Source organism: Macaca fascicularis, chromosome 5 (genome assembly GCF_037993035.2).
Source record: "Macaca fascicularis isolate 582-1 chromosome 5, T2T-MFA8v1.1".
In the NCBI taxonomy this organism is placed as follows: domain Eukaryota; kingdom Metazoa; phylum Chordata; class Mammalia; order Primates; family Cercopithecidae; genus Macaca; species Macaca fascicularis.
In genome coordinates, this window is record NC_088379.1 from 106,652,686 (window position 1) to 107,229,401 (window position 576,716).

General features: G+C 36.8%; 1 protein-coding gene and 1 long non-coding RNA gene across 13 annotated transcripts; both read right to left on the reverse strand.

Annotated features, from left to right (window-relative positions):
* Positions 1 to 27,724: 27,724 nt before the first annotated feature.
* PPP3CA (protein phosphatase 3 catalytic subunit alpha) lies at positions 27,725 to 359,039 on the reverse strand. 12 transcript variants are annotated; one of them, XM_045393370.3, is made up of 18 exons: positions 357,024 to 357,895; positions 350,238 to 350,354; positions 337,137 to 337,261; positions 335,811 to 335,898; positions 334,065 to 334,173; positions 199,539 to 199,739; positions 114,000 to 114,124; positions 104,788 to 104,899; positions 103,547 to 103,692; positions 98,968 to 99,107; positions 87,996 to 88,073; positions 85,331 to 85,425; positions 68,221 to 68,346; positions 66,064 to 66,138; positions 45,045 to 45,129; positions 36,486 to 36,583; positions 33,453 to 33,482; positions 27,725 to 30,337 (listed from the first exon to the last, which is right to left on the reverse strand). In XM_045393370.3, exons 6-18 carry the CDS (start codon positions 199,645 to 199,647, stop codon positions 30,141 to 30,143), a joined length of 1,416 nt encoding a protein of 471 aa, XP_045249305.1. In that variant the 5' UTR covers positions 199,648 to 199,739; positions 334,065 to 334,173; positions 335,811 to 335,898; positions 337,137 to 337,261; positions 350,238 to 350,354; positions 357,024 to 357,895; the 3' UTR covers positions 27,725 to 30,140. The 12 variants fall into 12 exon arrangements, with proteins under 12 accessions (XP_045249305.1, XP_015306176.1, XP_073896309.1 ...); XM_015450690.4 differs by lacking the exons at positions 337,137 to 337,261; positions 350,238 to 350,354; XM_074040208.1 differs by lacking the exons at positions 33,453 to 33,482; positions 350,238 to 350,354 and having other exon boundaries at positions 357,024 to 357,833.
* On the reverse strand, positions 273,594 to 277,067 carry LOC141410326 (uncharacterized). Its single transcript, XR_012434975.1, has 2 exons — positions 276,983 to 277,067; positions 273,594 to 273,652 (listed from the first exon to the last, which is right to left on the reverse strand). It is a non-coding gene; the product is annotated as an uncharacterized lncRNA (long non-coding RNA).
* Positions 359,040 to 576,716: the final 217,677 nt, after the last annotated feature.

Sequence of the window (576,716 nt, forward strand, 5' to 3'; positions counted from 1 at the left end):
AAGCCTTTGCTCTGGCTTCTGCACCCACTCACCTGCATGCTCCCTCCTGTGAGGGGTGGAATGCAGTGGGTTTGAGTGAATGAAGTTCGCTCCTGCCAGAGCCAAAGTGGCCATCAGGTCCCAGCATTCCTGCACTCCAGTTCCTACCTCATTTTCCAGCACACTCCTTGCCACAAGGAGTTGAAAGCTGCAGGCTGAGTAAATGAGGAACCCCTGTCGTGAGTTCTATGAAGCAATCAGGGAGATATCCTGCTTCAAAACATTTTTATAAATGTATGCCAGCTAATAAGTGGTCAAGAAATGATAAAATATCACTACTTACAATCCTCGATTATTTAATGAATTAAGCTTCTAACGTGACAAAGTAGAAAAGAATCAGATGTTTGCTTATCTACAAAACACTATTCATGAAATAGTCATGGCTACCACTTCCCCAAATCTTTGATCCTCCTCAGAAGTAACCTCTACACTTGTGTGTCAATTTTTTCTCACATTAGCCAACTCTCTAGACAACAAATGGCTGTGCTCCAATTCAATTATGATTCTAGCTACCTGGAATTAGCAAAAACACCACAGGACTGTCCCCCCTTTAGACACCCATTGCAGGTCCCTTGGTTACTCACATTTCTGTCTGACTTGGCTACAAATCAGGGGTTCTGATGACCTCCTTCTCGTGTTTGATAATCTGCTATGATGGCTCACAGAACTCAGAGAAGCACTTATATCTACCTGTTTATTATAAAGGATGTGATAAAGAATACAGATGAATAGCCAGGTGAAGAGGCACTTAGGGCAACATTGAAAGGGTCTTGAGACAGGAGCTTCTGTCCCCATGGAATTAGGGCACATTACCCTCCCAACACAAGAATGTATTCACCAAACTTCTTAGAAGCTCTCGGAACTCCATTTTTTTAGGGATTTTTTTGGATGGTTCATCACATAGGCATGATTGATTATTAACTCCATCTCTAGCCCTTCTTTCCTCTGGGGAGGAAGAGGGTAGGTGTTGGGGACTGAAATTTCCAAGCTTCTAATCACGTCTTGGTTCTTTCTGATGACCAGCCCCCGTCTGAGACTAGCCAAAAGCCAACGAAGAGTCACCTCATTAAACCAAAGGATGATTTTATCACCCAGGAAATCCCAAGGGATTCTAAGGAGCTATGTTTCAGAAACTGGGGTCAGAGATGAAATAGAAAAAAAAGATGCTCCTAGTATTCATATCTCTCAGGAAATTTCAAGGGTTTTTGGAGCTGTGTGCTAGGAACCAGGGGCAGAGACCAAGTATACATGTCTTATGTCAAGATAGGTAACTATGATTTTACAGGAAGTATAGGGTGCCAAGGATCATGTTAATGAAAACTACGCAATCAGGAAAATTTATACTATTCAAACTCTACAGGACAAATTATGGATTTTTTTCAAAAATATAAACTGCAAAGAAATATAAAGAGATAGGAAAAGAGTAAGAAAAAGTGTGTGTATTAGAGAATCTACAGACTGAAAGAAAGATAAACTAAAGACAACAGTGAATTGCAACATGAACCAATTGCAACAACCAGTCAGAAACATCAATCAGTTATAATGTATGGATCTTATTTCAATCCTCTCAAACTATTTGAGAGGTGGAGGGAATTAAACAATTATGAGACAATTGGGGAAATTTGAACAATGGCTGGACATGTAATGTTATTGAAGAATTATTATTTTTAAAGTAGAATAATGGCACTGTGGCTATGTTTTTACAATGAACAAATGTTTTGGGAATATATGCTGAAATAATTATGAATTAAATAACATAATATCCAGAGTTTGCTTCAAAATAATGAGTAGGCAAGTGTAGAAATAAGAAGGACTATTAGAATTCTGCTACTCAAAGAGTGAACTAACAGCTAGGATCCACATCACCTAGGAGCTTGTTAGAAATGAAGAACCTCAGACCCAAGCCTAAACTATAAAAAACTGTATTTTAACATTCGAGTTCATCAATAGGTTTATTGAAGTTTGAGAAACTCTAGTGTGGCAAAACATCTTTGGCCATTGTTTAAGTTTGGTAATAGATATAATAGGATACTATACTTTCTACATTTGTGCATGTCTGATTTTTTACAAGAAAGCCAAGTTAGAGAGAAGGGTACCTAGAGTGTGAATAACCCAAAAGTAGACCTTTTCCTTTGTTCTTTACCTCACTTTCCCTAACTTAGTCCCTGCTCTGATACTTAACCATTAACATGTTCCTTAACTTACCCTGACATAGCACACTTCAAGCCTCTTGAACTCTAGGGCCGTTCCTACTGTGTTACCAATTCTAAACCCCAAGATCTCCAAGTAGATGTCATAAAGTGAACAATTTCTCTGCTCTCAGAGTCCTAACAACGCCTCTGAAAACCACATTAGAGACTCTGCAAGAGAGTTAAGAAGATAGTGATGCCTCCTGCCAGGAATGATTTACAAAGCTCATGAGGAGACAATGTTTTCCAGCTGTCTCCATGCTTGGGCCCAGCTGCACTTTTTACAGAGGTCATTGTTCTTTCTTTAGTAATTAAAAATATTTTAGCACTGTTTTGCAAACTACAAAGGGGAGGTAAAGGGAGATCTCTCTGCATGTAGATGCAACATTGTATTTTCTGCTGTACAAATATAAAACAATTTATGAATAAGATCCAGAGGATCAATTAGACAAGAGGAGAATAAATAAAACCAATTTATGATTAAGGTCCAGAGGATCAATCAGACTAGAGGAGAATACATAAAACATTCCTTCCTTGTATATTAGGCAAGGTTCTTTTAATATACAAATGCATTTTCACAATGATTTAAAAATAAAATCTACTCAACTTCCTGCATTTATACATTGTCCCATCTCATCAATTTTCTCTTTTTTCCAACTTATACAAATATCTGCCAAGTCATTCAGAATCCAAGGTCCTCTGGGAATTACCCTGCCCAGAAATTTAATAAGGAAACCCAGTGTTAGTCAAATTCCATGCTGCATTTAAAAAGAGCAATAACCTTTCTTTACACATTTGAATGAAGTTTTACTAGTAGTCAAATAAATGCAAAGGAAGATAGTAAAGTGTCACTATAACCTCTCAGATTGGCAATCAGGGATGAGGAAAAGCCAGCATTTTCCCATAATGCTAATGGGAGAGTGATGGGGGAAGTCTTACTAAACAAAACTCTGTTATTATGTATCAATAGTCTTTTTATGAAAAAGAAGTTTTATTGAAATATAACTGAATTATTATAAACCACCCATATTTAAAGTATATAATTTGAAAAGTTTTAATATATGTTTATAACAATGAAACCATAACCATTATCAACATAATGAGCATATTCATCACTCCCCCAAATTTCATGTCCCTTATAAGCCCACTCTTGTGACCATCCCTGACATTTCCTTATGTCCACATTCATGACTTGTGATTTTACTGAAATGAAATTACACAGTACACGTTATTTCATCTGACCTCTTGCACTCAGCATAATTACTTTGAGACTTATCTATGCCATAGCATGTGCCAGTGATTTATTCCATTTTAATGCTGACTAGTATTCTTTCATATGGCAATATTATTCATTCATCTGTCATATAGAAATTTGGATGGTTTCCAGTGTTTAGTTGTTATAAATACATCTCTATGAATTTGTGTGTGCAACTCTTTGTGTGGGCATAAACTTTCTTTCATCTTGGGTAAGTACATAGAAGTAGAATAGCTGGATTATATGGGAGTAATATTTTTAACTTTTAAATAAATTGGCAAACTGTTTTCAAAAGTTACTGTGCCATTTATATTCCCATCAGCCACGAATGAGAGTTCTAGTTCCTTAACATCTTGGCAATAACCCGATTTTACTGGTCTTTATTTTTGGACAACCTAGTGTGTGTATACTGTGATTTTAGATTGCATTTCTTTAACAATTAACAATGTGGAACATCTTTCCATCCACGTGGATGTTTGCCATCTTTATATTTCCATTAGTAAAGTGACAACTCAAATATTTTGTTGTCTTTACTTAAATTTTGGTTTTTATTTTCCAGTTTGCATGTCTTGTATTTCTTTCCCTTGCTTAATTTATCTGGCTAGAACTTTTAGTACTGTTTTAAACAGAAATGTTAAGAGTGAGCATGTTTGACTAGCTCCTGATCTTAAAGGAAAAGCTTACAATTTTTCATTGTTGAATATTATGTTATCTGTAGTTTGTTATACATGACTTTATTGTGTTGAAGTACATCTCTTCTGTACCTAAGAATTTGTATCATAAAAGGACATTGAATTTTGTCAAATGCTTCTTCTTCATCAGTTGAGATTGTCATATGGTTTTTGTCCTTCATTCTATTAATGTAGTGTACCACATTTGTGGGTTTGGCTATGTTGAACCAATCTTGCATCTTAGGAATCCCTTGATCATGTTTCTGTTTGCAGATGACATGATTTACAAATAAAAATTTCTAGAGACTATAGCAAAAAATGTTAGAACTAATAAACAAGTTTAATAAAGGTGTAGAATACAAAATGAGCAGACAAAAATCAGTAGAATTTCTATACCCTGAGAACAAACTAGCCAAAAAAATCAAGAAAGCAATAAAATTTACAATAACTACAAAAATAATAAAATACCAAAGAATAATTTAACCAAGAAAGTGAAAGATATCTACAATGAAAACTATAAAACACTGATGAAAGAAATAGAAAAGTGCACACACAGAAAAATGAAAAGGCATCCAGTGTTCATGGATAGGAAGAATTAATATTGTAAATATGACCATACTACCAAAAGAAATCAACAGATTTAATGCAATTTCTATCAAAATACCAATGACATTCTTCACAGACATAGACAAAAAAATCCTCAAATTGATATGAAACCACAAAAGACCATGAAAAGCCAAAGCAATCTTGACCAAAAAGAACAAAGCTGAAGTCATCACACTACCTGACTTCAAAATATACTACTAAGCTGTAGTAACCAAAATGGCACTGTAGTTGCATAAAGGCAGGCGTATAGAACAAAAGGAACAGAATAAAGAATCCAGAAATAAACTCACACATCTATGATCAATTGATTTTTTTTGACAAAGGTGCCAAGAACACACAATGAGGAAAGAACAGGCTCTTCAATAAATGATGTTGGGAAAACTGGATATTCATGTACAGAAGAATTAAGTTAGACCCTTATCTCATACTACATACAATAAACAACTCAAAATGGATAAAAGACTTAAACATAAAATCTGAAACTATGAAACAACTAAAAGAAAACAGAAGGGAAAAACTCCATGACTCTTATCTGGGCAATGATTTATTGACTATTACCCCAAAATACAGGCAACAAAAGCAAAAATAGACAAATGTGAATACATCAAACAAAAAAGCTTCTGCACAGAAAAAGAAACAATCAACAGATTGAAAAGGCAACTTTCATGTGTGTACGTGTGAAAAGACCACCGAACAGGCTTTGTGTGAGCAACAAGTCTGTTTATTTCACCTGGGTACAGGCAGGCTGAGTCCAGAAATAGAGTCAGTGAAGGCAGATTAGGGTGGGGCCATTTTATAGGATTTGGGAAGGTAGTGGAAAATTACAGGCAAAGGGAGTTGTTCTCTGGTGGGCAGGGGCAGGGGACACAAGGTGCTCAGTGGCAGAGTTTTTGAGCCAGGATGAACCAGGAGAAGGAATTTCACAAGGTAATGTCATCAGTTAAGGCAGAAATAGGCCATTTTTACTTCTTTTGTGATTCTTCAGTTACTTCAGGCCATCTGGATGTATATGTGCAGGTCACATGGGATGTGATGGCTTAGCTTGGGCTCAGAGGCCTGACAGCAACTTATGGGATGGGAAAGAATATTTGCAAACCATACATCTGATGAGGGGTTAATATTCAAAACAAACAAGAAGCTCAAACAACTCAATAGCAAGAAGATAAATTACCTGATTTTAAAATGGGCAAAGAATCCAGGTAGACATTTCTCAAAAGAAGACATACAAATGCCCAGAAGGTATATAAAAAAATTCTTAATATCACTAATCATCATGGAAAAGCTAATTAAAACCGTAAGGCAATCCCATCCCATACCTCTTAGAATGGCTTTTTTCAGAGACAAAAGACAGTAAGCGTTGTCAAAGAAATGAAGAAAAAAGAACCCTGTACACTGTTGACAGTAAGGTAAGTTAATACAGCTATTATAAAAAATGGTATGAAGGTTTTTCAAAAAAATTAAAAATAGAACTAATATATGACCCAGCAATCCCACTTCCGGGTATATATCCAAAGGAAATAAAATCAGTATGTCAAACAGATAGCTGCACTTCCATATTTATTGCAACACTATTCACAACAGTCAATCTATGGAATCAACCTAAGTGTCCATTGATAAAAATATATAAAGATAATGATATATAATACATATTTTATAAATATATATTTTTATATGTATTCATATGTAATATATATTTATATGTTATATATTCTTTTATATATGCATTAAGTATAAAATAATATATTTTATTTATATTATATATACTATATAAATGCATTGTTTATATATTATATAAATAATATATATTATATAAAACAACATATTTTATATAAAATATAAAATGTATTATTTACATAAATATATATAAAATGTAAATAATATAAAATATATTATTTATATGAATAATATATAATATATAATAATATAATATAATATATACAATGAATTATATATTATATATTACATACAACATTATATTTATATATTATATGATATATAATATATCATATATTATAGTTATATATTATATAACTATAATATATAAGATATAATATTATATGTTATATATTATATTAGTTATATATTTATAATATATAATATGTATAATATATATTATATACAATATTATGTTGTATACTATATTCAGGATCTTTTAATTGTGACACAAGGATCAATGTATATAATCCATCTAGGCCAGCCTGCTTCACCCCATGGGACATAGGAGGCAAAAAGACTCAGCATGAACATGAAGCTCATACTGTCTGCTGTGTTATGACTTATAAAATTATTTGTCTCTGATCTAGGAACTTTGAATCTTCTGCCAGCACTCATGAAACTGTGGAAGGTTAACTTCTTAACTTGTGGACAGGGTAAAATCTCAGATCATTTACAATTTCTTATAATTACTGTTTCTGGGGCTCTTTCTTCCATTATGTTGATCCAGAATTTCCTCTGACATCATTTTCCTTCTGCCTGAAGGACTTTCTTTAGAATTTCTTGTAGTGTGGGACTACATGTAATAAATTCTTTCAGCTTTTGTATGTTAGAAAAAGTATTTATTTTGCCTTTATTTCTTATATAAATATTTCCTGAATGTAGTATTTTAGGTGGTTTTCTTTCTTTAAATTTCAGTCCTTTAAAATATTCTTCCACTATTTTCTTACCTATATTGTTTCCTACAGGAAATGTTCTGTTATCATCTTTGTTCTATGCATGATATGTCTTTTTTCTTTGTTCTCTTTCTAGATTTTCTCTTTATTATTAATTTGGAGAAATTTAGTTTGGTGTTTTGGTGTAGTTTTCTTTATGCTTGGGGCTAAGCTTCTTTCATATATATTTATAATTTTCATCAAATTTGGAAGTGTTTAAGCCATTGTTTCCTCAAAGATTTTTACTGTCCTCCACTCTTCATTTTTCTTTGTAGACTCTGTATATAGAGAGTCTCTTGAATTCTCCTGTCACTCATAGATTTGTTTTTATTTTTTTCTTTAAACTATTTCCTTTTGGGTAATTTCTATTATTATGATTTCAGGATAGCTAATCTTTTCTTCTGTAATATGCAATTTCTTATTAATCTCATTTAATGTATTTTTTCATCTCACCATTGTAATTTCCATTTCTAAAGATTTGAATTGAGGTTCTCATATTTTTATATTTTTATTTACATGTTTCATACCACTATTTAACTTTCAATATTCTGGAATCAGACCAGGACTAAAATGAAAGATGAGACATATCATCTAGGGTCCAAAATTTAAGAAGGCACTCACTCTCAGGGATGCCCAAGTGCTAATTTTGCTCTGTTTGGAATACAGTTTGAATAACACTTTTAATGTCTGTATCTGCCAGTTTTTACATCTGTGTGAATTATGGGTCCATTTCAGTTAATTGAATGATTTTTCTCTTTGTAGGTCATATTTTCCTCCAGTTTCCTAATGCTTGGTAATTTCCTATTGAATGCCAGACTTTGTAAATTTTACCTATTTATGTAGTGGATACTTTTATACTTCCATAAATAGTCTTAAGCTTTGTTTTAGAATGCAGTTAGTTTCCTTGGAAGCAGTGTTATCCTTTCAGGTCTTACTTTTGAGATAGGATACATGGGACTGGAGCAGGGCTAAGAAGTGAGCAAATTATTTGCCACTCCTGAGGCAAGGCCATTTGATATGGTTTGGGTCTGTGTCCCCACCCAAATATTATGTTGGATTGTAATATCCAGTGTTGGGGGAGGGACATGTTGAAAGGTGATTAGATCATGGGGACGATTTCCCCCTTGCTGTTCTCATGATAGTGAGTGAGTTCTCATGAAATCTGATGGTTTAAAAGTGTGTAGCAATTCCTCTTTGCTCTCTTTCTTTCCTGCTCTGCCATAGCATAAAGTGTTTGCTTCCCGTTTGCCTTCTGCCATAATTGTAAGTTTCCTGAGGCCTCCCAGTCACGCTTCCTGTTAAGCCTGCAGAACTGCAAGTCAATTAAACCTGTTTTCTTCATAAATTACCCAGTCTCGGGTAGCTCTTTATAGCAGTGTGAAAATGGATTAATACAGAAAATTGATATTGGGAATGGGGCACTTCTATAAAGATATCTGAAAATGTAAAAGCAACTTTGGAACGGGTAATAGGCAGAGGTTGGAACAGTTTGGAGGGCTTAGAAGGCAGCACGATGTGGGAAAGATTGGAACTTCCTAGAAACTTGTTGAATGGTTTTGACCAAATTGCTAATAGTGATATGGACAATGAAGTCTGGGCTGCAGTGGTCTCTGATGGAGATGATAAATGTCTTGGGAAATGGAGTAAAGGTCACTCTTGCCATGCTTTAGCAAAGAGACTGGTAGCATTTTGGCCCTGCCACAGAGATCTGTGGAACTTTGACCTTGAGAGAGATGATTTAGGGTATCTCGCAGAAGAAATTTCTAAGCAGCAAAGCATTTAAGATGTGACCTGGCTGTTTCTGAAAGTGTGTGCTCATATGCATGAACAAAAAGATTTCTAAAACTGGAACTTATATTTAAAAGGTAAGCAGAGCATAAAGTTTGGAAAGTTTGCAGCTTGACCATGTAGTAGAAAATAAAAACTCATTTTCTGGGGAGAAATTCAAGTTGGTTAAAGAAATTTGCATAAGTAATGAGGAGCCAAATGTTAATAGCCAAGACAAAAAAAATTTCTCCAGGGCACTTCAGTAACCTTCACATCAGCCCCTCTCATCACAGGCCTGAAGACCTAAGAAGGAAAAATAGGCCAGGCCCAGGGCCCAGCTGCTCTGTGCAGCATTGGAACATGGCACCCTGTATCCCAGCTCCAGCTATGGCTAAAAGGGGTCGTGGTAGAGCTTGGGCTATTGCTTCAGAGAGTGAAAGCCCTAATCCTTGGCATCTTCCATATGGTGTTGGGCCTGCTGGTGTGCAGAAGGCAAGAGCTGAGGCTTGGGAACCCCCACCTAGATTGCAGAGGATGTATGAAAATGACTGAATGTCTAGTCAGAAGTCTGCTGCAGGGTCAGAGTCCTCATGGAGAACCTCTAATAGGGAGGTATAGAAGGGAAATGTGCAGTTGGAGCCCCCACAAAGAGCCCCCACTGGGGCACTAGCTAGTGGAGCTGTGAGAAAAGGGCCACCATCCCCCAGACTCCAGAATAGTAGACCCACTGACAGCTCTCACTGTGTGCCTCAAAAAGCCACAGATACTCAACACCAGCCTGTGAAAGCAGACACAGGGGCTGTTTTCCCTGAAAAGCCACAGGAGCAGAGCTGCTCAAGGCCTTGGGAGCCCATCCCTTGCATCACTGAGCCCTGGATATGAGAAATGGAGTTAAAGGAGATTATTTTGGAGGCTTAAGATTTAATGATAGTACTGCTGGGTTTTGGACTTGCATGGGGCCTGTAACCCCTTTGTTTTTACCAATTTCTCCCATTTCCTGTATCCTCATTGTATCTTGGAAGTAACTAACTTGTTTTGATTTTATAGTCTCACAGGTGGAAGGGACTTTCCTTGTCTCAGATGAGACTTTGGCCTTGAACTTTTGAGTTAATGCTGGAATGAGTTAAGACTTTAGAAGACTGTTGGGAAGCCATGATTGTGTTTTAAAATGTGAGAAGGACATGAGATTTGGGAGGGGCAGGGGCAGAATGATTTGGTTTGGGTCTGGGTCCCCACCCAAAGCTCATGTTGAACTGTAATTCAACAATTGCAATTGTTGAATTGTAACTGTTAATTACAATTCAATTGTAATTGTTGGGGGAGGGACCTGGTGGGAGGTGATTGCATCATGGGGGCAGTTTCCCTTTTGCTGTTCTCTTGATAGTGAGTTCTCACGAGATCTGATGGTTTAAAAGTGTGTGTCACTTCCCCTCTCTCTTTCCTGCTTCACTATGGTAAGACATACTTGCTTCCTCTTCACCTTCTGCCATGATTGTAAGTTTCCTGAGCTCTTCCAGTCATTCTTCCTGTTAAGCCTTGGAACTGTGAGTAAATTAAACCTTTTTTTCCTCATAAATTACCCAGTTTCAGGTAGTTAGTTATAGCAGTGTGAGAAGGGACTAATACACCATTTGTGTACTGTACTCAGTGCTCATGAATATTGAGTTTTGCCTCCCTGTGTCAGGGTCTGGATACTCTCCCAAGGTAATAAATGGGGGCAAATGTAGGACAAATGTAGGATATTTTCTGTCCTCTCTCAGGGATCATGGTCCTTTTTTGCCCCCTGTTCAGTATATTATAAATGATTGTTTTGGCCAGGTGCAGTGGCTTACGCCTGTAATCCCAGCACTTTGGGAGGCTGAGGAGGGTAGACCATGAGGTCAGGAGTTCAAGACCAGCCTGACCAGTATGGTGAAACCCTGCCTCTACTAAAAATACAAAAATTAGCCAGGCATGGTGGTGTGCGCCAGTAATCCCAGCTACTCAGAAGGCTGAGGCAGGAGGATCGCTTGAACTTGGCAGGCAGAGGTTGCAGTGAGCCAAGATTATACCACTACACTCCAGCCTGGGCGACAGAGTGAGACTCCTTCTCAAAAATAAATAAGTAAGTAAATAAATAAATAAATAAATGGTTGTTTTATATATTTTATTTTTTGTTTTGTGTTGTTTTAGGTAGGAGGATACAATCAATACTTGTAACTCCATATTGGCTGAAAGCAAAATATCAAAAACCTGAATTTTGAAGGTGCGTAACTTTTGACATAGCTACTCAGAGGAAATTATGTCATCAAAATATGCCTACAGGAGGGCCCGGTTGTATGTACAAAGATGTTTCCTACAGTAATAATTATAACATAATTAAAATTACATTATATATTATATTGGAGGAATAAAATTATATTTAAAATAGAGAAAAATTAGAAACCAAATTATAACATTTGGTCATTTGTTAGATCAAATGTATAAACAACAGCAAAGTATTACAACATTTACAAATATATTCCAAAAGATTTAATACTAGGCATTTATTAGGAAGGAATATATTAACATATTTGTTAACAGAGAGAAGTGATCATGAATATTTTTGAGAGAAAAAGCACCTTATAGAAAGACTGGCACATACAATATATGTCTGTTTTATAATGTTATTTATATTTACATGTGTATAATTTGTTTCCAAGAGGAAAATGTATAGAAGGTTATGGCAAAACTGCCTTATCTCTTTTGGGTAACAGTATATCTTGATTTTAAAAGTCTCATTTATTTATACTTTTGACCATTTTTCATCAATCATATATGTCTTATATAGTCATGTATCATGCAATGTTTGCTAAAATTTTGTTTTGGAAAAAAAAAAACTCTTTAACTTACAAAAAAGTTGGAAGAATAATACGAGAGACTCTTAAATAGCTTTTACTTTAATTTACCAATTTTTACACTTTTCCACAAAAAGCCAATGGCAAATACTATTGTGAAATATTTTAGTCACACAGGCACTTCTTTGTTTCTTCCTTTTTTTTTTTTTTTTTGGAGACAGAGTCTTGTTCTGTCACGCAGGCTAGAGTGCAGTGGTGTGATCTTAGCTCACTGCAACCTCCACCTCCCAGGTTCAAGCAATTCCCCTGCTTCAGCCTCCTGAGTAGCTGGGACTACAGGCGTGCACCACCATGCCTGGCTAATTTTCTGTATTTTAGTAGAGACGGGGTTTTACCATGTTTGCCAGGATGGTCTCGTTTTCCGACCTTACGATCCACCCACCTTGGCCTCCCAGAGTGCTGGGATTGCAGGTGTGAGTCACTGCACCTGGGCAATTTTTTTTTTTTTTTTTTTTAAGAGACACTTGCTCTGTCACCCGGCTGGAGTGCAATAGTGTGATCATTCGAAGTCTCCTGGGCTCAAGAGATCCTCCCACCTCAGTCTCCCAAGTAGCCAGGATTGCAGGCCTGTGTCATATGCCTGGCTAATTATTTTTAATTTTTTTGTGGAGATGGGATCTGGCTATGGAGCCCAGGCTGGTCTCAAACTCCTGACCTCAAGCGATCCTCCTGCCTCAGCCTCCAAAAGTAGGAATTACAGGCAGGAGCCATCATGCCCAGCCCTCACATAGGCACTTTTAAACTTGGTCCCAGAGGCACAGACTACCACCCTTATTTACATCATTTAATTACAAATGCTTGCTACTGACCAGAATATATCCAGGGTAAGGTGTAGAATGATAAAAGTAAACCCGTCTCTGTTATTCAGAAAAAAACAGCATTATACTGTGCTGTTGATGGGTTGGAACACACTATTCAAATACAAATAACAGCATAACTCTTACAGATAAAAATAGTTCCTGCATGTTCCTTTGGCAAAGCCTATTGGGATCAATGTTTGCTTCTGTCTATAGCTTCCTGCCTGTTTCCTTCATCATAGTATCAATTCCTCTTCAAACAACATGAGGCCATGGGACCATGGGGCTTATGCAGAAATAAAAGAAAGCCATGAGGACCAAAATATTTGATTTGGATGTCCCCAGGGTATTTCCTAAGCTGGAAAAAACAATTCAAGATAAATTATTTGGGGACTGGATCTCATCCTCAGACCAATTTTATAAGAAACTTGAACAGAAATAAATCTCTGTCTGCTTAATTTTTTTCTCTCTTGGAGATTTGAATCCTGATGCTTTTGCTCATGATCAGGAAAAACAGTCTCAAAATGCCATTTGTAGTCCATGCCTTTGGTCTCTGAAACATTCTTTCAATCTCTGCACTTCTGTTTCAGTGCAGCTGTGGTAGACAGTTTCCTTTGCTCACACTCGTCTTAGTGTCAGGCTCCAAGCCCCAGCAGAGTATCTTTCTTCATTCTGTCCTGGGTCCGTAGACACAGCAGGAGCTCTTGTGGCCCACATGTCAGCACAGTGCGGGAATCTGGAAGAGTTTATGCCCCAGTGAGCAGCCCTCAACCAATGGGAGTGGATGGATAAATTCTACCATTTCTTCTTTCAAGGGGGCAGTTCTAGAGGGGATTCTGTACTTTTCAACTATGTGAATGAGGATTTCCATCTCACCTTCTCTGTTCCCTCACTGCTGTTTCTTAGGATAAACTACATGCATCCAAAGCTTTGTCTTAGCCTCTGCTTCTGTAAAACTGAAACTAAAATACCTTTCACTCTGTTGATATATTTAATAACTTATTTACTGAAGGTAACTAAATTTAACTCTGCTTGCTTTATCAAATGCCCACAAGAGCAAGGACTCTGCATAATTTATCCACCATTTGTTCCCAGAGCCCAGGATAATAACTAGAGCAAGAAAGTCTGTGCCTTAAAAAAAAATAAAAATAAATAAAATGAGATAGCAGAAAATTCCTTTCTTATGCATACTTTTTAAAAATAACATATACTTCTTTCAGAATTGTATAAATACCACTCAAAAATCCTTAATTCACCTTGTTTCATTTCGTAACAACTACAGTTAAGGCTAAAAAAAAAAAAAAAAAAATGAATAGGCAGGAGGAATTTGTCAAATTATCAGTATGGAATCCATTAAAATCTAATCTTTCCTGTCATACCCAGACTCTTTCAAGAAATTCAGTAAGATTATGTTTCCATATGCCTAGAGAGAAACAGCATTAACTAGGTAAAATTCTCTTATTCTGGAATTCCTTAATAGTTTGTCCTATCAGAATACCTACCGTGACATGCATTTTGTTATTGCCTCTTGGCTATCTGTCTTCCTACAAACTGTACACACTCTAAGGGTAACAACCATGTTTGTCTTATTTGCTCCACAATCAAAACTGCATAGCTTCAATCCTGGAACTTGATAAATCTCTATAGTTATTCACTGAATGAATGAATAAAAGCATCTTTTTCATTCCTTGCAAGGTGTGTTTGTTCTGCTCCTAATTAAGGTCAGTATAAAATGAGACAGGGGAGGATGACAGAAGAGACAAGAGAGAGGAAAGGAGGGGAGAAAATGAAAGGGGAGGGGAGCAAAAAAGATTGGGAGATAGGAGTAGAGAGGAAGGGAAAGGAAGTGAGAAAAGAGAAGACAAGGGGAGAGTAGTTCCTCATTAAACAGCTTCTCCCATTTACTGTTGAATGTGAAAGTAGATTTACTGAGCTAAGGAAATTGTTGTTCAAACTGAACAATTTAGAATGGCATTTCAAAGGATACTATATTTAAAAAGATGCCTTAATACACACTTAGCTGCCTTCTCATCTTTACTACTGTCTGACTATTTAGCAAGTATAGTTAGTATGTTTACACAGGCATCTCACTTATATTTATAAATATATCTAAAGAGATGTAGCTTGTGCTATCTCTTTTTCACACCTTAAGAATATAAGATAGTGTGTTTCCATTCTGGTACTGTGGGTCTAAATTTTGCTAAAACCACTAGTTGACTGGATCATTAGCAATTCTTAAACTTAACATGCACATAGCTATAAGCTAGTTAACACCTAGACCATATCATTTTTCCTGTTTAGCCTGGTTTCTTCCTGAAGTCTGATGAAGGCATTACTTCCTCTAAAGTTTCTCATTCCCTTTATTTAAAATGTCTCTAGTGCTCCTATGCTCAGGTTTGGCCTGAGAATCATGAAAATTCTATAGATTATTTTCTCAAGTATCAGCAAGCTAGAGATTCAGGTCTGCTTTTTTAAACTATGAGGTTAAAATTTCTTGGTAACTTACCCTGTGAAATAATGGGGACCCTCCTAATTGGGTCAAATATCAAGAAGTAATTTAAGTTCACCCTCTTCAATGCAAGTATTCTTTCTCAGTTCATCATTTTCCAACCCTATCAAGTGACTTGGGGCATGATTACTACTGTCTTTGCCCGATAAAATATAAATACTCTATTTAGCATTCCTCTGTAGATATAAAAAGATAGGATGACTCTTGCTGTGTGTATGTGTATGTGTGTTTGGGTGGGGATATGTGAAGTGAGAGGGGGCACTAACAGAAGTTAAGGACATCTTTCAGAGTCCAACAGCCCATCTAGTATCTCCTACCCTGCTGTTGATGCTTTTTGTTGACTTCTACAAGCTGATAGTTGTTTTCTTAGTTGTACATTCACTTCACAGTAGAAGTTCCTGGTGTTCCGGGCTTTTCAGGTGCTCATAAGCTACCAGTTGCCATACTGATCTTTACGTAAACTCTCTATATTTTGAACTTGTTATCCATTTTTATGCTTTCTTTTTGACTGGATTCTTTTTGACTTCATTCCTTAATTCCCAGCCTACTGTTAATTTTGTCCAACATTTCTCTGTCTCATTTCATTCTTTCTTCTAATGTTTGATAAGCAGGCCACTGGACACCCACCATTGCCTTCTTTCACAGAGGATTCCCATCTGCTAGAAAATTCAATTTATTACACTGCAGGCCCCATCACTCACTTCAGGCTATATCCAAACTGAAGTTCCTAAGGAACGAATTATAAATTATGTTTAGTATGTCATATATTTCCCATATGATAGTAGAGGCTAGCTGTGATTCATTCATTCATTCATTCATTCATTCATTCAACAGATATGTATTAAGCACCTAGTTGGAGGAAGAGCCTGGGTGTTCTTTAAATAACTTGCATGTTAATGTGCATACTCAACTCTGGCAACCATCTTGATTTTATATGACATTAGATCAACTAAAATAAAATTTGATTGGAGTGTAACTTGAAAACTCTTAGATAGTAGTTGAATAAAAAAAGTAATGTTTATCTCTATTGGAATAGAAGCAGCAATGGTTCACTGGGAAAGATGGGAGTCATAAAATCCCTTTTAAAATACACTGGGCCAGCTGGAGAAAGGTATACTTTCAGGGAATAACATTGAAAAACTATAAGAAGGCAGAAAGAAAGTCTGTGATTTAGGATGCCGGTAAGGGGGAGAGAAGATGGTGGAGCAGACTGACAGTAACCGCCAAAAGGCTGTACTTGAATAGAATGCAGCTGCCAAGTCTCTGATAAATGTTAAAGAGGCAGACCAGGAGATTGCTTCAAACTCTGTTTGGTAACAGCAGTAATATGTTCTTCCAGGGTTCAGATTAAACAATATTTATCTAAGAGAAGAAGCTGTGGCTTCTGACTGGAGATTTTTGCAAGGAATTTGCACTTTTTCAATTTTGATTTTTAAAGAGGTATTCTACTTCACTGCCAAAATGGTTTGCTCCAGTCTTTTCCTCATAAGCGGTGAGCTAGAAAGCAATGTCTTAGATCTGGCATCCCATTTTCATTATTTCTGTGAGTGTCTTCAGATAACTGAGAAACCAAACTTTTTCGTCATTAAAATGGAGCCTAGTCACAGTTGGTCATAGGAGCAATTCTACTTCTTAAATATTTTGTTTGTAATTATACTCACAATGGCTTTGGCCAAAATTGTTTGGCTGTGTTGAATAATAAAAATGCAGGAATTAATATACAGATATTATAAATAATCAAAATTGGAATGAAAAAAGAAAATAAAATTATGCCAGACAGCATAAGGTTGCAAACAGATGACAGAAAGTGTGCCTCAGCTGGATGTGGTGGCTCACGTTTGTAATCCTGGCACTTTGGGAGGCCGAGGCAGGCAGATCACAAGGTCAAGAGATTGAAACCATCCTGGGTAACACCGTGAAACCCCGTCTCTACTAAAAGAATTCAATAAATGAGCTGGGCGTGGTGGTGGGTGCCTGTAATCCCAGCTACTTGGTAGGCTGGGGCAGGAGAATGGCTTGAACCCAGGAGGCGAAGCTTGCAGTGAGCCGAGATTGCGCCACTGCACTCCAGCCTGGGCGACAGAGCAAGACTCCATCTCAAAAAAAAAAAAAAAAAAAAAAAATGAGAGATCTCTTTCCTGTCAGGGCTGCATGTGGCACAGTTGTGAGTAGGATGGATTGGAATGACTCAAGGAAACTGGCCTCCAGTGTCAGAAGATTTGAGGAGAAACATCTGGAAGCAAGAACAATTAACTCTGTTTTCAGGTGACTTTCTATGTGCAGTAGGATAATTAATTTTTTTCTACTACCTTTTTTTAAGAGCTGAAAAACCTGAGGAAATTGCTTTAATTGTTACAGTTGTAAAACAAGTCATAGATGAGAAGCTGGACTTATGTGCTAAATTAAACACAGCAACATTCTATCATTTTTTTTAGCAACATTCTATCATTTATATTTATGACCTAAGTGGCTCATTTTAGACATAATATCTACTCCATGCAAAAAGCTTTTGTAATAGGAGGTCAAAAACATTTGTTGTGAAATTAATTAACCACCTTCTATGCTGGTTCCCCAAAGTATCAGCTATGCCTTAGGACATAGTCTGAGAGAGTTTAAAGTTAAAATGTTCCTTACTATAAAAGAATATTGGAAAATATATTAAAATTGAAGGGGGAAAAAAGGGTTTCAGTGCAGATGACCTGGTTTGTGGTGGAAAAAGAGGTCAGGTATAATATAGCATTCCATTTCATGTTTAAAATGAAAAATGCCTACATATTGGCAGGAAAAGTCTGGTCTTCTGATTCAGCCAAGGAAGTCAGGTTAAAACTTTATTTTTTAAAAGAAATAGGTTGTATAATTGGTTGCTTGAAATTAATTGGAATTTGGTACAATTGGAGAACCATTTTCCCTGAAGACTCATTCCTCTAAAATTGAGCAAATGTCAGAATCAGACATTAAAATACTAATGTTTGTCTTCTAATTCTCAAAGACTGTATTGTGTTTCCTGTAGACATGTATACATGAACTTTCCTAGGCTTGTGTAAATGATTCATACCAGGCTGTCTGTGACCATTGATCCCTTAAATGAAAGCAGCATTTTATAAACTATTAGTGAACTAGAAAAAGAAAGAATGATTAGAACCATAATTGTAACCCTTTCAGATTCAATGTCTTCTTTTTAAAACAAATATTCTTTATCTATTAGTATTTGTTTTTTTATTAATTTCTTAAGATTTAAATTTATATACAGTAAAACTAGCTTTAGTTTTGATGTACATTTCTGAGTTTTAACACATGTATAGATTGCTAGAACCATCACCACACCAAGTAAAAGAATAGTTCTACCACACTCCAAAATTCCTTCATCCTTTCTCTTTGACTTTTAACCCCACCACAATTCCTGAGAATCATTTGCCCATGTAACCTGTCACAATAACTTTGCCTTTTCCAGAACATCATAAAAATGGAATCTTATACTAAGTAATCTTTCAAGAGTGACTTCTGTTTGGGTCAACTCTTCATCGTGTTTCCACACATCTTGTGGTAGTTTTTGTTCTGGGCTGTCCTTTTGAGGCCGTTTTCTATGACAGTTTCAAGGATGTTTGTTAAGATAGAGGTACTGTGCCCCTCTAAAGCTTAAGAAAGGTTTATTTCTTGAGCAGGATCCTGAAGATTTTTGTCTTCTTTTGAGGCAAACATTGGGCATAATTGCTTGGAGCTCCCTTTATAAGGCTGGGGTGGGGCAGGGGGGTTCTTTTTCTTTTTCTTTTATTTTTTTGAGATAGAAACTTGCTCTGTCACCCAGGCTGGAGTGCAGTGGTGCCAACTCAACTCACTGCAACCATCACCTCCCAGCTTCAAGTGATTTTCCTGCCTCAGCCTCCTGAGTAGCTGGGATTTCAGGCACCTGCCACCACACCTGGCTAATTGGTTTTGTATTTTTAGTATCACCATGTTAGCCAGGCCAGTCTCAAACTCCTGAACTCAGGTGCTTCACCTGTTTCAGTCTCTCAAAGTGCTGGGATTATAAACATGAGCCACCGTGCCCGGCTGGCCAAAGCTGTGGGTTTTCTAAGGTAGAGTTCCTCAGCTGTGACAAAAAACTCAGTGTACGAGGTGTTTATCTGAGTCTGCCATTGCATTGTGCCCATGGGTTGGGGGCTAGAAGAACTGACCCAATCATGAAGCACATGCTGGCTGCTGTGCTGTGAGTAATAAAATTCTTTGTCTCTGACCCAGGAGTCTCTTGTTTTCTGTCAGCATCTATGACACTGTGGTAGGCAAAATTGTTAACTTTGAAGCAAGGTAAAGCCTCAGACACTTCATAATTCTTAATACTTCCTCCACTTAACATAATGCATTTTGATGCATTAGGTTATTTTATGTAGCGTTAGTGTATCAGTTTCCTAGGGCTGCTGTAACAAACTAGGAAAGGTTGGATGACTTAAAACAACACAAATTCATTTTCTCAGGGGTCTGGTGATCGCAACTCTGAAATTAAGGTGCCAGCTGGGCTGTGCTCTCTCTAAAACCTACAATGACATCTTTTCCTGACTTTTCCTGGCTTCTGGTGGTTTGCCAGAAACCATTTGTGTTCCTTGACTGGCAGTTGCATAACTAAAATCTGTTTTCTTTGCCACGTGGCATTCTTCCTATGTGTCTATTTTCATATGGCTCCTTTTATATGGACACCAGTCATATTGAATTAGGAATCCACCCTATTCCAGTATGACCTCTTCTTAACTAATTACATTTTCAATGGCTCTGCTTCTGAATGAGGTCACATTGTGAGTTACTGGGGTTGGGGACTTCAACATATCTTTTTATGGGGTGGGGGCACAATTCAACCCATAAAAAGTATTGTTATTGCTAGCTACTATTGCATTGGATAGATGTACTACAGTGTGTTTATCCATTTGTCTGTTGAAGAACGTTTGTGTTATTTCCAGATTGGTAATTATGAGTGATGTAGCTAAATATTTGTATGCAAGTTTTTGTGTGAACTAAAGTATTTATTTCTGTAAGGTAAATATCTAGGAGTGGGATTGCTGGGTTATATAGTAACTTCTTCTGAAACTGTTTAACTTTATAAGAAACTGTTTTCCAGAGTAGCTATATCATTTTTGGATTTCCACTAGGAATATATGAGTTCCAGTTGCTTTGCATTCTCTTAAATACTTGATGTTATCAGTTTTTTTGTGTGTAGGTTTCTTTTTTCCTATTCGGATAGATGTGTATCAGTATTTCATCGTGGCTTTTATTGGGGGAACCAGCCCCCAGTATTTCAGCGTAGGTTCTTTTCTATTTTCCTTAAGCGTCGGCCGGTTTGAGAAATAAAGAGAAAGAGTACAAAGAGAGAAATTTTACAGCTGGGCCTCCGGGGATGACATCACATGTTGACAGGTTCTGTGATGCCCCTTGGGCTGCAAAATCAGCAAATTTTTATTAGGGATTTCAGAAGGGAAGTGGGGTACGAACAGGGAGTAAGTCACAAAAGTCGCATGCTTCAAAGGGCAATAAAAGATCACTAAGGCAGAGAGGCAGAGCAAGATCACAAGGCCAGGGCAAAATTAGAATTACTGATGAGGTTCCATGTCCCATTGGGCATGCATTGTCATTGATAAACATCTTAACAGGAAACAGGGTTCGAGAGCAGACAACCGGGACTAGAATTCACCAGGCTGGAATTTCCTAATCCTAGCAAGCCTGAGGGCACTGCAGGAGACCAGGGCGTATTTCATCCCTTATCTTCAACTGCATAAGACAGATACTCCCAGAACGGCCATTTTAGTGACCTCCCCTTGGGAATGCATTCCTTTCCCAGGGTAATTCCTTGCTGGGAAAAGAATTCAGTGATATTTATCCTATTCACTTTCTGCAAGAAGAGAAGTATGACACTGTTCTGCCCAGTCCCACAGGCAGTCAGATCTTATGGTTATCTCCCTTGTTCCCTGAAAATAGCTGTTATTCCTGTTCATTTTTTAGGATGCCCAGATTTCTTATTGTTCACACACACGTTTTACAAACAATTTGTACAGTTAACACAATCATCACAGAGTCCTGAGGCAACATATATCCTCAGCTTACGAAGATGATGGGTTTAAGAGATTAAAGACGCATGGAAAATTATAAGAGTATTGATTGGGGAAGAGATAAATGTCCATGAAATCTTCACAGTATGTTCAGAGATTGCAGTAAAGACAGGTTTAAGAAACTATAAAAGTATTAATTTGGGGAACTAATAAATGTCTACGAAATCTTCACAATTTATGTCCTTCTGCTGTGGCTTCAGGCAGTCCCTCCATTCAGGGTGCCTGACTTCCTGCACCAGGCTTTAATGGGCATTTCCCTAGTAACTAATGATACTGAGTCTCTTTTCACATGCTTGTCATCTATATACGTTGTCTGGTATGTTTGTTCAATCTTTTGCACAATTTAAAATTTGTTATTAAACTTGGAGAGATTTGTATATATTCTGTATACAAATTGTCTGATAGAGATGTGATTTGAACACATTTTCTTTCAGAAAATTGTTTGTTCTTTCATTTTCTTAACACTGCCTTTTACAAAGGAAAAAATTATAATTTTGATGTGGTCTAATTTATCATTTTTTTTCCTTTATGGTTTATGCTTTTGGTGTCATCTGTGTAAACTGTTTGCCTAACCCTAGGTCACAAAGATAGTGTTCTATGCTTTTATCTAAAGATTTTATACTTAGTATTTTAGATTTTATAAATCCACGGTCCATTTTGAGTTAATTTTTGTATAAAGTATGAGGTAGAGGTCAAATTCCTTTTTTTCTGCCAATGGATCTCCAATTGTCTACCACTAATTTGCTGAAAAGTTATCTATTCACCATTGAAATATCTTTGTACATTTCTCAATTGACCATTTGTGAATTTGTTTCTGGACCTTCTGCTCTGTTCCACAAATTTATGTCTCCATCCTTTCATCAATACCACACTTTTTATTACTATAGATTTGGAGTAAATTTTAAAACTGGCTAGTGTGAATCTTCCAACTTTGTTGGACTTTGAAAAACATTTTGGTTATTCTACTTCTTTATTCTTTCTAATAGATTTTAGAATCAGTTTGTCTATATCTACAAGGAAAACTTGCCAGGGTTTTGATTGGGATTGCATTAAATCTAGACAGCCAATTCATTTGAGAATTGACATCTTAGCTACATTAAGTCTTCCAATCAACTGAGCTCTAATGAACTCAGTGTCTTTCCATTTTGTAGGTTTTCTTTTACTTTTTAATCAGCATCTTGTAACTTTGTAATTTTTGTGTTCAATTTTATACATATCTTAAAAAACTTGAGGAAAAAAGCCTACTATTTTTACCTACTTACTTTTATCTCTTCAAAATTCACTTAGTAATTCTCCCCTTGTTGTTTCTACCACTTTAAAATTACAGTCATAAGCTTTCTCCAATCCTTATTAGACTTTTACATGGAAAGATTCACCTTAACCAAAAGAAATACATCATAAGTATTATTCTTTTGTGTCCTCCCCATCTAGATTTACTACGCCTCTGTCAAGGGAGTGGTTACATTGCTGTGGTAAGCAATGAATTCAGTTTTGTCTTATTTATAGGCTACTTTGGTAGTATTTTCCAGTAGTCAAACAGTGTTGCATGAGGAAGTGATGCCAGGAGCTGTGACCATCCTTTGCAACCACAAGGACAGAAGTCAATAGAGGAATAGTGTGAGAAGGATGGAAACAGCCTCAGTCCTTGGGGATGCTGTTGAGCCATCAAACTAACCTTGGGGCCTCGAAGTCCCGTATGTCCTTGTCCAGGAATTGTAAATGTCTCTGTGGTTTGAACCCAGTTAGGTATTTGGTTACTTGCAGCCAAAATACCTGCTGATACAAACCCTGATTTGGCTCCATCCTAGCTTCTCATTCTCATCACTTTTCGTGCCCCACCCCTCCTTTGCTTTAACCAACTGGACAACATATCACTATTTTTCCGGATCTTTTCCTCTGCTCTCACTTTTTCCTCTCACACCGGAGCCCCCTCCAGGCCTGTTCCCTCCCCAGCCTCCCAGACTTTCCTCTAGGTAGGAAGATTCCAACCAAGTCAGCTTTGCCCAGGTTTTTTCTGACTACACCTACCCTCTCAGCCCCGCACCACACTCACAGGTGCTCACACATGCATAAACAATCTTCACCTACGGAATATCTGAAGCACTCATGTGATTCTGCATGCTGCTGAATACAACAATAACTAGTTTACTGAGTGCCTATTTTCTGCCGGGCACCATGCCTACTACTTTATTTGCCTCATTCCTTTTGAAACCCATGAAAAGCTTATGAACTAATTACTGTCATTGCCTTCATTTCACCAGGGAGAAAACGAGATGTAAAGAAGCCTAGTTTCTCAAGGTCACACAGAGATCTAATAAGTATCAGAGTTATAAAAACTCCAACCCAGGCCCAACTGTAGGCCAGGACTGGTGTCAAGTACACTATGCAGAAGTGAGTACCTGTAGCACACACATTAATTTATTGTCACTGCCACCGCATATTGTGAGAGACTAAATTTTGTCTTGAATTTCACAGTACTCCTTTCTCTGCCACAGGCCTAGTAGAAATAGCTACACGTTAATGCACCCAGTTGATCAGGTGGTAGTCCTCTCCCCGAGCACTCTCACGTGCTTCAGCTGTGGCCTTACCCTCTCCATAAACACAGCTATCTTTATTAGCCTGTGACTAGCCCTGTCAGAACCATATGAGTTAACTTTTATTAAGATGTTAATAGCTGACAAAGGTTGGTTGTTTCCTTCTCTGATCTGTATCAAAAAAAAAAAAAAAGATTTTTAGAGAAGGTGCTTTTGAACTCAAAGGAATGACTCATGGTAAAACTTCTGGAAGGTAAATGGTGTTGAATATATATTCAAAAGGCATTTTGTGAGCAAATTCTGGCAAGCTGATGGTGATAATGGGTGTGGTTGTTATGGTAAGGTGGGGTGGTGTGAAAGAAGCAAACTTTTCAATATGAAAGCATTCCATTCTCTTCAAGGCCAGGCAGCTTTTTTCACTGATTCTTCACCAGGAATCTCCAGATACTCCACCACCACTAATCTCCTTTTTCTGGGTGAAGTCTAATACACTACAACAACCACAACTACAAAAACCACTGCTTTCTTCCCATAACCTTTTTAGTTGTGAATGTTGTATTACATACTTAAATAATTCCCACATTTTTGTGTAAATTCATATTCATTAAACAACTATAAATGAAAATTGAATTCATCATGCATAATCTTGTGTAACAGCCATGTTAAGCAGTAAAATATTTGCCTGTGCTAGAAAATCTGTAGAAATAAAAATACAGAACTGAGTTTTAAGTTTGCTGTAGAAATAAATTGGACTGGGTTTCTCAAACTTGTCTGATCCATAAGAATTTTGGTGGATGCTTATTACAACGTAGGCTCCACTCCTGACCTTTGGGGACCAGGAAATTCTTTTTTTTTTTTTTTTTTTTTTTTTTTTTTGAGACGGAGTCTTGCTCTGTCACCCAGGCTGGAGTGCAGTGGCCGGATCTCAGCTCACTGCAAGCTCCGCCTCCCGGGTTTACGCCGTTCTCCTGCCTCAGCCTCCCGAGTAGCTGGGACTACAGGTGCCCGCCACCTCGCCCGGCTAGTTTTTTTGTATTTTTTAGTAGAGACGGGGTTTCACCGTGTTACCGGGATGGTCTCTCGATCTCCTGACCTCGTGATCCGCCCGTCTCGGCCTCCCAAAGTGCTGGGATTACAGGCTTGAGCCACCGCGCCCGGCCAAGGGACCAGGAAATTCTTATGAGAAAGAGCAGGAAACATTGAATTGGGTAAGTGTTTCAGCTGTTCTTCAATAAGGGTTTGCCATTTGGAATCTGGGAGTGCCCACACCATAAAGCCATGCCAAAAAAAATTTTATTTCTCCTTCCCTACCTCCCCTTCTTCCAAGAGACACTATGCCAGGCAGTGTTTCATTCTAAGAATGCAAAGATAGCAACAATGCTCACTGCAGTGCCGGATAGACAATAAACAATTACATGCAGTGGATTAAAAGTGTCAAAACGGAGGTAGCACAGGATACTGTGTGCTTAGAGAGGAGGAAATGACTCATTCCAGTATTTAAGACAAATCTGACATCTGCACATAGAAGATGCATGAATACAGACCCAGAGGGTTGAGGAAGCCTGGTGTCTTCCGGACACTGTAAAAAGTCCACTATGGCTGAAGCTCAGGGTCAAGTTTGGGGTAGATGAGACTGGCAGGAATCAGATCGTGAATACACTTACATGCCACCTCGTAAGACTCTCTGCAGGACAGTCCTGCAGACAACCTGGAGTTGCTGAGAAGCCTAAATATTTCCAGCAACTGGTATAAAAAGATTTGAAAATATAACATGACAAACATGTCTTAGGAGTGAAGTTTAAGTCAACTTTGTTCTAAGCTAATATTCTATAGTAGTCAATTAAAACTTTGATAATCTAGTGGAGACTCTTTTCAGCTGATATACAGCAAAATACATAAAAGAGCTGCTTTGGTTGATGCAGAAAGCTCAGCCCCATGTCAGTATTCCTGGAAATACAAGCTTCTAGCCAACAGTTTGCAAATCAAAGTTCTGTGCTTTCAGAAGACTGAATAATTGCATGGATATTTAGAATCTTACTATTGAAGGGTAATTAGTTCAATGTCTATCTTTGAAGAGTTTCTTCGACTACATGCAGTGTAACTCCTTCCAGGCAGCATCACTCAGGAGGTGTCTAGGCACTGAGTAAAGTCTGCCCGGGTTTTAACACTTGCAGTAAAGGGGAGGCACTTGCACTCTCCTGCAGCTTACTCTGTAGTTAAGCAGAGGCATTCCTTAAGCTTCTACTCTATGGTAATTAGGCATCTTTCTGATTTAAAGAATGTCTTTTGGGATAACCAACTCGGTATTATATCTATCATGACTTCTGATGCTCACCTTTTAAGTTTCTTCAGTCCTTCCTTAAAACAGACTCTCTCTCCTGCTGGGTGTCCATTCTCCCACATGCATTCTGATTTGACAAAGTTGCCCTTTCAAAATTCCATCACCAGACATAGGTACAACAATTCTTTCACTACCTTCTGCCTCCCATTTCTATGTATGCATTTTTTAAGAAAGAAATTTGTTCCGAAAAGTCCTGGTCAGGGGCTTTTCTGGCTAATATTACCTTAAAATATATAAAGAAGTAATATCCATGAAACGAAAGAGCAGCTGTGTTGAGCCTGACAGTGACTCACTGTACAATGGAATGCTGACATTTAACATTATAATAAAAACTGGTATGTTGTTAAGATTGGCAGGCATTTTGTGTGTGTATGTGGAAAAAATAAGAACCTAGAACGGTGAAAGGAACATGGCAGAGGCCTGGTGTTTGAGCAATGAATAAAGTAAAAAGCCACATAACAAGGGAAAAGGACATCTCTTCAGTTGCGGAGATCTCAAATTTGTTCAACCCAAGGGACTTTCAGTTTTGAAGAAACTGGTGGGGCAAACTGAAAGATCTTCTTTTCTAAATGGAGTGTGACAAGAGGGATCCAGTGAGTGAGAGACATGAAGTAGTAGAGTGGAAGTGTGAGACATTTCAGACAGACCATTCCCATGGTGCCTCCTATGGGGCTGACTTCATGTTGGGGACCCTGGTTTCTGGGTAGAAAAATGGATGTGTACTAAAATTTATTTCACATGGATGTCGTGAGGGTGAGAGGGAAGACGTGTTTCAGGACAAGGCCATTCTGAGGGTTTCAGCATCACCACGACACCATGTTCTGGGCTGATGCCAAGAGATACTTCCAGCTTTGGCGTCATCCTAAGTCACACACTGTAGATGGGCAGAGATGTTTCTCCTCCTCTCCAGTTTGTTCACCTCATTGCACAAGTTTAGTCTCTGAAGATTTTTCTTTCCTTTCCTCAAATACCATTTAAGGAGAACAGAAGTAGAGGATATTTGAGACAGGAAAAACAGCTGATGCAGGGACAAATCTAGCTCTTCATTCTTGAAAACACAGTTGAAAATTCAGCACTGAGTTTGAATCCCATGAGAGTGAAGTCACCATGGGGACTGGGTGCAGGAGGACGGGGGACAGGAGGTTGTTTCTGTGTGTATGTCTGTGTCTGTGTGTAACCAGAGGTACACTGGCATGAGCAACTAAAGAATTCTATAGTTTCTCCAAAAGTGAAGGAGGGAAACCTAATAATTGATGGTCTGGAAAGGTTATCCCTTTTGAAAAAATAACTAGTTCTATATCAACCTTTATTGAGAGACCAAACTATTATGGAAAAATACACAGTATTACTTTCCTAACCATTGATCAGAAAGAGCAAGCAATACTCACATCAACTGCTTATTTTAATGTCAAATGTTTATTTCTATGCCATAGTTGCCTCAGCACAATTTGTAAAAGAAAGGAATCCAAAAAATGAATTTTTGTTTAGTCAGGATATTTTCTCTGCAGTTATAAGAAAGAAAATAAACACCATGATACCAGAATCACCATTTCTTTCACATCATTCTAGTAAGTTGCATCTAAATATTTTCCTTGGTTGCCACTTTTTTTAGGATGGAGAAATATCCACAGGAAAAAATGTCTGAATTCATTAAAATAAACTTGGGATAGTCTTTGCCAGACTCTATCTAAAACATCTTTGTTTTGGTATGCTATATCACTAATTGCCATATTTTTATTATTTAATATAACAGGCATACTTTATTATATAAAACAAAGTACACTAAAGATGAACAATGTTAGAAACAAACTGAAATTTGGTGTTTCTTAAATCTTCGGGTGATTAGATAGTAGCTGAAGCGTGGGTATACAAATTTCTTATTAATACAAATGCAACTCTCTTCTGTGATGAAAATGCACTTAGTAGCCTAGTACTTTTTGCTTTAGCAGATAGGGCATCCAATACAACTGAAACAACCTGATAACAAATTAATTTTATTTTTCAATAAAAAGGAATGCTCTGGTTTCTTAACTGGCTCCTTGAGGAAGCCAGAAGATGGCATCTGCTCTTTAAATAGACTTCTCTTATCCGATTTGAGACACAAATCCACCAAGATTCTTACAGTGGAAATAGGCACCACCCCTCAGATCACAAGGCCCCTAGGAAGAAGCCCTGTGGAAATCAGCCTGTGATGTGTGGTGGTGGGCCAGCACCTAGAAGACACGTGGTGGTTGTGCACATAAATCCCTTCAGCGGACTCAGTGGAAGGATGAGAATTCTGTAAGTTCATGCACATTTTATTGAGTAGTAATATAAAATGCTTTTTCTTTTTCATTGTTACAAGTGCATGCTTTGATTGCCAACATGTCAGAAGTCAAATTACAAAGGCAAGGCTTTAGGCTGTAGTGAATTACTTGGGCACTTATACAATTGTTAAAAAATATGAATGGACTTTTGTTGTAGTTGTTTTCAGAATGAACCAGTTGTAACCCGTAACTGATATACAAAGGGAAAAAAGTGAAAAAAGTACATATTTTGTGGCACATGACAGAACAGAACAAAATAACTAAACTGTTATGACATTAACAGTTACCATGCATTTAGAGTTTCACATGTAACTACAAACTGATTATAATTTCACAAGGTTTGCTAAACATGCTAACCATCTACATGTGCACTGACAGGCTTATGTTAAAAACTTTAAAGAATACTCTCCCCTTTAGATTTTTTCAAAGCTTTTTTTTGATTACAAAATTTCAAAGGCATTAAGCATTTTAGAGAATATAAAGTACGCCAGTATACATACATTTCCAGTATATGTCAGACCACTAAGCGCATTACAGTCCCATACAGGCCGATACAGCCATTTTTTTTTCTTAAAAAACATGCATAGGCAGATTTTTTTTTTTTTTTTTACAGAATATAGATGCTTTATCACTGTACTTAATATGGTGTCTTGTTCACTATACTTAAAAATGCACCACTCATAAATATTTAATTCAGCAAGCCACAACCAAGACTTGATTTTATCAACAAAAATCCCTAAATATAAACAGCAAAAAAGATAGATGTAATTATTCCAGTTTTTTTAAAACTTAAAGAAAAGATATTCATTGCCGAATTAATAAGATAAGTGTTATATGGAAAGAAGGGCATTCAAGCACACTAAAGAAACCTGAGGTAAGCATAATCTGTACAAAATTAAACTGTCCTTTTTGGCATTTTAACAAATTTGCAACGTTCTTTTTTTTTCTTTTTCTTTTTTTTTTTTTTTTAAGACTGCCTAATTCAGTTTATAGCCATTGTCTGACAAGAGTAGCAAAACATTATCAATAAATAGTCCTTAGTTTGTACATCATTTTGTTAAAAATGTTTGATGTCATCCATTTTTAGTGCTGCGACTGTAAACGTACAATAGAATAAGAAATTAGACAAAGTTTTTCATGTCCAGTAACAGAATAAAAGGCCTTTCATTAACCTATCTAGAAGTCCCCAACGCAGTAGGAAAACATGTTCATTCCCCTAACATTGCAGTATATACTAGCATTAGCTTTCTTTTTAAAATTTTTTTTCTCTATAAGCATTTTTAAAAGGCATACCCCAAAGAGGTGTTTAATCACCACCCCCACCAAAATATAGTTTATTATCTCTCTCCCTCTTTTTTAATGATAGTGTAAACTGAATCCAATTCCTGGCCCCCAGAGCAAATAAGCTACTGTCAGAGGCAAGAACATCCAACTGCTGATATGCAGCAATCCCCATCATGCCCTGCAGCTCAAAAAAAAAAAAAAAAAAAAAAAAGTGAACAGGAAGTGGTCACTGAATATTGCTGCTATTACTGCCATTGCTGTCCGTGCCGTTAGTCTCTGAGGTGAGAGCCTTGTTGATGGAGTTAAGGTTGGCGTCAGAGGGCATGGCATCTCTGCGAGGCGGCATCCTCTCATTAATTCGGTCTAAGCCCTTGGCTTCCTCGAAGCTAGTGATCTTATGTTGTGGTGAAAATCCTTTGATAGCTAAACAGAAAATCATTAAAAAGAGAAAAACAGGATTATCCAAAGGAAAACAAAAGGCACAGCTGTTGCAGCAGGTGATGTTAGAGATTTCTCAGTGAGAGGGAATCCTTCAGTGAAGAACAAAGTGACGGGACCTGCACACCACACAACAGACTCCTTACCATACTCGGAGGTAACCAAAGGTTTGAAAACAGCCAATGTCTCTTGCCAACCAAAATGTCCTCTTGAAGTTATTAAGATGTAAACATTTCTCCTGTCTTCATGAAAGTTTAGATCAAAGAAATTCAAAGTGGACACGTAAAGAGGAAAGCTGCTTTCAGGGACAAGCCTCTAGAACCAGCATCAACTGGCCACATCATTAGCATGATTACTGCATCAAACACCTTAACCTAGACAGGCTGCAGCATGTCCCTCTTTGTATTCTTCCATTGTGCTAGGTAATGGCAAATTCAGTGGAATCAGTATGTCTGCTATACCTAAAAACCTAGTAAAGGGCTTAAAGCAGGAGCTAAAAGGAGCTAGAAAAGGAATTAACTAGGGCATTTCCATGCCATCTCAGAATCCCAGAAAGAACTTCTTGACAAACAACTCAATGATGGCATGAAAAAAAAATTATAAACTCCTGTTTCTCCACTCAACTTTGGAAGCATGTGGAGTGAGTGACAAGGTAAGAGAAACTCAAAAAAAATCAAGGTAAGATCACTAGGTAGAAACGTATTATCTGCCCTTCAGCAGCGAACAGGTCAAACTGATGTTCATCTGGTATCCATTACTGCCTAAATGAAAGAAAAACTCAGTAGATCAACGTAGATGTAAGTGATGGTTAAATTATAACAAGGAAAAAATGCCTTTCACAATATTTAGCAAAAATGAATTGAACTGGTTTTGGTCCTATTCAATTAAAACACGGAATCTCAAAGTGGGAATGATACTTGATTTTTTAAAAAAGTAATCTTTAGTGTGCTACAGAGATGGGTAAGGCATTTGTACAAAAATCTTAATGATTTCTTCAGTGAGTACACCAACTGGTGAGCTGCAAATAAAACACATAAATGGGGAACCAATGACATCAGTTTGCTTTACTCCCTGTGAAGTGCAAGCCAGATATTTCAGGGCCAATCACCAATGCTCAATTGGGCTGCATCACCATGGCTGATTAAGGATAATTTCATGGTACCTTTATCCTCCCAATCTTATTTGGGGGAGAAAAAAAAAAAAAGAAAGCAGTTTCAAGCTGAAATTTACCAGTCACTCCTACGCAAATGTGCAGTGCCTTTTATTAGTATGGATGAGATTCCTAAAAGATATACACAGTCGTTTCAATACTCATTAAACGATAAGAAACAAGTTTCCCCCCCCTCTGCATTTTAAAGGTTAGCATAATGGTGATTAGTCAACTGTGAGAGGAATAAGATGGGGAAATGGGGAAAGACCAAGGCCCAAAGCAAAGCTTGTTAATTCTTCTCTAATTTAGTAATAAATTGCAAAATAATAGAGCTGTCTAACGAGCACCCACCCTGAAAACTAACTCAATTATTTTGATGTACAAAAGAATGGCACGAAGTGGTACTCTACTGGTTTTTTTTTTTTTTTCAGACTACTGTGAATATAATTTCATCATAATTAACAGGTATAAAAGTTTGTCATCATTATCATTTATGAAATGATTTAATTAATTTAAATGATAAAAGTGAAATTTCTAGGTTTTAAAAGCCAATAGGGTGGGAGTGTCAAAATTAAAAATCTAGCAAGAACAATGGATACTTCTGGAATGGGGCTCCATTTCTAATCATTTTCGTCCATCCTGGTATGGAAGAATGTGCTCTGCTGTAGTTGCTGGTCAGACAATGGGTATTAGCAATTTACATTGGTAGTATACTTAACACAACACAGAGTCACAGAAACCACAGAAAACAGCCAAACTATCAACAAGAATGCACACTGCAGATTAGAATTTGCCAAGAGGAATAGAGAATTCCCACATAAATAGCAGTTTATTCACTGCTATTTAGGAAGCAGTTGTATTTTCTCTTACAGTGCTATTGTTTCCCCTACCATACCCAAATCATGTACAAATTGGAAGAGTCTAAAGTGGCACTTTTTATATCATACCAAAGGACCATATATGCACATAATTTTGAGAAAAACAAAAAAATTACCTTGCAAGAACAAAATACAACTGAAGAATTTTGTTTTAAAGGGGAACTTCAAATTATTATTTTTGAAATTTCCAAAGGATATGGTATGTATATTATTAACAACTATTTTGATTATGCACTTCTCTTATAACTATATATTTAAAAAGCAGTCAAGTAAAAAGCAATTACTAAAGGGTCAACTCTACTGTCCTTGAGTAGTGCTAGGACACAGCTGGAGATGGACACTTCTTTATTTCCCCTGCAGCTCCTAGTACTGTGCCTGGCACAAAGCAGACACTCAGTATACATTCATCAATTGAGTGTTACTTGATACTTGCTATTCTTGTTATTGGCCACTTACATAGCCACTAGATGCTTTTGAACTTTTTATAATATTTAGATGGTGTTAATTCTCATACAAATACCAGTAGGTTAAAATTTGATTTAAGACTACCAGAACTGTTCATCTCATGCACAGCTGTCTCATGTTGGAATATTTTTTAGAGACATAAATTAATGTTGAACTACAACAAAGCACTATTTAAATGAACATTTTTTTCCTTTGGCTACAAACTTCTGAAGACTAGAATTAAGATGGCTATTTTTATTATCTTCAGTGCTGCCTGAAAGTGATTTGAGGGAGGGACATGGTTCAGCTCAAAGATTATTTTTTTGTAAGCTACTGGTCAAAACAGCTGCCATAACCCCCACCCCACATCATTCAAAATATATAATCCTTTTGTTTTCTGTGATTCTATTATTCATCATATACAAAAGTCAAACATAGCTTTAAGGGAAAGAAACAAACCATAGAAGGACATTTTCCCCTTTAAAGCAAGAACACTTTGGTTAATACTGAGCCACAACTGTTAGCTCAACACCCACACACTCTGTACAAGCTACAGCAAAAAAATGAATACACCCAGCAGAGCCCTTATCTGTTGCAGGTACAACAGAAAGGGGACTGGCCAATTTACCTTCATCAGCCTCAATAGCCTCAACAGTAGCTGAAGAGAAGAAAGGGGGTGCAAAATGAATGAGAAAAATGAGCAGAGGATTTTTTAACTCTAAGAACAAATCAGTGACCATCAAAGGAGCTAAGAGAACTAATGTTCCTGTAAGTGCTAGATTCTGGCACAGACAACAAAACAGAAATGCTAAAAAGAAAGAAAAAAATATGCCACAGAAATTATAAATTTAATTTATGAGCTGGATACACCTATCTGAATTAAATGCTTTGGTTTTTGCCCACTAAACAAATAACAAACAATCAACCCTTTAGGAAAACACTTAGGAAAATTTCTTTTACATGGACTGAATTATAAGAGATTATGTAAATCTCAACTGTGCTTCTGACTCACACAGAATGCTATAAAACCTCTGCTATGCTTGGTGATTTAGTTTCAAAATGCCAGACAAAATGACGGAAGTTGAAGCAGTGCCACAGTATCAGTGGGCTCATTCAAACTATTTAATATTAAATAGCACTATTTCCTAATGTGATGGAAAAGCAGGGGGATTCAAATTTAAAGAAAAAAAAAATCAGGGTGTCTAAGGAGATAATGCATGTGACTCTTTAAAGATAAACACATCGGGCATGATTAGATTTGGGGGTCGGTGGGTAGGAAGAGTGTGAAGGAAAAATAAAAAAGGAAACGTATGATATAATCTGGACATCTTTTTCCAGCAAGCCCAATTATATTTTCTTTTCCTTAGTGGAATATCCTTTTTGGAAGTAAAATTCTTAAAATGTTACAAATCAAGTGGTAATGTGCCAGTAGTGGCAAAAATTCTATCAGCATTTTAAAAAACAGGTAGCCTAAATACTGAATATACAGAAACAGCATATTTCAGAGGCAGAACTTGAAAAGCCCATTGCTTTATCAGCAATTTTTGTAATAAGGTTAGGGTCTAAACTTTCACTATGTAAATGTATGAGTCTTTCTATGTTATTAAGGTTAGTTTACACTTCCCTAATTAAATCTTAAAACTCCTCTGTAACTCCAAAATGTTTAATATTAAAATTCTACCCCTTGACTTTAATTTGCATTTTTCTTATAATTCAAGATTTTAAAACTACAGCAACTGCAAAATGTGCACTATAACTTACAGTGGATTCTAGATTCCTTATGATAAAAATAGGGAATAGTTATCACCATGGAGAGAGAGTACATAGCAAAGTTGTAAGTAGTTTACCCTTTTAGACAAATTGAAGGGCATCAGGCAATACATTTTGGAGTTGTATCAATGTATGTGGTTTAAAATATACAGTAAGTTTCCAAACCCATATAGAAAGGTTTCAACCCATATGTCTTTTATGTGTATGTGTGTTTGTGTGTAGGTTCAACATAGAAAAACACAAACCAATGGATTTAAAATAAAATAAAACTGAATAACCTAAGGAAAAACACAGGTGAAAATCTGGAAATGAAACAAAGAACTGGAAAAACTTAAGTAATGTAGGTTTAAAAGTAAAGCAAAACATTCAGAATCACACCAGCACTGACATATTAGAACTATGGTACTGCCCACTATTAAATGTTCGAAAGCAAATGTAGCCCACAGTTTCTGATAATACACTTGGCTGTGCCTTAAAATGTGCTTATCAGAAACTAGATTTCAGTCAGTTAGGTAGATGGTACATTTTGGACATGTAAATGATCCATTTATGCTAATGTTTTAGTAAGATATTTAATTTGGTAGAAACATTTTTATGTGTGTTTTTTTAAAACTTGTTAAAATAATTCCTAGTGTAAATTTAAAGGGGGCGTTTACTTCTCAATACTATGTATCTTCCTACCTTCACTTAAAAATTTTTGTCTTTTTGTAAAAACTCAAAAGACACTGATTTGGAATACATTCATCTGAAAATAAAGACAATTATTGGGATGCAGCCATGATGTGATCATTCAACAATACTATATTCATGAAGTTGATCACTACTCTTCATGTAGAAGGTTATTAAATAACATAAATGAGAATAGTGAGTCTTCTAGATTGAAGGGCAGGGACAGAAAAGAAAATACAAAAAAGATTTAAGGAAAGATATAGGAAAATAAGCAAGAGGCTGAGAATGTTTTGAAAAATCTTACAGCATATTTTCATTTTCATTTTTTTTCTGTTAAAGCCTCATCTAATAGCAATTTCCTAGTGTTAAAATTGTGGTCTATGTAATGATAATAGTTAAAATTGATAAAAAAAAGTAACAAAGGTGAAATAATTTATAGGACTGTGCTGCTAACATGGTAGCCACTAGCCCCCTGGCTTATTTAAATTAAATTTAATACAAATTAGATAAAAGAAAACACTTAATTTCTTGGTTATATTCCCTATATGCTCAACAGTCATATGTGCCTTCTGTATAGATACTGAAATTTCCACCATCACAAAAAGTTCTGTTGGATGGCACTAGTCTAGAAAGCTACACATTTTAACATAAAATCTGTATTGTAAAGGAAATGTTACTCTTTTTTTCAAAAATGTAGTTCTACTCAGTCTCTTGTTTTCAACTGATAAATCAGCGAAAAGACACATATGGCTTCCGATTTCCATTCAAGAGGATAATGAAATCATCTCCCTAAAATCTAGACTTCCAGGTATATTTTAGTTTTTGTGTGTATGTGTTAATCTCATAAATGAAATGGATAACCAGCATACTTATCAAAAATGTAATTAAAAAGTTGTTTTTGACAACGGAGTGGCTCAAAGTAGTCAAACCTATTGTGCATGTAGGCAACCTAAATGAGCAGTCCTGTAGCTAGGCTGAATACATGTAGATTCACATGGGAATGAGGGAATGGGGGAAAGGTGGAGTAGAGACCATATTCCAGAGAATGAGGGAACTATTATGTTGGACATGACTGATCAAACTGATTGGGGTTTCAGCCCTTCTGCCAGCTGAGAAGAACTGAAGACCAAGACAGAGCTTAAATGAATGAATAAATCAGGGCTCTAATGACACAGCTGACTGTGATGCCCTGGCACACAGTCATACCCATCGGTCTGCTTACCGCTTTGTAGGGTTTGCTTCCCTCCAGAAAGTACTCCGCTGGGGAGCATGCCAGTCGGGGTCAAGCCTTTCAGCGTCAGCACACTCTCACTCTCTTCTCTGGAAGGCACAATGAGGGGTGGCATTAACCTTTAATTTCTTTTGTGCAAAAGAAATGACTCAAAGGAAAAAAAAATGCATATAAGAACCCACATTTCCTTCTATCTTGGCTCTCTGGATCTTTTTTTTTTTTTTTTTAACATACTTTATTTTAATTTATTTATATACTAGTAATGTTCCATAAACGATTGCTACAATAAAGTTTACATTATCCAATTAGGGAGGTTCAGTTTCTTTTGAGTATCGAAGATAGAGAAAACCATTTTGATTTTGTAATCAGGCATCTCAATGAAAAGTGTTTGTTGTGCATTCTGTATGTTAAAAGTGAGCCATAGTGAATGCTGATGTTAAGTTTTTCAGCCAAGACTCAGCAAAAATAAGAGGAAGTGACTTGATTTGACAGAATAAAAAAATAGAGCATATGGAGATTGAAAAAAAAACTGATTTGTGGATTAGGGAATCAGGAATTACATTCAGTGGACTTTTAGAAATTAAGGAATTTAGTAATTTAGATGTTACATGAAAAACACATAAAATAATGGCAAGTAGCCAGTAAACCTACCGGCAAAATTTCCCAGCCTTTTTTTCTTTTTTCTTCAGTCACTTTCCCCACTGATTTGCTAATATAAAATTATTTTCTTACTCAGCATGACAATTGTTTTACAATCAGTTTTAAGTACACCATTATTTCAATTATATTTATTAATTACTTGACACTATTAATCATTTTGAATTGTTAAATCCTCATAATAACCATGACTAAATAACCACTCACTCTTCCACATAGTGATACTGCAATCCTACATAACCAGAAAAAAGTCTTTAAAATACAAATTGTATATATACACACATACACACACACACATATATTTGTGTTTACTTACACACACACACACACACACACACACACACACAGGAAGAGAGTTTAGTATGTAGAATTATCTACTCCAAATTTTTATGAAGGTGTCTCACATGACTCAAACAGATTTCCTGAACTTTTCCCCAAACCTGCTACTACCACAATCTGTTTTCAACTCAGAAATTAGCAATTCCATCTTTTAGTTACTTAAAAGGATCACTCTTTAACTCTTTTTATCCTAATTCCATATCCATTATATCAGCAAATATTGAGGGCTCTGCCCTCAAAATATTTCTAGTTTAACCAGTTCTCACAAAGCTACTACCTCATCTCTTTTGACAACAGCTTTGTTGAGATATAAACTTGGCATAGAATTAACCTAAAGTGTTAGGATTCAATCAATGGTCTTGAATATATTCACAGAGAGGTACAGCCATCACCATAATCAATTTTAGAACATTCTCATTACCCCCAAAAGAAATTTCATACCTATTGAGCAGTCACTCCCTATTTCCTTCAGCCCTGTATCACTTCCAGTCACTTTCTGTAGATTTGTTTCTCTTGGACATTTCATATAAATAAAATCATACAAAATACAGCCTTCTGTGACTTCCCTCTTTTGCTCACCACCAGTATCACCTACCTGGATTGCAGGAGCCTTCCAAATAGTCTCTCTGCTCCATCCCAGTCACACTCTTGCCCCCTCCTCCCACAGCTGTTCTCAGTATGGCAGCCAGGGTGAGGCCTTCCATACCTATGCCAAATCCTGTCACTTGTGTATTCAGAACTCTCTAATGGCTTCTCCTCTTCTGATGGGTGAAAGGGAGGTTTCACAAAGGCCTTAAAATAAACTAGCTACCCCACACTCTCCTGTTCGCACCCATCTCTTGGTCTACATTTCCTACCAACGTCCACTTTCCTTAGACATACCCAGCACACTCCACCGAGGGGCGCTGCACTTTTTTGTCATCCTCCTCCCGTGGCATCTGTGCGGCTCACTCCACTCTGCCTTCTAATCTTTGCTCCAATATCGCCTTCTAAGCAAGGACTTCCTTAGGAATGCCATTTAAAATAATAATCCCTTTTTCTACTCCTTCTCCCTTTGCCTATTTTATCTAAGGCACTTATCACCCCTGAAAAACGATACGGTGTGTTTACTTCCCTACTTCTGGTCTCCTGCCCACTCCATTCCCCTCCCGCCGTTCCCCGCCCCTCTGCACCCCCCAGCTAGACAAGACTCATGAGAGCAGGGGTTCTTGTCTGCTTTAATCACTGCTGCATCCACAGCACCCAGACTAGAACAGTACCTGGTACATAGCTCACATTTCAAAAGTATTTGCTAAAAATAAAACAGTAAAAGTTGAATGGAGAATGGAAATGTTAATCCATATTTTAGATTTCTGTATCCTCTACTGCAAAGTTTACTTAAAAATAATAGGTTTGGCCGGGCGCGGTGGCTCACGCCTGTAATCCCGGCACTTTGGGAGGCCGAGGTGGGCGGATCACGAGGTCAGGAGATCGAGACCATCTTGGCTAACACAGTGAAACCCCATCTGTACGAAAAATGCAAAAAATTAGCCGGGCGTGGCGGTGGGCTCCTGTAGTCCCAGCTACTTGGGAGGCTGAGGCAGCAGAATTGCGTGAACCCAGGAGGCGGAGCTTGCAGTGAGCCGAGATCCCACCACTGCACTCCAGCTTGGGCGACTGAGCGAGACTCGTCTCAAAACAAACAAACAAACAAACAAAAAGTAGGTTTGATGGCTGGGCGCCGTGGCTCATGCCTGTCATCCCAGCACTTGAGGAGGCCCAGGCGGGTGGATTACGAGGTCAGGAGATTGTGACCACCCTGGCTAACACAGTGAAACCCCGTCTCTACTAAAGACTACAAAAAATTAGCCGGGCGTGGTGGTCGGTGCCTATGGTACCAGCTACTGGGGAGGCTGAGGCACGAGAATGGCGTGAACCCAGGAGGCGGAGGTTGCAGTGAGGCGAGATTGTGTCACTGCACTCCAGCCTGGGATACAGAACAAGACTCCGTCTCAAAAAATAAAATAAAATAAAATAAAATAAATAAATAATATAATAATAATAATAATAGGTTTGAGATAATTATTGTTTATTTTCATGCAGGTGTTTCAAACTTTTTAAGCTTCTGTGGTCTGTCAAACCACTAGAGGTCTCCTGAAGAAATATATTGAATGATAATATGATTTGGGAAAATTGTGAGTATCTCTAAAGAACGAACACAATTTTCCTTTACATTCACATTCAAACTATGGGTTTTGCCTCATGAGTGATTATAATTCCTACATACACCAAGAATCTTTGTGTCAAATCCCGCATCAAACACGGGACTCAGGCTGGGCACCGTGGCTCACACCTGTAATTCCAGCACTTTGGGAGGCAGACCTGGGCGGATCACTTGAGACCAGGAATTTGAGACCAGCCTGGCCAACATGGCGAAACCTCATCTCTAGTAAAAAATGCATAAAAATTAGCCGGGTGTGATGGCATGCTCCTGTAATCCCAGCTACTTGGGAGGCTGAGACTTGAGAATTGCTTGAACCCAGGAGGTGGAGGTTGCAGTGAGCCAAGATCGTGCCACTGCACTCCAGCCAGAGCGAAAGAGTGAGACTGTCTCAAAAACAAAACAAAAAACAAAAAACCCCCCAAAACACGGGACTCATCAAACAAACAATTATAACCCACAATGCTCTGAGAAAGCCAAGTAAATTATTAGCTTTTTACCTACAAAAATTTTCCGGTAATCTGAAGTATTCTTTTTAATCTTCAAAATTTCTTCAAAATTTTAATTTTGTACCAACAGTAGAAAAACCTTTCTGGGAAATCACATCTTTGTGGGGGTCACACTCAGGCTAACATCCCAGTCATAAGACTGATGTTGGGACATCATTTAATTTTCTTGGGCTTCAGTTTTCTTCTCTATAAAATTACATCTGTAATTATGGGATTTCTATGAAGATTAAATGATACACTGTTACAAAAGCCCCAGCAAAGAAGATGGTCATTTTCCTTCCTTCCTTGCTCTTTTTTTCTTTCTTGTTCAACCATATTCCTTACTTCCCTTAATTGTGACTGCCATTCCTGCCTCACGCGGAAGCCATGCCCTCAATGGTTTCTAGCAGCTTCTTCATTTTTCAATTCCAACTCTCTCTGTTGCGTTCTCATTCAAACTGGTAATCTCTGCAGTAATTTCCTCTGATGACCATGCCCTCCTTCCTGAAAGACTCTTTGCCCTAGGTGTTGTAATGCTTTTTTTCCTGCTTCTCCTTCTCCTTCTCTGACATCTTCTCAGTTCCTAGGCTGATCTTTTTCTTCTATCTCCAGACCTATGTTTTCTAATATGTAGGCCCCAGCTACATGTGGCTGTTAACCACTTCAGACATGACTAGTTGAATTAAGACGTGCTGTAAGTGTAAAATACACATGGGATTTCAAAGACTTAGTACAAAAATATGAATAGAAAATGTCCCTTTAATAAGTGTTATATTGATCAAATGTCAAAATGGTAAAATTTTGGATATTTGTGTTAAACAGATTATATTATAATAATCAATAATTTGTTTCTGTTTCTACCCCTTTTACTGTGGTTTCTAGAAAATTTAAAATGATAGATGTGGCTCACATTTTATTTCTATTGGACAGCAATGTTCTGAAGAATTCTTTATTCTCCTCCTCTCACCTTTCATGCCCTCCTTTAGCAAGACCATCAGCTTACGTTACTGCACTCATCTCTGTGTTGTTTACTCTTGTTTGCATTTCTCTTTCCCTTCCCTCCTTCCCTTCTTTCTTCTCTCTCTTTTCTTTCTTTCTCTCTCTCTTTCTCTCTTTCATAGAGTCTTGCTCTGTTGCCCAGGCTGAAGTGCAATAGTGCAATCTAGGTTCACCGCAACCTCTGCCTCCCAGGTTCAGGCAATTCTTCTGCCTCTTCCTCCCAAGTAGCTGGGATTACAGGCACGCACCACCTTGCCTGGCTAATTTTTGTATTTTTAGTAGAGACGGGGTTTCACAATGTTGGTCAAGCTGGTCTCAAACTCCTGACCTTGTGATCCGCCCAGCTCGGCCTCCCAAAGTGCTGTGATTACAGGGATGAGCCACCACACCTGGCCTCTTATGTCTGCATTTCTAACCCTCACCTCTCTCTGAACCTCCAGGGCAGAATTTCTGAGTGCCTCTACATAAATGCTCTGCCAAATTCAACACATCCTACTCTTCCCAATAAATACCTGTTGGATATTTAAATTGAAAAATACTTCCTCTTCCTTAGACAATGGCATCCTATCCATGGCACAGACTGGAACCTCTGTAGAATATTCTGGAATATTTCCTCTCTCCTGTAGCCTCTCACATAGGTAAGGGTTCTCATGGCCAACACCGGAAATCTATTCTGGCTAATTTTAACAGGAAAGAGATATATTAAAAGTATTAGAGAGTTCACAGATCCAGAGAACTGGGCTTTGATGCTCTGTAGCTGGGAAGAGTAATAGTACCAGTCCACACTGTGGGGTGGGCTCCATGAAAGGCTTGCCACTGATGTTCATAGCCAATGCCAGAGCTCATACTAATGCTGTGTAGTTAGCTCCCAAAATGCTGAGGCGGAAGCTCTTCCATTGCTGGCCCATGAGATTCCACACCTGACTGGACAATTGCCGTCCTGCCTTGATGCCTCCTCATGATGCTCAATTTGAAACAAAGCCTTACTTACATGCATTTATCTGACTGGCGAATCCTAGGCAACAGGTTTGTATTTTATCTGCAAGGACTGCTAAAGACAGTTTTCTGGTTCCCTGATAACGTTGCACATTTCCAAAATGTAGGAAACATGTTGGGCAAGTATATCTGACAAATTTGTACCACATTCCACATTCATTAGTGACGTTCTGTTTTCCCAAATTCCTTGTGTTTGTTCTTTCCTTTGCACTTCTCCTCCCATAGCCTGGTCCAGCCTTTTGCTAGGATTACTTCAAAAGCTTCCTAAATGTTTTTCTTTTTTTTAAAATTTACATTTTATTTTATATTTATTTACATTTTTGGTTATCCATATGTCACCTTGCTAGCCAATCTTCATGCTGCGATTAACATGTATAGTGAAACATGGGTTAGAGCATGCCTCTAATCTCATTAAAGTAATTCTACAACTCCTGATTGCCTACACACACAAAAATTAAATGCTTTAACATGCTATTCAAAGCACTCAAGGATATGGACTTCAATATATTTTCAGTCTCTTTTTTAACTAGATTCCTCACTCACCTTCATGTCTTTTGCTAGTCAGTCCTTGAATATACTTAGAATTCATTACTAGATTACTAGTATTGCTAGAATTTATACTAGACTACATAGCAGTTTTGAGTAAGACTCTCCTTAGTGTTGCTCCCCAACTGAGTGAGTTGGGACACTGCTTAGCCTCTCTCAGATTCAATTTCCTCACAGGAAAGTGAAGTCACCACAACCTTGCAAGCTTCCTGTGTTGATTATTGTCAAATGTGCAAAACATGGGGCATGAACCTGGCACTTAGTAAGTGTCCCATAAAAGGAGGCCATTGATATTGCTGTTAGGATTGTGCGACTGTGCTCCTGATAATTTTTCCACTTCCAGGAATGCCTTCACCACATTCCTCCCTGTCCTGGAATCAAGCCTATCCTTCACAGCACTCCTCCAACTTTAACCTCTTCATGAACATTCCAGTCAGGAAACACGAGGTTCCTTCCTGTCTAATGCCACAGCAGGACATCTATTCATGTAGTTAGCACACACTTTATTTTCTTATGTTAGTTTATTATCTATCTAGCTGGCATTCCAATTTGGTATCTAGATTGCCTAATTCAGTGCATGGTATACAGTTAATGCTCAATCATTACTTACTAAGCTTAACTTACTTTTTTTCTAGATAAGATCTCTCTATATTCTGCATATGTGCTATGGATGCTTTTATTATAGAAAAACAATAAGATATAGCTTGCTTCAGTTTTTCTATGAACATGTGCAATTTTAAGTCAAGTCACTGATCACTGGGTTCAAATAGTCCATTTATCATGGGATAGTCATGGAAATTCTAGAGCTGTTTTTACTTTCCCTCAGAGACTTCAGACAGAACAAGAAATAAAAGCATTATTGGTAAATCTGAGGCACAATAAATAAGCAAGTGTTTACTCAGAGTTCCAATTAAGCTTATGACCTTCATATATGCCTTTGTTCCCACAGAACATTTTTCCAGCCATACAGGTCTCCTTCTGGTCCTCAAAACTGCCAGTTTTGTCTTTACTTAAGTATCTTTGCACTTGCTATTTTCTTTGTCTTGAACTCCCTTACCCCATTTCTTCATGAAGGTCACCCATGCTTGCCCAAATACCATTACTCGGAAAGTTTTTTGTTGACCACACACTAAAAGAAGTTCTTTATCTCCCACTTGCTCCATCTCTACATTGCTTTATTTCTTTTCTCCATGGTACATAATGAATGCTTTAAGTTTTACTATATTTACTTATGGCATGAATGAATAAACCCTGAAAATGTAGTTGGAAACGTAGAGCAATAGAGCAAAGGTAGCCTCATTCAGTAACAGAAGGGAGCAATGATGCTCTATTTTCAGCCTGCACACAGCTTGTCGTGATTGTGCTGGCTACCACAGAGTTCTCATTGTCTTTGATGTGGTGTCTCTGAGAGCATGATAATGCTTTTCATCCTTCTCATGGCTCCCTCTTTTGGCATTAAGTCATTCAGTTACTCTTTAGTGACTGTACCAGGAAGAGGATAGAAATAGCAAGAGGAGAAATCAAAAGAGCCAGTGTCAATACTCTATGAGAAAGAGTTGGGGCAAAAATTTGGCAAAAAATTAGATTATTAAATTATCCAATTGTAGATGTAATATTTCCCAAGGTGTTCCTATTTACTCGTTAATATGTATCATTTTGAATTGACTGTATACTCCTAACATATAAAATATCACATTTTAAAGTAATCTTCTGAAGAGAAATGTTATGTTGTATTATTTAGAAATAACTAGAGTGAGTTTCCTTCAAGAAAACATTTGTTTTCTAAATTAATGCTTAATAATGATTCATAATCTATTTACAAAATATACTACTATATGGAAATTGAAACATAGTAATTTCTTCTCTCAATAATTAGAATAATATAGATTCACATGAATAGCTCTATGGTTGAAGTTCATTTCCTAGAAATCTAGTGAAATGTGTCTGATAAATGCATCTTTCACCACAGAACCAGAATGAAAAACAAAACAAAAAAAATCACAATAGCTTTTCCTGTTTCATAAGATGTTCAACCTATTGTGAAATCAATGTTTTAAAGTCCTATAGCAAATAGAGGAATAAAATGTGATGCAATTCATTTTGAGACTTTCTTAACAGAAATAATTTAGTAGATTGCAATTTTAACTAAAAGAGTGAGAAACAGACAATTTCTCATTTAATTTTTCTCAATTTTTAATTTAAAAGGAAAAAAAAAGACAAATATTCTCTAGTAAAATATTTAAATTACCAGATGAAAGTATTAAAGTATTTATTAGGTGACACATTATAAAATTTGAAACAAAAACAGAGGACGAATGCACCCACCTGAGCACTGAGAACACTCTGGCCATTTTGCCTATTGCTCGGATCTTGTTCCTTATCACCTCCTTCCGGGCTGCAGCTGTTGCACCTGTATTTTCAAACAGAGTTCAGGGGTCAGTGATTTTATCTAATTGCAATTGATTTTACAAATTTATACATACATCAGACTCCAGTAAGCAAAATCAGGTTTGGTTTTTTTTTTTTTTTCCTTAAGAGGATTTATCCGTAAATCAAAGTTGAAAATTTAAGCTTTTGGCCACCAATACTAGGATGTGATTTTTGAGAGGTCTCCATACTTTTGAGATATCAGGGGGGAGGTGAGTAAGAAGCTAACTGGAAAATCACTGAGCAGAGGGGTAGGTTCCTATCCTCCTTTTCTAATTGACTTTCCCTTTCTTTTCTATTTATACAGAGACCATGCATTGGGAGGAAGAGTTAAGTGCCTTATCACCATCTTCTATTCATTTGCAGTCTCCATGCTGGGAAAACTACTTTAGGAAACTGCTTTTCCAAAAGTTCTCCTTTGATATGATTAAACTAGGAAGTCTCTTAATTCCCTATCTGCGTTGCAACATCATTCATAATTATTTGATGATGACTGTTTGAGCACTTGATACTCTTTCATATTCTGGTTGGTTCATGAGTTCTAGAGAAAAGAGTAGAGAACTGCTAAATTGGATTTAGTAAGAGACAATGACACCATGGTTTGCATTTTAGTACTATTTTTGAAATTTATGCACGGTTTTTCCAGGTAAGTTTTACCACTTGTTACATTTTCCAAATTAAAAAAAGTAATTACATAGATTATTGTTACAAATAAATATATTTTAAAATAATGTTGTAAAATAATACTTTAATGAACCCATTTTATTCTTTATTTAATTCCCAAGGTATATTGGAAGAAGTATAAAACAGAAAAAATACCTCTCAATTTGTTGTTGTCGTTTTTTTTTTGTTGTTGTTGTTGTTTTTTTTTTTTTTAAAAGATGGAGTCTCGCTCTGTCGCCCAGGCTGGAGTGCAGTGGCGCGATCTCGGCTCACTGCAGCCTCCGCCTCCCCAGGTTCAAGTGATTTATCCTGCCTCAATCTCCCAAGTAGCTGGGACTACAGGCATGTGACACCACGCCCAGCTAACTGTTTTTGCATTTTTAGTGGAGACAGGCTTCACCATGTTGGTCAGATTGGTCTCAAACTCCCGACCTTGAATGACCCGCCTGCCTCAGCCTCCCAAAGTGCTGGGATTACAAGTGTGAGCCACCACACCTGGCCAAGATTTTTATAATCCAAGGTAAAATGGATAAGTTATCCTTTTTATACATTATGTGGGATTTTATAGAAAGCATTAACACAAGCAGATCATCTAATTCCACTGCTTCTAATAGATACACAATAGAATATTCTTTTCAAATAATAACAGAAATGTTCCTAATCCAACTGAACAGTCGAAGTCACGTAATTTGCTCAGGGACTATAGATGATAACTGGTATGTGTTTTGGTTTTTTATTATAATTTGTGATAACAGCAAGCTTTCACAGAATGGTTTTGAAAAAAAGATTTCTACTGTTTCCCTTAGAGGGCTTTTATGAACGCCATTTGGAATCTTGTTGATTGTATTGATCAAACAATTAATATGCCAACATTTCCACGAGAAAGAAAACTTGTACCAACACACACAATTTTGAAATGGCTAGAAAAAAAGGCCTTTGCTTTTTTTTTCTCTCTCCTTCCACTCCAAGAAAGTGAAAACATAATGGATCACTTTCTTTGCCTGGGTGGGTAATCTTTCAGAGGTGATGCTAACACAAACCCATCTCATAGGTGCATGGGTGTTCCCCAGAGGGTGTATGAAAACCAGCAAGCTGGCTTCCTTCCACCTTCCCTCTGACCTGAAAGCAGCCTACATGTATGTCCATTTCATCCTCTCTTGTGGCAACCATGCCATGGCAGGCACCTTTCAACACATCCAATGGGAAGGACTTATTATTGCCAGCTATTCTACCTGCAAATGGGTAGAATAGGTTTCCATCTATGTGGGAGAGAGCTGTTCTCCAACCCAGCTATTCTGATAATAAGCAAAACCACGGGTCTCATTCACTATCAGATCCTTGAATTATTAATTAGTCTCTTGGCCAGAACAATGGAGAGGAAAATAGGGTGTGTGCAGGATCCCTGCCTCTAATCGTATTCTGATTTTGTAACAATATTAATTGTCTATGATTTGTAATTAAGATTATACATCAAATTCTGCTCTGGAGACCATCTAAAACTGAATTCTCTGTGCTTGGATTTTAGATGATTAATGAACAAGAGATCATCAAAAGATTTTTTTTTTTTTAAGTGGGATGGTTAATAGTCCCCTTAGGGTGGTCTTCCTATACATATATATATTTCAGTTACTCCATTTGATGATGCTTTCAGTATAACATTGTCCTATTACTACTCTATGTTTAAAATTCCCTACCTCAGCTGACCTGTGAACTCAAGGGTCATGATGTGCTGAGTAAGGGAAAAGATTCTGGCCCTCTCCAATAGACAATATGGCCAGATCATGAAATCAATCCAATGAACACGAAGAATGGAAATTGTGGGAGAGCTCCAAAACTGGTCACTATATTTAGAAGCACAAGAAAAGCAGCAAGGAGTGGCTAAGATGTCTAGAAATAAAATTTCATGTATTTAACAGAGGTGAGAGGGGTAACACATAAAATCAATTAAGTAAAAATATATATGAAGAATAATCTCACAGAACATTTCTGATAAAAAACTTGTAAAAACCTTAACTAGAGAAACGAAAAGTAAAAAGTTGGAAAAGGAGGGAAATAAATTATGTAGAGCTGTGCTTCTTAGCTTGGTGTAAGCTGATGATCAGAAAAATGCTCAAATACATACTCAATTTTAAATGTAAAATGAACATTCTCACAGTCAGTATACTATTCCTTATATTTTCAGATCAAATGAATGATTAGAGAGCATATAAAAGATATTCTACTTTATATATATGCAGTTGTGCTCCCCATAAACTGTGAATCGCAACACACTCTAGCACTTTTCTTAATTAAAAAAAAAAACAAACCTCTCTTTTAAAAATTTCTCAATAACCCAGATAAGGAGTTTTATTATCCCTCTTATAAAATTGGAATATATTTACACAAAAAGTAAAATAACCTAACCATGGACAGTAAGAAGAGTCATTAAACTATTCTCTGAATCTTTTATCCTGAAAAGTACCTTTAATCTTTTCAATATAATCAAATCAAAATGAGCTCTAACCACACATACATAACCTCACATACAAAGATTTAAAATATTGAAATAAAATATCTGGATTGATGTGTAATTCAATCTAAAGGAGCTGAACAATAGCAGGAGAGAATTAAGTTCAGATGTAAATGGTCTAGTATACTAAGTATTGCTATTCCAGGTTTTCGGTATTTTCCAGAGATCATTAAAATTCTTTTTCAAAAACTTATTCCATTTCAAATCCTCACAGTCCATAATTAAACAGAAATATCAAGAATAAGTACATGTTTTTCAGAATTTTGCTACCTGCAACATGCAAAGATAATGTCATATTAAACATTCTTGGTACTGTTCTATTTACGTTGTGAAAATGTACCACAGTAGCTCAAATTAAAATTCAGTATATAAAATAATGAAGACACATAAAATACCTTTTACATGAAAACTGTGATAATTTCTTCCCATTGAAAAAAACATATAATCACTTATTTCAACTTGGAAGCCCAAAACTGAAAGGTAGTATTTCATATGTTAGAAAAAAATAGCAATTTTAAGTAAAATTTCATTTTGTATTTCTATTCAAATAATATTCACCTCTTTTTTTGGCCTCTCCTTTCAACTTTTTAAGTTCTGATCTTCTTTTATGCCTAGGGTATCATGCTACTATTTCCAGATTCTAAGCAACCCTGAAAACTCAAATTTTGCTCAACATGGGGGAGGCTAGTATGCAGACCAAGGGGATCTTTAAAGATTTGCTTTTAATACATGTCCTTCTTGCCTTTAACTTAGCACCTTACTGACTTTTTCTCATGAAGTTTTAAGATATCTATGGCAAATGGCCTTCTAAGTGAGTGTTGCAACCCCACAGGGTAGATTTCAGCCTTAAAAAGGAACTGGAAAAAGGCATTTGCACCACAGAGAGTGGGGGCAAGTGCTTGGCTGAAGAGAGATTCTTACCACCTGGGGTATCTGCCACACATTATAGATGTTGGCTCTGACTTCCAGCTCAGTTACCACTGTGGAGCTACTACTGTGAATTCCTCAGTTACACCTGAATTAGTGGTGTGCAGAACGTGTTATGTAGAGTTCAAATTAACATCCAAATCAGTCATTCATCAAATATTCTTGTGACTCCTTTACTATACAGCCTGCCATGTGCTAGCAACAGAAGTATGAATGAGGCATTGTCTCTGCTTTTGGAGATCACGTGAACAACAATAGATCATGACAAATATTATATTGAAAGTAGCAGTGGTACACTGGAGCTGGCTTCTGTCAGCTGGTAAGAGGATACTGAGTGTGTCCCTTCTTAACTCCATGGTCAGTAATTTCTTTCTCTCTCTCTCTCTCTCTCTCTTTCTCTCTTTTCTTTCTTTCTTTCTTTCTTTCTTTCTTTCTTTCTTTCTTTCTTTCTTTCTTTCTTTCTTTCTTTCTTTCTTTCTTTCTTTCTTTCTTTCTTTCTCTCTCTCTCTCTCTCTCTCTCTCTCTTTCTGTCTGTCTTTCTTTCTCTTTCTTTCTCAGTCTCTCTCTCTCTCTCTCTCTCTCAAAGGAGTCTCACTCTTTTGCCCAGGCTGGAGTGCAATGGCGATCTCGGCTCACTGCAACCTCCACCTCTCAGGTTCAAGCAATTCTCCTGCCTCAGCTTCCTGTGATTCTCCTGCCTCAGCCTCCCAAGTAGTTGGGAGTACAAGTGCCTGCCACCATGCCTGACTAATTTTTGTATTTTTAGTAAAGAAAGGGTTTCACCACACTGGCCAGGCTGGTCTCAAACTCCTGACCTCAGGTGATCCACCTGCCTGGGTCTCTCAAAGTGCTAGGATTGCAGGCATGAGCCACCATGCCCGGCCCAAGGTCAGTAATTTCATGTTGGTAGCTTCAAATCAGCTGTGGGGGAAACATTTATACCACGAAAATCTGCAAATGCTACAAACCAGGGCCATTTTCCCTGGGAGGACAGGTGCAAACTGCGTGCAGGTAGAAGAAAACTTTTCAGTGAAATGGTGACAGTCAAGGATCTTGAAGTATACATAAACACCAAAAAGAAAGAAGAATGGCATTCTCCATAGAGGTTTTTTAAATGTGTAAAGGCAGCAAAATTCCACATTATGTTCAGATGATGGGTAAGGAGTTTGATGTGAATGAAGTTTGAGTAAACTCGGATGATGGTAGGCTGGGAAAGAAGCAGGAAATGCCTGGGCTAACCTGTAAAGGCTTTAGCATAGTAGTACATGCAAACAAGAAGTTTAGATATTAGCATATATGCAATTGACTTAAATAAAACTTACTTTGCCAGATACCAAAAAAGAAAGAAACTCTTAGATTGCTGGATGAGTAGAGACAGATATGTGATAAAGCAAATATAGTCAATTGTTAGCTATAGAAAGTTAAGTAATGGGTATCTAAATACTAACTATACATTTCTTCAAACTTTCCTGTATGTTTAAAACATTTTGTAATAAAATGTCAAAAAATGAAACTATACTTGGAAGAAATTTGGTTTTGTGGGGAAAGAAAAATAGCAGCTTTGGGGAGAGAAGTCTCTAGGTCCTGCCCTGCCCTTCCTTTATGTAATCGGGGAGGATGCAGGAGCTTGCTGAAAAAGGTAATGAATACTTCTCACTGGAGTTACATTCTCCCCATCTTTCTTCTTCACCAAATCCAGGAGAGAGCTGAACTGGCAAGATTTTGTTTTAAAAGTCTAATCGAAGAGATTCTTATTAGTTTCAACACATTTTTACAACTGTAAGAAATAAAAATGACCAGTTATAAAAATTATACTTAAATATCTTCTGAAAAGAAATATTTTTACATTAGAATGTGAAAAAACTGCTTTTAAAAATTGTTATTGTTATTGAGTTGTATTTTATTGGATAGAAACACTAGCAGACCTTTCCCAATTCATCATTATATTGGCCACAAGCTTTTTGTTATCATTTTGGTTTCTTTCTTTATAGGACATTTTAACTAATACAAGTGCATCCACATCATATGTATTTCAATGAACTATACATAAAAAAGTATATGTATACTAAAAGTTTTTGTATGTTTTAAAAGGAAAGATATGTCTTTAAAATTATATTTTGGGGGTAGACTTCAAATGTTTTCAAATGTTTAATCCAAAATCTGAGAAATTTTTTTTTTTACCACTCACCACTTCCAAATTTGTTAAAACTTAACAAAGTTCATCCCTATTCTACTTGAAAATAAAATTTTTATCATGGGTAAGTATTATTAAACAGAGTTTCAATGTTCCTTCAGATTTTATTCTTTGCCAAACAGAGCAATTACTGAATTTGAATAAAATCTCTTTATGAAAGCATAAAGTGTTGAGATCATTAATATCTTTTGTTGTGCTATATTAAAGATAAAAATGGGTGTTGTGTCCATCCAGACTCAGCACCTTTGAAATAGAAGATATAATGCATAAGATAGAACCGACTTCAGATACCTCTAAGAAACCTGCATAATTGGTCTTTATAGCTTTTTACAGATTATGAAAATTGTGAATATAAAGACTGTCTTCTTTGGGAAAATACATGTCCAACAGTTGAAGTAATCCCTAAATCTTATCTTGTCTTTTTCTTTCCTGACCTAACTTAACAATAACAAACCTTGAGCTCTTATATCCCAGCAAAGGGATGTTATGCAGAAGTTACTTTAGATATCCACCCAGTTTTGCCGTTGGCTATGAATTGTGACAAGTGCTTCAGTACATTTTCCTACACCACCAGGCACTTGAGCCCTAGATTTAAAAAAAGCACCATAAGCAATGGGTAACTGTTTACTCTGATGGAATGACTTCGAAATTGTAGCCTTTATAATTTTTACTCATGTAGCTACAAAATAATATCCCCAAAGAATACTATTCCCATTCCATGTTTAAATAGTTGTAAATAATGTTGTAAATATTATGAGATTAAAATGAAATGGTTATATTACTCTGTTACCAATGGTATATAAATATCACAGCAATCTGAGTCCCACTATCATTCATTTAGAGAAAAGTCCATGAATGAAATCCTCATTGATATTTAGAAATCATATATTATTATTATTTTCTTTGAAATTGTAGTTCCACTTTAAAATTCCCCAATTTTGTTCCAGTGCATTAAAATTTTTTAAAAATATATACATATTTTAAATTAGACAGGCTCTCTACATGTGGCCCAGGCTGAACTAGGACTCCTGGGCTCAAGTGATCCTCCCGCCTCAGCCTCCCAAGTCGGGTTACAGGTATGCTGAACTTTAAAATATTTTTGTCACTACATTATATGTTATGTTTAAAAATTTAACTAAATTTTAGAAATTTCCTGAGATGATGGATACTAAGTGTTCAAAAATTCCTTTGGAATAAATAACACAATATCATAATTATTATAGAGAGTTCACAATTATGAACTCTTTAGTTCATAATTGAGATAGAGAGCACTAACATGATAAATATTCAGAAATATTAAAATGCACAGAAATAAAATTTTATTGGAATTCATCTCTTAATGATAAAGATGGGAAGAAAATTACATTGCTCCCTTGATTAAAGAGACTTCCTAGATACGAAGCTTTTCCAATGTCTCTTTGTGTGTGTGCCCCAGAGATTTTTATAGCTCAAGGAAATGTTCATACTGACTATGTCTAGGGAGACCTGTGCCTTTTTGTTAAAATGGAAAAAGGGCATTTGAGAAAGAGGAGGCAGGAAAGGAGAAGCTGCAATAAGGCCTCCAGCCAAGGTGCCTTCTCAGGCTGATCACTTTTAAGAAAATAAGACTTATGGTGGCTGAGGATGTGAAACTGGATTCCCTTTAACTCCTCTTGAAATGTCTTAGGGTAATCGCGACAGTACAGATATTCCAGCCTGAAGAGTGCTGTTCTATCAAGAATTAGATTACTCTATTTCTAGAGTTGACAGCTATTGGAAGAACTCCTTAACTTGCCATAAACTTGGAAATCCTGCACTGTTCATCTATTTAGGGTCAGTGCAGTCAAAGTGAATCCAGAGATTGTTAGGTGCTTTCTCTCACCAAACAAAGCCATATGTATGCTTATATATTACTATTTTGGGCAAAAGAAAAATACATTCAGGACAACAAGTGAAAAAAATCCTGGTAAAAATTCATCTTTTTGAAGATTACAAACTAAAATATTTAGAGTATCTTTCTAATATGGATCCTAACTCTATTAACTATCCTTCCCATAGGTGATAAAATTGGGACATAATTGCCACTCACTCCAAATGACTCTAAAGCACACATTCTGAATTTCTTCCATATGTTTTTTTAACTTGACTACAATCTCAGTATATATTAAGAGCCTGCAATGAATGGTGTGATATTTGGCATAAGGCTATTCTGTCTTACATCCCACTTTGAAAGCAATAGAAGAGCCTTTAAAATATATATATATATTTTAAAAAAGTTTCTCCCGTGTAATGGATTTTAAGGGTGTAATGGATTTTAAGTGTTCAATGGATTTTAAGGAAGGCCAGAAGAGCCTAGACTAGTTTTTTCTCCACCTCTCTTGTCATAAAACATAACCAAATTCTTTGGATAGGTAGTCTTAAAAATGGACAGATTACTCCCAAATGCCCAATTACTGTCATTATTTGGTTATTTTCTGTTTAATTATCAGTTACTTTCATTTCCAAACTCTAATTTGATTCCATGCACTTTTGTTCTCTACGATGTTGTGTTCCGTCTGTTTAATGACTCCTTGGTTGAGTTGCAGAAGCTGACTATAAGCAGAATTCTAACTGGGTGAAAGTAAAAGACTTTACAGTAGATTAGGAACCTTCCACTGATTTTTCAAGAAACTCTAACATGTTCAGCTAACGCCTTACAAAGCATATTGCCCCCCCTTTTAATATTTACCAAGGAAGCTATTAAAAGCCATAAAATCTGACTTGGCTTAACCCCTTTATTGAGACAAAAACACATCAATTTTATAAAGTAGCAACAGAAAATAAAAATAAAAAGGAATAAATCTAAATTTAATAATATTGATTTATTATCTCAAAGGGAAGCAGTCATAATGCCTAGATGTCTAATCAAAGATTGCTCTTGATATGGATGAAGATATAACTGTTTAATAGGTGTTTATTGAGGACATAATTGTGCATACGTGGTAAGTGCTGGAAGAATGCATTCAGACTAGAACTTAATTCTGGGCCCATATGGATTTATACATTTATCAAATACTAGAATGACATTTACATGTTATCTCTGCCATGATATAAAGTGAAGGGAGAAAATGAACAGAGTAAAATATTATGTTTGATTGTCCCATATGTTTTATCCTAGATAAAAAGTTAATTTGAGTACCACTTGACAGCATAATAAAAAACAGACAGAAACAAGTAATACAACTCCTTCATCTGACAGTGGAGAATGGCTGAGGCACTGGCAGGTAATGAAGTTTATCTGAAAATAAGTCATTCAAAGGTCTGTTACTATTCACAGTCCACACACGGTGTTTTGTTACTTCGTGGGAGACGTAGTAAAGTTTTGCCCAAGGAGGAGAAGTAGAGGTTCTGGTCAGTGACCCAGGCAACATCAAAAAGTAGATGGTTCCCAAGTCATGAGACTTTAACATCATTTAAACATATTATTATCTTACCAGGAGAATGGATGTGCTAGTCGAAAATGTGTTGGTTTGCAACAGATGCATAGTAAAGAAGAGTAGCTGAGGCAAACATTTGAAATGTTCTGGGAAGTACTGTCCATGGGCCAAATGGCTGTGAAGTGCTTTGGTCTTACAGCAAAGCTTTGGATCACAAATACTTCGCTTGTGCACTTCTCTTAAGACATATAACTAAACCGGCATTTGAAAGCCAGAACAGAACAGAGGTAAAGAACTTGTGTCTAGAATAAAAGACCTTGGTCTAAGTCCCGCCACTATCATTTACTAGCTATCCTGGGCAAGTATTAAGTAAGTGTCTTTAAGGCTCACTTTCCTTATCTAAAAAGTGAGGAATGTTCTAAATGCATTATTTGCATTATTTCATATAATCCTCACAACAACCACATGGAGATGGTACTACTAGTCTCCATTTGACAGAGAACAATTCTAAGGAACAAAATGTTATTTGCCTAAGGTCTTTAGCTAGAGATGATTCAGAACCAGGATTCATTACAGTACCAGCTAACTGACCTACTTCACTCGCGGTGGCAGAATAAGTAATGTTCTCATTCATTCTCAACATTTAACAAACACATGTGCCAGTTAGGGTGCTACCTGCTAATGCATGTAGAACAGAGCTTTGGTATATGGGAAGTATTGTAAAATGCTTGTTATTATTAAGAAGAAAACACTTGTGCAGATATGAACATTCCAGTTACATTTCTCTCTGTAAATTAAATGATGTATTATGTGTTCTTGGTGAATATCAAGCTGCCCTGAGATGTGGCCTCATTTATGTTTTGTGCCAGCCAGGCTAAAGGCTGGACCCCAGATTATGGCAAACACACTTGGAGAGAATGAGAGGAGCCAGGATGCTGCTGGCTTTGCAGTCAGAACAAAATAGACCACCCCAAATAGATGGGTTGACAAAATAGAATCAACATTTCTATTTCTACAGAGTTCTGAGACAAAATGGGAGAACAGCTTTTATATCTTCTCATGAGCTAAGAATAAAGAGGGGAAAAAACAGATTTTAGAAGAGTGAAAATAGGAAAATCTCAGAGAGAAATACTTTTAACATTTAAATTTTGTGGGCATTTATTGAACTTTTAAGTACAGCCTTTACACCCGCCATAAGAGATCAAACAGTTACTCTAAAAAGAATGTTTTAGAAACTGTGGACTCAACAACTCTCTTGCTGCCTCCCCTAAACGCCTATATCCTATGACTAGCATGTTTAAACACCTATATCCTCCACATGACTAGCATGTTTAAATTGTTCAGTCAGTTATCAATTACTCTAATAAACGTACAATCTTCAAGTTAAGAACCTGAATCCATTAATGCTTTAGTACAAAGAGAATTGGGAAAGCTCTGCCAGAAAAGTTTGAAAAATATAGTTTATTTTCTTTTGGTATTAGTTTTCAGCAAGCTAACGTTACTTACTACAGGCCTTTCTACAAAGAATGCCTCTTTCACATGCCAATTATCTCAACCCTATTTGCAAGAAGTAAAGTGTTCTAAAACACAGAGAGTCTTTGCTTTCACTGAGAGAGAGAGCTCTCTATTTCAGTGCCTTTCAAATAAAGAATGCATTAAGGCCTATAGGGCCACATGTTTACTTCCCTTTTGCAACATGGTTTGCTTTCTCGAATAAATTTTATAAACACATTTATGCTTAGATGTGCAATAGCTAATGTTTAGTATAAGTAGGCTGATGTCACCATTAGTTGAATAAAAACTAATGCTATAAAAATAATTTCTCTTAAAAGCTGTATAAAATATATACTATATATGCATATAATACTGCATGTTGAAACACAGTTATAAAATCTGGAGTATTTTCTGTAATATTACCTTACTGTGAGCATAATACGCTGGTCAATGGTGGGCATTATCCAGCCAATTAGCTGCAACAGGGATATGGCTGTTTTTTTAACATTTAGTTCATTCTGCAAATTATGAGCTTCCATGCAATGTGAAAATTATGCCAGATAATTAAGAAACACATTTGTGCAGTCATGGTAGTACAGTATGAAGAAAAGGCAGTACTTCTGATGCCTATATTACTGCATCATTTTAATTGCTAAGTTAAAAGGATTTTAATTATTGTGACCAAAGATGAAAGGCCAGATTTGATGAAACTAATTAAAATATGATAGCTAAACCAGGCAGCTTGTTTGATAGTCAAGGTCTCAAAATGTCAACAAACCTAAATACGATGAGAATCATACCAAACTACACCTAGTAAATGCCCATGTATTTTTCAGACATTTTTTAGTTTTAATGATATAGTAGCTATAACAAGGTGTCTTCTTTTTAAGATGAAAGCATAATGAAACAAGTGGTTTTCTGTACTTTATAAAGGGTCTAAGAAATAAATAATAAATTTATAGAGACAAACGATTTAGCTTCTAAGTTAGACACTAAAATATTAGGCAACAGAAAACAAACAAAAAGAAAACCCAACAATAAACTGGGAAAACAATAAAAAAAAAGCCTGAGAAGAATTTAGTCTTTTAAAAATATTAACCTACCTTTTTACACATCTTCCTTTCCCTGTACCCTAATTACATCATGCAAATGCAGTTATTATAAAAATATAAGAGATGTTAAAATGTTAACACTGGTAAACTGATGTCCACTTTTGCATATAATTTCCTTGAAAAAATAATATGGACTTATCACATGGCCACATTTTCTAAAACATCAAAATTCATAAATTTTTTTTTTTGGCTTTTCAGAAGTAGAAAAAGAAAGATGTCCCCCACGTTCTTCCTTTAGTTATTAAATATTTTATCCCAATTCCTGCTGCCTCCCCTAACGCCTATATGCTGTGACTAGCATGTTTAAACACCTATATCCTCTGCATGACTACCATGTTTAAAACTGGTTTCTTATTCCACTTGACTCCAAGTTCAGTGAAGGCAGAGACCACATGTGTTGTGTTCATCATTGAATATATGGTAAAATATATTATGTCCATATTTGCTTTTAATGAATACACAGATATAAAAATATGTAAAGTAAAAACACAATGTGATATTAGAATTGGGTACACTGAATTTTATTTTAGTATTTTGCTTTTGTCAATGATTTAAATTCTACATGCTACTGTAAAAATAAAATCAATTTTGCTGTTCACCTCTTTCAGCAATCTGATATCTGATAACCAAAGTCATGGTCCTAATTCTGGCCAGACTTATATCTCATATTAATTTTTCCGCACTGGGTGCAAATATTTTTAAGTAGCTGTTGCTTGAACTGCTACACAAACCTGGTTTTTGTGCTCTCTCATCACTCTTATTTTCTCCTTCTTTCATCTCCAGCTTTTACAGTGCAGGCTAATTTTAAAAATCAGTCCTCAATTTTGTGAGATTTTATTCCAAATCAGCAACTTTGGAGGCCTATTTCACTCTTAATAAATTCAGTTATTATTTAATCCTAGGCCTCTGTCACTGCCCCAATTTCTTTCTCAATTTCTAGATCTCCTTTCCCAAATCCTGCTTGGACATTTCTAGAATTACACATGTCAGTTTTATTCAAACTCCTGCCTGTAACATAACTCATCTGTCTCCTGGAGGTGGTGACTTTTTCCATAAATGTTATCATACCTCCTATGGCCCTAGGTTTGAACCATCAAACTCAACTTTTGTTTCCTTTGCCCCTCTATCTAAGACCTGTTGATTCTACTTTGTAAGTCCTCGGAAATATCTTTTGAACAGTTCCTTTTTAATGTTTTTTCTTAACAATATTTTTGTTCAGATCTTGTCAGTGCAACTTCAAGATACTTTATTAAGTTCCTAAACTGTATCCCTACTCACCCTTTGTTCATTTTCCAAGCATTTATCTAAGCTTGAAAAAGTTTTTGCTTTTTCTCAAATACTGCTTTTATTATGTTACTCCTTGACTTACTAACTTCAGGTTAGGCTTCAATGTTGACAGAACAAGAATCTCATCACCACTGTGTTCCTTAGAGCATATTTTCTTTTGTATGTCTAAATGGGTTTGTTTCTATTTTTTATATTAAAATGTAATATATTCCCCCTAAACTGTCAAATATTACAGGCTATAACATCATTTTTTTAGATTGGGAAATTGAAATATAGGATGCTAAAATGAGTTGCTCAGAAATAATAATCACAGCACACAAAAAAGCTCCAAGCTAATGGCTCTTAGCCTATGTGCTGCTAAATGCACAAAGTGATGGGACTTTCTACAGTTAAATCCTTAAACTTAATTTATTCACTCCATTTAGATTTTTAAATTAATCAAACCCATTTAGATTCTGTGACTATCTGAAAGTAATGATTTGGGGGTAATCCCTTTATGCTTGGGGTGCCAAGGCATTTCTACAAAAGAATTATTAGTGTCAAATGCTTTTTGCTAGGTCAAACATTCATCATGGCAAATAAATACAGTTTTGGTAGAAAATAATATATTCATACCCTTAGAAAAGTATTCCTCAAGGATCAGTAAGATACTACATTAGTCACACTAATTCCCAACTTTGCACTTTAAGTTCTCTACAACTGTTAACAGCTAGACAGAAATAGGTATGGAGATACTCTAGAATCTGTGATAATAGACATGAAGAATTATCTAATTCAAGGCAGACTATGGAAGATAATTTTCTGGTATACGATATAGATGATTTCACAGAGGCATGCAAAAGCTACTCTGATTACATATTCACCTGCTTATGGTTAACACTAGGAATAAGGCAAAAACGTTGATAAAGGATAAGAGTTCTACCATGTGGTTTGCTCTTTAGATAAAAGCAGACACATACATTCTAATTTAATATTAAGTCTTTCCAGTGCAGCCTGAAACTGTATTTATCTTGAAATGTATTCACTTTATTATTTTTTCTTTCCTTTCTCATTCTACAGGACTTCAGTTTCACTTCCATAGTTTTTTCTGGTGAGTGAGACTTATCACATATCACAGTCTCAAACATAATCTGTATTTTTTAAAAAAGTGATCTCAGTGCCTACGATTTTAGGACCTAAAAGACAGTCCCAGATAAATAACTATTCCTAACTTACAAAACTATCACTAGGTTTCCAATGCTTACTGTTTCTCCAGACTTCCTTATTATAATAATGAACAATAAAGAAACCCTTGTAATGAAGGTTGATTTCTGTTAGTTCTACTTTGGAATCACTTACTAAAGCTTGGTCTGAAATGAGTCTTCTTCATTAATGTGCATTATCTACCAAATGTGATATCTCTACTTGGATTTCTTTTTTCTCTAAAGTGTTCCAGTGAATAACAACCCTAAATTGAAACCAGACTATCATTTTATCATCCAAAATAAGAAGTGGAAACAGGAAACAAAGACCCTAATACATATAAATTAGATCATCAAAAGACATTCATTGGCACTAAACTGCTTCCAAACTTTACAAGATAACAGAAGTTTTTAATTTTATTTTCAACAAAGACGACCACAGGCCAATTTAAAGCAGCAATCTTTTTCCAGACAGCCTATCAAATTCCTTTACTTATAAGACAGAAGCTAAGGAGGAGGGAATCATGACATGGTTTCTATCCAGAAGCCTGACTGAGCCAGAAGACTTTCTGTCTGCTCAGATACACCTAAATTTTTCACAAGATGAAACACATTTCTTCTTAGCCTATGTTAAAATAATAGAATGATATTGTTTCATATGCATTGACTTTCATGGCCAAATAATACTGCAAAATATATTTCTTCATTTCATAAAATATTTTTATTTTACAGTATACTTATATATTGTTATATTTATATTTTATTTTACAGTATATTTAATAGAACAAATTAAAGCATATTATATTTGCTTATTAGTTTTTTCTTTTTTTAAAGCATCACACTGAATGAAAAAAATTTCAAACATTGTAATCACATGTGGTGGGAAGTTTAAGAGCCTGACAACCAGGCAGACATTAAATCCAGGCTCTGGTGCACTTCGCTAGCTGGATGAACTTAGGTTTTCAACTTACTGAGCCTGGATCACTTTATGTGTAAAATAAGGATAATAATAGTACATATATCAATAGGCTGTTTTGAGGATGAAAGATAATATAAATTGCCTAGTAAACTTAACATAAATGACAGTTAATAATAACAAATCTTTTGTTGGCCAGAAGGTAAAATTAGTAAATTAAAGAACTAAGCTTGATCCCTAACATGTACGTGTTAGTTGCTGTCACTAACATCATCATTAAATAGTAAAGACGAGTTGACAGATTCTGAAGGAAATGAGGAGCATCTCTAAATTGCTATAGGCGCTATAGACACTAAAAAGTCAAGCTGATAAGATAAAAGACAGTCATGGACTGTACAGGCACTATTATTACCTTTGACTTTCCCATTCACATTGGAGATGGAATGAAGTATTGAGAAGGGCTTGATAAATGACTCATGAAGGGATAGCCCACTTAAAATAAGCAGCAATGTAAGGAAGAATTTTATTTAAGTCTTTGGATGTCTTCTGATTTCTGCTTTGCCTTTTCAGCCAACAAATAAGGAGCCTGGCAAGCAGTAGAAGAGAGCCAGCCCCATGAGCGAGACAGGCTACAGGCTGCAGGCAGGAAGGATGGGGTGCAGAAATTTGGAAATTTTATCCTGAGGTTGGAAATAATGCGACCAAACAAACAAACAAACAAAAACTCACTTCAATATATATTATCAATAAACAGTATTCCCAAAGAAAATCAAGGATTTCTAAGAAACTTTACAAATTATTCTTTGAGCATCTTTGAGCACCCTAACCCTAACCCTTTGAGGAAATCCAGTTTTGCTGTCTTGTTACATCAAGTGCTAGGACTCCTGATTGCTCATACTGAAATATATAATATCTTAAGTAGAATACACTTTTTTTTTTTGGTCAGTCTCACTTTTATCCAGGTTGGAGTGCAGTGGTGTAATCATGGCTCACTGCAACCTCTGTCTCCCGGATTCAAGCAATTCTTGTGCCTCAGCTTCCCAAGTAGCTGTGAATACAGATGTGCACCACCATGCACACCTATTTTTTTGTATTTTTAGCAGAGACAAGGTTTTGCCACGTTGGCCAGGCTGGTCTCCAATTCCTGATCTCAAGTGATATGCCGGCCTTGGCCTCCCAAAGTGCTGGGATTATAGGCATGCGCCACTGCACCCAGCAAAATATACTTTTAATTAAAACTTAAAACTTTCATTTCTGTGTTTTTTCTAAATGACAAATTTATGAGATTTGAACTAAAAGGTCACATTTAGAAGTCACAGTTACAAACCGAGGACAGCATCTATTAACATTAACTTTGACACACCTCAGACTCAGATCCCTAAAGTCCTCAATGTTCACACTGAACATGCTCTTAAACTTGCATCTAGAAAAATGTGGGCAGACAAGATCACACTAATGCTGGCCCATCAGTTTCCACATTCAATGGAGAGGCATTCAGCATTCTTCTATTATCACCCTGTTTAGAAAGGAGAAAACTATTCACAAAGGGTAAATGTAGAACCTAATATGTTTTTCCCAAAGCACCAGCTTCTTCTCAATCATAACCTATCGTTAATGCATAATGTATATGATGCCTCTCCTTGCTGAATTTAATTTCCCTTCTTCAGTTCCTCTAGGCTCTTTTTCTATGAAATTTGAATCTGATGCTGCTCATGGAACCATGGCCTGCACTGCTATCATATGCTGGCAAAGCCCAATCAGGCAGAAGGATTTTTTCTTTCACCTCTCCTCATCTCTTTCTTCCTTCTCCTCCCATACGTACATATACAAAAGAAATAAAGCATAAGATTAGATGATTGTTTCTCTTTAGTTTGACTAAGGGAAATACACCAACAAATTTTAAATAAGATGGGGAAAAAAGGCAGAAAAAACACCCACATACTACTGGTTAAGTGAGGTCCAATATACAGGAAACCAAGGAAATTCAGTTGTCTATCCCTAAAAATTATATAGCAATAATTTTATCTCTTTCTGCTCGCTCCCAAACTGACAAGTCATATATAGACACATAGGACTTTTAATATGCATTACATGTTTTAATTAGCCTGTGTGTAAATTTCGCTTAAAATTTTGAAAACACTAATCTTACTGTTAATACAGCTGAGCAGAAATAAGCTAAAGTAGAATAAACTGTTCAGAACGATAAATAACTTAATGATGTTTAACCTGATAGGAATGGATCACTGAAGGAAGCGGATAAAAGTGAGAGATAAAGCTCATCTTTTCTAGTTGGTAAGAGCAGGTTAGGTATTCCTGACCATCTTCCTCCCTGCACCTGGGAGGACAAAATTTCTCCGCAGGACTGACTTAAAACTTAAAGAGTGGTAAAGTGGGTATTCAGGGGTCTGCTTAGAAAGAAAAAAATTCTTCCAAGGGCCCTAAGAAAAACATACACTCCTATAATTGGAATTAAAACAGAGTTTAAAAAGTAATTGGTGATGAGCACAGCACACTGATTAGAACTAATTATTTTTTTAAAAAGTATCTGACAAATCCTTTCACGTAAGCGATTGAGATGATGAGTAAAGGGAGCTTACTAGAAGTGAAGTAAGCACAGGGTTAGTCTTGGTGATGTTTAAGTGTGCAGGAATAACATGTAACAGTGAAATGTACAGTCATTTTGGCTATGGTACCTAGTACTTAGTAGATACTGAATATATATTTGCTGAGTGAATGGATTAACATAAAAATTACGAACATATGTAGGTCTACACATTCTTATTCTCTACAGTATGTTACATTTTTGTTCTCTATATCATAAATACTGGCTAGTGGACTTGGCAAAACAAACATTTGTTAATAGGGGATTGTGACTGTATTAATGCTAATCTTTCTTTTAAAGAATAAAAGGACTATAGTGAAAGGTACATACTGAAAAATGTTTGTTGATGTTTAAGATTTAGGTTCCATGTGGTTAGTATTTTTTTAGGAAATAGTTTCTGCCATTCTGAAAATAGTATTATCATTTAAAAGATAACAGTAGCAAACTGTGGCTATAACATATGAAACATCTAGAATTTAGATAAAGCACAAAATGTCCATTGATCTCCTGCATATTTCAAAATATGTCAATATATTTAAGTTCTTATATATTCTAAATTTAGCCCAGTAAAGTTGTTTTTTTAATATATCAATTTTTCCCTTTCCTTCCCTATGTTGCACATCTCCTTGCAATGTGGTATATGACTCAAAACTAGTATATGAAGAAAAGTAATAAAGACAAGAGAAGTTGCAGAAAGGAGAAAAACTATGAGATGTTAGAAATAAATCTTATACATTTAATTTACCTAAGTATATAGACTCTATTTACATGAGTGTATGAACAGGTTTATTTTACTTTTGCCTGTAGCATTAGGTATTTTCCATTTATAGCCATGACCTGTATTAAGCTCAGGTAAACATTAAATCATGCCATTTGGAAACCAACTTTCAGAAAGGACCACATTCTCTTTTCATTTTACTCCAGTGCAGTTTTTAAAGGTATGAATTTTATCCATTTAAACTCACCATAATATCTAGTTTTCCTTGCCCTCTTCACCCTTTATTTATAATTTGTCTCATTTTATTGATATTATTGGTTTATGCATCAGTCTCTCCAACCAGTTTGCAACTTCTTCAAGGAATAGGTTTTTAATGCATCTTATAACCCTCAGTGTCCTGAATCTAGGACCTCTGAGTATACTTTAAGTAATCTCCAGACTACTTACAATACTGAATACAATGTCAGTGCTATGTAGATAGTTGTTAAACTGCATTATTTAAGGAACAATGACAAGACAAAAAATGTCTGTATGTGTTCAGTACAGATGCAACTTTTTCCTGAATTATTTTCAATCTGAGGTTGTTTGAATCCATGGATGCAGAGCCCTCCGATATGGAGGGCTGACTGTACTTCTGCTTTTTTTTGAGACGGGATCTTGCTCTGTCACCCAGGCTGGAGTATTGTGGTATGACCATGGCTCACTGCAGCCTCAACCTCCTGGGCTCAAGATTTCCTCCCACTTTAGCCTTCTGAGTAGCTAAGACCAGAATCATGCACCACCACACATGGCTAATTTTTTGTAGAAATGAGTTCTCCCTATGCTTCCCAGGCTGGTCTCAAAATCCTGGACTCAGGTGATCTCCTGCCTCAGCCTATCAAAGTGCTAGGAACCACTGCACCCAGCCCCAACTGTACTTCTTAAATGCAGTAAAGTTTGCTTTTATGCTTTTCTTCTCTAAGTACATTTTGTCAGTTTCTATTCATTTTGAGGTGCTTTTGTAAGACTCAGGGTAATTTTCTCCTCCATATTTAACTTCATGGATCTGTGCCCCTTGCAGAAAAAGCATACTCTGTGAGGGTAAACACCAAGTAATATCTTAAAAAACATAAAAAACTCCTTATAGTTTATTCATTACCTATTACTACAGAAAGAAGAAATATTGGGATTGACATAAATACCAATATATCAATATGTAAATGTCTTCTTTTACCATAAATATCAAAACTTGAATAATTGACGTGAGCAATTCCATTAGAGGACATTTTTAAATTGCCTGGTAAAAGAAATTGTCCAGTAAATGGTAACATTGGTTAGAAAATAAAGGATTACATTTGTATCAAAAAGCCAAAAAAGGTCACTTAGCAATATGAGCTACTGAAAGCTTATTAAAACAGTTTACTACTTTAACAATGTTTTTAAAGTAATGAGAAAATTCTCAAATTTGTTTCTTATACTTTTAAAAAGTAAACAGAAAATAAAATCATATCCTTCATTCTCAATTTATATATATATATGTATTTTTTTTTTTTTTTTTTTTGAGATGGAGTCTGGCTCTGTCACCCAGGCTGGAGTACAGTGGTGTGATCTTGGCTCACTGCAAGCTCCGCTTCCCAGGTTCACAACATTCTCCTGCCTCAGCCTCCCGGGTAGCTGGGACTACAGGCGCCCACCACCATGCCTGGCTAATTTTTTGTACTTTTTGGAGAGATGGGGTTTCACCGTGTTAGCCAGGATGGTCTCGATCTCCTGACCTCATGATCCGCCCGCCTCGGCCTCCCAAAGTGCTGGGATTACAGGCGTAATATGTTATGTTTTAAACATAATCCAAATCTTAGAAATTTATTCTTAGGTTTAGCAATGAGACTCCAAGTAATTATCTGGCAAATAGCATTAGCACAAAGGCTCAAGCCTCTTACCATCAAATCCATCTTCTTCTGACCCTAGTTCATCATCAGAGCAGATGTTGAGGACATTTACCAGCATCTCAGTCACTAAAGAGAGAAAGCAAAGAAAGAAAAGTCAGGGGGTTTTCTGTTACAACCTTAACTATTACTCTGTCAATGAGCAAATGTAGCAATAACATTTCTTAATTAGATTGTATATAGAAGCAGTTTCCATAAACATCCAGATCATAAAAAACAGCCTTTGTAATTCTATGCAGACTTTATAAAACTATTAGCTCATGCTTATGATATCTAATGGTAACATTTACTAGCTCTAGGTCAATAGACAATGACAAATCAAATATGTGGATGTGAATATACTATAAATCAACAAAAGAGAAAATAGGTTTTTTTGAATTTTTATTGTCACACAATGATAAGGCTTAATCTAGATCAGATTACAACGTTCTGTTCAGTAGGGACTAAGAATGATGAATTTTTAAAATATTTTTAATCACCTAGAGAACTTCACGCCATTATAGGCATGTGGTTTTGTGTTTATTACAAACTGCTGATTGAGAAACTAATATATCTGAAGTATTTTTCAGAATACTAATTTTAAAAATGTATTGACAGAAATATCATTAAATTTGATTTTCAAAAATGCTTAAAAAATTAAATAGTTGCAGTTTAATCAGAAATTTACTTAATAGATTACAGTAGGATTATATAAAAGTGTTGTACAGAGGAAATTAGTACTGCATTATTTTTATACTACAAAGCATGCTATTTACATTTAACAATTTTTGAAATTAGATTGGATTCTACTATGCACGTGAAAAGAAGCCTGTCTACTGCTTCTTTGAGAGCTAGTTTTTAAAGTAATATGCTATTTCAAAAAATGTCCTTCTAGAATTGAAGATGTATGATACAGAGTGAAACTTCAATGGAGCCAACATTGATCCAGAGTTTCAGTTTAATTAGCAAAACTGGATTTTGTGTACCAACAGATTAATATGCTAATTTCTAATAAATGTCCCAAATTTTAATAATTAATAGGAACAATTCAAATAAAGAGTGCTCAAAAGGTGCCCCATAGTTGTCAGGATCCACACTGCTTCTGTTTCCAGTGAAGTCAACAGATGATGCTACTCCAATTTGATCAGTGCAAGAAAGTTGCAATATGGAGTAGTACTGGGATTATTTATCAGAGACTATTAAAAATTTATTTTTGATTATTTTGATATCCAAAGGGAAGACTTCTTTGCTGACAACTCAAAACTTCACTGGTTTAATCATTTTAGGGCATTTAAAGGGAAAACAACAATTAGGGTTTCAGAAAAATATTTAGCTTTTCTCTGATACTCCTTATAGGACATCATTACTGTGATACGTAGGGAACACTCATCTTTCTCGTAATGCCCATTCACCTTCTCATGGAAAATATGAGACGATACGTGATAATCAATCTGTGTATCACTGTTAGGCCTCCTGAATGAAAAACAAGTGGTGCAGGCATTTCCTCAAAATTTTTGTTGGAGTTTAAGTCAACATATGAAAGCAAAACAGAGGGGGAAAGAAGGCAGGCAAGAAGAAAGTTAATAAACAACTTTTAAAATGTAAATTTGTCTCCTGTTCTGTACCTTATAATGTGCTAATGCCTACATTATCGATGAACTACTTTGTTGTTGTTGTACATATTGTTCTTCAAAATATTGTAGCCATTAAGCACTATTAAATAATAATTTATTAACATCAGAAATGTAAGGAGAGCATGGCTATCCTAATCTTTTAATTTGGCAGATAATCTTTTAATTTGGCAGATAAAATTAAATAGTCTTTTGGGATTATAGTACAAAGGGGTAAGGAAAAAGTGTAGACATTACTTGAAACCAGGTAAAGCTGTATTTCCATTATATTTTAAAGAGTTATATTATTCTAATAAAATTGTAAAAATTTCCTAAATATTCGTTTTTGTTTTTGTTTTTTTCTGCTTCCCCCTAATTCACCAATTGTGTTCTGTTAATAGGATGCAGAGTGACACACTTCTACCTCCAAATCACATCTTTCATTGTACAACTTGTACATTTTATTGGCTGGGCCAAAGTTCTTCTCTTTCTGAGTGTTTAATCTCCTTTCCTTCCTTCCTAAACTATTTTAAGAAGAACATCTCAGGATTCCACAACATACCTTTTTCCCCAACAAAAGGCAGGGACCAAGTAAAAACATCCATGAAATTTGGAAGCCAGTATGGATGAGGAGAACAGTTGAATTGCCTGATATTCATAACATTGTTCTCATACTTCAATACTGCAGCTAAAAATAACCAAAAAAGGATGTCAGAAACACAGGACATATTTCGGCTTCTATGTATGGCTTTACCTCATCAAGAAAATTCAACCATTTGACTGAAGTTCCAAAACATCCAGGCTCATACCTTAGGCATCCCAGAATGCTTATATAACTTATGTACTTGAACCTTATTCTACACAATATATAAATACTTAATATGGAATTGTATAATAAATTAGAAAATATTTATACAAAATAGTTAATCCACTGTCTGTCAGGAATTGTATCAAGCTCCCCTTTCAGCCAAGAATACTTTAGTCTTAAAATTTGATATCTGATGACACTAATAAAAGTGGCACAGCTAAGTTTGACATAATAATCTCCTGAAATATTTGAATGAATTTATTTTTTAAAAATAAAACTTCATCTAGTAGAACTCCCAACAGTTGTACAAAATAGTTTAAGTTAGATTGCTTTATTTTTTAATGCTTATTTTATTTTTTTAAATTAACATAATAATAGTACATATTCATGGGGTATATAGTGATGTTTTGATACATATAATGCACAGTAATCAGATCAGGGTAATTAGCTATACATTAAATACCATATCAAACATTTATCATTTATTTGTGTTTAGAACATTCAATATTCTCCTTCCAGCTATTTGAAATTATAATCTATTATTGTTAACTATAGTTACCCTATGGTAGATTGCTTTCTTGACTTAATAAAATAAAATGTTTGGATTGAATCTCACACAAAATAATGTGCTTCTATCTAACTCTATCCTTGATTTCTGAAAAAGATGTCCATCTATGACTCAGGAAAACAAATCTGCATGCTTCACGTCTCTGTAAGTACTTTCAATAAAGGAAAAGTCACCTGTTTTAGTGGGGATCACCTATTCTACGGATAGACAATTTTAAGTTGCAGGAAATTCTCAGGTTGAGTTTAAACCTGCCTTTACCAGTCACTGATCATAGTTTTGCTATGTGTTTCATATTTAATATTTAAAAGGCTGTCATTCAGAAGCAGAATGACAGCCTTTTAAATATTAAATATGATACTCAAGCATATCTTCTTAGGCTTTGGCAAGATTTCATTTTTATTATCTATTCAGGGCATAATTAGTATTACATTAGAAGACAGTAACCAACGGAGTCTACATGATATCATAGGATCTTTTCTTGTTTATGTTACGGGGTTGAAAATACAGAAAAATTAATCATTACTTTTTTGTTTATACTCAGAATGGAGGATCAGGAGCTGGAGACACATCTTGGTATCTGCTTTATAATCTTTTTCAAGCAAATTATTTTTATCCCCTTTCACCCTCTTTAATATGACATGGCTTCTTGATGCTTTAGCTCATCATGCTCAACCTATTCTGAATGCATGCCAGATCGGCAATGTCTCTGTTAAAATGTGGCCCAGAAGTAATTTAATCTTCTAGGTCGGTTTGAACAGTGCAGAGTATGGGGAGAATATATCGTTTTCTGTGGTGTGGATACTATATATATCATATGCCTAACAATATGTTGATGTTTTTAGCAGCCTGCATTTAACTAAACTCGTACTTGTGAATGGTAAGGCCTTTGTTTTGCATTGTTATTTCTGGCTGACCAACATGGTTCCAGGGAACATATAATCACAGACACTTTGGGGACAAGAAATGTAGATAGTGTAGGCAATACTGATATGAAGGTAGTCATCCTCTTCTTCCTGTGGAATTCTAATTCCTGCATATGTTTCTGTAAACCCATTCCCTTTTACGTTGCTTTATCGTTTATGCCATAAGGATACATTTACATGATATTAAAAACATGCAAAATAAAAAAAAAAATCAAGGCAAACTACCATACCAATACTTTTGATTTTCAGTTTAAGAAAGGTGACGTTTTTCCTATCTTTGCTAAGTGCTACCAGAGCTCTAGCTCCATGTAAAAGGTTTTTACTATTTCGGAACACTGAATATTCACAGCAGAAATGCATCCTCGTATCTTCAGATGAATCTTTAAGGCTTTAAATTGTCTTTTTGAAGAGTAATTTCTCCTCTAAGTTCCCCCACTTTTTATTAACCTTAGGTTGGTGGTATAGCAGGCAGAAGAAAAGTAAATATTATAATTAACAGTGCCCTGGAGGCAAGAGATAGGCTTTATGTAATAATCTGCACAACAAATCTGAGAAGCAGGTGTGACTGCCCTTATGTTACAAAGGACTTGTGGTTGAGAAATGGAGAAACTTGCTCAAGATCACACAACCAGTAACTGACAGATCTCACTCATTATTTAAACTCAGCTTTTTCTGACACCAAATTCATTCCCTTTCTTTCATTCCCTGCTGTCTCTCATAAATTATAAATGTATGAATTCTAGTCCTAGCTGTTATAATAATTTAACTTTGAATATGGATTTCATAATTAGAGAGGTTTTAGTTTTTGCCAAAATACATGTTTGAGTGAAACAGGATGCAATTCACAAGCAAGGGTAAGGCTCATCCAATAGACAAAACAGAAGTTCTGTTTTGTAGCTGGTGAGATAAAAGTTCATTTGATCTTGGCTCAATACAATTTACTTCAGTACCTACTGATAAAAGCAAATATTGTTTTTAGATTTTATTTTCATTTATTTACTGAGTATTTGATATATGCCAGGCATTATGTGTGGCCCTTTATAAACATAATTACAAATCTTCACAATATTCCTCAAAAGTGGTTCTTATCATTTATATTTTGAAAACAAGCAAACAGAGATGTTATCTGCCTACAGTCACACTTAGAAAGAGGTAAATCTCACTTTTGGCCTGAGTCTAAAGTCCCTCATCCTTCTAGTACATCATAATATATTCATTCTAATAGTATAAATAATTCAGTGTCTATCAAGTTGTGGACACAAATTCTTTCTCCTTCCATGTTTAATCTCTTTAAAGAAGAGCACTGGACTGGAAAGCCAGGAGTCCAGACTACAAGATGGAATCTGTCACTAATTATTCACCAGACTAAGGTACTTAGTATCTTTAAGTTAAGTCTCAGTTACCTAACTATGTGGGTTTATAAATAATTTATAAAATCTCTTCCGGATCTGAATGATGTTAACAAACTTCATTGTAAACAATGAAAGGCCTCATCACTAATGCAATAAATAATATTCTCAGTAGTTCTATAAGCTATAAATAGAATTTTTTCTAATTTTTCTCTAGCTCGAAAAATCCTAAATTGAAAAATGAAATTACACCAATATGTATTCTTTTTTCTTCAGCAACACATTTATGCAAAAATACTTTTTGAACAACCTTACATTAGTAAGTTACTCAAAATTCTGATATTTTTGTAAAATAAATATATAACACAGAAATACATGAGGAAAAAAAAAAAAAAACTAAAACAGTCCAAAATATCTGCAGTCACGAAATTCACAGTTAACGTTTCATCTTCCACCTCCCACATCCTCCGCCCCTGCCACCTGCCTCTGACTGTCATTGGGATTACAAAACCCAACTGGAGCCCTAACAGTGTGCTCTTCTCTGAAGTACTTGAAAGACATTTATCTCCAGTACAATATAAATAATACAAATAGTTGTACTTCAATAATCACTCAAGACCACCTCCTGAGCCCTTGTCTGAGAAACAGAAGAAAAAAAGAACAACAGTCTACCACCAAGGAGCTCCTTTATTCTACTGGCAATTCCACATGACCTCTTGTCACTTAACAATTGTAACAGAGAGACTCTGACATACATGCAGGCCTGACATGATTAACCATCCTTCAGAGCACACCAGACACCACAGAAATAAATGCTCTTCTGCTGTACTGGCAGGTATGAAGAACAGCTGGAAGGAAATTTGGTATAATGAAAAGAATACTAATCCCACAAATCTGGAAGCCTGACTGCCAGTTCTTTTTCTGATGTCAAAATTACTGTCTTAAAAATGCAATCCACTCATTTTATAGTACCTGTAGAACCCTGGGTTCAAAGACATGCTGTAAAAGATGTAAAATTAGTAATCAAGGGCCTGCTCCTACTTGGTGAATGCAGAAGGGGGACTGTACCTCGATTATATCTAATAACACAACTGGTCCCCTGTACATAGTGAAGTCCAAGGAATAGAATCTATCTTATTCCACTGCTCTGTCAACCAAGCCATGTACTAAGTTGCCTGACCATATCCAAATCTGTAAAACAGGGGGTCTTTCTTACTTTAATTTGAAATTTTGATGGGACCAAAAAAAAAAAAAAAGCTAGTATTTAATGAAAACTTGAAAACATTTCTCAACATACTGTCTACAATTTCCATCACCCAGGGAAACTGGAGACAAAGCAATGAATGACAAGAGTAAAAAGATCAAAAGAAAGTTTCTAATTAAAGACCAGCTATCAAAATCATTGCTAACAAGTGGTATTAACCAGTTTACCGAACCACACATGGGCTCAGCACTTCTGAAGTGGGTGTCCAGAGGAATACAATGTTCTTCTTCTGAAAAACCTGTAACTGTAATGCTTCCACCATACCTCCGGCACTCTTCACACCACTAGTCCCGATTTTAAGACAGGGGAGAAGAGGTCAAAAGAATGGAAAATGACTTGAATTTTATTCCTGTCCTCACCCTTTTGCTAATGTCTTTCATCTCCTTATCCCTAACTGACCATCCTCTTTCACCTTCAGAAGATGGGAAAGAGGGAGAGAAAAGAAACAAAGATGAGAAGAAACCAAATGGGGGCATTCCAGAATCATAATCCATCCAGAAATAGCAAAAGCACAAAGAAATTGCATAATAGACCCAGGATGTTTTTTCCTTCCAATTCTTCCACCCGCAGATGCCCTAGCAGAAAAACTAGCATCAGTGTGTTCTTTTGGCAAAATCCTACCATCACGAAAGGAGGCATAATGCCTTGGTGGATACAATTCCTGAAGCAGGACCCATGCAACTCATAATGTTCTATGGCAGCATTTGAAGATTATGCCGGTATGCTGCATGCAAGGGGTTTTTTAAATTCTGGGAGCCATGCTACTTAGTTTTCAAAAATCTGTATTTTCTCATAAAAATTACTTTTTGGGGGTACAATTTTCATTTAAGATTGTGTGAAGATGTATATATGTATATTCACATATATGCATACTTTTCCGTAGTATATATTATAGCATTCATGAACACAGTCTCTACAATTCCTTCCATTTTAAAATCTGATTTCTAACTTCCACTTCCATTTTTTTTTCCCTTTCAATGTCCTAGTTCTTGCTGGATGAATTCTGTCTTTAAAAGATTCTTTTAAATATTATTAATAATTTAGTTAAAGGGAAATGTACTAATTCATGATGGTTACAGTATTTGGTGAGCAAGGACTGTAGTCATAAATTTTACTCTCTAGATCATAAGCTTAAGTGAAAAGTATGTGTTCAAGTCACTTATGAAGATAGACTTCAAACCTTAAATTTTTAGGTAATTTGACCATGATATTCTTCAGTATGAGAAAGGTAACGTTTATATTGTTTCATCCAGTACCTAATATAGGGTCTTTCACAGGCAAATTTTCAGTAAATTCATATAATGACTAAATTTTTCTTTTTTCATTTTTCAAGAGATGGGATCTTGCTCTGTTGCTCAGGCTGGAAGACAATGGCACAATCATAGCTAACCGCAGTTTCGAACTCCTGGGCTCAAGTGATCCTCCCGCTTCAGCCTCCCAAGTAGCTGGGACTACAGGCACACACCACGATGCCTGGCTCATAATGACTAAATTTCGGCCAATCTGAAATATTTTGTTATTAGTGGATACAAACAGTAGGTACATATGACTTACTTGAAGCTGTGAGATAATTATTTTGTATGTATCAAGGACACACATGTATGCTACTATATATAATCACTTTATGTCCATTCTAGCCCTTGCCCCACTCCTCTTACTCATTAGGTGGAAATGGAAATACATTCTCAATCTTTATATACCTTATATACCTTGTACATGCATCCTTCATAGTACCTACAACACCTTTTTGAACTTTGTTACAAGTCTCCTAAATAAAATATTCATATTATCTTACTTACAGGAACGGCAGAGATGGCATTTAGATATTTCTGGGAAACAGTATGAGGTAATCTTCTGATTATGTGCATGTGTGCATGTGTGTGTACTGTTGAGCACTGAACAATGCAGTTTTGAACTGCATAGGTCCACTTATATGCAGATTTTCTTCTGCTTCTGCCAACCCTGAGATAGCAAGACCAACCCCTCTTCTTTCTTCTCCTCAGCCTGCTCCAAATGAAGATGATGAGGATGAAAACTTTTATGATAATCCACATCTACTTAATGAATAGTATATATATTTTCTCTTGCTTATGATTTCCTTAAGGACATTTTTTTTCTAGGTTTTGTGTATCATATACTGTAAGAATACAGAATATAACACACGTAACATACAAAATATGTGTTAATTGACTGTTTATGTTATCAGGAAGGCTCTGGGCAACAGTAGGTTATTAGTAGTTAAGTTTTTGGTGAATCAAAAGTTATATGTGGATTTTTGATTGCAGCAGGGGTTGGCACCCCTAACTGCTGTATTGTTCCAGGGTCAATTCTGTATCTTTCCATTCTTAATATAGGGTTAGCAAATTATTAACCAGGTTATTATTCATATATAGAATTTTGGGTAAAGTAAGTGGAAGGAAGACAATAGAAGGAATGAGGGAGGAACAGATCCTTTTTATTCTTTTATAGTGTTATGTACTGAATCTGGCATATGGTTGATGCTTAATTGTGTTGGTTGAAGAAAAGACCTAAGGAATGAAAACAGAAAATGGGAGAAGAGGGAAAAAGAGAGGAAGGAAACACAAAGCATATAACGAATCAGGATACTAAAAACATAACTAACAAAATACAAACAGAAATCTGAAGGAAACATAAAGGAATTTAGGTAAAAGGCAATGTGTCATCTCAAAGGCTAAACTGTTTGTTTTAAAATTTTAAGAGCATGTAAATTAGAGAACAGTGGAAACGACACTAGTTCTGTCACACGGTAACTGCATGAACTTGGGCAAATATTTCTCCTTCTTTAGTCTTTACCTTCAAACTTGTAAAACAGGAATAATATCTGCCCTCTCATTTTTAAAGTATAAAGATCAAATAATCCAACTGCTGAGAATGGGGCAGGATAAAAAAAAAAAACAAAACACATGTGATTAATATGCATGATAATCTTAATCAGATGAAATATTTTGTTCCTGAGAAATGTAAAGTATTATAAGTCTGTTTCAAATTCTTCAAGGAGGGCATGGCTATCTATTTTAAATAGTTTGCCATTTTATAATTCCCACCTAATATATTATACTTACATACTAGGATCCAGAGAATTTGGGGCCAATAATTGATCTTTGTAAGCAGCTCAAGACCAGTTAAACATTGTGAATCATTTCTAACATTACAATTTTGCATAGAGTATTTGAATTTCTTCTAGCAAATTTTTTTTGTTGTTAATAAGAAAGAATCACTGGCAATTATCAGTTTCTTAACAGTTTTAGCTAGTGAATTCATTTATGTTCTAATCTATATTATGATGATGCTAAAGTGAGGCTTATGCAAACCTAGACTAAAAACAGAGAGAGGGAGAGTCTTAGCTGAAGCTTTAAGCTATTGGAGGAGAAGGCATAGGGATAGTAAACACTGTGCCTTTGCCTTGCTCTCATTTGGTACAGCTCCAAAAGCCTAATAAGGGTAACTGTACTCTGGTGGGAGGTATTTTGAAACTGGTGTTATCTCTACACATTCGTAGAAGACCCTTTTCAACTTCAAGCTTGGACTTTGTATCAGGCCTTGAGCTATAGCTTGCAATTATTCTAGGTTATCTCCAAGATATCCTTGGCACTGAGTTAGTATTAAGTTCCTACACTTCGTATCAACATTGTTTTCCATGGAAATAATGTCATGGCAGACTTTTTGACACTGTAAGAGTAAAGTCTAAGAGTCTCTTGCAGGTCTAGAATTCCTAGATAATGAATAGCAAGTGACAATCCATTAATTCAAGTTTTTAACATTCCTCGGATTGTTACTGTTTTTCTCTTGCTGAATGCTTTATAGAGAATGAGATTTGTAGAGAAGTACGTTTTAGTTCAACTGAAGATTCAACTAACCATCAGGGCTATCAGACAATGGAATTCAATGCTTTAAGATGGATTCTTTGATTGACCCTTTTCAGCTGGTGGCAGAAGAGCACTTGGCAATGAATCTGTATGGAGGATTCAGCATGGAATCCTTCTTTGTTCCCTGGTAAGGTCTCCCATAACTCTGACATCTGAAATCTTGTAATTCTATAGGCAAAGCTTTGTGAAAAGCAAGAATTACCTCACACACTGTGTCTTACTTTGTTGAGGTTTCACAACTACTTAACTAAATTTACAATTAGAGAGTAGTGATTTTTAAGAAATCAAGACGGTCATTTGTTGGTGCAAAGATACAGAGATTATGTGTAGATTCATTCAATTAAAATATATAGTACAAGGTATCTTTCAATATTAAATTTTAATGGGATAGTTTATATTTTACCATCCCTTCCATTAATTAAATGTTTAAATGTGAGCAAGTGACTACTGGATTAAAACTAACTTATTTACAAAGTGGCCTCCAGCAATGACACTTTCACAGTGGAGCTGAATAAACAAAAGCAAAAGTGCGTTAGGGAATACATTTTAAAGGGATTAATGAATTATTTATTTCAGAAAAATGTAAAAGGTATTCTAACTTCGTTCTTTTAATAATGCATATATTTGGATGCATAACACTCAGGTAATTTTAAAGTGATAACAAATAACTCTTCATTTCAAAAGCTTTCTTTTCTTATTGAAGAATGGTTAGAGTCACCTAAACATAATGGAACCATGAGGTGAAGAGTGGATTAGCGGATCGTTCACAGACATTTCACACAACAAAGCTAAGGCAGGAGAGTACAGACAGAGGTTAATATGTGGGCTCTGCAGTCAGTATGCTGAGTTTCAATTTCAGTGCTTTCTGGTATCAGCTTGTGTCAACCTTGGGAAAAATATGCAGTTCCTTTGTGCCCTAGATTTTCATCAATAAAATCAAGATTATAGAGTAATTCATAGGGTTGTTGAAAGATTAAATGCATTTATACACATAAACTCTTTGAGCAGTATCTGGCACATAGTAAGTGCTCAAAAAAGTTATTATTATATGCTGTTTATAGGAACAAAGTGAATAGCATAGGTATAGTATGCTATCACAACTGAAGGGAAATATTTACATTGGCTAAATATATTACCAACTGAAGACTTTAAAAAATATGGCTAACAGGATGAAACCCCGTCTCTACTAAAAATATAAAAACTTAGCCGGGCGTGGTGGCGGGCACATGTAGTCCCAACCACTTGGGGCCAAGGCAGAAGAATGGTGTGAACCCCGGAGGCGGAGCTTGCAGTGAGCTGAGATTGAGCCACTGCACTCCAGCTTGGGGGACAGAGTGAAACTCCGTCTAAAAAAATCTCTCTCTCTCTCTCTCTCTCTCTCTCTCTCTCTATATATATATATATATATATATATCAAGCTATATCACTCAAAGTGACAAAGATAATGACAATGGTAAATGAAATTAATATCACGGTTGGATTAATTACACATGTTGAATCTTGGATATAAAATGCAATGAGAGGAGACATTCTGCTGAAACCACTCTGCAGTGAATTTTATATATATATATATATATACATATATATTTTTTTGTTTGTTTGTTTGTTTGTTTTTAGATGGAGTCTCACTCTGTTGCCCAGGCTGGAATGCAATGGTGTGATCTTGGCTCACTGCAGCCTCCACCTCCCAGGTTCAAGCAATTCTTACTCCTCAGCTTCCTGAGCAGCTGGGACTACAGGTGCGGGCCACCACGCCCGCCTAATTTTTGTATGTTTAGTACTGATGGGGTTTCACCATATTGGCCAGGCTGGTCTTGAACTTCTGACCTCATGATCTGCCCGCCGCAGCCTCTCAAAGTGCTGGGACGCGCCTGGCCCATCTACCACCTCATATTGATAATAAAAGAATACTAAAGGGTTTTGTTTGTAGTTTCTACTTTATTCCTTCATATAAATTATTGTATTTCATACCATTTCTCAGTGAACTCTCTTAGGCTTAATAATGATTATGAGAAATTATCTTTCTAGTGTGTCTAATTCTATCATACCCACATGGCTTTAAGAATCTTTATCAAATAAATGAAGGAATAAATTAGGGGTTGGGGGGACGTCTTATTGTTTTGCTTTAGTAAAAAAACAAAAATAAAAAAGTAAAACAACCTTGGCCTACAATTACTGGAAAGTACCAAATATACTACCCTGACTGTATGTTTACATTTTTTATAATGCAATAAGTGATCTGGGGCAAACAAGTACTCAGGACCCATTAAGAGCATCTTCAGGTTTGAGATGATGGCAGGAAAAAAGTACATGCTGAGAAAACTGTTGTTATGGGGCAAAGTCTCTGGATTAATTTTATGCAACTTGTAAAGCAACTAGTAATCACATTTAACCTGTGGTTGTAAGGATACCAAAAAAAAAAAATGCTTTAAAAAGTCAATGCTAAAAGTTATGTCCATGCTTAAGACAAGCCTCAGGCTCGTAGAAATGAATCTTTGCTATAAAACATGGTTCAACTTTGTAGGGGAGGAGCTCTTTGATGTGCTATGGTGGAGACAGATATGTTACTTGGGGACGCCTGGGTATAGATTCAACTTTCCTTTCTAAGACTCCTCATCTCCCTCTCAAAAAGATCTGAGCTAACTGGTTCTGAATTTGGCTTGTGAACCACAGGGGTAGCAGAGATCTATAAGTGTGTGAAAAATATTCCTGAATGATAAAACAACCTCCTAGTGGAAAAAAATTGTGGTATAGTATGGAATGAGCTTCTGAGGTCTGGCCATACCACACTGTGTAGACAGTGTCACTGAGGGTTCCCGCCAGAAGTCTGGAGACCAAGTCGAGCTGGCATCTGATATGTTACATCTGTTCCTGTATGCTCATATCATGACTGCCAGCAAAATTCTTATGTTTGTTCATTATAGCAGCAATTCCATTCTCTCTTACAATGGTATCTTCCTGCCAAGCCAGAAATTCTCTTTTTACTTATAAACGGTATCTTCTTGAAGCCTATGACTCCTTTTTGACTGGAAAATATATGAGGATGCTGAAAACATCAAGCTTTGGTAAGACTGAAAGGCTTTTTATCAGCAATTACATCAAGTTGCTAACTTATAAGTCCAAAATATCATATCTTTTCCCTATCAAAAAGGATAGACTTTTGCATCTCCTAATTTTAGCAAATGATGCAGTCTGTTCTCATGCCGCTAATAAAGACATACCTGAAACTGGGTAATTTATAAAGGAAAGAGGTTTAATGGACTCACAGCTCCACATGGCTAGGGAGGTCTCACAATCATGGTGAAAGGCAAAGGAAAAGCAAAGGCATGTCTTACATGGTGACAGGCAAGAGAGCTTGGTGCAGGGGAACTCCCATTTATAAAACCATCAGATCTTGTGAGACTTACTACCACGTGAACAGTGTGGGAGAAGGAGAAACCACTTCCATGATTCACTTATCTCTACCTGGCCCTGCACTTGATACGTGGGGATTATTACAATTCAAGGTGAGATTTGGGTGGGGACACAGGAAAACCACAGCTGATGCTTTCCATGTGCATCTTATAAAAGCAATCTTCCACCTCTCTCTTCCTTAACTACTTTAATATTGAATTGATTTCTTTCTTGGTTATCATTTAAATGTTTGGTCTTGATTACTAAATTAGTTTGGTAGCCATTAGACTTTCCTCTCAAATCCAAAATAATTTTCATTTAACAAATTTCCTTAATTTTACTGTCAGTAGTTTGTACTGGAACTAAGTTACATACCCCTGGTATATATGTTTATATTTCTCTACATACACATCATATATCTAACCACTCATCTAGTCACCCATCCATCCAACAACCCATCTGAACTACAGAGAACTTGTACTACATGGAAGCCTACTGTCGTTTACTTTAGATTCTTTTGCAGCACAGGTGTACCTCTACAGAGGAAATGAAGTTAAGTGTTAACATCAAGGTATAAAATACATTTTCCCAGAGGTTCATTACAATTTTTGGCCAAACTGAGTTGTTTAAGCCAATGTTCACATCTGCCACTCTATTTCTCAATCCAGAGAGATTTTACTCTCACCGATTGCTTAAATGTCACTTCCCCAATTAGTCCCCACAGAATAATTTTCACTCTCATATCACACCACTATTTTCTTTGTTGCTTTTTCCAAATACACATAAATAATTATTGGTGGAATTATTTATTTAATGTCTATCATATTACCAGATTATTAAGTACACTAGGGCAAAGACCATGTCTGTCTTGTTTCGTTTATATCCCCAACACCTAGTATGGTATGGTGCTTGGTATGTAGTAAGTTCTCAATAAAGGTTTATTGTATCGGTGAGTGGGTTGAGCTAAAATCACTTTTACAGGGGGAAAATATTTTTTTAAAAAACTGAAGCTATGTGTCATAACTGTAATTTTCATCTGATTGGTATATTGGAGTAATTAGGAAATAGTTTTTCCTTTAGGTTTACAGATTCACAGGAGAAAATTCAACAACTGAAATGTGCAAAGTGCTCTGCAATGTTTAACTCCAATTTAGAAAGGGTATCAGCACTGGTTATAGGAGCGATTTAAAGTGAGATAAAGGTCTGGGGGTCAATATTGATAGGGTATTTTTGGTCACAGTCTTGCTCTTAATTCTCCAAAAAAAAAAAAAAATGCTTAAATCAATGCATGTATTGACTGCCTATCATGTACAAGACATGCAACTTGGCTTTATCATGTGCACCAAAAAGCCTCATGTTTCAAACTAATTATAATCTTACTGGGAAAAACAGGAATGCATGGAAAAGCTATCAAGAAAAACAGTAAACAATAAATACAAGAGAAAATGATTAGCACTGCAGACATTCAGAGAAGGACCACCAACAGAAGTCTTTATGGAAATGCAGACTGGAGTGGGTCTAGACCACTTAGACAGGCAGAAGAATGAGATAAATATTTTGGATAGAAATAAGTATGTAGGCAAAAAAGTGGAGAAACAGAAAGCCAAAGTTGCTCAGGGTAATGAGGTTTACCGCAAGATAAGGAGAGAGATAGGTGAGAACGGTAGATTGAGGCATACAGTGAAATTATAAATAAGAAACTGAGGAATAAGGGAATTTTCCTGCAAGCTTCTGTGAAGCCTTGCACTAACATGCGACAAAGTAATAACATAAAATATTCACTAATGATAATGTCTTAATATTGCACAGCATTTTGTTTCAAAGCGATTTCATGTAATATTCACAAATGAACATTTTTTTTTCTCATCTCATAGCAACGCCACTGCATGTCCAATAAATTTAAATGAGTTAGTTGCTTAATGGCAGAGCTGTGATTCAAACCTACATCTTTTGCTATGGCATCTTGCAGAGCTCTCAGAGTGAAGACACAGAGGCAGGGAGACCGGCGGGAAGACAGCACAGGCTGGAAAGGATGAGACTGAATGAATTTATGTGGGCTATACCAAGAGATGGAACATTTAGTTCTCATAACTTTCTGAATGCTATTTACTAATTGCAGGTAAGTATGAACTACCAATCAGAACTATTGGACATTTAAATATGAATCTTATCACAACTATTATGGGTTTTAAGATGGCAAGAATAAACCTATTTTTCTCACTGTTTCATTTTGCCAGATAGTATTACTGCTGTCTTAAGCTGCAGGAGCTTTAAGAGTCAAATCATACTGTAACTAATAGGTTATAATTCCAGAGTACTTTATGATCATCTCTTTCTAACTATCAAATGGTTAACTCACAGATTCTTCACAGCTATTTTCCAATGATTGGGTTTTGAAGGTGCTTGCAATCCAATTTTATTATATTGCTTTTAAAAATTCTAGTTAACATCAATTTTATTCAAATACAGTAATTCTCACTTTAGCAGTGAATAATTGACTCCCACTCCCACATACTGTATACACTGTTAGCATAATAGCTTTAAAGTGCTTCGGAAATTTTACATAAAACTCTTTTGAAATTTTGTTTAAACTAAAGAACACATCTTTCTCTTCCCTATCAGTTTATCTTTTTCTCTCTGGAGAATATTTTCTTTTATGAAAAGGTTCCCGAAACGAAACAGTTCTACTGCATTTTCTGAGCGATTCTGATCTACCCTAAAGGCAAGAACACAGTGAAAGAACTAAAAAATCTCAAGTCAGTGATGCACTGGTATCTTTTTTTTTTTTTTTTAAAGTTCCAAACTTGTTAAATCAGAACTATACAAAAAGAAGAAATAGACACCTTATTTGAGAAATAGCTACTGGTCTCAGGCAAAACTGCATTACCTGGCATTATGAAGAATTGAAACAGTCTAAGTTTGTTTTTGTGGAGTAAAATCCCAATTTTTATTCCTGTTTTACTGTTTTGGTTTTCTTTTTTAGAAATTGTTGGGAAACTTCCAAGTAGAGTACACATTATTTAGTAATCAGTCTTTGGAAAGAAAATGACTTTTAGGGACATTTCCTTCCCTCAGTTTAATAGTAAAAAATCTTAATGCCATAGAACAATACAAATCTGTGTTTATAAAAAATATATAAAAGAGTATTTTATGTACTTTTGGTAAACATAGGATCATGGTGAAACTGGGATATACAGTATGACTTACTAAATTCCCGCATTCCCTGCAGGAATCTCAGGGTCCTTGTCTCATGCAAGATTAAGAATCCTCATCCAGTCAAAGAGATTAGTTTTTATGAGTTTTATACATAAATGTTTACTGCTTTAAAAATATTAATTGGCCGTGATACTATTTATTTCTCTTTCTAATCAAACATTCACTATTCTTTAACATCCAGATCATATTTTATCTTAAGGCCTTCTCTGACCATTCTAGAAAATTATCCCTTATCAAATGTATTTTGTGTTTGATTCTCTTTGTTTACACTTAATCACCTTGGGTCTTATATTTTTGGTTAAATCACACAAATGTCTTACTTTGTCAACTCTACAGGAGTTCTAAAAATCAAATCATACTGTAACTATTAGCTTATAATTCTAGAGTCCTTTATGATCATGTTTCTAACAATCAAATTATTAACTCATAGATTCTTCACAGCTATTTTTCCATTGATTGTGTTTTAAAGGTGCTTGCAACCCAATTTTATTGCAGTGCTTTTCAAAATTCTAGGTAACATCAATCTTATTCAAATACAATAATCTTCACCTTAGCAGTGAATCACTGACTCCCACTCCCACATACGTAAAAGCACATGGCAAGCAGAGAACATGTTTTATTTTATTTTGCATTTTTCTTGACATAGACTACTAAAGGCAGCACTTCTTTTCTAGGAACTGCCTCCTTTCTCCCCCATGGTTACAACAAAAACTGCACTATGCTTTACTGATAAACATGCTACTTCGCTATAGAGGAGGACCCACCATGGACAAAATGTCAATGTAAAAGACTGTATGGCCACAGCAAACACCATCCAGCAGATGTCATTCTCTGGGCAATAGGAAAGTGGAATACATGAAGGGAAACAAAGGACTAAGGACCTTCAACAGGTGCTTGGGAATAAAGGCGGCCAAGGCCCATATTAGGCATCCTAGACACCAGGCCTGAGCCAAGAAGAGACCCATCACACCTCATTTCTGCAGGGGCATGGCTCCTAATTCCAGGAGTTTTCAGACTGGCTCAGAAACTAGGCTGCCTTTTACCACCTCTTTTGTGCTATATTTGACCTTATATATGTTATTTGACTGCTTTTTTCCTTGTCTCCATTTCTCTCTCTCTCTCTTTTTTTTTTTTTTTTTTTAAACAGAGTCTCGCTCAGTCACCCAGGCTGGAGTGCGGTGGCACGATCTCGGCTCACTGCAACCTCCGCCTCCCGGGTTCATGTCATTCTCCTCCCTCAGCCTCCTGAGTAGCTGGGACTACAGGCGTCCACCACCAAGCCCAGCTAATTTTTTGTGGTTTTTTAGTAGAGACGGGGTTTCATCATGTTAGCCAGGATGGTCTCGATCTCCTGACCTCGTGATCCATTTCTCTTAATCTCAGAAAGCCACACTCAGACCCGTTGCCTATATAATATCCAGACCAATGCTACCTAAAGGATTTTTCACATTTTCTCACCCATTCTTACATGTGGAACACTTTATAATATTTCCAAATAAAGAGATTACATTTATGAAAGAAGGTAATAATGCACCCCTTGCTCTTCTTCTTTTCCTTGTAGTAAGTAATAATGCCCTCGTGTTTCATGTTTCTTTCAGGTATGGAGTTTCAGAAAAAAGGCACAGGACACTGAACCAGAAGTATGGATTTGAACCTAGCTCATTATTTCCTAATTAAGGGACCTTGGACAAGGCAATTAACCACAGGGACACACTCTGCATATTAAAAAAGGAGGAGATAGAATAGCTAATAATACCTTGAAGTTTCCTTTTTCTTTTTGCTTTTTAAAGAAATAAACATGTACTTGCCTGGCATAGGAGCCGACTCATGGTAGATGCTCAATAAATGCAATTCAAATTTGAATTTCAAGCTACTGGGTTTATTTTTTATTTTTCTTGATCCTTTCCATGCACAATCACCCTTATTCTATTTAAATCCAAATTCTTTTTAAGAAGCATGATTTTGGATTACTTCCAATTATTATTTCTTTTAAAGTCTGTATCTACCAGAGCAGCAGTTGTCAACCCTGTTAAAATTTAAAATGTCCTAGAAAACATTTAAAAAATTAACAGTGCATAAGCCCAATCTCTGACCAAATTTGAATCTGTATCTTTGAGGATAATCACAAAGTATGCTCAAACAATAACTGAAGAAATTACAAAAAAAGAGACTAGTTAAAATATTTAAGACCAAACCAAAATAAAATGCTTAAGAATTACTGCACATATTACATAAGACTGCAAGAGGGATTTAAAAACACTTACCTTTGTTATTGTATACATCTAAGTAATTTGGTGCTGAAAAAATTGTAATTAGAGAAGGGAACCCTGTTGTTTGGCTTTTCCTGTACATGCGGTACCTAAAAAGAACAAATACAGTCAAAACAAAGCCCGTATGGAAAAAAGAGAATATCAAATCACAGATTCAGAAACAGAAAATTGGATGAGTCAAGTGCCATTATTCAAAGAGCCTCCAATTATATAACACTAAATAAAAATTTCTTTCTGAAGTGTGAAATATACAGGTATTAATACATTTCAGGGGGGTGAGCATGAAAACATACATTCATATGTAAAATTTCCAAACAGGTATTTTCTAAGTTAGCAAACCTCAAGAGACTGTGGAATTCATTGGAAAATCATGTCATTTCCATGTGTTCAACAGACAGGGCGAAGGCTGATTAGTGTACACAGATACTTTGTACCCACTCAAAATTTTCAAAAAGTTGTCAACATTTTTGACATAAAAAGACCAAATAAGCAGAGCAAGATATAAAGACTTACCACTAAAAACCAGGCCAATTATCTGATAAATCCACAATATTCTGTAAAGCATTTTGCCTAGACTAAGTGATTTTCTTTTAGAAGAATGCCCCCTTAAATCTTTGAATTTTTAGATTAATAATTAAATTTAATTTAATTCATAGATTTAATACAGTTCATAGATTCAATGATGTACAAGCATTTTGCCTAGACTAAGTGATTTTCTTTTAGAAGAATGTCCCCTTAAATCTATGAATTTGTACAAATTGAGACTGTTTCTATTTTAGAATTTTATTTATTACCAATCTCTGCTGGTATCTACAGGTCAAAGATTATTGTCTCAGCAGGGTAATATTTAATCAATCAGTAATGAAACAGAACATTCACAAGAACTTTGAAAATAAACCAACAATCCAGTTACTAAGACACAAATAATTTGTTAATGTTAATACTTCAGTTCTCAATTAAAAATACAGGTGACTCTGGCTCTTTTACATAAGGATAAAAATGTATCATGACTTCCGTGTAATCAATTTTAGGAGTATCAGTTTAGAAATACCCCTTCAAAACAACATTTTATAATTTCTTTGTTGATCTGTGTCATTTATTTCTGGTAGACTAAACCATGCCTAATATAGTTGGGTTCTAAAAGTAGCTCAAAAAGTACCTTCAGATAGATAAATAACCACCTTAACATTTATAACTTTAAAAATACTGTGAGTCTTCTCTTTTTGGAACTTGGTCACACTATACCTCAAAAGAAAATGCCCCCTTAAAAACATTCTGAAATGTTCTAGAAGTATGTATTCTGATTGTGGAACTAAGCTTCGTTATGGAAACAAAATCTATGTGAAAGGCAGTTTCACTCTTAATCCTAATACCTTGACTTTATAGACAGAGGGTGACTATGCCTACTCAACAACAAACAAAAACAAAGAAACTGGATGACATAATCTCAGTTTTTCCAATGAATTAATCATCTTCTCATTTTAAACAAAAATACTTGATATTAACTGATGCACTTAACACACCTTCAAGTAAGCCAATGGTTATGGATATGCAGTGCAATGAGGATAAATCTGCCTAAAATAGGCAGTCAGCTGACTGGAACACTCAGCCTATAGCCTTCACAAGTGAGAAAAATTATTTGAAGACCTGACTTGTTGGGTATATAAACAGGTTACTTCAAACATCAGCTGTAACACAGTGAGTATATAATACTGGATCCGTTTACACTTGTTGACCGATTGCTTGAAAACAGCTAATTGTGAAAGGAACTTGGTATCTGCCTTGATTCAGGGATATCATAGATACACATTGGCCTCCTTCAAAATCTATATTTCCAATTTCAGCACACAGGTTATAAAAAGAAGTGCTTCTACTTTTCAGAAAAACTGGACTATGAAGGGATGAGTTTAGTTATTCAAAGGCAAACAATGCCTTTCAGTGGAGTTTACTGGGAACAGTATCGACCTCAAATCTTAAAATTATTATAATTTCTCCCTAATGTAGATTTAGTACACTGTTAAAGTGAATATCTGAAATTTCATAATTTTCTAAACCTTCAAAATTGTTCTACATCTTAAAAACCTATAGATGAGACAAAATCAACTTTACGTAATCATTTGCTAGTTAGAATATAGACTCTTCCCTTTTTTTTTTTTTTTTTTTAAAGACGTCCCTATTCTTTTCCCTTTAAAATCAGGGATTTTACAGGGATCAGGAATGGTCTTCAGGATTAGGAATGGTATTCTTTAAAACAATAGTAAAATGTGCAATATCTGTTAAATATTTATGTATAATTCTCATTCATGCTGTCAACAAGGCTGAAAACTAGCTGGTAATTTACTCACTTATATGACAGTGTAAATGCAACAATTGAGAGGAATAAGAGGAGGTGCCCTTACAGTGCTTAAGAAACCAAGCTGAAAACGGACTCGTTCAGGCTAAAGATGGAAGAACTTTATGGGAGACTTTACAATACATCTGCAGTCATTCATTTCCTAGGACTCTGCCATGCCTGTATCATCCATCAGAAGATAATTTTAAGCTCTAATTCCTTTTGGGAGTAAGCCTAGTAAAAGGGAACCTGCAGAGTCTAAGCAAAGTGAGGAAGTTCTGGCAAATGGAAAATGCATGGTTTTTATAAATGCTCAAAACTGCTCACCCTGCATCTTGGGCTTCATGGGCTCGAAGTATAGATAACAAGTTATTGTGCTGTAAGAATTCACATACAGCCGGGTAACTGCCAGAGACAAAAAGAAAAGAGAAGCATCTGTTATGAAATCATCAGGAGTAGCACAATTATCTCTAACATCCAGATCTGTGTGACCGGATCAAAGATAATCAAACATACATCATTCATGAAACAAGCCTCTCGACTCTAAGGCCAAGTTCACAAGGCCTTGTGGCAGAAAAAGAATCTACAGCTGTACTTTTTACGTAATCAGAAAGGGGTTGAAGTGTGTGAACTGGGGGAAAAAAACGTAAGTCATCATATAACAACATTAGGAAAGTGTCCACTCTCAGAAAAATCAATTTTTACAAGTCTACATTTAAAGACAAAATGAACAGAGCAGAACTATAACAAGATAATGAATTTCAAATATAATTCTCAATTTTCTCAAATATTGCACCATTTGTGCGTATGTGTGCATGTATGTGTACACAACAAAGATGACTGAGTTTGGAGGCAGAAGAGAATACATATGCTCTCTTCTGCCTCCTAACTATTTTTGTTTCTGTATCATATTGAACTATATTTTAGACCTTGAATTAAATCTCCCAGATTTAAGACTCCTCCCATATGGTGGGAAATCATGTTATTGCTTTATCTAACATTATGGGTACGATAAGATGATTATATCATTCAAAACCTAAACAAAATTATGGATGTTCACAAGGCCTGAAAATGTGTCCTTTAAATGTGATCAGCAGAACTTTATCTTGACTTATCTATCTTGACTAAATAAAACATCCAATATACAATTAAGTTTGTCTTTTAAGAGTCTCAAACTCAAATAACTTCATTATAAATGAAACTCAAATCATAAATTAAACTTGAAAAAAATTTTACAGTCATTATGTCTCTGCTCTAAGGACTTTTAATGAAACAAATGCATATTATAAAAAGAATTTTTTTCTTCTTTGAGATGGAGTCTCACTCTGTCGCCCAGGCTGGAGTACAGTGGTGCCAACTCGGCTCACTGCAAGCTCCACCTCCCGGGTTCATGCCAGTCTCCTGTCTCAGCCTCCCGAGTAACTGGGACTAGAGGCGCCCGCAACAATGCCCGGATAATTTTTGTATTTTTAGTAGAGACGGGGTTTCACCATGTTAGCCAGGATGGTCTCGATCTCCTGACCTCGTGATCCACCCGCCTCGGCCTCCCAGAGTGCTGGGATTACAGGCGTGAGCCACTGCGCCCGGCCAAAAATAAATTTTGACAATGCAAATCAAGGTACAGAAAACCAATACTCAAACTGCAAATATTCACTAGAACTTAAACTATATACCATTGAAAACATTTATCAATTATAAAAATAGCACTGCCGCCGGGCGCGGTGGCTCAAGCCTGTAATCCCAGCACTTTGGGAGGCCAAGATGGACGGATCACGAGGTCAGGAGATCGAGACCATCCTGGCTAACCCGGTGAAACCCCGTCTCTACTAAAAAATACAAAAAACTAGCCAGGTGAGGTGGCGGGCGCCTGCAGTCCCAGCTACTCGGGAGGCTGAGGCAGGAGAATGGCGTAAACCCGGGAGGCGGAGCTTGCAGTGAGCTGAGATCTGGCCACTGCACTCTAGCCCAGGCGACAGAGTGAGACTCCGTCTCAAAAAAAAAAAAAAAAAAAAAAAAGCACTGCAGGGAAACATTCTAGTAGTATATGTTATTCAAATAATTTATTATTTATTATAAAATAAAATATAGTTTCTATGTTACACATTTTATACAAATTCCCTGACCAACAAGAAAAAATTATTAAGATAACAGACAGTTGGCTGGGCACAGTGGCTCAAGCCTGTAATCCCAGCACTTTGGGAGGCTGAGGCGGATGGATCACCTGAGGTCAGGAGTTCGAGACTAGCCTGGCCAGTGTGATGAAACTCTGTCTCTACTAAAAATACAAAAAACTAGCCAGGCCTAGGGGTGGGTGCCTGTAATCCCGACTACTCGGGAAGCTGAGGCAGGACATCACTTGAACCCAGGAGGTAGAGGCTGCAGTGAGTTGAGATCACGCCATTGCACTCCAGCCTGGGTGACAAGAGCAAAAAAAAAAAAAAGAAAAAAGAAAAAAGATAACATACAGTTATAGAGATACTGACAATAAAAAAGATTCACTTCTTTGGCAAAAAGGGATCTGAAACTGAAAACAGTCTCTGTTCATGTGCCCATGTGTAGTGTGTTTTGCAAGAGAAAGGGAGCAAAAGAGGAGATAACCATGGGGCCTCCACTTCCTAGTTGTCCCCAGTCAATTCAACAAATAAAACACCTAACTGATGAACATGAGTGTATTTTAGAAACTGGAGAGGATGGCCCAGTCTCTTCATGGAAACATGCCCATCTGGTACCCAGAATCAGGTGTTGACCAACATGTGTCTTCAAAGGCTTCTGTTCTGCTGAAAGAAAAAGTGAATATACGACCTTTCCAGATAAGTGTGTGACAGAGAAAAAAAAAAACAAAGAAAAAAACCACTTTACTTTCAGAGATACTGGTTGGTCTTTCAAAAACAGCAGATTTGTTTGGTATATATTAGCTATAAAAGGCCCAGCCAAAGGGGCACAGAATGGGTTCTCAATACATGTTCCTTCCCTATCTTTTTTCTTTTTTGAGGCCTTCACTTAAATTTCTTGTGCCTTCGCAAAGCTTCTGTATAGAAGTATGTTGTCTTGTTACCACTCTCAGACAGAGGTTGCCTGACTAGGTCTGTCACTTTTTTGCCCTTGGCAAATGACTTGGTTGCTCTTTCTTATTGCCCTTTTGGAACAACTTACACTATTCTTTTTTTTTTTTTTTCTCCCGGGTTTACGCCATTCTCCTGCCTCAGCCTCCCGAGTAGCTGGGACTACAGGCGCCTGCCACCTCGCCCGGCTAGTTTTTCTGTATTGTTTAGTAGAGACGGGGTTTCACCGTGTTAGCCTGGATGGTCTCGATCTCCTGACCTCGTGATCCGCCCGTCTCGGCCTCCCAAAGTGCTGGGATTACAGGCTTGAGCCACTGCGCCCAGCCAACGTACACTCTTCTTAAGAAAGAATAATTTTAAAATATTTTCTTCACACTAAGTTTGATACCCTTATGTGTTTAAGCTAAGTTTTTCCCCAGGAAAATATATATCTGATTTTTAATGGAAAGCTGAAAAAAAATAAAACGAATCAAGTGCCAATTTGCTAGGTCAACAGCATTAAGTGAGGAGTATTTGCATTATTTACTTGGAGGGAATTCATTTTGAAGAAAAACTTTAGACATTTTCAAAACATATGCCATCATATACTCGGCTTTTCAAAGAAATACCGACATTTTCCTCATAAACCTCGAAAATACTTGACTATCATCTATATTCCCACTGTTGCTTAACTACCTACCTAGGATATACAGAAGTTTCCAATAGTATTAGAAAAGAGAAACAGAAACTCTGTTACACTTTTATGATTTTTAATGGAAATGATCACAAACCACAAAATGTTCAAGCTGAAAAGCACTGCACACACACACACACACACACACACACACACACACAGAGAGAGAGAGAGAGAGAGAGAGAGAGCGCAAGAGAGAAAGAATGGCAGGAAAGGCATACTGCTAACAGTTAAACACCCCAGAGAGATGAAAAATACTTATTCCCCAGTAATTTATCAGAGGCCCAGAGATGATTGTTCCATTTATTAGAAGACAGTATTAGCTACAGGGAGGGCTGGTATAAGTTCAAGGCATGGTTTCTGTCCTAGGGGTATTTGTTTTCTATACAGGAACATAAAGCATTATAAAAATATTTTTAAAAAACTACTGTATTATAAAACACATCGAAGATAAAATGGTAGAAGTTTTACAGAGACATTATAAAGCAAGCAAGAAAGCATCGGAAATTAATCAGATAAATCTTTTTGAAAAATATCTATCTTTTGTTATATATTAAAAAGAATGATGTATGCAGATCGGTAGATAGAAAAGGGGTTAGAATTCTGCCCGGAAAAGGGGAGGGACCATCGGAAGCTGAGTGAACATGAGCAAAGGTAAGGAAGGTAGAAAAGAAAAAATGTAATAAATGCTAGAAAAATTGGCTTGGCAATAGGGCAAATAGTTACTATTAGATTAATTCCGTTTATTCTCTTGTATTTGTTTCTATATCATATTGAACTATATTTTCAACCTTGAATTTAATCTCTCAGATGTAACACTCTATAGCCATGACATAGCTAGTGGGCATTATTAAAATTTTTTTTTCCTAATGTTTTTATGCCTTTATAGATACTTTCCCCGTGCAGTTTTTCCTCCTGGAAAGGCCTGTTCTTCTGCCAAGTCTTAGTTATCACCTGTGAAGCATTCTCTTCAAGGTTATCTCACCTAAGGTGTACACAATTGCTGTATCCACTGTGTTCCTATATGTATCTAATATATCACTTATCATGTTGTAGTGTAAATTATGTTTATACTTCTGTGCTCCAGCAATAGTGAATGCCTTAGGAGAGGAACGCTGCTTTTTCATTTGCATTTTCATATCTTAAACGCTTAGCTGCAGTCTGTCAGCTTACTGGAGCTTACGCTCAATTGCTGAAGTAGCCTCAATAGGGTCAGTCAAGCAGGTGAGGGATGCAAAGGGTTTCTTTCCTTCCTCCCTCAGTGCTTTCGCGAAGCAGAGGCAGGCAGCCTGCAATGCCCTGCCAATACACAGGGAGGAAGCCACAATTTCTTTGGTGTCCTTGTCCTCTTCCAGATCCAGTAGTAGGGAAGACCCTGCCCAACTGTTCAACTACCCCTCTGTCTCTTGGGGCCTGGGAATGGGTACTTAGTCCCAGGGTGTCCTGGGGCTACCTGGATGCTGTCAGACCTACCTTTTCCTAGGACTTGCTGTGTTTCTTTTTTGCCCCAGGGTTCTTGATCTAATTTCATTTTTTCCCAGTGGGGATCAAGTCCTAAGGGGCCAACTCTTCCTGCCAGAACTTTTCCACATTTAAGTTCAGAAGTGGCGAGCAATTTTTATTTAAGGCAAACTTTTTAGTGAAGTAAAACATCTATACAGAAAAAGGCAAAAATCAACTTGATGACCTTTCACAAAGTCAACACCCCTGAAGCTGCACTCTGATCAAGACATAGAACATTACTGAACCCTAGAAACTCCTCATGTCTCTCTTACTGTCACCTCCTCTCTACGGGGGACCGCTATCCTGGCCTATAGCATAACAGATTCGTTTTCTTTGATGTTGAACTCATATTTTAATGGAATCTTACAGTATATATGGGTCACTATCTGACTTCTTTCACTCGTCATTATACTTGGGATCTTCAAGCATGTTGTTATGTGCAGTTTTGGTTAGCTCATTCTCATTTGTTGTATTTAGTTGTATAAATATATTAGAATTTATTATTCATTCTACTAAATGGATATCTGAGTTTTCATTTCTTGGCTGTTATGATTAATCTTGCACATGTCTTTTGATGCATTTATAGACACATTTCTAAAGGATATAAAATAGGAGTAGAATAGCTTGGTAATATGAATGTTCAGTTTTAACAGACAATGAAGCAGCTAATGTAATTTGGGAGTAGAGGTGAAGTAAGATCAGGTGACCTTCTCTGCAGAATTCCCAGTGTTGCTTCCCATCATACTCTCATGATGCTGCTTTCCCCGCCTGCAAAAATATTCCCCAGTGACTCTGGTTGGATATGGTCCACTAATCCTTTAAAACTCAGGCTGGCTAATGCCTTCATCATGAATAGTCCCTTGAACTAATCCATTCCCTTCTGGGGTTAGGACTTCTAAGACACTCACTCAGATTGTCTCTGTCTCTCTCTCCCACTACCCCCCAACCTGTGTGTGTGTGTGTGTGTGTGTGTGTGTATGTGTGTGTATGTGAGAGAGAGAGAGAGATAGCCTGCACATTTATAATGGTGGCACTATTCACTTTGCATTTTACTTGTCTGTTTCTGCTTCGTGGTCTCTGCTGCTAGACTGTCATTTTCTTGAAGGCAGGGACTCAGCATGTATAAAACTCAGTAGAGAGAATATACTACAGTAAATGCTCAGCTAATGTGTGCCAAATAATTGAATGAGTGGAAAAATTCTCAGAAAAGATACCCATGAATGGACCAGTATGAATTGGGCAGAGGAGAGAGGGAGGATACTAATGAAACTGGAAGCAGAGAGCTCAGGTGTGATTTCAATAGACTAAAAATAAAGGTCTTGAACCCACAGTGGGAAAGAGGAAAGGCAGCATGGTTAGGATGCTTGTGCTATTATAAAGATGTGATGACTGGTGGTGATTTTCAAAAAAAAAAAAAAAAAAAAAAAAGCAAAGACACCTGCTAGTCTGTATGGCTGGGAGAATGAACAGTAAACAAAAAACAAACAAAAAACAGGAGGAATTTTCAGTGGGGATTAAGCAAGTGGGAAAGTAAATAAGCCCTTTCAGGCAAGGTGAGTTTAGGTTAAGGTGAAAATGGAATCCCTAGATAAGAAGTTCCAGCAGACAACTAGTCATACAGGAATTGAGCTCAGGAAAGAAAAAGAGATGAAGGGGGCTAGACATAGATTCAGGAACTGGCCATAGAGTTTACAGTTTACAGTGAATCTAGGGAATCGGGTGTAGGTGTGGTTCCTAGAGGAAAGTGGGAAGAAAAAAATGTCAAAAGCAGAAGGAAGACAAAAAAAAAGCAGCAGGAAGAAGCAGGGATCACCCTGGTAAGTCAGAGGAGAATCAGGATATGTAAACAAGGAGGAACCAGAGGATTTCAAGACGGAAGGGGCTGATAAGAGTGTGAACCACTGCAGAGAAGCTGGGCGGTGTGAGAAGAGAAGGCTGCTGATTTGTGATTAAGGAACCAGTAGTGATTTGAGTGAGTTGCCACCTGCAGCTTCCAAAACACTTCAAAATCACTGTCAAGACACCCCTAAAATTTCAGAGTTTAGAAGAGCTTTAGGACGTCTAATTTAACTCACTCATTTTGAAGCAAGGTAAACCCAGGATACAAAGCTTATATGATTAATCCAAGGCAGAAATACAGATTGATAACCTAAACACCAAATCCAGCTGCCAGTTTTCATTGGTCTACATGAAATGAAAATTTGTCATGATCCTCACTAATCTCCAGAATCTAACACTTGGCCTGCTCCAAGTATCTCAATTATCTGCCTGAACATTATAGGTGTTATTTGAGTGTGCAAACTCTGGTCTAAGATTCTAAAAATAATGGTAGCATCGGGGCAAAATCATAGTTCTTATGGATTCTTTCCTCTCTGTCACATTGCCTACCTAATATAACTCAAGAACAGTGTTAAATTCTGACTGATGCATTTTTCTGCATAACTTTATTTTATTTAAATAATGGCCCAGAACACATGTTAGATAGTGGATACGGTGACACAGCAAAGTAAACATGCAAACTACACATACAAATCTTAAATAAAACTGAGAGTAGTAAATCAAAATACCTGCCAATAACTCAAACTGGTAATTGCCACTAAGGTTCTCTACCTATTTCATGGCTTGCTTGTGCCCACCTAGATCCACTTTATAAACCATAATCCCAGAGGATGCCTTCTACTTTCAAGATGGCACTAAAGACAAAAGGACCAAAAAGCTGTAGGAGAATGAGAGACATTTTTCTCCTCCTTAGATAAAACATAATCCAGACTGCTTTGACATTAGTTAGTCTATATATAGGCCACAGATTTAGATATTCAGCTATTTACATAATCTGTACTTGCTATGGCTAAAAATCATTTATTAGGAATGTTTAATGAGACAAGTGAAATAATCATAATGTTGAAAACAAAAGTGAAAATGTTTAATTCTCTAATTATCCTCTATTATTAAAGATGGTAGACTTTATTCTAAATATATAACATTATGTAAGTTCAGTATGGGACTCTGCTTAGAATATGATTTGAACAGCTGACACAAAAACTAATAGAATGCTATACTATTATTAATGTAACAGGACTTAATATCAAAATCAAGAGTTTGAATTTTGTTTGATACTATGTTAATGAAGTATAACTCAGTGATATCAAACAGGTAATTTAAACATCTAGGTTATAATTAGAAAGTTAACACTAGCTTTGGAAAACTGAACACATAACTTTGATGTACTTTAACAATGCCAACTTTTCACTATAAGTTTAAACATCTTTAATAAAAGATTACTCCCAAATTAATTACTGAAAATAAATTTTAGTCTTTTCAGAAATATTATACCATGTGTCTTCAATTCAGCCAAAATGGATTCATTAAACCAAATTTCCAAAATATAGAAGTGAACCATAAATTTTTTAAATAAATATACTTAGAACAAACCTCTCTGTTAATATTCATATAAAGAAAACTATACTTTGAAAGACGCTTTATAGTGCACAAGATTTTCTATTCATGAACTTTAATTTCTCAATCATATCAACAGATAAAAACCTTTTTTTCCCCCCATGAGAAAAACTTAGTATATGGAACAAAATGTCCTACTACTAAATAGGCATCTGATCAACGTTCTATAGAAGGATATTTGCTTACTTGAGAGACAGACGATACACGGCTGGATGTATTTTACAGAATTCTTCCAGGCTTGCCATTAGCTTAGCTGCCAGGGCTGGAACTGAGCATTAACTTCAGGGAACACCAGGTTAGGTTTTTTTTTTGGTTGTTTTTTTTGTTTTTGTTTTTGTTTTTGTTGTTGTTTTTGTTTTTTTCTGAGACGGAGTCTCGCTCTGTCGCCCAGGCTGGAGTGCAGTGGCACAATCTTGGCTCACTGCAAGCTCCGCCTCCCGGGTTTACGCCATTCTCCTGCCTCAGCCTCCCAAGAAGCTAGGACTACAGGCGCCCGCCACCACGCCCTGCTCTGTTTTTTAAATTTTTAGTAGAGACGGGGTTTCACTACTGAGATCATCCTGTTAGACAGGATGGTCTCGATCTCCTGAACTCGTGATCCGCCCCACTTGGCCTCCCAAAGTGCTGGGATTACAGGCGTGAGCCATCGCGCCCGGCCCAGGTGAGGGTTTTAAGTATCTAATAAGAAGAAGAAGAAAAAGAAGAGGAACAAGAACAAGAAGAAGAAAAAGAAGAGGAGGAAGAGGGAGGAGAAGAAGAGGAAGAAGTATTCTAAAATTTAAAATTCTAAACTTCTTCATAACCTCTTTTCTCTTTCACTCTTGCAACGTTCACATAAGCTGTATGTATAATGATAAGAGACTTCAGTGAAACAGGATGATCAGATCCAGAAGGATAAAACTGAGGTGACACGTCAGAAAGACAGTAGGGTCATGCAGCAACCTAATTGTGTTGCAGATTCCTTTCTGAAGTGATATAAAATGTCATGTAATGGGTAAATCCCTAGCGATTTGTAAATGTAAAAATTATTATAAAAATATTTTCTACTTGGTTTGTCAAAGTCCTAAAGATAAATATACTACGGCTCCTATATACTGTAAAGCTGCTCATTTTAATTTATCCAGGAAGCCTGATAAACAAATGTAACAATGAATTAAATATGATTCAATTAACCAATGTAAAGTTGTTTTTCTGATTCAAGTTATAGAAACTGGTAAAACTTTTAAATGTGATTACATAATTGAATTTTAAAAAATCAAGGCTGGTGTTAGATTTTTTTGGAACAGTGTTTTGTTATGTTTTGTTTTGTTTTTTAACACTTTTAAGTTCTGGAGTACATTTGCAGAATGTGCAAGTTTGTTACATAGGTATACATGTCCCCTGGTTGTTTGCTGCACCCATCAAGCAATCATCTACATTAGATATTTTTTCCTAACGCTATCCCTTCCCCAGTTCCCTGCCCCATGACACGCCCTGGTGTACGATGTTCCCTCCCTGTGCCCATATGTTCTCATTGTTCAACTCCCACTTATGAGAATATGTGGTGTTTGGTTTTCTGTTCTTGTGTTAGTTTGCTGCACTGGGGCAAAATCATAGTTCTTATGGATCCAGCTTCACCCATATCCCTGCAAAGGACATGAACACATCCTTTTTAATGAATGCATAGTATTCCATGGTGTATATGTGCCACATTTTCTTTATCCAGTCTATCGCTGATGGGAATTTGGGTTGGTTCCAAGTCTTCGCTGTTGTAAATAGTGCTGCAATAAACATACATGTACATGTGTCTTTATAGTAGAATGATATATAATCCTTTGGGTATATACCCAGTTATGGGATTGCTGGATCAAATGGTATTTCTGATTCTAGATCCTTGAGGAATTGCCACACTGTCTTGCACAATGGTTGAAATAATTTACACTCCCACAAACAGTGTAAAAGCGTTCCTATTTCTCCACATCCTCTCCAGCATCTGTTGTTTCCTGACTTTTTAATGATCACCATTCTAACTGACATGAGACGGTATCTCATTGTGGTTTTGATTTGCATTTCTTTAATGACCAGGGATGATGAGCATTTTTTCATTGTTTGTTGACCACATAAATGTCTTCTTTTTAGAAAGAAACTACCACACTAATTAGTGAGTGACCATCAACATCGAGGCAAGATCCTCCACTAGCAAAAAGATTATGACTAGCTGAAGGCTCTGATGATCATCAGCATTGTTTAGCAATGAAGTATTTTCTGATTAAGGTATGTAGATTTTTTTTATACAATGCTATTGTACACTTAATAGACTACAGTATAGTGTAAACACAACTTCTATATGCACTGAGAAACCAAAAAAATAATGACTTGCTTTATTGTAATATTTGCTTTATTGCGGTGGTCTAGAATCAAATCCTTAACATCCCCAACGTACACCTGTATATGTATACATACATATATTTCCCATTTACTTATTCACTTATTTATGTTTTCATTTTATAAATGCTAGTGAGCCTTCCATTTCTATTAAAGAAGTTATACAAACATTATAAATAAATTGAGAAATCCTAGCATTATGATGCAAACGTGTTCCAGATAGCAAGCTCTCTATTCTCACCTGTAGAAGTACGAACACCCCCTGACTGTGTTGTGAGTGAAATGTTCCTGAGTCTTCTCATTTCCAAAATCTTCCAGGGGGTCTGACCACAGGATATCACACATAGGTCCATATGCAGGTGGTTCTTTGAATCGGTCTAACTAAGAAAAATAGAAGACAGAGAGCAAAATACTAATCTTTGGAAACTTAGAATTCCGACAATATAAGAAACAAGCACTATGCAGAACCCATCCTCTTCTCACCAGCTACAGTTCAGAGTGAAATGTCCTCTACCTCTCTCTTCCTGTCCTTCTTCCTACTCGTTTTCCTATCCTTCATCTCTCTCTCCAATTTTCTTTCCAGCTTCCTTCTGATGAGATCATTTAGTATCCATCTTCGTCTAACCCTTTACCTCCCTCTTGACTCTATTATCTCTAGATTTAGCAGTTTCTCGTTTCTCCTATTCTACATTTTATCCTTCTCTCCTTACTTACTTTATCCAAGTGTTTTTGTCACTACCAGTTATTGTAACTCCACCTCTGTTTCATTTATTGAGAAAAGGCTTTTACTTTTTTGGGGGAAATTCCTATTACTGCCTCGATTAAACTATGATTTAGAAGTTTGGATGGGAAACAACTAGTTTTCATGCTTATGTTATATATACTTTTTATATTTAAGAACATGATTTTGAGAAAAGATGGCTTTTACTTTAAAAGTAGCCACTTGCTATATGATATTTTGGATATTACTTCATTATGGGCTATCTAGGTTTCTAATGATAAACTACAAGCCTACTGTAGTGGATCTTAGTGTGTACAAATATGAGTAATAATAAGCAGTAAAATAAACTCAACTTTAGCTGGTCAGTCTTCAGTTCACAGTTCTAAGCTTTATAATTTTACCTGAAGCCTTCATATGAAATCCATTTTCCAGCTATACATGTTTAGTGAAGTCACATTTCAATTTTAAAAGGTGCATTTAGAAGGCATATTAGAAATATCATCACTCGAAATAACATATCATGATCAATTTTAAACACTTCATCCTGATTAAACTGCAATTAAAGGATCTTTGGTGAATCAGCAGATATTATAAAGCTTCTTGAATAAAAGCATACAATAGCTATGAAAATCTATTAAGAATTGATATTCTTCATATTAATATTTTAAAACAATCCAATAAAGACAAGTGAACATATTTTGCTGACAACTAATCAAATTGTCTAATTTTTTTTTTCTGGGACATACAAGATGTAAGTAATGGTTTTGCTGCACACTACTTTTTATTAGTATCTACAGAGAATGAGGCAATATTTTACATTTTCAACACCCAATGAAAAACTTCAGTAAAACAAGACTCTATATTTCAACCTATGTTAGCCAAAAATATTCATTGCAAACTTAAATTTAAGAGATTTAAACAATTTATGCTTTTGGAACAATACATTTAAGAAAAATAAAACTTGTGTCTAAAAATATAGAACTTCTTTCTAAAAAACAAGAACTTATTAAGGGTAGGACAGTAGAGGAGGTGGAAAGTTTCTGATTAATATGAATCCCCAACTAAAGGTTTGGAAAGCTACCAGAATATAACATTTATTCTGGAAAAAGTATACAGTGCATTAAAAAAGTTAATATCATTGACAGGAAAAATAAACAAATAAAAAAAACTTGGATTGATATATAGCAAGACAAAAACCTAAAAATCATTTTCTGGCCATGTGCAGAGCTTAATGATATGTATGAAAATTGAATATAATATTTAAAATATCCAAGGAAGTAATTCCTAGGGATATTAGGTGATATTTTTTTAAAAATCTACTTAATTTAGGATGTGAAGTTTATTTTTTTTTTAAAAGTCCATCAGATTACAGAAGAATGAGCTGATTACATTCATACATAAAGAAAGAAATTTTTTTTTTTTTTTGAGATGGGAGTCTCCCTCTGTCACCCAGGCTTGAGTCCAGTGGCACGATCTCTGCTCACTGCAACCTCCACCTTCCAGGTTCAAGAAAGTCTCCTGCCTCAGTTTCCTGAGTAGCTGGGATTACAGGCATGAGCCACCAAGCCAAGCTAATTTTTGTATTTTTAGTAGAGATGGGGTTTCAACATGTTGGTCAAGCTGATCTTGAACTCCTGACCTCATGATCCACCCGCCTCGGCCTCCCAAAGTGCTGGGATTACAGGCGTGAGGCACTGCGCCTGGCCCAGAAAGAAACAATTTTATACTGAACCAGCATCATATCTCTACTGTACTTCAAAGAGAGAGCAAAGACCAATGCTCTATGCTCTAGAGAAGTGTGAAAGTGTCTTACAAAAATGGACACAAAGACACAGAGCAGGAAATAAGGTTTATTTAAAATTAAAAGCATGCATTTTCTTTCCAACAGGAAAATATATACATTATTTTTATACTTGAACACTTGAACCTCAATGACAGGAAGAACTTGAATGTTTTATTTTACCTAAAAATAGTTTGTCTCTAAAAACTAATGAACTCTAAAAGAATATTGAGTTCATGGTAATAGAGACTCATGGTATGTAAATAAATTCATAATTTACTAAAGTATTTCCTCAAAACTATGAGTTTCATGAACAAAAGTATTAAAGAAACACTACAAATGAGAGCTATATGAAAATGGTTATTCATTTTATAGTAGAGGTTTACAACCTTTTTGCTGGTGATTGTGTCTTAAACAAAATAGTCCAATAGCACTATCCTTTCTATTTACTCTCTACAGTACAAAACTCTATTCAGTTCTGTTCAAATAATGAAAACACTATTTTGAGCAAAGTTTTCACTAATTCCCCTTTTAAAGAGGACACTTAGGAAGTTTCTCATCTTCCATCCGAGGCCATGAAATCTGATCAAGGCAAGAGAATAAAACGTAAATGCATGTCTTTCATGCCCATCATTTGCTAACAGAAACTACTACACTTATTTGTAATTTGACCTTTTTCATTTTCCAAACCTATTTCAGTAAGTGGTTATCAGGTTAATATGATACATGGATACATGAATAGATAAAATATTTGCTTTACTTCTCCACTGAACACAATGGGAAAATACTGTTTACTAATTTAATAGCTTATGGCAGCTGATAGAATTAACTTGTAAATGTTGTTCAGCATATAGACTTCTCAGACTTAGCAATCAAGTTTCCAAACTCAGAAGAAATGGAAAAAAACAATTAAATGGGAATCAATCAAACAAGTGACAGCAAGGGAGTCTTTGTATGAATGGCCCTAATGATAACCAAGATCTAGAATTTGAACTGTGCCCATGGTTATTCTTAGTGAACCTAAACTTAAGAAATAAATTCTGTACACATTGAGATTAGTGCATCACTTATTTGAAGCCAAAGACTACCTATAATACATTAGGCTTAAATATATACTGAGTAGCACGTATCTTTAGAACAAATCTCAGCAAAATTCTAAACTTTACAGTTCAAATACAGTAATTTAGAACAATGTGACCAATTTATTCTTGCTAAAATTACTGGTGAGAATAATAATAAAAAGGTAGAATTATTTCCACCCCTCTATTCTATGGGATAAGTACAAGCATATTTTCTTAGGTCTCTAAAAGTAGAGGAAAGAAGATAAATATAGTTTTCAACTGTTTATAATTCCTCCAGAAAAAATTTGATTTAGACTTCCTAGGCAGAAAGCTTAATGGTGGGCACAAATTTTCAATAACATGTTATAAATATTAATGTGAAGAAATGATCATACTTTAAAATAATTCCAAGTAATATTATTTTAAAATGAGCTAAGAAAACATTTACATCGCTTTCTCTCTTTGGCCCAATTTTGGCACCAAGAAAAATACACTGAGATTTTTTATTACTCTCTATTTTTTCCCTTACATCATTGCAATCATCAGAGTTAGAAACATAACCAAAGAAATAAAAGATTGTCTATTGTACCACATAAAACTATCCCATGTTATTAGATTTATTTAAGAAAGAGACATAATCCACTTCCACATTCAATGTAACTCATCTTTTTGCTGATTTAAAAAACTGTTAATAGCCAATGCGAAACTGGAGTACTTCTTAAAAACTTCCTACAAATACTTCTTAAAAAGTACAGTTTTTCACCTATCCACTCAATAAAATTAATAGAATATTATCATTGTCCTTGTTAGATTGCTACTTAAAAGTTTCAAGTTGTAACAAATACTAGATTTTTAAAAAACCATAAAATGAACATAGTTTAACGGTTATGTTACAATATTTTCCCAAGGGCAAAGCAACATTTCTAGCATAATACATCATGACTATACAATGATTTGTTTGAAAAAAGCCAAATGGAAATGATAAGGCATATTTTTTTAGAGGTCAAATATTTTATATTTCCAGAGACACATGTCAGATGGTAAGACCAACTCTGAGGCTGAAGAGATAAAAACTTTTCCAAGTATAAATATATCTTCCTTTCTAGATAAAAATTTAACACAAAGGAGAGATTCATGACCACTTTAAATCATTTTAACTCAAAAGGAAAAAGTTAGTGATAAAGACAGGATAATTAATGTCTTCTATTTTTTACTGTAGCGCACAAAATGATTAGACTGGGAAAATAACAAAACTTACTTTTCTGATATCATCTAAGGTGTTAATCTCTGGAGACAAGCCACCATGTACACACAGGAACTGTTGGTTCATCAGGGCAGCCAAGGGAAGGCAGTCAAAGGCATCCATACAGGCGTCATATACGCGTTCTGAATACTTTATTTTACCTTTTAGAAGTGATTAAAAAAAATACTTATGATTTATAAGCAGGATAATTTCACTTAAATAGTTTCGGTTTTTTAAGAAGTTTTCTTGCCAGGACCATATTATTAACATAAAGGCACATACTGCAAAATTCCAAAATATAATTAAGATGTTTTGAAAGTAACATATTAATCTTTTATATCTAGCATTTCCTGTTTTTGTCATTCATTCATATTTTATAATTTTCATAACTTTTTGTATAGCAAGAGAATTTTTATATACATTCTGGCTATTTATATGCAGATGTCTCACCAAAAAAATGTAACTGAACAACTGGAAGACCAATAGAAAAACAGCCATAAAGCTGCTTGATATTCCTTAATGATTTTGTAGAAAAGCAGATGGCAAGACATTTTCTAAAGCTGCTTCTATCTCACTGCACATTGCTTTTCCCATGACTTACATCTAATGTTTGAAGAGGATAAGTCTTTATGCTCCACTGAATATAGGACTAAATGAAAGAGAAAAATATTGATATGTATAGAGAGATTCCCTGCTCTTCCATTTAATTGTATTTATATATAAAACAAAAATGTAAGATTTTATACCTTTGTAAGATTCAGCGAATAGTAAGAAAAATTGTAAGGGGGAAAAAGAAATTGAAAAAAGCACTCCACACTCCTACTGTCTATGTCTAAAGAATGACATCATCTTCAGTTTTATAAGATTCACTAGAAGCTAGTATTTATTTATTGGGTCCAAAACAGAGGCATAGGTTGAATTTGCCCTCCATTTGCGTTTCTTGAGTAATGCGAGATTAATGGGTAGAATTAGTGTTCCAAACAGTAGTATCCCTAAATCATTTGTTTCTTAGGATAAATTATATCAAATTTTAATTCAAATTTTTCAATCACTTTATAAAGAAGTTCTAATTTAAAAAGAAATTCTGAATTCTCATAAATGTCCATGGTTTGAAAGAAATATAGGATAAGATCAAAAAGTGTCACTTTAAGTTTTTGACTTTTAGGCAATGGATTATATTGTATGTATCTTAGTACTGATTAAAATTACTGTTTAGCGTATATAGTGTTAAAGAAAGGAGACTGAAGTATACTTACATTCTTGTTTAAATGTGAAATACTCTGTTAGATGTCTACATTCATGATTTCCACGAAGTAAAAACAGTGTTTTGGGGTAAAGAATTTTCAAGGCCCACAAATACAGCACACACTGGGAAAAGTAAAAATCATATGAAAATAAATATTTTTCCTTAATACCTATGTATTTCATTGCTCACATATCATAAAGACATGAATAAAATGTATTACCATGACCAAAAGTCCCCCAAAAGGCTGGACCTTGGTAGAGAAGATACTGACAATCAAACAGGAAACATTACTTTGGTAAAAAGCCAGGTCCATCTACACCTAAAACATACATACACACACTGAAGATCATATACCACAAGAAAACAATGGATTACATATAGTCAACAGAAGGAGAATTATGTGGCCTGAGGAGATCGGGAGTAAAAAAAAAAAAAAAAAAAAAAAAAAGGAAGAGGAAGAAACTTAACTAAAATATACTAGAAATAAAAATATGCTGGTGTAAAAGGATGAGAAGAAATACTGGTATATGTAGTGAGATTCCCTGACCACCTTCAGTTTAATCAAATATATACATAAATCAAAAACTTAAGATTTATATACCAAAGACACTGACAGAAAAGACAAGATGTTGGGAGAGAAGGAGGCAGGGAGCTAGAGATGAGGAAAAGTAATAGAAAATAGAGATGCAGTTCAAGTTAGGCTGAGCTTGTCAGTGCTTTGCCTCCTCATTTGGTCGTACTTTATCTTTTCAATCCTTCCATTTCTGTTACCTGATTTTTAAAAATAATTAGCTTTATAAAGAGAAGTCACTTTATTTTACTTATTAATCATTAATCATATTGTGCCAAAAGCTATGGGATACACTTCATATACCTTAAGACTCTCAACTTAGTTACTTGGGCATTGCAGTCTGTAAAAATGATGGTCAATTATGCATTCACCAAGTTGGGAATACATCTACATTTGACACAGTCTTCCTGGAATGAGCATTAAGTCAACTGAAATACTCAAGTATTAACATCAGTAATTTGTTATCATCAACTGACATTTGTTAAGAATCCATAGGCAACAGAAAACCATGCTTTGAAAAGCAAGTATGCTCTTTTATCCTCATAAAACCTGCATTCCCAAAGTGAAGCTAAGAAGATACAAAAACTACAAAAATATTGAGACAAGTCTAATTCTGGTTACTAAAATCTGAAACTAAAATCAGTGAGATTTATACATTAATAATTGGCTTTCCAATACAGTAGATATCCTGGATAATATCTATAGGGAAAAGCTGCTGACAATTTATTTGTAGTACTACTTGTAAAGAGTAATCATCTCTCTTAGTTTATATGATAATTTATGAAATGAGTGAAAACTAATTATGTTTGACTACACAGCCCAAGTTTTGGAGAAAATACTAATTATCAGAACAAATGTTTGTATTTTGTTGTTCAAGCAAGATATTATCTCTATGTAATTATGATTGAAGTAAACAAAATAATAGGTTGACATTAAATTATATATGTTACTTTAAGTTTCTAATTACCACTTTCTGATTATAGTTATTAGCTACAGTTCACATGACTAATGATATTAATATGTCTGAAAAGTTGACCAAATGGCCTGTACAAGCGATCCTTAAAGCATCATGATCTGTTGATGTATGTAAAGTTTCCTGTTACCTCAGTGAGCAGTCCGGTACCTTAATGAGTCTCTGCTACGGATTGGGTTTTATAGCTGTACTACGTGTTTCAATAAAAAGAGTTTGTATTACTCGAGCTTGTCTCACATTTCAGAGAAGATATTCATAAACTATTATTAATATCAATGGGAGGAATGTCTCCAATTTAAAATGCCTAAGGCTGTACCTTAATCTGAAAGTTATATATGTAGTTTTCCAAAGTAGTCATTAATTTAGGATGTCTAGTTTGGAATATGAATGGATATGAAAACTCCTTTAAAAATATATTTGCATGTTGAAATTGCTATTTTGAATATATTTTATTTATATGCTGGGGGAGATAATACATGTTTTGAAGGCACGTAGGCTACTTTTTTTAAAGTTTTTTTTTTCTTTAAGGAAAGTATAATATATCCAGTGAAATGTCCATAACTCAAATCACAGGTTAATTAATTTTTACACAAATCCCCTGAAACCACTACCCAGATCCAGTTACATTTCAGCATTTAGAAGGCTCCTTTCAGCCTCCTCCTAGTCAATATTCTTTTGGAAATGTCATTATAATTCTGACTTCTTTAGATTAGTTTTGCCCGTAACAATTTGTTTTAAGGCAAAGCTCTACCTCTCCAATTAAAATCTGAACTGCAAGTTTTTAACCCCACTCAAATATCACTAGAGGAATCACATTCTAGGACCCACATTTTCTTTTTTTGCTATCTGTTGAGACCTTTTTCTGACATTAGCATGTGGCTTTATCCCTTCCAGTCTTAATTGCCATAGTTCTCTCATAACTGAAACCTCAAAGCGGGATATATAAATGCACGATGCTAAATATTTCTATCCTACATATTTATACCTTTTAAATGATGCAACATACATTTAATATCCCTGATTATTTAATGCATATAAAGCACCTAGTATATGATAGGAGTTGAGGAAATATTAGTTCCTTTTCTGTAAATGAAGAAGGAAAGAAAGGAGGGAGGGAGGCAGAGGAAGGAAGGAAGGGAGGAAGGAAGGAAGGGAGAAAGGAAGGAAGGGAGCGGGGGTGGGAGGGGAGAGAAACAAGGAGAGAGAGAGAAATAGAAGGCCGAGAGAGCGAGAGAGAATATAACTCAATTTCTAAATTCTTGGCTCAAAATACCCTAAAAATAAGTCTTTTCACATTTTATTTCCTTCTCCCCTGTGACAAGAATAAAATATCTTCCCAAACATTGACTAAAACCACAAATGCAGCCAATATGGAAGATGTGGCATGGTAAATGAAAGGGCAAGGGTGGACTGGAGGTGGAGCCCTGCCAGCCTTCTCCCTCAACATCTGGTGGGAGAGAGCTGCCAAGTACAACACTGTCTTCCCTACAACTATTTTACCATCTAAAGCTCTAACATTCTGGAGAACTGAAGATCTTCAGCAAATCGTAACCTGATAGTTTTTTAAAAAAGGGAAGTCTCGTAAAAAAATCACAATCAATGAAAGCAGCAAAATACAATCAGTTAATTGTTTATTTTTGTCTATGTGGTATCAGATGGCTAATTTGAATCAAATTTTCAGTGAATTAATTGGTTAAGGTAGAAACAAAGGGCTGTGTCACACCGGCCTTTTCTGCATGGTGAGATGTAAATGAGGTACGCTAATCACTTCAACTGGACCCCTATTGTCTTTCTATTCTGACTCTTAATTAAACAAATATTTACACTTTAAGGTTAGTTTAGGTTACTCAATATGAAAGACTGAGCATCCTCTAGTTTTGAAATTAATTTTTTGCCACAGACATAGCTTTCTCCTGTTTAATTTTCTCCTATCTTCCCCAATGAAGCAGCACTAAGAATACAATTTTCTTCGTTAGTTTAATTGGTTCACTGATAATAACAGTGCAATGATTTACTTTGTAATTTATGCTTTTAATGATAAGTAGTCTTGAAAATTGCATAGAGAAGTACAGAAGGATGTAAAAGAGGAAGCAAGGAAGTAAAAAATAAAATGGACAGCTTTAGGTATATATTAATCAGCTCTTTACTCGTGCTGTGAAACATTCCAATCAAAAGTGCTGCCTCTCAATCATTGGACAATTAAGTGAAGAATTTGCATCAGTTGGGAAAAGAACCAAACTCTTGAAATGTCAAATGTAGCTCTTCTAAGACATCACTTGCCTGGTCTGACAGGTACGTAGATAGGCAGCAGTGGAAGAGCAATGCACCATAAAGGCTACAGGGGGACAGCCAGGCAATTTCTTCCTCAAGTCTGTGGCATTACTCTATCGCCTAACATCTCTTGTGGTGCCACTTGCTTGTTATTCTCAGGCAGAAGCATGGAACATTGTATGGTTTGCTGTGGTTCATTCTGGTCTATGAATTCACAGCTAATAACCACAACTCTTCACACTTAAACCTGCTTGAGGCCTGGAGTTGAGATCTGGATCTAAGTTGAGAAGCCAGCTCACTTCTAAGCTCAAGGCAGTGTAGTGCAAAATGGCTAGAAAGGGAGTTTGAGGAAGTGAATAGAAGGAAACAGCTGTGCGTGCCTGTTTGCAATTCTAAGTTTTTCCTTGTGTTCTCAGAAAAACTACTCAGCATAGACTTATATATACACATATGCTTGATCAAAGAGATTAGGTAGTATAACGCAATCATCGGAAAGAGCAGTATTTGGTGTAAGACAAATTATTACTCAAAACAAAATCACCTCTTTCATCACTACTCAAAAGCTTGCTTGTCTTATTTGGGCTAACTTTGTGGGAAACGATTTCTAATTTTGGCAAAAGGAGAAGACTGGGGTGGGGGTAATGCATAAAATGAGCTCTATGTACTGCCCAGAGCACATTACCTAGTGCTTATAAATATACCCAGCAGAGACTGTTTGAAATCTGAAATTACCCTTCAAAGCTGACTCGGTAAAAATTAAACTGAAGTGCTCCCCTTTGCCCAGGGGATAGCCAAAGGAGAATACCTGCAGTGGAGCCCTGAATTATTGAGATGAATTGAGATCCTTTTGAAGCCTGTTAGGATAATACACACTGGAAAACTGAGCTCTTATTTTAGGATTTTTCTTAAACCAACAGTATCATACTCACAGAAAACATTTTATATTTAATGCTTTGATCTTCAGATTAGATAGACAGGGAGAAGGCTGTGTGTACATGTTTGTACAAGCATGGGTGAATATAATAGTGTGTACCAGTTTCTGCATTACTGATTTTTGTGTGTGTGTGTGTGGTGCTTTGTGGTACATGTAATGAATATACTATGGCAAAAGCCTGGCGTTAATGGAAGAACACAGGCTTTGAGTCTCAGCACTGCCATTTACCACGTGTGACCCCTGAGCCTCAGTTTCTACACTCATAAAAGAAACATATTTACATGTTCCTTCCAAAGCTGTCAGGAATAAATGAGGTCATTTAAACCATGAAACAATAGCATTTACAACATGCTAACAATGTCAGTTTCTTTAATCCACAATAAAAAATCCTTAAAGTATTTTCAGTAGGTACATTTTATAAAAATGTCCATGCTGTTTTACATACGGTATCAATGAGCCATTCCAAAGCCCCTGAAAAGTCACAGTCTAATTAAAATGGAACATTTCACATACAAGCCATTTTGTCATTTTTGTATGTATGTGGAAAGTCCCTGGGTTGTACTCTCAGACTCTTGAAGTTTAATTAAAGAGCTGTTTTTGAACATGAGGACTCCAATACATGCAACTTAGAACTTTTAAATACCCCATAATTCCTACACTTGATATGTCACCAACATCCAGTTTGATCCTTTGCTTGAATTTCAAAAGGAACACACTAAACAAAACACAGCAAATTTCATAGTTCAAATATCTAGATTAATTGTAGACTTTTAAAAAATGCTGAGGAACAAATTAGTGATTATTGCTACTTGATATCTTCTTTTTCTTTTTTAGATGGAGTCTTGCTCTGTCGCCAGGCTGGAGTGCAATGGCGCGATCTTGGCTCACTGCAACCTCTGCCTCTTGGGTTCAAGCAGTTCTCCTGCCACAGCCTTCTGAGTAGGTGGGGCTACAGGTGCATGCCACCACGCCCAGCTTACTTTTGTATTTTTAGTAGAGATGGGGTTTCACCATGTTGTCTAGGATGGTCTGGATCTCTTGACCTCGTGATCCGCCTGCCTCAGCCTCCCAAAGTGCTGGGATTACAGGTGTGAGCCACCAGGCCCGGCAACATCTTTACTTAAAAAAAAAAAAAAAAAAAATTCTAAAATGCTCTAATTAAAAAAAGTTTAGAAAATTTCAGGTGGTTTGAGGACAGAGATTCAGAAGCTTGCACTCTTCAAGTAAAAAAAAAAAAAAAAAAACGAAAACAAACAAACAAAAAAAGGTAAATAAAGAACAATAAGATTAAAGAATATTTTCCAAAGATGGAGTTGGTGGGACAAAGAAGGAAAGTCCAACTATGCCAACTGTTACTCAAGCCACACATGATGTAGTACCATATTAAAAAATTAATAAGCAAGTGTTGTTGCCTTTGATTACCTTTGGAAAGACAGGAAGTTGTGAAAAATCACAAATGTTACAATAAAAAATAAATTCCAACGTAGCACAACATCATTTGACTGACAAAAATAATCACTCCAACATGATAGTCTCGGGATTTCCTCACTCAGAATGCAAGCTTCAAAGAAAGTAGAATGCCTATTTCATTCATCCTCAAAAACTTTATTATGAGTGCTACAAACGTTAAATGAATAAGATGAATTTAAGAGTTACTAAAACAATTTTTAAAATGTTCACTTGGATTCTACGTAACCCAGGCCAGATTAGAGGCTTACACACTTTGCAATTTGAGCACTTTGGGAGGTCGGGGTGGGAGAACTACTGGAGCTCAGGAGATGGAGGCCAGCCTGAGCAACTTAGTAAGACCCTGTCTCTACAAAAAATAAAAATTAACTGGACATGGTGGTGTATGCCTGTGGTCCCAGCTACTTGGGAGGCTGAGGCGGGAGGATCACTTGAGACAGGGAGATTGCAGCTGCAGTCAGCTGTGACTGTACCACTGCAGAGACTGAAGCTACAGTGAGCTATGACTGTGCCACTGCATTGTAGCCTGGGTGACAGAGGGAGACTCTGTCTCATTAAAAAAAAAAAAAAAGAAAGAAAGAAAGAAAGAAAAAAAATTCTACATAACCCTAATTTTCAAGGAGAAGAACAGAAATCCTTGTCCTTCCATTGCTGTTTATTGCCTACCACAGTCTTCCTTAAACCTGGCCACATATGGAATCTTATGGCCATATCAGTAAATTGTGGCTCATGGGATACAAGTTGAAGGAATTGGGCCACTTCTGGGAAACATCCTTAAACAGGGTATGTGTATACCCTTCTCATTCTCCCTTTCCTCTTTGTTGAGTATTATGTGGAGAAATGATGGTTGAAGCTGATGTAGCCAACTTGGGTCACTAGGCTGTCTTTGGAACAAGGCCATGAAAATCAGAGCAAGAAAGCAGATGGAGCCTAGGCCCTGTCACCATGCTGTGCCACACCAGTGTTGGCTTGCTGTCTATGGGCTTTTCACACAGAAAAACTTCTATCTTGTCCAAACCACCATTATGTAGGGGTTTTGTTTTGTTGTTAATCCTGGCAGATACCAGTCCTAATGTGATATAAAGGTCTTACAAAATTAGTACTCAATTGCTTTTCCACTAGTTAAGCTGATCAGGCTGGCCCCAAGAACAAAAAACAATGTTAGCAGAGTTCACTATTTCTTCCTCTGTACTTTCGCTCACTTTAATTTCCTTCCTAGCTAAATCTTACTTGTTCTTTGATTCAGTCTTCCCCAAACATGTGTGCTCTCAATATTCTCTCTCTTTTCTCTAATCCAATCACACTTATTATTTTGTATCTCCTTTATCACAAGGTTTTAATCATCCATTTAAATAACTGAACCCTGGATAATCACCTATTCCAGGCTTCTGATTCTATACAGATTTTTATGGTTCTGTTTTGCAACGTAGATTTAGGTTTCTAGAGAGCAAGAATGTATGTTACATTTCTTTAAATTCCTCGCAGTCCTATTCATAGTGCATATACATTTTATATACTTGTTTATCAAATGGAGGAAATACCAAGAATTTATCTTGTCTTTTGAGATTTATATACCATCACCACTCCTTCTTCCCTCATCATCACCAGGAATAATTAAGAAATCTGTCATCTTTAAATGCAGACGGGATTATTATGCTGGTGGAAATACATATATGTCTATATAAACTTTCTGTGTCCGCGTGTAGTCAGTGACTAAAGGTGAATTAAATAACCGAAAAATAAAACTGATACAATTTTATAAACAAAAGCTGTTTAAGGATGACACGTTTTTCAACATTATACATCCCTTTAGTAAATAAAACACTGTAATAAAAATTTGGAAACACAGGATATTTTTCTACGATTATTATGAATATATGATGTTGGTGTGAGATTATAATGTTGATTTCTCTCTAATTAAGAGTAATCATTTTCCTTTTTAATGATCTTTTTTGATAGCACATGTCAGATACTATACATGAGGTCTGATTCTTTAAAACTTACTCAATTTCAAACCATTTCTTTCAATAAATTATTTATTAATACACCATGTTAGGCACCAGGAAGAACAAAAATATGAATAAAACAAGGTCTCTGCCTTTATTTTGAATGTAGTTTTACTTACCTAAAGCAGATGCAGATGGGAGGCTGTGGAAGAACCTCTACTTAAAGGTTATCTGTTTTGTTTTAATTAATGAGTTTGACAAATTACCCTAGTTAGATGACAGGTGCCAAAAAAGACAAAACATAGCAGCTGTAAGTGTACTCACACATACACAATCACAGACAGAGACACAGGCAGTTTGCTACCAATTTACAAACGTAAGTTACTGTCTCACAATTATAAGGCATAAACATGAAAATACATTCCTGCTTATTTGATCAACATTGATTAGTTCTTTCAATGGAAAATGGAATTATTTACTATAAAACAAGACGTAATTTTTGCAAATTTGCAAATATGTAAAATGTACAAAAGGCAAAATCTTACTATTTACCATTTTTTTTTTTGCATCTCTATTAAAAAATATGGGAATCAAGCTGGGCATGGTGGCTCACACCTGTAATCCCAGCACTTTGGGAGGCCGAGTTGGGCGGATCATCTGAGGTCAGGAGTGTGAGATTACCCTGGCCAACATGGTGAAACTCTATCTCTACTAAAAATACAAAAATTAACTGGGTGTGGTGGTGGGCGCCTGTGATCCCAGCTACTCAGGAGGTTGAGGCAGGAAAATGGCTTGAACCCAGCAGGCGGAGGTAGTAGTGAGCAGAGATCATGCCACTGCACTCCAGCCTGGGTGACAGAGTGAGACTCCATTTCAAAAACAAACAAACAAAAAACACATGGGAATCAACTGAAAATAGAATATGTAATACCCTATGAATTACGTGAATTAAATTTCATTGTTAGAGGTTTCCATAAGGCAATAACATTTATTGCTTTTATTTTTTTGAGATACTGTTGATCCATAACTGAACAGCAAAGAAGACATGATGTAGACTTACTTCGATACTGAAGTACCCTCTGTCAACATAGTCCCCTAAGAAGAGGTAGCGAGTGTTGGCAGGAGATCCCCCGACTTCAAAGAGCTTCATCAAGTCAAAGAATTGTCCATGAATGTCCCCACAAACTGAAAGAAACAAAATTCATTTTATGGTCATATTATATTAGGACTTTGAATTAAATAATAAAATCACAAAATTTTAGAGCCAGAATTAATTTCAAGTTTATCTAGGCCAAAACATTCTTTTGCGGAACAAGAAATAAGACAGAAAAGCTAAGTATTTTGCTCAAGTTTCCAAAGTTAATTAGTGGCAAACCTGGCTCTAATGTCTGAGTCTACTAGTATATAGATTAACTTAAAAAAAAAAAAAAAAGGAGAGAATAACAATAATAGCTATCATTGTGCACTTAAAAATTCCGTATGAGACACTGCCAGGATGTTTATACACATTTTTAAATTTAACCCTAATAATGCCAAGAAATATGTTTTCATTTTGCAGGTAAGAGATGACACCAAAGAATGGTTCAGGAATTTGGCATAATCTATGTACAACTGAGGTCTGAATACATGGCCACTAAACATTACTGCCTCCTGAAGAGAAAGAAATGTGGATATGTATCATAAAACCTGCATTTCAATGAATCTAAAATGTTATCCATTGTAAGACACATCATTAGTTTACGTACCACTAAGAAAGGAAAAAAAAAAAAACCCAAACTTAAATTATAAAGGAGCATTTTAAAAAAATGTTAAAGTGAAAAAAAACTACAAGTATTAAAAGCTGTGAAACATTTTTTGTGTACAAAAAATTACTGGGAATTGGTATTTCTTAACATTCTCACTTTCTCTTTTAAACCAAGTTTCTTGGAAGAGCTATTTTGTCTCTTTTGAAAACCCACTTATTTAGTACTTATTTCATTTCTACTTTCAGAACTTTAAAAATAATATTTTTATCTCTATTACACAGATAAGGAAATAATATAGCTTAGAGAAGTTATGTGGCTTGGTAGGGTCACTGCTAAAAATAAATGACCCAGGGCTTAAATTCAGATTCACCTGATCCAAAGCTTTTTCTGTCAGCCACCACATTATGGTATCTTTGATATTTTTATATATTTATATTAATATATATGTGTGTATGTGTATATATATTGTGTAATATTTTTAAAATTTTGTGCTTGAATGGTGAACATGATGTGGCTGCTTTTGCAACACTAAGAGGTACATAGAATGAATGCATTCGTGAATAAGAAATCAGGAGGCCAAAAGTAGATCTTAACACATTATATCCTGCAATTACAAGCAAGTTATTAAAATGTTTTAAATTTTATTTCCTTACTTGACAAAACAGATCATAGGAAAAAAGAGTCAAGTGGGTTCAATGATGAAATAATTATAAAACAATGAAATAAAAATGTTACATGCTATAAATTCCTGTCTTTACTATCAAGAATTAGCTACTAAGAACCACAGCACTATAAGCATGAAGCAGGTACAGGTGGATTCCATTTTAGAATGTCTGCACTTGGTAATCTTAAATACCAACAAAATTGATGTAAATAACAAGGAGCTTTAACTACTAATGCATCCCTTTGGTAGACTCCAATCATATAGCTTCTTCCCTCTCTTAAGCATGAGATACACAGTAGAAACATCAGAAACATATTCTCCCATTTTTGAAAAAATATGTTTTAAAAGACAGTTTATAAATAATTTTTTTATTCTTAGAGCTGAGCAAATAAATCCATATTCTGAGGCATTAAGAAGTTGGTTTGTGAGAGACATATCATGTGCTTTCTTATAATCATATGTGATATCTAACCCAAGGGGAAATAAAGAACACTGGATGAGATGGTCCAAGCACTGCCAGACATGGAAGCCAGTACCTGCTCTGGGGACTTTCACAGCTATATTTGGAGCTGTGAAAACTAACATAAATAGTAAAACACTTCTTAAAACTTTTATGTATTTTTATATATGTACGTATATATAATATGATATGAGCATAATAATTTTAAAAATATCCATCTTAAAATCTTAATTAGCACATTTTTGTTACCGAATTTTTACATGGCAAAGATAAAGCTTATTAGCTAACAAGTAATAATATAATTACTCTTCTACCTATGTATCTATTAAAATTATAGTTGGTATGGATTACTTATCACAAGCACCACTTTCTCTCAAATTGTAGGAACCTTTTTATCTGTCATACATATGACATGTTTCAAACCAAAAATTACAAAACAGAAAACATATGGCTGGAAACCATGCCTTCACGTGCTCTCCATTAGGTTTGGAAGTTGAAGGAAGGAACTTCAAGGGAACAAAATATGAAGCAAGACATTTCCTTGCAACTAATTTTATGCAGCCCTTCACATGTCAATAGGTGTGACGCTGACACTTTGTAAAGCCCATGTCTTGCTACTGGCTCTCTCCCTCTCCTTGTTGCCCAACAGAGAGGTGAGGGTTAAACACTTGTAAGTAAAGCTCAGGGAAAACAGGAAGCCAAGTGAGGAGCAAAGACACAGTCTTCAGATATTAGTAGGAATTTCTACGGCAAGTTTAACAGTCATATTTTAGGCTGGTATTAAAACATCCCCAAGACAAAATGGTTAATCAAAGGTATTAGAGGCAGTGTGGGGTATCATTTAAAGGCTTGGTCTCTGGATCCACACTACCCAGGCTCCAACCCTTGCTGTATTACTTACTATCTGAGTGAACTTGGACAATTCACTCAATTTCTCTGAGCTTTAAATGTATTTATCTATAAAATGGGGGTGATACTGGTACCTGACCTTATTGGGCTATTGTAAGAATTAAACGTGTTAATATCATAACAGGCTTAGAAGAGTTTCTGGAGTCTAATAAGACTTTAACAAATGCTGTATCAAAGTGGCATTTCAAAATGGCTGTATTTAAAATGTCAAGGTCCCAGACAGAATAGAATTCTGGTGCTTGGAGATGGGGGGAATAAGGAGTGGAAGGCATTTTGGAGACATTCTAAAGCATCTTCTTCCTTTCTCTCCCCCTTCTAGCTTCTTATATCCTTTTTATCCTTCCATTTTAATTCCTGGCCATGTCAGAAGATTCAAGGATAATTGCTTTTTACCTCTGTATTATGTAAATGACATAAATACCAAGACATTAATTTAGGTTGTAAACTGCGGGGTAGGCATTAAGCAGTTATAGCAACTAACATACAATTGAAGCATAATCTGGCAGCTAGAATGAAAAAAAAATGTCTCTAGACAATGCAAGCATTATGAGGGTATTTTTTTTCTTTTGCTGAAGTATAGAAGCACATTATCATGAATTCAGTTTTCTAAAAACAAAATTAATCTCTTCTTCCTGGTCTATAATAACTTTGTGATAAGAGATAATCTCAATGATTTACAAGATCACTGCAATAATTGGATTTTGGCTTGATGATATAAAATACAAAAGAGTAATTGCTGTAAACTCTGCATGGAAAACAAAATACCCTGAAATCTAGTTACACATCTGATCATCACACTGTCACTGACTTTACCTTAGAATTGTCATAGGTCTTTTATAGAAAGACCACCTATCATAATGTTCAGTAAAGGAAAATGACGTGCATACATAATCACAGAAAAATTCAAAGCCCAATAAAACAGTAACTCAAAATAAAACATAATGAAAAAATGGAGGTATTTTCTTCCTCGAATTTTCATAGGCTGCCTTCCTTTCATCCATAAGGTCTCAGATACACATCACATGCTCAGTAAGGTCTTTCTTGACCATCCTATATAAAGGTGCAAACTCTCTCCACTATCATCCTTTACTTTCTTCACAGTAATTATGCCACAATCAGCATTATCTAGTTGATTTATCTGCATGCTTGTTTCTTCTCTGATTTTTCCCACTGAAATACAACCACTGCTAAGCTCGATAACTTGTCAGTCTTGTCCGCCATATCCCCAGTGCCTAGACACTTGTGTGCCCAGGAGGCACACAAGAAACACCTGCCGTGCTAGCATTCTTCTGCTGGGCCTACGCCATGCTTAATTTGAAAATCCTTAACTAAGAGGGCAAAGATTTTGAGATGCCCTTGGGATTGACAGAAATTGACAAGTTTGTGGAGTTTGCTTTGATGGAAACCAAAGGCCTTCAACTTATCTGAGATTGTGCTGATTTTAAGCCTGTAAGTCACAGGTTTCAACACAGTGTGCAGCAAGTCTGGGGTAGAATGTGGAACCTCCACACATCTTACGGTTATTTTCCCACCTAATTCTACATCAGAACCACTGGGAGAGGTTTCGAAATTACAGATTTCTGGGCCCTGAATCAGAATCTCCAGAGATGCAGATTCACTAACAAGCTCCTGGATCTATCCTTATCTATTCAGTATGACTAAATACACCTATGCTTTTGAGCCTCTCATAGCACACACAGCCTTCATTCTGCACACTAGTATGGTCCTCCTCACAGGGGCTATGTGTGGAGGAGATGAACATTGGAAAGGCAACCTCTTTCATTGCTCATTCTAGGTCGCTGTGAGATTAGGACTTCACTATTATATGAAAGAATCATAAGTGACTGATGGCATCTAGGAAAGAGGGATGAACCTAAGAAGGGTGATAATACCACATGTCTTTGGGCATTTCATTGTATTTATTGTTCAGGCCTTGGATATTTCAGCTGTAAGATAAGGGATTTATCCTTAATTCCTATTATCTCATTCACCGTTTTGATATCAAATTTCAGGAAGAAAGTGGTCACCATACTGAAGTATCCAGGAGGTGCCCAAAAGGATGGGCCCATGACATCACACAGAGTAAAGGCTTGCCTGGCTATAATATTCACTCACTATTGGTCCCCTCCTCCATCTTCTTGGTTACCCAAGATACTGGTGTCCAAAGAGCAGCACAATATGCCAATGCCACTTGATGATACAAGCTGTCTGCTTGGTTGCTCAGGGTCCCCAAATCTTCAGCAGGCTAGGTCCTTTTTTTATCTACTTTACTTGGCCTTGACAGCACTTCTTAAACAATCAGGCTCTGACAAATGTTTTGCCCTTAAGGCAAGCTCACACTTAAATGCTTCCCACATCCTCCTGGCTTCCCATTATTTGCTTCCCATTCCTAATTAGAACACTGGTAGGTAGGGTACCCAAATGCTTATGATGTTTAAAAAGCATCAAAAACATACATGCACAATACAAGTATTTAAAACACTCCTAGCGCTCTAAGAAAATATCCATCCATCTGGCTGCATCTTCCAAAAATTTTATTATGTCTTCAGCCAATTATTAACAGAACTGTATATACTTATGTCAGAAATGTAGAGAGTTATAGCATTTAACAAAATGAACACATTAAAGATATTGAAATAAAACATAAGTTTATTTTTCGGGAGCATTACTATTCATATCTGTTAGCAACCTGATATGACACAAATATTGATGGTTATTTTCTCTGTGAGAAACAACCTGCCATTTGTTTTGTACTGGAAAAGTAAGAACTATCAGATACACTGAGCAGTTTAATCTGTTTGGTGCAATTAATCTAATATAATCTATCTTGGTAATTTCCCTAAGCGGGGTGACTCAGTAGTTCTGAATATGGCTCCTCTAAACAAACTCATCTTGCAAACTCAAAATATACAAGAGTGGCCAATATCCTGTGATGTTTATACACTATTACTTATCTCTTTCTATCAGAAAACACATGTCTTCTGCCTAAATAATCAACTACTAGTTAAGGTCTTAACTAATATTAATATTAAAAGGCCTTTTAATATTGCTTCCTTCCCTCCATGACTTTACCCCATTTTAAATAAAACTTTATCGGAAATAATTTTCACAAAGGAGTGGTGACAAAGACTTTTGATCTAAGTTGAAGCATTTTGAGGTTTGAAATAGGAACAGAAAAATAACATGCAGAAAGTATTTGTCTTTATTTCTTAGGGAAAGGAAGAGCTTCCCCCAACCCCAGTATCACTGTAGGAAAGCTATAAAGCTTTGAAATCACAGGCATGGGGGTTCAAGTACATACAAACATAAACATAAATATTAAAGTCTATGTGCATGTGTGTATAAAACCACCCACCACAAAGGAGGAATTCAGAAACTAATGGGCGATGTGGTAGTCCAGGAGTCATTAAACAGAAGTTCAGGACTTTACTCACTATAGATTACAGCAAAGTAGCGCTGAGGAGAAAAAAACAATAAGAAGCAAGGGCAGTGACAAGGGACTCTTTGTAGTTAGCCGAGTAAGCTCTTGCAATACACAAACTGGACAATGAATCAGTCACGGGGCAAGTCTAAGAGTCCCTAAAACCAATGTGCTTCTAAGTAGAGAAGATAATAGCCAGCATATGGAGGACAAAGAGGCCTTTGAGAATAGAATCTTGGCAAAGGAGAGGGGACAAGTCAGAAAGATAAACATGACCAGAACCAAGAATTTGCCTTGCATCTTCTTGTCCAGAGAGACGCAGGTAACTCTTTAATGAGAAGGGACAGGTGTTCAAAACAAGAACCAATCTTGTTTTATATAAGTGTTAGGTATGCAAGTCTAAATAAATTTAGCAAATCTACAAATAAATATATCTATATTATAATTTGATTATTTTTTCAAAGAATTCTATTGTTTCTAAGTTCATATTGGCAATTAAATTAGTGCATTAGAAAATGTAAACCAAAGTAGATAATACTGAACACTTCAGGATAAGGTTCCACTATAAGGACTATACAAATAATAGCTTGAAAAGAACTCAGATACAACTGTCACCCTGAATAGAAGAAACAAATCTAATGTAATATAAAATATACATTTTCATATAAAATTACTTAACAATATCTTTCACTTAGTGCAAAGACTTATACATGTGGTCCTATTTACTTGCCTATATGAAAGGGAAATCTGTTAAAGAACATCATTGGGTCAACTTCTTAATACTGAGAAAAAATTTTGTAATATCATATAATTTTAGGTTAAAGAAAGTTTATACAAATTAGGTTGTCTGGGGACACAGGAGTATGTTGTTACAAGTTGTGAAACAATACATTTACAAATTGCAAATGAAAACTACATTTTTAATGTATCAGCATTTCAAAACTGTTTGGCAAGACTGTGTCAATACTATGATTTAGAAGTCAAGTGCTCTTAATTCTTGACTCATTATTTATTTTTTTAAAAAGACCTTTCAATTTCTCCAAAATACTGGCTTTTATCATCTTGGAAGACTTGCATGAAGTAGAAAATCTTCTTATACAAGTTTTTCCAGTTCATACTAAACTAACAGATCACAATTTTTCCTTTAGAAAAGACGTTACTGAATCGTTTAGCAATTTTCACCATTGGAGTTCCTCACTACTTTCAGCTTCATTTACTTCAACTCAGTGTTTTTTCCGTAACAGCCACAGTTTCCCAAGACAATAAAATCCCTAATGTTAAAGAACTAAATTTATGTCTAATTCTCAGCATGAGGAGATTAATTTATTGAATGTATTGATTTGGTTTTTGAATACTTTATTGACCAAAACTTTCTTCTTTTCCAAAATCTACAATTTTGCAGAGAAAGATTTTGTTTAGAGGTTTTGTTAGAGGTTAACCACAGTGGGTACTACAAGTATATATCTGTTTCCTCCTGTTGATAATCCAGGCATATGGAACCATAAGTGGATGATAAGTTCAAGTACAAACCAGCTAGTCAGGTATGTGTAGTTCATTAACAGAATGCACAGACTTCTAAAATCAGACAATTCCTCAGATAAAGGTGACACTGCAGTTTATTACAGCATTTGCTTATATCTAGAAATCTGTATCTATCATAAACTAAAAAAGAAAAAATAACAGCATTCTAATTTACTAAAGAGGTATATTTCAAAATAATATTTTCTCATAGGGAATATTACTTTTTCAAAGGATAAATATGTTTTAGGTATTTTATAAAAAACAAACTGTGAATTATTAACCAGGTCACTCTGGTTTGATGATATAGAAGAATAATGAAAAAGCCTCTAAATCAAATCAAAATTTGCTAAATACAGAAATTTCTACCAGCACGTTTTTGGTAATAAAAAAATTTATATATATATATATAAATTTATATATATATATATATGAAATTGCAAGGATTTTAAAAGAAACAATAAAGCTATAAAATCAAATATGAAATAATAATAGCACCAGTGCAGATTAATAGTGGTATTTTAAACATTTCTTTATATTTATGATGCTGTTTTATGAAGATAAACTGTTAGCCAATGTTAACGAGAAACAGTGCAGGGAAATTAAAAAAAAGAATAAAATATATTGTGGATTATAATAGTCATTAACAATTACAATAGTCCAGTACTAAACACTTCATTTATCCCCTAAATCTCAGTTCATAACTGTAATCAGATGGAAACAAAACAGAAGAGTCTACATGTTAAAAACTATTTTATCAAAGGCCCAAGTATATACAATACCATCATATGACCACAGTGTACTATTCCAATCAATCAAAAGTAAATTAATGAAACCTATGTTTATCTTTTTATCCTAAAGATGAGTGTTCTCACCACTGAGATTTTTTGTTTGCAGTTTTTCTTCCACTGATTGAATACTTTAAAAGATTTAATTTATTGAATAAGGAATGCATTTTTCCATCTGATATCACTATTTTTCCATTTTAGTACCAACCAATATTATAATAAAGATGCCTAATTATTAAGGGTTCATAATAGCATCATAGCATTACATAAATTATAGTCATGGTTGTGGTGCCAATATATAATTACAATAAGTAAGTAGATATAACATTTATGACAGTATTTAATTAAACTTGTTCATCTCTCTGTTCTTGTGTCCAAGTTTGGTCAGTCCTGGAAATTAGTAGCTATTTGATATGTGAATTTATTTACATTATGTAGTTTACAAGGTCCTTGATTATCATCACCAGCCCATCAAGAGTATTGGATGAACATTATAAGTTGATATAATTTCAGTCGAATGTATACAAATTTGATTAGTACATATAAACTACATATAAATATTAATAAGTTATTATTAATAAATTACTAATTTTCACTTTAGAAATACTCATCTCAAGTTTCACTTTTAAAAATACTCATCTCAGGTTTCAGATTAACTCCCTCTAGGACCCTGAAAGATGGACTGTCATTACTGTCCAGATCTGGGGTGTTTGGCTATGCCTTAGTGTTTCCATTTTGGGCCTTCCAAGCCTATGTTTCTAGGGCTTTTAAAAAATCTTAGTGTTTCTTAACACCGTGTCTCAGTGTTCTTTCATTTCTGGCATTTTGCTTTTTCCTGGATATGTTATTTCACCCTTTGGAGAGGCAGTATAGTGCAGTTGTTAGGAACTAAGACTATAATGCCACACTGCTTGGTTCCAAAGCCAATTTCCACTACCCAATCAGCTGAGTGACCCTGGAGAATTAGCTAATCTCTCTTTATCTGTTTCTTCATGTGTAAAGATGAACATCAAAATAGCACCTCCCTTAAAGGACTATCACGAAACCAGAATTATAAATTAAGTTATAACTGAACATCATTTACTTTAGTATCAGTACATACTACACACCTGACACTTACTATCATAAGGGTTTGGTATTACTCTTCTTCTTCACTCAGATTTTTTTTGGAACATTATCATCATAATTGCTCTCTGTTAGTTTCTGGTTTTTATGTTTATTTCTCCTGTTTGTCCTTAGTCAATAAGCGGTGGCTTCCTTTTTAATTACTTTCTTATTCATTCTGCTTGAACCAGTTTTCACTGTCTACAGAATGCATAGACTCTCTAATTTGCTTTTCCCAATCTCCTCCTTTGCATATGCACACTCTGTTCTGTTTACTACATTTTTAAAGGATTTTACCATCGTGCTCAGTAAATTATGACTTATATAAGTGGAACAAGAGAGGTATTTGTAAAAGGCCTCAACTGCCTCATCTATAAGGAGACTCAGAACTTACAGATTTTTTTTTTTTTTTTTTTTAAATACTAAAGCAATGTAAGGAAGAAAAGAGCTTGGCACATGGTATGTACTAACAAAATGTGAAACAGCAGACAGGGCAGTTATTTCAGACATAGTCTACCTAAGAAACATTTTGAATGTTCTGCAAGATTTAGATAGATGAATTAAGCATCTGTAATCAATGTGGCCATGAGTAAAATACACAGAAAGTTGTTCTATATTTTTCCACTTTTTATCCAAATGTATGTTATCATATATTGAAAGCTATTAAGGCTGAAATCAAATAGACTAGGTCTCATACTCCACAATTTCCATTTTGTAAGAGTGGAAATATCTCTAAATGGCTGTGGTGATACCACCAATCTTTCAGAGTGGCAGCACCATGACGAGTTTCCAGTGAGTCTCATTTTCTTTTGTAGCAAAGCTCATTTACAAGACCATTGTGTTCCACAGCTATGTAATGGTAGTAATGTTTCAAAAGCTGGAAGTGACATAGTAAACAGAAGTAATATAAGACATTTCACCAAATGGATTTTTTGAAAAACAAAACAAAACAAAACTTTCTTAAATTTATGGAAAACTCTGTTAAGAAAAATTTTCTACGTAGGGAGAAGAAAATCACCCCTCTTCCTGGTCATGATAGTCCTCACGTTTTGACAATTTAAAGGATTATTTTGTTTTTAATATTTTAAAATCTTAAGGCAAGCAAGGAATGACATTTAATTCCAAAGTCCACATATTCATTATTAATTTGGCAATTATAGGCAGTGGGAATATCAGCAGAAGGGTTTTGACTAAAACTGACTTTTAAGTATTCAGCTCTATCCAATTTCCAGTAAGTGAACAAAGCTAATAAGTGCTATTCTTAAATGGCAATATTTAAACGCCTTAAGCAAAGGAAGCATTGGACTGATTATTCACTATCACTTCCCTCAGGAAAAATATGTAAGCTTACTTGTTATGTGTAGCATATTTGGAAATTAAATATGTAATTGTGAATTGACAAATTATTAAAATATTATTCAGACATACTTGAACAGGTTCATTTAAAATTTAAGAAAATGTGTTAAGAAAAAGTGTTATCTGAAAAATAATTCTGACAAAGGCAAGGAGCCCATTTATTAATTCTGACTAGATTTTAAAAATCTATCTTTCATATCCTTACATATGTTTCACTAGGTAGATATTCCAGAAATATTTATTCAGTTAAATATCCAAACAATGAATAAAACACTGAAACATGAAATATTTACTAAATATTCTGTATTAAAAGATGAATAAACACTGAAGACTAGTTGATGTTTCACTTGTGCTGGATTATACTGGGATAATAACAAAAATAAAAATATGGCCTCAAGAAGGGCACACTTGAGAAGATGTAGATATAAACAATGGTACTGAAAAGCATCAGCTTCCTGACATCAGTGATTTCCCTTTCTGTACTGGAAATTTCTATGGGTTTAGGCCTTGGGTCTCACATTGATGTCTGATACGGGCAAATCATTTTATTGCCTGTTTCCATCCATCACATTACTCAACAGAGGTAGAAGCATATATAATTTTTCTAAAACTAATTGTTAAATTATAAATACTTTACATTTACTTTTAATAATGATGTTTTCATTTTGAAATTCCAAATTACATTAAGAAAAGGAATGAGATTGTTTTCTTTGTCCAAAGGAAGCATAAATCTAAAAATTTGAGAACTTAGATTAGATTATCTTAAATTTGCATGTCAGGACTAATGTTGAATTGAAGACACTATGTAAAAGTTTTTTATATGCCACAGTGAGATGAATCATCAGTTTTGTTTATCTCTATGAAACAATTAGGTGTCACAGTATCTTAAACTGACTTAAATCATAATATCCATAAAGTCTTTGAATATTTTGAAAATTTACATATTTGCTTGTCTCTATTTTAAACATGAATCATGTCTTAAGTTTCTTGTTTCTTCAGTATACCACAAATATCTAAGGAAACTATGCAAAAATCATGTTTGCCTAACATGGTATATATGGCATATAAACTGAGTGATCACAGAAAATTAATACAGGTGTTTGGAAAACATAAAACAGCTGCTAGCTCATAATGTGATTCATTAGCAATCCTAATTTCAAATTTAAATTTTTTTCAATTAAAAATGATGAGTGTTGTTTATATATTAGAATTGCTAAAAAGATCAATCAGGATTATCAATCAACTCTTCTACCTTCCTTTGACAAAATACAGAAAATTGAAAAACATGTTCATAATATGTATTTGATAAGTTATTAAACTTCTTACTGAGAAAAGTTTGCCTTATAAAACCACGTAATTTCTAGCTGCATTGCCTTTTTATTTAAAGACACAAAGGTGTCTTTAAAAAATATTAAATCTCTTAGTTATTAGTGATGTCACAAATTTGAAATATATTTTACAAATAACACTTGATTTCCCTACAAAGTTATGATATTTTATATAAAGTTAACATGTCAGAACAGAAAAATGTTCTAAAACTCTAAATAATAGCTAAGTACACAAACTATGATATTTTATTTCATTTTAATTAACAGGTGGTTATTAAGTACCTGCTATGCCACAGGTGTAACAGAGAATTAAAAAAAAAAAATAGTCATTAGTTTTTCAAACTTGTTGGAGACATAAGCCTATCTGAAATAATTTAAAAATAACGAGTAACTTTACAGTTACAGCATACAAATATAACTGATTTTCTCAAGGAACATAGAGTATGCTTGGGATATACAGACTTACACATATGAACAGAAAACAGATGGGGCCTCCAGCGGGTTAACTGCTCCTGATCTGGTCTTTTATCAATAAGGAGACACTGACATTTGATCATGGACTCTTCTCTGTGGTCCATACATACGTGAAATGTGAACTGCTAAAACAGTTTCAGAAGAATCTAGTTTAGAGGCTCTCTAGCATTTCAAGTGTCTCAGAACTTGATAAAGGGATGAAATCTGACGTTACTCCCTGTCCCCTGCACATGTTCCTGGGAAGTCATAGGAAATAAAAACACAAGGCTTGAAATGGTTGCTGCAGCAGGTATGGCAAATATGACTCTTTCCTTCTGTTTCATGAGAAAGTAATTTTTCTCTCAGCAATGCTAAGTCATCCTGACCTCTTCTGACTTTTTCTTTGGAATAGTGAGAGGAAGCAAAGACCAGTGCGACTGAGGTCACAACACTGGCTTCAAGGATGTTCTGTGGAGCGGAAGGGTTCTTGAGGAGTGTCAGGGTCATTAGTACAGGAAGCTATATTTTTATCTATTTTTATACCTTGGATTTCCATGTAAGAGTTCTTTTTATGTGTATATGTGCACATGTACTTATGTTATAGATGTGATACAGGGTAGACTCTGCTGCTTACAAAAGGCTTTGGAATACTACAGGTAGAGATAGTAATTCTTACAGGAAATCAGAAATTAAGGAAATAAAGGTTGGCTGATATTATCAAAGAAGACTTAATCAAAAAGAAGTGACTTGCAGCATTGATGAAATTTGTCATAAACTGAAAGACCTCTAGGCAGAAAGGTGCAAATGAATCAAAGTAAGTGGATTGCAAAAAACAAAACACTGGACTGAACAGAGAGCATATGTGAAACATCTAGAGATAAATCAGCGAAGGATGGTGACATTATATTATAAGGGTCCCAAATTCTAACATAAGGTATTTCAAGGAGAGCAATTCCAGTAATGTTTTGGGAGATAAATCTGGCAATTCTCTGCAGAACTCAATGGTGAAGAAAAACTGAAAAAAAAAAAAAAAGTTGGTTTTAATTTGAGGTTTGCTGCATTACTATAGTCACAACACAATGAGGTCTGGTATTATGATGGTGGCAGTGTGAAAAGATAAAAGGGCCAAAGAGAACTTTCTTTGACTTCTTCAAGACAATTATAAATTAAATAATAAGTGAAGCCATTCATCTCTCCCTTGATTCAATAAATATTAAATGCTTACTATATTCTTATAATATCCCATTGTGTTAGACCCCAAGAACATTAACGGAAGTAAACATCTAATGAGTGATACTGAAATAAATAATTAATAATACTAGAATACAAGCTATAAGGGCAGAAATTTTTCTTCTTCTTTGTCTATTGTTGTATTCCTAGTGCCTAGGATAGTGCCTGGCACATAGGGGATCCTCAATCAGTATTTGCTGAATGAAGGAACAATGCAATAGGCATTGTTCATGGTGGACTCATTCATCATGCTCATCAATGGTGGACTTGATGAAGTCTCCTAGAGGATGAGGTACTTAAGTGGAAACTTGAAGAATGAAGGGGAGTTAGTCACAGAACAGCGGGACATGAAAGGGAATGTTGCTCACAGTAGAAACAACATATGTCATATTATAGGAAGTGAAAGATCTATAAACTTGAAGTCTAGGTGTGGAATGAAAAGAAATGACGCTGTAAAGATTAACAAGGGACAGGCCAGGCGTGGTGGCTCACGCCTATAATCCTAGCACTTTGGGAAATGGAGGTGGGCAGATCGCTTGAGCCTATGAATTTGAGACCAGGGCAACATGGTGAAATCGGATCTCTACAAAATATATAAACAAAACAAAAGATTAACAAGGGATAGATAATCAGGGTCTTGTCATCCAGGCTAGGAAGCCTGAGTTTCATCCAAACAGGAGCCATGGAAGAAATTTGGGCAACATGAAGACTCTACCTTGCTTCTGGCAAGTAATTATACCTATCTAAGCCTCATTAGGAGATATACCTAATGTAAATGACGAGTTAATGGGCACAGCACACCAAAATGGCACATGTATACATATGTAACAAACCTGCACATTGTGCACATGTACCCTAGAACTTAAAGTATAATAATAATAATAAAAAAGAATAAGGACAATACCATATCCCATACAAAGTGGTTGTAAAGATAAAAAATTTGATAAAGTTGTAGTAACTGGTACAGGATAGTACTTTGACAGAAGACAGCTAGAATAATTGGTACAGGTTAATACTTCCACAGAAGGTAAGTTTCCTATTCCTACTATACCACAGCTCTCCTTAGCACCACTTGATTACAACTGTCCCCTTAATAAATGGTTACAATAATATTTCAGTGTTAAAATATCACTAGCATCAGGCTAGTCTTTTAAAGAGTTTTGTATATCTTATTTTCTATCTTGCCCTCTTTAACTGAATGCTAGGTAATGGGTAGCTGATGGTCCCAAGTTTACATCTGTAGATGTAAAGTGCCAGCAAGATGACACTGCTTTTTTATTTACCACTTTTCACACAATATGACCAAATTAGAAAAAAAAAAAAAAAACCTGCAGAAATATTTAAAATAGAAATTACATATTAATAAATTACACAGAAATAACTATGTTGGGCTGGGTGTGGTGGTTCATGCCTATAATCCTAGTACTTTGGGAGGCCAAGGCGGGGAGATCAGTTGAGGTCAGGAGTTGGAGCCCAGCCTGGCCAATATAGTGAAACTCTGTCTCTACTAAAACAATACAAAAATTAGCCAGGCATCGTGGTGCATGCCTGCAATCCCAGCTACTTGGAAGGCTGAGGAAGGAGAATAGATTGAGCCCAGGAGGAGGAGGTTGCAGTGAGCCAAGATCCTGCTACTGCACTCCAGCTGGGGCTACAGAGTAAGACTCTGTCTCAAAAAAAAAAAAAAACAAAAAAGAAAGAAAAAAAAGTAACTGTATTGGGGTTAAGGAGCACATTTTATTACCATGCTTTTAAATTCCCATCATTTACAGAGCCCTTTCACATTGATATTCATTATTAAAGTGGCTAAACATTCACAGGTTACTGAATTATTAATTGATGCACATTACATCTCGCTTATACTTTACATCTACAGATGTAAAATACTCTTCACTGTCTGTAAATACAGTGTACTTCAAATGAAGCACAGGGTTTCGAAGTATCTTAAAACACAGAGATTCAATTCATCAAAGCCTCAAAACTAATGAAAAAGTCTAAATGCTCATTAGCACATAGGCAGGAGGGTATAAGATACTATAGAAACTTAAGTCACTCGCAGGATCTTCTCTTAAGCTCTTTGCAAATCCTGCCATTCAAGAACATTACTAACCGTATCTTTCCCTCATAAAATGCAGTAAAATATAAACACTGCCTTCAGGCACAAATGGATCTGAGCTTAAACGAAGCCTGCCTCTAATTTTCACTCGTTATCAACTTCTTTCTGCACTTTGATCTTATTTTCACCGACTGCACTTGCACCTACTCCAGTCAGGGGCTTATAGCTACATCCAGCCAGCTCCATAACCTAAAAGGTAGATCCACCAATTCCAGCAAAACTAAGCCATGAAATAAATGTGACTGACCCTCTGAAGGTCCCCTGCACACTCATGAGTCAATCTCTGCATCCAGGGAATGGTGCATACTGACTGGCCAGTTCTGGGTTATGTGTTCACTCCCTCTTGCTGGTAGGAGGAAGGCTAAGCCTAGTATCCAAAGAAAAGGGATTGGGAAAAATATTCCAGGCAACGATCGCAAACAGGGGTTTGTGCATTTTTTGAGAAGTAAAAATTCTTATATATTTCTCTTTATCATAAAGATTATTGCAGTAGTCATTCGAATACCTTGGCTAGAGGTCAGGTTCTCACTTCGGCAATCTTGGCAAGACCTGGAAAACTCATTGAAACCATTTAATATTCACTCCACCTAGTTTCTGCATAGAATTTATAATAGATTCATTTATATTACAGATCCAAATCCCTGAAGAATATGACATTTTATTCTTTAGTTTATCTGAAGCCATTCTTTCTGGCTATTAAGTCATCACCTCATCATTTTCTTCTCACTTTCAATGGAACTTGCTTTCTTTTCATGGATATTTTTTTTCATAGGAAATAAACATGCATACTACATGGTGGGGGGTAGGAAGAGAGATGTACAGGTAAATTTATACACAATATTTTTAAAGTAAAAGCCAAAATGAAATTCATATGCTGAGGAATCTGCTAGAATAATGCATGAGCTAAATTAACACATGTAATGAACTACTGTGAAAGGTCAAATCTTACAATGTAAAAATTGTGAATGCCAAGAGATTACTCTTTTCCTACTGTAGTATCCTGTGATGTCTAAAATATGGTGAAAACATTTTAAGTACCATGACTCATGTCTCTGAATATGGCAGTAGTTTTCATACAAAGATCAAGTGTTAAAAAGGCATGGAAAACTGGAAATGAAACAACTATATAAAAACCCACTTAGGGGATGATCTAATCTTTGTTGATTCAAATTCCTGTAAGGATTAGAAAATTCTAAGTTAAGTACAATTTTCATATTTCTCTTTCCACAGTTGTCATTAATATGGTATTCACAAAAGACTTTTTTACTAAGATACAAAAGAGATTAATTTCCTTAACATTTCAGCCATTATGGCTTCTTACTTATAGTCATAATTCTGTATTTAGGAAATCAAGACTGATTATTTTAGAAATACTGATCATACAGACACACAGATTATAATAATAGACATCTACTTATGATGCACCTTTTATTCATGGCATCTTCAAACACTTTAAAAACCTGACGAACTTGTATTTATCCACCAGTAAAGCTCTCAAGATAATACCTATTGGCTACACAAAGTAAACTTAGTTAAGTATCTCAAACAGAAAATAAACACATTCTTACTCCCAGAAGATCTCAAAAACATCTTACATAAAGTAAAATCTATCTGTGTTGGAAAATGGCCAGGCAACCAGAATCTACAATGCTGTTTTTATGAAGGCTGTTAATAGTACATTAACACTTTGAAATTGTCAAGATGCCATTTATCTCATGTTTGAGGACAGACATTTCCAAAACTGAACACAGTAAGTGCTAAGTGTAAGTCTACTGCTTATATCTTGGGAACCTGTTCAGTACTGCGATTCCTCTAGGATTTAAGTCCAAATTCTGCCCCTTACACTCACCCCAGGGGACAGAAATCTTGTTTTCCCTTATCTGCGGTTTGGTTTGGGTGTCTCATTTATTCAGAGAAACCTCTAGGCCTTTTGACTAGTGAAATGTCAAAATATCAGCTTTTGTTAGATCTTCCACCTTACCCCCAACTCCATTAGTGCCCTCTGCTTGCTGCTGGTACATCCAGTTCCTCTACTTTGAATGTCTCTGTTCTAGATATTATGGGTTAAATTGTGCTCCACCCACCACCAAAGATATGTTGACGACCTAACCCCTGGTAGCCACAAATGTGACTATACTTAGAAATAGCATCTTTGCAGATGCAATCAGGTCATACTCGATTGGGGTGGGCGTTAATCCAATATAACTAGTGTCTTTATAAGTAAAGAAACACTTCGACATAGGCAGAACCAGAGAGGACATGTAAAGATGGAGGCAGAAAATGGAATCTTGCTGTCACAAGCCAAAAAAAGGCCTGGAGCTACCAGAAGCCGGAAGAGGCAAGGATCTACTTCTAGAGGTTTCAAAGGCAAGAAGGCCCCACCAACATCCTGATTTCAGCCTTCTAGCCTCCAGAACTGTGAGACAATAAATTTCTGTTGTTTTAAGCGACTTCGTTGGTAGCACTTTGTTTGGGCCAGCCCTAAGAAACAAATACACCAAATGTATTCCTCAATTATTTGAGTTCTATCGCTATACATATGCACAACAATAACAACAACAACAACATTTTGAGTCTTAAAATATGTCAAGCAATGTTTCTAAGCATTTTGGATGCAACAGTTCAATTAACCTTTCAGTAACCTTTCAGTAGTAGGTGAGTACTACCATTTATCATCATTTCCCAGATGGAGAATTGAGAAAGATTAAGAAATTGCCCAAGCTGGTAAGTAGCAGAGCTGAATTCAAACCAAGCGGTCTCACTCTGGGACTGTGCTCCATACAGGATCCTTACTGATGTCAGCTACTACATCTCTGATGTACATATGGGACTTTCTGCCATCATAAGCCCCTGAGTCTTTATGGAAAGACATCCCTCACATAGAGATGTCTAGGTCACAAACTTGTCCAGTCTTCCCTGTCCTAGTAAGAGGCTATATGCTCTGAGAGCTAACATAAAAATCCTTCTCAAAATCACAGCTAGATGGGAGGAATGAGTTATAGTGTTCTATACCACTACAGGATGACTAGAATTAGTACTTTATGTAGTTTCAAATAGCTAAAAGGAGGATACTGAATGTTCCCAAAACAAAGAAATAACTGTTTGTGATGATGGTTATGCTAATTACCTTGGTCTGATCATCCATCATACACTGTATGTATTGAAACGTCACTATGTTGTACATCATGAATATGTACACAATTATTTGTCAATTAAAATTTTTAATTAAAATTAATTTTTGATTCCTGGGCAAGATGGCTGAATAGGAACAGCTCCTGTCTGCAGCTCCCAGCGAGACCAATCCAAAAGGCTGGTGATTTCTGCATTTCCAGCTGAGGTACCCGGTTCATTTCACTGGGACTGGTTACACAGCGGGTATAGCCCCTGGAAGGTGAGCAGAAGCAGGATGGGGCACTGCCTCACCTGGGAAGTGCAAGGGGTCGGGAAACTCCCTCCTCTAGCCAAGGGAAACGTTGAGGAACTGTGCTGTGAAGGACAGCGCTCTCCGGCCCAGATACTACACTTTTCCCACGGTCTTCACAACTCATAAACCAGGAGATTCCCTCAGGTGCCTACAGGACAAGGGCCCCAGGTTTCAAGCACAAAACTGGGCGGCCATTTGGGCAGACACCGAGGTAGCTGCAGGAGTTTTGCTTTCATACCCCAGTGGTGGGTGGAAGACCAGCGAGACGGAACTGTTCACTCCCCTGGAAAGGGGGCTGAAGCCAGGGAGCCAAGTGGTCTAGCTCAGTAGATCCCACCCCCACGGAACTCAGCAAGATAAGATCCACTGACTGGAAATTCTTGTTGCCAGCACAGCAGTCTGAAGTTGACCTGGGATACCTGAGCTTGGTGCAGGGAGGGGTGTCTGCCACTACTGAGGCTTGAGTAGGCAGTTTTCCCCTCACAGTGTAAACAAAGCCCAGGGAAGTTCAGACTGGGCGGAGCAAACCACAGCTTGGCAAAGCCACTGTAGTCAGACTGCCTCTCTAGATTCCTCCTCTCTGGGCAGGGCATGTCTGAAAGAAAGGCAGCAGCCCCAGTCAGGGGCTTATAGATGAAACTCCCATCTCCCTGGAACAGAGCACCTGGGGGAAGGGGTGGCTGTGGGCGCAGCTTCAGCAGACTTAAATGTTCCCGCCCGCTGGTTCTGAAGAAAGGAGTAGATCTCCCAGCACAGCACTCGAGCTCTGCTAAGGGACAGAGTGCCTCCTCAAGTGGGTCCCTGACCCTTGTGCCTCCTCATTGGGAGATACCTCCCAGCAGGGGTCGACAGACACCTCATACAGGACAGCTCTGGCTGGCATCTGGTGGGTGCCCCTCTGGGATGAAGCTTCCAGAGGAAGGAACAGGCAGCAATCTGCTGTTCTGCAGCCTCTGCTAGTGATACCCAGGCCAACAGGGTCTGGAGTGGACCTCCAGCAAACTCCAGCAGACCTGCAGCAGAGGGGCCTGACTGTTAGAAGGAAAACTAACAAACAGAAAGGAATAGCATCAACATGAAGAAAAAGGACGTCCACTCAGTAACCCCATCCGAAGGTCACCAGCATCAAAGACCAAAGGTAGATAAATTCACGAAGATGAGGACAAACCAGTGCAAAAAGGCTGCAAGTTCCAAAATCCAGAATGGCTCTTCTCCTCCAAAGGATCACAACTCCTCACCAGCAAGGGAACAAAACTGGATAGAGAATGAGTTTGACCAATTGACAGAAGTAGGCTTCAGAGGGATGGGTAATAACAAACTCCTCCTGAGCTAAAGAAGCATGTTTTAACCCAATGCAAGGAAGCTAAGAACCTTGATAAAAGGTTAGTGGAATTGCTAACTGGAATAACCAGTTTAGAGAAGAACATAATGACCTGATGGAGCTGAAAAACAGGGCGCAAGAACTTCATGAAGCCTACAGAATTATTAACAACCAAATCGATCAATTGGAAGAAAAGATAGCAGAGAATGAAGATCACTTTAATGAAATAAAGCATGAAGACAAGATTAGAGAAACAAGAATAAAAAGGAACAAACAAAGCCTTCAAGAAATATGGGACAATGTGAAAAGACCAAACCTACATTTGGTTGGTGTACCTGAAAGTGACGGGGAGAATGGAACCAAGTTGGAAAATACACTTCAAGATATTATCCAGGAGAACTTCCTCAATCTAGTAAGACAGGCCAACATTTAAATTCAGGAAATACAGAGAACACCACAAAGATATTCCTTGAGAAGGGCAACCCTAAGACACAAAATCATCAGATTCACCAACGCTGAAATGAAGGAAAAAATGTAATGAGCAGCCAGAGAGCCTTTGTTGGGTTACCCACAAAGGGAAGCCCATCAGACTAACAGTGGATCTCTCTGCAGAAACCCTAGAAGCCAGAATAGAGCGAGGGCCAATATTCAGCATTCTTAAAGAAAGAATTTCCAACACAGAATTTCATATCCAGCCAAAAGAAGCTTCATAAATGAAGGAGAAATAAAATCCTTTATAGACAAGCAAATGCTGAGGGATTCTGTCACTATCAGGCCTGTCTTACAGGAGTTCCTAAAGGAAGCACTAAATATGGAAAGGAAAAACTGGTACCAACCATTGCAAAAACAAACCAAAATGCAAAGTCCATCGATATCATGAAGAAACTGCAACAACTAATGGGCAAAATATCCAGCTAGCATCATAATGACAGGATCAAATTCATACATAAAAATATTAACCTTAAATAAAAATGGGCTAAATGCCCCAATTAAAAGACACAGTCCAGGATGGGTGTGGTGACTCACACCTGTAATCCTAGCACTTTGGGTGGCCGAGGTGGGCAGATCACCTGAGGTCAGGAGTTTGAGACCAGCCTAGCCAGTCTGGCCAACTTGGTGAAACCCCGTCTCTATTAAGAATGAAAATATTAGCAGGGTGTGGTCATGGGGACCTGTATTCCCAACTCTTGGAAGGCTGAGGTAGGAGAACTGCTTGAACTCGGGAGTTGGAGGTTGTAGTGAACCAAGATCACGCCATTGCACTCTAGCCTCGGTGACAAAAGTGAGACTCCATCTCAAAAAAAAAAAAAAAAAAAAAAAAAGGCACAAACTTGCAAATGGGATAAAGACTCAAGACCCATGGGTGTGCTGTATTCAGGAGACCCATCTCATGTGCAAAGACACACATAGGTTCAAAGTAAAGGAATGGAGAAAGATTTACCAAGCAAATGGAAAGCAAACAAAAAAAGCAGGGGTTGCAATCCTAATCTCTGATAAAGCAGAATTTAAACCAACAAAGATCAAAAAAGACAAAGAAGCACATTACATAATGGTAAAGGGATCAATGCAACAAGAAGAGCTAACTATCCTAAATATATATGCACCCAATATGGGAGCACCCAGATTCATAAACCAAGCTCTAAGAGACCTACAAAGAGACTTAGACTCCCACACAATAATAGTGGGAGACTTTAACACTCCACTGTCAATATAAGACAGATCAATGAGACAGAAAATTAACAAGGATATTCAGGACTTGAACTCAGCTCTGTACCAAGCAGACCTAATAGACATCTACAGAACTCTCCATCCCAAATCAACAGAATATACATTCTTCTCAGCACCACATCGCACTTAATCTAAAATTGACCACATAATTGGAAGTAAAACACTCCTCATTAAATGTAAAAGAATGGAAATCATAACAGTCTCTCAGACCACAGTGCAATCAAATTAGAACTCAGGATTAAGAAAGTCATTCAAAACCGCACAACTACATGGAAACTGAACAACCTGCTCCTGAATGACTACTGGGTAAACAACGAAATGCAGGCAGAAATAAAGATGTTCTTTGAAACCAATGAGAACAAAGACACAATGTACCAGATTCTCTGGGACACAGCTAAAGCAGTGTGTAGAGGGAAATTCATAGTACTAAATGCCCAAAGAAGAAAGCAGGAAAGGTCTAAAATCAAAACCCCAACATCACAATTAAAAGAAGTAGAGAAGCAAGAGCAAACAAATTCAAAAGCCAGCAGAAGACAAGAAATAACTAAGATCAGAGCAGAACCAAAGGAGATAGAGACAAGAAAAACCCTTCAAAAAATCAGTGATTCCAGGAACTGGTTTTTTGAAAAGATTAACAAAATAGATAGACCACCAGACTAATAAAGGAGAAAAGAGAGATGAATCAAATAGAAACACTAAAAAATGATAAAGGGGTGATCACCACTGATCCCACAGAAATAAAAACTACCATCAGAGAATACTATTAACACCTCTACATGAATAAACTAGAAAATCTAGAAGAAATGGATAAATTCCTGGACACATACATCCTCCCAAGACTAAACCAGGAAGACGTTGAGTCCCTGAATAGACCAATAACAAGTTCTGAAATTGAGGCAGTAATTAATAGCCTACCAACCAAAAAGAGCCCAGGACCAGACTGATTCACAGCCGAATTCTACCAAAGGTACAAAGATGAGCTGATACCATTCGTTGTGAAACTATTCCAAACAACAGAAAAAGAGGGACTCCTCCCTAACTCATCTTATGAGGTCAGCATCATCCTGATACTAAAACCTGGAAGAGACACAACCAAAAAAGAAAAATTCAGACCAATATCCCTGATGGACATCTATTTGAAAATCCTCAAAAAAATTACTGGCAAACTGAATCCAGCAGCACATCAAAAAGCTTATCCACCATGATCAAGTCAGCTTCATCCCTGGGATGCAAGGCTGGTTCAACATACGCAAACCAATAAACGTAATCCATCACATAAACAGAACCAAGGACAAAAAACACATGATTATTTCAATAGATGCAGAAAAGGCCTTCAATAAAATTCAACATCCATGCTAACAACACTCAATAAACTAGGTATTGATAGAACATATCTCAGAGTAATACGAGCTATTTATGACAAACCCACAGCCAATATCATACTGAATGGGGAAAAGCTGGAAGCATTCCCTTTGAAAACTGGCACAAGACAAGGATAGCATATCTCACCACTCCTATTCAACATAGTACTGGAAATTCTGGCCATGGCAATCAGGCAAGAGAAAGAAATAAAGCGTATTCAAATAGGAAGAGAAGAGGTCAAATTATCTCTGTTTGCTGATGACAAGATTGTATATTTAGAAAAAGCCATCGTCTCAGCCCAAAAACTCCTTAAGCTGATAAGCAACTTCAGCAAAGTCTCAGGATGCAAAATCAATGTGCAAAAATCACAAGCTTTCCTACACACCAATAATAGACAAAGAGCCAAATCACGAGCAAACTCCTGTTCACAATGACTACAAAGATAATTAGTTATCTAGGAATACAACTTATATGGGATGTGAAGGACCTCTTCAAGGAGAACTACAAACCACTGCTCAAAGAAATAAGAGAGGACACAAACAAATGTAAAAACATTCCATGTTCATGGATAGGAAGGATCAGTATCATGAAAATGGCCATACTGCTCAAAGTAAGTTACAAATTCAATGCTATTCCCATTAAGCTACCACTGACTTTCTTCACCAAATTAGAAAAAAACTACTTTAAATTTCACATGGAACCAAAAAAGGGTCCATATAACCAAGACAATCCTAAGCAAAAAGAACAAAGCTGGCGGCATCAAGCTATCTGACTTCAAACTATACTACAAGGCTAAGTAACCAAAACAGCATGGTACTGTTACCAAAACAGAGAAACAGACCAATGGGACAGAACAGAAGCCTCAGACATAACACCACACATCTGCAACTATCTGATTTTTGACAAAGCTGACAAAAACAATCAATGAGGGAAGGATTCCCTATTTAAATAATGGTGTTGGGAAAACTGGCTAGCCATAGGCAGAAAACTGAAACTGGACCCCTTCCTTAAACCTTATACAAAAATTAACTAAAGATGGATTAAAGATTTAAATGTAAGACCTAAAATCATAAAAACCCTAGAAAAAAACCTAGGCAATACCATTCAGGACACAGGCACGGGAAAAGACTTCATGAGTAAAACACCAAAAGCAATGGCAACAAAAGCCAAAATTGACAAATAGGATCTAATTAAACTAAAGAACTTCTGCACAGCAAAAGAAACTATCATCAGAACGAACAGGCAACCTACAGAATGGGGAAAAATGTTTGCAATCTATCCATCTGACAAAGGGCTAATATCAAGAATGTACAAGGAACTTAAATTTACAAGAAAAAACCAAACAAGCTCATCCAAAAGAGGGTGAAGAATATGAACAGACACTTTTCAAAAGAAGACATTTATATGGCCAACAAACATAAAATAAAAGCTCATTATCACGGGTCATTAGACAAATGCAAATCAAAACCACAATGAGATATCATCTCACATCAGTTACAATGACCATCATTAAAAAGTGAGGAAACAACAGATGCTGGAGAGGATGTGAAGAAATAGGAACACTTTTACACTGTTGGTGGGAATGTAAATTGGTTCATCCATTGTGGAAGACAGTGTGGTGATTCCTCAAGGATCTAGAACTGGAAACACCATTTGACCCAGCAATCTTATTACTGGGTATATACCCAAAGAATAATAAATCATTCTACTATAAAGACACATGGACATGTATGTTTATTTCAGCACTATTCACAATAGCAAAGACCTAGAGCCAACCCAAATATCCATCAATGTTAGACTGGATAAAGAAAATGTAGCACATATGTACCATGGAATACTGTGCAGCCATTAAAAAGGATGAGTTTATGTCCTTTGCTGGGACATGGATGAAGCTGGAAACCATCATTCTCAGCAAACTAACACAGAAACAGAAAACCAAACACCACATGTTCTCACTCATAAGTGGGAGTTGAACAATGAGAATATATGGGCACAGGGAGGGGAACATCACACACTGGGGCCTGTTGGGGGTGGGGGCCTAGGGGAGGGATAGAATTAGGAGAAATACCTAATGCACATGATTGGTTGATGGGTGCGGCAAACCACCATGGCACATATATACCTATGTAACAAACCTGCACCTTCTGCACATGTATCACAGAACTTAGAGAATATTAATTAAAAAAAAATTAATTCTTCTCAAAAAAAAAATTCAATATGTGGGGAACCTGGGTCCATAACAATCACCTGAAAAATGTCCTGGAAATTTCAGTTGATGTTATATGCAATGTGTGCCATGTCGGCCATGTCTGTGTTGAAACCCTTAGTGCAACAGTTTATTCTGAACTCCAGATTTTTAACAGACACTAGCAAAACAGAATACACTCAGGAACTACAATTACCATTATTCTGTGTCTTGAAACGCTATTTTGTAAGAAAAACAGAGGCTACCTGGTCTAAAAAACAGAATCGATGGCAGCATGATACCTGTGCTCAAGTATTAGAGAGGCTTTCACAGATGAGGCACCAGGCTTATTTTAACTTATTTTCTCTGGTTCCCTCCCCTCCCGCAGAGGGCAGAATAAAAGCAAATGAGTGAAAGTTAAAAGGAAGCCCACTTAGTTCAATTGAAGAAAAAGAAAATTCATTTATAACAAGGAAACCATTCAGAATGGAATAGCTGGCACTGTGATGTAATGAGCTCACCCACACTAGAAACATTTAAGCAAAGTGTGAAACACCAAGTCGTTATTTCTATTTTATCCTATTTCTGTTTTTACTTTCATTTTCTTCTTTCTGATTCACTTATGGCAAGTTACTTCGGGTAAACAGCTTGAACCCTGGTTCAAATAGCTGCACTAGGACTAATCAGCTGTAATATATTAGACTATTCATTTAAATGTTCTCACATGTAAAACTAAAATAATAACATTTCACCTTGCAGGGCTGTCTGAGGATTAAAAAGTATATTGCATTGTGACTGTCACTAACATATTTCAATATGCCACTGATTATAAGACACATGATTAGTTATCTATTTTTAAACAACAAAACGTTTTCCTATCGCTGAGAATCTTTATTATACTTTAGAAGTGAAACACTGATTAATATATTCCCAAAACTTCTTTCCATTGAGTTTGGCTTATCATTTTTCACATCAGTATCATTCATGTTTTTACACCAAATATCATCGGTGCTATCAAAAGTGTTCATCAGCCAGGTGCCATGGCTCACGTCTGTAATCCCAGCAATTTGGGAGGCCGAGGTGGGTGGATCACTGGAGGTCAGGAGTTAGAGACCAGCCTGGCCAACATAATGAAACCCCGTCTCTAAAATACAAAAATTAGCCGGGCGTGGTGGCGTGTGCCTGTAGTCCCAGCTACTCGGGAGGCTGAGGCAGAAGAATGGCTTGAACCCGGGAGGCAGAGGTCACAGCGAGCCGAGATTGCGCCAGTGCACTGGAGCCTGGGCAACAGAACGAGACTCCGCCTCAAAAAAAAAAAAAAAAAAAAAAAAAAAAAAAGTGTTCATGAGGCAATGTTTTTAAAGGAGCACTCCAGTATTATAACCAGGATTCTGCTGCTGGACTTCCTTGTTTGATGTATGATATGTCCTCTTCTGCTTGTATGTTGGCAAGAAAATATAACAGGCTTCATCAGCTTATGGTAATCTTTATTTCTCAAGTCCTTCCTATAAAGCATTTGGGTTTTGTTTTGTGTAAAAATTGGGAAATGCAAACAGTCATCCAATAATGAATATTTTCTTTTCTATTAATTTGCACCTCACTGCCTTTTGTCTGTGTCTTTTCGAACAATAATATTTAGTTACTTGAAGACATTAAATAGCAATTAAACTCAACATCTGTGGTTTCAACAATGCTTATAACTCAGAGAGACAATATAAACAGCTATAACCAAGTTCTTGCATGAGCGGGCAATGACAACTAGAAATATATCATGACTAGTGTTTGACCAACAGCCACTTGAGACCCAGGCAAATTTCATAGTAGCTAAAATATGAAAAAAGTACATCTTAGAATTGTAAAATATATTGTTGTTTGATTCGCATAATTTTCCTTGACTGTAAGAGAGGTGTCTATTTAAATATGTACCTCTGTAGTTACATAAAAGAGGGGCTCAACAGGTATTTGCTTAATGAAGTACAGGTTGGCAGGCATATTACAGTGGAGATTTTCTGATATTATCTCCAGTAGAAGACTGCTAAATTACTTTCCAAACCTAGGATTACTTCATCCCAAAGCAATTAAAAAGGCAAGATGGGGGGAGTAGTAGGGAATCTGACTGTGTCATGCCTTGAGATACAACGAAAAAGACCACTTTAAATAAGGAATTACAGGGACAACAAAACTGGCTGTCTCCATGGCTGAGGAATGGTCTGCAGTTCCCAGGTGTCATGCCAGTTGGTGTGAGAAGGCACATAAACCTGTCCAGGCTCTCCCAGGTGTGCTATTGGGAATCATGTCATTTCCACAGCTTCTCGACGGAGCACCTCAATCCCAGTATCCCTTCCCCACCCAACCAAACCAAAGGCTAGGTCTTCCCAGAGCAAGGGTAGGCTGATGTCCTCCGGAAGAGCTGAGCATCCACTCTCTCTGGTCTAGGTGTCTGCCTGTGGGATATTTTTATTTTTCACTGTGGCTGATTTTGTTCTTTTCACAAGATCATCATCTTACATCAGTTTTAATTGGCCAATGCAGTGCTTCCCTCCTCTCAACGTTTTCTCCTAATCCAAATGTGTCATAAGAAAGAGAGCAGTTTACTACTTTCCATGGGCTGAGAATAAGTACACATACATTTGGGAAGCTCATTGTAACTCACAGATGTCAGTCCACAAAATAAATAAATAAATAAATAAATAAATAAATAAATACACAAACTTCCACACACATGTACTAAATAAATAAATAATTCAAACTAGCAAGGACTTTGTCTTTATTATTCTGCATTATATAAAATAGGTCACTAATAAACGAGCAGTTGTATTTCCATATCTGTAAAATCAAGATCTCACTAATCTTTAAGTATTGCTTTTACCATATTACTTATCTGGACAGAAATAAGCAAAGGTTACCTTTTGCCTAAATGACAGAAATCTAAATTCCTGATCATGGCACTACCATAACATATTCTGTCCTCTCAATACAAACTGGTTCTCTCTCATGTCTGCAGCCTTGTCTCATCAATCCCTTTGGAGAAACGGTTGGAATGGTTATGGGCTTGAGCTTTGATATTTACATAGCTGATTTGAATCTTGGCTTTACTTTCCTTAAGTGCATAATTTTTGGATAAGTAACTAAGCTCCAGTGAATGTCAGAGTTCTCATCTCTAAAAGAGAAATAAGACATCTATTCATTGGTTTATTGTGTGATATATTTAATCACCAAGTACATTAGCTGAAACACAGTAAGTTTATATAAATGGTAGCTATTATTATAGGTCAATTATCTCTTATCTGAATTGCTTGGGAACAGAAGTGTTTTGTATTTTAGATTTTTCTGAGTTTCAGAATATTTGATTTATCTACTTAAAAGTCGCCCGTCCCTAATCCAAAAATCTAAAATCTGAAATACTCCAATGAGCATTTCCTTGGAGTGTCATGTTGGTACTCAAAAAGATTCAAGTTTGCAGCCTTTAGGAATTCTCAAATTTTCAGATTAGGGATGCTCCTCTGTATAACAAAAGCATTCCACTCTGTACTCTTATTTTTCTGATATCTAGTTAGGCTTGCTCCACTATTCATTGTATATTGATATAATACATGTGGATTTTACATATGGTTACCTACACGCTTACAAATGTAAACTTATGACTATGATTCTTACGTATCTATAGGGTTACATCTGTAATCTTTCATTGTTAATAATTTTATATTATATGACAAATATATGAAATTGAAGTGATATAATGTCAAAATATTATGAAAACCTAACATGTGAAAAACACTTTTTAAGAAAACATTCATATATACTATTTTCTTCAATTCTCAAATAAAATAGCAAACAATCCAAGTATTTTAATTTATGTAAACAGTCTAAGCATTTTATAAAAGTGGAAACTAGGCCGGGCGTGGTGGCTCACGCCTGTAATCCCAGCACTCTGGGAAGCCAAGGTGGGTGGATCATGAAGTCAGGAGATCGAGACCATTCTGGCTAACACGGTGAAATCCTGTCTCTACTAAAATGCAAGAACAAAATTATCCAGTTATGTGGCAGACGCCTGTAGTCCCAGCTACTCGGGAGGCTGAGGCAGGAGAATGGCGTGAACCCGGGAGGCGGAGCTTGCAGTGAGCCGAGATGGTGCCACTGCACTCCAGCCTTGGCAACAGAGTGAGACTCCGTCTCAAAAAAAAAAAAAAAAAGACAACCTGTTAAAGGTATTTTGGCTGACCAGTGATACCAGGATTCTTTTAATTCCTACTAATGTTCATACAAATTTATGCAGATATTGAGAAGACAAAGACAGCCTTTCTGTGTCCTCCAAGTACCTAGATTGTGTGTGCCTTGCATCTGTACATTGTAGGAACTCACAAATACTTTATTTGACCCCTAAAAGGATATGACAGATGTATAAGCAGTGCTTTGGGTATATGCCAGGAAAGAGTGAACACGAACAGAGTCCTGATAAATTTACAAAGTGGAATGGATCTTCTACTCAAAGTGACTTTTTTTTTTTTTTTTTTTGGTCATTGTTGCTGTTTGTTGGGTTTGCTTGTATGCTTTTGTCCAGTAACCACTCAACAAATAACATAAAAGATAAAAGGCTTTGAGAACCTTAACTCTTTTTTCTATTGGCTTGGAGTGTAAATCTGTTGCAACAACTATTACTGCTTGAAAAGATATGCTACTGTAAATAGAACAATACAGTTAATTCACCTGAAGTCTTTAAAATCTTTTTTTTAAGTCATGTGGCAAAAAAGCATTAACATACAATTTTAGGTTTTGGTAACAAATTATCTCTTTTGCATTGCTTTCCCAATTAATTCTGCAAAGCACTTTCATATTTTACTAAAATGGTATTATGACTAGAAGTGAATGATTAGCATAAAAATTCTCTAAACTATTAATTAATGAATAATTTACATAGCAATTTTTAAAAGGTAATTCATAATTGTCCAAATATCACTCCTTCTCCATTTCCTAAAGGAGATTACTTGTGAAAACATTCACTTGTCAGTTTTAAAGTGGAACTCGTCCTATATTTCTCTTTGCAATTTACTCTTCAAATTAAACTAGCTTTTGTATATCCATTGTTGAGTTCTGAGTCCAGAATTCAGCACTAATGACTTAATAATATTATCATTTTCAAGATACTGGCCTTTCAAGACACAGATCTCAGCAGCCCAGTGCATGCCCTATGCAAATACTGGACCGTGTAATGACAGATTTCATCAGCTCTCCTCAACAGCACTTAGAAGATTAATCGTACATTATTAGGCCTTGAGGACACTCTCTTTTCCCCTCTTCCTTCCTTTATCAGTATTATCTTCTCTGGGTAAGATGCATTACCTATGTGATTCAGAGTAAGATGAAAAATTGGACCCTAATGCTCATATTTCTATTTAAGAAGAAAAAACTCAGAGTCCTTTTTTTTGAAGTCACTTTTGGTAAAAGTCAAACATATCTGTGACAAGTTATAAACAGTGTATTATGGACAAAGAGAAATGATATTAGAATTATCATGCAGAATGACTGCAGTGTCAAAAGCATTCCCAATATGTGTACATAGTAACAGAATTATGATTCTCTCTATCCACAGACACCATTTCTTTGAGACACATTATTAAATTTAACAGAAACAATATTATCTGTTTTTAGTATGCTACCCACATAAAGTAAATAAGTGGAGATTTGAGCTTAAATTATCTATGAGATACTTTTCACTAGTAGTACATTTCATAGAACACTGAATCATTTTGATTACTTGCTCATGAGTCAAACAAGAGGCTAAAACATAATGAAGACAGAAATAATACTTAAAATCTAAAGATATCATAAAACCAGTATTTTATTTCTCTGTTCAAAACCCTGCAGTGGGCCGGGCATGGTGGCTCCCAGTACTTTGGGAGGCCGAGGTGGGTGAATCACTTGAGGTCAGGAGTTCGAGACCAGCCTCACCAACATGGCCAAACCCCACCTCTATTAAAAATACAAAAATTAGTCAGGCATGGTGGCACATGCCTGTAATCACAGTTACTTGGCACGCTGAGGCAGGAGAATTGCTTGAACCCAGGAGGTGGAGGTTGCAGTGAGCCCAGATCATGCCACTGTATGCCAGTTTGGGCAACAGAGAGAGACACTGTCTCAAAACAAACAAACAAAAATCCCCTGCAGTGTTATGGCCCCCACTCCTTCTCTAACCACAGCTTCCCTCTCTCCAAGTCATTAGTTTTGCTTCAGCCACAGTGATCATGCTCTCCTAAGAATACCAGGCCCATTCTTACCTCAGGTCCTTTGCACTTCCTCTGCCTACAGAATTATTCCCCTAAACATGTCCTCTGCTCTCCCCTTTATTTACTGAGTACCCTACTGAAGAGTTATTTTCTCAGAAAGGTCTTCTCTGATCCCCATCTCTTGTATTTCATACCTGACACTTTCTATCTCTTCTTTAGTATTGTTTCACAGCACTTGTTACAACCTCACTTATTGTGTATTCTTTAAATTTACCAGTTTCTTTATCTCTCCCTACTAGAACACAGCTTCCCAAGAATGGACTGTTCACTCCTGCATCCTGATTTATTATTCAGCGACTGCCTCAAAAAGTTTCTTAATCGAGTGAACAAATGAATATATAGGATGGGTGATACAAAGGCTGAACTTACACTTATAACACAAAGTAGTAAATATAATCTCAGATTCCACTTAGTTGTGGTACAGTAATACTTAACATTAGCATGTTAATGGAGGATGATAGGAAAAGGCACTCCAATTGTCAAGCATTTCACATCATTTAGAGGAGGAAACAAGGTTTAACAGAAGAAGAAGAAGAAGAAGAAGAAGAAGAAGAAGAAGAAGAAGAAGAAGAAGAAGAAGAAGAAGAAGAAGAAGAAGAAGAAGAAGAAGAAGGGGAAGGGGAAGGGGAAGGGGAAGGGGAAGGGGAAGGGGAAGGGGAAGGGGAAGGGGAAGGGGAAGGGGAAGGGGAAGGGGAAGGGGAAGGGGAAGGGGAAGGGGAAGGGGAAGGGGAAGGGGAAGAGGAAGAGGAAGAAGAAGAAGAAGAAGAAGAAGAAGAAGAAGAAGAAGAAGAAGAAGAAGAAGTTGTTATTGTGGTCGACCACAAATTATCTGTTTGGATAAAAATAATACATAATACAATTAAAGACACTGATCAAAAATTAGCATGGAAGCAAAATATACTAGAAATGGTAGACTTTGCTTTCCTGAACAGCATTTTAATTATCTGTACAGAAGTAAAGCATTTTATAAATACTAAATTGGACTTCCTGTAAATCTCACCCCCAGGAGCCTGAGGAAACAGGATAACTACTTGTCTATATCTGACTTTGACATACAAGGAAGAGCTACTTAGTGCATCAGAAAAGGTAAGAAAGTGGTGCTATCAGCTGAGTAGTGGAGACAGTGAGGAAGAAGAAAGCTAAATACAGCCCAAAGCTACATTACAGACTTTCAGAATGAATAACAACAATAATAATGATAATACGTATCAATCACTGAGTGTCAATTATGGGACCAACACTATACAATGCACCCTACACGCATAACCTCCTTTAATCCTCACAACCTACTCCACCCACACGCCCCAGCTTTTTTGTAGACACAGAGTTTCACTGTGTTGTCCAGGCTGGATTCAAACTCTCAGGCTCAAGTGATCCTCCCGCCTCAGCCTCCTGAGTAGCTGGGACCTAGATATGTGAGCCACTGAGACTGGCTTCCCTTCTTTTCTTAAAACAAAGTAAACCTTTAAAAAGAACTTTCATAATTAATTCAGGTAAGAAAATAGACACTGGAAACAAACTTAGTAATCATCTTGTAGAATCCATTTTTCCACAGCAAGGTAGAAAAATAATTCTACAATATTTTGCTAATATTTAATGATCAGGGAGGCCACGATACTCAAGTGAGGAGTGACACTTTCTGGAACTGGGCTGTGCAAGGCCTCTTTGGCTATATACCTTGATCCCTATGCTGATCTCACTATACTTTTTGCCATGTCTCTGGTCAGTTCTCTTTCCCAGCCACTCTTTCAGGAGGTTTCTATACTATCTCCAGGTTTCTCCTTAGCCTTCACTTTCAGCACATAGTTTAATTTCTACTACACAAGTAAGAGAGAAAGTGGGCTGGGATCCACATTCTCTGTTTTCTGGTTCTCTACTTCCTACGTCACCTTTTCTATCTTCATACTTTTTCTTTCCCTATGGTTTCAGAAGGTCTTTATTCCTATCTCAAGTTAATCAATCTGCTAGTATTCTCATGACTATTCTCTCAAGGATCACACTCTATCATCAATTATTTACTCCCTCTCCTCTATTTCTAACTTCTTTTCAAATGGTTTCTTTCCCTTTGTCTATTAACACTTGAGTGTCTTCTGTGGTCATAAAGGATCCCCTTGTACCTCTCATTCTCTGTTGCTACTGTCATATAGCTCTTCTCAGTCAAACTACCTGAAAGACTAGTCCACCCTGAGTATTTTCCTTTTCCTTGCTCTCCCTAATCACCCTTGATTCACTATAATCATAATGGCCTTGTCTCTGGCCATTCTATTGCATTTCTATGGACATATTGCACCAGTTACTTCCTAACTGTCAAACCAAGCAGGTATTCTTGAGTCCATCTCTCCTCAGGTTCCACTAGACTATCGTTCTTTCTCAATCTCTGCGGCCCCACTTCCTTTGATTGTTCATTAATTGCAGGCATTATCCCTGGCTTTGTAATCTCATCCACTTGCATGATTTTACCACTATCTATACAATGATAGCTCCAGAGTGGTGTCTCTAAACCAGATCTCCCAACTGAACTCCAGAGAAATGATAGACAGCTGTTACAGCTGGGTGGTTTCAATTAGGTGTCACGTAAAATGCTCATATTCAGCTGACCTAAAATGAATCCACTGCCTTCTCACCCAAACTTATCCCTACATACACATCCTGTCTTGGATGTGGCATCACCATCTATCAAGTCACATAAACCAGTCACATAAAGCAGGAAAATGAAAATCATCCTAGATTTCTCTTTCCACTCATCACCCTCCTTCTTTAGGCCCCCGATCTTAAATATTTATTAAAATCCTATCATCTTTACCACCACTGCTGTTGCCACTATGTCTGTCTTGGTTCAAGTGCTGTCTGGATTATTATATGAAGTTTAGATGGAATTTCTGCCTTCGTCCTTGCTCCCTCCAGCACTAACTTCAGATTTATGTCCAAGTGAATAAAACATAATAGTAACATATACCACACAGGATCAAGTCTTTTCCTTACTAAATACCCTTTGGAGTATATGTATATACTAAAGCTTAAAGTACTTATCCTTAGTATAGGAGACTTTCCTTGCCAAACTCTCCAATCCCTCAGCTGGAAAATAGTTTTGCCAATGTATCAAGCTAAAACATCCCTCTGCTCCTTAGGACACATTAGAATGCCTAGAATGCTCTTTCCCCGGCCCCTTTCGGTCTTGGTCAGCTCCTATTTGTCCTTCAAAACCTTTATCAGAAGTTACTGCCTTTTGACCTGTATCTACAAAGTTATTCACTTTGAAGTCTGTTATTCCCTGCAAATTGTTCTTGCTTTACACATGCATCATATTTTTCATAATAGACTGATTTCAGTCTGTCTCCCCTAGGAGACTATGATATCACTAAGGGCAGACACTGCATTTATTAACCCTGTGACTCCAGATCCTAGAAATCTAAATGATCAACAAACATTTCTCAGCTAAATAGAAGAATGATATTCTATTAGTCCACTTCAATCTACTGCTACATATTCCCTGAGGCTGACCATTCATGGTTAGGAAAACCTGTTTCATAGTATTTTATTTCCTATGCCATAATCTCTGAACAGTGCAAATGTTATGCAAGGTTTTGTGCTTTAGGTAGTGGTTTTGTAAATCATTTGATCACTAATCAAGATGAGAAATATATTTTACATCATAAGCCATTATAAACATATATGAATACAAATACAAAAATTAGAAGTACTGCCCTTTGATTGGTATAATAAACTCATATTTTCTTTCCTAGTCTAGTTTTTTGCTTTAAATAAAAAAATACTAGATTGATACAATAACCTGCTTTCATTTCTCGTGGACTGTGATGTACACATTTTGGAAAACACTGCTCTCTATATAATGTTTTCAGGAAAAAAAAAAATCTTAAAAGGAACCTTTGTTTGCTGTTGGTGGGAATGTAAATTAGTACAACCACTATGGAGAACACTTTGGAAGTTCCCCAAAAAACTAAAAATAGAGTTACCATATGATCTAACAATCCCATTGTTGGGTATGTCCGCAAAAGAAAGGAAATCAGTATATCCAAGAGATATCTGTACTCTCATGTTTATTGCAGCACTGTTTACACTAGCCAAGATTTGGAAACAAACAAAGAGTCCATCAACAGATGAATGGATAAAGAAAACATGGTACATATACACAAGGGAGTGCTATTTAGCCATAAAAACGAATGAGATCCTGTTATTTGCAACAACATAGATGGAAATGGAGGGCATTATGTTAAGTGAAATAAGCCAGGCACAGAAAAACAAATATTATATATTCTCACTTATTTGTGGAAGCTAAAAATTAAAACATTTAAACTCATGAAGACAGAGAGTAGAATGATGGTTACCTGAAGCTAACAAGGGTAGTTTGGTGTAAGGAAAAAGTGGGAATGGCTAATGGGTACAAAAAAAAAAAATTAGAAAGAATAATTATTTCTTACCCAACAATAATTACATATTACTGGAAAGCACTCAGAATTTGACTAAAATATAAGAAAATCCAAGTAAATAGTGGGAAAATATAGAATATTTAAAAAGAAATAACATGCTTTCTCACTGAAGTTGACACATGGCTGAAAACTATTTTTAAAAATAAAGGTTCTGGCTTTAATAAATACAAAAGCATTTTGTTTATAACCTATGAGCTTAAAATCATAAAAATATTACGTTAAAAGCTAATCTTGTCCCTTTGAACTATGTTTCACATTTTATTTAGTTCAAAAAACCACTGATTAACACATATTTTCAAAGCAAACCTCAGCCTGGTCCAGATCTAAGTATGAGAAATCTAAATTTAGAATAGTTTAAGTTAATGATTTTTTTCTCTATTCATGATGAAAGTTGGAATATTCTCACCGATGCTTATGTGTTTTCCGTAATTGAGTCTCTGCTACTCTAAAAAGTCCTTGAAGGCTTGAAATCCATATTCTATGCCTTATCCAAAAACACCTCAAAGAACAACACAGATTAGGTAGGAGCTTTGCAGTAAAGCCACCATTTACCAAGTATTTCTGTGTGTCAGGCAACAGGGTAATGGATGTGCTAGGGAATTCATATGTCATTCATAATTCTTGCAACAAACCTGAAAGTCAGTGTTATCCTATGTTTATAAAGGATGAGCTAATTCAGTAACTTGACTTTGGACAGTTAGGAGTAGTAGAACCACTATTAAAGAACCTCTTTTTTTTTTTTTTTTTGAGATGGAGTATCGCTCTGTCGCCCAGACTGGAGCGCACTGGAACAATCTCAGCTCAGTGCAACTTCCACCTCCTGGGTTCAAGCAATTCTTCTGCCTCAGCCTCCCAAGTAGCTAGGACTACAGGTGTGTGCCACCAAGATGGGCTAATTTTTGTATTTTTAGTAGCAACAGGGTTTTACCATGTTAGTCAGGCTGACCTCGAACTCCTGACCTTGTGATCTGCCCACTTCGGCCTCCCAAAGTGCTGGGATTACAGGCATGAGTCACCACACCCGGCCAAGAATCACATTTTATTGTATATTTACTATCTACCAGGCACTGTTCTTGAAATACAGTACAGATTGAATATCCCTTATCCAAAATGATTGGGACCAGAAGTTTTTCAGATTTCAGATTTGAAATATCTGCATTATACTTATTGGTTCAGCAGCCCTAAGCATTTCCTTTGAGCATCATGTCAGTGCTCAAAAAGTGTCAAATTCTGTAGCATTTCAGGCTTTAGATTAGGGATGCTTAACCTGTATCTCATTCAATTTGTATAACATTCCTCTGAGATAGTTACTGTTTATATCCTCATTTTTCAAATTAGAATAGAAAAGCAGACAAAGGTTAAAATTTGCTACAGATCGCATAGCTAATAAGTAGCAGAGCTAGGCCTTGAATGCAGATTTGTCCGGAAGTCTAGGCTATTCCCATTAGACTCTGCTGTTAAAGGCAACACAGTGAATTGTCAAAAATTGATAAAGTGATCGATTTAGCATTCAAGGTTTTTCTTTTATGGCCAATAATTTCCTACTTGTTCTTTAGAGCATGCCATTAAATTCTGGCTTAATTTCCTTTATACTTTGTAGAAAGTTGCCATGTTATTCAATAATTTAAAATAAATTAGAAGACTCAGTATTTTTGAAAAAATGTCATGTATGAGAGTTTGTTGGCTTGCTATCACGTATGATCAAAGAATTCAAAAGGATGCCTTTTATCTGAGAATATCAAAGGGTACTAACTAAAAAAAGACACAGAGTTCCTATTACAGCGAAGAGAAAAAAGCTGAGCCTATTGAAATATTATACAAGAATGTTGGCATACAGGTAATTCACAGATATTATTACCTTTGCTACTTGAAATTGAACCAATCTGGATTCTCTCCAAGAGCTATTCTTTTAAAACTGTGATGTATTCGATTCATTTGCTACAATTGCTAATTTTTCCCTTGTCCACCCATAGTTCATCCTCACTCTATATAAACACACACACACACACACACACACACACACACACACCCCCCCATACCCACACACAGATTTGTAGATTCACACCACATATCCATATACTATATTTTCCTCTGTGGCTAACAACAGCCTATACTGTAAAATAGCTAATATTTATCACTTTAGAAACTATAAAATTAAAGTTAACTGAATTATTTTTTTCTAGCTGTCACAAGTCTCTAGTTATTATGAAGGAAATTGAATAATTCCAAAATCTGGTCACTTAGGCAACTGTGGCTAAGATCCACGTCTCTGTCTAAAATAGACACAATCAGGTAATCTCACTGGTCTGGGACATATTGTAGACAATAACAATTCCCTCTAAAAATGTTTATTTCAACTCTTACAACCAAAATATAAGGTAACAATTTTTCCCTTAGGATACACTGAAATTATCATTGTTGTTGAAATACACTAAAAGCTAAATCTTGTCATGATATTTTGAAAAATCTGGTCTTACTGAATTAAAATGTACTTGGAAAAAAATGTTTCCTTTGAGCTAGATATAAAATAAAGCTAAGAAAGGTGAATATGGCTTCTAAAGAATTACCTGAATATTAAATTACATGTATGATTTTAAGTAATTATATCAATTTAAGTATTCGCATTAAAATTTGTGACATTTTCTAGTTTCTCAATATCACTTTTTAATGCAAAATTATTTAAAACACTTAACTCAGTTGCCGTAGTTAGGCTGTTTACTTATTTATTTATTTATTTATTTATTTAATGTCTTGATCGTGAAAGCTAATTTATCTTTCTAAACAGAAATTTTAGATACCATGAAAAGAAACATTATCATAATTTATTTTTTATACTTACAAATAGTGAATTTCTTAGAGATATTAATCTTTTGATATACTGGTCTTAAGGCAGAATAATTAATTTACTTTTGTGAGCTGAATTCCTGATCAAATTAGCATATATATTTTAAAGTAACAAGTAAGAAGCTGGAGTGCCACCTCTTTGGATTCCGACAGTGCTTTATAATCTCAGGAAATCTGGTGCCTGAGCATGTCTTTTATCTCAGATGGTAAATGTACCATCAGACCCAGGAAAGGACAAAGAGTGTAAGGCTTTAGTGAAAGGTAAGAGTTGAAGGTTCTCTCAAACGTGTTACCATGACACCTTTTCTATGTTTGTTAAAAAGAGTAAAGCTGGCAAATCTCTCAGAATATCCTATTATCAGATTCCAAATAGGAAAAAAAAATATTGTTAAAGCATAATGTATTCTGATTTTTAAAGCAATCTATCATAGAAATTGTTATTATGTTCTTTACTAGCATACCATATTAATGAATAAAGATAATTTTTTAAAATTTGTGTCATGTTGAAGTTTCCTATTATATTTTAAAAAGTAACAAAAAGTTTATTTTCAGGAATCAGTATTTTTGGAAATGCTACTAAAAATGCTGCAACTATGTATTTGAAACTATAATCACATGTAAAATAAATTGTTAAACTCTAAAGAAGTTGTTTATGATAAAAAATAGATAAAATTGAATTTGGAATGTATAAAGCACCATCTTTCTTTACATGCATTGCATCATTTAACCCTTACAGCAACATTAGTAACTAAAAGAAGCTACAAGTTAAACAAATTGGCTTAGGCTTCACATGCTTTCTCACATAATTCTCCTAAGTGTTAGAAAACATCACTTTTAGACACTTTATCCAGGTTAACAAAGCAATGTATGTATTAATCAGAAAATAACAAAAGAAATTGGTTTCACTCTCTAGCTTATATAACTAAAAGATTAACATTTCAAATCCTGTAGTTCAACCCCAGGAAAAGGAGAAAATCAAACATTAATCTAAGTTAAAAAATTTTGCTAGAAATTTTAAGTTTGATATCAGAACCAAAACAATGGCAATGTTTGTTTTGTCTTTACTTGTGTTTTACACACTGCTGAAGTGCTAGGTACTAAAAAATCCAAACAATCATGTGTCTCTCAACTTACATGATTTTCTCTAACCAATATTGAGAACTGAGCAGAGCAAACTCAAGCTCAATTTTTTAATTACTCAAAGATTTATCAAACACTCACAAATTATTAAGTACAGTTGTTAAATTATAATTTACACCTTAAGTGGCAGACAAAGGTAGATCAGTAGCACTCTCAAGATTTCAGCTATCTCATTAGATCATTATCCTAACAATGGCTAGGTTATTGACAGTCTGCAATGAGCAAAACCACATAGTAAGGTCTTTATGTACATCACCTTATTTAAACTTCACAATAACCCTACTGCCCACATACAGCTGTTATTCTATTTTAAAGATGAGTAAACTAAGGCTAGGAGAGAGAGTGCAGTGGTCCCGAAGTCACAGGGCTATTCAAAGTGGAGCCAGGATTTGAAATCAAGACATCTAACTCCATAGTCTGTGTTCCTGACTTCTAGTTTACAGTACCCATACTAATATTTTGAGTAGAATGATAATATACTTACTTTCACCCACCCCATTATATAAAGACTGAAATAGAAGGAATAAAATAATCAGAACATTAGAGGAAACTGAAAGATTCAGAATAGGCCCATCATTATTGAAAATCCAAATGTCAAAACACTATATTTAGTTTATTCTTCCTTAGGTCTTTAGGTCTGATTGTCTGATGATTCTTCCAAATTCTGTACTTGTACCACTAACAGTTCTTAAGCTTTCTCTATGCTTTGAAATTTTGAGAATTCTAGGCAGTATTGTGCAGTGTGAAGAGAGCTCTGTGTGGCAACAGAAGGCACAGGTAAAACAGATTTTGCTCTTTTACTAACAATGCTTCTAAGTTTCATGTTTCTCATTCATTAAATGAAGCTAACATCCTATTTGCCTCACTTTGCTAGTGAGAGAACATGTATTAAACCACTTTGAGAATAAGCCACTTTATGTAATGATTGTTATCACTATTAGAATATAATGATATAGACTGGTATGACAGTTGTCATCTTTTTGTATTTTCATTAACCTGCTAGGACTGAAGTATTTTTTTAACTGAAATGAAAACATTGCTAAATAAGGCATTATTTATGACACACAGTATAGAATAGTTAATAAAGCTGCACAGAAGCAAAATAAAGTCTAAATGCTCTATAGAGCATTCTCCGATTCTACAAATTCATATTAATCGCTTCCTCCTTGACATTCACATAATACTTTATTTTTCATCTAACTTTTGGACTCTATCACAGCACACGACATATTATTTGGGGAAACATCAGTTCAGTCTCCTAAAGTGCCAGTCCTTAGGGGACGTAACCATGCTTTTTCATGTATGTCTCTTCCAGGCCCACTCTATCATGCTATAAATCATATGTAATCCACAAAGGTCTATTTAAAAGAAAAAGGACTGTATAATCAAAATTTAAAATTAATTATAATACCTCAAAATTAAGTTCATAAGAAGACTTTAGAATCATATAACTTTATTTTTAACATTAGCTATTAAACATTACTTTTAACATTAACAGCTTTTTATAAAGTGCTACTTCATCAATGGCACATAGACCGTGACCATGGACCTTCAGTCAGGATTGGAATATAATGGTTGAATAATCATTTTTGGGGCCAAATATTCATTTGTTTATCTTGATGAGGTTCAACAGATTCACTTCCAGATAGAAATGTTTACTCTCAGACCATGGCTCACATCTATAATCCCAGCACTTTGGGAGGCTGAGGCGGGTGGATCACGAGGTCAGGAGTTCAAGACCAGCCTGGCCAAGATGGTGAAACCTGGTCTCTACTAAAAATACAAAAATTAGTCGGGTGTGGTGGCGGATGCCTGTAATCCCAGCTGCTAGAGAGGCTGAGGCAGAGAATTGCTTGAACCCCGGAGGCGGAGGTTGCAGTGAGCCGAGATTACACTACTGCACTCTAGCCTGGGCGACAGAGCAAGACTCCGTATCAAAAAAAAAGGAAGAAATGTTTACTCTCATTTTTCAAAAAAGGAAAAGAGAAAGAATATTCCCAAAATTTAGCTAGGCTAAGCCAAGGTTTCCTTTTTTTTTTTTGAGACAGAGTCTTGCTCTGTCGCCCAGGCTGGAATGCAGTGGCGCAATCTCGGCTCACTGCAACCTCTGCCTTCCGGGTTCAAGCAATTCTACTGCCTCAGCCTCCTCAGTAGCTGGGACTACAGGAGCGTGCCACCACACTCTGCTAATTTTTTGCATTTTTAGTAGAGACGGGGTTTCACCGTGTTAGCCAGGATGGTCTTCATCTCCTGACCTCAGGATTTGCCTGCCTCGGCCTCTGAAAGTGCTGGGATTGCAGGCGTGAGCCACCGCGCCCAGCCAAGTTTCCTATTTTTCTATACATATGCAAATATTTTATTACTCTGGAAATACAAAATAGAAAAACCTCATTATTTCATTATTTCAACATAACTAGAAGTATGGTGCAGATTTGAGTTGCTGCAAATCTGAAACTTAAGAATTTTTTCGGAATATTTCAAGAAAGCAGAGGTAGTATTCTAAACTTCTTTCTAAATACCCATAATTTAGTATTAAAGATGTTTCTAATTAATTTATTCTTCCAGTTAAAAAGCACTGACTGGATAGATTAATGATTAGATAGACATAAAAATACACTTTTAATATTTGGAAAATCATATAGTACTTTGATCTACGTTGAGATGTATTAACATAAATCTTTATGAACCTTGCTAAGAAATAGGTAAGAGTAATTGAGAATAATTAACAGAAGTGTTTGTAAGTAAATTAATACATCTATAATGCTTTTGGATATTTGAAAAAGATTTTTCTTTTTATGAGTTATCTTTAAAAGCTGTTAGTATACCCTGTCCAAATGATCACATTCTAATGTAGTAGGTGCTGAATAAAGACATTTTACTTTCTAAGATTATGGGCTACTCATAAAGTAAGAAAATTGGCAGTTGTAAGACCAGATTATGTACAGAAAATGATATAAAATGCAGTAACATAACTTGAGTAAATTTTACTAGAAACAGATTTCTCCATCATGCCATTAAGTCCTTGCACAACTCTTTCTCCTTATCAACCAATCAACCAGTCAATCATCAAATATTTAAGATAACCTACCATGGGGCAAACATAGTATGACACAATGGGGAAAGAGGCAGAGAAACAGTCCTTGCCAGAAATAGACATATATTCTAGAAAGAACACAGATAACATAGGCCACTGAATGTGTGATTAAAAGGAAATCCAAGTGTACTAGTCTCACTAAAAAACAGAAAAGGAAAAAAAGTGCGAAAGCAGTAGATTACATACTTCTGTGGATAAAGATTTCCCATAGGAGTGACATTTAATTGGGGACCCAAAGGGTGAGTAAGGTTTACCTGGGTTAAAGGGGAGCTTAACAAATTCCATTAAATGTTAGGTATCTAGTAAATCTAGAGTCTGGAGATTAAGGGGAAAGGACCCAGAGAAGCCTGGAGAAGAAGGCAGCCCTCTGAGCATCCAGGGTGAAGTGGTAGTATGGTGAAGTGTTTGGATTCTAAACAAAGGGCGAAGAGATGCTATTAAAAGGTTTTGTGCAGGGGCAGTGGACTGACTTTATGCGCAGAAACTCTGTGCGTGGGTCTGAATGAGGCAGGCATTATGTTAAAGAAAAGAATTCAGGCATTTCTCAACATGGAACCTAAAGAAAGCATGACATTATACCAAATAAAGGAACATCTCTTGTTAAGTTCAACTACTAGCAAAAAAATAAATTACTCTGTTTATTTCATCTCTCTTAATAACATTCATTTCAACAGTACACACACAGTTCAAGATTTGTGAAGATACTATATACTAGTGGCAAAACAGAATTGTATAAACACTTTGTACATGGAATATAAAATTATTTTCATCACCTCACATTTGCTTGTTTAGCTGCTAAAAGATCTTTGAACAAAGAATCACGTCAACAAAGAGGGTGTCAAAATATCAACAAAAAGAGATCTTGTCAGAGCTTAATTAGGGCTTCCAATTAGAAAACCAAACTAAGAATCCTATTAACACTCAAGTAGGTATTCTCCTTGCCTAGGAGAAAACAAACAGCTCCCACAGTTTATCTAGCTAGCAAAAAGGAATTTTGTGAAGACCTCTTTCTTGTGGGATTAAGTCAACAAAGACAAGCGCATGAAAATCTCAGAACCACACCAGAAGAACCACTGTGTGCTCAGGCATACTTCCTGCAATATTACCCAATTACTGTCACAGTTCATTCTTAATACAACACATTTGGTTGTAAGGGATGTGGATTTTACGGAAAAAAAGAAAAAAGAAAGCACAACACATTTGGACATATGCATGGCCTTCTCTGCTGCTCTCTGGTAAAAGTTATTAAATAAAGCCCATAGCCACCTTTAAAAGAAAAAAAATTCCAAGTCAAAAGGAGTAAATATGCTACTTAACAATAGAACCAACTCAGTTTTTATGAAGTACCACATTTGCTTGTATATGTCATCCTTATGAACACTGCTTGCCTGCTTTCCTGTTTTCAAGAAGAAAATAGTTCTATCCTCCACTCTAAATTATTTCTTGGCCAGAATGCTTCAAAAACTGTGAATGGTCCTGTTAGCTAATTAAAACAAGTTTACCACCATGAAATAATTGCTGTTCTTCCAAAAGTCAGGTATTCTACCAGCGAATAAAAAAGAGAAACATTTTCAAACCCAAAGTAACATATCAAGTAACAGAAGTCTGACTAGCAAATTTATAAACACTATCAAAATTTAAAATTAGTTCTAACAATTAAACAGCATGTGGTTTACTCTGTGTAAGAATTTGGAAATGGTTCTTTTCCCAGACTCGTGGAAAGGGTGGGATGAAGAAAAAAATCTAAAGCTATGCTATGGGGCAACAAAAGTGTTCCAACACATCTAAAAATTACCTGGCCTTCCAGAAGTAATATTTAAATTCCAACATTCTGTCACAGAGATAATACAAAGTGACTGGATTTTAGAAATTGCTGGTTAGACTCTACCCAGATTAATCATTATGACTCCAATCATGATTGGGTTTCTTCAGTTCAATAACAGGTTCTCCAACTACTCAGGTACTTCTATTTTCTGAATTTCAGATATGCACTGCATTACATTTGTTCTGCCTGGCATGGAATTTAGCAAATGTAAATCTGCTTCAGAACACATTCACTCCCAGAATTTTTTTTTTTTTTTTTTTTTTTTTTGAGATGGAGTCTTGCTCTGTTGCCCAGGCTGGAGTGCAGTGGTATAATCTCAGCTCACCGCAACCTCCGCCTCCTGGATTCAAGCGATTCTCCTGCCTCAGCCTTCAAAGTCCCTGGGACTACAGGTATGCACCACCACGCCCAGCTAATTTTTGTAGTTTTAGTAGAGATAAGGTTTCACCATGTTGGCCAAGATGCTCTCAATCTCTTGACCTCGTGATCTGCCCACCTCGGTCTCCCAAAGTGCTGGGATTACAGGCATGAGCCACCGCGCCCAGCCATAGAAAAAATAAGATTTAATTGGACTTGGTATACTGAAACGTACAAACAAACAAATTACCTTAATCTCAAGGCAGAGGACGAAATCTTATTCTTTCCTTTTGACGTGTCCAGTACCTAGCACAGTGCTTGTCATCAGGTATATACTCAATAAATGGTTGAGGAATTGAATGCATAATAAAAGAACAGATGAATGCATGCATGAATGAAAACAGATTCACATTATGTAGAGCACCCCTTTTCCCCTGAAGAGGTAAGGGAGGCATTCTTTCTGCATCTGAGGCCTTGGATTGGCTTCAAGAAAGAGGAAAGTTCCTTCCTGCAAGTGCTGTCCATCCACTTTTCTTTCTCATGGGACAGAGGCAAGCACTCCAAGATCAGGAAAGCAGCATGACTCAGAGGGTAGCTAGCCTTTAAACTTAATGTTTGTTAAGCCAGGAGAGATCGTTCCTTTCTCCTGGGAACAGATCCATTTGGCCCCAGGCTTCCGAGAAAACGGATAATTATATGACTAACATAAGGAATTGTTAAGCTTAAAAGATTCCTTTGTTTTAACTTCCCAATTTGGGAGGCACATAACTACTTCAGTGCAGTAACTTCATGCCTCATTACTACTTAAGGGTATATTAGATTAATTTCTAACTTGAAATAGATTTTATTCTCAAAGCAGGAAATATCTTTTAACTCAAAATTAAATGTGTCGAAGTAAATGGTGAAAGAATATCAAATTCATCAGAAAATATCTGCAATAATATGAATACTAATAACAACGGCAGCAGCTAATATTCATTGAGCTCTTATGTGCTGTGTATTGTTCTTATCCTCACAACCACCCTATAAGGTAGACAGGGACCATTATATGTATTTAGAGATATGGAAACTATGCCTACGGTCAAGAGCTAGTAAAAGTCAGAGTGGGGTTTCACACCTAGACAGTCTGATTCCTAATACCTGCTCTATGATTCAATGATGCTTTTCATATGAAAACAAGAAATCTGCTTCACTAAATCAAAAAGTACCAAAGGTAAGCAATTCAGAAATGACTTGAATAGTTCTTTTCAGTGTGTGGTCAATCCCTCACTCTGTAACAGAGGGTGCTTCCACATCTCAACTCAGGGGGCCTTTACAACCACCCCAGACCCCATGTCAAGTCCAGAAGGCATAAACAGAGACACAGGAGAGATTAAAGAAAGAGAATAAGAATTGAAAGCTATTCTAAAACAAAAATCAGAATCAAACACAGCAATAGAAAAAGGCATACTCCAGGCTGGGTGTAGCGGCTCACCCTGTAATCCCAGCACTTTGGGAGGCTGAGGCGGGCAGATCACCTGAGGTCGGGAATTCGATGCCAGCCTGACCAACATGGAGAAACCCCATCCCTACTAAAAATACAAAATTAGCTGGGTGTAGTGGCACATGCCTGTAATCCCAGCTACTTGGGAGACTGAGGCAGGAGAATCGCTTGAACCCCGGAGGTTGGAGGTGGAGGTTGTGATCATGTCATTGCACTCCAGCCTGGGCAACAAGAGCAAAACTGCATCTCAAAAAAAAAAAAAAAAAAAAAAAAAGAAAAAGGCATACTCCAGGGACAAAGAACAAACCAATTTGGCTAGATTTGAAAGGTTTATGAAGGAGAACAGGAGATAGGTATGGGCCAAACTGTGGGTGGCCTGAAACCAGTTTCATGAAGTGCTTTGAATCGATTTCTAAAACTGATGGTGAGTCACTGCATGTTTTTCAACAGGGAATGAGGAGTGCAAAATGTTATTTTAGCAAAATTAATCTAGCAGAGTTTTAAAAATGAATTAGAAGAGAAAGAGAAAAACTACAGAAAAAATAGGCAGGAAATACCACGGCCCCTTAGCAATCACAGATTAACATTCACAATTTCAACTTTTCCCAAGCGATCTCCAAATGTTCCCATTTCTAATTTTTCTAGGGCACAGAGTTATGAGGTCGGTTTGCGAAAGCGATTCATTAGCCAGCACTATGCTTCTGCTTCTCAGGGAACTATGGTTTGTCCGTTGTTGTTTTTCCCTCAGGCCAGGGTCCTATTCTCACTTAGTAAGTGATGAAAAATGTTTCTGTATGCAAAGTGCCCCCAGGTAAACTGCAATTGCAGGTGTAGAAATAAACGATGAATTATTGCAAAGTAACGAGTGGTGATTTAATTGTGAAAGTTCCACACATTAATTCCTTAGTAACATCAGGATATTTTACACGTTCACATTCCAGGCATGTGTGTCAAGAAGAAGACAACAGAAAGAGGAAAAGAGAAAGCTGACACAAAAGACACTGAAATGAAAAGTAGGACTTAGTGGCTGACTAGAGAAAGGGAATGAGGAAAAGAAGAAATGAAGACAGTCTTTAAAATTTCAAGCCTGGGAGACAGGGAGCATGGCAGTGCCTTGAGTAGGCTTAAGAAATCCTAGAGGTAACCTAGTACAAGGAACCTGGTGTCTGTGTGCACTGAATTGAAGTTCTTAAAGGCTGATGATGTAAATGAACTCCTGTCTGGCAGAAGAGAATTGACTTAGATCATTTTGATGTTCTCTGAAACCTATCAAGAGAATGTAAAGTTTGTTCGACGCTCTTTTCTTCTGCTCTTTTAAAGCTGCAAGTCCGGGGTACTCTGATTCCCTGATTTTTTCAAATCAAAATCGTATGGTTCTGCCTTTCATTTCAGAAAATGCTTTATGAATCATCCTAAATGGTTCCCTAGGAGGCAAAAAAAAAAAAAAAAAAAAAAAAAACACCTCTCAGTCTTCATGACCAGTTTCGAAATAGTTCTATTTTCAATTAGTGTCTAAAACCTACAAGTGTTTAAACTTGTGTACATTTAAATAATGAAAATAATGATGTCATATTGATATACATCCTAATTAAGGGAGAGAAAGGGTACTGGTGACATAACTTTATTATGTTAATGTTTTTTCTTTGTTTTACGGGAGAAGCTTTCAGAAAGACAAATATTCCGTGAAATAATTAAAACTAGATTTACACCAAGAAGATGAAAAGAAAGAAGAAAAACCCACCAGAAACCTGAGAATTCAGAGAGAATTATTCACAATGACAAAGAGTCATCAACTCAGAGTCCCCTAGCCTGCTCCTGGTGCATCACCAGCCTCATCTGTATTCCCCACGGGCAGCAGCAGCAGCTCCAGGAAAGATCAGCAGTGAAGAAAGAATGTGTTATGCAAAAATAGTTATTTCAGACAGATCACAAATGGAAGCCTGGTGGGCAGAGAAAAGCTGAAGCAGTGTGCAACAAGAACATTTTAAAAGGCAGTACTTAAGAAGGGAGCAACTGTTTTTCCTTTATAATTTTTTTGTTGTTGAGGTTCAAATGAATAAAGGATGAGTTAAGGGGACTCTCCTTTCAGTTTCCATGTTTAGGACTTTGGGCCTCTGTATCATATCATACTTAAATGTCAGATGACAAACCATGAGAGTAGTTAAAACTAGGTGCCACACAACGGGTCTAGGTTTTTGGGGTCTCAGTGACCTCAACTGTGGCCTCTACTGTGATTGCCTATCACTGGTGCCCATAAATAATATCTGAATGAGTCAGTCAATTGTTGTTTGGTATCTGGTTATTCAATAACCAAATTAGTGAATCCTATGAATAAGTTGCAGTTTACTAAACATAGTAAAAGCTTTGTTATTCAAATATTTGATGTAATGGCAAATAATAGTTAAAGAATTTTAATCGGCTAAAAGTTAATTCATATCTCAGTAACATTTATTAAGTACTTTTAACTAATATCCATTTTATTTAATTTTCACAGTAGTGATGATACTCCATTTTATGAATGAAAATAACTAAGGCTCAAAAATGATTAAGAAACTTAAACCATGATAATAGTAGTTGACTTAGCTTCCTCTGGGGGTTTGGCTAATTTAATCCTCACAGTTCCCTAAAAGGTACTATCATTACCTCCATTATGCAGATGAGGAAACTGAGGCTCAGCGAGTTTTAGGTAAGTGGCCCAAATTCTTAAGGTAGCAACTTATACAGTCAGCCAACATGTGAACCAATCCTGGCAGTCTGGCCCCAGGGCCCAAGAAGATCTCATTAGGCGGTAGAAAGTTGGAACTGGAAAAGAAGTAGATTCTAAAAAAACAGTGATTCAGAGGCCAATGTTATTCCTGCAGGCCATGCTGATCTAAGTAGGGACTCACCATTTTTTCCCTCTATCTCTATCTCCTCACCCTGTACCTGCCCACTGACCCACCTCCCCAGCCCCTCATTCCCTACCCCAGGATAAGAACAGTGCCAGCCTCTGATTTAATCTGGGTTTACATTATCTAACTGGAAGATACCAGGGATTTTACAGTAATCAACACTTCCACCCAAAAGAAACAGGTTTAGATTGTGACAGATTTTTTACCAGAGGTTTTGTCAGTTGAGTGAACTAGACTGGCCTTCCTTCCGGTGTCAACAGAAAGACAGTTTTGTTTATTAATGGTTAATAATGATCTAAATGAACAGCTGTATTTTTATTAAGTAAAACTGATTCAGAAACCCTCATAATGCCCCTAGTCTTAAAATTATTCCCATCCTATGTGCTGTATTGTCACTACTTTAAAAATTCACAGAATATAGTCTTATAACAGGATTACAAAATACCAGAAATAAATCTTCCAAAAATATACATTTATGGATGTAGGGCTGATTCTAAAATAAGTATCAACCGGCGCTGCCTTTTTTCTGCTTGCTTCAGATACCTGAAATACATACATCAAAACCATCTGTACACAGAAATGGGGCCATTGCTGGGGGCAGTATTCAGTGTTATTCTTACAGTTACAAAAACATGAACTATCTATAAAATATTCTGTCTGAATCTTATTGAAAATAGCCCAACAGAAAAAATACTCACGTATGCATTATTGTAATAATCAAGCTAGGATAAGGTGACAACTACCTTGGGAAAGTAGAGAAAAAAAGTATGAAATAGAAAGTAAAATATAAAAGTATGGTTGGTGCATGCCTGCTACATTCCATACTTCTACCTTGAACTGCAAGTGCCATACAATTTAATAGTGTGCTAAATACAAACCTTTATAGTGACTGCAATGATGAAGTCGCTAACAAAATTCTCAGGTACGTACATTTACTTCCCCACGGAAAATCTAATGACAAAACCACTGATATAAGTCATTCTAGTCCTTACCAACAAAGTTTGACTCACTTTAGGGAAATAACTTATCCTTTTTGCCCCAATTTTTTCATCCGAAGAAGCAGGAAAATGACCAACATGATTTCTTTAGTCTCCTCAAACTTTAACATTCATCAACTTGGTCAAAAATAATAGTCTCAAATTTATGCATTAATAAAATGTGTGGGAGTGCGATCACGGTAAATGCACAGAATGTGCTCTATAGGATAACTACGGGAACACTTGAGAAGCAAAATATGTCTTGCAAAATTATTAATAATCCTTTCTTTCATTTCTATGACGTCAAGGTGTTACTGGAGTTGCTTAGAATAAGCGTATCTACCCTCTCAAGTAGCAAACACACTTACACTACTCTAAAAGATAGTGATTTTCGTGAATCTTCTTTTTATATATCTAGAGTGTATCTATTCTTCAAAAAAATTTTTTTTAATCAGACAAATGAAGATGTTCTTTAGAATATGTATGTGAGTGAAGGTATCCAAACTAGTAATAAGGGGCCAGGTTTTAGGAATGTAGAACAAATGGACTTGGGATATTAGATCTGCTAATATCAAGAGAAAATTTGAATTCTTGTTGAAGTTCAAAATAATGACACAGATTTCAAGGGTTTCTTTTTCTTCCTTCTACAAAGAAATACAGTCACGTACGGCATAACAATGTTTTGATCAAGGACATGCTGCCTATATTATAGTAGGCCCATAAGATTATAACATCATATTTTTACTGTGTCTTTTCTATGTTTAGATATGTTTATATACACAAATACTTACCTTTGTGTTACAATTACCTACAGTACAGTAACATGTGGTACAGGTTTGTAGCCTAGAAGCAATAGGCTACACCACATTGTCTAGGTTTATATAAATAGACCCTGTATCAGCTATATCATCTAGGTTTGTGTAAATATACCCTATGATGTTCCCACAACAACGAAATCAGCAAACGACGCATTTCTCAGGATGTTTCCCTGTTGTTAAGCAAAGTATGACTATAATACTTTTATTGATTATTTGAACAAGCCTCTCCCTATCACAATGAATTCAATCACTCATGAATTATTTCATAAGGTGCTGTAATATGGTGTAATACATTATACATTTTTCTCAGGCTATAATTTTGGTATTTAATGAAACTAAACAGATTGCCTTAGTGTTGCTATGGGAACATTTATCAGATGGGAGGAAGCTGGCAGTAAGCTGTCTGCTGCCAAATGGGAAAGGATTCATTAGCTCTAGAAGACTGGCAGTCCTAAGAATCATTTAAATACAGACATGAAAAAACTGCTCGGTTAACAATTAGGATTTTACACAATTCTAAAATCTCTTTTTAACACATACAGGTGAGAGCTTTACAATACGTGGTAAGGAATTCTGAACAAATTCAAGTACAGTTGCAAATTTTAGAACACAGGAAAAAGAACAGATGGAGTTGATGTGTAAGAGAAAAGTCATTTGTTTCCAAAAGAACAGGGAAGGCCAGTGTCTACACCAGCATGCCATAATAGGAGTTGCCTAAAAGCAGGCAAGGTGATCATTTTGTTACAGGCAGACATTTGACTTGGCTCTATATACATATTATAGAAAAATTTTACCTTGATAGTCCACATCAAGGGTAAAAAAAGTGAAATAGGCCGGGTGCAGTGGCTCACATCTGTCATCCCAGAACTCTGGGAGGCTGAGGCCGGCAGATCACCTGAGGTCAGGAGTTTGAAACCAGCCTGGCCAACGTGGTGAAACCCCATCTCTACTATAAATATAAAAATTAGCCAGGCATGGTGGCATGCGCCTGTAATCCCAGACACTCGGGAGGTTGAGGCAGGAGAATCGCTTGAACCTGGGAGGGGGAGGTTGTGGTGAGCCGAGACGGCACCATTGCACTCCAGCCTGGAAGACAGAATAAGACTCTGTCTCAGAAAACAAAAACAAAAAAAAACCTGTCAGGAATGGTGGCTCACACCTGTAATCCCAACACTTTGGGAGGCTGAGGAGGCAGGTGGATCACAAGGTCAGGAGTTCAAGACCAACCTGGCCAAGATGGTGAAACCCCGTCTCTACTAAAAAGACAAAAATTAGCTGGGCATGGTGGCGGGTGCCTGTAAGTCCAGCTACTCGGGAGGCTGAGGCAGAGAACTGCTTGAACCTGGGAGGCGGATGTTGCAGTGACCCATGATCACGCCACTGCACTCCAGCCTGGGTGACAGAGCGAGACTCCGTCTCAAAAAAAAAAAAAAAAAAAAAAAAAGGAAATATCAAAGTATAGAACTGATTTCTGCATCTTTGACACTTTGTGGAATATAAACATGACCCCGTGCAACATTTGACAATGAATTTCTTAGTTGATCCACTAAGTCCCCAAACACATGCACGCACACTAATTACCTACAGTTTACAGTATCTTGTTTCTGGTTTACAAGTTTTCACTAGCAAATTTGACTAATCCTTTCCCTGTAAGAATTTTCATTTAATTTCACTTCTTCATTTAGAAAATGGGCATGCCTTTGAGAAACCTTAATTGTCAGTCAGCATTTATTACCACACTCTTTACACTCTCTAGCTATAGGAGTTGGAAGCTGAAGCACTACACTTCCCAGATTCCCTTGCCATTAGGGTTTCGGATAAGGCTTAGGTTCAGCCAAGGAGATGTACTCACATTATGTGATTAGTTGAAAGCAAAGGAAGGTAAAAGTCATCCATCCCAGCACTTGACATGGCTACTGACTATGGGTTTCGGTAAAAACTTTTTAATAACTGGCAATTCCATATTCCAATACCAGTCACCAGTTTAAGGGCCATGGAGTAGTTACAGCTTTGGCAGGCATTTCCTGTGTTTGTGCATGGCAGTTTCCTGGTTTAATTTGCAGTAGAGTGAACAACAGCAACAAGAAACCTAGACTGACAGTCCTCTGCTTTTTGTAACAATTTTGAAGATACTTAATTCATTGTATTAAAACTCTTTTCAGTGTGAAATATCTGGGGCTTTTGTTGTTGTTGCTGTTTTTGTTGTTTGCCCCGAGTCCTTTCTCTCAAGAAAAACTAATGATCTGAATCAATCAATTCAGGATATGCATTGGCTCACAAGTCAAAGTTGTGGTATTTTTAAAGAGATCCACAAAAGCATGTAGCATAGACAGTGTGGTCTCTGTAACTGTTTGGTGTACGCTTTAATGAGGACAATATTCTCTCATCCTTTCTTATTCCCATCTTTTCTTTGAGGCTTAAATAACCATCTGGACAAGGTGTGTTCATCCTTATTTTTATTCTGCTTCCCTCTCTTCTCTTTCTCTTCTTCACACTTGCGCAAGCCCTGGGCTGTGTTATGGAAGCACAGCACTAGGTGTTAGGATATAGAGTTTGTTCTGGCATATATGATAGGTACACCATGGTTTAAAGTTTCTGGTTGATTTAAGGGTAGAAATAAGTAAAGCCAATTTTATATTATTTTTAAGTCACTTAAGAGAACCAGAACAGAGTTCTACATTTGGTTCGGTCTAGCTCCTCAGGCGCTATACCGAGGTTTAGGGCCAAAGGCTTAGCTAGTAGCTATTTATCATGAATAAACATATTTCTATAATGACCTCAGATGGAAGTTGGTATACGACACAATTTTTTTAACTTTTATTTTTTATTTCCTTATTGTTTGTTTTTAGAGGCAAGATCTTGCTCTGTCACCCAGGCTGGAGTGCAGTGGTGTAATCATAACTTACAAATCCCTGTGCCATCAACTGATTCTCATGCCTCAGCTTCCTGAGTAGCTGGGATTACAGTTGTTCACCACCGAGCCTGGCAAATTTTTTTGTAGAGACAGGGTCTCACTTTGTGGCCCAGGCTGTTCTCAAACTCCTAGCTTCAAGCGATCTGCTAGCCCCAGTCTCTCAAAGTGCTGGGATTACAAGTGTGAGCTACTGTGCCTGGCCACATGACAGGGTTTTAGTATCTGTAATTTCGCATCCAGGCCTTCATTCTCTCCACCTATAAATGGCCACTGGAACCCATTTTGACACAGTCGGAAGAAAATATTGGTAAAAATGTTGTTCCTTTCATGGGCAGCATAAGCAGTATGTTATATAATTTAATCTAAATCAGGGTTAATAAATACTCAAGTTTCAATTTCACCAAAACAAACACATTAATTACAAATGAAGTAACCCAAGGTTTATAGGATGACAGACTGTTAGCAATAGTATGAAAGAAACCACAGTAAGGTATACTGCCTTCAGCCTGCTCACTCTGAGTCATACTTGTCTCCTTGGTGTTGCAATATTTCTTCCTGGGAGCCAAGCTCTAGCTGTTCATGCTATGAAGAACCCTTCCTCTGGGTGTCTCCTTAGCTACCTCTTCACCTATTTCAAGTCTGCTCAAATCTCCTCTCCTTCTCAATGAGGCCTACTCTGATCACTCTACTTAACAACTCCACCCGCCCTCACCCTGCCACTCCCTTATCCCACTCTTAATTTTCTATTTCTATGGAACTTATCACCTTCTAACATCTTTTATAATTTACTTATTTATACTTTATTGCATTTATTATGTTTTGTCTTCTACTGTTAAGACAGTAAGGAACTTTGTAAAAACTTTACTGTCATATCCCAAGTGCCTAAAACAGTACTTGTTGAGATATAATAATACTACAAATTCAAATACTTATTGAATATGTATCAATAAGAAGCTCCTAAATGAATCAATGGTTTTGATTTCTTCTCTCCCTCCTGTCCCCTATAAGGTCCTATCAGCTCTTTATAACTTGCTATTTCTAAAAATAATGGAATTTAAGTTTATATTTATAGGGTCCTGGCTCTATACAATTAAAAGCCGTTGCAAAATCTGTTAACTGGGTAGATTTACATAGAATGATTGTGAAAGAACCATTGAGATCACTTACTTCAGTGGTTCCCAGACTTGGCTTTCATGGGCCAGTAAAATATCCCCCACGGCAGAGAGAAGGCAGTGAGGATCGGATCAAAATAGAATGTTAGTATGTTCTTTTGCTCTGGAAAGGTATTAAACCAATAGCATCTATCATAATTAAAATAGGATTAGGTTCATATACACAATCCACCACAAAACTTAGAAGAAAAAACAGTTCTACCAGAGATAAAGGGCTGCTAAAGTTACACATGTATATAGGCATATATACATATACAATTTTAAATTTTCTTTCATCATTTTACTATAATCTAGTGATTAGCATTGCCTCTGGGTAGGGGAGGAGAGATTTTGATGATTTTGTTCAGTAGTCTGTCCAGTACAGGAATCCCTAAAAAAAATGATTCCTGAAAGAAGGTCATGCTCTATGGAATACGCGATTAAACAAAACGGCAGCAGCAATAACAACAGCAGCAACAAACTCAGCAAAAACAGTTTATTTCATGTTGGATGACTCTTATAACAGAAAACATTTCTTTGTATCTCTTTTTGCTATGTAAGGGATGCTGCACATCGTTTAAAAATAAGAATAATCAAAGGAAGACAGACATTTCACATTTCTCCTTCCATAAAGGCAGTCTTTTTCCCAAACATTGCAAAATGAAATAACGCCATTTTTAATATAGACTAATTATTCTTTGTACAAACAGTAAAATATTTGCTATGTCAATTTTTTTATCTGTACAATCTTTAAGACGGACATATTCAGATAGACATAAACTGAACATTAACCCTTTAATGTGCTTCATACAGTCCCCTATCCTTTTATTCAATCAGACATCATTCTCAACTTATACAATTTTGGTATTAAGCTCTTTTCCCTTGTTGCTTTACCCAAGAATAAAAGAAAAACCCTTGAACATCTGAAACTGCTTTGATGTCTAAGTTGTTCAAATATTATAATACTTATATGTGTACATCAATAAAACGTACTAACCATTCAAGAGAATTGGCCATATACAAGCACAAAGCAGCCTTTTATGAAACAACAGGTATTTTACATGAAAATAAAAAGAATTTATCAGATAATATTACTGAGATATACTCAAACGGGCATTAGCTTTGTTGGTAGTGACATGCAGGCCATAGATACTACACAAAATTTTCTGTATAAAAACAAAAGTGATTTGCATGTTAAATAAGATTAGTCTTACCTGGTTAGTTAAAAGAAAAGTGGATGGATGATACAGCAATGGAATGATCAAAGGCAGAAGATAGTAGACTTGCTAAATCAGTTAAATAAAATTTTAAGTCATAAGGGATTGATTAGAATACATACAACCAGATAAAATATAGAACATATATTCATTTAGCAGATTTCAAGAAGATAAACTTGAATTTCATGCACATTCCAACTTGAAAGTATTTTAGGATGAAACATATACAACAACCATTCAGATAATGAAGTACTCCTAGACAAAGAAATTCTTCCCACTACAGTCAATCAAACACCAACATATTCTCTTCTAGACTCAGTGAATTGCATCACTTAGATTTTCCTTTCACCTCAAACCAATTGTTACTTTGGCTTTTCTGAGGTACACAATTCTTCGGCATCTGATAACCCTTTTTTGTGCCAAAATATTATAAAATTGTTCCATGAGAGCAGTGCAATGCACCACCCCTCCAACCCAAAAAGCAGATTTTTATCATGCAAAATTCAGTCTCAACACAAAGATTTAATGTTTACTCATTTAAACAAATTTGTTCTGATTCCTTAGAATATTTTTTCCTGAATATTATACCTCCCTCAATGGAAAGTTGTCCCAAAAAGGCAGAGAGAAAAGAGAAAAAGAAAAGAAAACTAAATTTCTTGAATTCAATTTCTCATTGCTTAGGTCATGTTTGCAAGTGGCCCACACTGCCACTGTGAGTCCACATTGCATAGTTTATTTCTGGAGAGACAATCTTACGTTGTTTTTTTTTTTTAATTTTCATATGGTTATTACACTCTATGAAGCCAATATTTGAAAAGTATTTAGTTCTTCATTTAAAAGATGGATAAAATACTTTTTACCTCTAAGGATTCCAAAGCAACAATAATATGAACACACATTTATTGGTTACCACTTACACTGTGTATTTCCTTGGGGTATATTAATACATTTGAAATCTACATTGGGTACAAGCCGAAACATTTTGATTTATTTACTTTGACTGTTGATATTAATAAGAGCTAAATTATTAGAAAGCAATGAGACAATATTCAAAACTGAAACAACAGCACATAGCCAGTTTCTTAGTCTTTCTTGCCCCTCCTTTAATTATACCTGCAATTTAACATTTTGACCTGAATTCAGGAGAAAGATAGGTAAGAAATGATTTTCCTCAAGTCAAACTCCAAATTCCATTCTTTTAACTAAACATGTTGGTGTCATTAATTGAAGGACGTGTGAGACAAATACAAAATTACATTTCTGTAAGAGAAATAACTCTCTAGGCTCTGTAAATGTCCATTATTAGGGCAGATAATCTTTAAAGAGCAATAGAGATGATGATTCCTGACATCACTATAGAGGCTCTTGGTTAAGGCACCTTAAGAACAAATTGCTTCTGGATGCATACTGAGATGCATGGTGATTTTTGTTTTTGTTTTTTGAGTAAATCCCAGTCGCATGGTTACCAGACAATTTTCTTCACTTAGATAGCTTTAGTAAAAAAGCATCAAAGAGGAGTTTAGTCAACATTTAAATCGTTATTGAATATGTGTACAAGTATTTACCAAATGCTTAATATATGCCATGTATTTTTTGAGACACTGCGAATAGAGAAAAAAAAAATTAAATGTCTCTCCCCTCCTTGAGCTTATATTCTAAAGAGGGAGAAAGATAATAAACAAACAAACAAATAAATAAATAAATAAACTGAACTACAAAGTGTATCAATTAATAAGTGCAATGGAGATTATAAACTAGGGGTGCCTGATAACAAGCACCTGAGAAGTGGTGAGGGTTAGGGGACAGAGCTATGACATCATATAGAGTGATCAGAGAAGGCTTCCCTTAGAGGCCTTCTAAACACAGACATGAAGGAGGTCAGGGACCGTATAATCATGTGGGTGAAAAGCTGGCTGGCTGGAAAGGACACCAAGTACAGAACATGTGTGAGGAAGAGAGGGGAAGCCAGAGGGGCTGAGGTGAATAAACAAGGGTGGCAGGAGTAGGAGTTGAAATCACAAAGACATAAAGGCAGAAGAGGCAAAGGATCAGAATTTGAAAGGCCTTGGAGGTGAGGTCAAGCACTTATCCTCTTGACCTCTCTAGTGGGAAGGGAAGCTCCTAGAGGGATGTGAGCAGAAGAGCTGTATGATGCTACTTCTGTTTTAACAGGATCACACTGACCACTGGGTTGAGAATGGGGGCAGAGGGAAGCCAGAGAACACTTTAGATAGAGGCCACTGCAATAATCCAGACAAGGTAGTAGAAGGGTTAGTGCAGACAGGGAAGGGAGAAGGGATCAAATTTCAGGCATAAAGACAGAGCTAAAAGAATTTTCAGACAGACTGTGTACAAGATGTAGAAAAAAATCGAAAGGAGATGTCAAGAATATAGTTGTGCATAATAAGATGGAAGACAAAGTAGGAAGAACAGATTTATAAAGGAAGGTAGGAAGTGTGGCTTTGGAAATGTTTATATTTGAGGTGTGTCTTACATAGGCAAATGGAGAAAAGTAGATAACTAGAAACATGAGACTGGACTTAGAGGAAAGGAGTGGGCTAAAGATGAGAATATTTAGGAATCATCTCACAAAAGACAATTTTGAAAACAAGACAATAGGGAAGATATCCAAAGGTAGTAAATGTAGATAAAGGAGGGAAGTCTAAGGGCTAAAATTTGGGACACTCTAAAGAGGGGGAAGACTCTCCAAGGAGACTAAGTAAATAGGACCATGAACTAAGGAAAAAGCAGGTGAGCATGGTATCCGAAAACCAAGGAAAGAAAGTATTGAAAGGAAGAAGGAGTGTCAACTTCTCAGGAGATTCAATGAGAGGAAGACTAAAAATTGGCTGATGGTAAAAAGGTTCAGGTACTGAACCGAATAGTATCTAATTAAGACCATATATACTTCTTCTCAGAAATTAGTTTTTAGGAGCTATGCTACACTAACTACATGTCTAGCAAATAAGACTTCTTATTATATCAGAAATTTACACCAGTCTTTTGTATCAGATATATCTGCTTACACATATGATGATACATGTGCTAAATCCACCATCTTAGCCTTGTAAAGCAATGGTGTAAGAATTACAATTCTTTATAATTCTATCTTCCCCTTTATACCTATTTGCTGGATGATCAATCATATGTACTGAATGAAACAATAGTAATAAAGCTACTTCATAGACTTCAGTCAGAAATGCAAACAGGAAATTGAGAGGCTTACTTTTGCACAAGAGCAATTAATTGCAAACAGGAACTACAGATAAGCAGTTAAGCAATTATATCTACATACAAAGGTCAACAACCAGCCTTGCCTGTTCACTGAAGATCAAACTGAGTGCCTAGTATGGTAATCATGTATAGGTAATTTAGGAAAGTGAATATATTACCTAAATTCTAATAAAGCTCGTAAGTGAAATTCATCACTTTTACTTTCTTCATCGATCTAGCACAGTGCGTAGAGAAGAAGCTCAGTCAGCAGTAAAGACAAGAATGAATAGTGTGCATGCCCAAGGCTACCACAAATGACCACTCTGGCTATGTCCTACGCTACTCCAGAGGGCGCTATTTACTAGGCTACCATGTCATGAGACGTGTAGTGCAGACATGCCCAACCACCTGGGCAGCCCTGGGGAGCATCGGTCAGCCTCTGACTTTTATCCTAAAGCTGAAAAGCAATCACAGTAATGGCAAATATATGCTAAATATTCTTTGAGATCAACATAAACTGAAACAGGCCTAAAGAAACAGTTATTAAATGCCTACCTACAGGTTTGATTTTTAACTAGTGCTATATGTGAATATGTTTTCAGCATCTGATTATAAGCTGCTAAAAGGCAGGGGTTGAGCATGCAAATGTTATATACCAGAAGCAGTAAATGCCTTTTTTGTTTTGTTTTGTTTTGTTTGTTTTTTGTTTTTACTGCTGACTCTTATGTGATGACTTTGCAAACTTAGAGAAATCTGTAACAAGAGGTTTCAAAAATGCTGACTCAGTATTAATGCTCTCTCAAAGTACTGATGGAGAGCAGTGGGAGAAAGGAAGAAACAAAATGCCGCTTGAGTACCGCTTGATTCTCTCAATAAGTCCATGACAGGCAGTGGAGGTATTATTACCCTATTGTAAGGGAAAAAACCCTCAACATGAGTATGTCTAGAAATTCATGCTATAGTCCCACAACCTGAGCACAGAACCAGAGATTGGTTCAAATCCCATTTCTGATACTTCTATCTGTGGCCTTAGACAAGCTCTTAACATTACTGAGCTTTAGCTATTTCATCTACAAGGAGAAGTATGTACCCATCTTGCTTCTAATTCACTGATATATTCCAAAAACTTACAATACCTAGAATATAGCTGGTGCTAAATTAATTACCAAATTGTGAGGTTCTTTGGGGCCTTAATTATGAAAACATGTACAAAAGCACTCAGCACTGTGACTAACACAGTTAGTCACAGTTACCTTGTTACTAAATGTCCCCAAAATGTTATCCTCACTTTCCTGTCTTTTAAAATTTTAAAGCGAGTCTTTGTCCCCCTTCCTCATTTCAGATTCCTTTCAAGCACATGTGGCCCCTTCTCTAATGAGTCTTAGGAGGTTTAGCCCTATTTCCATGAAATCACCTAGTTTTCTAATGCAAAGGGAAGCTGAACCTAATTTTTAAATCAGGACAAATTCTAACTTACAATGGGAATTCATTTGCTTTCTTATTCCCATAAGACATATTAAACACAAGTCTCTAAGTCTTCCTTCTTTCTAAAACCCATGTCCTCACTTTAATATATTTTTTAATGATCCTGTAAAAAAATGCTTCGAAACTTGCAACCCTACCTTATTTTCACCAGACTAATAAAATCAATTCACTACAAGGCACACATTAGATTTGTTTGCACTGAAGAACAATTAACTGGACATTTAAATTCAGCATTCCCAGACTTATGGTAACCCACATGTACATGGAGCTCCACCAGCTGACTTCCCTCCTCAGACTCCTCTCTACAATTTCTTCCTCTTAGTGTAAAAGTAGAGCCATTGGGCCAGTGTAATAACACAGCCCAGGTTCTAAAGACAGATTCTGGGCACTAACAGTGGCTTTTAGAGATTAATGGAACAGGGCTTTTGCCTTTATTGGGGGATGAGGGGATGAGGGGTGTAAGTGAAATGTCCAATAAGCTCAGTTACATTTCAATGAGGAATAAATGAATGTGTGGTGGGCAGGGTGTTTATTTAGCCTGTGGTAAGAGAGAGGCTGTGCTTGGATGTACAAGAGTTTGCAAATCTAGTGGTTCACAATTTGAGTGCTAAGGAAAAACAAGATCCAAATTTTAAAGGGCTTTTTTTTTTCAAACAGCAAAGTGAAACACTAGGTCGTTCTGCAATTACATCTAGCCTTAGCAATTGACATTTTTATTAATTGCTAAAAAATAGCAGTATCATATTTATACTACACACTTATTCTTATTCACTAGAAACATAGTGATGTCAGGATTTATATAGCTAGAGATATGAAAATGGACACAGAGTTGAGGTCCCTCTGTAAGCACACAGAAGTTTTAAATAACAGTTAGCAAAGATGTTTTCCATCCAAATAATTTTAATTTTTCAATCAAAAAAATTCCTGATTCATTAAAAAAATGCCTAATTTAGCTAAATTAATATAATAATAATAATCATGTCAATGCTAAAATTAGATAAATATTTATTGAAGTGATAGCATAACAAAAATCCACTGAGGTATATATTCTTAGTATCATTCCATTCTTATAGATAAGAACATCTTATCTTAGGTATTCTAAGAACAGGTAACTAAGAACAGGTAGATCCAGAATTCGAACTTAGATCAGCCTAACCACAAAGTTCCAGGTCTTTCTTAAACACGTGAAATTCCAAATAATTATACATAACTGTAATAAAATAGTCTCATAGGGCAAACATGAAATTAAGTAAGGAAATCATGCTTACACAGGGGTTAAGACTGCTGATTTCTACTCCTCGTTCAACTATTAACTAGCTAAATGATCTTGTAATGAAACTAAACTTTCTGGTCCTCAGTTTCTTCAGAAGTAGAATGAGAAATTTAGGTAAGTACACATTTCCCAAATATATTTCCCAATGTGTCTTTGGGTCGCAGGAGAGACAGGTGTCATCCTTCTGTTAACCAGGGCCTCTCTGTTTCATATTTTGAACCTTGCATTTAAATATTTCATTTAAAAAAAAAAAGAGAGAGTATGGTGGATCATGCTTGTAATCTTCACATTTTGGGAGGTCAAGGTAGGAGGATCACTTGAGGCCAGGACTTTGAAACCAGCCTAGGCAACAGAGTAAGACCCTGTCTTAACAAAAAAATTAAAAATTAGCTGGGCATGGTGGGGGGTGCCTGTAGTCCCAGCTACCTGGGAGGCTGAGGCATTAGGATCACTTGAGCCCCGGACTTCGAGGCTGCTGTTAGCTATGACTACACCACTGAACTCCAGCCCAGGCAACAGAATGAGACCCTATCTCAAAACCAATAAATAAACAAACAAACAAACACAAAAACTCCCCCCAGAAAAACTAACAACAACAACAACAACAAAAAAAACACTGTTGTTAACAAATAGTTTGGAAGTTACTGAAATCAACCACCTTTATATTTTCAAACTCTTTTAATATTCTATGGCTCTATTAAATATTTATGTTTTTCTCAATAAGATTGTCTCCTTCAGTATTGCTTAAAATTGGCTCTTTTGAAACATGAACCTAAATGATGTATTTTTAAGGAAGTGAAACAACCAAACTATTTTTTACATTTTTTTCATTAAGATATCACAAAATTAATTGAGGTTAGGGAATGCTTCATTAAAGTGTAACGACTTTAGGTACACTTATTTTTAAAAGAAACAATACATAGTTTTGTATCTATGTATCCTTGTAATCTGGCTTAAATATTTTCTAAAACATCTTCTTGAATTAAGTACAACATTTCTTCCTAACAAAATGTATGAAACTTTAAGTATTATGAGAATAACTTTCAGGATGACAAGTAAAGAATATGTGTGCAAGCCTAAACATAAAATTATACATATTGTAAAGTATTTAAGGGGAGCCTGTGGGTGCCAATGGAGTTATCCTTCTTAATCAAAAAGAACATAAAGTCTAGGGACAAGAAGTGTAAGTCTGGGGAAGATGAGATGCTCAGTTGGCCAAGCATAGTGAGGTAGGGAAAGGGAACAAAGTCTGTGGTAAGATTATAAAGCCTGGTACTCACACAAATACAACTTACTATATGCCAGCCAGTGATAAGAGCTTGACAGATACTAACTCACTTAATCCCCACAACAACTCTAGGTAGACACTGACACAGAGTATACGTAACTTGAACAGTCACAGAGCTGGGAGGTGACAGAACTGGGTTTGAATCCAGACACTATGGATATAAAGGGGTGTGCTTTGTGAAATCCATGTTCAAGGGGAAGTCAGAGGACTAAGGTAAGACTTGAAGTCCCGAAAAATATTTGGAGACATAACAAAGATGTAAGATAATCTATAATGCTAGAAAGAAAATATGTAAATGCCTTGAAAACAAATCCTAAAACAAAGACTAAAGAAAAACAAAGAATTTTTGGAAGAAGCAGCTGGAATGACATCATCTTTGTTTTTGAAGCTATAGAAACTGGAAGGGGCCTGTAAAAGAAAAAACGTTTTACTTCTGAGAAATTAAAGGGAAAACTAAAGTCGATTGCTTGAATTAGAACTTAGGGGCTGACCTGTGGTAGACTTCTGGGAAACAGTAACAGCCAATTATAATTGAATGAAATCAGAGAAAAGGGATCACCAGGTAATTCTTGCACCTTGTTAACTGATACATTTTATCAATGAGAAAATGAGGCATAGGGAGTTGAAGTGATTTGCTCCAAGACTATTCCAGCTGGTTAGTGGCAGGTCCACCATTCCTTTCAACATACTACCTGATTTGTTTTTAGCCTTAATGTTTCTTCCAGTTGCAATGCTGTATTATGACTCTATTAGGATGCTGGTGAAAAAAGGACATCTAAGGAGTCCAAAGGGAGTTAAAGCTATCTATGATACACACACATTAATTTTTTGTAATTCTGCAGCTGTATACCATATTAAAAGACGTGTATGCCTGAGTCTGTCCTAAATTGTTGATGAGAAAGAAGCAGCTAGAAAGTAGTGGTCTTTGGTGTATGAAACATCTTCTATTTTCAAATGGAGAGGAACTGCCAGTAAGAAGCCTCAGTACAGGAGTGGAGTAGTTTGCTTTTTAGGCATAAATACAATGATTTTGATTCTGCCACACAGAGGAGTAAGTTTAAGAAACTGAAAACATTCTATTTTATTCCATTTTCCACAGGAAATACAGAATGGATATCTCTAGTACACTCCCATCAGCATTATGTGGTCTCCACAAAACCTTACTCCCTCAAGTCTGAAGACATTTAAAAATAATTATGGGAGAAGATGAGGGAAACTTTCCCAACACTTAAACAGGGGTAGTCATGGAAGGGACAAACATCACGCCTCTCAGGTTATTACCTCTGTCCCGCTGCCAGATATGATGTAAGAAAGCAGAAGTGAGCTCCGGGTCAAGGACAAAATGAGAAGTACATTAAAGGATTGCCTTACTTAAAGGTTAGTAGGAAAAGGTCAGTTATTATGTGATCTACCGGGTTGTTGAGAGTAGAAAAACTCATATCTACTGCTGAAGAATAACTGTTAAATGTATTAGTGTATACAAACTTATTAGTTGTGTAAGTTGCAAAAGCAACACTAACATGCTTCAGAAGTCATCAACTTCTTCATTGTTATTCAGTAGGAAATAGACGACAAACAAAGAAGGGCAGGGGGACACGGTGCAGAGAATCCACAATGGCATCCAGGAGACCAGAGTTCTGGACCTAGTTCAGCACTTTCCAGCTGTGAGTGGCAATGACAGACTGCTCCAAGCTTCTTAATCTGTAAGGCCAGCAGCTGGAGTGGTCTCTAAGGCTTTTCCAAAAGTAAAATTATATGACTATTTAGAGTAGAAAATAATCACAGAAAAAAAATCAAACATTCTTCAAAGTCAAGAATTTAGCAATATTTATATGACCAATTATCAGACATATGAAGCAAATGATTAACCCTTAAGAACAATCAAGATAGAGAAAATCACAGAGAACTGTTCGTTAAATTAACTACTATGACTAAAATACACCTACTATAAAGCCTCCCCCCAAAAAAACAGTGAAATGTGACCAACAAACATCAATAAAATGTGACCAATAAAATATCAATAGATATGTGCTATAATAGGGTATTTTACTTAAAATTCCTAAATCCATTCCCTTTTCACCATGCTTTTTTCTATAGCCACAACATTATTCAAATTAAAAAGTAGTCAATTCACATATTATTTATATGAGAAGAATGTAAAAGCGTACATATTTAAAGAAGAAAAATGTTTTGTGAAACAGACCTGCTATATTTTAAAGAAAAAAGAAACACATGTAGGGGTGGAAGCTTCATTATGTTAATGAAAGAAATCATTCTGGATATTGAAGTACTCACAAAAATAAAACTAGTGGTTTTAAAATGTTCAGGAATTCATCATATGGTGGGAAGTTAAATCACACAATAACAAAAGTTGAGGTTATCTCTTACTTTGACACAGAGGTGTTTATAAAGGGTAGCAGGAGGAAACCCTGATTAGACTAATCAAGATATTCCCTTTGAAGTCATGTAACATATAGTTTGAGTAAGAAATGCATTGACAGAATGAAAACCAACAAGGGCTTTGAGATCACCTAGAATAACCTCTTCATGAATTACAGGAAGACACTGTTAGAACTGGCACAATCTCTCAGGATTCCTGATTCATAGTAGTTCTGTACTCTCACCGCTTTTAGATAATAGTTTTCACTAATGCTATTATTTTCATCCTTCTTTTCGTGTTAAGCTTGGGGAAAAAAAGGGAAAATTTTAGTTCAGTAATGTCAAGACGATCCTAAACAAAACAACTATACTTTTACTTGGAACCAAAACAAATGTCAAACAACTCACATGAGTCAAATGAAAAGTGGAATTCAGTTGCTAAGAAAGTACATCAAACAAAGTAAGAAAGAGTTTATATAAATTCTATAAATTGAATTTTTGATTTTTCTATTTTAAATTATTTTAATTGTTTCTGATTTACACGTGAAGGGCAAATATGAAGTAAGTGCTGAATATATCAGCAAATCTTTGATATTTCTTACCAGGAGTGACTGTAAAATTAAGCAGAAAAAAATAACACAATTCCTATAACAATGACTATCATTATCCAGAGTACACTACTATATACCAAGAATTATTTTTTCTGTTTACTAAATATAAACATATATATCCATCCATTTGCAGAAGGTTCAGTGAATATATGTACATAGATCAGTTTTAGTGGTAATAAATGGTATTTTTTGGTCACTGAGTTCCTACTACATCTCAGGTACTATGTGAGGAGCTTTTCAACATTATCTCAAGTCTCACAGTGCTGTAAAGTAGAAATTATTTCAATTACTTGCACAGAAGTTTAAATGAGCAGGAGCATGTTAGGTAACTTGTGAGAAGGATTACAGGGTATGTCTGTTTCATTCTAAAGCCAGTGATCTTCTCACTAGGTGACAAAGCATTACCCTTAAACACGCTCATTACACATAAAATGCAGTTGTTATGTGAAAGAATCTAGAACACAAGCATGAATCCATGCTTCAGTTTTACTTTATATGCAAATGTTCAGATTTTATTTGTCAGTAGCATGATGAATACTTAACAGTTTTAGCATTAGGCCTTGATTAATTAAGCACCAACTCAAAATCTGCTCCAAAAGAGACTTACCTTTACATTAAATTTTTATTCAAAATCATGGTCATACTGCTCCTGAAAATAATGTATTCTATCTAACAAATATAGTACAAACATTGTCTCCCATTGACCTCTACTGGACAGACTTTTGGTACTGTGCTCCCAGAGTCCTTTGACCAATCAGAATGCATATTTTGTTAAAACCCTTCCTCTCTTTGCCTTTACCATTCTAAACTGCATAATTATCCATAGTAAGTCGACTCCTAAACCTCCAAAGGTCTATCCTCAAAAACGACACGTCTATTTCTATCATAATTTTACCACTGGTCCCTTTCTGGAAATAAGCATTTGTCGTGACACCTAGACATCATTAAATCTAACATAAAGCCCTCAAGTTGGTAAGCGTTCTCCACACAGTCCCCATATGAATGGAAGTGTTACTATTACGCCTACTGTCCTAATTCCTCAGATTCAATCCAACCACACATAAACCACCTCTGACAAATCCTTTCCTCGTCTTCAAAACCAGCATTCCCTGGTCACCCTTAGTCAGCAGATAATTATTTCTATGACCCCTGGCTAACTCTCAATGATTCTTATTTTTTCTGTGGAACCTAAGTCTATTAGCCAAATCAACTGTTTCTTGTTATCACCAATCTTACAAATCCCTTCATACTTGACTCCCCACAATTTTCTTCTCTTTCTTGAACTATCTCTCGAACGATCACCCACTCCCCCTCCATTTCATCTCACTCTAATCACAGAAAACAAAAGAGGTGTCCAGGTCATCACAAGTCCTCATGCAAGTGTAATCTTGGTTCCTACAGTGCTGTTTAAAGAAAATAACTACAGAACTGAGACTAAATTTCATCTCCACTACTTTTAGGGAAAGGTTTGCCACCTTTTGGATACCATCCCAAGGAAATTATTATCTAGCTGAAAAAGTTCAACTCAAAAATAGTGGGTTATCTACCCACTGCTGAAGCAATTCACTTTGTCCCTGGACAATACCACCACTGGTCTCAATATGGTGATTCATCAAATTAACAGAAACTCAGCATGCTGCTTTCCATAACTGCATCATCCTGGACATGATCCTTGCTACAGAAGGGGGACTTGTGTAATGGTTGGAAGCCATGCTGTCTCTCTGTCCCCAGCAATCTATCTGATGTTTAAAGAGGTGAAAGGAGTAATTTGTCTCATCACTGCCATCAACCTGACACCAGTGACTTGATGCTAAGAGCAACTGGACAATACTGAATGAATATGCTTTGTGCAGTACTTATTTCAGGGTAAATGCTAATAAAAATTTGAAAAATATTTTAAAATATTTGAATCAACATAATGTGTCAATCTTAATGCCTATTCTTCCATGTATAGAAGAAATGTTTTATTACAATTTTTGACATCTAACTGACCCACTCCACCATCAGTGTCCTAAATTTCTAATGTTTTACTGTATTAATTTCTGAAGAACCACTCAGGTCTACATTCAAATGCAAACATACTCAAAACCTACAAGCAAAATATTGTTTATATGAAGTCACCTATATCCAGTTAGTGCAGATAGTTATAATCTGCATTTATGGTATATCATTCTGTAGTCACCCAAAAATGATAGGACAATGATTAATGCACCCAAAGTTATATGTGCAAGTTGGTCAACATTAAGAACATGTGGTCACATCTAGCAGAGATGAGCAGAGGTGGAAACTGGGGACCTTCAAGGTACAGTACTAGGACAACCTAATATCCCAGTTTGTCTGGAACGGTCCTGGATTAAATGTACTGTGGTAGTATAATTAGTAACAGCATCCCTGTTTACTTTCAAAAGGGTACCAGTTTGAAGGATAAATTGTAGTATCACCCAATTTGGTACCCATAATTAATAAGTGGGTTCTACTCATGATGCAAGAATTGGCTAGGTTGGTAAAGAGCTAAAACGTAGCTATGGGTCACTAGGGAGCTAGCAAAATTCATAACTGAGACAAAAAAGGACAGATTGTGAAAATAAAACCACTGTCCTTGTAGGCCATTTTTAAAAGGCCTACATATGAATCGGCATTTAACCTACTGCCTGTGGACATCTGACAGTTAAGTTGTATTTCAATTATATGCCTTAATTAATTCTGGAAGTTGACCTTCCCTGATAATTACTGAAAATTTTTATTTTGAATCAATAATTAGCATTATATCTTACTATAGTAACCCTGGTAATAGTGGACTCACCCACAGTATTCTCATACTGGGAATTTGAGAGCTATCCATAACCTAAACTAATGGAAAATTAAGTTTCCAGGTCATGATGATGTTAAGGTAAATACTGCTTTGGCCAGGCGCAGAGGCTCACACCTGTAATTCCAGCATTTTTGGGGGGGTCAAGGAGGGAGGAACACTTGAGGCCAGGAGTTCAAGACCATCCTAGGCAACCTAGTGAGCCTCTACACAAAATAAAATTTAGCAGGGCATGGTAGTGTGCACCTCATTAGCACACTATATTAAAACATAATAGTCCCAGCTACTCAGGTGTGAGGGTCGCTTGAGCCCAGGAGTTCAAGGTTACAGTGAGCTATGATTGTATCACTACGTTCCAGGTGGGTGACAAGGCAAGACCCTGTCTCTAAAAATAATAAAATAAAATAAATAAATAAAATAAAATAGAATAAGTGTTGCTTTGATAATTTTAAAAAAAGTTAAGAATGTTAAAATAATATTGGTAAATACGTTTTTCCCCTTTAGTGGCTTTTCATGAGAATTTTTTTTCAAATTGGTAGACCATCACAAGTTTATGATCACCATATTAAAATTTAAAAAATAACATACCAAGTATCTTGACTTTCACAGACTTTACTGGGTATATTATGGGCATTTATAAATATGTTGATGGCTACTAAATAGAAGGAATTTAACATCAGAAAAGATATCAAACAGTCAATACTCTAAAAACCTGAGGATCCTTTTTAAAACAAGGTCCACAAAAGTAACATAACAAAGCTCAAATAAAATGATATATTTCAAAGAAATGAATTTTATACAACTTAGACTATAAAGGGAAAACAAAAGTGTTTTAAAAATTATTTTAGTAAAAATAAAGTGGAGGCTCCTCTGTTACGCAAATAGTTTTGTCAATTTTTAACTTTCCTCAAATAAGTATAATCTGGAATCTAAAATCAGGATTTGATAAAAATACACAGAAAAGCCCATTATACTTTGCAGCCAGACCACTCAAAAATTACATTTGACATAAAAAAGAAACACATTACAATGAAAGGATTATACAAAATAAAGTATCTTACAATTCTATGATTATATTAATGTTTACCAATACAAATTTGCCATAAGAGGCACACAAATGAGTTGTCAAATCTTTAGGTAAGAAATTATGAGGAGACTTACATATAGGGTGAGACAGGCTAAACAGCACAATTACGGATGTTATAAATTATAACCATGATCACTAGGAAGCCTATCGAAATCAAAGTAAGAGTTGACAATAATTTGATTGTAAGGTGATTTGTATGGAATAAAAAGGTAAGATTTTGAACAATTTCATATGTGATTATTTACTCTTAAATTGTCATACTGGCCTATACTGTGCTTTTCTCTATTTATTTCTAGGACAATAAAACTAGGAAAAATTGGAAAGCAACCTTAATTTTTCCTTACAAAAATAATTGTGTAAAAGTATCTCTAAGACCTACCAACTTTTAAGGTCATAGACTGAGATTCAATTAACATTTTATTGGTATTAAACAAAATCAAATTGAATGAAATAATCATTAAGTACCTAATACAGACAGGCACTGGGACAGATGTTAAGATTGCTTTCAAGAAGTTTTAGATACAGGTATTTCCCTCAAGGAATTTTCAGGATAGCTGGGAGAGAGAAGATACTACCTAATAAACATTAAATAAAACAGGCTTAAGTATTAAAATGCACTGGGAACTAGGGGAAGAGAAAGACCTTGCTATTTGAGGAGTCAAGAAAATCTTTCCAGAGGACACAGGACCTGAGCCTGCTCTTGAGTGCTGTATAGAATTCACAGTGGTGGGGAAAAACAAAACAAAACCAAACCAGAAGGTAAAAACAAAACAGAAGGCATACCACAGGTAGACTGAATTACTCTGACGTATCTCAAGTTAGAGAAACAAAGACAATCAAGATTCATTAAAAGAACAATATATTGACTTCTCTCTGGAAAAGAACAGGGTTTGTGGCAGGGATTGATGGTAGTTATGGTAGGACACAAAGGTAACAATCTGTAGGAAAGTCATTAACAAATCTAGATTTTGTGTTTGACATGGTTTGACAGTATGCCCACCCAAATCTCATTGTGAATTCCCACGTGTTGTGGGAGGGACCCTGTTGTGGGAGGGACCCTGTTGTGGGAGGGGCCCAGTGGGAGATAACTGAATCATGAGGGCAGGTCTTTCTCGTGCTGTTCTCATGATAATGAGTAAGTCTCACAAGATCTGATGGTTTTAAAAATGAGAGATTTCCTGCACGAGCTCTCTCTTTGCCTGCTACCATCCACGTAAAATGTGACTTGTTCCTCCTTGCCTTCCGCCATGATTGTGAGGCCTTCTCAGCCATGTGGAACCGTAAGTCCATTAAACCTATTTCTTTTGTAAATTGCCCAGTCTCGGGTATGTCTTTATTAGCAGCATGAAAACAAACAAATACAGTGTTAGAATGCAGGCCAAAAAAATTTATTAAAAAGACTCAGCTATAACAATAGCTTAAATATGATAAAAGCTTATTTCTTTGGATATAAGCAATTTGAGGTAACATGGCTTGTACACAACATTGGGACTCAACGGCCCTTCTGTCTTGTTGCTCTGCCATACCTGACATATCATCTCTGTCCCATGGTTAGAATGGCATCTTTAGCTCCTGCCATCCTAAGTGTATTGGCAGGAAGGGAAAAGGGAAGCAAGGAAGACATTAAAGTTTTTAGTTGCATGATCTGTAAGTAACACATGCTACTTTTGCTTATACCCCATTGACAAAAACTTAGTCACCCAGCCATATATAGTGACAGACGAAACTTAAGAAATTTAGTCTTCAGCTCAGTGGCCATGTGTATCACTTAGAAAAAATAGAAACTAGAGGAATGAACGTTGAGATAAAATAGTGTATGATCAACTCAATCCTACAGAATAGTGTGTTACAATGTCCTCTAATGAAAACTATCAAAATCCTTTGCCCTGTTTAACTCTATTTGATATCTCAAAATAAAAAAAAAAAATTGTGATTAAAAACATATGAAAGCAATTTTAGAAAAAAAATTTGATTCTCAAAGTTACATGCTATAAAATGGGCACTGTGTTACCATTATGAACAATGCATCCCATTCCTTTTCTTGATTCAAGTTTTTTTATTTGACATTGTGTGAAAGACAGACTGGAAGGTGTTGACTTTCTCTATCAAGGCTATTGCACTGCTTTGCTTTTCCACATTCTTGCTTCAATATCTCATTGCTCAACCCTACCTGATTCATCATGAATTATGGCACACCCTATGAACCTTGTGCCACCCTGCTTTGAGAATCACTACTATGAGGAATGGCTAGTCACAGAGGCTTTCTAACTGGAAGTAACAAATAGTGCACACATTCTACAGGCCCAAGCTCACAATTATGGGAAGACAAAAGTAGCTAGGTTAGAAAAAAGAAGGTAAGTGACTCCCATAGACTTCCAGTGGTCTGTAATTTTATGTCCTTTGCCCCAACAGGGAAATGGATCACAGACACAGAGCTAACACCACAGGATCAACTGAAAGAAAAAGAAATAGGTAGAGAATGGAATCTGACTATGCTCGTTAGTCATGATACAGGCAGTTAAAGCCACAGAAGAATCTAACAAGGCGATGCTTGTAAGTTGAAGGAAGAAACATCCAGGTCCTGAGATGGTATACTGTGCTGATTGAGAGCTTGAGGCCCAGAATCAGTTCCCTGCACTTAATTCCAGCAGCTGCATTTACTAAGGCTCTTATCATAAGTTACTTGCCAAGCTTCAGCTTCTTTATGTATAACTGTGCTAATGTGGTAGCTCCTAGCCACAAGGGGCAATTGAGGACGTGAAATACAGTCAGACCGAAATGTGTCTTAAGTACAAAATAAACATCAGAATTAAAAGACTTCGTAAAAAGAGAATGCAAAATATGTTACTAATAATTTTTATATTGATTACATGTTGAAAATATTTTGGAAAGTTGAAGCTATGAAATACATTATTAAAAATAATTTCACCTTTTTTAAAATTTGTAAGTGTCTCTTAGAAAATTTAAAATTATACATGTAGCTCATACTATGTATCTACTGGACAGATCTCCATCTCTAACTTTGGGAATAACAACAGTACCTACACCTCACAAGATTGCTCAACAGAGCATATAAACCTTTAGTATATTCTTAGGCACGTAGTAAAGGTCCAAAGAATGCTAATTACCATTCTTTAGCACTTGGAGTTAGAAGGGAAGGGCTAACCTAGGTGCTTTATTCCAGGGTGAGGCAAGGGCTTATGGCTGCACACTGCAGCATCAGGCAGGAATCAGAGTTGCTGGGGGAGCTGCGGCAGTCCCACAGAAATGCAAGGAAGGAGCAGGAGGCAAAAAATTACAAGCTATATGCCTTAGTTAAGCCAAAAGGGAGGTCCAAAATGTCTTTTTAAATGGTAGTCAAATGCCATCATGAAATTTTATTTGGTTCTATGCTAAAATCAGTTGTTTAAATTGTCTTCTTAGATAGCCCAAATATATAAAATAATTTAGTATGCCAAAATTCTTCTAGCTAGAAAACAAGTAAAATTTTCAGGCAAGATTTGTGAGGTAATAATATTTTGTTATTTTTATGTGTTCTACAATAAATACTGTTTGACGAGAATTCTGAAGAAAGAGGTGGAAGGAAGAAGAAGAAAATAATTCTGGGGTTCATCCTTCACTAGAGGACCAACAGGAACTGAGGTCTTATGTAAATTATCTGAATTTCCTTGAGGGGTATTAGAAGGATTTCAAGATTGTTTTAAAATGATTCCAGTATCTCTAACACAGTACTTGAAAGCAATTTCTAAAGCTAAACTTTTGAAACAAGGTCATGTGGGGAAAGACAAAATAAAAACTATGCATTCACTTTAAAAATATTAACTAGCTCTTCAAACATTCTAATTTTTAACTTCACCCCACTAACTTCACTAGCTGTAGCATGCCTTCTCTATAGGTTGCATGATGTTGAGGGAATAATTTGATGCTTATAAACATGGTGTCAATTAGAAACTTGTTTGAAAGCATTCATGGAGACTATTAGGAGAAATTCCTATTCAAGAATATTTTAATCAATGGTTTATGGCCACCTTCCCTGCCTCATAAGACACTGGGCTCTGGAACCAGACTGCCTGGCCTTGAGTAATATTTTAACTGAAGGACCATGGCCTTAGAACCAAGAACTCCAGGCTGTGGACACCCTATGTCTACGGCCCTGGGCAAGCTCTGTAAACCTTTCCATGTCTCAATTTTCTCATCTATTACATGGATATCCAAAGAACACCTACCTCCCAGAGTTACTGTTTAGTTCATTCATTGCTTAAAACAGAACCTGAAATATTAGCTCCTATCTAAAAACAGCTTAAATTTCTTCATAGTGTACAAAAGAATAAAGGCATATTTGAGGCCAATCAATATTATATTGTTTTGACACATGATCCTTTAACTTACAATGTCTTCATTTCTCCAACTAAAATGATATTTGCCTAGTGTTTTCTCATTAACATGTTGAAACATACTAAGAAATTGTCATAAAGACAGCCTGAGCTTTCTAGAAACCCTAGAAAGCTTTGACAAAGAGGTATAGAACAAAATAACCCCAAATAGTTAAGGGTTGCCAATGAGAGGGAGAAAAACTCACTGAAAATTCCTGCAACATTTTTCTGATTTAAATGTCAGAAAGCAATCTAAAGTTGCATATTATTTGGGAAATGTAAAATCCAAATTATGCATACTTTGTTGGTAGTTCCATGAACTGTTAAAAAGTCAATCACCCAAACATGAAATGAAAATGTATTTACATCTAAATGATTCTCAACCATCAAAGAAATTATTACTTTGACATGGGACTCTTGAGCAAAGCCCACCCTTGCATATATTTGGCTATTTACTTCTAGTTTTCTAACATATAATATCTCATATTTCCCATTTTTAATTTTTCTTTTTCTTCTTTCTAATTGATATACTGATAGTGCAAAATACGTTCATGAAAACAAAATTTATTTTCTTTCCAATTAAAACTCACTTGGAATTTAGAAAAGGTAAGCAGGGGACAGCTGTGGTTAGGAGGAACTATCTGCACACTCTGTCACAGCACAGCCCTCTCAGTCTTTACTTACATCCACAAAAGGGGAACTGCAAGCTATATTATCCAAATTAATACAGTTTTTACAAGGTGTCTATACTTCTAATCACCAAAACCATCTAGAATCAAAAATTGACATAACAGATACGTAACAACAATACCGGTCCCAATAGTAACAATTACAGCAATAACAACAAAAATTTACTACTCAGTGGGCATATTTGTGCTGTGGTTGCAGCATTTCACTGTATCTGAGTGACAGGTATGACACTAACACCACTGAATAAGAAAGCTGAGATTTAAACAGGTGGATATCCTGCTGAGTGGTACGTCGGTAGAAAGTGGCAGACACAAAATGCTAATTTAGAGATTGACGATTTTAATGTGGACACCATGCTGGATAGGGTGAAAATAAAGTTACTGCTGCACTGTCATTAGGTGATACACCTCAGGTGACCTGCACAGCAGAGATTAAATCACACTTCCTATTCACACCTCTTCTTATTCCTGTCATTTTTTTTTAAAGGGTAAACTGGCTGAACCCAGAAGTTTGAAAATAAACTGAGAATTCTAAACAGGCTACAGAGGAGGAAAAAAGTCTATAAGTTGGCTCATTGGTCTATAAGTTGGCTCACTGCCACCATGTCCTTAATAAAGTAAGCTAACCAGCCACAAATTATTTCGTAAGGGGCTAAAATCATCTCATGTATTTTTAACATTTCCTCAATTCAGAGTCTCAAGTGCAATGGATATTTTATATCAATAATGCAGGCAATTTAATGTCTAGCTTTCACCTACATTTGATATATATTTAATAAATATTACCAGCTTATCTCCTGAAGAAGGCAAAGCAGTAGTTGAGATTAAGCTAAGGTCCACCTTTGAAGGAGTTGGCCTTTAATGTTGAAAACATAAGAAAGAGAATTCGAATGAATAATTTCTGTTTCATGCTTGATTATCTGAGAATCTGTTATTCACCACATGGTATCCAAGTATCCAATCAAATTTTACCTTTTGAAATTAAACGAAAAAATATGTAACTAGGATTTTAGAGAGGATGCTGAATATCTACAAACGTCTGTGAGCAAAGCTGAGTTCTGAAAATTGCAGCCTGATTATAATGCTTTGTAGGACAGAATCAGATTATGCTTATTAACAAAGACCAAAGGAAACATGCATATTACTTCGAGAAAACAGAAAGGGAAACACAAACGATCCTTTGTTTGAAATGAAAACAAATGTCTGCATGTCATTTCAAAAATATTCTTCATAAGCAATATAGGATGTGTGATTCTGAGAGCAATTAAAAGAACTAGGTGTATCAAATGCATACCACCAGATGGCATCTTAAATCAGACAGCACATTCAGAGATTGTGAGAGTTAATAACTGCATTTCTGGGAATCAGGTTCATGAATTCCAAGTATATCTTTTCATATTAAAATGTCTGACATGAATCACAAAATCCAGAGAAAACTAACAATACTATCTTGAATATAACAAAAATATACGAATCTGAAAAGAAAGGCAGTGAAATAAAATGGTGATCTTGACATCTACTTATATAAAGATAAATAAGTCATTACAAATGGAGCCATAAGAGCAAAAGAAAACTTGGTTAATCATTTGAGGTTTCCCTTATTTCTATCGAAAATTTTTCTTCCTACTACTCTTTATATTAAAATACAATGTGGTTTTATAAAAATTTCTGAAAAACACTTGATTATCTCATGGATAAGTTTTTTTTCTATCATCATATAATCAGTATAATCCTACTTTTTCAAAATACATTTTGCTATAAACGTTATTTTCATATGATGAAAGCAGTCTAAAAGTGAAACTTCTTAAGAGTGTGTTACCTCTTTTAGACATGGTTTTACATATATGTATATAGCTTGCTACATAGACCTTTTAGGCTTTAATAGAACCTCCTCAACAGATTGACTTAGGTATCAAACTATTCCATGGACTTTCATGTTACTTCATAAGGCAATGCACAATGATGCTGCTGGCAAGGCAGACAAAATACAGAAGAACAAGCTATCTGACCTCCAAGTCAAACACAAGCCAGAACTGAACTGCCTGAAGGCCTTCTCTCGGTAATATATTTTCCATTAGCGAGGTGTGGAACTAAAAGCTTTTAGTTTATATTTTTAAATAATATTAGACTTTATATACCAAGACAATAACTTTACAAAATAGTAAAGTAGCTGCATCAAAATTTATATTCTTTTTCTTTTATAAATCCACTAATTAAACCACAGATTCTTCTGTAAGAAACAACTTCCAAACAGACTTGTGTATTCGTCAAGTATCTCATGTTTCTGTGTCCAAAACACTCCACTAAGAAGACAGAAATCAATAAAATCAACAAATTCAGGAAAACAGAACAGACTAAAAAGATAACTGCTATGGAAGTGGATACACTTACACAAAGAAACACACACATATATAAACACATACTCTAGAGATTTTCGTATATTTCCATTATGTTATTATCATAATTTACTATATATAAATCAGCAGTGCATTTATACTAAAATTGTTTTTAAATAGAACAATATCCACAAAGCCATGATGCAAGTTTATGTCCTCAGATGTTTAACCTTTAGTAGGATAACAGTATGAAACAAAAACATTATTCAGGACAATACAGTTAATGTCATGTTATATATGGTTACTTCCAGATTTAATGATTTCTTAAACCTGTAAAATTAACCTCCACCCCCAAATAAAACAGAAATAGACATAGTTGAACTGCTTGGGATTTAATACTAATTCTGGCACTATCTAGCTGTGTAACCATAGTAAGATACACAATTTCACGGAGCTTTAGTTTCGTCATTTGTAGAATGGAGCTGATAACATGCTTTTTTCACAGGGTTGTGTGAACACTTAAGAGTTAAAAAGTACAGTGTTTATGATAGTAAACAGGAAAAAAAAAAAAAAAACCTCCACAAGAACCTAATAAATGTTAGTTTTAAAACAAAAACAACTCAGTTTATCCCCCCTAAAACTATAAAAAATTATGATCTACTGTCACCATAGTGTTATGCACAAAAAGAAAGCATTTTCGCTAAAATGAACATGAAATTTTCACTCTCGATCAGTGAAAACTTTGTCATGGGTCAGAACCAGTCAGTGACTGGTATTTCAGACTGCCCATTACAGTCCATACATGTTACTGACTCAGAAAGAGAATGAAATCAATGAAGTCTGAAATTATTATGAACACTTCAATGAGAAGTTGGAATATGGATAAGATCGGAAACATTAGTATAAAAATGAGTATAACATAGATGAGATTGAAAACGTGAGAATTACCTGGGTAGACAAAGGAAAACATCTACAATTTTTTCTTTAATGAACTTAAGAAAATACTCCTTCCTTATCTGGTGGCATTTCAGTATTACCTGAAACACCACTTCTCTTAAAGCCACGATAGTATTGATGTTAATATATTTCAGCCTTCTCCAAAAGAATTAGAGCATTATTACCACCAAAGATTGTTTTCAAATTTTAAGAATAACAATCTTGCGGATGTTTACCTTCCTGTGAAAACAACAGGCATTGCTTTACCAAAGGTGCTTAAATATGTCATTATTTGTGAAAAGTACCAATTCATGAGAAGATAAAAGGGATATGTTAAAAGGGATATGTATACTGTGTCTTAAAGTAAAATAGTTGTTCATGTAACTATGATGTAATTGTAATGACTGTCAAATGTTTCCCACAGATAGTGCTACATGTTTATTGATGTTAATAGAGTATTACTGATTCGTATACACAAATACTGAATTACTATGGTTCAGCTATTCTTAATAGAATACTGAATTCATTACCACTCAGCTCACTGAAACCTGATTTTGAGCCCCTGGCTTACATTTTTTGTTTGATACACTGTCCCAGTAGTAACTTTCTATAGTAAACTCCCTAAGAACTTCTAAAGAAAATAACTATGAATGTTTTCTTCTGGGAAAAACTACATACATAAACTCAATGTCCCAAATATGCCAAGCATTTTGTTTCATTCTGCCTGCTTGTGTTATAGAAACACACTTTTATTTAAAATATAGTAAATTATAATCAACAGTCAAAATAATTTATTCCTTCTTTCTTGAGGATCTTTCGCATCACTATTCTTTGTATGTTGTCTTCAGTAATGAGCAGGAAAACATTCTAGTCACGGGAACTGAAAGCCCAAGACTTTAACCCTACAATGCAGAAGTAGAATAGTGTATACAATATAGTATAATAGCTAAGCATAGGCTATGTAGATAAATGTCTGTTTAAAGCAAATTCTTCAGCTTACCCGCTACGAGATTTCAGTCAAAGTTCTTAAACCAATGCATCCCACAGTGTGGTCCCAGATCAAGAGCATCATCATTATCTGGGAACTCAGATATTCAAATTCTCAGGCCCTACTTCAGACCTACTAAATCAGAAACTCTGGAGGTAGAACTCAGCAATCTGTATTTTGTGAAGCCCTACAGGTGATTCTGATCTATGGCTAAGTTTGGAAACACTGACTCTACCTCTGAGTGTCCCTTTTCACATTTGTAAAATGGGTTTCCAAGAACAACCTTGCAAGACCAGAGGTGAACAGATCAAAAGACTTTGGCTCTCATGCAGTCACCTTTTATAATATAATCACTTTTTTAACCAAGGGCTGAAATTAAGGAGTATAAGGACATCAAAATGATGTGTGGCTGCCACAGGCTGGGACTGAAATGTGCTGACTTGCCAACAGTGGGCCGGGTACCAAAATAGTCTCTGGCCGCAGGACAGGCCCTAAAGATTTGGCCACTAAAATCACAAGTGGGCAAAATGCCCCAGACGAAATATTTTATCTCCATATAAAGTAAGGCCACACTGCTTCATAGTGACAAATGACAGCATGAGGAGAATAAACACTGATCTTTTAGGTCCCAGAAGACACCGATTCCTTTTCCTGCTTAACTCTCCTCGGAGTGCAGGCACGGGGAATTCTCCTAATTGACGTCAGCTGCTGTAAGGGAAGGACTGCCATGACCTTAAACTTGGCCACCAGTCCACTCTCACATCCAGGAACAAAGCCAGAGGGTTCTCCTGGCAACTGCCTGACATGCTAAATGGCAGGCCCAGGCACTAAGGGAATCCTTTGCTGCCCCAGGGACAAATCCCCCACCGCAGGAAACAGACAAACCAGAGAGATTAGCAGTTTGCCCAGCTGATGCTGGCCTATCCCCTCTGCCCAGAGAGCAGAAAATGAGTTCTAAATCATTGTATTAAAAAATCTAAGCTCCGGTCTGTTTTTGCATTACAAATGAGTGGAATGTTCTCTGCTAAGTGAAAGGGAAAACAGGAAAATATGAGAACTTCAGGGAGAAATGTAAATTGGATCCCTGCACAAATCATCTTACTGTCTTGAAGAAGACTGGAAGAGATATTAACGTTTTAAATACAAACTATTCAGATGTTTTAAAATCAACTTGAACACTCATTTTATAAAAGGTCTTGTAATAAAAGTGGGATTCAATCCCCCTACCCTGCCATGGCTCCCTTGAACAAGTATGAAAGTTTCCTAATCATCCCCCCTCTTAAGAATCCCTCCCCACCTCATCCTACTCATCTCATCCAGGACATTATTCCAGCCACAAACATGATTATGTAACTCTCCTGCTCAAAGATCCCCTCGACCCCCATTCTTTATAGAATGGTACCAGAATAAGTGCTGGCTATAGAGTTAATATTTAACCCTGGCCTTCCAGCCTCAGTCTCACCCTCCCATTTCCACCTCACCTCTCATACCCTTCTGAAACCCCGTCTTCTCACAGCAAACCTCAAAGAACATGACTAGCCACTTTACAACAAATACCAGTGGCTTCCATATCCACAACAGATAGGACAGTTATTTAACAGTTTCTTTAACTCAAAGATGAAATGTAATAATCAATGAGCACTGTCAAGGAAATAGTCATTTAGAAGATAGGAACACATTTTGGTTTTAAATTAGCTATATCCACTTGGATACTTCCTAATTTTCTTGAACAAACCTAGGTTATAGCCTTTAATTTAGTCAACAATTTAATGTACTTATGCTTGGTTAGATACCTTTTTCCTGTTATATTCTGAGCCCTTGGAGGGCAATGACCAGGTCTTATTCACATGTGTATGATACATACCACCTGTACCAGGTAAAATGTACAATAAACATTTCATTAAATTGAATTTCCAAAATGTGTTGCCTCACTGATTTGGGGCCACACTTTTTTCAACGTTCCATTTGTGTGTTTGCAAGAACACAAAGATAAATTCAACTACATTTTTGGGGAAAAAATTTCAAAGAGGAAAAATACTTTTCTTTACAAAATGTCTGCAACACAGAAATAGTCTTCAAATTAAAGATCTGAAACAGCTACCAGTCTAGTCAGCCATGTTAGATGAGAAAAAAATAATGGAACTTGCCTCATGGCTCCCTTGTTTGGACAAATTTCATCTCTACTCCTATGAAGATGGTATGCTCACCTATCTAAATCCACACGCTAAATCCACTTTGTGAGGGCAAGTCCACACTCCTTTACTCCCTCTCCGGATGGACAGATGGCAGGGAGTCAGGGGACTAGGCAGCTTCCTGGTCCTTCTGACTTCTCCAAAATAAAACATAATGAATTTTCAGGGGAAAAAAATCCTAAATGAACACAAACCTTTCACTGCCTTATGAACACTTGAAGAGAAAGTCTTTGTTCATTTTAACTTTAAAGAAATGCCAAAGGAATGAAGGACTATCTAGATTTCCAAAAACTAGGGCATTAATTCCTCAGTTTTTCTTAAATGAGGGCAAACCATGGCAAATGTTAGTACAACTCTTCTCTAAACATCTGAGAGTGAAACATTTTTATTAATAAAAAGTAGGAGGGAAGGACTAGAGGAAAATCTGGTAGTGGCTTTTTAATTATAAAATATTGATCACTTCTTTTGAGAGTTTACATATCTACTACACTTAATTCTGAATTCCACAGAAGTTATCGGTCAGTAACTTAGGGTAAGTCTCTGGCCTGACTTACTCACCACTGGTCCAATATTGAGTTAATACTCCTCGAGCCAATTCCTCCTCTACCTGGCCCTAAACATAGTTATTATAGTTATTATTTCTGAATTACAACTAAGAAAAAATAGCATTGCAAGACAAAATTAAAATGTAAATAATGTCAATCTCTCTAGAATGGGAATCATTCAAGATATTTTGATAAAGAAAGGTGTAGTCTGATACTCAAAAGAGCTTATCTCTTTCTTAACAGCCCAATTCAAATATTCATTTGAAGATCAATAATTTTAAAAGAAATTAGCCATCACTAGTATATATGAAATACGTTTAGATGCCCCCTTTATATCAAAAAGAACAATATTCTATGTCTAAATCAGAATAATATTTAAGAGGAAAATATTTTTAGCTTCTTCAAAAATGAAAACTTGCAAATTAAGCAAACTCCATAAAGAGTAGATCCAACGTCTCTAGTATTAGAAGCTGTATACTATACAATTGTTGTTTTCTTTTTTCGAAATGGAGTCTCACTCTGTCGCCCAGGCTGGAGTGCAGGGGCACAATCTCAGCTCACTGCAACCTCTGCCTCCCAAGTTCAAGAGATTCTCCTGCCTCAGCCACCCAAGTAGTTGGGATTATAGGTGCCCACCACCACACCCAGCTAATTTTTGTAATTTTAGTAGAGATGTAATTTTACTATGTTGGCCAGGCTGGTCTCAAACTCCTGACCTCAAGGGATCCATCCTTCTCGGCCTCCCAAAGTGCTGGGATTATAGGCGTGAGCCATCATGTCCAGCCCATACACAATTTTTTGACGATATTTCATTTTTATGGCCTAAGAGAAGCACACTTACACAAAATATGTATCTGATCATAAGAAGTAACAAAACCAAAACAAACACACACACCAAAAAAAGGCCGGGAGTGGTGGCTTACACCTGTAATCCCAGCACTTTGGGAGGCTGAGCCGGGCAGATCACCTGAGGTCAGGAGTTCAAGACCAGCCTGGCCAAAGTAATACATCATCTCTACAAAAATACAAAAACTAGGCAGGCATGATGGCAGGTGTCTGTAATCCCAGCTACTCAGGAGGCTGAAGCAGGAGAATTGCTTGAACCCAGGAGGCGGAGATTGCAGTGAGCTGAGATCGTGCCATTGCACTCCAGTCTGGCGACAAGAGCAAAACTCTGTCTCAAAAAAAAAAAACAAAAAACCATGTTATTTTGTAGGGACAAAATGCTATGGGCAAAAGAGAAAAAAAAGTGTCCTCCTTCTGAAAGTTCAGTGGTTCTCAAACTTTAATGTGCATCAGAATCACACATAGGGCTGGATAAGACACAGATTGTTGGGTCTCACCCCAGGTAATCTGATTCAGTAGGCCGGAGTGGGGCCTGGGAATGCATATTTTAACAAGTTTCAAATGGTGATGATGACACTATCAGTCTGGGGATCACACTTTGAAAACTACTGTTTTAACTTAGACTCTTACTCAACCATTGTGGAAGTCTTGAGATATTTTGTCTAATCTTTCCCAATGAATATCCTGTGTTCTTTGTGCCACTTAGTATTTCTACTTACAAACAATATGACTTCTTAAAGTATCACTTCAGAAATCATCATCATCTCTAAGTCTCATGCCACTTCTTAGAGCATTGCAATCTTACAGATATTTAACACATGCAAATATGTGTATATATGTATAATATACTTACTCCTCTAATGTATAGATTTGACAGTAAAAGATTATGATGAGTAAGGTATTTGAAGACTCAGTGGTAACTAGGACTTTTGATTTGATGCTATAAACAACAAAATGTGTATGCGAATGGGCAATCTCCCTCCTCAGGACTTACCTGTGACTGGCGCATCAATATCCAGCAAGTTTTTTTCCTGTCGAAGAATTGATGCACCCTCTGTTATTATTCTCAATGCAACACTCTCTTCCAGTCTTCCCTCCTTCATAAGATGTGCCTTTAAGATATCCACACGAGGTTTTCCATCATTATCAAACACTTCTTTTGCTGTAAGCCGGTGACTTGGAGGAAATGGAACAGCTGAAAGAAAAAAAGGTCCAATTATGACATTAGCCAAAACTCAACAACAAACAATTCAATAATAACCACCAAATGTCCATCCTCATCACAAACCACCTAATATAGTATTTTTACGGTGGCTGAATTAAAATATGATCAAGGGCTATCTATCAAAAATTAAGAACTGCATCCTTTCTTTGATTCTAGATATAATGTGCTTGCTTAAACAAAATTGATAGTTCTTGTTCATCCAGTACTATCTCTTGCATCTATAATATCCTGATTGAGTTAAAAAGAAAAGGAATGAAAATAAGTTTTCAGTTCAACAATAATCAATTTTGTGAAAGAAAATTATTCCTATATATCCAACCATAACCAACTTGTGCAAAGATGGGTCTCCACTAGAAAACGGGCTCCTCTACTGGGATTAGAGGCATGGGAAAAGATCTATCCAACCAGATTTGCTGCTCTAACTAGAGTCGCATCTGAGATAACTGATCTACTCACTGTTTAAGAAAACAGCAGGAATCTGAAAGGAAAAAGGCAAAAGTGCACTGAATACTGATAAGGAAATCAGGATTTGCAGGTGAGTGTGTATGCTCATACTGAAGGGACCTCCTTAAAAGTGAAGGGTCAGGTTGTCAGGGAGGAGACACAGGTATTTTAAAAAATGACACAATGACAAAGTCCAATGATTGCTTAGGCTTGGAAGCAATCATTCACTCTTCCACTCACTCACATCTTCTTAACAGCAAGAAGCTCTCTTGTAGCTACTGCCTTCCTCTACGTTTGTGAGTACATTCATTCACTCATTCAGCCAGAGGACATTCACTAAACTCCTCTAGCTTGCCCTGCTTCCAAAGGTCTATGGTCAGAGATGGTATCACAAAGGTTAAATTTGCAACAAATGGCCAATAAGCCATTTAAAGACTCATTATTTATCTGTTTCACATGATGGTTCATTCACTGGACAACTCATCCCTGCCAGATATTAGAAGTATCTAGCAAGGAGCATAAACATCATCCCATGTATCTTTCATGTGCCATGCCCGTTATGAAACAGACATACAGCATCTCCATTAGATGGCTCCTCTCTCAGGAAAAGCACTTGATGTTACGGAATAAACTTGGCCCTCTCCTTTCCTAAAAGTGTCTCTCAAGGAAGCAAGACTTACAGGAGACCTATGCCAAAACATTTTGTGTAATCTAATGGCATAGGTTTATAATCCTGAGTGAAATTACAACTATTTAAAAGAAAAGAAAAACTGGGAAATGAACTTGTACAGATGGATGCAAGGATGATTTTCTGGACAATCCAGCCACATCTATTTCACTATGTTGTCAGATTGAGGCAGTCGTGGCAGATTCGTTGGGTGAGCAGGAGGCTTTTGTGGTCAGACAAACCTGGGTGTGAACCCTGCACTCTGCACACTCCCCAGCTTATGACCTTGAGCAAGTTAATTAACCTTCTTTGGCTCCAGTTACCTCACCTGTGAAGTGAGGATTACATCTATCTGAGGATTGTTATACTAACTACAGTAAATAGTCACAGTAGTAGCTAATATTTGTAGAGTATTTATTTTATGCCAGGCATCGTTTAGGTAATAAAATCAAAAACAACAATAAAAGTGTAAGATGAGTAGGGCGTACATACATGTGTTTATATATAAACTTATTTAGCTGCCATAACATTACTGTGCAGGAGAAACCTGAGGCTCAAAAATATTAAGCACCTTGCCCAAGATAATTATCTAGTGATTTATGTGTATAACTCAGTGAGTTTAAACCCCAGCAGTCTGATGCCAGAATACCTGCAATAAATAAACTACACTATTTCCCAGAAAGTACTCGATAATGCTTAGTAAGTAAAAATGATGAATAAATCACTTCTTATGAAATTCTAATTCTGAGAGGTATTTATTTCTCACAAATACTTTTATTTTCCAAAAGTTACTTTGAGTAGCTTATAGTACAATAGATACATAATACAAGAACAAAAGACGAATTGTATAATCCCAAAGAATAGTAAATAATAAAAGAAATCTGAAGATTAAACAAGGAGGAGAGAAAAAGAGGAAATTAGGTCATTAAATTTGAGGCATTTGGAGGTTATTCTATTTTTTTTTCTCTGCCCTCCCTGCTTTTCCTTGCTTGACTGATAGAGTATGCTTGTTAAGAAAACACGGAGATGTTTTTCAACAGCCACATTTCTTTACACAGGTCTTTATATACATTTTGAGATTAGAAAATATCTTACCTGGCAACTCCTCAAAATTCCTCAGGCTATAGACCATGAGTCAAGATATGGGCTGGGGGCTAGAAAGGGGTAAACTTCAAAAGGATGCTTGTGGTGAGGGCAACAGCTGAATTTTTAAAAAATGATTTCCCAAGGTGTTTTAGGCAACAGTGAAGGTTTAAGTGGCTCTGCATAACCGTCAGGCAAGAATCGCAGGTGCACAGAAGGAAAGGAGGCTAATATATTGTCAGGCAGATAAAAGCAGTGGGTCTCTGCCACACATGCACTTGCTGGCCTGATTAAACTTAAGATAGATCAAAGAATTGAACCTGAAAGTGCCAAAGCATTTACGAAGGTGAGAGGCAACAGGAGAGCACCCCAGGAAGCGCCTCACCTTCATGAATTAGTCTTTCTCCAAGTCCCTAGACTCCCTCCAAGGCCAAGACCACTGCAATAACAGATGCTCCACCCTCCACTGCAGATCTTTTACCTTCCAGTAATTGCTAATCCTAAGGCAACTGGCTAAGGTAAAGCCACCTGCTCTGAGATACTGGAGCTGGTTCCAAATAAACAGGGGTGAGAAAGGAGAGGAAAAACGCCAATCAGATGGCTCTATTTCCAATTGGATGGAAGAGATCCTGATGAGATGGGGCCCTCTACCAGTTAAACAGATGGCAGAGCCTGCAGGGAACCAAGGTGGGCAGTAATGATGCCAAAGACGGAACACAGAGATGTCGCCAGTGAAAAGTTTTCTAGGACAAAAATAAGACTGGGCTAATATTTGTGTATTTGTGCACCTTTTGGCTTCATAAAAAACATACCAGCCTTACAAAGGTCACATTTATTTGCTTTTTCTGTTCACCTAGAATCCTACATGAAGACCTGTGCCAAATAATGAGCAAAAACCATTTAGACCAAAGAATCCAATCAGCTTGGAAACATTTATTTAATTAATGCATTGTGAAAGTTGCTACACTTAATATAACAAAACTGGATTTCCCCTTCCTTCCTTTGCTTTGAGTCCACAACAAGTTGCTTTCATTGATACATGAGCAGGCCAGGACTAGAGAAATGATGTTTGTGCACATTAGTAAAAATTCAGCAACAGCTGTTGATATTTGGGCTAGTTCTTTGCAAAACAATTTTTTTGTAACTGCCTGTAAGCACAGAATATAGTGCTAAGACGTCTTAGAAGCATCCTACTCAGGATGAGCTTCTAATCAATCAAGAAGCATATCTTCTGAGAAGCTAGAAACCTTCTCAGCTTTCACTACTTCACAATTCCCACCCAATGCCACTTTTTCCCCTCAAATTAATAAAACAGCAAAGTAGATAAAATCTGGGAAATGTAAGTGCTTGACTGACTCCTAACAGAAAACATCACAGAAGGCTTTAAAGGCAAACAACATATTGGGCTAGGATTATGTTCTCATGTCATTGACAGTGGAAATCTGGCAGAGACTGATTTTCAAGGGTCAATGACATGAAATTGTTTCTTTTTCTATCTGCTGTTTCCAGCAGAGAGTTTATCTATCTGATATGGAGAAAGGTTACTAGTCTACCTATGAACCAAACGCATATGCATCCAATATTGGCATCTATATAACTATTATTAAAGTTGTTGTCAACTATACATTTACCAGAGAGAAACACATTTCAAGTCAAAAAAACCCTGCAGCCAGAGTAATCCTAGCCCTCAGTCTGGCTGACTATGGGAACTACATCTCAGAAAGATCCAGGGATCACTTTCCGAGTTTGAGGATAGGTTAATTTTAGACCACAAATATGTGTTCAGTAGCATACGTGATCTGTTATCACTCTGGGATAGTTCCAGGTATCTGGGATTTCTACTTCTCAAATCTGAGTCACTTAAGCCACTACTGAAGGGATTCCACTGTTTAATAGGAAACATCTGAGGGTCATTGCCATGGTCACACCTTGACTGGAAGATTCTCAGTGACAATACTAGTGGGATATGTAACTTTGTAAAATACTGTATCAAGCCTTCTAAATCCAGTGAATTTGCAAAGACATTGCATCTGTCATGATTGATTCACTGGTGTGGAGCCTGTTTCAGGGAAAGAATTAAAATGTTTGGCATTTTGTATGCCTTTACTTATGGTATCAATGGTATCATTGATGGTATGGTATCAATCAGTAGATCTCAATCTGGACTTCACATCCATGTAACCTGGGATGTATAAAAATATGCCAATGAATATTTTTAAGTATCAGGAACAGGCTACCTACTGCTTCACCTCTACCTGGAGTAGTCCTATAAATGCTGACAGAAAAGATTCAAGAGAATATTTAGCCTAGTGATCTTTTGAGCCTTTATTTTGCTTCTTTTCTCCCCCCTCAAACAAAATTATGCCAGGAAACGTAAGTATATCCAAAAGAGAAAGAGACTAAAGCAGCGTGCCTCCTTTCTCCTCGAAGATGGCTACTAAGGAGTGCTGACACAATCCTGCTGCTCTCTGGAGCAAAACTAGAAAACTCTCAGTCAAGACTGACCCCCTCATACCAAATAAAAGGAAAGTGAAGTCCAGAAAGAGGATGAATGAATCATCCAACATCAAAGGATTAGTCACTAGCTGGCCAAACTAACACTAACATTAAGGTCTCCTGATTTCAATTCCAGCACTTTACCCTCTATATTTACAAAATATTGTACTAACTAGTCACATATGGCTGTTGTATACTCAAAAAATAGCTACTCCAAACTGAAATATGTTGCAAATCCACAGTAAGCATCGTATTTAGAAGACTTGATACAGTATTTTAAAAAGTTAAACATTCATATTTTAATATTGATTTTATGTTGAAATAATAATATTTAGAACATAGTGGGCTAAATAAAATTTGTTACTAAAATTAATTCCAACTATTTCTTTTTATTTTTAAAAAATATGTTTACTAGAGCATTTGAAATTGCATACCTAGCTTCCTTTTACTGGACAGTGGTATTCTAGACCCTGCATCCTTCTAAGTAAATGAGAACAAGGTGAGTGGAAATTAAATTTCTTAGCGTTTCTTCTTTCTCAACTTGGTTCAATTTCTACAAAACCTCAACCTATGTCAAAAGTGGTTGCACACTGAGAATTGCTTTTTTAAAAGATGATGCCCATGCCCTATGTCTAGAGATTCTGATTTAACTGGTTTAGGGTAGGGCCAGGGCATTGGCCTATTTTTACCTAATCCCAGGTTACACAAATATGAAGTCCAGATTGAGATCCACTGATCTATACCATAAGTAAAGACATACAAAATGCTGGGCACTTTAATTTTCCCTCTAAACAAGTCAATTTTCCCTCCACACCAGTCAATCAACCACAACAGATACAATGTCTTTGCAAGTCCAGACACATTTATTTCATCCCTCTCTGTAATCCGGACATGTACAGGAACAGCTCTTATCCCATATTTCATGTGGCAACTGTCTGAACAAGGACTGTCAAAGATACTTATGTCAGCACATGTTAGGAGAACAGCTTAAGCATATCACATGTCAGACACAGCTTAAAACACTTTCTGGCCTGACCTCCTTAGACTGGAACACCATCTATTCCCTTATGGATATTTGTGTATGTCACAGTCCTCTGTGCTAATCAAACTATATCAATTAATCAATCAGCAGCACCTATTACGCACCAACTATGCATTGTATCCCATGCTAGGCAGTGAGAGGAGCAGGAAGAAATGGACCACAGATAACAAACATAAGCCAACCCAAGCTCTGAAGAGCTTACCAGGTGGTATAATTATCAGGTTTTGCTTGAGATAGTTGGCAAAGTGTTAAACTGCAAAACTAAAGAACAAGTTTAAAGACAATGAGAAAAAAAATGTAAGTACTAAGAAAAAATTGTGTCTCTCTACCCTAAGGTTATGGCTGAATTCTTAGAAACTCTTTGATCCAGTTGCACGTTTCTCTTGTTTAAAGTACATAATAAATATTTAATTTTTTAGATGACTCCAAGAGAAGAAGTTCTGTTTTTAGGTTATGAAAAAATAGAATATGTCTATTGTAAAATATATGCCAGTTGAAATATAAAAAGCAGTTCCATCACCAAAATATGTGAAATCTGATTCTACTTCTGAACAAAGAGTAAAGAGATATGTAAGTACTAAGGACTTTTCACTGAATTTTATTTGGGTTCTAACATTGAGCAATTAGGTTTAACTTATATTCTCCTGGATGAAAAAATATATATCAGTATGGGGGATATGTGTTTATTTATGCACAGAATGGATATTCTGGATGCAAAGATATACAAAACATGTTGTCTGGAAGAGAGAGCTAAAAATTAACCACAGCTAGCCCCTAAGAAGAATCGTAAGAACATATTTATTAGGGTTCTACTTATGCTACTCCTGCAGACACTCATCACTTGCATGTTTGAAAGTCTTTGGCTTTTATTATAGATATTAATTCCCTTCAAATAAAAATACACATGGCCATCTCAAGTGTGGTTAAATATCAGGCTTGCGAACAGAAAAATCCAGTCTCAATTAAAATTTTTAAAAATGATTTTTTCATAGATCTATAAATAAAGATATAATTTATTAATTTACTGTTGTTTTTTCCTGCTGCTATGATGACTTCTTCTGTCCTTGTCAGAAACCTCCTTACTCACCTCTTCTAAATACTATCATACCAGTCCTGAGCCTTCAAATGTATTCAACTGCTAAATACAGTATGTGTCTTGATCATTTTACTAGCAGATTGAATACCTCATTTGAATGCTCACTGAATGTTCACATATAAATATAGCAAAATAGTATCTTATGTAACATATCAACGTGTTAATCAAAGGGCATTATGGTGCTCAAAGCACTTACTGAAATAAACATTCTTTTTTTTCCTCAGGCTTACAGAATATATATTATACCCAGTAATTTTTGAGATTAAATCTGAAATGTGCTACAAGCAATTATTTAATAAAGATCAGACTAATTAGATGAATTATTCCTCAGCCAGGCATGGTGGCTCACGCCGGTAATACCAACACTTTGGGAGGCCAAGGTGGGCTGATCACGAGGTCAAGAAATCATGACCATCCTGGCCAACATGGTAAAACCCTGTCTCTACTAAAAATACAAAAATTAGCTGAGTGTGATAGCACGTGCCTGTAGTCCCAGCTACTCAGGATGCTGAGGCAGGAGAATCACCTAAACCCAGGAGGCAGAGGTTCCAGTGAGCCGAGATTGCACCACAGCAGTCCAGCCTGGGCGACAGAGCAAGACTCCATCTCAGGATTAAAAAAATATATATATACATATATATATATATATATATATATATGTGTGTGTGTGTGTGTGTGTGTATATATATATATATATTCCTCAACTACAAGGCATTAAAAATTAGAGAAAATAAGTACCTGAGCAGTACAGAGCTTCTATTATTATCCAAATTTCAAAAGTTTTTAAATGTTTACATATATATATTTAAATATACTTATTTATGTGTATCTATTCTTTCTCCTTCCCATGTACAGATTTTCGTGTGCTCCTTTTCACCACATATTCTTGAGTCTAAGGATTCAAGGACACAGAAATGAGTGACAGTCCACAACTTCCTCAGCATGCAGTCTTGAGAAGTTCTATCACAAAACTAATTTTTGATATTTTGAGAAGTTCTATCACAAAACTACTTTAATTTTTGATATTTTGCTTGCTTCATTACAATTGCAAATGGCTTATATAATGAATTATGTAATAATGATTCAACATTGAATAGTATTTGACAAAAGTTATTTTAATGGTTTCAAAATATTTCAGCATAATTGATAAGTTTAAATAAAAGTTGATTTTTTTTTTAGACAGGGTCTCCCTCTGTTGCCCATGCTGGAGGGCAGTGGTTGGTGCAAACACAGCTCACTACAGCCTCAGCCTCCTGGGCTCAAGCAATCGTCCCACCTCAGTCAACCTCCTGAGCTCAACCAATCCTCCCATCTCAGTCTCCTGAGTAGCTGGGACCACAGGTACCATGCCACCACAGCTGACTAATTTTTTAACTTTTTGTAGAGATAAGGTATCATTATGTTACCTAGGCTTGTCTTAAACTCTGAGGCTCAAGCAATTCTCTTGTCTTAGCCTCCCAAAGTGCTGGGATTATTGGTATGAGCCACAACAACTGGCCCTGATTTTTTTTAATGTTGTTCAAAATTTTAAAGTTATACACACAAGTCCAGTGACTGACACATGGACAATGCCAATCACAAATTATCATACATGGGCATGATAAAATAAAAATTATATTTACTGATTTTGAAATATATGCTATCTAATGTTTACATTAAACTTAGAATTGTAGTTAAATATTAAATGTCTTAATTTACATGTTTAAGTCAAATACTTAAAAAATTTAAATATATAATTGAAGAATTGTTGTTTTATATGAGTCTACTCTATAATGGTTTTTAAAATTTCATACATATATATATATATACACACACACATATACACACACACATTCAGTTACACCAAGAGGTACCCCCCACAATCTTGGATCTCTGTACTAGATGAAATTATTACAACAATATTTTCAGCAAATGATGTTTATACTAATCCTCAGAATAGCAAACTAAAGTAATGCATGAAATTCTCCTCGCTGGGATGAATTTAAAGAGAGAGGCTTTTATTTATACATTTATTTTTTGGACTTGAACATTTGCTGTCTTCTCCAGAGAAAAATGCCACGGGAGAATAAGAAAATCAAGAAACAAACAAGGATAGATACTTTAAGACTAGATGAATTTATTTCAAGTGAGCCAGTCCCTTTGAACATGATAATTATTCCTTAGAAATGAGGAGTACCCAGGGATTCTGAAACTTTATTTAAGGTACATTTTAAAAAATTTATTTATTTATTTATAATTAAGTTCTGGGGTACATGAATCCAGGTACATTTTACCACTTAGAAATCCTCAACTCAACAGCCTAAGTAAGACATGAAATATAAGGAAGGACTTGACCTATTGAGTTGAACTATTTGACAGAAGTTTTTTAATCACTATAAACTTTAGAAACCTTTGTATTAATAAACCTTACAAAATACAGTACTTGCCTTCTTAGTCCTCAATCCTAAACTGGTAAGTTGATAGGGAAAAAACAAAACATCTATGCCCACATATAACTTGTTCCTTTTACCCTCTTCATTCAACTCTATGGGCCTACACATTTTCCATGTCCATATGCCCACCTACCATCCCCATCCTCTGTGGTTAAAACACCTATAGGCATCAAAATCATTTTATTTAATGAATAGGCCTTCTCTTCTTTCAAAGGGTCTTAATAAAATGGCAAACATATGTCCCAAATGATACCAAATAATGTAAGTCTTAAGTGACAATTTAAGAATGTTAACAATGAGATCACTCGGACTCAGGAAGGGGAACATCACACACCGGGGCCTATCATGGGGAGGGGGGAGGGGGGAGGGATTGCATTGGGAGTCATACCTGATGTAAATGACGAGTTGATGGGTGCAGCACAGCAACATGGCACAAGTATACATATGTAACAAACCTGCACGTTATGCACATGTACCCTACAACTTAAAGTATAATAATAATAAATAAATTAAAAAAAAAAAAAAAGTTTTTAAAAAAAAAAAAAAGAAAAAAAAAAAAGAATGTTAACCACTTTTGCATATAAAAGGTGATCCATTAAAAAATAATAAATCGAGTATATAGCATCTTATATCTGTGACCACAGTGAAGCAAAGATCAAAATATTTTGCCTGACAGTCATCTTCCAGAGAGCCAAGAGCAGGAGCTAAATTCCCAGGTTTGCATGTAATTCCCACCTGCTCTGGCTCAATACGCCCTAGTCCAAGTAGGCTCTAGAGCACGTTGCAGCAAAACATCAGGCCCCCTATGTCTTTCTATGTTTCAGTAATGCCTACACTGTTTGCTTCATTCTGACGACCAGACCTGTTCTCATCCACTATCTGTGGTCCACCATTTCTAAGAACCACTTACTCGTCTGAATAACACAGAAGCATGCAGGAAGTTCCAACTGTCTGCACCTCTAATGTTCACTCCCCAAATCATAATCTTCATACATCTATTTAAAAATTGGAATGTCTTAATGACTACCACCTACAATACTATTCTCTCAAACTTCATTTGCAATTGTTTCATTTATCTTCAAAATGAACTTGTCAATTTTGGTTTAATTATCAAACATGCATTGTTTAATCCAGCAAAAGGAAAATGAACAATTTTATAATAAAGCTATGACAGACTGCATTCCTTTCCTCCAAAAAGAACCACTCTTGGGAGGTAATTTCCACCCATATGTAAGGTAAATTTTGTGCATAAAAGAAACTTTCAAGTAATTAAGGAAACAGATTGCTGGAATTACAATGCCAGTTGCAAATGTACAGGTAACATCAAATCTCCTTCCAACCAACGAGTCAATCAATGATCACTACTCAAAAACAGAATAATTAAGTAGAAGGATTAACAATCAAGTCCCATTGAGTGTCTAGTCCAGTGCTCTGGCATTTGATATGTGCTTCTGAGTCAATGTAAGAAAGGATTGTCTTTTCTCCATCTCACTCACAATTTATTTAATACTTCTGTGGTACTAGAAGCAGTCTAAGAAGAGGGAATAGAAAATAAAATGGCCTTGTTCAGATCTAAAAGTATGTAATTACAAAATGATAGTCAATAGCCAAAACAACAGAACACTGAAACCTTCAGTTAGTAAATGTAAATGTCTTTTAAATAGCCATTAGAGTAAAGAGACCATGGATGCCACATTGTGTGGTGGAAGCTGGGGGCCCATATCAAAGAGTAAACAGACAGATGTGATCAAAAGTGAGCAACAGAATAGAAAACTGAAAACGGACAAGAAAAAAAAAATTGCAAACATTTTGAAAAACTAAATTATTTTAATTGTACATGTGAATGCAGGGTCACAGATAAATCTGTTGTTATTTATGATGTAAAATTAACCCAGTAACAATAAAAATAATGTTACATCAGTACAACAGTGCCCCACTGCTAAGATCCTAAAACACCATCACATAGAATTTCAGAAAGCAGTTCAAATATTTCCTTTAAAGGAACATTTTCCTAGTTTATAAGAATGTTATTAATACACATTTATTGAAGTATGACTCAATTAAAGGCATTTTTAATTGCTGAACTTGCAATATCCAAGACTTAACAGACTAACATTTTCTCGGCAACTCGAGTCAGAAGTAGTTCAGGGGGACAAAGGCCTCCTTTTCCCCTCTTTATAGTGTCTGCATGACAGGCTACCAAAGTGAATCCAAATCTTACTAGTAGACACAAATGAAAAATTTATTGAGAAATTCAGCTGTTAAGAATAGCTAAAAACTAGGCCGGACGCAGTGGTTCACACCTGTAATCCCAGCACTTTGGGAGGCTGAGGCAGGCAGATCACTTGAGGTCAGAAGTTCAAGACCAGCCTGGCCAACATGGTGAAACCCCGTCTCTACTAAAAATACAAAAATCAGCTGGATATGGTGGCAGGCGCCTGTAATCCCAGATACTTGGGAGGCCGAGGCAGGAGAATCGCTTGAACCCAGGAGGCAGAGGTTGCAGTGAGCCGAGATCATGCCACTGTACTCCAGGCTGGGTGACAGAGCAAGACTCCATCCAAACAAAAAAGAAGAAGAAGAAAAAAAAGTCGTTAATAACTAGAGTATCTAACACAGCCTAAGCACATCTACAATGGCAAATAGAATCATGTTAATTCCCATGATATATTATTTTGGTTCCTCAAAGCATCCAAAAAGCTTCAGTTCCATAAGTTTTTCACTATCCAGATTAAACACACTCATTTAGGCATGATGGGCAGTTATTTAGGCAGCGCTGTGCCTTCATTCAAGTTTCATGTTCGGAAGTCACAATGAGCAGACTAGAAATACACTACTTTTTATTATCACATAATTTAAAATCACTCATTGGCTTAAAATTCTCACTCAAGAAATAATCATGATTAAATGTAGAACTACTAACAGGTTAATATAAATGTAAGATATAGGACATGTTCGGTGAAAAGTGATCACACACACACACGCACAAATAGATGATGTAACAGTGTGTGCTACTTCAACAATGGAGTGGTATTTTGTTTTGAAGTCCCTTGATCCATAATAATTCTCCATTTATTCAGAGCTTTTTGGTTCCCATTGTCTTTAACAACCACAGTGCAGTTCCACACCTAGAGCAATGGTGAAAAACCTCACCAAAAATTCATGTCCTTTATTCCACAGGCGAGGAATGGAACCATTCTCAGCACACTAAATACAAAGGGATGCTAGCATGGCATAATTGAGTGTGCATGTATACAGTTCTATATTTCATGACAGTCCTAAGGAACATCAGGGAATATCCGTGATGGTATACATTCCACATTTCACAAATATTCCACATTTCACAAATATCTTCTATTACAGATACCTAGACAACGCTCTCTATTACAGAGGAAGAGAAAGGTATAATACAATTTCAATATACTATCTTTAAACAGAATTGTAAATAATTTTAAAAGATATATGTCTTACGTGATTTCAGTGAAATATATCATTCCTTGTCTACAGCATATAATTGAAGGTTTATATACACTGTCAATTCTTTTTGGAATATAATTCAAATCAGGAGAAGGTTCTCATTCCCAAAAGAGTGAATTCAATAATTCATGATGAAACAAAATATTCTTTGATTTGCTAATACTCTTTACATCGGTTTTTTTTTTTTATGATATGTATGATACATGCATTCATTACGTACTGGAAAAAGAAAAATCTCCCATTCTACTTATTACATAAATGGAAACTACGTAAAAGCAACTTTCCTTTATAAAGACAAAGGCAGAAAATACAGAAACTTCTACAATTGCTTTTCTGATAGTTATTCTTCAAAAGCAATTTCAATAGCTCATGATTTTTGAGAATATTTATATTTGTAATTATTATTAGAAATAATTTATACTTCCATAATAGAGATTTTAACAGTCCAAAATGCAATAAAAGTTCAAGAATAATCAAAGAAATAAGGAGAAAATAAACAATTTTTTATGACTTGAGGAATATAAATTTGAGTTCAACTAACCAAACTGCCAAGTTACATTGCATTTTTTTAAAAAGCAAAATCCTAAACAGCATATGAGTTTTACTAGAGCAATTTCCCAAAGGTACTGGCAATACTTACTCCCTATATAGCCGAGGGGGACCCAATTATTACTCTCACACCAAATGATAAACAAAACAAACAATAACCAGTCACCCCACCTCTTCTGAACTCCCTTACCACTAGACTGTAATTACCCTGGGGATCTCCATGCTCAAGAGACAAAACAGTACGTCCTAGAAGCAAAGACAAAATTTTGGATCAGATTCACGACAAGAAGCCATTCAAAGTATATTTTGAATGTAAGACTGATGTATTTTATTTATGCACATAATTTTCCTATTCCAGATGCTTCTATACAAATAAGAAATGTATATGAATAGACAAAGAATGATGTGGATCACTGGAAAGACAGCCTATATATTGGCCACAAGGTCTACCATCACTTTTGTACTCAAGCAACAAAGAAAGAAAAATACAGAAAATGTTACTGCAATAATTAGGGATATGTTGAGTAAGTCATCAATAACCCACCAAAATTAGATTTTGTTAGTGACTGAAGAACAGGTATCCAAGGAAAGTGAAATATTTTAAAATATTATTAAAAGAAAACACATAGAACACAAAACAAATACAAAGTAAAGAAAAATTACAGAACTTTAGAAAACTAATTATTACAAAAAAGGAAAAGTAAAGTTGAATAAATCACCAAATAGAGGGCTTAGGAGATTGTTGAAATTTCATCGCAACTTTATGTGTTGCACAAATTTCTGAGAAGAAAGGCCACAATGTAATAGATTCTCAAAAGAGTCCGTGACCCAAAGAGGCTAAGGCCCACTCCAAAAAGTCTTCCTCACCATTACCATAGTAACCATATAGTCTAGTTCCTCAATTACCCTGTCTGGATTATTGTGATAATGACCAGACTATTTTTCCAAGTTCCCAGTTATCTCACCTTAATCCACCTGATCCTCAAACTCTATGGTCTGACTATAACCAATTACTCAGTACCCCAAGTATTTCAGGCAATTTCAAACATTTCTTCAAGCTTTTCAGAGACAGTAAGGTAAAGGAGTTAAAAGTATGAATTCAGAAGCCAGACTGCCTAGGTAAACCATATCATCTTGAGCACATAATTTAATTGCTCTATGCTATAGCTGAAGATTAAACGAACTAATATTTGTAAGGTGCTGGGACCACTGAAGATTAAACAAACTAATATTTGTAAGGTGTTTGGCCCATTACCAGCACAATATATACTTCATAAGTTTTCCTTATGATTAACAACTACCTTGCTTTACCTTCTTGGCCACACATCCTAATCATCCCTATTCAAATAGCACAACTTCTTAAAACACACAAAGCCTGCTCTCCATCCAAATCCACCACATCGTTGAGTACTAAATACTTAATAAAACTATATTTTGATTACCAAAATACAGTGTTCTTTACTTTGTTTTGTGTTTATTTCTTTGTCTTTAAAACATAAAACATTTGCTGCCAGTATTAACTTTACTCTTACAAAGCAACCTACAAATCATTAGACAAGTTCTCTGCTAAGTTCAAAAAAAGTTTACACATCTGTAGTTATGTTCTTAAATATCATCCAATTTCATATTCTAATTTTCTAGTTCAAGAAACTGAGGCTCAAAGAGAGTAAGAGTAGTGATTATAACAATGAAATAATAAAATGTTATATAAATAATTTATATACATACATATTGTTTAGAACAGTATCTGAGATGTAGTCAATTCTCTCACAGATTTACTTCATTGAATCTTCACAACAGTCTTGTGATTTGGGTACTGTTATTCTACTTTTTATATTCCAAAACCCAGGTACAAAGAAATGAAATGACTTTGCTAAGATTGCACAGCAAATAAGTAGGGGAAGTCAGGGCTCACATCAGACCCCTGCTATGGAGCTGTGCTTTTAACTCTTGCTGTCCCCTCTCTGTAGATAACTGACTCATCCAATGATCCAAAGGTAATTAAGGGCAGAACCCGAAGTACACATCCAGTTCTCCAGATTTCCCTGAATCATGCTCTTTACTTTTGAGTTCACTATTCCCAACCCAGAGCGATGGACACAGAAAACATTCAAAAAACATTTGTCCAGTGATTTACTGGTGTATGATTCACATCTCACCACACAATTTTCTAAATGCAATAATGTTTATTCTCCATGCACAGTTTGCTCCTTGAGTATCTTATCTGGCTCTTCTGTCTTCTTAATTTAATTGCTCCCAGCCTTAAAAGAGACCAAAATGTTACAAGGAACAACTGGTTCAGTAATCAGCTTGTAAAAGGTACATGTTTCTTTGTTTTAATTTAATTTTTGATGAGTTGATCCAGAGATAAATGAGTCCTTCAAAGTATTTCCATATATGAACACTGAGCTTAGGTTCTACACAAAATAAATTCTTCCCACCAATGCTAGCTGTCCCCTCTCAGACTGGCCTATGATTTTGTTTAAAATGTGCCTCCTCTGCCTTTACTCTTTAAAAAGCATGTTAGTTAACCTGCTGTTGAGAATTTCCAGCAACACAGAGCAGAAACTGAGCTCTACATGCAACAAAGTGTCATGGTTATTAGTTTTGAATTATCTAATTGCCTATCTTCACATAATAGCTTTAATAGTTGTGTGTCCTTGAGAAAATTTTTAAGAAACCAGTTTCATCACCTGTAGAATGGAGATGTAACAACTACTCAAGAAGCTACTGAAAGGATTAAATGAGAACACACTTGCAAAAGTGCTTTGTGCAATACTTGGTGTGAAGTATGAACTCAAATTTGCTTAACTTATAAATTTTTAATTATTTGTCATTATTCTATTTAAGTGAATTCCTACAGGATTTCTTTTATTCCATATGCCTGCATTTTGGGGTATACTTGAAAACTCTCATTTGATATATATATACACATCACAAAACCTCTAAGTATTATATATATCACAAAAGCCCTAAGTATTAAGTAAATGCTTATACCATCTAATTGGTCTAACAGAATGGTACTTATCTGGCAACTGACAAAGACAGCCTCAAGAACGAGACCATGTCCTTTGCAGGAACATGGTTGGAGTTGGAAGCAATTATCCTCAGCAAACTAACACAGGAACAGAAAACCAAAGAGCATATGTTCTCACTTATAAAGTAGGAGCTGAATGATGAGAACACATGGATAAATGTGGGGGGAACAACACACAGTGGGGTTTGTCAAGGAGGGTGTTGGGGGAGGGAGAGCATCAGGAAGAATAGCTAACGGACCCTGGGCTTAATACCCAGGTGATGGGATGATCTGTGCAACAAACCACCATGGCACACGTTTACCTATGTAACAAACCTGCACATCCTGCACATGTACCCCTAAATTTAAAAGCTGAAGGGAGAAAAATAATAAAAAAGATGGCCTAAAGGTCATTGTCTAAACAAGAATTTTATTCATTATCATGGGCAAATAGGAGAATTATTATTATGAGTATAATGTGTCTTTAGTGGAAGGCTCAAAGCAGCAATTAAAAAAACTACCGGGGGGGCGCACCCAAGATGGCCAAATAGGAACAGCTCCAGCGTCCAGCTCCCAGTGTGAGCGACACAAAAGACAGGTGATTTCCGCATTTTCAACTGAGGTACTGAGTTCATCTCACTGGGGCGTGTCGGACAGTTGGTGCTAGTCTGCGGGTGCAGCCTGACCAGCAAGAGCTGAAGCAGGGTGAGGCATCGCCTCACCTGGGAAGCGCAAGGGGGAAGGGAATTCCTTTGCCTAGCCAAAGGAAATTGAGACACACAACACCTGGAAAATCGGGTAACTCCCACCCTAATACTGCGCTTTACCAAGGGTCTTAGCAAACGATGCACCAGGAGATTATAAACCACAACTGGCCCAGAGGGTCCCACGCCCACAGAGCCTCCCGCATTGCTAGCACAGCAGTCTGAGATCTAACTGCAAGGTGGCAGCAAGGCTGGGGGAGGGGCACCTGCCATTGCTGAGGCTTAAGTAGGTAAACAAAGCCACCGGGAAGCACAAATTGGGTGGAGCATACCACAGCACACCACAGCTCAAGGAGGCCGGCTGGCCTCTGTAGACTCCCACTCTGGGGACAGGGCATAGCTAAACAAAAAGCAGCAGAAACCTCGGCAGAGGTGAATGCCCCTGTCTGACAGCTTTGAAGAGAGCAGTGGATCTCCCAGCATGGAGGTTGAGATCTGAGAACAGAGAGACTGCCTGCTCAAGTGGGTCCCTGACCCCTGAGTAGCCTAACTGGGAGACATCCCCCACTAGGTGTAGACCGACACCTCACACCTCACATGGCGGGGTACACCCCTAAGACGAAGCTTTCAGAGCAAGAATCAGACAGCAACACTCGCCATTCAGCAATATTCTATCTTCTGCAGCCTCCGCTGCTGATACCCAGGCAAACAGGGTCTGGAGACCTCAAGCAAACTCCAACAGACCTACAGCTGAGGATCCTGATGGTGAGAAGGAAAACTAACAAACAGAAAGGACACCCACACCAAAACCCCATCAGCACGTCACCATCATCAAAGACCAAAGGCAGATAAAACCACAAAGATGGGGAAAAAGCAGTGCAGAAAAGCTGGAAATTCAAAAAATCAGAGCGCATCTCCCCCTCCAAAGGAACGCAGCTCATAGCCAGCAACGGAACAAAGCTGGATGGAGAATGACTTTGACGAGTTGAGAGAAGAAGGCTTCAGTCGATCAAACTTCTCAGAGCTCAAGAAGGAACTACATAACCAGCGCAAAGAAACTAAAAACCTTGAAAAAGGAATGGATGAATGGATAACTAGAATAATCAATGCAGAGAAGACTTTACAAGAACTGATAGAGATGAAAACCATAACACGAGAACTACGTGACAAATGCACAAGTTTCAGTAACCGACTCGATCAACTGGAAGAAAGAGTATCAGCGATTGAAGATCAAATGAATGAAATGAAGCGAGAAGAGAAGTGTAGAGAAAAAAGAGTAAAAAGAAATGAACAAAGCCATCAAAAAATATGGGATTATGTGAAAAGACCAAATCTACGTCTGATTGGTGTGCCTGAAAGTGACGGGGAAAATGGAACCAAGTTGGAAAACATTCTGCAGGATATCATCCAGGAGAACTTCCCCAACCTAGTAAGGCAGGCCAATATTCAAATTCAGGAAACACAGAGAACGCCACTAAGATACTCCTTGAGAAGAGCAACTCCAAGACACATAATTGTCAGATTCACCAAAGTTGAAATGAAGGAAAAAATGTTAAGGGCAGCCAGAGAGAAAGGTCGGGTTACCCACAAAGGGAAGCCCATCAGACTAACAGCAGATCTCTCGGCAGAAACTCTCCAAGTCAGAAGAGAGTGGGGGCCAGTATTCAACATTCTTAGAGAAAAGAATTTTCAACCCAGAATTTCATATCCAGCCAAACTAAGTTTCATAAGTGAAGGAGAAATAAAATCCTTTACAGACAAGCAAATGCTTTGAGATTTTGTCACCACCAGGCCTGCCCTGGTGGTGACATGCTGCTATAAAGACACATGCACACGTATGTTTATGTTTATTGTGGCACTATTGTGGCACTATTCACAATAAACATAAAAATAAACATAAACATATATGTTTGTTTATTGTGGCACTATTCACAATAGCAAAGACTTGGAATCAACCCAAATGTCCATCATGACAGACTGGATTAAGAAAATGTGGCACATATACACCATGGAATACTATGCAGCCATAAAAAAGGATAAGTTTGTGTCCTTTGTAGGGACCTGGATGTAGCTGGAAACCATCATTCTCAGCAAACTATCACAAGAACAGAAAACCAAGTACCGCATGTTCTCACTCATAGGTGGGAACTGAACAATGAGATCACTTGGACACAGGAAGGGGAACATCACACACTGGGTCCTATTGTGGGGAGGGGGGAGGGGTGGGATAGCATTAGGAGATATACCTAATGTAAATGACGAGTTAATGGGTGCAGCACGCCAACATGGCACATGTATACATATGTACACGTTGTGCACGTGTACCCTAGAACTTAAAGTATTAAAAAAAAAAAAAAAAAAAACTACTGGGCTTTTCCAAGAATATTTATATATACAGCAGCATTTCCCAATTGTAATTTTGGGTTAATAGATGTTTTATTAAAAAAAAAAAAATCTGGGTGAGGAGGAGCTCCAAAACATCTATGTTATAAATGGTTAAATTTATTTATTTACAGCAAGTTTTCTTAGCGATCTCAATAATCTGTATGTCTGGCTGGTGTCTTAGAGGATGATCAATCATGCCTCATTTCCCAACATTTTTCCTATAAAACTGAGTCCTCCTGACACATCTTAAAGTATGTCTTCAGAAAGTACACTATAAACAAAAAGCTAATCATTTTGACACAGTGAGTTAGTTCATGCAAACATTAATATTCTATAACAGATACCAGCAGTAAAACTGGCCAGAAATTTTAATCACAGTCATAAATATGAGAGTTTTTTAAGGAAAGGACATACTACACTTGTTCATCAGTTTCAAAAAAGTTAAAAATTTGCTTATTCCTGATTTGTATTAAGTCGTATGTACACCATACTATGAAACAGTGTATGACCATGCAATAAAAGTTAACATCTTTTAACCTATAATGCACACAGTGTTTTCTTAATAGTATGTGACTGCAGTCATATAATACCAGTTTAAGTCAAATCTGATTTGAAGATTACTAAATAGTATTAGGTATCTTCAAACCAATGTTGGATAAGTAAATTCCCAATATTTAATTTCAGTATAAAACTGATCTAGCAGACTTAACTTGACTGCTTTACAGGGCATAAGAAATGCTATCATTTGGAACAAAGAGCTCTTTTATGAATATGACGTTTTCAACTTAAAAAAAAACTCAACAACCATAAGACACTACCCACATATGCTTTACATTTTTAACACATTTTCATATGTATGATTTCATTCAGTCTTCAGAATAACCCTATGTAATAGATATCACAGTGTTGGTTTTATAGATTAAGAGAGTGAAGAAAAGAAGTTCACATTAAATGGTAAAAATAACACAGCTTGTGGGGAGAGCCACGACATAATCCTAGAGTCTTGACTCCAGATCCCATGCCCTCTCCACTAAAGCTCACTATATTAATCTGAAAATGCCTGTAAACTGTAGGTTATCAAAGGCGTTTGTTATTTTTCTAACACATCTACTTAGGGAAGAAGGAAATTGAAGAATTCCAAGCAAAGAAAATAAAATCTTTCATTTTTGACAGTGACAGGGTTGCCACAGCTGCAGGCACTCCCATCTTCCCTCCACTTCCACACCTACTGTTAGACAGTCTCAATCTGTACTCATAGGCCCGCCACAGATAACCAAGATGATCAGTCATTTAAATGTTTACTCAAATTAATTACAATGGATTTTTACTCTCAAGTAAGAGTTTTATTCCTTATTTTGGGGGGCCAACATTGAAGAAATCTGGGTTACAAAGTTGTGCTTGCCCCAAGGCTCTAAGACACCCATTATGTGTATTCAAATCCTTTTCCTAATACCTACTAGGACTGGGCAGTTGGGTAATTTATTTAATCCTAGTATGCCTGAGTGCCCTCATCTGTAAAATGGGCATAATGATAGCACAAAGTGGTTGTGAGGATTAATAATAATAACATATCATATAAAAACTTAAAACAATGCCTGACATGTACTAAGCGGTCAATAAACATTTACCATTATCATTATGAGACTTCAGAAAGTGAGAGCAAAATCAGAAACATATAGCAGCTCCCTGAGTTGTGATTTACCAGAAAAAAGATCAAGAGCAATAACAATGACCTCCATACAATAAGACATGCTGGCTTTCTGCACTGACGTTGTCTCCAGGGAGGAAGTTCAATTTCTACCTATTAGACAAAACTCAAAACTCAATAATGAAACTAACTCCTCCCATAATCTGTAAAAGCTCCCTTTTTCAAGCCAATGTGTTCTGAGGAGTCATTTATATAGATTTAATGATATAACTAGCCACCAAAATCAACTGGGAGATCTCACTGAAATAATCAGTGATCAAATGCAAAGGGCTAAATTTTGTTATGAAAATCTTATTTTGATAAACTCTGACTACAGAGACATCCAAAATCATTGACACTGATTAGACACATGCCTATAATTAGCCAGGTCAAATTTCCTCCAAGTCATTTACCTCATTTTCATTTAAATTAATATAATTATTTAGCTGAAATGTAAGAGAAGAATGTTAGGGAAACACTATTTACTCTAATAGCAATAATCAAACATTTTCATCCTTAAGGTGTAATAGTATAGCTATGTACCTCTTTGTTAAGAAAACCCTCATGTCCTTTCCTGAGATTTTGTCTGGTATATATTCTCTGAATTGAGTGGACATTGAGGGAAATTCATTTCTACCAAATGCAATATTTACAATAATAATATTTATAATTAACATCAGTAATTCACAGTGTTATATATTAGATTTACCAAATGTAGTATGTGCATTCAAGCTAAAAAGAGAATTTGTTTTGAAAGTCTTAAAAATAAATGCAAATTGCCATGAAATTAAAACAGAAACTATTCAGTTAGCCAAAAGGCATTAAGTAAAATATAAGAGAATATAAATAGATTTCTCTAATATTTGCATGTAACTAAATGAGGTTTTTACCAAAACCACAGAATGTTTTAATTACATGCATTATATTGATTTCTTCCCAATTCCTCACTTCTAGTATTAGAAAAGGAATCAAGTGAAAGTTTTCCATTTTTTTTCTTTTCAACTTAATTACCTATTAACAATCCAGTTACCAAGTAAGCAAAATGTAACTTATTCTTAATTTGTTACAGTGAAAGCATTTTCCTTCCTCTGGTACAGAAAAAAAACTAAATGAAGGGAAAGAAAGTTCAATTATGTGTACCAGAGACAAGGACCTGGTGACCATTCTAATCCTAATGTCCCTTCTAACTAAATAAAAGTAACCTTCAGTTGTTTTCATCATGTAAGCATTTTAAAAATTTCTAATTTAATGAAGCTAATGCAAATGGCTCCAGAACAAATATATTGCTGATATAATTGTAAATTTATTTTAAAACACTACTAATCTATTTTCAATGTGATATATTTTACCATATAGTATAAAGATGAATGCCATCTAGCAAAGGTCTAGAAACAATGTGATCAGTTTAAAATTAAAGTTGTATCACCAAAGCTCAACAAAGGCACTAAGGAGTGACGAGAAGTAAGACATATTCAGCAGACGACAGAAGGCATCATTACCAAATTTGAAACATCTTGTATTAAACAACTATCTGGCTTAATTAAAAGAGAAAGTCCCTAAATCTCAAATGTTTACACCAAGATTTAATATCTAGTAGAAGAATCTAAAAATTATGGTGCTTTTTGAGACTAATTTTTTTTGGCTGACCTACATATGAATGCAAAGGAAAGATATATCATAATCAATAAAATTACACAGCATTATATATGATTTATCATTGAAAAATATTATTTCAACATTGTACCCTGTAAGGAAAAATAGTAACATGGTCCTCAAATAACCTCAAATTACATAATTTCCTTCCAATTTGCATAATAAATGACATTGTCTCAGATTAAGGAACTAGTGGTGATAACAAATGAGCACAATTATACTTTTTTGAATCCTGTATTTTCTTTACTGTTCCCAATCATGATATTATGAATTATATTTCACCAGCTGATCACCAGATTTTGGTGCTAGATTCCAAAAACATGTGAGTCCTTCAAAACTACTTTGTAGAACTGCTCAATTGCTACAAAAATGGCCTGTAGATTATAAAACTTTCCTTTATTTATTTTTTTCTTTTCTTAAGATGTAGTGTCACTCTGTCGCCCAGGCTGAATTCAATGGCACAATCTCATCTCACTGCAGCCTTGACCTCCCCAATGCAGGTGATCCTCCCACCTCAGCCTCCTGAGTAGCTGAGACTACATGTGCACACCACCAGATCCATTTATTTTTTATTTATTCATTTATTTATTTTAGTAGAGACGAGGCTTCACAATGTTGCCCAGGCTGATCTTAAATTCCTGGGCTCTCGCAATCAGTTCACCTGGGCCTCCCAAAATACTTCAATTACAGACATGAGCCACCATACCTGGCCGGCCCCATAACCTACTTCTCACAGTTAAATAAAATCACCATATATATATATGGAAAATCATATCAGAAACCATTTTGACAAAGAAGCTTCTAAAAAAAATTTCCTTCCTAATGTCACGTTCAAATATGAATAACACAACTCAATGATCAGTGAAAATAAAAATGTTCAAAAAATTATATATGTAAAAGACGCTCTTTAGGAGCATCAATCAACTCAATGGTGCTAGCTCTTAGAAACTCATCTAAAATTTGTTGAAGAAATAAGCCACAGTAGCAGGAAAACTGAGGCTGGACATTATGGATTTCATTTATCCCTGAAGCACTTTACTCTGGTACCAATAGTTTTGAATATGTGGATTTTGGGCCTGACTCCACAACAACCATGTAAAATAAGTGTTTATTGTTCCTGTTTGACAGATGAAGAAAAAGAGGTTAAATACCCTGTTCAGTTTCACTCTACTATTAAGTAGCAGAGTTTGGATGCACACTCAGGTATATTTGGTTTCAATTGTTCACAGTATACTCTTCTAAACTATTTACTCTATTAAATAAAACTAGTATTCTAAAATAACTTTCAGAAACATATTCAATATTTAGACTATGAAATCTAATTCTGTTTACATGTTGAGTGAGCTGAAACCCTACAGTGTAGTGTTTACTGGTCCTCAAGTTAGCAGAGAGAATCAGTCAAGGATCTGCCACTCACCGACTACATAGGTGTGGGCACTTCACTTCACTTCTTAATAGCTCAGTTTCCTTATTGCTAAAATAAGCCAACAGTGCCAGTATCTCCAGATCTCCTTCCATTTGCAAAAGCTATTCAGGGGCTTCACATATTTATCTCTCAATATAGCCATTTCTTCTGTTGTACAAATCCCAGATGCATCCCCAAATCTACAGGTTTAGGGGAACACACTTAAATCATAAATCAGCCTAGGACAAGGTCCAGTGCAGTCAGTTGTACAGTGTGACTATTGCACAAGTGTCTGGATGAGGCAGACACTGAGGCACTGAAATCCTGATTCCCATAAATGAGTCAAACTGTGGACCTTTTCTACGTTCCTGCTTGGGGTAGACACAGGTCAGACAGAGGGCCTGAGTGATGCTCAAGGGACATATATCATAATAAAAGACTTGTTTGTCAAGGTTGGAAAAGGAAAGAAATGCAATAGCTTTATTAATCATCTTCATTTTTTGGAACTTGAGGATGAACTACCTGTCTTGGATGAGCCCAGCAAGGAACAGGGTCTTAATAAACTTGATGGAAGAATAAGCAGAGAAAAGAGAAGGAGAAACTGTCAAAGAATGAGTGTGAAGGGAAAGCTGAAAGACAAAGAAAAGAGAGGAAAAGAGAGTTATTAAATGGAGCTATGAAGAATACACTAGTTTTCCTCCTCATTAATAATGGAAGAGGGAATAATGCCCCTTTACCAAATAATAAGATTTTAACCTTAGCAAATCCTGAGTTAAATCAAAAGGTAATTGGTCTTTACTATCAAATACCATTTAGCTAACATTCATAACTCCCATTAAAAACCCGTTAAAAACTGAATTTTAGTATTAAATAACTGGTTTTTGGAGTTAAACTGTTAAAGGATTGAAACATACTCTCCTATCCTTACTGTTGAATTTTTTTCCCTTTGCTTAAATTTTTTTGTTGTTGTTGTTACACCGAAGTTTTCCCATAGCTCTTACCATATGAGGTCAACTTCTGTTTTCACAAACACTAGGAAAGCTGAATAATAATTACTCACAGTTTAAATTCCTTTCCAGAAACAATTCATTTAGAAAAAAACAAAGGAAAAAAATTACGTGTAATAACGGAAAATACAGTTCATCCAACATCCCAATAAGATAGGAACTCAAAAAATAATTCAGTGGTAGGATAAACTGTAAAGCAAACTACTCCCTGAGAAAAAAAGAATAGAGACCTAAAATGAAGTAAATGGATATCCAAGAAAAAGTGGCAAGTTTTTATGCTGAAATGTAAAGAAATACACATTTTTAAAAGTCTTAAATCAGACATAAGTGAACAATAGATGAATATTCTCTACCACTATTTGTACTCCACAGTTTTTACTGGTTATCCATATGCTTCTTCCCAGCACAAATAAACGCATTGTCCCTTTAAAAACACCTGCTAAAGATCTGAGTTTGTTCATTCATTAAAAAGCTTTTGTTAAAGTGCCTATTATGTGTCAAGACACTGAGCTAGGTGTTATGAAATCAAAGTTAAAATCTTACTTTGCAGCAGGGCATAAAATGGGGGAAAATGGAAGGGTGTGACGGCAGCTTTATTGTCAAAGTCTGATATGCTACAATTTCATGGTCTTGTGCTTCAAAGTTTCCTATTTCATCACTGCGTCTGGAAAGTATACTATCTATAATCCAGATTATTCTTCTACTTAATGGTTAACAGACTGCATGCATAACATTTTCATAAAATCTATTCTCCCTTCACGAAGTATTCTAGAGTATAATGAACATTGCAGATACACAAAAGTACAATTAAAAGTAAAGCTCTAGTATATTATTTTCATGAGACAGCTTCTGAATCACATCTCGAGAATAATATTAAAAATAGCATGGAGGTAAAGACAGAAGAGAATTAATTTCTTTAAAAATAAGTAGATTTTGGTAATAAAATCTCACCATCTCAGTACATATTCTGTTTCATCTAGCTTTCAGTAGAAAAGCCGATAAGAAAATGTCACTTATAATTTATTTCAAATAAGGTATTAAATTATATTATTCTCAACCATCCATGGTGAACAATAAAACTTTTATTCCTAGAAGTTTTATTTTTTTTAATTAAGGCAATCGTAAAAGTAGTCAACACCTAGAATAAAATGAATATTTTGAAACACATTACAGTCTTCAGTACTGTCATCTTGGGAGAGGCTGGTTGGCAAATTATTTTCCATGTAACAATGCAGACTGATTTTCTAAATGTATTGTTTAAATTGCAAAATGAAATGAGGGAATTCAAACTCAAAAGATTTCTAAATTTCCTTCAATAACGAGATACACAAATGCATAACTTTGTAGTATTAAGAATGGAACTAACTTTACATGTAATTTGGCCAAATAAATGTTACTGAGCGTCCATAATGATCATTTTCCATGAAGTTAAGTACTTAATCATAAGGTTTGATTAACATGCTCTGGTTTCTTGCATGCCATGTCATCATTATAATCAGAAAACCAGAAGAAATTTGCTTCAATTAAGTGTAAAACAGATGATCACACTTAGGAAGAAAACATATTTAACTGCCACTTATATAGTTGTTACAATACATATGAATATTTTAATATAAAGGAAATCAGATTTAGTGGCCTCATTTTTACAAAAGATGTTTACATCTTTCAAATCCTTTGAGACAAGGTCAGGGAACACTTTCTTAAAATAATACTATGGATACCCAAAGGTTTCTTTTTCAGAATTACCTGACAGTATATTTGGGGTTTTTTTTTTATTTGTTTATTTTACTTAATAGCTAAAATAATGGTCAAATGAGAAGGGAGAAAATTAACCTGTTCCTTTTTTACCAAAACCATCTTTAGTTCTATTTTAATCTATCTCTTTATAATCAAACCAAAAATTCTCTCAAATAACAGTATTAACACTAAATTTTATTTAACAGAATCACTGATACATCTCAGCTAGAGATAAATGGATTTTAATAAAAAGATCTAGCATTTCTGATGCTGAAAGAAAAATAAACCTATCTAGGGGCAACTGACACTAGGGAAACAGGTGTTTTTTGTTTGTTTGTTTGTTTGTTTGTTTTTCTTAATTATTCTTCCTACCTGTTACATGCAAATGAAACACATTGGTTATTTTACTTCCCCAATTTCCCAATTCACCTGAGGACAGTGTCTGTTATCAAATAGCTCTCTTATACATTCTCTATCAATAACTCTCATACACATACAGCCACACACAAAGGTTTATTCATTCACATTAAATGACGGCAAGTGTGCCAGTCACAGTTTTGCCTCCAAGTTTGCATTATAAAAATTTAAGCTAAACCCAAATGAGCACCTTTGCCTTAAATTCCTCTTGTAGTTTTATTGAAACAGATTGTCCTATTTGAATTAAGTTATGAGAAAATCCAAGTATTCTGTTTCTAGCCACTTTACATGAGTATTTTAACAGAAATTCCAGTGAATAGAATTTTTATCATCAAAAATTATGTCAAAGTAGAGTTGAACAACTCTAAGCAAAAATCATTCATGTTATAATTTGATAAGAGAAAGACTTCCAAATTCCTCCTATGAAATGACTTGCTTCCATAGATTCTAAGTGTCACGTATACTTTTCATTAGTTACCAAGTGGTAGAAAGAACTAATTCCAAGTGTACCTTGTGTAAAGTGTTAAGTGTTGTGATAGAAAGAGTAACAGATGGCCATAAAAAAGCAGCCACACTATAGTGCCTCTTCCAAGGGACTCGCATGGAATTATATGAAATATATCGTTGCCTGTGTAGTTGCTATGTATAACAGAACTAAGTAAGTCTATCCCTATTAATTGCTTAGTAAAATGATATTTTACATCAATTTTAAATGTTCCTAACTCTGTCAGATCTGACATATTCCAGGTCATTTCATTTAAAAGTTTGTTTCAAATAAAAGTCATATTTTGAGAAGTAAACAGCATTCTAGTTAGCTTCCCTTCACAGATGCAAGAATTTAAAAACAACCACAATTCCCAAATGGAATTCTGAGTATTCCATTCACTTTGCTAAAAAAAAAAAAAAAAGAAAGAAAGAAAGAAAAAAAATAAAAAAGTATAAGAAATTATTCTAAACAGACTACTTTATTGAAAAACCACTTAAAAAATTCAAGTCCAACACCGGCAATGGGCACATAGAAATGTAAGGCATATATATGGTTCATGAATGTCAATCTTAATGATGACTGCATACCACCAGAGTGCACACACTATAGTATATAATCATATTTAAAACTGCAAAACATCCTTATTGCACAAAAATAATATATAACAGCATCAGTTAGTAACTTTTCTGTTTCAAGAAACAAAACACTCTTCCCTCTAAAAGAAATGCATGGCTTAGTTGCTATCTGGTAGCCGATGTAACTGAAAGTTCATACGTGTTCTTTCTTATAGATTGCATTCTTAATAATACCAAAACACACTTAAAAATAGGAGATATCAAATCAGTAAAAGATATCTAACAAATATTTAACCTGTTTTCGTTTTCTTTAGAGATCTATTGAATTTTTCTTATTACTTCTCATAAATACAAAATAACTTGTATTTAAATTTGAAACCCAGATTATAAATGCATTCTAAAAATAATTTAAATAATTGCAATCATTTATCAAATTTTTTAAGACCACTGGAAAAATCACTTCTTTGTTCATGTATATTATTTCAGGAATTTTATGAAATTAACAGTTTTATCCTTATTACAAACACATTGTTCTTTTCCTTTAGTATAGGAGAGAAAGGCATTTAATTTCAAATATATATATATGAGAACCACATGATAAGTGGACGTAATTCATTTCCACACAGAATCAGTTATCTCAGTTTATAAAACTTTCCACCCTCACCTCCACCTCAAATACACATTAAAAATACATTCAATAACAATGGTATGCCATGATTGTTCTTTTTAGCCATCGTTTTTTTCCAGTCCATAAATATAGTAATACACAAAAGATTAACTTCATTTTTCTTTCAATTCTGTGTGTTTAAGTGTACTAGAGGAAGGCACACCTTATATTATTTAAATTGCCCAACATTACATATGGAAATCTGATTATTTTTCCCAACTGTTATTTTATTCCAAGGTCATAACTATCTATTGGCAGGTATCCAGGAATGGATGATTCATTGCACTGATGAAAATGTGTTTCATAAAAATATCATTTACATCAAAGATAGGCCAATTGTACAAGGATAGTATGAGGATCTACTCTTAATCAATAAATAAAAATATGAACTTTCATTAAAAAGGAATATGCTTTACCCCATGTAAACATATTCATTTTTGCTCCAGAATCTCCAATGAAAGATATGTGCTACACCTAAACACAGTTATCAAGCTAGATTAGCTGCAAAGACATAGTTAAAATTTATCCATGCCAATCGTGCAGGTCAATGGTACACATAATCCAAAAATCATTTCTATGTGAAAGATAGATATTTGGGCATCTCTGTCAATCTATTAATGCACATTATTTTCAATAAATTATGGAAGTCATTGTGAAAGGTCTACTTAGGTCTATTTGCCCAGGCTCTCAAATCTGTCAAACTATGCACATTAACGCCTGCATTTCCCCCATGAAGAAATGAACTAAGTAGTCTGCTAGACTAACAGACAGATTGGCTTAAATTTGACCTTGGCTCTCTCTTTATAATTAGTTGATTCATTCCCTAGAGGAGAGAGGTAATTAACTTACTGATTCAGAACTTCTTAGGAAAGAAATACAACTATCTCACTTAAAAGGGCTTTCCTTGTTCCCATATACCAAATGCAATCTTAGATTTAGACAGAAATCATAACTTATAAAATTGTTTCAAACATATTTAACTCCTTGGCTCTGCCCAACAGCCCAGTGACTTAGTTTAGGTCAGAGAGCCCTAAGGCACAGACAGGGTAAGTAGTATAGGCAAAAATCATCATTCCACTTACTGAGAAAAAAAACAAGAATTAAGGTTTCCTGACTCTTAATTTAGTTCTCTTCCCCTGATTCCACAATTACATGTCCATAAGACTGTTACAGCAATATTTATAGTACAGTGATATTTCAATGTGGGATACTGTATTTGCAAAGCAAATCTGGACACACATATGAAAGCATTCATTCCAACCTTCCCTTTAAAAGGAAACATTTTTCTCACCAATCTCCTTCCATAAACCAAAACTAATGCTTTTATAAAATACATAAATGAAAACTTAATTTCAATGTATAATTTCATAATATTATAACAGCAACACTCTGGAAACCACATATAATTTTTAATCTAAAATAATCTCTCATTCAACAGGCAAAAATAGAGAAAATAAACTTCAATATAAACAACTCTTAAAATAAGAAATGTACATTCTTCTGAAGCACCAGAAAGTCAACAATCTCTAATCTTTTTAAAATACAAACCCATAAAACCATTCCAAGAGGGGAAAAAGTTAAAGGGAAAAATTAAAGGGAAAAAATTAAAGGGCTAATCAGCACTAATAATACTCTAAATTAAACTAAAATTATGAGAACACCAAAAATTGAAATGATTTCTAATAACACAAAAGGTGTGAAGCACAGTTAGACTCAGTTAGGTGACCACAAATTTATCATCAAAACCAGGACATTTTGAGGAATGAAAGGGGTGCTATTAATAATTACACTGGGAGAGCAGGCATAAATCTGTATTGTCCTGGGAATAAAACAGGACATATGAGCACTCTAATTATATGTCTTTACCAGCTGGATTTTTTAAAGGATTCCCAAGCATCTTGGTTTTGAGATGCTTTTGGCTTTTTAGGTCAGAATTCTTTTTTCTTTCATTCTGTTGTACCCCTACTTCTCCTTTCCAATCCAGGAAAATATCAGTCAAGGCCCTTTACTCCTTCTTCTCTGCATTTCCTATTATGTCTATTAATTGAGGCGAGAAATGTTTATTAGTCTGAAAATCTCCTTTAAAAGCTATGACTTCTACAAGAGCTTTATGACAACTGTATTTCCATTTCAAAATGCCATTGCTAGAGCTGAGAGGAGAAAGCAGCAGCAGGCTAGTTTCTGCCTAAACCTACCCTACTACACTATTGTATATTTGAAGTCACCTGAAGCCGGACTTTGAAACACCTGCCATAGCTAATTTGAGGTATGTGTGTTACAAATATAAAGTCTTCTGAAATTCAATATTCTGAATAAATAAGGAAATTGGGGCAGGCGGAACGGCACAGAAGAACTGGCCAATAACTGTAAATAAGTTTCATTACACAAAGCATGGTTAGATTTCCAAAGATATTTTCAGTAACTTTTTTTTTTTTTTTTTTTTTTTGAGACGGAGTCTCGCTCTGTCGCCCAGGCTGGAGTGCAGTGGCCGGATCTCAGCTCACTGCAAGCTCCGCCTCCTGGGTTCACGCCATTTTTTCAGTAACTCTTAACGCTCAGAGCTGTCCAGTGGTTTCTCATCTCCTTCAGAGAAAAGCCAAAGCCCTCACAAAGTATTCTATTACTTTCCTCACTCCCCACATACAATGCCTCTTTTGCCCTCTTCTGCTTTCCCACCTACTTCACTCTGCACCAATCAACCCAACTCTCCTCTCCGAGATTCCCAGCAGACACGGTGCTGCCTCGTGGATTTGGGATTTGCTGTGGTTAGAACACGTAACCCCATGGAAGTACTCAGCTGTTCTCTCGCCTCCTCTAGGTCTTCCTACAAATGTTACCGTTCTGAGACCTTCCCTAACTACCCTCTTTTAAATGGAACATCTCCCAGCACGACTCCTTTTCCCTTCTGGCTTTACTTTTCTCCATACAATCACTATTTGATTTATAATTTATCTTTTTTTTTTTTCTGTCACTAGAATGGAAGCTTCATGAGCATGAAGATATTTTTGTTAAATATTCTCACTTTTGTATCACCAGTGCCTTGAAAAATGACTGACACTTAAAAAAGGGCTCAACAAATATTCGTTGAATAAATGAATAAGCTAGTAATCTAAGAAATGTAACCATTAAATGAATAAAGCCTATAAAAATGTCTCATGATTTGGAACCGAAATAAATAGTTCTTTACAAACCTTGTTTACCAAGAGGTGATTTAAAATTCACAGTTAAAATGACCATTTTGCAAATGTCCCTTTAGGTATCTTTGAAACACAGTTTTTTGGATTTTAAATAACTTACTGGTTCCAGAATGTTTTTTATCAGTTACAGGCAGAGCAAATTAGAATTTTATGATGTTTAAGGATAGTTCTAAAGCAATGGTAAACAGAGATTTTCTGACAGTTAAGAGAAATTTAAAATAGAAAAAGTAAAGGTGTCTTTGTGTATTGCATATATAAAATATTCTTAAGAAATTATATGATGACTAACATGAAAACAATGACTTTCCTTTTTCTTCTCTAAAACATCTCAGATAGAGGTATATTTAATACTGGCTACTTTGTGTCAATGTACTTTAAAAAGCAAATATCAATATGTGAAACAGAGGCAATCAAGCTCTCAGTTTCTCAATCAAGATGAACATTTGTGTTTCAGTGTGGGGAATAAGAAACATGGTGAACAAGACAAACTCTGTATTTCCTTTAAATAGAAAATGGTTATGGAAAATAAACTGTTATACAATATAGTCATGATAGTAATGTTGACATCCCTGAAAATTTGAATCTAACACTAAAGTAATATTATTCTTCTTTCTACATGACAAAAACCTTATAGATATGGGCCCTAAAGTAGGAAGGTCTTTAACCCAAGTAGTGAACAGATCTGTGCTGATACACCTCTGCCAAGACCTAAATCTGTGATATCTGTGAACTATGTGGGACTCCAGGCTTCTTGCAATCTTCCCTAGTTTCCAGTTACAGACATGCACACATACAGGCACATGCGCACACCTGTCTGCTTCCTTTCTCCACCCTAGTTGTTATCATATCCAGCACCTGGCAAAATTTCCTAAAAGTGACAAAATGAAAAATGCAGAACCTCCTGACATCCTGATACTGTAGTTGGGAAATGGTTACATATTTCAATAACCCAGGCTTCCGTGCATTACTTAGTGCATATTTGTAACACAAATGGTCTAAGTCAGAGACTGTAGACTATTGATACATAAAAAAGTTTTGCCAGGTGAAGGAGTCTCTACAAATACCCTTTCAACTGTCAAAAAACAAAACAAGTTCTAACTCAGTAAATTCATTAATTCAGTTCATGGTATCACTGAACTGAAGTTCCAAATGCACAACTGTGTTTCTTGTATTAATACTATGGCCACTGGAAAGTCCTTGAAACCTGGCACATCCTTTGCAAGCATCATTTTTACTCAAAGATCTTATAGGAAAAGATAATTTTTTTTGTAGTGAAATACATATATTTGGAGGACAGTGCAACTGCTTACATTTCTTTTTTTTTCATATGAAGCCTAAGACTTCAAAATTTACAGACATCCTATTTGCAATGGCCTCTCAGAGTTAAATCTCTCATGTAAGAACGTGATCATTCACCTCTGTATTCATGGTGTCTTGTAATAGAAATGTTCGAAAAATACTGGTATCATGAAACATTATCACTTCAAGCAGAGAAAAGAGAACAGATTTACAACCGCAAACATGTCCATGGTTCAGGATAATTACTTTTTTTTATGATGGACACCACGTAGTAGTGCAGGTACAGACGTTTATAGTTCTTTTACAATAAACATGATCTACTTTAAATAAGCATTCCAAAAATAAAACAAATGTGGCTCTACTGACAGGTTCAATGTTGAAAACACAGATGTCTATAGCATAATGGCAGGTAGGTATGTACATTCATACATACATACATATAAATGACATCATTTAATAAAGACACAAATGTATGGAGAAACAGAAAACACAACATAATTAAGTTTCGATTAGCAAAATGAATCCTCATCAATTTCCTAAGGAATTCACTGGATTATAATTTAAAGTTCAACTAAATCCTTCTTTTCGGTTTAACCACTGCTTTTTCTTCATCATTTGCTACTTTTCCCCTCTTGTTTTATATACTAGATTACACAGTATTATCATATATAGGAGTACAACTGTTGATCAACTCTCTTTGTCTTATTCTACACTCTAGTAGTTGAAAAGGAAACACACCTGGCACATAGAAGGCCATTCAATTTAATTTTAACTTCTCTTCCTCATATTTCAATCACACTAGTTGTACTTAGAGGATAGTGAACAGAACTTCTCTCATCATCCAACAGGCCTTTCTTTTTTTAAAGCTTCTATTTTTGTTTTAGGGGTACATGTGTAGGTTTGTTATATAGATAAATTGCACATTGCAGGGGTTTGGTGTACAGATTATTTCATCATCCAGGTAATAAGCACAGTACCCAATAGGTAGTTTTTCAATCCTCACCCTCCTCTCCTCCACCTTCAAGTAGACCCTGGTGTCCATTGCTCCCTACTGTGTGTCTGTGTGTACTCAATGTTTAGCTCCCACTTATGAGAACATGCAGTATTTGGTTTTCTGTTCCTGCATTAATTCACTTAGGATAATGTTCTCCAGCTCCATCCATGTACCCATGTTGCTACAAAGGTCATGTCTCATTCTTTTTTTTCTGGCTGCATAATATTCCATGGTGTGTATTTATCACATTTTCTTTATTCAGTCTACCAGTGATGGGCATCTAGGTTGATTTCATGTCTTTGCTATCAACAGGCCTTTTAAAGGGGATTCTCTCTTCAATGATTCAAGCTACCCATGTAAAGTTAAGTTCTATGGCACATAAAATCTAATATGATAAATAATTTAAATAGATGCAAAATCATTTTTTTAAGTAGACAAAAAATATTGAGAACACTTACGTTTCAATGAATGTTTCATGATATGAATTCTCTATTGTGATCTAAACAGAATTCTCTTTGAAATCACCATGAGATTCCTCTTTCAGGGTGTACCTTCAGAGACTCTGCTATTGAACTATAAAAATTCTGCATTTCTGAGCAAAAATTATTGAGGTGCTAATATGTGAAGTTTTATGAGAATTAAATCACAATTCAAAATTATGAACACATAGCATCCATAACATAGACATTTTTATATAATTTAAATATAAACCATTTCGATCTTAGATATAGAAACTTAATAACCAAACAAATGACATCAAAGAGTCTTGATTAAAGATACTACGCAAAATGGAATTTTACATTTTGTTTTTTCAAATTATTTTAATTTGGGACTCTCATTCAGTTCTTAAGAAATCACAACAAAATATCTCCATGCATATCTGGGGAAAAAAAATCCTTCATAGCAAAGGGCCTTTTCTTTCCTGCCAAACAAATGTTTTTGTGAATTAGAAGCATGTACTGAAATTCACAAACAGCCAACTATCAAAGATTTTAACTTTGGAATGGGGTAGGGACAGGGAACCTAACAGAAGTGAACTCTATCCCCCTCTTCTTAATTAATTTCCAGGGAACAACAGTCAATGGCAAATAAACGACTGTGAAAAGAGCCATTTCATTAGAAAAGATCTGGAAATAAATACAAACTCTACAAAGATAACCTCCACCAGAAAGTTTAGTTGGTGCTGTCCCATTAGATATTGGTTTTGATTTTCCAATTAATAAAATGTGAGGGACTTTTTGAGAATTCATTTTTGATTGGACAACCAGCATGCAAACTCCTGGTCACTCTACTTCGCACTAAAACAATAAGCTGTTTCTACAGTATTATTATACGGGTTTGCAAATAACTGCAGCATAAAATAAAATGATCAGCTGTTTAATAAGTAAATTATATCTCTTCAATAGGTGTTGCAGAGTGGTACAAAAACACAAAACATTTTTTAGGGACCAATCGAAAAAGAATTCAATACAACTTAAGTGACAACTTGAACACTACAAGGGTAATACAAATTTTATTCATTATTTTACACATACACACATACACGCACACACACTACAAACTACATTAAAAGAAAAATGCCTTGTGGCTTTGAATGGAATTTCAACTGTCCAGCCCCAAAGCTAACACAGCTTGAGTCACTAGGTTGGGTCTAAGAAGTCAGCTATCTATACAAGGTTCTGGATGCTGCTGATTCCCCTGTACAAAGAAAGTGAATATTCTTCAGAATCTAATTACCAAGTATATGAGAATCAGAAAAACATTCTAGCAAAAACGTATAATTTTATGATAGCCTCTTCTCTCTAAAAGTTATTGTACTTTTCAAGAACTGTATTTGCTTCCTATTTTGATCTATTTATTCTTTGCAAAAGTAAACTCTGACTTGAATAAACAACTAGGGAGTCTGGTAGTATGGTATGAGATGAAAAAAATGAATCAAAAGGCAGCATGAATATAGATTGAGCTCTTAGGAGTCAGTCTCCACTATAACCCTTGGGCCAAATGTTGAGTTAACTGTTCCCTTCTGTACTGTATATATTCCCAGTCTCATCCACAATGGAGAGGGTAAAAAGGGCAGTAGGAAAGGGGAGAGGTCGAAAAGGAGGAAATCAAAAGGTAGACAGTGCTTTGTGAGTAGTGGTTGTTTTTAAGGCAAATAGGGCAAAAAGAAATATGAGATAGTAACAAAAAAAATTGGGAAAGGATAGAAGAAAAAGCCCAAGAGATTGGAAAAAGAAAGAGAGATATAAAGAAGAAAAAACTGTATTTGGAACCATTTATCACCAGTATTGAGATATATAAAGATAGGTGGCTAGTAAAATACAGTTCCTTCTCTATTAAAAATTTTTTTTGAGTAAGGTCTCAGAACTCAAACCAGTATGATTCCATGAGATCTGGATTATTTTTTAATCTATTTTGTGGCTGAATCATAAATGCCTCAACAAGTCATAAACCTTAAGTTCTAACGATCTTTAGAAGCATTTAATCATATGTCTAGAAATTTTTAATATGTCAACTGGATTTTTCTTCTTTAGAAATATCTCTAAAATTCTATCCATCCCCACCCTGCAATTCCTAATTTTGGGATCAACGTCACCTCTACTTGAATTACATTCTTCACTGACTTTAAAATATATCATTAATTTTTGTATCTTTAAAAGAAAAAAATATCACCAATAAGTTTATAACCTGTCAATCAATGGATGAATCTGAAGCTGCAGCGAGTCATGATAACACCACGGCACTTCAGCCTGGGTGACAGAGAGAGACCCTGTTTCAAATAAATAAATACATAAATAAACAAACTAAATAAATAACATAAAAAATGAAAAAAGCCTCCCAACTGTGTGTCTGCTTCCCGTCTCATCTCCCAACTTACCCACTCCATCCTTTACTCTGCCATATAAATTACCTGCCTGTAATAGCACCTCTGAGCTAAAAGGTCACTGTGTCTTCCTTCTACCTGCATAGGTAAAGTCTAAATTAGATATTACTAGAATAGTATGCAAAGATTTTCACAAACAGAACCCAATCTGCTTTCTAATCTCACCTTCTGCCACTCCTACATCATAACTCTATCCTGAAGACACAATGAGGATTTCTACTTTTCGTGAATACATCACAATCGTTTCAAGATTTTCTGTGTATTCTGTGAACTATTTGAATGGTCTCCTTTTCCTTCCTCATCTAGGAATACTTTACTCATACCTCATGACCTGTCTTTCATGAATCATTTTCAAAACGCAAAGTCATTCCAGGGTAGACGTGGGTATTTGGATAATTTCATAAGAATCAATTTCCAGTCAAATCTCCTCTTTCCTAAAACTATCTCCTTCAAAACGCTCTTGTTGAGCACTCTTCTTTCCCACCTCCATTTTCTCTTTCACAAATGATCTTCTCCAATTTACAAATCTTATAATGATGCACTGGCCAGGGCTTAAAAACTCCTGAGCACCAAGCAACTGGAGACAACTGAGAGTTTTCCTCTAGGGGAAGAACCCTGTAAGAGCAAAGCAAGAAATGGGGAAGGCAGCAGTTCTAGTTTATCAGGCCACTAACTCGTGGACAGGTTCCATGATTTTATCTATAAGTCAGACTATTTATCAATGAGTCCATTTATCTTAGAATTAGGAATCAGAATTGAGATGCAAGGGAAGGAGGTATGGTTAGTTTCTTTAAACTGAAAAAGGAAGTCATACTTTTTCTTACCCAAGTTAAGTCTCATTTGGCTTATTGATTTGACAAATGAAGACTAGCTTTTGTAATGAGAGAATGTGGTGGGCATTTTCCAATTTGAACAAAAGTGACAATAGAAGGCTTTTACCAAAAAAATACATATACATACTTAAGGGAAATATATACCATAAGAAAGAAATTGTATCCTTGACAAACGTATTATAACACTTATATCTTGCTGCAAATGCTTCATATTCGTCTGTCTCCCTCCATGGGATCATGACTAACTTATGAAACAAAATACATGTTACTGATTTCTTATTCATTTAAATATCGCACTTATTCTAATTGTTCAGTAAATTTCTGCTGGACTATTGGATCAGTCAGAGCTACAATTAAATCTCCTTGTTAAAAATTCCTACTAAAACACAGTAGTATTCAAATTGCTGAATAAATAAAAGAAAACCTCCCAATCATAAGTATTTATACTCATTCCTCCCTGTGAACTCCCACTGAATATTACCAGTAATTTAGCATTCTGTGCTGAAAATATTACTTAAGTACATTTCATATTTTCTATAAGATATAAGCTCCCAAGATCAAGACCATCATCAAATTGACCTCTGTCATCACCTCAGCACCTAAAGTAAACGCTACTTGGCCTTTTAAAATGAATTAATAATTTAAAATAACATCAACCTTTGCTCTTTAAAACACTGATACCTAATTTAATCTTACTGCTCTGTGTTTTGGCTCAGGATAGAGAGGGTAATTCCTGAAAAGAAAAAAATTGCTGTCAGTATATGAATATGATGCCACTGACTCACCACCAAGCAGGGCAGGCATGCTGAGTTATTTTTTCCAGTAGTAATGATGAATTCAGCTGACTGAGCCATTTGGTTCCTCCTGGGACCAGAGGCACACATTTTTTTATGTAGTCTGTCAGGAGTTAAAATATAATTTTTGGCCACTGAGCAAACTTGGAATTATTTTCTTAAAAAAAAAATGGAGCTATTTCACACAAAGTGACAATGCTAAGAGCCAAAATAAAATAAGCAAGAGTATATGCAATAGAAATAAATGTTTTATCTGTAGTTGGAAGGCCTTATACCTGACCATCTTTAGTTCCTTCATACATGAGTCAGGTTTTGGTCTCAATATCTTAGGACTGACCACATGGAAACCAAACACTTATGAGTTGAATTTTACATGCTTTCTTTTCAATTGGCTTATGGTCATACCACAGATTGGCTTTGTAGAAAAAGGAATATCTCTTTGCATTTCAATTTCTACATAAAACCTCCTTCCTAACATTCTTAAGTTTTAAATTAGTTTCATGACCTTAAATGAAAACATACTATTATTTTTTGTTCTTTTATTCTGAAAATGTCAATTTTTAAAACTGATGTTTTTCCATTTTTAATGGTCTATATTCTGGTATTCTACCAACAGATAAAGATATTATCAGTAATAAATGGAGAACACCATACAGATTTACTAGTATTTATTAAAATACCTTCTTTTTCTACATATTAGGCTGCTATCTACCAAAATTAATTATCAAAATGTGAACTATACAAATGAGATTTTGGTTTACTTTGTTTTTAAATCTGTAACCATTTTCAAAGGAAAAGCCACCTAACTCATAGGAAAACTATAAGACATTACACTTAAAGTATAAAATAAATTAATTTCATATTAGAAAGAGTTTGAAAATGTACAGATACAAAGAATAGCTGTCTAGACACATGATTGGAAGAGTGTACTAGTAAGAATTGTCAACTTGACATTAGAGTGGTCAACCATCCTACTTTACCTGGAACTAAGGAGAAAGTTTCCCTGGATGCAGGGCTTTTAGTACTAAATCCACAGAAGTCCAGGGCAAACGGAACCAACTGGTCACCCTCTTTGACATAGCAAGCTGAAACTTAGATCTTCAATTACTCTTTATACAACTGTAAAACTAAGTCATTAACATTTTAAAGACAGAATAAATGATGCATTTAACAATTTGGTTTCTTATAACAGCTCAGAATAATGTTTATTTTGTTCGCATTTTTAAAGGAAAATGTAAATAAACCTTAAAATGGTTTTGATATTCACTTCTATAAGGAATTCAGCCTGTAATGTTTACCTTTCACTTTCTATTATCAAGGTAACTTGCCTCTATGTGTGATATTAACATTCACAAAAAAGATAAAATGAAATAAAAATAAAATAAAATTATTAAATATTTAATTCAAATGAAAACTTTTAGTCCTGATGTAGGAATTTCCAGGTCATTGTTTTAACTTTTATTTTAGGGGCAGGGGTACATGTGCAAGTTTGTTATACAGATAAACTCATGTCATGAAGGTTTAACACACTATACAAACTAGGGTTTGTTATACTATTTCATCACTCGGGTAGGAGGCGTCATACCCAATAGATATTTTTTTCTGATCCTCTCCCTCCTCTCACCATCTGTCTGTTGCTACCCTCTTTGTGTCCATGTGTTTTCATCATTTAGCTCCCCGTTACACGTAAGAAAATGCAGTATTTGGTTTTCTGTTCCCTCGTTAGTTTGCTAAAGATAATGGGCTGAAGCACAATCCATGTTCCTGCAAACATTATGATCTCATTCCCTTTTATGGCTGCACAGTATTTCATGGCATATATGTACCTTTTCTTTATCCAATATGCCATTGATAAGCATTTAGGTTGATTCCATGTCTTTCCTATTGTCAGTAGTGATACAATGAACATATATGTGTGCATATATCTTTATAGTAGAATAATATCTATTCCTTTGGGTATATACCCAGTAATAGGATTGCTGGGTCAAATGGTATTCCTCTTTGAGGAACTGCCACACTGCTTTCCACAAAGGTCGAAATAATTTACATTCCCACCAACAATGTATAAGAGTTCCTTTTTCTCCACAACCTCACCAGCATCTGTCATCTTTTGACTTTTTAGTAATAGCCATTCTGAATGGTGTGAGATGGTATCACATTGTGGTTTTAATTTGCATTTCTCTAACGATCATTGATATTAAGGTTTTTTTCATATGCTTGTTGGCCATATGTATGACTTGTTTAGAAAAGTGTCTGTTCATGTCCTTTCCCCACTTTTTAATGTTTTTTTTTTTTCCTTGTAAATCGGGTCACTTTTTTTCCCTCCCTCCCTCTCTCTCTCTCTCTCTCTCTCCCTTTCTTTCTTTCTTTTTTTGAGATGGAGTCTTGCTCTGTCACCCAGGCTAGAGTGTAGTGGCACAATCTCCACTCACTGCAATCTCTGCCTCCTGGGTTCACGCCATTCTCCTGCCTCAGTCTCCCGAGTAACTGGGACTACAGGTGCCCGCCACCACACCCGGCTAATTTTTTGAATTTTTAGTAGAGACAGAGTTTCACTGTGTTAGCCAGGATGGTCTCAATCTCCTCATGTCATGACCCTCCCACCTCGGCCTCCCGAAGTGCTGGGATTACAGGTGTGAGCCACCATGCCCGGCCAGTCAGGTCACTTTTATTAAATGTTTTAGGTTAATTACAGTACCCATCAATCAATTTTTATTCTTTTATCACAAAGTGGAGCAAATTTCTTGCCAAACTAATACAAGTAAAGGGAAAAGTCCATCCATTTTAACATGAGATAAGGCAGTTAGCAGTTAAGGCAGTGAGAAACTTACAGGTTCAAAGTAAAAGGTGTACAAAAATAAATATTAGCATCATATAATTACCTTTTACTTAATCACAGCTTTTTTGCCCAAAAAACATTCTCTGCTGGTTCATTTTCTAACTACAAACTAATCAGAGTCTGAATGTTATTCTATAATTATTAAAGAAGGACAGGGCTAATATGCTTAGAAGAAATATGAAGAGACTTCAACAGAGTAATACATAAATAAATACTGCAAACAGGCACTCTTTACAAGTTTTTCAACCATATATATTATATATATAGTTATATATATAGTTATATATATTATATATATATTACTAGTGAGTGAATCAGATAGGTGACTTTTTAAAGATGTAAATTATTAACACATGGAAGATATTATTTGAGAGACTACTTCAAAATAAGACTTTTTAAGACAAGATATATCTGAATTTAAACTGCCCAAATTATACATAATTTACACAATTTAAGAAACTGAACACTTTTTACAACAAGCTATATCCATCGAATACATTTGAGGTATGGGTCTGAATTGCCTTAGGAGTAAATTTAAATGAAAACAGCTTTTTAAGGCATCTCATTTGGGATTCAAAGAATAATACTGAGGTTGCCCACTCTTCCTGTCAACTAGTATTCAATCTATGTCACTTCAGACTTCTGAAAGGGCTACCAGACCTATATGTGCATACACAATATCAGAACCTAAACACACACACACACACACACACACACACACACACACACACACACAATGGATATATAATATGTGCATTTGTATCAGTGTTAGCATGGACATGAATGTAAAGCAATTTGCAATGAAAAGTGATTTCTAATTAATGATTCTCCCCTCATTAGACTACAAATTCCATGAAGAAAGATTGTTTATGTTTCTCTGTAACCAAAGAACCTAAAAGGTAGCTAGGCATAAAGTAGATGCTCAGTAAATGTGTTTCATTAACATAGCATATTATGGCCATTGACATCTGTCTTGTGGAATAATCATTAATCATTTGACAGCCAATCTGTCTAAAATTGAGTTACTTCATGTGTAGCTTCCCTCACTGATGTTATAGAGGATAGTACATAAATTTTCAACCAAAATGAATATTAACTCATAACAGTTAATATACCCTTTGCACTGTATAGTTATGGCCCACATGACTTTCCAATAAAATGAACATTTTTTTTCTGTATTTAAATTTAAATCTTTGTTCTGCATTTAAAGGGCCTAAAAAGAAAAAGCAAGTAAAAATGTCAAATTCACCATGGCTTGACTAGAAGGACCATTATATTACCACAGCTGATACAGAACACTGACTCTGCCAAGCTCTGAAAAAAAAAAGAAAAGGAATAAGACAGACACCAGCCCTGTACTCATAGAATTTGTAGCTTTGTAAAGAACCTACGTAACAAATAATCAAATGAACAAATAAAATAATCACAAATTATAGCAAGTGCAATGAAGGACACAGGGTGCAAAGACAGAAAGTAAAAAAGGAAACAAACTTTAAATAGTACAATAAGGACTGGCTCTGCTGAGGAAGTAACATTTTGGTCAAGATCTGAAGGATGAGAAAAACACAGTCACGTGAAAAGCAGAAGCAAGCACATTCTAGGCACAGAAAACAGCAAGTGCAAAGGCCTCAGGTGGGAAAAAGCTTAGCATTTACAAGAACTGAAAGAAACCCTGTAAACTTGAACAAAGTTGAAGGGAGTTAAGGTGGGGACACCATCTATGGTTGGAGCTGTAGGCACCAAACTAGAGAATATATATTGAAGTACAATGGGAAGCCATGAAAGGATGTAGGTAGTGAACTAGTAAAATTCAACAAAATTATCTCTATGCCAGGTGGACAATGAGAGCAAGGGGCAAGAATGGGAGTAATAGCGAGCCCTTTGCCTTGATATATTAATTAAATTTCATCACCCATAGAAGGCAGGGAAGCATTTTCTAAAGTTGTTTATTTGCCTCTAAATTGTTGAACATTTATGTTTTAAGTAATCCTTGATTTTTCCACTACCTACTCATTGTTTTAAATACACATAATATTTTGCTAAGAAAATTTCTGGAGTAGGAATGTCCAGAAGTCTTAAATGACACAGATTGAAGACTACTCAGCAGGGAGAATGGGCAACTTCAACAGTCTCCTTTGAATCCCAAATGAGATGCCTTAAATCTTGGCTTTTCTGCCTACTAGATATATGAAGACTCTAGATTTAGTGTCCTCACCTGTAAAATGGCGATAATAGAATTTATCTCATAGAGATATTATGAAGATTAAATTATATAATCTGTGTAAAGTTTTTATAATCATAGGCTAGTAAGAATTAAATAATCCATATAAAGCACTTGGCAACTAGATCATTAAAATCAGATATAGTATTGATATTTTAACAATGATTGAAATTCAGCCTGAGAAGCCTTCCTTTATTAGCTGTCCTTTTTCTATTAATTTGAAAATACAATTTTGTCCTGCAACGTCAAAGTTCAGCAGAAAATATCATAGCTGCAATTGTGATTCCTCAAATAATCAGGTCTACTGTGTATATAGTAACACTCTTCCAAGTGAGTGGGTAAATATAACATTATAGTTGTGTTTGCTGAATCATCTAAATTAGATTTATCCAGCATTCCGGGGAGTGGTGAGTTGAGTATTAACAGGGAGATTCAGTTATTGAGTAGTTAAAACAATGTCCACACAAAGTAGCATGAAAAATATTATACACGATCAACCTGTATTAGGGAAGGCAAACCAGTAATGAACCTGCATAAAGATTTGGTTGACTACCAGCAATATATATATTTTTAAGTATTTTATCTATAGCTTCATAATTGATCTTTAGCTTCTTACTCTACTGGCTTTCATAATACCATGCAGTAGCATCTATTGCAACCACAAGCTTGCTTTAATTAGTGTAATTTTGAACAGTATATCTTCATTACTAGATGGAAACTTCTTGAACGAACAGAGCACATCTGCTTTTGTTTAGCATGGTGTCCCCAGCAAAGTCTGATACTTGGTGGGCAACTGCAGCAGCTGCTGTGGTGCACTGGCCAGATCCCCCAGTCAGGATTCCCCTTCAGAATCAAGGATATCCTTCCCTGGACTTCTAGGAATATTAGCTGCTGACTACTCACAGCTGTGCCACTCAGGGTTGCACTATTTCCCTGGTAAATGAAAGACTGCAAAGACCAAATTCAAAAGCCATCCCAGCTCCAGAACTCACCATAGGGCTGACTCACATCTCTATTCCAACCTCATCAAAGTTCAAGTCCCTCTTTCCAACTCTCTTCAGTCCCACAGGTGTTGGTCCTGGGAGTGCTCTCCAATAAACCTACTGCACACAAATCTCACATTCTGTTTCTCGGCAACCTGCCCGAAGACATTACCCAACAAACACTTGTGGAATAAATGAACGCAATGTGGCTGCTAGATCCAGACAAACCTTCTTTTAAAAGAAAAATATATTTTCAAAGCATAAAACAGTAAAATTGATAAAGATGCACAAATATGCTTAAAAACAGTCATATCACTATATGTCACTATATTATATAATGTTATCCAACAAAATATAATTATCTTAATTGATTTAATACCTTGTCTTTCACTCTGAGACCACAAATCAATTAAAAGCTGATAATAGTTCTACAGAAATCTCAAGATTATTTTTAAGAAATAACAGTTTTTTTACAATTAATACAAGAGTTTAAATATAAAAAGCAGTTTATGAATTCTTTAGTATAACATTAACTTCATCATACAAAGCTGAATAAAAAATGGAATAGATGAAAAAAGTTTTAGCTTAAAGATCAAAAAGCATATACTAAAATAGGAGGTGTGGAAAAGATATTCAAGTTTATTTTCCTCCATATAAAGTACGAAAATCCCCTAGGGCTATTTGGAGTCTTAAAGTGCACAGCTTAAAGAAATGGGATTCAAAAATCATCGTTTTTCTACTTCAAGAATCAATATTTATCTCAGGCCACAAGCTAGATCTTAATCGTTTTGGTGGGAAGCGCTTCAGTTCTAATGGATGTAAAAAGAGAGACCAGAATTATGTTTTCAAATATATCCTATCCTTCAACTAGCCTTCTCAGAGACTTAATTCTTTCTCTGACCTAAGACGTTCTGAACGTCTTACACAATTATTTCTTTACTGGCACTTCGATGACTCATAATTATTTTTAGGATCAAAAATCTAACATACCCATCCTCCCATTTGCCAGTACTACCAAGTATAACAAACACACACATCTATTGCTGACAATTAAATTAATTTCCTCCATCTACAAACACTGTCATTCAGAGAAAGTTGACTGAAGGGCAGGAAACAGATTGTGAGGGGCTGCTGAGCCCCACAGGCAGAACTTTTAAACAAAAATTATGTTTGCCAATAATAGTAAAGAGGCTAATATGTAACTTACAGTGTTCTGTCCTCCCTTTTACTTTACCAAATGCGAATTCAAACATCTCACCCTTCTCAAAAGCAAATAACTAATTTTCTTAAAAAGGCACAGTCTCACTAAATTCTACTTTTCAACAAAATTTAAACATTTGGTTTAATTTTATTCCAAAAGCACTAAAATAGTTTGATGTCACTGTTGATTACTCTCTTTTTCTTTCTCAGTAAAGTTATCTCAAAATCAAATTGTCTTAATTGAAAGCAAACAAACATGCCAACAAACAAGAAACTAAATTTTGAAATTCTGTCAACAAACAGAAGAAAGAGAATTCCAGAAGAAAACAATTCCACTTAGGTATAGGAGAGGACCTAAGGACGATTAGGAAATTTAGTTATCACAATTTGGAAGCAGGAAGAATCCACACACACACACACACAAAAGCAAGTAGATAGTAAACATGAAAATAGTTAAACACAAACTCAAAAATAGACAGTAAAAATGCTAAAAATGATCATCATTTTAATGGCTCACCTCTGCTTTCCCAACTGTTCTCCAGTCATACCCAAGATAAAATATGAAGGCATATTAAGACTGCCATGGGCCTTGTATACAAAATTTGTATCCAGTAATAAAAGTTGAGAGCTCAGCACTGGCTAAAACTGACTCATCAAAGTCATTACTCCTTTAGGTTCTCAACTACATCAGGGATTCCATAGGCATGAAAAGGCATCACACTCTTTAGATGCAACAACAGTTAAAATGTAGTGCACCAAGGGTACAGTAGAACACAGTTTACTGTACACTGACATCAAGCAGATCTTAGGCAAATATAATCTAGAATCGTTTGATTAAGGAGGTTTAAAATAAAAAGAGCCTCCAGTGACTAGTTTTTGTTTTTTGTATTTTGTGTGTTTTTTTTTTTGTTTGTTTTTTTGGGTTTTTTTTGGGGGGGTGAGGTAGATAGCTACTGGAACACAGGATCAACTGGTTTGTACATAATTTTATTGCTACAGTTCTGCACATACTTAGGTTCAGAAATACAGCAGATGAATGCATTTCTAAAAGTGAGCGTACACACTGGGACAAAGCAACAGTTAAGATTGTGAGTTCTCTGAAAATCTTTTCGCCCTTTAAAGTTTATATACACAATAGAGTTCTCTCCAGAGGACATCATCACACAAAACCACTCCAGTAGGAACTACTGGGAATTACCAAATTACATAAAATTAATGGGATGTGGCTCTTTGCAATGAATAAATTTATAACTAAATGACGTGTGCCTTTCACTTTTTATTTCACTGAGTGAGTTGTTAGAATAATCAATTCAATCAGGTATATTAGAGAAACCCATTACATGTCTGATGGGCAGTTTTGTTCCCACTCGCCCCCTTATTAAGATTTCTGTTTGTGTGTAAAGAAAAATAACCAGGTTGGTCCTGGAATCTATAATGTGGGAGGCTGGGAAATCACATATGCAAACAGGAAAAAATAAAAAGAGAAAGTAGGATTTGGGTAACAGAAACAAAAGAATAAAAAGACACATCAGAATTTAAATGTTTTCTAAATAAATCAAATACCTTCAATTTTAAAATAGACAAAATTTGCTAATATTCAGAAAACCTTTCGAACATTTTAAAAAATAATAAGGATGGAATTGCTGTGATGCAACCTTACAAGACTCCAAGTCAGCACAGATTTGCCCTATGTCCAAAAGATCCACATTGTAACATGCAGAGGCAACAATATGTTCCACAGGAATGTAAGCAAGATGATTTTCTTCTTCTTTTTTCTATTTTTATTTTTTTTATTTTTGAGACAGAGTCTTGCTTTGTCATCCAGGCTGCAACCATGACCTCCCAGGCTTAAGCGATCCTCCCACCTCAGCCTCCCAAGTAGCTAGGAACAGGTGCACACTACCACAGCTGGCTAATTTTTAATTTTTTTTGTAGAGACAGGGTCTCCCTACGTAGCACAGGAAGGTCCCAAACTCCTGGACTCAAGCGATTCTCCTGCTTCAGCCTCCTGAAATTCTGGGAATACAAGCATAAGCCACCATGCCTGGCCAAGATACGTAAGAGGAGATGGTATGGTACAGTGAAAAGAGAAATGACCTAGGCTTTCATTCTTGCAATGAGGTAAACCTTTGCACTCCTATGAAAAGGTGCTTCATCTATAAACCAGCAATATCATTTTTCCTAGCTGCTTCATAGTTTTGACAGGAAAGCCACCTAAGATAATATGTGGAAGACCTTTGCAAATGTTAGAGCAGTATACAGATCAAAGGTAACACAAATTACAGGTGATATTAATGTTGCTAACTCTAACGAAAAAAGCAAGTGCTCAGCAAGTATTTGTTGAATAAAAGAAAGAATATTTTAAAATAATTTCTAAACCTGAAATCAAATGATCCAATCATTTTATTTTATATTTATATTAATGTCATATTGTGGAATACTTTAGTTGTCTATAACAATAACCAATATTAATCCAATGCTTACTATTTGCCAGGTCCTGTTTTAAAGCCTAGAAATATTAACCTGGCAGTAACTTCCTGAGATAGAATGTATTATTAGAATCTATTTCATCTGTAAATCTTTATTTGCTTTATTTATTTACTTCATTTAAATTACTTAAACTAAAATACAGGGCTAGATAATATACCAAAAATCACACAGTCTCAACTCAAACCTAGAAAATCTGATTCCAGTGACCATGCTTTTAAACTAAAAATGAATTCATTAATACATGTACACTTAGGCAAATTGCTAAGTGTATCTGTACAAATGTTACAGTACATCACCAAAACAGTATTTTCAGGTAAAATCAATTCAGGATTGTTGTTAACTGTACTGTGTTACACAGTCATAATCTTTTAATATTCTGGAACTATCAGATATCAGTTTTATGGCATCATATCAATTATATAACCTGTTTCACTCTTCTGCCTTCAAAATACTTCCTTCTTTGTTCCGAAATATACTCGTAATTGAGCATCTGGTTTTGTGCAGATATAGAAATGCTTAAAAATGAAATTCTTAAGACTCATAGTAGAAACACCAAGATTACATGAATGTCTACAGACAGCAGTTAGCTTATTAATGATTTATTTACTAATGACTGCAATAAGCATCATATTAGACACTGAATGGGGATAGATAAGCAATTAAAGACATGACCTTAATCAGTTACTTTTTTTAATTAGTTATTTTTAAAATCTAATTAAGACACAAAAACATACTTATGTGAGATGACCTGAAAACTACATTTTAAAAAACCACTTATTTCCAGTTGAAAACTGGTAAGCTATTACTCAAATACACAAGTCCTAAGGAGGAACAGGAAGGGTCAAACTCAGGGGAGACAAGTGCCAGAGAATAAAAATTAAGTTAAATTACTCTATGTGCTTGAGATTGTTCAGTAAGGAAAATATTGGTTTAATAAAATTAAAAAAAAAAAAAAAAAACAGTAAAACTGAGTTCTCCCCCCATATCATGCATCATGGATTTGCAGGACTTCCAGGATGTCTTATATGTGTCATTATCGAAACATGTTACATTAAGAAATCTGGGCCATGTGTGGTTGCTCACACCTGTAATCCCAACATTGAGAGGCTAAGGCAGGAGAATAGTTTGAGGTCAGGAGTTCAAGATCAACCTGGGCAACATAGCAAGACCCCTGTCTCTACAAAAAAAAAATAAAATATTAGCTGGGTATGGTGGCATATGCCTAAGTCCCAGCTACTCAGGAGGCTGAGGCAGGAGGATCACTGTAGCCCAGGAGTTGGAGGCTGAAGTAAGCTATGATCGCACACTGTACTCCAGCCTCGGTAACACAGAGAGACCTCATTCCTTGAACAAGAGCTCACTGTGCCACTGAATCTGGGTTCTATAACCCACTAATGTGGCAGCAGCTTGTGCAGTGGAATATTACTGGGTTAAAGGGAACAGAAAGATTGACAATGACCATGGCAGTGGCTCCAAAACAAGAATGATTCAAAACCAGAGGAAATCATGTAGGACAAAACCATTTTCCTTTACATCTCACCTTTATCAACCTACAAACTGGAAGAATCCACTCCTGCTTTTTCCTTCTGCTCAGCTTCCTCAAACTGCCCAACTCCCACTGTCAATCTGTTTTAGGCAGCTCCCTGACTCCCATATACACTGTATGTGTGCACACACACGCACACATGAACACATATCCTCACATAGTGCATATTCTTATTTGTACACCTAATGATATAGAACATATTGCCCATTCTGAACCATGTATAAAAGCATTAGGCTAAGAAACAGCACAGGGAGTTACAGACTGGGGCTGTGGAAATAAGTACAGTTGACCCTGCATATCTCTGGGTTCCACATCTATGGATCCAACCGAAGGCAAATTAAATATACATAGGGGAAAAAACCAGCAACTACACCGAACACGTACAGCCTTTTTTCCTATCATTATCCCTAAACAATATGATATAACCATTATTTACATAGAATTTACATTGTATTAGGGATTATAAGTATTCTAGAGATGATTTCAAATATCCATAGGTTACATGCAAATACTACACCATTTTATATAACAGATTTGAGCATCTGTGAATTTTGGCATCCTTGGGAGGTCCTGGAACGAATCCCACATGGATGCCGACGGAGGACTGTATTTGGTTAAGAATTCTTGGCCAGGAATTAAATATCTCAGTTCAAATCCCAGTTCTTCTCTACATGCCTGTGTGGTCTTGGGAGGTTATTCCATCTTTCCGACCCTCAATTTTCTCATTCATTGACCCCTGGACAAAGAAATTGCTAATGTACTTTCCAGTTCAAAACTATTAATTCTTGAAAGAATAAAAGTGAATTCAAATGAAGACAGAAAAGTTTTGATTTATAAGATAAGGTATGGTATCTTTTTTATAGAACCACAAATGTTCTGCCTCATGGCAACTGGGATCATAGTCTAAGTGAAAAGTATATTGGCTTCCCTATGCCAAAGGAAAGATCATATCTTCCAAATATTTGAACCATGAAAGGAATAGAGCAGGTCCTTTGTCCTTAAATCATCTCATATTTAGTTCCAATGTTACTTTTAAAACATCATTTCTGTATATAAGTTAGTTTCCTAAAATGCCTTCTATAGAAAAGTGACACCAGGACCAACCTCCAATAATATGCATGTCTTTATTCTCTACCAATGTCTACTCTTTACCACACAAATGTAACTGAGAGTCCACACAGTTCTAAGGGATCTCCTTTTTTTTCATTTCTCTTATGTTAGTGAGAGAAGAGTAAGGGAGGCTATATAATTAACCTCTTCAATCTGCAAGTTGAACAACCTGGAAACAGCACACAAAGAAGTCAGTACACAGAGTATTCCAAGAGCATGTAACATGCTGCTTTTAATCAACACCACAAAATAAAAGCAAGTGAGAAACAATTTCCTCATCATAGTGCTAATGAGGACTGACTAACAACACAATTAAGAGTATGCGGTACGCCCTCCCCCGTGGTAGATAAGAGAGATGCCTATGCTCAGACACAAACACACTAAATCAACACATGAAAACACAACAACATACAGAATAGATCTGTTATTTGATGTGGCATACACTTTATATGCTTCAGAAGAATTCAAAATACTTCAGTACCTATTCCTTGAAGTTGTGCTATACATGATTCAGTTAAGTTTGGAATTAGTTACTATGCAATTTACACCTGATTCAAACTGGCACAGTCAGAGCTCTCCGTTCTGCATCGAAATACCTGCCTGCAAAATGTTTAGAGATGCCAAATACATGGCTCTGTGAGACGCTGCTTTAAAGGAGACTATTTAAAGTCGTTTCCAAGCTATTTCATAATTTCATGTGCGTCACTGACAAAAAAGAAAAGAAAAATCGACTCTGCCTATGAAATTGGGCTATCATAAACACCAGCCCACATATACTTCAAAGAAATCTAGTGAAATTTAATGAGATTGGTGAATAGTTTTTCCATACTTGTCTGAATAGTTTTTTTTAATGGCTTCCCATCAGGCTTTTTAAAAGATAAAAAGAAAGCAATCTGATTACACAAAGGACAAGGCTCACAGACTGCGCAGGACAATTTCCAACATGGAACTGTTGGATAGTCCTACCAACCAACTGCACGTGTTTATCACATATTTAATTCGCCATCTTCTCCCATAGAGCACCAGCTCCTTTGTATCCTAGTTCAGTCTTATTAGCAGCACCAACATATTTGTAATCTCCTCAAACAGAACATTGAGGGCTTATTTCTGATTTTTCACCTTTTTATCCCAAAGAGTACAAATAAGAATTGAATTCAGTCACTATATACCGTACACTTTTACCATTACTTTGCAATTTGCTACAACATCCTATAGGTTTTTCGTTTGTTTGTTTGAAAAGGGTCTTGAATTTACCTCTTATCCTCCAAAGTCACTGTTATCACTCTAGACCAGACTGTCATCAGCTCTCCCCTGAAGGATTTCAAGAGCTACTATCTTTTACTCCTCTATGTATCCAGTTTATCTCTAGAAGATTTATCTTCCTAAAACACTACGTAAATAGATCATCTAAATCCTATAATGGTTCCATCAATGTTCTATAACAGTATTTATCAACATATATTTTGTCCTCCACTCCACCCCCAAAAATACACATGGCCAATCAGGTATGAGATATTCTGCTTGTTACTGTCCCTTCTTGGATTCTCACTGTGTATATTAACATATGAAAGTTTCTGAAGTCTTGAGGTGCAGTAATCTGTTTATCTTTCTTTAATCTAGCATATTCCACACTTACTTGAACAAGGGACCCTTCCTCCCCTCAGAACACGTATTAAAGAAGTAATTTTGGAAATTATATTATCATTCATCGATTCCATACACCACCCTGGCTTTCAATTCCCTTCTCCTTCCTATGAACCCATTGTCACTTATTTCTTTCCCAACCCAGTTGCTCACGTTGTCTCTCCACCTATCTCTGCCTCCTCATTTCTATACAGTTAAATTCTACTAGTCTCCACAAGTTATATGTCATCCGTGACATCTTCCATGATAATCTTCCCAATCACCTGCTCCTACACAGGTTTCTGTCTTTCCCAATTAGAGCATAAACTCCTTAAATAAAGTATCTGTATATCTTATGAAGTATTTTCTTCACTTTTAGCAAAAAGTGCATGTAGTAAGGACTAAATGAGTGTGTGTTGATGGCCATACTATTACCTGATACAAAGACATGCCCATATAGAGTGAGATATCAACTACAATCCACATGCTAGAATACATCACTGGTATGTTTTAAGAGACAAAGAGACCAATGAGACGCTACTTATTTATTCTGATCATCTTTAACCGGCGAAGTCATATGAAGAACTATGGTAATCCAAAGTGATTTGAAAACAAAACTTTAGGCCATTTTAGAAAAGGAGATCAAATGTACATCCAAAACCACTGACATCTATTTTCTAGTCAAATGATAATCAAATCTTAGTAACAAGTTACAAGCTATATATAATCAAATCTTAATTAGAAACAAGTTACAAGCTATACAGGTTAAAGTATTTATTTTAGTCTTTATACAAACAAGAAAATAACCTCCATATATTACTCTGAGTATAAACCAACTGTGAATTAAATCGGTATAGACATAGTTCTGCACATACACACACAGTGTGTTTATATATGTATCTGTGTATGTGTATATATGCATATATATCATATATATTCACGAGTCTCCTTCCACATATATAAAGTTAAAGGGCTTTGTTATTTGTGATTTATAATAGATTTAATTAAAGAGTAGTGCTAATGAGGCAAAGGTGAAAAAAACTCATTCTGAGCCACTTGACTTAACCTTGAATTTGCAGGCTTCTCCTACAACCCTTCGTCTTCTAGCTACCCCACAAAATAACAGAATAAGAAAAAGTCATCAACCTTATGGGAAAAACAAAGTATATACAGTAAGTACCACATATGTACTTTCTTCAGAGCAAATATAATTAGTTTGCATTCAAATGCAAATCACATACCAACTCACTGAGCACAAGAGTATACTCCCTCAACATAAAGTCAATTTATCGAATATTAGATATTAAACTTTTTAATGCCTAACAGAGATGTGGTCATGTCTTCCTTGTCATCTTTTCTCTTTCATTTTTTTTTTTTTTTTTTTTTTTTTTGAGATGGAGTTTCACTGTTGCCCAGGCAGGCTGGAGTGCAGTGGTGCAATCGCGGCTCACTGGAAGCTTCACCTCCCGGGCTCAAGAGATTCTTCTGCCTCAGCCTTCTGAGTAGCTGGGATTACAGGTGTTTACCTCCACACCAGGATAATTTTTGTATTTTTGGTAGAGACAGCATTTCACTGTGTTGGCCAGGCTAGTCTCAAACTCCTGGCCTCAGGTGATCCTCCTGCCTCAGCCTCCCAAAATGCTGGTATTACAGGCCTCCTTGTCATCTTAATATGTATCTACCTCTTTGCCATCACAGAAGGTTTCTCCCCACCAACCCTTCCAATGTCCCATTATGCTATTCTGTATTTTGTACTAAGCACAGTATGAGCATCATTTCTTTATTTACCATGAGCAAAGAATTTACAAAATTTAAGTGATGTAGCTTATTATGTTTTCCCTATACATATTTTTTTCATTCCGCTTGTGATTTATTTTGTATGTGTTAAGGTATAATCAGGAAACTAGATATCAAAGCAGGCATTTCAACAAAAGAATTTTAATATAGAAAGTTGCTTACAGTTGTCAGAGGGCTAAAGGAGCAAAATAGCAATACTGAAGAACATAATAACAAAACAGTAGCAGTAAACTAATCGATAGTTATTGAGTGCTACTATATATATGCCCCTTCACTATGCACTGCCTGAAGGGGGACAAAAAGCCTTCCTTGCCCAATAAAAGATGACAATAAAATAATAAAATTAGTGTGTATACATATGTATGCATGTATGTGTGTGTGTGTGTATATACACACACTTTTTAAAACTTTATATATGTGTGTATACACACACACACATATATATACACACATATATATATGAGAGAGAGAGGGTCGAATAATATAAAAAGTGTCCCAAGAGAGGAGGTGTTTAATTAATTGCTCCTGAATGATAATGGAAAGGAGCTTGGAAACAGCAAATACTAGTAATTAGAAGATAAAAATTCTAGTTTGGCCACTATTTGTTGGTTGTTGGCAAGTTCATAAACCTCTTTTGGCCCTTCCAAAAAGTTTTACTACATGACCAATATTTCGTTCCTTCTGTCTCTAACATCCTATGACTATTTGCAATTCAGAATGTAGAATTCACTTGACAGCAGTATGATGTAAAAACAACTTGAGTTTTCGAGCCAGAGAGACCTAAATGTGCATTAAATTTCTAGATCAGAATTCCTTCCTTGTAGTTTTCTTGTTAGAATTAAAGATAATTCTTTTAATGCATGCAATATATAACTGCTTTCGAATAAATAGCAATTTTTGAATTAAAATGAAACCACTATTCTTCAGAGAAAGTCAGCTATGTCACAAAATAAAAGATACATTCTCATTTCTAAAATATTTGAACATGCATATCTATCTATGTCATCACTTTTACTAATAGTAAACATCATATCAAATTCCACTATACATTCAACTGCTCTGAGGAAGTGGTTTCATCTTTAGCAATTACACTAACTCATGGAAATATAAAATCAACTCAATCAATGCTGTTGATAAAACAAAAATATGTGCTGGATTACCTTTTTGCATTTCAGATTACTAATACGTCCTTTTTCCCCAAAGGTACTAAGAATCTGGATGTCTACACACTGATTAAAGTATCAGACTTGTAATTAATGAAATTCAATGTATTTCTTCTGTCTGTCATTAGTAGCTACTCTGAAATTCAAATCTGAAATGAATTATCTTAAAATCATCTGTCAGAGAATCTTAAGTGTTAAACGACACTTTAAAAAACAAATTTCTGCTTTTAGGGATTTTAAAATGCTTTTCTAACTGTAAGCACTACTACACAGTGCGATGATTTCAGGTCCCCCTTTCACAGACATTTTATCCACCTTCATAAAACATTAGCAAAAATAAAAGAAACTTACCTATAAATTTTTCTTTTATGTCATAAAATATAAAATATTTTTTAAATAATGCCTTTAGTATTATTTATCCTTATATTAAAGCATCCATTAAAAAATACAATAAATTACCTTTGAACAAGATTGCTAGAAATTTTCACCCACTGCAAAGGGAAAGGGGTGTGTGTGTGTGTGTGTTTCAATACATTCATTCTTCCTTGAAACACCAAAGTTAAACATCAAAAAAAAAAAAAAAAAAAAAGTATTGAACATAAGGAGTTACTATTTTGTGAAGGTAAAATACTAATATTTCAATCTCCTGACCTTTCAGTTATTACTGGGTTTCCAGTACATGGCAGAGAACTCGCAGCCAACATTAACTTTCAGTTTTATCTTCTACAAAAAGACTTCTAAAATACTTACATTGCTTTGCTTTATTCTTAATGTAGGAGAGAAACCAACAACATTATATTATCAATCTCTGTTTAGCACTATAATGTATTATATTATGTTTTAATATGACAAAGCTAAACTACTTAAAATAAATTAAGGTTAGTAGTAGTTTATATTATTTTATGTTTTGAAGACAGTTTCCTCAGTACATTTACAACATAATACATAATACAAAATAGCAAAATAATTTTCTGGTGAATTTTTCCTAAATTATATACAAATTACTGTTTCTTTACTTTTCTCAGTGCTAGCCATTTAACATTAGATTTTGGATGACTACAAATTGTACTTTACTTTTGAAATGCTGTATAAGGTATGATGGTAATAGTTTATTCAATGTTATTTAATAAACATTAAATGAGTGCTTTGTGGTTCATTTTTAAACACAAGAATAACTGAGTTTTTGGAATTTGAGAGCCAATGAGATTTCTGATATAAATTAATCTAAGCCTTTTCTTATAGATTAAGAACTGTCACCTAAATAAGTTAAGCCCCTGGGTCAAGGTCTGGGTCAAGGCCACGCAGTGTGGTGTTATGAGAATACCTAGGATTTAGAGTCAGACAGACCTGAATACTAATCCAAGCTCTACTGCTTACTGTGTTATACTGTACCTGTGGCTGTATCTTTCATACCCTTATGCCGTTAGTTTCAACATCTGTAAAAAGGACATAATGAGTATTTCATATGTTTCCATAAGAATATATTTAAGGCCGGGCGCGGTGGCTCAAGCCTGTAATCCCAGCACTTTGGGAGGCCGAGACGGGCAGATCACTAGGTCAGGAGATCCAGACCATCCTGGCTAACACGGTGAAACCCCGTCGCTACTAAAAAATGCAAAAAACTAGCCGGGCGAGGTGGCGGGCGCCTGTAGTTCCAGCTACTCTCGGGAGGCTGAGGCAGGAGAATGGCGTGAACCCGGGAGGCGGAGCTTGCAGCGAGCTGAGATCCGGCCACTGCACTCCAGCCTGGGCGACAGAGCCAGACTCTGTCTCAAAAAAAAAAAAATATATATATATATATTTAAAAGAGTATTATTATGTTGCATAAAAGGATGGCAAACTTACGTGAAGCTCTGTTCTTATCAAAGAAACAGCTACATAAAAATCCAGGTTTCCTGCCTTCTTGTCTATAATTCACATGACATTCTGCTTAACTTACTGGCAGCTTGTGATTCAAAATTCACATTTTTCCCCACATACTTTTGAAACTCATTCCATAATCCCAGCACTTTGGGAGGCTGAGACGGGCGGATCACGAGGTCAGGAGATCGAGACCCTCCTGGCTAACACAGTGAAACCCCGTCTCTACTAAAAAAATACAAAAAACTAGCCGGGCGATGTGGCGGGCGCCTGTAGTCCCAGCTACTCGGGAGGCTGAGGCAGGAGAATGGCGTGAACCCGGGAGGCGGAGCTTGCAGTGAGCTGAGATCCGGCCACTGCACTCCAGCCTGGGCCACAGAGCGAAACTCCGTCTCAAAAAAAAAAAAAAAAAAAAGAAGAAGAAACTCATTCCAATTAGGTGAATCTCATAGATTAAAACTGTAACTTTCACCCCCTAAATGTTAAATTGACATAATTAGCTATTTAGAAGTGACTTTAAGACAATTTTTCAATTCTATTCATTAGCCTCAACTTTTTTCTTCCCTGAGGTTAAATTTTTTTCCAACTATTCAATTTTTAGTAGGGTTAATAAGTAAGTATATTCTTCTTGATAAATATAATGGATTGCTAACCTGTATATTAAAAGGAAATAAAAAAATTTAAAGACAAATAAACTATCTCAACTGTGATTACCAACGGGCTCTTTTCCCGAACAATCAGTTTGGTATGATGACTAACAAAGGAAAGGAAAAAAGAAAGGTTGTTCTTTATTTCAAATAACGTATCTTTAAGTCCTGGAAGAGAATGATGTTTTCAATTTTATTAGAGAAAATATACTTCCACTTGACACAAAGAAAATTTTCATGTTACAAATCTTTAATTGTTTTAGTATTCATTAATATTAACATTAAGAAGAAATAGCAAGGATATTCTTAGCTCTCAAAGGCTCATAAAATTATATCATATGAAGACAAATGTGGAACAGTGAACGAAAATTGGGGAAAACTGAACAAAGTCCTTTAAAGTTTCATTTATTGGAAAAAAATGAAATATATTTATGTATATGTATTTCTATGTTTTCCCAAAGAAGCAAATATCTTTCATTGTATTGTACTTATAAATGAAGGGCCTTAGAAATCTTATGTTTTGCTAATCACAAAACTCAACACAAGATTTTTCTACTATGTGAAAATATGACTGACACGCAGTATTCTTAGTTGCTAACAATAAATGGAAACACCTGTGTAAATTACACAGGACAAAAATTAAGTTGGATCCAACAATGACTAGTTCTTCAGAATAGAGTACAATGATGTTTCTCTCCTTAGAATCAAAGACTATTTGTTAAATGTCCTATAATTGTTAACAACAGGGATGCTCTAGTGCTTTTCCTGAATAACAGAAAACAAAAAACTTGTAGAGATTAAAAGCAACATGCAAGTGTCAGGTGAACTAAAGGTGTATACTAACAAATTACAACTATAATAATAATAAATATAATAAATATATAACAAAGGTACATTCTAACACTCTCTTTCCTTTCCCAAGAGGTTCAGAGATGACGTGTACACTGATTTTAGCTAACTGGAAGAAACGTTCATAATTTCTGAAGGCAAAAAGTAAAACAGGATCTCATCTCCACCTAGAAGCAAGAACACATGTAGATACCAAAGTTATGATTGTTGAGGTAATGAGAACCACAGTACAGAAATAAGCCAATACCTTGCCTCCTTCTTCATCAAAGTTTTAAACTGAGGACCAGATCCTCCTGCAAGACAGGATTTGTTTCAGAAAGGTCACACCTTGCTGAAAACAGACATACTCACAATTCCCATGTGCCATTACTAAAACTATGATTTTAAGACAAAATCAGTTCTAAGAAGTAAATACTATTATCTCCAATTTCCAGAAAAAGAAAGCAAGGTTTGAAGAGCCTGCCTACATGTACAGTGACAATCAGTAATGTGTAACAGAATCCAAACTCTATTCTATTCTGATTCTAAAGTCCATGTCCTTAGCCAAAATGTCATACTGTCCCCATCTTGCCAGTACAATGACACTTTCCCACCTTAGTCTTGAAAGAACTAATATAAACATACATTATTTGTTGCTTTGTCTGTCATATGACTAAATGCAGACGTTGGTAGGGTTATAAATATGGTAGAGAATTATTAAACGAATATAAGCATTCACTCAATTAAAATAACATCATCATCGTGTGTTATCTTTTTTTCTGATTTATATGTTATTTTTCCCCCAGTTGGAAAAAAAAAAAAAAAAAAAAAAAAAAAACACCTTACCTAAAACTAAGGCATACCACTGTGAAACAGGTGAAAGACGGAGCCTGGGAGAAAACCCTTCTGCACACATTTACAACTCCACGGTAATGGTTTTTAACTATGTGCATCTATACACAAAAATATTGCATGGAATTTTAGAGTTTCCAGATCCTCTGAAGACCATATACTCACCACACATAGGTCCAGGTATAACCCTGCTTTGCTTATACTTAAAAGTATAAGCAAATTATTGCTGGTATTAACTTCTTTATACATTTGCAGCCTGGCTCAGAGGCCCAACTACTTTTGTCTCTTGTCTTCTTCCCTCCTTTGAAGTACTTCTTAACTGTCTCTCTTATCTGATAGACAGTTGCTCTCATATCAGTTTCAGTCTACCAAGAGGCCCACACTTAATATTTGGGATAAAGTGAAACAGTGGAGAAGCAAGGCTGTTAGCCAGCTGCTGACTCTAAGAGCTTGCTGCTTGCTAAGGCATGTGCTTCCCATGCAGAGAAAAGGACTCATTGAGAAGCCTAATAAAGAGGGACACCTCCAAGAAACTGTGAAACCAACTCTGATGAAGCTAAAAGAGTCTAAGAGCAAATTCTAATTTTTCACCAAAAACAACAACAACATTTCATAGAACCAAGTAAAAGACAAAACAACATACTGAGATTGCTCGTTAAAAGTGTTTTTGCTATGTTTATTTAATGAAGTTATTCACGTTTAAATATAATTATATTAAATGGCACAGCTTCCCTGATCAACAACCACAAAATAGAATATCCCTGCTATTATATATTATTTTTTAGCACACATTCTTACAAATTATACATGTGAGAAGCAGATGGTGAATGTTAACTTGGCACCATTCCACCAGCTGCTCTTAGCTAGTTAAGTTCAGAACATTAATCAAAGATTAAAGAAGGACAATGATATTACTGAAACTAAGAGTCACTTTCTTTCTTGAACTCTTCCAACATTTGTTGGTACATATACCAAGCACCTTCAAGGGTTACAATCTATTTGTGATACATAAAATGTATTTTAATCTCATCGTATTAAATAAAAGCTAAATAAAAACATTCATCTCCATCACGTGGGCCAATTATTAAAGAATCCCAACATCCTCATTTGTTCAATAAATATTTACTAAACATACCTGATTTTCCCTGTAGACTTTAAATTTTGTGTTTACAGATTATCTGATTAAATTAACATTTTGATAGATTATGATAATGTCATGACTTAAATAAGAGCTTACTCCATGCTCTACCCCACATTCACATTATTCTAGGCTTAATGAATGACGAGTTAAGTCTCAGAAACGTGTGAATATATGATGAAAAGAGGGGAAGAGGCAGCACCTCTCTTTTATGATGCTCGTTAGAAAAGTAGAAATCGATTCCAGTTTTCTCTGTGGGGATGTGGCAAAAAGTATAACCAATAAAATTATACAATACAGGAAGCCACTTGAACTCTGTACACTGTCTTTGCCCCTTCCACCTTCAATTTATAATCATTAGACTTAAATTCTACAGTAATAAGGCATTTTACAGCTATTATTATACTCATGTCAGGTAAAATCAAAAGCAAAATCATCTTATCCTTCAAGACGTATATCCAAAGAGGCCAAGTCAGTATGACTTAATCCTCACAAAGTCCCAGTAGAGTTTGTTCTTCCAGTTACAATTTAGAAAACTTTACAAAATGTATTGGTTTACATACCTGTCTGAAGTACTAACACTGGGAGGATATAGCTGGGTCCAATAATGATCTCTGTATTCAGCAAGAGAAGCTAATACATATTAAGCACTTGATGAATAATGAAAGAATTATCAGATATAATTCATAAGTTCGTTTTAATGGAAATATTCTGCTAGTTATAGAATGTGTATAGTTTATTTGCTGGTCAGATGTGGACCAGTTTATGTACTGTATAAATGGTTTATATTGCATTTTTTTTAAAAGCAAGGGTCATTGATTTGTGATTGCTCTATCACTGTTTTCAGACTCTAAAATGGTAATCGTTATAATACCTAATGCTAATAGTTGTTGACAATATCTCTAAGAATAAAAATTAAATAATTTTGTGAATAATAAACCCACACATCATTTCAATACTGTAACAGTGTTCACTGATATCATTCATATAGACATGCTCAAAGAGAGAACATTATCTAAATGGACTCTGATCAACTTCAGTCAGTAAATTTAATACCATAAAGCAGTATTAATTGACTCTTCCCTCATTACTCTAAATGTTAAATCTTGTGTCTTGTCCTTTGAAAAATTTTGCTCCTATAGTCACTATGATTATCTATAAATTGCTTAATTCAGCCACTCAACCAACATTTAATGACCTTAGCTTGATTCTCCCCCTAAACTACTACATTCTTGAAAGTAAACGCTGTGTCCAATTAATCTTTTTATTTTCCACCATGCATAAGGCAGGACCTCATTTGTATACGTAATTAACAGGAAATGAGCAGTATGTGAATAAAGGATGCCTTATGGTGACAATACAATAAACATAAGAAGCACTAGTCCCAGGAAAAAGATGTAGTTACACAGGACAAAGTTTATTTTAGTTTTTTCTTTGAGGAAACAAAAAACTTCAAATGTTACAGATTTAAAAATCACTGAAATGAGAAAGCCTATCCCTTGTGACTTCCAATTTTGTTTCTCCTCTCCGGGAATTACCCTGCCCTAATTCACTGCAAATCCATATTCAGAAACCTCTCCACTAAAACATCTCTTACAAAAAACCTCCTAATTTCTTATTTCACCAGTAAGAAGACGTACTCTACTGTTGTCGTTAGCTTTGTAAAAAGGAAACGACGTAATGTCTTCATGTTATTTATATGTGCTACTTGCAAGTGAAAATTACAGTTTCCCGTTTTCAGTTTTTACATTTTTCAGGTTAACATAAATAGTTCACTAGCACTTATGAGATACAAAGATGTGCACTAGAAGGGCGACAACAGAGATAGAAATTAAAGTAAGATACAGACCCTCCTAATATTTTATTACATTTATCATATTCTTAATAATTTTATTTAAAACAAAACAATTCTAACATTGTCAACCAAAAGTAAGTAAATTCTGCAACTATAAAAGTAGCCTATTATTTTAATGTTAATCCTCTGAAGGTAAAAGTGAAATTTTTAAAAATTAAGTAATTGCAGATGCATTTATTGCCTCTTGTTTTTATATCTTACACTTCTCTATAGTGCCACATTTAAATACTTTGTTCAAAAGTGTACTAAAATCTTATAAGCATGTTTAGCTTGTTAGTTTGTTTTGTTACCATAATCACTGTTGGTTCTGTGTTGTTACTTTTTCACAAGGAAGGCATTAAATAAGCATCAAATTTACTTTACTGTTCTCACCTTTCTCTTCCTCCTCCATTTTTTAAATACGATAAGGAATAATTTTAAATCATTTTCTCTCTCTTTTGCCTATACTAAGGTCACTGGATAGTTAAAGTAATTGGCGGATTACCAGTATGCCTAACAACTTATATTCTTTTCTGCCCCTGAACAGGGGTGCTGATGTTCTTTTCACCACTCCTGTTACATCAAGATTTGTATTGAAAACGTATTATAAAATGTAACAAAGGTACACATATATGAATTCTTAACAGAGATTTGCTATTAGCACAATACAAATGCTATATTATTTTGCTCTCTGAATAGAGTCAGAGTCTATAGAGTTAACTTTTTAAAAATCATCTAATGTCTGAAGAGACTCCTACCAACCAGGAAAAAGGATGTTTTCTTTTGGGTTACAATAGAAAAGTCAGCAATGCATAATCTCAGCTATTGTTCATTCTGGCAAATCACCACTGGCTGGATGATTTACAACAGGTTGCTAATTGCATGATGGCACATAAACATTGCTAGAAATTGTAAATGCCCACCTGCTAGAAATGTAACTACATGTACTTTAAAAGTAGAGCAATCAAAATCACTGGCCAACTCCAAAGGCAAATATTTGGCTAGCAAGGCTGCCTGCTCACTAGTATGAGTACTCACTGATACCAAATAAGCCATATCTACAATAGAAATTTCCATTTAAATGACTATTAAGAAGTCTGATCAAGTAAACTGAGATATGACGGTTGCAGAGTTTTAACGATGGAAGGAGTCAACAGACCTAATATGAAACAGCTTTGTGTTTTGGGAATGTTTGCAAGTAGGATTTTCTAGTTCCCTGAGAAGCACTGTAATGTTAGGGTTGTATTCCTAGGGTAGCAGATTCAGTCACTAATAGACTAATAGAGATGGTGAGGACAAAAGAAAATAAGCATTTATTATTTGCCATCTATGAAGCAAAGCACTGAACTGTATAGTTTCAAGTATATTATTTTGTTTAACACTCTCATTAATGTTGTAAAGTAAGTTTTATCATTGCTATGTGTTTTACGCTTGAAGAAACTGAGGCTGTGAAAGATTAACTTCGCCAGGGTTGCCCAAGTAGGGAAGGGGTAGGATTAGAATCTTAATATTTCTTATCATGGAACTCATTCTAGCTCTGCTACGTGACCTTAGATGGGTCACTTAATGTTTCTGAGACTGAGTTTACAAATCATACACGAAGCTCCACGTTAATTTTCCATGTTAAATATTTCCATGTTATTGTTTACTCCTGATTCTTTTAGTTTTGATGTCTTCTTCTAGTGAAGGGGTGTTTAATAAGGATAAGGTATATTAATGTCCCAAAAGGAAAAATATTAAACAAATGGGTTGGTTAGTTACCTCCACCCTGGATTAGGGAGACAGAGGTCTCCATCTACATGTATAAGACATTTTTTTTTGTTTTCAGAATTCCACATTCAGTGACAAATCCAATGGACATATTATAAGCCATTTTATTTGACATTTGGAACCTGCTTTCAGTTTGTTCTGAAGTTCACAAATATTTGTTTATAGGCTGTGTTAACCTCTCCTATAAGTGTTTAAATCAGAGATTACTGGTTTAATATATTAATACATTAAAAGTATCATATAGTGTTGTTCTTATTATTAAAATAACCAATGTGTAAAATATTTAGAATAATGCCTGACATGCAGTATGCTCTATGAAGTGCCACTTAATTTTATTATGTTGGATGAGGCACCTCTTGATCCATGAAACATACAGAACATTACACAGAGATGACGAAAATGTTAACAGCTGTGTGAAAGGAATCATGCTTACCATAAACATACTACTTGTTTATTTTTAGCCCAACAACATTAGTTACTGAATATGCATTATTTGTATTTAGGATATACCCAGGAACATTTTACATTTGTTTCTCTATCATCAATGTGGACAATTCTAAAGGTATCATTATTTCCAACACGTGACCAAAAATAATTTCTCTTAAAACCACATTAGCAAATGAAACTGTGTTCAAAACAAATGTATTAACATTATGCCCTACTTGTCCAGAGGCAGGGCAACATAAAAAAATCTCTGAAATAAGTAGGTGTCCAAAAACTATTTGCTGTACAAACAAATATATACATAAATGACTCTTCAAAAAAATCACAATTCCAGTAGTAGTGAAGCATCCAAAACAATACAAAATCAGTTACCAAAAAAGTCTTGACTTTAATCAAGAACACTAAATCTGAAGTATAAATACTAAATTATCATAAACTTATTGATGGACAAAAAACTACAGAACACAGTAGCTAAGGAAAACATCACAAAGAAAGTGGACATTGTAGAGGATTCTTAAGGAACTATCCAAATGGATTACCACTGAGGTAAGAAACTACAGTCTAGATCCCTCAAGGTCAACTTGCCCAAATTTTCTGATGAGCCAATGAACCGCTAGCAAGCAAAAGGAAAGAGAAGGGCCGGACAAGAGACAGCTGCACTGTCCACACCCGAGTCTTCCTCTTGGACAAGAGGATAACCTATATGTTCCCTCAAATCTCTCAATATTTGAGACACTAACTTCCCAAGTGGAAACAGGAAATACTATCTAAATTAGAGTTATTCAATGATCTCCGCTTTGATAAGAAATATGTGACTTTAACACAAAACCGTCATCTTCCTGAGGAATTTTTCATTCCTTTGAATTTTTTTCTCTTTCTTGTTTACCTACTACTGAGCTAAACTACTCCTTTACCACCACCCATTTCCTGGTGTCCTCATCTCTTTACCTGAAGAGCCACAGTGAGACTTCCTTTGCTAAAACTCAGACAGAAAGGAGAAATGGTAAGCCTGGCTCTTCTCTCGAGCTTGATAATGAAGTCCAGTTTCCTTTCCCGAAAGAAATTAAATATCTGGCAAATTAAATGTCTTTCAGAAGAAACCAGACAAGCGAACTACTGAAGTCCAAAAAACCACACTCCAAATCAGGATTTTAACCCAGGTCTTCCTGCTACTAAAGGGAGCCTCTAATATTTGCCCAGAGTCAGAAGACCTGTTTTCTGCTTCTGAGTCGTCAGCTGACTCCATCTGGAGAGCAGATGACACCTCTTAAGCTCTGCTCTGGGTTTCCCCATCTACCAAAAACGAGAACCAGAGGTGTTCTTCAGTTTATATTTAAATACTTTTATTGCTGCAAGACTTCCTTCTCTTGACTCTGAGGAAAGTCACACTAGAAGTACTTTCCTCCTCTATCATCATCTCTCTCCAGCCACCCCCCACATACCAACAGTTTCCTCTCATGTGTCCTTGAGATAAATTCAATTTTGGTAACTAGTCAGAACATGGGTCATGAACCCAGCTGATAGGAATCTTACTGCTAAACATTTTTGTTTTCAATTTCATGGTTTTTTCTCTTCCTTTCCCAGTTGACAGGAGGGCAATCATTCTTTCATTCATTCAGCAAGCATCCACAATGAGCCTGGATGCCACACGGACCAGGATCACCAAGGAGATCCAATAAATCCCAGTAACTTCAGTTGCCCTCCACTCCACAGACCAGTCCCCACAGTGGGCACCATTTCCTTACAGGTCAAAACTTTGTTCTTTTTTGAACCAGATAATTTATTTTCTGGAACTAAAAGTAATATTTCTAAGTGTTAGCTTAAAAAATGTGTTTCTGGCATTATGTAAAAGTAACCTATCAGGATTATAAAGCACATCATTATAATGCCAGATTTATTTATAGTGTTACATTGAAATCATTATGTTCAGGAAAATTTATAAATTCTGAAAGTTGTTTTAGATTCCTTGGATTAAAACACACACACACACACACACACACACACACACACACACACACACACACACTCCATCCTAAAAGATGTTGACTTTCCATCAGAACAGAAGATCTGGACTGGCAAATTAAAATAAGTTGTGAATCTTCTGCCACACGCTCTCTTCCCTTACACTGGTATATGGTGAATATGCTCCCGCTTTATCAGCTTCATACCCCTAAAACCTGTGCAATCCACATAACCTGTTTCCAAAGCATATGTTAATAAAGTGCTAAGAGTTGTCAAGGCACGAACATAAGAAAGCTCCTGACCAATGTTAATAGTAATTACTCCTTCCTTTTAAGGCAGAAACTGCTGTCTTCAGCCTCAGCCAATTTTAGCTAGGTGACAAGTTTAGAAAGCATTATTGTAAAATGCAGTTTTACTGATTCCAGCTTCTCTTAATGACTCATCTTCAGCTGCACAGGCTTCTGAAGATGGGGCAAATCATATCAACAAGAAAGGTGCAAACTGCTATTCTAATAAGACCTTGGCATCACAGGATTTCATACTGTCTGTAATTTAAATCTTACCTTAGATTTTCAGAGGTGGCAAAGAAATTGTGTGTTTGTATGTGTGTGTCTCTGTACGGGCAGTATCAGAAACATAATAACTTTAAAACTTTCTTAACATGCTGGCTTCCTTTCTGGTCTTACAGAACACTTCATAATCAAAACAAAACAAAAATATTGGAAGTCTAGCACAAAATTTAAATGACCTGATAAAAATCATTCCTTAAAATGACATATCTGATTTCCCAGAAAATCTTTTACTTCCTAGCACCATTCTAGTACATATGGAAATACCCAAGATCCCTACAGAATGACAATAGGTCATCTAAATAAGTCTTTATATTAAATGATCCTTTATCAAAAAAGGCAAGCTCTGTTTCAGCCCTGATATTAACTAAACGATGAATGCCAGCAACATTGTAACTTTCCCTCTCTCTCTAAAATATAAGTCCAAACTATCTTCTTCCCCTGAAAAAGCAACCTTCGTTCATCAAAAGTAATTCATTCTATAAACTGCCCTCTGACAATCTCACAATGATTTCTCAATTATTATCAGGTAAATTATCCTCATAAAAGATGTTAATTTATCTTTCTAATTAACATTGTCACCTACTTTCTGGTTACTCCTATCTGGAGTAAGCCAAAAGGAAGTTCCACTAAAGTAAATCTCTTAATTACTTTCACTGTCCCTGGGAATAAATGAGATCTTAAAAGAAAGGATACAAAAGAAAAGGGGTTAGAGGTATCATTTTCACAGAGAAAAGCACAAGCCAATGGCAAAGCAACAAATGGTTTTTTGACAAGATCTTCCACAAGCAAGGTAACATTATCACTAACTTCTATTGAGCATTTACTATATAGCAGTCTCCAGCTAAACACTTTATATGTATTGCTTTACTTAATTTCCATAAAGCTGTATCAGGTAGGTACCATTAATACCTCCTAGAAATAAAGAGCTGAGGTCTGGCTAACTAAATCATTTGACCAAGATTGAAACAAATGGTGGAGATGAGACTCTTACAGCATATCAGAGATAAACTCCTTCACCAATTATAATAGAAGTATAGTCAGTTTTCAATCACAGTATTGGAGGTATGGTATTGTAGAAAATACCATAGAAGAAGGCAATATATCTAGCATTGAGCACTCAAATCCTTAAATCTGGAGCCAGAATATAAATTTCTTTACTCTTTAGTAATTATAACAAGATATTCTGTCTACCATAATGTAACATTATTGCTGCATAATGTTTACAACTTCCAGATTTTTAAGACATTTTCCAAACATCTGCATTTCTTCCAAAGCATTTGCAAACACCACATAGTAACTCTTTGCAGCACATCAGTCTGAAAAAATAATAAGCATTGTCCTTTATAAATGACTGATGTAGTATAATTATTTTCACTTTAAAAAAACAAAACTTTACTTTCTTCAAAAGTATCAATGATCTCACTGCAAAGCATTACCAGAAATTTACATATAAGTTTGGAAATATCTAATTAACTGTGAGCTCCGCAAATTCCCAAATTAACTATATATATAAATCATCATGAGTTTTCTCACACATTCTTCTGAAGAACTCATTTTAAAAAAAAAAAAATTACATTCAATGTGTGTTTTAACTTCCCCCCTCCCCCCACCCCCCCCAAAAAGCTATCAAAAGAAATAATCAAGCATTATTGATTATTCTTCTCAGAATTATTTAAGGTAATCTATTCTAACTACTCATATTTTTCTATAGGATTAAATGAAATATTCAGAGAGGTTATTAATCTTCCTATACAAAAACAAAAAAATACGTTCAAAGATTTTTCTAAGAATTATTCAATGAATTAAAAATTGACCAGGAACTAAGGTAAATACAAAGACCGATTTTTACCTCAGCAGTTTTTGTATTACATTTCTTTTTTCTTTAGTAGAAAAAGAGGAATCCACCAAGTTCCCCCTCATTTTACTAATAATCACCCTGCAAACAGGCGATCAAAGGCAGTGTTATCTATACTTGATAGAAGCACTTTAAGTGAAATTGATAACAAGAGTATATACAAACCCCCCCAGTCTTCTCCCTCATCCAAGGTTGAAATATTTCTGGACTAGTAATGTCTTAATTCATATCATTAAGACACATTTCAATTAAAATAACCCAAATTTAAGTATATAAAATTATTTACATTATTGAAATCTTTAATTTGTATTTAGTTTTTGGCTGGGTTACCTTTTTATGTTGGGAAAAGAGTATTTAGCAACAAGTGGATGCTTATATTCTCTTAAGCTAATAATAAAAATAAAATGGCACTTCATATAGTAAAGGCTAGAGGGAACCTTAGGAAGTGGCTAGTTTGAGCTTCTCATATTGCAGAGAAGAAAATGAGACAGAAGCAGGTAGGTAAGGTGCTCAAACACATGAAGTTAGGTGGACTCTAAACCTCTGAGACTATGATGCAGGTCTCCTGACTCTCATGGTTTTGTTCTCCTGGAATATGGCATACTCCATAAGTTTTAACTCTATGTGTGCCTTCTAGGAATAATCAGAAAAATGCAAATCAAGCTTATGTGAGCTATAACTATCCACCTGACCAGCTTACTCCCATAGTTAGTGGGCTGGCTACTTTGCTAAGAAGAAAATTTGCGTTAAGCTTTACACACATGTTTAATCCTGTGGCCCTTGTAGGCTATCTGTCACGGGAGGGGGCAGAAAAGCAAAGGAATGAGGAAGGTGCAGGAGAGCATTCAACTGGAGAGAAACAACACTGAAAATATACCAATAGAATCCATAGCAGCTATAAAGAGAATGACTTTATGACGCACAATGCAGTGTGTACTGTGTGTACATGGTTGGGAAGATAAAATTAAGCTGAACACTTGAATCCCATATCCTTGAGAGACATTTTTCATTTTCTTTAGCTTTCAATCTTATCAAGAAAAAATTCAGGACAAATACAGGTCACTAGGCAGTAGCAGCTATTGCAGAGTATGTGAGAATATGTCATCTTTGCTCCACCTCAGAAAATCTTGGACTCACTAGTCCAATGACCCTTTAACTCTGGTTGGACAGTACAATTGTCTGAAGAGCTTGTAAAAAAAAAAAAAACTACTGCTTAGACCCCATTCCAGATAAATTAAATCAGAATTTCTAAGAGTGGGGTCTAGGCATCAGTGCCATTTTTGTCCCTGTTACTGTACAATATGTGATATATCTCATTCAATCTTATAATCAACAAACAAATGTTTTTGTTAATACTTCCTTCATAGAGGGCAATAAGGCTCACAAGAAAAGACAGACAAGGTGTATGTTTCCTACTTTCAGTGAAGGGAACTTACTAAAATTCTGAATCGTTTTCCACTGTCAACTTTATATTTCCATTTTGGTATCATCTAGTTTTTTATTTTTTTTTTTATGTTTACCATGATTAATGGGAAAATGCAACACCCTGCCCCACCCCCACCCATATGCACACACAAAGACGAAAGTGCCATGCTGACCACTAGAAGCATCTCTCCAGACTGACAGGGGTCTACTGATTAAATTGTCGGTTCTTTTGTTCACACAGGAAAAAAAAAATCCACTTAACCACGTTATCATCTAACCCACATTAGCTTTATTTTATATTGTTTCTATTAAGGTATCATTCAAGGGTTTTATATAAATGAAATAGAAATTTACATATACTATGCAAATTATCTTCTCCGGATCACTCTTCTCACTTTGCCCGATTAGAAATTCAGGTCAGTTAGGTTGACAGAGAAGATGGTAAAAAGGGTGCCTTAACTCCCTAATAATTACTGGGAAGAGTCTCCATCTCAAACTATCTTTCCACAAGATTAGCTTAGTACACTGATTCTCACAGTACTTAAATTAGCAATTTGACCCCAATATCAAAGTCTATGTCTAGATTTCAAAACAGACATAACAAGTAATATGTCTTCATATAAAGTTCTTCATTTACATCAAATAAATGAAATATGGCATGAATCAGTTTCATATCTTTTTCCCCCATGTCTTTTTCCACCAAGGCAGGAACTGTTTCTGTTGTCTGTCCTTCCTTTTTATTTATTTTTTATGACCCAGCACTTTGTTAGTAAATAAGAAGTCACTGTAGCTCACAGTTGCATTTGATTTTTTTGACTTTTTAATTTCAATAGGAATTGAGTCCTTTTTTAATCTTTAGTTTAATACGAAAACTGAAATGACTTCTAAGACATGTGAAGGAAGAAAAAATCAGCACCATAAGACAGGGCAAGAAAAAGAAAGTTAACAAAAAGAAAAAATCAAAATAAAGGAAGGAAAAACATTTCCTTTGGAAACATTCTTCATGAATCAGTTTTTTGAGACCAGCAGGCAATTACTATTTAACATACAGAAAAACACAAAATGTACAAATGCATATAAAATTCAGTTTGTTGTGCAGATCTTTGTCCCTCGGTCTCAGTGTAAATCGAGATTCTAAAAGCCCAGTTGCACAGTGACCTTAAATTTCTCAGAATGGTTTATTAAGTTCAAATAATCACTAAGCAAATATCTCATTTAATCATTCAAGAAAAGACAACAAACTCAAATGCCTATAGGAGCCAGGGGAGGCAAAGTAAACAAAGCATGTATGAGGGAAGACAGGATAGAGGAGGCAAGGTAGAGTTCTGGTGATATATGCCCTTATTAAAGGAGGTAGCAGGGAAAAGTCAGATTTTATCTTCTGAATCCCCTATGACGGAAACTAATACAAACTCTTTAAATCTCTTTTAGGCCAAACAATTCTCTCTGAGGGGGAGGCAGCCTTCAGTTCTCGTCTAGATGATTAAAAGAAAGACAATTCAGGAGAGAAACCAAAAATTTATATTACCACTATATCCATAAGCATTCTGCTGAATTTTGTTGTATTGTAGGTTATAATTTGTTAACCATATGAAATAATGCAGTAGAGCCTCTTTTCCAGAGTCTCCCTCTGTCACCCAGGCTGCAGTAGTGGTGCAAACAGGGTTCACTGAAGCCTTGACCTCCTGGGCTTAAGCAATCCTCCTGCCTCAGCCTCCTGAGTGGCTGGGACCCAGCTACCTTTTTTTTATTTTTATTGATTTATTTATTTGTAGAGACAGGGTCTCACTCTGTTTCTCATGCCGGTCTGAAACTCCTGGGCTCAAGCGATCTTTCCACCTCAGCCTCCCAAATTGCTGGGATTACCAGTGGGAGCCATAGCACCCAGCCCATGTCTGCTTTCTTCAAGATGTTTAATCTTGAGTTTTTCTTATTAAACTGACCTGAATCCCAAAGAATAGAAAGATTATCAGAGAAGATAGGCATAAAGAAGACTGAACCACTTTTAATGAATGGTGATTCAAGGAAAGGATAACTAAACATGAATCACTTGGAAACATGAATAAATACAAACAATGAGTTTCTGTTCATTCACTTCTCTGCTTGTGGCAGCATTTTGAAGAAGATGAATGAAAGGTAAGGAGTGACTAAATTTCAAAGTCAAATGATAACCCAAATAAAAACCACACAAGATAAACAACAGATATACAAACACCTCTTCAAAACAAACATAACTAATTTACCCTGATCCCAAAATAACAAAATTAAACCATCTAAGAAACTCCACTGGTCATTTGTTTACAAAGTAGAGAAAGACTGGTCATGTAAGAGAAGGGAATAAACACGGAAAGCAACATAAATGTCTTTAAGGTAATGCAGCTCATATGCTCTACCTGGAAAAAGAAAAATGTGTTTCTTTAATGTATTTGTGACAGCATACAGAGGGATTATAGAATTTACATGTTACTGCCTGTGGATGAATCACCTTTATATATAGAATTACCTTTACATATACAAAGAGGAAGTAAAATAATTTATACCTCAACAGGTTTACTTTCTTACCAAGTGACTTAGATATAATAATAATCAATAATTCCAGCCTGTTTTTACAATATCTTACCTCACCTATTTCCTCTACTTTTCACCAAAACGCTGTATTTTCTTACATCAGTTCCCATATTCTTATTCTTTTTTTAACTGTCAAAATATGTAAAGCCAGTAAATTACCAATAGAAGAAAATAAAGGAATAAAAGTTGCATATAGCTCTATACATTTACTATTTATATTTTACATCATAAGAACTTACATCATAAGTACAAAAAATAAATAGGATTATTAAGTGAATGCATTTTTCAATCAAGTTATTAAATTCAGATATGGTCCTAGCTATGTTTACTACTAAATTATAAGAATGGTTACAAGTAATTATAAAAATCAGTTACAGTATTATGTAGATTGATTAATCTTTCTCATTTAAAATCACAGTGTTATTCAGTCTGTATCAACTATCCATTAAGAACAAAATTAAAAACATATAATTAAAGATGACCTAATGAAATCTCAAAGAAATGTCAAGGTTGGGATAAACATGAAGAAATTCCTTTATATTGACAGACTCAGAGATGACTAGATGAGAAATAAGAGTGCAGTCCATACTAGACCAGTCCATACTTGTCTAGCAATTGAACCTGAGTTCAACTAGTGAAAGTGAAATTTAAAAATAGGGGCTATGAAGAACAGAAAACCAAACACCGCATGTTCCCACTCATAGGTGGGAACTGAACAATGAGATCACTTGGACTCGGGAAGGGGAACATCACACACCAGGGCCTATTACGGGGAGGGGGGAGGGGGGAGGGGGGAGGGATGGCATTGGGAGTTATACCTGATGTAAATGACGAGTTGATGGGTGCTGACGAGTTGATGGGTGCAGCACACCAACATGGCACAAGCATACATATGTAACAAACCTGCACGTTATGCACATGTACCCTAGAACTTAAAGTGTAATAATAATAATAAAAAAATAAGGGCTATGTGTAGCAAACACAAACACACTCACTAAAGAAAATGAAGAGAATAGTATCTTTTCAGTAGTATCTCTGGGTATAAAAGGAGAAAGTAAGCAGCAATTGCTCAGTAATTATTGATTACTGATACTGTCCTCTCTCATATAGAGAATGTGACCAACTGTTTTCTTCATTTAAGCCAAATTCTGTAGGAGCATTAGACAGACAAACATCCTTAGCTGTCCTTTTCAGATTACCACTCCTAGCTGTCTTTTTCAGATCACTGATAGGGCTATGGTGTGAAGTCAGACCTTATTACCAATCGGCCTCTGCCCTGGGGTGTCCTCAGTTACCTAGGAAAGAAATAATATGTATGCACAGATTTCCACACCCTCAAACTGAGTGGGAGGACTCTAGATAATGGAACTCAATTGCTTCAGTGTTAGAAAAAAGTATGTGCCGGGCGCGGTGGCTCACGCCTGTAATCCCAGCACTTTGGGAGGCCGAGGCGGGCGGATCACAAGGTCAGGAGATCGAGACCACGGTGAAACCCCGTCTCTACTAAAAATACAAAAAATTAGCCGGGCGCGGTTGTGGGCGCCTGTAGTCCCAGCTACTCGGGAGGCTGAGGCAGGAGAATGGCGTGAACCCGGGAGGCGGAGCTTGCAGTGAGCCGAGATCGCGCCACTGCACTCCAGCCTGGGCGACAGAGCGAGACTCCGTCTCAAAAAAAAAAAAAAAAAAAGAAAAGAAAAAAGTATGTTAGTGGATAACCCATGTACTGTGCAGAATATGCATTAAATATAGGATAAATTAATGGCTCATCTAAAAATTGAATAAAATTCCATTTCCACGGAATCAAAGGTTTTCATAAGTCAATGTAACACATAATAGGTATGAATTATCCATAAATGTGAATAAAGATTTCTTTCCAACCAATATTCCTTCAGGGCCTATGATATGCTAGGAATTGTGTTATATACTTGGGATTGCAACGTCCTTATAATTCAGGAACTCATTATTTAGTGTGAAAGACAATCCAGTAATCAAATAATTAGAGTACAGAAACTGTGCTATGACTCCTGCTTTTGAGGGCTATAAGCATCAAGTTTAATAATGGAAGTGCATGAAGCCCATACTACACTGAGATGGGAGGCAGGAGAGGATAAGGGGATCTGAGGAATGGCCTCTAAAGGAAATGACACCTAATCTGACAAAGAAGTGGAGGGAAATGTGTCCAGGCAAATGAAAAATCATGTGCAAAGTCTCCAAAACAATGGTAGGCCTGATGGAGAAGCAAATGGGGACTTAACAGAGAGGAAGCTTGGATTTCCCTATTTAAGCAAAGAAAAACACCAAGAGATTTTAATCAAAGGAATAATAAGCAGCGCTACTTCTACACAGCATGCCTCAGCTACTGAACTACCTCTAAATTGGTCTTCACATTAAATACCTGCCTAACACCCTTGAATTCATATAACATCTACAACCATATTCCAATTAATATTTCAAAATCCCATCTCTTATGAAGTAATTAATTGACTACACAAATATTTTCCGAAGGTCAAAATGTGTTTTGAAGAAAAAAATAACTTTGAGAACTGGGGTGAGAGTGGGCGGTCAAGATGAACAAAGGTATAGAAACAGGGCTACAGGGAAGCAGAGGGCATGTTATGGGAAAGCAAATAATTGAAGCACTATCTAAATGTAGTAAAATTTCAGTCTTGAAAAGCAGGACAAAGAATGATGAGACAGAAAGGGAGGTTAAATGTCTTTAATTTAATTTAGAAGCTAATGGGGAACTAAAGTATTGTAAATGGAAGAGTGAAAAGTTGCATGAGAAAATCTACTGCATCTGCAGAGAGTGTGCAGATGAAACTAGAACGAGGATAGCCTTAAATGTGGGGGCATCAGAAGCAGGTATTACAAATAGTCTCAAAGAACATGGAGCAAACTCCACTAATTTTATCTAATGACAAGATTAAAAAATCTGATATAACAGAAAATTTAAATGACAATTCTCCATTATAAAACATGCTTCATAAAAAAAAATCTTCATTACTTAACAGAATTTTGGGGAGGTTTTTAGTAATAATAATTACCCAGAATATAACTGTAGATGTGTAACAGATAATTCTAAAAGAAAATTTAACATATGTAAAAACATAATTAATTCTTTTCACTATTCAAATTCTCTGTCCCAGATCTTCATTTTAAAATTAACATATGCTATCTCTGGAAAATGCAATTTATACTACTAACTAAAGTGAACTCCAGACTGACAAAATTACTAAAAATGTTCAATAAATTGAGTCCAAGATGAGATGTGTATTGTGCAAGAATTTATAATCAGTTTATATACCAATATTTACTCCACTATTAATATTTACACTATTGATATTATTGTTAACTTGTATAAGAAGATGGTTTTTAAACTTTTAAAAACTTTTTAGTTGAAATAAATAATTTCCTCCTTTTCAGGGGTATATTTGATAGCCTGAGGTAAAATCAACATACCTAACCAACATACTGAGACCTCGTCTCTACAGAAATATTAAAAAATTAGCCAAGCATGGTGGTGTGTGCCTGTCGTTCCAGCTACTTGGGAGGTTGAAGCAACAGGATTACTTGAGTCCAGAAGTTCAGGGTTGCAGTGAGCTATGATTGTACCGCTGCATTCCAGCCTGGGGAACACAGAGAGATCCACTCTCTAAAAAACATAATAATAACAACAATAATAAAAATCAACATGGAGAAGAAGAAAAACTGATAAATTCTCATTAATTTTCAGCTAAAGCAAATGGAAAAGAGGTATTACTTCTTTTCTGCAAAAATACCTGTACTTAGTTAATTATCAGTGAAAGAAGTCTGAGAAAAGAAGGCAAAATTCTGTCACATCTCAGTGATTACATTCTTAAGCTGGTACATAGTGATTTGCAGGCCTTCAACAATTGCAAAGAGAATTCCGACCTCACAGTTTTTATGGTGCCATAGGACCACAATGCTGAAATCAACTTAAATACGTAAAACCGTCTTCCTCTAGAATAGTACCCTAAATATGTCAATATCACTATAAAAACCTACAACTTGGACAGTCAACAATACATAGAGTAACACTGTATTAACTGCTAATGAACTAAAGATAATAAAATTGCAACTTTATCTCACCTCTATACCTAGATAAACCTAAGGAAGATTCGCAGCCTATAACAATCCCTATAGCATATTATTTATACTTGCTGAAACACATTAGGCTGAATGTATTAGTCACATATACAAGTAACATATCTGAACCAAATGTCCAAGACTTCTGTGCACTCAAGATATCTTCCTTAAGATAATATGGGAAAAAAAGACAAAGGACAGTATCACAATTTGATGTCTATGCTGTGTTCCTGAAACTGGTCTTGGTATTTGATTATTTTATTCTTTTTACTAAGTTGGCTCATGGGACATCCTGCTAAATATCAGCTGCCCAAAGTTTATAAACTATTTGTTCAGCCCAGGAGAAAACTGCTATGAAAATTACAGAAGAGCAGATATAAAATTCATTTATCATGTCTAACTGTAACAACTTAGTCAGCACTTTTCATTTTTATTGTTATCTTTTAGCAATGTCATTCCCTGTCTTCAAAAATTTGTCAAGAAGATTGAGACCCACTGCTGTAAGATTACACAGCTGCCCTCCTCACCAACTCAGAATCCCTCTGCTTCTTCAATTCCCTCTTCTTTCATGCCTTTCTCTGAGTTTTAAACATACCACCTTCTCTACCAAAGCAAATCTTCCACTCGTTTTTCATGAAAGTGACTCACTGCCAACTCTAGTCCATTTTTATATCAATTATGCACCATATTTCTCTTTCATTTGCAGATTCTCCCTGTGGGCTGGCTCCTTTCTCTCTTCCTGCAAAATTTTTCAGGTATTCTCTGTGCTTAGGAAAGGGGGTGGGAGAAGACAAAAACAAAGATAAACCTTTTCCTTGCTCCTGCTCCCACCTCAACACAATACCTTTGTGATTGTTTCCTCTCCCATAAAAATGTCTTAAAAATGATGATTGCCCCAGCTGGCTCTAATTCCTCACTTCCTACCCACTACCTCATCTGCAAGTATACTTATTAAGCCATTTCTACTTCGCTTAAAGTGCTCTCCCAAAGACTAACATCTGTATTTGTCCACAAGCCCACTACTCCTTCCACTGCAAGCTAGAAACCTTGAGTCACCCAAGACATACCCTGTTATGTCACCCTACGCATGCAGGTTCTAAATATTTTAATTAGTTGATATTTCCACTGTTTGTCTCAAATATACCTCTTGGTGCCAGTATATTTGTTTGGGTGATTATTACTTCAACTTACAATATTGTGATACTTTCCTAACTGATCTATCCACCTTTGGATTTATCCATCGTCTAAGACAGGCTATAATAAATCTTGCCAGACTTAATTTTAACCACTCTTTATTTACAATTCAGACCATAATTCACCATATACCCTCATGGAATAATCATCCTTCCAGAAGCCTAGCAACAATCATGCCACTGTCCTCCTCAAAATATTCACTCAATCCTCGTTAGCTCCACATTCGCAAGTGAATGAAATGCAACCTTCTTAGTTCATTACACAAGGCTTTGAACTCTATGGCCCCCAAACCATCTTTTTAAATCTAATTCTCTCTGACTTATATTCTAGAATACAAGTAAACAATATTAAATTGTTATACCCATCCACGAAAATAGGGATAGAATTCTATTTGGTTTTGTCTTCTCTTACAATGCACAGAAATTAACATAAGCTCCATACAAACAAGGAACTCGTGTGAGTGTATGTGTGTGTGTGTGTGTGTGTGTGTGTGTGTGTGTGTTTGTGTTTTAACTGCTATATATCCCCAGAACCTGGAAAACTTCTTGGTATTAACAGGCACTCATTAAATATTTGTTGGAAAATTTTGTTTCATAGCTGTGAAACACAAAGTACACTGCTGGCATCAAGCACCTCAACATGAACATCATGAAGAAGACAACATACAAGTATTTATAAGGTAAGTGTCCAAATATGGCAGTACTACAGAAATGCAACATCAGTAGAAGTCAGGCCTTTACTTTACCAGTCTCTCTAAGTTACTCATTGGTTTTTCCAGGAACATGTGAACATTTCATAAAATTTTGGTTAGCCCATGGTAATCTCGGTGGCATAGAGTTGGCTGCTGAGGATTTCATTAAATGTTAGAAGGAGTTCCTACAAATGGAATTAAGGGCACATAACGTGTGAGATGGTAATGAAAAATACATTTCACATACTTCAAAGGATGCTTCACTGCAAACAAGATCTTTGAGGAATACTGCATAAAGACAGTAATTTGCAAGAGGCAAAAATTGTTTTAAAAGGTTCTGAGTTTGTAGTATTTTTACTACATAACATCTGTGTCTTTTAAAGTGGCTATAGCTACTGCATAAAAAGGAAGTATCAGTGAGATCCATGACAGGTCATTCATATGTGTGCATAGTATCTTCACAACCAATAAAAACTTTATCATTTGTTGTAAATATGTGTCTCAATCTATTGCTCTATCAAAAGGCATACAGGGATGTTCAATGTCAGGTACTAGATAAGTTTGTTCAAACTAAGGTTCCTTCCACCTCCCAGATTCAAAGGAAAGGACAGCTCACTGCATAATACCGTACGTTCCTAAAAATATGTTTAAAGACACAAAACAATTGCCTACCAATTATTTGAGATGTACTATGCTGCAAGAAATTAGATACCAAAAGTGGTTTGCAAGTAGACAGTCTTGGTCTATTAAATGGTTATAATTAAAGTACATCTTCTAGAAATGATACATCTGCATATTGGCAAAAAGGGTCCATCCAACTTCCTTTATACTTGCTTTCTTTAATCTGAATGGTTTTAATTTCTTAATTTACAGGTGGGATAGTGAAGTCCTTGATACATAAGGCTTAACAATTCAATAAGAGTCATTTTTAATTATGGTATCTTTTACATTCCAAAAAATCATTGCCTAAAAGTCCTTTTTGCACATTTGAACCCCAAAGTAGATTAAATACAGTGTGACTTTATGAATTTTTAAGAATTGTTCCATAAACTACATGTAAAAATCAATTCTAATAATTTTTAGTTAGACCTCTGTTATATATATTTGAGACAGGGTCTTGCTATATCACCCAAGGGTAGAGTACAGATTCAAACTCCTGGGCTCAAGCAATCCTCCCACCTCAGCCAGCCACTTCACCTATGTTCACTTCCTCCCTCTCCTCAAGGTCTCTCAGAGAGTTCACATCACACACAGAAACTATTCTGCAAATAACAGCACTCCCACCTATCTTCTCAAATCTTCTGGATTTCTCTTTACAGGATCCTACATGTTTTCCAAAACTTGATAATTAAAAACGCAGCTTTCAGTCAACAATAAACTCATGACACATAATAACAATTTATGCATTTAGCTAGTAAGTTATATCTTATCTAGCTAAAATCCTTTCAGTAATTCTTTCTATTCAACCAATAAGAACTGATTGGTGCCAACCATCACTGTTAAGTGCTAGTTATCCATTTTCCCAACTGCATACCACCAGTTACAAGCAGAAGCTAATACTGACTGTAAGTGTAAACATGATATTTCTCTTTAATCTTCTAATCAGAGAAAGCAAACATAAATTTAAAAGGCAGTGGGCATTAGGAATTGCTTTCTCATGGGTAAGCCAGTAGACTAAGAATAAAGCACAAATGAAAAAGCACTAATTAAGGAGAAAAATTTTTAACTTATGGCTTACTTATCCGTCACATAAACTGCTTTGTAATTCTGTCCCGAATTTGTCTCTTTAGGGGAAGGAAGAGGTTCCTGCCCCTTCCCCTCCCATCTTTAGGAATCATTCCTCTTCCTGTTCCTACATGAGTCAGCACCACCAGACGTGGACAGCTTCCTGCTGTTTATTAAGAGGGAGGGTCTCCCCATAAACTAATATAGTGAAGATAAACTACACACAAGGGTAAAAGATGGGCCCAAAAATGTGGTGGACAGAATTAAACACACACAAAACACAAACAACAAAACTGCTGTTGGTGAATAAATGTCTATGTTGCTCACTGATACAACTTACCTTTTTAAAACAAAATTTAAAATATAACATTTTAACTACTTAGTCATTTGTAATCATTATACTATAACGAGATAATGATTAATTTAATTCACTTAATAGTTAGGAATAATGAAATATTCTTTATTATTACTTAGGCCTAATTTGCTTCAAAGGGCTTCCCTTACACCCCGCCACTCCTCACACCTCAAGGTTAGGTTAGTAATCTTGCCATTTGTGGATACCTCACTCACCACCCTTAGCTGATAATATGATTACATGAAACTGTTTCTAGGTTTATCTCCTCCACTATACAACATCTACTTCTATCATCCTAGTTAGAGCACTTAATACTACATACCACTTATTGAATGTCTTCAATATACTTGGCCTACTACATTCATTATCTCGTTTATCCCATAACTACCTTATGAAGTACTACTAGCTCCATTTTATATTTAAAGACATTCCTTAGAATTATAAATAATTATAAGAATTATGAGTACGTGGCAGTCAGAATTTAAACCCAATTCTGTTAACCCCCAAAGCCTGGATAAATTCCAGAGATATAATGCCTCATTCTATAATATACAAGATATGTAGGACAATAAGGCAATCATATCAAGATTCACTTATCTATTCAACAGAAATTCATCCAAGAAAAGTATGTTTTCAGCGTTACTGACCATTAGCATGCTTCGCTTTAGTACTGATCTTTCTCTTTTTTTTTTTTTTTTTTTTTTTTGAGACGGAGTCTGGCTCTGTCGCCCAGGCTGGAGTGCAGTGGCGCGATCTCGGCTCACTGCAAGCTCCGCCTCCCGGGTTCACGCCATTCTCCTGCCTCAGCCTCCCGAGTAGCTGGGACTACAGGCGCCCACAACCGCGCCCGGCTAATTTTTTGTATTTTTAGTAGAGACGGGGTTTACACCGTGGTCTCGATCTCCTGACCTTGTGATCCGCCCGCCTCGGCCTCCCAAAGTGCTGGGATTACAGGCGTGAGCCACCGCGCCCGGCCTGATCTTTCTCTTATGCTCAGAGAAGTAGCACACAAAATTATATAGTCAGATGACCCGGGTTCCAATTTCAGTTCCTCCACTTACTTCTCCGTGCTGCAGTCTCCTCACATGCAAAATGTGGACAATAATGTTATCTACCTCATGAGATTAAATGCATTAATATCTACAAAGTACTTGAAACGGTGCCTGGCACAGAGTAAGGAAGTGTTTATTAAACAAAAACTCTGTGGGTAGACTATATCAAACCTGCTAAATGGAGAACTCTGTTTATACACATGCACTTTATTTATGGAGAAGTAACTTGTAACCCAAATACTTTTAAATTTTCCCTTAGGGTAAGGGAGTTAGCTGAAAGGGGACAAACAAGGAGCAAACTATTTCCAGGTAGGAATGAAAAGCTAAAAACTAAAACAGGAAGGGAGCAGAAGAGAAACTAAATTGGCTTCAGACCTCCAAAAGAACATTCTCCAGATTGACTTTTGGTCATCTGAAGTACTGTAAGACCTTCAGATCATCCTGAGTCCAAAGGAGGAGAATTTTATAAATTTTGATTACTGATCCTCTAATTTATGACTTAATAGATGTGTTATATATATTAATTGTTTTGAGAATATAAACTGGTATGTGTTTCTAAGTCAAGAATCTTTTCATAACTTCCCAATACCTGTACCAAATGGTTTCTATTACTCTTAAAGAAGTAACACATTTTTCATTCTGAGATTCTATTTTTAATAAAAGAAAATAATTAAAATCACTTTTTTTTTCTTTGAGATGGAGTCTTGCTCTGTTACCAGGCTGGACAGAGTGCCTATGCAGCCTGGGTGACGGAGTGATCATGCAGTGGCGCGATCTCGGCTCACTGCAACCTCCGCCTCCCGCGTTCAAGTGATTCCCCTGCCTCAGCCTCCCGAGTACCTGGGACTACAAGCACACGCCACCATGCTCGGCTAATTTTTGCATTATTATTAGAGACGGGGCTTCACCAAATTGGCCAGGCTCGGCTCGAACTCCTGACCTTGTGATCTGCCCACCTAGGCCTCCTAAAGTGCTGGGATTACATGCGTGAGCCACCACACCTGGCCTTTAAAATTACATATTTTATGAAGACAGTTTACATTTAAGAAACTGAATCCCAAGCATGAGTAGTTTTATTTCTCCACTTTTCAAAAATAAGTTTCAATATACATAAATCCTCTAAGGTCAGAATGAACGAAAGAGTAGAATAAAAGAACTATTTAAGCAAAAATGGCCAAGGGTGACACCTCCTCTACAGAACTAAAATAAAACCGTCAACACTGCAAATAAAAATAAAATGATGAAATAAGAAAACATCTTGGGCCAAGAAGCAATAGCAATTGGCTATATCTAACTTAAACTTTAAAATTGATTTAAGTAACAAAAAAAAAAAAGGCCCCTGGGAAAAAAAAAATATTTATACAAAGAAATTGCAGAATAACTCTTTAAACGGCACAGAGTAGATTAAAGGTTGGCCAGGCATGGTGGCTCATGACTGTAATCCCAGCACTTTGGGCGACCAAGGCGGGTGATCACCTGAGGTCAGGAGTTCAAGACCAGCCCGGCCAACATGGTGAAGCCCCGTCTCTACACAAATACCAACAATTGCTGGACATGATGGCGGGTGCCTGTAATCCCAGCTACTCGGGAAGCTGAGGCGGAAGAATCGCTTGAACCCAGGAGGCGGAGGTTATAGTGAGCCGAGATCGCGAGATTGCGCCACTGCACGCCAGCGTAGGCGACAGAGCAAGACTCTGTCTCAAAAATAAATACATAAAGAAGAACATAACATAGATGAGAAAATATGTTCACGTCTCAAATTATTTTGTCTTTACTCAATTAGTATTGAAGGCTATTTCAGCTGTTAACTGGCTACAACATCCAAAATTAACAAATCTTCAATTATTTTATTTCAATTAATCAGATCAAAGATCTGTGAATTATTTAGTAATATAGGGCAAACATATTCTGTACAGAAAATACTAAACCCACACTACATTCTGATTTCACAATTTCTTCTTCAACATGAGATTCTTCCAGAGTTCACAAATACTCCCCTTCTTTTTAACAAAAATCTTTTCTTCTATGTACCGTATTATGGTATGAAAATCATGGATTACATATTTTTTTCATTTCTGTAGGAAAAAAAAAAAAGACATGTTGTCCACATTAGTAAAATCTTTGGGAGTTTATTCTGCCTTTAAAGAAAGCCTTCCTTCCCACAAATCTAGTATACGTAACTCATTTAATGTTTAATTTCATAAATAGCAATAATCAAGCTAAAGTGAAATTACATTTAGATCAATACAAACCTAACAGGTGCCTTCTTATAATCCAAGACACTTTAAGCAATAAAACAATTCATATGAGATAAACTGTGTGAATAATAGCATTGAAAGCCTTTAATAAGCAATAATTGATGTATTTTTTATTAATCACAAAATGTTCAAAAGTTCAAAAATGAAACTGAATCATTTTCAGTGACTGGGCTCCACAAGTTAATTATTTAACATGGCTGAAAGTCTTTCACTCACCCTACTTCCTCATTAGCCTCATTATTTCCTCATAAACCTCATACTTAACGGTATATATTCTGGCCACGAAGAACATCTTTCTGATCTCTAAACTCTCTGCAGCCCTGACACCAAGCTTCTGCAGTGACTATTCCTTTACTTTCACATCCCTTCTCTCGCTAACTTATTTCGTTAACTGCCACCCATATCTCAGGTCCTGGTTCACTTGTCACTTCTCATAAAGCACCTTCACTGATCCTCAGGGCTGCAGGTAAGCACCTTTCCTATATACTCTCACAGTACTATGTTCTTATCTGTAATCGCCTATAGAAAGTTATACCTTCTTTCATGTCAAATCCTTAAGAAACAGTTGCCAGTATTATAACCTTGTCCCACCCATGTTCCTTGAGAGCACTGCATAAAAGATGTCAAGCTAGGAAAATTAAACTACTACCTAACAGAAATCATTCCCCATTGTTTTCAAATACACAAGGCTTATCTGAGAAAAACAACAAATAACTTCAACATACTTGCACTTTTAACATTACTGAAGATAAAACTAAAGAATCAAGGTCATTCTCATATTTATCGAAAACTTAACAAAGGTCACATTTGCTTCATTTCTTCAGACCAAACACTCAAAATTATAAAATACTAAGCAAATGATAGTCTACCTATTCCTCTATTTGTTTTAATTGCTTTTCAATCTTCTTGGCTGAAAGCTTGTTATGTGCAAGGTCACATTTACATCTTTTTTGTTTGTTTTGGGGTGGTGATTTTTTTTGCTTTTTGTTTTCTGTGTGTGTTTTCTTTGTTTTTTGTTTGTTTGTGTTTTTTTTTTGTTTTTTTGAGACAGGGTCCAGCTCTGTTGCCCAGACTGGAGTACTGTGGAAATCACAGTTCACTGCAGCCTGGAACTCGAGAGCCCAAGAAATTCTCCTGCCTCAGCCTCCCGCATAGCTGAGACTAAAGGTACACCACCATGCCCAGCTAATTTTTCTAATTTTTTTGTACAGATAAGATTTGACTATGTTGCCCAGGCTGGTCCCGAACTCCTGGCATCAAGCAATCCTCCTGCCTCAGCTTCCCAAAGCACTAGGATTACAGGTTTGAATCACCACTCCTGGCCTCATCAAGGTTTTGTATCAAGATTGCAGAAACCTGCCCATATTAAGCAATGAAGGAAACAAAAAACACCTTTAGAAAAGGGCCCCCTCTGAAACGTCTGACCTGAAGCCTCTAGAACAAAACCAAATTAATATGAGAAGTAATTTGTGTCAAGTGGGTGTCTCTAATTCACAGACTCTGAAAGCATAGGTATCAACTATTTAAAAAAACTATACTAATTATTGTTTTCTGAAAATTAAACAGTTTGAAATAGTTTCAGTCTTTAGTTCAAATTCCTCTTATGCCTTCTCAAAGTTTTACACTAGATGTTTTTCATAATTTATTTTCCATTTTTTCTTACTAGCTTCCCCCCGCCTACCCACCATTTGTAAGGCGTTTGTTTACATGGTACTTCCACATACATTATCACCCAATTCATTTCTTCACTGATCCCAGCATGCATTCATGTACCATGTATTTATCAGACATCCACCATGTACAGGAAACAGGGTTTGCCCTTGCAGGTTTATCATATTAAAATAAAATATGTTGTTTAAACAGTTTTAGATGTAGAGGAAAAATACTGAATGGTAAGTACAGAGCTCCCATTTACCCCTTTACCTCCCACACAGTTTCCCCTATTATTAACATCTTGCATTAGTATGGTATATTTGTTGAAATTGCTGAGCCAGCATTGATACGTTATTATTAACTAAAGCCCACGGTTTATATTGAGGTTCATTCTTTGTGTTATACATTCTACGGATTTCAACAAATGTACAATGACATCTATCCAGCATTATGGTATGATACAGGATATTTTCAGGTCCTAAAAGTTCCCTGTGCTCCACTTATTCATCCCTCTTGCTCCCCAGATCTACCCACTTGCCCTGGGATTCACTGGCCTTTTCACTGTCACCATATTTTTGCCTTTTCCATAATATCACATAGATGGAATCATACACAGCCTTTTCAAATTCACTTCTTTCATTTAGCAACTGACATCTAAGTTTTCTCCATTTCTATGTGGCTTGATACTTCATTTCTTTATATCTCTGAATAATACCTCATCATATGGATGTACGACAGTTTATCTATCCATTCACTTATTGAAAGACATCTTGGTTATTTGGAAATTAAAAATAAAGCTGCTGTGGACATTTGTGCATGGGTTTTTGTGTAAACCTACATTTCCAATTCATTTAGGTAAATATCAAAAAATGCATTTTTAAAATTTAATAACAAAGTTAACACTTGACTTGTTTAAATGTCCTAATTTGACAGAAATTGCTTTTCTATTTGCATTTACTTATGAATATTTAGATAACATGGTATGCAAAAGCTTCCAATGGTTCTTGTCTCCACAGAGGTCCATCTTGCATATTCAACTCACGCATTGCCTGCAATTCCTGTTAGACAAAAATATCAGCCATTATTTCTCTAAATGTACATAGCCTGGCAAAAATGCTCACCAAAATTTAAATCAATCTATAAATGTACATTGGCTTTTTCATTTTCCAGGGACAAACCTATGCCAAATCAAGTCAACAATATTTATTAAGTACCTACTATGGAAAAATCACAGACCCTGTCGGCTGCAAACAGGGTTTTTTACTTTGTCAGTGGTCTAAGAGTGTTCAGAATTCTGTCTATACCAGTGATTCACAATGTTCTTCAGGAGAAATTTCCATGAAAACGAAAGCAGTAAGTCATAACACTAAGATAGTGACTATATTATAGTCTTATAAATCCCCTTCCTAATCTTGCTAGGATCAGTCCTGATTTTTCTTAAAACCTACATAAAACCAGATATTTTTCCCCAGTTCACAACGTTGAATCTAGCATATAAAACTCCATTTGCTTTATATAGAGAAAGGGTCACTTCTTAATTCTGGCAACAAACATAAAAAACGAAATTTTAAAAGCCATTAGTACAAAAAAAAAAATTAAGAAGAGTTATTTTAACTATGACTTTCAAATTCAATGTTATGAAATAAACTTAACACTGCAGTTACTTTGCCATATTCAGTTTCTTAATTATAAGCTTATAATGAGGTAAGCATGTCTTTAAAACATATTCAATATTATTTAAAGATTGCTTAAGTCTACCTGTCACTGGTCAGTCCTCTGCTATTGCCCCATTACCCCAAATTTTGCCCCTCCCTAACCCTCAGAATTAGGTCCATTAACTTCCCCAAAGATACCTGATCCCCTCCTCATCACTCCCTCTACCACCTTCCCACGTGCAGTGGCTTAGAAATAGCTGCTGCTCAGAAACAGACCTCTCCATATTGACCTTGGAGCTCTTAAACTGTGTTTCCTGAGACTCTTGCTCTGCTATGAAGCAGACTGTTGATACCACAGAGGGGGAATATTAGCTTCATTGCGTCCTGAAAAGCAACTGAACATGAAGGCCAACCCAGACCTACCCACAATTCTGAGGTGTGTTGGCAATGTTATATATAGGTAGGGTGTGCGTGGGCAGCCCCAGCTTATGTCTGTTACAACTTTCATCTTCAAAGCATCCTGATTTAGACAATAAATTAGAAGTTCACCCTGGTCATAAGCACCCCTTCATTCCACACATTCACTTTACATTTTCCCTACCCCGCTGCCATCCCTTTAAACAATCACCCCCATGGACCCCCTTTGCGCCACTGGCTATCAAAGCTTTCTGAGCTTTAACTACAAGTATTCTGTAGCCACTACTTTTCATACACACTATATTCTATGCAGGCCCATTTTTAAATATGACAGATTTCTTTTATGAAAACCAAGCAATTTCCCAATAAAGCCTTTCTCTTCCAAACTAAAAAATATAATTAAAATGTCTTGCATCAGACTTAGAAGCATAAAATTAGCAAAAATAAATCACAAACCAATCACCTTCTCACTGAAAAAAGTTAGTACAATGTTCTAAAATCAAAAATAGCAATTGTTACAGGATTAATAGTAAAGATGAAGCTCTATAATTCAAAAATAAAGAGTAGCCACACACAGAATTCAATTACATTTTACAAATGGCAAGGTAAAAAAAAAAAAAAAGTGTGATCCAAGAGCAGCAAATGGATGAGTAACAGTAAGGCAGAGGTTCAAGGTGAGAAATGAGTTTGGGGTAGCTTAATTAAGGATGTAAGGAAGGATATTTAGAAAGCAGAATAAAGTAACAGGCAAGAGAAAGGCTGCAGGAGGTCCTAGAGGGGTAGAAGCAGAGTAAGAGCCAGTAAGCAGCTGACCAACATCAGATACCTGACTCTGCTGTGCTTGTGGGGCAGCCAATGATCGATGAGAATTTCCGTTAGTAAAGAGTGGGAAAAAGCATTCCCATGACTCATCCGCATGGGATAATTGCTAAATGGTTAATGCTGTATATAACGGCGTATTTTGTATCAGAATAAGTATAGCCCTCCAAAAGATAACTTGCAGAGTCATTCACCAGCTTCAACTGAGCAGCCTGATTGAAACCAGCTGAGCCAATGACATCACCACAGGCTTTTTACTATAAAAAGGGCAAGCTCTGTGAGGTCAGGAAGCAGAACTAAGCTCCGTGAACAGAAGCCAAGCTGAAAGAGGAAAGAGCCAAGAGAAGTTCAGAGAACAGACTCATTCCAAGAAGAAGCTAGAATGAGCAATTTACTCAGAGAAGGCTGCAGAAGAAAAAGGCACAGAATGGCAATCTTCCTTTAAGAATAAGGGGCTGCTGTTCTCCCTAAAGAAGTAAGTTATCTAAAGTGAAGTTTCAAAGGAGAAACTGACTGAAGCACTTCACATTTTCAGTTCCTGGAACTAAAATCAACTGTAACATCATCATGGTAGTAATATTCTTGTAGTCTTTTCCCTCAATGTATATTAACTGAGCACTTACTATGGACCAGGCACTATAGTAAGAAATGAGAATACATTCGTGAATAAAATGGACAAAAGTCACTGCCCTCTTAGAGCATATATTCTTGGAATGTAAAGCACTAAACAGACAAATGTACGGCATGTCAAATAAGCATTAGAGAGAAAATTAAGAAGAAACAGTAGCTGGACTGAGAATAGTGATATTTGAGGAGGTGGGGAGATAAGCCATGTGGTTATCTGGGAGAAAAGCAAACAGAGGTAATAGCAAATATAAAAACCTTGAGCTGTGAATCTGTTTTCTTTTTTAAATAAATATCAAGAAGGCCACTGTTACTGGTCAGAAAGAACAAGGAAAAGCAAGAGTCTGAGTGTGGACAAGTTAATTTAGACAGGCAAGTGAAAGTGTTAAGCAGGTATTTGTATATATGAGACTAGAGGCACTGAGGAAAGATCCAAACTGTAAATAAAAAACTGGAAACGAACCGGGTGCGGTGGCTCACGCCTGTAATCCCAGCACTGTAGGAGGCTGAGGCGGGTGGACCACCTGAGGTCAGGAGTTCAGGACCAACCTGGCCAACATGGCGAAGTCCCATCTCTACTAAAAATACAAAAATTAGCCAGGCGTGGTGGCATGGACCTGTAGTTCCAGCTACTTGGGAGGCTGAAGCTGGAGAATCACTTGAACCCAGGAGGCGGAGGTTGCAGTGAGTCAAGATCACCTCACTGCACTCCAGCCTAGGTGACAGAGCCAGACTCCGTCTCAAAAAAAAAAAAAAAAAAAAAAAAAACTGGAAACCATCAGTGTCATACATGAAAGAAGAATGCTTGAGCTCACTCCACAAGTGCATTATATAGAAAAGAGAAGGGGGCACCCCAATGGTTAAATGGTTAGAGGATGAAGAAATGAAGAAATAGGGGGGAAAAAAATGACTGAGAGTGAACAGCCTATGATGCAGGAGGAGAACCAAGGGCATGTGATGTCCAAGTACTCCAGCGAAGAATGTGTTCCGGGAGAGACAGTGTGATCAGTTGTGTTAAATGCTATGCCAAGTCAAATCAGATGAGCCTGCTATTAGACTTGACAACACTGAAGTTATTGGAGACTTTGACAAAAGCAGGCTCTGAAGCAGTGGAGGAGGAAAAGCTTTGGAGAGGGTTCAAGGAAGAACAGGAGAAGAGCAATTTGAGACAGTGAACGCAGATAACTCTTTTGGAGAGTTCTGATCTGAAGAGAAGTGCAGCAGTAGCTGGATAAGAACAAGGGCTCATGAGAAGGTTTATTATTTCAAGACAGTAAAAACTATGGCATCTTCTGCTAATGAGTATGATCCAACAAACAGTAGAAAATGCTGATGCAGAAAAGAGGACTTGCTGGGGCAATGCTCTTAAATAGGTAAGGGGGTGAGAGCCAGTAAAGAAGCCTTGGTTCTTCTTTGGTTTAAGTGAAATTTAATGTGTATGGATTACAGTATAATGTGATTTGTATAAAAAAAAATATAATTGAGTTGGCTATGAATGAAAATGTATCAAAAAATTTGCCACAACTTTCTGAAATTTTTAAGTTATTTAGGTTATGATACAGATGGTTTTTAAGTAAATCAAATGTAATGAGAAAGTGGTTAAACATTCAGCATGCAACGCAAGTAAGTCAATCAAATGTAATAAGAAAGTAGTTAAACAGCATCCAACTCAAGTAAGAAAACAAACTAGGTTCTTCCATAATTTCACTTTAATTTTACATAGTGAAAAAAGCATCCTCCCTAAATTAATCAAAATGCTTGTCTACATATAACAAAGACAGACTTGCTAGTTACTGAGGATCTTTCTTCCTGTACTAGTTCCCAAATGACAAACCTGGGGAGGAAAACAGAAGAATTTGCATTCAACATACATTCAGTTAGACCTCAGAGGGCCTATAAGTGCACATTCATGGAGCCTTCCATATCTACAAAAATTGATATTTGATATCCCTCCACCCCAGACCTTTTCCTGGGAAAAGCTAGTCCAGAGAATGAGAACACGTTATCTTCTCATTTATGGCAAGTTTGAAAGTGACTTACAGTTATTCTATATGAGCTTAGATAATCCACTACCAAAATCATTTTAAATCTGGCTTAACTGCTAAGGCCAATTTTGAGGAGAAGTGTTTTTAACAGTCTTGATAACCACTTCACACCCACCTAGCAGCCCCTGCAGCCAAGAGCTAAGTGGCAACAGAAAAAAAACTACAGTTTTTCTATCCTATCTATGAAAACCAGAAGAATGACAAAGGAGATTAGATGAGTGAAATGTGATGGACAGACCTCACTAGAATTCATGTTAGATACAGGTCCAGACCTCTTCCCAGAAGACTGCTTTAAGCTAGTAAGACATGGACAATCAGGTCCCGAATTCCCAGTGGCCTGTTTTAAATGACAGTGCAGTCAGCATATTTCTTGGATCTGACCAATCTCAGGGCTTCTAGTCCTGCCTTCCTGTGTCAAGGTAGTGTCTGACTCACACTCATTCTGCATTCTTCCCCATTTCTTCCTTGGTCTATTAACTTGTTGATTTTGCAACCCAAATAATACTATTGTCAATAGATGTCCAAAGACTGGGGTAGAATTAACTTAACATAATGCATGTGGGTGCTTTAACACCTAGCAAGCTTCCCTTCCTGAGGCTGCTGAGATGCAGGAAGTAAAGCAAGGCTCCCACCCACCTCACACCACAGAAACATGGCTGATTTACACAGAGGAAAACCTGTTTCCGGGGCGGTCCACAACACATTTAGCATGGACGTTTAAAACAGCTCATCCAACTCTAATTTGAAATCTAACTTTGATAAAATAAGCAGTCATTTTAAGTGAATGCCTTTCCTTTCTATCTATCCTTCACTTATCTGGGTCAAGCATTATCTGGTTCAAATGTATTAAATAATAAGAGTTAATTATTTTTATTATACTTTAAGTTCTAGGGTACCTGTGTACAACGTGCAGGTTTGTTACATATGTATACATGTGCCATGTTGGTGTGGTGCGCCCATTAATTCGTCATTTACATTAGGTTAATTTTACAGGTTCACATAACACAATTAACACATTCTCAAAGCTCTTTCTTTGTGCTTTAAAAATGTAAAACAAAACAAAAAACCCTTGAAAATCAAAATCTGCACTACTCAGTTTTCTCACAAATTATTAGTATTACCACTTGACAGGAAAATAATAATTTACAGGAAAGCGTCAAATTTCAAAAAGATGGTTTTCAAACACTTGGTTTTAACATGTAGCTGGTTAACAACATAGGTTCAGATTAAAGTAAGTATCTACCCCTAATGTGGCAAATAATTTTGTGACTTGAAATAGCAAAACATCTAAGCCTTGGTATCAATATTCTCTGTAAAAAGACAGCATTGTCTAGCATGGCTCATATTGTTGCTTTTGGCTATAATGTTCTTTGATTTCCTTCTACACAATGTTATAAATCATTAGTCTCTCAGGTTAGTAAAATTTTACTCAACATAGACTGGTATTATTTTAAATTAGCAATAAAAAAGGTAAATAAGTCAGGTGCAATACAAGTAAATGAATAAAATAAGAGTATTTTAGTCAGAAAAATCAGTGCTTGCAGGGAAAAATACATTTCTTTTAAGTAATGTGGCAAACCACTCTTAAGACTGCTGCCGGGCTCCACTTCCTCCTTCCCTGGGAACTGTCAGCACTCTGGCATGTACACAACCATTCTGCAACCCAACCTACAGTTGATTGATTTGGAGGGTACACACCAAATCCATGTAAAGACAATCAGATTTTCTCTCCCTGCAAGATGCCATTGTTATCTGATAACTCCAGGTTGGGTACAACTAATAACTAAGTCATGGTATGACTCTGAAGAACCCAGCACTACTGCTTCCAAAGCAGTTCTTAGTCCCTACGGCCACCCTGGTTTCTTCCTACTCTTTGCAAGACTGATGTTTCAGTTACTCCCAGGATTCCTTAAATCCTAAAAGTTTGCATTTAAATTAATTAAAACTAAATAAAATGTAAAATCCAGTCTTGTAGCTGAACTAGACATATTTCAAGTGCTAAATAGTCCCATATGACTATTGACTACCATGCTGGATAGCTCGGATTCTCTAAACATTTTCCTCATCACAGAAAGTTCTACTGGACAATGATCCCCCAGAACCTTCTAATAAATTTCCTCTTTTCTTAAACTGCTAGGATCAGGGTTTGTTTTATGTGTCTTTGTTTTTTGTTTGCTTTATATTTGTATCCGTAAGCGTAATCAGGAAGTATAATGGTAACTTTTTGAAAATCTTGTATAGGATTTCTGGGCAATTTCAAGGGTTTCAAGTCTTGGAGTTAATGTTACTTCAAAACTTAAAAGTTTACTCACAGGACTCCTGGACACCTCCTGGGTCACAGAATCATGGAATTTAAGAGCTTGGAAAACCTTAGGATATATCTAATGCAATATCCTGGGTATTTTTACACACAAGACATTAACACTCACAAAGCTTGTAACTTGCTTTTGTTTCTGAATAGTACTTAAATTTGGCTTAACAGATTATTTAACACAAGATAAACAATATACCAACTAAAAATGTAATATAAAACATAACTCTGCAAATCTCATGATTACACAAGTAACAAAGAATGAAGTTTAAATATTTATTTACTCACCAAGCTGTTACTACACCAACTCCTTCCTACTCCTCCCCCCCATGTCTTTTCCCCCCACTTATTTATTTTGTAAGGTGCATTTGCCATGGTTACCATTGTTTTCAATGTCATAGTTACCCATATCTAAAAGGCACAGAAAACATTCTGTACTTTCTAATCTGGGAGCAACTACATTTTTTTGTTTTAATTTTTATTTTTCACTAGAACCTTTATGTTCAAATCTTCCACATGATTAGTCATCTGTACAGATTGGAATCTGGATAGCTGAAGATGTTTTTATTCAGTTGCTTTTAAATAAATAGTAACCAAACATCATTTAAAATATGGGGATTAAAATGTCATACTTATTCATCAATAGATGTCAACTTGCTAAAGCAAGTTCTTTTGGCATCTTCTGAAGAAACGTATTGTTTCTAACAACAGCAAGAAAACCACACAAACACAAACCCAAATACTGATGGGAGACAAGGATTCTAACCCTCTACCTGTACTATTGTTTCACACCTCACTGCACTAAAATCTACAACGTCCCACAGCACAGAGATTTTACAGGTTTCTTTCAGGTAAATATAGAATTCAAAATTCATGCAATATTTTGACATAAAGGATTATGTGTAAATAATTATTATATTTCATTTGCTTTCCTTTAATCATATCTTATGAAGTAGTAGAAAGGAGATTATGGCCTCCCAACCATCCTTTCCATTAAAGATAAATTGCTTATACTTTCCCTGCTAAATAGATTTACATCTAATTTGACTAATCTGTAAATAAATGGAGTACAAGATTTATAACCCCTGCACATATCAAATCACTTAAGATCCGGTTTTTGTATGGCTTAAAGAGTTCCCCCTTCTTATATCACATCACACAAACCAGATCCCGTCATGTGAAACAATGATATACATTTCATTTCGAAGAATTAATTGACACTAATTCGTTTCCCTTCCCTTTCAAATGCCTGTGTGTGTGTGTGTGTGTGTGTGTTTTGTAATACATATGGATGTTGGCTACTCCCGTCTCAGAGAAACACCTCTCCCAAAAGGGTCAAGGATGACCCACAAAGTCAACAAGGGGAGTTCTTGAACTTATCAATGCCCGCTGCTATGAATCATGCCATTAATCAATACGAGTGTGAATCATCACAAAGCCGGTCCAGGGAACACAGACCAAGATTTTGCAGTCGTTCAACAAAAGTTTTGGCTGATAATTTACACAATGAAAACAAAAAGGCAAAAACCGCATAAACTCCTACACCTAAGTTGCATTGCAAAAGCACATATACTTTAGAGCAGTGGTCCCTAACTGTTTTGGTGCCAGGGACCGGATTCGTGGAAGACAATTTTTTCACATACCAGGCAGGGGTGGACGGATGGTTTCAGGATGAAACTGTTTCACCTCAGATCATCAGGCCTTAGTTAGATTATCATAAGAAGCATCCAACTTAGGTCCCTCACATGTGCAGTTCACAATAGGGTTTGTTCTCCTATGAGAATGTAATGCCACTGCTGATCTGACAAAAGGCAGAGGAGCTCAGGCAGTAATGCTCTCTGGCCCACCACTCACCTCCTGTGTGGCCAGGTTCCTAACAGGCCACAGACTGCTACAGGTCAGAGGCCCAGGGGACCCCCTGCTTTAGAGAAAATATGCTAAAGTCAATATATGTATGTTAAGGCAAATAAACACAAATGCCAACCACAATCTTGGGTGGCTTTTGTTAAGACACCTGACTCCTTTAAAATACTTGCATATACTATGGAAAGGATTACAAATTATTTAGGTCATAAAGTTTTGCACCTGGAAACATCTACTTCACTGAAAAGTTACCAAGAAGGTAGAAAAATCCTGGAATCTCACAAATGGAAGTTATGAAGTTAATTATGTTAATACAATTCAAACAACTAATTAAAAAACAAAAACTGTCTTGCACACTTTAAGGGGCTCTGTAACCAAACTCATAGCATCTGCTACCCTTCATTTCAAAATGGAACTCAAAATACTCTCACAGGCCACTGTGTCAGAATTTTAACCATTCCTCCAAAACTGATAGTTGACACAAATGCTATAAAAAATTAAGTATAAGAAATTCAGCTTCAGCATCCACAGCTGGTCATGACAGACCATAGGAGAATCTGAAGGCCTATAAAAGAAGCCTGGTCCTTCATCAAGGTCTGAGTAAGTGGGTCGGCTGTCATCTGTGACAGAGTTCAGCCTCTCACAGGAAAGTACATTAGCTGCAGCAACCCAGGATCAGTTTTTGACAGCTGAGACTTGAACCTGTAGGATTTTAAAAGTTGTTAACTTTTTGTGATGGAAAGCATATATATTCTTTCCAGCAGGTTTTAGATTGCACAACAGGAAAAAAAAAAGTATGTGTGTAATATTAATATACCTTTTCTCTTAAACAGTAATGTGAGGCTATGTTTACTAAATTTTTAATGTTTAAAGATTAAATAACAAGGTCATTCTCAAATCTGTATTTTTATTTCTGAAACCCAGTAACTGACAGATAAAAATAAAAATAGCTATTAGCAGAAATATCTTGGCTAATTTACCTTGCTTTAGCAAAGCTTAAAATTTTTGAATTGGCCACCATCTTACATTTTTTATTACTTTAATTATACATACTTAAGCATTAGAAACACAAAAAGTCACACTCATTTTTATATAACCCTTTTAATGTATACATTTAGAGTGCATCGCCAAAAGAAATAGAAATTAAAAGCCTTTAGAGAGAACTGATGTTGACCTTTACTCCTTGACAAAATGCTTGTTTTGAAAATATTCAGCATAGAAACACAAGCCTCTGATCAAAACAGTGGCAATACATGTTAATTTCCTTAGATACGCAGTCCAACTCCAGGCATGTGAGTGTGAAGTTCAGACACCCTGAGCAGCAGCCTGTCTTCTGCTCCATTCAAGAGCACCAAGTCCTCTGCTTAAAGGACCCACCGTCATCTACAGCCAGGACAAGAAAGACGCTCACTATTTCAATTAACACAAGGACAAAATTATTTTTCTGCCATCCAAGGTATATGGATCATGTGGCATTAAAAAGGAAACAAAATAGTAGCTAGCATTCTATTAATCTCTTTTTTTTTAATTGATGTGAAGAAAGTGCCTAAAGAACTTTTCAGTAAGTTTGCCCAACACAAACTTTAAATTTACATTGCTAATCAAAGGTTGGTAACTTAAGTTCTGTGCAAACTCAAGAAATGCAAATAAAATACAGTTTTCAACAACCCAGTTCCTGCTGCATCATACCATTTTTTTCCTTCCTTGACCCAACCGTTTAAGTCAGACAGGTTGAGGAGACAGTCACCTTCAAGAAAGCCCTTTGCCCTGCCAGCTTAAAGTCATGCCAGCAACCAAAGTAGAATCTGATATAAAAATAGGAGTCTGAGGAATCCAGGGAAGGCAAAGCACATCCTAAGGCCAACAGGTTAGATTGCCATCACCTCTTGGTGATAGAAACTTAAGGCTATATCTGAAGGCGCTATAAAATTAACCTCCTCTACCAAATTAATCAGTTAAGTCAATAAATCACTAAAATGGCCAGATGTCTGGCTGAAAAACCAAAGTGAATGAATTCGTGTTGTAGAGTCACAGGTGAAGGACATTAATCTACTTTTTTGCAAGTCTTAGCTTATACATAAAGGCCATTTATTTTACTGAGGCAAAATTAATGGTTACCTACCCCCAAAAAATTGCAAGCATGTCATTACAAACTCATTGGGATATTAATGTGGAATTAATTAATTACTCTCAGGTTATCTGAATTTTCAGGCACCCTAGGTTCAAACAAATTAACAGATAATTTTTAAAAGAAGGAAAGGAGAGGGGAGGAGAAGGGAGAAGGGAGGGGCAGGGGGAGGGGAGTGGTGGAAGGAGCGGATAAGAGGTAAAGCGGGAGAAGGGAAGGAGGAAGGGCGGAAGGGATTAATAACAAAATAGTGCTACCAAAAGGAGAAATAAAGCTTAGCATGCTAGTTACAAAGACATGATGATGTTCATGAGGTAGTAAAAATATTATGTGTATTTAAAAAAAATAAAGGAAGCAGCTGTATAAATATTTTAGCTTTTTCCCCCCAAAAAAATGTTTATATGCCATTCTGAGGATAGAAATAATCCAAGCTGAGGCAATGTGTTAACCCACTAGAAAACACACACACACATTCGCACAGGCATGCACAAAATGAAGTGCCTCGAGTCCCTTCATCCTTCCTCTTTTTGATTTGAAACATTTCCTCCCAACTTGGCTACAAGACGGAAATCCTGAAAGTGAGGGTCATCAACAGTATCTGTCACTCTCCAACTGCGTAGGAGGAAAAAAACAAGCTCTTACTTGCTGGTTTCAATTTAGAAAAAAGAAAAATGACACTGGTCTGCTATCTTTTATAAACCCATTATAAATGTAATGCCAAATTCACTAAAACTATGTATATCTACATTAAAATATACTCAAAAGAGAAGTTACAACAAAAATAACTCTATAGCTAAAATACACATTTTATTTTGTACATTTCCTTCATATCTATATATCAGAATACATACATGCACATAGGTATAATCATGGTTTGCTTATAGTTTTGCATTCTGCACTTCCACTTGGCAGCTCATAACATCTCCACATGTTCCACATATTTGTAAAATCATTAAGAATTCCATAGTATTCCACAAATTAGTAATCTATTTATTCACTTGCTTATTTATTTATACCTGCCTTCTTATAGAATGGGCTTAGCAGACAATCTCCCTCACTTGAGGTAGACTATTATGATTTCCCCTATTCTCTTTTTGGACACTTTTGGGTGTTTCCAATTGTCTTCCTCATTTTGCAGTGAAACCTGCAATGAGCAACTTCATGTAATAAAGCTCCCTTTCTGAATTTAATCATTTCATGATTAATTCTCAGGTGAGTTAATGAGTCAAAGATGGTAAATCCAGTCTCTTACGTATAAACATATATAATTTAGTGTATACATTTTCATAGATTCTTTTTATACATAATATATGTATATATGAGTTTTTTAAAACTTATCTTTCATTTTACATTTTCTCCCTGCCCTCGAGTATGAGCCTATGACTTCTGTGAATCTGTCTCATTCAAATGTCACTTGATTCCAGTCATACATTCAATTTAACAACATCACTATAATCCCAAAATGTCTGTGTGTGTGTGTGTGTGTGTGTGTCAGATGTTTAAGACTAACAATAAAATGGGCTTACATGACCTAAGATCATGCTGCTGGAATGGTGCAAGGAAGTGTTAGGAAGGAAGCTAGCCTGACATCAGAAATGTGCCATCCACATGCACGTAATGAAGACTGTGCGACACCAACATTGTACCTCGCAAGACAAAAGTGATCTACAGTTTTAAGAGATGAGTGACATAAAGTTAAAAGTCAACAAAAGTTCACAAAACTTGCCAAGCAGCAGCTAGCAAAAATCTTGAAAATAGTAATTTCTTTAAAGGATATAACTGTGTTTCTAGTTTGATTAAGTCATAAGATGCATTCTATAAGAAAGATCATTTCTGTTACCTCTATCTCCAGTTTGACTTTCTCTGGTGCAGTCCCAGGAATTTCCTTTGGTCACCCATTCCTCTCCTGTTAACGGCCCAACAACTGAGGTGGAATTGCCATCCACATTAAAACACCCTTCACATTTGCTTTCCTATCACCTTGTTTTATTTTTAACAACACTTATCAGTAACTGGTATTTTCTTGCTTAATTAGTATAAATATTTCCTTGCTTAAATAGTATAAATACATGAGAATGTAAGCCTAACAAAGTAAGAACCTTGTCTCTTTATTTTTTCATTCATGTAAACAAATATTTAGAGTCCCTACATATGCTGGACAGAGGATGGAGCAGCGATCAAAATGCAAAAATGCATACACCCTCATGAAGCTTACATTCCAAAAAGGAGAGACAGACAACTCACTGTAAGAGTTAAATAGTATGTTAGAAGGTAGTTAATGCTATTGAGAAAAATAAAACAAGGAAGGAACACAGGGAGTGCCAGAGTGAGGGTAGAGGTATGTGGTTGAAACTTAAACGTCATCTCCAGCACCTACGAGAGGGCTTGGAGGCAATCAATGAATACCACCTCATGGGATGGTGCCAGACTGACATATCAACTCCCTGGATACAGTGATTGGTTTTGAGGTATGCAAATAAAATCAGAGTCATTCAGATACAAGAGACATTGGAGCTAGCAAGCACCACTGTATTTTGGTGTTGTGAACAGGCAAGGCTTGGAGCTACTACAATCATTTTGCTACTTAAGAACAAAGCCATCATAAGTAGGAAAGCACAATGTAGGAAAGGCAGAACCTGAGAGAGCAAAATAACCAGGATTGTTTACATTATTTGATTGTCTGCTGCAAACTGTACCTGATGTTTTGCCCTTTAACTAGGCTATTCAGTTACTTGGCATAATTGGAACCTCTAAATCAACTAAATTAGTTCTTCTATGTGGGTCAAAACAATTTCCTGCTTTGCTTTCACTAATAGGAGTTATCTTAGGGGCCAATTCCTCATTTGAAAAAAGTCAGAGTTGCTGTGTGATGTTATTTAATCCACTCTGAGCTAGGTTTCCTATGACTTGCAACCTAAGGAGTCTGTATTGGCATGGATTCTAATTTATTATGTAATCTGAGGATTGCCTTCCCAACACATGGCATGCTCATCACTACGTCCTTGTTCCAGCTGTGGAATACTTCCTCTACTCTCCACTCCAAGCCTCAATTAAGGAAAGGTCCTCCACTCTACCAATCCACATCCATATCTCCATTGCTTTCACAAAGCATTCACGAATTAATCCATGCATTTATTCACTCAATCATTAACTCTAACAAATGTTTAGCAGACACTGACAAACACTGAGAATAAGACTAATAAGGCAACGTCCTTGTTCTCAAGGACATTTCAAAAAGGAAGGAAAATACTTGAATGAATATCTGTAATAGCAAATGCAGGCTGATTACTTGGACAGAGTGATACGTAGGAGACAATGAGAGTGTGAATGGTGGAGTAAACAAATGTCTTTGGAATGGCCCACAACTTCCCTTACCTCCAACTAGGCTCGATGGTGGTATCAACTTGTCCTATAACACACACGGGCCAGTCACAGTGGCTCACACCTGTAATCCTAACACTTTTAGGAGGCTGAGGCAGATTGCTTGAGCCCATGGGTTTGAGACTAGCCTGTGCAACGTGGCGAAACCCTGTCTCTACAAAAATAAAATAAAAAATTAACCAGGCATGGTGATGTACTCCTGTAGTCTCAGTTATTCAAGAGACTGAAGTGGGAAGATCACCTGAGCCCAGGGAGTTTGAGGCTGCAGTGAGCCCATGATTGTGCCACTGCACTCCAGCTTGGGCAACAGAGTGAGACCTTGTCTCAAAAAATAAACAAACACATACAACACACACACACAGAAACACACATACACAGCCCCTAGAGTGGGACCTGGCTCTTCGCTAAAAAGTTCTAAGGTCTTTAAGGGCAGAACTCTGTCCTATCGTTCTTTTAGAGCTTCTAATATTTCTAGCATATCATACACAGTAAGTCTCCAGTAATCGCTTATTAAATTAAAATATGGGTGTTTTGTACTCAAACATTTGAAAAGAATCATAGATGCTGTTTATCTGTAGTCCTAGTTAAATTTCATTGCTTTCTGAAACTATCAGTTTTCTCTTATCTGTTGTAACAGCTGAGAGCTTATCAGAAGAGCTCTTCCTAAACCAGCAGTACATGCGCCTCTCCCAGGGCATCACCACGTGGCCTCTAAATCAGCTCCTCCTAGTGGGTCGAAATAAGTCCCGCTTTGCTTTCACTAACACGAGTCCTTTTAGGATCCAAGGAAATAATTACTTTAGAGCTTTACTTTTAAATACTATATACAGAAGCCTCTATGCTTTGGCAATGAATTAAAGAGAGATTTTTCTATTGCCACAGAACTCCTTAATCAGGCTCTTCTCAATTTAGAAAAATAAATTTAAAAGACTGACAAACTAAGTGGAACTAAGTACAGCTTTTGGTCCTTAAGATAGGGCAAACAACAATTAACCAAAAAATAAGGGGTTGGGGTGGCCATAACATGTTCCTGAAAAAGTTTTGAGGATTCTTAAAAGCTAATGTGATTCAAAGGGAAAAAAGTGTCTTTCTCATATGGTGAACATTCAGTCTACTTTGTATTGTTTTTCCACATGACAATCTTACGTATTAGATCACACAATGTATTTTCTATTTCCAAACCTATGTGGTCATTTACAGGCTAAGTTTCATAAACCAACTTGCTAACCATCCTATACAAATCTCACCTACTGTTTCAAAATGTTAAATTAAAATTTTGGTACTACTGTACTATTAGTGTTATGGTCAGAGAATGCATGACTGGTAAAGTAGGGTCTGGGAAGCTGGCCTAGAATCATAATCCACACTCACAATGTGGTCAACGGGCAAGTGCATTCTGAAGTTCACAGCAGGAAAGGGAAAGCAGCATGGAAAACATGTGCTTCCCTTTTCCCCACTCGAATCCTCCTACCCTTTGTGTTCTCCTCCTTTACCTGCAGGCTCAATCACAGGTAATAATATTATCCCCGATTTTCTGCCTTCCCATGCTTCACTTTTCTGTAACACATCTTGGGCAGCCACTGGCTGCCTAGAGGCCGGGACAGGGAAGAAGACATGCTCAGGAACTCTTGATTCTTCAGACTTTAAAAGAATACCAACCAGCCCAGTCATGGCTGTGTCCTAAGAAAGGAAGAAATGTTGGTCACTTCTCTTTGATGTTTACCTACTCCAATGAGAGTATGAAGGGTGGAGTGAACAAATGTCTTTGGAATGGCCCACAACTTCCCTTACCTCCACTAGGCTTGACAGTGGTATCAACTTGTCTTGTAACACATATGGGCCAGTCCCTCACATCTTTCCACACGTAGAAGATGCTCCTGTTCCCCACCTGCATGTCTTCTAGTGTGGAGTGAGAGGACAGACATCCAGAGGCCCACACCCTCCTTTCATCTCCACCACAGCCATGTCATTAGGTAAACTTGGGCAAGTCACTTCAACTTCTTGGGTCTCAGCTGAACCATGTGATTGCTAGGCCACTTGTAGTTCAATGTTTTGTCCCATTTGTTAAGACTCCTACAGCTTTGCTTTTACTGTGTTTGCTTATTTTTTTTTTCTTCTATCTCTCTTTTGCTTCAAGAGGGCAGAGACAATATCTGTATCCTCAGATACTAGGACTGGGCCTGGCAGAAGACAGCCAGGAGGCATTATGTAAGGAGAATGAATGTATCAAGATAGGAAAGCCAGTATTTCAACATTTAAAAAGCAATCTTATCAAAGCAATAAGGAAGAAACAATGATCCACTTTTTTAGTTCACTAACAATGGTAACTGAGGAATGTCAACATCAAGCCTTCATGTAATACAGATAGAACAGTAGATCTCAGAAGAAGTGGAATGGAGATGGTGACTGAGATCATAAGAACCACTTATATAATAAGAATCACTTATATTTGTAGTTACCCAAAATGAGTGAGTTTATATAAAGTACTCTTGGACCTTGCGCCTTCATAATCCAATATTAACGTGGGACTCCAAGCATTCGTCTTTGAACTAGGTATCTCGTCAAATAATTCCGAAGCACTGATGCTCATCAACACATCAACCCAATTAGGAACCATCAAATTAGGCTCCTTCCAGCTCCAGCAATACGTAACTCTACGACACACATGAAGTTTTAACAAATTTCTATTTGTTATCCTTGGAGTACTTCAGTATTATAATTGTATAACCATGTATCAAGTAGATGTTATAATTTCATGCCCTACATGTACCTAATGTAATCATTTATATTATTAAGGCCTATATTTGTCTCTAATATTAGTATATTCTAAGAGTATGCTTTATGAATTTTAATGATTAAAAAATGTATTATATATGGCAAAGAGGAGAAAAATAAGGTTCCTTCCATCTGGGACAGGGTTTCAGCCTCAGCATAATTTACACTTTGGGCTTGATAATTCTTTGTTGTGGGGGGAGTTCTATGCATTGTAGGATGTTTGGCAGCATCTCTGGCTTTTACTTACTAGATACCAGCACTCTCTCACTAGTTGTAGCAATGAAAAATGACTAGAGATATTGCCAAACCCACCCGCTTCCTGCACCGAGAACCACTAAAAAAAAAAAATTAAAATAATTTAAATAGTCATGAGTCTCAAAATACAAAATGTCCATTAAAGTAATCTTTATACACAAGGTAAAGCTATGGTATCAACAGGCAATTACTTAAGAAAAAGGGCTACCGGTATACTAGGTCTGAAAGTATATTCACTCATATTTTAGTGGCTTCAACATCTTTATGAATAGTTGGGCAAATGAGTTTTAACAAAATGGGCATCTATTTTCTATTTTGTACATAAAGCTTACACAAGTTGAAAGCCTCTAAAATTAGCACATACATGTTCTAAGACTATAAAGAAATTCTAAATAAAATTTTCTTAAACTTCTTTTTGGAAAACTGGACACTGTCATTCAAAATCTTAGACTCCATGATTTAAGACCACGTCTAGACAGAATGAAACAAAATGGAGACTTGGCAATTCTTTGGTATTATTACTTTGCTTCAAACTTTTCCTTTGGGGGTTTAAATTACAGCTTTTAGCTGTCAACACTAATAAATTTAACCAGATAATTAGCAAACTTACAAATAACTTTTTGCCATATAGGCATTACCTACTGTCATAATTTAAAGATGTTTCCATTCCCTCCTATGATTCCTCTTCAGCACGGGTTTGGAATCCCAGAGGAAAGTGTAAAAAGTTTAAAAAGAAAATCACTCATTCTGCAAGTTTAACACTAGAGAGTGAGATATTTTGTTCCAATGGACCAGACACAACAAGCTATGAACTTTAGATAAACTTCTTTGGAACTGTAAGACCTCAAGAATGTTTCCTTCTGTGCTTTCTTTTGTAACAGATTTGAAAACAAGCTGGAGTTGTTGTTGTTGTTGTTGTTTGTTCTAAAGGAATATTACATGTCTTTCAAGCAAAATGTGTCAAGAGGAAAGTCACATTGACTGTTTAACCTTAGAATTATATATATGCATTTTAAACATGTTCCTAAATGGTAGCGCAAAAGGAATTTCCTAACCTTGTTAAGAATTACCAACCTTATAAAAGAGGGTAATTTTCCCAAATAAAATTCAATAGATTTCAATTACAGCCAACTTTAAAGCATTTTAAATTTCTATTGGTATGTAATTCACAGTGGAACACAGAAAGTTAACCATTTCTCAGAGGCTATTGTGTTTGTTTTTAGAACTAAGTATACGTATTTTGTATGTGAAAAAATTTAAGATTATTCATCTAGAGTCTACCATAGTCCAGATTTCTCGCAGTATCTGTCTTTTGTTCATTTTACTGCTCCTTAACAGATGCAGGAAGAAAGCTAAAGAAAAATAAAGATGAACTACTTTTATTTTACTACACTCCATATTTTGGCAAACCAGTTCATCTTTTTTGCTTTAAGCTGACCTTTTCAAAAATAATCAGATAGGTAATTATAATATGTCCATTCTCTTTTTAAAGGTGGAATCCCATATGTTCCTATTATTGTTATTAATTCTGGTGAGTATGTTATCTCATTTAAGGGTTTTATCACAGGCTTACTTTCCTGAGGGTTTCAACTAGATTGTTTCTGTTTCCCATTTTTTAAAATAAAGGTTCTTTTATTATTACAGACATGTGCAAAAGTTTACATTTATGCATACATGATTATAACTGATAAACTAAAAAGTCATACATCTAAAAGTTAGGAGACTCAAGGTTAGTCAATGACTCATAGTAAAACACTGCTAACTTATTTAATGGCCCCTTCTATAACACCAATCTGCCATCAAACCACTGTAGAAATATTCTGAAGTTAAATAGCAGTATGTTGAAATAACATATATTTAAAACACCAAGAGGCTTCTTTTAAAAAGTTTTAATATATGCACAATCGAGTACAATATCATTCTAGGAACTTATAAAACCCCTATCAAAATACCATAGTTTAGAGACAGTAGCAAATAAAATAATACATAATGATAAAACAGGAAATATTCATATATTGCTTTCTTTCTCATTTATAAGCATTTTTTCTTTTTAATGAATTTTTATTGAGACTGCTAAGTGACAAGTTGTCTGGGCTTCCCTGATCTTCTCTAATCATTTCTTTTGGAGTTAGATTAATTCCAGATGAAAACAAATATTCTCTCTTCGCACTGTGCCTACCACACAGTAAGTACAGGAATAAGCTTCCTGTTTAAATGAAGAACCTGACACACGGGGCAAAACTAATGATGATCATAATCATTTACTATGTCCTAAGAGATTACTATATAGACATCATGAACTGGCTATCATAATACAGGTCATTGCTTAACCTACCCAGTGTAATGTTAACAGATCCATGTAAGGTGACAGAAGTGGGCCCAAGGTCTCTTAGGAAACATATAGTTTGACTGTGCAGAAGGCATCATGGCCAATTGTACCTGGGATGTCAAGAAGAGGCACACACTAAATGACCATCCTTGGAAAAGAGTCAACCATGCCAGCCCAGACACATATAGCCAGCTGCTGGCAATGGATTCTGCACATAACCTACCATGACAGAGCTTTCTACAGGCCTTTTCCCTTACTTCCTTATGCAGGAATATTCATCTGGATAATGAAGATCCCCTATCCTAAATCTGAGATTTAGTTTGTATTTAAACATGAAATTAAACATGTATTTAAACTGAAAATCTGCTGCAAACTGTTTCTCTCATGTTGCAATACAACCACAATGGTAGTCTGTTTGATTGGGTGTTCATGACTTATAATGTTTTGTTATTGTCCCTTTTGAATAGTTTAGCTGTTTTTACTTTGCTCTCCACTGTATCAGGAGTGACAGCACACTACTGACACAAAGAAATAGGACCAGGAATCAGGGAATCAGATTTTAAACTGACTCCTCATATTTGTGTACCTTGGAAAATCCTCACTGTGCTTTCTCAGTGGGAACAGGCAATTCCAATAAGTGACTCCAGAGATTCCCCTCAGTTCCAAAGACCTAGGATTACAGTATTTCTCCTATATGTATATCCTAGGATCAGAACAAGCTAATGGGTCTCATAGCTCCTTATGCCAGCATTACAGAAAGATGTACCCTCAGATAGACTCAAGAGTCCCTAAGATGTAGCCCGAAGTCATTCAGGACCCCAAAGCCTCATATTTCCTTTTAAACTGGTCTAAGACAAAGAAATCTTGATGTAAAGACATCTAACTAACAATACCTATACCTAGCAAGGACATATGCATATATATATATATGTATATATTACAGTTGACCCTTTAACAACACGAGTTTGAACTTCCCAAGTCCACTTATACATGAATTTTTTTCATTAAGTTATACAGAGTACGCATGCCTCCCCTGCCACCTCCTCTACCTATTCCTCCTCTGCCACCCTTGAGACAGCAAGACGAATCTCTCCTCTTCCTCCTCAGCCTACTCAATGTAAAGGCAACAGATGATTATAATGGTCCACTTCCACTTAATGCATAGTAAATGTATTTTCTCTCCCTTAATGATTTTCTTCATAACATTTTCTTTTCTATAGCTTACTTTACTGTAAGAATATGGTATATATAATACATATATGCCATATATGTGAATTAACTTTGTTATCCATCAGGCTTCCAGCCAACAGTAGGCTATTAGCAGTTAAGTTTGTGGGGAGTTAAAAGTTACGCATGAATTTTCGACTACACGAGGGGTCAGTGCCCCAAGTCCCCAAATGGTTCAAGGGTCAACTGTGTGTGTGTGTGTGTTGTGTGTGTGTGTGTATCCACTAATGCATTGCTTTATGATGGGGATATGCTCTGAGAAATGTGTAACTGGGCAATTTTGTCATTGTGCAAACATTAGAGTGTGCTTGCATAAACCTAGATGGTATATATGTATTTATTTTTTCCATATGGAAAAACTAAATGTCCCAGCACCACTGCTGAATATCAATAATTTCTCTTAATTGATCTGCAATGTCAATATCAAGTGCCATATATCGAGTTTCCTGTGTGTGTGTGGGGGGGGGGGGGGGGGTAGAGAACGGGGTCTTGCTATGTTGCCCAGGTTGGTCTTGGACTCCTGGCCTCAAGTGATCCTCCTGTCTCAGCCTCCCAAAGTCCTGGAATTACAGGTATAAGCCACTGCATTCAGCCTATTAGAGTGTTCCAGGCTACAGATGCAAGACTTGAGGACCCCATTAGTCCTGCAGTCTTTGTTCTGAGATCAGTGAAAAAACACTGAAGACTTGGAAGCCAGACAATGACAGAAGGTTTTTGTTTATTTGTTTTTTGTTTTTCTTGTTTAGAGACAGGGTCTCACTATGTTGTCCAGGCTGGTCTTGAACAATCCTCCCACCTCAGCCTGCCAAGTAACTGGGATTATAGGCATGAGCCATCATGCCTGGCTCAATTATACTCTATTCTAATCAGATGGGACCCTGTTCTATATGGGGTCTGTCACTAACTGAATCATGGTTATGCAGCACATGACTGCTATGTGTATATATGTATTTATCTATAAGAAATAAATATTAAAAACAAGAATTTTACAGTTTTGTCCTCTATCTCTTTGGAATGCTAAAACCCAGACACTTGTCTTTTTAAATACCCCCATTGTACCGAACACGTACAGAGCCTCAGGAATTGAAGATGAGTAAATAAATTTATAATTTCCATTATAAAATGTCTAACTTATTTTCATCAGGTCATAAGCATACACCATTTTTCCACCACTGTCTGCCCTAGATCATCAAGGACCAGCATGCCATACAGTCTTACAGCTACTTTAAAAGGCATTCTTTGAACACACTTTTTTTGAATGCGTACCCAGCTTCACGCTTGGCACTAAATTTGCAAAGGTGATCAAGATAATAATCTCTTAAAAGCATAAAAAACTTTTAAAATTAAAAAGAGATAATAGCCTCTGCTTCCCAGAAACATAAGTCTACTGAGAAGGTGGGGTGGAGGAAGTAAAGTAAATAAGCAGATAACAGACTAATACACTGCTATTTCAGAGAGACAAATAATTTGGCTCATACTACAAATAGGGTCATACCACAAATAAGACAAATAAGCTACAATATTACCAACTTCACTTAACAGATACAAATTAGTAAGGTCAATGTCCACTCATTAAATATTTCAATCTGTCAAGTCAAGCTACCCATACAAACACTTTGTATCCAGAAGATGTTATCATAGTAGCTATAAAACAAGTTTAGTCAGAAAAGCTATTAGGATCAAAAATTGGCAGTCACACATCTTGGCTTGGGTATTTCTAACACATAAAGGACAAAGATCACATCAAAAACATAAACCCTGAGCAACCTACCAGTGGAACGCCATCAATATCACCACAGTAATAAAACCATTTTTGTTTTAATGTTTTAAATTAATTTTAAAATCCCTTTTTGCCAGCCAGGCACGGTGGTTCATGCCTGTAATCCCAGCACTTCGGGAGGCCGAGGCACGTGGATCACTTGAGGCCAGGAGTTCCAGACCAACCTGGCCAACAAGGTGAAACCCCGTCTCTACCAAAAAATACAAAAAAAAAAAAAAAATAGGCATGGTGACACACGCCTGCAGTTTCAGCTACTCGAGAGGTTGGGGCACAAGAATCACTCTGCCAGGAGGCAGAGGTTGCACTGAGCCAAGACTGCACCACTACACTCCAGCCTGGGCAACAGAGCAAGACTCTGCCATGTAATATTTCATATAGTGGTCCTAAATATCATTCTGGATTGTACTGTATATCTGCCTCCCCCAAAATAATAATATCTCTGAATAATTCTGAGTTCTCTCCATACAAAAAACATCATTGTTTCTATCACTATTTATAAATATTTTAGAAGACACCAAAAAATAATAATGAAAAGGGAAAAATATTCACATAAAATTATCTCAATCCTTAGATTTATAAACAGGATTTTACTTTAAACAATTTCAAACATCCTTAAAACAAAAGTCACCATCATTCACCACAAATGGAATCATCTCAAACACTAAGACAGTAAACATGTTTATACTTACATTTACAAATTTACATAAATGCATACATTTGTATACAAAATGACTCATTTATATAAATATACATATACACAGACACTGACATATAAAGCTAGCATTCATGTCTTCAAATGTCCAAGATTCACATGTGTTTACTGAAACTACAAAATTCAATTCATTTAATATCAAATAACATACTATCTGCTAAATATTAGTCCTTCCCTACTCAAACATTTCCAATGAAATTGTGTTATGAATCACCCAATTCAATTGACAATCCTTGATACAACTAATTTTAACCATTATATACATTAAATTTATATATAATGTATTTATTAAATTTATATAATATATATAATTATATATAATATATATTATTTTATATATATAATTTTTTTTTGAGACGGAATCTTGCTCTGTCTCCCAGGCTGAAGTGCAGTGACGCGATCTCAGTTTACCTCAACCTCCGCCTCCCAAGTTCAAGACATTCTCCTGCCTCAGCCTCCAGAGTAGCTAGGACTACAGGCATGTGCCACCACACCTGATTAATTTTTGTATATTGAGTAGAGATGGGGTTTTATTATGTTGGCCAGGCTGGTCTTAGCTCCTGACCTCGTGATCCACCCCCCTCAGCCTCCCAAAGTGCTGGGATTACAGGTGTGAACCACCACGCCCAGCTTTTAAAGCAGTATTATATAGCACCATATTTTTATATATATATATGTATGTGTGTGTATATATATATGTATATATAAAATTTTAAAAATCCCAGTCAAAAGAAATTACTAATGATCTAATTAAAATAAAACATGCAAATAAGTAAATATTATTTATATTTGTTTTCTGCAAAAATTGGCCCATTTAATGTAGTTCATAGAATATCCTAAAGAAATTTGTTTGAAAGAAAAAAATTAAAAATGAATGCAAAGCCACACAGCTTCTAAAAGGGTATACATTTTTAGATACAAATTTTCCTGATAGAGACTATGTATACTTGTAAATATTTATTCCATTTGGTAATAATGAAAAATGAAATGTATAAATGCTGTAGACAGAGCCCTAGATCTAGAGCAATCTCATTTGTAAATTGGTTTATGCCAGAAATACTCCCCAGAAAGTTGCTCAAATGAAGTACCAGCTCCGTCACTAGCCACCTGTGTAACCAGGGATAAGTAATTCACCTCAGTTTGAACATCTTTAAAATGCTGATGCATCCTCATCTTCCAAGTTCCTTCTGGCTTTAATACTACGAAAAGACCAAACTGCAACAATATATTATTACAAGAATCTTATATAATTCAAAAAGCAAGGATAAACTTTTCTAAGTTAGCACACTATTACAGTGATGACTGTTAATCTGTAACAAGTTTGTTATAGCATTAAATAATAAGACAATTAACAGAACATGACATGACATCTCTAAGGCTGCCATTACGGCCCTTTTTTTTTTTTTTTTTTTTTTTTTTGAGATGGAGTTTTGCTATTGTTGCCCAGGCTGGAGTGCAATGGTGCAATCCTGGCTTACCGCAACTTCCACCTCCCAGTGCAAGCGATTCTCCTGCCTCAGCCTCCCTAGTAGCTGAGACTACAGCACATTTTCATGCAGAACTCAAACTAACCTAAAAATACAAGCTGGTTAATTCTCAATGTCATCATTCTGATTGAGAAAGGGAGAAACTGAGTCCCAGAACCACAAGAGTGATTTGGCCCTATGTCGGCCAGACAGAATCCAACGTGAGGACAAAAGTTTCTGGCTCTCAGCCTCTGCCTTTTAAGAGTAAATGCAATTCAGACTCCCTAATCACTCTAAGGCAGAGTTATTAACAAAGCACAGGAATCGAGCTGGAAATTTTAGGGTCGAACGTATGTCTTGCTTAAAAATGGAGAGTGGCCATTAAATTTAGTTTTGAGTATCATCCAAAGCTACATGCCACTTCAAAATTCATACCTCCCTTAAAAAACTCTAGACAAATTTTTCATCATCAAAATGAGATTCAATCTCCACTGTGTCCGTGTCAAAATGCAAGGGAAATAAAAGGACAGATTCTGTAATTCTGTATATTTATCACTAGGTTCAGTAAAACATTGTCCAAAAAAATGTGTAATTCTGACTCATTTCAAAATAACAAGTTTCCCTAAACGAAAATGGCCAAAACTTACATGTACAATTCTACTGGTACTTTTAAAATTACAAACGTAATATTCATACTCATTTCACCTCCACCTCTCCAGCAAGCTACACTAGCTCACCCTAGGGAAACATCCTTATTTTTTCTACAAGTACACAAAATTATACAAATATATGCATTTTTATAAGTTTTTTTTAACAAAATGATATGAAATACATGACCATATATTTATACGTACCTACATATCTTCAACTTTCTTTGCTCACTTCAAAAATATCATGTACATTTTCCCAAGTGTACAGTGATCCAATTATTTTAATATAGCTGCATATTCCATAGTTTGAATGTGCCATATGTAATCCAAAAATGTTTCACTGATATTTTTAACAAATACAAATACATTTTTAACAATTAACTTATATTCACAACATATAGGTTGTTAACAATAGACATTCTCATACTCTATGTATTGGTATTCTCTATAGGATGGATTCCCAGAAGTGGGATAGGATCACTGAGAGAAAAAGTACATTTTATCATTCACACTCTTACCATGAGTACATAAAAATATCAACTATCTGATATTCTTAGAAGCACTGGCTATTCGAAGTCCTCTTAAGTGCGCCAATTTGATGGGATAAAAATGACATCTTATTGTTTTCATTTGTATTATCATGACCACTCATTATGTTGAACATATTTCTATATCTTCACTGGTCAAACTTGCAATTTGTCTGATGTTCATGTCCTTTCAAAACTGTTTTTTGTTCCATTAATGTGCTGACACCCTCTACATATTAATTAATCTTTTCACCATATTTGTTGCAAATATTTTCTGCTAGTATTTTGCCTTTCTTTATGGCGTCTTTTATAAATGAGAATATTTTACTTATGCAACCAAATCTGTTATTATGCATTATCGATCAAAGTTTCTTAACATGTGTACAAATGTCTCTTTCATCAGGATGTTTCACTAATAGTCTCTTATGTTTTCTCCTAATACTTTTTATTTAACTTGTTTTTTGATTCTATTTGTGCTATTACTATACTTGGAATTTCCTTATAGTATTATATTTGGCAAGAGCCACGCCATAATATTTACTGAATAATCCATGATTTTCCTATTTAATGGAAATGTCATTTCTTCATTTCAGTAAGTTTCACTATGTACTGGAACCTGTTTCTGGGTTTTGCCTAATGATGCCCATTTCTGTGCCAATACAGACCTACAGTCAGTAAATTTTACTTCCTAGTACAAGGACAATATTCCCTGTAGTTTCATTTTTAGTTTACTCCTACAGATGAAAAATGTTTTATATATGTTTTTTAAATAAATGCAATAAAAATCTGAATGTTATGTAAAGTGTTCAAAAATTGCTCATCTAGATAAGACTTTGAACAATTTCCTAAACGCTTCATGTTAAGATTTTAAACAGAAGTACATTCAAAAATGAATAAAAATTTATACATTTACATATCTAATAGGTTTTAACGTAAAAACTTAAAACTTCTAGGATAGTCTACAGGTTTAAAACTTCTGTGCAATTATTTAACAACACAAATAATTAAAGAATGTGAAAAAAAATTTATCTTGACCTGACATTTCTTAAAGAAGAAAACAAATTCAAAATATCTAATAAATGTTCCTTATTTTTATGTGCTACAATTTGTATGAGACTAACTAAACAGGCCGGTCAGTCTGGCCCAATTTAAGAAAAAACATTGAGGACACTGAAAATTAACTGAAATGTCAACCCACTTTAGAAGAAAGCTATTGGTAAAACAAGGGTACAGTTACAAGCACTTGTGAAAAGCACAATAAATAAACAATGAGACCCATTCAAAGATACTGAGGAGACATTCAGGTTTCACAGGGTTAGAACAAGAGACAGCAGAACCAGTTCCCACATGGGCAAGAGTTTGTTTATTTTATGTTGCTTATCTCAAATCAGAGCAAATGATCCCAGTGGTTTGGAATAGCTCAAAATGTTTCTGGGCATCTAGGGAAGAAAAACTGCCTGGTTTTCAGGCAGTGTTTTGTTTTGCTCATGTGAATTTTAAAGTTCACAACTGAAAATTGAAATATTTGAGACCACAAAAGGTATTATTATTTTAGTTACATGTTTGAGAGGAGATCAAAAGAAACACTTTCCACGTAACTTTGAAAGTACTGCACAGTGTGACCCCATAAATTACTGTTTATGGAAACGTCTTTACAGAATTGTATTTCACACCTTGGGAAAAGTGTGAAATTAACTTAGCAACTTTTAATCATAAAGTTTTCTAGAAAACTGAAAAAAATATTTAAGATGCGAATTATTTGTTTCTATGATTTCATTTAAGGCCAGGTTAATTGATGAGAAAGCCTAGAATATATTTCTTTCAGAGTACAAATATGCAGGAAAAATGACTATCACTGATTTTTATATAAAGGTAAATGAAAACTATATTCTTTGAATAGAATGAGAGTTATAACATCAAAACTTTATATTCAACTGCAATTTCAGAATGAAATCATTTGTCACAATCTTCCTATTTCAAATGCAGAAAACAGCAGGTTATGGGGGGGGTGTTTAAAAAGAATCAATGATAATGAAGTTTCAACCTTTCATAAATATCTTCTTTTATATCCAACAGTCTAAAAATGTTTTTAAGGACAAATAAGGAAGCATCAAAATATAATCTACTCACTGAACCAGTTAATTTCAAAGCTTTATACAGTGCTTTGAGAGGATAAGACTTGCTGGAAAGGTACAGTGAAGTAGTTTTATTTGTTTGTTTGTTTTTCTAATCAGATATCCACAGGAGGAAAATGTTTTAGCTCTGCCTCCTAAAATGGAAAACGTACTTTACCTTCCTTAGGTGATGAGGCAGTCCACTACAAATACAAGAGCTATAAATTCCTTAGTGCATGAAAATTAGCTCTTTGTCATGTCCATAGAACATCAATTGTTTTGCTAGCTTACTCTGGAAGGGGTTTCTAAGTTGGTTGGCTGTCATTAATCTAAGCGCATATGGGGGCAGTTAATTAGAGAGGGCACTTTTCTGTTTGAGAAACACTGCCTCAGGTGAGGCTTGAATTAGTAGCCAACTTTCACTCTACACCCCTACTCACTCCTTCATCAGCGCGCTGCCTGGAACACCTACCACTCCGCTTTTGGAATGTGGCCTGTCTCCTCCACCTGACCACCGAGGCTCCCCCTCCGGAAAGCCACAAATTATAGTGCTCAATCGCAGCCAAGAGAAGAAAGCACTCAGAGGTAAAGCCAAAGTGAGAGTGAAAGAAAAATTTCCACTAAGAAACCACCAGTAATAATAGATACATGAGCTACAGAAAAAGTAAACGAATATGGGCTGTACACCCACCACCTTCACTTCTCGGAAGAATAAGAGAAGACAGAGAACACAAAAAGACTCGTATTCTGACTTGGGGGAAACAAACTTCAGCAGAAGCAAACCAAAAAATAAACAAGCTGAGCTACAGATCTGATTCTCTTTGCTCTGACTTACTGTAATTCTGAAAGTTGATATGTGGAGCATTACAGACTTACTGACAAAAAAAAAAACCATATAGACTGCTTGTTTTGTTTTGTGAAGGTATACTATGAATTTTTATTTATTTATTTTTTTTTTTGGTCTGTTTGTTTAGTTGTTGGTAGCTCCTTTAGTTAAGATGTAAGAATTACGGCACAGAATAGGCAAGACAAGAACAGTGAGTCCACGGGAGGCTGAGGCAAGTACAGTGCTCTTTCCCTTCCTGGTAGACAGCTGCTTCGGCAGTATTTATTGAAGGATTATATCTGAGGGAATGCACACTATGTCTCCTCTCAAGAACCGAAGCTAGTGGTGGTATCGTAGGTGTTACAGCTCTATCAAAACACCAAATAATTTTTCCTAGCAAAAACATTAAACTTCAATCATGCTGAACAAAGATTCTAAAATGGGATTAATCACTGCACTAATGTCACTTTGAACCAAAAAAAAAAAAAAAAAAAACCAACAGATTCTGTTGGTACAATGTATTTATACAAATGACCCCACCTTATGTGGAAAACCTGAATGTCTGAGGTAAGATATGTTTGCCCTAGCTCCACTTGTGATGACAGATTAAGTTTTCCTGGTCTGCAGGAATTTAAACACAGAATGTGTTGAAATGAGAATAGCTGCCATATGTCAAGTATTTGGGGGCTTTTACCTTCGAAACAATTCTGAGAAGGTGGCCTGGCAGAGCAAAAACCTAGCAAATCAGGTACATCACCATAGTTAGCTGATCTTATGAGCTGAAAATACATCTTCATTAGTCAAACTCTAATACATACAGATAAAGAAGGCAACTCCCTAAAAAAGTTTTGGCTTAACAAATTACTTGATTATGTGACAAATGGTTGCCATTCTTACTATAAAATGTAGTTACAACTGGTCATACGCCCAGTGTTAAAAACGCTAAAACATGGTCAAGTGTAAAATAGTTTTTGGTGGAAATTTTCTCGATGCTTCTAAATCTACCAGATGTACTTGTGGCCAACACTTGGAACACTTAGTGCCTACTATGTGAAGCCTTCCTCCAGCGCAAATACCATGCTGAATGCTTTAAAACAAACCAAAGTAACCAAGGAGGTTATACTGAAGTATACACTGCTTTTTTAAGGATAAACTTCTCTTTTATAAAAATTCTATTTATACTCCAATTCCATGGTAAGTGAGGTTTCAGTAAAAGACACAATCTTCCACTTCACAATTTGAATCCTTATTGTAAACCTATTGAATCTGTTACCCGAAATAATTAGTGATAAAGAAAGCATAATGGTAACTAAGTAGTCAAAGGAGAATTTCCTAATTACACATTACACATTTTTTAGCCTTTTCATCTACTGGGTGTGCCTCCAAACAAATTAACAATACACTTTATAATGACTCATGCCCACATATGACAAGGAATCCTGTATGTGCTCTTAAAGATTCATACAACAAATGTCCGGCCTGAAATGTAAAATTAAAAGTTATTTATCAAGATTTTAATGTATTTTTCACATATAAAAATCTTCATATTACACAATGGAATTTTTAAAAAATTATTTTCTTCAAAGATGAATAGACCTGACCCAAAGTAATCCTAAATTTTAAAACTGGAAAGGAGAAACTTCTCTATTAAAGATAATGGTATTACTGTCATTCCACACTATATACAATATACTTGGTTACAGTTTTATCACAATACCTAGCATATAGAATGTTCACAAAATCCCCTTTCATGTAATATTTCAGATTTTTTTTTTTTTTTTTTTAACACACAAGGTCTCTGTCACCCAGGCTACAGTGCAGTGGCATGATCATAGCTCACTGCAGCCTCCAACTCCTGGGCTCAAGTGATCCTGTAGCTTCAGCCTCCCAAGTAGCTGGGATTACAGGCACCCACCACCACACCCAGCTAACTTTTTAATTTTTTGCAGAGACAGGGTCTTGCTATGTTTCTAAGTCCTGGCCTCAAGAGGTCCTCCTACTCTCAAAGTGCTGGGAGTACAGGTGTGAACCACCACACCTGGCCCATAATTATTTTTAATAAAGTGTTAGCCAAAATTAATTTATTTTGTAGTCACAAAAAATTTCATTATTCAAGTAAAATATACTTTCTGCAATGTGAAATTTTATGTACATAAGATTAAACGTTTTTCCATTAGTAAGAGGAAGATACTTCCCAGAAAAAGGAATCCAGAGTTTTCTACAAAGACCTCCTGGTCGGGCATGGTGGCGCATGCCTATAATCCCAGCACTTTGGGAAGCGGAGGTGGCAGAATGCTTGAGCCCAGGAGTTCAAGACCAGGCTGAGCAACATAGGGAAACTCCTTCTCTACGAAAAAATACAAAACTTAGCCTGGCATGGTGGTGTGCACCTGTGGTTCCAGCTACTTGAGAGGCTGAGGCAGGAGAATCACTTAAGCCTGGGTTATTGAGGCCACAGTGAGCCATGATTGTGCCACTGCACTCCAACCAGGGTAAAGGAGCAGACCCTGTCTCAAAAACAACAATAATAATAATAATAATAAACTTTCCCAACCCCAGCCCCACCTTCCTCTGTCATCCCTTTTCTGTACTTTGATAGCAAGGCCTTTGTCATCTATGGAATAGAAAGGAAACAAAATGATACTACACATCAGGTATTATCTTGGTACTTCCTGTTGCTTCCAGTTATAAGGGGCTTTTTTCCTGGGGATAGTATAAAATGACAAAGCTTTCTAGTTGATAATAATCCATAAATAAGAGACTATAAGAAACATAATCCTTCAGAAGAGGGGGCAGCCAGGCTTCTGAAGCAGTTATGTTTTGATGTAGGTTTCATACAAACACTTGAAACTCAAAAGCAAAGCGGGTGTGGGGTGGTAGAGGGTGGGGAGGCGGCACTGCACAGTTCCATAAACCAGTCTTGTTCTAGGACTCAGGGAAAACATTCATAAACATGGTCAACTGGAACACTACAAAGAAAGATGTGCTGTTCTGTCTGAAAATAAAGCAGCTAAACAGAAAAATATATATCTGCCATGTAGGGCCCTGTGAAAATTCCAATTATACATTTAAAAAAGAAAGAAATCCAGATATTGTGTTGCTTGATCCTCGTTGCAGTCTCCATAAGAACGGTCAAGCAATCAGAATTAACCAAGGGAGACCCTGTTCTCTAATGTGTGATACAATGGAATGTTTCTATAGGATATTCTTGTATAATTTAATAACAAAAAATACTGTAGAAAAATAGTGTGCTACACATTCCCCTACTTTAAAAAGAAAGTATGTATTTATCAATGACATGATTGATTCAACATTTTAATTCTGTATTCCATGTCCTAGAAAGCTTGAGATAGTATTTCAAATGAAAAGATCAGTGTGTAAATAAACAGAAAACTCAATCAATTATCATGGTACCTAAAATCTACTTTGGTTTAACGAAAATATACCAGTTGTACTCTCTTCAGCTGTAGTACTACTGATTGTTGAGTTTGTTAGTAAAAAGAAAAGCTTACCATGATTAACTTCCTGTTTTTCTACCTTTCACTGCCAAGGTTTTTAAAATGAATTTCTCATAATTAACACAATGTTATAACACTAAGGCTTAAATTGAAACACCATGAATTCTCAGTAACCAATAATAATGATGGTTATGGTCTATCTTAATACTGATCAACTTGACTCACAGAAATTATTAATGTAATCACACAAGACCTCAAGGATTTTCAAAAAGAGTGATACTTGTATCCTGCAAAGAACAGAACAAGTAAATTATATAAACTCCATTTTAAAAGAAGAAAGGCCTATAATCTCATCACTTTGGGAGGCCCAAGTGGCAGGGTCACTTGAGGCCAGGAGTTCCAGACTAGTCTGAGCAACACAGTGAGACCCCATCTCTACAAAAATAAAAATCTCCCAGGAGTGGTATCACCCATAGTTCTAGCTACTCAAGAGGCTGAGGTGGGAGGATCACTTCAGCCCAGGAGTTAGAGGCTACAATGAGCTATGATCACGCCACTGCACTCCAGCCTGAGTGACAGAGAGAAACACTCTTTTAAGAAATAACAACATAAGAACTAATTAAAATAAAAAAATTGTTTAATTTGGAAAAGTGAAACTACTGAAATCCAAAAAAGTACTTGAAAATAAAATACACAATTCAATACAATGAAAGCATAAACATTTTTGAGCAAAGGATCTTATTCAAATTAAATAAAAACTATAAATGTACTTGGCAATTCACCTAAATAAATGTACTTAAAATGAAAGCAGCAGACAACTTCAAAGTCATCACCCTGAAGAGTACAAAATTTAATTAATATTGAATGGAATGGTGAAAAATATTAACACATTTTTGAAGCAAAAAGTAAATAAGCTTTATGGAAGGAGACTAATTTAAAAATCAAAAATTACTCAATTCTAACTAACGTTAATAATTCACAGAAGAGAAATATATAAACCTTCACTTCAGGATTTCTTGTTTGCTTGCAAATCCAAGTATAACTTAAATTCCAAGAGATAGATTTATGTTTTTTAAAAAGTTATGTAAACACAATGCCACATATTTAATTTTCCTCTTCTCTTATACTCCTATCATTCTTCTCTTCTCCGTTTTAGGAGGAAGAGAATTAAAATTCGTTTGGTGCCTACTATGTGACAAGGCACTGTGCTTTATCCTTTACATTATCCCATTTAATCTTTACAACCAGCCCTATCAGCTTGATAGCATTATCCCTATTTATCTAATGAGGTATTTAAAAATCATGAAAACTGAGTAAGTTATATGAAGTCTGTAGCTATTTATTAGGTGTTCTGGCCCCTAAGCCATGCTCCCTATCTGTATTGTAAGGCAGTACTAAACATTAAGATACCATCTCTTGGCCAGGCACGGTGGTTCATGCCTGTGATTCCAACACTTTGAGAGGCCAAGGTGGGCAGATAACTTGAAGTCAGGAGTTCAAGACCAGCCTGGCCCACATGGCGAAAATCTGTCTCTAGCAAAAGTAAAATAATTAGTCAGGCATGGTGGCATGTGCCTGTAATCTCAGCTACTTGGGAGGCTGACGCAGGAGAATAGCTTGAACCCAGCAGGCAGAAGTTGCAGTGAGCTGAGATCGCACCACTGCACTTCAGCCTGGGAGACAGGAGACTCCATCTCAAAAAAATGATACCATCTCTCAGTATGATGCTGCAATTTTTCTGTTGGTAAAGCTCCGGTTCTGAACATACAACCTTGTCCAAGTCATCCAATTTATTATCTCTTTTTTAGCTCTTTCCACTCAAGGTAGCTATGAAGACATGCATACAATAAACTTATAAGTTATCCAGACTCAGCTCTCTAATATCTACTACTTTATATCACTATGTATCATTTAAAAACTAAAATAATGATAATAGTTGATATTTAATGAATGCCTACTCTTTGCCAAGCACTTTTCTATGTGGCTTATACAGACATTTCATTTAATTATAAGTAGTTGAAAAAGACAATCAGGAGTTAATAAATATAAAAAGATTACATATACTTTTGATTAAACTGAATAATAAAGGAAATATACATCTATATATGTATTATATAATGCATATATTGCAATTACGTAAAATGGATCATTAAAACATATTCAATTTCATTTTCATTGTAAGGACAGATGCTCCTCTACTTACAATGGCATTACATCCCAATAAAACCATCATAAAGTCAAAAGACTGTGAAGTTGAAAATTGTCTGTATATAAATTATAACTTGAATTATGTGACATAAGACATACATAGAAAGCTGGAACTTATTAAACACTATTTTTTATTAAATAATAAAAGAATTCACCTGGGAGACGAGTTTTTACCTAAGAATAAAAAGCAAATAAATAGAAATAAATAAAATATCTAGAATCCTCTTTTCACATTCTTACAGAATATTCACAAATTATCTTCATTGTCAGACTGGCTGAATGGTCATTCATTTTTCAAATGTTCAGATTTATGTGAAAAATTAAAAAATTAAAATAGTTCCTCCTTTAATAAAATGTGGTCTGGAAAAACTAAGCTGTAAAATAATTTACTAAAGAAACTTCAAATAATCTTTAATTATTAATTTTTTAAAAGAAAATGTATAGATTAATACAATAAGTGACAAACAGCAAGCAAATAAAATGTATAAAAGACAGTCAAAACACAAAAGTAAGCATAAGTGCTTTCTCCTAAGCACTATACCAGATACGTCATCGGAGACATTAAAAAGTGGTTGCAGGCGAAACCAGCATCTTTAACATATCAACATTCTGGCTAACAAAAAATGCATAAAAAGCACTTTAAAATGTACAATAAAATACAAGTTACTGAGAAAAGCATTCTATTAAATGTACAAAATCTTCTTTCTTCTTTCCTCCCCTTCTTCCAATTTAACCAAACCCTTTAAGTTATACCTCTCAAACACTTCAATTTTCTTGAAGCTCTGTCCTTACTTATTACTAAAGATCCTATGGGTAGGGGTGTATTTTTTAATATAAACATCTCTCTCTCAGTTTTTAATACCAAAAAACTGAGTTCTTGAAGGGTCTTTTTTTGTTTTTCCTTTTGAGATGAGAGCTCACCATGGGCTGGTTTTGAACTCCTGTCCTGAAACAATTCTCCTACCTCAGCATCCCAAAGTTGCTAGGATTAGAGGTGTGAGCCACCACACTCAGCCTGAGGATATAATATATGAAATTAATCCCTGAGACATACCAGTGAGGCTCTGATTAAAACAAGTAGAGAGTCATCTTCATTCTCAAGATGTATTATATTTTAGCAGGATCATTTTATTGAAGGTTCAAATTAACATTCATATTTGTATAGCTGACCTCTGCAAACGTGGCAGACGTGGGGATTTAATATGACTTTCTCTCAATTTCAGTTTCTGTTCAGTTTCAAATTGCAAGAGAACAGCTTGCCCCTAGTTTTCCTAACCAGCCTCTTCGGCAACAAGTGGGAAGATCAGTACTCCATGTTGGTTGGTAGTATTTTAAATCTGAAGCATTTTCAGAGTCTAAGGCAATTCAGACTGCACAGCTGTCAACTCAGGAGTCCTATTAAACTGACTCTAAAAATTCCTAAAAGAAGGCATGATTTATTATAAGCAAATGGCTAACCTGGATTTTTTGGTAACAGAATTTTAAATGAAAATAAAATTATATAAGATGCACATTGTTTGGATTTTTAAAAACTCTATTAAACGTTTAAGTGGCTGTGAATATGAGGGTTGGAATAATGAAATGTCAACCCCAGCTGATTAGTGAACATATGAGAAAATGGGGGGAACTGATCCCAAAAGATATTCTAAGGAGAACTTCACTTGAGGGGCAAACACTAGAAGATACAATTGTTATTGTACAACAAACACTAGTGAAAGTCTGTCAAATAATTTTAAAAGAAAATAGAACTCATTTGCAACTTTCAAACGCATTTGATGCCCAACAATTTCATCACCTACCCTATGTTTAAAACTGGGAGGCAATCCAGAAACTAAAAGGAATCAGAAATTTGCAAAAATATGTTTGCAATACACTATCCAACACTTGTACTGGCAACATTACTGTAGATATTTCAACATATGTTAATTTTAAAGGGTAAGTTCTGCAGATGGGCTTCTAATTTATCAAATTTCAATTAAGATGTTACTAATCAAGCTACCAAAAGATTTAATTTTCAAAATGGTAACTCTTAAACTACTTTTTGCTCTCCTGTAAAAACTATAAAAATGGCAATACCTCTCACTATTAAACTACTTTTTGCTCTGCTGTAAAAACTATAAATAATGGCAATACCTCTCACTACATCTGATCTTAAATAATTTAATAAAAAATATCTACCAATATATTTCTAAGAAAATAAAAGTAATCCCTATGAGATATTTTCAACATTTTTTTTCAACTGAACTAGAAAAAGAAAAATGGAAACAAAGTATAAAAATTCCTCTGTTTCTTCAAATTATCTGAATGGCTACCTTACTTCATTACAAGAGTAACCGCTTCTTAAAATTTCTTCTTTTATAAAAATCACTTTGCAGAAGAACAACATATTTCATTTGTATTTTTTCAAAACATGATTAGAAACAACAGCTCTTGACTTTACAATTTTTTCATTAAATATGACAGTCCTGCTTACAGACATCTTAACGTCTGGCTATTTGTGCTCCCCCCAGAATTCCCATGTTGAAACTTAATCCTCAATCTGATTGTATTAAGAGGTGGGGCCTTGAGGCATGACTGGGTTATAAGGACTGAGTCCTCCTACATGGGATTCACGTCTTTAAAAAAGAGGCCCAAGGCATCTTGTTCGCTCCTTCCACTATGTCAAGTTACAATGAAAAGACACACATCTATGAAGGAAGTAGGCTCTCATCAGAATCTGACCATGCTGGCACCCTGACTTCCCAGCCTCTAGAACTGTGAGAAATAAACTGTTGTTGTTTATAAACCACCTAATCTAAGGCATTTTGCTAGAGCAACCCAAATGAACTAAGACACAGTACAACCCCAGTTTTATAAAAAAGTAAACTGAGGCTCAATAAGGTAAAATAACTTGCCCAAGATCACATAATCAGTAAAATTCAAAGTCAGATTCATGCTCTTTCCCCCATGCATATTTTGCTATTTCTCATTATTCACCGACATTTACATGTGGGAATCAGAATCTCTCATTCAAGATGCAGAAATATGCCCAAAAGAATAAAGCCAATAAAGTGTACAATAAAGGTCCTACTCACTGAGAATGGTATCTGCTAGAATTAAATTCAGCGGCATATGATAAACCCAAAATAACAATGACTTAAATAAGATAGAAGCTCAGCTCTCTCACAGAAATTAAGTCCAAGTGGGTAATCTAGCCTATGAGAATTCCACAAAGTCATCAAAGACTCAGACTACTCCATGCAGGCGTATCCAAGGAACAGAATACAGTCACAGGTTCGTAGTTTCGGTTTCTGGTTGGGCCAGTACAGCCCCTTCCTCATCCCTCTTTTCTCCTCATCACTAGAGATATAAACTAAAAACCATGGTTTTGGGCTGCTAAAAGCCTAAAACAAAGCAAAACAACAAAATAAGATTGGTTGGACAAGCTTGCCAAGTATGAATGTTATCCTCAAGGTCTAAAATGGCTGCCAGAGCTCCAGCCATCAGTTCTATGTTCTAGGAAGCAGGATGAGAAAAATCAGGAAAGAAATAAGATACCCCTCTCTTTTAAGATACATCTCAAAAGTAACATTCAGCACTTCAACATCTGCCCAGGAAAAGAACTTATCACACACACTGATGTGACTACAAAGGAATCTATAAAATGTATGTTTTTCTGGCTGGGTGGCAATGTGTTGAGCTAAAAATCAGAGTTGTGTTATTACTAAAAGGTAAAAATGAGTATTTGGAGGCAACTAGATGAACTTGCCACAGGAATCTGCATATATTCTCCAACTTATACATAATATAATCAAATTTTTCAAGCAAATCAAAGATAATTGAGGTTGACATATCCAGAGTTATTTCTTAGGAAGGACATAATACCCCACTGGAATCATCTCATTATAAGCAATCAAATAAGTAAATGTGGTTTTACATTTTAGGAAACTATTTTCAACATTTACATTATAAAGAATTACCATTTCTGTCAGACAAACTCAGGTGGGATTTGTTTTACAAATACTAATCTTTTTCCAAGGTTAGAATACAGGGAATTGGTTTAGGTAAAGCTAAGTTCTGCCAGTAGAAGTGCCACTAAGTTTAAAGGAATATTTATCATCTAAAACTATTCTAATATCCAAAGGTTATGAACAAATAACCAAATAGAGAATCCAGAAGAAAATGCAAATATTGATAAGGAATCAAATCTGAGAGTTGCCTGAATAGCTAAAGTAAGCAAGACCCAAGTATTTATAGAGATCTACAACTATCCTCCAATGTGTTATTGCTAAGTAAGTATTTAAAAACACTATCAGGTAATTGGTACATCTGTAAGTTGAATGTAGTAAGAGGGCTTTCTTGGTTGTGCTTTCACTTGTAAGTCAGTCTTTTCTTCTAGAAGTCGGTATTATAGTGAAGCATTTGAGAAAAACATGAACTTGCATTCAAAAGCACTAACTAAGAAAGTACCTTTTTTACAAAATCTTCTTGGAAAGATAGAGGAAGGAGTCATTTCACATACACAGAGTAAACATACTTGAAATTTTCTATAAGTATTTTCCCCAATGTTCCATTCCCTGTGGCATTTACGTACCCACCTTACTCTCCCATCTATCTCCTCTCTCAAAAACCTTCCCAGCGTCCCACAATCATTTTCCACAATCTATCTGGCTGCATTCAGCTAGACAAAGCCAGACAAGCAGTCCACAGCAAAAGAAAACCAGGCCATGTGTGTCATCCCTTAAACATGTCTTGAAGGCTCCTCAACTCGGTACTCCCCACACACACACACACACACACACACACACACACACACACACCTTATTTTCTCCGATAATAAAGTGATACAATTTCTAATAATTCAATTTATTCATATAATCAAGACAGCAAAATGTTTCCTTCCATTTTACATACTTACAAAAAGTTATCAAATAAATGAAGTTTCTTATCTCCCCACAATCTTTAATGCAAGACTAAACATTCCCAGTCTCTTCAAATTCTTTATCTGGATGTATTCTATGTGTTTTAGCATATTTTGTCATTCTTTAAATTTACACAGATTTCCAAAGATCATGATTAAGAGGCTCAAATTAAACATAGAAATAATGTCATACCAAAACATATTTGCTGTAACAATATTACTTGTCATACCAAAAACTACTCGGTTACTGACAATACTATTTTTCCACTTTTTTCAAAATCAGAAAACACTATTTAATAAATTGGATATTTGTGGACTTGGTCTACTTGATCCACTTGATGAAAGTCTCAACAATCATTCAGTCTTTTGAGAAGCACATTGTATAATGGCTAAACAGTGGGCTCTGAAACCGATAGTCACTGGTTGACATCCTAGTATCACCACTTACAAACTGTGCAATCCTGGGCAAGCTGTGCACTGTGACTCAAGTCCTTTCTTCTGTAAAATGGGGAAAACAACAACATCTACCTCTTGGAGTTGCTCTCGGTATTTAAAATATTACTATGTGAAAGGTAGGCTGAGACAGTACCAGATAAATGTAATCACTCAATAAATACTGCCTATTATTATTTCTCACTTCTCTTAAAAAATAGTTGCAGTGTAGTAAATAACATATCAAAACAATTTGGTAATATAAATTGCCCACTCAAAATGATAGCATGTTCACATGCATGCTTTTAAACACTGGAATTGTATTTTTAAGAAATATTCAGAAAAAATTTAAACCACAGAATGATATGAAAAAAGTTCACTACTGAAATAATCCACTAACATCTCCTCATAAAAGGCCTAGACTCAGAAAACCCCAGCACCAATTAAATTATTCCTTTTAAACTGAGTTTATAGCCTACTTAAAAGGAACTTCAGCTATTAAATTCCTTTTAGAAAGTAAAAATGACTTTCCCATGAAAGGAAACACAAAGAAATGTGTATTTTTCCTCAAATAATGAAATATTTTATAAAGAAATCATGGAAGTGGTAAGCAAACCGGGCTTCATTAATGATGTCCTTAGATTTCAGACAAATTGATACTTACCACCTAACAAATAAAACATTAACTTACGAATCATGAAGTATTAAATTATATTTTTAGAATTGTGTATCTGTGTAGTATTGCGATAACTGTTCTGTTTGTATATCCACTGTATAGTACGAGCATAAAAGTATGCAGTAGATACTAAGAACAAAAATATCATCAATGTCTTCCAATAAGAGTCATTAAAGTTTTCATTTGTACCTAAGGAAGAGATTCAGGTTTCATAGGTTCTTAAAGTTGGGGTCCAAAACCTTATGCTTGAGTCTAACTTAACAGTCAGCATTCTGTTTTCAATATGAACATTAAACTTGCTACCAGGAGAATTCTAATAGCTCAAAGTTCTGCCCATTATACATTATCACTCATTTAACTTTGCACAAAAGGATCTAGAATCTAAGAAATGTGCAATGATAACTGGCTTGGAGATTCTCACTTCTTTCAAACTCTCTATATTCTTAAATTGTTCTATACAAGTTTGCTCTTCTGAATGTAGGCTAGCTCCATTTCTGCTGGAAAAGCAATCTCTCAACTAAAGTTATTTTTAAAAATTAAATTAGCAATGAATGAGAACATAATGAAGACAAATATTATTTTAAAAGCAGGCAGCCACTTAGAAAATTTATTAAAATTTACTGGGCTCTTAAACATGAAGAATTCTGAGTTATACCATATTGACAAAAAAAAAAAAAAAAGCCTGGCTTTAAAAGTGAAGAACAGAGAGTTTATTCCTTCAGTAATGTATACCCAAAAAGAATGAAAGATAAATGACATTATTGCTTTTAAAAACTCTTGTTATACTATTTACAAAGTGACTAAGTTATATTCTAACCTATTGATTTCTGGCATGTTTCCATGGAAAGTCTACGAATTAGTGGAAGTGCCCAATTAAAGGTTCACTCACACTCTTAACCGTACGTTTAGGATTGAATAATTTAAATAAATTTTTAGAACTACAAGTTCTATAATCTAATCTTATTCAAGAGTACCCAAAACTTTCACATTACAAGCCGTGCTACTTAAAGCAAACTAAAAATACTCCTTTACAACTAAATCATCAATTTCAAATGGGCAGTAGATTAGATGATATGAAATTGACAGTACTTCTGTAATAGCAGTTCATTCCTTTCAATAAGAATCAGGTTAATGAAGAAAAAGAAATCTCAAAAATCAGTTAAAAAATTGAGGTCAGAATTTATTCAGGGATATTTAGAAGAAGTTTCAGAATAGAAGTGTAATGGTATCAATTGATGAAAACTTTAAATATCCAAGAGATAAACTTATATCAAGAAACCTATTTTAAATACAAAATAAACAGCATACTAAGAGTGATAAAGAAGATCCGGCAAAAACTCTTAAGTACAATTGGCTTTGTGGTATCATATATTATTAAGCAGACTAAGTCATGTACATTTAGCCTTATACCTGAATTTCATCTCAAAGATAACACCAGCTTTCTAGGATAATTTTGAATAATATATAAGATATTGTGTATACCTCTACCCAATCCCCAATTTCCATGAGTCAGTGAATAGAGGCACAACAAGCCAAAATATTAACATGGATCATTAACTCTAAAAACAAAGCAGTATCAGGTAATATTATTCTATCTTACAGAAACAACTAAGAATTCACACGTGCACGTGTGTACATGTACACACACACACACAATCTACAGTGATTTTTTTTTTTAATTTCCAGAAATAGCTTATCCAAAACTGTGATTTTAAGTTTATATTTGAGATTAGGTATTAGCATTGGAGAGGCATTCTCTATAAGCTGCCCAAAAACAACTAACCTAAAATGTAATCAATTAAAATTGTTGACTTGCATTGTTATTAAAACAATATTATGTACTAAAGGAAGGTATTTTCAAAATGGATCAGCACAGCTATGGCATAGCTTGAATGGTACACATACACACAAAACCACTCACATATATGTGTGTGTGTGTGTGTGTGTATATACACACACACACACACACACACACACACACACACAGACTTATTATGTCAACGTTTCCTCCAGTGGGGGGAAGGGGGGGCTTGGATTCCAGGTGATTGGTCATGGTTCTTAGAAAGAAATAACCTTTATATAAAAAGAAACAATGCTTCCGGCCTAAAACATGACATACAGCTATTCCTTCATTCCAAACTTGAGCTAAACAAGCAATGTTCCAATGTATAATTAAGCTGTCATTAGCTAGTAAATAGGCTGGCCTGACAAACCTGGACACATTGCCTGATCCAGGAGTAGGCATATGATCCATTCATAATCTTTGGGAGAGACTATATGATTCTGATGGGTGCCATGTCAGGCTTATTCTGAGATCTTTGTGAAAGGATCTCAGGTATTATTCTGAGATCCAGGTTAAATCTGGATCTAAGGGTGGGTATCATTGCTCCAACATAAAAAATGACTACAGGGCAGTGAAGCCACCTAAGAGGAAAGCATCACAGAGAGGTAAAGAGAAGAAGAACATCAATGTTTGTGCATGTGTTTAAAGTCAAATCTAACCCTTGCACTTTCACTTACAGGAAAAAGTATTTTTGGTGGGATTTATGCTATTTTCTATCAAAAGATATGATTTGTGCTTCTATGTCCACCAGTGATCTGTGAGATCACAAACTGTGATTCCATTTTCTCACCTACCTTTTACAGATATAATGCTTATAAACAAATTCAAGGATAGCAGATCTACAGAGGTAAACCATGTCCACACACGTTTATTTTATATAAATTAACCCAAAATAAAAAGTAGAAACAGAAGTTCTCTTGTATAGCCGACTTATAGAACTACATTATTTTAAAACCCGATATAGTTCAGAAACCACATATATTTGAAGAAACAAACAAAAGAGCATTTCAGTGTTGGGTGTTACTTTAGCATGCAACATTACATCACTAAAACAAGGAAAAGCAATACTTGCCCTAAAGGCTTAAAAAATATTAGCAGAGACCAAAAAGTCTATCAGATGAGAATGAATGTCATTGCATCTTCGGTAATGACAATAAAATGTTTGTTTTTAATTTTTCCTTTAAATTTTCTTCCCCTAAAAGTTATCTATAAAAGGACTAGGGAGCAGGATTCACTTGTTGTTGTCATCTGGCATAACACAAGGGAACCCTTCCAAGCATACCAAGTACCAGTGAATAAGCCTCCAAGATGGGAATAACAAATGAAGAAAAAGGCAAAGAGCTTGGTACTAGGCTGCACAAAGGTTCAAAAATAAGAGCAATAAAATTTTATGCAGAAACAAGAAAAATCTGAAGAGTCAAATGGCAGAGTCCAAGTGCCAAGAGAAAGGTGTTTCTAATAGCAGTATTCTGTGAAGAAAGAGGAACAACAAGCCGACCAAAAAGGTGGCTGTTGCAACAAAGGATGTCTTAACTGCAAAGACCATTTATAGTCATTTTCCCTACAGAAAGTTGGCCCTTTCCGTCAACTCCAATTAAGAGTAAGAAATCCTTGTTTCATTTGTCCTTTAACACTTCTGCCCCAGAACCCTTGTCAAATGAGCTCTTTTGAACATATTTAGGCTTTCTGGTTAAATGTTAAAGAAATAACAGTCACTCTCTTCACATAGCAACTTTTTCTATGCCAACAAAAACATGCCTAATCTTCCCCATAAAAAATAGATACCACAGTCTTTTCCAAAATGCATGAAAATCGCTACTGCTCTGGTCTAAATGTTATGTCTCCACAAAATTCATAAGCTGAAATTGTAACCATCATCTTGGAAGATGATGGCATTAGGAGATACAGCTTTTGGGGTGGGATGAGGTCATGAGGCCAGACCCTCATGAACGAGATTAGGAAGTGCCCTTAAAACGCAGCTAGAAAGTAGGCTCTCACCAAACACCACTAAATCTACTGACGGTTTGTTGGGTTTTTTTTGGTTTTTTTTTTTTTTTTTTTTTTTTTTTTTTTTGAGACAGAGTCCCACTCTGTCACCCAGGCTGCAGTGCAATGGCATAATCTCCACTAACTACAACCTCTGCCTCCTGGGTTCAAGCGATTCTCGTGCCTCAGCCTCCCAAGTAGCTGGGATTACAGGTATGCACTACACACCCAGCTAATTTTTGTATTTTTAGAAGAGACCGGGTTTCACCATGTTAGCCAGGCTGGTCTCGAACTCCTGACCTCAGGTGATCTGTCCGACCTAGCCTCCCAAAGAAGCTGGGATTACAGGCGTGAGCCACTGCACTTGGCTTCTACTGACATCTTGATCTAAAGATGTAGCCTTTGCAACTTCAAGAACAAAGAGAAAAAAATTTTTGTTTACAAGCCATCCAGCTTATGGTACTTTTGTTATAGTAGCCTGAATGAACTAAGACAACTGTGATAAAGAGGTAATATATTTAGTTAATATCACCATTTTGAAGAGGTATAAAAATAGACACAAAAATATCTTATTGTAGAATAATATTTACTGTTGCTATTGCTTTTTTTGCTACACTCAACATATGTGTCTATATATGTATCAATGTATTTAATTAAACAGAAAAGCATTAAAATAAGTAAAAATAGAGCATGTATTTATCATTAGAGTACTAAAATCTTCACACTTCAGCCATTTCATCTTCTGGGAAATAAATGCACTGGGCTAACATGTAGTCTTTAGGGTCCCTTGAAGGGCCCCCATTTGACAGCTCTAGTATTCCTATTTCTCCATTCCTCCCTTGCTTGCCCTCTAACCTGCCTGCCCCATTTCCTCCATGCCTGAACTGAATACCTGTAGGTGTTCCTCAAATAAAGCCAAACTATAAAATACTACTAATCTAATGAATTGCTTTAAAAATACTCAACTGTGCTACTATAGGGCTTTGGGGAAGGCAATTATTTTGAAGACTAAAATTTGGATTTATTCAGCGACTCTTATGGAAGGAATCTAAAATACTTCAACAAGCTAAGGTTAATTGTGTACGTGTGATGAGTGTTACTTGCTCCCTCTTCAGTCAAGGATGGACTGAGTAACCCACTTCCCAATGAAATGAGGAGTAAATGGCATCAGAATATATGTCTGAACTCCTTCTGTCCCTGCTCAAATCAGGAATCCAATTTCCCTGATCACTAAATAATCTCTCAGATGTCGAAACCATTAGATTAAGAGTCCATGCTTTCATATATAAGCCACCCTTTCTCTTTGAGGTATAGAACATTTAATAACAGTAATTATATCAGCAAATACTTACATAGCACTTACTATATGTCTAACCTTCTAACTGCTGTATGCATACATTAATTCATTTAATCCCCATAACAACTCTATAGGTAGCTACTATTATTACCGTGTTTTAGTGACAAGAAAATGGAGGCACAAGGCCAGGCATGGTGGCTAACGCCTCCCAGCATTTTGGGAGGCCAAGGTGGGCAGATCACTTGAGGTTAGGAATTCGAGATCAGCCAGCCTGGCCAACACAGTGAAACCCGGTCTCTAGTAATAATACAGAAATTAGCCGGGAGTGGTGGCACACGCCTGTAATGCCAGCTACTGAGGAAGCTGAGGCACGAGAATCACTTGAACCCGGGAGGCAGAGGTTGCAGTGAGATTACACCACTGCACTCCAGCCTGGGTGACCGAGTAAGACTGTGAAAGAAAAGAAGAAAAAAAAAGAGAAAAGAAAGAAAACAGAGGCACATAATTAACTTGACCATAGCAACAGGGCAAATAAGCAGCAAAGCCAGGAGTCAATGCAGATAGTCTGGCTCCAAACCACTCCACCATATGCAACTAAAGGTAAGGAGCACATAGAAACTCCATTTCTCCCCACTGTTCCAGTTCCCTTTTGCTATTTCATTCCTTTGACTGCGTTTACTGAGCACTTACTAAATGCAGCTAAATAAACAAAGTATGTGCCTGGAACTAAATTCACTAACTTAAAGAAAATCAAGCAGCCATGCACAAACAGAAGAAAATTTAAAAACAAAAATTAAAATACTTAGAATCCTATCCAGTGTAATGAAGCGAATTTATTTAACAATTCTTGGTCCAGTTTTTGTCCATCCGGTATTCCGTATCTCCCTGCCTCCCTCAGTGTAACTCTTCACCTGAAGGAAAGAATGGAACAAAAAAAAAAAAGACAATAAACTTTGGGGGCATTTTCATTCCCTAGTGCCAAGTGAGCGTACGAACAATGAAGAAGTTCAGTCTTGCAAAAAAGGAAATTATTTTTTATGCCATCAGGAGCCAATTACTGACACAAGACTAAATATAAGCCCAGAATTTCTTCCATCTTTGATTCTCTTTTGGCATCATTTTCAATATATGATTTACAAGTTGAAATGTTCTGTTCAGGGTTAAGAAGCTGGAACAGAACACAATGATACTCTACTTCTATAAAACCAGTGCATGTTAAAGCATGGCCAAACTTAAGAATCACTTGGGATGCTTGAAAAACAACAATAACAATACTAGGGTCTCATTTGGAGAATCTAATTTTTTTAAAGGGGGGGTGGGGAGGAAAGGAAAAAGATGCTGGAGGCTTACCTAGATAGTCTAATTTAACTGTTCAGTGACAGTGCTGGGCATTGGTAGCTTTAAAAGTTTTCCAAGTGATTGTAATGTGCAACCATGCTTGCAAGGCAGTTTAAATGCAACCCAAACCTTCTCAAACTTTAATATACATATAAATCACCTAAAGACCTAATTTAAAATGCAGATTCTGATTCAAAAGGTAGGGCATGAGATTCTGTATTTCTACCATGCTTCCAGGTAATGTTGTTGCTGCTGTTATGCGGACCACACTTTTGAGCAGCACTGTTCTATACCTTCTTTAACAAATTATAATTACTAAAGGTGAGAAGGAATGGAAAAGATATTACGAGTCAAGGCAACGTGGAATATTTCATTTTTATGTAAAAGAGGGAACTGTTTTTGACAAGCAACTGGAACCCATAATAAATGCTTACAGAACACAGGGCTACTGTGAACTAAATCAGTTAACATGTATAAAACATGAGGGACTGTTCCTAACCCAGAGACAGTACTCAATAAATATTAGTTATCACATTGATCTTTTTTTAACAAATGAGTGGCAAATGATGACTAACCATATCAAGAAAACTCAATGCAGATATATAACTTATGTTCTAGAAAAAATATGGCTTCTACTGCTTACAATCTTCATATTGTGTCATGCTCTTTTATGCCTTAGACCATTAGGTACAGAATTCTAAACACTAGCCTCACAGTTAGAATGTGCGCATTCATTAACATGATGTCTGGGATCTGCTTTAAAATACTTTGGCAAAGAAAAAAGAAGAGTAATCCTAGCACTTTGGGAGGCCAAGGTAGGCGGATCACTTGAGGTCAGGAGTTCGAGACCAGCCTGACCAACATGGCAAAACCCTATCTGTAATAAAAATAAAAACATTAGCCAGGCGGGGTCGCATGTGCCTGTAGTCCCAGCTACTCAGGAGGCTGAAGCAGGAGAATTGCTTGAACCCAGGAGGCAGAGGTTGCAGTGAGCCGAGATTGCACCAAGGTACTCCAGCATGGGCGACACAGTGAGACTCTGTCTGCAAAAAAGGAAGGAGGGAATAAAGGTAATGTAATAAAATCTCCATAAGTAATCTATGGAATAGGTATATGGGGGTTAACTGTCCTCCTAAGTTCTACATATATTTGACATTTTTTCAAAATATTTTTAAACGTTCTGTTTTTCAGTTCCAGCTTGATCACTTACTAGCTCTCTGATCATGAGAAAATTATTTAGCATCTTTGATTCACAGACTTCAGAACAGATTTCCATATTAACCTCCTCACAGGATTACCTTAGGGATTAAAAGAAACAGTATTAGTAAAAATAACTGACACCAAGTAGGTCACATCATAAAGATAAATTTAAATTTAATCCAGATAGCTCCAATTTTAAGAGAATCAAAAAGAATGGTAATGTGTGTCTAAAATTGAAACAAGTGAATCTGTAAAGACTGAAAAGTGCCATCTTCTTGCCATTTCAGCTTTTTCTACTGCCTCTTAACATTCTAGACCAGATTCCATCACAAACAGCAACAGGTAGCATTTAATGAAGTCTCCAAAATGCTGTGTCCTGAAATAAATGCATCAAAATGTTTCTTGCATGGCAACATAAATCAACTAAGGGTAGCCTATCGACAAACACCACTTCTAGCTGCTATACTATTCTCTGTTCTACAAGTAACATAAGCTTTTCCTCCCACTCACTCCCTTCATTCACAAACATCTCTGAACAAGTAGCCGGGGATAACAATTCAAGAGAAAGGGAACCTCTTAAATATAGGCTAAATAATCAAAAGCAGAAGATCCCTTCTGGGGCTGGCTCTTCATAGGACAGAAGTTCAAATATGAATAGGCAGCATCTATCTGCCTATTCTGAGGCATAACTACAAAATCATTTTAAAATATACATTATTGGTGATAATTCCATCATTCTTCAAATAAACCAAATCACTCACAAAATCTCATAGTCAGAAACCTTGTGAAGAAGGAAAGGGGTAGACTTTCATCCATATGGTAATAATATACAGTTCAGCATAAGAGTGAAAGGGAAATAATTATTTAAAATAGTGAATGTACATATGCACATTTCCATTTTTTAAGAATATGAACACTCTTACTTCTGTCCAAGACAATTGAATTCCAATCAAATATTGTTACTAAACCAAATACTGTGACTGAATGCGACTCCAGCTTGCCTCTCTTCCCTAAGAAAAAATTTTAAAACCTGGAATCTACTACAAATATGTTAACCTCTCTCATTAGCTCAAGAAAGAACAAAAACAGTGAAGTGAACTTAGAAGCTGTATTTACTAGGGGAATTCCCGAAAGAAGAGCTCTCATAATCTTCTACTTTAAAATTTCACTTATAAGACACAAATTAAATCCACATTTGTGGGGGAAGCGGGGGAGACAAACGAAAAATCCAAGCATGTCTCTTACATATTTTCTCACTTGGTTCACAGGTACTACCACTGTAATGTTTAGTCACTGGTTATTTTACTTTGATATTCCTATCTGAATACAGACTTACCTGATATTTTTCCTATACTTATAACATTCAAATTAGCTGTATATGCATAATAAATGTTGGGCATAATCACAGCGTCAATTTTCTTGTAAAGCAGAGCTTATTTCAGGCAAGGTCTAGCTTCAGAACTGAAATAAACACACACAGCAGGAAAGTTATATATTTTGTTTTTTCAGGCCATGAGAACCCTTACATTTCAATAAACATATATTAACAAAATGAGAACTGTCAACAAAACACTCTAGTTGTGTGAAGGTTACTCAAATTTTTCATCTACGTGGTACTGGACACCCTTTGTAAACAAAAACCAAAAAATATATATTTGAAGTTCAGGGTCCACAAAAACATCACGGGAAAAAAAAGAAGAAAAAGAAAATATGAACCTAAGCTGATTCCAGCAGGAGGAAATTTTCCCACATGCAGAGGTATTCACCACGAAGCAAAAGATAGTAAGAGGCCTCAGTGCGAAACTGGAGCTCCCCGAATTTACAGACCCAGGAAATCAGGGCAGGGTGTTAAATCTTCCCTTACACCTAAACCTATAACCTGCAACTACCTCAACCACAGAATTTCTCAAAGTAAATCAAACCCGGTTCAGATGGATTCAAAATACGTTTATGAATCACAAGAACAAACAAATGTCTCCAATCACCTGCCTCAGGAGAAGCATTAAAATTCTCAATTATCATATTTTATTTCAAACAATTTAGGAAGTGTGTAACCAGGCTAACCCTAAACATTCATCATAGTACAGGAATAGTTAAAAGTAGTAAATGAAAAATTCTGATCTCAAAACAATTCACATTTGCATCTAAAATGTTACAATGAAACCACATAACTCCCTCCTCAAAATGTTTCATGTGATGTCTCCTTGAAGTGGCTTTCACTTTAGCTATGTGTGGCTTCCTTTATTTGCTTCAGCAACGAAAATATGAAAATGAATACAGGCATACCTCACTTATTGTGTTTTGCTTTACTGCACTTTGCAGGTATTACATTTTTTACAAACTGAAGATTTATGGCAATTCGGTCACAAGCAAGTCTAGCGGTGCCATTTTTCTATCAGCATGTGCTCACTTGGTTTCTCTGTTTGACATTTTGGTAATTCTCATAATATTTCAAACTTTTTCATTATTATTATCTGTTATGGTAATCTGTGATCCACGGTTTTGTATGTTACTATTGTAATTGTTTTAAAGCACTTCGTGCCACACCTATGTAAGACAACAAATTTAACAAATAAATGTGTGTGCTCCGACTGCTCTGCTGACCAGTCATTCCCCCATCTCTCTCTGTCTCTCCTTGGGTCTCCCTATTCCCTGAGACCAGATAATATTGAAAATGAGGCTAAACAACCCTGAAGTGGTCTCTAACTGTTCAAGTGAAAAGTCACACATGTTTCACTTTAAATCAAAAGGCAGAAATGATTAAGTTTCTCGAGCAAGGCATATCGAAAGTGGAGACAGGCCCAAAGCCAGGCCTCTTGTGCCAAACAGCCAAGTTGTGAATGCAAAGGAAAAGCTCTTCAAAGAAATTAAAGGTGCTGTCTAGTGAACACACAAATGATAAGAAAGCCAAAGAGCCTAATGGCAATATAAGAAAAGTTTTTGTGATCCGGATAGATCAAACCAATCACAGAATTCTCTTAAGCCAACACCTAATCAGCAGCAAGACCCTAACTCTCTTCAATTCCATGGAGGCTGAGAGAGGTGAGGAAGCTGCAGAGGAAAAGCTGGAAATCAGCAGAAGTTGGTTCACGAAGTTTAAGGCAAAAAGTCATCTCCACGACATAAAAGTGCAAAGTGACGCAGCAAATTTTAATGCAGAAGCTACACCAAGTTATCCAGGAGACCTTGCTAATAAGATCATTAATGAAGGTGGCTACACTCAACAACAAATTTTCAATAGGGATGAAACAGCCTTCTATTGGAAGAAGATGCCGCCTAGAACTTTCACAGCTAGAGAGGGAAAGTCAACTCTCGGCTTCAAAATTTCAAAGGACAGGCTGACTCCCTTTTTTAGGGGCTAATGCAGCTGGTAACTTAAGTTGAGACCAGTGCTCATTTACCATTCTGAAAATCCTAAAGCTCTTAAGAATTATGCTAAATCTACTCTGCCTGTGCTCTGTAAGTGGAACAACAAAGCCTGGATAACAGCACATCTGTTTACAGCATTGTTTACTGAATATTTTAAGCTCTTGGCTGAGATTGAGATTTTCTGCTCAGAGAAAAAAAAAAATTCCTTTCAAAATATTACTGCTCTTTGCGATGCACCTAGTCACCCAAGAGCTCTGATCTTGTACACAGCATCCATTCTGCAGTCCATGGATCAAGGAGTAATTTAAACTTTCAAGTTTTACTATTTAAGAAATATATCTCATAAGACTATCACTGACATACATAGTGATTCCTCTAATAGATCTGGACAAAGTACATTGAAAATCTTCTGGAAAGGATTCACCATTCCAGATGCCATTAAGAACATTCATGATTAATGAAAGAGGTCAAAACATCCACATTAACAGGAGTTTGAAATAAACTGACTTTGAGGAATTTAAGCCTTCAGTGGAGGGAGTAACTACACATGTGGCAGAAATATCAAGAGAACTAGAATTAAAAGTGAATCCTGAAGACGGGACTGACTTGGTGCAATACCATGATAAAATTTTAATGGATAAAGAGTTGCTTCTCAAAGATGAGCAAAGTAGGTAGTTTCTTTGGAATCTAAAAAAACTACTTCCTTTGCTCATCCTTGAGAAGCAACTCAAAGGATTTTGAATACTACATACACTCAGCTGATAAAGCAACAGCCACCCCAAGACACTGAAAGTTCAGATGATCATTAGCACAACAGTTACGTATTTTTTAAGTGAAGTACGTACACTGCTTTTTCAAACATAATGTTATTGCACACTTAACAGACTACAGTAGTGTAAACATAACTTTAACATGCATTGTGAACCAAAAAGTTTGTGTGACTAGCTTTCTTGTGAAATTCGCTCTATTGTGGCAGTTTGGAATATCTCCAAACCCACAATATCTTCAAAATATGCCTGTATAAAGCCACAATATGTCCAAAATTTGCCTGTATAAAAAAAGCAATGTCTATAAAAAACGGCTAACAGTGTATAATAACTAGCACTACATATTTTTCCAGTCTTAACCTAGGGGAAAAACTTAAGGTCCAATTAAAATGACTTCTTTATGGACCTCATAGTTGGTACTTCATGTTTTGGATCGTTTGTGTTGTAACACCGTAATAAGGTCAATAATGTCAAGAAAAGCATAATTTACAGTCTAGTCCCATTGTTGTGGGCCTCAACTACATATTTCTACAAAGAAGACAAAAATGTTTACCCCACGAAAAGTAATAGATTTTTCTCCCACAGAAAACGCCACAGATGTTCAGCCAAAATGATTTCCAGGAGCAACGATATTTTATATGAAAACAAATCCCTAATAACTAAGTATTTTCTATCAATTCACTGACACTATCTAATATATTTGGCCTCATCTTGCTCTCAAGTTAGTGTTATGGTGATAAAAACCCAGGATCTGAGACAAGACTTGGAGTCCAAATACCTGATCCACCACTTACTCACTAGGAAACTTCACATAAGGTACTTAAAATGAGGTAATATACATGCAAGGCATGGATATTAATGCCATTAAAATTTTTAGAATACAAGGCTCAAAAAATATCAAAACACTTTATTGCTTTTTTTCTTTGAGCAAGATCCTATGGAGAAGCAAACTCACCTACAAATTAACAGTGTTCTCTTCAAATATGTGTAAAATATTACAAAACATTTGCCAAAAATAAATGCACAAATTCTCTAATCATTATCCTTAGAAAGTTCATTTGTTCCACTCCCTGAAATCACAAAAGATTAAAGCTCAAGGTAGGCAAAAACACTGGACATTCTTTAAAAAGTTATTCTGAAGTAGAGCTACAGAAAAATATACCAACTAGGTAAGAAAAACATCAAGGACAACAATTCCTCATGCACCTCCCTTTTCTACAGAAGCCACAGCTTATTAACACGGGGAATTTGTCCCATGTTACATATGCAGAATCAAAGCAATCTGTGAACACACTCACCCAAAATGACTGGCTCCAAAAATGAATTTAGCAGCCATGTTTGGGTAAATGTCTAGTCAAATATACTAATGGCATAAATTGGAACAAATAACTAAAAAGAATAGGTAAAAGTATTCCAGATTCTTATTTTAAGTCTCAAAAGCCTAGAATCAGAGGTTAGCAAGAATAAATCGAACTGAGATATTACTTTCCATTTTGTGTTTACAAATAAAAATTACAAAATCTAGAGTAAAGGAGACCGGGTTTATAAGTTCATCACATGAAAATGCTCAGGGAAAGTCAGGTATTCCTAAAGTTCAAAGTATGAGAGAAAGTAATTCAACTGGAGCTAAAGTATGACATGGGTCGGGAAGAGAGGAAGTACTTTGCTTCATTATTCTTGTGTAATAAACAGAAATATCTTCTCCAGTCAATTTGTTGTAAAAACACAAATGAAGAATAATGTGCTAGGCATTGCACTAAGCACTGGAGAGATCAAGTGGATAAGACCCTACCCCTCAGAGATTTCTCAGTTAATGAAGAAAAAATGCTGCAAACATTTGTGATCCATTGTGCATACAAGGGACGAGAAGTAGCACAGACAGCTGGTAAGGGTTTCAGAGAAGTTTCACACAGGACAGACAGACTAAAAGTGTTCCATGCAGAGGTAAAGCAAATGAAAAGCAGGGAAGGAGTGCTTCGGGTGTTTAGGTCCTTCAGCTCAATCAACTTTTATTATATGCCAAACACAGATAAACATTCAGAATACATATACAAATAAAAAATGCTCCCAGCTCCCAAAAATTTATATTCAAATACATTGAAGACTTAAAATAAGTTCAGTACAATGTAACATATGCTATAAGTATTTTCAGAATTCATGTGATAGGGTCAAATTCCATAATATACAGACTTCCTACAAACCAGTAAAAAAAGGGATCAACCACCAAGTAGGTACTGGCATAATCAAATGTTCATTTTACAAAATAATCCTAGTGACAATGTGACAAAATACACGTATGCAAGAGAAAAAGGTTGAAAGCAGAGACACTGATGTTGTGAGGCTCCTGCAGCACTAGGTTAGAAGTATTTAAAAGACTTGAACTGAAAGGTATGTTTAGTTGACTGGATGGGTGGTGACGACATCACCAAGCACAGGAAACACAGGAGAAAAGACACCCAACTGTATTTTCACCATACCCATCCATAGCAACCGCTGTATATAGGGTTTGAGAGACAGCTCAAGAGAAAAGTCTAGGTTGCAAATACAGACATGCCAGTGATCATCCTACAGGCAGTAATCAATCCTGTAAGTGTAAGGACATGAGACTGCCTAGAAGAAGGTATAAAGGGATAAGGGAACATCAACATTTAGGATTCAGTCAAGATGAGATAGCAAAAAACCCAAGAAAATAAAAAGTCATGAAAGCCAATAAGGACAACCTTTCAAGAAGAACAAAGTGATACCATGTCAAATATCACAGAAAGCAGCCATTGGACAGCTACTGCCAACCTCCCTCAGTGGATTGGTAGGGTCCCCCAAATGACTGTACAATGGATTTGATAGTGGATAGGAGGTGAGGAAGTGTATTACTTTAATGATAATTACTACTCCTTCTAGAAGTAAAAAGCATGGCTTTCAAAGGAGCTGTCCAGCAGCAAAATTACAATACCTAACATATATTGGGAACACTTTCCATGCAGGCACTAACACTAGATATTTTACATAATATTCCTCTCGCCGTAGATATTTTACATAATATTCCTCTCGCCGTTACAACAACCTTAAAAACTTAGTATTGTTTCCAAATTTCCATAAGAAAAATGGGTTCAGGATGGTTACATGACTTGCCCATGGACACACAGTTGGTATATGGAGGACAGAGGATTTAAGTCCAGGTTTTGTCTAGCTGTAAACCAATGCTCTTTCCACACTGTGATGCTGTCTCCCCATCACTGGAAGTATGTGGAGGGAGGCGGAGTGAAGAGTGGCTTGTTAACCATCTAACAGAAATACCTTTTCTTTTTGAAAGATAGTTTAACTAGCTCACTTCTGAGCCCTCTTCCACCTTCAATAGTCCATGATTCTATCTCATATACCCTGCTCATAAGTGAGTTATAATAGCTGCAGAATTCCAAATACAATGTTTTTGTTTTTTGTTTTTTGTTTTTTTTTTTTTTTTTGAGGCAAGGTCTCATACTGTTACCCAAGATGGAATGCAACAGCATGATCATGGCTCACCACAGCCTCAACCTCCTGGGCTCAAGCGATCCTCCCACCTCAGCCTCCTGAGCAGCAGCTGGGACAACAAGCATGCACTAACATGTACAGTGTTTTTTTTTTGTTTAGTTTTGTTTTTTTGTAGAGACAAGGTCTCACTATGATGTCCAGGCTGGTCTCAAATTCCTAGGCTCAAGTCATCTTCCCACCTCAGCCTCCCAAAGTATTGGGATTACAGGCATAAGCCACTGCACCTGGCCTCAATCTTCATTTTTTTCTCATATTATCAAACTAATTTTAATGCCTGCTAAAATTCATACTTAATAGGAAGACAATCTATAATTAAAATCATCCCTTGTTAAGTGGAAAGCAAAGACTTATCGACACTGAATCTCCCATGCTTTGTATAGCACTAGGCACAGAATGGTATTCAGTGTTTTGGAAATGAGTGAATGAAGGAATGGTCTGCCTCTTGTCTTTGATAACACTGACTATCATGTCAGGCAAAAACGGGCATCCATCTGTATTTTAAAATAAGCTCAAAGTCATAACACATGGCAATATATGCTACACTTCCCACAAATTAATATTGATTACATTTATTTTTGCAAAAAACGAAAACACAGTCTATGGAGGCAGCTTATCACTCCCTTTTCTGCATTCCACAGTAGGATGTAGCACCTTCTGCTATTAAAGTAAGCACAACTTATACTGTGGTTTCCTTTTGCTTCTCACACTGGACAGTAACCTTCAGATTGCCTACATTATGTTAGGCTGCAAGAACATAGTGCAGAGCCACACACATAGTGAGCGCTAAAAGTCTGACACATACGTAAGCAGGATGGGTAGATCGATGGCTTAATAAGTAGAAGCAGTATCTTTCTAACAGCCATTTTACACTCAAGCAAATAATCTACTTACCAAGCAGGAGATTATATCATATGAGAAATAGGGATGCACGGAAAACCCAATGACATTTTTTTTTTCTTTTTTTTTGAGGCAGAGTTTCCCTCTTGTAACCCAGGCTTGAGTGCAATGTCGTGATCTCTGCTCACTCCAACCTCTGCCTCCCGGGTTCAAGCGATTCTCCTGCCTCAGCCTCCCAAGTAGCTGAGATTACAGGCACCCGCCACCACGCCCAGCTAATTTTTATATTTTTAGTAGAGACGGTTTTTCGCCATGTTTGCCAGGCTGGTCTAAAACTCCTGACCACAGGTGATCCACCCACCCGGCCTCCCAAAGTACTGGGATTACCAGCATGAGCCACCGCGCCCAACCCCCAAGTGACACTTTCAAAGAGGCATGGGATATGGATTTAAAAAGAAGCGTGAAAGTTCACTCTCGAAAAGTCTCCTGAACAACAGGATTTTTTTTTCCTAGATTCAACATTATCCAAAGGGAAAAAAATTTAAATTATCCAGTTCAGTAAATTATGTTTTAAAGATCAGGTACTTTGGAAATATCTATCAAAAAGGCCATTCTTATCTTAAAAAATCATGAAATTTCAGGTATGGCAGTCCCTGGAGACGTGTGAGGAGAGAAGACCTCATAAAGGACTTTGAAGTCACCCCAAATGTGCCTACCTAAATGTTTCAAGATCCACTCAATTTACAGACCTGGCTAGCAAAGGGACAGTCTCCCATGACAGGTCTCGGCCTTTCTTCCCTCCAGATATACATGATATAACATTCACTTCTATGAAACACTAGGATAAACAAATCCAGATTCTAATGAACCAACATAAAAAAAATGTTCAGGGAAATACACACATATGTAATTTCCACTGTGATTAAAGACCTATCAGTAAGATCCAGCAACTGCAAGTTATACAAAATGCCCACCATGACAGTTGAAGCTCCATCCCCTCATGTCAGAATGCAAGGGAAAGTAGCATTTTAGGGTTGAATGTGAATCCACTCTCATTTATACACAGATATCTTAAAATAAGTCAGTGGCAAACTTCTGTAGGTTATCAGTAGCTGTTAATACCTCACAGCTGAGTCTAACACAACAATGTGTTGTGACACCATAGTTGGAAACCACTGGTCTCCTTCATAACTCAGTGAAACTCAAACTAGTTATCAAATTACAATCAAATTCACTAAATTTGCCAAACTCAACGGCATTAGGAGCAGACAATCTTCAAAGATTAGGCACAAGTGAAAGCAAGCACAAGAGGAAGGTTTGGCTCTGGTCAAGTGAGGTGCTGAGCTAGTTGTCTTTGTGGCGTGATTTGAAAAGTAAACAAAGGGGCATGGCCTGTCTTTCACTAGCCCCACTATCACCACATGGTGCTATGCTTTCATCCTGTCTTTATTACTTGCCTGTATTATAAATGAAAGGTGAAAGCAATGCCTTTAGAAAGTCACTGTTAAAACACATCTGCTATCTAGATTTTACAGAGACTTCTACTTATAGACCAGATTAGGCATTTGATGACTTGAAACTGCATAAGTCATGGAAAAAAAAAAAAAAAAACAAGGGAATTTCAATGGGAAAGGCATAAGAACTAAGAGCATCATGACTGTGGCAATTCTCACCCTCCCAAGGGGTATCACGGGATGCTAAACTGGGCCCACCTGTAAAGACTTTTGAGTTCCAAGTTGGCATGAGGACACGGAAGGGCAAGCAAGAGTACCAAGTAACTGAGCACGAGATGCTGGAGATTCTGTGGAATAAGTCAGTCAAGATCAACCTTTGTTCACTTCTCCAGTTTCAAGGGACTCCAACAGCCTGACTTGGGTTTAAAGGTAGACTCCTAGGATGGAGGAGGACTTAGAAACTGCCAGGCATGGGTGGCTCACACCTATAATCCCAGCACTTTGGGAGGCCAAGGTGGGTGGATCACCTGAGATCAAGAATTCAAGACCAGCCTGGTCAATACGGTGAAATCCCATCTCTACTAAAAATACAAAAAGAAAAAAAAAATAGCCAGGTGTCGTGGCGGTGCCTGTAATTCCAGCTACTTGGGAGGCTGAGGCATGAGAATGGCTTGAACCCAAGACACGGAGGTTGCAGTGAGCCAAGATCGCACCATAGGGCTCCAGACTGGGCAACAAGAGCAAAACTTTGTCTCAAAAAAAAAAAAAAAGCAAACAAAAAAAAAGCAGACTTAAGAACGAGAAAGCTGGCCAGCTGCAGTGGTTCATGCCTGTAATCCCAGCACTTTGGGAGGCCAAGGCAGGTGGATCACTTGAGGTCAGGAGTTCAAGACCAGCTTGACCAACATGGTGAAACCCTGTCTCTACTAAAAATACAAAAAAATTAGCCAGGCAAGGTGGCACATGCCTGTAGTCCCAGCTACTCGGGAGGGTGAGGCACAAGAATCGTTTGAACCCCAGGAGCTGGAGGTTGCAGTGAGCCAAGATCGCGACACTGCGCTCCAGCCTAGGCGACAGAGTAAGACTGTCAAAAAAAAAACAAAAAACAAAAAAAAACCTGTTTTTAATATCAAATGAGCTCCCTGGAGGCAAACAGGTAAGACTCATTCTATGGAATTCTGTAGGGCAATGCTAAGAACAAGGAAGTATATTCAAAGCGTCAGATTGTAATCAAGCACAAGAAAATATTCCTTGAAAGCAGAGTTGTCCAGGATGGAGTGAGACGTATATGGAATAGAGAGCTGCCTCTCACTAGATGTGTACATGCAGGGATGGGATTCTATCCACCAGAGAGGCTGGACAAGGAGTTTCACATTAGAGATAGCCTGAGCTAGAATTCTGGTGTACCTTCCAATTCTAGGAGTCTGATTTGTATGCCTAAATTCAAGCATGAGCAAGTGTAAGAGATAAAAGGTCTCCCCTACATCCCCCAATCCTTCTCCCCAACAAATAAAGGATTCTGAGCCAGACAGAAAATTAGATTTATTTCCAAGGATCCTTCCAGCTTCAAAACGCCATTTGGTTTAGACTATTCTTTAGCACACATAAAGTTCACATTTACAACAAAAATAAATGAGAATCATTTATTCTCTCCATTCAGATGATTCCCATAAACCATCTCAAAGTCAAATGCCCCTAACTGGTTAAATTTTTTTAAAAATCACCTAATTCTCTGATGCTTCTAAATATTTCCTCTCTGTAGTTGACTGGCGTGATGAACATCTGAGTATGATCAACTACAGAAAGATGTTCTAGTATTTGAAGCCTGTAGTTAAATCACCACTCACCCTTTTTTGTTCAGACTGAATAATCTGTCAGTTCCTGTCACAATTTATTTAAAGTCCTTTAATCATCTTGGGGGCTATTTTATAAAACATACTCCAAAATTTAACACATCCATTTCTGGAAGGGCACGTGGAATGAGACAGAGTACTCAGGAAGAATTCTGACCAGAGGCAATGACAACAGAGATTCCCTCCTGGTTGCTGAATGCAAACCAACAGAAGCTAACAGTGAGATTTTATTTAGGAAACTATAATTTACCTAGTCTTCAACTCTTTGAAATGAAAGTATTTCTGTGTTAGTAAGAAAAAGTATATCCTGGCCCATGTGAGAGACCGGAAATATCGGTTCAGAACAAAAATAAAATGGAGCTTGGAAAGCCGCAGCTGGCTTTCTTTAATCAGAAGTCATACGACCACATCTGGAGTAGTGCAGCTTTAGTGGTCTTCTGTAAGGATGGGACTAAGAGCAAGTGCTTCACTATACTGCCACTCTGTTGGTGTGGATTCCAGTACTGAGCTTTTCTAAAAACACTCACCATGCAGACATGCCATCAGGAGAGGTGACTCATGAGCAGCCTGTACTTGTGATGGGCCTGAACATTTTTTATTGGTATATACACAGTAAGTCATCAGGATGTATAGTATGTTTTAATCTTTGTTCTAATTCCTAATCTTATACATTTTTATTCATTTCAATTTGCACATGTGAAGACTAATATGGGCCTCCCACATGCTTGTCAAATGCCTCTCCCCTCAACTTAGTATCATTACCTGTCTTCCTGAGAAAGAAACCATCACTCACCTTTGAGGAAATCAACCTATACACATTGTGACAATAATCCACTAAAAGCCAACCACTCCCCATGGGAAGGCCACTTCTGCCAGTTATGCTTCTGCATGCTGGCTACTGAGCAACAATCATATAATGCCAGTTAATAAAATACAGCACTTCAAAACTTCATAGGAAAACACACTTCTACAACGACGTGCGCTTACAAGTCAAGAAACTCATCAGACGTTTGCATACTGATCATGATTTAAGATTGACAAAATTTCAAAACATAAAGGAATCCTATAACTTAGAAATTTAAATCCATCTTATCCTTTATGTTATTTCATTCCTTTAACAACCATGTATCAAATGCCTATTCTACAGCAGGCCCTGTGCTAGAGCTAAAGATACAAAAGTAGATAGAACTTCTGTCTCTAGGACTTTCCACTTCCTGGGGAGGAGAGGCAGACAAGGAAACAAGTCATCACAGCAACATGCTTTTATCAAGGTGTTCTCTGTGAGAAGGAAGAGGCTCAATTCCTTTATTCTAAGTGAAGGTGTCAGGAGATGCAGGTCCCAGAGGATGCAACTTCTGAACTGAAGCTCGAAAGAAGAGAACTGAATGATCAGGAGAACGTTTGTTATCCCAATAATCAGGCCCACACAAAACAGGAATGTGTGTAACTTTAATAGCATTAAATATAATGAACCAACAATGCCAGATTTATCATTTTTTAAAATGTAATTCCTTTGTAAAAAGCAAACAAAAAATAAAATAAACCTGAATTCCTGATTCAGGTTCCATCCTTTTAAGAATATATCCTGCTTTTAATTTAACTTGATAAAATGGCATAACTTACAAGATGTTTTAAAAACAAATGTCAATGGATGGCTCAAAGCCCACTTGTAAGAATCTAAGGAGTCAACAGCGTTAGTGCTACCTTTTTCTTAACTTTTCATAGCCTGTGTATTTTTCCACTGGAAGGCATCCAATGACATTTTGGGGGCCAGAGAAGGGAAAGAGGTCATGCTGGAGAAGGCTGCATTTCTGGATTACAAAAGCACTATAGGAAATGATATATTGAGATGCAAACAGGGAAACAGGTTTTTTCCAATTTGTTTTCTTTTTCATGAAATTTACCAGGTCATTTTATCTTCAAGTCCATGTCTAGACAATAATTAAAATACACAAATCACCCAATAAATCAAACACTCATTGATTAACGTATTTTTTCTCACTTGTCAGAAATTGATCAGCCTAAGGGGGAATACAATAAAAACTGAAAGACAGGTGTCAGGTTCAAGCAAATAAACTAAACTGAATAGAACTTAGCCTTTTATATTCAGCAGGGATTAAGTGAGTTCAAGTGACCAAACAAAACAGCTCTCATTCTAATTGTGTAACCTTATTAATGCCTCCTTCTCATACTCCATGCCCCGATTGGGCTGGAGAAAGAAGCACTCCAATTCGCCAGTCACCATACAGAACCGTTTACAAATGGAACTTAATATAATACACTCAAAATAAAAACAAAGGCTTCAGAAGGCACATGAGAATTTTGCAATGCCCATATCATTCAACAAGAATTTATTCAGTGCATAATGAGCAAGGCATTGAGCTAAGGACCAATAAGACAATGACCATTTTTTTCAAACTAAAACTTTGAATACAAATATTAACAATTTTATGCAACTTCCAAGTATATGCAGCAACCAAGACACATAGTTTAGACACTGACAGACTAGAATTTCCAAAACATTTTGATATTACATAGAAACAACTGGACATTTTAAATGAAAACTACTACTAATTCTTCCCCAAAGAAAGGAAAGCTAGGACAATAAAATCACCACAGAAAGACTCACTTTAAGTCTAAGAATCTTAGAGCTGATGAAAATTTTTTAAATTTAGCTCCATATAAATAAAACTCTGTCTTTGAACATCAACCACCATTCTTCCGGTTTCACAGCTGTCGAAAGTACCTGAAATTGACAAACATTGTAAAGTAGTATGTCATAATCTTGAGGTAGCTTTTATAAATCATTGATATCTACTTGTTTTCCTCTTTTGCAGAAAGATACACAAAACTTCCAGTTGCAAGAGACAGAAGTTCACAGACAGGCAGACCATTTTTTAAAATAGAGTCACAGTATATTTTGCTGTGACTATCCAAAAGCATGGATAAGGAAAACAAAAAGAAGGAAAACAAAGTTCTATTCCTCTCTATGATGGTCTCAAAAAGAATCTACTTGAATTCCAAAAACATAGCATTTTAATAATTTATTGCCACTTCCTCAGTGAGGGCTTTTATTTTTTAATATCTAAAGTTTCCACTATCCGAGTGCGTATTTGTTAAAACAGATTTGAGATACCAGCAACTGGGCTAGGTCATAAAGTTGACAACCCATCTGATTTAAGCCATTATTCAGAACCCCTAACCATGGAGGAATACAATATTGTTATTTGACTTCTCAAATGAAATATAATTGATGGATTCATATAAAAGATAGAATTATTGTAAAATAAAATGATTTTAGAATGCTGAAAATGTCAAGAGTACTAAAGACTTAATTTACAAACTAAAATCCTATTTCATTGCACACATCAGTCCCACCTAATGACTGCTTTAAAAATAGGAATGCAACACCTCAGAATCACTGACTGATATTTTGACCTGAGCCTGCTCTAGAAATTAACAAAATCATCAAATCTGAGGATTTTGTTTGTCAAACCAGAGCATCAGTGTGGGTCATTACCTGGAGTTCAGACAAACAGGCTTAAGACAACATCCTTCAAAATGAAAGTAAATGACATTCCTTTGCAGGAGAGTATGCTATTCTATTCCTGTGTATATATTTACCTGAACAGAAAGCAATGTTTAACAGTATTTCTTTAGTGAACCTCAGGCCAAGGTCAAACTAGATCATAATATTTATTACCAGAATTTTATGTCTACTAAATACAGAAATATAAAAAGCTTCCTCTCCCAATCACACCATTTTACATAGCTAATTATTGAGTAAAACAAAATGGGTAACAAAATGCGAAGAGACTTTAAATATACCAAAGGAAGTGGCCATTTGCTTTTTTTCTTTTTTTTTTTTTTTTTTTTTTTTTAAGAGATATGGTCTTGCTATGTTGTCCAAACTTCCACCTCAGCCTCCCAAAGTGCTGGGATTATAGGTGTGAGCCACCACACCTGGCCAGTGGCAATTTTCAAAAATATTTTTAAGTGAGAAAAGCCTCTTTAATAAAGAAAATAATTTGTTTACACTTACCTGTAACCATTCTATGTATTCTGTGTCCACTTCTTTAACTATAAAAATAAAATTCATCATAACCTACTCTTGACCCAAGGCACTCATGGCTTTCAATACTAATGGTTCTGATTATTCTCAGGTGACCAAAACATACATAACATGTTGTCATTTCTAATTCTGTGTTAGCAGTGACTGAATCGCCATTACCAGGCGGTGGACAAAGTGTAACCACCCACCCCCCATATCCCATTTGATTATCCTCTGGTCCTCACAAGTTGGCAGTGGATACAATTAATCCCCTTTTATGTATAGGGAAAGTTAGCCTGTGAAGTTATAACATATACCAGTGGAATTACAGAAAGTTGAAGTTCAAGGTCTCACCATATCCCTCTTATATATCAAGAGACTGCTACATCAGAAAGTTGCTGAAAAAAAATTGACAAAATGATTTTTAGTAATTATCAAAATTCTGTATCATGAATCACCACCATTCTTCACAGTTCTGGAAGTATTCAAAATGGTAATTTAACCATCACATCTCCATTGCTAAAAGGAGAGTGAGTATCTCTGCAAAAATGGTGTTTTCCAATGAGGTCACCCTAAATGGATTCTTTATTTGGTGTCATAATTAGTTTCAAATTTACACATAGCTGACACAAAAAAAGATAAGGAAAAGCATGAGAGGCCAATTACAAAAGTTATAAATGAATGGTATCTCAAAATCATATTTCATCTCTCTAAAATTACAAATAAATAAAGAGACAAACAGATTTTAAAAGGCATATTTTTAAACAAATCTTAGAGTAAACCTCATTAATTAGATGCTAGATGTTAAATTTTTCCTATTTTAACTGGATGTCTTAAGATATACTGTCCATTTAAAGTAAGGGTTCTGTTCCACACTTCCCAAAAAAACTATTATCTTCAAAATGTTGATTATTCTAATTGATGGCATTTTAGAATCACCAGAATTCCCCTGAATCCCAGTCTCAATTGTTGCATTAATCATTAAATTTACTGAATGTATTTACAACAATGTACTTGTGTTATATTCACTTTATAATAGTCCCGAAAGGAAATGTTAATAAATAGACCAACCTAACTTGTAACGAGCAGGATGAATTTGCACACTGTTCACTAAGTATTGAAAAGAATTTGTTCTCTTGGCATATTAACAATGCTGGAACTACGTTGTTTATACTTTTTGATTACTGGACCCCTTTCTTCACATCCAATGCTGATGTAAACTTCAGCCAACAAACACTGGTGTTTTTTCACAATAAATTTAAATTCATGATACTGAATTAATAAAGTTTCACTATACTCAAATTGAAAACCAGATACATGAAACTCAACTGATGGTAACAAAATGTCAGCAAAATAAATTCACAAGTTCTTCTTGGAACACCACAAATAAATGACATTATTTACTACTCTGTTGCATCAAGGTCTAAACACCACAGTTATTACCAATGTGGCATATTTGTTTTCTTTTTAAGTAGTATTATCAGTCTCACCCAGCTAGAAATACTAGTGACTGGAATCCTTATTTACTTACTAATACTTAATTAGCATCTTCTTGCTTCTATATAGGATCTTAGTATCTTTTCAGAATTCCCCTATGTGTACTCTGTCTACATGAAGTACTAAGCTGTGAATACACCTGGAAAACAGCTCATTCTCTAGAGCCAAAAGCAACCTTACACAAAGCACAACAACGTACGACCTACAGTTTCTGAGAGATTCCATAAAACTCTTCTCAGAAATTTATTCTCAACAGCCTCCCATAGTTTACAAAATTTCTACCATTACAATCAGTTTGAGTTAAGGTAAAAGTCCCATCACAAAATAACTTGGGGATGGGAACAGAGGGAAGGAAGGTTAAGAGATTTAACAAAGCCAAACACTCATTATCACATAGGGTTTAATTTCCTCTAAGTATTTTTAACTATTACATAGCAAAGTTCTATGACCAACAGGGAATGCTAGGGCCAGACAAAACATTCTAAGCAGGAATAGAGAGAAATGAAGAAAAGCCAAAGTTTGGGACAAGGCCTGTAGAGTACCACCAAGAGAAAAATCAGGACAGGGGTTGAGGGGAGGAAGACGGTTATTCTTCTATTTATTGCCGTCGGTTTGCTGTATGTATCTTTAAAAACATAATGTAAAACAATAAATAGATCAAACTATTTTGATTTCCAGCAAATGTCATTAGCAAGATGTTTTCACTGAATTTTTCTACTTTCCATTGTTTTAATCCAAGAAGACTCAAAATGAAACAGCACTAGTTTTGCTAACTGAAGTAACTTTTTCTCCTGGGATAATCTAAATGAGTATTTTTCATCTCCACTGCCATCATTCTCTTTCATTTTTAAGGTTTAGAACTGATCAGGGTCTCTGAATACATGCTAGCAGATTCTATAAACCTCAAAAATAACATAGTTGAGACAAACTCAACCTACCTCTCTAAAGCTGCATTCTAAAAGTACAATTAAGAAAACAGTCACATCATATTACTACAAACCACAAGCACATCTTTATTTGTAAATAGCAATCTGTTATACAACAAAAGCCAGATGACACTAACAATGGTAACTGTAAGCAAATGCCACGGCATGCCATGGTAATAACAATCTGAATATTTATTTCTGTATGCATATATAGTAAATAATACTACACATACTTTGTAAAAAAGAGAAAACTTAAGGGGCACAAATACTTCCTCAAGGATAACTTCTTTTCTGTATTAAAGAATGATTTAAATAGCCATTGAGATGAAGTTCTAACAAAATTTCAAGTAAATCATGGTTTCTAAACTCCGTATTATCTAATTTTTGGAAATTAAATCACTTGTTAGTAGGTTTCACATCCAGCATACCCATACTTTCCATTCATTCAATATGTGTATACATATTCAAGAGGAAATATTATTTCACAGAAGGATAATAATCAAAATAGATTATCTCAAATAACTAATCACAAAAATCTTATGTACGACAAAATGTTGAATCCAACCTTGGATAATGCCTTTCATGCCAATAATATAAAGTCTACAAGAAAACACAGGATAAACAACAACAGGGTATCCACCTTAAAATCAGGATTCATCAACAAAACTTCTATAAACAAAATTTCACATTTCACATCTCACACCAGGATCTCTATCAAAACAAATGCAAAATTAACTTTTCCTATTTTGAGTCTATTATCCACATAGTATGTAAATAAAATTTTTGAAATTATGGGAGGGTGTGTGTATCTAAAATGAAAAGTCATTTATAATGATACAGCATTGAAAAAAACCAAGGCAAAGTAGCCTTGGAATGGTTGATTGGGCTCTTCCATTTGCTCTTCCATTCTAACTGGTAGAGACACTAAGCCAGAAAGTATAAACATTTATTTTTACATGTTCACCTGATGACATGACTTTACATTTACATTAAGAATCCACATCCTGTGATTTAAAACAGGGAATGTGACCCTATGTGTGCACAAGTGTTTTTTTAATTGCCAACACATTCACTAGTATCATTTGAATTGTAAGTTTTACATTGTTTTGATCTTAACCTAGATTAGAGCTACATCTAAACTTCACACATTAAGGAGACAGTTATCATTCTCTAATATTCCAGCAAAGGGTCTCAATTTTTGAAAATGTCAACAGAAGCCTTTCATGCAAAACACAGCTCTCTCAAATAAATCTGAATGGACTGTTTCCATGAAAATCCATGCCCGCAGGAAAAATAAAATAGCTGTGCATCTCTCTGCAGCCCTATTTCAAATAATTTTTGCAGAGCTATTTCCTCATTATTTTCATGGGTGTATGAATCCTGCACAGAAACTGAAGCAGGAATGATTCCGGTATAACCAAAACAAAAGAAGATATTTTGTTCTTTCTGAAAAAAGGGAACACAATTTCCCCCATCACCACTGCCACTCACACAGAAAAATTACTTTAGAAATTGAGTAAACCTCTAAGGAGAAAGAATCATTTCTGAAACCCCAGAGGGACTTGTGTATCATGGTCTTTGGGCTGCTGGGTTTACTTCACTTTCAAGTGCTCATGGTGCGAACGACTTGACTGCCTTGCACTCTAGCTGCATGCTCTGGCCACATTAGATACCATCTCTGTTCTACACACCACATACACACATTACACCAGCCAGAGCTGTTTCCAATTTCAGAGGCCCGCTCCGCGCACAGCTCATGCCCATCCCTGCTTTGCTTGGTGTCCTGACCCCCAGGAATGAGAGATACTACTTAATCCAGGCGGGTCTGCTCTGCTGCCTCATCCTTCCAGGATTCATAGGATGATTCCTCCCCCACTACACCTAGGAATACAAGGAGGCCGGTGGATCCCCGTGCGATAGAGAGAACAACCACAGCCTGTCCCCTTCCTCACTCCGCACATCCCAGTTTCTCTTTGCCAGCAACCTCAGTGCCATCCTCGCCAGGAGTTTATCATCCCGGAGGCGGGGAAGAGGAGGCAGTAATAGGAATCAAACAGCCCGTTACAAAAAGGATGCCAGGGCACGGAGGAAGCAGGCGGAATGAGGTTATCACTTGGGAGGTGTGCACGAGTGGAGAACCCTTCAAGAGCAATGACAGGTCGGCGGGGGCCTGCCGGGGATGGCAAGGGAGGCTAGAGAAGTGGTTTTCGTGTCTCTCCCCGGGGCGTGCGGGGGAAATCCCGGGGCGGCAAAGGCTGGTGCTCTCGGGTCGTTCCCCGCCTCCCGCGCCCCCCGCGGCCACCCTCCAGCCAGCGGCCGCCCCCGCCTCCGCCCCGCGCGGAAGGAAGCGCCGGGCTCCCCCCACGCTCTCCCGCTCTCTCGCGAGTCCTGTGCAGGCCCTTCCAGGGGAGGGGGAGGGGGAGGGGGCGCGGAGGGAATTGCTGCAATGGAGCGCCAAGAGAACCCTGCCGGAGCGAGGCAGTCGGTGGAAAGCCACGGCCACATAAAAATGCCATATTAATTTTTTAAAAGCCATAAATCACCCCTCCCTCTGCAGAAGAAAACCATAAACCCGATCCCATGCAAGCCTGCGAGCAGCCACCCACTTCCTATTTCTGTCACAGCAGCTACACCCTACCAGCAACCACCCCCCGGGCGCCCCCTCCCGCCACCGCCACCCCCGCCGCCACCTCCCCGCGGCTCAGCCATTTGCCAACTGACGCCCCCGTCAATAAAAATGCCCCAAGTGAGGCTGGGTGGGACGCGTGGGGGAAGGGCGCCGCGGGGGCGGGGGGTTCGCGGGTTGCACAATATCCTAGAAGGTCCGCGGCTGGAGCGGGTAGGGGAGAACCTGGGGCGGGGGAGGGGAGGCGAGGCGAGGCGAGCTGCCCAGGCGCCTGCGGCACACGGTGCACCCAGGCCACCGCGGCGCTCCGCTTACCTTTCACCACCCTGTCGGTCGTCGACAACTTGGGATCAATTGCCTTAGGCTCGGACATCTCCAGCCGCCGGAGGACAGCGACGCGCTGCTCGTCCGTCCGACTGCACACCCCGACCGGACCGGCGGGCCAGACACTCAACGCCGCCGCCGCGCTGCAAACCGCTCGGCTGGAGGTCTAGGCTCTGAGCTGGCTTTAAAGTTGCTGCCTTCTCCGCGCGTCCCTCCTCCGCCGCCGCCGCCTTCACTCCTCCTCCGCCGCTGCCGACAGCCCAGCCGACTCGCTCTGGGCTGCGCGTGTGTGGTGGTTATTTATTTATTTTCTAAGCACGCCTCCCGGTTCTTCTTTTATTCTTGGGGGAAGGGGGATGGGGAGAAGAAGCGCACACACGAGCACCCACCCCGGCACGGAGAACCGGCACCGCGGAATGGAGCCCCACGCGCGCACACACGGTCGGGATTAAGACCGATCACATGGGGAAGGCCGGGGGCGAGGGAGAAGAGGCAGGGCCGCCGATGTCAGTGCCACCAGCCGCACCTTGGCGTCCCCGGCGGCGGAGAGGCGGCCGCCGCTGCTGCCGCTGCCGCTGCCGCTGTTGCTGCCGCTGCTGCTGTTGCTGCTGTTACCGCTGCTTCTCCACACCGAGCGCCGCTGCTGGTGCCGCGGCTGCCGGAGACGTCCCGCCGCCGCGATCGCCCGCGCTCGCCTCTGCCTCCCCGCGCCGCTCCTCCACTCACACAGGCACAGTCGCGGAGCTCGGCAGACACAGTCCCGGGCACAGCCTACCCCCCTCCGCCGCTGCCGCTGCCGCCGCCGCCGCCGCCGCCGACACCGCGCCCGCCTCCGCCTCCTCCCCTTCCTCCTCCCGGCCCCCGCCTCTTGCGCGCCGGCAGCCTCCTCCTCCCCACTGAGCCCGCCCCCGACCTCCCGCCCCGACGTCGGAGTCCCGCACGTTCATTGGCTAGAGTGCACATCACTCAGTGCCAGGTGGCGGCCTCTCCGCTCGTCCCGCCTCCCGCTCCTCCTCGTTGTCCCCGCCCCTTGCTCTGTTTTCTCCCAGCTGCCGGACCAGCGGGCCTGCAGCCTCCACCGCCCAGTCCCTGCTCAGGTGTCACTTTTGCTGGCAGGCCGAGATTAGGGAAAGAGAGTGGGCAAGGGGTCGCGGCCGGGAGGAGAAGGGCTCTACCACGCCACCCTCCTTTGGCCTCTGAACGCGGACCCCGCACACGCACACCCGCGCCTCTTTGGCAAGCGTGCCTTGTCGGCTGGGTTAAGCCGCAGTGTGAGTAGCCAAGTGCAGAGGGTGTCTCCGGGTGTTTGCGTGGCCCACGAGAGGGCAAGAAGAGAAAAGGCGGGGATAGGAGGGAAGAGGGTGGGGGTAAGAGGCAGCCCTGAGAGGGCGGAGGAAGGAAGAGGCTGGGAGCTTGGCGCCCGCGGCGCAGCTGCCGTCGCTGCCGCAGCTGTCCAGGGAGGTTAGCCAAAACGGCGACGAATAAACAACTTACCTTGCGGAGAAAAGCTGCGACTGCGATGGGGTGTACGGTTGTTTTTGCTTTTGCGTTGGCGGCGTAGGGGCTGTTACTGTGTCCCACCCAGGCGTGCACACCGAGCGGCGGGGCGCTGTGGAACGCCGGAGCGGGCTAGCGGAGGAGCATGCTGATCAAGCCCCAGCGACCCAGGGCAACTCGGAGTTACCTGGGACAGCCCTGCGGATCTCCAAGAACCGAAGAGACGGGAGAAACACGGGAAAGGGTGGCCTTTTCCCTGTTCACACACACACACACACGCAGCCACTGGCCGGGACAGTTGACATCCATCTTCCTTCCCTGCTCCTTCGAGTCATTCTACACCCGCTTGGTGCTGCCAGTGCGGGCAGGGCCTTGGAGTCCAAAGCGGATCCCCACACTTGTCCCTCCGGTTGAAAAGAAACTAGAGAAGAGAAAGTCAGACTCGGCAGAGCTAAGAGTGATAGTGGCTCAAATGTTCCTTCCTGGCCCGCCTGCTGTGCCGCAGAGTCTGAAAAGCGGGTCTCCGTCTACCAGAAGGTCACCTCCACACAGCCCCTCTCCGCGACCAACCGCAGCACCCAAGGACTGGCAACATGGTTGGAGGTTTTGGGGGGAATTATGAAGAAATCTGAATAAATTTCTCACCCTTCGTCTTTCCTGTTTTATTTCCAAAGTCCTTCAGTATCAGGTTTTTCCTATTTTCTCAATTGACCACGGGTCCAATAAAAGATTTGATGCCACACACACACGAAAACGAAAAATGTAGGGAGCTGGGAGATGAAGCCAGAAGTGTTTTGGAGACAAGGATTAGATTAAAGCTCAAACTTGAAAATTTTGAGTAAGAGACTGATTGTACCGCAGCATGGCTTTGATGTGGACTGCACTGTATAGAAACACACACTAGATACCTCTGTGGAGGCCTAGCAAAAAGAGCAGACGCAGGGTGTATCCCACCAGGATAGGGAGCCTGCCACTGGCACTGAGATTCTGCTGCCCAATTTCCAACCCCAGGATACTGGGTGGCAATTAGACAATTCATTCAATAAATACATTTTCTGTACTCCTTTTATTTATATGCCAGACACTGTGGTGGGTAATTAGGTGGGGAGGGAGTGTATTCGAAAATTGTTCTTGCCCTCAATAAAGCCTAGAATTTTCAGAGAACATAAAATTATGAGCTCTGAGAGGTCACTGTAATCTCCTCAGGAAGAGGTTGTTTAAAACAGCCTCCTGAGCACAGGCAGAGCTAGTTGCTAAGGCAGATTTGGGAAGCTGGTCCCTGGCCAGATGGCACACAGTGAGGGAGCGATGCCAAGACCTGTGGGTGAAGAGGGCCTGCTTCAGAAAGACCAGGAAACCATGTCCAGGGATGCTCATTTCCAAGGCCAAGACATTCTCTCCTACATATTAGAAAAAAATGAAGTTCCCACCGTTATTTGGACTAACTTTTTACTGAGTATAGGATAAACATCTTTGAACCAAGATCAGAAGGCTTAAAATGTCAGCACCATATAAAACTACACGATACAGATAGGAAATAAAGGCACACCTTTCAGGCACACCCTTTAGTCCGCTACAAGTCTAGGACACCTCCTAGCTAAGGTATGTATGGGGAAAAAAAAGTTATGACTCATAATCACTTCCCAAAACATTATCAACAGGAACTTTTAATGCCTGTGTATGATTCCATAACTGCTGCAACACTGACACCTCTTAAACAAAATTGGATCCTACTCTAAGGGAAACAGGACAGCAGCATATTAACTAGCAACAACTTGTGTTCATATACTTGGCCTCCTGAAGTAGACAGCCAGATCATCTTTTTAATTCAGATACTGTTTCAGATGTCCTACCCTCTCCTACTGCCATTCTTTTTCTGTCCTGTCGAGAGGTCCCTAACCTTTCTGGCAACAGGGACTGGTTTCGTGGAAGACAATTTTTCCGTGGATGGTAGTGGGGGGTGGTTTCAGGATAAAACTGTTCCACCTCAGATAATCAGGCATTAAATTATCATAAGCAGCATGCAACCTAGATCCCTTGCATGCATGGTTCACAGTAAGGTTTGCACTCCTATGAGAATCTAATGCCACTGCTGATCTGACAGGAGGTAGAGCTCAGAAAGTAATGTTTGCTCACTCTGCTGCAGATCTCCTGCTGTACAGTCCAGTTCCTAATAGGCCACAGACTGGTACTGTTCTGTGGCCTAGGAGTTGGGAACCCCCATATTAGACTGCCCTAGCAGTCCATAATTATATTACCGCTTGCATGAGAATACCTTATCTTTGGAATTTACATTTTGAAGGGATTACTTCAGTTCCCAGATGCTGACTTTGACAATGTCCTGCTTATCAAGAAATCGTAGCGGGCAAAAACTTGAAAAAAGACAACTTTTTGTCTACCAAAAAAATGTGTTTTCCCTTCCTTAGTATAATTCACTCTGGGAAGTGTCTGCCCAGTGAGGGATCCCATTTCTAGCCTGACCAAGTAGGTCCATGTGACTAGTTCTGATCAACAGACTGTGGGCTGAGATGGTTGGTCCCTCTCAGGCCAAGGCAGTTAAGCAGCGGTTATACATTTTCTAGTCTATGGACTCCCATCCTTAGCTGAATGCAGAGACTTCTAAGACCCAGGGCAGGCAGAACCCCAGAGACAAAGAGGAGAATCCCTTAATTACAACACAGAGGAATGCTGCCCACTTACTAAGAAAATATGCATTAGGCTTTACCCATTTATTTTGCTACTCCATTAAAATGTGGAGATATGTTTGTTAGAATAGCTAATATTACCAAATTAATTTGCAAAAGTAATATATTAGTTCAAAAAGTACAATCCTTAGCAAAACCTAGAATTATTGTTTTACTGTAATATAAGAGAACTACCAGAAGACTAAAAATACTCTTACTTCTTTTAATACATGAGCATCAAATCTTAATTATCTGTAAACGAATATTCTTTGACCACTTGTGTTTTGAACACCTATTCTGTACTAGGTCCTACGCTACATGATGCATAAAACGTAGGGAGGAAAAAAGGATTCAAAGATTTTGTTCCTTCATTCAAGGATTTAAAAGTTTTATATGATCATTAGATATATATTCTCTCTGCAAACATCTAGGTGTGAGGTGCTACTTCCTCTTTCTATTGGAGAAGAAAAACTGTTAGATATACCAAAACTAATTATGAAGATAAATATGTAGGCAAAAAAGAAAATATTGTGGATTTGGAATCATCTGTGCATTTAAGTGCTCCACAGAGCTTACTTCCATTGGTGCAAATCATAGTAAACAAAGTATGTTTTAGTTTATTATTAAGTGCTCTATCAGATGCTTTATTTTTAAAATAAAATAAAATATTGTATGTTATATTCTGTTTTGAAAATAACGGGCTTTCAAAATTTTGAACTTTCCTTTGATTCTTGGATAAATGTGTTAGCATTTGGATATTACGGTTGAGTAATAACTTCTGATTATGGCGGGGTGCAGTGGCTCACTCCTGTAATCTCAGCACTTTGAGAGGCTGAGGCAGATGGATCACGAGGTCAGGAGTTCGAGACCAGCCTGGCCAATATGGTAAAACCCCGTCTCTACTAAAAAAACAAAAATTAACCGGGTGTGGTGGTGTGCGCCTGTAGTCCCAGCTACTCAGGAGGCTGAGGCAGAAGAATTGCTTGAACCCAGGAGGCAGAGGTTGCAGTGAGCCGCGATCATGCCACTGCACTCCAGCTTGGGTGACAGAGTGAGACTCCGTCTCAAAAAAAATAAAAATAAGTAAATAACTTCTGATTATGACGCTTCTGAGGCATTCACTTTTTTCTGAGTAGCTAATGGTAGACAGCAGTATGTCTGCCGTATCCTCACTTAAGTTAGTGGAACACAATGCTGAGGAACCTGCAAAGTAGACAGTCAATCCTGATAGGGCCATGAATGCATATGAGACTTTGATTTATTATCTTAAAGCTAATTCCTGTGACATTTCCTTCTCACATTGTCTAGTTCTACCCTGCTTCCATAGAGGTTCTATGAAATATGCTGTTCTACATAGATCTAATTTGAGGTTCAAACTAAAAGGAAGTTTTACTGCTTATTTTTTTCATTGCTCTTGAAATTTTGTTGAGCCTTGTTTCTTTCAGAAGGCAGTTTTACCCATTTAGAAAAGCTATTTTTCAAGGAGTATAAAAAATTTTTATATCAAATGTATCCAGGAATAAGTTTATTTTTTTCCCATTAGGATTAAACTATAATTTATGGAATTATATGCTAAATGTATGCAGAAATATGTATTTTACATAGAATTTAGCAAGACAATCTGTGATCATTATTCATTTGTATTTAATAAATTATCATATTTATTTTATTTTTTAATAGATTTGTATCATCATCTCGTATCCTAGTTTTGGGCACAGAGTAGGTGCTCAACAAATTTTGTTGAATGAATTCTTAAAATGTATTGGTATCCACTATATAAGTTACTAGCCTAAGTAATATAGTTCCTAGTCTCAGAGAAATTTCAATATGACTCATAAAATTAAAAACATGCACATCAACCCCTACACACACACACACACACACACACACACACACACACACACACACACACACATATGCTGGAGAGAAATGTTATTAGTCCTTTCTCTTACTTTGAATTTTAATTTTATTACTGATTTTGAAAATTATAAATACATTAATGGTGCCAAGTCATAAATATTTGCATTTAAAATATATGTGCTATCATATTTTTAAACATCCAAGAAATATACATACTGTAAAACTTTATGTATTCTGGATTCTCTAAACTTTGAATTTCAGAATGTTTGACATGAAATGAGCTGAAGTTTACATTTTAGGTGCTTTGAGAATGACTACAACAATATCAGTAAAAGGCTTACTAATCGAACTACAGGTACAGACAAATCGTAGGAGACCCGGTAAATCAATTTAGGAGAAAGTTTGTCAGGACCTTTAAAAGCACATTTGCATATACAAAATCAATATAGCAATTAGTAACGAGTTTCACTCATCTAAGTTGGCAAAGATGTATTTTTTACTTGAAACAGATTTTGCCAATTATTGATTAAAAATTCATGAATTTGCAAGTAAATATTCTACCATTTAGAAGAATCAGCTAGCCTTCTTTCCATTTATTTCCAATTAGTGAGTTTTTTTTTTTAACTACTATTCATGGCTAGTGGAAGGCATATATTCACAAGGTATTTATTGAGGCTTGGTGTGGTGGCTCATGCCTATAATCCCAGCACTTTGGGAGGCAAAGGTGGGTAGATCACCTGAGGTCAGGAGTTTGAGACCAGCCTGGCCAACATGGTGAAACACCATCTCTACTAAAAATACAAAAATTAGCCGGTCATGGTGGCAGGTGCCTGTAGTCCCAGCTGCTTGGGAGGCTGAGGCAGGAGAATCGCTTGAACCTGGGAGGTGGAGGTTGCAGTGAGCCAAGATCGCGCCATTGCACTCCAGCCTGGGCGACAGAGCGAGACTCTGTCTCAAGAGAAAAAAAAAAGTATTTATCGAACACTTATACATATCAGGCACTAGGAATATAGTATGAAAAAAAGCAAAGCAAAGCAAAATCTCTGACCTCATAAAACTTATATTCTAGTGAGGAGAGATAGATAACAGTAAAGAAAAAATAATAACAGTTAAACACACACAAAAAAACATGTCAGGCAAACTAAGTAATAAGTGCAGACAATGCACAGTGCTAAGGACATTGACAGAAGTGATGGGACGAAGGGTACTATAGTCAGCCCTCTATATCTGTGGATTCTACGTTCATGGATTAGGCCAACTTTGAATCAAAAATATTTCGGGAAAAAAGATAACTACATATGTACTGAACATGTGCAGACTTTCTTTACTTGTCATTATTTCCTAACAAGACGGTGTAATAACTATTTACATAGCGTTTACATTTTGTTAGCTATTATAAGTAATATAGAGATGATTTTAAATATACAGGAAGATGTGCATAGGTTACATGCAAATTTGTGCATTTGGGTATCCTCAGGAAGTCCTAGAACTAAACCCCACAGATACTAAAGTACTACTGTACTTGTTGTAGACAGCTTGGACCAGGAAGGTCTCCCTAAGAAGGTGATGTTTGAACAGAGATTCAAATGAAATAATGAAGATATTTATGCCAGTATGTGGAAGAAGAGAGTTCCCAGTAAAAGGAAGTGCATGTGCACAGGTCCAGAGTTAAGAGTCTACAAACTCTGAAAGGAAGCCAGTGAAGTTGGAGCAGAATGAACTCGAAAGAGTGGTACAAGATAAGGTTAGGGAGATCATGAAAGGTCAGATTATGTAGGGCCTTAACCATAGGAATGACTGAATTTTATTCTGGGTGAAATGAAAGGGATTTTGTTAGGAAAGTGATATAGTAGGACTTAAATTCAAAGAAAACAATCATTCTTGTGTAAAAACTGACCCTGGATGTAATGGAGGGAAGGAAGAATGAATAGAAATGGGAAGATGCAGTTAAAAGACTGTTGTCATAATCCAATGGAAATAAGGTAGTTTGGGTTATACAGTTTAGAAGACAGTGGTGAAAAGCATCCAATACCAAGTGCATTTTAAAAGTAGAACTAACAGAATTTGTTGATGGATTGGATACAGGATGTGAGAAAAAATTAGAAAAGGAATCAAGAAGAACTATAAGATTTTGAGTCTCAGCAAATGGAAGAGAGAAGCTAACATTTACTAAGAAAGAAAACATTAGAAATGGACAGCATATTTGGTAGAGAAGATCTAAAATTAGCTTTAGATATGTTAACTCTGAGGCGCATATTGTACATGGAAGTGGAAATGGCATGTGGGCAGTCGGATATATAAGCCTGAACTTGAAAGTCTGTGTATAAAATTGGAAATCGTGGGCATAATAGTACTTTATTTCAGTTAGAAGGTAGGAAGAAAAGGAGGTACCAGCAAAACCAACTGAAAGATTCAGCTTCTGGGATAGAAAGGTAATGTCCCCACAGTCAAGCAAATGCATTGTGTCAATCAAGCTGATATGATAAGTAAAATGACAACTGAAATTTGATTGTTGATTTTAATGAAAAGGGAAATTCTTTGTGATCTTGACAAAGCAGACTTGCATACCTAACTAAAATAGTGCCTCGTCACTCTCTGCCTCTTTATAGGGATTCAGTTCCTTTTCACTATTTATAACTACTTGACATTGCATCTGTATGTATGCTGTGTTTGACTTATTTGTTTGTTGGTCTTCTGTCATCTAGTTAGCTAATATGAACCTTGAGAGCAGGGACTTTGTTTTGTTCCCAGCTGAATTTCCAATGCCTGTAACATGCGTACAATATTCCAGGTGCTTAATATATGTTTATTGGGAAAAAAAAACAAATATTTGATTACAACGCTAGTCTGTGTTAGTTTTTCTAATCTTCTAAATAGTTTAAATAAGCATTTCAAAAGATTTTTAGGAAAAACTAAAATTTAACATTTAGGTTTTTTAAAGTTACAAAGTCAACTTTCGTAGAGTAGAGCGTTGACTCAGGCCTTGAGGATGACAAATGGAATTCAGGAGTTTAGTTTTTAGCATGAGGTGTGTCTCTCACACATCCGTACTGTAAGAATAATTACTTATATAGATCCAAGGGAAGGCCAGTATTACTCATATCTCTTCCTTCTCCAAATACACAAAGGGTTCTATTGTTTGCTTGCAACATCTAAGCTATTCTCTGGTGATAAATTAGGACAGATAGCAGCAATTTTCAGAGGAAGTGGATACAGTTTGGGTTATGGTTGTTTAGGAGCATTCCCTCAAAAGAGTTTCCCTCTCTATTTCAGGGTGTTCCTGATGCCTAGAGCAGAGAAATCTAGTCAGTCCTGGAAATCGTGTTAATATGCTTTAGGGTGCCTGTCCTGCCCACATCCCTGCTGTAGGTAAAATGCCTCAGTAGCCTCACCTGCCAAGCGATCTTCAGGTCACAGGTTTAATCACTGTCATTACAGGATATTGGACTAGGGTGGATGAACATCTGACTAGGGGGTACCCATGGGCTGGTAACCTTTAACTTCCCTAATCTAATTTGCACAAGTAAGCTGGATTAACCAGATGCCCTCTGTGAAGGGCTTGCCCTTAAAATTCAGAGGAAAGTGTATGGTTGTTGTTTGAATACAGGGAATTGCAGGCTGGGGTTAAGGTAGCCACTAGCACATGATTCATGTGCAAGGTGTGTAAACAGATGAAGCCATTCTGGGTAGAGGGGTAATAGGTCAGATTCAACAGGGGTGGAGAGAGCAGAAAGAGACATTTCAAAATCTGTGTCCTTTTTGTCCTTCCAACGCATGATTGTTTAATTTTTTTCTGGCTATATAAACCCCTAAGTACCCTTACAATAAGCCCTATTTTCTACAGTTAGTTTGAGTGTTATGTTCCTTACAACCAAAAGACCCCTAAAAAGAGCAGCTAAGAGTATTACTTTATGCCCTCTGTAAGTTTTCATCTACTGATTCTGGTGCTTATGGAAATGCTTATCTACAGTAGAGAATGATCATATTCTACTTTCATCTTTGCCTATACCACTGTTTCTATAGCACACTCAGTTAAAAAAAAATGAAAGGAGAAAAATCAGTATGGATGGAAAGAGGGATAGATAGACTTTGACTAGGTAGTCTTAGTGAATTTTTGAGCTATTAACTGAATATTCTCCATGATTATTTCCATGTCATGATCAGGCAGGTTATAGGCTATGCTGCAGTAAAAATGGAAAATCTCGGTAGCTTAACAAAAGTTTGAATTTCTCTGCAGGTCTGGGCAGCCCTCCAGGCTGACTCAGCATTCCGGCTTGCTACAATCAGATAGCACAAATATTAACATGTGCTTCCACAGTCACCCAGCAGGGCTGGAGAGGGCTGAAGGTCTAAGCCCTAGCAATCAAATGCTTCTGCCTGGAAGTGATACTCGTGAATGACCACATTCACATTCCATAGGCTGAACTCATCATTTGGTAAACCTAATTTCAAGGGAGGCAGAGTTATGTGATTCTCCCACATGTCTGAAATTGGAGATCAAACATTTATAAAGAGTAATATGCCAATCAGCATATCTAAATAACCCATCTAATCCTGTGGGACCCATATGCTACTCATTACAACCCAGTGACTAGGACATTTGTCTTATCTGTTTGACATGCCACAGTTAGTCCTGGAATGACTGTGGAACATATGCACATACATGCGCATGCACACACACACACACACACACACACACACACAGTGTATTACATCTTTATTAAAAATTAAAGTTTTTAATTTAACTTTTTTGGGGTGAAAACTTACTTTGTGTTCCTCATTCACGACCTAAGAATTTCTGTTCTCCTAAATATATAATACCTACCTCCTGCGTAATTGTAATGCATAGTCAGCTATCTAAGATTGGAGTACCTAGATGTAGACCCTAAGATAAATATTCATATAAAGGTGATTTATTAAGAAGTGTCCCAAGGAAAAACCAGGAGGGAAGGAGGAAAAGTGACATGGAAGGGAAGAAAGCCAAGCAAGGGTGATATGTCAAGTAAAGAGGGTAACTTTGGCCCAATCCTGCAGGGGTCCTCTGGAGACTTATGTCACACCTCTGAGCTGTCCCCATCAGGGATCAGGGAGCTGAGTATTTGTACCCACCAGGCTTGTGTGATCAGATGGCCTCAGGGAGATACGAATTCCTAGGCACTTCCTGCTTTCTCCACATTCGGGCAAAGGCCAAGGAAGTGTGAGGACAGTGCTCTGACAAAGATGCAGATACAAGCACACAGGGAGCTGCTGTGGAAGTGGAAAAGTTTGGGAGAGGCTCAAGGTCGAGGTGTTGAGAGCATATGCTAGTCAGAACTGATAGCCTCTTGGATAAAGGGATGGTGCAAGGAAAATGACCAGATCACCGACTTAACGATGCAGTGGGGAAAAAAACAATAATCTCTCCTTTTATTTATTTATTTATTTAGTTAGTTAGTTAGTTATTTTTATTTATTTATTTTTTTGAGATGGAGTCTTGCTCTGTCGCCCAGGGGGGAGTGCAGTGGCGCGATCTGGACTCACTGCAAGCTCCGCCTCCCAGGTTCACGCCATTCTCCTGCCTCAGCCTCCCAAGTAGCTGGGACTACAGGCACCCGCCACCATGCCCGGCTCATGTTTTGTATTTTCAGTAGAGACGGGGTTTCACCGTGTTAGCCAGGATGGTCTTGATCTCCTGACCTCGTGATCCGCCTGCCTCGGCCTCCCAAAGTGCTGGGATTACAGGCATGAGCCACCGGGCCGGGCCAATAATCTCTTCTTATCTCACTTCGGATTACGCTCCTTCTCCCACACCCACAATGAATTTACCAACCTAAGAATAAGGATGATGAATTTCCTGGGCAGATTCCTTCCCCTTTTCTAATCCCCAAGTGATGTACCTTCCATTGCCCGAAATTTTTAACTCACGGAATATAGCATTTAATTCCTTGATAGATAAAATGAAAATATTCCTAAAACAGGAAATATATTGACTCATCTCAGAACTGAGATCTGTCCCAGATATTTGCAGTACCCGCTCTGCCCAGACTGGGAAGGCATTAGGTGTATGTCGGATATTTTGTCTGTTCAGAAGCCTCATTTCAAAGATGACTTATCCACATGATTCTACATGGCCCCATCTCAAGGTTATAGTTCCATAGATCAAGATTGGATCCATGTTGCCTTCTTTTCCCATGAGATTTCTTTCTTTGGAAAACTAAATTCAGTCTCCTCTCTGGAAAACAGGTCATGTTGATACTAAGAAGCTTTCAGCAGCCATGTTATTCTACCATATGGATTAGGAAAGAAGAGAAGGTGGTTCTACAGAAAGAAAAAAAAAAAAAAAACATGAATCAGAAATGCAGAAAAGAGCAGAGATGACAGAAGAAAGACTGCTGATATTCCATTTCCTAATTCCACTGTGTTCCCACGACCCAGCTACATGACAGCCCTTGGGGTCCATGAGACCCCCACAACATTCTTATAATTCATTAGCATTTAAGCTGGAGTTTGGTTGAATTTCAGTTATGTACAACCAAAGGGTAGTAAGTAATAAAGAAATGTATTCATAATTGCCAAAACTTGGAACCAACCAATATATTTTCCAGTAGGTGAATGGATAAATAAACTGTGGTACATTCAGGCAATGGACTGTTATTCAGCACTAAAAAGAAATGACCTATCAAGCAATAAAGAAACATGAAGAAAACTTAAATGCATATTACTAAGTGAAAGAAGCCAACCTGAAAAGGCTACATAGTGTGTGATTCCAAATATCTGACATTCTAGAGAAGGCAAAACTATGGAGACAGTATAAAGGTCAGTGATTGTCCGAGGTCAGTGGGAAGGAAGAGATAAACAGGTGGAGCAGGGAGGATTTTTAGGGCAGTGAAACTACTCTGTGTAATACTGTGATGGTGGGTACATGTCATTCTACATTTGTCCATACTCACAGAATGTACAACACCAAGAGTGAACCCTCATGTAAACTATGGTCTTTGGGTAATAATGGTGTATCAATGTAGCTCATCAGTTGTAGCACTGTACCACTGTGATGGGGGACGTTGACAGCAGGAGACTATGCATGTGTGGGGGCAGTAGGTATATGAAATATCTTTATACCTTTCTCCCAGTTTTGCTGTGAACCTATAATTCGACTTAAAAATAATATGGGAAACTAAGAGTAACACAGTTTCTCAGCTGTAAACTCTGACTAGGACAAATCCTGGGTCTAGATCTATGGAGCCACCTTCTCTCCAGAGGTCTGGCAGAATGATGGGTGGCCTAGAGGCTATAGTGGTGACAAGCATAGCCCTGGAATATAAGAAGGCTTTCTAGAAGGCACTGTCTCTTTCCCCCCCCGCCCATAACTCTCATCACAGAAACTTTACCTTGCTTTCCCTCTTTTGAAATTACTATGGTGCATTATTCCAGGATGTGAAAACCTCTGGGGTCTCATACAAATAAACAATTTGAGAATTGATAATAATGGAGCATCATAAGATGCATCCAGGAAGACATCAATGCATGAAATATTGAAGAGGAAAGTGCCTTTTCTAATCTAGGTTGAAAGACTGAAAGACTGATGGGTAGTCCCCTGTGACTTGATCTATCTCCTGAAAACCATGTGTTACTTATACATGTTAGAATTTGCAAGTGAGATGATAGTGGGGATACATATTTACATATTTATTGAAATTGAAAAACAAAATCAGAGTTTTCTTTGTCCTCACAGAAATTTCCACTTTAGTTATTGCTTCACAATTAAGAACTGGCTTTGCCAATGAAGTTCTTTGGCAGACATTTTCTCTAAATTAATTAAGTTAAACGTGCTGCTCTATTGTTTTGATGAAAAATATTTAACATATAAGTGCAACACACAATTTGCTGGAATTACAATTATGTTTAATTATTAAATCATCAATATAAAACTTTAGCTAACAACTGAAAAATATAATGTAAAAAAATTATTTTGGAGGCACTCCAGCAAAAACATTGGATATCTCTAGATCAGCAAAACATATTCACCCAGACTTAACCACTATGACAAAGACACGCTGGTCAAACCCATTTTTTTTCTTTTCAGACTCTTGAATGTCTCATGACCTAGGACCACACACTTTGGCCGATTAGCCTAGTGGCCCAGTTTTCAAGCATTTGCTAGTTTCTAGTTGTGACATGTGGAAAGAGAAGACACAACACAAGTATACTAGGTACCCAAAAGGTGATCTTTTCTGATATTCTAAGGGTAATTAATTTTACTTGTTTTATAAATTTGCATAATGCTAATATCAAATTTTTATAGTACTCTATAGCTAATAAAATATTTCATGTATTATTTCATTTTATTCTCATGAACTTTGAGCACATTTTTTTGCCTATATCTAAAAGTTTGAGATAGAAATTCTTTTCAAGTGATTTATTGAGGGAGTATCCTCAGGAGAAGGGGGTGTGAGATAGGACAAGAACTAGAAGACAAGCAAGTGAGTGGTTTCAGCTGGTCACTAGCTTCAATCTAATCCCACAGACAAGCTTTGTGCACAAATTGCACCACAGAGTTGTACCCCCTCCATGCAAGGGGCTGGCTTTCCATACCCCTGTCTCTGAGGGCAGGGGGAAGTTCCAGTTTGACCAATACTCTGGAGGCAATTCCGTAGAGAAGAGGGACGTTGTCATCAATATTTAGGGGAAATGGGAGATGGATAATCTAGATGGTAAAGGGAATCTGGGAGGAGCATCAAAAATGTCTCCAGTTTTTTATTTAGAAATAAACCAGGCCAGGTGCGGTGGCTCACGCCTATAATCCCAGCACTTTGGGAGGCCAAGGCGGGTGGATCACCTGAGGTCGGGAGTTCAAGATCAGTCTGACCAACATGGAGAAACCCTGTCTCTACTAAAAATACAAAAAATTAGCCAGATGTGGTGGTGCATGCCTGTAATCCCAGCTAGTCAAGAAGGCTGAGGCAGAAGAATTGCTCAAACCTGGGAGGCGGAGGTTGCGGTGAGCTGAGATGGCGCCATTGTAATCCCGTCTGGGCAAAAAAAGCAAAACTCCCAAAAAAAAAAAAAAAGAGAGAGAGAAAGAAAGAGAGAGAGAGAGAGACAGAAAGAAAGAAAGAAAGAAAGAAAGAAAGAAAGAAAGAAAGAAAGAAAGAAAGAAAGAAAGAAAGAAAGAAAGAAAGAAAGAAAGAAAAGAAAAGAAAGAAAAGAAAAGAAAGAAAAGAAAGAAAGAAAATAAAGTGACCAAAGCTCAGAATGTTTAAGTATCTTGTGCTGGAGTTCTATAGACAGTAGATAATGCAGCTATGGCATAAGGTCGGGTTTTCTGACAGATATAGATTCTTCCCATGCTACACAAGTTCATGTCCAATTCATATAGTTTATGGAGCTAAACAATATAACGTGAAATCAGATTGACATTTACTAGTTATATCCTTGGATATTTACCCTTCGGGAATATGACTTTAGGCAAGTTATTTAACAAATAAAAGTCTCAATTTCTTAAACTAAAAAATGTGAATAATATTAACTACCCATGGTACATTTCTGAGGATTAAAAAAAACATGGAAATCATCTATCATTGTGCTTTACATAGTGTATATACTCCCAAATATTCGTTTTCCTTCCTTTTCTCTTTTACCTATGAATAGACACATTAAAATAATCTAGAGAATATATTAGACAACACAGAAATGTGTAGTCATGTGACTTATAGGGAATATTGTCAAACTGATTAGATTTTCTAGAAAGTCCTTCTAGTTCAAAAGCTTTAAAATTGGCTACTACAATTTGGTAAGCACTTTCTCATTTGAACCTGTGTACTTAAAAAAAAAAAAAACTATTGAAGTGTGACATACATACAGAAAAGTGCAAAAGTCATGTGTATAGTTTAATGAATTATTGCAAAGTAAACACACCCCTATGTAACCATGACACAGACAAATATCAAGAAATAATAACATTAGTCTGGGCATGTTGGCTCACACTTACAATCCCAGCACTTTGGGAGGCCAAGGTGAGCGGATCAGTTCAGGCCAGGAGTTCAAGACCAGCCTCGCCAACATAATGAAACCCTATCTCTACTAAAAATACAAAAATCAGTCAGGCGTGGGGACACACACCTGAAATCTCAGCTACTTGGGATGCTGAGGCACAAGAATAGCTTGAACTTGGGAGATAGAGGTTGCAGTGAGCTGAGATGGCACCACTGCACTCCAGCCTGGGTGACAGAAGGAGACTGTGCCTTAAGAAAATATGTAAATAAATAAATAAATAAATAAATAAATAAATAAGAAAGACAGACATTACCAGCAGCTTGGAATCACCCACTCCCCCACTTAAGACCCCTGCCAATTACCTATTACCCTCCCTATTTCATAAGGGTAACTCTCAGGACTTATAACAACACAGATAAATTTTTTGCTAGTTTGAAGGTGATGTAAATGGAATAAAATAAAATTAACATGTTCAACTGGGTGCAGTGGCTTACACCTGCACTTTAGCAGGCTGAGATGGGAGGAGTTCAGGGCCAGCCTAGGCAATACGGCCAAAAACCGTCTCTACAAAAAATACAAAAATTAGCCAGGAATGGTGGCATTCCTGTAGCCCCAGTTACTCGAGACTGAAATGACAGGATTGTTGAGTCTAGGAAGTCGAGACTGCAGTGAGCCATGATGAAATCACTGCACTCCAGCCTGGATGACAAAGTGAGACCCTGTGTCAAAATAAATAAATAAATAAACAAACAAAACAAAAACAACAACAACAGAAAACATGTATCTGCTTTCTTTCACTCAACTGATTTATGTTTTATGCATAGTTCTGTTTTTTCCATTTTCATAGCTGAACAGTATTACTATAGATGTATATTTATTTAAATATTTTATTTAAATATTTATTTAAATAAAATAAATGAACATTTTATTGTTTGATGAACAATAAAATGATGAACAAAATATTTTGATGAACAAAAATATTGGTGATGAACATTTTAGTTGTTTTCAGTTTGGGACTATTACCAACAATACTGCAGTGAATATTACTAAGCTTGTCATTTGCTATGCATGTGCATACATTTCTTTAGGGTAAAAAAATTATTTGCTGAATTATGAAGTATGATGGTTAGCTTGAATTCATACTGCTAATCAACTTTCCAAAGTGTCTGTAGCAGTTTACACTCCACTCCTCAGCACTAGAAAGCTCTTGTTGCTCCATATTGTTACCAGCCCTTGGTTTTCCCTTTTGTTTTTGTTTTTGCCATTCTGGTGGCATACTGTCATGCACTTACCAAACTTATGTTTTCACCTTTTGTTTCCCTGATGTGTTATGATATTCAGCACCTTCTTATATGTCCAGTGGCCACCAGTGGCCATTTTGACATCCCTTCTGTGAGTAACCTTTTAAGTTTAATGCCATATTTCTATTGGATTGTCTTTGTTCATATTGATTTTTAGAACTTCTATATCTTTGGATACCAACCTTTTGTTGTTTTTATCTTCACTCTGCAGTTTGGCTTTTGCCATCTTAATGATATCTTTCAATATAGAGAAATTCTTAATTTTTAGTCCAACTTGTCAATCTTTTTCCCTTATGATCAGTACTTTTTGTGTTCTAAGAAATCTTTGTTTCTCCCAAATTTATAAAGATATCCTCTATGTTATCTTCTAGATGCTCTACTCTTTTATGTTTCACATGTAATTCTACAACCACCTGGAAATGACTTTTATTTATTGTGTGAGGTTGTAGTTAAGGTTTATTTTTTGCCATATGGAAATGTTAATTCTATTTAATGAAAAGAATGTCCTTTTGCCACTGTTCTGGGGTTGCCACATCAGACATAAATCAAGTATTCACATACACTCAGGTCTGTTTCTGAATATGCTATTCTGACCCATTATTCTATTAATCTATCCTTGTACCAATATCACTTTTTCCTTATTACTGTAGCTCTGCATTTATTTTGATATCAAATAGAGCAGGTTCTCCCAGTTTTCTCTTCTTCAAGATTGCCCTGGTTGTTTGCATTTCAACGTATATCTGTACAAAAAACCTACTGGGTACAGAATTACAGTCAGATAGAAGGAATAAATAAGTTCTAGTATTTGATAGTACAGTAGAGAAATTATAGTTAACATTAATTTGTTGTATATTTCAAACAAACTAGAAGAATTGTAATGTTGCCAACACAAAGATAAATGTTTAAAGTGATAGATATTCCAATTATCCTGACTTACATTACAGATTGTATTATTACATTACACATTGGGCACATGTATCAAAATATCACATGTATAAAATATACATTTATTTATATATACAATGATATATTAATTTTTAAAATTTTAAGAGAAAAAGAAAACATGAGACTTTTGATTAGAATTGCATTCAATTTTTAGGTTAATTTAGAGAAAAGTGGCATATTTCAAACCATGAACATACTACATTTTTCCATTTATTTAAATATTTAATTTCTGTCAATATTGCCTAATAGTTTTAGGGGAAGAGGTGTTTGACATTGTTTGGCTGTGTCCCCACCCAAATATCATCTTGAATTATAGCTCCCATAATCCCCATGTGTCCTAGCGGGGACCCTGTGGGAGGTCACTGAATCATGGGGGTGGTTCCCCCATGCTGTTATCATGATAGTGAGTGATTTCTCATGAGATCTGATGGTTTTATAAGAGGCTTTCCCCTGCTTTGTGCTGCATTTCTCCTTCCTGATGCCACGTGAAGAAGGACGTGTTTGCTTCCCCTTCTGCCCTAATTATAAGTTTCCTGAGGTCTCCCAAGCCATGCTGAACTGTGTATCAATTAAACTTTTTTCCTTTATAAATTACCCAGGCTCAGTTATGTCTTTATTAGCAGTGTGAGAACAGACTGATACAGTGTTCTACATATTTTATTGGATTTTCTTTAAACTAGATGTTTGAAATATTTTGGTAACCATGTAGGAAAAATTAACTGACTCAGAATTTGGTTCTGGTTTTCAAAGAGCGCAGACTGATGCTCATTTGCATAAGAGCATAAGATAATAAGGCTCCTATGAATGTCCTAATTTCCTGGGATATATTATTTCAGTTTTCTGTAGTCGTAACTTCAATAAATTATAATTAAATATTAATGTCTCAGATTTTAGGAGAGGTTACCTAAAGAAATAGTCATATGAAGATTATTTTACATATTCATACATATGTATGAATTCTATAAATGTATAGTTTTATTTTGAATTTTTATTTTGAATGTTTTAAAATTATAGAAATGCTGTTATACTCTATATATTCTTTAGCAACTTGCTTTTTCAACATTATTTTAAAGATTTATTCATTTTCTTGCATTTAGGTTTAGTTCTAATTTTAAAGATTGCATAGGTTTTTCTCTTACAAATAAGTAAGTGTTTATCTAGAGTCCCACTAACATTTAAATTTCTTTTCAGATTTTTTTTTTAGCTATTAAAACCAATGCTGCTATGAACATTTTAGTACATTTATCTTTGCATACATCTGTAAATAGTGCATTTCTAGTAGTAGAATCACTGGGTTGAAAGCTACACACATCTTTAATTTTATTTGATATTTCAAATTGTCTTTTAACCTGGATGAACCCATTTATACTCTGTCCAGAATATATGGTCCCTATTTTTAATATGTTAACACTTTTATTTCACCCAATAGACCTACAAGGAGAAATAGACACATTTACTATTATAGTTGGAAACTTTAACACCCCCTCTATAAGAAATGGAGAGATCCAAAAGGTTTCTCCGGAAAATCAATAAGGACATAGTTGAATTAAACTACATCACCACTTAACTGGATACAGTTGACATCTGTAAACTACTTTATTAAATAACACAGAATATACATCTGCTGGTGAAACAGTATCTCGTGTTGTCAAAGTGAATGTTTTGAGTAAATGTAAAGTTTAACCTCCTTTATTATGTTTACTGGCCATTCGGTTTCCACTTGGGTAAATTGCTTGTCATTATCCATGATGATTTTGTACTGTGTCAATCTGGTTAAGCTAGACCTATGTTTCCCAAAATTCCCTTCCCTGTATGGTCCCAGTTAGAGTTGACTGAAAGGGAAACTAATATGAGATTTGGAAGGTAGAAGTGAAGCAGATGCCGTTTTGCTTTGAAGGTTATCATGACTGAATATGGTGAGAGATGGGCACACACATCTTGGCAGTTTCTAGCATTTGCCAAATCGTAAGCATCTCTCCACATTTCAAGAAGATTAGTGTAATAGAACTAGGAAAAAAAATTAAATTATGGCATTCTCCAAGGAGAAGGACCCCCAGTAAAATCTCTGGCTTTCAATAGGGCGACTGGAGGGGTCCATTCTAGTAATGATTGCTAACCAGAAATAGAATGGAATTTATAAAACTGATGCCCAGCCTCAACTCATTTGTTTCATTGTTGTTGTTGTTGTTTTGTTGTTTTGGGTTTTTTTTGTTGTTTTTTTGAGACGGAGTCTGGCTGCCTCCCAGGCTGGAGTGCAGTGGCGCGATCTCGGCTCACTGCAAGCTCCGCCTCTCGGGTTCACGCCATTCTCCCGCCTCAGCCTCCGGAGTAGCTGGGACTACAGGCACCCACCACCATGCCCGGCTAATTTTTTGTATTTTTTTTAGTAGAGACGGGGTTTCAGCTTCAAGTCATTTTAAACAGACTTTATAAATATCATTTCTTATTAACTTTTTAAAAAACACAGTAAGAATACATCCAATTTATAATCAGGCATGTAGAGAAGAAGCTTATAAATCTTTACTCTGTCCTGGCCGGGCGCAGTGGCTCACGCCTGTAATCCCAGTACTTTGGGAGGGCGGATCACGAGGTCAGGAGATTGAGACTATCCTGGCTAACACGGTGAAACCCCGTCTTTACTAAACACACACGCACGCGCGCACACACACACACACACACACACACACAATTAGCCGGGCATGGTGGCGGGCGCCTGTAGTTCCAGCTACTTGGGAGGCTGAGGCAGGAGAATGGTGTGAACCCAGGAGGTGGAGCTTGCAGGCTTGCAGTGAGCCAAGATTACACCAGTGAACTCCAGCCTGGTCCACAGTGCAAGACTCCGTCTCAAAAAAAAAAAAAAAAAAAAAAAAGGGAAATCTTTACTCTGTGCTGACAGCAAGTACAAAGCTGAACAAACTGAAAAAATCAACAGCCCTTCTTGGATTTTTAAGAGCATTGAGGTCAAAAGAAAATTGATACCCCAAAACTTGAGAGACAGACAGACAGATACAGAAAAATGACAAAATATCACAGCAGAAAACTCTATGGGAAGCAGTGCTAGGGTAGAAAAACCTGAACTGTAACTGACTAATTGCTCAAGTATGAGAGTTAAAAACTCCAGATAAACCCAGTCACAGGGAGGCCTCCACATTTTTGTGAGGTTTGTCTGCAGGAGCTCAACCAGATTCTCACTAGTCTGTTTTTCTTAACAAAGTATGCTCTTAAGAGAAGCTGGTTAACCAGAGCCTAATCTGCTAGTGTTTTATCAGAGCCAACTGACCTAGGGGAAGGGAAATACCAAACTCCAGTTCACTCTGCCTTTCCATGGGACAGAAGGGAAATACCCAATTCTAGCTATCCTGTCTCACCCAAGGAAGGAGGGAAAAACTGAGGAACACTTATGAAGTTCGAGACCAGAGGCATTAGCTCACTAAAAGACAGATCTAATTGTAGTGCTATAGAGCATGTCTATTTCCCCTATACCTTACCACCATATTACTAAAAGCCCATTTACATTAGTTCCTTTTAATCAATACACCATGTTTGGCTATGATTTAAAAAATTACAAGGCATACTAAAATGCAAGTAACAGTTTGAAGAGACAGGGCAAGCATCAGAACCAGACACAAGGAATGTTGGCATTACCAAACAGGGAATTTAAAACAATTAAGATTACTGTGATAAAGTAGACAGCATATAAGAACATAAGGGTAATGTAAGTAGAGAGATGAAAATTTTAAGAGATAACCAAAAAAAGGGAGAGACTAAAAAAAGTGTAACAAAAATGAAAAATTCAGCTGGACATGGTGGTTCATGCCTATAATCTCAACACTTTGGGAGGCCAAGGTAGGAGGATTGTTTGAGTCCAGGAGTTCAAGACTAGCCTGGACAACATAGTGAGACCTTGTCTCTATAAAAAAAATATGAAATCTAACTAGGCATGGTGGCACACACCTGCAGTTCCAGCTACTCGGGAGTCTGAGATGGGAGAATCACCTGAGCCCAGGAAGTTGAGACTGCAGTGAGCTGTGATTGCACCGTTGCACTGAAACCTGGGTGTCAGTATGAGGCCTTGTCCCCCACCAAAAAAAAAGTAAAAGAAAAAGAAAGAAGAGAGAAGGAAGGAAGGAAGGAAGGAAGGAAGGAAGGAAGGAAGGAAGGAAGGAAGGAAGGAAAGAAAGGGAAGGGAAGGAAGGAAAGAAAACAAAAAATATCCAAGATTGTGGGATGACTACAAAAGGTTTAACTAACATGTAATGGAAATACCAGAAGGAGAAAGAAAAGACAAAGGAAGAGAAGAAATATTTAAAACAAGAATGACAGAGAATTTTCCCCAAACTAATGTTAGACATCAAACTGCAGATCCAGGAAGCTCAGAAAATACTGAGCAGGATAACTACTCAAAACATAAAACAAAAATCACCAACCCCCCAAAATCCTACACATAGGGATTATTTTCTCAAAAAACCAAAAAACAAAAACAGAGGGATAAAACACCTTGCCTATAGAACAAAGTTAAAAATTACCTGTGACTTCTCAGAAATCATGAATATGCGAAGAGATTGTAGCAAAATATTTAAAGTTTTGAGAGAAAAAAACCACCAAGCCAGAATTCTGTACCCTGCAAAATTATCTTAAAAGTGAGCAGAAATAAAATATTTCTCAGACAAACAAAAAAGGAAATTTGTTGCCAAAGGATCTACCTTTCAAGAAATGTCAAAGAAGCTCTTTAGAGAGAACTAAAATAATAGAGGGCAGAAATTCAGATTTACATAAAGAAAGAAACATCATCAAAGGAGGAAAAAGTGAAAGCAAAATGAAAACTCTTTTGTATTCCTAATCAATGTAACAGATAGCATTTTTCCAAATAATAATAGCAACATTGTATTCAATTATGTATGCTTATGTATATATTTTTAGAATTAATATATGCTAATATGTAAGTAAAATAAATGACAGCATTGCTACAAGTGAGGGAGGAATAAGGCTATTTCATTATTATAAGACACTCAGACTATCTGTGAAGAGATGTAGTATTATTTGAAAGTGGACTTCGATTAATTATAAATGTATGTTGCAAACTCTGGCAACAACTTGAAAAGTAAAAAAGGTGGTGTAGCTGATAAGCTTAGAATGAAGAGAAAGTAGAGTCATAAAAATGCACAAGTAAAACCAAAAAAGAGGCAAAAACAGTAGAACACAAAAATAAGAATGAAGAAAAAGGGCAATAAATAGAAAATAATAACAAATATGGCTGATATTAATCCAACTGTATCAATAATCACTTTGAACATCAATGGTATAAAAATGTACCAATGAAAAGACAGAGATTGTCAGCGTGCATCAAAAAATAAGATGCATCTATATGGTTTCTATAAGAAATCCAATGTAAATATAAATTCACATATCTATTAAAAGTAGATAGACAGAGAAAAAGACATCATGCTAATACTAATCAAAAGAAAGTGGGAGTAGTATGTTAATTTCAGACAAAGAAGATTTTGCAGCAAGGAAATTTACCAGGAATAAAAAAGGGCATTACATAACAATAAAGGAGTCAATTCTCCAAGAAGACAACAATCCTTAACATATATGTACCCAACCACCAAGCAGCAAAATACATGGGACAAAACTAATAGAACTACAAGGAGAAATAGGCAAATTTACTATTATAGTTGGAAACTTTAACACCCCCTCTGTAAGAAATGGAGGGATCCAAAAGGTTTCTCCAGAAAATCAATAAGGACATAGTTGAATTCAACTACATCATCTGTCAACTGAATATAGCTGACATCTGTAAACTACTTTATTAAATAACAGCAGAATATGCATTTTTCTCAAACTCACATGAAACATTTACCAATATAAATTACACTGTAGACCATAAAGCACATCCTAACAAACTTAAAATAATAGAAATCATACCATGTTTTCTCCCAGGCCATACTGAAATTACACTAGAAATGTATAATGGAAAGATAACCAGAAAATCTCAAAATATGTGAAGAGTAACAATACACTTCTAAATAACACATGGGTTAAAAGTCTCAAGAGAAACAAAAAAATATTTCTGACAAATGAAAATGAAAACATATTAAAATTTGTGTGATGCCACAAACACAGTGTGTAGAGGAAAAGATTATGGCATTAAATTCATATATTAAAAACAAAGAAAGCCAGCCTGGGCAACATAGCAAGACCCAGCTTCTATTAAAAAAAAAAAAAAAAAGAAAGAAAAGAAAAGAAAAGAAAAAAATTAACTTGATGTGGTGGTGCATACCTGTAGTCCTAGCTTCTCAGGAGACAGAAACAGGAGGATAGCTTGAGCCCAGGAGTGTGAGGCTGCAGTGAGCCATGATCTGCACTGTGCTCCAGCATAGGCAATAAAGCAAGACCCTGGCCAAAAATAAAAAAATAAAAAATCTAAATTAGAGCAGAAATCAATAAAATGGAAAACAGAAATCATGGGGAAACTAAACAAAACCAAAAGCTTATTCTTTGAAAAGATCAATAAAATTGGTAAGCCTCAACAGCTCAGCCATACTACAATCAAGCACCAGGTAGATTTCTAAGGTTTTTTATTTTCTTCCCCCTCCCCTCCCCTCCCCTCTCCTCCCTTCCCCTCCCCTTCTCTTCCCTTCCATCTTTGTTTTTCTTTGTCTGCTCTGTTGCCCCCAGGCTGGAGTGCAGTGGCCCCATCTCAGCTCACTGCAACCTTGGCATCCCAGGCTCAAGTGATTCTCCTGCTTCAGTTTCCCGGGTAGCTGGGATTACAGACATGCACCACCACACCCAGCTAATTTATTGTTATTATTATTTTTAGGAGAGACGGAGGTCTCACCATGTTGGCCAGGCTGGTCTTGAACTCCTGGCCTCAAGTGATCTGCCTGTCTCGGCCTCCCAAAGTGCTGGGCTGGGATTACAGGCATGAGCCACCGCACCCAGTTGATTTCTAAGATTTAAAAAAATTTTTTTGTGTGGGTACATAGCAGGTGTATATATTTATGTGGTACATGAGATATATTGATACAGGTATGCAATGTGAAGTAAGTACATCATAAGGAATGGTGTATCCATCCTCTCAAGCATTTATCCTTTGAGTTACAAATACTCCAATTACACTTTGTAAGTTATTTTAAAGTGTACAATTAAGTTATTATTGGTTATAGTCAGCCTTTTGTACTATAAAATATTAGGTCTTATTCATTCTAACTATCTTTTTGTGCCATTAACCATTCCCACCTCCCCCCAATCGCCCCCACTGTAGTTCCTAGCCTCTGGTAACCATCCTTCTACTCTCTAAGTTCTTGAGTTCAATTGTTTTGATTTTTAGATCCCCAAAATAAGTGAAAATATGCAATGTTTGTTTTTCTGTTCCTGGTTTATTTCACTTAACATAATGATCTCTAGTTCCATCCATGTTGTTGCAAATAATTAGATCTCATTATTTTTTATGGCTGAATAGTACTCCATTGTGTGTATGTGTGTGTGTGTGTGTGTGTGTGTGTGTGTGTGTGTGTGTGTATAATCACATTTTCTTTATCCATTCATCTGTTGATGGACACTTAAGTTGCTTCCAAATCTTGGCTATTGCAAGCAGTGCTGCAACAAACATTGGAGTGAAGATATCTCTTGGATATATTGGTATTGTTTCTTTGGGGTATATATCCAGCAGTGGGATTGCCGGATCATATGGTAGCTCAATTTTTAGCTTTTTGAGGAACTTCTGAACTGTTTTCCGTAGTGGTTGTACTAATTTACATTCCCACCAACAGTGTACAAGGATTTCCATTTCTCCACATCGTCATCAGCATTTATTATTGCCTATCTTGTGGATATAAGTCATTTTAACTGGAGTGAGATGCTATATCATTGAAGTTTTGATTTGCGTTTCTCTGATGATGAATGATGTTGAGCATCTTTCCATATGCCTGTTTTCCTTTTGTATGTCTTCTTTTAAGAAATGTTTATTTTGTAGTTTGCCATGGGCCCAACAAGGCCAAGGGTGAAACTCAGTATTTTCTGATCCTAAAATCTTTGCAAAAAAGGAATGCAGAAAATCAATACAGAATTATATAAAATATGTTAGAGGCACAGACTAGCTATTCATCTATACTCCAACTAAACTACTCCCTCTCACAAGATACCACTTTTTAATATAGTACAATTACCTCCATACTGACTGCAAAATGGCAGTTAAACCTTTAAAGTGTAAATCTTTGCTTTTGTGTGTTTACCTGCCAAGGACTTTAAACAGTGTGGAGAGAGGACTAAGGAAGGTGGTAAGCTATTTATAAATTGGAAAGTCTTTTTGCATTTATCTAGGAATATAGATATTGTCAATATGTGATTAAATTACTGCACCAGTTTTCCTGGAGGATTTGTATGTTTATTGCTTTTTTTGTAAGACATTTATCCAGCTCTCTCAATCCCATTCTCTTTCTTGCATGAGTTCACACATATTAAAATGCAAGTGTCTTGCTTGTCTGATTAAAAAAAAAATGTTTATTCAAATCTTCTTCCCATTTTTTTGATTGGATTATGAGACATTTTCCTATAGTGTTGCTTGAAGCTCCTTATATATTCTGGTTATTAATCCCTTGTTACATGGGTAGTTTGCAAATATTTCGTTTCATTCTGCGGGTTTTCTCTTTACTTTGTGGATTGTTTTCTTTGCTGTGCAGAAGTGTTTTAACTTGACGTGATTCCATTTGTCCATTTTTGCTTTGGTTACCTGAGCTTGTGGGGTATTGCTCAAGAAATCTTTGCCCAGACCAAGATCCTCGAGGTTTTCCCCTATGTTTTCTTTTAGTATTTTTATAGTTTGAGGTCATAGATTTAAGCCTTTAATTCATTTTGATTTTATTTTTGTATATTGTGATAGACTTAGGTCTAGTGTCTTTCTTCTGCATACGGATATCCAGGTTTCCCAGTACTGTTTATTGAAGAGACTGTCTTTCCCCAGTGCATGTTCTTGGCATCTTTGTTGAAAATTAGTTCACTTTAGCTGGGCAAATTTGTTTCTGAGTTCTCTATTCTGTTCCATTGGTCTATGTGTCTGGTTTTATGCCACCACCACGCTGTTTTGGTTACTATAGCACTGTAGTATAATATGAAGTCAGGTAATGTTATTTCTCCAATTCTGTCATTTTGCTTAGGATAATTTTGGCTATTCTGGGTCTTTTGTGGTTCCATACAAATTTTAGAATTGTTGTTTTCTGGCTGGGCACAGTGGCTCATGCCTGTAATCCCAGCACTTTGGGAGGCTGAGGCAGGTGGATCATGAGGTCAGGAGATCGAGACCATCCTGGCTAACATGGTGAAACCCCGTCTCTACTTAAAATACAAAAAAATTAGCAGGGCGTGATGGTGGGCACCTGTAGTCCTAGCTATTCAGGAGGCTGAGGCAGGAGAATGGTATGAACCTGGGAGGCAGAGCTTACAGTGAGCCAAGATCGTGCCACTGCCCTCCAGCCTGGGCAACAGAGCAAGACTCTGTCTCAAAATAAATAAATACATACATACATACATACATACATACATACATACATACATACATAAAATTAAAAAAGAATTGTTGTTTTCTATTTATGTGAAGACTGTCCTTGGTATTTTGATAGGGATTGCACTGAATCTGTAGATCGCTTTAGGCAGTATGGACATTTTAACAGTATTTGTTCTTCCTGTCCATAAACACGGACATTTTTTCCATTTTATCTTCAATTTCTTTCATCAGTGTTTTACAGTTTTTATTATAGAGATCTTTCACTTCTTTGGTTAATTCCTAGATATTTAATTTTATATGTGGCTAATGTAAATGGGATTGCATTTTTAATTCATTTTTCACATTATTCACCGTTGGCATAGAAATGCGACTGATTTTTGTATGTTAATTTGTATCCTGCAATTTTATTCAATTTGTTTATCAGTTCTAATAGATTTTTGGTGAAGTCTGTAGTTTTTTCCAAATATAATTTATATCATCTGCAAACAAGGAAACTTTGACTTCTTTGTTTCCAAGTTGAATGCCCTTTATATCGTTCTCTTGTCTGATTGCTCTAACGAGGACTTCTAGTGCTATATTGAATAACCATGTTGACAGTGGGCATCCTTGTCATGCTCCAGATCTTAGAGGAAGGGTTTTCAGCTTTTCCCTATTCAGTGTGATACTAGCTGCGGGTCTGTGATATATGGTTTTTATTATGTTGAGGTATGTTCCTTGTATCCCCAGTTTTTTGAGGGATTATTTTTTTTATCATAAAGAGATGTTGAATTATCAAATGCTTTTTCAGTATCAGTTGAAATCATCAAGTTTTTTACTCTTCATTCTGTTAATATGATGTATCACATTGATTGATTTGTGTATGTTGAACCACCCTTGCATCCCAGGGATAAATCCCATTTGGTCATGATGAATAATCCTTTCCAACAGTTGCTATGAGTTCCCCCAAGCCCTGGATGGGTAAGCTCCCCCAGGAGCTTGGGGGAACTCTCAGCCCTAAAGGGAAGAATACAGGCCTGGCTTGCCTTGCCACCTGCTGAATGTAAAGCCTTAGGGCTTTGAGTGAACAAAGACAGTAGCCAGGGAGTGGTTACCACAGGTCTTTGGCAAGACTTAGTACTGTGCTGGCTTCAGGTCTGACCCAGCACAGTCATAGTGGTAGTGGCCCCAGGGGTGCTTGTGTCACATCACCCCCAGCTATAGGTGGCTCAAAACACACACACACACACACACACACACACACACACACACACACGCATGGAGAGACTCCATTTGTTTGGGAAAAAGCAAGAGAAGAGAACAAGAATCTCTGCCTGGTAATCCAGAAAATTCTCCTTGATCCGGTCCAAGACCACGATGGTGGTATTTCTACAAGTCTGCAAGAACGACAGTATTACTGGGCTTTGGCTGTCCCCTAAAGCAGATACATGTTAGTTTATGACATCCAAGTCCTTTCAAATATTTGGAAAGCCTTCTCAGGAAGGATGGTTACAAATAAGCCCAGATAGTGATGACTACAGTAAATACCTAATTTCTCAATGGCCAGTCACTAAAGAACATCTACCAGCATCAACATCATCCAAAAAAAAAAAAAAAAAAAAAAAACATGATCTCACCAAATGAGTTAAATAAGGCATCAGGGACCAACCCTGGAGAAACAAAGAGATATGTGACCTTTCAGACAGAGAATTCAAAATTGCTGTGTTGAGGAAACTCAAAGAAATTCAAGATAACACAGAGAAAGAAATCCAAATTCTACTGGATAAATTTTACAGAGAGATTAAAAATAATTAAAAAGAATCAAGCAGAAATTTTGGAGTTGAAAAATGTAATTGGCATACTGAAGAATGCATCAGTCTTTTAATAGCAGAACTGATTAAGCAGAAGAAATAATTAGTGAGTTTGAAGACAGGCTATTTGAAAATACACAGTTGAGGAGACAAGAAAAAAGAATAAAAAACAATGAATCATGCCTGCAGGATCTAGAAATAGCCTCAAAAGAGCAAATCTAAGAGATGTTGGCCTTAAAAAGGAGGTAGAGAAAGAGATAGGGGTAGAAAGCTCATTCAAAGGAACAATAAATAACACAGAACTTCTCAAACCTAGAGAAATACATCAATATCCAAGTACAAGAAGGTTTTAGAACACTAAGCAGATTTAATCCAAAGAAGATTATCTCAAGCCATTTAATAATCAAAATTCCAAAGGTCAAAGGTAAAGAAAGAAAACAATAAAGCAGCAAGAGAAATGAAACAAATAACATAAAATTAGAGCTCCAATACATATGGAGGAGACTTTTCACTGGAAACCATACAGGCCAAGAGAGAGTGGCTAGATGTATTCAAAGTGCTGAAGAAAAAATAACTTTTATCTTAGAATAGTGTATCTGGCAAAAATACCCTTCAAACATGAAGAAGAAACAAAGACTTTCCTAGACATACAAAAGCTGAGGGATTTTATCAATACGAAACCTGTCCTACAAGAAATGCTAAAGGGAATACTTCGATCAGAAAGAAAAGGATGTTCTTGAGCAATAAGTAGTCACCTGAAAGTACAAAACTCACTGCTAATAATAAGCAAAATAGACAAAAAGCAGGAAAAATACAAAGAATATCACATGTAGAAGTATCACAAAACCTTCCCAAAAATCAGAGGAAAAAATTCATGAAATCATCGAATAAAAACTCAGAAAATATTTTAAAATATAACTTAGTAAGTTGAGTCTAAAATTTATGTGGAAATGTGGCCAGGTGTGGTGACTCATGCCTGTAATCCCAGCACTTTGGGAGGCCAAGGCAAGTGGATCGCTTGAGTCCAGGAGTTTGAGAACAGTCTGGGCAACGTGGTGAAACCCCATCTTGCCGAAAACACAAAAAATTAGCTGTGTGTGGTGGCCAGTGCCTGTAGTCCCAGCTACTAAGGAGGCTGAGGCAGGAGAATCACTTGAATGCGGGAGGCAGAGGTTGCAGTGAGACCAGATCGTACCACTGCACTCCAGCCTGAGCAACAGAGTGAGACTCAGTCTCAAAAACATAAGTAAAATAAATAAATAATAAAATAAAATAAAATAAAATGTATATAGAAATGCATAGCTTCAAAAATAGCCAAGACATTCAAGAAAGGAAAAAAAAGTGGAAAAAATTAATGATACTGAATAACAAAACTTAAAAAGCTACAGTAATTTAGACAGTAAGATACTAATTCAAGAAGAGTCAAATAATCAAATTAAACAGATGAAAACCCCCATAATATAACCTTTACATGTGCAGATATGCAATTTGTTACAAATATGACACCACAGAGACATGAGGAAATTTTGTATTTTAATAAATAGTAATGGATAAGTTGAACATGCAAATGGAGGATAAAACTTTGAATGCTTACTTCATAATAGACACAAAAATCAGCTCCATAAAATTTGTAGATATGAATGTGAGCATAACAGTAAACTTTTGTAAGATTATAGGGAAATTTCTTGAGGACTTTGAGTGTAAAGAAATATTTTTTTAAATAGCACAAAAATCTATTCATCACTGTTAGGAGAGTGACAAGGTCAAAGAGCAGGAGGAGATATTTGTTACAAATATGACTAGTAAGAAAAATACAGATCAATAGAAAAATAGGTGAGAGATGTTAACAGGCACTTAAAAAATTAGATAGCCAAGTGGACAATGCACATATGAAAAGGTTCTCTACCATATTAGTCACAAGGGAAATTCCAATTGTAATTTTGAGATTTCTCTACATTTACCAGAATGGTTTGAAATTATAAAGTCTCATAAAGCTCGTAATGGAGAGGATGCGGAGTAAATTACACAATTGAAAAGGATTGATAACAAGGATTTTGGAAAACCATTTAGCATTATGTACTATTGTTTAATGTGAATGTTCCAGAAGACCAGCAATTTCACCTCTAAGTTTGTAGTCAATAGAACTCTGTGCATGTGTGTGTTAAAAAAAAAACCTCTTGAAACACGTTCTTCAGTGTCTTATTTTATATTTGCTCATGGAAACAACTCAAATGTTCATTAAACATAGAACGGGTGAATTCTGATATATTCATAGAACAGAATCCTTTACAGTAATGAATATTAATGAACCTTACCTAAAAACAACTTTAAAAACATTTGTGGGCACCAACACATGAAATCTGTCTCTAACTAAGAGCTGGGCTGAAAATTACCCTGCTGGCACCCGGACATGGCTTTGCTAAAGAGTGATGTGGGATTGGGAAGAGTTCTGCTTTCATCTATTTAATACTGAGACATTGTAAAGAAAGTGGTAAAATGTAGTGTTGCTTTTACCCTAACATCAAGAAAATGTTAGATAAACTACATTATCATATATTTTCTTAAATGAAGAAAGAAAAGTAGCCTGAAATCCATACTATGACAGTAACTTCAAGAAGAGACTGTAGGAGACCAGTGATAACTAGCTTTCTGACTTAGTTCTAGTTGTTGCATTAGGGAGTTTTCTAGGGCAAAAAAGTCATATAAATGCTAATTTTCCCCAGAGCAGGTTCCTTCCTTCAAACTTAAGATTGCTTCAAATTTTCTTGCTTTTCCTCTCTTTCCAAAAGATGGTTTTAAAAAAATATATTTTTCCAGAATTTATGATTATTGTAATTGTTATAAGAAGAAGGGTTAGACTAATACAAGCAACTCTGTTACTATTGGAAACTAGCAATTTTTATCTTGATCTTGTATCAAGCAACTTTGCTAAGTTTTCATGTTATTTTAGTAAAATTCTTTTTAAAAAAAGTATGATGCAAAATGTGAATAACTGTAGTTACTCTGTTTTAATCTGTATACCTTAGTTTTGTTTTTTTTTTTTTATTTTTAATTTCAACTTTTATTTCAGATTTAGAGGGTACATGTGCAGTTGTGTTACATAGCTATATTATGAGATGCCGAGGTTTGGGGTACAATTGATCTTATCCCCCAGGTCATGAGCATAATACTCAGAAGGTAGTTTTCAGCTCTTGTCCCCTCCCTCAAGCTCCACCTCTAGCAGTACTGTGTGTCTGTTGTCCATGTCTACTCAATGTTTAGTTCTCTCCAAGTGAGAACGTGAGACATTTGGTTTTCTGTTTTGGCAAGTACTTAGAATAATGGCCTCCAGCTGCATACATGTTGCTGCAAAAAAAAAGGTGGTTTTTTTTTTTTTTTTTTAATGACTGTGTAGTATTTCATGGTGTATATGTACCACATTTTCTCTATTCAATCTACCATCGGTGGTCACCTAGACTAATTCCATGTCTTTGCTATTGTAAACAGTGCTGTGATGAACATGCAAGTGCATGTGTCTTTTTGGTAGAACAATTTATATTCCTTTGGGTGTGATTTCCACAGGGGCTTAATTAATTTACATTCCCACAAAGAGTATATAAGCTTTTCCTTTCTTTTGCAGCCTTGACAACATCTGTTATTTTGACTTTTTATTACTAACCATTCTGATTAGTGTATATCTCATTGTGCTTTTGCTTTGTGGTTCTTTGATGATAGTGATGTTGAGCGTTTTTTTCATGTTTGTTGGCTGCTTGATTGTCGTCTTTTGAGAAGTGTCTGTTCATGTCCTTTGCCTACTATTTAATGAGGTTATTTGTTCCCTACTTGTTGAATTGCTTAAGGTCCTTAGAGATTCTGGGTATCAGACTTTTGTTGGATGCATATTTTATGAATATTTTCTCACATTCTGTAGGTTTTCTGTTTACTCTGTTGACAGTTTCTTTCACTGTGCAGAAACTCTTTAGTTTAAATAAATCGCATTTGTCAATTTTTCCTTTTGTTCCAATTGATTTTGATATCTTTGTCATGAAATCTTTGCCAGGGCCTATGCCCAGAAGAGTATTTCTGGTTCTCCAGTAGGATTTTTATGGTTTTAGGTCTTACATTTAAGTCCTTAATCTGTTTTTGTTTGTTTGTTTGTTCATTTTTTTTGAGACAGGGTCTCACTTTGTTGCCCAGGTTAAAATGCAGTGGCATGATCTCAGATCACTGCAACTTCTGCCTCCTGGGCTCAAGCAATTCTCCTGCCTCAGCCTCCTGAGTAGCTGGGACCACAGGTCTATGACACCACACCTGGCTAATTTTTGTATTTTTTGTAGTGATGGGATTTCACTGTGTTGCCCATGCAGGTCTTGAAATCCTGGGCTCAAGCAATCTGCTCACCTTGGCCTCTCAAAGTGCTAGGATTATAGGCATGAGCCACTGTACCCCGTCTAATCTATCTTCAGTTAGTTTTTGTATATGGTGAAAGGTAGTAGTACAATTTCATTCTTCTGCATATGGCCAGCCAGTTATCCCAGCGCCATTTATTGCATAGCAAGGCTTTTCCCCATTGCTTATTTTTGTAGACTTTGTCAAAGATCAGATTTTTGTAGGTGTGTGGCTTTATTTCTGGGTCCTCTCTTCTGTTCCATTGGTCTATGTGTCTGTTTTTGTACCAATACAATGCTGTTTTGGTTACTGTAGCTTTGTGGTATAGTTTGAAGTCAGGTAATGAGATTTCTCTGGCTTTGTTCATTTTGCCTAAGATTGCCTTGTATATTTGGGCTCTTTATTGATTCCACATGAATTTTAGGATTGCTTTTTCTAATTCTGTGAAAAATGACATTGGTATTTTGTCAGGAATAGCACTGAATCTGTGTATTGTTTTGGGCAATATGGCTATTTTAGCAATATTGGTTCTTCCAATCCATGACCACAGAATGTTTTTCTATTTGTTTATGTCAACTGTGATTTCTTTCAGCAGTGTTTTGTAGTTCTCCTTGCAGAGATCTTTCACCTCTTTGGTTAGCTGTATTCCTAGGTATTTTATTTTTGTGTGTGACTATTGTAAATGAGATTGCATTATTGATTTTGCTCTCAGCTTGAATGTTATTGGTGTATAGAAATGCTATTGATTTTTGTACAATGATTTTGTATTCTGAAACTTTACTGAAGTGGTTTATCAGTTTTAAGAGCCTTTTGGTGGAGTCTATAGCATTTTCTAGGTATAGAATCATACAGTCAATGAAGAAAGAAAATTATTTTCCTATTTGCATGCAGTTTATTTCTCTCTCTTGCCTGATTTTTCTAGCTAGCACTTCCTGTACTATGTTGAATAGGAGTGGCGAGAGGGAGCATCCTTGTCTTGTTCCAATTCTCAAAACAAAAGCTTGCTCCTTTTGCCTGTTAACTATGATGTTGGCTCTGGGTTTGTAATAGATTACTCTTATTATTCTGAGGTTTGTTTCTTCAATGCCTAGTTTGCTGAGGGCTTTTATAGTGAAAGCACATTGAATTTTTTCTTTGTTAATCAGCTAGTGTTCTTTCAATTTTTAAATTTTTATTATTTATTTATTTATGTATTTTTGAGATGGAGTCTTGCTCTGTTGTCCAGGCTGCAGTGCAATGGCGCCACCTCTGCTCACTGCAAGCTCCGCCTCCAGTGTTCACGCCATTCTGCCTCAGCCTCCAGAGTAGCTGGGACTACAGGTCGCTGGCCTCTACACCTGGCTGATATTTGTATTTTTGATAGGGAGGGGGTTTCACCATGTTAGCCAGGATGGTCTTGATCTCCTGACTTCGTGATCTGCCTGCCTCGGCCTTCCAAAGTGCTGGGATTACAGGTGTGAGCCACTGCACCTAGCCTCAATTTTTTTTTTTTAATACTTTCAAGGAACTAAGTTTAAGTTTCATTGATCCTTTGTATGGAGTTTTGGGACTCAATTTTGTTCAGTTCTGCTCTGATTTTAGTCATTTCTTTTTTTCTGTTACCTTTAGGGTTAGTTTGTTCTTGTTTATTTAGTTCCTCTAGGTGCAATTGAGAGGTGACAATGTGCTAGCAGCCCTCACTCTCAGCGCCTCCTTGGCCTCGGAGTCCATTCTGGCAGCACTTGAGGAGCCCTTCAGTCTGCCAGGGCACCATGGGAGCCCGTCTCTGAGCTGGCTAAGGCTGGAGCCACCTCCTTCTGATTGCCGGAGGTGTGCAGGGAGAGACTCCGCGGGAACCGGGGCTGAGCGCGATGCTGGTGGGCCAGTGCCAATTCTGGTGGGCGTGGGCGTGGGCTCCGCAGCCCTCACATGGAGCAGCAGGCTGGCACTGCCGGCCCAGGGCAGTGGGGGGCTTAGTACCCAGGTCAGCAGCTGCATAGGTTGCACAGGGTCCCCCAGCAGTGCAGGCCAGCTGGCGCTGCACTCAAATTCTTAGCTGCCTCCCCCAGTGGCAGGGCTCCGGCCCTGCAGCCCGCCATGTCTGAGCTCCCCCACTGCAGTGGGCTACTGTGCAGCCCCAGGCTCCCACAGGGGCGCCGTCCCCTGTTCGGTGGCTCCTCAGCCCAAGGGCTGAGGAGTGCAGGTGCAACCGGGGACTGGTGGGCAGCTCCGCCTGCAGCCCCAGTGCAGGATCCACTAGGTGAAGCCAGCTGGGCTTCTGAACAGGATGGGGACTTGGAGAACTTTTATATCTAGCTGGAGGATTGTATGTGCACCAATCAGCACTTTGTATCTAGCTAATCTGATGGGGACTTGGAGAACTTTTATGTCTAGCTAGAGGATTGTAAATACACCAATCAGCACTCTGTCTAGCTCAAGGTTTGTAAATAAACCAATTGGCACTCTGTATCTAGCTAACCTAGTGGGGACTTGGAGAACTTTTCCTTCTAGCACTCAGTGTCCAGCTCAAGGATTGTAAATGCACCAATCAGCACTCTGTGTCTAGCTCAGGGTTTGTAAATACACCAATCAGTACTCTGTGTCTAGCTCAAGGTTTGTAAATACACCAATTGGTACTCTGTATCTAGCTAACCTAGTGGGGACTTGAAGAACTTTTTTGTCTAGTGCTCTGTGTCTAACTAAAGGATTGTAAACACACCAATCAGCACCCTGTGAAAACGGACCAGTCAGCTCTCTGTAAAATGGACCACTCAGCAGGTTGTGGGTGGGGTCAGAAAAGGAAATAAAGAAAGGCTGCGGGAGCCAGCCAGAGGCAACGGGCTGGGGTCCCCTTCCGCAGTGTGGAAGCTATGTTCTTTCCCTCTTTGCAATAAATCTTGCCCCTGCTCACTCTTCGGGTCCACACTGTGTTTTTGTGCTGTAACACTCACCGCAAAGGTCTGCAGCTTCACTCCTGAAGCCAACAAGACCACGAACCCACCGGGAAAAATGAACAACTCCAGACACACTGCCTTTAAGAACTGTAACACTCACCAGGAAGGTCTGCAGCTTCACTCCTGACAGTGAGACCACTAACCCACCAGAGGGAAGAAGCTCCAAACACATCTGAATGCTGAAGGAACGAACTCTGGACACACCATCTTTAAGAACTGTAACACTCACCGCGAGGGTCTGTGGCTTCATTCTTGAAGTCAGTGAGACCAAGAACCTACCAATTCTGGACACACAATGTTGGATTGTTAATTTGAGATCTTTTTAACTTGATGTAGGCATTTAGTGCTATGAAATTCCCTCTTAACCCTGCTTTTGCTATAGCTCTGGGAGTTTGGTATGTTGGTTCTCTATTTTCATTTATTCCAAAGAATTTTTTGATGTCTGCCTAATTTAGTTGTTTACCAAGAAGTTACTCAGAAATGAGTTGTTTAGTTTTCATGTAATTGTATGGTTTTGTATTTTTAAAAACTATTAAGTCTTGCTTTATGTGTATGACTTAGTTGTTAATTTTAAAAATTACATTAGCTTCAACCTCTGGGAAAAATGTAAATATAATTACTGAAAACAAATGTTCTTGTATTGCTCCTGATTTGAAAAATAATTGAAAAATAAATTCTAAGTTCATACCATTAGACATCGTGTATTCTGAAAAATTTAGGAGTGTTGTGGAAATTTTCTTCTTTTCTTAGTTTGCTAAGAGTTTGTTTTATTAAAAAATGTATTATTATGCATAGAGTATTTAATCTAGAAAAGCTTAATCTTCTTCTTTTATATTTATATGATTTTTTTCTCCCTGAAAGTATTATTACTGTAGAGAATTTTTATATGAATTGATTATCTGGATTGTCTAATATTAATTCCTATATATTTAAAGCCATTTTATGGCCTAGTAATTGGGTTATTTTTGTTAATGTTTCACATATATGTGAAAAGAATAGGTACTCTTAGTTGTTGACTGCTATTGTAGATATCTGTATATATCGCCATTAAATCAAACTTATTATTTGTTATTCTCATTTTCTGTGCATCTGATGAAAGATACATGTTAAAACCTCCCACTATGTTGAAATTCAATAGTCTCTTATTTTAGTCTGTTGATTTTTGCTTTTTATATTTTTAAAATATATTTTTTCACACATTTTCATTGTTATATCTTTCTATTGAGTTTTCTTAATTCATTATATAGGATCAATGTTTATTTTTAAAAATCCTTTTTGACTAATTATGTATTTTTGTCTGGTGTTAATAAAAGTTTCCTAGTTTTCTTTTCAGAATTTTCTTTTTCTTTTTTATATTTTATGTTCATCTTTTTTGAGTTTTAGTTATTTCCTTTAAAGCAGCATATACATTTTTATACATGCAATTTTGTAAACTCTTTTTATAAATAAGCTGGCCAGTATGTTTATTGTGGAGTGAGTTATACTATTATTTATTTTTCTTAGTTTTTGTTTCTATTTACCTGCATTTCTATATTCATTATTGTTTTTTCCACTTTTATCTTCCATTTTATTTCAGTAGTTGATACAGCCAAATTTTAGACATGCTAAGGCAGCCCCAAACACGCTTCATCTTACACCCAATTCAGTGAATACAAATGCAGTCATCTGGCATGTTCGTTCAAATCTTTCTTTCTTTTTTATTATACTTTAAGTTCTGGAGTACATGTGTAGAACATTCAGGTTTGTTACATAGCTATACACGTATCATGGTAATTTGCTGCACCCATCAACCCGTGATCTACATTAGGTATTTCTCCTAACGCTATCCCTCCCCTAGACTCCACCCACCGACGGGCCCCGGTGTGTGTGTGGTGTGTGATGTTCCCCTCCCTGTGCCCATGTGTTCTCATTGTATATTTATTGTTTTCTTATTCTGACTTCCTTGGAATTGCTCAAGTTTTATTTATTACTCCTTTCTTCCCTTTGTACTGGTTATAGAAGTTATATATTCTATTTCTATTCTTTAATTTGTTTTTCCTTAAAATATAGTCAGGAAGAGATAACAAAGTCCGAAGTTAATTGGTTTCCTTAACAATAAATGAACTTTAGAATTCTTTCACTCAGATTACCCTTGTATTCTACCTTATATTTGAAAAATCCAGTATTTATTACTACTATGTGTTTATACTTCTCTAATTTGCAGTGCATGTTTAAATACATTAAGTGCTTACTTACATTCATAATTACCAATTATTCCTCTTTTCTTTATTGCTTTTCAGTTTTTCATTCCGTGTTCAATATTTTTCGTCCTAAATTTCATCTTTGGAGGTTTGCTTTTACTAAATTCTCTATTTTTTTTCTTGAAAGTCCTCATTTCATCTCTATTTTTAGATAAACTGGATATAAAATGATAATTTACTAATTATTTCCTTTTTCAGATTTAAAAATATTATTGCCTTGTTTTGTAACTTTAATGTTGTTGTTGAGAAAATTTATTGTCATTTGTTTATAAGAATCTGTTAGCACTTTGGGAGGCTGAGGCAGGTGGATCACGAGGTCAGGAGATTGAGACCATCCTGGCTAACACGGTGAAACCCCGTCTCTACTAAAAAATACAAAAAATTAGCCAGGCATGGTGGTGGGCACCTGTAGTCCCAGCTACTTGGGAGGCTGAGGCAGGAGAATGGCGTGAACCTGGGAGGCGGAGCTTGCAGTGAGTTGAGATCACTCCACTGCACTCCAGCCTGGGTGACAGAGTGAGACTCTGTCTCAAAAAAAAAAAAAAAAAAAAAAAAAAAAAAAAAAAATTATTTCCATAGGCTTTTGGGAAACAGGTGTTATTTGGTTACATGAGTAAGTTCTTCAGTGATGTTTTGTGAGATTTTGGTGCACCCATTACCCGAGCAGTATACACTGAACCCAGTTTGTCATCTTTTGCCCCTCAGTCCCTTCCCACCCTTTCTCCAAAGTTCACTGTGTCATTCTTATACCTTTGCATCCTCATAGCTTAGCTCCCACTTATGAGTGAGAACATATGATGTTTGGTTTTCCATTCCTGAGTTACTTCACTTAGAATAATAGTTTCCAATCCCATCCAGGTTGCTGCAAATGTCATTAATTCATTCCTTTTTATGACTGAGTTGTATTCCATCATATATATATATTCCACCATTTCTTTATCTGATGGGCATTTTGTTTGATTTGGTGCTACATTTTTGCAGTTGCAAACTGTGTTGCTATAAACATGCGTGTGTAAGATTCTTCTTTGTATGATGACTTTTTTTTTTTTTTTTTTGAGATGGAGTCTTGCCGTGTCACCCAGGTTGGAGTGTAATGGCGTGATCTCGGCTCACTGCAACCTCCGCCCTTCAGGTTCAAGTGATTCTCCTGCCTCAGCCACCCGAGTACCTGGGATTACAAGCAAGTGCCACCATGCCTGACTAATTTTTTGTATCTTTAGTAGATATGGGGTTTCTCCATGTTGGCCAGGCTGGTCTCGAACTCCTGACCTTGTGATCTGCCCATCTCGGCCTCCCAAAGTGCTGGGATTGTGGGCATGAGCCACTACACCCAGCCTGTATAATGACTTCTTTTCCTCTGAGTAGATACCCAGTAGTGGGATTGCTGGATCAAACTGTAGTTCTTTTAGTTCTTTACGGAATCTCCACACTGCTTTCCCTAGTGGTTTTTCTAGTTTACATTCCCAAAAGCAGTGTAGTAGTGTTCCCTTTTAACCACATCCAAGCCAACATTTTTTGGTTTTTAAATTATGGCCATTTTTGTGGGAGTAAGGTGGTATTTCACTGTGGTTTTGATTTGCATTTCCGTGATCATTAGTGGTGTTTGAGCATTATTTCATATGTTTGTCGGCCGTATGTATATCTACTTTTGAGAATTGTCTCTTCATGTCCTTAGCCCACTTTTTGATTGGATTGTTTCTTTCTTGCTAATTTGTTTGAGGTAGTTTTAGATTCTGGATAGTAGTCCTTTGTCAGAGGTATAGATTGTGAAGATTTTCTCCTACTCTGTGGGACATACTTTGTTTACTGACAAAGTAAACAGACATACCTTTTGTCGTGCAAAAGCTCTTTAGTTTAATTAAGTGCCATCTACTCATCTTTGTTTTTAATTGCATTTTCTTATGGGTTCTTGGTCATGAAATCTTTGCCTAAGTCAATGACTGGAAGGGTTTTTACCACGTTGTCTTCTAGAATTTTTAGTTTCAGGTCTTAGATTTAAGTCCCTGACCCATCTTGTGTTGATTTTTGTATAAAATGAGCAATGAGGATTCTGTTTCATTCTTCTACATGTGGTTTGCCAATTATTGTGGCATCATTTATTGAATAGGGTGTCCTTTCTCCACTTTATGCTTTTGTTTGCTTTGTTGAAGTTCAGTTAGCTGTAAGTTTTTGGGTTTATTTCTGGGTTCTCTATTCTGTTCCATTCATCTATGTGCCTATTTTTATACCAGTACCTTAGAGTACATGTTTTGAACTATGGTCTCATAGCATGGTTTGAAATCAGGTAATGTGATGCCTCCAGATTTGTTCTTTTTGTTTAGTTTGGTTTATTACCATTTCAATCTCGCTACTTGTTATTGGTCTGCTCAGGGTATCCAGTTCTTCCTGATTTAAGCTAGAAGGGCTGTATCTTTCCAGGAATTTATCCATCTCCTCTAGGTTTTCTAGTTTACGCACATAAAGGTGTTAATAGTATCCTTGAATGATCTTTTGTATTTCTGTGGTGTTGGCTGTAATATCTCCTGTTTCGTTTCTAATTGAGCTTATTTGGATTTTCTCTCTTCCTTTTTTGGTTAATCTTGCTAATGACCTATCAATTTTATCTATCTTTTCAAAGAACCGGCTTTTTCTTTCATTTATCTTCTGTACTTGTTTTGTTTCAATTTCATTTAGTTCTGCTCCAATCTTGGTTATTTCTTTTCTTCCACTGGGCTTGGGTTTGGTGTGTTCTTGTTCCTCTCGTTCCTTGATGTGTGACCTTAAGTTGTCTATTTGTGCTCTTTCAGACTTTTTGATGTAGGCAGCACTTAGGTCTACGAACTTTCCTCTTAGCACAGCCTTTGCTGTATCCCAGAGGTTTTGATAGGTTGTATTACTTTTGATAGGTTGTATTATCGTTCAGTTCAAGGAGTGTTTTGACTTCTATTTTGATTTCATTGTCAGCCCAACGATCATTTGGGAGCAGGTATTTAATTTCCATGTATTTGTATTTTGAAGGTTCTTTTTGGAATTGATTTCCAGTTTTATTCCACTGTGATCTGATAGAGTACTTTATATGATTTCAGTTTTCTTAAATTTATTGAGACTTGTTTTGTGGCCTATCATATAGTCTATTTTGGAGAAAGTTCCATGCACTGATGAATAGAAAGTATATACTGCAGTTGTTGTGTAGAATGTCCTGTAAATATCTGTTAAGTACATTTGTTCTAGGGTATAGTTTAAATCCACTATTTCTTTGTTGACTTTCTGTCTTGATGATATGTCTAGTGCTGCCAGTGGAGTATTGAAGTCCCTCATTATTATTGTGTTGCTATCTAGTTCACTTCTTAGGTCTAGTAGTAATTGTTATATAAATTTGGGAGCTCCAGTGTTAGGTGCATATATATTTAGGATTGTGATATTTTCCTGTTGGACAAGGCCTTTTATCATTATATAATGTCCATCTTTGTTTTTTTTAGTTGCTGTTGCCTTAAAGTTTGTTTTGTTTGAAATAAGAATAACTGTTCCTCCTTGCTTTTGGTGCTTATTTGCATGAAATATCTTTTTCTACCCCTTTGCCTTAGGTTTATGTAAGTCCTTATTATGTTAGGTGAGTCTCTTGAAGGCAGCAAATAGTTGGTTGAAGGCAGCAGATAGTTGGTGAATTCTTATCTATTCTGCAATTCTGTTTCTTTAAGTAGAACATTTAGGCCATTTACTTTCAATGTTAGTATTGTGATGTGAGGTACTCTTCTATTAATCATGCTGTTTGTTGCCTGTTTACCTTGTTTTCTTTTTCTTTTTTTTAATTGTATTTTTGTTTCATTGGTCCTGTGAGATTTATGCTTTAAAGAGGTTCTGTTTTGATGTGTTTCCAGGATTTGTTTCAAGCCTTAGAGTTCGTTTTAGCAGTTCTTGTAGTGCTGGCTTGGTACAGGTGAATTATCTCAGCATTTGTTTGTCTGCAAAAGACTGTATCTTTCCTTCATTTATAAAGCTTAGTTTCACTGGATACAAAGTTCTTGTCTGATAATTGTTTTATTTAAGGAGGCTGAAGATAGGGTCCCAATCCCTCCCAGTTTGTAGTATTTCTGTTGAGAAATCTGCTGTTAATCTGATAGGTTTTCCTTTATACATTACTTGGTGCTTTTGCCTCACAGCTCTTAAGATTCTTTCTTTCTTTCGTCCTGACTTTAGATAACCTGAAGACAGTGTGACTAGGCAATGTGTTTTTGTAATGAATTTCCTAGGTGTTCTTTGAGCTTCTTGTATTTTGTTATCTAGGTCTCTTGAGGCCAGGGAAGTTTTCCTTGATTATTCCCCCAAGTATGTTTTCCACACTTTCATATTTGTCTTCTTCCTTAGGAATGCCAATTATTCTTAGGTTTAGTTGTTTAACGTAATCCAAAACTTTTTCGAGGCTTTGTTCATTTTTTTAAATTGTTTTTTCTTTGTCTTTGTTGGATTATGTTAATGTGAAAACTTTGTCTTCAAGCTCTGGAGTTCTTTCTTCTGCTTGTTCTATTCTATTGCTGAAACTTTCAAGAACATTTTGCATTTCTCTAAGTGTATTCTTTATGTCCTGAAGTTTTGATTATTTTTTATTTTTGCTATCTATTTCACTGAAGATTTCTCCCCTCATTTCTTGTATCATATTATTGATTTCCTTAAGTTGGACTTCACCCTTCTCTGGTGCCTCTTTGATTAGTTTAGTAACTGACCTTCTCAATTCCTTTTCAGGTAAATCAGGAATTTCTTCTTGGTTTTGATCCATTACTGGTAAGCTAGTGTGATTTTTGGAGGGTGTTAAAGAACCTTGTTTTGTCATATTACCAGAATTGTTTTTCCAGTTCCTTCCTATTTGGGTAGGCTGTGACAGAGGGAAGATCTAGGGCTCAAGGCTGCTGTTCAGATTCTTTTGTCCCACAAATGTTCCTTGATGTAGTACTCTCCCCCTTTTCCTAGGGATTTGGCTCCCTGAGAGTTGAGCTATAGTGATTGTTATCTCTCTTCTGGATCTAGCCACCTAGTAGGTCTACCAAGCTCCAGGCTGGTACTGGGGGTTGTCTGCCCAGAGTCCTGTGATGTGAACTGTTTGTAGGGCTCTCATCCATGGCTACCAGCACAGTATTTGGGGTGTCTCCTGGGTCCTTCAGGATTAATCTGCTTCCTTCAGAGGGTCTATGGGTTCTCTTGGCTTTTCTGGTTTATTCCTGCAGTAGGTCTGAAGCCAAAGTTCATGATGCAAGTCTCCACACACTTCTCTGCCTGTCCAAGTGGGAGCTGCAACTTGGTCTTGCCTCCTGCCCACCATGATCTCTGAGAATCTGTTTTTCTTATCGGTTGTCTTTAAGAGTTTTTTTTTCTGTTATCAGTGATCAGCACTTTCGCTACAAGTTATTTAGGTTGTATAAAGAATTTGGAAGTCTTAGTCAGAGGAACTAGGCAAGAGAAAGAAATAAAGGACATCCAAATTGGAAAAGAAATAATCAAAGTGTCTCTGTTGCCAATAATATGGTCATTTACCTAGAAAACCCTAAAGACTCCCCCAAAAGATTCCTAGATTTGATAAGCAAATTCAGTAAAGTCTCAAGTTACAAAATCAATGTATGCAAATTGGTAGCATTTCTATACATCAACAACAACAAAGCTGAGAATCAAGTCAATAACTCAATCCCTTTTATAATAGCTGCAAAAATTTTTAAAATACCTAAGAATGTACTTAACCAAGGAGGTAAAAGATCTCTACAAGGAGAACTACAAAACATAACTGAAAGAAATAATAGATGTCACAAAAAAATGTAAATAGTTTCCATTCTCATGGATTGGAAGAATCAATATAGTGAAAATGACCATACTGCCCAAAGCAGTCTACAGATTCAGTGCAATTTCTATCAAAACACCAACATCATTTTTCACAGAATTAGAAAAAAACAATCCTAAAGTTCGTATGGAATGAAAAAAGAGACTAAATAGCCAAAGCAATCTTTAGCTAAAAGAACAAATCTGGAGACATCACGTTACCTTACTTCAAATTATACTACAAGACTATAATAACCAAAATGACATGGTGCTGGTATAAAAGTAGGTACACAGACCAATGAAACAGAATAGATAACCCAGAAATAAAGCCCTAAATACTTACAATCAATTGATCTGTAACAAAGCATATGGAAACATAAAATGGGAAAAGGACACCCTATTCAATAAATGGTGATGGGCAAACTGGATAGCCACATGTAGAAGAACGGGACTGGATTCCTGTCTCTCATCGTATACAAAAATCAACTGAAGATGGCTCAGAGACTTAAATATAAGATCTGAAACCATAAAAATTCTAGGAGAAAATAGGAAAAAGCTTTTCTGGACATTGGCATAGGCAAAGAATATATGACTAAGACCCCAAAAGCATACACAAGAAAATAAGTAAAAAATAAATAAATGAGTCCTAATTAAACTAAAAAACTGCACAGCAAAACAAATAACAAATAGAGTAAACATACAACTCACAGAATGGGAGAAAATATTTGCAAGCTCTGCATCCAACAAAAGACAAATATCCAGAATCTACAAGGAACTCAAAGAAATCAGCGAGAACAAAAAATCCCATTAAAAAGTAGGCACATGACATGAATAAACATTTCTCAAAATAAGGTATACAAATGGCCAACAAACATGTGAAAAAATGCTCAACAGCACTAACGATCAGGGAAATGCAGATCAAAACCACAATGCAATACTCACATTACCCCAGCCAGAATGGCCATTATTAAAAGGTCAAAAAACAATAGATGTTGATGTGGATGTGGTGAAAAGGAAACACTTATATGCTGCTGGTGGGAATGTAAATTAGCACAACCTCTATGAAAAACAGTATGGAAAATTCTTGAAGTAGAGAAAGTAGATCTACCATTTGATCCAGCAATCCCACTGCTGGGAACCTACCCAGAGGAAAAGAATTCATTATATTAAAAAGAAACTTGCATACATATGTTTATTATAGTACAATTCATAATTGCAAAGATATGGAACCAACCTAAGTGCCCATCAACCAATGAGTAGATAAACTCCATGGAATACTACTCAACCATAAATAAGAATGAAATAATGTCTTTTGTAGCAACTTGGTTGGAACTGGAGGCCATTAGTCTGAGTTAAGTGTCTCAGGAATGGGAAACCAAGTACTGTACATTTTCACTTACAAGTGGGAACTAAGCTATGGATATGCAAAGGCATGTAGGGTGGTATAATAGACTTTAAAGACTCAGAAGTGGAGAGGATGGGAGAAGAGTGAGGGATTAAAAAAGCTACATATTGGGTATAATGTACACTACTTGATTGACAGGTATGCTAAAATTTCAGAATTCACCACTACACGAATTCACCACCACTACACTATATGAATCATTCATTCATGTAACCAGAAAACACTTGTGACCCTAACGCCATTGAAATAAAACAAAAAGAATTGGTTTTACAAATTCACATTGATACGCATTAGACTTCTTGACCCTGAGGAATCATGACTTCCATTTTTTCTTGATGATGCTTTATAATTATCTCTAGGAATGTTCCTTTTTCCCATTCTTCTCTCCTCTCCTCTTTTATGTGTAAGTAGATATAGCTGGGTTCTTTCGTTTTCTGTTTCATGTCACATGTTTTTCTTCCTCCATCCTATTTTTTTCTAATTGTGTTATGTTTTGAATAGAGTCTCCAGATATATACTCTACTCCATTAGATTATTTTCAATCTTTTTTAACCTAATCCTTATCTCTAAATTTTTAAATCACCTATTATATGTTTTATTTTTCACAGTTCTATTTGTTTATCATTTCAAATTGTCTAGTCTTTTTGGACAATATCTTGTTTCCCATCTATTTAAGTTTTGCTTTTCTCTCTATCATTTTACGTATTATTGTATGACATATCTGATGAATCTCTCATTTGAGGGTATGGTATTATGCGTATATTTCTGCCATCCATTTGTTTTATGTTGACTCTGTCCCATTCTGGATTTTTTCTTAATGTGTTTTTTAGATTTTGTACTGGGAAATCATCCTCAGCTGGCTTTATCTGTTAGAATCCTGGAAGGATGGCTTGGTGATTTATCCATACAGAGAAGTCTTGGGTTTGCATTGGCCAGGCTTCTTAGAAATATTACTACTTTGGAAAACACTTTTTGTATTAACTTTCCACACCATGGTTAAATTTAAATCTCTAACCTTGTTAAAGCAGACCTTTGGATGTAGTTTCAGGGGAGATTTTTTTTTTTTTTTCACCCAGGGCCAAGTATGACACAAAGTTCCTTTGTCATATCCATTTTCAAGTGTAGAGATTTTAATGAAGCTCACACTTTCCTGGTGGATGATGTCCTTCAAGGGTCAAAGTTGTATGAGTCATCTTCATTCCAACTCATCAACTCGCAGGTGCCCATGGCTTCATGTGGCCTTTAAAGGCCAAGTCTCTTGATTACTCAGCCCAGCAAAGCCTCTATGACTGCCAAATTGCCAGAGACTGATTATAATGCTGGTTTTCAATTTCTCCTTCTTTTGGAGACACTAGGGGTTTCCTTGTTATTTGTGAACTGAAACATTTATGTAAAAAGTGTTTATCTAAGATTGGAACAGATTTGTTTCAAGAGTTTTTTGTTTTATTTTGTTTTGTTTTTTTCACTATCAAATATAAAAAAATCCTAGAATGAAAAGCTGAACTCAAAACTCTCAATGTAAAACCATACACTAGGTTTTTCAGTAGCTGATGATCACTGCTGAGAAATGCAAATTACTGCTCAATTAAGGAAATGACTCACTGTATTAAACTATACTATTCTATATTAAGATATATGTATATTTAATAGCATTAAAGGATCACAAAATATAATTTATGAAAAAATCATACTGTTAAAAATTATTAAGAACAACAAAGATTTTTTATTTTTGTGTAGTTATAGCTATCATTGTTTGCCATGTTACACATTAAAACTAAGAAAACTTAAAAGGTTTTATTTGGTAATTTATTTAACAAGAGCTTTATAATAAACCCATTACATTTTAACATATATAAAATATTTTTATAAAAATAAATGTGTTTTCCACACTATAAAGCAGTGAGAGGAGTGGCACTGTTTTACACTTTCGCGTATCTCCTTAACATCTAGCTTCATGGAGAAGAGCTAGATTATCTTTTCTACATTCTCATTTCCAAATTCATTGTATTATAATCTTTGATAAAATTATATAATAAAGATCCAGACTCACAGAGATACATGTAATTGGAAAATGAGTGGGCATTTTAATAGCTTTTTCAGATGATGATGAGTAATCTTTTTTGAATCTGCATCTTTCTAGCCAGCAAACTTCAAGGAGGTGTATCCAGGCACTTGGCTACCTTCTTGGAATAGCATGGAGTTGGGGGAATATTGACTACTACTGATGGAGTTGGGGGAATATTGAGTACTATTGATGGAGTCGGGGGAATATTGAGTACTATTGATGGAGTCGGGGGAATATTGAGTACTATTGATGGAGTTGGGGGAATATTGAGTGCTATTGATGGAGTTGGGGGAATATTGAGTACTATTGATGGAGTTGGGGGAATATTGAATACTATTGCACTGTGTAGGCCCACAATTCTAGAGTTATAGACACACAGATACTGCAAAAGTTTTCAAACCTCCTTCCTCACCTTAAAGCTTTTTCTGTCTTTTCCGGTAGTCCCATTCTCTTGCTGAACTTTTCTCCTCCTGAAAATTTCCAAAACATCACATAGCAAAGGTTCAGAGAAAACCAGAAGACACAATGCAGTGTGAATAGAACAATGCAGTATGGAAGACTCAGAGAGTAGAAATGAGAGACAGAATGACAAAAGAGGCCTAGAATGAATTGTCAAAGAACAGAAAATAATACATAGTGGGGAGAGAACAGTGAGGGAAAGCAAGCAATAGGGTAGTTGAGACAAAACAGGAGATAGACACAAATACCTAAAGAACAGGGGTGGAGGATTGAGGCAGATATATGGATAATTATTATTATTTTCTTTTTATCAGAAAGAGAGCTACTTTACAAAACAGTAAGGGTAACAATAATAAAAGAAAATAGCTAGCATGGTATATCCAGCATAATATTTTGTCAGTAAAGGAGGCTCCAGGAAACTGTGGGTGTCATCTATGGTTGTCACACACTCCACCTCCCTCCGAAGTTTAAGGGTCTGCTAATGACACCACCCCACCATTTTTACTTAGAAAAAGTCATCAGGTGACCACCACCACGGTGGTATCAAAAATCTTTTGGAATTTTTTTCTAAGCTTTTTCTATCTAACTGTCAGGATATAGTAGTAGACAATTTATTTTCCCATTATGTAAAATACAATTTTTTCCAATTTATATGTTAACTTATTTCATATTTCAAAGATTTCTGTCTTATGCAAGCATCTCATTTTTGCAAGTTGAACATTTTATCTTTTAGTTTTAATCCAGTTCAACAGTTCTGCAGCCTCCTGATACTTTCTGATTCCCATTGTTGAGCTTCATTTCTATTTTTGTCTTTGTTTATGACTTTGTATAATACCCGAGTAATGAGTAGAATCATGCAGTATGGATAGAAGTAAGATTGTAATTCTTACATTTTATTTTTAAAATAACCACCTTTTTTTTTCTGAGATATCACAGAAGACCAATGACCCAAGTGTTTATAATGATTGCCAAGGCCTTTATCTAGATTGTTGCTGGCTTCAAGTTTTTGCCATTCTGTTAGTAAAATTTGGATTATCCTTCCACAAGCAACTTGCTTTCTGGATTTTGTTATATAGAAATTCATTTGCCATTTTTATGCCTTCTCATACCAAAAGAGATTTCTGCACTTTATCTCCTTTAGCTTACAATTTCACTGCAATAAAAAGTTTATGCCATTTATAGACTTGGAGATTTGGTTATGGCCTGCTTCCTCCAAATTATTTATAAAACTATAAAAGAACACTTCAGAGATGAGTTTATTTATCATTATCCTGTACTTCTTACTCAAGACCATTGTAAAATCATGGCTGTAATAACTTGGTAACTCAATGTATTTCAATAATGTTTGATGTAGAAAAATATCTGAACATCTAAATAGTTTATAACTACTGATCCTTGTTTTTCTCATATTATTGTAGATAAATGCCAGTTTTCTTAAAGGAAGTATGCCTGATTTATATATATGGGGTGTATTATGTATATACATATATAATCACCTTATATATTTAAAGCTTCAATTCTTTATGTTAAATTCTAACCATCTCTGTGAAATGGAAGAAAGAATAATCAGTAGTTCTCTGTATTCCCTCCAGAGCCCTTGTTATAAATGATTATCACTTTGGAAAATTCCCAGCTGTCTTGTATAAAAGCTTGAGTGTTCTAGGAGGTATCCCACAATTGCATGCCTTGAATTTTTCCAGTCTTATAGGTCAGTGACATCCAGGTAAATTATTTATATTTTCTTAGTGATTTGGTCTGAAATAACATGTAGCTTTACTTTTATGCACTTTAGAGATTTCAAAATACCCATTTCTAGAGCAATTTGAGAATAAGAAGCTCCCTAAACATTTCCTCAGTAAAGATGCAGATAAATTGTTTATTATTCCTAGCTGCTCTCTCTTTTCAACTCCAGATTGTCCTTTTATACCACGATCCTTAAGCAGTTCCATGAATTTCCTAGCTGAATTTCTCTTTACAATGATTAGTTTAGAAACAGCTATTACAGACCCTTCAATATATATTTTATCCTACCTTGTTTGTACTTATGAATATTTCAGTCAAATTATCCTATGAAACAATCACAGTAGATGTAAAATGGTCTAGATATCAGGATCAGGGCAGGAATTTCAGATATCCAGCCCCACCTCAACTCTTACTCCCCAGTATATGCTGGGTTTCATCAGCCTACAATTTCTTAGAAAATAGCTGCAAAGAACAATTTCGTATCTGAATTATTGAAAGGTAACGATAAATCTGTAGTTAAGGAGAACTCACAGTTTTTAGAGAAGTTTTGAGTACAGAAGGGTATAGAATCCAGGGGAAGTACAATAGTTGTTTTCAAAGGGTGGTCCCCAGATCAGCACCATAGGCATCATCTGGGAACTTGTCACAGATGTTCGTTTTAAGTCCTACCCTCGTCCAGACTGACTCAGATACTCAATGAAGTAGAAGTCTGTGTTTTATCAAGCCCTCCTAGTAATTCTAATGCCCACTAGAGTTTGGAAACCACACTGGAGACTTAGATCCATTTGTCAAACAGCAGGCAATGTCCTGAAGTACTGCTTCTCAAACGTGATTTGTGTAAGAATTGTAGGCCGCAAGTGGGACTAAAGATTGTAGACTTTTAAGAAGCTCCTGAGCACTGCTGCTGTTACTGCTTTGCAATCTACATTTAAGTGCAAGGCCACTGATAAAATACTGGGAAAGATCATACAAGAAGGTGCCAGGAAAAACCGGCTACATGGGGTGACCTTGACAAGTTTGGCTCAACACTGAGGGAGCTCGACAAGTCTTGGCTTTAAAATTAAGACTCTTGATAGCTAACACAAAGAAAGGCCTTATCCTGAGTCCAGGATTTTAAGAAAGGTGATCTGACATGAAAGGTCAGTAAATTAAAAAATAGAGAATGTGTAAAGCTTTAAGCTTATGCCAGGTTAAGTTGTTGGTTTGAGACTTCATGGTGTACTATATCTCAGTGCTCTAGAGAAATCTGTGGAAGATAGAGATGTGCACTTGAACTTTCCAGAAGCTATAGTAAGTAGACACAGTGAGCCAAAGTGTACTCATAAAGAAGGGGAGGAAGCCTAGGTTTTATCAATGGAACTTAGCTTAGAAAGTCTACAGTTTGGGAATAGCTGCGTGACCATGGCCAAGTTACTTAATATCTCTCTGTTCATTGGTTTTCTTATATCTAAAATGTGGCTGAAAACAGAATATATGTTATGGGATTCTCATATACTTTAAATGTGTGAAGGTTTGCAAGGCACCCTGAAGAGTGCCTGATGCATAATAAAACTCAATAAATTATTTCTTCTGTTTTGTCCGTATCTTTGTCTTCACTTTCTTGTTATCCTTATTATAACACTGGCCACATTAACCTTGTCTGGTGAATGAGGAAACAATGAGGCAGAAGAAATTATGGGCATATTGGCTGGGTGCAGTGGCTAATGCCTGTAATCCCAGCACTTTGGGAGGCCAAGGTGGCTGGATCACCTGAGGTTGGGAGTTTGAGACCAGCCTGACCAACATAGAGAAACCCCATCTCTACCAAAAATACAAAATTAGCTGGGTGTGGTGGCACATGCCTGTAATCCCAGCTACTCGGGAGACTGAGGCAGGAGAATCGCTTGAACCCAGAAGGTGGAGGTTGAGGTGAGCCAAGATCACGCCATTGCACTCCAGCCTGGGCAACAAGAGTGAAACTCCGTCTCAAAAAACAAAACAAAACAAAACAAAACAAACAAAAAACCCCAGAAATTATGTGCAAATCAGGATAACAGAAAGTCAGATGGTAGAGAAAAAATTAAGGTGATTGAGATAGGAGAATACTTCCAAAATAACAAATACTTACATCAAACATTTCCACAAAAAGAAACTGAAAATCCTGTATCCTATATAGAACACAAATAATTAATGTGAAGTTGTCACTATTAGAGTTGCTTTCAGAAATGTCAAAGTAGTAATACTTTAATGGTATATGAGAAGTACAAGTTTTAATGTTAGATCTTTATTTATTTACTTATCCCTTTTTTTGCTTCTCTGCTGTCCCTTACAGACCAGGTTAATCCAATTGATCTTTTTCTTTTCTTTTCTTTTCTTTCTTTCTTTCTTTCTTTCTTTTTTTTTTTTTTTTTTTTTTTTTTGAGAAGGAGTCTCACTCTGTCACCCAGGCTGGAGTACAGTGGCGCTGTCTTGACTCACTGCAACCTCTGCCTCCCAGGTTCAAGCAATTCTCCCACCTCAGCCTCCCTAGTAGCTGAGATTACAGGCATGCACTAACACATTGGCTAATTTTTGTATTTTTAGTAGAGATAGGGTTTCACCATGTTGGCCAAGTTGGTCTCGAACTCCCTAGCACAGGTAATCTGCTCACCTCAATTTTCCAAAGTGCTGGGAATTCAGACATGAGCCACCATGCTGGGCCCAATCTTTTGACATAATGAGCTGCTGAAGAAAATAAAGAATTCCCTTGGGGAGCATGTCTTTGTTTTTTTGTTTATTGGTGGATTCGTGCGTGTGTGTGTGTGTGAGAGAGAGAGAGTGTGTGTGTGTGTGTATGTGTGGTTTGTTTGTTTCTTTGTTTTTTTAAAACAGAGTAATCAATAAATTGCTACAGGAAAAGAACTACTGGTAAAATAATTTCTACAGTCATCTTCCAGAATACGAGGCAAGTGTTTTGGGTAAGCGGCAGAGGAAGAGAGGTTTTTGATTTTGTTTTCATTCTGAAATTTTGTACTGATCACTGAATTATTTATTTGTTATTGGAATACTTTATCTTCATTTCCGATAATATAGATATTATCACAAAATAAAACTTCAGATTTTTTGTCTTTATTTATTGATCTCAACTTGTTTCTTTATACACAGAAAAAAATACTTAAAATCTAAAATTGACGAGCTAATTTAAAATACCTTAATAAACATACAAATGACTCCAGTCTCTCTCTCTCTCTCACACATATAGATACTTACATACAATGGACATAATACTGTTGATAAATTCCTGGCAGGAAGTTTGATTTGTATGAGTGTTCATGTACTTTCCAAACACGATACATTTAAAATCTCAATAAAATAGAAATGAAAGTGTCTGAAAAAATATAAATCAGTCAGGATTTTTCAGGCTTTACGAATAAAATAAAATCTCTAAAAATATGTAAATCGGTTAGGATTTTTCAGGTTTTACTGTGTTCTCAAAAAATATACCTTTAAAAATGGTTTCTAGCATTTTATATTTTTTAAGAGATGCACGTTTGATGCATGATTAGAATTTCCTTACTGTCTTCAATGAAAACAGTGCATAGTGACAATAGACATAAATCTTTTCTACCTAAGTAGAACTGTTGTTTTACCCAGTGGTTCAAACAGCCAGTAATATTTAACTTGCATACTTTGTGTAGCAATAAAACAAATAAATGGTCCTCTCAAAAGTTGTATCTTGCATTATATAAATATTCTTCTTTTTACCTGCCTAGCCACAAAGTATGATAGCCTTTTAGCCACAACGTAAGTACTCTCCTTACTGAGGTCTAGACAGTTTTATTGATTTTCCTCACATCAGAATGAAATAGTCTGTGCCAATAAAGTAACAATATTTAATTAAGATTCCCCAAAGTACCTTATTGTCAATTAGTATATAACATAGCCATAAGTAGCAAATGCAGTGGATCATCCTAAATTTATTAATTATTTTGTACTTTGAAAATTATACGAAGGTGAAGTGGTGATCAGATAATCTGCTCTGGTAAATCTGCATTTATTCAGCGGATATGCCAAGTTCCCATAAGTTTGGCAGAATAATTTTGAAAGATTCTTAGTGACCTGGCTGTGTGAGGTAGGAGGGGTTCTACTTCCCGTCAGTCGTGCTACAGCGTGAGCAGGAGCCTGAGCCCACAAAGCTCAAACCCAAGAAACCACTGCGGTCTGTTGTTTTTTCCTCCTGAAGGGAGGCTGAGGAGAGTGGAAGTATTCAGGAGAGTCGCCAAGTAATCTGATGACAAAAAAGGGGGAGGCAGAGATAATATCCTGCCTGTAGTCTTGACCTTTTTGCAAGTCATTTTATTTTTTTAACTTTAGTTTAGTCAAGGAGACAAAAATATACAAATCTCCTCCCCATTTCAAGAGAAGGTACAAAATAAAGCCTTCTACCGTCTCTTCCTTTAATGATAAGTAAATAAACTATAAGTAAAATAGTTTCAACTTCTCAGAATAGAGGTAAAAAATGTAGCAAGCCTTGCCTTTAGATTTGATCTTTGAATTATAAATATAAACTGTTTTATTCAGGCCTGATATAGATGGTTTTTAATCTACAGATAAATAAGGTGCTATTCAGAGAAATAAGACTAGTCTAGAATATTGAGAACACAGGCAATTGTATTCACCTGCAATTGAATCAAGCAATCATGCATTTAAGACATCACTGAAGATAGGATAATTAAAGTGTAAGGTTATTAAAACCATCAGATGTGGATTGGTCATAAGCCTTCAACCCTAATTCCTACCTCAAGACTTAGGTCCCCCTCTAGTCTCCCAGATTCTACTCAACAATGATGGCTATTACCCTTCCTCATGGCACCCTGTATTAAATCTGCTTGTATCATATCCCAGTCCTGAAAACGTGGCTTCTGATTGACTGATTCCTGAGTCTTGTATCTTCATGATAATTCTCACCTACCCAGCTGTGCAAGGCTGGCCTTAACAGAGATTTAAAAATGTCTTTAGACTCTCACTAGCTTCAAAGTTAAATTAACATTTTTACAACAATCTTTTCTTCTAAGGTGTCTCTCAGTTTCCAGGCACCTTGGTAGTGCATTTACAAAATCTTCAAAATATTTTGCTCATGATTTTTAGATGTTTTGTGATGGATGGTATCAAATTTGCTATGGCAATGGAAGAGGAGGTTGCCATCTTTTCATAGAGAGCAAAGCTGATAAATTTACTGGTTCTCTCTCCCGTCAATCTGTTATAGACTGAATTGTGCTCCACTTCCCACATTTATGGGTTGAAGCTCTAACTTCCAGTGTGACTGCTTGGAGACAGGGATTCTAAGGAGGTGATTAAGGTTAAATGACGTTATAAGGGTTGGGTTCTAATCTGAGAGGACCTCAGAGGACAACAGAGCTCTTTCTCTTTATGCATATACAGAGAGAAGGCATGTGAGACACAGTGAGAAAGTGCCATCTGCAAGCTGAGGAGAGAGGCCTCTCCAGAAACTAACCCTGCTTGCACCTTGATCTTGGATTTCCAGCCTCCAGAACTGTGAGAAAAGAAATTTCTATTGTTTAAGCTACCCAGTCTGTGACGTGTTATTACAGCAGTCTGCTCAACAAAAGAAGACATTCATGTAGCCAAAGACATGTGAATAAAAGCTTAACATCACTGATCACTAGAGAAATGCAAATCAAAACCACAATGAGATACTATCTCACACCAGTCAGAATGGCGATTATTAAAAAGTTAAGAAACAACAGATGCTGGTGAGGTTGTGGAGAAATAGGAACACTTTTACACTATTGGTGGGAGTGTAAATTAGTTCAACCATTGTGGAAGACAGTATGGCGACTCCTCAAGATTCCAGAACCAGAAATACCATTTGAGCCAGCAATCCCATTTGACCCAGCAATCCCATTACTGGGTATATACCCAAAGGAATATAAATCATTCTGTTACAAAGATACATGCACACGTATGTTCATTACAGCAGTATTCACAATAGCAAAAACATGGAATCAACCCTAATGCCCATCAACAATAGACTGCATAAAGAAAATGTTGCACATATACACCATGGAATGCTATGCAGCCATAAAAAGGAACGAGATCGTGTTCTTTGCAGGGATGTAGATGGAGCTGGAAGCCATTATCCTTAGCAAACTAATGCAGGAACAGAAAACCAAACACTGCATGTTCTCACTTACAAGTGGGAGCTGAACAATGAGAACACATGGACACATGGAGAGGAACAATACACACTGGGGCCTGTCAGAGGGTGGAGTAGGGGGAGGGAGAGCATTTGAAAAAATAGCTAACGCATGCTGGGCTTAATACCTGATGGGTTGATAGGTGCAGCAAACCACTATGGCACACGTTTACCTATGTAACAAACTTGCACATCCTGAGCATGTACCCCAGAACTTAAAATAAAAATTGAAAAAAAACCCACTAAATTTATTTTCTATCTAAGATCCTCCCAACGTTGATCATTGACACTCAGACTATGCACCCACTTTAGTGTTGACTCTATCTTCCAACTATTGGGCATAGTTTTACACAGGGCCTCAATAAAACAACTAAATGAGAATATATTAGAAGATCAAGATATTGTAGTAGATACACTGCCCTCTGACTAGCTGTTTTAACCAATGTTTTCCATTTCCTCTATATAATGTACTAACTGATACTCATACCACACTGAATTAGTGCTGCTGCCTGACTACTCAAGTATCTCTATGCCACTCTACTTTCATGTTTTCAATACTTTTGCTTACTAAGAATTAGTCTGGTACCCAAATATTTGTGTTTGTTTCTTTTGGCTACGTCATTTTGTTTATTATAGCTACATAATTATTTGATATTACAAATTATTATAGAATACATAAACAAGTATTTGATTAATAATATTACATGATTAAATGTGTGTGAAGACAGAGTGGTGCCTATAAATACAAAGCTGCAGCTAGGCATGGTGGCTCATGCCTGTAATCTCAGTATTTTGAGATGCTGAGGTGGGCAGATCACTTGAGGTCAGGATTTCAAGACCAGCTTGGCAAACATCATGACACTCAGTCTCTACTAAAAATACAAAAATTATCCAGGTGCGGTGGCTCACGCCTGTAATCCCAGCACTTTGGGAGGATGAGGCGGGCGGATCACAAGGTTAGGAGATTGAGACCATCCTGGCTAACATGGTGAAACCCCGTCTCTACTAAAAATACAAAAAAATTAGCCGGGCGTGGTGGTGGGCACCTATAGTCCCAGCTACCTGGGAGGCTGAGGCAGGAGAATGGTGTGAACCCAGGAGGCAGAGCTTGCAGTGAGCCAAGATTGTGCTACTACACTCCAGCCTGGGCAACAGAGCGAGACTCCATCTCAAAAAAAAAAAAAAAATTAGCCTGTTATGGTGGTGCACACCTGTAATCCTCACTACTCGAGAGGCTGAGTCAGGAGAGTCACTTGAACCTGAGAGGCAGAGGTTGCAGTGAGCTGAGATCACGCCCCTGCATTTCAGTCTATGTGACAGAGCAAGACTCTGTCTCAAAAAAAAAAAAAAAAAAAAAAAAAAAAAGTTGCATGCTTTGACAAAACTCAAGAAATGTAAATTGCTTAAAAAGAAAAAAATTAATATAATTGAAATTTATATAGAAATAGCAGAGGATAAATTATGGGTATGATTTAATACATTCATATTTTCTACGTCGATTTTTTAAAAAAATTATAGTGTGTGTTGGGAGATAACTCTTCATGGATCTCTCATTTCTGCACATATTCTTAGCAGAGGCATTAGCAGCTCTTGTCATGACTATCTTTCCAATGGTGTTTGCATAACAGCTTTGGAAGATGCAGATAGTGTCTCTCCCTGGAGCAAAAGGTAGATTTATTTGCAGTAAAGGATCATAAAGCTAATATCTACCTCTCAGACAAAGGTTGGGCAGTCTTGCTTATATTCCCCTTATAGAAGTTTGGAGTTTCCCAAGCTGGAGATTCCTCTGTTGTGATACAACTCATCGGCTGTGTAGTGTCCTCCCAGGCCATTCTGCATTACCTGTATGGGACTTGGTGGGACAAGAACAAATGTGTGGCCTGCTGTGCTCTGAGACTCTTCTTTTCTGATACAGGAGCTTCTTGTCTTCTGCTGGCATCCAAGAAACTGTGGCAGGCTAACTTGTTAGCTTTCAAGAAGGGTAGAATCTCAGAGCCTTCAGAGTTCATGACTGTATGTGTATGTGTATGTGTGTGTGTTTATTTTTATATATATATATATAAAATATTTATATGATTCTATGTTTTAACCTTTATAAAATTACCTGACCAACTACTGGTACTAATTTTATCTAACAAGAGTGATTTTACTATACTTACTAAGGTGGTATAAAGCCTTCCTATTCTTTCTCTCTCTCTCTCTCCCCCTCTCTCAGTGCTTCTTCCTCCAACCATAGTGAAAAGGCATTCAGAATACTTGATTAAGTGTTTCAATAATGATCTTCTCCATTGATCTTCCATTTGATGATATATATATATATATATAGAATATATGATAGTTCATTTGTTGTTTAATTTTATATATATATATATATATATAAATGTTAGCTCATTTTGTTATTTAATAGTACTTGTTGGCCAGATATGGTGGCTCACACCTATAATCCCAGCAATTTGAGAGGCCAAGATGGGGGAATTGCTAGAATCCAGGACTTTGGGACCAGCCTGGGCAATATGGTGAAACCCTGTCTCTACAAAAAAAGGGATGGGTGCAGTGGCTCACGCCTGTAATCCGAGCACATTGGGAGGCTGAGGCATGCAGATCATGTGAGATCAGGAGTTCGAGACCAGCTTGACCAATATACTGAAACCTGTCTCTACTAAAAATACAAAAATTAGCTGGGCATGGTGGCAGATGCCTATAGTCCCAGCTACTCTGGAGGCTGAGACAGGAGAATTGCTTAAAATCGGGAGGCGGAGGTTGCAGTGAACCCAGATCATGCCACTACACTCCAGCCTGGGTGACAGAGCGAGACTCTGTCTCAAAAAAAAAAAAAAAAAAAAAAAATTAGCTGGCTCACATCCGTGATCTCAGCTATTTGGGAGGCTGAAGTGGGAGGATCACTTGAACCTGGGAAGCAGAGGTTGCAGTGAGCCGATATCGCACCACCGCACTCCAGCCTGGGCAATAGTGGGAGACCCTATCTCAAAACCAAACCAAAACAAAACAAAACAAAGAAAACTTGCTTGACAACTTCTACCTACTCTTCCATTCTTGAATGCCCAACTTCAAATACTTCTCCAAAATCAGTTACTAAAACAAATATTTTTGGGTGCCCACCACATGGCAGGGCAAAATGTTAGACAGTTTATCTTCTAAATTTGTTTGAGATTTTATCCTTCCAGAGGTGAGTCATTTAATTGCAATCTTATAATTATAAGGTCAATGAAGATGAGACATTGTGAAGAAAACAAGAGAGTATGAATAAAATACACATTTTGAAATTTCAAAACCCAATTGTAATATAATGGATGTAAGTTATTCCCTGAAACAATTTGTGGGAATAAAGGCAAGTAGAGAGAGTTTTCATGCACTAGACAATATATTTTTAACTCTCATGTCAAGTCACATTTCGGCCTTGCTTCGCCGTCTTGAAACTTTTCTGTACCCAAAACACTTTTGCAAGCTTTTCTGGAAAATAATTTAGTTAAGAACTCCCCAAAAGATAATTTTTTAATTAAAATGTAATTTCTCCTTGTGCCAAAATCTTTATTTTCCCTCATTTTATTCACATTTCTTCTTTTTCTGGTCCATTTTGGCCTGTTTTTCTAAAAAATAAAAAAAATAATAATTCAATCTATTTTTAATTCCTTTATGCTTTTCCCTGCCAGCTGCATAATTTTCCCAGAGTCAATGACATAATATAGAAAATGGAGGGAAATTTTGACCTGTGACTAACAGTATGTCATGGAGAACTAGGCAGAACTTTAGGGCTTCGGTAAATGGGATGAGTTTAACTTATGAAGGTGGGATGTGTCAGAAAGTAAATATATTTGTTTACATAGAGAAGACACACCCAGTTTCAAGTTATTCCAAAAGGAGGAAATACTAAAAATTTGAAGATTCTTCTCAGACTGAAAATGGAGGAGAAACAAGGGAAAAAAAATAACGAAAGAAGGAAGAACCTGGTGAGGAGCAAAATGTTTTGGTGAATGGCATTTGAGAGTTTGTATTAGTTAGGAGAAGTTTTTAAAATCCACAGGTATTCTATAAATTGAAGATAATCTGGGTCATATTAACATAATAGCTCCTATACAAAATTTTGCCATGTAAATTGCCGTGTTTTTCTGTTTATTCATTCTTTTGGTTCAATTAATAGGAATCCTGCTTAGTTTTTAAAACTTATTTTTCACCTAGCTTTGTATTTCCCCTGATTTTTTCCTTACATTTCACCTGAAGCCTTTCCTATTTTGTTTTCTTTCTCCTTTCAGGAAGTTCATTAGCTCACAAAGAGGCAAATATTTCCAACTTTTAAGCATGGTTTAGGAGAAAGCAAGGGCAGACTCTGTACAGTTCTCAACTGGGCTTCCACGTTACTAGTTCTGTAACACTGGGGAAGTCATTTTGCCTCTCTGGCCTCAGTTTAAGTGCAATAATTTTAACAGATTTTTTTCAAATGTAATAATATATAACGTGAAACTGGTAAGGAGAATGTAATTTGTAAACTATTTCTCACTTTACCTAAAAGTATGAATACTTTGAGATTAATTTAATGTATAATATCTGGATAAAATATTCTGGTATCAGGTGCAGGTGCATGAGGCAAAGTGCAGACACTTCTCAAAAGAAGACATTTATGCAGCCAACAAACACATGAAAAAGTGCTCATCATCACTGAGCATTAGAGAAATGCGAATCAAAAACACAGTGAGATACCATCTCACGCCAGTTAGAATAATGATCATTAAAAAGTCAGGAAACAACAGATGCTCGAGAGGATGTGGAGAAATAGGAACACTTTTACACTGTTGGTGGGAGTGTAAATTAGTTCAAACATCGTAGAAGACAGTATGGCGACTCCTCAAAAATCTAGAACTAGAAATACCATTTGACCCAGCAGTCTCATTACTGGGTATATACCCAAAGGATTATAAATCATTCTGCTATAAAACCCCATGCACACATATGTTTATTGCAGCACTATTCATAATAGCAAAGACTTGGAACCAACCCAAATGTCCATCAGTGATAGATTGGGTAAAGCAAATATGGCACATATACACCATGGGATACTATGCAGCCACAAAAAAAGGATGAGTTTATGTACTTTGCAGGGATATGGATGAAGCTGGAAACCATCATTCTCAGCAACTAACACAAGAACAGAAAACCAAACACTGCACGTTCTCACACATAAGTTGGGGGGGGGGGAATTGGACAATGAGAACACATGGATCCAGGGTGACACCCCGTCTGTACTAAAAATACAAAAATTAGCTGGGTGTGGTCGCGCCCCTGTAGTCCCAGCTACTAGGGAGGCTGAGGCAGGAGAATTGCTTGAACCCGGGAGGCGGAGGTTGCAGTGAGCTGAGATCACGCCACTGCACTCCAACTTGGTGACAGTGAGACTCCATCTAAAAAAAAAAAAAAAGTGTGATATTGTTATTATTAGTATGATTATACACAAAGGAAAGAAATGAACAAGAGATCAGGAATGAAGTATCTGAACGTAATTTCCACAAATCCCAAAATGAATGTTTACAAATCTCTATAGTGCCAGAGTTATTGGAAATTTAAAAAATAAGTCTCAGATGCAACTGCTAAGTGCATTTGGAAAATATCATTGTCTTTGAATTATACATGTGATATTTGTCTCTTTTAATAACACTGTACTCTACTTCAAAATTTATAAGATGTGAGTTCTTGGAAAAAACAAGTTGGAAAAATACTTTCTTACTCTGCCATTCATTCTTCTGAAAATTGGTCATTACTTTGGTTAATCATCTGAAGTTCTGACATTTCTCCTTAGTTTCACCATTGTAACAACTGAGGCTCAGCGTTTTAAAGATAATTACATTTATAACTTTTATTTTACATTTATAACTTTTATTAACTGAAAAAATGCTGAATAATTGTCATTGCCTTAGAAATTAGATTTTGTGGTGAAATTTTCTACTAGCATTGCAATTGAGATGCTTTGATAAGGGAGCTACAGTAATATTAAAGAATTCTTGACAGCTACTTATAAGATGTTTACATTTGTTAAAAAAACATTTTGTAAACAGAACTTGACTTTAGCAAAGCAAATGCCAAGAGGTTATTTTACTCTCTCTTAGACTCCATAATGCAGTCCTGATATATTTTGGGGCAGTAAGGTGGGTGGGAAGATTTTAATTATGACAGACTGAGAAAAGCCTAGTGTTTGGCAGATCAAATGACAAAGAACTTAAAAAGTGAGGCCAGACAATAAAAATATGTACTTTGTACAATGATACAGTGGGATTTTTAAACTAGAGTCCCTATTTGCCCCACACTCTGGGAAACATACACAACTCTCAATATTTGCCAAAAGCAATAGGGCTTTTTTTTTTTTTTTTTTTTTTTTTTTTTTTTTTTTTTGCTGGTCTCTGTGAGAACATTATCTTTAAGGCAGTGAACAAAACAAGGAAACCCTGTAAACAACTGGTTGGAAACCTATGCTGAAGCCAAGACACATATTGAAATTGAGATGATATTGCTCTACTATGGCTTGACTTCTGGTTTTCTCATTATTTGTCATGCGTGTATTTCCTGTTGTGCTTTACTAAAAACAATATCTTATATCAGTTTACATTCCCTTCAAATACCAACTAAGAACTAATTTTCCAGCATGCAAATTAACTTAAATGTGATCATGCATCACATTTGAATAGGAAAAGGAGTGATTATTCAATATAGATGATGTTGGGTAATTAAGTACTTGAGACTCAATTCACCTTGTGTAAAACACAGAAAACAAAAAAAGAAAGACAGAAAAAAGGAAGGAAGGAAGGTAGAAAGGAAGGAAAGAAGGGAGGGAGGGAGGAAGGAAGGGAGGGAGGGAGGGAGGGTGGGAGGGAAGGGTAAGGCAAGAAATTCCTCAGTGTTTGGCAAATGCCAAGCATAAAAATCATAAAAATGAGAATTCAAAAAATATTTCATTTGTTTTAGGTCTCCTGTTATATGGTATGGCTCTGTGCCCCCACCCAAATCTCATCTCTAATTGTAATCCCCATGTGTTGAGAGAGCGACCTGGTGGGAGGTGATTGGGTCACTGGAGTGGTTTCCTCCATGCTGTTCTCATGATAGTTGATTTAAAAGTGTGGCATTTGCTTCTTCGTAGGCACGCTCTCTCTCTCTCCTGACACCATGTAAAACACATCTTGCTTCCCCTTCACCTTCTGCCATGATTGTAAGTTTCCTGAGGCCTCCTCAGCCATGTGGAACTATGTGTCAATTAAATCTCTTTCCTTTATAAATTGCCCTATCTTTGGCAGTTATTTATAGCAGTGTGAAAACTGACTAATACACCTATTTTCCAAGAAACAAAATAAATCACAAAGAAAAAAGCGACTTAGCTACATAAAAATTGAAAAGAACAAAAACTGTTACTATCAAAAACAGCAAATGACTAAAGAGCAATCAAGTAAGAAAAGTTTTATAGCAAATATGACAAAAAAAGAGCCTCACCTCCTGAAAATATAAAGGCTTCCTAGACACATGTAAGAAAAATCTTAAGCCCCCTACAGCTTGAAGAAAACAGCCATAGAATTTCGCTCATCATTCTTTCAAATAGATATTTAAAATATGATAAACTATTTCACTTCACTGGTAATGTCACAGGATTCTTGCAGTGTCATTTTTCTGGCCAGAAACCTCTGTGACTGATGGAGCCTTTGCTCGAGTTTTGCCCTGGCTTGCCGGGCTCATTCTGCCCACCAAGCTTGGCAGGCTGCATTTGGCTTGTGCTACTGGCCTGGATTCCATACCTGGCAAGGGCAAGCCAAGCAAGGGGTGAGTGAGTGAGCGAGTGTGGGGTCTGGCCACTGTGCACAACCAGGCATGCCAGCTGTGGTGGGGCAGGCAGCTCCAGGCACTGGCATGGGTGCTGGTTCCCTGCAATGCTGTGGCTGGACCAGATATATGGCAAGTAGCTTCCATGGCTGGCGCCAGGAAATGCAGTGGCACCTGGAAGCTGGGAGATGCCAAGAACAGCAGAGCCCCAAAGAGGGTGTCACAGCCCTGGCTTGGGGAGTTCCTAGGTCTGGGCTCCCTGAAGGGCTGCACCTCTTCTCTCCTTCTGTCTTCTCTTCTTCTTGTCATCTGCAACTTGGTGAGCAAGGGGTGTGTTTCAGCCCTGTCTGTGTTATAGCTCTTTCATCCCCACCATTCAGTGGGTCCTGAGTTCTTGTCCTGCGTCCAGGAAGAATGAGGTATGTGAACAAGTGGAGGGAGAGCAAAGCCAAGAGGTGCTTTATTGAGTGATAGAATAGTTCAGAGGAGACCCACGGTAGGTACACCCTCTCTGCAGGCAAGTCATCCCAATGAGTTTCAGCTCTCATTAGAGAGGAGACCCACAGTGTGTAGCTTCTCTGCACAGGCAGGTTGCCTCTCATCTGCTTGAGCCTGGCTGAGTCCAGGATTTTTATGGGCTTCAGAGGGAAGAAAGTGCATGCTGATTGGTCCATGGGCAGCCATGGGTGGGCCCAGAAAAAGCACCATAATTTCTTGCTCTGGTCTGCTGAACTGGCAGCCTGGACCCCAGGCCTCCGACCATCCCTGTCCTGAAGGTGGGGTTTCATCAGGGACCCACCCATTTCTGCCCAGAAGTCTATCTGCCTCCTGCCACCATTAACATGCTCTCTACCATGTCCAGGCTGTTTGTGCTAAGGGGTGCCTGTGGGCCCATGCTGAGCTGCCCTTAACCCCACCTTGGCCTTCCTCCTGTGTTCCTTGGCACCCTAACTCCAGAGAGAGATGAGGCAGCAGGGAGCTGGTGTGTCAGCACTCACATACCCGGCTGGCTCATTATAGCATCTGGGCTGGGCCACAAGTTTTCTCTGAAATTGGAGTGGGCACACGACAGCACCTGGATCTGGCCACAACTTTGCCGTGAAATTGGAGCAGGCACCAGGAGTGAGGAGAGGCCAGTCAGCAGGAGCAGGCACATCCAAGACTATGGGAGCAGGGGGTCTTCCTGGCCCGTGAGAATACAGAGATGCCAGGTCTGTAGCCACCTGCAGCTGCAGGTGTGCCTGGGAGGGCAGGGATCCCATCCCTCCTACTTGGAAAGGGGAGGGGTTTCTTCCTATTCCTGTCTTCTGTTGGATCCCTGGAGTGCTGCGGCAGCCAGTGTCATAGTGGGAGCAACTCCAGATGAGTGGCTGCTGCCATCAGTAATGAAAGAAATGTAAATTGAAATAAGATGTTAGTTTGACTAACAACTTAAAACATAGAAATATACTAAGTAGCAAAGAGGATTTGGTAGAATAAGAGTATTCACTTAATTATGATATGTACTAATATTTGAGAATCGTTGTAATGAAGTATTACACAGACAGTCAGTGTTTTCAAAGAACACTTAACATGGAAAATGCTTATAATATTAAGCAAATAAAAAGAGAAACAATTATTTATATTTAGTATGATCATATGTGAATTATGGATAATATTATTTCCATTTGTAAATCCATGAGTACATATATATTTGTAAAATCAAAACCATTCATACATGTGCATATATATACATTCACATGCACATATGTACTAGCAGAAATAAATGCTATTCTCAATACATCAGAGGAGGTAGCTTTAAATTTCTTCTTCTTTCCACCTTTATGTATTTTTCCAAATTATCTTCTATAATGACATATTTTTTAATTATCAATAAATATCTTGGCTACAAACATTTTCACATATATGTAATGTTTGCAAAGATGAAAGTCCCAAGTTTCCTGTAGCCCTAAATGTTTCACCTTTCATAATCACATTGATTTATTGCAAAGAGAGGATCCTTCAATTGCAGATAATGTTTTATCATTCAAGAAAACAGTAAGATGTGGTACTTGGGTTGACCTAGCCACAGGCAGGATGTGGCTGCCAGAAAAGCGCTATAAGTCTTTGAGCAAAGAGCCACATCCTCCTCCCACTATTTCTTTTTTTAGCTGATGGCAACTCCTAAGATTCTGACTTTAACCAAAGTTCACATCTTCTTTGTATTGCTCTCATACTCCCTTTTTAAATCAGCAACTCAGAATAAGCTTAGTTTATAACACAGGTTATACAATTTAAGAAAATATTAGGCATCAGTGATTTCAAATTACCGAGCTCATCTAGCCGAAATGGTAAAACAGGGGCACTCACGAAAAAGATCATAATCAAATAATGGTTATTAACGCTGTGTTAAAAATTATCTGTCCTTTGTTATCTCAAAAAGCCACCAGAATTCCTTCTCTGGTCTAACTTGCAACTATCCGGACACATAGAAAGTTCAATCTGTTCTACTAGTACTTGGACAATGCAGTGAACCTGACATTGTTTACAATGGTCTTAAAAGCCCTTAGGCCTTGGTAAAATTTTATGTCCCAGAAAATATTGTAGCATGTACTTCTTTACTTGTGTACATCACTGAAACAACTTCCCTTTGCTTCCTGCTCATAGTTATATAGATTGTATGAAGATTAAAAAGCATCCCCAATTGCTGGAAACTGACAGCTACCCTCCATTAGGGTATTTAGTGCCTAAAAGGGACATCATTCAGCTTCTATGCTATGATAGCTATTATATACTTCAGACACCGGAGATCATATTGGAGAAATTCTGCTGGCAGAAATATAATTCCACATCCTAAGGGCAGAATTTGCCGTGGTTTGGAATAATAGTGATATTTTAAGAACAGTGATATGTTAAAAGAAGTATCCCAAAATCACATTTTAAAGAAAATTAAAGAGCATAATTTTATGTAGTGATCTTGAAAATTAAATTCACTATTTATCCTACTCAACAGCAACAAAATCTTAGATTTCTTAGTATCTGTTATTCAAAATGTGTGGATATATGAGTTGGAGCAGGAGCTGATTTTGGAAACCTAGATGCTGCCACCTGAATGTATGGCCATGTCCCCTGGTTATATTACCCAGGTCATTTTTATGGCTTCCTAAAAACGTGCTTTGTATTTGACTACGTTTGGAAATACTCAGAACGTTTTCAAATGAGGCCCATATGAAAGTATAGAAACTGACTGAGTCATGGAAATCCTGAAGATAAAGTGATCTTACAGAAAATAGAACAAAGTTAAATAAAACAAGGATCTCGATAAAAAGCCCAGTCAAAAATGAGTAACTTAAAACACCTGTGTTTTGTCAACAGTGGCTTGGCAGCTAGAATAGGAAGGACAGAGGAAGTTAAACCCACGCTGGTTTCCAGAAGTCAGCTACAAAAAATGAACCTCTAGGACCAGATGGTTTTATGGCTTTGGTAAACAATAGATTTGCATAATGCTTCCTCAATAATTCTGTCAGGAAGAGTGTTGAGCTAAAAAACAACGTGCAATTGTGCCTTTTTTGGAAGACCAGCTCTCTAAATGACCAACTGGTAATCAGGAGAAACTAAAGCTGGGAAGGACAGAGTATCTAAAGGACTATTATCTTGACTAGGTAATTGTAAATGCCGATATATTTGGTAGTATTAGGTCTCCCCTGGTGGCCACATTATACACTGATTATCAAAGGGGAATGAAGGCTTCTCTGATTTTGGGCACCACCTCCCTGAAGTTTCTTTGTTTGTTCTGCTTTGTAGCTTCCTTTGACTTTTGTTTCTAAGGCTTGGGAGACTGCCATTTGGTTTGTCTTCAAGAAGAATTAACAAACCACTTACTCTTGAATTATCTTCTAGTAGACACAGGCATCACTACTTCCAATTGATCTCAGGATGTGGGATCCTCAGACACATTTCGAACAAAATCCTCTGTTTCAGCAAGTAAGTGAGAACCTCTTCTAATTCATTTAACCAACTAATTTAATTGGCAGCAATTATTTGTACATGTGTTTTCTCCACATGCCAATATAGAGTTCTAGTTTTTAACACCTGAGTCAGAAATGGGCCTGTGGAATAATATACAGATGCTCCTTGACTTACAATGGAGTTAACCTTCCAATAAACCCATTGTATGTTGAAAATATCTTTAAATTGAAGGTGCATTTAATACATCTAACCGAAAAATATGACAGCTACCTCATAGCTCAGCCTGCCTTAAACATGCTCTAAACATTTATATTAGCCTACAGTTGGGCAAAATCATCTAGCAACACAGTACACTGAAGAGCATCAGTTGTTTACTCTCCTGATCTTGTGACTGCAGGGAACTGTGGCTCTCTGTTGCTGTCCAATATTGTGAGAGTATCGTAGGGCATATTGCTAGTCCAGGAAAAGGTCAAAACTCACAAGTAATGTTTCTATTGAATGCATATAGCTTTTTCCCCACCCTAAAGTTGAAAAGCTGTTTATTTGAACTATTGTAAGTCAGGGACTGTCTCTATCACTAAAATCTACTTTTTCTATCCCCAAAACAAAGCCACAATCTTCTATTCATTTTTAAGTTGAATGCTAAATTATTATTCTTAAAGGGAAGGGCTTACAAATTCAAAAGTCTGTAGTACTTAGGTAGGGAACAGCTAAATATTGCAGATGTTGAAGTGAGGAAAAACTAGCATTAGGAAATGCTGGGGACTATGGGGAAGTGGAAAATGTGGTCTAAAAATGAATCAGCAGCTCTTCACTCCGAACAATTGGTGCCATGTATTAAAATTTAGTCCAAGAAATGCCTGATCTCTTGGATTTCCAAGAAAAATAAAATTAAATCATTCTATAAAATCTAAGTTTAATTAAAACATGGATGATTTTTTCAAAATTGGCAATTAGGTTTAAATTTTAAAAATATTGTAAGAGATAAACAAAACACTTCCATGAGCAGTATTCATCTTACAGAGTACCAGACTGTGAACTCTACCTTAGTTTTATGGCAGTGCTGCCCTATAGAAATACAATGTGAGACATATAGAATTTAAAATTTGTCAGTGTTTACATTAAAAGGTGAAAAGAGACAGATGAAATTGATTTTATAACACTGTTAATATTAAATATTTTATCTAATACAGCTATCCAAAATATTATTTCAACATATAATCAATTGTTAAAAAAAATTACTAATGAGATTTTAGATTCTTGGTATTGCTTTGAAATCCAGTATGTATTTTATATATATAGCACATTTCAATTTTTACTACCACGTTTCAAATGTCTAATAGCCATATATGACTAGTGGCTCTCTGTTGCACAGCACAGCTCTAAGTCTTAGAGTGCCAGTTCTCATAGACACATAAGCAGTGAGCAAGTCCTAGGTTGGGTAGAGTTTCTTGGTCATTAGGCACCAGGGCTCTCCCTTGTTTCTTCCCCTCAGGCTATTGCCATTGCTGCAACATCCAGCTGCAGCTGCTTTCCCCAGGAAATAATGTAAGGAATTTTAGTTATTGCCTGAATGAAACCCAATCTTAAATGTCTCTCAGGAAGTCATTTAATGCATATAACCTTTCATACGATGGTGAAAAATGATAATTCATCATGTGCTAGTATACTTCTAGTAGTAGAAGGCTACCATGTCTTGAATTAAATTTTGCTATTACTGGGTGGTTCTTATTTATAAAGTATTTTGTTCAGAAGAAAGAATTTGCCTGGTTATAAGGATAAGATAAAATTCAAGTGGAGAGAAGAATGAGAAGACAAATGTTCATTCCAAACTGAAGGAAATCAATCACAACACAATAAGAAAAGCAATAACTTTCCAATCCTAAGCTGTTCAAAGATTAGATGAATTTTTTTGAGTTTCTTATATCTGGAGGTATCTAAGCAGTGATTAATTGGTGAGATTATTTTAGCATGTTAAATGCATAACTGGATGAATTTTTCTGCTTTGAACTTTGTAATAGGTATAATAATAGCAGGCACACATATATATTTTCAAAGTGTAGGTAAATATGATATTCTGTTTTATTTTGAAATTTAAAATGCCATGGTTATTTTAATCTGCATTTTTCTTTTACCAGTGAGATTGAACATATTTGTATGTTTTTAGCAATTTAGATTTTCCCTCTTGTAAATTGCTGGTTCATATTCTTTTCCCATTTCTTATTATATATTTTTCCTTTTATTATTGACTTGTATGTATTTTGGATACAAGTAACTATGGGTTAAATGTGTTGTACATATGTTCTCCACTTTTTGTCTTGTGTTTTTACTCAGTTTAGGTGTCATTTGAAAAACAAAGTTCTTAATTTTAATTTAGTCCAGATTATCAACCTTAGTCTTTTATGAATATTGCTTTTTTGTACTTGTTTAAGAAATGTTTCCCTACCTTGAAGTTATGAAGATATAGCCTATATTAATATTTTATTTGTTTAATTATGTGTTTTTATTTGCTCTTTACCCCTAGGGAATTGATATTTGCATATGGTGAAGGTAAGAATCTGGTAAATAAAATAATGAGAGGACATTATTTTGGAGTTAGCTCATACACTAGGCCCGAACAGACCAAACCAAAATAGACTCACATGTGCAAAGTGCCACATAATCAAACTGGCACTTTAAGGAAGCAGAAAAATTCGCAAACAGACCATTTTTTCTTAAAAGTAAGAGATTTACAATAACCAATTGGAAAGGGATTATCAACCTGAGCTTGAAGAATAAGGGAGTCCTTTCTGATTTACTCTATTAGTTCATTCTCACAATGCTCTAAAGAAATACCTTAGACTGGGAAATTTATAAAGGAAAGAGGTTTAATTCACTTACAGTTCTGCATTGCTGGGGAGGCCTCAGGAAACTTACAATCATGGCAGAAGGAGAAGTAGATGTGGGCCTTCTTTACATAGTGGCAGAGGAGAGAAGAGTGAACAAGCGAAGGGAGAAGAGCCCCTTATAAAACCGTCAGATCTTGTGAGAACTCACTCACTATCATATGAACAGCATGGGGGAAACTGCCCCCATGATCCAATCTCTTCCCACCAGGCCCCACCCTCAACACATAGGGATTATGGAGATTACAAATGGAGATGAGAGTTGTGTGGGGAGAGCCAAACCATATTGTTCTGCCCCTGACCCTCCCCAATCTCACGTCTTTTCATATTTCAAAACCAATCTTGCATTCCCATCAGTCCCCCAAAGTCTTCATTTATTTCAGCATTAACTCAACAGTCTACAGTCCAAAGTCTCATCTGAGACAAGGCAAATCCCTTCTGCCTATGAGCCTGTAAAATGAAAAACAAGTTAGTTACTTTCAAGACACAATGGAGTTACAGGCATTGGGTAAATGTTCCCCTTCCACATGGGAGGAATTGACCAAAACAAAGGGATGGCAGGCCTCCTGCAAGTTTAAAATTCAGTGGGGCAAGTCAAATCTTAAAACTCTGAAATGACCTCCTTTGATTCCATGTCTCACATCAGGTCACCCTTCCCTCCTGGCTGCTTTCACGGGCTAGCATTGAGTGTTGGTTTTTCCAGGTGCACGGTGCAAGCTGTCAGTGGATCTGCCATTCTGCTGTCTGGAGGACGGTGCTCTTCTCACAGCTCCACTAGGCACAGCCCTTCTTCTCACAGTTCAACTAGGCAGAGTCCACTAGGACTCTGTGTGGGGGCTCCAACCCCACATTTCCCTTACACACTGCCCTAGCAGAGGTTCTCCATGAGGCTCTGCTCCTGCAGCAGACCTCTGCCTGGACATCCTCTGAAATCTAGGGGAAGGTTCCCAAACCTCAATTCTGTGCACCTGGAGGACAAACACCATATGGAAGCTGCCAAGACTTGTGACTTGCACCCTCTGAAGCAACCGCCTGAGCTGTACCTTGGCTCCTTTTAGCCATGACTATAGCAGCTGAGATGCAGGGCACCAAGTCTGCCCACAGCAGGGGGCCCTGGACCCGGCCCACAAAACCATTTTTCTCTTTGGGAAGGTCTCTGACATGCCATGGAGACATTTTCCTTGTTGTCTTGGAGATTAACATTTGACTCCTAGTTACTTATGCAAATTTCTGAAGCCCTGAATGTCTTCCCAGAAAATGGGTTTTACTTTTCTTTTCTTTTCTTCTCTCTCTTTTTTTTTGAGACAGAGTTTTGCTCTCGTTGTCCAGGCTGGTGTGCAATGGCGCGATCTCGGCTCACCACAACCTCTGCCTCCCAGATTCAAGCAATTCTCCTGCCTCAGCCTCCCGAGTAACTGGGATTACAGGCGTGCACCACCACACCCGGATAATTTTGCATTTTTAGTAGAGATGGGGTTTCTCCATGTTGGTCAGACTGTTCTCGAACTCCCGACCTCAGCTGATCTGCCCACCTTGGTCTCCCAAAGTGCTGGGATTACAGGCATAAGCCACCATGCCCAACCGGGTTTTTCTTTTCTACTGCATCATCAAGCTGCAAATTTTCCAAACTCTTATGCTCTGCTTCCTTTTTAAACATAAGTTCCCATTTAAGATCATATCTCTCAAGTTCAAAGTTACACAGATCTCTAGGGCAGGGGCAAAATGCCACCAGTCTCTTTGCTAAAGCATAGCAAGAGTGACCTTTGCTCCAGTTCCCAATAAGTTCGTCATCTCCATCTCAGACCACCTCAGCTCAGACTTCATTGTCCATATCTGTATTTTTGTCAAAACCATTCAACAAGCATCTAGGAAGTTCCAAATTTCCCACATCTTCTGTTTTCTTCTGAGTCTTTCAAGCTGTTCCAATCTCTGCCTGTCAACTCAGTTTCACAGTCACTTCCACATTTTTGGGTATGTTATAGAAGTGCCCCACTACGTCGGTACCAACTTGCTGTATTAGTCTGTTCCCACACTACTATAAAGAAATATCTGAAACTGGGTAATTTATAAAGGAAAGAGGTTTAATTCACTTACAGTTCTGCATTGCTGGGGAGGCCTCAGGAAATTTACAATCATGGCAGAAGGGGAAGCAGGTATGGACCTTCTTCACATAGTGGCAGGAGAGAGAAGAATGAACAAGTGAAGGGGAAGAGCTCCTTATAAAACCATCAGATCTTGTGAGAATTCTCTTGCTATCATGAGAACAGCATGGGGGAAACCGTTCCCATGATCCAATCACCTCACATCAGGTCCCACCCTTAAAACGTGGGGATTATGGAGATTACAGTTTGAGATGAGACTTATGTGGGAACATGGAGCCAAACCATATCACATTAACCCTTGCAAGGAAAGTAACCTGAAGTAATCTGAAGTATGTTAACCAGTCTACTTTTTTGTTTTATTCTGTCACCTTATTCTTACTCAAGCTACCTTACAAAACCCAACTGTTCTGCCATATTTAATGAAGCTCTTTCAATTTTTGGATGAGATTCATGCCCTATTCATGAATTGTTAATAAAAGCCACTTTCATCCTTAAACTAAATTTGTTCCATTAAAAAAAAACAGATCCAATTGTACTCTCCCAGTGGGATACCAAGTTGTCACGATATTGTTTACCATTCTTTCTCTACTTAACTATCTAGCAAGTGTCCACATGTATACATAATCTTATTTCTCTTTTATGATCATTTCATCTGTTCTTGGCCTTTGCTCCAATACAATACAATCTTAATTAAACCTATGTCTTTTTACCTATTAAGGCATCTTCTCCCAGATGTTCCTTCTTCATGTGTGTCTTGGCTATTCTTGTCACTTATCACTTTCATATAAATTCTGGATTTTGCCTGTTAAGTTCTACAGTGGGGGTGAAAGTTTGGGAATACGACTTGGGATTCGGATATAAATTGCTTTGGATATATAGATCAATATAAAGGATTTAATGACTATATTATTAGGCATCCCCATCCATGTTTATATGCCACCACTTATTTAAGTTCTTTTTTATATTCCTCAATAAAATTACTCCATATATGTTTTGCACTTCTTTTACTAGATTTGTTCTTAAATTCTGCACATATTTTAATGTAATAGTACATGTTATATTTAAAATTTTTATTTTCTAATTTCTTTTGCTGGTATAGAAATGCAACTGATATATTAATTTTTTAATCTTGAAAAACTGATAAACTATTAGTAATTCTAATGATTTATCTGCAGATTATTTTGGAGATTGTAATTTATACCCATACTGTCATTATTTGCATGTGACACATATATGCAAATAATAACAGTTTTTGTTTTTCTAATTCTTAATTTCTTTTGTTTGCATGACTGTGGCATTTATATATAGGCCAGCATTTTGCCCATTATATGGAAATTATAACAGCAAGTATGCTTGCCTTGTTGCTACACTCAAAGGAAAAGGAAAAAACTTCCTTTTTTTTTTGAGACGGAGTCTCCCTCTGTCGCCCAGGCTGGAGTGCAGTGGCATGATCTCGGCTCACTGCAAGCTCTGCCTCCCGGGTTCACACCATTCTCCTGTCATAGCCTCCGGAGTAGCTGGGACTACAGGTGCCCACCACCACACCCGGCTCATTTTTTTGTATTTTTAGTAGAGACGGGGTTTTGCCGTGTTAGCCAGGATGGTCTCCATCTCCTGACCTTGTGATCCACCCGCCTCAGCCTCCCAAAGTGCTGGGAAGGAAAAACTTCTGAGTTTCACTGTTAACTATAATAATTGCTGTAAGTTTTTATAAACATTTTGTGAAATTAAGGAAAGTCTCTCCATGTTCTTAGTGTGTTGAGAATTTACATCTTGAAACAAAGTTAAATTTTATCTTTTCTGTCATGTAATGATAAGACTTGGATTTTCCTCTGCTTCCCTGTGGATACAGTAAATTGCATTAATTGATTTTCAAATATTAACCTGTACTCCATGCATACAAGTTAGTCACAATATATTTAATAGTATCCTTTTCTATATTTCTGGATTCTATTTGATAATATTTTGTGTAGAATTTGTTTTTTCTTTTTTTTTTTTTTGAGACAGAGTCTCGCTCTGTCCCCCAGGCTGGAGTGCAGTGGCCGGATCTCAGCTCACTGCAAGCTCCGCCTCCCGGGTTTACGTCATTCTCCTACCTCAGCCTCCCAAGTAGCTGGGACTACAGGCCCCGCCACCTCGCCCTGCTAGCTTTTTGTATTTTTTTTTAGTAGAGACGGAGTTTCACCGTGTTAGCCAGGATGGTCTCGATCTCCTGACCTCGTGATCCACCCGTCTCCGCCTCCCAAAGTGCTGGGATTACAGGCTTGAGCCACCGCGCCCGGTAAGGTGGAGTCTTTACAGAGTTTTCTACATATAGGATTATGTCATCTGTAAATAGGTAATTTTACTTCTTCCTTTCTGATTTGGATGCCTTTTATTTCTATTTCTTGTCTGCACTTGCTAGTGCTTCCTGTACTGTGCTGATTAGAAATTGTGAGAATGGGCATCCTTGCCTAGTACCAGATCTTAGATGAAAAGTTTTCAGTTTTCTGTAATTTATTATGACGTTAACTATGAAATTGTTCATAAATGGCCTTCATTATGTTGTGAAAAGTTTCTTCGATACATATTTCATTGAGAATTTTTTAATCATAAAAGGATATTGAACTTTATCAAATGATTTTTCTGAGTCTATTGAGATAATCATATTATTTTTGTCTTTCATTCTCTTAATGTGGTGTAGCATATTGGTTAGTTTGCATACATTAAACCAACCCTGCATCCCAAGGATAAATCCCATTTGTTCATGATATATGATCGTTTTGCTGTGTTGTTCAATTTGGTTTGCTAGCATTTTATTGAGGATTTTTGCATCAATGTCCATCCAAGGTACTGACCTGCAGTTTTCTTTTCTTGTGATGTCTTCCTCTGGCTCTGGGATCAGGATAATTCTGGCCTCATAAAATACAAATGATTTGTAGAATTCAGTTCTGACATCATATTTTTCTGGGCATTTTCTGTTTTGAGAAGTTTTTGATTACTAATTCTGTCTCTTGTTATTCGTGGGTCCAGGCTATTTGTTTTTCTTTTTGATTCAGTCTTGATAGGTTGTATGTTTCTAGGAATTTGTCCATTTACTCTGGGTTACTCAGCTTTTTGTTATATGATTCTCCATAATAGATAATAGTCTTTTTTTTTTTTTTTTTTTTTTTTTGACACAGAGTCTCGCTCTGTGGCCCAGGCTAGAGTGCAGTGGCGCGATCTCGTCTCACTGCAAGCTCCGCCTCCCGGGTTCGCCATTCTCCAGCCTCAGCCTCCTGAGTAGCTGGGAGTACATGCACCCGTCTCCACGCCCGGCTAATTTTTTTATATTTTTAGTAGAGACGGGGTTTCACCGTGTTAGCCAGGATGGTCTCAATCTCCTGACCTCGTGATCCGCCCGCCTCGGCCTGCCAAAGTGCTGGGATTATAGGCGTGAGCCACTGCGCCCGGCCCGTAATCGTCCCTTCTGAACTATTTCATTTCTGAGGCATCTGTTGTAATGTATTTACTTTACTTTCTGATTTTGTTTATTTAGGTCTTCTCTCTTTTGTTCTTAGTCTAATTAAGGGTTTGTTGATTTTGTTTCCTTTGGCAAAAAACCAACTCAGTTAAAAAAAATATTTTCTATAGTTTTAAAATTCTTTATTTGACTTATTTATCTATAATCTTCATTATTTTCTTTCTTTTGATAGATTTGGATTTAGTTTGTTGTTGTTGTTTTTTTTTTTTTTTTTTTTTTTTTTGGTTCCCTGAGGTGTAAATTTAGGTTATTTCAAATTCTTCTTCTTCTCCTCCTCCTCCTCTTCTTCCTCCTCCTCCTCCTCTTCCTCCTTCTCTCCTCCTTCTCCTTCTTCTTTTCCTACTTCTTCAGTTTTTTAGATGGGGTCTCACTCCATCACCCAGGCTGAAGTGTACACAATCATAGCTCATTGTAGCCTCGAACTCCTGGGCTCAAACTATTCTCCTGCCTTAATCTCTTGAGTAGCTTCGATTACAGGCATGAGCCACTGTGTCTGGATTTTCTTCTTTTTGGTGTAAGCATTTGTTGCTATAAAATTTATTCTTAATACTGCTTTTGCTGCATGCCATACATTTTGGGAAGTAGTGTTTTTATTTTAATTTATCTCAAAAAATTTTAAAAATTTCTTTTTGATTTCCTCTTTGACTTGGGAGTTGTTCAAGAGTGTGCTATTTAGTTTCTACATGTTTTGTGAATTTTCCTATTTTCTCACTCTTATTAATTTCTAATTTCAATCCCCTTAAATTTGTTAAGACTTGTTTTGCGGGTTAACATGTAATGTATCTTGGAAACTATTTCATGTATACTTGAGATGAATGTATATTTTCTTCTTTCTGCTTAGCAAGTCAAAACCCTAACGAAAAAAATGTAAATGCAGGTCCAAAATTCTTTATCTTAACTTTTTTAGAGCAACATGTACTTTGCAGCTCAAAAGTATTTCTGGCTAGGCATGGTGATTCATGCCTGTAATCCCAGCACTTCGGGAGGCTGAAGCAAGAGGATTGCTTAAGACTGAGAGTTTGAGACCAGCCTGGGAAACATAGCAAGACTCTGTCTCTACAAATAAAATATTTAGCTAGGCTTATTTACAGTTTTTACTACTGATAAAACCTTGCCATTTATGGCTCATGTCTTAACCCAGCAGGCCATGTATCATGACTGTTTCCTATTGCCAGAAACAAGGGTTTGACATTAAAGTAGCCACTCCTGTGATGAAATCTAACAATGAGTTTTAAGAAATTTTACTACTGTCATCATGCCCTTAAGCACGGTGGATATGGAGTAACTAGTACTTAAGGAAGTAATGATTTTGAAGTATTGGAAGCTTCTGGCCATTTTTAGACTTTTATTCCATTGCATTAATGGTCATCCAAGGTATGGCCATACAGTAATTTGGTACCAAGTACTGGGAGAAATTAGGTTGTTAACATACACTGGAAGAAGAAGGACTATGTCTGGAACCTTGGAGTTTCACTAGGGTACCTCATTTTACTCCCTTGCTTAATAGTCTGGGTCAGGGCCAGGCGCGGTGGCTCACGTCTGTAATCCCAGCACTTTGGGAGGCTGAGGCGGGTGGATCACGAGGTCAGGATTTCGAGACCAGCCTGACCAACATGGTGAAACCCCGCCTCTACTAAAAATACAAAAATCAGCCAGGCGTGGTGGTGCACGCCTATAATCCCAGCTTCTCAGGAGGCTGAGGCAGGATAATCGCTTGAACACAGAGGCAGAGGTTGCGGTGAGCTGAGATTGTGCCATTGCGCTCCAGCCTGGGTGACCGAGTGAGGCTTTCTCTCAAAAAACAAAAACAAAATAGTCCTGGTCAAGAAAACACTGCATCATTCCAATAAGGTCAAGACAACCAAGGACTAGATTCTACAATAATGGAAATTTGAGCCACCCCACTCAGCACAAAAGTGTGTCCAGTCAAGTTTCTTGACATCATACTTGGTAATGGGAAGAATAATACAAGTACACTGCTTTCAATAACCATTTGTGTCTTATGGAAACGGTAGCAGTTATATTTATGTTACATAATTCTTTTTTATTCCCTTCTGTTTTCTATCTTATATCAAGAACACTGGTTAAAATTTTAAGTTTAGGTGGGCGTATGACAAAATTGGCATTACTCAATGATAGTATGATAGCAGATGGGATTTTATATGTCGCTTGAATTGCTGATGTCATCTTTATACATGGATGAAGGACACTAGTGGATGTTCTTCCTTTTGCCCATATCCTCTCTGCACTATACCCCCTTTTTTTATGGCCATGTAGTCTGAGATCTGTGAGTTACATAAGCAGGGTTCCTTGCCCTCTGGATTCCAATTAACTTTGGAAGGAGGTCTGAAGGAGGAGGAATAAGAGGTAGGGTACTTATTTATTTGGATGCCTTTCTATGAGGTCATCGTAGGCCACCTGTGTCCCTTCACAGAAAGGCACTTCTCCTTTACCAGTGCTTTCTTACACGGTGCTCTCTTCCAGGTTGGGCTGACTGTCCATCTCTCAAATCTGTAGATATAGGGGGACTCACAGCCACATCACTACTAGGCTTGGTACTGAATTATTTCTTTTGATTTCTCTACACCCTCTCCACACCATTTTAAGTATTTTTTTGTTAAACATTTCTGAATTTAGCTTTATATGAGTTTGTCATTTGTTTTCTTCTGGGATTCTGACTGATACATACAGTGAAAAGTATTCACTTCATTGTCTCTCATTCACCCAATTTTTTTTTTTTTTGAAACGGGGTCTAGCTCTATTGCCCAGGCTGGAGTGCAGTGGCGCGATCTTAGCTCACTGCAAGTTCCACCTCCCGGGCTCACACCATTCTCCTGCCTCAGCCTCCCAAGTAGCTGGGACTACAGGCGCCCACCACCACACTCGGCTAATTTTTTTTTTTTTGTATTTTTAGTAGAGATGGGGTTTCACCATATTAGCCAGGATGGTCTCGATCTCCTAACCTCGTGATCCACCCGCCTTGGCTCCCAAAGTGCTGGGATTACAGGTGTGAGCCACCGCACCCGGCCTCATTCACCCAATTCTTATACCTACTCTATTGTAACTATTGAAATTACTTTTGTGGCGGGTGCGGTGGCTCACGCCAGTAATTCCAGCACTTTGGGAGGCCGAGGTGGGTGGATCACCTAAAGTCAGGAGTTTGAGACCAGCCTGACCAACATGGTGAAACCCTGTCTCTACTAAAAATACAAAAAATTAGCCGGGCCTGGTGGCAGGTGCCTGTAATCCCAGCTACTCGGGAGACTGAGGCAGGAGAATCACTTGAACCCGGGAGGCAGAGGTTGCAGTGAGCTGAGATCGTGCCACTACACTCCAGTCTAGGTGGCAGAGTGAGACTCTGTTTAAAAAAAAAAAAAAAATTACTTTTGTGTTACAGTTTCTTGGATATACGTCTGGAATTTCTTCAAACATAACTCAAACAAATGGGAATATATATTCTTATTTTCTCCATTTAAGTCAAAGTTTAAAAAGCTATATATATATATAATGTTCTGTACTCCTTTCCACTTTAAATATCTTTAAGGTCCCATATGAGTTCATAGTTCCATTTTATACCTGCTTAGTATGACAATATATAAATGTTCTGTACATTTCAATATCAGTCCCTATTGATGGAATTTTTTTTTTCCAAAAATTTTGCTATGGCAAACAATACTGTAGCGAATAATTATTATATATCATTTCACACGTAACCTAGTATTTATGCTGGACAAATGCCTCAAAGTGGAATTCCTGCATTAAATGATATAAGCTTTTGATAACAAAATTACCTCCACTGCATTTGTTCCATTTTCTACTTGTGATTTCTTTATTTCTTTAGTTTTTCAGCTCTGTTACATAGACTTGCTGCTGGGAACTACTGACCTAGGACCTCTCAGTCACTGAATAATGTAGTGCTCTGGTTTTCTGTGACTTTAAGGGACCATTCTGTACTCAATTCACTAGAGAGAAGATTGTCTGTACGTTCTAAGCTGATGGAGGCTGCTCTTCAATAGCAGATATTTGTTCAGTAAATGTTAAATGCTTTAAAAAATGATCTCCTTGTCTTGCAGAATGGAAAAAAAAGAGGTCCTGTACTCCTCATTTCTTATTTATATTAATTTTAATAATGTTATATGAGAAGCCATTTTATTAATAATGTTATTTATTTCCTAATGTAACATCTTTTTGTGGGCCCCTTGTAGGCTCTAATAAGTCTTGCAATGACAAGACATATTTTCAGCTATGCTTTTTGTAAATGACTGCCATATGATTGTACATATGTGATTCCTGCTATCTATATAATAATTAGAGTAATATATTTACTTGAAACTTAGATTATAAAGCTTGATATCATGCCTTGATGAAGGCAATTTTCGCAACTATCTTAGAGAATTATGCTGAAGATTTAGGTTGATGTGTTTAGAGATATAAGAAGTCCTGATAATTCCCTCTCTGGGCTTTCTGCAGCCTGACAAGGCCTCTCGGAACTAATTGGCAGACCCATAACCCAAGCACGTTCACTCAATATCTCCCAGCCTGACAGTGCATGTTATTCTTTACTTGAAAAAAATATTTTTATGGTTTGAATATCCCCCCAAATTTATGTATTGAAACTTAGTCACCAATGTGATAGTATTAAAATATGGGGCCTTTAGGAGGTAATTAAGTCATGTGGGCAGAGCCCCTGTGAATGGAGATTAGGGCCCTTATAAAAGTGGCCTCTCATAGAATAAGGCCATTTTTATACTTCCATCCATTCTGCCATGTAAGGACACAACGTTCAAAGTGCTATCATGAAAGGAGAGAGAGACCTGGCCCTCTCCAGACATCAAACCTGCTGGTACCGTAATCTTGAATTTCTCAGCCTATAAAACTGTAAGAGAGTAAATTTTTATTATTTGTAATTACCCAGTCTCAGGTGTTTTGTTATAGTAGCATGAAAGGACTAGGACAACTTTCTTTTGCCTTGCTGTAGGAAATGTTTAACTTCCATAAGTCTTACGAACTAGAGGAAGCTTTTTCACAAAGACCGAATCCAAGTCCTCTGCAGAATTATCAGCTTCTCTTTAGGGTTTGTTAGATGAAGGTGTTAAATGAAAAAAAATCCCATAATTCATACATTTAGAAAGGGGAGGAGACCTTATTTCTGGGAAAGGATTGCAGCCTACAAGGTGGCCATCCCGCAGGCTGGGAAGCACAGCCTCCAGCAAAGACCAGAGACAGGCACTTTGAAGGAGGAGAGGCTAGGTTAGGAGTTTTATGCTGAACAGGTTGGCTAAACATACCTGTTCAACAGGTTATAAAAGGAGCTATGAATATTCATGAAGGTGGTCCTGACACATAAGTGTTAAAAAACATGCATGTAACATATGACCTGTGTTCACTTCGGGGTGGAGACATAGCATTTAAATGTATTACAATTAGACCTATATGTCAGAAGTTCTTTTCAAGACACAAAGGCATGCAAGTGCACAGTCTCTGTAAACCAGCCAGAGCCAGTTCATCTTTGGTGGTGTACTATCAGGAGAAAGTTACTGAAATCAGTCTCTTGTTCAATCAAAGCTGTAATTATGGCTGGTGGAACAAAGGGTCAGTTAGCATCTGATGTAGCTGCAAATTGCTTTAATATTGCTTATCTTAAGGCCAGTGCTTGTTTAGCTACTAGAGAAAAACAACAACAAAAACCTCATGGCAGTTAGGACATAGTCTGTTCTGTAAGTGTAGGGGTGCATGACTTAACCCTTGCCTGGCATGGCCTTAGGTCTTATAGTTTGGTATCTTATTGCCACAAGAGTCTGTTCTGTCCATCTTATGATCTCTATTTTAACATTAGTTCTGGTCAGTTGTGTCAGTTGTGTGTAAACCACAAAAAGAAAAGAGTGTAATGAGTTGGACATGTAATCAGTGTGTAATGTGTCCAACTCTCTATTCCATCATGACTGGGAACTAAATTTTTAAGGTTTCCTGGGGTTCCTTTGGTCAAGAGGGTGTCCCTTCAGTGGGTAGAGGACTTAGGATTTTATTTTTAGTTTATAAAGTCAAGACAATGTTAGTGTCACTACACTACTGTTTGACAAAAGTCCTGCCCATAGGGAATGATTAATTTTTGTGTAAAGTTTTCACTTAACACAAAGTATAGGAAGTGAGAATGCCAGAGTGGATAAATTCTCCATGAATTTTGGCTGAGCTAGCATGTTTACAGTTTGTTTAGTGGAAAGTAGATGTGCATCATTATACCACCATTATAAAAACAGAGTCTTTGTGTGTGTGTGTGTGACGCAGTTTTGCTCTGCCGCCAGGCTGGAGTACAGTGGTGCGACCTTGGCTCAAGGGCAACCTCTGCCCCTCTGCTTCAAGCAATTATCCTGCCTCAGCCTCCCGAGTAGCTGGGACTACAAGCATGCACGACCATGCCCAGATAATTTTTTGTATTTTGGTAGAGATGAGATTTCACCATGTTGGCCAGGATGGTCTCGATCTCCTGACCTCATGATCCATCCCCCTTGGCCTCCCAAAGTGCTGAGATTACAGGCATGAGCCACCACGCCCGGCCTAAATACAGAATTTTTTTAAAGAGACTGCTTAGATTTTGGTAATTGAATTTAGTAGCATTTGTAAGACACTAATGTTTTCTAATAAAAGTGGAATGATTTTGTAAGTACCGCATATTGTGTTTAGAAGTAATAATAACTTGACATGGAAAGTAAATTGAACCAGATCAAAATAAAATGGATTCGATAAATAAATTTCTTCTGAAATTAGCATCCTAAAGGTTAAATGACAACTAATTATAATAAAGATCACCACAAAAAGAACATTGTCAACGTTGCTATATTATTAGGTAATTAATAGTGACAGGTCACAAATTTTACTTCCCAGACTGTTCTTTTGCACAGATTCCTCATTTGAGTTGTCAGTGTTATATACAGTAAGGTTTTTTACTCCTTTACTTATTCTGTATGATGTCGTCCCTCAGTATTCCTGGAAACTGGTTCCAAGACCCTGGTAAATACCCAAGTTTGCAGATGCTCAAGTCCCTCATAGAAAATAGTGTAGTATTTTCATGTAATCTATGCAGGTCCTCCCATATACGTAAAATCTCATATTACTTGTAATACTATGTAAATATAATGTAAATACTATGTAAATAGTTGTTATACTGTATTGTTTAGGGCAGTGGTCTCCAACCTTTTTGGCACCAGGGATGGTTTCGTGGAAGATAATTTTTCCATGGACAGGGTGGCATGGTGGGTCTGGAATGAAACTGTTCCACCTTCATATCAGGCATTAGTTATATCTCATAAGGAGTGTGCAAGCTAGATCCCTCGCTGTGCAGTTCACAATAGGTTTCACACTCCTATGAGAATCTAATGTTGCACTGGCAGAGCCCAGGCGGTAATATTTGTCTCCTGCCACTCACCTCTTTTTATGCAACCCAGTTCCTAACAGACCATGGACCAGTACCAGTCTGCAGCCTGGGGTTTGGGAACCCCTGGTTTAGGGAATAATGACAAGAAGAAAAATGTTCATACATGTTCAGTACAGATACAACCATCCCACAGTTTCGATTTGTGGTTGGTTGGATTCATAGATGCACAACTTGTGAATACTGAAGGTTGACTGCAATGAATATTGATGAAATTTAATTTTTTGGCTTACATTTACATTCTCCAAGATGGGGTCATTTTGCATGAAAAGATGGACTTATGTAAACGAATGTGGTAATATTTTGGTTCTTCAAATTTCTACTCTTACCTCTTTAGCTCTAGTGCAGAGGCAAAAAATAAAAACAAAAAACACTACTGGATGTCTATTGCATGCATGTTACCATTGACGCACAGAGAATAAGACAAAAATTGTTTTCCTAATAGAGCTGATGACTGATATGTAGGGATTCAATAAAGATAAATGAACTAGATTTGTAAATGATAATTTGAAAAATTAGCTATATAAATGTATAAAGAAAGTTAAAATTGAGTTACTTATTTAGAGTTCTGTAAAGAAGCCTATTTTAATTTTTATCATTTAGGAAAAAGCACAAGGTATTTGGTTTTGCTTGCTTTTAGTGACTTCATGACCCATCATTATTCTTATTCTAAGCCTGTTGGGAAGGGAGATTGTTCAGTCACTTCTTTTCTTCTGAATTATTTCCGTCCTCAATTGCTGCCTACTCTTTCTGTCTCAGCTGGGTTTAGGGTGGGTGGACATAAAGGAAGGAAAATAGATAGATCGTGGAGAGCAGAAAAGTTCTTATTTTGATGCAAAATGATGGCTCTACATTTTCCAATCCAAGTGAATGTCTGAAGCTGATTCTTTTGTGGAGAATTTTTATGGGTTATGCGGAAGTCTGCCTCCATGTATGGATATCTCTTACTGACAATCCCCTCAAACTTTACTATTTTATTTTATGTTTAGCTCCAAAGACTTTTCTCCAAAAACCCCTCTTCCTCACTAATCCCTTACCTAACCTGGCTCTTTTAATCTCTGTGTGATTAACATGCCCAAGAAGCATGTAACTGTTTTTGTCCCCCCAGGTTAAATTCCTTTATGACTTTGGCATTTTATCTAATGTCTCTTTTGGAATGTAACATTTATTTCACTTTGGTACTTCAGCTTAATAATACACTCCCCATCACGAAACGATATTGGAAACCTATATTGAGGAACTTTTTGCAATTAGTAAACTTTGAATTCATAGGGCCTTAGAATTTCACTGGAAATCGGCCGGGTGCAGTGGCTCACGCCTGTAATTCCAGCACTTTGGAAGTCTGAAGTGGGTGGATCACGAGGTCAGGAGTTCAAGACCAGCCTGACCAACAAGGTGAAACCCTATCTCTACTAAAAATACAAAAATTAGTTGGGTGTGGTGGCGTGCGCCTGTAATCCTAGCTACTGGGGAGACTGAGGCAGGAGAATTGCTTGAACCCAGGAGGCAGAGGTTGTAGTGAGCCAAGATCATGCCATTGCACTCCAGCCTGGGTGACAGAGCAAGACTTTGTCTCAAAAAAAAAAAAAAGGAAAACAAAACAAAAAAAAGAATTTCACCGGAAATCGTAAGACTTCTTTTCTGTTCTGCCTTGGGGCCCACCAGAGTCACAAAAATACGTCACTTTCTGTTATCTAAAGAGTGATTACGGTCTCAATTACATTTATCCAATTCATTGGCTCTTCCTTTTGATTGGGGGTAGTGGTGAAGGGTGTGCAGCAAGAGGGAGTCCAGGAGCCGCCATTCATTCTTATCACACAAATGCATTTTATTTTCAACTGTCAAAAACAAAAATATTCCCTATGATAATATTAAAGGTTCTCTATATTAAAAATATCTCCAATTAAAAAGTTTTCTCTCCTATATAGTTAGCCATAATTCATTTATAATTTTGCTATATTACTAGGAACTTATTCTCTAGATAATTTTTTTCTCTCATTTTTCTCAAGTTGCCCAAATTATTGTATTCCCAAAGGATATTCAGTCTTTCAGACTTTTGGTCTACACTGCATTTTTCCTCATGAGAACAACAGACACTCACGAAAATGCAAGCCAACTATAGCTTTTAAAGCTTCCTTTTGTTTTAAAAAAATGTCAAAATGAGTTTTTCTCATAAGACGAGAATGTCAAACATAAAATGTAAAAATAAAATTCTCACTGGACTGGTATATGTTCAGTTTTCTTCCTACTTCCTCAACTGAATGTTCATTTAAATTTATGGTAAATCATTCATATACTTCATTTTGGTTCATGGCTATTTTACATTTGTTCATCTGTTATTTTCAGTTTAAAGATGTAAAAAAGGCTACATAAATCTTTGAAACAGAGTCAAGAGTGTTGTTTGCATAAGGATAGTTTCTACCAATTCTTTAGGGAGAGACACTGTTGGTCAATGTTTCCACTTGTATTAACAGCAAAAATGGATTTGGATATGGAAGAAATAAGAAATTTTATTGGCCTTATACTACATGAGGTGTTTTGTTTTTCCTCTGAATATTTTAAACGTTCCTTTTACTGAAATATAGTGTATATAGTTACCCCTTCCTTCCTTCCTTCCTTCCTTCCTTCCTTCCTTCCTTCCTTCCTTCCTACCTTCCTTCCTTCCTTCCCTCCTTCCTTCCTTCCCTCCTTCCTTCCTTCCTTCCTTCCTTCCTTCCCTTTTTTTTCTTTCTTTCTCCCTTCTTTTCACTTCCCTTTCCTTCCCTTCCTTTTCTATTTGGGTGTGAAGTCCAGTTCCAACACTTGGAAACAATGCCTCATTTCCCCAATCTATAAAATTTGATGATAATATCAAACCTGAACATAAAGATAAAATGAAGCAATGCATATGAAGAGCCTACATGGCACAATACCTCATTTTGTAGAGTTTGACAAAGGCATAGAGGAAACGAGAAAGGCCATAAAAAACATTGGGTATGATCTCAACTTAGTTTTATTTTTGTAACACAGTTATTGATGTTCCCTGCTTATCAGGGGAGCCCAGGCGGTATACTAACTTTCTTCCATATTAAATAATTCTGCTTTATTTTTTATATTAAATAACACTAACACAGGATCAAGACTTCATCCTGATTATTTTTCAATGATGGATTCATATTCTACATTGGTTTTGTGATCTTGCTAGTGTTATAGCTATTACCTGGTACTTGTGATTGGTTTCTTCTTGATACTGCTATTTTCCATCCTGGGTGAGATCTATAATTCCTGACTACAACCCAGACCAACCCACCAGCTGGTTAATAAATAACCTCATCTAGAGCCTACTTCAAATTGGACAAACCTCCTGAAATCATAATTGTGCTATCAGCTGGATGAGATGAATGAAGACTTTTTGATGACTCTAGCTTCAATTTTCTTACACTGGATATTAACTCTGGTTTAGATCTGATCCAAGTTTCCATGCCACTTGTGTTATTTCAAAATATAGTTTAAAAGTCACTAATATTTGAATTATAAGAAAGATCAAAGAGAATAAATTAAAATATACAAATTACTTACCACCCAGATTTAACAATTGTGAGCATTTGGCCACATGTATTTCAAATCCTTAAAAAGACTGTCAAGGGTGCCAATGCAATTCTTTCCCTCCCTTCTTATACTCTCTTTCCTTCTCTAGAAGATATTTCTCTTCTAAAGTTGATGTGTATTTTTTCTATCTATGTTTTATAATTTACCATATTCTCACAGTGTGCTTTTAAAAGTTGCACGTGTGATATAGCACATATCTGATTTCTCTAAATTGTATTTTTGTCATTCAGTAGTCATATTTATGTTCAATGATGCATTTATAAGTAGGTTATTTATTTTACAGTATTCACACAATAGAATTTTATATTGTGTGTTTGTGTGTTGGACATTTGAGTTCCATGTCCAACTTAGTTCCTCTAAGTTTTTAAAACAATTCATATATACTATTTCACATATTTTTGGGGTACCTATAATTTTTTATTACATGCATAGAATGAGTAATGATCAAATCAAGGTGTTTATGGTGTCCATCACCTTGAGTGTTTATCATTTCTATGTGTTGAGAACATTTTAAGTCTTCTCTTCCAGGTGGTTTGAAATATACAGTATGTTCTTGCCAACTGTAGTCCCTTTACTTTACTATAGAACATTAGAACTTATTTCTTCTAACTAACTATAAGTTTGTACCTATTAGCCAACCTCTATTCATCCCTTCCTCCCACACACATACCTTTCCCAGCCTCTGGTATTTATTCAACTTTCTACCTCCATGAGACCAAATTTTTTAGTTCCTACATATGAGTGATAATATGCAATATTTGTCTTTATGTGCCTGGTTTATTTTACTTAACATAATGACCTCCAGTTTCAGCCATGTTGCTGCAAATGAGAGAATTTCATAGTTTTTTTTTTTTAAATAGATGAATAGGGTTCCGTTAAGTATATATAATAGATTTTCTTTATCTATTTGTCCATTAGTGGACACTTAGGATGATTCAGTCTCTTGGCTATTGTGAATAATGCTGCAAATAAGCACAGGTTTTCACTGTTGCAAACAACACTTAGAGTAACATCCTCACACATGCAGGTTTTCTTGGCATATATACAAGAACGTATATTTCAAAGTGGATTTGCTGTGTTGTAGGGCACGTATATCTTTAGACTCTTCTTAGTGTGGTGTTAAGCTAATGTTTGTGTCTACTCTCTGGACTGCCATGGTAAGCTGCCATTCCAAACAGAGAAATCATCTCAGATAAGCTGTACCTGGCGTATCATACTGGGCCAAGAGTGTAGCATGAACCCTGTCGTTAGTCACCATTGTCAGGGCACAGTCATTCCTAAAGTGTCTATAGAATTACTCATTGGTAACATTCTGCATGATTAGTCTACTTTACAAGAGTTTGTATATCCTGCCTGGAAAAGAATTCTACTAGATTAAAAATACTGTTACTCTGTAGGATCTGGGAAGATAAAACACAATCTTTCATTTTCTTTGAGATTAGAAAACAGTAAATAGGAGGTTGTTATCTAAATAAATTTTGCTAAAGCCATGAAAACACATCTTAAAAGTAGACAGAAATCCACTTATTGGGATTTTGTTTTCTGACTTAAAATCTAGTTGGTGATTAATATGTACTGCATATAATACAACTGGATCACAGCTAATAAGTCACCTATTTGGATCTAAATGTTAATTGTCAAGCCACGGGACCTTTTCAGAATAAAAAGAACACTTGATATGTGGCCTCAAGCACATTACTTGTACATAGAAAATGCTTAAATAGCTGTTGCTGATCAAATGTATGCATGAATGAATAAGTGAAGTTTGAAGTGATGACAAGAGATACACAGGCTTGTCTGCTTTCTTTTTAGGAGTAAAACAATGCAATGGAATAGTAAAATAAGAAAATAATTCTGATATTGTATCTTACTCTAATTTTAAAGCTTTTTTTCAGATTAGATGTTATTGTTGATTTGAAGTTAGAAAATATATCTATTCTCTAACACTTAATACCCATTCCCTAACATGGCATTTGCTCATTCAATTGAAAACATTTAGCAAAATGCCTCTTCGACATCTATGGGATCATTTAAAAAATGTTCTGGGGACTTAATTATAATTCTTCTCAAAGCTTTTGAAGCTTAGCTAAGACTATTACCTATTCTCTTGGGTTTTGCTACCACCATGTGCTAGTATGTGACAGATGTTTAGATAGTTGTGACCAGGCAGAGTGGTCACTTCAAAATTTGAGCCATATGCAAGAGAAAACATAATGTTGAGACAGAAAGCTGAAAAATGTGTAAACAATAAACTTAATTTGATAAGTTATGACCAACAGTATTCTTTTTAATGAGATAAAGTAAATGTATCAGAATACATTGAACATAGTAAGGAAGCATTGTTTCATGAAGTGCATTAATATGTATTTGAATAAGAATTGTGATCTAAAATATATTTCCTCCCATGGTTGCAATAAAAATATTTGAAAGCCACTCCCTTAAGGGACAAAGAGGAATAGGAACCTACTTAAAAGTGATGACAGGCTGGGCACGGTGGCTCACGCCTATAATCCCAGCACTTTGGGAGGCTGAGGCAGGCAGATCACAAGGTCAGGAGATTGAGACCATCCTAGCTAACATGGCGAAACCCTGTCTCTACTAAAACAAAACAAAACAAAACAAAAAGCACACACAAAAAATTAGCCTGGTGTGGTGGCAGACGCCTGTAGTCCCAGCTACTCAGGAAGCTGAGGCAGGAGAATGGTGTGAACCTGTAAGGTGGAACTTGCAGTGAGCCAAGATTGTGCCACTGCACTCCAGCCTGGGCGAAAGAGCAAGACTCTTGTCTCAAAAAAAAAAAAAAAAAAAAAAAAAAAAAAAAAAAGAACAACAACAACAACAAAACAAAAGTGATGACAAAAAAGTGATGACAATAGGTAGACAAAGGCAAAAACCAGGAGAAGGAAGAATCATGAAAACCAAGGATAGTGAGCATTTTTAAGGGAGAGGAAATGATCAAAGTAGTATCCCTTGCTAGACAGTGAGATCGTAAAGCAGGATAAGGTGAGAAGGGGCTAACTTGAGTTAGCAATAATGAGACCATAGGTGGTTTTGTTTCATTTCAGTGATGGGGTGGGACAATGCTATTAAGGAAGTAGAGTCGAGTAATTGGATAACATTTTAAAAACTTGAATTTGACTGCAGGAGAAACAGGGAGGTACAGGCAATTTATAATATCCTTCTAAATCATGGTTTTTTTAATCTATAAAAACAGATACAGAAATATATCAAAAGGCTGATGTGTAGTTCTGACATAACCATACAATAAGCAAAGCACAATTCCTGGGTGACATGTGATGCTCAGTAAATGTGAACCGCCACCACCACTACCACCATCACAACCACTATCATCATTTCTTGAGGCAGTGAATTTTCCAAGGGTTTTTTATATATTACCAAACTGCCAGGCATTGGCTGCACTAATTCCATTATTTTTACCTACTTTTAAAAATTCTGGATATAAAATTGAATGATTTTATATGCATGGAAATAGGATGGACAAAAGTCTGTAGGCAAAATTGTCTGTGTGTGTGTGTGTGTGTGTGGTTTAAATGATCAGTTTAGAAGAGGCCCAGGCATAGACTGTGTGGCATATTAATCCAAATCCTGTGTAAGGATTTATAAGCACAGATAGCATGGATTGAACATTTGCTATCTGCCAGGCCCTCTTCTCAGCACTTCACATTCATTAATCCTCACAATCCCCCTATAGGGTTAGTACTCCAAATACATCTTCATTAGGTGAGTGGCAAAGAGACCTATGAAGTTTAATAAACAGACAGCACATATTCTTTTATGATAGATGTGGTTTAGGCTCTTTTGGGAAAGGTTAAAAGCAATAAAAAGGCCGGGTGGGGTGGCTCATGCCTGTAATGCCAGCACTTTGGGAGGCTGAGGCGGGCAGATCACGAGGTCAGGAAATCGAGACCATCCTGGCTAACACAGTGAAACCCCGTCTCTACTAAAAATACAAAAAATTAGCCAGGAGTGGTGGCGGGTGCCTGTAGAACCAGCTACTCCGGAGGCTGAGGCAGGAGAATGGTGTGAACCCGGGAGGTGGAGCTTGCAGTGAGTCAAAATCGTGCCACTGCACTCCAATCTGGGCAACAGAGAGAGACTGTGTCTAAAACAAACAAACAAACAAAAAGCAATAAAAAGAGGGATAGAAGAGAGAGAGAGATAGAGATAGAGAGAGAGAGAGACCTCATTCATGTGCTCTCACTCCTATCTCTCTTATTTCTCTCTCCTGTCCATGTTCACATGTTCCGTCTGAAGGATTGACCCATTCCTATAGTGTTTACCAATCATCCTTTTTGAAGATTCTTTGGGTGGGGCTTAGAACACTTGATCAAGACTATGCACAGTTCCTTTGTCAATTGGTCAAAGGGAAGAAAACACTGTCGCAGCACTGTTTTAAATGGGCAAATCAGAAATAGCTGCTTGCCTTCCCCTTCTCTATGCTCAGTTTATATAAATTGAAGTCATCACTGCAAATGACCAGAGTTAGATGCTATCGTATGTTTGGGAGGATGGGACAGAGATGGTTAGAATGAGTATTGGCTGGGGAATTGGAAATATAATTTCACTGTGAAACATTTCCAAAGATACTACAGGCTAAAATTTCAAAGTATCTCCAGAGGATTTAGTTTTATTACTCACATTGATGTCAGTAGGAGCTGGGTAGTTATAGCCTTGACTGCTCTCTGGAACTTTGCCTAACTACTCCTGTTTCAGCCATTGGAAATTATTTGTTTCACAATCTCTCTTTTCCTCCCTACCAAATAAACTAATCTCAAATATTTTGATATTAAGGTAATAGCAGAAAAGTAGTCCCAAAGAACAGCTACTAGCTATGAACTGTCAGCTAGAGAATACAGATGAACCTCTCTTTGTGAAATGAATATTGCCTATAAAAGCAATTCTCTACTGATGAAAGCTGATCTTCTTGTTACTTCCATTATAAACTTGGAAGCTTGCTCCCCAAGAAAATCTCTGACAAATAAAATAACAATACATTTAAAGGCAGCAAATTTAAAAAACGTATTTAAAACTGATTGATGTAATATATAAAAACACTTAAATGAGTTTGAAATAGTAAGGTTTATTGTTGTGTTTTAACTTGGCTTAATTTTGAAAAGTTAAGTGAGTTCAAACAGAAAAAAAACACATTTGACTTGAAGTCACCTCAACTTCTTTTAGTCTCTATTCCTTCACAGTCTATAAGAGATTGTTGGCTAGAGTTCCTCTTGATTGGACTGACTGTGCTTCCAGTTAAAGAAATGCTGTAGTGTATCATTGTCGTTTTTATTTTTTTATTTTTATTTATTTATTTTTTTTTGAGACAGAGTCTCGCTCTGCCGCCCAGGCTGGAGTGCAGTGGCGTGATCTTGGCTCACTGCAAGCTCCGCCTCCCGGATTCACGCCATTCTCCTGCCTCAGCCTCCCGAGTAGCTGGGACTACAGGCGCCCGCCACCTCGCCCGGCTAGTTTTTTTGTATCTTTTAGTAGAGACGGGGTTTCACTGTGTTAGCCAGGATGGTCTCGATCTCCTGACCTCGTGATCCGCCCGTCTCGGCCTCCCAAAGTGCTGGGATTACAGGCTTGAGCCACCGCGCCCGGCCTCATTGTCGTTTTTAAAATAAAAAACATCTTTAAGTGGTTGCAGGGAAAGAGAATATTGAAGCACACAGGAATAACAGTTCAAATGACATGACACTGAATTAACCTTATTCATATTGCATATTTCAGTTTCAGATTCTCCAAAAAGCCATTTTTTGCTAAATGCTGTATTAATTCCACAGCATTTTAATTTACTCTTAACTGAAACTCACTTTATGGGAAAAGTTGGACCTTCCCAGAGTCAGGGAGGTCAGACCTAGCACCAACTTTCCGACCCGACTTATTTCCCCAAAGTCATCTCATTTTGAGCATTTATTTCCCTTGACTTTTTTTTTTTTTTTAATTTGCCTGTATTCTTCCACTTGCAAATTCTGATTTATAGTTTAGTCAGTCAGTAACTAAGCAACTCTCGCCTGGCCTCTGACTGGCTGACATTATTGGCCAATTATAATAACACTGACAACTTGCTACTCAAATTCCCTATATAAAAGATCCTGGCCTCTAGAGAGAACTTGGGGCTACTCTCTGCAGCACCCCATCATCATCATACCCTCACTTCATTCTTGGGACTGCTGGTGTGAATGTTTTATGTTCAAGGATTGGAGCGAATGAAAGATGGCTGGTAATTCTATTTCAGGTTAGTTTCCTTTCTCTTGATTTTGGGTCAACCCCGTAACTTCTTAACCAACAGAATGAGGTGAAAGTGACAGTGTGCCTGTTCTAGGCTGAGATGTTAAGATCACTGGCAGCTTCTGCATCTTTCCCTTCAAACGTTTGTTGTTGGGACGCTTTCTCAGAAACAGCTGACAGCCTGTGCAATGCCCCAGTCACGTGGAGAAAGCACAGGACACATGCAGGTGTTCTTGACAACCGCCACATCTGAGCTTCCAGCCAGTAGCTAGCATGGACTGCCAGACATGTGAGCGAGCCATTTTGGATGTTTCAGCCTAATTGAGCTTTTGGATGGCTGCAGCCCCAGCCAACATCAAGTGGAGGAGAAGAACAGAGCCTCATCATCCTGCAGAATTACAAGAGAAAATGAAATAAACAGGAGTGTTTTAAGCCATTAGGTTTTAGAGTGGTTGGTCACACGGTAATAGATAACAGAAATAGGAATGTTTTTTTCAGTTATGGTACAAACTAGTAATGTCAAGATGAGCAGAAAGAGAGTTTATTCATGAGACCATCAGTGTAGTTCTCTCCTATGGGAATGGTGGGAGAGTGTGTTTAGTGTGTAGACTCTACTGGAGTTTATTTGCCAAAGCTTTCAAGATTTTTTCTTTTCAGATGTTTTTCCTTGAATATACGTCTCCTTCAGGGAACTTGAGGAAGGAACTGTGGTGGCAGAGTGTGATTTGGGCATCCATGATTCTCAGCCCTGGCCATTTTTCTTGCTTTTCCCATCTCATCAGAGCCTCTTTCAATGGAACATTTTAGAGAAAAGGATTAAGGCATCCCTTTCCCCCACTAGCCCTACAGCCTCCTTGAGGGCAGTAATCATGGTTTATTCATCTCTGCCTCTAGCTTCTGGAAAAGAGTCTGTCACATAGCCCTCAGCAGAAATTTAGAGAACTAAGCTTCAGGCCAGAACATTGAAGAATATACTCAATTTGTCTGTATTCTAGCTTAAATTACCTAGGATCCTGGCTATGTAGTGTCCTCTGACTTATGACTAAAACTTAATCTGTTAACCCAAACTGATCTTTATAACCATGTCTTCCTTTGCATGTCTTCCATCGTCTAGTGCTTATTTCCAGGTGCATTTTGGATATAAGAACATTTACTTGCAACCTAAGAACTACATATTTACAAATGTCCTTGTGTTAACTGCCCTGATTGTTGTTGTTGTTGTTGTTTTGAGACAGAGTCTTGTTCTGTCTTCCAGGCTGGAGTGCAGTGGCTGATCTCGGCTCACTGCAAGCTCCACCTCCTGGGTTCACGCCATTCTCCTGCCTCAGCCTCCTGAGTAGCTGGGACTACAGGCGCCCGCCACCACGCCCGGCTAATTTTTTGTATTTTTGGTAGAGACAGGGTTTCACCATGTTAGCCAGGATGGTCTTGATCTCCTGACCTCGTGATCTGTCCGCCTCAGCCTCCCAAAGTGCTGGGATTACAGGCGTGAACCACCACACCTGGCCTTAACTGTCCCGATTGTTTTAATGTCCTGACTTCACCTTTAATAGTTTCTTGACTGTTCTGTGCTGCTCAGTGTTTAGATATTTATTTCATGAAGCTGATTTCAATGCTTTGTCACTTTGCAAATACCAAATCTTGCTAAAATGAATGTAAAATAGTCCCACAGTTTTTGTTACTCTTTGTTTCTAATCAACAATGGGATCATTGCAGTGTTCTCTATTAACTCAGATTTAAAGATGTCACTTTTTAATGTTCTCTCTTGCCCATTCTATACTAGTGTAATTCATTCTCACATCTGGAATTTCATTTTATGTCATTGTTTTGGTTTTAGTACAGAAACAAAGGTGTCAATCCATAATGTAAACTCCTCATTGTTTTTAATCATCTTTTTTATCCTTGGAATATTCAATACCCCATATTTTAATGTACTTACCATCCGATAGTTGTAGACTGCCAGTTAAACTCTTATGTTGGTTAATTATGAACAAGGCACAAAATAAATTATAGAATAAATGGACCTTGTTTTTGCCCAAATGCTCTCTTGACTTTCAGAAAACTACTGAAGCAACTCTGAGAATGTTTCAAATGGGCAGAGGTTGTACTAGGTACTCTCTATTTGACTCTTCCACCTTATACTTTTGTTCTCACCCTGTTCTGTGCACTGGGAGCCTGCCTTCTAAGGAATGAAGCAATGGGCCTCATTTCCCTCTGGTTTCCACTGGGTTCCGTCTATAGGAGGCATTAGCAGGAAACAAGAGAACGGGAAAATGAAGAGGTCCTGGTGTATATCCCCCTTTCTACTTCCATCCGTCTTTGCTTCAGTGTGGTTCTGCCTATGACTTTGTTCCTATACCAAAGGCCATAGCTGCTAAAATGAGATTCTCTCTGACAAGTATGTATCTTGATAATTAATCTTGCCTTTCTCTCTCTAAGCATTGGCTCTTTATGGTCTCTAGCCCTGAGATTATTCACCATATCTTCTTTTATTTTTAAAACTTGCCTATGACTTGTAAACTGTTTGTTCATTAAATTTGTCTGTTGTCACCCCTATTGTGCTTTGTTGCCAGGAACCTTGAGGGTTAAAACTTCAAATACTTGTTATCTTCAATTTTTAGATGACAGAGAACTTTCAATTGTATATTTGATAAAAGTCAGAGCCATACAATGTGAATTCATGCAAGGCCTTGAACAACGCTTGTTCTGACAATGAATATTAAAAAGTCTTAAGCTTACCTCCCTTCAAATCACTATAACTTTAATCTCAGGGATGCCTTTTTTTTTTTTTTTTTTTTTTTAAGAAAGTCTTTGTAAACACTTAGTTCACCTGACATAAGACCTGAAACCATAAAAACCCTAGAGGAAAACCTAGGCAATACCATTCAGGACATAGGCATGGGCAAAGACTTCATGACTAAAACACCAAAAGCAGTGGCAACAAAAACCAAAATAGACAAATGGGATCTAATTAAACTAAAGAGCTTCTGCGCACCAAAAGAAACTATCATCAGAGTAAACAGGCAACCTATAGAATGGGAGAAAATTTTTGCAATCTATCCATCTGACAAAGGGCTAATATCCAGAATCTATAAGGAACATAAACACATTTCCAAGGAAAAAACAATCCCCTCAAGAAGTGGGTGAAGGATATGAAGAGACACTTCTCAAAAGAAGACATTTATGCAGCCAACAAACATGAAAAAAAGCTCAAAATCTCTGGTCATTAGAGAAATGCAAATCAAAACCACAATGAGATACTGTCTCATGCCAATTAGAATGGTGATCATTAAAAAGTGAGGGAACAACAGATGCTCGAGAGGATGTGGAGAAATAGGAATGCTTTTACACGGTGGGTGGGAGTGTAAATTAGTTCAACCATTGTGGAAGACAGTGTGGTGATTCCTCAAGGATCTAGAACCAGAAATACCATTTGACCCAGCAGTCCCATATAATCCTTCTGGGTATATACCCAAAGGATTATAAATCGTTCTACTATAAAGACACATTCACACGTATGTTCATTGCCGCACTCTTCATAATAGCAAAGACTTGGAGCCAACCCAAAAGTCCATCAATGATAGACTGGATAAAGAAAATGTGGCACATATACACCATGGAATACTATGCAGCCATAAAAAAAGATGAATTCATGTCCTTTTCAGGGACATGGATGAAGCTGGAAACTATCATTCTCAGCAAACTAACAGAAACAGAAAACCAAACACAGCATGTTCTCACTCATAAGTGGGAGCTGAACAATGAGAACACATAGAGACAGGGAGGGGAACATCACACACTAGGGCCTGTTAGGATGTGGGAGGCTAGGGGAGGGACAGCATTAGGAGAAATACCTAAATGCTTAAGACTGTAGACTCATACCATACAGCTTCGCATTTAATCAGTCATCTGTACACCTAAGTTGCCCAGGGCTGCTGAACTTCAGTAGTTATGATCCGTGCTTGAGGAATTCTTCTTTCTTTTCATTTGAGGCCAAAGCTTTTCTTCTTTCTCAAAGCTTCAACATGTTTTTATGATCAGGTTGCACTTTTCTTTGTTTTGTTCTTTTGAAGAACTTCTCTTACTCTTGATTTATCTCCTAGCTGTTAAGGGTCTTGTTACCATTGCCTTTATCAAAGAAGAGTATTTCTATCCTTTTCCTATTCATGTTTACCGTTCAGTGTATATGACCTGGTAACAACTTATACACACTACAACATATTTTACGTAAGTTAAAAATGACTTTCATCATTTTTGGCAGAAGATATGCAATTTTATTAAATCCTTATCATAGCCAGTAAAACTGATAAAAGAAAAAATTTTAAGTTCAGTTTATCTACTTATAAAACAATAATAAATTCTGTCTCTGTCTACCTATCTCTCAACTTGTGGGGCATCTCACTTACTGAAAAGCCAGTTTTCCTGTTCTGGATATAAATTTAAAAATTCACAGAATACCCAGAGAATACAGTTAAATTTTGATTAAAATCTAATTCTCCCTAGGTATTAATTATAGGTTCCTTTTTTGATGCTCTTCTAATAATTTGCTAGCTCTTTGATGAATTTCTCTAGTTCACATGTATTACATTAGAAAAATATATGTCTTTTACTTAGATATATAAAGAAAAATGAACGTTATGGTTTCTATTATCATCTTTAACACTGTCATCCTACTTGATTTCAGTAATTTATAAGACTTATATTCTTTGCCTTCATTAGGAGAAAAGAGGTATTTTGGATGCCCCAGGGAAACCGTGAGTACATACTTGATGACATGTTATCTGTAAAGCATTCTAAAGTCTTTGTGTGGCAATCACACCTAAATATAAAAATTATATTATTATTCTACCTGAATTATAGAAATAATTTATGCCATAATTAACCATTTCACAGCTACTCTCCCCATTAGAAACATTAGTAACAAAATGCTGGACATATATTTAAGCGCTTTAGATCCATTTAAAACTGCACTTTCCTAATCTTTGCTGATTAGCACAGTAGGCTTAATACTAGATACCATCCCAAAAGAAAAGTGATTCTATGTTGCACATGGAAGAAATCTATTTTTCTATTCCAAGAACATAAAAATGTCCACTGATTTCCTATTTTAGAAGACTAACAAGTGAATTAGCATACTTATATCAATAAGAATCTCCTTCTTTTCCTTCTCCTCCTCCTCCTCCTTCACCAAATGAAATGTGTGGATTTTAATTGAGAATATGAAAAGGATGCTCATGGGCAATTTTACAAAGCACTTCTGAGCTCATAGGAACAATGACTCTGGACAATAGTTGTTATTACTGCAATCTTTAGTTCAGCAGTGAACAGACTGTGTAACTACCTTCCCTGAGCTCACACAGTAAGTAGAGGTCCAGCTGAATTCCAAACCCAGTTGACTGATATGAAGATCAGTACTATTTCCAGGTCACCCTGGTGGATGTATAAGAAAGACTGATCTTTTTGATTAAAATTTTTCATCTTCACAAGGGATTCTAAAGAGAAAAACCTTAGTAATTAAGCATGACTTATCATATTGGAAATAACAGGTGCCGGACAATTGCACTGGGCTTTAACTTAGAGGTAGGGAGTTATGCCCTCCTATCCAAGTACTTTATTTTGGCACACTTCTAGAGAAGCAGGATGCAGTAGGATCTTCCTGTGCTTTATTGCCAACTCATGGTTTTGGGACACAGCGATACTCCTGAAATACTTGATTGACCTTGTTGATAATATTGGAGCCTTATGATATTGTCATAGCTCTTTTATTTCCTTCTGTTTCCAGGTTATTCTGTTCTTCGTTATTTACATGGGCCTATATAATAGAATCAGAAAGATGTTGGAGTATGATCATCAATCTAAAGAATATCTGAATCATTTTTCTGTTACTACTTTATAGCAGTTTTCCTTTTGTTTACTGAATCTAGCCTTTTCTGTTGATTCCTACTTTATTCATTCTGAATAGTCTCATATTTAATCTTAGTCTGAGGAAAAAGAGTAAAAGCCCACATATGATACTAACTCAAGGGGAGCATAATCCAGACCTTTTATGAAGCAAATTCTAATGTTTATACTTATTCATATATTTATTTACACTATCTTTTGTCATGCATCCATATACTATTAGTCACCCTACATTCCTGATTTCATAAAACACATGAATTTTATTCTTTGAAACATGATATTCAATTGACCACTAAAGCCTTCATATTCCTTTTCTCAGTCACCTTATCATCTACCTTTTAAAATTGATTTCAATCCTATGTAATGGTATTGCAACTTTCATTTAACAATATCGTGTCTTTAACTTGTATATTACATGGAGAGTTTTAATTCCAGCTCATTGTTGAATTAATAATGACTTCCTTTCATTTCTTTGGCACCTCTTATATTCCTAAAATTTACATAAATATTCCTAGAATTTACATTTTTTCTTCTAACTCTAAAGGGGAATAGAAGTTCAAAATAGAATTTTGATAAAAACTAGTTCTGGGCTCTTAGACACTGTTTCTGGATAGAAACACAAATTAATATTTCTGACATAACCTCAGTTTTCTAAATATTCTGTCTGTTTTGAAACTGCAATGCTTAACATCTTGGTCCATGAGTGTTGGTAGTTAAGCAGCTCTCAGAAGGGCGTTAGATTTGTCCAGTGTATGACAGCAGGCAATAGCAAGAAATTTTATTGGGGATGATGTATTTATTATGGGATAGGGGCCATCTCTCCTTTCTTCTAGGTTGATTCCCTATTACCCAGCCATAAACCCTATCCTTACTCATAGTACCTCTAACAGAAAAAAAAATCAACAAAAATCACCAGAAATTCAATAATTGATTTTAGAATCAGAGGTTTAATAATTGACTTTATAGCATAAAATACAAGAAAAAAAGTCAAAGAAGAAACATAAAGACATTTCCCAGGCCTCCTAAAGGTACTGTATGTGGGTAAGGAGAAGACTTTGAAATTCGGTATGGAACTTGAGATAGAGATCATACTCAGTCTGGCACCTCCAGCTGTTTTTCATTACAAACACTGAAAACTAGAAATTCAAAATAGAGAAAAAGAAAAAGAGAGAAGATGCTGTAGAAAGTAGATAATAATAAAAGCTAAATTCAGCCTAACACATGTACAAGTTTCCCATGTCATATCTTGGAGAACTGAGCTTGGCAAACATCTGAAATCTCATTTTGGCTGGGTGTGGTGGCTCATGCCTGTAATCCCAGCACTTTGGGAGGCCAAGACAGGCAGATCACCCGAGGTCAGGAGTTCGAGACCAGCCTGGCCAACAGGTGAAACCCTGTCTCTACTAAGATACAAAAATTAGCTGTGTGTGGTGGTACATGCCTGTAGTCCCAGCTACTCAGGAGGATGAGGTAGGAGAATCGCTTGAACCTGGGAGGCAGAGGTTGCAGTGAGCTGAGATTGCACCATTGCACTCTATCCTGGGTGATAGAGAGAGACACTCCCTCAAAAATAAATAAAAAATAAATAAATAAATCTCATTTTGATTTTGAAACTGGAATTTGACTTTGATAGTGGGTTTTCTTCAAGGTTTAGGCACACTGTTTTTCCCCCCAGTTTGACACTGCTACAAATTCCAGAGTTTGATTTTCCTATGTGCTCTAGAAGTGTCCTTATTCAGCCAAATCCTTTGCTTCCAGGCACTCATAATAATTATCTCATGAAAACTCTCTGAGGATCTCTTCTGCAGAGGAGTAGAGGTTTCTTCAGTCTAAAGAAATTGAGTCAGCTTTAAGTATAGATAAGAATAGAAGACCTATGAAACAGGAAGAACTATTTACTAGACAATGTTTTAAGGTGTGTTTTGAGTAATAAAGTAATGTGATTTGTGCAAGGGGTACAGTGGTCCTGAGCATAACATTTGGTGACTATCTGATCCAAGCTCTCAGGGCATTTGACATTTAATGCCCAATTTCTTGTATGGGATTTGACAAACAGGAGAAGCTAAGTGAATATTTGTTGATGTAATGCTTTCTTGTTTGCCATGCTTCAAGACTATCTAGGGCAGACCCTTCAACTTCTATTTCATTTGTATTTCTCATAAAGTACTACAAATGGTAGTGGCCCTGGAAATAGTAGGGGCTCAAAGAATACGACGAATGAGAGAACTAATAATTTACAATTAGCTGAGCTAGGTGAAATGAATGGTGTGAGGGTAAAAAGTATTTTCCTCTCCTTTCCAGTTCTATAAGTTTATCTTGGCAATAGGTTAAAATATACTCCCCGAAAAGTTTAACCTTGGGAGACTAATTAGCTTTTGCCATGCCCCGGTAGTACTACTAGTCTTCTTTTTATATAGAGTCTAGATTCCTGAAGTTACCTATCGAATACCCAATTCTGAGGGCATCTGAAGCCCTTTTCCCGTAAAATGTTTTGAATTTCTAGAATTTTCTTATTGCCTCACAGGATGTTTGAGTTACATGAAACCTTAGGTATTATTTGACTTAAATTCTTCATAATGTAGATGAAGAAATTGGGGTTCAGATTAACAAAAGAGAATATAGAGAATTATTATCTATTATAAACCTAACATGTGCTGGACATCATACTATACTGCTGTCACGCATCATCTATTTTAGAACTTCAAATTAGCCTCACTTTATAGGTAGACATCTCTTTAACATTTTTTTTTTTTTTTTACTTCCCTGTCTAAGAAGAACATACTTTCAAACTAATTTGTCAGACTTTCATTGAAAATTATTTTAATTACTAGAGGAGTTAATATACTTTTTCAGAAGCCATGTAAGAATTAAGGGTGATTAAAAGCCAATTAAAAGAGTCAGATGTTGATTGATGTACTATTCTTTCCCCGGTTTCTTTGATCTAAGAGGCAGCCTTAACACCTCTTCTACTCATAAAACACAATGGCATTTTAAAATTAATATGTAAAAGGTGAAGCCTTAGCATAATTAATTATCTCTTTCATTAGTAACAGAATTCTTACTTAATTCCAGGTAGAAATGCAACCAACTAAAAGATTACATTTCCTAGTCCCTCCTGTATCTAGGGATGAACCGAGATGTTAACAAAAGATGTTGAGTGAAGCTTGTAAAAAAGCTGCTTTTGTCCTTTTCTCCTTCCTATATTTTTCTGTCTGGATCATGACTATGTTGACTGGAGCTCCAGAAGCACAGAGCATGGTTTCCTGATGACCTTGGAGAGTATTATACAGGCCTTAACTGCCCACTGCTCAACTTCTAGATGAAAGGATAGATCTTTATATTTAAACCACTGTTGTCAGATTTCTATTACCAGCCACAATTCCCCACCGATAAATGAGCTATGGCAGATTTGGAAGGGCTCATTAGTGTTTTAAACTGTGTTCCATCATTTTGTGGTTTCTTAATGTTGTCTAAGGGGTCACCTGGGAAGGTTTGGAAAGATGGAAGGCATGATTCTCAAATCCATTGTTGCCTGCCCAATGAAAACATCTCTAATTTCATCTGTTTGATTATTTAGACATCTGTGTGGTATTTAATTTGAACCAAGTTCCCATAGCTTAAAGTAATCTGAAAAACACTGAGTTCTAGACCAACGTTCCCATCATATTGCTAAAACAATGACTGTCTCATGCACTCTTCTAAGTGCTTGCCAGATAATAAATCATGTAACTCCCTCAATAACCCTATGAGCTAAGTGTTATTACTATTCCTATCCTGCATAAGAGAAAACGAAGGCACAGAAACGTTAAGTAACTTTTGCAAAGTATACATCTAGTAAGTGGCATAGCTGACATTCAATCCTGGCAGCTTGCTCCAAAATTCGGGCTTTGAAATCCTACACTGCTTCTACACTTGATTGCTAAATTAATGCCATGGAATATAAGTTATTTTCTTAAGTTCAAATAGAATGTTTATAGGAGATCTGATCCAAGCTCTCAGGGCACTTAACTCTAACCTAAAATTTTTCGCAGAGCACCAAGCAAAATCCTATTTCTGGTTTAATACTTTTTGTTTTGTTTCTTTCTATATGGCACAATAAGTCAATTGACAAATAAAGAAAAAGAATAAAGATAAGCAAAGAAAAGTCACTTTCTTAGCTGCTGTAGTTGCAAATGAGTGATACCCAGCACCAATAAGTTCAACTTTCAGATCCTTGCATCTTTTTAAAAAATAGATCTCTTAAACTGTTAACAGTGACACCATGTTTGGCTGAAATCAACCCTCATCAGCTTTCTTTTTTTTTTTTTTAATTTATTTATTATTATTATACTTTAAGTTGTAGGGTACATGTGCATAACGTGCAGGTTTGTAACATATGTATACTTGTGCCATGTTGGTGTGCTGCACCCATCAACTCGTCATTTACATCAGGTATAACTCCCAATGCAATCCCTCCCCCCTCCCCCCTCCCCCCTCCCCATGATAGGCCCCTGTGTGTGACGTTCCCCTTCCTGAGTCCAAGTGATCTCATTGTTCAGTTCCCACCTATGAGTGAGAACATGCGGTGTTTGGTTTTCTGTTCTTGTGATAGTTTGCTAAGAATGATGGTTTCCAGCTGCATCCATGTCCCTACAAAGGACACAAACTCATCCTTTTTGATGGCTGCATAGTATTCCATGGTGTATATGTGCCACATTTTCTTAATCCAATCGGTCACTGATGGACATTTGGGTTGATTCCAAGTCTTTGCTATTGTGAATAGTGCTGCAATAAACATACGTGTGCATGTGTCTTTATAGCAGCATAATTTATAATCCTTTGGGTATATACCCAGTAATGGGATGGCTGGGTCATATGGTACATCTAGTTCTAGATCCTTGAGGAATCGCCGTACTGTTTTCCATAATGGTTGAACTAGTTTACAATCCCACCAACAGTGTAAAAGTGTTCCTATTTCTCCACATCCTCTCCAGCACCTGTTGTTTCCTGACTTTTTAATGATCGCCATTGAGCTTTCTTTTAAACATTAATCTCATCTCTCTCCATCTACTTCAAACCTTCTATTAATCCCAGACTTTGCAAAGCTTTCAGGATTCTAGAACACAAGCAGTCTAGTATCAGACAGCTGATAAAGTCTGTCTCCAGACCCTGCTGCACTAGTCCTTTTAAAATCAACTCAGTATTAACTAAATACGGCTTCAATGTTATCATTTATTTTACTAATCCATTAAAAATTCTAGCCTGTTGACTGTTTCCTTATAAAACCAACAATGCACAACTTTACACAGTATATTTTCTATTAGAATTTAGAGTTTTAATTCCATTACAAATTACGGTTGCATGCAAGGAAAGAAATTTTGTTTTTCTGGGGAAAATTTCTGTATGTAAATATTTCTCCTAGATACACATATGCTTTTTAAAATTTTAACCCACAGAATTTTATGCAGTCAACCAAAGTAATCCGTTTATCATTTTTAAAAAATTCAGAAATTGAGATTTCTCTTAGGCCTTTGATTGATACTAAATTGTTGAATATAGTTTTCTTACAATATAAGAAATTCCAGGCCTGGGTGCGGTGGCTCATGTCTGTAATCCCAGCACTTTGAGAGGCCTCACAAGGTCAGGAGTTCGAGACCAGTCTGGCCAATACGGTGAAACCCCGTCTCTACTAAATAATACAAAATACACTATACAAAATACATTATACAAATACAAAATACATTATACAAAATACATCATACAAAATAATACAAAATAAATTAGCTGGGAGTGGTGGTGTGTGCCTGTAATCCCAGCTACTTGGGAGGCTGAGACAGGAGAATTGCTTGAACCCTGGAGGAGGAGGTTGCAGGGAGCCGATATCTATCCACTGCACTCCAGCCTGGGCGATGGAGCAAGACTCCATCTAGTAAAAAAAAAAAAAAAAAAAAAAAAGAAAGAAAGAAAAGAAAAGAAAAAGAAAGAAAGACAAGAAAAAGAAATTCTGAAAAGGAAACAATTTTCTTTTAGAGTAGTACAGATTTTAACTCTTGGCTATTTTCTCTGCTAACGGTCAGAGACAGACTTTTGTTTCTACTTATTAGTTCTGTTCTAAGAATGTGAAAGAAAGATTTCTCTTTTTCTTTTCTTTTCTTCCTTTCTTTGTTTTGTTTTGTTTTGTTTTGTTTTTGGCAGAGTCTCGCTCTGTCACCAGGCTGGAGTGCTGTGGCCCGCTCTCACTCACTGCAACTTCCGCCTCCCAGGTTCAAGCAATTCTCCTGCCTCTGCCTCCCAAGTAGCTGGGATTACAGTCAAGAGCCACAACGCCTGCCTACTTTTTGTATTCTTAGTAGAGATGGAGTTTCACCATTTTGGCCAGGCTGGTCTTGAATTTGTGACCTCAGGTGATCTGCCTGCCTCGGCCTCCCAAAGTGCTGGGATTACAGGCGTGAGCCACCGTGCCCGGCTGAAAGAAGGATTTTTCTCTACAAGACTTCCATAAATGTGGAGCTAGAATATCGTCATAGTTTTGCTGAGTACTTTTTAGAACAATGCATGCTATATAGAAAGAGTGGTAGAGATGACTGTTTTGTTTGTTTTTTTCTCTTTTTCTTTTTTTTTTTAAATTATACTTTAAGTTCAAGGGTATATGTGCACAGAGTGCAGGTTTGTTACACATGTATACATGTGCCACGTTGGTGTGCTGTACCCATTAACTGGTCATTTGCATTAGGTATTTCTCCTAATGCTATCGCTCCCCACTCCCTCCACCCCACGACAGGCCCCAGTGTGTGATGTTCCCCTTCCTGTGCCCAAGTGATCTCATTGTTCAGTTCCTACCTATGAGTGAGAAAGCAGTGTTTGGTTTTCTGTCCTTGCGATAGTTTACTCAGAATGGTGGTTTCCAGCTTCATCCATGTCCCTCCAAAGGACATGAACTCATCCATTTTTATGACTGCATATTATTCCATGGTGTATATGTAGCACATTTTCTTAATCCAGTCTGTCATTGATGGACATTTGGGTTGGTTCCAAGTCTTTGCTATTGTGAATATTGCCACAATGAACATATGTGTGCATGTGTCTTTATAGCAACATAATTTATAATCCTTTGGGTATATACCCAGTAATGGGATCACTGGGTCAAATGGTATTTCTAGTTCTACATCCTTGAGGAATCGCTGCACTGTCTTGCACAATGGTTGAACTAGTTTACAGTCCCACCAACAGTATAAAAGTTTTCCTATTTCTCCACATCCTCTCCAGCACCTGTTGTTTCCTGACTTCTTAATGACAGCCATTCTAACCAGTGTTAGATGGTATCTCGTTGTGGTTTTGATTTGTATTTCTCTGATAGCCTGTGGTGATGAGCATTTTTTCATGTGTCTGTTTGCTGCATAAATTTCTTTTGAGAAGTGTCTGTTCATATCCTTTGCCCACTTTTTGATGGGGTTGTTTTATTTTTCCTTGTAAATTTGTTTAAGTTCTTTGTAGATTCTGGATATCAGCCCTTTATCCAATGGGAAGATTGCAAAAATTTTCTCCCATTCTGTAGGTTGCCTGTTCACTCTGATGGTAGTTTCTTTTGCTGTGCAGAAGCTCTTTAGTTTAATTAGATCACATTTGTCAATTTTGACTTTTGTTGCCATTGCTTTTGTTGTTTTAGTCATGAAGTCCTTGCCCATCTCTATGTCCTGAATGGTATTGGCTAGGTTTTATTCTAGGGTTTTTATGGTTTTAGGTCTAACATTTAAGTCTTTAATCCATCTTGAATTAATTTTGTACAAGGTGTAAGGAAGGGATCCAGTTTCAGCTTTCTACATATGGCTAGCCAATTTTCCCAGCACCATTTATTAAATAGGGAATCCGTTCCCATTTCTTGCTTTTGTCAGGTTTTTCAAAGATCAGGTGATTGTAGATGTGTGGTACTATTTCTGAGGGCTCTGATCTGTTCCATTGGTATATATCTCTGTTTTGCTACCAGTACCATGCTGTTTTGGTTACTGTAGCACTGTGGTATATTTTGAAGTCAGATAGCGTGATGCCTCCAGCTTTGTTCTTTTGGCTTAGGATTGTCTTGGCAATGTGAGCTCTTTTTTGGTTCCATATGAACTTTAAAGTAGTTTTTTCCACTTCTGTGAAGAAAGTCATTGGTAGCTTAATGGGGATGGAATTGAATCTATAAATTACCTAGGGCAATATGGCCATTTTCATGATATTGATTCTTCTGTCCATGAGCATGGAATGTTCTTCCATTTATTTGTGTCCTCTTTTATTTTGTTGAGCAGTGGTTTGTAGTTCTCCTTGAAGAGGTCCTTCACATGCTTTGTAAGTTGAATTCCTAGGTATTTTATTCTCTTTGAAGCAATTGTGAATGGGAGTTCACTTGTGATTTGGCTGTCTGTCTGTTGTTGGTGTATAGGAATGCTTGTGATTTTTGCACATTGATTTTGTATCCTGAGACTTTGCTGAAGTTGCTTATCAGCTTAAGGAGATTTGGGGCTGAGATGATGGGGTTTTCTAAATATACAATCATGTCATCTGCAAACAGGGACAATTTGACTTCCTCTTTTCCTAATTGAATACCCTTTATTTCTTTCTCCTGCCTGATTGCTCTGGCCAAAACTTCCAACACTATGCTGAATAGGAGTGGTGAGAGAGGGCATCCCTGTCTTGTGCCAGTTTTCAGAGGGAATACTTCCAGTTTTTGCGCATTCAGTATGATATTGGCTGTGGGTTTGTTATAAATAGCTCTTATTATATTGACATATGTCCCATCAACATCGAATTTATTGAGATTTTAGCATGAAGGGCTGTTGAATTTTGTCAAAGGACTTTGCTGCATCTATTGAGATAATTATGTAGTTTGTGTATTTGGTTCTGTTTATATGATGGATTACATTTATTGGTTTGGTATGTGGAACCAGCCTTGCATCCCAGGGGTGAAGCCAACTTGATCGTGGTGGATAAGCTTTTTGATATGCTGCTGGATTTGGTTTGCCAGTATTTTATTGAGGATTTTTGCATCAATGTTTATCAGGGATCTTGGTCTAAAATTCTCTTTTTTGTTGTGTCTCTGCCAGGCTTTGGTATCAGGATGATGCTGGCCTCATAAAATTAGTTAGGGAAGATTCTCCTTTTCTATTGATTGGAATAGTTTCAGAAGGAATAGTACCAGCTCCTCTTTGTACCTCTGGTAGAATTTGATTGTGAATCCATCGGGTCCTGGACTTTTTTGGTTGGTAGGGTGTTAATTATTGCCTCAATTTCAGAGTCCGTTATTGGTCTATTCAGGGATTCAACTTCTTCCTGGTTTAGTCTTGGGAGAGTGTGTATGTCCAGGAATGTATCCATTTCTTCTAGATTTTATAGTTTATTTGCGTATAGGTGTTTATAGTATTTTCTGATGGTAGTTTGTATTTCTGTGGGATCGGTGGTGATATCTCCTTTATCATTTTTTATTGCATCTATTTGATTCTTCTCTCTTTTCTTCTTTATTAGTCTTGCTAGCAGTCTATCAATTTTGTTGATCTTTTCAAAAAACCAGCTCCTGGATTCATTTTTTTTAATGGATTTTTTTGTGTCTTGATCTCCTTCAGTTCTGCTCTGATCTTAGTTATTTCTTGCCTTCTGCTAGCTTTTGAATGTGTTTGCTCTTGCTTCTCTAGTTCCTTTCACTGTGATGTTAGCGTGTCGATTTCTGATCTTTCCTGCTTTCTCTTGTGGGCATTTAGTGCTATAAATTTCCCTCTACACACTGCTTTAAATGTGTTCCAGAAATTCTAGTATGTTGTGTCTTTGTTCTCATTGGTTTCAAAGAACATCTTTATTTCTGCCTTAATTTCATTATTTACCCAGTAGTCATTCAGGAGCAGGTTGTTTAGTTTCCATGTAGTTGTACGGTTTTGAGTGAGTTTCTTAAACCTGAATTCTAATTTGATTGCATTGTGGACTGAGAGACAGTTTGTTATAATTTCTATTCTTTTACATTTGCTGAGGAGTGCTTTACTTCCAACTATGTGGGAACAAGTGTTATGTGGTGCTGAGAAGAATGTATATTCTGTTGATTTGGGGTGGAGAGTTCCATAGGTGTCTATTAGGTCTGCTTGGTGCAGAGCTGAGTTCAATTCCTGGATATCTTTGTTAACTTTCTGTCTCGTTGATCTAATGTTGACAGTGGGGTATTAAAGTCTCCCATTATTATTGTGTGGGAGTCTAAGTCACTTTGGAAGTCTCTAAGGACTTGCTTTATGAATCTGGGTGCTTCTGTGTTGGGTGCATATATATTTAGGATAGTTAGCTCTTCTTGTTGAATGGATCCCTTTACCATGATGTAATGGCCTTGTCTCTTTTGATATTTGTTGGTTTAAAGTCTGTTTTATCAGAGACCAGGATTGCAACCTCTCCTTTAATTTTATTTTTTTGTTTGTTTTCCATTTGCATGCTAGATCTTCCTCCATCCCTTTATTTTGGGCCTATGTGTGTCTCTGCATGTGAGATGGGTCTCCTGAATGCAGCACACTGATGAGTCTTGTCTCTTTATCCAATTTGCCAGTCCATGTCTTTTAATTGGGTTATTTAGCCCATTTACATTTAAGGTTAATATTGTTATGTATGAATTTGATCCTGTCATTATGATGTTGGCTGGTTATTTTGCTCATTAGTTGATGCAGTTTCTTCCTAGTATCGATAGTCTTTACAAGTTGGCATGTTTTTGCTGTGGCTGGTATTGGTTATTCTTTTCCATGTTTAATGCTTCCTTCAGGAGCTCTCGTAAGGCAGGCCTGTGGTGACAATATCTCTTAGCCCTTGCTTGTCTGAAAAGACTGTATTTCTCCTTCACTTATGAAGTTTAGTTTGGCTGGATATGAAATTCTGGGTTTAAAATTCTTTTCTTTAAGAATGTTGAATATTGGCCCCCACTCTCTTCTGGCTTGTAGAGTTTCTGCTGAGAGATCCACTGTTAGTCTGCTGGGCTTCCCTTTGTGGGTAACCTGACCTTTCTCTCTGGCTGTCCTTTTTTCCTTCATTTCAACCTTGGTGAATCTTACAATTATGTGTCTTGAGGTTGCTCTTCTTGAGGAATATCTTTGTGGCATTCTCTGTATTTCCTGAATTTGAATGTTGTCCTGTCTTGCTAGGTTGGGGAAGTTCTCCTGGATAATATCCTGAAGTATGTTTTCCAACTTGGTTCCATTCTGCCCGTCACTTTCAGGTACACCAATCAGACGTAGATTTGGTATTTTCACATAGTCCCATATTTCTTGGAGGCTTTGCTCATTTCTTTTTACTCTCATTTCTCTAAACTTCTCTTCTCACTTCATTTCATCCATTTGATCTTCAATCACTGATAACCTTTCTTCCACTTTATCGAATTGGCTACTGAAGTTTGTGCATGCATCAGGTAGTTCTTGTGCCATGGTTTTCAGCTCTATCAGGTAATTTAACGTCTTCTCTATCCTGTTTATTCTAGTTAGCCATTCGTCTAATCTTTTTTCAAGGCTTTTAGCTTCTTTGCAATGGGTTTGAACATCCTTCTTTAGCTCGAGAAGTTTGTTATTACTGATCTTCTGAAGCCTACTTCTGTCAACTTGTGAAAGTCATTCTCCATCTAGCTTTGTTCCATTGCTGTTGAGGAGCTGCAATCCTTTGGAGGAGCAAAGGCACTCTGATCTTCAGGATTTTCAGCTTTTCTGCTCTGGTTTCTCCCCATCTTTGTAGTTTTATCTACCTTTGGTCTTTGATGATGGTGACCTACAGATGGGGTTTTGGTGTGAATGTCCTTTTTGTTGATGTTGATGCTATTTCTTTGTGTTTGTTAGTTTTTCTTCTAACAGTCAGGACCCTCAACTGCAGGTCTGTTGGAGTTTGCTGGAGGTCCACTGCAGACCCTATTTGCCTGGGTATCACCAGTGGAGCCTGCAGAACAGCAAATATTGCAGAACAGCAAATGTTGCTGCCTGATCTTTCCTCTGGAAGCTTTGTCTCAGAGGGGCACCCAGCTGTATGAAGTGTCAATCGGCCCCTACTGGGAGGTATCTCCCAGTTAGTCTACACAGAGGTCAGGAACCCACTTGAGGAGGCAGTCTGTCTGTTCTTAGATCTCAAACTCCATGCTGGGAGAACCACTACTCTCTTCAAAGCTATCAGATAGGGACTTTTAAGTCTGCAGAAGTTTCTGCTGCCTTTTGTTCAGCTATGTCCTGTGCCCAGAGGTGGAGTCTACAAAGACAGGCAGGCCTCCTTGAGCTGTGGTGGTCTCCACCCAGTTCAAGTTTCCTGGTTGCTTTGTTTACCCAGTCGAGCCTCTGAAATAGTGGATGCCCCTGCCCCACCCTAGCTGCTGTCTTGCATTTCTATCTCAGACTGCTGTGCTAGCAGTGAGCAAGGCTCTATGGGTGTGGGACCCTCTGAGCCAGGTGTGGGGTATAATCTCCTGGTGTGCCTTTTGCTAAGACAATTGGAAAAGTGCTGTATTAGGGTGGGAGTGTCCTGATTTTCCAGGTACCATCTGTCACAGCTTCTCTTGGCTTGGAAAGAGAGTTCCCTGACCCCTTGCACTTCCCAGGTGAGGTGATGCCCTGCCCTGCTTCAGCTCACACTCCGTGGGCCACTCCCACTGTCCATCAAGTCTCTGTGAGATAACCCGGTACCTCAGTTGGAAATGCAGAAATTACCCATCTTCTGCATCATTCACGCTGGCAGTTGTAGACTGGAGCTGTTCCTATTTGGCCATCTTGGAACCCACCAAGATGACTTTGTTACTTTCCCTAATACCAACTTAGCTTCAATTATGTCAATTTTTAGAGGCAGTCACCTTACAATTTGCTTAAAGATACTGATGATATTATTCATAGGTGAAAGGTGAATCACTTCTAAAGGATTCTTTAAAGGATTATTTAAAGGATTAAAATACCTAGGACAAGACATTTTTAAAAGCTCCTCAAGTAATTTTATTGTGCAGCTAGGTTTGCAAACACAGATTTAGAGAAAAACTACCTTAGTCATGAGAAATGTTAACATATTCTAGAATAAGGAGATTAATTTTCTTTAAAAAAATCATGCCTTAAACAACAGGAATTTGTAGTTTCATAAGTTTTAATACTGGAAAATTCATAAATATAAATTAATCAAAATAATTGCAAGCAGCAATAATATAAATGTGTTATCCTTCTTCTCTTTTCTAATGAGCCCTTCACTTAAAATTGTATTTATAAAGTCTTAAGACTATAAAGGAGTGTTTGAGAGGGAAAGGCAATAGAAAGGATGGAGTATAAAATGAAAGATGAAACTGAATTTGGAAGTCAGTTTTCTTTATATATAAATTTAATAATTTTTTCTTAATTACAAAGGCATCATGGGTTTATGTTCAAAACATATAGACATGTACAACAAAGTAAACAGTATGACCATTGTTAATATTTTCATAAATATATTTCTAATCTTTTTTTTTTTTTTGAGGTGGAGTCTCACTCTGTTGCCCAGGCTAGAGTGCAGTGGTGCAATCTCAGCTCACTGCAAGCTCCACCACCCTGGTTTACACCACTCTCCTGCCTCAGCCTCCTGAGTAGCTGGGGCTACAGGTGCCCGCCACCACACCCAGCTAATTTTTTGTATTTTTAGTAGAGAAGGGTTTTCATCATGTTAGCCAGGATGTTCTCCATCTCTTGACCTTGTGATCCATCTGCCTTAGCCTCCCAAAGTGCTTGGATTACAGGCATGAGCCACTGTGCCTGGTCAATCTCTCAATTAAGCTTACCTGTAAATATATTTTTTCATATTATATTCCTAGTGTCTGATACGTATAAGTGTTAAATAAATACCTCCTTTTTTTTTTTTTCTTGACAGAGTCTCACTTTTGTCACCCAGGCTAGAGTGCACTGGTGGCTCAGGGCAACCTCTGTCTCCCAGGTTTAAGCGATTGTCCTGCCTCAGCCTCCCAAGTTGCTGGGATTACAGGTCCTCACCACCATGCCCAGCTAATTTTTTTTTTTTTTTTTTTTTAAGTAGAGACAGGGTTTCACCACATTGGCCCAGCTGGTCTTGAACTCCTGACCTCAGGTGATCCACCTGCCTCAGCCTCCCAGAGTGTTGAGATTACAAGCGTAAGCCACTGCACCAGGCTGAAACTGTACATTCTTAAACAGCTGCTCTCCATTGCCCACTTCCTGCAGTCCCAGAGGGGCTATATTTTAAAGAAACTAAAGAGAAATCCTTCAAGCAGAGAAACCTGTGCAACAAGCCTGGTCCCTCATGTTTCTGGAACCTCCTGCTAATAGCTGGTTTAAGATAATTCAACTCGTTCAAAGATGAATGATGTGAAGGGATAAAACCAATTTCTGTAAGATGGCACTATAAACAAAGTATGTAGAAGAAGAGAAAAAAGTCTTTACACTTGAAGAAAATGTTTTAGAAAGAATTGCCATAAGGCAAAAGAGAATAATAACCTAATTCTTTTTTTTTTCTTTGAAACAGGGTCTCGCTCTGTCACCCAGGCTAGAGTGCAGTGGCATCATCTCAGTTTACTGCAACCTCCATGTCCCAGGTTCAAGCGATTCTCCTGCCTCAGCCTTCCAAGTAGCTGGGATTACAGGCGCCTGCCACTATGCCTGGCTAATTTTTGTATTTTTAGTAAGGACAGCGTTTCACCATGTTGGCCAGGCTGGTCTTGAACTCCTGACCTCAGGTGATCCACCCATCTCAGCCTCCCATAGTGCTGGGATTACAGGCGTGGGTGACGAGAGTGAAACTGCATCTCAGAAACAAACAAGCAAACAAAAAATGAGAAAACCATTTCAGGAGTGAAGACTAAATTACAAAGACCCTAAGAGTGAATAGACTACAGAAAGCATAGTAAGAGACAGGTAGGTTAATAGTAAAAGGAAAATAAAATGAGGTGGAAAGAAAAAGAAAACTATCTCAAGAGATTAGAGATAAATTTTATCCATAGGAGATAGACAGACAAAAGATATTTAATATATACACATTTGAAATTTCTGAAGAAGAAAGTCAAAACATGGAATAGGTGCAGCTCTGGCACAGTGAGAAGTTAGACTCCTCTACATACCCCTAGGAAAGAGACTGAATACAGGGGGCTGAGGAGCAACAGCCCACAGACCCTACTTCCATGGCACCTTACTTGCTGGAATTCCAAGTCAGTGAGATAAGGTAAGACTCAGTGGCTTGGAATTCCAGCCAGCAAACAGTAGCGGCATTGCATCTCAGGGGTAGTGGCTGGAGGGGTGAGAGGGGTGGGCCACCATCTTTGCTGTTTGGACATCTTATCCATTCCAGCCTTCAGGCTTTGGAGAGTGTGAGTCCACCCAGGGTGGAAAAGATCCCTCGGCACAACACAGCTGCTCTACCAATATGTGGCCAGACTGCTGCTTTAAGTGGGTCCCTGATTCCCTTTCTCCTCATTGGGCAGGACCTCCCAACTGGAGCCTCCAGCCACCCCCGCCTGAGCGCTCCAGCTGACAGAGATATGAATTCCCCCTGAGACAGTGCTCCCAGAGGGAGGGGTGGGCCACCATCTTTGCTGTTTGGGTGACTTAGCCATTCCAGCCTTTAGGCTTTGGAGTGCCTGAGGCACCTGGTGGCTGAAGCAGATCCCCAGCATAGGACAGCTACTGGACCAAAACATGGCCAGTCTGCTTTTTAAAGTGGGTCTTGATCCTGTTCCTCCTTACTAGATGGGACCTCCCAACCAGGGTCTCCAGCCACTTCCTACAGGTGCCTTTGGGTTGGCAACAGGTCCATACTTCCCTGGGACAAAGCTCCCAGAGAGAGGAACAGGCTGCCATCTTTGCTGTTTTGCAGCCTTCACTGGTGACACCTCTAGGTTCTGGAAAATCCAAGATAACTAGGGGACTGGAGTGGGCCCCAAGCATACTGCAGCAGCCCTACAGAAAAGTGGTCAGACTGTTACATTGGTGCCCCTGCCCATATCTCCTCACTGGGCAGGTCTTTCGGGCCTGGGCCTCCAGCCATGCCTACCAGAGCTATCAAGCCAGTATCAACCCAGCAACTCCCTGGACAGAGCCTCCGGAGGCAACTGAAAGCCTCTCTGCCACTGCCTCTGCAGAGGAACTGCCCTTGCCACCCTCAGACTAATGAAGGAATAAAGACCCTAAGTGCTTTATCCATACCCCCAACAAGTTGCAGTTGACCTAAGGAGAGGAGGTCAGTTCATCTCCCATGAGTCCCATACTATTGGCCCCACCACCTGACTCATCAGTAGACAAGGAACCCCTGGCTTGGGCCCAGAGCACAAACCCTCCATCTTGGACTGATTGCACTGAGCAATGACTGACCTGCATTTCTCTTGGGCGGAGCCCCCAGGAGTCAGGCAAACTACCCTTGGCCACCACCACTACTGCTGCCTCTAAGCTAGGGAAGAAACATAAACACTGAGATTGCCCCAGAGCTGCAGAGGGAAGCCCGGGAGTGCTAAGTCATGAACTACAGCCAGCACTTAAGGGGGAGAGGAACTCACACTTTCAGAGCACTGAGAGGGAACACAACTGTGAGGAAACATAAGGAAGTCACACAACTGAGCAAGAATCTATCAACTGACCAATAAGCTTTAGTGTCATCTGCTGGATCACACTGCAAAGCTTCAACACTAAAAAAATCTTACTAACATACCCCACCCTCTGAAACCAGAGACAAGAAGTCAGCTTCAAATAAAGACCCTACATAAAGCCATGGCCTGATGAAAACGTCCAGAAAAGAAGTCTATTGACTGTACACAATCTACACTGCAGATAAAGGAACACCCACACACAGAGATGAGAAAGAATCAATGCAAGAACTCTGGTAACTCAGATTTCCAGAGTGTCATGTGTCCTCCAAGCAACTGTAGTAGTTCTCTAACAAGATTCCTTAGCCAGTCTGAGCTGGCTGGAATGACAGAAATAGAATTCAGAATATGGATAGGAACAAAGATCATTGAGATTCAGGAAGATGGCAAAATCCAATCCAAGGAAAATGAGAATCACAATAAAATAATACAGGACCTGAAGGATGAAGTAGCTGGTACACAAAAGAAGCTAACAGGTCTGACAGAGGTGAATAACACAATGCGAGAATTTCACAATGCAATCACAAGTATTAATAGCAGAATAAACAGAGCTGAGGAAAGAATCTCAGAACTTGAAGACTGGTTATCTGAAATAAGACAGTCAGACAAAAATAAAGAAAAAAAATAAAAATGAATGAACAAAACCTCTGAGAAATACAGGATTATGTAAAAAGGCCACATCTATGAATCACTGGCATCCCTGAAAGGGAGGGGAGGAAGAAAACAACTTTGAAAATATATTTCAGGATGTTGTCTGTGAAAACTTTCCCAACATTGCTAGAGAGGCTAACAGTCAAATTCAGAAAATACAGATAACTCCTGCAAGATTCTACACAAGAAGATCTTCTCCGAGACACATAATCCTCAGATTTTTCAAGGTTGAAAAGAAAGAAAGAATGTTAAAGGCAGCTAGAGAGAAAGGGCAGGTGACCTACAAAGGGAACCCAATCAGGCTAACATCAGACCTCTTAGCTGAAATCCTACAGGCCAGAAGAGATTGGGGGCCTATATTCAACATAGTTAAAGAAAAAAATCTTCAACAAAGAATTTCATATCCAGCCAAACTCAGCTTTCTAAGTGAATGAGAAATAAAAGCCTTTTCAGATAAGCAAATGTTGAGAGACTTCATTACCATCAGATCTGCCTAAAAGAGATCTTGAAAAGAGCACTAAATATAGAAAGGAAAGGATGCTACCAGCTAATACAAAAATGCACTTAAACATACACACCAGTGTCACTGTAAGGCAACCACACAAACAAGCCAACATAATAACCTGCTAAAAGCACAATGACAGGATCAAATCCACACATATCAATACTAATCTTAAACATAAGCAGGCTAAATACCCTACTCAAAAGGCACAGAGTGGCAAGCTGGATAAAAAAGCAAGACCCAATGGTATGCTGTCTTCAGGAAACCCATCTCACACATAATGACACTCATAAGCTCAAAATAAAGGGATGGAGGAAAATCTACCAAGCAAGTGGAAAACAAGGGCATTACATGATGGTAAGGGGTTCAATTCAACAAGAAGACCTAACTATCCTAAATCTATGTGCACCCAACACAGGAGTATCAAGATTCATAAAGCAAGTTCTTATAGACCTACAAAGAGACTCAGACTCCCACACAATAATAGTGGAAGACTTCAACACCCCACTGACAGTATTAGACAGATCACTGAGGCAGAAAATTAACAAAGATATTCAGGTTCTAAATTCAGCACTGGACCAAATGGATACAATAGATTTTTACAGAAGTCTTCACCCAAAAACAACAGAATATACATTCACATTGCCATATGGCACATAATCTAAAATTGACCACATAATTAGGCATAACACAATCTTCAACAAATGTAAAAAATTGAAATCATAATAACACACTCTTGGACCACAATGCAGTAAAAATGGAAGTCAATACAATGAAAATGGCTGAAAACCATACAACTTCATAGAAATTACACAACATGTTCCTGAATGACTTTGGTAACTTTGAAATTAAAGCAGAAATCAAGAAGTTCATTGAAAATAATGAGAACAAAGATATAATATACAGCTAAGTCAGTGAGGATAGGAAAATTCATAGAACTAAATCCTACATCAAAGTTATAAAGATCTCAAATTAACAACCTAACTTCACAACTGAAAGAATTAGAGAAGCAAGAACAAATCAACCCCAAAGCTAGCAGAAGGAAAGAAATAACAAGAATCAGAGCTGAATTGAAGGAAATTGAGACACAAAAAACATTCAAAAGATCAATGAATCCAGGAGTTGGTTTTTTGACAAAATTAATAAAATATATAAGCCACTAGCTAGACTAAGATGAAAAGATAGAAGATCCATAAACACATTAGAAATGATGAAGGGAATGCTGCTGCTGACCCCACATAAATAAAAACAACCATCAGAAACTACTACAAACACCTCTACACACACCAAGTAGGAAACCTAGAAAAGATGGATAAATTCCAGGACACATACACCCTCCCCAGACTGAGCTAGGAAGAAACCAATTCCCTGAACAGACCAATAACAAGCTCTGAAATTGTATCAGTAATAAATAGCCAACCGACCAAAAAAAGTCCAGGATCTGAGTGATTCACAGCCAAATACCAGATGTAAAAAGAAGAGTTGGTACCATTCCTACAGAAACTATTCCAAGAAATTGAGGAAGAGGGACTTCTCCCAAACTCATTCTATGAGGCCAGCATCATTTTGATACCAAAACCTGACAGAGGTACAACAACAACAAAAAGAAAACCTCAGGCTAATATCCTTGATGAACATCAATGCAAAAATCCTCAACAAAATACTTGCAAACCAAATCCAGCAGTACATCAAAAAGCTAATCCACCATGATCAAGTAGGCTTTGTTCCTGAGATGCAAGGTTAGTTCAACATACGAAAATCAATAAATATGATTCATCACATAAACAGAACTAAAGACAAAACCACATGATTATCTCAATAGATGCATAAAAGACTTTTGATAAAATCCAACATTCCTTCATGTTAAAAACTCAGTAAAGTAAGTATTGAAGGAACATACTTCAAAAATAATGAGAGCCATCTATGACAAACCCACAGTCAATATCATACTGAATGGGCAAAAGCTAGAAGCATTCCCCTTGAAAACCAGCACACGATAAGATGGCCTCTCTCACCATTTCTATTCAATATAGTATTGGAAGGCATGTCCAAAGCAATCAAGCAAGAGAAGGAAATAAAGTGCATCCAAGTAGGAAGAGAGGAAGTCAAACTATCTCTGTTTGCAGACAATGTAATTCTAAATCTAGAAAACCCCATATTCTTGGCCCAAAAGCTCCTTCAGCTAATAAACAACTTCAGCAAAGCTGCAGGATACAAAATCAATGCACAAAAATTACTAGCACCTATGCACCACCAACAACCAAACTGAGAGTCAAATCAGAAAGGCAATCTCATTCACAAGTGCCACAAAACAACAACTCACCCAGGAATACAGCTAACCAGGGAGGTGGAAGATCTCCACAAGGGGAATTACAAAACACTGCTCAAAGAAATCACAGATGACACAAACAAATGGAAAAACATCCTATGCTCATGGATAGAAGAATCAATATCATTAAAATGGTCATACTGCTCAAAGCAATTTACAGATTCAATGCCATTCTTATCAAACCACCAACAAAATTCTTCACAAAACTATAAAAAATATTTTAAAAATTATATGAACCCGCAAAAGAGCCCGAATAGCCAAGGCAGTCCTAAGCAAAGAGAGCAAAGCTGAAGGAATCATGTTACCTGACTTCAAACTATGCTACAAGGCTATAGTGACCAAACAGCATGGCACTGGTACAAAAACAGAAACATGGACCAGTTAAATAGAATAGAGAGCCCAGAAATAAGGCAGCATATCTATGACCATCCAATCCTCAACAAAGGTGACAAAAACAAGTAAAGGGGAAAATATTCCCTAGTCTGTAAATGATACTGGTATAACTGGCTAGCCATATGCAGAAGATTGAAGCTGGACCCCTTCTTTACAGCATATACACAAATCAACTCAAGATGGAATAGTTACATGTAACACCCAAAACTGTAAAAACCCTGGAAAACAACCTAGTAAATACTGTCCAGGGCATAGGAGCAGGCAAATATCTCATTAAAAAGACACCAAAAGCAATCATAACAAAAGCAAAAATTGACAAATGGGATCTAATTAAATGTAAGAGATTCTGTGCAGCAAAATAAACTATCAACAGAATACACAGACAGCCTACAGAATAGGAGAAAATATTTGCTAACTCTGCATCTGACAAAGGTCTAATATCCAGCATTTATAAGGAATTTAAACAAATTTACAAGAGAAAAACCACCCATTAAAAAGTGGGCAAAGGACATGAGCAGACACTTCTCAAAAGAAGACATACACGGGGCCAACAAGCATTTGGAAAAAGCTCAATATCACTGATCATTAGAGGAATGCAAGTCAAAACCACAATAAGGCACCATCTCACACCAGTCAAAATGACTTTGATTAAAAAGTCAAAAAATAACCAATGCTGGTGAGGTTGCAGAGAAAAGGGAAGCCTTATATACTGTTGGTGGGAGTATAACTTAGTTCAATCATTATGTAAAGCAGCATGGCGATTCCTCAATGAGCTCAAAGCAGAACTACCATTTGATTCACCAATCACATTACTGGGTATATACCCAGAAAAATATAAAGCATTCTACCATAAAGACACATCCACGTGAACGTTCCTTGCAGCACTGGTCACAATAGCAAGGACATGGAATCAACCTAAATGCCCATCAGTGACAGACTGGGTAATGAAAATGTTACATATGTGCCATGGAGTATTATGTAGCCATAAAAAAGAATGAGATCATGTCTTTTGTGGAAACATGAATGGGGCTGAAGGCTATTATCCTTAGCAAACTAATGCAGGAACGGAAAACCAAATACCACATGTTCTCACTTATAAGTGGCAGCTAAATGATGAGAACTTATGAACACAAAGAAGGGAACAATAGACACTGAACTTATGAACACAAAGAAGGGAACAATAGAACACAAAGAAGGGAACAATAGAACAATAGACAAGTAAACTGAGGTTTACTTGAGCAGGGAGGGTGGGAGGAAGAGAGGAGCAGAAAAGATAACTATTGAGTACTCAGTTTAATACATGGGTGATGAAATAATATGTACAACAAATCCTCATGACATGTGTTTATTTTTGTAACAAACCTTCACATGTACCCCCCAAACCTAGAATAAAAATTTAAAAAAGGAAAAAATGCAAGTTTCATAAAACGCTTCTGAAATAAAGGACAAATAAGAATTTACATTGCAGTGTACTTGTATTGGCATAAACAAACAGTGGAAGGAAGCACAGGAACAGGAACGAGGAGAGCGGTTACCAATAGGTATTAGCAGGGGGAAATGGGGAGCATGAAGATAGGGACATTGGTGGGAACAGAATTTCCATTTGTATTTCTTTCTATGGTCTTGATTTTGACCAATCTGAATACATTACCTATTAAAAATATAATACAATTTAAAAATGCCCAGCATATGGTGGATTCTTTAGATTGTAAACTATTTTTTTCTAGGCCTCATGGTTCTTTTTTTTTCCTTTTGTTTGTTTATTTTGATATAAGGAAAGTTCTTTTCAGGCCTGATCTCAGTAAACTGAGCGCATAGTTTGTCCTTGATCCTTTCCATTATCCATGTGGTGCCTGCTAAAATTTACTCATTCGTTCATCAAAGAGTTATTGTCTACTATGTGCCAGTCATTCTTCTAGCCACTGGGCTATATGTCAGTGAAAACACAACAAAGACAAATGTCTGTCCTTATGGAACTTATATTTTAGCTTTAGGAAGAGCTTACAGATAATAGAATATACTTAAGTTTAATACATAGTATGTCAGATGATGCTAAGTGTTCTGGAGAAAGTAAAACAGAGAGGGGCAGAGAGAGTAGGGGAAGTGTGTTGGTGGTTGGAATTGTTGACAAGGTAATTGAACATCTCATGAAGAAAAGGTTCCTGTTTTCTTTCAATCTGTAGGACTCCTAGCCAGAATTCTACTATTTTGCAGGTATTTAATTTGGATATTTTAGGCAGAAGAAGGAATTTCTGGTTTTATTTCTTAGACTTATTTTGGTGAGTAATAAATTTTGTTTTTAATACTCCTAAATTTTTGTGATTCCTTCCTTATTAAAAACAGTGAGTTAAAAAAACAAAACAAAACAAAACAAACCAGTCTGTAATTTCTCAAGAGTTCTATTCCATGGACCTTCTTAGGTCACAGCCACATTGTCACACATAAGTGGCTTTTAGCTCGAGTGCCTTTTACCAGGAAATTATTTCTAGAATTGGTGCCAAAAAAGTTATTAAAGGGAAGCATGAGTATTACAAGAGCTGTGATTGAGAAAGCAGCTCCTTGATTGGAGGCTTCTCTCTTTCTAATGAGTATTGGGAATCTGTGTCCAAAATGTGGAAGTTCTCCTCGTGTCTTCTCCTCTTGCATATCCCCAACAAGGATGTTCCTCTGAGATTTTATTAATACCATTACCATCTGATTTGTGAAAATTGGTGGCTTTTATAAATTAAGTTTCCAGGCCCTTTGGAATTTTGAATCTTAAAGAAAAATGCTTTCACTGCTATTAAAATGAGAAGTTGAGGGTGGATGAATTAGGTGTTGCTGACTTTGTGTCAAGAGAACGTAGAGGTTTCTTTATATTTTATTTTTACTTTAACATTATTCAAAGCATTTCATTAATATAATTTGGAAAGTCAAATTGTTCTTAAAATGAGAAATGAGAACACTTTGCTCCACTTGGCCCCAATCTGATCGTTATACTCTGGAAGAAATCATTTCCAATCTTTTAGCTTTTTATTTTTCATTTTACTTCTATATTTCTAAAAATCATAATCACATTGCTATTTTTGAACTTTGAATTTCATATCTTATCCACAGATTCCTATTGTACTCGCTTTTATATGCCACCTCCTCCAAACATTTTAAATTAATATTCACTGCTTGTATTATTATAACCTTGCTATTATTATTTATAAATGGTGACTCCATTGCATATTGCTTTCCTCGGTCATCTTTTTATTTTTTGTGAGTTGCTAAGTGATTCATTTTTCTTTTGCCTTGTTTTCTTCTATATAACTATTATTATTAATTTATTCTCAGATTCTCACAAGAAATAGAAATCTCTTTTCAAATAGTTAAAATGTATCACATAGTTTGTTGCTTTTATTTACTTATTTTGGAGACATTGCTTCTGGCAGCCTTCACTCCCAACGTGGTCTTTTGCTTTCTGGTTTTCCCATACTGTGTTCCAGAGCTGCCCTTTTATCAGCATTGTGAGGATTTCCTAAGCCTCTCTTTCATCTGGAAATAATATTTCTTGGATTTCATGTCTTATTCATTTGGGTTTTATTCCCTTGATTTGGTGAGGGAACATCTTACAGGAATATAAGAAATTGGTCTTTGGAGTAAAATTGTTCGAGACTTTGCACATCTAATAATATATATTTTTTTCACACTTGAATAATTGTTTGGCTGAGTATAGAATTCTGTGTTGGAAATCATTTCCCATCAGATATGTGCAGGCCTTGCTAAGTTAATTAATTGTCTTTTAGCTTCCAGTGTTGCTGCTGCAGTGTCTGAAGAAACCTTGTAAACTTTTTATTTTGAAATAATTATAGACCCACAGGAAACTGCCAAAATTATAAAGAGTCCCTTGTATTCTTCCCTCATATTTTCTCAATGGAAACACCTGCACAGTTACACAATATTCAATGATGCTATTTTAATTATAACTTCTATGCAAATGACATTTTTTTTCTAGAAGTTTCAGAACATGAAAACTTCCCCCTCTAGGTATTCTGAAATTTTATGATGAGGTATCTTGATGTGAGTTTTCCTTTTCTGTTATTAAATCTTCTGAGCATTCAGTGTGTCTTCATTTTTCAGGTTCCTCTCCTCAACTTCCCATTGCTATCTGCTCTCTTTTTTCTTTCTTGAATTTTATTGTTCTTTTTAAAAAGTTCTATTTAATAACCTTCTTGAAAAATAATTCATGTAATAATTTTATTCCTTCTGCCTTTTATTTCTTTACCTTTATAAGAGCTGTCCTTAATGAGTCTTTTTGTTTCATTTTAGAAACAGTGTATTGTTTGCTCTATTGCCTGGGCTGGAGTTCATTGGTGCCATCATAGCCCTCTGTAACCTTCAATTCCTGGGTGTGAGCACTCCTGTCTCAGACAGAGTAGCTGGGACTATGGGTATGTGCCACCATGCCAAGCTAATTTTCAACTTTTTGTGGAGATGGGGTGGTATCATGCTATCTTGCCCAGGCTGGTATTGAACTCCTGGCCTCAAGTGATCCTACTGCTTTGGTCGCTCAAAGTGCCAAAGTGCTGGGTTAGAGTCTTGGGTCACTGTGCCCAACTCCATTAGTCCTTTTGAATGTTATCCTTTTCTTTTTCTTAAGAATACAATATCTCTTTTTAAAAAGTCTCCGAGGATATTAATCATATTTCCTTTGAACATATATTTACCTCCCTGCTGCGACTTTGCTTTCTCTGGGTTCTCTTTTCTATATTAGGGTCTTTTCTCCCACATAGGAGGAGGGGCCAGGAATTCCAGGCTTTACTTTTTTTTTTTTTTTTTTTTTTTTTTTCTGGAATAGAAATTCAGTAAGACCTATTATCACATCCACCTGCCCATCTCACCTTCAGTGGCAGCTGAGGCCTCATTCCTGACTGAACTCATACAGCCTCAGGGCTTGTTTCTTAGCTTCTCCTCCCAGAAGCACTTATCTTTTTCTTATCTGATCCACCTGCTCTCCAGGTTCTAAACTATCCTTTTCTTTGCTCTCATCTCTCACCAATCCCATTTCCTTTGTCCTCATAAATTAATACCGTAAACTCTTAAATTACTGTCATTTTGACAGGGGCCTGGAAATAAGCATGTTCAAGCTGTGTGATTTACCTGGAGGTTTCTGTAATAATGTTAAATACCTAATTATTGCAAGTATATAGAAAGTGTTTTGATTTGGGGTTAATATTTTATAGCCAAAAACTTCATGAAATTCTCTAAAAATAATTATCATTTCCTAGGTAGATGATAATTTTTCTTTTACAAATTTGAAAAAGAATATCTTCATTCACTAGTGCTTATAAAATTATAAAAAATTTTAGCTATTTACTTTTTCTTGTCTCACTTTATTGGCTAGTATTTTAAATTTATTTAAAAATAATTTTAGTTATTTTCTTTGATTTTCTAAGTGATAATTTGGTTATATAGTTTGGCTGTGTCCCTACCCAAAATCTCAGCTTGCATTGTAATCCCTTTAATCCCCATAATCTCCACGTGTAAAGGGGTCAAGGGGTCAAGAGAGAAACCAGGTAGAGGTAATTGAATCATGGGGGCATTTCCTCTATGCTGTTTTCGGGATAGCGAGTGAGTTCTCAGGAGATGTGATGGTTTTATAAGGGTTTGGTAGTTCCTCCTGCATTCATTCTCCCTCCTGCAGCCTCATGAAGAAAGTGCCTTGCTTTCCCTTCAACTTCTGCAGTGATTTTAAATTTCCTGAGGTTTCCCCAGCCATGCAGAACTGTGAGTCAATTAAACCTCTCTCCCTTCGAAATTATCCAGTCTCAGGCAGTTCTTTATAGCAGTGAGAGAACAGACCAATACCTTTACTTTTTCCTTTCTGAATCTGAAGTATATTTTTTGTCTTACTCCCTTATCACTTTCAGAAATATTAAACCAAACTGACAGCATTCTTTTAGTATTCCTTAATGATACAGCCATTAATTTTTTTCCACATACAGGTTGATTGTTGTTTTTACATAAATATCCTTTATTGTGTTAATAAAATATTCTATCCTTCATCGAATCCTGCTTTTTCTAAAGTTATAATTGAATATTAACTTTTTTCTAATCCCATTTTGGTGTTTATTGTTTTATTCATGTGTGTGTTCTTATTTATTCAGTAAAAACTTATTAGATTGGCGCAAAAGTAATTGTGGCAATGGCAAAAACTACAATTACTTTGCACCGACAGGATATGTTCTTAATAGATTCCATTTTCCAGTAATATTTGTTTCTCTATTTCTTTTATAGTTAACCTTTCTAGATCACTTTGTTAAGGCAGATGGATATTGCTGTTTTTATTGCATGGATTTTTAAGATATTAGTAGGGAGCTTAAAATTTTTTAGTAAATTCTTACTACCTTGAGCTTTGCATTGCTTTCTCAGAAATAAAAGTTTAAAATTAACTTACAGGGTTTTCTTTTCTTTTGGTTTTCTCAGCCCCAATGTATCTCTTGAATTTTATGATATGAATAGTCCCTTGTCTATTTTCCAGTGTCAGCCCCTTGTATCTTATAAACTCATTTTATCTTTATCAGAATTCTGGAACCATTGAGAATATTACTTGTGTTTAAGTTTTGGGCATAAAGGCTTCTTTTATCTATTTCTAAATATTTGCCTTAAAACCTTTATAAGAATATTAAAAATGTATATACATTTTGAAAGAAGTTAAAAATTATGGATTTAAGAAGTAGTCATACAAAACTTGAGAAATGTAATAACTATATATTTCATAGGAAAGTGGAAGATGGCAGATGATGATATTCATCTAAAATCAATATTCTGATAAATATAATCAAATTTGCATTGACTTTCTGGATAACAGGCCGACAAAAATATCTACATTATTTATATACCACCTGTAGTTCTATAGCCCATTTTTCACATTCTCCTTAGTCCTATCTATAACATTATAAAGGTACTATGAGGAAATAGAATTGTTATTATGTTTTATAAATATCATTCCTTTCTCGTAAACACATATCCTAGTACTCTCTTATCCGAAAGGGATTATTTTCCTTGAAGATAACTTATGGCTGGATTAAAGATTTTTAAAACTATGTTATAGCTGATTTGCTACCATTTCTTACATGGAGGAGCCACCTGCTTGAGGGAGGATATGGTGAATAATAGCAGAAAATTAGAGAATATTGCAGTTTTGTTTAAAAACTTAATTTTCTTTTTCCTTCTAAATAGAAGGAATGACTACTGAGCAACTATTTAGCATTTTCTATCTTATTATTCTTTCAAACTGGATTAGGCATCAGAGAAATGTAAAAGATATTCATCAGACTTAGGTACATATTTTCACTAGAGACATTCCTGCCAGATGAAAACATAGTTAACTATCCATTGATGAACAGAAATAGTAAGCAAATCAATAAAAGGAAATTCTGTCCCTCATTAGTCATGAGAAATGTTCATGTTGCTCTGCTCAGAAGCAACGGACAGCTCTGGAGTGTGACAACTGTCCAACAGAACACATTTTTAATGATTCATTCGCCTTTAACTTACAGTATCTTCTGTCTCTAGGCTCTCTGTATTCTCTATGAACTGCTCAAATGAGAAAATAGGCAAGACAGAGGAGACAGAGAAAACACATAGGCCAGAAACTGCTTTGTTCTACATGTATTTTATCTTTCAATAAGAAAATTATCCAGACTTCTTTAAATAGATACATCCATTTCCTTTTCATTATTTTCTTTTTCATTATTTTCTTTCCACTTTTTTTTCTTTTGCATGTTGTGCTGGTGGTTTTTCATGACTTGTAGGATTTAGAGCTGAACTGGGAAATGTACAGGCAGTGAGAACAGTACAAGACAACCTAGGATTTCTAAGGAGGTTTGTGAACAACTTGACATATTAGGCTTGTAGGTGATCATTAAATATATGATTGTATTTTGTGAAATTGCAACATAGCAGTATACTTCAATCATTCAAAATCGCATATCCTAAGTGCCAGTGTACCCTTACCAGCTCTGAGATGTGGGGACAGACATTGGAAAAGAACTTGAGCATCTGCTCTGGGTTCAGGGGATTGTACGATTTTTCACTGATAGATTCTTCAGCCAATGTGCTTTACATTATAGCACACTTAGATTTTATTTTACCACTTGAGAAAGTAGAAAGACAATTTATAATTTTCCCACTTTGTCAGTAGACTCAGAAATTTAACATGTAAGCCGAGGGAAAAGTATTAGCCTTTCTTTTCTCTTTTGTTTTGATCTATACATCATTCAGATGCTTTCTGCATTTACCCCTCAGTTTTTCCCATCTTCCTTATTACTAATAACACTGACACCACCATCTGGAGTTAGCAACTTTCAGAAAAAATTTAGGTAGGAAATAGTCAGGACTTACGGTAGTAGGTTATGTTCCCAGCAAAATCAATGAAAATAAGTCTATGCTTATATTCACCTTGGGAATCATTTAAACAACAAAGATAAAAAAATGCCATAAAATATCTAGGTAAACAAAAAAAAAAAAAAAAAGAAAGTTACCTACAGAGGAATAAAACTGAAGCTAGTTTTTTTTTTTCTTTTTCTTTTCTTTTTTTTTTTCTGTAAGCAAAAAACAGTTGTGGCAGAGAATTTACTGCTCAACAAATATGTGTGTTCTGTACAGTATCCAGCTCCTTCTAGTTAGGAACAGGCACACAATTAGTACTGGTCAGTGGGCTCTGAGTAGCAGTGACCAATGTCATTTCTGAATTGAATATTTTACAAGCTTCATTTCATCTCCCAAAGAGCCCAATGGGCCCACAGACCAAGCCTGTGGATATCTTCTCAGATCCTGAATGCAGAGTTGAAAACTCCCTACATTGCCTCCCTGATATGTGGAGTGAGAGCTGGTATGACAGGAAAGTGAGACAAAAGAAACCCTTCCAACTGCCTGTAGCCTCACCACAGTAAAACCAAAAGGTTATCATATCCCTTGGTATCCTACCTATGGCTTCTTTACAAGTCAGTCTATACGTAGAAAAGGGCAAGAGCAGAAGCTTCAAGGCTCCTGAAGCTTAGATTTAGAAGTCTCATAGTATCACTTCTATTGCATTCTGTTGTTCAAAGCAAGTTACAGTCGGATTCGAGGATAGATAAGTATGAGCCTCTTTGTGCGAAGAATGGCAAAACGAAATGACATAGAGGGATGTGAGGAATGACTGCATCCATGTGTGCAAGAAATCCACCGCAGCATAGGCAGCAGAAAGGACGACAAGAAGTGGATATTTTTCCCTCAACATGAATAGAAGTGCACCTTCACTGTATTACCTCAAGATTGTCTTTCCAAATCTCTTTAATCATATAGTCTAGTGGATGTTGATTATCTTTCAGAACATGCTCCACTGTATTGATAACATCATGCAGATTGTATCTGTTGAGAAATATGAAGTGCACTAGATGCTTTCGTTGTGTACATATGTGTTAGAGTTTGAGATAAAACCTATAAAAACGTGGAGGTCTGCCAACTGAGTCAATTTTGGAAGCCCAAAGATTTTAGGCATGTTTCGATATTTCCTCCATAGTGGAAGTAAGAAGTGCTTTTCACTGCCTACTGCTAAGATAGTAGGACAGTGCTAGGCAGGATTGTCTGGAGGTTTTTGGGAGTGATGCTCTGATCCATTTATTGAGCAACCCTATTGCTGCACGTTTTGAGTGGCAGTAAAGCAAAACAAGGCTGTGTAACAGACTCAGGCTCTTGCAAGCTGCTCTGTCATTCCCTATATTCAGTGGTGCTCTAAGTATCAATAGTAAATAAGTATGTTATATGGAACCTCTGGCAAACTACACTAAAAGATACCTGGCACGAATCTTTTTTTTTTTTTTTTTTTTTTTTTTGAGATGGAGTCTCGCTCTGTCGCCCAGGCTGGAGTGCAGTGGCGCGATCTCAGCTCACTGCAAGCTCCGCCTCCTGGGTTTACACCATTCTCCTGCCTCAGCCTCCAGAGTAGCTGGGACTACAGGCGCCTGCCACCTCGCCCGGCTAGTTTTTTGTATTTTTTAGTAGAGATGGGGTTTCACCGTGTTAGCCAGGATGGTCTCGATCTTCTGACCTCGTGATCCGCCCGTCTCGGCCTCCCAAAGTGCTGGGATTACAGGCTTGAGCCACTGCGCCCGGCCTACAAATCTTTAGAGTTGGGGGAATATCTTCTGCTGATAATTATTTTATTCTGTGAAGAAACTCCTGACTTGCTATTGAGACTTTGTAGAGGCTAAGAGCTAGACCATGGGACATTAAAGTACTAAGTGATCTTCGATGCTCATTATGCGTGTTGTCAGATTCAACCATAACATTGTGCAGGATTAATCAGTCTGTAATGAAAGTATTATGGCCTAGATTAGGCTCAAGCAGGTATGGAAGGAACAGGAAAACTGCATGGCCAGGCTGCTCAGGCCCTCATGATGCCTACTCATGCTTAATTGTCATAATTCCTTCTACCCACATCTATGGAAAAATTCTTGTTAATAGCTCACATAAGGTGAAAAAAACACAATACCTCATGCTTTGTTTGTAGAGTACTCTGCAGAATAAGCTTGCACCAGCTGGAAATGATCCACTGCCCCATTGTTGTATTACATGGCCACTCAGAGGTGGCCTTCTAGTAAAGGAAGAAAACAAAGTATACATATGTATATAAACCCATGTGTGTGTGTGTGCGCACGCATATATATATATAGAAACTGTGTGTATTTATATATGTATATATATGTATATACACATAGTTTTCCACTTTGCCTGGCAGGAGGCATGGCTCAAGGATTTTACTCATGGACAATGGCTTAGCTTGTGGATCAGGGACCTGGAAAGAACAGGATTGGATGATTAATGGCAAGGGAGTCTGGAAAAGAAGCATATGGATAAATGTCTTGCATGAGTACAGAGTGGGATGATATCATGTCCATGTAATTTCTCACAAAATTACATGCATTACAGAGGAGGCTTTTAAAAATCAGGTGAAACTAGCTGGCCCAGCATATGAATGTCAGCTATCCTCTTTTTCCAGGCGTCTTAGAACTATGTATAAAGGACCACAGCGGCAGGGATGGAAACTTGCATGGATTTAACAAGATGGTTTTTCACTCATCAAGGTTAATATGGCTACTGTCCCTGCTTGCTGCCCAACTTGCCAATAGTAGAAGCTAACTCTGGGGACCTATTGCTTCACTTCCCAGGGAGACCAGCTGATCTTCTAGTGGTAGGCCAACTACATTGCCTCTCCTCTGTCAGAGAAGAGACAGTTATTTGTCCTCCTTGGATTAGATACTTGTTCTGGGTTTGATTTTTCTTTCCTTAACTTTCCATGCTACCACTGCCAACAACCACAATTGAGAACTTAGAGAAAGTTTATTTACCATGATGGCATTCCACACTTTGCTTCTGGCCAAGGAATTGATTTACCACAAGACTTATATAGCAGTGATGAGTTCTATATTTATCTGTTAATTCAGTGGAATGTTTCTGGTAGAAGAAAAAATAGTGGCCTCATCAGTAGAAGTTCAGACTACCACCTTGGCATCTGAGGCCCTTCAAGCCACAGAATTAACAGATAGAGGAGGAACCTGGATAATTGATCCAAATTATAAAGAAGACCTTGGATTAGTTTTATAAATGGGACCAGTTGGAATTATGTCTGCAACCTAGGACTTAACTTGTACACCTTTTAGTAATCTTATTCTGATAGTAACTGTCAGTGGAGTAAATAAAAAAAGGCAGAGCCACTAAGCACACAGCCACATCTGTAATTAAGATGTAGTATTATCCCACCAGGTGAAAACACCAACCAACTAAGGCACTGCTGAGGGCAAGGGAAACAGTGTCAGGTGGTAGAAGAAGTTGGTAAATGTGGCCCTGGATCAAGGCAAAAACTCACAAATTATAGCAGCTATGTATATGTTAATCAAGTAATGACAGCCCAATGTTAATTCCCAAGACAATGGGGAAGATGTCTCCAGGGCATGTCAGAGGTCTTCATGGCAGCCCCTTCCATCACAATCCCAGAGGCCTACAAGGAAAAAGTGGTTTCATGGGCTGGGCCCAGGGTCCCTTTGCTGTGTGCAGCCTAGGCACTTGGTACCCTGCACCCCAGCCACTCCAGCTGTGACTGAAAGAGGCCAACGTAGAGCTTGAGTTGTAGCTTCAGAGGGTGCAAGCCTCAAGGCTTAGCAGCTTCCACATAGTGTTGAGCCTGGGGTACATAGAAGTCAAGAATTAGAGTTTGAGAACTTCTGCCTAGATTTCAGACAATGTATGGAAATGCCTGGATGTCCAGGCAGAAGTTTGCTGCAGGGGTGGGTCTCTCATGGAGAACCTCTGCTAGGGCAGTGCAGAAAGGAAATGTGGGGTCAGAGCCCCCACACAGAATCCCTACTGGGGCATTGCCTAGTGGAACTGTGAGAAGAAGGCCACTATCCTCCAGACCCCAGAATCCACTGACAGCTTGCACCATATGCCTGGAAAAGCCACAGACATTCAGTGCAGCCCTGTGAAGGCAGCCAGGAGGGAGGGTGTACCCTGCAAAGTCACAGGGGCAGAGTGCCCAAAACCATGGGAACCTACCTCTTGCATCAGTGTGACCTGGATGTGAGACATGGAGTAAAAGAAAAAGTTTTGGAGCTTTAAGATTTGACTTCCCTGCTGGATTTTGGACTTGCATGAGGCCTGTAGTCCCTTTGTTTTGGCCAATTTCTCCCATTTGTAATAGCTGTATTTATCTAATGCCTGTACCCTTATTATATCTAGAAAGTAACTAACCTGCTTTTGATTTTACAAGCTCATAGGCAAAAGGGCCTTGTTTCAGGATGAGACTTCAGACTGTGGACCCTTGAGTTAGTGCTGAAATGAGTTAAATCTTTGGGGGACTGTTGGGAAGGCATGGTTGGTTTTGAAGTGTAAAAACGACATGAGATTTGGGAGGGGCCAGGGATGGAATGATATGATTTGGCTGTGTCCCCACCCAAATCTCATCTTGAATTCCCACGTGTTGTGGGAGGGACCTGGTGGGATGTCTCACTAGGGGAATCAAGGGGGCAAGTCTTTCCCATGCTATTCACATGATAGTGAATAATTCTCATGAGATCTGATGGTTTTATGAAGAGCAGTTACCCTGCACAAGTTCCTTCACTTTGCTTGCTGCCATCCATGTAAGACGTGACTTGCTCCTTCTTGCCTTCTGCCATGATTGTGAGGCCTCCCCAGCCAATGGAACTGTAAGTCCACTAAACTTCTTTCTTTTGTAAATTGTCCAGTGTCAGGTATGTCTTTATCAGCAATGTGAGAACAGGTTAATACAGTAAATTGGTACCAGTAGAGTGGGGTGTTGCTGAAAAGATACCCAAAAATATGGAAGCAACTTTGGAACTGGGTGACAGGCAAAGGTGGGAACAGTTTGGTGAGCTCAGAAGAAGATAAAAAATGTGGGAAACTTTGGAACTTCCTAGAGACTTGTTGAATGGCTTTGACAAAAATGCTGATAGTGATATGACCAATAAGGTCCAGGCTAAGGTGGCCTCAGATGGAGATGAGGAACTTGTTGGGAACTGGAGCAAAGGGCACTCTTGTTATGTTTAACAAAGAGACTGGTGGCATTTTGCCCCTGTCCTAGAGATTTGTGGAGCTACGAACTTGAGAGAGATGATTTAGGGTAGCTGGTAGAAGAAATTTCTAAGCAGCAAAACATTCAAGATGTAACTTGGGTGCTGTTGAAGGCATTCAGTTTTATAAGGAGACCAGAGCACAAAAGTTTGCAAAATTTGCAGCCTGACACTGTGATAGGAAAGAAAATCCCATTTTCTGAGGATAAATTCAATCTGGCCTCAGAAATTCGCATTATAAACTAATACAGTCCCCGTTCTCCTTCCACTATTATTTTCTATGAGATGTGATGGTGACACCTAAGTTAATTTATAAGCCATAGTCTGCAAGAAACCATATTTGACCTGAATGGTAAGGATTGCTTATCTTGAAGATCCTGAACTTGATCCTGATTCAGTGACTGGTGGTTTTGGTGTCTCCCCCTGTTGGGAAGAGTGTGAGATTATCTACATTTGTGTAATGGATAAGTGCCTGTCAGGTTGAAACATGTAATTATTAATATGAGTAGAATGATGAGAACAGACACTGGGTAATTGAAGGAAGTGGCCCTCAGATCCATTCCTTGACTTCTCCTTGCTCTACTATATATCACATGGCTCTAACCCTTTCCAGCCCCTCTTGTCATGGCTTTTGGCTGAGGTTTAGCCAGTGATAGGCCCTCATGGGAGATTTAAGGAATGAAGGAAGGCAGCTTCCTCTGCAGTACATTCAGCGGTGGCTGTAGGTCCCTGATGGTCTCAGTTCTCTCAGGAAAGACCTACCATGATTACCATTGGGTGATTTAGGCAAGTATCACTGTCTCCTCTTGTCCCTAGGGACAGCAGTGGCTCCTTGCTTTCTCTAATTTCTGGGTTACTTCATTGTCTTTTCTTGGCTTCTCAGCTACCCTTCACCTGTGCAGCCAATCCCTTAATTAAATTCTCTGCATCTTGAGGCAAAATAGTTTCTAATTTTTTGTAGTTTTTGGATCCTGACAGATAAACTTGTTAAATAGATAAAAATCAAATCATTAGAAATCTGTTTCACAAATGAATATAATAAAAAACTATTCTCAAAATAAAACAGACATTATATAAAGAAAATATGAAATAACAATTACCTGGATTTAGAACCCAAGATTAGTCTAACACAGATCAAGAGGAGTTTAGTGGAGAAACTGTTCGGGAACACATGTGGTCAGACAAGAATTTAATATATTTGAAGGAAGGAGGACACATAAATGATGCCATTTCACTCTTGGCTCTGACTTTAATTAAACTATGATTAATTTAATATGGTCTTTCAAAGCCTTAAAAGTTAACAAATAGGGAATGAAAATGAGATATATACCTTACAAAAACAGAACACAGGGGTAAAAACATATTTGTAAACAAGGAAATTGGCAACAAAAATACCATCAAGGAAGCATTACAAACATGTATAAAATAATATATCATATGTAAGTAAGGCAAGATAAATCACTTATTTTAAAAAACATAAATGAATTAAACTGGTAAGTGAAAGAAAATAAAACCCATGATTTGAGCCAAAAACAAATATTTTGAGGCACACATACTTATCAAGTAAGTTAAAATAAAAATAACTAGAGGACATAGTCATCAGAACAAAAATTTTACATGAAAAGCAGTTAGTTACTCATTCTTAGCACTCATGGTGCAAATAGCATCTAATACTCCTTCTCTCAGTACAATTTCTCTGCCCTCAATTCTGCCTGCTATTTCCTAGTATTCAATACATCTACCTTGCCTTCTCCAGATAATAAACCTTTAATCTTGGGTGGAGGCCCTGATGGGAAATAAACATCACGGAGGAGGGAGGAGCCAGGGCATTTATGGGGTATGAGGGCAGTGGCTTAGACATAGAGTGAGAGAAGATTGTCCAGTCTGTTATTTCTGGATTTTGAGTATTCCTCCATCCCTAATCCCACCTTCAGCCTCACCACCCAAGCTGACTTCTGCTGCCATTTCTGAACCTTTCTAGCTTTGCAGCATGACATGAAGAGTGGTGATTTTTTGCCCTCCCTTTGCTTATTCAGGACTCAGTGTGCTCAGTGTCACTGGGTCAGTGACTGCTACTTATGGCTTTCCAACTCCCAAAATGCTGTGGCTTGTCCCCTTTCTGGATCCTGTTTCCTTTGTGAGTTGCACTTTTTCTCTCTTCTTTTTAATCTCTTCACTTTTCTTTACCCTTATGGGGGGTGAAGTGGGAAGTGGGAGGGGAATTCAATGGTCATTTGTGAGTTCAACTGGCCATTTTTTAAGTAGAAGAACTCTGTTTTTCTCTTGAGTTGTTTCTTCTGTATGTTTTTGACTTTTAAATATTATCCATAGATTCTGAATATTGATCTTTTGTCTAGTTTATATAAAAAGCTAGAATTCAGGAGTTCTATAATTAGTGAAGGAAGGCATGGATGTTGATGGACTAGTCGTCACTGCCAGAAAGGGCTCTTTTTGGTACCCACATATGCAGGCAGAACCTTCTACACTTAGAATATACTCAACCCCTCCTCAAGGGAGACCACCCAATGTCCCAACCGTGGTCTGTGTCTAGATCAAAGTATAGCTCCCTGTTGCCCTATGATTTATGACCTGATTGATGTCTAATCTGTATTCCTCCCCAAACTAGTCAAATTAAAATAATTCCTATATGGAAGAGGAAAGAATAGGAAGCACATAGCATCACTGAGCTATAGCCATAATGCAATCTTGCTGGAAACAACTTGTATTGACTCCTAGCTCTTATTATGAAGAAAGTTCTTTCTTTCCACATGGAGGCAGAACTCTCTAGTGCATTATTCAGTTTAGTCTCTGGATTTGTCTTCTAAAGGCAAACATTATTTCAACATCTTTTACAGCAACATCAGGAGTAGTACTGGAAGTTGAGTGGCTTTCACCAACTGCTTCCTGTTAATTTGGTTTGGTGTTAAGGGATTATTTTAGAGAGTGAAAGTGAAAAGTGACTTGCTTTTGAGGGTCAAACGTGATATTTTTGGTAATATAATTGCCCTCTCCAACTTAGTAAGGTCCTGGTCTATATCTTAAAAGATGCCCATTTAGAAAATTGTTAAAACTTTCAGCTTCCTGGCCAGGTGTGGTGGCTTATGCCTGTAATTGCAGCACTTTGGGAGGCTGAGATTGGAGGATCATTTGAGGTCAGGAGTTTGAGAACAGCCTGGCCAACATGGTAAACCCTGTCACTACTAAAAATATAAAAATTAGCTGAGCGTGATGGTGCATACCTGTAATTCCAGCTACTCAGGAGGCTGAGACATGAAAATCACTTGAACCTGGGAGGTGGAGGTTGCAGTGGGCCGAGTGTGCACCACTGCACTCCAGCCTGGGTGATGGAGTGACTGTGTCTCAAAACACAAACAAACAACAACAACAAAAAACTTTCAGCTTCCCTCTTTTATTAAATTGCCTTCTGTGTGACCCACCATTTTCTTCCTCAGTTTTATTTGAGTTACCTTTATGCCATCTGGAAACTTAGACTTCAGTCCTTAGACTTCAGTGGGAACATGACACTTTTTTTGATGTGGGGTTGTTTCCCACTGTCTAGTAGAAAACTGTTAATTTGAAGTTCTGAAAAAAGGCTAGGACCTTTTCTCCAACTATTTCTGCTTTTTAAGAGCCATTTCTTATAATTAGCTTGTGTAGGAATTTTTTGAAAGCAGTAAGAAGCTTCCAACACACACCAATAAGTTCTGCTAAAATTATAGCACTCTGTGAGCACATAGTCCATCCTTCAACCTACTGAAGATGACAGTTTATCATAGTGCAATAAATATTGTCAACTTTCCATCATACAATATTTTTGCCATTATTTCCTACCAACTGATAACTAATGTAATGCTCTTAGGTTTACATTTTGGCATCACTGCATTTACAGGTACCTGCTTTGTGTTACTTAGGGTAGAGACTAAGTAGTTAGAACTAGAAAACCTGAAGAACAGTGACTTATACATGTGGCTTGAGGGTGGCAGAGCTGAAGACAGCTGATCTGCTTATCTATGGACTACTACAATTTGGAGTCCAAAGTTTTCACCTTCTCTCAGCCAGCAGAGTAAATAAACCTGAATAGCTTAATCTGAATGTGGCACACATCACTTCTATTTTCAATTCATTGCTCAGAACTGCTTACATGCCTTCATTAAGTTGCAGGGAAGGCTTTGGAAATGCAATGTTCATTTGGATATCCATCTACCTAGCTAAAAAAAAATGATTATTTTAAAAAAATTTATATTAAAGAAGTACGGATATTTGTGACAACAGACTCTGACAAATGGAGGTTGAGTCATTAGCATATCACCACTGACCTTTATTTGCCCGTCTTATCCATTTATCTCTTGAGGGTAACTTCAGTAATTGATGACTTAGAGATAAAGAACTAGACATGCATGATTCTGCCTCTTCCTCTCTTTTTTTGTTACTGACATTTCTGTACGAGTTATGGGTGCTCAATTGCTTATGGGTATAAGATCAGCTTATGAGTAAATAACTTGCCCTTGTAGGGTAGGCCTGCAGTGTTTAGCAATACTGCTGTGAGTGTCCAATATCAGCATTCACTGTTATACAACTTAGGTATCCATAGGAAAAAAATATCCTTTTTCCAATATCAGCTTTGATAATTCAGTCTCCATTTATTTAAGTCTCTTTCTATTTCTTAATTTGTTCAGAACATGGTGAGAGGTGAAGCCAGCTGGGCTTCTGGGTTGGCTGGGGACTTGGAGAACTTTTGTGTCTAAAGGATTGTAAATGCACCAATCAGCGCTCTGTGTCTAGCTAAAGGATTGTAAATGCACCAATCAGCACTCTGTAAAATGGACCAATCAGCGGAATGTGGGTGGGGCCAAATAATGGAATAAAAGCTGGCCACCCCATGCTAGCAGTGGCAACCTGCTGGGGTCCCCTTCCACACTGTGGAAGCTTTGTTCTTTCACTCTTCACCATAAATCTTGCTGCTGCTCATTCTTTGGGTCTGCACTACCTTTATGAGCTGTAACACTCACCACGAGGGTCTGCAGCTTCATTTCTGAAGTCAGGGAGACCATGAACCCACCAGGAGGAACAAACAACTCCGGGTGCCCCACCTTTAAGAGCTGTAACACTCACTGCCAAGGTCTGCAGCTTCACTCCTGAAATCAGCGAGACCAGGAACCCACTGAAAGGAAGAAACTCCAGACACATATGAACATCTGAAGGGACAAACTCCGGATACACCATCTTTAAGAGTTGTAACACTCACCGTGAGGGTCAGTGGCTTCATTCTTTAAGTCAGTGAGACCGAGAACCCACCAGAAGGAATAAATTCCGGACACAGTGGATGGAGGGGAGAGTTGTTATTTACTGATCCAACTTGAACCTTAACAAGTTCATTCACATGATTAAATGATTCTTATTATTTTAGTGGATTGTACTTTCAATATATAATTGTTCTCTTATTTTTGTATACTGTATTTCCCTTGAATTCTATTTTGTTTCATGGTAATAACTCCCACTCTTGATTTCTTTTTTTTTTTTTTGTTCTTTCTTTAGACAGGTTTTCCCTCTGTTGCCCATGCTGGAGTGCAGTGGCACAAACACAGCTCAAGCAACCTTCCATTTCAGCCTCCCAAGAAGCTGGGACTACAGAAAATTTTGTTTTATTTTTTGTAGAGATGGGGTTTTGCCACGCTGTCCAGGCTGGTCTTGAAATCCTGAGTTTATGTAACCTGCCTGCCTTGGCCTATGAAAGCTCTAGGATTATTAGGTGTGAGCCCCTGCACCTGTCCTCCCTGACTTCTTTCTTTTGTTGTTGTTGTTGTTGTTTTTCTTTTTTTTTTTTTTGGAACAGAGTCTCACTCCATCGCCCAGGCTGGAGTGCAGTGGTGTAGTATCAGCTCACTGCAACCTCCATCTCCTGGGTTCAAGCAATTCTCCTGCCTCAGCCTCCCGAGTAGCTGGGACTACAGGTGTACACTACCACGCCCAGCTAATTGTTTTGTATTTTAGTAGAGATGGGGTTTCACCTTGTTGCCCAGGCTGGTCACGAACTCCTAAGCTCAGGCAATCCACCCACCTCAGCCTCCCAAAGTGTTGGGATTACAGGTGTGAGCCACCGTGCCTGGCCCCTGATTTCTTTATCTTAGTATTTTAATGGTATATCCATTTACTTAAATTTTTTGTGTTGTGTTGTTTTAATCTTTTATAAATTATATAAAAATGTATTTACCCCAATCTGCATGTATTTACTGACTTACCTGAAATTATTGCCATTTAAAAATATTTACTTTTATCTGATTTTAAAAATTTCACTCTCCAGTATTTTTAGTTTGATTTATAAATGTTAAAAAAATTCCCATACCAGGGCTTTAAGACTTTCTGTTTTATTTCTATTCTAATGATTAACTTAGCAATTTTCAACATTTTAATCATATAACATATATATTGAAAAATGCACAAATCATATTTTACTACTCAATAATTTTTACAGGTGAATTCTGCCTACAGCTGTGTAACCAGCATATAGATCAAGAAACAGAATATTATCCTCAGAAGCTCTCCTCATGCCCCATTACAATTACTATTTATCCCTACTCTCAACCTCCAGAATATAATGACTATCCTATATCTCCACGAGTTTTACTGACTTGATAGCTCATTTCTTTTTATTGCATACTGTCTGACTTGTGAACATTTTTGATTACCTTTGTGGAGGTATATTCATATCTCACTGTGGTTTTAATTATTGTTTCCTTAATTACCAATGCAGTTTAGAATGTGTTTTATATGTTCATTGGCCATGGAGTTTTGTTTGTTTATGAAATACCTATTTATATCTTTGCCATTTTTTCTATCAGATTTTTTTTTTTGCCATGTATCCATTGATTCACTGATTTTCTTCCTACATTTTGGATCCCAATCTTTTGTCAGTGATATGTATTAGACATTAATTTTTGTCCCTTTAGTTGCCCAATTTATTGTCTTTTTAGTCTATTTTTGCTGACTTTGTTGAGCAAAAATCTTAACATTAATGTGGTTGAATTTATCAATCTCATCCTATATAACTTTCGCTTCTTGAGTCTTATTAAAAAAGTGTTTTGTATCCTGAATTCATACAGAAAATCACCCTTATTTTATTCTAAATATTGTGGATTATAAAACTTAAATTAAGCTGAAGAAATCCAGGAATTTCAGCCTCCCTCGGATAACGGCTTACATTGGAATACCTACATTGGAATCACCTGGTGCTTACTCCTAAAATCCACATATAGTAAAAGGAGAGCAAATAAAAAGTCTCACAACCTAGCTCTACAGAGTAAATAGGAGACAGAAAGACTATACACTCAAATGTACATGTAGTTAGGGAAAACCATATAGACAGAGTTGTTACCAGAGCCCCTAATAGTGTAATAACATCAGTGTAAAGAGTTTACATTCAGAAGGAGAGAGTCCTACTCTAAGGGAATTGCTGAGAGCAGGTGTGAGATGGGCCATTCCAGAGGACTCACAATGGAGGAGTTGAAGGAAACAGGCATCAAAGTGCATGAGACTGGAGTTGGCAATCTTAGGAAGGCACCACTTCTGGAGTACAGAAAGGGAGGCAATGTGAAAATTGCAAGTGTCCTTTGAAAACAGCAGCCAGGAATAGAGAGCTAGTGAAAGCCTGACCACAAAATGATTTGATATAATAGAGCAACTTCTGTTCATTGCAGCAACAGAAGAGGGAACCCTCAAACTGAGAAACCAGAAAAGCCACTTCCATAGACTCTGCCTTCTAATTAAAACACAAAAAAACCCTAACATCTTAAAAAAAACAAGCAAAAACTAACATGTTATAGCAAGATGCTATAAGAAAACAGTAGATAATGACATTCAAAATTGTTTTGCAAATAAAAGTACATGAAATAAATACTATCACCAAGCAAAAGCAAATTGAAAAAAAATAGAAATACAGATTTTCTGAACTTTTGTGTTCTGTTCTCCTTACAAAACTGAATGCCTTCAACAGCACCCAAGTCACATCTTGAATGCTATGCTGCTGTTTCTTCCACCAGATACCCTAGATTATCTCTCTCAAGTTCAAAGTTCCACAAATCTAGCTATTTTGAAATACACAAAAATTAACTATAGTTTTCTCTTATACTATCTATCAAATACTAGAATTTACTCCTTCTATTTTTTATACCTATTAACCAACTTCTCTTTATTTTCTCTCTGCTTCCTTTCTCAGCCTCTCCTAACCACCATTCTACTCCTTACCTCCACAAGATTCACTTTTTTTTTTTTTTTTTTTTTTTTTACTTTCTACATATAAGTGAGAACATGCCATATGGCCAGGTTTTTAAATCCATTCACCGGTCAATAAACACTTAGATTGATTTTATATCTTGGTTATTGTGAATATTGCTGCAATAAGCATGGGAGTGCAGACAGCTCTTTGATATAATAATTTCCTTTCTTTTGGATATTTACCAAGCAGTGGGATTGCTGGGTCATATAGTAGTACTATTTTTTAATTTATTGAGGAAACTACATACTGTTTTCCATAATAGCTGTACCACTTTATATTCCCAATAACAGTATATGAACATTCCTCTTTGTTCACATCCACATCACAGCATTTGTTTATTTATTCTTTTTTTGATAAAAGCCATTCTAACGGGAGTGAAATGATATCTCATGGTGGTTTTTGCTTGCATTTTCCTGATGTTCGGTGATGTTGAACATTTCTTCACATACTTGTTGGCCATTTGTATGTCTCCTTTTGAGAACTGTCTATTCAGGTCTGTTTCCCACTTAAAAATATGATTATTTCAGTTGTTGGTTGTTTTTGCTGTTGAGTTATTTAAGTTCTTTATATAGTTTGGCTATTAATCTCTTGTTGGAGATAGTTTGCAAATATTTTCTCCCAATCTGTAGGTTGGGAGAGTGAAATATATTTTTTAGATTTTTAAAAATTGGATACATTATTCACAGGGCCTGCCATGTCTAGTATTTTTCTGTACCTGAAAGTTTACCTTACCTTCATGTTTCAGTGAAATTCAATTTCCTTTCCACATGAACACCACTTATTAGACTGGAAATGCCCCTGTTCCAAGAGTATTCAGCATGGTCTTGTGGAAATCCGTAACATTGTGGTACAAAGGGCTTTTCCTAATGTATGTTCTGATAATTATATACACTAATAATTCTAATTCTCAAAATTTATATGGAATGGGGAGGGTTAACAACCATTTTATCTATACTTTAGAAGAACAAATCATAAAGTCAATGGGAAGCAGAGAAGCCAAGAAATAGAAATTTCATGAGAAAGAGGAAGGGAAGAAGGGCACAGAAAGAAGAGGACAGGAGGCTCGAGGACAGGAAAGAACAGAAAGAGAAAGGAGAGTTTGTGGGGAGGGGATGAGAGTAGATGAGAGGAGAGAGAAACTACAGAGAGGGAGAGGCTTGAACTCATCTGCAGCAATGTCTTGCCTTAACAATTTGTCTATTCCAATTTACATATATCCTTAAGATGGGCCTGAGTAAATCTTGCATCCTTACAACCAAAAATCCCAAGTGACTATCTTCATTTGTAAGGAGGAAATTGAATGATACAATCACTTTTTGGACAAAACAACATTTACTTCATTCTTATTAGTCAAAATCTATTAGGAGCTACTGGACTGCATGATAGCTGAGGAGATTGTCTTTTATGTTTTTGCACTGAATTCCCTACTTTGAGTGTGTATATGTGTGTGTATTGTGGGGGACAGTTAACTGAAGTAGAAAGAATACATATATATATATATATACACACACACTTATGTATATATACACATATTCTAAAAACGCATTTAAAAAAAAATTTTTTTTAGACGGTGTCTTGCTCTGTCACCCAGGCTGGAGTGCAGTGGCATGATCTTGGCTCACTGCAGCCTCTGCCTCCTGGGTTCAAGCAATTCTCTGCCTCAGCCTCCTGAGCAGCTGGGATTACAGGTGCCTTCCACCACACCTGTCTAAGATGGGGTTTCACCATCTTGGTCAGGCTGGTCTTGAACTCCTGATCTCATGATCCACCCACCTCGGTCTCCCAAAGTTCTGGGATTACAGTCATGAGCCACCGTGCCTGGCCTAAAAATACACTTTAGAGCAGTCTTCAGTCCATAGTAAAATTGAGATGAAAGTAGAGATTTCTCATGTATTCCCTGCCCCCACACATGCACAGCCTCCTCCATTATCAACATCCTGCACCACAGTGGTACATTTGTTACAACTGAACATATATTGACAGATCATTAGCACCCAGTCAACAGTTTCCCTTAGGGTTCACATTTGATGGTGTATATCCTATGGCGTCATACAAACTTATAATGACGTATATCCAACATAGTATCATGCAGAATAGTTTCGCTGCCCTAAAAATGCTTTGTATTCTGCTTATTTATCCCTCTCCTCTCCATAGCCCCTGGCAACCACTAATCTATTTACTGTCTCCATGATTTTGGCTTTTCAAAAATGGCTTATAGTTGCAATCATGAGCAGTATGTAGCCTTTTCAGAATGGTTTCTTTCACTTAGCAATATGCATTTAAACTTCTTCCATGTCTTTTTAAGACTTGATGACTCATTTCTTTTTAGTGCTGAAAAATATTCCATTGTCTGAATATAACACAGTTTATCCATTCACCTACTGTTGAACATCTTGGATGCTTCAAAGTTTGGGTAATTAAAATAAATTCAACATCCTTGTATATGCTTACAGCTCATTGGTTTAAATATAAAAAATGCAATTGGTGGATTATATGCTGAGAGTATGTTCCATTTTGTAAAAAACCTGACAAGCTTTCTTCAAAAAAAAATTTTTTTTTTATACTTTAAGTTCTAGGGTACATGTACACAATGTGCAGGATTGTTACATATGTATACATGTGCCTTGTTGGTGTGCTGCACTCATTAACTTGTCATTTACATTAGGTATATCTCCTAATGCTATCCCTCCCCGCTCTCCCCACCTCAGAACAGGCCCTGGTGTGTGATGATCCCCTTCCTGTGTCCAAGTGTTCTCATTGTTCAGTTCCCACCTATGAGTGAAAACATGCGGTATTTGGTTTTCTGTTCTTGCGATAGTTTGCTCAGAATGGTGGTTTCCAGTTGCACCCATGTACCTACAAAGGACATGAACTTATCCTTTCTTATGGCTGCATAATATTCCATAGTGTATATGTGCCACATTTTCTTAATCCAGTCTGTCATTGATGGACATTTGGGTTGGTTCCAAGTCTTTGCTATTGTGAATAGTGCCACAATAAACATATGTGTGCATGTATATTTATAGCAACATGATTTATGATCCTTTGGATATATCCCCAGTAATGGGATGGCTGGGTCAAATGGTATTTCTAGTTCTAGATCCTTGAAGAATCGTCACACTGTCGTCCACAATGGTTGAACTAGTTTACAGTCGCACCAACAGTGTAAAAGTGTTCCTATTTCTCCACATCCTCTCCAGCACCTATTGTTTCCTGACTTTTTAATGACCACCATTCTAACTGGTGTGAGATGGTATCTCATTGTGGTTTTGATTTGCATTTCTCTGACGGCCAGTGATGATGAGCATTTTTTCACATGTCTGTTGGCTGTATAAATGTCTTCTTGTGAGAAATGTCTGTTCATATCCTTTGCCCACTTTTTGATGGGGTTGTTTTTTTCTTGTAAATTTGATTGAGTTCTTTGTAGGTTCTGGATATTAGTCCTTTGTCAGATGAGTAGATTGCAAAAATGTTCTCCCATTCTGTAGGTTGCCTGTTCACTCTAATGGTAGTTTCTTTTGCTGTGCAGAAGCTCTTTAGTTTAATTAGATCTCATTTGTCTATTTTGGCTTTTGTTGCCATTGCTTTTGGTGTTTTAGACATGAAGTGCTTGCCCATACCTATGTAAGAATGGTATTGCCTAGGTTTTCTTCTAGGGTTTTTATGGTTTTAGGTCTACATTTAAGTCTCTAATCCATCTTGAATAAATTTTTGTATAAGGTGTAAGGAACGGATCCAGTTTCAGATTTCTACTTATAGCTAGCCAGTTTTCCCAGCACCATTTATTAAATAGGGAATCTTTTCCCCATTTCATGTTTTTGTCAAAGATCAGATGGTTGTAGATGTGTGGTATTATTTCTGAGGGCTCTGTTCTGTTCCATTGGTCTATATCTCTGTTTTGGTGCCAGTACCATGCTGTTTTGGTTACTGTGGCCTTGTAGTATAGTTTGAAGTCAGGTAGTGTGATGCCTCCAGCTTTGTTCTTTTGGCTTAGGACTCTCTTGACAATGCAGATTCATTTTTGGTTCCATATGAACTTTAAAGTAGCTTTTCCCAATTCTGTAAAGAAAATCATTGGTAGCTTAATGGGGATGGCATTGAATCTATAAATTACCTTAGGCAGTATGGTCATTTTCATGATATTGATTCTTCCTATCCATGAGCATGGAATGTTCTTCCATTTGTTTGTGTCCTCTTTTATTTTGTTGAGCAGTGCTTTGTAGTTCTCCTTGAAGAGGTCCTTCACATCCCTTGTAAGTTGGATTCTTAGGTATTTTATTCTCTTTGAAGCAATTGTGAATGAGAGTTCACTCATGATTTGGCTCTCTGTTTGTCTGTTATTGGTGTATAAGAATGCTAGTGACTTTTACACATTGATTTTGTATCCTGAGACTTTGCGGAAGTTGTTTATCAGCTTAAGGAGATTTTGGGCTGAGACTATGGGGTTTTTTAAATATATAATCATGTCATCTGCAAACAGGGAGAGTTTGACTTACTCTTTTCCTAACTGAATACCCTTTATTTCTTTCTCTTGCCTGATTGCCCTGGCCAGAACTTCCAAAACCATGTTGAATAGGAGTGGTGGGAGAGGGCATCCCTGTCTTGTGCCAGTTTTCAAGGGGAATGCTTCCAGTTTTTGCCCATTCAGTATGATATTGGCTGTGGGTTTGTTATAAATAGCTGTTATTATTTTGAGATATGTTCTATCAGTACCAAATTTATTGAGAATTTTTATCCTGAAGGGCTGCTGAATTTTGTTGAAGGCCTTTTCTGCATCCATTCAGATAATCATGTGGTTTTTGTCTTTGATTCTATTTATATGATGGATTATGTTTATTGATATGCATATGTTGAACCAGCCTTGCATCCCAGGGATGAAACCCACTTGATCATGGTGGATAAGATTTTTGATGTGCTGTTGGATTTGTTTTGCCAGTATTTTATTGAGAATTTTTGCATAAATGTTCATCAGGGATATTGGTCTAAACTTCTCTTTTTTTGCTGTGTCTCTGCCAGGCTTTGGTATCAGGATGATGTTGACCTCATAAAATGAGTTAGGGAGGATTCTCTGTTTTTCTATTGATTGGAATAATTTCAGAAGGAATGGTACCAGCTCCTCGTTGCACCTCTGGTAGAATTCGGCTGTGAATCCATCTGGTCCTGGAATTTTTTTTTGGTAGGCTATTAATTATTGCCTCAATTTCAGAGCCTGTTATTGATCTATTCAGGGATTCAACTTCTTCCTGGTTTAGTCTTGGGAGGGTGTATGTGTCCAGGAATATATCCATTTCTTCTAGGTTTTCTAGTTTATTTGCATAGAGGTGTTTATAGTATTCCCTGATGGTAGTTTGTATTTTTGTGGGGTTGGTGGTGATACCCCCTTTATCATTTTTTATTGTGTCTACTTGATTCTTCTCTCTTTTCTTCTTATTAGTCTTGCTAGCGGTCTATCAATTTTGTTGATCTTTTCAAAAAAACAGGTCCTGGATTCATTGATTTTTTGATGGATTTTTTGTGTCTCGATCTCCTTTAGTTCTGCTCTGATCTTAGTTATTTCTTGCCTTCTGCTAGCTTTTGAATGTGTTTGCTCTTGCTTCTCTAGTTCTTTTAATTGTGATATTAGGGTGTCAATTTTAGATCTTTCCTGCTTTTTCTTGTGGGCATTTAGTGCTATAAATTTCCCTCTACACACTGCTTTAAATGTGTCCAGAGATTCTGGTATGTTGTGTCTTTGTTGTCATAGGTTTCGAAGAACATCTTTCTTTCTGCCTTCATTTCGTTATGTACCCAGTAGCCATTCAGGAGCAGGTTTTTTAGTTTCCATGTAGTTGTACGGTTTTGAGTGAGTTTCTTAAACCTGAATAAGTGCGACGTAGTGCTGTGAAGAATGTATATTCTGTTGATTTGGGGTGGAGAGTTCTATAGATGTGTATTAGGTCTGCTTGGTGGGGAGTTGAGTTCAATTCCTGGATATCCTTGTTAACTTTCTGTCTTGTTGATCTGTCTAATTTTGACAGTGGTGTGTTAAATCTCCCAGTATTATTATATGGGAGTCTAAGTCTCTTTGGAAGCCTCTAAGGACTTGCTTTATGAATCTAGGTGCTCCTGTATTGGGTGCATGTATATATAGGATAGTTAGCTCTTCTTGTTGAACTAATCCCTTTACCATCATGTAATGGCCTTCTTTGTCTCTTCTGATCTTTGTTGGTTTAAAGTCTGTTTTCCTCAGAGACTAGGATTGCAGCCCCTGCCTTTTTTTGTTTTCCATTTGATTGGTAGATCTTCCTCCATCCCTTTATTTTGTGCCTATGTGTGTCTCTGCACTTGAGATGGGCCTCCTGGATACAGCAAACTGATGGGTCTTGACTCTTTATCCAATTTGCCAGTCTGTGTCTTTTAATTGGAGCATTTAGCCCATTTACATTTAGGGTTAATATTGTTATGTGTGAATTTGATCCTGTCATTATGATGTTAGCTGGTTATTTTGCTCGTTAGTTGATGCAGTTTCTTTCTAGCATCAATGGTCTTTACATTGTGGCATGTTTTCGCCATGGCTGGTACCGGTTGTTCCTTTCCATGTTTAGTGCTTCCTTCAGGAGCTCTAGTAGGGCAGGCCTGGTGGTGACAAAATCTTTCAGCATTTGCTTGTCTGTAAAGGATTTTATTTCTCCTTCCCTTATGAAACTTAAGTTTGGCTGGATATGAAATTCTGGGTTGAAATTTCTTTCCTTTAAGAACGTTGAATATTGTTCCCCACTCTCTTCTGGCTTGTAGAGTTTCTGCCAAGAGATCTGCTGTTAGTCTGATGTGTTTCCCTTTGTGGGTTACCCAACCCTTCTTTCTGGCTGCCCTTAACATTTTTTCCTTCATTTCAACTTTGGTGAATCTGACAATTATGTGTCTTGGAGTGGCTCTTCTCAAGGAGTATCTTTGTGGCATTCTCCGTATTTCCTGAATTTGAATGTTGGCCTGCCTTGCTAGGTTGGAGAGGTCCTCCTGGATAATATCCTGCAGAGTGTTTTCCAACTTGGTTCCATTCTCCCCGTCGCTTTCAGGTACACCAGTCTGATGTAGATTTGGCCTGTTTACATAGTTCCATATTTCTTAGAGGCTTTGTTCATTTCTTTTTACTCTTTATTCTCTAAACTTCTCTTCTTGCTTCATTTCATTCATTTGATCTTCAATCACTTATACCCTTTCTCCAGTTGATCGAGTTGGTTACTGAAGCTTGTGCATTTGTCATGTAGTTCTCGTGTCATGGTTTTCATCTCTATCAGGTCGTTTAAGGAATTCTCTGCATTGGTTTTTCTAGATAGCCATTCATCAAATCTTTTTTCAAGCTTTTTAGTTTCTCTGTGCCGGGTTCGTAATTCCTCCTTTAACTCTGAGAAGTTTGATTGTCTGAAGTCTTCTTCTCTCAACTTGTCAAAGTCATTCTCCATCCAACTTTGTTCCGTTGTTGGCAAGGAGCTGCATTCCTCAGTTGGAAATGCAGAAATCACTTGTCTTCTGTGTTGCTCACGCTTGGAGCTGGAGGCTGGAGCTGTTCCTATTGGACCATCTTGAAGCGGAGTCTCCAAAAATGTTTTTACTTTTATTTAGTTCAAAATATTTTAAAATTTCTCAATATTTCTTCTTTGAACTGTGTGTTGTTTAATCTCCATGTATTTTGGAATTGTCCATATATCTTTCTGTTAATAATTTCTAGATGATTTCTATTGTGATGTGAGAGTGAACATTTTATTATTTCATTTATTTTAAATTTGTTAAAGTATTTTATGGCTCAAAATGCAGTCTATCTTGAGGAATGTTTCATGTGCTTGAGAAGAATGCATATTCATCTGCTGTTGGATGAAGTATGTTCTATAGATGTCAGTTACATCCTGTTAGTTGATGGTGCTGTTGAGTTCAACTGTGCCCTTACTGATTTTCCACCTCCTGGATTTGTCCATTTCTGACAAAGGAGTGTTGAATTCTCCAACTGTAATAATGGATTCATCTACACCACCTTGCAGTTCTATCAATTGTTGCCTCATGTATTATGACACTGTTTTTAGGCACATACACATTAAACATTCTCACATCTTCTTGGAGAACTGACCCCTATATCATCTCATAATGCCCTTCGTTTTTTTCTCCCCAATCAGTTTCCTTCCTTTAATGTCAGCTGTCTAAAAATAGCATAGATACTTCTGCTTTTTAAAATTAATGTTATAATAGAATATCTTTTCCATTTATTTACTTTTAATTTACATGTCTTTGTATTTAAAGTGGGTTTTTTGCAGACAATATTTGGTTGGGTCTTGTTTTTTGATTGATTCTGAAAATCTCTGTTTATTAATAAGTGAATTTAGACCCTTAATGTTCAAAGTGATTACAGAGTTGGATTAATATCATATTGTCTATTGTTTTCTATATATTGCTCTTATTCTTTGTCTTCTACTCTTTTTCTCCCTTTTGTGGTTTTAACTGTGTATATTTCATTTATTTTCATTTATTAGCATATCAGTTATACGTCTTTTTTTAACTTTTTAAAATTGTTGCTCTACAGTTTATAGTATACATTTGTAATGAATCCAAGCCCACACTCAAATAACACTATACTATATCACAGGCATTGTGAATATGTTATAACAACAACATAATTCTAATTCTTCCACCCCATCCTTTATATCATTGTTGTCACTCATTTCTCATATCTAAGTATACCTAAGCAAATATGTATGTATGTGTACACACACACACACACACACATATATAGATATCCCTTAGATGGGATATATATATATATACTTAAGCATATATAATCAAATACATTGCTGCTATTATTCTGAACAAAATATTACTTCTTAGAGCAGTAACAAATAAGAAAAGAAAAGTTTTGTTGAACTTTACCTATTTCTTATTTGGTGTTCTTCCTTTCATTATGTAGATCCAAGCTTCTGATGTATATAATTTTCCTTTTCTCTAAACAACAACTTTTAACTTTTTTTGATGGGTCAGGGTGAGGGGATAAGACATGTCTAGTGATACCAAATTCCCTCAAGTTTGCTTGTCTGAGAAAGTTTTATTTCTCCTTCACTTTTGAAGGCTGATTTCACAGGATACAGAATTTTAGTTTGGTGTTTTTGTTTTTCTCTCTTGACACTTTAAATATTTTACTCCACTCCTCTCTTACCTGGATGGTTACTGAGAAGTCAGATATAATTCTTATGCTTGCTCTTCTATAGGTAAAGTGCTTTTTCCTCTGGCTTCTTTCTAAGACTTTTTTTCTTTATTTTTGATTTTCCATAGTTTAAAAATGATGTCCCTAGGATTATTATTATTATTATGTACATTTATTTTGCTTGGTGTTCTCTGAGCTTCTTGGATCTTTATTTTGTTGTTTGACATTAATTTGGTGAAAATTTTCAGACATTATTGTTTCAAATATTTCTTCTGTTCATTTATTTGTCTTCCCTGTGGTATTTCCATTATACATGTTATACCTTTTGTACTTCCCTACAGATCTTGAATATTTTATTCTGGTTTTTCCTCAGTCTTTGTTTTGTTTGTTTTTCAATTTCATATGTTTTATTCATATATCCTAAAGCTCAGAAACTTTTTTCTCAGTCATGTCCAGTCAACTAAAGAGCTCATCAAAGGCATTTTTTATTTCTTTTATAATGTTTTTGATCTCTAGCATTTACCTTTGGTTCTTTCATAGTACTTTTCTCTCTCTGCATACATGGTTCATCTGCATGCTATCTACTTTATCCATAAGAGCAATTGGCTTATTAATCATATTTGTTTTAAATTCTGTGTTAGATAATTCTATTATACCTTCCATATCTGGCTCTGATATGTGCGCTGTCTTTTCAAATTATCTTTTTTGCCTTTTAGCATGCTTTATAAGTTTTGCTTGATAGGTGAACATGATAAACAGATGTGAGCGGGTCTTTAGTAATGTGGTAAGCTGTGGGGGAATGGGAGCATTCTATAATCCTATGGTTAGGTCTTAACCTTTTTTTCTTTTTTTTTTTTTTTTTTTGAGATGGAGTCTGGCTCTGTCCCCCAGGCTGGAGTGCAGTGGCACTATCTCGGCTCACTGCAAGCTCCGCCTCCCGGGTTCACGCCATTCTCCTGCCTCAGCCTCCTGAGTAGCTGGGACTACAGGCGCCTGCCACCACGTCTGGCTAATTTTTTGTATTTTTGGTAGAGACAGGGTTTCACCGTGGTCTCGATCTCCTGACCTTGTGATCCGCCCGCCTTGGCCTCCCAAAGTGCTGGGATTATAGGTGTGAGCTACCTGCTCGGCCAGGTCTTAACCTTTTAGTGAGCCTGTGTCTCTGGATCGTCCATGTGAAGAATGTTTCCCAGTATTGTTTTGTCTTGTGTGTGTGTGTGTGTGTGTGTGTTTAATCTCCCCTTAGATGTAATAGGATGGCTAGAGAGGGCTAGAGTTAGGTATTTCCCTTTTCTCAGATTAGTTGTGCTCTGATAAAATCACAGTAGGTTAGGTTCTGGTAACTAGTTTCTTATGAGGGAAGACCTCACTAAGAAGAACAGAATTCTCTTGTGTATTTCAAAATACTTCTTTTCCTTCTTAAACTCCTTGAAGCCAGAGTAAATTTTCTGATAACTACTGTGAGAACTTGTTCCAACTCCTGGAGGTAAACTTACAAAAGTGTAGGAGATACATCAAATTTCTGGGTTTCCCTGCAGTTTTTAGCTCTCAAACTTCAGCAATTCATCAGTTAAAGTTCAGGTTTTCAACCCCAGTATTTGTATCCATAAAAATTTCTACTCCAGTGAGTTGTGATTCTCTGTATCTGCCTCTCTGTTTCTCCAATTTCGGTGCAGTAGTTTGCCCTTTGACCTCACTTTCTTAGAGACCTAAGAAATATTGTTGATTTTTCAGTTTGCTCAACTTTGTACTTAATAGGATGGTCTAGTGACTTCCAAGCTCCTTACATGCATTACTGGAAACTGGAAGTTTAGAACTTACATTTTAAAACATGGAAAATAAGATAATTAGGAGATTCTATAATTTCCTGATTTTATAGTTTGTATCCTTTTCCAAACAAATAAGAGTAGAAGCAACCTCGAATACAAATACATTGAACTCATTAACTGTATTGTAGTGAGAAAGGATTACTAAATAAAGATACATTAATGTTGTCAGAAAAATCACCTAAAACGTAGAAATAAGCAAAAAGGAGAGCTGTGTGCTTTCAGTGTAGTGCTGGGTAGATTTTCTACACCTAAGTTCTTTTACAGCTCTGTAGGACTGATGTTAACTTGTAGACTTTTTTTTTTTTTTTTTTTTTTTTTTTGAGACAGAGTTTCACTCTTTTTGCCCAGGCTGGAGTGCAATGGTGCAATCTCAGCTCACTGCGACCTCCTCCTCCTCCCAAGTTCAAGTGATTCCCCCACCTCAGTCTCCCTAGTAGCTGGGATTACAGGCGCCTGCCACCATGCCCGGCTAATTTTTGTATTTTTAGTAGAGGTGGGTTTTTGCCATGTTGGCCAGGCTGGTCTCAAACTCCTGACCTCAGGTGATTCACCCGCCTCGGTCTCCCAAAGTGCTGAGATTACAAGCATGAGCCACCAGGACATCTACTGGTTATCTATTCTGTTCCATTGATCTATATGTCCATTTTTTTGTACCAGTACCATGCTCTTTTGGTTACTGTAGCCTTATGTTACAGTTTGAAGTCAGGTAATGTGATACCTCCATCTTTGCTCTTTTTACTTAGGATTGTTTTGGCTGTGTAGGCTCTTCTTTTTTGTTTCATATGAATTTAGAATATTATTTTTCTGATTCTCTGAAAAATGAAATTGATAGTTTTATAGGAATAACATTGAATCTGTAGATCTCTTTGGGCATTTTAATATTGATTTTTCCAATTTATGAGCATGGAATGTTTTTCCATTTGTGTCAACCATGATTTATTTCAGCAGTGTTTTATAGTTCTTTTTCCAGAGATTTTTCACCTCCTTGGTTAGCTGTATTTCTAGGTATTGTGTGAATGTGTGTGTGTGTGGTGGGGGTTGGGGAGTGAGGACTATTATAAATGGGATTGCATTCTTGATTTGGCTCTCAGCTTGAATGTTATTAGTGTTTACAAATGTTATGGGCACAGTGGCTCAAGCCTGTAATCCCAGCACTTTGGGAGGCCAAGACAGACAGATCACGAGGTCAGGAGATCGAGACCATCCTGCCTAACACAGTGAAACTCCGTCTCTACTACAAATACAAAAAAATTAGCCGGGCATGGTGGCAAGCACCTGTAGTCCCAGCTACTCAGGAGGCAGGAGAATGGCGTGAACCTGGGAGGTGGAGTTTGCAGTGAGCCAAGATCGCACCACTGGACTCCAACCTGGGCAACAGAGCAAGACTGTCTGAAAAAAAAAAAAAAGAGAGAAATGTTACCGATCTGATTTTGGTACATTGATTTTGTATCCTGAAACCTTACGAAAGTCATTTATCAGGTCTAAAAGTCTTTTGGTAGACTCTTTTGAGTTTTCTTGGTACAGAAATATATAGGCAATGAAGAGAAAGAATTAGAATTCTTTTCTTTTATTTTTTTTTTCTTGCCTGAATGCTTCGGCTAGTACTTCCAGTAAGTACTATGTTGAATAGGAGTAGTGAGAATGGGCACTATTATCTTGTTGTGGCTCTCAAGGGGAATGCTTCCAACTTTTGCCTATACAGTATGATGTAGGCTGTAGGTTTGTCGTAGATGGTTCTTATTATTTTGAGGTATATTCTTTCAATGCCTAGTTTGTTGAGAGTTTTTACCATGAAGGGATGTTGGATTGTGTTGAAGGGTTTTTCTGCATCTAAGTAGATGATCATTTAGTTTTTAATTCTGTTTATGTGGTGAATCACATTTATTGATTTGCAAATGTTGAACCAACCATGCATCCCATGAATAAAGCCTACTTGATTGTGATGAATTAACTGTTTCATGTGCCACTTGATTTGGTTTGCTAGTATTTTGTTGAGGATTTTTGTGTCTATGTTCATCAGAGATATTGACGTGTAGTCTTCTTTTCTCATTTTATGTTTACTAAATTTTAGTATCATGATTATTCTTCTATTGTAGAATGAGTTAGAGAGGAGTCTCTCCTCCTAGATTTTTAAAAATAGTGTCAGCAGGATTGGTACTGGTTGTTCTTTGTATGTCTGGTAGATTTGGCTGTGAATATGTCTGTTGCAGGGATCTTTTTGGTTAGTAGGTTTTCTATTACTGATTCAATTTCAGAACTCATTTCTATTCTGTTCAGGGTTTGAATTTCCTTCTGATTCAATCTTGGGAGGTTGTATGTTTCCAGGAATTTATTCATTTCCTCTAGATTTTTTACTTTTTGTGCATGGAGGTATTTATTATAGCCTCTAAAGACCTTTTGTATTTCTGTGGCATCAGTTATAATGTTTCCTTTGTCATTTCTGATTGTGCTTATTTGTATCTTCTTTCTTTTTTTTCCTTTGCTAGTCTAGCTAGAAGTCTATTGATCTTGCTTATCATTTCAAAGACTCAACTTTTCATTTTGTTGATTCATTATATGGATATTTTTGGTCTCAAATTCATTTAGCTCTGCTCTGATTTTAGATATTTCTTTCTTCTGCTAGATTTGGGGTTAGTATCTTCTTGTTTTTCTAGTTCTTCTAGGTGTGATGTTAAATCATTAATTTAAAAATTTTCGATTTGTTGATGTTAGCATTTAATGTTGTAAACTTGCCTATTAATTCTTTTTTTCATTCATTTCAAAAAAGTTTTTTCATTTCTACCTTAATTTTGTTGTTTACCCAAAAGTCATTCAAAAGCAAGTTGTTTGATTTCCATGTAATTTTGTGTTTTTCAGATTCTTTTGTTATTTATTTCTATTTTTATTATACTGTGATCTCAAAATATGCTTGGCATGATTTCGCTTTGTTTGAATTTATTGAAACTGGCTTTATGGCTGAGGATGTGGAAAATCTTTCAAAATTTTCTCTGTGCAGATGTGGAAAATATATATTCTGTGGTTTTGTGGTTAAGTATTTTATAGATGTCTTGGGTCCAATGTCACGTGTTGAATTTAAGTCGAGAATTTCTTTGTTAGTTTTCTCCCACAGTGAACTGTCTAACCCTGTCAGTGGGATGTTGAAGTCCCCCACTATTATTGTGTGGCACTCTGGGTCTTTTCATAGGTCCAGAAGTGCTTATATCCAGTGTTCAGTGCATATATATTTAGGATAGTTAAGTCTTGTTGAATTGAACCATTTGTAATTATGTAATGACCTTCTATGTCCTTTTATTTACTTTTTTTACTGTTGATAGTTTAAAATTTGTTTTATCTGATATAAGAACAGTGACCCCTGTTCTTTTTAGTTTTCCACTTGTGTGGTAGATCTTTCTCCAATGCCTTGAGCCTATTGATGTTATGTGTGAGTTAGGTATCTTGAAGACAGCGAATAGGTAGGTCTCGGTTTTTTTTTTTTTTTTTTTTTTTTTCCTACAACTTGCCATTCTGTGCCTTTAAGTGGGGTGTCTAGACCATTCATAGTCAGGGTTAATATTTGATCCTATCATGAAGTTGTTAGCTGTTTGCTCTGTAATTCCCAATGTATTTTTTGATTTACAGTGTATGTGGGCTATGTAGTTAAGTGTGTTTTGGTATTAGCAAGGGTTCTTTTCTTTCCATGTTTAGAACTGCCTTAAAGATCTCCTGTGAGGCTGGTCTTGTGGTATTGTATTCCCTTAGCACTTGCTTGTCTGGAAAAGATTTTATTTCTCCTTTGTTTGTAAAGCTTCGTTTAGTGGGATATAAAATTCTTGGTTGGAATTTCATTAAGAATGCTAAAACTATGCTCCCGATTTCTTCTGCATTGTACAGTTTCTGCTGAGAAGTCCGGTGTTAGCTTTATGGGGTTTCCTTTGTAAATGATCTAACCCTTTTCTCTAGCTGTCTTTAAGTTTTTTTTCTTTAACATTGACTTGGATAGTATGGTGACTAATTGCCTTGGTGATAATCATCTTGTATGATATCTCACAGGTGTTCTCTGGATTTCTAATATCTGGATGTCTACCTCTCTAGGAAGATTAGGAAAATACTCTTAAATTATTCCTTCAAATTTCCAGATTGTTTACTTTTTCTCTTTATCTTTCAGGAATGCCAATAATTTATAGTTTTGTTTGCTTTACATAATCTTATAATTCTTGTAGGCTTTGCTCATTTCTTAAAATTCTTTTTACTTTATTTTTGTCAGACTGGATTAGCTCAAGAGACTAGTAGTGAAGCTCTGAAATTCTTTCTTCTGCTTAGAGAAATATTTTTTATCATAAGGTATTTGTATTACTTATGTATAGCTGTATAGTGTTAATAGAAAGTAGACTTGGATTAGTTGTAAAAGTATATTACAAAATCTAAGGAAACCACTAAAAATATGTAAAGATAAAAGTATAATTGAAACACTAAGAAAGGAAAGAAAATGAAATTTTATGAAACACTCAATTAAACCACAAAGGGCAGAAGAAGAGTGGAAGACCAAAACAGGAACAAATGATAAAGTTAAAAATTATAACAAATATGATAAATATTCAACTATGTCAATAATCACTTTAGATGTTAATAATCTGAATACACCAATTAAAAGACAGTGATTGTCAGAGTGGAAGAAAAGGCACTCAACTAACTATATGTTGTCTACAAAAAACACTTTAAATATAAAGACATATACAAGTTAAAAGCAAAGTGATATAGAAAGATATGCCATGCAAACAATCAAAATAAAGTTCAATTACCTATATTAATTTCAGAAACAGCTAACTTCAGAGCAAGGAACATTATGAGTAAAGGTTGGTTTTATATAAATATAAAGGAATCAGTTCTTAAAGAATACAGAGCAATTCTCAGTGTTATAAGCATGTTAGAGGTCTTAACAAAGCATCAAGACATATGAAGTAAAAATAAATGGAATGCAAGAAACAAAAATGTATAGGAAAAAATTGATAAATCCCCTATAATACTTGTAGACTTCACACCCTTCTTTCAGAAATGACAGATTCAACAGTCAGAAAATCAGTAGCAAGGACATAGTTGCATTCAACAGTACCATCGATCAGATGTAATTGAAATTTACCACTTCATCCCAAACCAACAGATTATACATTTGTTTCAAGTTCACATAGAATATCCACTAGGTCTGACCACATTCTGGGTCATTAAACACATGTGAACAAATTTAAAAGAATAAAAATCATACTGTTTGCTCAAATTAGAATGGAATTAAACTAAAAATCAATGTGGAAAGATAGCTGGAACATCACCAAATTATTTGGAGATTAAACAACACACTTTTATATAACACAAGGGTCAAACAATAAATATGAGAAGTTTAAAAATATTTTGAACTAAATGAAGATGAAAATGCAACTTATAAAAATTTATGAGATGCAAAAAATTTTTCAGAGGAAAATTTATATCATCAAATGCATATATTGGAAAAGAAGAAAAATCTAAGATAATTAAGCTTCACTTTACAAAACTAGAAAAGGAAGAGGAAATCAAATCCAAAAAAACAGAAGGAAAGAAAGGATGAAAATTAGAATAGAAATCAATGAAATTGAAACAAGAAATTAATAGACATAATCAATGAAATAATAATTTGTTTCTTTTAAAAGGCCAGTAAAATCAATGTCTACAACCAGGTTAGCTAAGAATAAGGAGAGTAGAGACAAATTAAAAATAGCGGAAATGAAAGAGGGGATATCATTACAGTTCCTAAGGACTTAAAAAGTATAATAATGGAGTAATATGAATAACTCTATGCCTACAAATTTGATAGCCTAGATGAAATGGATCAATTCCTTGTAAGAAACAATCTGCCAAAACTTATGCACGAACAAAGATACAATCTTAATAAGCTTATATCTATTAAATAAAGTGAAACAATAATTAAACACCTTAGAAAACCAAAATCACAAGATCCAGATTGGTTTACTGGTAAATCCTAACACATTTTAAGGAAGAAATTATACAAATTCACTACAGCTTCAGAAAAAAGAGTCAGAGGGAATTTTTCCTAACTCATTCTATGAGACCAACATCACCCTAATACCAAAACCAAAATTGTAAGACAGGAAAATTGTAGACCAATGCCTTTCATAAACATGCAAAATATTTTATCAAAATATAAGTAAATACAATCCAACAATCAAGACCAAGTGAAATTATATCAGGTTTGCAAAGCTGTTTAAACATTCAAAAACCAATTAATCTAATTCTAACATTAACAGGCTAAAGAAGAAAAATCACATGATCATATCAATAGATGTAGAAAAAGCATTAGGAAAAAACCAACTCCTATTCATGATTAAAAAAAAAAAATAAGAAGAAGCTTATTAAATAAGGAAGAGGTGGCAGCTTCCCCAACCTGATAAATCACATCTACAGACAACCTATACCTAAAATCATACTTAATGGTGAGAAATTGAAGCTTACCTTATAATTAGGAAAAAAGACAAGGATGTCCTTTCTCATTATTCTTTTTTAGGATTACCCTGGAAGTCTTAGATGGTATATTATGAAAAAAAATAAGGGAATTATAAGAATATACAGACTAGCAAAAAAATAAACGAAACTGTCTATTCACAAATGACATGATTGTCTAGGAATAAAACCTGAAAGAATCAACAAAAAGCCTGCAACTCATAAATGATGTTGTAGGACATAAGGTTAGTACGTAAACATCAAGTACTTTCTTTTATATATCACAATGAACAAGTGGGATTTGAAATTAAAAATACTACCATTTACATTAGCACAAAAATATGCCTAGGTATAAATCTAACAATAGATATGCAAGATATATATGAGGAAAACTCCAAAACATGATGAACCATATCAAATAACTAAATAAATCAAGAGATATTTCATGTTCATGAATAGAAAGATTCAATATTGTCAAGATGTCAGTTCTTTCCAACCTAAGCTATAGGTTAGACATACTACCTATCAAAATCCCAGCAAGTTATGTTGTGGACATGAACAAACTGATTCTAACATTTATACAGAGAGGCAAAAATTCAGAATAGAGAACTTAGTATTGAAGGAGAAGTACAAAGTCGGAGCACTGATATTACTTGATTTGAGATGTATTAAAAGCAATAGTGTGGTGTTATTAAAATAATAGAAAATAGTTCAATGGAACAAAATAGAGAGCCCAGAATAGATTCACATAAATATAGTCACCTGATATTTGTTGAAGCAGCAAAGGAAACACAGTGAAGAAAAGTTACTCTCTTCAAAAAAATAGTGCTAGAACAACTGGATATTCATGTGATGAAAAAAATGAATCTAGGCACAAACCTTATACCAGTCACAAAAATTAACTCAAAAGTGATTATAGACTTACATGTAAAATTCAAATCTGTAAGATTCATAGAAGTAACATGAGAGAAATCCTAGATGATGTTGGGTATGGTGATAAATTTTTAGGCATAACACCAAAGGAAGGATGCAGAAAAGAATTAATTGATGAGCTGGACTTCATTACAATTAAAAGTTTCTGCTTTGTGAAAGACAATGTCAAGAGAATAAGAAAAATCATAGACCTGTGGAAAAATTCACAAAAGACATATGTAATAAAGGACTATTATCCAAAATATGCAAGGAACAACTTGATTAAAATATGGAAAAATACCTGAACAAATTTCTTAGCAGAGAAGATATACAAATGGCAAACAAGCACATGAAAAGATTTTCACCATTGTACTTCATTAGGTAACTGCATATTAAAAAACAACAATGAGGTGCTACTACACATCTATTAAGATGACCAAAATCCAAAATATGATAACTTCAAATGTTGGTGAGGATGTGGAGCAACAGAATCCTCATTCACTGCTGGTGGGAATGCAAAATGATTCAACCACTTGGGAAGACAGTTTGGCAGTTTCCTACAAAACTAAATTTACTCTTTAGCGTAAGATTCATCAATCATGGTGTGAGTTGGTTGAAAGTAAAGTAGAAACAAAACACCAGAAAATTTCATCAATCACCCCTTGTTATTTACCCAAATGAACTGAAAATTTATGTCCACACAAAACCTACACACAAATTTTTATAGTAGCTTTATATATATATTTGCCTAAACTTGAAAATAACCAAGATTTATTTCAGTATCTGAGTGGGTAAATAAGATATGTTACATTCAGTGGAATATTATACGGTGCTTAAAAGAAATCAAGCCATGAAAACCCTTGGAAGAACCTTAAACTCAAAAATGAAAGAAGACATTCAGAAAAAGGCTATATACTGAATAGTCCCAACTATATGACATTCTGGAAAAGGAAAAACTGTGAAGATAGTAAAAAGATTAAATGTTTCCAAGGGTTAGAGGGGAGAAGGAATAGGCTTAGAACAGAACATTTTTAGGACAACAAAACAATTCTGTACAATACTTTATTTGTGGGTACATGCCATTATATATTTGTCGAAATCGATATTGCATGGTTTGGCTCTGTGTCTCCACCCAAGTATCGTCGCAAATTGTAATCCTCACATATAGAGAGAAGAAGATGATTGGATCATGGGGGAGGTCTCCGTTATTCTGTTCTCATGATAGTGAGTGAGTTCTCATGAGATCTGATGGGTTTACAAGTGTTTGACTGCTCCTCCTTCACGCACTTTTCTCTCCTGCTACCTTGTGAAGATGCCTGCTTCACCTTCCGCCATGATTGTAAGCTTCCTGAGGCTTCCCCAGCCATGCAGAACTGTGAATCAATTAAACCTCAATCTTAGGTATTTCTTTATAGCAGTGTGAAAACAGGCTAAAACACCATAGAATGGAAAACACCAGGCAGGGTGTGGTGGCTCATGCCTGTAATCCCAGCACTTTGAGAGGCCAAGGCTGGTGGATCATTTGAGGTCAGGAGTTTAAGTGAGCCTGGCCAACATGGGGAAACACCGTCTCTACTAAAAATACAAAAATTAGCCAGGTGCGATGGCGCACACCTGTAATCTCAGCTACTCAGGAAGCTGAGGCAGGAGAATTGCTTGAACTCAGGAGGCAGAGGTTGCAGTGAGCTGAGATTGTGCCACTGCACTCCAGCTTGGGTGACAGAGCCAGACTCCATATCAAAGGAAAAAAAAAAAAAAGAAAAAGAAAATACCAGAAGTAAACTCTAAGGTAAACTATGGACTTTGGGTGATGATGTGTCAAAGCAGGTTGATGGAATGTAACAAATGTACCACTGTGGTGACTGATGTTGATAGTGGTGGAGGTTGTCCGTGTATGCTGGGATATGGGGTAGATGGGGGATATGGGAACTCTCCATTCTTCCCGTTCAATTTAACTGTGAACCTAAAACCACAGTAAAACAAAGTTTATTTTTTATAAAGGAAAAAAAGGCAGCAAAGAAAACTGGGGGTAAGAACTTGAGAAATTTCATGATACATCATTCCTTTGATAGGAGTGATGGAATTGGTCACTCATCATGGAGGAAACACCCTGTGGAAAAAAAATGAAAATAAAGAATAAAATAAAATTATCCAATATTATGATTGAGACACTCATTATTCCTTTCCATTTACACATTGACAAAGGGATATTCATATAAATTGACACGATGCCATGAGTCATAGACTGAAAAGTTTCAGTTGACTTGTATGAGTTCATATGATGGATTAAATTGTGCCTACATAGAACTGCTGACTCAAAGATTTTGGGTCAAATTGTCTTTTGGCAATCATCTAGAAGAGGGCAAAAATATTTTCAAAGTTAAACAATCATTGTGGGTGGATCCATCTATATGCTGAAAATATTGAAGCACCGGTAGTCATACTTCCATTGGCATTTATGAATTCTAGAGGCTAGCTGGGGAGGCAGTGGGTAGGGAACAGTGCTAGGAGAAAATGGCAAGGACTTTGGAAATGAAATTCAGAAAGTATAGGATATCCCTGGGAATTTGGGGATTCCTTTTTTCGGTAGAAGTTGTTTTCTTTGCACTAAAATCTTCAAAACCAAAAAACAAAACAATTTCATCACTGCACAATATTCTGAACAATTGTGGCAAACAATTTTGTATAGGTTACATTTATAGAATATCAACATTTGATACATATGAGGTGACTTACAGAATGTGAGCTGGGTAAAGCTATCAAAATATAATTTAATTAAACAACTTAACTGTTATTTTTTACATATAAACTGTGATCAATTAGAGTATCAATTCTTGTATGAGAGAGTGACCATTGTTACAGATTGGCATGTAATGTTGACCAGATAAAGGCACATAGAACAGTGATGTTGCAAGAAGTGATGAAAAAACAAGAGGCTCCACGATAAAGGGAGAATCTGCTGTCTTATCACACTGAGTCATTGTCTTGGTCAGCTTGGACTGTCATAATAAAATATCCCAGGGTGGGTAAGTCAGCCAACAGGAATCTATTTCTCACAGTTATGGAGACTGGAAAGTTCAAGATCAAGGTGCCAACTAGTATGGTCTCCTGTGGGGGCTCTCACTGGCTTGCACATGGCTGGTTGTATCCTCACATGGTGGAGGGAGAGGGAGAAGAGAGAGAAAACACTTGTCTCTCTTCTTATAAGGACATGAATCCCATCTTGGGGGCCCTAGTCTTATGACCTCATCATCACTTAATTGCCTGTCAAAGTCTCCATCTCCAAATACCATCGCATTGGGAGTTAGGGCTTTGACATATGAATTTTGGGGGACACATTCAGTCCATAACAATCCTGATAACAAATCTTTGAAAAAGGTATTGTTATGCCCATTTTCCAGATCAGGAAATTGAGTCTCAAAAAGATTAAACTATTTATTCACAGTTGAATACCTATGATCATTTCTTGAACCTCACTTGGCTACTTATAGCTAAACGTTTTATCATTTCTCTAGTGAGAAGGGACTCTGCTTAGCTTCACAACTATTCCGTAATGATACCCCTACATAATACATGGGTACATCTATCTGTATGTATGTTTACATGGGTCTGTTGAGGAGTTTTGTTTGCAAGCAACAAAATCATTAATTTCAATAAAATATGGAATTTGTAGGCAGGATGGTAGGGTTTGTCCAGAATGGGTGGACAGGCTCAAGACATGAGTAGAGGAATTTGACCTGCTCTGGAAGATAGAGACAGGAGGGAGCCTAGGTAGGCCCCTTCACCCCTGGCAAAATCCTACCTTTAAGCCTAAAACAGCCTGAAGACTGAAAAACTGGACTGTTCCCAGATGAAGCCCGCCCTTCCCCCACCCAACTGATTCTTTCTGGATAATGCCCACCTGAGCACTGGGAGTCTGGGGTGGGGCCTCAGGAAGTTCATGCCCAGTGGGGAGAAGCCTGTTGCCGTGGTAACCTGTTCCCATGTGGTAACCTGGGATTCAATCTGTGAGATGAGGGACTGTTAACAGGAACACCTCTCGCTTTGCTGAGCTTTTTTCCTTTTCACCCAACAAATTCCTTTCCCTCTCATCCTTGAAAGTGTCTGGGAGCCTAATCTTTCTTGGTCATATGACAAGAACCCAGTTTTTCCTACAACACAGGGACTTCAGCAACAGAGGCTCATGTATTTCTCATTAGGCCTTCAGTCCCTGGTATTTCCATTCCAATTTACATTTTCCCTAGTAAGATATTCTTTCTTGGGGGTTCGGGGGACAGAGTCTCAGTCATCCAGGCTGGAATGAAATGGCATGATCATGGCTCAGCTCACTGAGGCTTCAACCTCCTGAGCAGCTGTGACTACAGGTATGGGCCACCACGCCCAGCTAATTTTGTTGTAGATACAGGATTTCACCATGTTGCCCAGTGTATGAGTCTATTTTCACACTGCTATAAAGATACTATCTGAAACTGGGTAATTCATAGTTCCACATGGCTGGGGAAGCCTCAGAAAACTTACAATCATAGTCGAATGTGAAGGGGAAGCAGCCACCTTTATCACAAGGCGGCAGGAGAAAGAGAGAGCAAGGAAGTACCATACTTTAAAACTGTCAGCTCTCATGAGAACTCACTGTCATGAGGACAGCATGGGGGAAACAACCCCCATGATCCAACCACCTCCCACCAGGTCCCCCCTGGACATGTGGGGATTAAAATTTGAGATGAAATTTGGATTTTGAGGAGGACACAGAGCCAAATTATATCACCCAGGTTGGCCTCAAACTCTTGGTCTCAAAAAATCCACCTGCTTTGGGCTCCCAAAGTGCTGGGATTATAGGTGTGAACCACTGCGCCCAGCTTTAGTAAGATATACTTAATGGCTTTGGTCATTTCACGTGATCAGGGAGGTTATGAGCTATGTGAAAGGTGATGTTAGCCACACTGATATGGTAACTAAAGAGACTTCTATATGTGATATGTACATATATAAATGTACATATTCACATATATACATGTACATATATACATTTACATACATAATCATGTCATATTTGTAATTATAGTAAACTATAAAGACTATACAATGAAATAGCCTGATTAGGGTTGGTTTTGGCTTAAACTTTTTTTTGTCCTTTTAAAAATGATTTATTCTTTTAGATATTGCTAAGGACAAGTATATGAACAAATAGGACTAAAAATAATATTTGGCAATGAAGAATTTTCTACCCAGAGTGAGCAAATCCAGTTCTTAAACCTTGAACCTGAATCTTGTACCTGAACACAAACCAACCCTTTTCAGGGATTTTATACTTAACACTTAACTATGCAAAGTGTTAGACAAAATCATTAATTTATTTCACATCTACTCATCAATTATCCCTCATTAAAGGAGCACAGGGTGTAACTTAAGAGGAAATATAGTGGGTAGTTCTAAAGTTTCTAACTTATTGGGGTTAAGTTTTTCAGTAAAGGTTTTAGACTTTTTTACTGAAAAAGCTGAAGACATGGTTGTACGTTTCACTTTTTAAAATATTTTAGAGGCTGGGTGCGGTGGCTCACGCTTATAATCCCAGCACTTTGGGAGGCCGAGGTAGGCAGATCATGAGGTCAAGAGATTGAGACCATCCTGGCCAACATGATAAAACCCCGTCTCTCCTGAAAAAAAAAAAAAAAATACAAAAATTAGCTGGGCGTCATGGCGTGTGCCTGTAGTCCTAGCTACTTGGGAGGCTGAGGCAGGAGATCACTTGAACCCAGGAGACGGAGGTTACAGTGAGCTGAGATCGCACCTCTGCACTCCAGCCTGGGCGACAGCAACAGAGCAAGACTCCATCTCAAAAAAAAAAAAAAGAAAAAGAAAAAATTTTAGAGTTATATCATAGACATAAATTCAGTTGTTTCTTCAGGACTACCGCTTAAATGCTTCTTCTGATCTCTATGAAATATTAATAGCTTGTCATGCTTTCTATAAAGGAACAACATAGCATAATTGACATTGTGAGGATCAATTTGACTACACACTGGGAGTGACCACATTTACCCATTTCACCATCTCCTATCATTCTAGTTGCTTCTTCTTTTAGCTTTTTGTAGAACTGACAGGTACAAATGTAAAAAAAAAAAAAAAAAAAAGGAATGATAATGAATTAGGAAATTAGCATTTCCTACCTACCTTTCTTTGGGTTTAGTGGAGAGATGGAAACCTGTGGAGGTAATCATTTTCCTTCCTCATTTGCAAAGGCATATTATTTGTTCATCTGATCTCTGAGAGGAGAAATAATTGGTAATGAATTTCTCTTCATTTATACGTTTTTTGTTGATTATTGAAGCAATCCTGAAAAGGAAGTAAGCAAGAATTATAATGGATCAATTTCATGTTAAGGAATCTGCAAACAAGACTTTCGTACCCCAGAAACATTCATCTAGCCTGCCAAACAAATGCCTCCCTAGGACTAACGCCTATAGTCAGGCAGAATTTTCCCAGATGCAGCTCTTGTTGCTTTCTCCTACTTGCAAATCTGAAAAACTGCAAGAGGGCAGGATGCCAATAATAGGGTAACTGCCCTTTGAGACATATCTAGTGAGGTTCAACTTTAATTTTTAACAAGTGTTTTTGATGAAGGTGATCACATTCTCCTGATGACTGCTGAGCCAGTTGCTAGTCAAAAGTAAGTATTATTCAGTGCAAACTTGAATGCAGATGATTTCTGAGAGCTCCATGGGTTTGTGTGTGTCTGTGCATGGGGAATAAGAGAGGAGGTGGGTAACTCCCTTAGCCAAGTTTTACAGTTGTTCTATGTGGGAGTTTCCAAGATCTTAAAAGGCAGAGAAAGCATCCTATATGTAAACTGTGTTTTAAATAGGTGAAGACTTACATCATCCATGAACAGAAATGGAAGAAATATCCATATTCTTTTTATCTCAGTTGAAATTGCAGAATATCCAGAAGCCCAGGAACTTCTCAGTTGATGCACTCTTGCCAAGAATGCTAGCCCTAGATTATATTTTTCTTCCCTGACAATATCCCAAGTAGGAGTGCTGTTCCTGCAAATGGTTCAGCATACTGCCTCACCAAAGGAGTAGCAGACAGTATCTCTATTATGCACTGTCCTTTTGTTCTTCCAGATGGATGTGATTTATGATCTAAGTTCCAGGTATAAAAATAGTGTGTGATGAACTTTTATATAATCTGGCTTTTTACCTGACAAAGGGTAGGGATGAAAACATTTTCACTCTTGGAAAAGCATCTCCATGGAAATAGATTCTATCCATTGGTTACATATATGATGGATTGAAGAATAAAATAATATCTCTGAATCCAGTATAGCACAGTCACTCTAGCACAGAGAAGTCATATAAATGAAAGTGAAAAAATGTGGCTGCTGTACAGACAACAATAGTATAAAGTAGCTATTAAATGTTCCAACCTGTCATCCAACAAAGTCTGGGCTACCACCTACCAGCTAGCTGTGCAGCCTTAGGCAATTATTTACGTTCTCTAAATGTAAATTTTTCTTTTCTTTTCTTTTCTTTTCTTTTCTTTTCTTTTCTTTTCTTTTCTTTTCTTGAGATGGAGTCTCACTCTGTCGCCCAGGCTGGAGTGCAGTGATGCAATCTCAGCTCACTGCAAGCTCTGCCTCCTGGGTTCATGCCATTCTCCTGCCTCAGCCTCCCAAGTAGCGGGGACTACAGGCGCCCGCCACCATACCTGGCTAATTTTTTGTATTTTTAGTAGAGACAGGGTTTCACCATGTTAGCCAGGATGGTCTCGATCTCCTGACCTTGTGATCCGCCCACCTCGACCTCCCAAAGTGCTAGTATTACAGGCATGAGCCACCGCGCCTGGTCTCTAAATGTAAATTTTTCTATATGTATAGATGATATCATGTATCACATAGTTTTTTTTTTTTTGTAAGGATGCAATAATTAGAACAGCACTATGTCTAACATATAATTTTAGCTAGATTATTACTATTGCTATCACCAACGTGACCATATTAAATTAGGAAAATGAATCTTATATAACACTTTTATTATACCCAAACACATGGTCTCTGTGTATATTGACAAAAATGACATTTTCTACTCCCTAAGTAGATTTGTCTAACTGCCATTACCATTTATTCAATTTCAGTTGACCCTTGAACATGAGTTTGAACTGCATGGTCTACTTATATGTGAATTTTCTTAGCCCTCTGCCAACACTGAGACAGCAAGACCATCCCCAACTTTCTCTTTACAGCTGTAATGATATCTATTCAACCAGTCTCTGCTTATCAATATTAAGCTTTTTCTCCTTAACCTTTTGCTTTTACTAACTACACTGCAATGAACAACCTTGAATACATCCCTTTTTGCACATGTCAGGATGTATTACTCGATATTCAGTTCTGAAAACAGAAACTGCTCTATTTTAAGGATGCAGGGATTTAATATAGGCAATTTTGTACTCACAAGTCATTAGAGGGTCATTGGCCTAGCTGGAACAATGAGTCCCCGGAAAGATCTCAGAATTGACAGGCCATGAGAACTCTTCTGTACCTTTGTGGCTCCCCCTGCAATATTAAGTGCAAATTAGAAAACACATTCCATACCTCTGATTCAAGAATCAGAAAGCCAAGGTCAAGAAAAAATGTTCTCCTTTGAAATTGGCCCTTCTTAGCTAGGGTCCTGGGGAACGGATGGGGGAATGCTGCTGCAGAAAAAGACCTCGGAAGTTGTTGACCTTGTTGGCCGTCAGAACATAGTCAAAAGAGACCAAAAGGTGGCTTTATTCACACTTCTGCCCTCTAAATCTTATTTGACTGCATATGATTGATGGAACCTAACTTGCTTTTAGAACCCTAATTACATAGGAGTCTGACTTTTGTTTTCTAGACTGTGCAGTAGTATAAGAAGGCACTCTAGATAAAGGCTGGAATCAATGGTGAGTCAGTCTAACAGAGATAATAGCATCAATTTAATTGATAATATCATTCCAAAGAATTAAGAAAACCTCTCACAGAAACATTATAGTTTTCTCAAACGTGACTAATTGAAAGAATTATTTTTATTGATAGTTGATATTTGACCACATCAGATCAGAGCAAGACTTCCCTCTCATAAATATATTCCATTTAGTCAAAGAGCATGGTCCCAAAGTAGCAGAAAGAATTAACTCTGGAACAAACAGGCTGAAGCACTCACACATACACATATAGCTCAAACCATAGTGATTCACTCAGGAAAGTGAAGTTGAAGTGGGATTCGTGTGTGATATTAAAGCCTACATATTCCAAGTGGGGGAAAACAGCAGAGAAGAAGAAGAAAGAAGGCAATCCTGAAAGGCTAGCTGATTGATAAAATGTTCAGTGTTGAAAGTAGTACGGTTAATGGGAATTGTCTTGCAAAGTTGTTGAAGCACTGTAATGTGCAGAAGTTAGGATGCAGTGCAAGTCAAAGGGCATTATTAGTAATTGTTTGGAGTAGTAAGGTAATGGCACATAATGTTTATAATTAGTAAAAATACAGAAATAAAGCACAGTGGCAGCTGTTACAGATTTGTAGTAATGAAAATCTGCATGATGATGCTGATGTTAAACTTCCATGGTTAAGAGGGAGCACATTTTTACTCACTGCTTGCATGTAGAAGAAAATGAAGTGCTGTATAAGCAGGAGCACAGAATAGGGATTCCTGGAAAGAATATATGTTAATAAATTTGTTTCTTAGAGGAGACTAATTATAAGTAACAATATTATGACTTTAATGGAGAACCAACATTCCTTGGACTATAAATTGGACTGTGGTCCAATTTTTCTGAGGAATTCTTAGAAGGGCTAAGTACAAAACCTAAGCTAGCTTTTATCTAAGGCCTGGCAACTACTTTCTTTCATTTGCCTAGGCAAAATGCTTGGGGTCATCTGAGTTTTGCTCTCTGAATGCACATTCAACCATTATAAAATCCTGTTGACTCTACCTTCAGAACTGATGCAGAACCTGACTGCTTCTCACTACTGCCACTGCAACCACTATGGGGCCACCCACCATCAGTTATTGACTGATTTTTTGCAGCTATTCCTCTGCTTCTTCACTAGCTCCCCACGTCTATTTTCAACTCAGCATCCACAGCAATCTTAAAAATCAGGTCACCCTTTGCTCAAAATTCTGAAATGCTTCCTTACTTTGCTTACAGAAAAAGCTAAAGTCTGTGCCTCTGCCTGAAGAGCCTGGAAGGCCCTATGTGACCTGCTTGCTCACCATCTCCAGCTTTCCCGTCCTCCTTATCTCCCTGCCCCAACCATTCACCCACCCACCCACCCACCCACATCATCTTCCTTGTTCCTTCAGCTGGCAGCCAAGATCCAACACTAATGCCCTTGCACTAGCTCTTCTCTTGCCAGAAATCTTTACATTACTGTCTCATCTCTTAAGCATTTGTCAAATGTGCTTTAAAATATATTAATCTGGCTGACTTATTTAAAGTGCAACCTACCCCACCACACATAATTTCTTAGCCCCTTTATCATTTCCTTTTTTCCCTTTATGACAATTTTAGCTTCTAAGTTGCTGTATAATATTCTTATGTATTGTTTTCATGGTTTATTGCATTTTGCTTCTGCTAGGTAAGTAACTTTAACTGTTTTATTCACTAATATATCCTAAATCCATTAGAACCAGGCCTGGCACAGAATGGTTGCTCAATACATACATTTAAGTTTTTGTTGGAAAGACAACCTCTCTGCACTGAGAGCAGATTTGGCAGGTACTCTAATAGTTCATATAAGGCTATAACATTATTTGAGTGAACAGGAACTCAACCAATGGGTTCCTTTAGCTAATCCACCCATAACATCTCCTGATTCCCATACTACCAGTGCTTGTTTTTCACAGTCCAGCAGGAAGGAGTATGATATAATGACAATGGTTTGGTGTCTGACACTTTCCAGATTTTAACTCTACTAGCTGCTGACTAAATGGCTTGAAGGAAATTCGTCTTTTTTACACATCATTTTTCTCATCTGTGGAATGAAGATTCTATTAATCAGATCTCATAAAGTGGTTGTGAAAATTAAATGAGACAACGCAGGTAAAATGCTGAGCATTCAGTACATTACGTAAATGTAATTATAAAGCACTTGAGACAATGCATTTAGGATGTCATTCATTCCTGTATAATTTTAGTTGTGGTTTTAATTTGCTTACTAAACTTCCCTTTATTAGACAGTAGAAAGATAAACTTTATCCAAGCTCAAATCCGAATTATCAAGAACTCTAATACTAGTATATGAATTATTTTATTGTATTGTGAACTCTTAGAAGTAAAATCCATATTCAAGTGAAAGTATAAAACAAAATATATTACATATGAATGAATTTGGATAATCTATTTACTTTTCTACATTATTAAGATATGACTTAACTACTAATTGAATCATATTTCTTAAAAATTATTATAAATAGACAATGAGCTTTTTATGGTTTCACCTTTCGAACATGAATTTATTATTTGGTATTTCTATTTTTAACAAAGTTTTTCTCTTAGGCCATCTAGATTATGTCAATTTAATTTTTAAAATTTGATAATTTCAATTAGCTTCAATTTGTGAGTTACACATCTGAATTAAACAGTTGTCTAAATTTTAATCACCTTTGAGAATAAATCTTAGCATAATTGATTAGCAACTCTTGATATTATAGTTTTTTTAAGAATATTCTTTCTTTAAATGTGAGTTTTAAACCCATTGGAAATGGTCTCTTTTGTTATATAAATCTGGCTTTCAATTTTTGAATCCATTACCGTAATGTTCAATGCTATTTCCCATTCTGAAAACTCATTTTGTATGTGGGTATTTGAAATGATCAGAGATATTATCAAGAACATGACCAATAAGCCATAAAACTGCTCAACTCATTACTAGTACACTTTATTTGTTACTTGGAAAATTTCATTTCAGATTACTTTGGAAGAGAGGGTGAATATATATGTAGCAGTTCTCTGAGTGTAAGATGTATTTTCCCATGCATAATTTATTTAGAGTTGCACTCTAGCTGTTAGGTAAGTGTGAAACTAAGGCCATTGTGTTTAGAAAATGTCTTACAGGAATCTGAGCTTTCAGTGGAATCAGATAAGCTGGAGAAATGTACCCAGGAGCTAAGTGTTCATTTCATTCTCCTGACTTGCAATCCGCCTTAGGGTAAGACATCCCCATCCACAGCAACTTCACTAGCATTGAAACAGCATGGAAAAACACCCAAGAACAGCCTTCTGCAAACTGGCTTTCCTAAATAGGATATACTAAATTTCTCTTCCAAGACTGAAGGAATTAAACCAAAACCAAGAACTTAAATTAAGAGTAACCAGGGCGATTTCAATCAGAATTTCAACCTTTCATCATTTTTCAATACCTGTAGTGAATTTTGAATCAGTTACAAGACATTGTAGTCAAAGTCTTCTATGTAAAAAACTTCTTTAAACTTGTCAATCAAAGACAAAACAGGCACATGGCAGGGTACAGCTCTGTGACCTTCTGTTGGCTAGAAAGGAAGGGCCTGTCTCTTAATCTTTAGAAGGCTTCAGATAATTACTGAAATAGATTCCAGGTACACTTCAGAGGACATTTACTTTTCACCTCTGTCGATAAGTGGCATGATGGTACAGCCTATTTTTCTTTGGTTTTCAGTGGGATTAAAAGCTCACCTTGAATGTTTCAAAACCTTGTAAGAAGGTGCTTTGGAGCAGGTTGTAAGATGTATGAATATGTAGCAAAGCTTAGTTTGTTGTCCTTTATAAACACTTTAAAGATCTTTGGATTAAAGGAATAATCTGTGGAGAACATTTTTAGTTGCTAAAATAAAGTGTGTGTTCATAGCTGGATAGTCTTTATCTTTATTTTAGGCCATAACTACTCTTTGTGATGAATAAGAGAAAGGCAAAAGATGAATGTGGAGATGTTCCGTTCCTGGAAAGCAAGTGTTGAGGATAAAAGCAGTTTCTAGAAATGAGTAAGTTAAGGTGGAAGCAGCAGGCCTTTGAATACTTAAGCCCTAAGCAAATGACAGTCGTCATTGTTAACTGTGAATTCACATGGCCCATGCGAATAGGATATGGCTGTTAATCATGTTTGAAAAGGTTACAGATTTGGATGGTAAAAAACTCAGCCCATAATGTCCAGAAAAAGAGGACACAAAATAGCTTTTTTTTTTCTGCAGGAAAGTTTTACAATGATACATAGGAAGTAGCAACGCTTCCAAGTGTTTCCTAATGTGAGAACTATTCTCAGCTTTTACTCCTATCAGTAAGTTATTCTTCCTGACAAAATGAGTGGAATGTCATCTTTTCTCTCACTGTAACACAGAATCACGTAGCAGAAAAGACACAGGAAGCAGGATTTTCAGTTCACAGTGGCGAGAGAAACCCAAAAGTGCAACTTCAAACTGAAAACAAAGAGAAAAAGCATTTCCCAGTAATAGGTTGCATATTTGCTTGGAAGAAGGGGCAGAATATAAGGGATAAGAATGATAGGTCAATTAAAAACAAAATGAAACTTAAAAAGAACATTGACTTTAGGAACAATCAGACATGTTTTCATTCCAACTTGTGAATATAGGCAGAAGCCCTAAACCTCCATTTTGTCATGTATAACTTAGAAATAATAAAAAGATAATAAACTAACTCATATAGTTGTTGTGAGAGTTCAGTACTTAATGTAGTTAATGGAATGCTAGGCATGTAAGTGCCCAAGAGTTTGCTACTGCTATCATTCACCCCCAGAAAATCATCGATAAAGGCTATATAGTTAAAGTATATTTGAGCAAATACATGTGTAGGACCTGAAAGAAAAAGTCTTTATATGAGAAAACAACATGCAAGTATCAATCAGTAAGAGAAAAGAAGTCTGTGGTAGACAAGAGTGTCATCAGGTTTAGAAAGAAAAGCAACATGGACTAAACTGGAGACAGGCTTAAAAGTTGTCACAATTTTCCTTAGAATTGATGTAAGATTTGTCCTTATTTGTGTCTACATTTATGACAAAATTAATTGTAGAGTAACCTACAGATGATTAGTTCCAGTCATTAGTATACATCTGTCTTAAGTTAATAAACCTCTCCAGATCTGGAAGATCCATTTCCATTCTGGGTTTGTTTTTTTTTTTTTCCCTGTATACTTGCAGCAGTCTAGATTTTGGTACTCAGAGAAAGGAAGAGCTAAAAAGTGACACTCCTTTATAGCAATTTTACTTTAACAAGCCTCTATTCTATCTGTCTGTGTTAAATACACATATCTACATGTATTTGTCTTAACATGCTACATTCTTACATATGGTTAAATGTTACTACAGACCCTCATGAGCTTTCATTCAATAGCATGAGTCTCCAAGGAAGCAGAAGAAAAACACTTTCTTTCTCTGGTCAGCTCTCATTTTCCTAACCAGAGGAACTATAGAAAGACATGTGGGGTTTGTTTCTCTCTGATCACTTACTTTTTGGCTATAGAGCTCCTTTTAAGGGAGGCAATGAATGTTCTTGGATCAGTCCGATTTGGTCAGGAAAGAGGAAGCTATTTTAGGTATATTCGTGGAAAGAAAATTAATATAAAGAATTTGAGGCTTAGACAACCACTGGGAGAGCTGCAAAAGGAAAGATCAGAAAGGTCTCTTCCAAGAAATCTGAAAGTGTGAGGATTTCATGGAAGCCACCAATAATGATTTTAGTTGCCAACAGAGCTGAAATAGGAGCACAGGAGAATTTCTGTAATAGGAGTGAACCAGACCTCATCTCTTTTCCTCTCCAGATCTTGTCTTTGTCTTCTCCTTCCCTGCCTTCTATCCCAGGGGACTGACTGTATGGACTAAATTGGTGGTTCACCTTGTCCTCTAGCTTCCAGTTGAGTTTGGTCAGTGGGAAGCACCAACAGGAGACGAGAAGTTGTGGTTAGCACAGTTATTCTCCTGCCTTCCTCCCTTCAAGGTTATTTCAGGAAGGCTGTGTTCCTTGACTGCAGGTGCTCTCAGGTTAACCCCTTCTCCCAACATCTTCCTTCTTGGTATTGGTGACTGTTCCTTCCTCTTATCCTTTCAAGCCAACAGATAACAGCTTTTACCAACCCTACCATTCTGCACTACACTTTGGAGTTCCACTACATCCTGAAAGATCTTTGTATTATAAATACTCCAGGTTCCTGTTGGAAACTGGACTGATATAATAATTTTTTGCCATGAGCTTCCCTAAGAAATGCACCTTTAAGATGGATGACTGGAATTGTATGGTTTATATTTAAAGGAACTCAGGGATAACCTCTTTGCCAGGATTAAAGGGACATGTGTAATACACGGTGTGTGCTGGAATCTCCTTCTCACGTGATCATGCCTGATAGCATAAGATAAAGTAGAGGTGAGGGGCAAGACCTGACTGGAATGGCTGAGGAATTGAGTTATTTTGTAAATAATAGATAAAAATGCAAGAGCTATGTAATCAGTTGTTTATCAATTTGGGCAGCAGAGAACATAAACAGAAATTAAGAGACATAGACATATAATTAAGAATACATGTGGGAGACTGAAACCTCTCCTGAGGTTGCATAGCTAGAAGCGTAAATGTAAGGAGTACAGAGTTGTAGCTCCAGTTAAACGTTCAGTCTTGCCAGATCTCTCCTTTTAAAGGAAGGACACATGGAAATAAGTGGGACCTTGAGTTTTGGGTTGGGACCATTTGGGAAAACTGTGGACTGACATTGAGATCTTGGATCTCCAACTACCTGTAAAATCCCCTTGCTGGGGAAGCAGCCTTGTCCCTCTATCAGCCCGCCTCTGAATTAAAGCCTTCAGTTATTACATGACAGGCAATTGTCTTAGGAGCTAATGATGATCTTTTCCACACCCACACTGACCTCTTATTACCTTTGTGTCCTCATTAATTACATACCAACATAGTCCTAAGAATTAAAAATCTTGCTTTGCAAGGAGGAGGTCTTAATTGTCACAAGATTTCAATATCTGTATTGTCAGGGGCATTGGGCATATGAGTAGGAGTATGTTTGAAAGATGATAAACCAAGAGCGAGGAAATATGCTCAGTTGGGTCAAATCTTCATCAATAAAGGTAAATTCATAAGGTATTTAGGATCTAATATGTGTGTTTAAGCCTCAGTGAGTCATCTAAATATTCTGATAGCTTGGGTCATTGAAGCCTGGGACTGAAAGATAACCAAGTTAATAAGATAAAGTCTAGAACTTTCCTGGCGCCATACAGGAAGGAATCTGAAGACTTAGCAATATAGGAATGTTAGATGAATATATTACACAAAATCTATGGAAAATCTCCCAATCATAAAATTCTAAGACGTTTGGAATTGTGAGATACCACCTATGAACTTACACTGATTTCTGGAGACCTGAAACATTACCATGATTTTCTGGTCAGAATGAGAGCTTATGATTGTCAGGTGAATATGAAGTCTTGGCTGATTTTCAGGTAAAATAAGTCCTATAATTACTGTATTTCTCAAGTCACAGAATGTATAGTGAAAACAGATACACTTCGAAATTATTAGAACCCCTGATCCATGGGATGAAGACTAAATGGTAAGAAGGACTAAACATAAGTCCTGACACTGATTCTTCTAACAAAGATAATAAACCCAAAATACAACCTTATCTTTTGTGTAATTGCCAAGATTAATGTCACCATCAAATATTTAACTGATACAGTGATACTGATTCCTGCTACATCCTTATTTAAACTTGCCCATTTGGCTAGTGCCAAAGCCAGATGGGTTGTGGAAAATGAAAGCTAATTATCCCAAACTTATTCAGTGATGATGCCAATTGCAGCTGCAGTTCCAGATGTGCTACTTATACTAGAGCAAATAAACACAGCTTCTTGTAATGATTGATCTGCAATCTTTATTTTTATTTTTTTGTTTTTCATTTCAATCAGTGAGGAAAATCAGAAGCAATTTTCATTCAATGGCAGGAATAACAGTATATTTTTATTATGTTGAGCTCCTACTCTACGTTGAGTTATGTTCACCCTCCTACTCTCTAACATCTCTATCATCTGAAGGGACTTTGATCATCTTAATATCCCAGAGAATGTCCTGCTGATCTGTAATATTGATAGTATTATGCCACTTAAAATTGCTGAACAAGATGTAGCAAGTGCTCTGAATGCCTTAGTAAGACATATTTGAACCAGAATGTGGAAGAAATTTCAGAGGCTTGTTGCATTATCTGTTTCTATGGGTCCACGATTTGTGTTCTATTTAGCTTTACCATCTAAAGAGAAGAAGTGGTATTTTGCTGCTCATCATAAAAAGATGCTTGATGAGCTTCTGTACATTTTGGAGAAGGTATATAGCTCAACAATATGTTCCTCAACTCACCAAGGTTGAGCTGCTGCTTATTCTTCTGTGTTGCCCATCTGTCAAAAGCAGAGGCCAATGCTGAGTCTTTAATATGGCATTATTCCTCAGTGGGGATAGCCAGCAAAATGGTGGCTATTTGATTATACTGGACCACTTCCATCATCAAGGGGTCATGCTTTGTATCACATGAATAGATTAATATTCTGGGATGGGTTCGCCTTCTCTGTCAGCAGCAGCATGTGTGCACTCATGGAAAGCCTTATCTATCAATATCACCTCCAATTAGAGGGCTGCCTTGAGGTTAAAAATATATGTTAATAAGCCTAACCCTCAAAATTATTCCATACCACATTATCCAGAAGCAGCTGGCTTGATAGTGTCATAAAATGGCCTTCCATAGGTTCGGTTACATTGCTCACTAGTACATAACTCCTTTCAAGGTTGGGCTTTTATTACACACATTGGAACACCCCCCCCACACACACACATATATACACATTTGTGTATATATGTATTGTGTATATATATTTGTATATATGTGTGTGAGTATATTTGTATTCTCATAGTTAGAATGTATAGATCTGGGAACCAATGGGTAAAAGTACAATCATCTTTGAAGATTGTTTATTTTTGAAAAAAAAAGATTAATAAACACCTTAATTATTGAATTATGATTGAATAACTTAATTGAATTTAATTAGCATAATACCATCAATGTCACAGATCAGCATGACATTCTATGGGATATTAAAATGATCAAGGTCCCTCCAGATGACAGAAATGCTAGAGAGTAGGAGCGTCAACATAATTCATCTGTAAGTTTTAAAGAATTTTGCCTGTATTTTTTTATCAGCTCATGATGGAGTGGAATCTAGGATTGGAAGTAATTCTGAAATTTCTAAGATAGGTCTGGTATTCATTCAAAAGGAGATAACTTGTGGATATTAGGGAGGATTGATTTGTTGTCATCAAGGCTATCAATATAGTACCTTGGCCTTGATAGTTTGAGTTTTCTGAGAGCTTTGTTAATTATAGTTTTAAAATTCCCTTGGCTCTCTCCATCTTACCTGAAGTTTGGGATGATAAAGATAGTGGAAATTCCAAGTAATGATCATTTACAGAGTTCTTAAATAACAGAAATGATGAAATGTGTGTCCCTATTACTGGAGAGATAAGTTGGAATTCCTGAAGTGTAAAATCATGCTTTTTTTCCCCTACATTTACCATGAGAGCTTACATCAAGCTAAAGCCTCAAACTACCTGAAGAATAAAAACAATAATTATAACTCACTCATGGCTTATTTGAAGGTGTTCAAAGGAATCCTGAAGCACATTGTCTATTATTTAGACATTTTTATCTCTTGTATTATCAAATGTGATCCTCTCTATTGATGGCAGATCCCTCAACTAGGCACTGGGTAGCATGTCCACCTCTATCACCCACATACTAAATAAGCTTGCTCCATGTCAGACGCGGTGACTCATGCCTGTAATCCCAGCACTTTGGGAGGCCGAGGTGGGCGGATCACCTGAGGTCTGGAGTTTGAGACCAGCCTGGTCAACATGGTGAAACCCAGTCTCTACTAAAAATACAAAAATTAGCCAGGCATGGTGGCTTGTGCCTGTCGTTCCAGCTACTCAGGAGGCTGAGGCAGGAGAATCAATATTGCACCCCAGCCTGGGTGACAAGAGCAAGACTCCATCTCAAAAAAATAAAATAAAATAAAAAATAAGCTTGCTCCATTGATTTTTTCCACCCTTCTCCCATTGCTTCACTCTCTCTCTTTCCTTTGGGTATACAAATGTGTTAGTCTCTCCCAAATACGAAGAACTTTCTCAGATGTTAAACCATCTCTAGATTTTTCTGTACCTCTCGCATTCCTTTAAAATGACACTTTTTGACTCTTAGTGTCCCCTCAAACCATGGCACTCTAGTTTCAGACCTCATCACACCAAGCAAAAGTATCTTCATCAATAATCATTTCTCAAGACAAAGTTTACTCTACCAGCTTCAGATATGATATGATTACCTTTCTTCTCCTACAAAATTGCTGAATCCAATATTGCTCTTGTAAAAAATAATGTCAGCAAAGAGCAAAATGATAAAACTCAGGCTATAAATTATAAAAACATGTTCCAGAATCTCACCAGGTCTGTTTGAAAGAAAATTGGTGGCTTTTCTTGATGTTGTTTTTTGTAAGGTGATCATTTACTATTCTACTTGACCTCTACCAGTTTAAGTGCAACAAGAAATATTTGCTATAGTACACGTTTTTTTCTTTGGCTAGCTAAGAAGTAATTAATTCCTAAGTAATTAACCATAACTCTAAGTAATAAATGTAACTTGAAAATTGATGGGCATACAGACAAAATTTGTATCATGTGTTATATCTGCCAGTTTCAAAATACCTTTTCCAATTGTCCTGTCTTACTGTATGCATCAAGAGAGGGTTGGCTATTCCTTCTAGAAGTTTCTCCAAAGTAGCCTAAGTTTGCCTCTTTTGGAAGGTTTTTGAGTGTTATTTTCAGGGAAAGATGATCTATGGGAGGTTGGTGATTTAAACATTAGAAAGTCTGGCAATTATTCTGAATACACAGGATAAGTTAGTACGTGGCAGGTTAAGGTAAGCTTGATGTCCACATTATCTAGTGGAACAACTAGCTGAAACGTGGTAAGGGTATTTTGCCAATAGAAGAGATTTTATGGCAGGGGAAACCATTAAGCTTAGTGGGCATTTACAATTAAATCAACCATGGATTTCACAAGTTTTTCTATTGCTGCTATCACTCTTAGACACGATGGATATGACTTGGCTACTGAATTTAAAGTAAGACTGAAATAAGTAATAGATCTTTGATTACATACATACTCTTGGCTCACACCGCTAATAATTTTTCAGACTTTAAATGAATAAAAAAGAAAAATTTTTATGAATCTAGAGTCATGGAAGTAAATCCCATTAGTGATGGTTATTGTACCCATATTTAAGGTGAAATAAAAATAATCTTTTTTTAATTTGAAAAGTTTTTCAATCATTAAAAGACAATTTATATTTACATATTTACTAGAAAGATACACTTTTGATTTTTACAGATTAAAAATATGTGTTGAGTTTGGTAGACAAGAGCTTTCGTAACTATTATGAATTAAATAAAATTTAGAGCATTTTGAGATAAATCTATTTCTATGCCCCTTTCTTTTATAAGGTAAAGGAGGAAATTTTGGGAAACTCATAATGTAGGCCTTAAAGATAGTAGTTTTGTTTTACTGAATTTGGTACCTGAATTTGGGAGAGATAAAACTTTTCCGATAAAATTAGAATAAAATTCATTTCAGATCTGCCATCTGAGAAAAAAAAAAACCTAAATATTTATATTTATAGAAGATATATGATTTGGATGACAAATTAAAGAAACTTAAGCTTCTTTGCTATTGCCTAAGGCGATTGCCCTAATAAAAGTGGAATTTACAAAAAAATGCTTCATGATATTAAGCACAATAGAAGAAATAAACCTTTGTGGAGTTTATGAGGGACTGTTGAGGATGTTTCCAATTTACATGTTACCTGCTAATATAACATGACCTTGGGAAGCCCATAAAAGTAGGATGTGGACAGGAACCTGAGCTTCTGAATTATCTTTTCAATTTGTCACCAACAGAAACCTAAAGGTAAGTGTGATAGTTGATCTGAGAACTATGTAACTTAAAATTTAGATGACAGGGGCCAGGCACGGTAGATCATACCTGTAATCCCAGTACTTTGGGAGACCACGGTGGGAGAATTACTTGAATTTAGGAGTTTGAGACCAACCTGGGCAGCATAGTGAGACCCCATTTGTACAAATAAAAATTAGCTGGATGTGGTGGTATGCACCTGCTAATCCTAGCTACTCAGGAGGCTGATAGGAGAATTTCTTGAGCCCAAGAAGTTGAGGCTGCAGTGAGCCATAATCACAATATAGCACTCAGCTTGAGTAACAGAGTGAGACCCTGTCTCAAAAACAAACAAACAAACAAACAAACAAACAAAATTAGATGCCAAAATCAGGAGTAATTTAATTAACTTACTTAATTTACATAACTAAATTACGTATGGTATTTTTGAGGCAGGAGATTGGGAGTACTTGTTTTCTGGTCACAACACTGCTGACCAAAACAGGATCTGGTCCAGACAGGGCAAAGTAAAGAAACCTGCAGGTACCAGCAGATGGTGATGAAATCTCTCCCTAGCTTCCCTCTTTGCTCATTAGCATAAGACAGTCCCACCTATACCATGACAGTTTGAAAATGCCATGGCAAAAACCTGGAATTAACTGCCCCTTTCCTATAAAATTCTAAACAACCTGCCTCTCAATTTATGTTGACCTACCTTTTAATTTGCATGTAATTGAAAGTGGGTTTACATGAGTATAAAGGGCTCAGTGCCAGGCACCCATATCTTGCTGACTCTGGGAGCACTGCCTATGAGTTATCCCTGCCCTGCAGGGAGTAGTACCATTTGATAAAAGATTTCAATCTAATACCTCAGGCTTGCCCTTGAATTTTTTCCTGGGCAAAGCCAAGAACCCTCTCAGACTAAGCCCCAGTTTTGGGATTTGTCTACCTTGCATCAATCTGGTTCTGTGTGAAACAACCAGTAGGCATCCACTCCCTGAATCCTTAAAGTTTTGTATCCCTCCTTTACACTAGGCAAAGAAGTTGTGTGATTATGCCTAGGTGTCTAGGTCACAGCTTTAGAGGGCTTGGGTTTAAGTAACATGTTGTAGGATGATAATTCTCAGACTACACACTCAGCACTTAGCCTTGATCTTCTCAAATGCTTGCTGCACTTCTCCACCTGGATGCATCTGTGCAGATATTTGATATTGTCCAGAAATAAATTCAAACCAAATCATGCCTCTCAGCCTATACTTTTTCCTGCTTTCAGGAAAAACACCATACATTCATGTACCCCAAGCAAAAACATCTCAATTTTATTCTTGAATTTTTCTCCTTCATAATATATATCCAATCTCTTAAGTCCTCCTAAATCTTTCTTAGTTTCACCCCCACTGTTTTATCTATACACCAACACTTTTTAGCTTTGGTCCTTAGAATCTCTCACTTGGACTATTGTGAATCTTTGCTACTCCAAAACCTCAACTTTAATGTATATCTGTGATCATGTCCTTCTCCTTCATCACACTGTAAATTTTGTATGCAGGGAACTAATAAAATTCATGGTACATGGTGAGCACCCAATAGACATTTGTCAAACAGAATTGAGGACAAATGGGAGGTCTCTAGCTGAGGAGACTTAGAACTACCATCACAGATGAAAACTCATCTTGCTAGACTGACCCCAGTCAGCCTTATTTTCAACCTTATTTCTCAGTCCTCTCTTATAACTGATTCTAATTGGACTTGTGCCCCAGAGATTCCCACAAAAACATACATTCTCACCCAGCATAGCAGAATAGAATAATTACTGTACTTGTTTTAGAGTAAGACACACCTGGAATGCCAGCCCACTTCAGCCAATTACTATCTTTATGTGCTTGAGAAAACTCTGCAAACCAATTTAATTGGTAAAATAATAACCATCTCCATAGTGTAAATGTGAAGATTCAGATTATATATATATATAATATAAATGTAAAATTATTGGCAAAATTACTGTTTCATAAGCTTTAACTATTATTGCTTGATACTAGATGGCCCTGCCCTATCTGCTCCTCTTTGTTCCTCTGAATCCTGTGTACACTTCCTATTCTTCATGGAAAGTTCATTCTCACCTTTATAATGCAAACTTCCCTGTTGGAAATTATTTTTTCCTCCTTTGCTCTGTTAAGAATTGCTTCAATAATGATATTAGCTACTTAATGTTTTAAGGACACTTTATATATAATTTTATTTAAAGAAGTAGAAATTATCTGTATTTGACAAAGAAGAAAACTGAGAATACAGCAAAGTTGATTGCTCAGAGTCACATACAAGGAAAGAGCAAAATGATGATTTGAATTCATGAATATCCAATCAAAGCCAATGTTATAGGCTTTTGCAAAGCCAAATAGACTTCATCACCTGAAACTATTATTTACACTCATGTATTCTATTGTATTGTTGGTCATCAAGTGTGGTAGATTAAACATGGCCACACATTCTCTGCAGCTCTTTCCATAAAGAGGAGTCTATTTCTGTATACATCTTGAATCTATATTGGCCTTGTGACTTGCTTGGCCAATATAATGTAGTGAAAGTAAAGATGTGTAATTTGTGGAACACAGGCCTCAAGAGACTGTGCAGATTTAGGCTTTACCCTCCTTAACTACTTCCACCACTATCTAAGGAAATGCAGGATAGCCTACTGAATGACAAGAGAACACATGAAGAGGGCTCAGCCAACAGCCAGCATCATACTCTTACTCCCTGCAACCACAGGCAAGCTGCTAGCACACTGTAACCACATGATAGGCCAACAGAGAACTTTGCAGATAATCCAAGAATCATGAGAAAAATAAATTTCAGTTTCAGCCACTGAATTTTAGTGTGATTTGTAAAATCTATAAATAGTTAGCTGATAGCAAAATTGGTACCTAGAGGTAAATTTCAGCTCTGATATAGACATGAAAATATGGCATTGGTTTTAAGACCAGGTGGTGGATCAATGATAGAGAATGAATTATGAAACTATTAGAGGAGGCTGGAAAAGTAGTGAGGAAATTGTTATGGGAGGCTGGAGAATGGACATCTGTATTATGTAATTGCTGTACAATTAGCATAACTGTTGCCTGTGGTAACTTAGAAGATAGAGAATATACCTGCCTTAGTCAGTTTAGGATGTTATGATAAAAATGCCATGGACCAAGTAGCCTGAACAAGAGAAACATTTATCTCTCTTCTGGAGGGTGGAAAGTCCAAGATCATGGTGCCAGCTTATTTGCTTCCTGATGGGAGTCCTCTTCCTGGTTTGCAGATGAATCTTTTACTGTATTCTCACATGGCAGAAAGAGATGATCTCTTTTGTGTCTCTTTTTGTAAGGGCACCCATCTTATTCATGAGGGATCCACCCTCATAACTTAATTACCTCCCACCTCCAAATACATCACATTGGGAATTAAGGTTTGAACATGTCAATTTTGTGGGGTATACAAACATTCAATCCATGGCAATACCTAAAGAATACATAGCTCTGACAAAAGAGATTTATAGACAGAATACTGAATGTGACAGGTTGCTTCTGTTAGTGTATGATAAGATACAAGAAGAAAGAAAGAAACTATATGAGACTGTTCAGTTTGCAAGCCAAAACTATGAAGAGTATAGAAGTACCAGGACTTGCTGGATTGGAGAACAAACCACCTTTCACCCAGTCTCCTAGCTGGTAAAAAAAGTATCAATCAAATGAGGCCTGCAAGTAAATATCAAGTCATGTGTGTGGCCATGAGACCCTTTCCAAAAGGTATTGCTAAGCCAGTGTCTAGATAGGCGCTTATCTAGAAAACTCTAAATAGACTCTTTTTCTAGAAAAAAGGGCATTTAAGAATCTTAAGAATGTCCTCCCACAGTAGCCTCAGATGTAGACTAAAGTAGAAATTTGGGAGTCATCAGTAGGTAGATAGTACATAAAGTCACAAAACTGGATGAGATAGGGAAAAATTGGTAGTCAGTGAACAAGAGTCAATATAACTAAACAGTTATAGCAATTAAGATGATATAATAAGGAGGAGAACAGCAGTGTTAGCTTGCCATTGAGATTTCAGAGGTGCTACTCTAGTTATTGATGATGACAATAAAAGTGTGTGGCAAAGGAGGGTGTAGGGGAGAAGATGGGTAGGCGTGAGAAACCACAGTGCTTGATGACTTCTTTGTGATTGTTGACATCACCAAGAATGATAGCAGGTTTAGTAGAGGAGGGAAATCCCAAGCTCTGCTGTTTTCATCTTTTGTTAAATCAAGATTCAAGTGTTTTTGTTTTTGTCTTCATCCCTTTCAAGTGTTTTAGATTCTGTCAAAAAATAGATTTTTCAAAAAGCAAGTTCCTAAACTATGGCAAACTATAATGGGTTATTATGTAAGAAAATAAGCCTAAAGGAGAGAATGATCAGAGAAATCTCAGTTAAGGAAGTCAGTGTGGTGGATCTCTCACTTCATATAATCCCCTTGGAATAAGAGCTCTTCTGGAGAAGAACAAATTTGAAATAAAATGTTGGAAAAAAATCAATAAATGATACTATATATGAGGCCATATTCTCTCCTGCTGATACATATTTTTATACTTAGCATCTTCAGAAAACAATGCTATAAATTAAAAAGAGAGGCTAAATAAGGTAGTGTCTATTCAGTTCTTTTTCTGTCACTAAAGAGTTTTTCTAGGGTTACCAAGAATTCATATTTTGCTCTGCGATGGCTTAAATTTAGTAGAAGCAGCAGTTTGGGTAGCAATGTATCTGTGACATAGTTCCCTAATTAGTAGTACTTAGGTTTACATCTTTATGCTGAATAGACACAAAGAAAATTATCTGACCTCTATTACTCAACAAGATAAATTTAACATCTCTAAATTTCAAAGATTTCCAAATATTTCAAGATTTCCACAGAATTGTTTGGAAATTGTTTGGAAATGAAGATTTCAAAGATTTCCATAGAATTGTTACATTTATTGAGAAAATATAAAATGTGTAAAACCTGTTTTAAACTTTTATAATGCTTTCAAATCAATTTGTATTTAAAAGTGATAATTGCAACATATGTTTATATACTAACATTGTTATATATGTATATACACATACACATATATAATTTAAATGCTTTTATTTCTCTGATATAAAATGCTTGGTGCTTATTTGGATTTGTAGAGTTCTCACAGTCTCCCAGGGAGCATGGTCCTGTCAATAAAAAATTGCATAGGACAAAGTTAAACAAGGAAGACTTTTGTCAAGACTATTGCAACAGAGGGGAGAGATTGAACTCAACTTCTCTGAAACAAAAGGCAGAGGGGTTTAAGAGCTGGGCTTGGCTAGTAGAAAAGTACTGGAGGATATTGGAAGGGAGGGTGATAAATGGAATGTGTCAAGTAAATAGAGTTATTCCTGAGTTTGCAGGAATGTTTTCCTCTGTGATTAGTCCATCTGTGTCTGCTACTTGGCAACAAGTAGATTGCTACCCTATACAGAGACCAGGAGATAGGGGTGCTATTGTCCTTGGTTACATTTCAAAGGGGTGGCTCCAGGTTCTTGAGAAAGACAGTCTGGGTTGTAAAACTGTCAAGAGGGTAGCAGATTTTTACATACATTTCAAAAGGATGAGAAAGAATGTGCAATGACAGGTTTTCTAAAGTAAATTCTGTAAGCAAAGGGAGGTCAGAGGCCTATAATCAAAAAGAAGTCTGCCTAAAGTTTACTCAAGCTGAGGGCAACTTTAAGGTCATCTGGGTCAATCCCCAGGTTAAAAACACTGAGTTTTAGACTACTTGTTATAGGAAGCCCACTAGACCAGAATTGAAAGTCCAGAGTTTTAGCTTTAGCTTTCCCATGGCTAGCTATAGCTCTTGAGCAGATTGCTTAAACTCTCTAAGCCAAAATCCTCGGGATAAAAATATATATAATTACATCTACTGTGACTATTTCTAAGGATTATCATCAAGTTCAAATAAGATAAGGAATACTAGAATAAATGTATATGATGCATAATTATTTTATAACAACAGAAAATATTGAATAATTTTCTCACTGTGAATCTAAGACATACTATCTTTCTACATTTCACATTAACTTATAATAAGTTCAAGAGACCCATTGTACAACATGGTGACTGTAGTTTACAATATATTGTGTCATTGGAAAGTGCCAAGAGAGTGGATGTAAAGTGTTGAAAACAGTATCTATGCCAGGTAATGCATATGTTAACTTGTGTAAGTCATTTTGCAATGTATATATATTTCAGAACAATATGTTGTACATGGTAAATACAATATTTTCTGTCAGTTAAAAAAAGTCTCTGCCAGGCGCAGTGGCTTATGCCTGTAATCCCAGCACTTTGGGAGGCCAAGGCAGGAGGATCACGAGGTAAGGAGATAGAGACCATCCTAGCTAACACGGTGAAACCTCGTCTCTACTAAAAATACAAAAAAATTAGCCGGGCGTGCTGGCGGGCGCCTGTAGTCCCAGCTACTCGGGAGGCTGAGGCAGGAGAATGGTGTGAACCCGGGAGGCGGAGCTTGCAGTGATCAGAGATCGCACCACTGCACTCCAACCTGGGCGACAGAGAGAGACTCTGTCTCAAAAAAAAAAAAAAGTCTCACATTAACTTGCAGTATAATTACCCTGGTATTAGTCAAAGGAGGAGCTAGTCCTTCCCAAGTTCCTAATATAACAAAATGGCAGCACTTAATTATTTTTTTTAATTTTATTTTTCCATAAGTTACTGGGGTACAGGTGGCATTTGGTTGCATGAGTAAGTTCTTTAGTGGAGATTTGTGAGAACCTGGTGTACCCATCACCCGAGCAGTGTATACTGCACCATATTTGTTGTCTTTTATCCCTGGTCCCCCTCCACCTCTCCCCCCAAGTCTCGAAAGGCCACTGTATCATTCTTATGCCTTTGCACCCTCATAGCTTAGCTCCCACATATCAGTGAGAACATACAGTGTTTGGTTTTCCATTCCTGAGTTACTTCACTTAGAATAATAGTCTCTAATCACATCCAGGTCATTGCAAATGCTGTTAATTCATTCCTTTTCATGGCTGAGTAGTATTCCATTGTGTGTGTGTGTGTGTGTGTGTGTGTGTGTGTGTGTGTGTGTGTGTATCAGTATATACCTGTTTCTTTTTTTTTGTTTTTTGAGATGGACTCTCGCTCTGTCACCCAGGCTGAAGTACAGTGACGCAATCTCGGTTCACTGCATCCTCCACCTCCCAGGTTCAAGCAATTCCTTGCCTCAGCCTCCCAAGTAGCTGGGATTACAGGTACACACTGCCACACCTGGCTAATTTTTGTATTTTTAGTAGAGATGGGATTTCACCATCTTAGCCAGGCTGGTCTTGAACTCCTGATCTCGTGATTCGCCCGCCTTGGCCTCCCAACATGCTGGGATTATGGGCGTGAGCCACTGTGCCCCAGCCCAGAGTTTCTTTTTCCACTGGTTGATTGATGGGCATTTGGGTTTGTTGCACAATTTTGCTATTGTGAATTGTGCTGCTGTAAACATGCGTGTGCAAGTATGTTTTGTGAATAATGACTTCTTTTCCCCTGGGTAGATACCCAGTATTGGGATTGCTGGATCAAATGGTAGTTCTATTTTTAGTTATTTAAGGAATCTCCACACTGTTTTCCATAGCAGCTGTACTAGTTCACATTCCCACCAGCAATGTAGAAGTGTTCCCTGTTCACCACATCCATGCCAGCATCTATTGTTTTTTGATTCTCTGATTATGGCCATTTTTACGAGAGTAAGGTAGAATTGCATTGTGGTTTTGATTTGCATTTCCTGGATCAATTAGTGATGTTTTTGAGCATCTTTTCATATGTTTTTGGCCATTTGTATATCTTCTTTTAAAATTGCTATTGATGTCCTTTGCCCACTTTTTGATGGGATTGTTTTTTTCTTACTGATTTGAGTTCGTTGTAGATTCTGGATATTAGCCCTTTGTCAAATGTATAGATTGTGAAGATTTTCTCCCACTCTGTGGGCTGTCTATTTTGCTGACTGTTCCTTTTGCCATGCAAAAGCACTTTACTTTAATTAGGTCCCAGCAATTTATCTTTGTTTTTATTGCAATTGCTTTTAGGTATTTGGTCATGAAATCCTTGCCTAAGCTGATGTCTAGAAGGGTTTTTCCAGTGTCATCTTCTAGAATTTTTATAGTTTCAGATCTTAGGTTTAAGTCCTTAATCTATCTTGAGTTGATTTTTGTATAAGGTGAGAGATGAGAATCCAGTTTCATTCTTCTGCATGTGGCTAGCCAATTATCCCAGCACCATTTGTTGAAAAGGGAGTTATTTCCCCACTTTAAGTTTTTGTTTGCTTTGTCAAAGATCAGATGGCTGTAAGTATTTGGGTTTATTTCTGGGTTCTCTATTCTGTTCCATTGGTCTATGTGCCAATTTTTATACCAGTACCATGCTGTTTTGGTGATTATGGCCATATAGTATAGTTTGAAATCAGGTAGTGTGATGTCTCCAGATTTGTTCTTTTTGCTTAGTCTTGCTTTGGCTATGAGGGCTCTTTTCTGGTTCCATATGAATTTTAGGATTGTTTTTTCTAATTCTGTGAAGAATGATGGTGGTATTTTGATGGAGATCGCATTGAATTTTTAGATTGCTTTGGCAGTATGGTCATTTTCACAATGTTGATTCTACCCATCTATGATCATGGGATGTGTTTGTGTTGTCTATGATTTCTTTTAGCAGTGTTTTGTAGTTTTCCTTACAGAGGTCGTTTGACTCCTTTGTTAGGTATATGCCTGATAATTTTATTTTTTATTTTTTGGCAGCTATTGCAAAAGGGGTTGAGCTCTTGATTTGATTCTCCGCTTGGTCACTGTTGGTGTATAGAAGTGCTACTGATTTGTGTACATTAATCTTGTGTCTGGAAACTTTGCTGAATTCATTTATCAGTTCTAGGAGCTTTCTGGAGGAGTCCTCAGGGTTTTCTAGGTAAATCATCATATCGTCAACAGACAGGCACAGTTTGACTTCCTCTTTACTGATTTGGATACCCTTTATCTCTTTCTCTTGTCGGACTGCTCTGGCTAAGACTTCTGGTACTAGACCTTCAATCCATTTTAATTAGCAAAACACAAATGGTGTGAATGTTGCAGAGGCTCTGGACACAATTTATGGGTTGGAGTTGTGGACTAGATTGGAATCCTGGACCAAAGAGTCTCCATTGCTACCAAGGCCTCAGAGGACTGTCAGTGTTGTGATCTACATAGAGAAAACATTCTCCAGGAGAGTAGAGGACTCAGAATTTGCATTACCATCTAGAAGAAAGGACATATATCATGCAGGGTGTGGTTGAGTGCTTCCCATTCTATTGGTAACTGTTGAGGTGCTTCCAGAGAAGGGAAGAGAGTTATTTGAGTTGTTTTCTACATCAAAAAGTTTTGGACTCTACTGAGGCTACTTCTCTCTTGCTTCTTTAACTTAGGGTGGTGTAGTAAATGAGACACACTGAGACAAGCTCTCCCAGTATCCATCCATTCTTCTTGGTAAGAGATGATAAAGCCAAATCCCAATTGATCCTTTCTAAATGAGGGTGAAGAGAAAAGGCAACATCAAAACCATTAAACTTAGGCGCTACAGCATGAAGCAGTGAAGGTCAAAGCTGGGTATACCATAATCTATTCTCCTATCCCAGCTCTACCCCTAGTTAGCTGTATGCCTTTGGTAGGCCATTCTGTTCTCAGCCATGTTTTCATCATCTAAGAAAAAGAAGGTGTTGGATAAGATCATGTAACTGATCTAAAGCTGATTGAGTATGCATCTGAGAATTTTACAAACTATTTTTCAGAATCCATTCTGTTAACCCTCTGTATTTCTTCTCTGCATGGGGTGACTTCCTCTTCTGCTTTCACTATTGTAATCTATTTGTGACTTTGGGCAAGTGGTCACCCAAGACATGAGATGATTCTCTTGTTATTATATCTGTCACCTCTGTCTGACAGCTGTTGACTATTTGTTAGCTAAGCCCATCTTTCAGGATACTCAAATCTCATTCCTCAATGAGAAGTTATATGTGAAGACATGGCCAAGAGCTTTAGATAAACATAATTAATTTAATTATCTTTTTCTGTAATTCTAAGTTTTCTACATCATAATGAAGATAAAGCAATCACTTTTGTTTTATTGAACCTCATGCTAATGAGGAGTCTTTTGGGGTTATAAGAAATTCCTCCAAAACCAAGACACTTTGAAGGAAGTGGTTCACTCTTACAGGCCCTGGGGGACAGTTTAAAAACTCCTAAGACAAAGGACATAATCTCTTGGGAGCCCTAGGGTCCTGCCCACCACCCCATTCTCCCTGTACTACCACAGCTGATGCTCTCTTGAAAGCTCCACCTCCTGGCTGGAAGCCAACTAACACAAAACTAGTGCAATAAACAAAATTACAACTAAGGGCTCTCATAGAGTCCATCTCACTTCCCTGCCACCTCCACTGGAGCAGGTGCTGGTATCCATGGCTGAGAGACCTGAAGGCAGTTCACATCACAGGACTCTATGCAGACACTCCCCAGTAACATCCAGTGCCTGGTAGCTCTGCAGTGTGGCTAGATCCAGAAGAAAAATAGCAATCACTGCAGTTTGGCTCTCAGGAAGCCACTCCCCTAGGGGACAGGGGAGAGCACTACATTAAGGGAGTACCATGTGAGACAAAAGAATCTGAACAGAAGCCCTTGAGTCACAGATCATTTCTCTGATACAGTCTGCCTGAGAAAAAACCAGAAAAACAATTCTGATAATATGAGAAAACAAGGTACTTTAACACCCCCCAAAGATCTCACTAGCTCACCAGCAATGGATCCAAACCAAGCAGAAATCCCTGAATTGCCAGAAAAATAATTGAGAAGGCTGATTATTAAGCTAATCAAGGAGCCACCAAGGAAAGATGAAGTCCAACTTAATGAAATAAAAAAAAAAAAAAAAAAAGATAGGTGATATGAAGGGGAAAATCTTTAGTGAAATAGATAGCATAAATAAAAAACAGTCACAACTTCTGGAAATGAAGGACACACTGAAATGAAATGCAAAATACACTGGAAAGTATCAGCAATAGAATCAAACAAAACTTCAGAACTCAAACACAAGGTTTTCAAATAACCCAGTCCAACAAAGACAAAATGAATTTATAAAATGAACAAAGCCTCCAAGAAGTTTCAAATTATGTTAAATGACCAAACCTAAGAACAACTGGTGTTCTTGAGGAAGAAAATAAATCTGAAAGTTTGGAAAACATATTTGAGTGAATAATCAAGGAAAACTTCCATGGCCTTGCTAGACATCTAGATATCCAAATACAAGAAGCTCAAAGAACTCCTGAAAAATTTACCTCAAAAAGATATCATCTAGGCACATAATCATCAGGTTATCTAAAGTCAAGATGAAAGAAAGACTCTAAGAGCTGTGAGGCAAAAGCACCAGGTAACCTATAAAGGAAAATCTATCAGATTAACAGATTCCTTAGCAGAAACCCTACAAGCTAAAAGGAATTGAGGTCCTATCTTAAGCCTCCTTAAACAAACTAATTATCAGCCAAGAATTTTGTATCCAGTGAAACTAAGCTTCATAAATGAAGGAAAGATAACAGTCCTTAGACAAACAAATACTGAGAGAATTCACCACTACCAAGCGAACACTGTAAGCACTACTAAAAGTAGCTCTAAATCCTCAACATACACCAAAATTGAACCTCCTTAAAGCATAAATCTCACAGGACCTGTAAAACAAAAACACATGTGAATTGCCTAAATGCTCCACATAAAAGATACAGAATGGCAGAATGCATAAGAATTCACCAACCAAGTATCTGTTATCTTCAAGAGACTCATCTAACACATAAGGATTCACATACATTTAAGGTAAAGGGGTGGAAAAAGATATTCCATGTAAATGGACATCAAAAGCCAGCAGGAAAGCTATTCTTGTATCAGACAAAACAAACTTAAAGCACTAACGGTTAAAAAAGATAAAGAGGAACATTACTTAATGATAGAAGAACTTGTCCAACCAGAAAGTATCATAATCCAAAATAAATATACGCCTAACACTGGAGCTTTGAAATTTATAAAACAGGGCTGGGCGCAGTGGCTCAAGCCTGTAATGACAGCACTTTCGGAGGCCGAGACGGGCAGATCACTAGGTCAGGAGATCAAGACTATGCTGGCTAACACGGTGAAAACCAGTCTCTACTAAAAACTACAAAAAACTAGCCGGGAGAGGTGGCGGGCGCCTGCAGTCCCAGCTACTCGGGAGGCTGAGGCAGGAGAATGGCGTGAACCCGGGAGGTGGAGCTTGCAGTGAGCTGAGATCCGGCCACTGCACTCCAGCCTGGGCGACAGAGCCAGACTCCGTCTCAAAAAAAAAAAAAAAAAAAAGAAAAAAGAAATTTATAAAACAGTTACTACTAGTCCTAAGAAATGAGATAGACTGCAACATTGTAATAGCGGGGGACTTTAGTTCTCCACTGAGGGCACTAGACAGGTCACCAAGACAAAAAGTCAACAAAGAAACAATGAATTTAAACTATACCCTAGCACAAATGGACTCAACAGATATTTATAAAACATTCTACCCAACAACTGCAGAATATACATTGTATTCGTCAGTGCAGGGAACCATCTCCAAGACAGATCATATGATAGGTCACAAAATAAGTCTGAATAAGTTTAAGAAAATTGAAATTATATCAAGTACTCTCTCAGACCACTGTGGAATATAATTGGAAATCAACTCCAAAAGGAACCCTCAAATACATGGAGATTAAATAGTCTACTCTTGAATGATCATTCGGTCAACAATGAAATCAAGATGGAAATTTAAAAATTCCTTGAACTGGGCCAGGAGCAGTGGCTCACGCCTGTAATCCCAGCACTTTGGGAGGCCGAGGCGGGAGGATCATGAGGTCAGGAGACCAAGACCATCATGGCTAACACAGTGAAACACCATCTCTACAAAAGATACAAAAAATTAGCCGGACGTTGTGGCAGGCACGTGTACTTGGGAGTACTGAGGAGTACTCCCCAGCTACTTGGGAGGCTGAGGCAGGAGAATGGTGTGAACCCAGGAGGCAGAGCTTGAAGTGAGCTGAGATCATGCCACTGCACTCCAGCCTGGGTGACATAGCGAGACTCCATCTCAAAAAAAAAAAAAAAAAAAATCTTTGAACTGAATGATAATAGTGACACAACCTCTCAAAACCTCTGGGCTACAGCAACAGCATTGTTAAGAGGAAAGTTCGTAGTATAAATGCCTATATCAAAAAGTCTGAAAGAGCACAAATAGACAATCTAAGGACACACTTCATGGAACTAGAGGAAAAAAAAAAAAAAAACCAACCAAACCCAAACCCAGCAGAAGAAAAGAAATAACAAAGATCAGAGCAGAAGTAAATGAGATTGAAACAACAACAAAAAAGACAAAAGATAAATGAAACAAAAAGCTGGTTTTTTTTTTTTTGTAAAGATAAATAAAATTGATAGACCATTAGCAAGATTAACCAAGACAAGAGGGGACAAGATCCAAATAAATTCAATTAGAAATGAAACAGGAGATATTACAACTGATACCACAGAAATACAAAAGATCATTCAAGGGCTACTACGAACACCTTTATGCACATAAACTAGAAAATGTAGAGAAGATGGATAAATTACTGGAAATATATACAACTTTCTCAGATTAAACCAGGAAGAAATAGAAACTTGAAAGAGACCGATAACAACTAACGAGACTGAAAGAGTGATTTTAAAAATTGCCAACAAAACAAGTTCATGACAACATGGACTCACAGCTGAATTGTATCAGATATTCAAAGAAAAATTGGTACCAATTCTATCAACACTATTCCACAAGATAGAGAAAAAGGGAATCCCCTTTATACCATTCTATGAAGCCAGTATCACCCTAATTCTAAAACCAGGAATGGACATAACAGAAAAAGGAAACTACAGACCAATATCTCTGATGAATATCGATGCAAAAATCTGTAACAAAATATTAGCTAGCTGAATCCAACAGTATATCAAAAAGACAATATGCCATGATCAACTGGGTTTCATACCAGGGATGCAGGGATGGTTCAACATACACAAGTCAATAAATGTGATACACCACATACACAGAATTAAAAACAAAAAAATACATGATAATCTCAATAGATGCAGAAAAAGCATTTGACAAATTTTAGCATCCTTTATAATCAAAACCTTCAGCAAAATCAGCATACAAGGGACATACTTTAATGTAATAAAAGTCATGTATGACAAACCCACAGCCAAAATAACAAGGGAAAAACCCTTGTAGACATTGGCTTAGGCAAAGACTTCATGACCAATAACCCAAAAGCAAATGCAACAAAAACAAAGATAAATAGATGGAACTTAAACTAAAAACCTTGTATACAGTAAAAGAAATAATCAGTAAACAACCCACAGAGTGGGAGAAAATCTTCACAATCTATACATCCAACAATGGACTAATATCCGTAATCTAATCTTGTAGATTACGGATATTAGTCCATATCAGCAAGAAATCAGCAAGAAAAAAAACAATTCCATCAAAAAGTGGGCTAAGAACATGCATAGACAATTATCAGAAAAAGATTTACAAATGGCCAAAAAACATATGAAAAAATGCTCAACATCATAACGATCAGGGAAATACAAAACAAACTCACAATGCAATACCACCTTACTTCTGCAAGAATGACCATGATCAAAAAATCAAAAAATGAAAAAATAGATGTTGGAGTGGTTGTGATGAAAAGGGAACACCTTCACATTGCTGGTGGGAATGTTAGCTAGTACAACCACTATGGAAAACAGTGTTGAGATTCCTTAAAGAAGTAAAATAGAACTATCATTTGATCCAACAATCCCACTACTAGGTATCTACCCAGAGGAAAATAAATCATTACATGAAAAAGATACCTGCACATGCATGTTTACAGCAGCACAATTCACAGTTGCAAAAATATGGAACCACTTCAAATGTCCATTGATCAACAATTGGATAAAGAAATCATGATATATGTGCCATGGAATACTACTCAGCCATAAAAAGGAACAAAGTAATGGCATTCACAGCAACCTGGATGGATGGAGATCCTTATTCCAAGTGAACTAACTCTGGAATGGAAAACCAAACATCATATATTCTCACTTATAAGTGGGAGCTAAGCGATGAAGATGCAAAATCAAAAGAATAATACAATGGAATTTGGGGACTTGGGGGAAAGGGTGGGAGGGGAGTAAGGGATAAAAGATTACACATAGGGTACAGTGTATACTTATCAGGCAATGGGTGCACCAAAATCTCAGGAATCACCATTCAGAACTTGTTAATGTAACCAAATACCATTTGTTCCCCAAAAACCTATTGAAACACATTGGAAAAGAAAAGAAATTCCCCCAAAACCTCTTAGACAATGTGCACAAAACTAATACCTCCTCAATTCTGCCTATGTGTTCTTGACATTCTACCTTTTAAGATTCCCCCTCTAATAATGTTCAGCTTGCTTCTCAGTTTTAATTTTAAGCAGAGGAAACCAAGAAAATTTTTTTTAGGGTTATAATGAAAAGGGTCATAAAAGAGACATGACTTTTCATTGTAAGATGAGATGGGTTGTCATAGATAGAAGCAGATATTTAAAAGGCATGGTGTTTCAGCTTCACGTGGCACACTTCTGAGGCTGTTAGTGCCATCTCACTGCAAATAGGCAGCACTGGCTTTAGTCAACTGAGACAAAGATGAGTACTCAATGATGTTAGACCATTTTTATAATTATCTGTCTCTCTCTTCTCACTTTCTCCCACCTGTCTCTCCTCTCTCCACCCCATGCTCTTTCATACACACACTTCTGTGTTACACTAACATTTTATAAATCTTAGAGAAGAAAGAGTGTTAAGAAAAACACTTGCTGAATGACATCCTCTCTTAATTAATGCTTAAAATTCCACCACTGAAATTATTCTTCCACGGTAGGCAATTTTACTGCAGGTTCTTCCTTAAAATATTAAATTAATAGAACAAAACTTTGTGTATTATTATAATAAAAATAACAAAAAGCACCTAAGTTACTGCATGATGAAAGTGACAACAAATGCCTTCTCTGGCCATAAGAAAATTAAATTTGTAATTAACTCTGCATCAACCAATCATATTTTCTTTCTTGAGATACCCCAGGAGCTAGAATTTTTTCCCATGTGATTTCAAACATTTCTTATGCTGAATGATATTTAATTTTTGTTGCTTTCAAATAAACCAATATGTTCTTTAGATCTTTTGGACTATTTACTTGGTTTTCTGACTAACCTCCAGAAGACATGAAATGATATTTTGTTTACAACCAGAGTTGAATTTTCCACTCTATAACCAGAGTGGTACAAACATAACTACAGCAACCAACACCAACATGACAAATTTTGCAACAATTAGAGAAGAGGAAGTTCCTTTTCTACACTATCAAAACATTCATGCTTGCTCCATTCCTTTGTGTGTGTGTATACATGTATATTTTAACTTTATTTATTATTTCTTAATTTTTTTAATTCTCCACACTACCAGCCATTCAAAGAAAGGGGCCATATCTGTCTTGTTTATTGCTATATCCCATATGTCCAGAATTGCTTATCAAATGAGAGAATGATATAATTCCTGCAATTCTGCCTAAATCAATGCACATACATACACATATACACACCACACACACACACGTACTATCTATCCGTATATATATTTGTTGCAACTACACACACACACACACACACACACACACACACACACACGTACCATCTATCTATCCGTATATATATTTGTTGCAACTACACATTTAAATTTTGTTGATGGAGTACATCTTGTATCCCAATAAAAGTATATAAATGTTATATTTAAGAGTTACTCATAGGAGAGAAAATAGAGAGGAAACGGTGTGAAGAGTGCAATAGTTCAAGGCTAGGTAAAACATGGCTTCATGAAATTCACAGCTACTTCACAATCTTACTGTAAGCAATAGTTTCAGCATTTTCAAATCTTTAAACCTCCATTTAGAATACTAAAAATAACTTATTTTCTAAATATTTCCACATTTTCTCAGAGGAGAGGGCAATCCGTTTACATGTACTATGAGTACATCAGGGGAGGGGAGGGGAGGGAAGAACAAATAGCTCTCTGTGCACAGCATACACTGGATTATAATCCCGCTGGGAAACCTTAGCCAGATAAAGAGGAAAATGCATAGGCTTTGGAGTCAGACAGATTCTGATTTAGACGCTGGCCATAGTATACTTTCTCACTGAAAAGCCTTGGTCAAATCACTCTGAGCTGCAGCTTCCTCTTTGGAAAAAGAGGGATTATAATGCCCGTCTCAAGGGATGTTGTGAGGATTAAATGCAATGCAGGAAAAGCACCTAGCATAACTCATAACATATGGCAGAAAGTTAATAATTATTCCTTTTGTGTCTCTTACCTTTGTCAAGGAGGAAGTTCTTTTCTAAATAGATTCAGTTAAATATATTGCTCATATTTTCTGATAAGTCTTTGAACACAAAGGGTCACTATATTTAGCGGTTTGTGATATCTCTATTAAAATGAGCATCACTTTCCATTGTAATTGTTCATTTGAGGACCCACTACATGGTCCACATTCTGAAGGTCTCTAGGGCCACTTTCTGTATCCCACTAGCTCCATGTCTGCCTATGGTGGGTATTCTAAATACAATTTAAGCAACTCTATTATAAAGATAATTTAGAGGATATAATGAGACAAAATACATCCTTATAATACTCACAGTGATTCCCAAACTTAGTTACATGTCAAAATGACATGGATAACTTCTGAAGAATAGAAATAACATCTACACACAATCCCCTAAATTCAACCAGGTAAACAGAATTTAAAACTCGAGGTTATGAGGCAAACTTACTTGTATTTAAAAAAATATCCTGGGTAGGCCGCATGTGGTGGCTCACGCCTGTAATCCCAGCACTTTGGGAGGCCGAGGCTGGTGGATCACAAGGTCAGGAGATCGAGACCATCCTGGCTAACACAGTGAAACCCTGCCTCTACTAGAAATACAAAAAATTAGCCGGGTGTGGTGGTGGGTGCCTGCAGTCCCAGCTACTCGGGAGGCTGAGGCAGGAGAATCATTTGAACCCGTGAAGCAGAGGTTGCAATGAGCTGAGATCGTGCCACTGCACTCCAGCCTGGGCGACAGAGCGAGACTCTGTTAAAAAAAAAAAAAAATACCCTAGGTAATTCTGATGATCTTCCAGGTTTAGAAAACACCGCCCAATGATTGGTGGTTATCAAATCATGCTCCTTAGACTAGCTGCTTAAAAACCATTGAGGGGGTTTGCAGGTGGGAGGATGTTTTGTGAAATGTGGATTCTCAAAACAAGAAAACCAAATTATCGGGGAATGAGGCCCAATGATATGCATTTTTGTGTGCCCAAGAAATTTGAAATGTACATCAGGAAATTTCTAGACCCGTGTGCTAAACAATCACTAGAATCTCCTGAAGAGGGCGGGGCACGGTGGCGCACACCTGTAATCCCAGCACTGTGAGAGGCCAAGGGTGGATCATGTAGTCAGGAGTTCCAGATTAACCTGGTCAATATGGTGAAACCCCGTCTCTACTAAAAAAACTACAAAAATTTGCCGGGTATGGTGGCGCATGCCTGTAGTCCCAGCTACTCGGGAGGCTGAGGCAGAAGAATCACTTGAACCCAGGGAGATGGAGGTTGCAGTGAGCCGAGATTGGCCACTGCACTCCAGCTTGGGTGACAGAGTGAGATCTGTCTCAAAAAAAAAAAAAAAACCAAAAAAACTCCTGAGGAGGTTAAGAGGTTATCTTCAAAATAACCACCCACTGCTGAATTTTAATGTGCCTTTAGAAAAGGAGGGGAGAATCTCTCTGTTGAATTCTAAAAGCCATTTAGAAGATTCTGATAACCTGCCCCACACTACTTTAGGAGATATTGGATTTCAGTATTTTAACTAGTCTAGGAAGAAATCATATGATATGCCATTTAAAAAGTTTTGTCTTTCTGCTAATAACCACTTTACTGAAAAAAAAGTTCCTCTACATTTTAGTTAGCAACCAGGATATAAATGGGATAAATAAACAGTGAAATTTGTTCTGCAGAGACAAATACTTTACATCTTTTAGAAATCCTATCTATCCTAATAAACAATGCAAAAACTAAAGCCTCTACTGATTGATTCCAAAAGGATCTACAATTTTCTACATCAACTTAATTTCAACCTAAGTGTTCATCAATGGACAAATGGATAAAGAAAATGTGGTATATGTATATAGGAAATACTATTTGGTCATAAAAATAATAAAATTCCATCATTTGCAGCAACATGGAAGGAACTAGAGGTCATTATTTTAATTAAAATAAGCCAGACACAGAAAGACACATGTTGCATGTTCTCACTCACATGTAAGAGCTAAAAAAGTTAATCTCATTAAGGTAGAAAGAATGATAGATACCAGAGACTGGGAAGGGCGTGTGTTGACAGCAGGGGGACGAAGAGAGCTTGGCCAATGTGTACAAACATAGTTCAATAAAAAGAATAAGTTTGAATGTTTAAAAGGAGGGTAGAGTGACTATAGTTAGCAAAAAAGTATTGTATATTTCAAAATAGATAGAAGTAAGGACTTGAAATGTTCCCAATATGCAGACATGAATACTTGAGGTGATAGATATCCTAAATACCCTAATTTGACCATTACAACATCCTTTGCATGTAACAAAATACCAAATGTATACCATAAAAATGTACAAATGTTAGTATATCAATATTTTTTTTAAAAAGGCTTATACTTATAAATGAACCCACTGGCTGCATTTACAATGAAAACTGTCATTCCTAAGTTGGTAGAGAACAGTGGAGCAACCAAATGCTGTGCATTACTTATTAAACTCATTATGTTACAAAATAAGTGACTGCCTTTTTCTCAAACACAATTTTAAGGAGGTTCTGAAAGTGACTCAAAGCAGCCACTAGAGGTAAGTGAAGGCATGTTCAGTATTTTTCACCAATAAGGTCAGTGTAAGTATACTGATCTAAAACTCTAAGCTCCTAATCTAAAACTCTCTGAGGCCAGACGCAGTGGCTCATGCCCGTAATCCAAGCACTTTGGGAGGCTGAGGCAAATGGATCACTTGAAGTCAGGAGTTGGAGACCAGGCTTGCCAACATGGCGAAACCTCGTCTCCACTAAAAATATCAAAATTAGCCAGGCATGTTGGTGGGCGACTGTAATCTCAGCTACTCAGGAAGCTGAGGGAGGAGAATCCCTTGAACCTGAGAGGCGGAGGTGGCAGTGAGCCTAGATTGAACCACTGCACGCCAGCCTGGGCGACTGAGCGAGTCTCCATCTCAAAAAAACCACAAAAAACAACAACAAGAAACCTCTCTGAGAACAACTCTTTTTCTTTTAATTTTTCTCAAAAAAAGGTGAGAAATGAAAATATGATATATATTATAAGCAAAAATATTAGTGATGATGCATTATCTTTGCAAATAATTTTAAATTTACATAGTATTTCTTCTTGAAAGTGTGATGTATTTCCAAATCATTGACATGCGTGTGTCTGTAAATATCCATTTAAATTCATGTAAATATATCTACCTATTATCTTTCTATCTGGGCTTATCAATGCTTTTGGAATTTTGACACTCCATGGCCATTCCTGCATACAAAATTCGAAATGTATCACAAGGCATTTAGATCTACTAAAGTAACTTTAAAAGTTATTTTTGTTTTCTGAGAATGTGCCATTTGATAACTATCTAAAATAATTGGAAGCATCGTAGAATATTAAAGACCAAGAAAGGACCACATGGGGAGAACTCTACACTGGGAATTATTCCTTAACTAAGCATACAAATGGGCTTCTCTGCTTAGTTGCATTATCTGGCCTGCTAATGGGATAACAATAAATGTTGCAGTAAAGTCCATGAGTAAAGCCTTGGGCAGGCTTCCTACCTGTAGCTTTTTTGAAAGGCCTCCTATATTAGTAGAAACATATTTGACAGAATATTTATTTCCAAATCTAGGGCAAAAATTACTAAATGGTGTTTGAGTGTGAAAGATCTAACTCTAGATTATCTCTTACGGCCCCATCAACTACTTTCCCCAGCCTTCTCTTTCCCTCTTTCCAGGTAGATGATATTGTTAGGGAAAGGAGAGTGAATGCTGCATTTCAGGATCCGGGAAGTGGTAGGCAGAGAGGAAAAAACTTGATGTTGGATTGTTCATCTGAAGATATCTTTTCTCCCAGTCTTAGCTTGTCTTTTCATCTTCTTAACAGGGACTTTCACAGAGCTAAAGTTTTTAGTTTTGAAGAAGTTTAATTTATTGATTATTTTTCTTTTATGGGCTATATTTTTTGTGTCACATCTGAGAAGTCTTCACCAAGTACTATTTCCACAGATTTTTTCCAATAATTTGTTCCAAAAGTTTTATGGTTTTACATTTTATGTTTTAATCTGTGATGTATTTTACAGTAATTTTTGCATAAGCTGTGAGTTTTGGGTTAGGTTTGATTATTATTATTATTATTTCTTGCCAATGCATGTCCAATTCCTCTAGCACTATTTGTTAAAAAGACTATCTGACCTCCATTGAATTACTTTTGCATCTTTGTCCAAAATCAGTTGACCTTCATATTACTTTCCTACTGGTGCTGTAAAAAGTCACGACTTTACAGCAGTGACTTAAAATAACACAAAATTATTATCTCATGCTTCTGGAGGTCCAAAATGCAAAATGGACATTCATGGGCTAAATCAAGGTATTGGCAAGGCTGAATTCTTTCTGGAGGCTCTGTAGAAGAATCTCGTGCTTTTTCCAGCTTTGAGAGTTTGCCTGCATTCTTTGGCTCATAGTCCCTTCCTCCATCTTCAAAGCCAAAAACATAACATCTCAATTTTTTCTCTGACTCTGAACTTCCTGCCTCCCCTTTTCACTTATAAGAATAGCTGTGATTACACTGGTCTTCACTGACTAATCCAAGGCAAACTCATTCTTTTAAGATCCTTAATTTAAACACATCTACAAATTCCTTTTTCCATGTAACCTAAGTTAATCATGGGTTCCAGGAACTGGATGTGGCTATTGCAGGGGGAGGGGGCATTATTCTGACTATATGTGAGACTATTTCTGGGTTCTCCATTTTTTCTCATTCATCTATGTGTTTATCCCTTTGCCAATACCATGTAGTCATTGTAGCTATATAATAAGTCTTGAAATCAGGTAGGCTGATTCCTAAAATAATTTTGGAGAAATTCCTAAAATAATCTCTTCGAGAATTGTATAATTCTCTTTGAAATAATAATTTCAAAATTATTTTAGTTATCCCAGTTGTTTTGCCATTACATATAAATTTTAAAATAATCTTGTATAAATCTATCACTTGCTAAGATGTTGACAGAAACTGTGTTAATTAATTCTACATTTCAGTTTGGGGAAGAATGACATCTTTACTGTGTTCCATGATCCATGAACAAGATATGTCTCTCTGTTTATTTAGAGGTTTTTTTTATTTCTTTACATGAGCATTTTGTAATTTCAGCATTCAAGTCCTTTATGTCGTTTTGGGTTGATGTCTATGGATTTTATTATTTTTGAATAACTAAGTGGTTTTATATTTTTAATTTTGATTTTCATGTGTACATTGCTAGTATATAGAAATACAGCTATGTTATACATGTTGATTCTGTATCCTGTGATCTTATTGAACTCACTTATTAGCTTTAGGAAATTTTTGTCATTGTTTCCTTGGGATTTCCACATCATTTGTATATCAAAACAAATCTTTTTTAAAAATCTGTATGCCCTTTATTTCTTTTCTTGCCTTTGTGGACTGGCTAGATATCCTAGTACTATGTCGGATATGAGTAGTGAGAGTGGAAGTTCTTTCCTTCATCCTGATCTTAGGAGGAAAGTTCCCCAGTATTCCTAGTTTTGTGATAGTTTTCATCATGAAATGGTGTTTTTATCTTAAATCACAAATGGGTGTTTTATCATGAATTTTGCAAAATGCGTATTCTGCACCAATTGATATGGTTATATAATTCTCCCTTAGCCATTAATATGGTGGAATACATTAATTGATTTTTGCATATTGAACCAGTTTTGCTTTTCAAGGAACTGGTCCATTTCATCTAGGTTATAAAATTCATCTGTGCAGAGTTCTTGGTAGCTGTTCCCTTACATCCTCATTTTATAGAGTCACACCTATCACATTTAATAAAATAGGATATATTATCCTATCATAAATATCCCTTTGAAGTAACTGAAAGGTTCAGGGTTTATATGATCATTCCCACATAGTTGCCATGGAGCACTCAGTGTTGATTAGGAAAATGAAAAACCATTTTATTCTGTCTTTGGTATAGACAATATAATTAGATATAGAAAAAATTTGTTACAAATACTGACGACTAGAAGCATTTTGCAAAGACAAATACAATTCTTATAGTACATATAAATTTGCTTTTTACCCTTGTATTACAAATACCCCAAATATATTAACTTAATATCCACCTCCAAAATGTTAAACCCTATCTTATTAAATATGAAAACATATTTAGTATTAATGATGATTAGGCATACCTGTATATATTTGGCTCTACAGAAATTATATTCACAACAAATCACAGGGTGACAATTTTTTATGTTCTGCAGAATTTTGATTTCTCATTATCATTCACAGTTATTTTCAGAATTGCTTAAGGGAAAGTTATTACCCTGAGAGCACAAAGAATGTACACTTTTATTCTAGACCAGAGAAGTTGAAATTCTTTTGGCTTTATGCTATCCTTATCTTGGTGAGTATCTTAGAGTGGAGACGGTAGATTCATGGTATTTAGGCTCCCATTTCCCACTTTTGCACCCATTGGAGACATCATTATTCAGCCTTTCCTAAATAGTAAGGCAAAAAATTGTTATTATTTTTAACATAATCTTTCAGGCAACTATTTCCTATCTAGCAATATAACACACAAGATGTAACCCATTAGCCTTGACTATCCTAAATGTTTTAGGAGGAAATTATTTAAAAATAAAATAAAAAAGCATGACACCATCTCCACCTGAAACTTATAGCTGGTCAATCATTGGAAGCATTTGATCAAAAGATTATTAGACATGATACATTAAAATAACATGCAATTATTTAAAAATATGTAATAGGGAAATAGCAGGAAAAACATTGCAATAATCATTTTTGTAGCTGCATTATAAAAAATATGCTGAAATTTTATGGTGCCAACTTCCAGATTAATCTCTCGTTGTCTATGGTTCAAAATTGATTGATTTTCTTTTTGCTCTTCTAAATTTTTAAATAGCAGAAGTATTGTCTTTTGAAAAATTACTCTGTAACTTTAAAAGAGTTTATTATATGTAGGATTTTGGTAATCACTCATTTATTCACTTATTCCACAAATTTACTGAATACTTAATAAGCACTGGCCACTGTGTTCAACTCTAAGGGTAAGTAGTGAAAAGAAAGTCATAGTTCTGCTCGCACAGAGGGAGGATACGGAGACATAGAAATGTACAGAAAAACATTCATATACAACTTTACGGAGAGTACTGAGAAAGGATGTTTTGCTAGAGAGCCCCAGCTGACAAATTTAGATTGATGGGTGACAGGTGACTTCTCAAATAAGCTGGTAATTGATCAGAGATATAAATTACATGAAGGAGTCACTTTGGTAAGGTTGTGGGCAGAGGAAGAACACTCCATATAAGCAGGGCTGGCTATATAAATTGCAGGGCCCAGTGCAAAATGAAAATGATCTTTTCTTCCAAAAACAGAAAAAAAGTATTATTAAGATGATAACAAATAAAGCTTTCCCTTTCTTCTCTCTACTCATGGTGTTTTGTTATTTCCTATTTAACGTCATTCTAAGCAAACAAGATTAATATTTCCAATTATCAGCCTAAATGTTACCATTCATCTTTATAGTGTGCACTGCGCCAGTTTTAATAGGAAACAAGAAATTTTTAAAGAGCATTTAACTCATACGTGTCATCACAAAAACCAAATGATTTTTAGTTTTGTAACTTGTACATACATAGGTATTTCATTCTTACCATGACAGTAGAAGCATTATATAGAATTAACAGTTTTTTATTTCACTCCTTGACAGGCAAACATTCGTTCCACACTCTCTACCTTTAGCTTACTTATGAGTAAGGAGAAACTAAAGGAAAATGAACTGTGGATTGCCTTATCTTTCTTTTTCCTTCTATTCCATTATTTTCACTATAGATGTTTATTTAATACTGAGAAGTTACATGAGTAAGAAAGGTTATAAAAGGGTTTTTTGGTTGTTCATGTTTCTTGGAATGCAATTTTCTCCTTTCTGTAGAAAGGAGAAATTTTTGAAGAAAGTTCTGTTTCTTAACAGAAGCCTGACCTTTCAGAGCTGTCAGTGCCCCTGTTTACCCAGTTCTAGACATAATAACATGATTACCTTGTATTTATTTTGTGTCATGATGAACTCCCACATATTGTAGGTCCACCAGAATTCTGTGCGTTTAAAATTGCAAATGCTGTGTACAAATTAGCTGGCAAAAAATGATGGAAATCTTGCATGTATTTCTTCTGCTCACCTATGTGCTCCATTGTCCCATTAGATTTCATTTAAAAATACAAATTAAAAGATAAAAATTCTTAAAAATCTTGAGACAGCAATGGCAGAGCATTAAACCAGGCCTGGGGCTCTTCTGAGCCCAGTGCGCTTCTGTGACTTCACAGGTCACACACCCGTGCAGCCAACCCTACGCAACCAGGTCAAGACCTGGTGTGAAGGCCTTAAAGTAGAAATAAACTTGGCACTTTGGAGAATGAGAAAAAAGGCCATTTAAGCTTGGCAGATGGGAAAAAAGAGTGGAGGAGTTGAGGTCAGTGAGGAAGGAGAGAGCAGATGATAAGGCTTTATAGGCCTAGGTAAGAAGTGTAATTTTATTTGATGGGAAGCTCTTGAAATATAATAAACTAGGAGATTGCCAGCTTCTTTGGGAAGTCACCTGTCACCCACCAATCTAAATTTGTCACCTGGTGCTCTAGTTGTCACCAGTGTGATCTGATTTATATTTTTAAAAATTGACTCTCATGTGGAGTGCTGCAGTTTTGATGTCTGTTCCGCACAAAACTCATGTCAAAATTTAATTGCCATTGTAGCAGGATTAAGAGGTGGGACCTTTAAGAGGTGATTAGGCCATGAGGGCTGCATCCTCATGGTGTTGTTCTGAAAGGGCAAGTTTAGATAGATCTCTCTCTCTCTCTCGTTTTTCCACCATGTAATGATGCAGTAAGAAGGTCCATGTCACATGCCGACACCTTGATATTAGACTTCCCAGCCTCCAGAATATGAGCCACTAAATTTCTGTTCATTATAAATTACCCAGTCTGTGGTATACTGTTATAGCACCACAAAACAAACCGTATGAGGTAGGGAAAACTGTGGTGGTTTGAATTACATTGGAAATAGTATAGGTAGAGAGGTGTCCAAGACTTGGGATAAGTTTTAGAAGCTGAATGGATAGAGCTTCTGTTGAGTTGGATGTAGGGTGTGAGGGAAAGAGAGTAATAAGAGATGCCTGTGTGTGTTTTGTTTCTTCTTTGAACAATGAGGTGGGGAGGACTAGTGGTAGGGCACGTTTGCTGAAGAGAGGAAACCAGTAGTTCTTTTTTGGCCGTGGTGAGTCTTATTTGTCTGCTAAACCTATAAGTGATTTTGCCAAGTTGCCTATTTAGGATTAAAGGTATAACAGCCAATGAATACATAAGTATAGATTATAGCAACATATAGAGAAAACTTGTAAGAATTACAAGCCATTTGCCATTTTTCTCTGCATAAGGAATGATTGCTATTTCAGATGGTCAGGATCAGTGCACAATATAGAGAGATCAAAATAAATATCTTTCCTCCCCTTAATGACGGGTCACTATACACACCAAGGACCATCTGCTGGTTCATCCATCAGAGAAAAAAATGCAATCTTATTAGTACCGAATCACATAGGTACTTGAATTCATGAGGATGGTCTAAAACTTCATTTTAATAATTGCTAGCAGCTCACATAGTATTCCTACAAACATGTCCCCAGATGAGGTCCCTGAGGTTCTTTACCTTTGTTAGTCTTATCCTTTTTTTTTCTGTTTTATCTCTCTGTTTGTTGTGTTTCATTTATGTGGTAAAAACCAATGGGTACATGCTGACCTGTGGCAAGGTCATAGCCAGAAGACTGTTATCCTGACTCCATCCCTAGTCCCTCATGTTACAGATACTCATCCTCAGTATGAGGTTGCTTGGAATTCACAGGAGTGATATCTAGACCAAGAATGGTTCTCTTACTAATATCCATTACTTCTCATTCCACAGCATCCATGAATTATTATGTGAAAAAATATTTTGCTTCCATAGGTGAAGATGTGAAGGAATGAAGAAGTAATGGAGAAGAGCATCCTATCATGCCCCAAATAGCTACAATTATTGAGGATCTATTACGTAGAAGCAGTTTCTATGCCTTCTTGTAAAACCTTATGGAACCCATGCAGGACAAATAACTTATTTCTTCATTTTATGGTGAGGTCAGAATCATATCGATAGAGACAGGAGGCAGGGAAATTCTGGGCAGAGGGCAGGTCTCTGGTGAGGGCCTCACCCTCAAGCCAAAAAGCCAGGAACCGTGGCCCAAAGTGAGAACTGACATCCATGTTTTCCCACTCAAGTGCTGCCTTTTCCAAAACCACCCATGGACCACTCTGCCCACAATTCTGTGCCCATAAAAGCCCCAGGCTTAGCTGGCAGAGAGATGAGAAGCAGTCGAATGTCACAGACTATGGTTGAACACAGGAGAGGAGCGGCTTGACTTCAGAGGGACAGCTTGACAATGTAGCTTCAGAGAGGAGTCTGGCCAGAGATAGGTGGACTCCAGGGGAAGATTACCTTCCTGCTCCATCCCCTTTTCAGCTCCCCCTCCCACTGAGAGCCACTTTCATTGGCTATAAAATCCCCCACATTTATCACCTTCAATTCATTTGTGTGATCTCATTCTTCCTGGACGCCAGACAAGAACTCAGGTGTGCATGTAAAAGGCTGTCATGCTGAACTGTTAATACTTAAGCCATCTGCAGATGGCAATGGTAAAAGGGCACTGTAACTCTCCTTCTGGGGCTTCAGGGGTTGCAAGCATCCCCCTAGATGCTGTTGCAGGGCCCCTACAGTTTGGCTCCTGCTGATGCCCAAAAGCACTCACCCTGGCTCTTGCACCTGCTCACCTGTGCTCCCCCTCCCCCGCGGGGGGTGGAAAGCAGTGGAATAGAGTGAGTGTCCGGCTAGTTCTAGCACCTGAGAATTACAGTTCCCACCTGTGAAAGGATAAGGGAAATAACCTGCTTCAATATTGCGAATAAATTTCATTTTGGTGAATCCAGTTCATATACTCAAGCCACAAAATCTGTGCTCTTTCCGTCACACAACACTGCTTCTCCAAAGAAAACCTTACTATTTGAAAACTTCCTTTTTACATCTCAAATATCCATTTACTTTTGAGTTCTAACTGGAATCACTAGAATGTTACTTTTAAAGAGTAATGCAGTATAAAATTTTACAGATGAGAAAACCAAAGCACAGAGAGGTCTTTTCTTACATATACTAGACACTAACAGGTGTAAGAAAAGACCAAAGCTTATGAGCGGTGACAACACGCTAGCAGCCCTCACTCACTCTCGGTGCCTCCTCAGCCTCGGCATCTGCTCTGGCAGTGCTCGAGGAGCCCTTCAGCCAGCTGCTGCACTGTGGGGGCCCCTCTCTGGGGCTGGCCAACACCAGAGCCAGATCCCTCTGCTCGCAGGGAGGTGTGGAGCTGGAGAGGCACGGGTGGGAGTCAGGGCTGTGCCTGGCACATGCCGGCCACTGTGGGTTCCCGGTGGGCATGGGCTCACGGACCCACACTTGGCGCCCCCGGCTGGTGCCTGCTGGGCTTGATCAGGGGAAAAGCTCCCTCTGGGCTGCCAGAGTGCCCGGGCTAGGAGCCACAAAGTCATGCAGCGAGTGCCAGTGAGAGGTAAAGCCGGCTGGACTTCTGGGACCGGTGGGGACTTGGAGAAGTTTTCTGCCTAAAGGATTGTAAGTGCACCAATCAGCACTCTGTGTCTAGCTAAAGGTTTGTAAACGCACCAATTAATACTACGTGTCTAGCTAAAGGTTTGTAAATGCACAAATCAGCACTCTGTGTCTAGCTAATCTGGTGGGGAGTTGCAGAACTTTTCTGTCTAGCTAAAGGATTATAAATGCACCAATCAGCACTCTGTGTCTAGCTAAAGGTTTGTAAATGCACCAATCAGCACTCTGTCAAAATGGACCAATCAGGTCTCTGTAAAATGGACCAATCAGCTCTCTGTAAAATGGGTCAATCGGGGCTCTATAAAATGGACCAATCAGCAGGATGTGGGTGGGACCAGATAAGGGAACAAAAGCAGGCCACCTGCGGCCAGCAGGGGTAACCCCCTTGGGTCCCCTTCCAGGGTGTGGAAGATTTGTTCTTTCACTCTTTGCAATAAATCTTGCTGCTGCTCTGTCTTTGGGTTTTCGCCACCTTTATGAGCTGCAACACTCATCGTGAAGGTCTGCAGCTTCACTCCTGAACCCAGCAAGACCACAAACCCACCAGGAAGAATGAACAACTCCGGACAGGAGGAACGAACAACTCTGGACATGCGGCCTTTAAGAACTGTGACACTCACCACGAGGGTCTGCGGCTTCATTCTTGAAGTCAGCAAGACCAAGAGCCCACCAATTCTGGACACAGTTACATTTAATTTTATTCCAATCTGGCAGGGTGTGGTGGCTCACACCTGTAATCCCAGCACTTGGGGAGACCAAGGCGGGTGGATCACGAGGTCAGGAGTTCAAGACCGGTCAGGAGTTCAAGACCAACTTGACCAACGTGGTGAAAGCTTGTCTCTACTAAAAATACAAAAATTAGCCGGGTATGGTGACACGCACCTGTAATCCCAGCTATTTAGGAGGCTGAGGCAGGAGAATTGCTTAAACCCAGGAGGCAGAGGTTGCAGTGAGCCAAGATCTAGCCACTGCATTCCAGCAAAAAATTTTACTCCAATCCCCCGTATAAAATGCAAAACTTACTTTGCACAGTTTAAATGAATCCTGACAGGCAAATGTGATCATAGATAGGTCTAGATTGTAGTGTGTCTTCTAGTTAGCATAACTACATCTTGGAACAAATGCAATTCAACCTTTTATTTATGAAAACTAGTTAGAATGTAACCTCATTGTGTAAATGGAGGCAAACATTAGAAAGTACACATCAAACATGCAAAAGCCATTCTCTTTTTAACACAAAAACAGAAAAAAATATTATACAACTCTCCTGTAACACAAATTAAACTGAAATAATTTACTTGGGACCATAACTAGATACATGAAGGTTTGACTTTTCTTAAGTATCTGTAATTAGGTATAATGTTAACCATGGGTGAATAAGGCTCAGGAAGGAGGGTATTTCAAATGTTGCTCAGCTTAGAACCTGTTTCTTAAGAAAAAAACAAACAACCCCATCAAAAAGTGGGCAAAGGATATGAACAGACATTTCTCAAAAGAAGACATTCATACAGCCAACAGACACATGAAAAAATGCTCATCATCACTGGCCAGCAGAGAAATGCAAATCAAAACCACAATGAGATACCATCTCACGCCAGTTAGAATGGCGATCATTAAAAAGTCAGGAAACAACAGGTGCTGGAGAGGATGTGGAGAAATAGGAACACTTTTACACTGTTGGTGGGATTGTAAACTAGTTCAACCATTATGGAAAACAGTATGGCGATTCCTCAAGGATCTAGAACTAGATGTACCATATGACCCAGCCATCCCATTACTGGGTATATACCCAAAGGATTATAAATTATGCTGCTATAAAGACACATGCACACGTATGTTTATTGCAGCACTATTCACAATAGCAAAGACTTGGAATCAACCCAAATGTCCATCAGTGACCGATTGGATTAAGAAAATGTGGCACATATACACCATGGAATACTATGCAGCCATCAAAAAGGATGAGTTTGTGTCCTTTGTAGGGACATGGATGCAGCTGGAAACCATCATTCTTAGCAAACTATCACAAGAACAGAAAACCAAACACCGCATGTTCTCACTCATAGGTGGGAACTGAACAATGAGATCACTTGGACTCAGGAAGGCGAACATCACACACCGGGGCCTATCATGGGGAGGGGGGAGGGGGGAGGGATTGCATTGGGAGTTATACCTGATGTAAATGACGAGTTGATGGGTGCAGCACACCAACATGGCACAAGTATACATATGTAACAAACCTGCACGTTATGCACATGTACCCTACAACTTAAAAGTATAATAATAATAAATAAATTTAAAAAAAAAAAGAAATTAGGCTTAAAATTACTTGGTTTTATTATTTTTCAGTGTCTCCAAAGATTTCTGGGACCTAGATAAGTTGTTAGCAGTGTTTCAAAGCTTTGCAATTTTTAGGTGTCAGATCTACAGGATGGGGACTGCTTGGTTTGAAAGTTAGAAAGAAGCCATATTTTGCAGCACTGTAAAATCCATCCAGAACTACAGTGGATGAAAACAGCTAAGTACAACACAGTTTTAGTGGCTTATGTAAAATACATTGGTAATTTGTCCAGATATTCATGTGAAAAATCAACTCTGAGGGAAATTATGCTGTTCAAGCTAGAATGCAAGGGAGAGATGGAACATACAGTGATGGTGACTACTCTGTATGCCAAGGGGAACTATGTGGAGACTAAAGAGCAAGTGAAAAATTGAAAGGGAAATACATGCTGCATTCTTCAGTGAATAAAGTAGTATGTATTCTTCCAAAGCAAAGACACAAATGATGTATCTGAGAATGTTACCCAAACACCAAGGCTTCAGTCTAGGTCTTGCTGCTCACCACACAGAAAGCCAGTCGCTATGACAAGTATTGCCAAGGAAGAAGGCTTTAATCAGGTGCTGCTGTCAAGAAGATGGGAGCTCATTCTCAAATCCATCTCCTTGACTGATTAAAACTAGGGGTTTATACAGTAGGGAAGAAATGTAAAAGCGTGTAGGAAAACAGGAACTAGGGAGAGGCAAGGAAGCAATCATGATGAATGAGCACCACCCCCCCACCCCTTTGACTGGATATGGTGATCTGGTGAGTTTCAGTTCTTTGATATTTCTTTTGAGAGAACTGAAGATCTTTCCTGAGGAAGGAACTCAGATAAAACAAATACAATTTTGAAACTTTAAGATTAGAAGGGTCAATTTTTATGTTTATCCAAAAAAGTTTCTATGTTTATCCAAAAAAAGTATCTATTTATCCAAAAAAAAAAAAAAGTATCTATTGACTTTGACTTGGCTTCAAGACCTCCATTAAAAAAATCTCCAAATAGGCTGGGCACATTGGCTCTCACCTGTGATCCCAGCACTTTGGGAGGCTGAGGCGGGTGGATCACCTGAAGTCACGAGTTCGAGACCAGCCTGGCCAAGATGGTGAAACCTCGTGTCTACTAAAAATACAAAAATTAGCCAGGCATGGTGGAGGGTGCCTGTAATCTCAGCTACTTGGGAGGCTGAGACAGGAAAATCGCTTGAACCCAGGAGGCAAAGGTTGCAGTGAGCCGAGATTGCACCATTGCACTCCACCCTGGGCAACAAGAGTGAAAGTCTGTCTCAAAAATAAAAAAACCAAGAAAACAAAAAAAGTGCAACAGTTAGCTTGAAAAGACTTTTAGGTGATACAGACAACACATACAATAATGTTTCTCTGCTATTGTCCAAATGTGGCTTCAAGAGCTAGTTCATAGTCAGCATTGTAATCTCCATCATAGGAACTGTTTTGGAAAAATGCTCTGACAAATGTCTAGACTATATTGTATGGATATGGTGGCTGTGTGATTGGAGAAAATAATCTCTGTTTCTAAGCCATGCACAAATGGGTATATTAACAGTACTTGCTAATATTGTTATGCGATTCAAAATATATATGTATGTAAAATTCTCAGCCTTGACTTAATAATAGTAGTTGTTATTATTGTTATCATTATTATATTATGAACCTTCTGCAGAGATTTTGTTGATAGCTTGAGTTGAATGGGAATGAAAATAGAATTTTTCTCCTTTTTGTAGCAGTATTTCTTCTGAGAGAAGACTGTGACTGTGTACATACGTTGATAGCACCACTACCTGACCTTGTAATTACATTCACTCAAATAAAAAAAAAAAAAAAAACCTGTTTACAACCAGTTCAACAAACAATTGTTGAGCATGAGAATATGTTAGGCAGAGTGACATTATAATGAAAAGAAGATTACAGTAGGAAGAGGCAGAAGGCTGCACAGTGAGATGACTTGACCAATTCTAAGCAAGAGGAAATGGATACCTGAACTAGGTCAGCTGAAGGGGATGTGGAATGCAGGTGAGCCTGAGAAAAACACTTATGAGACTAATCATCAGGACTTCATGACTGATGGAAGGTACAGAATGCAGAAGAAAAATGATGGGTTTTACATACATTCGCTTGTTTCTGAACTTCTGAGTGTACCAGAAATTCCAGTAATAATTGCCTTAATCATCTAGGATCAGTTCCATCTTTTTAAATGTTAAAGTAGATTCTAGAGGCATTTTTAGACTGTAAAACATTTCTCTTAATGATTCAGGTCATAAGAATCATGCCGGCTGGGCGTGGTGGCTCATGCCTGTAACCTGTAATCCTAGCACTTTTGGAGGGTAAGATCAGGTGTTGGAGACCAGCCTGGCCCATATGGTGAAACCCCATCTCTACTAAAAATACAAAAATTAGCTGGGAATGGTAGCACATGCCTGTAATCCTAGCTACCTGGGAGGATGAGGCAGGTGAATTGCTCAGACCCAGGAGGCGGAGGTTGCAGTGAGCCAATATCAGGCCACTACACCCCAGACTTTTGTCTAAAAAAAAAAATCCTCCCTGCACTGGGCCTGGAGAATCCCAGTGTCAGGGCTATGTAGTATTTGAGAGTATTCTCTATTACATACTGGTGTTTGTTTTCTTTATATTAGTTTCCTTTCTCCAATCTTATTTATTTATTTATTTAGAGATGGAGTCTTTGTCTGTTGTCCAGGCTGGAGTGCAGTGGTGTTGTCTCGGCTCACTGCAACCTCCCACTGCAGGGTTCAGGAGATTCTCCTGCCTCAGCCTCCTGAGTAGCTGGGACTACAGGTGTGCGCCACCATGCCCGGCTAGTTTTTTGTATTTTTAGTAGAGACAGGGTTTCACTACGTTGGCCAGGCTGGTCTCAAACTCCCGACCTCTGGTGATCTGCATGCCCTGGCCTCCTAAAGTGCTGGGATTACAGGTGTGAGCCACCATGCCCGGCCCATTCTTTATTTTACATAAATCTCTTAGTCTTAAGGAGGAACACATATTCTTCTGCATGTACACATATACATATATATGTATGAAGATGACATAAACTCATAATAAAGACTTGAAAAAAATCAGAAATCACCAAAACAGTATTAAAAGAATATAAATATATATAATAATCTTATTCTAATATCTAAATGCTGATATTAAACACATTATTACCACCTAGTCATATCCTGTACAGTGCTATATGTTTCTACATAATTCATATTCAGTTTGAAATTCCATTACAAGGTATATTAGTCTGTTCTCATGCTACTATAAGGACATACCCAGGACTGAGTAATTTATAAAGGAAAGAAGTTTAATTGACTCACAGTTCTGCATGTCTGAGGAGGCCTCAGGAAACTTACAATAACAGTGACAGGAGAACTCACTATCACGAGAACAGCATGAGGGGACTACCCCCATGTCTAATTGCCTCCCAGGAGGTCCCTCCCACAACACATTGAGATTGCAATTCAGATTACAATTCAAGATGAGATTTGGGTGGGGACACACAGCTAGATTATATCACAGGGCTTTCAAAATTAACTTATTATTAAAGCTGCTCAGATTGTTATTAGCAGCCTGGTAAGGGAGAACATGTTTTCTGGATAAAGTCTGAATTCTTTATTATGATATATAAGGCCCTCTACAATCTGACTCTTGCCGGCCACCCTCACCACACTTCCCCAGTGTTGTCCACTTGCACCAAGTATCTTGCAATTTTCCAGACACACCCAATGGGGTTGTGCCTACCTGCCATATTTGCTTGCTGTATTCATATTTCAAGAACCCAGGTTAGGATTGATTATTAACTCCTTTCAGTTTCTCTTCTACTCTGTATGTAGTCCTATCACAGCTATCATAGGAACATTTTATATCAGAATTAGAAATATGCCATTTCAACATTGCCTGTAGGCTATGCCTATTGTGCCATGACTGTTGATAAAATTTAGCACTCAGGAAAACTGCTCTTTTGAGAAAAAATATTTTAGTAGAACTTCTGGTTTTGCAAAAGATCTAGATCCAGAGTGGCCTAGGTTTACTTCTAGGGTTTTTACAGTTTGGGGTTTTACATTTAAGTCTTTAATCCATCTTGAGTTAATTTTGTAGAAGGTGTAAGGAAGGGGTCCAGTTTCCATTTTCTGCATATGGCTAGCCAGTTTTCCCAGTACCACTTATTAAATAGGGAATCCTTTCCCCATTGCTTGTTATTGTCAGGTTTGTCAAAGATCAGATGGTTGTATACGTGTGTTGCTATTTCTGAGGTCTCTGTTCTGTTCCATTGGTTTATATGTCTGTTTTGGTACCAGTACCATGCTGTTTTGTTTACTGTAGCCTTGTAATATAGTCTGAACTTAGGTAGCATGATGCCTCCAGCTGTGTTCTTTTTGCTTAGGACTCTCTTGGCTATATGGGCCCTTTTTTGGTTCCATATGAAATGTAAAGTAGTTTTTATTCTAATTTTGTGAAGAAAACCAATGGTAGTTTGATGGGAATAGCATTGAATCTATAAATTATTTTGGACAGTACAGCCATTTTCATGATATTGATTCTTCCTATCCATGAACATGAATAGTTTTTCCATTTAACTATTCAGGGCATAGACATGGGCAAAGACTTCATCATGAAAACACCAAAAGCAATTGCAACAAAAACCAAAATTGACAATTGGGATCTAACTAAAGTAAAGAGCTTCTGCACAGCAAAATAAACTAGCATCAGAGTGAACAGGCAACATATGGAATGGGAGACAATTCTTGCAATCTACATATCTGACAAAGGTCTAATATCCAGAATTCACAAGGAACTTACACAAATTTATAAGAAAAAACAACCCCATCAAAAAGTGGGCAAAGGATATGAACAGACACTTTTCAAAAGAAGACATTTATGTGGCCAACAGATTAAAAAAAAAGCTCATCATCACTGATTATTAGATAAATGCAAATCAAAACCATAATGAGATACCATCTCACACCAGTCAGATTGGCGATTATTAAAAAGTCAGGAAACAACAGATGCTGGTGAGGCTGTGGAGAAATAGGAACACTTTTACACTGTTGGTGGGAATGTAAATTACTTCAACCATGGTGGAAGACAGTGTGGCAATTCTTCAAGGGTCTAGAACCAGAAATACCATTTGACCCAGCAATCCCATTACTGATTATATACTCAAATGATTACAAATCATTCTATAAAGACACATGCACACGTATGTTTATTGCAGTACTATTTACAATAGCAGAGACTTGAAACCAACCCAAATGCCCATGAATAATAGACTGGATAAAGAAAATTTGGTACAAATACACCATGGAATACTATGCAGTCATAAAAAGAATGAGATCATGTCCTTTGCAGGGACATGGGTGAAGCTAGAAGCCATCATGCTCAGCAAACTAACACAAGAACAGAAAACCAAACACCGCATGTTCTCACTCATAAGTGGGAGTTGAACAATGTGAACACATGGACACAGGGAGGGGGACAACACACACTGGGGCCTGTTCGGGGGTGGGAGAGAGGAGGAGAGCATTAGGACAAATACCTAATGCATGCAGGGCCTAAAACTAAATGATGGGTTGACAGGTGCCGCAAACCACAATGGCACATGTATACCTATGTAACAAACCTGCAAATTCTGCATATGTATCCCAGAACTTAAAGTAAAACAAAACAAAACAAACTCTAGCCTCTGACTTTTGGGGGGAGGCTGATTTGAGTAATAATAAGACTCAAATCTCCCCCACCAAAACAACAGCAACAACAACAAAGATCAATCCAGATTTTACTCCTATGGGAAAATTAAGAAGAAGAATAAAAAGTTTCAGGATAATAGGGCTGGCAGGACTCATGATTTTCTGGGGCAGCAGATGCTCTCTGCCAAGGCAAGGGCAAGTTCAGAGTGACAGAGGGGATGCAGAGTCCTGAATTTCAAAGAGTTGTTAGAGTGTTTTGAAGCAGCAGGCTGAATTTGATCCCAGAGCAGAGGCTCTTAGTCCTGCAGTCTGACTTGATGCCGACTGATGAGTCCAAATCCACAGGGGTTTATTGGAGACAGAAGGAAATTAGAGACTTCCAAATGCCTCTTGTTTCTTGAGTCATAGACAACAGTACTAGAAAATGTTAAATTAACCATCAAGTCTCTCAAACAAAACAGCCTATGAAAGGCGATTCTTACCAGGTTATCTAAAGCCTCTATAAGCCCCTGGTATGAGAGGCAGAGGAGGACCTGTAACCACACAGTGAATCAGAGCAGAGATATGTCATGGGATGGGTTTGGTTACATTAAAAATAAATATCCTTTATTGAGTGCTAACTATAAATACTAAGGACGTCATGTGTCTTA

Coding starts and splice junctions, on each gene's coding strand:
- PPP3CA (XM_005555543.5), bottom strand. CDS start 357,081: ATGTCCGAGCCTAAGGCAATTGATCCCAAGTTGTCGACGACCGACAGG. Junction 88,074..98,967: donor GGGTGTTCGTACTTCTACAG/GTGAGAATAGAG, acceptor TGTCTCTGGCAG/TTACCCGGCTGTATGTGAAT. Junction 68,347..85,330: donor AGATGTATACAATAACAAAG/GTAAGTGTTTTT, acceptor GGTTATTTTTAG/CTGCAGTATTGAAGTATGAG.